Source organism: Anolis carolinensis, chromosome 5, assembly GCF_035594765.1.
Source record: "Anolis carolinensis isolate JA03-04 chromosome 5, rAnoCar3.1.pri, whole genome shotgun sequence".
In the NCBI taxonomy this organism is placed as follows: domain Eukaryota; kingdom Metazoa; phylum Chordata; class Lepidosauria; order Squamata; family Dactyloidae; genus Anolis; species Anolis carolinensis.
Window position 1 is genome coordinate 93,462,205 of NC_085845.1, and position 526,947 is coordinate 93,989,151.

Sequence of the window (526,947 nt, forward strand, 5' to 3'; positions counted from 1 at the left end):
CCCAGTGTTCTGGATGGACCTGATTTTTTGGACACTGAGGACTAGAAGAAGGTAGATGCATGCTGCTTATTATTGGCATGAGTTTTTAGTGATTCATAGAATCATAGAATCATAGAATAGTAGAGTTGGAAGAGACCTCAAGGGCCATCTAGTCCAACCCCCCGCTAAGAAGCAGGAAATCGCATTCAAAGCACCCCCGACAGATGGCCATCCAGCCTCTGCTTAAAAGCCTCCAAAGAAGGAGCCTCCACCACGGCCCGGGGGAGAGAGTTCCACTGCCGAACAGCCCTCACAGTGAGGAAGTTCTTCCTGATGTTCAGGTGGAATCTCCTTTCCTGTAGTTTGAAGCCATTGTTCCGTGTCCTAGTCTGCAGGGCAGCAGAAAATAAGCTTGCTCCCTCCTCCCTATGACTTCCCCTCACATATTTGTACATGGCTATCATGTCTCCTCTCAGCCTTCTCTTCTGCAGGCTAAACATGCCCAGCTCTTTAAGCCTCTCCTCATAGGGCTTGTTCTCCAGACCCTTAATCATTTTAGTTGCCCTCCTCTGGACGCTTTCCAGCTTGTCAGCATCTCCCTTCATCTGCGGTGCCCAAAACTGGACACAGTATTCCAGGTGTGGTCTGACCAAGGCAGAATAGAGGGGGAGCATGACTTCCCTGGATCTAGACGTTATTCCCCTATTGATGCAGGCCAAAATCCCATTGGCTTTTTTAGCTGCCGCATCACATTGTAGGCTCATGTTTAACTTGTTGTCCACGAGGACTCCAAGATCTTTTTCGCACACACTGCTGTCAAGCCAGGCGTCCCCCATTCTGTATCTTTGATTTCCATTTTTTCTGCCGAAGTGAAGTATCTTGCATTTGTCCCTGTTGAACTTCATTTTGTTAGTTTCGGCCCATCTCTCTAGTCTGTCAAGATCATTTTGAATTCTGCTCCTGTCTTCTGGAGTGTTAGCTATCCCTCCGAGTTTGGTGTCATCTGCAAACTTGATGATCGTGCCTTCTAACCCTTCGTCTAAGTCGTTAATAAAGATGTTGAACAGAACCGGGCCCAGGACGGAGCCCTGCGGCACTCCACTTGTCACTTCTTTCCATGATGAAGACGACGCATTGGTGAGCACCCTTTGGGTTCGTTCGCTTAGCCAATTACAGATCCACCTAACCGTAGTTTTGTCTAGCCCACATTTTACTAGTTTGTTTGCCAGAAGGTCGTGGGGGACTTTGTCGAAGGCCTTACTGAAATCTAGATATGCTACATCCACGGCATTCCCTGTATCGACCCAACTCGTAACTCTATCGAAAAAAGAGATCAGATTAGTCTGGCATGACTTGTTTTTGGTAAATCCGTGTTGACTATTAGCAATGACCGCATTTGTTTCTAAGTGTTTGCAGACCACTTCCTTAATGATCTTTTCCAGAATCTTGCCTGGTATTGATGTGAGGCTGACCGGACGGTAATTGTTTGGGTCGTTCTTTTTTCCCTTCTTGAAGATAGGGACCACATTCGCCCTCCTCCAATCTGCTGGGACTTCTCCTGTTCTCCAAGAACTCTCGAAGATGATTGCCAGTGGTTCTGAAATAACTTCCGCTAGTTCCTTCAATACTCTTGGATGTAGCTGATCTGGCCCTGGGGACTTGAATTCGTTTAGAGTGGCCAGGTGTTCCTGGACAACTTGTTTCCCTATTTGGGGTTGGATTTCCCCCAATCCTTCGTCCATTCCATGTTGCTGAGGTTGAAGATGGCTTTCTTTTTGTGAGAAGACCGAGGCAAAGAAGGCATTAAGCAGTTCTGCCTTTTCCCTATCCCCTGTCACCATCACCCCATCTACTCCTTGCAGTGGCCCTATCGCCTCCTTGTTCTTCCTTTTTCTACCAACATAAGCAAAAAAACCTTTTTTGTTGTTTTTTATGTCCCTGGCAAGCCTGAGCTCATTTTGCGCTTTAGCCTTGCGAACCTTTTCCCTACAGGAGTTGGCTATACGTTTGAATTCTTCTTTGGTGATTTCTCCCCTTTTCCACTTCTTGTGCATGTCACTTTTGAGCTTTAGCTCAGTTAGAAGTTCTTTGGACATCCATTCTGGCTTCTTTGCACTTGTCTTATTTTTCTTCTTTGTTGGCACTGTTTGCATTTGCGCCTTGAGTATTTCACTTTTGAAAAACTCCCATCCATCCTTAACTCCCTTGTTTTTTAATATCGGCGTCCATGGAATGCCGCTCAGTAATTCCTTCATTTTTTGGAAGTCAGCTCTCTTAAAGTCCAGAATGCGTGTTTGACTTGTCTTAGTTTCAGCATTCCTTTGTATTGCAAACTGCAGGAGCACATGGTCACTTGCCCCTAAGGATCCAACCACTTCAACTGTATTGATCAGGTCTTCCACATTTGTTAAGATTAGGTCAAGAGTTGCTGATCCCCTTGTTGCCTCTTCTACCTTCTGGACCATAAAATTATCTGCAAGGCAAGTGAGGAATTTGTTGGACTTTGTACTCTTGGCTGAGTTTGTTTTCCAGCAGATATCGGGATAATTGAAATCGCCCATGACTACTATATCTCTTCTTTGTGCCTGTTTGGTCAGCTGTTGACAGAAGGCTTCATCAAGTCCTTCATCCTGACTCGGAGGTCTGTAGTAGACACCCACGACAAGATCTTTTTGAGTCCCGGTTCCCTTGATTCTTATCCAGATGCTTTCAAGCTGGTTTCCCGGATTACAGTCTTGCATTTCTTCTGCAACGTAACTGTTTTTGACATATAAAGCTACTCCCCCTCCTCTCCCCTTTGTTCTATTTATGTGAAAGAGGTTATAGCCCTCAATGGTTAAATTCCAGTGATGGGAGTCATCCCACCAGGTTTCAGTGATGCCTATGACATCGTATGTGTGGTGCTGTGCTAGGAGTTGGAGTTCGTCTTGCTTATTTCCCATGCTCTGAGCATTGGTGTAAAGACATGTAAGCCCCTGTGACCTCCCCTCGAACTGTTTATTTGGGATTATTGTGCTCTCTGTACTTGGTCCTTGCTGTGTTTGTGCAGCCCTCCGTTTAGCCTTACGGCGGTTCCCTGTGGTCGTGGGTAATATAGTGTTCGCCAGGCTGTTGTTCCCCTCCCCCAGTGGATTTAGTTTAAAGTGCGCCTGATGAGGTTTGTGAGTCTGTGTGCAAAAAGATGTTTTCCTACTTGTGTGAGATGCACCCCATCGCTTGCCAGTAGTCCATCCTCTTGGAAGAGTAGACCATGGTCAAGGAAGCCAAAATGCTCCTCTTGACACCATTTTCTGAGCCAGTTATTGACCTGTACTATTTTTCCGGCCCTTGTAGAGCCATGTCCTACAACGGGGAGGAGGGATGAAAAGATCACATGTACATTATACAGTTTTAGCTTTGTTCCCAGAGCTCGAAAATCATTTGTGATCTTTTGAAAAGTATGCCTAGCGGTGTCATTGGTACCTACATGAATCAACATAAGGTGGGGAGGGTGATGGGGCTTTAGGAGCCTGCTGAGCCTCTGAGTGATATGGTGTATTTTTGCCCCCGGGAGGCAGCATGTTTCTCGAGCCATCCCATCTGGTCTGGAAATGATGGCTTCCGTTCCTCTAAGGAGGGAGTCACCTACTACCAAGACCTGTTTCCTTTGAGGATTGACAGGGTCCCTTTTGTGCAAGACAGTGTGTATGTCCCCTGAAGAGTGTTTCTGTTGAAGTGAATCATGTAGGTGTAAAGTGTTGTCCTCCTCCTCAACATCCCCAGTGCATTCATCAATGACAATCCATTGAGATACATCCGAGAGCCCATTACTCTCCCAAGGATGTTCCTGTTGCTCCTGGTCTATGATTGGGGATGGAGCATTTGCATGATTACATAAGTGTGACTGTGGTGATGCACTGTCCCTGTCAGGGCTATCCCCTGCGCATTGATCCAGGATGGTCCACTGAGTGGTATCTAAGAAACTGTGGTCCTCCACAAGATGTGTTTCCTGATTGTATGTTAATGATGTAAGAATTTCAAATCTGTTGTGTAAATGCAGCTGAGCAGAGGAGTTCTGTGGAGGCTGCCTGGTCCTGCGTCTCCTTCTATGGGTGACCTCCTTCCAAGCCTGAGGGTTGTCTACCTTTGAGTTGATCTCCCCATAAGGTTCCTGATCATGGTCTTGGTGGTGTTGGTGTGATGCAGGCTGCAGATCTACAGCAGCGTGTTGTGCAGTGTCCAAGAAGAGCTCGAGTGCCTGAATGTCCTTAAGGGTCTTAATACGGTGCTCGAGCTGTTGGATCCTCTGCTCCATCAGAGTCATCTGTTTGCACTTGGAGCAGATGTAGTTGTCTAGTTTTTGTGTGAAAAAGCGGAACATGCCACAGCTGGTGCATGTGATGGGAATGTTTTGCTTTTGTTGCATCTCTTGGTGAGCGTGGTGGCCAAGTGGGATCTTTGTACAGTTAAGTAATATGCACGAACTTTATGTGCAGACTGCAACAAACCACGTCTTTGTGTATTTGTTTATGTTGCTTTGTTTCCTGTATGTACTGCAAAGGATAGTTAGTAAAGGTGCGACACTGGCAAATAAAGCTTTCCCAGAAACTCAATTAACAGGGGACAATGCCTGCTGTCAATCAACTTAAGTACCTGGCTCTCTTTCAACACAACAGTCACACAACAGTTAGACTTTGACCACAGGAGCCAAGCCCAAACTCAGTTTAAAATCTTAGCCAAATCTTAGCCAAATCCTACCTGAAGCCAGGGAGCAAAAATGTCCTCCTGCTTCCTCTGCTTCTGCGAGAACCAACTGCCCTTCTGGGATCAGGCTCTGGCAGAAACTCACACTGGCAAATAAAGCTTTCCCAGAAACTCAATTAACAGGGGACAATGCCTGCTGTCAATCAACTTAAGTACCTGGCTCTCTTTCAACACAACAGTCACACAACAGTTAGACTTTGACCACAGGAGCCAAGCCCAAACTCAGTTTAAAATCTTAGCCAAATCCTACCTGAAGCCAGGGAGCAAAAATGTCCTCCTGCTTCCTCTGCTTCTGCGAGAACCAACTGCCCTTCTGGGATCAGGCTCTGGCAGAAACTCACACTGGCAAATAAAGCTTTCCCAGAAACTCAATTAACAGGGGACAATGCCTGCTGTCAATCAACTTAAGTACCTGGCTCTCTTTCAACACAACAGTCACACAACAGTTAGACTTTGACCACAGGAGCCAAGCCCAAACTCAGTTTAAAATCTTAGCCAAATCTTAGCCAAATCCTACCTGAAGCCAGGGAGCAAAAATGTCCTCCTGCTTCCTCTGCTTCTGCGAGAACCAACTGCCCTTCTGGGATCAGGCTCTGGCAGAAACTCACACTGGCAAATAAAGCTTTCCCAGAAACTCAATTAACAGGGGACAATGCCTGCTGTCAATCAACTTAAGTACCTGGCTCTCTTTCAACACAACAGTCACACAACAGTTAGACTTTGACCACAGGAGCCAAGCCCAAACTCAGTTTAAAATCTTAGCCAAATCTTAGCCAAATCCTACCTGAAGCCAGGGAGCAAAAATGTCCTCCTGCTTCCTCTGCTTCTGCGAGAACCAACTGTCCTTCTGGGATCAGGCTCTGGCAGAAACTCACACTGGCAAATAAAGCTTTCCCAGAAACTCAATTAACAGGGGACAATGCCTGCTGTCAATCAACTTAAGTACCTGGCTCTCTTTCAACACAACAGTCACACAACAGTTAGACTTTGACCACAGGAGCCAAGCCCAAACTCAGTTTAAAATCTTAGCCAAATCCTACCTGAAGCCAGGGAGCAAAAATGTCCTCCTGCTTCCTCTGCTTCTGCGAGAACCAACTGCCCTTCTGGGATCAGGATTCTCAACAGATTAAGGGGTTTCCATAAACTTCAAGTGTAAAAGCAACTACATTTTTGCTGGAGATTCCTAGAACCATGGCATCAAGCATGGAGATAGTTAATGGACAGATGGAAAGCAAAGGGATAAATTTGACTTTACTAACAACTAATTATCTTAGCTTGTTGAAATGTGTGTGCTATTTGGCATTTATCTAAATATTTTTGAAAAATCAGGATGGCATGATCATAGCTAAAAGATTCATTAAGAGCTTTTCAGGATTTCCTGCATTTGGACTGAGAAAAACAAATATGAAAATTGGACGGTTTCAGTATCTAAGATGAATGTTATAATTATAGATATATTGTTTAATGTAAACATGGTAGTGCTTCCAGGGGATTTTTCATATTTCCTGAGAACCTTCCTTAGTCTTATAACTTCCCTTAACATTAATCAGATGTGCTTTTTTTCCCCAAGCAGAGACAACTTATTCATTAATACCCAGTGAGCTTTAGGTAGTCTTCAATATTCCAGCAGTGTGGAAAGCAACTAATACAATTTCCCAGGAATAAGGCCAAATGAACAAACTTTAACATTGTTTGTGTTTATTTTAAATATAAATACAGTAGAGTCTCACTTATCCAACACTCGCTTATCCAACGTTCTGGATTATCTAACACATTTTTGTAGTCAATGTTTTCAATACATTGTGGTATTTTGGTGCTAAATTCATAAATACAGTCATTACTACATAGCATTACTGTGTATTGAACTACTTTTTCTGTCAAATTTGTTGTATAACATAATGTTTTGGTGCTTAATTTGTAAAATCATAACCTAATTTGATGTTTAATAGGCTTTTCCTTAATCTCTCCTTATTATCCAACATATTTGCTTATCCAACATTCTGCCGGCCCGTTTACGTTGGACAAGCGAGACTATACTGTATATATATCTTGCTATTGTCTCTGAATCTCATTCCATCTACCATATTTTACTTAAATAAGGTTGTATCAATGTACAACCACACATGCTTCGGCATAAATGAGATCATCACTGAAAACGTATTAGCTTTTCATGTGTCTTTATATAGACTCTGATCATAGTAGCAAGTGGTTACTTCCCAGCCAGTGGTTTTAGTTTCAGTCTTAAAGGAAGTATCCAAGGTACTGAATCTGTTTTGAAGATTTTTTAAATGTACTTTGAATGGTTTTTTTAAAGTCCAGACAACATCCATGGAGCGGTTTGACTGCCTGCTCATATACATATGGTGTATCTTTTCATGGTGGAGGATTAGGCTGGATATTATTTATTTATTTATTTATTTATTTATTTATTTATTTATTATACCCTGTCCTTCTCACCCCCGAAGGGGGACTCAGGGCATCTTACAAACTTATCAAAGGCTACTTATCAAAGACACAAAAGAGGAGACATATCAGCCTACATTTATAGATACTATCGCATAGGCATTGTGTTGTTGAAGGCTTTCATGGCCAGGATCACAGGGTTGTTGTATGTTTTCTGGGCTGTATGGCCATGTTCCAGAAGTATTTTCACCTGACGTTTCGCCCACATCTATGGCAGGCATCCTCACAACCGGAAAACATACCACAACCCCATTGCATAGGCATGTTTGCTAGCTAAGACTGTAATTTCAATAGAAATAAAATACATTATGCAGAAAATTCTAAAGGTTACCTATGTTCCTGCTGCTCACTCAGATATTCAGTTGTTTATTATTGATCGGCAAGTTTAAGGCGCCTTCCCTAGGTTTTTTTAAATCTTCAGAATGATTTGTTGTCATTTTTTGCTTTTTTTAAATATATTTTTTATTTTATTGTGTAAATGAAAAAAGAGAAAAGAAAGAGAGAAAACATACATAAAAAGAAAAAATGTTAACAAGATGTTATATAGCAATATAATGTAAGACATATACAAACTATTAATGACTGTACAGTTATCACTTCTTATCAGACCTCTACCTCTCTTACCCCACACCCATAAATCTACCACCCGAGACCTCCAACACTGCTCAATGTGGATCCCATATCTAACAAGCATCTACCTTTGTATCTTATTTTAATAAATTCCCTTTCAAATCTAGTTTTGTCTTCCTTTCCAGATAGCCAAATGCCAGCCTCTATTCATTTAAAATTCTTCATTATTTCCTCTTCCAATACCATTTGTTAGCTTTGCTATACTCCAGTGCTTTATCTCTCTAATTTTTAATGGTTAACTCTATTTTCCCCTTCCAAGATTTTGCTATTGTCAGTCTTGCTGGAACAAAGCAGTATTGGCAAATTTCTGCGTCTCCTACACTAATACTCTTTCTGAATAACCCCAAAAGGCACATTCCTGGGTTTTCCTTAAACTTTTTGGTGATCATATTATTTGTTTCTATAACCACCTTTCCCCTCAAAAAATGTACTATATTGCAGTACCACCAGACATGAAAAAAGAGCCTTTCTGCTTCCTGCACCTCCAGAATTCCCCTCGACACGTTTTATCTATTTTGGCCATTAACTATGGGGTTATATAGCTTCTATAACATTTTATACATATTTTCTCTAATGGAATCAGCTATTGAGAATTTAAACCCACTTTTCCTATTGATTCTCCAAATCAATATTTCTCCCTAAATCCTTGACCCACAAAATCATCACAGTTTTTATTTGATTGTCCTCTAAATTATATTCCAAAATATATCTGTATAATTTGGAGATTAGGTCTTTGTTGCTCTTTTCAAAAATGTTCTCTAACTCTGATTTTCTAGTTGAACACTCTACCCTCGCATCTTTTGTAAATCTATTATGTAATTGATAGAAGGAAAACCAGTCATTTACCTCTAACTGCTCTCTCCCTTTAAGATTCCATTGCTCTTTTTCTTTGGTAAGATACTCTGTAAGATACTTTTCTTTGGTAAGATATTTAATTGTATATGGATATTTGGTCTCAATACTGCTTCCAATGGGTGCAGCCATAACAGAGTTTTTGGTTCAGAGTTTTTGATTCAATCCCCTCCTTATACTTTAATAAGAAGGGCTGGGCTTAGCACAGCAGGCACCCACCATTAGCCCCAGGTCACCTGCCCGCCTAGCAGGTCAAAAGCAGAAGTGTGAGTAGATAAATAGGTACCGTTTTGTCCTTAAGGATATCGATCAGGAGGAAGCTCCTTGGCACGAAAGATGGAGTGGCAGCACCTCTCCCATATGGCCGAAGCTGAGCACAGCCTCCAAGCTGCTCTGAGTCCACTTAAGGGTGAGAAGGCTTGGGTATAAATACTGTAAATAAATAAATAATAAATAAATTTTCCATGTTGCTAAAAGATTATATGTCTATAAGGTCCCAGGTTCAAACCCCGGGAGCGGCGGGAGCGGCCGCTGTTAGCTCCAGCTCCTGCCAACCTAGCAGTTCGAAAATATGCCAATGTGAGTAGATCAATAGGTACCGCTCCATGCAGTCATGCCGGCCACATGACCTTGGAGGTGTCTACGGACAACGCCGGCTCTTCGGCTTAGAAATGGAGATGAGCACCAATCCCCAGAGTCAGACATGACTGGACTTAACGTCAGGGGAAACCTTTATGTCTATTAAATTCCTTATTTGCCTTGTCCTTTTCATACCTTGGGTATGTCATGCTCTCTCTGCTTTAAAGGAAGGACATCTAGGTGTGTGTGTGTGTGTGTCTGTGTGTGTGTGTGTATACATGCATACACACACTATATATATATATATAAAATTTAGGGATATATATTTTTAATAATTTAATTTCAGAACTAAGCAAGGGGGAGAGGAGAGTAGAAACAGCACAAATAAATCTGGCTCACATTCAGACAAGACAACTCAGTTATTAATTGGCAACCTGAGGTACAGGGCCCCAGTGGACAGTCTTAGACTGGCTAGCATACTGTTTTTTCTTCCTAACTACTGCATAAGCTGTTAAAGAAGCAACATGTCTCCCAGTTGGTGGTAAATTCCAGAAGCCAGGTCACTAAAGAGAAGAGGCCAGCCAGTCCCTTGCAGCCAAGCTGGGTCAATAGCATTCAAGATTTATTGCCAAGGTGTGCAAACAGACTATTGGCATAAATCTAGGGCTTGAGCTCTAAACTGAGTACAGCCATTCTGTATTAATGCAAAACTTCATTTCAACAGACCAACACATCAAAACAAGATGGAAACAATGGCCTAGCACATGAAGCAAAACATCAGTGGTGTGACCTCAGAACAAGTCAGACTATTACAGAGGCTGGAAGCTATTTGCTATGAATAACAGCTAATCAACATTTAATTAGTAACTTGCAATTGATCCATCTTTGCAACAATGGAGGCACAATTATGCCACAGATCTATTCTACTTTGCATTCAAATTGGATTTAGGCTTGAATTGTTGTAAACATTTGTAACTATATGGATGACTACTTTGGGTAGTTGGAATGATCTTGCTAAATTTTACTTCTGAAAGGAACTTGTGAAGGTTTGAGCTAGCCTGTCTCAATTTGGATACTTTTCATGGTGCAACTATCAATTTTTGCATTTAGACATATGGCTATCACTACATCTTGTGCTGTGGGCATGAATTTCCAGAAGGTGGGGAAGTTATTTTAAGTAATGATAGCTTTCTGAATCATCCAACAAGGGACTTGCTGCATGGGCTATTCTGGATCTGCCATTCAGAAAAGAGGCTTTGGATATTTCATAATGTAAAGATATGTTGCACAGAGAAGTACAAACACAGAACTTACTTTTCAAATTAGCCTTTTTTTAGTATTTACTTAGCAAATTTCTGACCAGTATCATACAAGGGAAATAACACTGATTATGCTAGAAAAAAACTTGGGAGGAGGGAGGATATAAAAAGCATGGAAAGCCATTTTCCCCATTTAGAATATGATTATGTGAAGGGAAGTGAGCATTTAAAAAAAACTATTCTTCTTGGTTCATTTTCTAGAGATGTTGAACTGGAAAAGGATGTAGTTCCCTTTCTTATTTTCCTAACCACTCTAAAATTTATAGTTTAAAAGAACTCTTTAAATGGACCGTTTATTTTAAGAGCTTCTGCAGAGCTATGAGTATTTAGGCAACATTCCCATCATAATCTTTTGCCACTATTTATTCCATAAGGGTGGTGTGTCATAGGAACAGATGCTATGTAATGGGGATTAATAAAAATAGCAGCCAGCATTATATTAATAAAGTGTGGCCATGCCCGAATTTCCCAGTATGTTTTTTTCACTCTACCCTGTGTTCATATTGTCTTTGGTACTACATTTTTGCCTTGGCTGTAGTTCACACATTTTTGTCACATGTTGTGGAGATAGAATTGTATCCAACCAAATTGTTTTCTTTTAAAAAAAAATGGCTAGGGTTTTTTCCATTTGCTTCTTCTCTCCAGTTTGGGCCTTTCTCTTGTGTTTTTATTGTCCATCCCTTTCCTCTGGCACTTCAGCAATGAAGAAAAGAATTTTTGGAACAGTCCTGAGTGTTTTGTATTCTAAGATAACACAAAATCTATGGCCTATGTGTTGTTTCTGTATATCTGCATTCCTTATTTTTAGTTCTACATATCAGATATTTATTTTTTCAAATCTTTTTAAAAGGAAAACACAAAAGAAAACAGGCAGACAAAACTACCAAGATTGCATAACTACGCAATTCTTATCACAGTCATCATATATTGTAACTGGGAAGCCCTGGCCCTCAAGCGTTTTAACTGGAGGTCAGCTGTTACTGACAGTGCTGTGGGATTCGAAGAGGCACAAATGGAGGGCGAAAAGAAAAAAATGTTTCAAGAGGAAGGTGCATCATTTCAACCCTGACCAGGATCTCCTTCCATCTGGAAACCAATGCCCCCACTGCAAAAGAACATGAACAACATGCAGGTCTAAAGTCACCAATGGACCCACCACCAAGACCCTATACTTAGAAGGCAATCATACTCAGTCAAGAGGGATCGCCTATGAAATCAGAATATTATCCCAAATTTTCTTTCCTGGGAATTGTCCAGCATTCACAACAAATAAAACTCCAATCTCTCAAGTTTAATTTTCAGAATATCTTCCAATATCAAATATATTTGAGTCCAAATATTTCTGGACCTTTCCACAAAACCACCACGTATGATAAGAGACTGATAAGAAGACTGGTAACCAAATATTTTGTTGATTACTTGAATTCCCCCCCCCCCCCCCCCCGTTCTTTGAGAACTGAAGGTTTCAAGAGTATGCTGTACTGCTTTAAAGCTTCTTTATATTTTGAATTACAGTAGAGTCTCACTTATCCAAGCTAAACGAGCCGGCAGAAGCTTGGATAAGCGAATATCTTGGATAATAAGGAGGGATTAAGGAAAAGCCTATTAAACATCAAATTAGGTTATGATTTTACAAATTAAGCACCAAAACATCATGTTATACAACAAATTTGACAGAAAAAGTAGTTCAATATGCAGTAATGTTATGTTGTAATTACTGTATTTATGACTTTAGCACCAAAATATCATGATATATTGAAAACATTGACTACAAAAATGGCTTGGATTATCCAGAGGCTTGGATAAGTGAGGCTTGGATAAGTGAGACTCTACTGTATATGTTTTCATTTGCTTTGAATGTTGTTCATAGTTTAATCACTGTTGCTTTCTGCATGCTTTACCCAAATAGATTAAAATATACCTTATCCAAAGTGCTGGGGACTAGAAGTGTTCTGTATTTCAGATTTTTCAGGATCTTGGAAATCTTGGAGATGTAACCCAAGTCTAAACGTAGCATTTATTTCTGTTTCATATATACATTTTTATCAAACACAGCTTGATAGCTACCCTTACAGTCACCATCATGTCCCCAATGACTCAGAAAGTGGAGGGGGGAAAGGAGGACTTGCCCCCCTTCTTTCCTGCCACTTCTGTCCAATCATGTTGGCATTTTAGCAGGTATCACCCATGGCAATGGATGATGACCATGAGCAATTTCACCTCTACGATGGGACAGGACAGTGAGAGTAGGTGCCACCCCCTGTTGCTGTGCTGTCTAAGCATGGAGAAAGTGGGATGACCATGTAAACAGTGGCAGCCAGTTCCAACTCTGCCAAACTGTTTACATATCTCCAAAGTGATGGAAAGCGCTGGAGCTTCATTCCCTGACATTTGGTAACATGGGGCAAGGCTGCCTGAAATGTTAAGCAGCTCTGTCTACTATGTAGGATTAATCAGCCCCATGCATCATATGGACATTATAAAGTTCATTCACTCCTGTCCTGCCTCATTTGACCTGGGCTCAGATTTACATCAGGGATAACTTCTTATCAAACACAGTAAACATGCATTATTGGCAGTCTCGTTTGGAGTTCTGCTTCCCCATCACACTCACACATGGAAACTTTAGAGCTGGCAATACATTCATCTTACATTCATCACAAAGTCAGTATTACTTTTTTTGTTTTTAATCAGGAGAAACAACTATACCCGAAAACCAAGCAATCCCTTGCCCTGCCCTAAACCCCTTACATTAAAGGAGACCAGAGCTGGTCCAACAATGAGGCGAATTAAGCGGTCGCTTAGGGCACAAAACATACAGGGGCACATTCAAGACTGCTTTTTCTGTTGATTTGTTGTAAAACATTATGCTTTGGTGCTTAATTTGTAAAATCATAATGTAATTTGATGTTTAATAGGCTTTTCCTTAAACCCTCCTTATTATCCAACATTTTCACTTATCCAACGCTTTTATTTTTCAGTGATTGATTTGGGGGGGGGGCACCAAAATTCTGTTCGCCTACACTTGAAAAATACCTAGGGCTGGCTCTGAAGGAGACTGACCCCAGGTTAAAACCATTGCTTCCATGGGATCCTATTGTTCTGCATCAATGCCCATAGGATACAAGAGACAGTGATCTAGTTTAAAACTATTGCTTTCCATGGCATCTTATTGTTCTGCATCAAACCCCATAGGCTACAAAAGATAGTGATCCAGGTTAAAACCATTGCTTTTCATGGGATCCTATTGTTCTGTACCAAACCCCATGGGATACAAGAGATTGAGCAATGAAACAGGATGGAAAACTGTTACCATTCCCATCCCACCTGTTTTTCAGTTGAAAACATGGGAGTAAAGTATGTTAAGAGATAGGAGATCTGAACATGATTGTTGGCTCATGTTCAGATTTCCATCCTATCAGGACACTTCTGCCTCTTTTCAATGCTGGAACATGTGATGAGCTCCGTGCCTCTCCATGCTTGAAAAGAGCCCAAAGTGTCCTACCAGGGGGAAATTTCTCAATGTGATGAGGTTGATTGCCAGAGTTCTCTTCTTTCCGGACACTTCTGCCTTGGAGTTCTCTCCTTTTAGGACACTTCTGCCTTTTTTTCAACTACTCAGGGTTATGCATGATTGCTGGAAATAATTTAGCACATGTGGTGAACTCAGTGCCTCTCCATGCTAGAAAAGAGGCTGAAGTTTCCTACGACTGTGAAATGTCTCAATATGAAAAGGCAGTAGTTTTGGTACATTGTTGAATAACATCCTCTTGTTGCTCACTGATGTATTATATGCTAGAAGGTAGCGGGCGTGTTATTTGTATTTCTTGCCTTACATTTCAAAATGATCAGCCATTATAGTTTACTTGCTGCTTTGACTTGTATCCTGCTTTTATCCCCAAAGAATGGGTCTTAAAGCAAGTAATACTAAAATAAATTAATAAGGTACTATTAAAGTTTAAGAGAAATTTAAACACAGGACCAACTATAAAGCATTAAAATAACACCAATATAAACACAGCCACCCAGATAAATGCTCTGCATGATTATTATTTTTAAAAAACGTTCTTTACTTGTTTCGTTTTTACAGCTAGAAATCACATTACAGCCAAAAATACACTTTCCCCTTTTGCATTCTATATTTCTTTTTGCTACTTCTGGGTTCTCACTCTCTGTATGTTTTCTTATCCAAAGGGAGGTAGGATTGCTTGATGTCAGGGAACTGAGTCTTCTCTTAGACTCAAAACAAGGAAAGAAAGCTCAGTCAGAAGTGCCAGAAGAGGAGAAATTTTTATTTTATTTTGTGTGGAGACTTCAAAGCCTGAGTACTTATCTTTATCTCTGAGTTCCCACTGGCTCACTGAAAGGACTCACTAACTGAACACAAAGGTGTTTGTATTTTTGTGGTGTTTGTAAAACATTAGTCCAGCAAAAAGCTAGACACAATAAATAGGGATCTGGGGAGAAAGGCATTGTGAGCCTGCAGTTGGGGACATTATGTTTTTGTAGTCCATCTTTGCAATTTGTTACGTACTAGTGTGTTTTTTTTGTTTTTGTTTCTTTAAAAAACATGAGCCCTGGAAATGGATTTGTGATAGTATTTCATTTATGTATTTTATATAGATAAATTAAATAAATAGTTATATCAATTAGGCAACACACAAAATGCATACAAAGAACCTAAAGATGGTAGTGCATGAGCTAGTACCCTCAAGGTTGGACCTCTGCATTTTGCTTTACATTGAGCTATCTTTCTACCAAGCTGAGAAACTCTATTTCAAAATACGGCAGCCAGAGTAGTTACAGAAACATCTAGACATAAGTACATCACACCCATATTAAAGTCATTCCACCGGTTATCAGTTTGTTTCTAAGTAAAGTACAGTGTTGGTTTAGACCTATAAAGTCTTACATGGTTTGGATTCAGGTACCTACAGGATTTCCATTTCCTGTACAATCTGCCTCAGACACTGGATATCATTACCCAGGAGACCTTTTCATAGGCTGCCCCAATACTATGGAATTACCTGCTGGAAGACCTTTGACAGCTAAATCTGCTGTAAAAATGTAAGACACAACTGAAGATCTATCTCTTGCAGCAGGACTACCAAGTCAATTTTAACTTGTGGATTTTAACCTGCATTTTACCTGTTTATCTTGTTATAGGTATTTTAGGAATATTGTTGTTGTTTTTCCTTTCTGTTTCAACTATGTTGTACGTTGCTTCAAGGCACAAGGAGAGATAGGTGATAAAATTGTTACTGATGTTGTTGTTACTAGGGTTGGTGACACCAAATGTGGTAATTCATTGTGTAACCCTCATGAACTTAACATATCACATTTTTGTAGCTCAGATGTCAAAGAATGTGACAAAAATCTGTGGTTATAAAAGTTGTGCATATCAAGCCATTAGAAAGATGTCACATTCTCAGCCATCCATGTGGACAATTTTGGGCTTGGGGATATTTTGGAGTTTGGAATTCCAGATAAGGACTGTTCTACCTTGATTTGTTTAGGAGGTAAAGTGCAGAAAATCAACATAATCTGTTTTGCACTCACAGAAACTCTGATTTGCAATTATTACATGAAGTTTCCAAACTATGAAATCACATGGGTTTTACTCCCTGAGGCATCATAAGGCAGCATCATCCCCAGTCTAATGTTTTGCCTCTGAAAATCAGGAATGGGGACCTTATGGCCTAACATTGTTAATGGGAGCTGATCTGCTACTGCAATCATACCCTGTCTCCATGGGAGGAAAAAGAAGCAGAATGTACCATTCAAATAGTGGGAAACAAATATTTACCCCTACTTGTTATTGGCACAATTTTATGCAAGTTAAAAAAGAAAACCATGTATTTTATAATTTGGATTATGGATTTTGCATATGAAGCAAATGTTGTCCATATTTTGGTTATTTTCCAAAAAGAATTAAATTAACTTGACTGAATTCATATCTAGGGCTTTGGGCCATATTGTTTTCTGCAAAATTTCATATTTTACATTGTAAAATATTTCCATTTATTTATTGAAAAGCACTAATTCATTTTATAAATAAAGTTGTGATTTTTAGAAGTGCACACTAAGATGCAATTTGAGTTGAAATGACCTAAGAACATATAAAAACGCTTTGATGAATAACTGAAATTCAAAGCTTTTTTCTGATATGTATCAAAGTTATGGAAAGTCTTTCACCTTTATGGGCAGTTTGAAGTGAAACGTGACCCTGGCTGTGGAAATGTTCTCTTTATGTAGGATCTCCTCTCCTGCACTCTATAGAAGAATTTTAAAAAATAAGATCCATGTGCTCTCATTTACTGGGTACTGTATATATTGCAATTGAATAGTGTATGGGTTCTGCGTGTTTTTAAAAAAATCAAAATGCAGTTTATATTTGAAGATCTAGCCAATAAAAATAACATCTGCATCTTAAATACAGTCTGGCTATTCAATTTGTACTACGTTTTACATTGCGCTCTAGGACGATATATTTATTGTTCTTTCCATTTAGGAGTGCATATAATATAAGTCCCTGTTCGTATTTCTATCAGAAAAAAGACCTGTGGAGTATTGTATTAAAAAGCCCAGTATGATTTTCATTTGAGAAGAATGTCTACACTGCTTAAGCAGTATAGATACAGTGTGCCCATTCATTCAGTGAATTACCATATCAGAGCACTACTGTCTGCTTTAGAGGAAAAAACAGGCTGAAACTATCAAATTCTGTCTTTTTCCAAAAAGGGGCTAGGGAATGTCTATCTTCCTTTGGCAAAATGACAATGCACAACTAATCAGTCCAAGATTTATTTTATTTTATCATCTGCACCAATCAGTCATGGGACACAAAAATTAATAGTGTTTATTTTGAAAAACCTGCATTTTGCAGAATATTGTGTTCATAAATAAAAGGCCATATTGTATATTGGACTCAGGAACAAGACCTACAATATGTATCAAATCATGAGTTTTAAAATGATTTTCAATTATTGGGAAGGAGAAAAATATCACTGAGAATATGGCATGGTGAAAGCATAAATTATTTGCATGCTGAACAGCCCAGATTTAATGCTTGATGTCACTATTTGCCATTTTGTCAATTGTTAGAAATCGACCTGAGTTCCCTCGGGGAGATAGGGTGGGTTATAAATATATTATTATTATTATTATTATTATTATTATTATTATTATTATTATTATTATTATTATTATTATTTCAAAAGACCAAGTAGCAGGTGACTGAGGTGCATGAAATCTTGGAAAGTCTCTATGCAGCTATAGTTTTTTAAATATTTTAACTGTCATAGTTTAATTTCATGAAATCCTTGGATTTGGACTTTGATGAGGTATTGAATTTGAACTCCCACCATGAAATAAAGAGACCAGACACAAGAAAATGGATCTAAAGGGCTATTTTCTAACCCATTTATTGAAATAACTCATAATAACCTGTAGAGGGAAATCTGTAAAACATAAAACGTAACTCATAGGTTAAAGGCCACTTAGTGAGCCTTGTCACTGGACCAGGTGTCCCTCCCTCTGAACTCCTCCAAGGACATGCATGCTCCAAGGATCCCAAAGGCCAAACAAAGTTCTTTGGCTGCACCTCTGGGCTAATCATAGCTGGAAGGCCATCCTGAGGTTGCTGTCTCCCAAATCCGAGAGTTTTCTAAGAGTGAGAACTCTCAATCCAGCCCCAATGGTAGCTCCAATTTTAGGAGTCAACCTTTCACCATCTAAAGGGGGGGGGGCTACCATGATTATTTAACCTCTATCATTCCTTCGAATCTTATTAAATTACTCAAGGAAACTTATTTAAAAATATGAAACAATGTGGGGTAAGTGAAAAAAATCCCAATGCAAACTGGGGTGGGGGGATCCTACCCAGCTCTTGTGCAACCAGCTTATACTCACTGTCAATATGGCAGGAGTGTGGGTCACGTCAACATGAGGTAGATTGAAGGGGGAACAGAACAGCCTCAAACAACTTGTTGCCTTTCCCCCATTATGTAATTGGGCTGGCAAGGCCAAATGACCCTAACCAAGTCTGGCTCCTTCATTGGGGCCTTGAAAATCCCCCCTCCCCCCACATATCTTAAGCCTTGCTCTGCTGCAGGTGAGGCTTTTTGCCAAACAAAAGTTTAGGGGGATTGCACTGGAACTGTTGGGCACAAAATTATAAATCCCAGTCCATAGGATGGGCCCATACTAGTCAAAATAGAATGGAACCGCTACATTGCTCTCAGTTCTAGCCAGAAGAGATAATACTGTAATGGAGAAAAAACATTAATAGACCTCTGAGCTGGATGGAGGTAGTTTCAATTTTTGTCCGGTGTAGGAAGAGTAACAGATAATATTAGAGGAATCAGGGAATTTGAAAACTTCTGTGTCCATGGTGAACTCTGTATTACTAAGTAAAGAAAAGCAAAATCATTCGACTCTCAAATTTGAAAGCTGTAGCTATATTATAGGTAAAAATATATGTAGTTCAATTCTGGTGGATATTTTATTTCCATCTGTGGAAGAGACTTACCAATACTTCTGCAGGGGGAGATTTTTAGTACTAAAATGACAGAGAGGAAGGATGTTTTATTATTTCTTTGTATTACACATTTTCTACCCTGAAATACAGATGACATCATTGCCCCACAGTTCTAATGGGGTTCAAATATGTCTTCAGTGTCAAACATATGGCCAAAAGGGAAGTCAGTGTCTGCCATCAGAAATAAAGAAATATCTAGCAATCTTGCCTGGATCCCATCCATCTGAAAGGCCCCTTTCCATCTATTGAGGACTTTTTCATACCAGCCCACTTTTCTTCTACAATTGTGTAAGTGTAAATAATAAATACATACTATCTTGTGCATTGATACTGTTTCACTCTTCACCAATGCGATTGCATCAATTTTTCATTCTATGCTCCTGCTGTTATATTTCCACACACCTTTGTAATCCTGCAGTCTTTTCTTATTTTGTTTGTCATTATTTTAGTACAACTGCATTTTTTCAGCATTACTAACAAAATAAAGGCAAAGATAGGCATAATTTTTAAATAAAAAACAGCCAGCTTGATAGGCAGAATGGCAAGGGCTCAGCCACCATGTTTTTTTCATCCAAAACAGCCCATGTGGCTGCAGGGTGCAGCTTCTTCCCTTCTATTTGGGTGCTTACTTAACCTCATTGCTAAAAACTCATTCCCTTGAAAGGAAGAAATAAAAGGGTCCCAGGAAGGGTGCTTCTTTAACACCGTTGCTCAACAACGGAAAGAGGAGCCTTGTAAGTTCCCCTTTGCTGCCATTTGGCTGGATCTTTCAGAGTTTTCAGCTGCCTAGTTGAAAACAAATATTTCCATTACCCAGGAAAGTCCCAAAAATGGATCTGGGTGCCCAACAAAATTCGGATACCAAAAAAGGATCGCCTTCTAGCCAAATTGCACAAGCCGAGTATGTATTATTTTATGTTACCCTGATATTTCTTTGCGTATTGAAAACATTTATTAAAAAAATATTATTTTTTAAAATAGGAGAAAAACACTTTAAAAGCCTCCGGCTAAAATGGAACAGAATAATATTTTCTAAACACTTTTACCCAGTTGTACTCATAATGTAATAGTTTTACAGTTACAGAAGGTTCTCAAACTATCTTTGTGTGTGGTCAATAATGCTTGTTTTACCACACTGTTTGTTCTAACATTAAACTGAACTTTTAAATCAAGCACTTAAGTGAGTTCTTTTATTGCTCTGACAGAAGGTAAAACTTGGACAGTTCTGTATGAAGCTTTTCTCTATTTTTTAATGTTGAATTTGCATCTGGTGTATATTAGTGTTCACTTGCTTTGCCAATCTGATTAAAATTGTGTTGACTCAAAGAGTTGATGAAGGTTGTTAAATACATTAATGTGGTGGCTAAACATGATCAAATTAATGTTCACATGCAGATGAGGAACTCCTATCAATATCCCATTGGGAAGTAATTATGTAAAGTCAGTTGCCCTTGATTAAAGTACATGACAGGTTGGGGGCACAGGGTCTGAAATGCTCCATTGGCATCTGTGGCTGGTCTTGAGTATTTCTGCTATGGACTGGTCCTGGATTTTTGAGTAGGAGTAGATGAGCCTTTAATCAATTTTGGCAAATTTCAAGAGAATTAGCAGACCATCCTCAATAGTAGTAAAATTCCAGTTTAGTTTGTTTTTGAAAATAATAATAATAATAATAATAATAATAATAATAATAATAATAAATGCTATTTATATCAATACAGCATTTTACATAGCCACATTGATAATAAAAACCCACAGCCACGTGTCTCTCTTTTTCTGATGATCATTCCTCCTCATGCAGCATAGTCCAGACTTTCATATAAAATTCCCCATCTACACCTAAGTAGATTCACCTTGACACACTTGTGGTTTTGTTTTTTTTTTTTTTTACAATCCAGCCGGTTATTTTAGACAGAGCACAACCTAGCAGGAAAGGAGCTTTCAAAATACTGCTGGTCCCTGTGGGTGAGACTAGAAGATACAAGGGGAATCAATACGGCTGTTTCTTAGATGCCAGAGGTGATTAACTGATAGGATAGGATTTTAATGCAAAATATTGGCAATTTGAAAGTAGAATTCAGCACCTTCTTCCAAGAGAGGGATCCCCAGGTAGATTTACTGAGAAGAGTCAATGAAATGCAAGCACTTTTGCCTGTTATTCTTGTCCTGTTATTCTAACGCCCCCTTTTTCCTTGTTGTTCCTACATCTCTGTAGTGCTGACTTACTCTTACTAATAAAAAATCCAATATTTTTTTCTTTTCTGTTTTAAGAAATCAGTAAAAAGCTACGAACTTTCTTTAAGTTTGGGAAACAGTCTATTTGTCCATCTCTGACATGTCCATCATATTTGTAATCCATAAATCTTGAGTGGGAATTTCTTTTTTTTCCAATAATAGGCATATACAATTCTTTCTGTGGTCGGTCACTATATATATATATATATATATATATATATATATATATATAAGTTTTGAATTTTTATGTGGGGAAATATTGCATTTATAAATCCCAAAAGAAATGCTTCCAGTTCTAGTGGCAATTTAATTTTAAAAACATTTTCAATGTTCTTATGAATTATAATCCAGACTTTTTATTTTTGGCTTTAGGACATGTTCAACCCATACGATAAAAAGTTGCTTCTTTTTGTTGACATTTCCAACAAGCATTTTTAAATTTTGATTCTAACTTTGCTAGCTTTTCCAGTGTCGTGTACCATCTACGTATCATCTTGTAATTTTTTTCTCTTAGTCCATAACATCTTGTGAATTTGATCTTTGTTTTCCATATCTGTTCCCAACAGTCTAAAGGAATATTATGACCAACATTCTTTGACCATTGAATCACACAATATTTAATCAAATGTTCTTCTGCATCTAATTTTAGTAATACTTTATAACCCTTTGCAATTTGTTTATCCTTAGACTGAAAATATATATTATCCATTTCATTGTCTTTCCAATCACTTTCTAACCTCTTGTTCATTTGGTATCTTTCTTGTAATTGTCAAAACCATGAAAATTGTATTCCATCTTATTGTAGTTGACTCAGTATTTTTAATTGATTTTCATTTTGTTGTCTTGTTATTACCATGAGTCTACAAGATCTGATTAGAGTTCTTGCTGATGAGGCCATTTCGAGGTCTCTCATTTATTGGTCAAAGTTTACTTAATGGCTGTTGAAAACAAATTTAATGATGTGACTTTCCCTGCCAGTATCTTCTTTTGTTATTTCATTCTTTAGGAACTTTGTTCTTCAGTTCTTTCATTCCTTCTTTCCCTTGTCCCTTTTTCTAAAGAGCAGATTTATACTGCCAGATGACTATGGTCTCAACTTTTACTGTTTGCTCTAGCATCATGGAATTTCTGGAATGTACATCATAATATAAATGTATTTGAAAGAACTCATTGAAGAAACAATATTTATATAGTTTATTTGGCTGAAGACAGCTGCTTTTTTTCTAAACTCTCAGAGGTATCTAAGGTTGGAAGGTCTTCCTTGAATTTATTTTAGCATTCTACATTTGTTGTTCATGTAGCCTGTGTTTGCTGACACTGCAGCCCATATGCTACACCAGCCATGGCGACTGTTCTCTTTCAAACAGCTGTGGAATATAATTTTAAACATATTAACAGATTTCAGTGTTTAATTTTAGAAACCTTCCACAATAAACAAAGCAGAGTGATCATATCACAAAGAAATTGGAAGACTGTGGCAATTAGATTCATCAGGTTCCCTTTGCAAAGGATGTCTTTATAAAAATGCATTAAGAGTGCATTAATGTTCAATAATGTAATTTGATTTCTACCCATTCTCATATAGCACTGCTGGTAGTATTATTCTACTGAGAAATTCACCATTATTTGATCACGTTATTAATTATTTGGGCCTATATGATGAATTTTGATCTGCTGTATATGCTTATGTACAAATCTAGAAATTTTAGTCAAAATGTGTCCGAAAACACTGTGTTTACTTATTCCCAGGTCAATGTGAGCACTGTACCTTAACTATTCTCATAAAAAGTATTATTTATTTATATGCTGCTTTATCTCTCGCAAAGGGGACTCAAAGAAAAAATTCCCTTATCTGAGTAGAGGGACAAAAGATGAGAGCTTAGTTCATCCCAGGATAAGCTAAAAGAAGCACCAACCCTCTCTCCTTACTCCACCATGACACTGATTCTAAGCTTTTTGAATTTCTGGACAGGAAAATGGTGGCAGCAGCTTTTTGGTACATTCTCTCAAAGATGCTCTGAGAGAGTAGAAGGAGTTGTTGCTCTTTCAGGTTCTCCTGGGATGGGCTAAGATCTCACCTTTTGCCACATCAATGAGAGAAGGGGATCATTCTTTAATTTATATAAAACATGATCCAACTGCTTCTGGGATTTTTGAACGCCTAGGCAGTGGTCAGGAGGAACCGAGTCCTCCTGAGCTCCTCCAGGAGGAGCTGGGCCCTGGCTTTTTCCCATTCCATAGAAGGATCCTTGACCTATCCATGCATAATATCAAAGTTCATTATTTTGGCTCTAAGCCTTCCCTTGATGTGCACATAAGGTTGAAGTATACATGACTCTGGGTAGTAAAGCTTGCTCAAGTCTTCAGCTATTCTTGGCAAATATCCCTTTGATTAAGGTGTTTTTGACCTCAGCGGTACCAAGCTATCTCTCAATTCCTTGCTCATTTCTGCAGTGCTTGAAAATTGTTGCCATTGCCCAATTAGACAGGCAGTATGAAAGACCAGTGGAAAGTCAAGGCTACATGGAGTCAAGTGATTCTGGCAGCCTTTCATAATTGTAGCATTGTGTTTACACTTAAACAGGCAATTTTCTGTAGAAACTTGACATATATACTTTGCAAACTTAGGCCTACCTCACAATTGGTAGGCACCAAATTGGCACCAAAAGGGTATTAAACCCAATACCTAACACACAACACAGACCAATATGCTGTGTAGCATATGCAGCTGTAAGACCGAAAAGTGTCCCATTCCGCAGAAGATATAACTTCAATAAAGCTAACTGGACAAAGTTTACAGAGACCTTGGAAGCTGCTATTTCTGATATAGAACCTTCTATAGAAAATTATGACCTGTTCGTAGAAGCTGTGAAAAGATCCTCAAGGCTCTCAATCCCTAGAGGCTGTCGCACAAGCTACCTACCAGGCCTAAATGAAGAATCACTAAATCAGCTACAAGAATATCTCAGATTATTTCAAGAGAACCCATACAGTGATGGGACTATAGCAGCAGGCCAAAAACTATCTACAGCCTTAGCTAATGCTAAGAAAGACTGTTGGATAGAGCTGCTTGAGAACCTTGACATGTCCAAGAGTAGCCGAAAAGCCTGGCAATTGCTGAGACGCCTGGATAGTGACCCTCTGGTCAACCCTGGACACGCGAACATGACACCAGATCAGATAGCTCACCAGCTAATTCAGAATGGGAAAACCAACTGCAGCAGAATAAAGATGAAAATCAACAGGGTGCCAGAACTTGAAACCCACCAGTTGTCTTCTCCTCTAAACCTGAAAGAACTCAGAGAAGCCATCAAGCGATGTAAGACTGGTAAAGCACCTGGCCTAGATGACCTGATGATGGAGCAAATCAAACACTTGGGGGCCAAAGCTGAAAACTGGCTTTTGAAATTCTACAATCAATGCCTGGCACACAAACAGATTCCCAGAGCATGGAGGAAAACTAAGATAACTGCCATCTTAAAACCTGGTAAAGATGCCTCCAATGCCAGGAACTATCGACCAATCTCCCTCTTATGTCATCTATATAAAGTCTATGAGAGGATGCTATTAAATTGACTAGGACCTGTTATCGAACCCAAGCTTATTGCACAACAAGCAGGTTTCAGACCAGGGAAAAACTATACAGGTCAAATTCTTCATCTGACTGAACATATCAAGGAAGGCTATGAGAAAGGCTGCATTACCGGAACAGTTTTTGTGGACCTTACGGCAGCCTATGACATGGTGCAACATAGAAAAATGCTGCATAAAGTCTACCATATCACCTGGGACTTTGACTTTACAAAAACTGTCCAGACCCTCTTAGAAAACCGCAGCTTCTATGTGGAGTTTCAGGGCCAGAAAAGCAGATGGAGGAGGCAAAAGAATGGTTTACCCCAAGGCAGCGTTCTTGCACCAACCTTATTTAATATCTTCACTAACCATCAGCCACAACCACCACTCACAAAGAGCTTTATATATGCTGATGACCTTGGCCTTACAACACAAGCAAAAGATTTTGAAACAGTTGAAAAGCAACTCACCAATGCCTTGAAAGATCTCTCCAGCTACTACAAAGAGAACCACCTGAAGCCCAACCCTTCCAAGACACAAGTGTGTGCTTTCCACCTACGTAACCGCGAAGCCAACAGGAAACTGAAAGTTACTTGGGAAGGCCAAGAGCTCGAACACTGTTTCCATCCTAAATACCTTGGTGTCACCTTAGACCGAACAGTAACATATAGGAAACACTGCATGAACACCAAGCACAAAGTAGCTGCACGCAATAACATCCTGCGGAAACTGACTGGCAGCGCATGGGGAGCAGACCCACAAGTAATAAGAACATCAGCCCTGGCCTTGTCTTTCTCAACTGCAGAGTATGCCTGTCTGCCCATGCAAAGCAGGTGGACATAGCACTGAATGAAACATGCAGAATCATCACGGGATGCCTTAAACCTACACCTGTTGATAAACTCTACAAGTTAGCTGGCATTGCCCCTCCTGACGTGCGACGGGAAGTTGCTGCTAACGGTGAGAGAAAAAAGGTCGAACATTGTGAAAGCCATCCACTGCATGACTATCACCCTCCTCCCACCAGACTCAAATCAAGGAAGGGCTTCATGAGAACCACCACTCCTCTTGATGTTCCTCCAGCAACAGCAAGGGTGTCCCTCTGGGCAGCTAAACCTGGCAATTCTAACTGGATGGCCCCCCAAGAGGGTCTTCCTCCAGGGGCAAACCAAGAATGGGCAACTTGGAAGTCCCTGAACAGACTCAGAAGTGGAGTGGGCAGATCAAAAGACAACTTGGCAAGGTGGCACTACCTGGAGGAATCCTCCACCTTGTGTGACTGTGGAGCTGAACAAACAACTCAGCGTATGTATGCTTGCCCACAATGCCCTGCCTCATGTATGGAGGAGGAGTTGTTTAAAGCTACAGACAATGCGGTTGCTGTTGCCCGCTTTTGGTCCAAAACTATTTAGTTGCTTGTGATTTCTTTTCTTTTTTATTTCCATTATTTGAAATGTATTTGTTGTACAATGCTTTTGACATGAAAAAAATAAACCTCACAATTTCCACTTTTAAATAAGCCCCCCCCCCTCTACTTCCAGCATTGTGATTTGTCAATTCCACAAAATTCATGTGTGTGTATTTTTACATGCATTGAATTCATGCATTCTTGTTAGCCCATGAATATGCTCTTCAAAGTTATCCAACACTCAAGTAACATGGTTTTGGATCATTTATTCAAATATTTTCTAAAGAAAAATCCATTTCTACCATAGTTGCATGTTTTCATCCTAATGAGCTACAATGTAGGTCCAATAGGGTTGGTGCTCATCTCCATTTCAAAGCCGAAGAGCTGGCGTTGTCCGTAGACACCTCCAAGGTCATGTGGCTGGCATGACTTCATGGAGCGCCATTGCCTTCCCGCTGGAGCGGTACCTATGGATCTACTCATATTGGCATGTTTTTGAACTGCTAGGTTGGCAGAAGCTGGAGATAATAGCGGGCGCTCACTCAGTTCCCAGGATTTGAACCTGGGACCTTTCGGTCTGCAAGTTCAGCAGCTCAGTGCTTTAACACACTTCGCCACCAGGGCTCCTTATAGATATCCAATAGATATCTCTAATAAGGATATTTAAAAGCTGCATCTGGCAGATTCTGTATTCATTGTTTAAAAAAACAAAACAAAACAAAGAGTAGTTCCTCTTATTTCATTTGAGAATTATTTTCCTTCTTGTTTTCTGCTTTGGCAGGAAGAGTTCCGTTACTTTGCCTTGCACCAAGCGAATCAGGCTACTTGAGCCAATTTTGTATAGGCAGGATCTTAAGTCCTAGACTTCCCTCCAAAAGGGGTATTTTGTGTTATTTTCTTACGAACCTGCTCAGGAAACAATTATTAGTGTATTCTAGAGATATGCATGGAACAAATAGCTGAACTGCTTTTGAGAATGGACTTATATTTTCTTCCTAGTAAAAGGAGCTATACAATCCATTCAAGAACTGAAATGAAGCACATCCTAAATGTATCCAGTAATCCTCTATGCAATACAGTTAATAGTTTCTGGTATAATTTCAGGTTTGCATTTCATTTTGCTCCATTCCTCCAGACATGCAATCAACCATGGCGAGAAAAAAAAAGAGTATGGCTTTGAATGAATGTCTGGCAAGGCTCTGCTATGCAAGAGGGATGGAAAAATAAAATTCTTTCAGTTGAATTGTCTTTAAAAAAATTAGGCAAGGAATTGAAACTGTGTGGTGCATAATTTAATTAGCTTGTCATTCTTGCCCTCGATTCTGCTCCCCCATCGCCACCACTCCCAGCCCACAAACAATAGCAACAACTACAGTCAGCAATTTCTAGTTGGAGAAATTGGTATGTGGGTTATAATAATTTTTTTATTCCATTTACCAAAGAAAATCAATATCTTTGAATTTACATGTGTTGAATATGGATGTCTTATAAGCATTAAGTGACATAATACATGTAAAGAAAAGAGCCATCAGAACTGCAATCAGTTCTCTCTGTTCACAGATTCTGGATCCAAAGATTCAACCACCCACCGCTTCAATGTTTTTAATGCCTAAAGGCAACCCTTATTCTTACCATTTTTATATAAGGGACACTATTTTACTATGCAATTGTATATTATGGAAATTAAGCTTCCATTGATTTTCGTATCCACGGGAGTCCTGGAACCCAGATCCCAGCAGATACCACTGTGTATTTTTAAGTGTTAAGTGCCAATAGCAACATTAAATTTTAGAAGCATGTATTGCATTGCAGGAGTAGAATGTGTGTCAAGAGAGAGTTTTATCAAAAAGAATTTTATCTGAAATAAACTAAAACAAATTTTATATACAGTTGAGACACTTTCCCCCCATGATAACTTTTTCAGGAGTAAATTTCCATTCCTATGGGTAGAGTTCTCTTAATTCTTGTGTTGTCTCATCTCCGTTCTTAACTATGATTTCTGGATTGTATACGTTTTTGAATACACTGGAAGGTGTTCCTGACACCTTTAAAATCACATAATACAGCATTCATAATGAGAAGTCAAATGTGATCTCATTCAACCCTTTGTTGAACATGTTTCAGAATTTAATTGGAGGTTTCTTTCTTACCGTTTCCTCAACAGCCCTTACTGATTTTAGTCAGGACAGAAAATAATTGGAAATAACGTGAAAGAGTTGTGGTTTGAGGACAAAGATCTGCCAATAAACTATGTGGTGGGAAATCTTTAAAAATTAGAAGCAAAATATCCATCACTATAATGGATCAAATGTGTGTATAGATGAACATGCTTTGTAGAGATTCCTGGAGAAAATGCACTGTGTTTTCGTTCATCCTTCGTTGGATCTCTGTCACTGCAAGAGTGGGACCATGTGCAAACAGGAAAGAAAGAGGAACCTGGAAGAAAAAAGAGCACACCCATGGGGAGTGGGGGAAAGGATTGTTTTGGTGGGCACTTGAAAGAAAACTAAGAGCACTTGAATTAGTAAAGGGAAAGGAAGAGTGTTACAAATGTTAAGGGCAGAGAAAAAGTACCCAAATTACATTGGAGTGAGAAAAAACACTGTAGTGGAGGAGGAAGGAAGGTGGAGAGTCTGAATTGGTGGATTGCTGAGGGATAACAAAGAGCACAGCTAAGCAATTTCTAACATTTTGGGAGCTGAGTAAATGCTTGTGCAGTCATAACACAGTTATCCATAAAAACCTGGGTTGAGCAAGCACAGAACAGATCGTTCCATGCATGGACTAAAAGAGGACAAAGAGTTTCATGGGGCAGGATAACCGAGAGCCACATGGAGAGTAGCCCATACATTGACCCATGGCAATAAAATCTAATTTCAGCATGTGCTCTCTCTTTGTCCTGTTTCTTCTTCATTTATCTCTCATTTATCATCAGCTGTTTACTAGATTCCTCCCACTTTGTTTTATTTTTAACATTGTATCTCTCAGATTGCTTTCTTATCTGCTGCTCTCTTTTCTTTTTTGTCACAGCTAAAAGAAAAAGTTTCTGTTTCTGGAGGAAATTAACCCGGTTCCAGTATTTATCCTATCGTCCCTAGGTAATTACAGAATTATGCAACAGAAAAAGCAAATCAAAATGGAAGAAACCTTACAACAATGTGATCAACTACAGAAGAGATGGGATGGAAGTAAATTTGTTGTCCCAATAGTACAACTCCATGGGCCACAGTTGTATATTTTGTAGGGATGTGCAAAACTGCAGAAACCTGTTCTGTTTTCATTTTGAATTTCAGCCCCCCCCCCCCTCCCCTGGTTCCAGTTTTGGGAAGATTCTGGGAGATTAGGAGGGGGGCGTTCAAATTCAGAATTTGGGATCCAGACTTCCATTTCAATTTTAGGAAGATTTGGTCAATTCGCACCAATGGGGAAACTGTTGAGGCTCATCTTTCTGTCATTTTTGGGGGGGAGAGGGGGAGATTAGGCTACTGGTGCTGGGATACACATACACAAACTGTAAGACATGTAAGTAGGTAGATACTAGTAGGTAGGTAGGGCTGGCACTTCAAGTTTTTAAAATAAAACAATTTAAAAAATAAAATCATTGTCATTCTGGTCAAATACTGGCATTTCTCACAAAAATTTTCCATTCTTACGGTAGATGGGGGTGGGACTCTGGGGATGAGAGAATGCTTTGGCCATGTATGCATTTGGTATTGTGCCAGTTTTTGATTGGAAAAAAAATCACTTGAAAATTGGCAATAGTTTTTTTTTAAAAAAATTTAAATAAGAGTTTTAGGGGGCTCCAAGAGGGCATAGGGGCCCACATAGATGGAACATGTAAGAAGCCAGGGAGCTGCAAGTAAAGACAATGGCAAAATTGTCTCCGTTGTTGATGTTTACAGTTTCAAGGCAAAGCTAGAGCAACCAAGTGAACAAATTGCGCATTTCTATCTAGAATTCTGAAATACTCCAAAATTGTCCATACGGGTAGCTGAGATAGTGGTACCTTTGCTTTCTGAGGGCTCAATGTACACTAACTTTGTTTTATGTGAGATTCAATAAAAATATTGTGTATAAAATTACCTTCATGCTTATAGTTGTATAAGGTCGATATGAAATATAAAGGAATACCATATTTAGGTCCCATTTATAAGATATCTCATTATGCACATATATATGCAAAATAAAATAATTTAAAATAATTAAATAAAATCAGAAATTCAAAACAAGCATTTTGGATAAGGAATATTCAACCTGTCTGAGTCCACGGCAATAGGAGTTTTTGACTATGTTTATTCTCAAGGCTTTTTTTTTTAAAAAAAAACCTTACGGGAAATGCACATCAGCTGAAATTACCAAAATAGTAAATTGTACTTTTCCCTCTAACATAAGCTCATTCTTTAAATAGTTGCATTAGACATTGCTCCAAAGCAGAAGGTCCTTTTATATCTTTTCTTTGCTTCCATTTCTCTAATGAAGGATTTCAAGTAAAGAGAGAGAGATATCTGTTTTAAATTCTGTTGGATATTTATTTTTTTGCACATCACTTTCTCATTTTCCAGTTGGTGAAAGTTAACTGAATACTCACTGTCAGATGCAATGCAGCTAGTTCAGCTCTATTCCTTCACAATCATTCCTAAGTATTAGAAGGTTGAAAATCATTATAGTTACCGTGGAGGAGAAAGTGAGTGGATTACCAAGCTTCCCACAGTTGGGACTTTAGATGTGGTTGAATAGGAGAATCTATGTTTGAGATTAATAAGAGATTAAAAAATAACAGGGGACTCTGAACCACATGAATACTACATGTGAGTATTTAGATGTACTTAGATGTGAGTCACTTATGTAACGGTCATGTAGTATTGGTGGTGAGTAATATATTCTGTTATGATGTGTTGATTGTGTGGAATATATTCTAACACTCTGTGTTCTCCTATTTAGCATGTATGATTGATGTTTTTATTGGATAACTGTTTTATTGCTGTGTTTTGATATTTGATTGTTTTATCGGGCAAGGCCCCATGTAAGCCGCCCCGAGTCCCTTCGGGGAGATGGGGCGGGGTATAAAAATAAAGTTATTATTATTATTATTATTATGATCAAATAGCAAGTCAGCTTAAATTAATGAAAGGCCATTGAAAGACATTAAATATTTCAAATGTCCATAGGAAACAAGGTGATTATCCAAGGTGATTTCAAGCACTATGCACAAATGTCAACACAAAACTTCTGACCATCTGTACACTTACTAGTATAAGTTAGGATCTAGTACCTTGACCTTTAAATGTCAAAAAAGAAAGCTAGTTGCTTGCTTTGTGTCTATGATGCAGCACAATACTGAACGTGGGTGGGAAGGAAAGATGATTATTCTCCTTGAATCCTGGATTAATAGAGTACTTTCCAGTTTCCACCCACCTATAAGTACCAGAAAATGAGTGTTGACTGCTCTAACACAGGAAGAAGAAAGTTGTTTGTTCATCTAACTCTGAGATACCTCTCTGTCAGCTCACCACAGCCGCTCCCGAATGAACACACGAGACTCTTTGTGGTATCACCAGGAACTTTTACTGTAGGAAACATGAACATCAGAAAAGCCAAGAATGGGAGGCTCCGGCCAACCCTCCTTTATATACCCTCCCCCTCATTTGAACAGTCTCTTCCCGCTCAGTAAAACCCCGCGCAAATTCCCCGCCAAGTCCATCAGCCGTTTCTCCTCCGAGTCCTGGGACGCAGGTGTCTTATCAATGTCAGTGACCCTGAAACTCAGAGCCACATCCAGGCTCTAGTAGCAGGGTTCTGACATGGCGTCCTCCTCCCCTTCGTCCTGGAAGGAAAAGATTAAACACAACTATTGTTCTCCGCTGTCCAGAGTTCCTTTATACTTTTTTAACAGGCTGCAATGGAATACCGGGTGTACCTTTCCTAGGTCCTTTGGTAGCCTCAGCTCATAGGTCACTTCGTTTATTCTTTTTGCTACCCTGAATGGCCCTATATAGCGTGGAGCCAATTTCTTGGATGGGAACCCCAATTTCAGGTTTTTTGTGCTCAGCCAAACCAGATCTCCTTCGCCCAATTTGTCCCCCTCTCGGCGCCTACGATCCGCAAAGAGCTTGTACTTCTTTTGTGTTTCCCGCAATGCCTCTACCACGGTTTGCCACCCTTGCTTGATTTTGGCCGGCCATTCCTCGTCGGTCTGGCCCTCCCCTTCCTTCCACTCGGGTAGCCTGGGGAAAGGTGCCACCTCCTGTCCGTATACTATTTCAAATGGGGCACGACCTGTGGCCGAATGTACGGCCCCGTTAAAAGCCATCTCAGCAAACGGAAGAAGGTCCGCCCAATCATCCTGTCTATAATTGGTGTACATCCTTAAGAATTGGCACAGTGTCTGTTGGGTACGTTCGACCCCCCCGTTGGTCGCGGGATGAAAGGCCGAGCTCAGGTTCCTTTCTGCTCCTAACAGCTGTAAGAATTTTCCCCAAAATTTTGCAGTAAATTGGACTCCCCGGTCACTAATTATCTTGTCGGGACACCCATGTAGGCGATATACATGCTTCACATACAAATCAGCAAGTTTTTCAGCTGAAGGAAGTTTTGGCAGAGCCACAAAGTGTGCCTGTTTTGAGAATAGGTCCAATATTGTCCAAATGTATCTGTGGCCTCTGCTGGGGGGTAGTTCGCCTACAAAATCCATGGCTACGCATTCCCATGGCCTCATGGGCTCCACCACCTTCTGCAATAGCCCCTGGGGCTTCCCCGGTGGTGTTTTTCCCTCTGCACATAATTCACACTGCGTGACGTACCCCCTGGCGTCTTTCCTCATTCCGGGCCACCAGCATTGTCTGGCCAACAGTTTAATAGTCCTGGTGGGGCCTAGATGACCCGCACCCTTGTTATCATGGTACTTCCTTAACATTTCTCGTCTTAAACATTCAGGAATATACAATTTCTTATTTACAAACACCAAATCCCCACACAATTCTCCCTTTTCTTTGTTTGTTTGTAACCATTTGTCCATTCCATACGCTCGCTTCAACTCTTCCTCCCATATTTCTCCTCCCCCCGTGGAAATGGCAGTACGTTTGTTTTCTTTGGCCGCTTGTGCTCGAGTTAGTACTGCCAGGCCCCATTGCTTATCAAGAAAAATACTCCCTTCAGATTCCTGAATTCCTCCCCCGTGCTGAGGCATCCGAGAGAGAGCGTCAGCGAGTATATTATGTTTCCCCTGGAAGAATCTGAGTCTGAAATCAAAACGGCTGAAATATTGGGCCCATCTAATTTGCTTCGCTGATAGTTTACGAGGGGATCTTAGATACTGTAAATTTCTATGGTCAGTCCACACCTCAAACGGTGTTCCACTTCCTTCCAGGAAGTGTCTCCAGCACTCTAGTGCTTTTAGAATCGCTAAGGCTTCTCTCTCCCAAATCGGCCAGTTTTTTTCTGTATCGCTAAACTTTTTTGACAGATAGCCACATGGCTTCAGGTTCCCCCCCTCGTCTTTCTGTAGCAGAACTGCCCCATATGCCCGGTCTGACGCATCGCAATGTAATACAAAGGCTTTAGACATATCAGGGTGCTGTAGGACAGGCTCCTCAGTAAAACGCTTTTTAAGGGCTTCGAAAGCTTCCTGGCATTCTATTGTCCAGGTCAGTTTGGCCCCTGGGGCCTTCACTTTGGCTGTTTCTCCCCTACCTTTAGTCTTTAACAAATCCGTTAATGGCAAAGTGAGGCGCGCAAAGTCCTTGATAAATGTTCTATAGAAGTTTGCGAACCCTAGGAAGGATTGCAGCTGCTTCCGTGTTTTGGGGGCTTCCCACCCCCTCACGTCTTCTACCTTCGCAGGGTCCATCGCCACTCCCTGGGAGGAAATCCTATACCCCAGAAAGTCTATCTGGTCTTTATTGAACTCGCACTTGGCAAGCTTCGCATACAGTTTTGCTTCTCTCAACTTTTGCAGGACTTCCCTGACTAGTTCTATGTGTTGCTCCTTAGTCCGAGATACTAACAATATGTCATCTAAAAAAACAAAGACTCCCTTGTACAACAATGGATGCAACACTTCGTTGATTAATTGCATGAACGCGGCGCCTCCGCCGCACAAACCGAAAGGGAGCACACGATAATTGAATAATCCGAATGCACAGGAGAAGGCCGTCTTCCACCTGTCCTCTGGTTTAATCTGCAATTTATGGTACGCTTCAATTAAGTCCAATTTAGTGAATATCTGTCCCTCCGATAACTGGGCGATCAAGTCCTTCACTAAAGGTAGGGGGTATTTATTTCCAGAACTGATTGCATTCAGGCCCCTGTAGTCAATGCAGAGCCTCAGCGTTTGGTCCTTTTTGCGCCTGAACAACACAGGCGCCCCTAGAGGGGAATTTGAAGGCTCTATGAAACCCCTCGCTAGGTTTTTATCAATGTATTTTCTCAGTTCCTCCTTTTCCCTAGCCGACATTGGGTATATTTTTGCCTTAGGAAGCTCTGCTCCTGGGACTAGCTCTATCTTCACTTCAACTCTCCGCTTCGGTGGGAAACTGTCTGCTTCCTTCTCATCAAATACGTCCACAAAATCCCGATACTCTGGGGGTAATTTATCTGCCAGTTCTGCTATCCTGATAGAGTCTTCCTCCCCCCTTTTCCCCGGCTCCCTTTCCACTTCCTGGCTCCCTCCTTCCAACTTCATCCTGAAGATCATGCTCTTATCCTCCCAGTTGATTTGCGGGTTGGCCTGCCCCAGCCATGGCATGCCTAGTATAACATTATAGCTGGCTATTTGTGATATCACAAATGACACCTTTCCTTCCCAACTCCCTATCTTACACTTTACATCTTCGGCACTGTACTTAGCTAATGATCCCGATGCTGTGGATCCGTCCAACTGCGAAAAAGCTATTGGGGATTCTAGGTTCGTTCTTTCGCATCCCAATCCCTCGGCTAATTCAGGGGAGATGATGTTCCTGGAACATCCACAATCCACAAATGCTTTGCAGGTTGCTTGTTTGCTGCCACTTTCCAGCTGAATGGGGACCACTATCATGGCTTTGTCCTGACTTACCAACCCCCCCGAGTGGTGCCTCATCGGTGGTTCTTCCTCGGCGCGTTTCCCTGCCACGGCTCTTGGTTTGGGCGGGCCTCCGCCTTCCCCTTTTCTCTGCCAGCACTCGGCAGCCCTGTGGCCCAAACGGCCGCACACGAAGCAGCCCCTCCTGCTGGTGCTCACGTTCCCTGTCGGCTCCGTTCTCCTCCCGGCTGGGGTTGATCCCTCCTTCCGGCTCCCCTCTTTCATCTGCGGCCGCTGCTGTAGCCCTCCTCGGTGCCTCCTCGCCTGGGCCAGCGATGTCTCGATGCGCCCCGCCAGCTGAATCCATCCGCGCAGTGTGTCAGGCTCATCACGATGCACCGCCCAGGAGAGGATCTCCCGCCTGAGCCCCTCTTTGAAGAGTTCTATCTTTGTCACTGCAGACCATTCCGGCACCTTTTCAGCGAGGCATTGGAACTCCTCCGCATACTCAGACACCGACCTCTGCCCCTGGGAGACGGTCTTCAACTCCTCCCTCGCCCGGATCTGCTCCAGTGGATCTCGGAAACGGGTCTCCAGGGCCCCCATAAAGCGTCGGAGTGACCCCAGACATGGGTCGCGCCGCGCGTGTAGTTGAACGTACCAGCTGGCCGCTCCCCTCTTCAACACTGCACCAATGGCCCGTACCCGGCTGGATTCCGTTCTAAAAGTGTGGGCATTGTCCTCCATATAGCCCCTCACCGTGGTCAGGAAAAAATCCAGTTCAGAGGACTCTCCCCCAAACTCGATCCTTAGTTCCTCTCGTCTCGGTAGGGGTCCCTGTGGTGGCAATCCCCAATCCTCCGCCCGTCGCAAGCCCCCTTGCGGGCCAGTGGGCCCCGCTGCTGCTTCCCTTTGTCCTGTGCCACGCCCGGCATTCGCCAGGGGCACCAGGGTCTCAGTTGGGAGCGTAGCCGAGATTCTCGGAGGCTTTTCCCCTTCGTCGTCACTCTCCTCCACCCGCGTCAGGCTCGTTTGGATCTTGGGCCGGGCACCGGGCTCCTTTCGCATTTCCCTTCCCTTCGGTGCTGGGAGGTCTGCAAAGCCCTGGCTGCTTCCCATGCTCACGTCCCACATTGAGCTAGCCCGGAGTTCCCTTCCTCGCTCCGGCTCCGCCAAAACCGCCAGGCCTCCCATTCTTGGCTTAGTGTCAGCTCACCACAGCCGCTCCCGAATGAACACACGAGACTCTTTGTGGTATCACCAGGAACTTTTACTGTAGGAAACATGAACATCAGAAAAGCCAAGAATGGGAGGCTCCGGCCAACCCTCCTTTATATACCCTCCCCCTCATTTGAACAGTCTCTTCCCGCTCAGTAAAACCCCGCGCAAATTCCCCGCCAAGTCCATCAGCCGTTTCTCCTCCGAGTCCTGGGACGCAGGTGTCTTATCAATGTCAGTGACCCTGAAACTCAGAGCCACATCCAGGCTCTAGTAGCAGGGTTCTGACACCTCTCCATAACATCAGGCAACAACCATAGTGCTACCAATTCATCTTGAAAAGGGTATCCATAAAACCCAGTGCTAATCAAGAACAACTTGCTTTTGCTAGAAGCTACTACTTGAATAGCTCATTTTCCTGACTGTGAATTTTATTTCTCTTCAGCTTCTGAACTCTTTTTCTTCCCTACAAGCCTTTCTTCCCCAATTTTTGAGGAGGTCTATCTATACTATTTCGCTTGAGTGTGGACATATACGGATGAGAGACAGGGTCTATACTGCAACCCTTGCCTTCCCATATGCTATCATTGTGCATAGGTAGTCATTGGAACAGGATTAAAATATTTCAAATGATTAGAGGCATTAGTCTTGGAAAAGGGAAAAGCATGAGTTGATTCCCTCCCTGAGTTTCAAATCACACATGATTATTTATTTATGGGGTTTAATTACTTTTTAATGTAATAAAATGGCTCAGCAATTATTCCTCCAGGGCAACTATTTCTGTGGCCATTTTGAGTTAAATCAATTATCTCAGCAGTGGTTTCCACAAGCATTAGTCATCCGTAAGTCATGAAATAGGGCAGTCTGGACAGTCAGAGGCCTGAATGGAGACTATACATAAGCCTCATTCATTATGCAGACTTGTTACGCATCACAGAGAATATATACACAGAAAAACTATTACATGGTTAGAAAATATAATACTTATGTTGGCCAGCTGCCTTAAGAATTACATATCCTAACTATTCTTAGCTTTTCACATCATGTTTCCCATTGTTTACATATTTTAAGCATTTACTTTGTACAGAAGGTGGAAAATATGCATACTGACAAGACTATCTATGACACCTGATGGTATTATTCACAATCTTGCACAATCTTGCAGAGAATATGCAAAATGACTATTCTAGCATAGCTAGCATAGCAGGTTAAACTGCCAGCTATAAAAATCCTGCCCACCAGAAGTTTGGCAGTTCAAGCCTGGGTCAGGGTGAGCTCCCACCATCAGCCCAGCTTCTGCTCACCTAACAGTTTGAAAACAACAATGTAGGTAGATAAATAGGTACCACTTTGGCAAGGAGGTAAAAGGCACCCTGAAAAACATGCTGGCCAAAATCTGGCCAGAAAAGGCCTCCATGGGCAACAGGCTCCTTGGCGTGGAAAATGAAACAACAGCACCTCCCCATGGCCAAGTAACACACAGGCAGATGCCAGAGATGAAAAGAGGGAAGCCTCACTTCTGTTTATGTACTGTCTGTCTTTGTCAATTGTATAACGGCATTGAATGTTTGCCGTATATGTACCTGTAATCCATTCTGAGTCTCCTCAGGGAGAGACAGAGAGGAATATAAATAAGTATTATTATTTTATTGTATGACACAGCAAACAAGATAGACATGCTGGACTTTGTATCACAAAATCACAAGTCGAGAACTTCCCAAGTGTCTAGGACTGTGTGATGTATTTTTGGATGATGCATGCAGATCCCAGTAGGGTGGCCTTTTGCAGTTGACAGATCGTGATTTTGTCAATGTCTATTGTTTCCAAATGACGGCTGAGATCTTTTGGCATGTTATTATTCTTTGAAACACAACAAGTTGAGTCCACAGCAGACACTCTGCTGGCTGTTGAATTGGATCACACGTCGGACACTTCCCAAGTGTCTAGGACTGTGTGATGTATTGGCGAATAATGCGAGCAGATCCCAGTAAGGTGGCCTTATGCAGCTGTCAGATGGTAATTTTGTCAGCGCCGATTGTGTTTACGTGCAGGCCAAGCCCTTTAGGCACTGCACCCAGTGTGCCAATCACCACTGGGACCACTTGACTGGCTTGTGCCAGAGTCTTTGTAGTTCAATCTTTAAATCCTCATATTGTGTCAACCTTTCCAGTTGTTTCTCCTCAATCCTGCCATCACCTGGGATTGCGACATCGACAATCCATACTTTGTCTTTTAACACGATTGTGAGGTCAGGAGTATTGTGTTCCAAAACCCTGTCTGTCTGAATTCGGAAGCCCCAGAGTAGCTTGACATACTCATTTCTCTGTAACTTTTTCCGGCTTGTGATCATCATCATCATCATCATCATCATCATCACTAGGGATAGAAGGAATATTTGAAAACATTATTTAGAAGTGATCAAAATGTGTTTCTGAAGTGCTGGGAAACACTGGCAAAAAAATATTAGACTGATAAGAATGTTTACAATTCAGAAGTTATGCTCAGATGCCTGTGCGTGAATTTGATTGATGTGTGGAGATCACTGCACAACCGATCAACACACAGTGTTCACAAAATGTGGTACACATCCAGTAGCATAGTTAACCTGACGACCAGTGGTTTCTCATCTGTTGCCACCTTCTTCCACTTTCACAGCCATTGTAACATCTACTATGTTATCATCCGCCTGTTCCACAATTGAGGATTTCAAATTGGGCTTGGTCACCTATAGACCTATAGGCCCACGGCCAAGACCCACACTTGGAAGGCAATCATAGTCATCCACAAGTGATAGCTTATGATTACGCTCAAAATTTACAAATTTGTTCTTCTGCGCATAAAACTGCATTTTCTGCATAGGAAACAGAATAGCTTTTTCTGTGCAGAAAATACACAGGGTATGTATTATTTGAAAAATTGAATGTATTTGTGCAGAAAAATTCACAATTAATATTTTGTACATACATATTTTAAGTGAAGGAAAGGCTATTTTTTTATAAAATAAGGCCTTTGCTGGGAGTAAACCCCAAACTGTAAAAAAATATATATTTTAAACCGAGAATGAGGAAAATTGTCAAAATTATTCTTTACTTCCTCCAAGAATAAAGTTAACAATTGCATCCCTTGTAAATGTCATTGTCTCTTGTAAATGAACTTTGGTCAGTTCAATGCACATTTTTACATGGACAAAATCTTAGGTTCTGTCATAGTCTACTAAGGAATATAATCCATACGGCAGACACACATAGAATTTTTGCAAGAAATATGTGAGGAAAAGAGAGTATTTCTATCATCCCAATAAAACCTATAAGTAAGAAAGCACTTAACAAACATTGAAAAATAATTATTGCTTCGTAACAAACATCATGTTAAGAAATCCAATATAGTTCTTGCTAAATTGTATGTACAGTTCTGTCTTTAGAAACTTAAATAATTTGATTCATTTATGTTTACAGCATCAAGAAATCCAAATGCCAAAAAAGATGTATTAAATTAGATTGTGTTAAGCTTTCAAAAACATTTGCTGCTCTTGTTCTTGTAGCTGTCAAAAGTTTATATCTTCTACTTTGTTCACCCCTTGCCATCTGCTTAATGCTATTTGGATATGCACATATAATTTAAATGATTATTTCAATGTAAAATGAAAGCAAACACAGAACGGTCAAGTGTCAATCTACATATAATAGTAGTTTGCACATGATTTCTTTCATATAAATCCACATGCTAGTAGAGTGGTCTCTCTTACTGCAGGCATGCAGGCCCTGGCACGCCATTTTGATTCTTTTTAAATAGTTGAAAAATACAAGGATAGATCTGTGACATCTTATGAATTGTGACAGCATACCACAAGAAGCCACAAGAACTTGCAAAAGTGTGAAATAAAGACTGGTATTTCATTCCATGTGTATGGGAAATGCCACCTACTATATCTCTGTATATCACAATGTTTTGAATGCTTCACATATGGCACACCATGATAACAGAAGAACTGTAATAAATATTAAAGACTTACTTAGATGGACCTGTTAAACTAGGACTGGGAGCTCCTACCATAGCCTTCTGAGCTTAATAAATAAGTATAGTTTTCTACAGGGAAATGAATATGTAGATTTTTAGTGTGCTATTCTCTTCCCTATCCATTCAAAGTCCATCATACTATTTAATTATAAAAAATCTAACAGAAAATGAAATTACTGTCATTCTTCTATTATCATGCAACTTTTTCTTTGAACATGTACTTTGGAATAGAATCTGAAACCTCTTACTATTTGAACAGAAATACACAAAAGAATTAATGTGGAAAAATATAGCAATGTGCTGGAATATTGAGATAACTTCTACAGGTTTTTATGCATGACTAACATAATGTGTGAAAAATCCAAAAATTCCTAATTTCATAACATCAAGTATGGAAAGAACTTGTCTTTTATTTAAAAAAGAAATGAATGTAAGACAGTGGGCTCTCCGATTATGTTGAACTGTCTGTTTCACAGTGAAATCTTCCATTACCTTCAAAGGTGGCTGTTTTTCATTTGTTGTTTCTTAAGCAGGTTGAGGCAATATGTTGGATATTCTTTAGTTGGTTCCTGCGCTGATTGTGTGTGTGATGTCATTGACATATGGGATCCTAAAAAAAAAAAACTTTGTGTTCTAAATTCTGTAATTGCCCCCAAAGATCATTTTGTTTCTTCCTCTTTGCATTACATGATTTAGAATAACTCAGGAGATTGCCATACCAGTCTATAAACTGCACTGGAAACTCCCTAGACATGAATAAAAGCACAAACTATTGCAAAAAAAATGGTTCCAATATGATTCCAAACCAAGCTTCAAGTCAGCAAAAAGTTGTAGTAAATGAAAATTGTTAGAAACCTTTTTGAGCCATTTCCATCCAGCTTTATTATGCACATTTTACTATGTGATGAAAACAATGTGACTTAGGGCCCTTCCAGACATATCAAAGCCCCAAGAAGAATCAGGATATTAAAAGATTCCTCTTGGGACTTTGTTCTCATTCCAACCCACAAACTCAGGCTTTCCTTCATGCTGGATCAACCAAAGGTTGACCTGGGGGGCATCCAGTCACCCTCCAGCTCCCCATTCCCTCCCCTGAATCTTACCTGAGGGGCCTGCCAGCCATGCAGGCCTCTTTGAAGAGCTCTCTAGTCATAACAAAATGATGCTTCATGAGGTTTTTTTTGGGGGGGGAGGAGGAATTTTCCCCACTTCTGAAGCACCATTCTGATGTGACAACAGAGCTCTCAGGTAAGATTTGGGGACAGGAATGGGGGGCTTGGAGGGGGGTGTGATTCAGTGTTTCTGGGCTTTTGGGAACCCAAAAAAGCTGGATGGCTGTAGGAACTGACCCTCAGGCTTTGGTGACTGACCAAAGGGCCCTCACCTTTAAAGATCCAAACCTTAGCTTAAGGTCAGGCTCTTTAGAGGTTTGTTTTTTTTTTAAAAAAAAAAAATCTGGATTAAACCAAGTAAATTCAGTGTACTCCAGGTTGAAACGGATTACCTAAAATGTCATATGGACATCTCAGACTAATCCATCCTTTAGTCCAAAGTTTTAGGGCTGTGTAGAAGGGCTCCTAGCCACTGTTTTGTGGGGATGTGACATCCACTGTGGGCCTTCAAAGAAAAACTTAATCTTTTCTCCCCTCAGTCATGAGATCTCTCTCTTTGTTATCCTGCCAATTTATACAACCTTGGAGGCATTCAGATTTAAATGGGATTTATTCCCAAGTAAGTGTCCCCGGTGGCGAAGTGTGTTAAAGCGCTGAGCTGCTGAACTTGCAGACCGAAAGGTCCCAGGTTCAAACCCCGGGAGTGGCGTGAGTGGCCGCTGTTAGCTCCAGCTCCTGCCAACCTAGCAGTTCAAAAACATGCCAATGTGAGTAGATCAATAGGTGGGAAGGTAACAGTGCTCCATGCAGTCATGCTGGCCACATGACCTTGGAGGTGTCTACGGACAACGCCGGCTCTTCAGCCTAGAAATGGAGATGAGCACCAACCCCCTGAGTCAGACATGACTGGACTTAACATCAGGGGAAACCTTTACCTTTTAAGTGTCCCTGAAGGTTCCAAGAGTGCATTTATACTGTAGAATTCATGCAGTTTGAAATCACTTTGACCACCATGCCTCAATGCTATTGGATCCTGAAAGCTGCCGTTTCACAAAGGACCTCATCACATATGACAAGTGATAGTGGGGGGATTCGCCATGAATTATGGCAAACCTGGAGGGCAGTTGGGAAAAACAGTTGCCCCATGCCCCACATTGCCCCTTACCTTATCCCATGGGGGTAAATCCCCATCTGCCCTTCCCCTATTCTTCTCAATGAAAACACAGAAGCCTCCCATTTTCCTCTGGGCAGTGTCCTAGCATGATGCCAGGATGCTTTCTCTATGGAGCCTAACCAGAAGTAGCCTTACATCATATGATTGGCTTGTTTGGTTGCATGCTGCAAATCACTTAAAACAGTGGATGTGGCTCTTAATGAGACATGCCACATTATCTCAGTCAGGCTCTATCAAGGAAGCATCCTGGCAATTTCCTAAGATGTTTCCCAAAGTCAATGTGATGAAGTCATAAATCTTCCTATTTCGTGGACAAGGAATGCCAGACTGCATCTACACTGTAGAATTCTTACAGTTTGATGCTAATTTAACTGCCATGGCTCAATAATCTGAAATCCTGGGAGATATAATTTTACAAGATCTTTAGCATTCTCTGTCAAAAAAAAGTACTTGTGCCTTACCAAGCTATGGTTTCCCATGCTATTGAGCCTAACTATAACCATAACTGTTTTGTGATTATGATCATTACTTGATCACAACATTGGCACTATTGCTATGATTATAACTTACCTGCAATGTATTTTACCACTCATCAGGGCATGATTGAATTATATTTGTATCTGGTTTTATGGTGTCAGGCCAGGATAAATTATTTAGTTAAGTACTTGGTTAAGTATAAGCTCATACAGAATTCTGGCCAAGGGATTTTTCAAGTAACAATATGCTGGACATCCTTTCAGCTTGTCTTTTAAACATTTCTTCCCTCCATCCTTCCAATCTTTTTAATGCATTTTCTTTCTCTGATCTGTTTAATGTGAGGTTTTTAAAGTGAAGTCATAATTTTCACAGTGATCCTCTCTTCTTTTTTTCACAAACAACTTTTGTTTACTGTTTCTTTCATAATGATTTGTGGCCTTAAGTGAGATGTTGAACAAAACTTTCATTGTGTAAGAACTTGGCTGTGAAAGGCTTAATGCTTGCTTGTCAATCTAAAACATGCCATGGGACAACTTCCAGGCCTTCTGCTATTCCCAAATGGATGGCAGGCTTTGCCAACAGGCGTGTTTTAATTTTTCAGCCCATGACACAGTAACCTATTGCCTAATACGCTATTCAGCATATTTCTATTAGGTAAACAAAACTGCCACTTAAATGTTGTAGTGTATTTTCAAAAAAATCCCATTGTATTTTGTAAGGTAATTCCAGGTGTTCCATCAAAGAATTGGTTATTGGGATAGTCAAATCACTGATTTGACTATCCCAATAACCAATTCTGTTTTAATATTTTATTAAACAAAAACCAGTCATTTCCACTTAGTGCAACTCTGCAGTCATGTTATAGTTAAACACACTTCCCACATGCAGTATTTCTTCAAATATCTATCTTGTGTTACCTAGACAGGAAGCCTAAAGATCATCTGATCTTGGATGCTAAGCAGAATCAAAACTGGTTGGTACTTGAATGGGGAACTGTCAAGGACTATCGGGTACTATAGGATGTATTTCAGAGGAAGGCAATTATAAACTTTATTTTTTGCCTAAAAAGGTTAATTGAAATTCATGGGGCCACTATAAAATGACAAGTGACTGAAAGACACATACATTGCCTAGATATTGACACACACTTTCCCTATGGTAGCCAGCATTGTTTCTATGATAACACCTAGCAGTGTAGTATATATTCAGAGTTGTTTTATTTATAGCTGCCTAGTATGTAACCACAATATTCAGTTGCTTTTCTGTGACCAAGTAACAAGTTGTCAAAACAAATTAAAACTACAAGTTGATGCTTACCTTGCACATTAGTGTGGGATTTGAAAATCTTCAAGAACTGACTCAAAGGAGTTGCATGGTATATTTCTATGTCAGTTGCATGAGGAACATGTTACCTCAATAGCAACACCATCATTGCCATTGGGACTTCTGTCATGTGGTTTATAAATTAACAGCAGTGAGGTACTGTTACTCAGCTTTGGAGAAAACAATCAAATGCATTAAACCTGTGTATAGTTAGTTATATACCAGTGTGACCTCTGGACAAATGTACACAGGATCATGCTGGTATTTACAGTTTCATATGTGCAAGGAGATCCCTTCCCTCCCAGTTTTGAACTAGTAAAGAGGTTTCAAAAGATCTCTGTTTCCTTCAATCTCAATATCTCCCACTCAAGTATTAATGTTATTTTTTTTTTAAAAAAATCACTGGTTGATAAGGGGGAGGGGTCCCATCTGGTTCTTTAGGCAACTTAATGATTTTTAAACACATCTCCTTATCTAGCAGTCCATTCTAACCATATCAAAAATCTATTACAGAAAAGGGCAATGAAAATGCAGCCCACATGTGGTTCCCAATCCCTTTTTTTGCCTCCCAGGCCCCATAATCCCCAGATGGTCCTCCATATTTTTAAAAGTGATCTAAAATTGTACCAAATCAAATGGCTGCAAAAATGGTCACACTTGCAGTGAGTTGGAATTATCTATACTCAACATTCCCCCAAGACCTTAGGGCCTGCAACAATCCTGAACTAGCACCTCTACCTGTGTGTATTATGAGGAAACCGTGTATGGAATCCTATTATGACCTCATCAAATGTGGCAATAGAATTGCCAAGGATCATGGCGATTCTGGTGGTGCCCTTTGCAGGGCATGGGTAACCCGTTGCCCCATGACATGCAATGCCTGACTCACCGGTTACATCATCTCACATGGGAGAACATCGACCACCTGGCTTCCCCCATTGAAGTCAATGTAACATGGGAATCCTCCCATGTTGCCATAGTGGCAGTATGCACCAGTTGAACTTCCTTTTTATGATGGAGCTCCCCCAGATGGTGCAGTGCATTGTGGGACAAGAGCTGGCAGGCTCGTTGCAGCCATGTTTTTAGGGCTTTTCTGAAGCCCAACAGGGTTGGAATTTGATGCATCTCTCTTGGGAGGGTGTTCCACAGCCGGGGAGCTACCACCAAGAAGACCCTGTCCCTCGTTCCCACCAGCCGTGCCTCCGAGGCAGGTGGGACTGAGAGCAGGGCCTCTCCAGATGATCTCAGGGATCTTGCTGGCTCATAGGAGAAGATACGTTCGGACAAGTAGATTGGGCCAGAACCGGATTATCTGCTTTGAACTGGATTATATGGCCGTGTAGACATATAATCCAGTTCAAAACAGATAATGTGGATTATCTACTTTGATAATCTAGATTATATCACAGTGAAGAAGAGGCCTAAGGTTGTGTAAGAGGAATCCGGGGGTTCAAAGCCACCTTCATTAAAATTATTAAGGAGTGCACCTTGGTACCATCAAGCCGTGATCCCACACGAGTGTAGCTATAGGAGGAAAAGGGGGGATGTTGCCTCTTAAAAAGGATCATGCCCCCTATGAAGTTTTCTCCAGTCCCCACACCTACCTCATCCCAGGGCTCTTTCCCACTACAATGTTGTAGCTCTAATCAAAATTATATCTACCAATGTTTGATCCCATTGACTCCTCAGATTTGTAGCTTAGGAAAGGGCAGCTAGAAATTTCTACCAGATGGTCAGAGTGCCTTACTAAACTCCAAGTTTCCATAACATGCAGCCAAGGCAGTTAAAGTGAAATCATTGTAATGTAATTTTATAGTGTGAAAGGCCCCCTAGAGATTCTTCCTGCTTTTCCTGAATTAGGAGATCACCTGTGACTTACCTAGGCTTTTTATTTCATGCACCGCTTCCTTTCCAACCTGGAAGGTTTAAAGTAATTCATAGAACATAGTAAGAAAATGGTGAATGGAATGAAAAGAAAAGCTTGCATTGGCTTTGAATAATGAAAGAATGGAAGACTATAATATAATCATTTCACACCATAAAAGACATGTAGCTGTAACTGATGAAGTCCAGTTCCAGTCAGAAATTGTGTATTCTTTGAAATGTTGCGGCAGCATCCAACTTGGGATTTTCATTTGGAAGATAAACAACATTTTTTCCATGCCAAATTGAGATGGTATATTCAGTTTTCTCTTCCATCTGTTTATCTTCTTTTTCTAAAAGACAGGATTATTAGTTATTCCTGAGCAAATCTACCTTAAAGTATGTTCAAGGTTTTTAGCATTGACCTTAGTTTTTTTCTAATGGTTGAATGATTACACACACACAAAACTGAATAAGAATTGCTTTGACAGGCTGATGAGCAGTGTTTCAGCTGAAACAAACATTGGCTCATGTTTTGCCATTTTTTTTTATTTTGGCCATCTGAATTTTGTATGAGAAATATCATATTGCAATACTCAACTTTTTGCTGTAGTTCTTTAAACTTGATTTTAAAAAAATAACTTTCAGAACAAATGATTTATGGCCACATCGGCACTTAAGATCAGAGACTGAATGTGAATTCAGAACAAAAGGAGGATGTGGGTTTGTCAACTTTGAATTCATGCATTTGCTTAAACCTTTTTCAATTTAGTTCATGCAGGGCTTTACATCCCTTTTGTTGCATTGATTTTTAATCTACCTTTTAAAATTCTCTATTGATTTTCTTTCAATTATTCCCCTTTTAAATTACTTGAGGATTTTTCAAACTGAATGCTCTAGCGGAAACCTCCATTGAAATCTTATGGAACACGAGTAAGGCCTTCATGCGCAGGCACTTTATCCAGCAAAATACCCACAAAAATAAATTACTTTTTGGAAAAATGAATAAAGTAAAAGAAGAGATTGACATGACAGATAAAAAGCTCAAATTGAACCCAGCTGATGCAAAAGCAAAACAAGAATTAGAAATTTTGTGGAAACAGAGAGATTACCTTGAAACTGAGGACCTAGCCAAAAAAAAAAATGAAATATTTAAAATTGCAACACTTCCAAGAAGCAAACAGGCCGGGGAAATGGCTTAGTAGGAAACTGAGAAAGAAAAGACAACAAAATTATATTACAAAAATTTGTGAGAAAGGGAAAACATACCTAACAGGCTCAGACATTCTAAACCAATTCAACAAATTTTATAAAGAGCTTTATCATAAACAACAAGTAAAAAAGGAAAATATATCCAGATATTTGGGCAAACAATCATTAGAGAAAATATCTGATCAGCAAAGGGCAATTCTGAAACATGAGATTAAGAAAGCCATCCAAAAACTGGACAACAGCAAGGCCCCAGGCCCCAATGGGCTAACCGCAATATATTATAAAGAATTAAAAGAGGAACTAATACCATACTTTAAAAAAATTATGAACCAAGCTCTAAATTCACAAGCAATCCCGGACACTTGGAAATTGGCGAACATTATTATGATAAACAAGGAAAACACTGATACATCGGATGTCAAAAATTACCGACTGATCTCCCTCCTAAACATTGAGTATAAGTCGGTAATTTTTGACATCCGATGTATCAGTGTTTTCCTTGTTTATCATAATAATGTTCGCCAATTTCCAAGTGTTTTTTACCAACATCATAGCCTATAGACTAAAGCTTTTTCTGAACAACTGGATACATAATGACCAGTCTGGATTCCTGCCGCAAAGGCATATAAAAGATAACTTAAGAACGGTCTTAAACAGAAACACTTGGGGAAGCCATGTAGACTATGAGTCAGATATTTGCCATTACTGAAATGCCCCCCTCCCAGCAAAAACAAAATTACAGAAAACAAATGAGAAAATAGGCTAGAGGCAGGAGCCTAATTTTATGATGTTAGAACTTAGACAGTCTAAACGTGGAAAATTTCAAATATAGAAAATGATTTTTTTCATTCAACAGTTGGGCTGTGGAAAATTCTGCCATACATCATCATCATCATCATCATCATCATCATCATCATCATCATGATTATATGTTTATGTTTATTTTTATGTTCATTTATACCCCAATTTTTTTCTCCATAAGGATATGACCACCAGATTTTTTTAAAGGGGATCAGGCATATTCATGAAAGATTCTCACTACAAACTATCTCCATTAATGACGTAGGTATGCATATTATGAGTAAAGGAACAGTGAGAAAGGGTTTTGCTGTCATGTGCTGTTTGTGGGTTCTCAGATATATGTCATTGTCCACTATCAGATGCAGGATGTTGGATGTTGTCTGGCTGCTGCAGTTTGAAGCTAGCTTTGACCAGCATTAAATGGTCAGTGCAGGTGGGCCAGAATTGTCCAAAATGATTACTGCACCTTTGATAGATTATTTATTACTTCCTTTTAAAAATGTTAGTTACCCAATTAAAGCAGAAAATGACATTTTCCAGAAATGCTTGACATATAACATCAGTATAGCCAGCCTATATAAACTTGGCATTTGATTTCAGGATTTGAACACTTGTGGCCTGAATGTGTTTTTAGCAGTGATGGGCCAAAGAGTGGAATTTGAATCAATGCCCAGATGTCAAATATTCAACTGTTAAGGTGCATTCATCCTTTAATGCAGCCAAACCACTAAGAGGATAGAGGCCAAACTGTGAAGACTTGGCTTCCATTACAAAGCATCCCGAGGTTTAAAGTAATATGAAAGCTAATGCTTGTTAATGGGGGAAAGGAAACAAAACAGGACAGAGAGTAAGTGAAACCAATTCTAAACCTATTATAAAAATATTGAAGCATTAGTATTCTTAAACCAAAATCCGATACAGATTTGTGTGCTATACTTTGTAATCCAGCAGTATGGCTTGAATCAGAAATATCAGCACCAATAATCTGTGGCCTCTTTTTAGTTCCTATTTCCCCTCTTTTCTCTTCCCTTACCCTCTCATTAGTTTTTAGTAGGACAAAGGAGATGCTTCTATGGAAGCCCTGATATGCTCCATAGACAGTTAACAGTGTGAAATCATGAAGCTGAATTTGTATAATATTGGTTTTAATCAGAATTTACCAATATCAAAATTTTATAATTATTTAGGGTGGAATGAATTTGAGAGTTAAACATTCTGAATATCAGAGAAACGCCCATTGACTGACATTTTGTTAGAGAAATACATACATATAAGTATCCCTTATATGTATTTACATCTTTTTTGGGATTGGTATTCCTAAAGCCCCCCATAACATGTTGAATAGCCTCTGGTATGCCATCCTTAAGACTGTGCAGGATCACAAAAGAATCTGGATACATTCCCACCTCAAAGCAAAATGATGATTATCAGCACCAGCTATCCATGGGTTTTCAGAAGTCTCAACATTGTTGGGATAATTTCATATCCAGTTACAGTGATGCAGCCAGATATTTTTCTGATATTGTCCCAGACTCATAAAGCACATAGTGGCTGTGAAAGTTTCAGAAACCTTTCATGAAATTGTGGAGGGAGTTTGATGCTCAGCTTAGAAGAGGTCAACATGCAGGCTCTCTATAGTCATACAGGTTTGTGTTCATTGACTAATTCATCCCTTCAAACCAAAGATTTCCACCACTAGGTTTTCTAGGTAAAGGTTTTCCCCTGACATTAAGTCCAGTCATGTCTGACTCTGCATGTTGGTGTTCATCTCCATTTTAAGAGCCGGCATTGTCCGTAGACACTTCTAAGATCATGTGGCCAGCATGACTGCATGGAGTGTTGTTACCTTCCCGCTGGAGCGGTACCTATTGATCTACAAACATTTGCATGTTTTCGAACTGCTAGGTTGGCAGAAGCTGGGACTAACAGTGGGTGCTCACTCCACTCAAACCTGCGACCTTTCAATCTGCAAGTTCAGCAGCTCAGTGCTTTAACACTAGACATTGCATTAATTTCACAGTGCAGATTGACTCTTACACTTTGGAACTCATTAAAGATAAAGGTAGGAGGCAAGGACATTCCTTAGGGAAAAAATTGAATCAACAGAAGCTCAATTAGCAGATCACTAATCACTCATCCCTAACATTGATGATAGGTGATATCTAATTTAGGAGAGCATCTGCATGTACCAGAAATGGCAATACCAATACAGACGGGGCATTTCAAATAGGTGCTGCCAAAATCCGCTAGATAGATAGATAGATAGATAGATATGAATGAATTAACTAGTTGTTGTCACTGGGCAAATCATATACATCTGGCTGGCATCTGTGGGAATAGAAAGTTGGACCTTTTTGGCCTTTAGTCAGATCCAGTACAGTTATTCTTATTGCCCAGTGGATTAGATTTAATCTCAGTTCTAGCACTTTGCATTCTTTCCAACATTAGTTGATTGAAATACTTCGTCCTTACTTTATAAATAGGCACATATCTAGCCCAAGCAAAATAGGAGGCAAATTATTTAGTCATGCATGCATTGTTAAGAGCAGGGAAAGAGCTTCAGTGTAACCTGCTAGCCCAGATCCTATCATGATCTTGATTCAGCCCAAATTCTAACCAAGATTTTGAGTACTACTCACTGTGACCAAAGGAAGGACCACAGCATACAAAATGTATATATAGTCAGTGAATAAGTGTATAAAAATGAGGTCCTTTCATGGATTTTGCATACAGAAAGTACAACTGATAGATGCATGTGCCATTCATGTGACATCAATTCCATCGAAAAAAATTTGTATGTAGCTGCAAATTAGCATTTGCAACAACCCAGTAGAAGGCAGGGCAGATATTTCTTTTCAAGAGGAGAGGATTTTCAAAGTTTTTCTTTGTATAGTGGGAGGCCAATGAGTCTGACATCTAGGAGGAGGAGTGTTTGTGTTAAATACGGATTGTTTCTTTGTGAATAGTTCAATGTCTATCGATTAAAAGTGATCAAGTTATGGAAAAAAAAGCTGTCTGAAAAGGGGGTGAGAGAAACACATTGAGCATATTTGCACTGTGGTGTGTTCTGAAGCATTTGCAAATCTGAAACAGGCAGCTGGGTGACATCAGCATACAGAAAAATCATATAAATTAAACTTGAACATCAGTTCCTAGTGGAGGAAAACCTCTAAAGATTGTGGCTTCTGGTTCATCAACACTATGGTTAGCTTTATCAGAATGTTTGATAATCTGGCTCACTATACAGAAACTGTCTTGGGCTACAGTCGACATGTGATCAGGGATGAGTAATTGCAAGGCAAAGACCTGTAGGAGAATCAATCCAGTCCAAGTCATTCACAGGTACTGCAGTAAGATAAAATGAGGAATAGAGGCAAGGTCTGTAGCCAGTCCAGCAGTTGTAACAGCAAGCCAGTAGTCCAGATATACAAAGCTTAAGAGGGATGGGACGCTGAGTTGTTAATCTACGGCAGTTCAGAGCTCAAACTCACACAAACACTGAGAGCTCTGCTGGGGACTTTATTAGTGGAAACATACTGGTTTGAGAAACTTCAATATGGCACCTATCTTCATTAGAGCAAATGTACCTATTCACCATTTTTTAGTTCTGCAATTGTACTTCCACACACCTTCATAACACCACCTTCCTGCACCACTGCAGTGGTTGTTGTTGTTGTTGTTGTTGTTGTTGTTGTTGTTGTTATTATATTGTATGACACAGCAAACAAGATAGACATGCTGGATTTCATATCACAAAATCACAAGTTGAACACTTCCCAAGTGTCTAGGACTGTGTGATGTATTTTCGGATGATGCGTGCAGATCCCAGTAGGGTGGCCTTTTGCAGTTATTATTATTATTATTATTATTATTATTATTATTATTATTATTATTATTATTATTATTTATTTGAAACACAACATGTTGAGTCCACAGCAGACACTCTGCTGGCTGTTGTATTGGATCAAAAGTCGGACACTTCCCAAGTGTCTAGAACTGTGTGATGTATCGGCGAATAATGCTTGCAGATCCCAGTAAGGTGGCCTTCTGCAGCTGACAATTGGTAATTTTGTCAGCACTGATTGTGTTTAAGGTCTTTAGGCACTACACCCAGTGTGCCATTCACCACTGGGACCACCTAGAGCTTGTGCCAGAGTCTTTGCAATTCGATCTTTAAATCCTCATATCATGTCACCTTTTCCAGTTGTTTCTCCTCAATCCTGCTGTCACCTGGGATTGCAACATGGACAATCCATACTTTGTTTTTTAACACGATCGTAAGGTCAGGAGTAGTGTGCTCCAAAACTCTGTCTGTCTGAATTCAGAAGTCCCAGAGTAGCTTGACATGTTCATTCTCTGTAACTTTTTCCAGCTTGTGATCCCACCAGTTCTTTGTCACAGGCAGATGGTATTTGTGGCACAAGTTCCAATGAATCATCTGAGCAACGGTGTTAAGCCTCTGCTTGTAGTCTGAGCTACAGCAGCTATTTTAGCACTATTGTATGATTTCAGTATTTAAACACACAAAAATATAAAATTTAAAAGAAAAGAAAAGCAGACAGCTTGGGAATAGAGAGGTAGAGCAGGAGAGAGAAATAGAAGGATATTCCTATCCCTTGACATCATATTACTTCTGACATACTGGTATAGAAAGTTAGGTTACAGGAACATTGTGGGATTGAGAGTTATTGATGGATTTTACACATTATTAGCTGGGGATGGGACAGTCACTAAGAGAGGCAATCCAGTAGCAAGATGCACACAGCATCATGCAATAGGGAAAATAGAGTGGCATGTTTTACATAGAAGGATTACAATCATCAAAGGCTCCAGGGAAACACTGGAAGAATTATAAATAGTTGCTTCTGGATGCCAGGTGCTTAACAAATTTAACAGACACTGGGATTTTTGAAGCCTCTTCTTGTCTCTTTGTTTAACTTCAAAGGATGGGAATGAGTTCTTGGTCCTATTGAGGAGAGAGCCCATCAACTGTTTCAGTCCCCAGTTCTCATATTAGAGGACATCATTATTTGGAGACATAAACTATTCAAATTCTGACTCCTTTTATGTCTGATTCTTCGTATTCCAGAGATTAAGTTAAGACACTAGCTTTATATGATGAAGTGGTAGAGTTTAATGAGATACAGACCAGACTGATGACATGTGTCCATGTCAGTGGGACATAAATCAGTTCCTGTATATAGTCTGGATGCTACTATCCATGGTACTGAACTTAGTTTAAAGTGAAATATACCATCCTGGAAAATCCCTTTGCAATCTGGACTAAAACCTAGGGAAGATTCACTGTCTCACTGACATAAAAATTGCAATCTATTGCCATAAAAAGCTCCTACTCTGCAAATTATGATTTACTGTTGTTTTTGCTAGGAAAACAGGACAAATGATAAGCATTAGGACAAAGGATTGGCAACTGCAATTGAATACACAGAATGAAAAGCATGTCACATTCTACCATGGACATGCAATAGCAACTGAGTGGAGATTGACTTTATTTTTTCAGCAGTGCATAATATTGATTTTTTTCCCTATGTGCCCTGCTAGAAAATATGTATAGTTTTGGTTCCCTACAAGAGACTGATTTGTGGAATTGTGGTCTCCTATACAATGAATCTGGCTGTGTTATTCTTTGTGAACAGTAGCCAAGTTTCTGTCACCAATCATAAGTCATTGATCCTTAATGATGGATGCCAAGATCATTATTTTTCATTATTAATTAAAATAAAAACAATAGATTTACTTTGGTTAAAAAAATGCTGTGGATGATAAAAGGCAGTTGAAATGTATGTGCCATAGAAAATCGTAGGATTCTGATTTGCTCACTTTTACCAAATAAGCAACAGATGTGCATGCATTATTACCTCCATTTCCTTAATCTGAAAGTAAGGGTTATGAATAAAGGAATTTCAAGGGAAATTATAAAGCGAGACAAATAATTTGAGATATATTCACAAACTCCAGTTTATTATTAGCAGGCTCAGTATCAAATCATTTTTAGTACACCAGATGTTTTGGTTGGTTTTGAGCACAGCTATGTGTACTACAACAGCAGCAATATTTAGTTGTTGTTATGGTTATAGGCATATTCAAGACACTGTGAAAAGCAACAAAACAGAAAATCTTACCTCCCATCCACTTTTGAGAAATATGAGTTTTCCTACCTTAGTTTTTTTTTAAACCATGTTGCTCTTGACTGTAGCTGCTAGCTTAGTAAACAGAGAGTGGTTAGACCTCCCAGGTTACAGACAAAGGCAGGGAAGTGAGAGGAAAGAGGTGGATAGTTGGGATCCATACAAGTTAATGTTAGCTGTGACCACTGCCTTTGAATGCTGAGGAGCATGCAAATGAATGAGAGAAGGCGAGGTAAGTGGCTTCAATGACAAAGGTTACACCCCTAAAGAAGAGGCAGACATGTGCATGCTCACTCTCAGAAGCAGCCCAGACTATCAGTAACTTTACTAGGATTAGTGTCACCCCCCTCTAATGATGTCACTTAGTGCGGTCTGCATTCTCTACACCCACTAATGATACCACTGCCAAGCATCACATTTTGATTTATTTTATAAACTTTATAAAATAACTTATTGAAAGCTCTTCTGTTTATCTTGCTTTCAAAAGGGTTCTTCTTATTCAGACACACACACACACACACACACACACACACACACACACACACATATATATATATATATATATATATATATATATATAATGTAATGTGCATTTTTCCCATGGAGTAAACAACAAAACCACTAAACCAAATCACACCAAATTTGGCCACATAAAACATTTTCACCCAATTTATGTCTTTCAATAAAAAAAAACTTAGAAAAATAAAGTCCAAATTACAGAGGACGAGGAACACCCATTCTCCCCCTGGCTGCCAGTCAGAAGGGTAGGCCCCGCCCCCTTTAGGCCTTGCTCACTTCATGTCCTAGCAACCCTCTTAGCCATAATGGCTGAAAGTTCACTCAGGCCTCATCCACACTGCCTATAAAATACAGATTATCTGAATTGAATTGGATTATATGGCAGTGTAGATTCAAGGCCCTTCCACACATATAACCCAGAATGTCAAGGCACATAATCCACAGTATCTGCTTTGAATTGGATTATCTTGAGTCCACACTGCCATATAATCCAGTTCAATGTGGATTTTATACAGTTGTGTAGAAGGGGCCTTATATAATCCAGTTCAAAGCAAATAATATAAGAGTATAAATATAATATATAAAAAATTACTGTGGTATAATAGAACAGAACAATATAATCTCTAAAATCAGGACCGTAAATAAAGAACAACACTCTGAAAACAGGGGAATTCCAGACAGGAAACAATCAGAGTCAGCTAACACCTCCCAACTAAGGATTTCCCCAGGGAGGAAGCTGAGGAGGGAGAAAAGTAGTGTGTATTATCAGATTTGTTGTTGTTGTTGTTGTTGTTATGTTGCTGTGAACCATGGAAATGAACACAATCTGGTTCCAAGTATTAAAAAAACTCTAAAATCAGAACAGTAAATAAAGAACAACACTCTAAAAATAGGGGAATTCCAGACATGAAACAATCAGGGTCAGCTAACACCTCCCAACAAAAGATTCCCCCAGGGAGGCAGCAGCCAGGCTTTGAAGTTAAAAGTCCATTACATGCTAATCATTCTACCTAATTGCAGCATTCATACTTGCCTTCAACAGACAAAAAAGGAACAATCAAAAATATTATACATTCACAAGCTTTAGGAAATAACATATACTAACTACCACCAATTCTTCAATACTTTATTTTCTATATTACTGCACTTTGCCACAGCAACGCGTGGCTGGGCACAGCTAGTTATAAAGGAAGAGCTAGCATGGTGGACTATAGCTCTGGAGAACAGGGATTATTCAGGGAATGTCCCTGGTAAGTCACAGTTTTTCAGCCTCAGATGAAAAATTTTAGCCTCTGAAGAAATCTTGCTAAGAAAATGTTATCTTACAATCACCATTAGCTGGCAGGCAACAATAAAAAAAGTGGATTGAATATTCATTTCCTCCACTATTCATTTCTTGCTCCATTTCTCATATGGGAAGGTTTTTGTGACTTTTTGAGGAAGTTGCAGGACTTTTCCTTCTTTAAATAATTCTTCTGATTCCTCATACTGATTCCAAGGCTTTCCTAGCACAGCAGCCTTTTCCATTATCACAGAATGTCCATAGGGTAGTATGGTCCTTTCAGTATTCCAGCAAGCCATCCCAGGCTGGGAGATTAGAACAAACCTTATGCAGCTACAAGCAAATGCAAGGCAATTTGGGGGCCGGGGAGGGGGGTGGATAAGTGTGATGACTGGAAATGACAGGGCTTGTATTTCAACATATTAGAAGCGCACAAAAGTGCAGAAAGCTGTTTATACTACATATCTTAAACTATCTAATAAAATTAAATGCCAAGCCTACACAAACACACACCCATTCATGAAAGTTCTCCTGCCCTCAGATCTGCGGAAGTGGCCAAATACTGAGCATAACACCTATCTCACTATAATTAGGAAAACAAGGTTAGATGTTAATGCACTTTCTAAACGTTGTGCATCTATAGCACAAAGTCGTCCCCCCCCCCCCCCCCCGTGGAAACAAGGTGAGATTATTTTAATAAGAAATATCTGGGCTTGAACCTGAAACTTTCTGTGTCAGTGATATTAATTTCTCTAAAAGTAATGTTTGAGAAGTGTAACATGGCCACTTATAAATAAAAGGGCCATTCGTACATGCTGAGAGAACTCCATAGGTGTGAGGAGAACACAGGTTTGAATATTATGGAAAAAGTAAAGACTGTGGCTGCTGTCTGAAAGTCCTTTTCAGTGTTCTGGAACTGTGGAAGTTTTGTGAAATTTAGAAATGGTGTAAGGAAACTATGCAAACTTAGCCTTCTTTGAGACCTAAACCCTGCAGCTTTGATTGCTACTGCTTTTGAGGTCAGTGAGATGCTTCCGATTTGGATCAGTCCAAATTGCAAAGGGAGCTCTCAAGATTATGAAAATATTTAGAACACATATTTGCTTTGAACTGGATTATATGGCAGTGTAGACTAGGTACCCTTCTACATTGTCCTTACATTCCAGGATCTGATCCCATGTTATCTGCTTTGAACTGGATTTATGAATCTCTGCTGCGATATAATCTGGGATAAGAAGATTAGAAGAAGCTGTCAGAGTTTTATATTATTTAGGTCATTTCTTATGTGAAAATGGATAAGTGTTTGTAAGAATCATGTCCTATCCATGTATGACCAGCAGCAATCAAGACACCTGCTAAAGACTGAGGGCTATCAATAGAGACTGAGTAAATCTTGAGTTAGTGAAAGTGATGGTGATGATGATGATGGTGATGATGATGGTGGTGGTGGTGGTGATGGTGATGGTGATGATGATGGTGTTGATGTTGGAAAGCTGTTGGAGTGGAGCCAAAGAGAGTTTGGAGAGTTTGGAGAACATCGGATCTCTTACAAGATACTGATCCTGACATTTAAAGCTCGAAATGGCCAAGGACCATTATATCTTAGGGACTGCCTCATTCCTTTTTTCCATCAGTGGTCACCTCGATCCTCCCAGGAAAATCTCCTATACGTACCGGGCCCTAGGGAGGTACACCTGGAAGCTACAAGGCGTAGAGCCCTTTCGATCTATGCTCCAATTCTGTGGAACTCATTGCCTCAATATCTTAGAGCAATGTCGGAGTTGCGACCTTTTGGAAAAGCGCTCAAGACTTGGCTGTTTGGTTGTGCATTTAAGTAAATCAGATCTAATTTGCCAAATAGTCACTGTTGAATGTTTTTAGGTTGAATGTTTTTATGTTGAATGTTTTTATGATGAATGTTTTTTTATATTGTGGAATGATATTTTAAATTGTAAGTCGCTCGGAGCACTCTGGTGGAGAGCGACTAATTAAGAAATAAAGTGAAGTGAAATGAAATGAAGTTTGAAGATGGAGAGTCTGGAAACCAGAAAGTTTGAAAGGTTGGAGCTTGAAAGCTTGAAGATAAGAACATTTTGTTTCACCGTTGGAAAGCAGCTGATAAAAGCCAAGGACTGTTGTGTTTGTACATATTTTCATATAAATCTTTCTTTGCTAAAGGACAGTTTGCTTATGGGTTTTTCTCCTTGGACGAAGGGTGCAGCTTCCGCAGAAGGTGTTGAATGTTTGGAACCCCAGTTTGATAGCTGCGACAGAAGCCTGATATAATCCAGTTCAAAACAGATAATCTGGATTTTATATGGCAGTGTAGATGGGGCTCTACTGGCACAAAGCCGCCAGATCCCACTATATAGCAAACTACCTGGGGTGGCATCATGCAGAAAGCTTTTCACTTTCCATAATATTGTAGGCTCCACTTGTGTCCACACCAAATTCCACTATAGCCAACTAAGCTATGTTTGGTGAACAATTGTATCTGGTTTTATGTTTAATCTCTGAAAAACTACCAAGTACACTTTATTATCTGTCTCTTTAAATGTTTCCTTTCCCTGAAACATACCAATTGGAACCCATTATAAATGTGGCATACTATAGAATGTTCCTTGTAGAATTTAACTCCTTGACCCATGGGTAGCAATATGTTTTGTTTCAGGGTTATAAATCTTTTAGGAGGCTTGTGGGAAACATCAAATGTTGTTGTTTGTTGGCACTCTACTCAACTGCCTTGAAACATTTATGTTATTGGATCTGGATTCTGTTACACTGTGAACTTGTTCCAACAAATCCAAGAGCCAAGTTGAACAGTGGTTGGTTGTCTATGGAACCTTCAATAAACTGTGGCTCAGCCGCATGAGGGTGAATGTGCACCCACACAAACTTGGCTTGGTGAAAGGCTGCAGTAGAGCTGAAGGCTGGGATGTTTGCTGACAGATAATTTTGAGACTTAAGGGGGGAAAAAACTGAAAAAAACAGGCCCAAAGGGAACCACAAAACCAAATGTTGACATCATCAGGCCTTTCATTGATGTCAGCTCTGATTTTTATATTAAAAAAATCCAAGACACATAACACATAAAGGAGGATGGATTGGCAGAGAAGCTCAGGCTAAATCAGAGCTTCCCAAGGATACCCCTGTGAGTCTATGACTTTTATTTTCTATGACTGCAAAATTGATACCACAGGTTCTGGATCTGGAGAGGAGATCCTGTGAAAGCTGGGGAATGTAACCACCATTTCTGTGCCAGACTGACTGATATAATATCAAATAAGGTCCTGTGACATGTATGAGTAGGAAAGAAAATTGCTGGGTCAGCTATGAAGGGAGAACTTAAGGGAGCAAAAGTCATCTCTTTATGCAAAATCAAGTTGGATTTATTGGTATAACTTGATTTGCATTCACCTATGTGTTGATGACAATTCCCAGGATGTGAAAAGAAATAAAATAGGAAGACACACAAAGTATAAATGAAGTCATTTTGTTTGGCAAATGGTAAGGCCTGGTCATACTACAACACTTCACCCCCCCCCCCACCAAAAAAAACAAACAAAAAACCACACACACACACACCAAGCCCAAATTAAGCTTTTCCCAGTGCTGTATTGTATATACAGTATTTCAAAATTTTGCTTTAAGTTTCTTTTTTTTATTAATTTGTCAATCAAAATGTATAATGTTTTGTCGAAGGCTTTCATGGCTGGATTCACAGGGTTGTTGTATGTTTTCCGGGCTGTATGGCCATGTTCTAGAAGTATTCTCTCCTGACGTTTCACCCACATCTATGGCAGGCATCCTCACAACCTCTGAGGATGCCTGCCATAGATGTGGGCGAAACATCAGGAGAGAATACTTCTAGAACATGGCCATACAGCCCGGAAAACATACAACAACCCAAAATGTGTAAGTTTACGTTCTTTCCCCATTTTACAATATCTTAAACATATCATATTGTATACAATTCATCAGTAAAAAAAAATCAAGAACATCTTTAAGCATATTTCTTATCCTTTTTAAACTTTTCCATTACAACTTTACTACATATCTCTCTACTACACCCCTTTTATCTACTTATACCTGTTGTTGTTGTTGTTGTTGTTGTTGTTGTTGTTGTTGTTATTTTATCAATCAAAATGTATAAATATACATTCTTTTCTCATTTTACAGTATCTAGACATATATTGTATACAATCCGACAGTAAAGAAAAATCAAAATCAAATACATCTTTAAACATATTTTTTATCAGTTTTAAACTTTTCCATTACAACTTTACTACCTATCTCTCATAGCTTTACATTTCATGACAGGCAGTTGTTGAGAAAAGAAAGGCATATCAAGGGAATGTTAAATACATGAATAGCTTGCTAGCTGGGCTTTGTAAAGTTAATCCAGTAACATAAACATGCTGTAGCTGTTACACAGGACAAACTCAGAGTAGTCTGCAACAGTTTGGTAAATGTAAGCAATCTTTATTATGAAGTTCAGGGTCATTCATATCAACTAGAGGACATCTGTTTTATAAAGCAGCACAGGCTCTTCAAAGAGTGCAAACTCCCCCAGTATGACCAATGGCAAAACTCAAGAGGGTTTTCAGCAATCATGATTTTGTCCAAGATTTGAGTTCATAATAGTAGATTATTTGATTAGATTTTGGCTTTAAAGAGGAGAGCAAGTATTTTTATTTCAAAATGTCTTCATGATGTAACTTATTAAGAAAATTTTGGGTCAAGACCAAAGGTTACTACTGACCATGCACACAATATGCAAAGTTATTATGGAAACCTTTCAGTTTCTGAGTCATAATTTTATGTATTATAGTTGGCTCTTTTTTATCTTGCTTTTCCATTTCCACATGAGTGCTCCAGATGGCTGAAAATCCACTCAAAGATCATGCTATTCAGGACCCATGGAGGTGATGTATGCTAGTATTTACCTGCCTGCCTCTTTTCAGTATGCAGTTTTCTTCCAAATTGACTGGAGTGGGAATGACCACATACCTCAAACATCTCTCAGAAATGTTAACCTGAGCTTTCTCTAAAAATTTCCATGCTCTAAGGTTCAGCTAGCTCAAACCACTAGTTTTCAGCCCAACTCCATTTGATTTTCAAAAGCCATAATCGTTTTAATAAATAGAAATCTTATAAAATATTTTGTTGAATTTGACATGATCTGGCAATTGCTTCAAAATATGCTGAAGCATGCTGAAGAAATGTCATTAAATGCATCAATTCAAAATTAAAACTTTTATGTGGACTTTAGAACTTCTCAGGTATTTTATCTGAAAATGTGTTAACAGAACTTAACAGTTAAATTTCATCAATGCCACAATTCTAAATGCAAAACCCAAAATGGCTTTTTGAGGTTTATTTGCTGGCTAGGGGTAGAGTTAGGATACAGATAATCAGACTATGACATTGGACCTGCCTCTTTTTCTTTTTTTCTTTTTTATAATTTTAGTTTAGTATTATAGTACATTTACAATACACAAATACAAACATGTACACATATACAGAAAACCCACCACCCACATTACAGTTACCCCTCATCCCATTTACAGTGCACCCACCCCACCTTGACGTCTGTCACTAATCCTTGTAGAGCTTATGCTCATTTTATTTACCCCTCTATACTTCTAGATGGAGGGGTAAATAAAATGAGCATATTTACCCCTCTATACTTCTAGATAAGGAGCCCCGGTGGCGAAGTGAGTTAAAGCACTGAGCTGCTGAACTTGCAGACCGAAAGGTCCCAGGTTCAAACCCCAGGAGCGGCGGGAGCGGCCGCTGTTAGCTCCAGCTTCTGCCAACCTAGCAGTTTGAAAACATACCAGTGTGAGTAGATCAATAGGTACCGCTCCGGCAGGAAGGTAAGGGTGCTCCATGCAGTCATGCCGGCCACATGACCTTGAAGGTGTCTACGGACAATGCCAGCTCTTCGGCTTAGAAATGGAGATGAGCACCAACCCCCAGAGTCAGACATGACTGGACCTAACGTCAGGGGAAACCTTTACCTTTACCTTATACTTCTAGATAAATAGATTACTCTTGTTTTAAGTTCTTAAATTCTCCCATCGATATGCTATAGCCATCTTCCAGTTTCTTCCAAAAACGTGATGGCGTTCATGTTTTAAATTACTAGAAATCTTGGTCATCTGTGTGTAATCCCATCGTTTGTCTCCAATTTTTAATGCTTAGCATTTTTTCACATTTCCATTCTTTGGCAATCATTGTACGTGGAGCCGCAAAGCTGTACTGGAAAATTTCTCTTTCTGGCGGCTCTAGATTGTCTCTGAATAACCCTAATAGGCACATCACCGGATTTTTAAATGTTTTGTTGTGGATCATTTTATTTGTTTCCTTCATAATTTTTTTTCTAATAAGCCTGCGCCAATTCGCAAGACCACCCACCATGGAAGAAGGTCCCTTTCTTTATTTTACACCTCCAACAGAATCCTGATTGCGAAGTATCTATTTTGTCTAGGAGAGCTGGAGTTGTATAGCACCTGTAGAACATTTTATATAAATTGTCTCTAACTGAAACTGCAATTCAAAATTTGAAGCCTTTGTTCCACAGGGATTCCCATTTATCATGATCTATATTTCTCCCCAGATCTTTTGGGCATGAAAATGGAGGTTTTTATTCAGTTGTCTTTCAGGTTATTGCATAAGATATATTTTGTCAGGACCTAGGCTACAGAGCACCAATAACCATGCGCAGAGGCCAGATTCTATCTAATATCTTTATTAAAGGAATATATAAAGTCAATAGAAACAGGTGAAGAATATAGTTCAGAAGTAGACCTTTCAGGAAAGGTCAAATATAGTCCAGGAAAAATAATGTCCAATATGTGATATTAGCGTCCAAAGTTATAATCCAATAACCGAAACACACACTTTGACAAGCAAAGTGTGGGGAGAAGACAAGGTCCTTTAGTCCATTGAAACTTGGCAACTAGGCTGGAAAGCAAACTTGATACTTGGCTAGAACAAGACTTGAAACAAGGCAACAAGAGCAAAAACAAGGTCCGTGGCAAACGCGAAACAAGGCAGACTTGAACTTGATCCGGGAAACAAGGAACTGGAGTCCACACACGATCTCACTCCTCGAGCTGACGAATTGACTCCGCAAGGTTCCCCTTGCGGCAGAACACCTATATAGGATCTTGTTTTCCCGCCAAGGAACACTTTCCCTGGAGAACAAGAAATGAAACCCAAACTGTGTCCAGATGCATGACTCCTTAGAATTTCCCAAGGGAAGCAGACCTAATCAGCTAATTGTTTGGCTGCGATTCTGGCGCTCCGGCGATTCGCCTCCCTAGTTCCTCTATCTCTATTATAATTGTCCCGACGAGAAAATGGGGGAGAATTCTGCCCAAGGCTTGTTTTGGCTGACTTCTTGAGGGCAAACATCCTCCAGGTGCAGAGGCTCCGATTCTGGCTGAACCGGTGGAAATCCCATGTTTTCCTCCTCATCTGCCACCATAGTGCTAGGAACGGGACTACAAGGCCCATGAGACATCACACTATCCCCCTCCTCAAGGCCCCTCTCCAACATGGGCTCTCTCCGCAGGGCGCGGGGCCGCGGCTTGGCAGGGTAGGCCTGATGGAAGCGGCGGACTAAGTCGGGGGCATGGACTGTGGAAGCGTCTTCCCAAGAGCGTTCTTCGGGGCCAAAACCCACCCAGTCAATGAGATACTGAAGGCGGCGGCGATGAAAGCGAGAATCCAAAATGTCCTGAACCTCGAATTCCTCCTCCCCGTCCACCAAAACAGGAGCGGGGGCCGGCCGGTTCGCATCAGGACGTACACCATCCGCCGGAAGGAGCAGGGAACGATGAAACACTGGATGAATGCGCATGGAGCGCGGAAGTTGGAGTTTGAAAGTCACGGGGTTACGTTGCGCCACCACTGGGTAGGGACCAATGAAACGGGCATCTAGCTTCCGGCAGGGACGGTGGGAGGGCAAAAAGCGGGTGGACAAGAGAACCCGATCTCCTACCTTGATCTCGGGGCCTGGCTGGCGATGACCGTCAGCGTGGCGTTTATAGTCCTCTTTGGCTTGATCCAGATGCTGGTGCAAGAGTTCTTGCACTGCTGTGAGTTCCTGCAGCCAGTCCTCCGCTGTGGGGACGTCTGAGGTTTCAATGACAGAAGGAAAGAAACGTGGATGGAAACCATAGTTTGCAAAGAATGGGGTTTCCTTAGTTGAAGCCTGGACACCGTTGTTGCAGGCAAACTCTGACAAAGGTAACAGGAAAGCCCAATTGTCCTGTTGGTAGTTTACATAACAGCGAAGGTACTGTTCCAAAGTGGCATTGGTGCGCTCCGTTTGCCCATCCGTTTGGGGATGGTGAGCTGAAGATAAACGAAAGTCTATGCCCAATAGTTGTTGTAGTGCCTTCCAGAACCGAGAGGTGAATTGAGATCCACGGTCAGTGACCAAACTCTTGGGCAATCCATGTAGGCGGAAGATATGTTGAAGGAATAAATCTGCAGTCTCCTTGGCCGTGGGAAGACCATCACAGGGAACGAAATGGGCCAATTTGGTAAAAAGGTCCACCACTACTAGAATCGTGGTGAATCCAAGGGAGGGTGGCAAGTCAGTGATAAAATCCGCGGAAATTATCTCCCATGGACGAGAAGGAGTGGGAAGGGGATGAAGTAGCCCTGAGGGCTTCTCCCTTCGTGTCTTGGAGCGCTGACATACTGGGCAGGTATTAACATATTTCTCCACATCCTTGCGGATCTTGGGCCACCAGTAGTCTCGTAGGATCAAGTGCATGGTTTTAAATAGTCCGAAATGCCCTGCTGGCTTGCTGTCATGACACAGACGAAGTACCTTTTCTCTGCCGGGGCCCGGAGGAATGTAAACATGGTTCCTGTAGCACAGCAGGCCGTCTTTAAGTGAGAATGGGAAACGTAGTCCTTGGCGAATCTGTTCTTGAGCCCAGGCATCTGTCTGTTGACTGGCTCTAATTTCTTGAGAGCAAAGGGATTCTGGGTTAGAGGGAGTTGGTTCAGTTGGAGTGGATTTGGTGTTCCCCACTGTGAGCGTGGCAAAGTTTTCCGGCTGCAGTAATCGGGACTCTGAGGTCTCTCTGCGCCCTGCAGCATACTCCGGTTTCCATGATAGAGCATCTGCTTGCTTGGTTTGAGCCGGGGTCACATAATGGATCTGGAAGTCAAAACGCTCAAAGAACAAAGCCCAGCGCTGCTGCCTTTGATTTAATTTTTGTGCAGTTCTTAGATGTTCCAAATTACGATGGTCAGTATGAACCTCAATGGGAAATTTGGCCCCTTCTAACCAATGTCTCCAATTTTCAAAAGCTGCCTTTATGGCCAAGAGTTCTTTCTCCCAAATAGTGTAATTTCTCTCTGGGGCTGTTAGTTGACGGGAGTAATAGGCACAAGGATGGAGATGCTCTCCCACTGGTTGCATGAGTATAGCCCCAATTGCCACATCAGAGGTGTCAGCCTGTACAACAAAAGGGGTTTTAGGATCAGGGTGCTGTAGGATTGGCTGGGTCGTGAATAACTTCTTTAGCTGCTGGAACCCTTTCTCTGCTTGCTCTGTCCAGCGGAAAGGCTGTTTCCCACGGATGCAGCTGGTGATTGGGTCAGACCAGCGAGCGAAGTCTGGGATGAATTTGCGGTAGTAGTTTGCGAAACCCAAGAAGTGTTGTACTTCCTTCTTGTTGGTTGGCGCCCGCCATTCCAATACTGCTGAGACCTTTGCCGGGTCCATGGAGAGCCCTAGAGGCGAGACGCGGTACCCCAGAAAGTCTACTTCTTGCAGATCAAAGGCGCATTTTTCTAACTTGGCATATAGTCCATGATCCCGCAATCATTGTAGCACCATTCTGACGTGTTTCTCGTGCTCCGATTGTGATCTAGAAAACACCAAAAAATCGTCCAAGTATATGATCAAGAACCGATCTAGATAATCCTGGAAGATATCGTTGACAAAATGCTGGAATGTTGCGGGAGCTCTGGATAAACCAAAATTCATGACTAGGGACTCAAATAATCCGAATTTGGTCTGGAAGGCTGTTTTCCATTCGTCCCCTTCTCTGATGCAAACTAGATTGTAAGCCCCCCGGAGATCCAGCTTGGTGTAAACCTTGGCCCCTCGAAGCCGGTCTAGTAGGTCCGAGATCAAAGGCAGGGGGTAGCGATTCCGCTTCGTGATATTGTTCAATGCTCTATAGTCCACAACCAAGCGTAGATCCCCTGACTTCTTTTTCACAAACATCACTGGGGAGGCAGCTGGGGATTGAGAGGGTCTGATGAATCCCTTGCGAAGGTTTGACTATATAAACTCCCTGAGAGCTTCTTGCTCTGGTTCAGTCAGGGAGTAGAGGTGTCTTCGCGGAATTGGGGCCCCCTCCACGAAGTCAATGGCACAGTCGTAGGGTCTATGTGGGGGTAGTTTCTCGGCTTCCTTTTCATTGAAAACATCCCAAAAGTCCGAATATTTCTTGGGCAAGGTGATGATGGGCTCAGCGTCTGAGGCATGGCAGACCTTGGCTACTAGACAATGGTTTTGGCAATATTTCGAGGCAAACTGTAGTTCTCGGTTGGACCAAGAGATGTTTGGATCGTGGAGCGTCAGCCATGGAATCCCCAAAATCACAGGAAAGTGGGGAACCTCGGTAACGAAGAAGGAAATTTCTTCCATGTGTTCCCTTATCCACATCCTGGTGGGTTCAGTCCATTGGCTTACTGGGCCCGTCTTTAGGGGACGACCATCTATGGCTTGCACCACCCGGGCATTCTTGAAATCGTGATATTGTAATCCCAGAGAGTCGGCATACTCTCTATCGATGAAATTGTTTGTTGCCCCTGAGTCTATCATGGCATGAATCATGACGGGTCCCTTCTTCGCCGACCACAGCGTAATCACCAGGAGAAATAGGACCCCGGTTTGCAGCTCTTGAGCGGGGTTTTTGACCGGGTTGTCGAGCCTCTCTACGCCCGGTCGCTGGCTTCCCCCGCCGGCTTGATTTCAGTCGTCGCGGCCGCTTCCGCCTCCGCGGAGGACGCTGCCGCCAGACGGGTGGTGGGCTTTCCCTTGGCTGGGCATCCTTTGGCGAAGTGCCCCCCACTCCCGCAGTACCAACAGAGGTTTAAACGTTGGCGGCGGGCCTTTTCGGCAACATCTAGTCTGGGACGCACATTGCCCAACTGCATCGGCTCCTCCTCGCTTCCCCTGGGGTTTGGGGCTGGTGGTGGGGGTCTCCACACTGGACGTGGCTGAATGCTGGCGGAAGCGGGAGGTTTCACTCCGGCCCTTCCACCCTGGCCTCGGAGCCACTGTTTTTTGTTGGCAAGCAGGACCTCGGCACGTAAACAATGATTGATAAGTCTCTCAAGAGAATTTGGAGGATCCACCTTAGAGATTTCTTCCTGCATCTCGATGTTGAGACCCTCACGAAACTGTCCTCTGAGGGCTATATCGTTCCAGCCGGTGTTCTGAGCCAACACCCGGAACTCGGCTATGTACTGGGACAGCGGCCTGTCCCCTTGGAAAAGACGCCGGAGTTTATGACCGGCCGCCTCCTCGTTGTCCTCGATCCCCCATGTTGCTTTAAGGTGATTCAGGAAGTTTTGCGCGGAATTTAGGTGCAAGGAACCCGCATCAAATAGCGCTGTCGCCCAATTGACCGCAGGCCCTTCTAGGAGGCTGTAAATCCATGCCACCTTGACTTCTTCTTGGGGGAACTCGGCTTGGCGGGCTTCTATGTACGCCTGGCACTGGCGACGGAAAACATGAACCTTGGAGGCTTCTCCAGAAAACTTGGTTGGAAGCGCTAGGGCAGGGAGCCGGACACCGCGTTCCTTCAAGCCCCGTATTTCTCCCTCCTGCGTACGGAGTGTATCACGGATTCTGTCGAATTCATCCTTGGAAATGGTGTAGCTGAGTGGTTGGGCTTCCGCCCCGGTTCCTGTAGACATCCTGGCCTAGGGTTAATTGGTGCTTAGGTTGGCGGAGTCAAACTGTCAGGACCCAGGCTACAGAGCACCAATAACCATGCGCAAAGGCCAGATTCTATCTAATATCTTTATTAAAGGAATATATAAAGTCAATAAAAACAGGTGAAGAATATAGTTCAGAAGTAGACCTTTCAGGAAAGGTCAAATATAGTCCAGGAAAAATAATGTCCAATATGTGATATTAGCGTCCAAAGTTATAATCCAATAACCGAAACACACACTTTGACAAGCAAAGTGTGGGGAGAAGACAAGGTCCTTTAGTTCATTGAAACTTGGCAACTAGGCTGGAAAGCAAACTTGATACTTGGCTAGAACAAGACTTGAAACAAGGCAACAAGAGCAAAAACAAGGTCCGTGGCAAATGCGAAACAAGGCAGACTTGAACTTGATCCGGGAAACAAGGAACTGGAGTCCACACACGATCTCACTCCTCGAGCTGACGAATTGACTCCGCAAGGTTCCCCTTGCGGCAGAACACCTATATAGGATCTTGTTTTCCCGCCAAGGAACACTTTCCCTGGAGAACAAGAAATGAAACCCAAACTGTGTCCAGATGCATGACTCCTTAGAATTTCCCAAGGGAAGCAGACCTAATCAGCTAATTGTTTGGCTGCGATTCTGGCGCTCCGGCGATTCGCCTCCCTAGTTCCTCTATCTCTATTATAATTGTCCCGACAAGAAAATGGGGGAGAATTCTGCCCAAGGCTTGTTTGGCTGACTTCTTGAGGGCAAACATCCTCCAGGTGCAGAGGCTCCGATTCTGGCTGAACCGGTGGAAATCCCATGTTTTCCTCCTCATCTGCCACCATAGTGCTAGGAACGGGACTACAAGGCCCATGAGACATCACATATTTACAATCTGGATATTACACCTTTTTTCCCTTTTTCTAATATAGTTTCAAGTTCAGATTTTTTGAGCCAACCCCCCTTTTTTCCTTTTAAAACCTTTTGTATAATTGGTGATATCAGAACCAGTCTTTAATTACCAGTTCTTATTTCCCCCTCAGTGCCCACTGGCCATTGAGTCCTCAATCTGTGGAGAAACTTGGCCAGAACCCATCATCTCCCCTCCTCTGTTTCAGAAAATAATATACTTCTAAAAGATAATTGTTATTATTATTAATAATTAATAGTAAAGAAAAACCTCATTCTCAGAAAACTGCTACCTAATCCAGGTTTTCTTGAAAAAACGAAGAGAAAGGATCCCAGAGAGTGTGCTATCTTAAACCCTTGCCATAAATCCAGGTTTCCTTGACAAACTGAAGGGAAAGGATCCCAAGGAAGGTGCTATCTTAAGCCCTTGCCATAAATCCAAATTTCCTTGAAAAGCGGAAGGGAAAGAATCCTAGAGAGGGTACTATCTTAACTCTGGTGCTTTTCATCCTGTTCTCAATGAAGGATATAAGGTTCATCCCAATAGCCCTAAAATGACAGAAAGGGGAGACACGTCCCCTGCAAATGCCTATCTAGCTACCTACTCATTTTTGGGAGGCCAGCGAAAATGGATACAGGGTTTCTACTGGAATCCAGCAAGCAGAAATGGATAATGATTCAGCCAAAATGCACAAGCCTAATTCTTATGCCTTTCATAATAATTTATGAATTAAATTGAAGATACATATTATGTAGAAATTTACTGCTCTTTCAATAGTAAGGATTAGTTCAGTTTCTGTATTGTCGAGATATGTGTCTTTCATTGTGTGGCTCTTGGAATTCATAGACATGATGGGAATTTATTAGACTAAAACTAAGTCTTTAAAGCCTTTAAGCTACTAATATAGGTCACATAAGCTGTCTTGCCCACACAGAAGCATGTTCATAAATGATTAATGTCCATTTCCCCTGTACAATTGCAACTGAGACTGACCCTGTTTCCCTTTTCACATTTTTAGTATAAATCAGGAGCTGTTATAATAATAGTTCATGCTGCTTCTTATTGTCATGCTTTTTGTGGGACTTTGGCTGAAGTGTATGGCTGTTGATGTAATCGTCTAATTTTCTGTACAGTTTATCTCAGTAACTTAATCCATGGCGGGTCTAATAGCAGGGCAAATTGCATAATCTCTGGCACCTGCAGACCCTATAAGTGACTCTCTAGTGAAGCTGAGCAAAAGCATCAATTGAAACACAACTATAATATTAACAATATGCCTCATTAATGGCAGTTCCACTACAAAATGAGAGACACAATCAAAAGGTGATGCAACAAAAAAGTACAAAGATCTGATTCCATTTACTCATGTTGCCATTAAAACAGACACACACAGAACAGGTATAAACAAACAAATGACATCTTTCCTGCAAAAGAACTCAGACCTCTGGGTTTTTATATTCTGCATCCTGAATTTTATTTACTTTGTAAAATTGCCTCAGCTCTACAGATCCCTTATTCATGCAGTTAAAGATTATGAGCGTATTGATGATATAATGCATATATATAGTTAAACTATAGGTAGGGAGTTTATAGTTATCAAGTAAACACATGCTTTCTAGCATAAGAGAAAGGAAAAAGCTCTACTTGGAAGAGAACCTGGAAGAGAAAAATAATGGTTGGGTGTTGGTCCTTTGGCTGGTGGTTTATGGAAAGAGGTATGTTTGTGCGTGATACTTCTTATGGAAACAAGATTCAGATGTTTGTATGGATTGAAATGCTGTAAAGACAGCAGAATGGAATCAGTATGGTGTAGTGATTTGAGTATTAGAATATGACTCTGGAGAACAGAATTTGAATCCCTGCTCAGTCATGAAAATCTGCTGGGTGACCATGGGTAAGTCACACACTTAGACTTAGAAAGCTCTGTGATAGGTTTGCCTTTGGGTCGCCAGAAGTCACAAAAACCTTAAAGGTACCTGACAACATCAAGAGCATCAGTCAAACTAAAAGCCACTCTAATCTACCTTCTTTTTTCCAATAGTCTATAGACAGAAAATGAAAGTTGTTGTTCTGCAACAAGTCATAATCAAAAAGTTGCTGCCTCTGATCCTGGAGGTAACACACAGTATCATCCTTATAGGCTATTACTTGTGGCCGAGTAATGACTGTTTTCCAAGTGTAGGGTCTTGCTGGTGGGTCCATAGGTTATAGTCACCTATGGACCTACCACCAAGACCCTATACTTGGACAACAATCATTATTTGATCCGCATGTTCTTTCACAGTGAGGAAATTGATTTCCAGATGGAAGTGGTCCCAACAATATATGATATTGTATTGTATAGTGCTTGTAATACTTAAGGGAGCCATCATTTAAACTATTCTTGTCATCCTTATCTTTGAAAAATAGTTTCCCTCTAGTCTAGACAGTTGTGTATGGATAGCTTCAAGCTCTGCCAGACCTATAACCAACGCTGGCAGGGCAGAGCCAAAAACATGGTAAAGACTCTGTAACTAATAGTCTGCCACAGTTGAATGGTACCCCAAATTTGTGGCCTGAGGTTTCTGTCCAAGCCTGGAAACCAAATGATTCTTCCTACAACATCTGTTAACTTTTCCTTTCTTATATTGTTATTGGTGGATCCAATTTTTCTCAACAGCTTCCCTGAAACACCCACAAAATGAACATACATCATTTAAAATTGGCAATGTTTAAAGAGTGAAGAGTTTTGAAAAATGGATTATTGGAGCTACAACTTCTAATTTTTCCAGCCAGGATGCCCAGGATTCTGGAACATAGCTCTACAAAAAGGGCCTTTTCAAGCTCTGTAGCAATTATTATATGTACATTAGGGGTGGATATAGTGTGACTTTTGCATGCAGCTCCTAAATCTGTGAACCCCCATTGATTGTTTTGAGATTCAGAACCAGAGTAGCATCATCATATAAAGTGAGAAGCAGAAGATTCAGTTTCAAAAATCTCACCTGGATATGAAGTTAGTATGTCTGGAGAGCAAGATGTACATCTTTTTAAAAGACAAGATTACTAAATTTCCATCTGTGAGCAATACTTTCTGCATTACTGGCAAAAAATTGTCTCCTTCCATAAATATGGACTCCACAAAAAAACCCCTAAAAACACCCTTAGCCACTTCAGAGTTTGAAGATGCTTAATTACAAGGAAAGTAAATGTAAAGCTAGTCTTGGCTTCTATAATTCTGCGGTTACTTTTGGCCATAAAATAACACTATACTTTAGTCAAAGTATAACTAGCTGGTAAAACTTGGAGAAAGTTTTAAACACAGTGGAATGTGAGGTCAAATGATGTTCCCAGTTTCCATCTTGCATCAGAGGCTCCTGGGTAATTGTATTTAGAATAAAAAAATAATGCAAGGTGGTATAACAAGACTTTATTAGGTCTCTTTATAGTTCTTTAGTATTAGCTTTTTGGTGAATATTGCTTTTTGGAGGTGGCGGTGGTGGTGGGGGCGGGGGAGAAACCATGTAACCAGGTCTTATGATTAAGCTGAAAATGTTTTTATGTTTAATGCACTTGAGACCAGTTTGAAAATCACTCCAATGAAGAAAATTGCTAAAACAAAGGTTGAAACTTACTCCTAAGGGTGCTGTCTGTTGGGAATAAAATTGACTTTACTTGTATAAAAATGAAATGTCATACAGTTAACGGTAAATATGGCATAAGCTAAAGGCAAATGGAAAACTGGCAGTGGCATTCTATGAATGCATACATAATTATGCCCTAAATACCTATGGACTTCATCCAGTACTTTTTATGAATCTTTTGCCCAATTACTTCCAACAATTTCATGAGTGGCTTCATTCCAGCATAGCTAGATCACATGTCTGGTCTGGCTGGTGTCTCTTTAAACCAGGCATGGGCAAACTTTGGCCCTCCATGCATTTTGGACTTCAACTCCCAGAAATCCCAGCCAGCTTACTGGCTGCTAGAAAATGTGGAAGTCGAAGTCCAAAACGCTTGGAGTTGAAGTCCAAACACCACAATTTGCCCATAGCTGCTCTAAACAGTAACAGAGAGATATGTCCCAACTGGCTTTGTTTGGGTATAACCCCCCCTCACTCTGATAGGGATTGTCAGGGGATGATGGTGTGCAGAGTGGATTCCAAAATTCATCATCCCGGTCTCACCTCCTTCTCCAGACTGTATTCCCATGCGGAGAATCAGCACTGGTCAAACAAACACTCCAGCAGGCGAAGTCCAACTGTTGATTAACTTTATTTACATGTCTATTTACAGTTTGCATTCTTGGCTTCAGAGCATAGCATTCATAATCCATCTTCAGCGAATGCTCAAGCCGAACTCCACCGATAAGATAAGACACACATTCCTCTGTCCAGAGGAAGTTCCAACCCTCAAAGGCAGGAAATCAAGCCTGATAGGTCATAGCAATAACAACAGGCTGTCAGTCAAAACTAGCCTGCTGTTAACTATTTCATTACTGAAAAATCCACACTCTTGCTCATCAGCAGTAAACACTTGATTTACATTTCATACAAATACAACCATACTCCAACAGGGATCCTGTCCACTGCACATATTACAATGTATAGTGACAATAGAGTTGCCAGGGCCTGGCTTGAAATCTGAAATTTTAAAATATCATTTACACATAGGAGACAAAGGGGGAAAACAGCTTATGTGGACTCAGCTCCTGCTAAAAGGAATGGGATGCATACAAATCTCTAGCTCAGGAAGTAGAGCAGTTGTTTGCTACAATTTGTAAGATTTAATTGACTTTTTGTAATAATGAGCAAAGACTCTTCAGGAGGTTTATGTATTTACTTGGTTAGCTTCCTCGTGCCCCTTTTAGGGTGCATCTCCATTTTAGAATTACTGCAGTTTCACTCCACTTTAACTTTCATGACTCAGTGCTATGGAATCATGGGAATTGTAGTTTTGACTTCACTCCTCTCCCTGCACATAGAAACATTTAAAAGCAGGTATTTTTCTTTGGGATGGGAAGTGGTGGATTGATTTGTCCAATTACTTTGTGACATTTCTATGTGGGTGTTCATGTAGGCGGTCTGCTAATGCTCTTTCTGTTTCCATTAGTACTTTAAAGATAGTGTGGGTTCCATTGAAAAAGGTGTTTTAAAAAGCGTGGCTGTCTCCTTTAGTGTAGGGGTTTAAGGGGGATGATCCTATGGAAAGTGATGTTTCAAAAATGATAATGAACGGTCTGCAGGAACACATATTATTTGTACATAGAAAGTCTTTATGCCCGTGATTCATAAATCCTCTATATACATCTGTTCAAAATTGTTCTCATGTTGTATTTAATCTGTTCCAAGTTTTACTGATAACTGTCTCTTGTAATTAATCTGTTAAATAATATGGGGACATGGAAAGATGTGAGAAAGTGGATGTTATGTTAATAGCAAAAATGTGGCTCCCCAGTTATACTACCATTTTACATTGCCTTTTCATCTCTTTTGAAATGAATTGTCCAGGTGTTAAAAGCCATGAGTTAAAACACTGAGGTTTTCTTTTTCTTTTTTTTCCCCCAAGCCCTTGGGTGATATGTACTACAGTAAAAATATATCAAGTTCCTCTTAGCAGAACGGAGTGTTTATGAGTGGAATTCAGGTTGAATGTCCCATGCTTTTTTTGCAACCACATTGCTGTAGTCTCATATATTCAAACCTTCATAGAAGTTTTGATCATAAACTGGGGCCAAAACAAATATAGCTTTTCATTCCTTTGGGTGACACAAAGCAGTCTATCAAAACATACATAAAAATAATAAATGACAAGCCACAAATTTCAGATTCATAGGCTGTGCACTCGTGGATCGGGGGGAAAAGGAGTGGAATACTTCCTTTAAAAATCTTTTTAAATGACCAGATGGGTGGGCCAAGAGATTTGAATTTAAGGGATTTCTTGAAAATAGCAGTGTACAAAAGGGAAGCTATATGTGGCCCTTAAAGGCCTCTAGTGCTCCCTGCAAACCCCCTTAAAGGAAGCTTAATGTAGGTTGTGGAAAGGCTTCTAGAAGAATTAAAATGTTGTATGTGTGTGAAGAATGGTGATGATGTTCCAAAATGTAGCAAATGGCATTTCCCCAGGAGACTGGGACATGCTATTGACTAATTTAAGACAAAAGCCATTTCCCCAAATTTTAGGGGAAACAGTGGAGCCCCCAGTGGTACAATAGATTAAACCCTTGTGCCGACAGGACTGCTGACTTGGAGGTTGGGTTGCTGACCTGAAGGTTGCCGGTTCGAATCCAGGGAGAGCACAGATGAGCTCTCTTTGTCAGCTCCAGCTCCCCATGAGAAAAGCCTCCCACAAGGATGGTAAAACATCAAAGCACCCGGGTGTCCCCTAGGCAACATCCTTGCAGATGGCCAATTCTCTCACACCAAAAGCGACTTGCAGTTTCTCAGGTCGCTCCTGACACACACACACACAAAGGGGGGGGGGGGCAGCAGCATCATTAATGGAGATGCAACTCTCCAGGATTCTGCAAGTGGACAATAAAAGAAGAATGAGGGGTACATTGAAACTAAAAAAAATCCAGCCCTGCTCTTCAACTGACTTCACCGATCCTTATTTGCAAGTTTTTTTTAATACTGATGTGTGTTCAAAAACATGATCACTACAAGCCATTACATGTCTAGCCTACTTTTCAACAAGGTTATGGATTCTGTCTTCTGATCTCTGGGGGAAATAGTCTCCAAGGACTTGGTGTTCATAACAAAAGGAGAACTAGACAAGGTCATATCCTCCAAGTGTTCCTCTTTGGCAAGCATGATCCCATTTAACTGTATTAACTGTATTCCCCCTTTTATATTTTCCTAATCATTGTCTCCTTTAAGAAAAGCAGGTTACTGGTTTCAGGGGAAAGTTCGCCAAGGCAGTTACTCTCTGTAGGATTTTACAGGCTAAAGGTTTTACAAACAAACAATCAACTAGTGTAGGTCCAAGAAAGGGTGGGGATCAGTTTGAGGACAAGCTAATTTCAAAACCAGAACAATTATTTCTTTATTAAGAAGACAAAAAGATAGAGTAGATACCAGATAGAACAGTCTGTGTTCAATACAAGCTGTGTCCCCCCCCCCCCCCCCCCGTGCACCTAAAAAAGAAAAGAAAAGAAAAGAAAAGAAAAGAAAAATAGGTGTTGAAACTTCTGAACAATCTAAGGGGGCTACCGGGTTGCAGTTAGGCTTAAGGAGCTAAAAGGATTTCTATAAGATCACTTGCAGCAGCAGGACTAACAGCTCAGAAAGCAGGAAAGAAGGTCCAAGATGAAAAACACTGTGTGAAGAGGTTTCTGCAGATTTTGGAATACTTGTATTTGCATGTATGTACATAATAGCATATCCTGAAAATGGGATGTTTTATTTGAACCTTGGACAAATAGATTGAAGGTAATGTTATACAATATTTTTTAATGAAAGAAAGTTTGTGTTAATTAAAGGTGACCCTAGTCAGCTACACATATTTTAATTTTGTACTATTTCAGAATTCCAGATAAGGGAAGCACAACCTCCTGAAGGCCTTCATAACGGAGCATGTAGTAGGACGATGCTCCAGGATGATGTTTTGGGGCGTCATCCTAACAATGTTTTATTTTACATGGCTTCTGCAGGTCAATATTCATTTGGTTTGACAATTGTGCTGAGAATAGAAACAAATGAGCATTGCATTTATCCTGTGATGGTGTTTCTTTGATGATACTGTTTCATTTCAGATTCTAGCTGAAGAAAACAAGCTGATTAAAAAAGAATGAGATCTGAGATTGACTTTATTTATTTAAAGTATTTATACCCCACCCTCTTTGCTGTTATACAGTTAACAAGAACAGACAATGCACAGAGAGATAAAGGCATTTCGCATCTTATTTCCAGCATCTTGGAGGCTGTGTTCGACTCCAGCCACAGGGGGTGCTGCCACTCCATCTTCCATGCCAAGGAGCTTTTTGTCATCCTTAGATGTCCTCCTGATCGATGTCCTTAAGGATGCCTTTTTATTACCTCCCAGCTAAAAGCGGTACCTATTTATCTACTGACATTTCTGCCATCCCTAATGTAGGACTTTGTCATACCAACCTGCTATTATGCTACAATCATGTAATTGTAGAGATACCTTCAATATCACATTTTTCTTCAATAATGCAATTGTGCCAATTTGTCATCTGTGGTGCTACAATCACACTTCTACAAAGGAACCTCACTTTTCTACACTTCTTTGATTTCTTTATATTTTTTAATAATTTTAATTTTAACTCAGTTGTGTAATCACATCATTTCAAACAAAAAGTCAAACATAAATATAAACCAAAAGGAATATGGTCAGCTTGGGAATAGTGAGGTAGAGGGATGAGAGGTGGAAAGGAGGAAATTCTGGCTCTCAGACTTTATGTTGTTGTTGGCATTCAGACAGAAAAGTGGTAGGGACCAATGAGAAAATTGCAGAATTGGAAGCTATTGATATTCTTTACCGATCAATAACTAGGTGCTGAAAAATCAGGAAGCAGAGGTAAATTGGTAGTGGGATGCACACTGTATTCCTGTGATAGGCACTGTCCCCAAAGGTGATGATCCAGCTCCAATGCTGGTTTGCTTTCTTCCTGTAAAGAATCCCTCTATTCAGATACCAGTACATATACTTTTCCCCAGTAGGGAGCATTCAAGCATGACCAAAAGTACATTTGTTTTGTTTAATTTAATCAAATTCAATTTTGTGCTGACAACATAAATTTTGTAAACAACCAGTAATATTATGCATGCTACCAGTAATGCTAACATGCACGTGTAAACTTTCTACCATTAAGCTCCCCCCCTAGCCTCAGCTACAATTTTCACCATGCCAAGTTTTTCAAGAGTTGTTGGATTGTCATCAGGAATATTTTAGCTATGGATTCCCATGCAGCATGACATTGGACTAGCTGGCCTTTTCAGTTTCTGCCATCTGTATGATTCTATGCCTTACTAAGCCTAATGGGAATTGTAGTTTGATACTATGGAAGGCACTAGACTAGGGAAAGAAGCAATATAGAACGTTTAGCTGGAAACATGGAAAGGGGGAGAAAAGCTTGTTTACATCTCTAGCCTGACACGTAATTTATATAGGAAATTTTGCCATGGGAAATCTGATGTGTGTATCTGCAGTTTCCCCAATGCTCTCCAGTTTGTGGTGAATATAAGCACATTGGTAATCCATTGTTAGTTGTGGTAACTCACACATCAGGACAATATCATAATCACCACCATAATTACAAGCAGTATTTCTTGTGGCAGGTGTGTGTCTATGTGTCTTACTGTTTACATTTCTGAGATAAGAATGTCACATTCTCTGGCTTCCATTGGGACCAGGCACATGTTTTTTCTGTCAAATGAATTGAAATTGTTTATTGACGTATTTGGCTAGGTGCTGTTGGAAACAGATTGTTAGACTAAAGGGACCTTTTTCTGGTCCAGCAAAACAGTTCTGATGTCATTTTGAATAATGGTTGAAGATATGCAGTGTGAAAAATAGCTTTGTGTTGGGGTTAATGCGCTGTGGATCTGTTTAAGATGGTTGGCATTTGTTTGTTTGCTTGCTTGATTTAATCTACAATTCAGGCCTGTAGTGTGCTTTTATCTCATTAAATAACAATGCAATGTCTAGAACTTGATATCAGTAAGAAAGGCCAGGAGGTCTTTCTCTCTCTTTCTCTTTCTTCTCTGTCTCCTTCCCTCCCTTCCTCCCTTAATTCACTGCACAGCATGTTCACTCTGAAGCACTGAGAAATTTTCAAGCTGCTTTCTACAGTTCTGATTTATTGTAGGTCCCCTCCCTTCATTTTCAAATGAAGCAATTCCATGTGTGACTGATTGATTTAAGGGGGTGTTTATGTGAATCACTGTGGCACAGGGATGTTATTGCTTATCCACCCCCTGCCAGAGAAAAATCTGACACTTTTCTTTTTTGCTAATCTTTCTTTCGCCTGTGGCTAAGGTTTATAGTGTCTTCAAGTATCTGCTGATGCCTGCAGGGCTTTGAGATCATGCTGTACTTTTCATCTGCTGTGTTATATATCCCAGACTACACAGAGAAGGCAAAATATCTATCTTGTGATGTATTTTAAAAAATCTTAAAACATTCTCCTTTGTGATTATGAAACAAAAACCTTTGAGTGCCTAATGGCTGCTATCTCTTGAGTTTTCTGTAATTAGAGCCTTTATAGTCAAAATTATGAGTGTCATGATAGACTAGAGTTCATGGCTTTCCATTTTTTATGTACTGATATAGAAAGCTGTAAGCTGGAACAGTAACAACTTAAAGCTGTAAATATGCATGGAACATAGATGTTCAAGAATTTTACACACATATTTTCAAGATGAAGAACATGTGGCTTGTTCATCAGGACAACTTAAACATTGAATCTCTTAGACTGCTGCGAGATATCTCATAGGTTTGTTGTGACAAAATGTTGCATTCAATGTTCATGTTCCTCTCCTTTACAGCAAGGCAATGTGGTATCGCCCTCTTTGTTTCTCTGCAGCCACAGGCTTCCAACAGTAAATATTTGTAAGTCTTGTGTTTCTGGAAACAGAGGCAAGCAGGGAACTACCGTGTTTCCCCGAAAATAAGACAGTGTCTTATATTAATTTTTGCTCCCAAAGATGCTCTAGGTCTTATTTTCAGGGGATATCTTATTTTTCCATGAAGAAGAATTCACATTTATTGTTGAACAAAAGAAACGAACATTTATTATATACTGTACAGTAGTTGTCATCACAAACCAGCATAACCAGACAAACTCTGAATCCTATCCAGAATTTATTGTTACTACCATTATTTCCATTATTTCCATTACTGATCCTGGATGCTCTGGTGTTCTATTTGGCGGGCATGCTTCCAAACAAAAACTTTGCTAGGTCTTACTTTCGGGGGAGGCCTTATATTTAGCAATTCAGCAAAACTTCTACTAGGTCTTATTTTCTGGGGATGTCTTATTTTAGGGGAAACAGGGTATTGGAAAATGCCACTCATGATTTTGCCTACCTATCCCATATAATAACTTAAATACTATATTTGCCCATAGCAATGCCATGTGTAGCATATGTACCTTCAAGTTTCCTATTGACCTATGGCAATCACATGAGCTTCATGAGGTTTTCTTAGGCAGAGAAAACAGATGTAGTTTTGCTAATTCCTTCTTCTAAAATATAACTCAGAATGGCTAGTTTTTGTTGGTTAGTTTCCATCCAAATACTAACAAAGACTGACTCTGATGGGCTTCCAAAATCAGATGTTTTCTAAATACTGTCATGGTATTAGGCCATTTAGCAATGTCATAAGAAGAACAAATATTTTTATTTCTGTTCTGTAGGTGAATGACTGGAGAACAGTAACTTGGCTAATGGTAGTACTTAGTTTATCAGGAGGACGGCAGAGGAAATTCCACCACTTACATCCCAAACCACTGTAAAAAATCTGTTATACATCTTGTGCACAATCCTTTAAATTGGTTACCACTATTGCTTCCCATGGCAAGCTAGTTGCCTTATATTAGTGACACCTGTTTGTGTGTATAATTGAGATATCTTGCCTGTGGAATTTTCTGACTGTCAATGTCAAGACCCAAAAAGACTTCAACTCTCATAATTCCTAACAGTTATTAAGCTGGCTGGGATTTCTGGGAGTTGAAGTCCAAAACACCTGGGGAGCCGAAGTTTACCCATGCCTGATCTAGACACTTTACTCCTTTTGATGCAGCCCAAAATCCCATTGGCTTTTAAAGCTACTGTATTGCATTGTTGGCTTATGTTCAACTTGTTGTCTATTAAGACTCCAAAATCATTTCATGTGGACTGCTGTCGAGCCAGGCATCATCTATCCTGTATTTGTACATTTTGCTTTTTTTCTGCCTAAGTTGTTGAAATTTGTTTTGTTAGTTTTGGCCTAACTCTCTAATATATTAAGGTCATTTTGAATTCTGATCCTGTCTTCTGGAATATTAGCTATCCCAATTTGGTGTCATCTACCAACTTGATAAGCATGAACAGAACCCTCTGGCACCCCAGAAGTTACTTCTTTCCAGGATGAAGAGGAACCATTGGTGAACAACCTTTGGGTTCAGTCGCTTAACCAATTACAAATCCACCTAACAGTAGTATTGTTCTGAAGTGACCTGATAAATTTAGATTGCACCGAGGACAGGAGTTGAGGAGGGAGGGAAACAAAAGTTGTAAAGAGGACCTATGAGGGGATGGTATAGCCTTAAATTGCATGTAGCTACGCTTTCTTCATGTGCTGTGTTTTGGCACAGATGTCTCAAATATGGGTCCGTCCTCGGCATGTCAGCTCCAAAGTTCCCTAGTTAAGGTGCGCAGAGATGAAGGCAAAATCAGAGGTCAATTACATTGCTTCATTGATCAGGAATGGTGTTGGGGAAGAGAGATAATCACTGATCTGATATGCCTTCCATTTGCATTCTTAAGTCTTTCAAAGTAATGGACTTCATTCTGATTGGCTCAAAGTTACAGTGTGTTTTCTCATTGGTTTGATGTATATTCATTGTTGTCATGTTTTACAGATGTGATTGGCGGGTTGTATATGGCAGGAATTAACAAAATTTTATTAGAGAAAACCTGGATTCATTGTTTTGCTGGCGTCCTTAACCCTTCCACTGGTGAAGGAGCGGGGCTTTCTGGTTGGATTAAATGAGTGTCATTGACAATGGTGACAATGGTTGCAGATGGGTTATCTGGGTGGAGTGGTCCTTAGGTGATGGGATTTCCTGATCCTGGACCTATGCCCATTGTGGTGTTTGTGAAGGGGAGGGGGGAATCAGGTGACGCTTCCCAGCAGGCGTTTTATGTTCATGATGCCTGGCATCATGATTTCTGTTCATGATGCCAGTGAGAGATCCATCCATCCAAGCCCTGTTTTCAAGTACTCTTGCTTTTAGGTCTAGGTTTTTGGATAACACCACACTGTCTCAGGTTTGTATGATTTTAAAGCTAGTATTACAGTAAGACACCAGAAACAATATAGCTCAGAAAATTGGTTTACTTATAACTCACAGCATCACTGATTAAATTTTCCCTATTGATTAATTAACTATAATTTAATATATTGATCTGCTAGCTAAAGGCTGTAGCCAAAGTGCAAGATAATAACATATACAAACATTGTGAGTTAGCTGATTATTTTAAATTCTTGAGTGAGAACATATTGACAACAGTGTTTGCTGACTAGTTGATGTTTTTGGTTAACCATAAAACATTGCCTTGTTTTACTATAACACTGTGATTTTCCTTTTTATTGGAGAGGGAATTATGTCATTTTAATGAAAACAAAATACTGGTAGCACATGGGAACAACTTTAAAATTTAAAAAAATCCTGTGGCTTCTGAAAGCTCTTTGCAGGATGTGCTGTGTGACCAGCCAAAAGGCTAACTGTAAGACATAGGCTGCCAGTAAATGTTTAACCATAGGATTCATTAACAGTTCTAGTTTCTAGAAGCAATTAGCAAAATCCCTCTTGCCTGTAATAGGCACATTCCACCAGAAAGTCTGCCCTGTGAAGGTATGTGAAGGAGACTGGAACAGAAGTTATGAAGAATGTCTGGCTTTGCCTCCCTCCCTATAATGTTGTTTTTTAAAACTGCATCATTACCAAAGTCATTAAGGACCACACTCATCCATTCAAGCCACTCACCCTCCAAATATGCAACAAAAGTTCAGAAGAAACTTCTATAAGTATCCCGCTATCTGCCTGTCCACACTCCTTCATTTCCCCACTCACATAATACTACATAAGTACATAATCTATATGGAGGAACAGTCTGACTGTAGATTAATTTTTTCCATCTGCATCCTAGTTTCATTCCATTGGTTGGTAGTGCAGGAGATTCTTGCGTAATGTTGCATCTCATAAAACACTACCTGGGAGGATTAACATGCTGAGCTGCTTTTTGGGTAGGTGTAGACTACTATTGTGACAGAAATGAAGATGCTACCAACTTCTCCTTGCTCAGGAGTGTTATGATTTGGCCAACTGCTGGATTCAAAAGAAGCATTCATTCTGGGTTTCCATTCTTGCCTATGAAAACAATATACAGGCAGTCCCTGAGTTACAAACATCCGACTTACAAACAACTCATAGTTAAGAAAGAGGCTGAAACAACAGGAAGTGAGAGGAATCTTCTCCAGGATAAGAAATCCACTCCTGAAAGAGGGGAAATGTGTCACAACTGAAGCTTTCTCACCAATCCTTGCTTCCATAACAAGTCAATTTTTTTCAAAATCTAATTATCACAGTGACAGAAAGTGAGGGGAAATCTTTTGAGCAGGGGCACAGACAGCAAAACAAACACTACAGAGGTGTTAACTCTTCCCTGTGATATGTGTGTGTGTGTGTGTGTGTGAGTGGAGTTACACTTGAAAAATGTATCTGTTCCAACATTCAACTTAAGAACAAATCTACAGAAACTATCTTGTTCATAATTTAGTGACTGCCTATATATTAGTTAAGGAAACCACTGCATAAAAGCAAGATTTGATTTAGAGTAGGGATGGGCAAAAAATGCCCCTCCAGATGTGGAACTGTAGCTCACAGCATCTCTCACAATCATGATGATAATGCTGCTGCTGATTATGATTAGCATTATGATTTTACTGCTAGGAAAGGGAGAGAAATGTATGAGGAATTGTTAGCATTATGTGCCCAGATTATTAACTAGTTCACATGTTAGGGCCTCAGCAAGGCCAAGCTAGATTTCCATACCTTAGGTATGGAAAGATTGCTATTTTTTTTTAAAAAAAAATTGATTTCTTGCTATTGGAAAGTCTTGATGAGAAGAAAGGATATTATTATACACGTCTCAGAGAATGGGTTCTCCTATGGTTTACTCATCTTGGCTGAGATGAGAGCATACCTGCCTCACTCCTCATCTTACTGGGAAATTGTTTTTTAAATGTGGTTTGACTGAATTGACCTTACTGCACAGGCAGGGATGTGATTCCTCTCAATTCGTACTCTCTCCATCGTCATTGTCTCCCACTTTTTTAAAATGAAGAAACTCTGCAACTTTGAGAACTCACAAGTTCTAGGCTGCACACCCCCTGAACTTTGTATTTTCCATTTTCAAAGCTCTGGTGTTACACATTTTAAAAAAGTGTTTTAAGTACTATACTTTAACATTTTTGGTATTATGTTTATTTAACAATTCGTAGGTGTACTTTAAAGGTTTTTTTTTTTAAAAAAAAGCTTTCATAATAAAACAAAACCAGGCACAAGTGGGAGGTCCTGGAAAAAAAGAAATATTTAATTAAGTGGGGAAATGGTTCATTGGAGGGAACAATCATCATTTTGTTTTTTTAAGGGAACTGGGAGGAAAGGGATCCAGTTTTTTTGCTTTGCAGTCAAGAAGAAGAGTTACTCGATGATAGTTGTGATTTTATTTGTTGTGATTTTATTTGTTTCTAAAAAGCCTCTAATGTGAGTTACAGACTCGCATGATAATCTCTTTAGATAGGTGAAACTCTTCCCAGTTCTGAATGTAAAAATATTTGTTCTTGTATGCAGAAGTGGAGTTTATGAGGATTTACATCTCTATAGAATGAATCAATTGCTTGAATAGTAAATCCATTGGTCTACTCAAATAAGGATTGTCAATTATATTTTTTTATTTATTTATTTCCATCATTTCTACCCCGCCCTTCTCACCCGAGGGGACTCAGGGCAGCTTACAAAACTGGCAGTTAACGTGCTTTGATTTATATCTATTCATTTCTATACAATGGATCAATTGCCTGAATAGTAATTCCAATTGGAATTATCAGTTATATTTAATTTTATGTGCCTTGATTTAGGTGGGTGGGTTCTGCAGACCAACAAAATGTCTTGAATCAGACTTACTCAGTCTGCATGAATAAGTGATGATACAAGACTCCTATGGAGAAGGCAGTGTCTTGTTTAACATCTGGTAAGGTCCTGTTCCTTTTTATTTTATATTACTTTCTGACCAGCATTCATTTTAAAAAAATTCAACTAAGAAAAGGTTCTGGTTGCTTTGATATTATTAATGGGTCTCTTCCAAGAAGAAGACTCAAGACCCTATAATTATATTTTTTTCAAGCTAGGCATACTTCTCTGATTCTTTCCCATTGTTGAGCTGGAATTTTGAAATCATTAAAGTATGCATAGGAAGTGGTAAATTCCTTTTCCCTCTGCTGAACTAATCTTCATATCATTTGATATTCTTAGAGCTGGTAAACTCTGAGCAGGCTGCCAAAAATTATCAATTCTTCGGAAATCAGGTGCAGTAATGGATATGAAGGTATGGAACTGACTAATGGAATGGCCTGGAGTATGCTCTTAGATCACATGATTACTCTGTTGTTAGAGTTAAATGTTAATTCTTTTTATTGTGTTTTAATTGCATTTTAATGTTTTATTATTTAAATGTTTTTGTACTTTGTTTTTAAAGGCATTGAATTATTACTACATTGTGAAGCTGCCTTGAGTCCTCTCCGGGGTGAGAAAGGCAGGGTAAAAGTATCGCAGATAAATAAATAAATAAATAAATAAATCAGAACCATTGTTCCAATGTGACAAAAATGTACTCCAGACTTATTTATGCTTTACATAAGCTGTAGAAATGGAAAAATCATATGACTAGTATAAATACTGCTGCTGTTGAGAGCTGCCTCTTTCTAATGCTATCATTGCTTTTGAACCTTCACTGCCCAAAAGAGTTTATCTGGATTCTTTAAGTAATTATTATGGCAATAACTAGTGGCATCTTCTGCCATTCTAACCTGCCATCTTGGTGAGACACTCTTTCAATTGCTAAGTAAATGCTATCATCTCATACTCTTCTTTCCAAAGCAACAAGGAGGAATAAAATAAATAATTATTAATAATAATTTTATTTATATCCCACCACCTTCTCCCAAAAGGGACTTGAGGCGGCTTACAGAACAGCACATAATAGTGCCATAAAAACACATAAAATATATCAACATTTATAACAGTAACAGTATCAATTAGATGGGCAGCATTCAGTAACCATCTCCAAGGTTATAAACCAAAATGAGCTGTTGGTTTCAACCCTGTCCTTATTTGTTCACATCATAAAACTGCCACATGGTTTGGCATGTTACATCTCTTCTGTTATTTTTAAAGTTAGTGGAATATTGTGGGTGTCTTGGGCCATAACTATAGCACATGTGTAAAGAAGGCTCCTGCACTGTAGTTCATTGGTGTTAGTGTAATTTCCATACAGTGTCCCAAGCCTTCTATAATTGTAATGGTTTCAAAATGTTGCCTGTCATATTTTTTCTTTTGGTTAAGGTTATGCTCAATCCTGTATTTTTATTTGTTTCATTTTAATTAAGTGCTTTTTCTTCTTTTAACATTCTTAGCTGCCCTTATAAATGTAAAACAATATGAATGGGTTTCTTTCTTCTGAGCCAACATTGTGGAAAACAGTAGTCTGACCACAAAGTTGGTAGGCCTACTTGCTTAAATGTTTGCAGTCTGGTTGTAAACATAGTTTAGGCTGGCAGTTAACAATTTGCCTTATGTTTTTCTTAAAAGATGGCAATCTGTCCAATAGACCAAGAACACAATCTAGCCAAAGTTAAATACTGTGAAGTTCTATTGACTTAATTGGATACATCTAAGCTTGGGCCCAGCTTTTTGCCCCTCCTCCCCAAATCAATGGGACTTGTAAGTATTTAGCTTTCATAGAGTAATGCCAAAATGTACCAAATTCCCCTCAAGGATAACCTATCAGTTTAGAAACCTGTGCACGCAATTGAGCAGAGATGTGTTACAATAGATACGCAATGTTTACCATTCACTGTAAAGGGAATACATTACAGTACAGCTGGAATTGGTCTTTAAATTAAATTTTATTAGAATTTCTCGCTGGTTGGCAAAGCAGCTTGTGTTCATTTAAACAAACAGGCTTAGGAAGTTATTTTCTTTCTCTACTACAAGAATATACTTGACAACCATACAGTTTTCAGGGACAATTTGCAGTTTGGGGTTTTTCTTCATCCATCACTACAAGGTGTCCTCATGGTCTGGAAATATTGTTTTCATCTACCATGCAAATATTTATGAGTATTCTTTTTAGGACCATCAGATTTTTTTAAAAAAGCAATTTTATGCTGGTCTCCACTCATTCATCCAATTCTACAACCACCGTGTGTCCCTTCCAATGACACATGGTTGGCCAGACCCCCTTTTGCTTCCTTTCGCCCCCTTTCTCCATGTTTGCGGCATCCCGCATAGGCTGCTGAAAATTTCTACGGGTCGCATCCGTGATATAGATAAGTTTTGTTTAGTGCTATTTTCATGCTTTCCCCCATCTGATGGGGAAAAGCAATTGGGCAGCACGTGCTCCATAGTGATTCCTCCATCCTTCCCTTCCCATCACACAGGAAGGAGGAGGGTGGGTGCATGGCTTCCTCTAGAGCCCAAAACATAACTGGGAAGTGTGATGAGGTCCCTAGATTTGGATCTTTCCACCTCTAGATGCCATAAGATCTCACTCCTCCCTTTCCCAGTGTAGTGTGAAACTAAAACTTCCAAAATCTCCAGTTTGAAACTGGCTGTCTCCATGTTCAATAAACTGAGTGGATGAAGAAAAGAGGAGAAAGAACCTATCAGAACCTTTGAGACCATTTGACTTTAATTGGGTTTTCATGGCTTTCAGTCCACATCTTTTGGGGAACATACACACATGTACATCATGTGAGGAATAATTTGCCATAGTGCAATAGATGTATTGTGCTAATAGCCATGGAGGCAAAGTTGTCTGTACAGCAATGTTGTGCACTAAAGTTGCATATTTCACATTGTGCATTGTGTATTGCATTTGTACAATGTATAATGAGAACAGTGATTGCAATGTTGATATTCTGCATGGAAGTTGTGTAGTGCTTTGCATACTGTATTTCCACTTGGAAATATTTATGCTACATTGAAGGGATGTTGAGTTGGAGTGGTATTAGGACCACAGATATCTAAGCAAACTTACAACATTTTGGAAGTTGTGATGAAATATTATATAGAAAAATGTGAATTGTGACTGTGGCCATAAATCTGCAAGTAGATGCAAAGGATGATACCGGGCTTTCCAGTATTGATGTGTACAAGCAATAAATCTGTGTGGTAAAATTCAGATTCCAAGGAATCAAAACCTTCTATGAGAGGATTTATTGTGTCATACGTACTGAGTACATATGCAGTAATATATGTTGTGTAACTGTGCTTACATGCCCATGATATCAATCTACCTCAGAGCATCAGAGGTGGATTTAAATCCACAAAGAATGAGCCTGAAATAAATCAGGCATTCACAAAGGTGAGACTCTCAGGGTGAATTTAATTTTTCTAAACCTGTCATGTTGCTCATAGATATTAAAAGGGTTTTTGAAGGTTTTTGAAAAGAGAGAATTTCTGAATTAATTTGAGGTGGATTCTTAATGTGGAGATGAAACTAAAGAACTTTAGAGAGGGGAGGGGGGAATTCTCCCTCCAAAGCTCTTTACTTTCATTTTCCAATCCTCATGGCTCATACAGAGGTTTCTGGTTTGTTTTCAAAGGCTAAATGGGGAGCAACAGGGGAAGTCTGACTTTGCCATCTCTCATACCCAGGCTGTCTGAGCTTGGATCCAATATGGAGATCCCAGGAGACCATCCCCACCTGCAAAGATCTGGATATTTCAATAAGATATGGATCCGTGCAGCTATCTTTTAAACCTGGAATAAACCTGGATAATCAGGTTTATTCCAGGCTGAAATTGATTAGCCTCAAACTTTATCTGGATGCCTCAGGCTAATGTGTTTCCTTTCTCACATTATGTGACTGTGTAGTTGGGGCCCTAGTAAAATATATAACACAACCTTATATTGAGTTAATTTTTAATGGATTTACATATTTTTGTTCATCATGTTTTTCAGACAAGAACAAATAATTCCTATAATAGTCTCCCAAAGGAATGAGAACACAACATATTTGTAGTTCTAAATTACTTTTTGTAGGAAATATTCACTCATGGAGAATGCTTTTCTTTTCCACATAGAAATGCATGTTTTCTTTGCAGAAATATGGATGGGTTTCCTGTACATAAAATTGTTCCTTTGCAGAAATACATTTTTTTGTACAGAAATGCTTACTTTTCTGTAAAGAAACACCTTTTTTGCATGTTTGGTGTAAAAATAATGTAGACTGTGTCTGAAAAAAATAGATATTTCTGTATAGATAACAACTCCACAGAAAAACCATGATATTTTTGTGAAGAGACTACATCTTCAAATGCAAAAAGATTTCGCAACCTTGTGGCTGTAAGTGTTCTTCCAGAAGCCTTTGGGGAGCATAAAAAATCCCTTTCTTTACAGAGAAACATATTTTTTTTTCAGTTCCTACCATAGCCCTGTGTAGCCCATATTTACAGCATTTACGAACTATATGTGGCAATGCTGTTTGGAAAAAAAGACAAGAACAAAAACAAAATGTACTTCTTATGCTAAGAAAGAATGATTAAGCAGGAACTGAAATAATGAGTGATATGACAGAGATGGTGCTTTGGACGTTCTGTATTAAATAACTACCTTTTCCATAATGGGTAATAAATACAATTATTTGTTCTGTGTGATTGGTTGAGGTTTAGAAGGGGAAATGTTCAATTAATATTGTCAAACAAATGCAGACAGCTCCCTCCCCCCTCCCCAACTCTCCACCCCTTCCAGGACCTTTGTTGACTCAGAGTCAAATGTTGTCAAAAACCCAGCAGGAAAATGTCACTAGCTGTTCTGGAATTTCTCAAATGTGTGACTTGCCGAAAGTATCATTATCAAAAGTAGAAGAGCAATTAAGGCATCAAGTCAATCATGCTCAAGGAGATAGGTAATCCCTTGAAGTGTTGCTAACAAGGATGAAGACTTTTTTCTATGTGTCAATTTCTTGTCCCAAAATGTTATGGAAAAGAGAGAGATAATCCAAATTCTTTTTAGGAGATATTTTAATCATGGTATGAGAGGAGAAGTTTCTAATATTTCTTTTCAAAAAAATTGATGGATGTGTTGTTTCCATGGTTAAATATCAAGAGATTTTGAGATTTTGCTTTATAGCATTTTAATTTGATTTTAAACAGAAATATTTTATTGAAATTTTGTCCTCGTTTCATTTTTGTCTGATATGATTATTTTTTTTCGTGTCAGGAGCGACTTGAGAAACTGCAAGTCGCTTCTGGAGTGAGAGAATTGGCTGTCTGCAAGGACGTTGCCCAGAGGACACCCGGATTTTTTTTGATGTTTTACCATCCTTGTGGGAGGCTTCTCCCATGTCCCTGCATGGGGAACTGGAGCTGACAGAGGGAGCTCATCCGTGCTCTCCCCGGGTGGGATTCGAACCTGGCAGCTTGCAGATCAGCAGCCCAACCTTCATCTGATAGGATTACCCAACTGTCAGAACCCTGCTACTAGAGCCTGGATGTGGCTCTGAGTTTCAGGGTCACTGACATTGATAAGACACCTGCGTCCCAGGACTCGGAGGAGAAACGGCTGATGGACTTGGCGGGGAATTTGCGCGGGGTTTTACTGAGCGGGAAGAGACTGTTCAAATGAGGGGGAGGGTATATAAAGGAGGGTTGGCCGGAGCCTCCCATTCTTGGCTTTTCTGATGTTCATGTTTCCTACAGTAAAAGTTCCTGGTGATACCACAGAGAGTCTCGTGTGTTCATTCAGGAGCGGCTGTGGTGAGCTGACACTAAGCCAAGAATTTGGACACCATCCCGCTGTAGCGGTGAGGTGTAACATGCAAGTGGAGGATGAAGAGCTCTTGGGCGCCGGAGGAGGAAGGTCGGAAAGGGCCACTCCCGAGACGGACGCTGAGTTCCACCAGCTGGCGGCCCTGGCGTCATCCACCGCTTATGCCCAGCCAAATGGGGTAACCCAGAGGCGCGGAGTGGTGCGGGGAGATAGCACCGGAGGAGAGGAAGGTTCACCTTCCCCAGGCCCGCAAAAGATGGTGTTTCTGGAGGAGAGGATGTCGGCGATGGAGACCACCCTGGCAGTGATGTCGAGGGCGATGGAGCGCCTGGCGGTTTTGGCGGAGCCGGAGCGAGGAAGGGAACTCCGGGCTAGCTCAATGTGGGACGTGAGCATGGGAAGCAGCCAGGGCTTTGCAGACCTCCCAGCACCGAAGGGAAGGGAAATGCGAAAGGAGCCCGGTGCCCGGCCCAAGATCCAAACGAGCCTGACGCGGGTGGAGGAGAGTGACGACGAAGGGGAAAAGCCTCCGAGAATCCCGGCTACGCTCCCAACTGAGACCCTGGTGCCCCTGGCGAATGCCGGGCGTGGCACAGGACAAAGGGAAGCAGCAGCGGGGCCCACTGGCCCGCAAGGGGGCTTGCGACGGGCGGAGAATTGGGGATTGCCACCACAGGGACCCCTACCGAGACGAGAGGAACTAAGGATCGAGTTTGGGGGAGAGTCCTCTGAACTGGATTTTTTCCTGACCACGGTGAGGGGCTATATGGAGGACAATGCCCACACTTTTAGAACGGAATCCAGCCGGGTACGGGCCATTGGTGCAGTGTTGAAGAGGGGAGCGGCCAGCTGGTACGTTCAACTACACGCGCGGCGCGACCCATGTCTGGGGTCACTCCGACGCTTTATGGGGGCCCTGGAGACCCGTTTCCGAGATCCACTGGAGCAGATCCGGGCGAGGGAGGAGTTGAAGACCGTCTCCCAGGGGCAGAGGTCGGTATCTGAGTATGCGGAGGAGTTCCAATGCCTCGCTGAAAAGGTGCCGGAATGGTCTGCAGTGACAAAGATAGAACTCTTCAAAGAGGGGCTCAGGCGGGAGATCCTCTCCTGGGCGGTGCATCGTGATGAGCCTGACACACTGCGCGGATGGATTCAGCTGGCGGGGCGCATCGAGACATCGCTGGCCCAGGCGAGGAGGCACCGAGGAGGGCTACAGCAGCGGCCGCAGATGAAAGAGGGGAGCCGGAAGGAGGGATCAACCCCAGCCGGGAGGAGAACGGAGCCGACAGGGAACGTGAGCACCAGCAGGAGGGGCTGCTTCGTGTGCGGCCGTTTGGGCCACAGGGCTGCCGAGTGCTGGCAGAGAAAAGGGGAAGGCGGAGGCCCGCCCAAACCAAGAGCCGTGGCAGGGAAACGCGCCGAGGAAGAACCACCGATGAGGCACCACTCGGGGGGGTTGGTAAGTCAGGACAAAGCCATGATAGTGGTCCCCATTCAGCTGGAAAGTGGCAGCAAACAAGCAACCTGCAAAGCATTTGTGGATTGTGGATGTTCCAGGAACATCATCTCCCCTGAATTAGCCGAGGGATTGGGATGCGAAAGAACGAACCTAGAATCCCCAATAGCTTTTTCGCAGTTGGACGGATCCACAGCATCGGGATCATTAGCTAAGTACAGTGCCGAAGATGTAAAGTGTAAGATAGGGAGTTGGGAAGGAAAGGTGTCATTTGTGATATCACAAATAGCCAGCTATAATGTTATACTAGGCATGCCATGGCTGGGGCAGGCCAACCCGCAAATCAACTGGGAGGATAAGAGCATGATCTTCAGGATGAAGTTGGAAGGAGGGAGCCAGGAAGTGGAAAGGGAGCCGGGGAAAAGGGGGGAGGAAGACTCTATCAGGATAGCAGAACTGGCAGATAAATTACCCCCAGAGTATCGGGATTTTGTGGACGTATTTGATGAGAAGGAAGCAGACAGTTTCCCACCGAAGCGGAGAGTTGAAGTGAAGATAGAGCTAGTCCCAGGAGCAGAGCTTCCTAAGGCAAAAATATACCCAATGTCGGCTAGGGAAAAGGAGGAACTGAGAAAATACATTGATAAAAACCTAGCGAGGGGTTTCATAGAGCCTTCAAATTCCCCTCTAGGGGCGCCTGTGTTGTTCAGGCGCAAAAAGGACCAAACGCTGAGGCTCTGCATTGACTACAGGGGCCTGAATGCAATCAGTTCTGGAAATAAATACCCCCTACCTTTAGTGAAGGACTTGATCGCCCAGTTATCGGAGGGACAGATATTCACTAAATTGGACTTAATTGAAGCGTACCATAAATTGCAGATTAAACCAGAGGACAGGTGGAAGACGGCCTTCTCCTGTGCATTCGGATTATTCAATTATCGTGTGCTCCCTTTCGGTTTGTGCGGCGGAGGCGCCGCGTTCATGCAATTAATCAACGAAGTGTTGCATCCATTGTTGTACAAGGGAGTCTTTGTTTTTTTAGATGACATATTGTTAGTATCTCGGACTAAGGAGCAACACATAGAACTAGTCAGGGAAGTCCTGCAAAAGTTGAGAGAAGCAAAACTGTATGCGAAGCTTGCCAAGTGCGAGTTCAATAAAGACCAGATAGACTTTCTGGGGTATAGGATTTCCTCCCAGGGAGTGGCGATGGACCCTGCGAAGGTAGAAGACGTGAGGGGGTGGGAAGCCCCCAAAACACGGAAGCAGCTGCAATCCTTCCTAGGGTTCGCAAACTTCTATAGAACATTTATCAAGGACTTTGCGCGCCTCACTTTGCCATTAACGGATTTGTTAAAGACTAAAGGTAGGGGAGAAACAGCCAAAGTGAAGGCCCCAGGGGCCAAACTGACCTGGACAATAGAATGCCAGGAAGCTTTCGAAGCCCTTAAAAAGCGTTTTACTGAGGAGCCTGTCCTACAGCACCCTGATATGTCTAAAGCCTTTGTATTACATTGCGATGCGTCAGACCGGGCATATGGGGCAGTTCTGCTACAGAAAGACGAGGGGGGGAACCTGAAGCCATGTGGCTATCTGTCAAAAAAGTTTAGCGATACAGAAAAAAACTGGCCGATTTGGGAGAGAGAAGCCTTAGCGATTCTAAAAGCACTAGAGTGCTGGAGACACTTTCTGGAAGGAAGTGGAACACCGTTTGAGGTGTGGACTGACCATAGAAATTTACAGTATCTAAGATCCCCTCGTAAACTATCAGCGAAGCAAATTAGATGGGCCCAATATTTCAGCCGTTTTGATTTCAGACTCAGATTCTTCCAGGGGAAACATAATATACTCGCTGACGCTCTCTCTCGGATGCCTCAGCACGGGGGAGGAATTCAGGAATCTGAAGGGAGTATTTTTCTTGATAAGCAATGGGGCCTGGCAGTACTAACTCGAGCACAAGCGGCCAAAGAAAACAAACGTACTGCCATTTCCACGGGGGGAGGAGAAATATGGGAGGAAGAGTTGAAGCGAGCGTATGGAATGGACAAATGGTTACAAACAAACAAAGAAAAGGGAGAATTGTGTGGGGATTTGGTGTTTGTAAATAAGAAATTGTATATTCCTGAATGTTTAAGACGAGAAATGTTAAGGAAGTACCATGATAACAAGGGTGCGGGTCATCTAGGCCCCACCAGGACTATTAAACTGTTGGCCAAACAATGCTGGTGGCCCGGAATGAGGAAAGACGCCAGGGGATACGTCACGCAGTGTGAATTATGTGCAGAGGGAAAAACACCACCGGGGAAGCCCCAGGGGCTATTGCAGAAGGTGGTGGAGCCCATGAGGCCATGGGAATGCGTAGCCATGGATTTTGTAGGCGAACTACCCCCCAGCAGAGGCCACAGATACATTTGGACAATATTGGACCTATTCTCAAAACAGGCACACTTTGTGGCTCTGCCAAAACTCCCTTCAGCTGAAAAACTTGCTGATTTGTATGTGAAGCATGTATATCGCCTACATGGGTGTCCCGACAAGATAATTAGTGACCGGGGAGTCCAATTTACTGCAAAATTTTGGGGAAAATTCTTACAGCTGTTAGGAGCAGAAAGGAACCTGAGCTCGGCCTTTCATCCCGCGACCAACGGGGGGGTCGAACGTACCCAACAGACACTGTGCCAATTCTTAAGGATGTACACCAATTATAGACAGGATGATTGGGCGGACCTTCTTCCGTTTGCTGAGATGGCTTTTAACGGGGCCGTACATTCGGCCACAGGTCGTGCCCCATTCGAAATAGTATACGGACAGGAGGTGGCACCTTTCCCCAGGCTACCCGAGTGGAAGGAAGGGGAGGGCCAGACCGACGAGGAATGGCCGGCCAAAATCAAGCAAGGGTGGCAAACCGTGGTAGAGGCATTGCGGGAAACACAAAAGAAGTACAAGCTCTTTGCGGATCGTAGGCGCCGAGAGGGGGACAAATTGGGCGAAGGAGATCTGGTTTGGCTGAGCACAAAAAACCTGAAATTGGGGTTCCCATCCAAGAAATTGGCTCCACGCTATATAGGGCCATTCAGGGTAGCAAAAAGAATAAACGAAGTGACCTATGAGCTGAGGCTACCAAAGGACCTAGGAAAGGTACACCCGGTATTCCATTGCAGCCTGTTAAAAAAGTATAAAGGAACTCTGGACAGCGGAGAACAATAGTTGTGTTTAATCTTTTCCTTCCAGGACGAAGGGGAGGAGGACGCCATGTCAGAACCCTGCTACTAGAGCCTGGATGTGGCTCTGAGTTTCAGGGTCACTGACATTGATAAGACACCTGCGTCCCAGGACTCGGAGGAGAAACGGCTGATGGACTTGGCGGGGAATTTGCGCGGGGTTTTACTGAGCGGGAAGAGACTGTTCAAATGAGGGGGAGGGTATATAAAGGAGGGTTGGCCGGAGCCTCCCATTCTTGGCTTTTCTGATGTTCATGTTTCCTACAGTAAAAGTTCCTGGTGATACCACAGAGAGTCTCGTGTGTTCATTCAGGAGCGGCTGTGGTGAGCTGACACCCAACCCCATATAAAATATTTCAAATATTATTCCTGGTGGTCTTCTTGCTCATCCTCTTATGACCACTCCATCTCGACCTCTGGATGGCTTTAAGTGATACTCTTTGTTTGATAGTTTCTCGCTCCACCCATCATATCCCACCTTTGTGATGTTTTCTTCACATCTCCACCATCATATTTGCTCTTGTATTCACTTTGAAATGTTTTTGAGGTTTTCCTTCTCTTTATCTATAATTTCAATATATGCTTTTCTCAGCAACTTTCTAGTTAAATTAAGAGGGGCCTTTTTCTTTTTTGGTTGGTATTGCCACAGAAATATCTTTCTGCCTCACATTCAACTTTCCCACTGCTAGATGATTTCCTCCTGATTTTCACTTTTCATTTTAGATTTTAAGCACTGGACTTCAATTATGAATAGATAGATTTAGGCCAAATGTTGTGAGGAGAAAAAGCGAGTGATCAGAAGTGTTGCCTTTCCATCTCTTGCTTTGTAATACGTATAATAAGGGTGTCAGGCTATTCTGGGATCTAATCATAGAGCAGGAAAAAACCACAGGGAGCATCCAGTTCAATCCCCTGCCTACAAAAATAAAACACAATCAAAGCACTCCCAACAGATGGCCATCTACTATATCTCCTAGGGACATTATCCCGTGGGGGAGGGGAGCATAATAAATCCATGACATTATGTCCTGTTGCATTAGAAAGCAAATTGTATCATTTTTCAGATCTCATCACATATTGTTCTTTCTTGCCATTTCTCAGAAAATCATCAATTTTCAGATTTATCACATAAGTTCCCACCCACTCAATTTAAAAAAAAAAATGTGGAAAAAACTTTGGGGATGCTACACTTTTCCTTCCAATCTGTGGCTCCTGAGTAGATAGGAGGCATTGATCTGGGAAGAGACACCACTTTGGGGATATAGACTTTCCCTTCTAATCCCGTGATTCCCGAGGAAAAAGGGGGCATTGATCTGCATTCTCCCCTTCTCTGTGCTCCTCTTCTTCCTCCCAATCTCACAAGCTAACTATAGTGCAATTTCAAAAGCCTAAGAAGGAGGAATGACAGGAAAAACAAAGTGATGATATTTGGAAATTTTTGTATTTTTAATGATTAAATTACTGTAAAAATGACCATGCCAGGCTCAAGAAGAGGATTTTGGGAGAGAAATGTCAATGCTTGGTAAGAGACCACCCATAGGAATGACCATTACTCCGCCTCACTGAAGGAATTCAACACAGGCGAATTTGACAGATCCCATCCCATGCATTTTTCTATTTTCTCCAGTTGTATGGAATTCCTGAGCTCAGAAGATCTCTGCCCCCCCCCCCCCCCCACACACACACACATATTTGCAGACACTTCAGAAACACTTTCCTAGTGAGACATGATGGACGCAGGGATGAAGTCCTCCTGAATCATCTGAAGGTCTCTATTCTACATTGTTTACTTTCTGTATGAACAGTGTTTAGAAATGGGGGGCTGTGTGGGATAATGTCCTAGATCTTTCGTATGTACTGTTGTGAAGACAGGTGTGACCTATGCTATTTCTGAGGACCTTTAGGCACAAACAAGTGGACAGAACAAAATTACATGTTTTTATTGGGTGGGAGACTTCCCTTTTGCGCCAGAAACTCCAGCAGCACCAGACCCTTTTCCCACTTAAATTTGTCATATGGAATTTGAACAAGTATTTTTTAAACAAATTAGTGGAAATAAAACCTCAGAAGCTTGACAGGCCTTTGCATGACTGTTCAAAATTAAGAGCTCTACTTTTGAGAGTAAGCCAAGGGTCTGCCAGCTGCTTTCTCTGATACACACTAACACTTTCTGGAAGTAAACCCCATTGAATGTTGAACATTCAATGGGGTTTACTTCCAGAAAGTGTTAGTGTGTATCAGAGAAAGCAGCTGGCAGACCCTTGGCTTAATCTCAAAAGTAGAAATGATAGGGAGTAGACCAATCTAACCTTTGTATCTAATTCTGTCCAATAATACATGAAATTATCATCAAGGGAAGTATGATTCTTGACAAACATGGTTAGCTATGCTGGTGTTTTGGACTTTATGTTTACCTTCCCAATAACATGAGGCCAGTGGTTATAACATATGTATTAACCTCTTTCCTTCTCATTACAAAGTTTTTTTAACAAGTGTTGAATACAACAAGAAAATGTTTCCATATTCAACCCTGAGAAAGGTGATGATACATGATATCCATAGATATTGGGACTCTGGGAAAACTAAATGTAACTTTTTATTTGTCTTCTTGTTTATTTTTGGCAAAATTAGTATCAACATGTTTCAGCCATGTGATAAGTATTTTATTTGCAACTTAGTGAACTGGCCAACTAATACAGTAGTTGATATTTATTAGAGCACCCACACACCCACCCACTCCTTAGACATTATCTCATGAATGATAGCTGAAATTTAGTTTCCTCACTCTAGATCCTAATCTTCTTAAGGATATACCTTAATTTCTAGGTATACTATTTGTTATTGCTCAGGAAACATGAGTGAAAAATGTGTTGTCGAAGGCTTTCATGGCCGGGATCACAGGGTTGTTGTATGTCTTTCGGGCTGTGTGGCCATGTTCCAGAAGTATTCTCTCCTGACGTTTCGCCCACATCTATGGCAGGCATCACAACCTCTGAGGAGCCCGAAAGAACAACCCTATGAGTGAAAAAGTTATAGAAAGTAAAGTATCAGATAGATTAGATGTCTAACATACCACTAAGGTTTTTTCCCTCTCTTTTTGAAGTTATGTAGAAGTGTGATTTCCAACCTGTATATTGGCCTTAGTGTGTGGATAAAATAATGTAAACTCTTCCCCAACTGCTTTTTTAAAAAATTACTAACCTCCTTCATCCTTATGCTCTCGACTTAGGTGCATCAACTAGATTTAAGAACAAGAGAAAATGCCTACATTGGTTTGTGGAGCGATATTTCAAAAAACCTACAGTCAGACATTTAATATACTGTTTACTTTGACTTCTGACTTCAGTGATAATAGAAGCTCATCCTGACTATGGCCCAATTTGTACTGTCATATAATGCAGTTTCATAATGCAGTGTGACTGTATTGCACTGTATTATATGAATCTACATTCTAATATAACACAGTTCAATGCAGTTAAACTGCATAATGACACTTCATTATATGGTGGTGTAGATGAGACCTGTATTACAGGAGATTTGAGAGCTATTTTGTTCATTTTTAATGCTTAATTGTGGTAATCTTTAGATATCTCTTTGTCATACCTCCAAGATAGCTTAGAGGTATTTATTTCCATCCCTGAAACTCATAAAGATGCAGAAAAAGAAAAAGGACGTGTCCACTTTCAATGAGATAAAAAAGCATTGCCATTGTACTGACCTTGCCTTGAAGTCTGCATCATTATCATCATCCCATCACTATCACCAGCATAATCTAATATTGTGGTAGGAATCACTGCTGTTAAAACAGTCTTGAAAGATAAATGCCTCTCAGAGAAATCACATATACCAAATATATATTAAGAAACTCAATTTAACCAAAATATTTTGATTAAAATAATTCCGAGGTTGAAACATTTTAATTCTGCCCCTATGGTTATGGGAGTAGAAGTGGGAGGGCAAGGATCAGAGAACAACAAGCATCCAATGTGGGGCTAAAAATGGCCAGAACTTTATTATGTAGAATTTTTGGGAAGAATATTGGCTTGAACACGCTGAAGGCACCCAATCCCATCTGATCTTGGAATGCCATGTTAAGGCTGACCTTGGGAGATTACCAAGGAATACTGTATCTTGTAGCTATATTTCAGAGAATGGAAATGGCCTTGAAATATTCTTCCCTGGGTGAGAAGAGAAGTATATAAAATAAATAAATAAATAAATAAATAAATAAATAAAGCCTATGAAATCATTGGGTCATTAGAAGTTGACAGGTGATTTGGAGGTATATACATGCAAAGAGATAGATTTTCAGTGCTGCAGTGTGTGCTGAAGTCATCAGTCAGGCTTTCTTCAGGTTGATGTCCCTCTCAGCTGATCTGCTAGGAAAAATGAATGGAAAGTTGGACTCAGGTATCCACAGTGGAGTGAACCAATGTGTGGCTGTGCATTGTCACCTGAGGGAGTCAGTCTTTGACCTTGGCCTGGACAATCCATCTCTAAAGACCTCTGTGGAAATAACATAAGACATTCAACTTTTCCCAAAAATTGATCTGTCATGATTTCTACAATGTTGTGCACAGAAAAGCTGTGACTGAAAAGATGCCCAACATTGTGCAATGAACAAACAGGTGAATTGCCATGACATTTCATAGAGTGAAAATCTTAATAACAAGGACCTAGTGCTGCCTATTGGTAACATTTTGTCTGTAGTCCCATTACATGGAAGATGGCTATTTGTAACATCACACATGATGTATTCCAGTAGATGTGCTCAGATTTTGAGATCTCTCCAACAATGCCCTCACTCTAAATGTATTTTGTTCTTGCCTGCACTGCTGAGCAAAATTACATGGGGAAGCCAAAAACAGTATAAGTGTTCAGCTTACCATTTATTGTCTTACTTCCTAGATCAATGGTTCTCAACCTGTGGGTCCCCAGATGTTTTGGCTTTCAACTCCCAGAAATCCTAACAGCTGGGATTTTTGGGAGTTGTCGGCAAAAACACCTGGGGACCAGGTTGAGAAGCATTGTCCTAGATGGATCTAGAAATTACTAGTTGATAATACTAGCAGTATACAAGCTATTCCATATTAGTTTATTATAATATACTAGCTTTGCCCGGCCACGCGTTGTTGTGGCTTATGGGAATTCTTTGTTCGCCAGGTGGAATAGCAGTGAATAGCCTTGCAGTCTCAAAGCCTGTCCGTTTTTTGGAGTAGCTGGAGCTTTTTGTTGTATGAACGTAGAGGCATATGGATGAGGGGCTGTGCTGCCAAGTTTAGTGTTTCTGGGATGTGTAGTTTTGTTGTTTTGTCCTAGGCCAAAATTTCATTAGTCTTTTATATATATAGATTATATTGGCACAGTATTGCAAATAATGGGTATCTTTATTCAGTTCTGCTACAGTAATCTCTCTCTCTCTTTCCCGCTCTAACTATAAGTACTTGGCTATTGTTACGATGTATAGGTTTTGTATGTGTTCTCAGCAACATGGAGGAACATGTGTCAGAAAAAGGTTTGATTGTGGTTTCTAGATGTTTGGTAAGAATGGATGGCAATACAGTGTATGTGGTTCCTAACTATGATTTTGCAAAAACATAAGATAAATATCCTTCTAACTGGTGTCTATGCAATTTCATTTTTACTGCCTTCATTCCTAATGCATTTTATCACTTTCTGGCTCTGTTCTTTCAGTGTGGAAGTAATTAAGGTGTTTGTCATGCACATGTTGGATTGATGCCCACATGTTATATAAGCAAATACATTAGGAATTAAAGACTGAAAGGATGCAGGCTACAAATAAATAGTGTGTGTCATTGTTCTTCAAAAGCAATAAATCCAAGTGTAAAGAAGCAAGTTGGAACCTTCAAAATTGATTCACAGATCTGAAAGCATCTCTTTGGTTAACCCTATAATTATGCTAATTTTCTTAAGTATTAGTAACTTGGTATTAATTGAAGTTCGTAGTATCTTTTTGTCTTGTCTCTTGCCATGGGATTTCTTTCTAAAACACCTCTTGGGAGGCTGCCTCCACTGTCTCAATAGTGCTGGTTCCTCCCTGTCTGAGCCCAAAATGCTGTAATTAAATGCTCACATTCCTCTGACCATTTTTAGTTTGTTGACAATAAATTGTAAGTGGTCCAACTCCAGAGTTCTGGGGAGCATATATTTAAAAAGCCAGAGGAAGGAAGAAACCCGCCTGATAAGAGTTGCTGGTCTGCTGTTGCTATTCTTATGGTCAAAGAAGAATGTAAACTATTGACCTTTCAAATTAAATTAAACTTTCTGTCCTTCCCCTAAACAGAAGAAGGGATATAAATGTATATCTCAAGGTTATTGCATTGCATCGCCATAACAAACTTGGCATAGTGACTCCCAAATTTCTGACTGCAAGGTCATTAGTTTTTTGGATGGCGTAGGGAATAATGAATTCTTGATCAGAAGTGGAAATTTTTTTAAAATGGCAATATTTTTGTCTCATACTCATTCATTTCTGAGAGACACATGATGTCTATTTTATAAATATTTGTTTCTGTATAGGTCCCATCCTCTATCAACAGTGTTTATTTATAAAACCACAACAAATATATAAACATTGCTTTGCTGGATCAGTCCAACATTAGTGTAATATTTTGGGTTTCCTAGATTAATTGAATCACAGAATTGGAAGAGGCAAAAAAGGCCATCCCATCAGTTTTCTAGATAGGTAGAGGTATTCTAGGAACTAAATCCCATCTGATGAGGTGGTAATTATCTTTTATTTCTCGTCAATATGTATTTGAGGAGCCCCCGGTGTCACAGAGGGTTAAACCACTGAGCTGCTGAACTTCGGTCAGGAGTTTGAATTTGAGGAGCAATGTGAGCTTTTGTTGTTAGCCCAGCTTCTGCCAACCTAGCAGATTGAAAACATGCAAATGTGAGTAGATCAATAGGTACCGCTCCGGCGGGAAGGTAACGGCGCTCTATGCAGTCATGCCGGCCACATGACCATGGAGGCATCTACGGACAACGTCAGCTCTTCGTCTTAGAAATGAAGATGTCAAGGGGAAACCTTTACCTTTTTTATGGTATTCGGAGCTCTCAGTACAAAGTTTATACTGATCTTTTGTGGCCAATATAAATTCCCATTCAGTTGCAAGAATGAGAACAAACTAGAACAGTTTTAGTCATACATTAATTCAATCCAGAACCTAAGGAAGGGTGTGGATGATTTAACTTGCTGCAACTCCAGTTCTCTCTGTGTCGGTATGTGTCCTAGATTTCTTGTAAAGACCTGTGGGCTGAATGGGGTGTGGGTGAATATCGGGAAGTTCAGCCAAAACGTGAATAGGAATTTTGTAGAACCTGTCACGATACAGCAGAGATTTGTGTAAGATTGCTAATGAATAATACACACACACACACAGACACACACACACACAGTAGAATCTCACTTATCCAACATTCTGGATTATCCAATGCATTTTTGTAGTCAATGTTTTCAATGCATTGTAATATTTTGGTGCTAAATTCATAAATACAGTAATTACTACATAGCATTAATGTGTAATGAACTACTTTTTCTGTCAAATTCGTTGTATAACATGATGTTCTGGTACTTAATTTGTAAAATCATAACCTATTTGATGTTTAATAGGCTTTTTCTTAATCTCTCCTTATTATCCAACATATTCACTTATCCAACATTCTGCCGGCCCGTTTATGTTGGATAAGTGAAACTCTACTGTGTGTGTGTGTGTGTGTGTGTGTGTGTGTATGTGTGTGTGTGGGGGGGGGGGTCAATAACCAGCACCACCAGTGAAGAAGTAAATCTCAATATCCCCAGCCCCATGAAATCCCCTGTTTGAAGCAGGACAATGATAAAATGTAATCTTCTTTTAAAAACGGACTTACTTTTGAATTGCAAACAAACTATTGAATTGAAAATATATATTGAGCACGATGCACTTGTTTTCAGCAGCAATCCTCAACACAGGTTTGTGACCAATTTGCAAAATAGTAGTGAGAGAATCAGCAAAATGATCCTCTTTTCTGTTTCTCTCACCCCAGACATTCCCTTATGCACAGCCCATCTTTCCTTCACATGAACAACAAACTCATCTTTGAATTCTGCAAGGGATTCAACAGGAGTGAAATATACCATATATTCATGTATAAGACTAAAATATCAATCTCCAAAACCTGAGTCGACTTATCCACAGGTTAATGTGAGCACTGTACGCTAACTCTTATAACAAAAAGGAACCATTTCTTTTTCTTGGTAGAGTGGCAATGAACAAGAGCTTAGTCCATATCGGGAGACCTAAAAGAGGCACCGAATTCTCTTATATCTATTGTGATGCCAGTACAAACCATTTTGAATGCCTGGCTGGGGATCAAAGTGGCATAGTGTTTCCCCCTCTTCATGAAATGACCCTCAACTTACCTATGGGTCACATTCTTAATTTTGGATACTAAACCTACCAAGACATCTATATTAATAGATACAGTACTTACTCAAAAAGAAGACTTTTGTGTTTTTTATGGGTTGGTTTATTTGGAGTATTTTAAATTGTTTTTTCTGGGATTCACTTGTGGAAAATGTCTTGTTTTTTCCTCTATCTTTCCTGTAAGTTTTTCTGTTGTTTAGAAGTTTCTATTCTTACAGTGTTAGGGAGTATATATAGAGTTATGAAGTCAGTGCCTTTGAGGCATCTGGAAGGAAAATAATATACAGGGACTTTTTAAAAAGTACTTATGTGTTTTCTCAGTGTAATGTGTGCATTTCATTATTTAAATAAAATGTTGCCAACCTGTTTTTTCCACATTTTTATGACAACTTCAAAGCACTTGGACATAAGGTATTATTTCAGTGTCCAACTGAAATTTATGGGAGACAACAATCCACAGCAGACAGTAACAACCAAGCTATAAACACCTGCAAAATAGGTTTATAAAGGAAAGATTTCCAGGCATTGGCTTGTAAGCATAATAACAGGCACTGGTATAGTAGAGCTTTTGTTGATGTTGGTAAAAAAATCAATTAAAAATGTACTAGTCTCTTATGTTGCAAAAAAAAAAAAAAGGTTTTGTTCTCTGTTACCATAGTATTAGCCCTTACCCATTCAATCAGCCTCACATCCTCTATTAGAATAATTGTAATGTTTTATCTGTTTGCTTACTACATTTCCAAATGTAGTATGGAGCCATGCTGGCCTCATTTGATGAGAGCCAGAGGGCTCCGTGAGTGACATGGGTTAAATCGGCACATGTCGCCAATTTTAGCCTTGTGTGAAGTTAAACCCAGGTCTATTTGAAGGATATGAGGAGAAAAATGATGGAAAGGGTAGCCTGGAAAGTTATCCCATTTCAAGGAATGGGCTGGATCTTCCTGGATCTTTTCAGCTGCCAGATCAAAAAATGTCCGTTCCCCCCCCCCCTGCCCGCCAGAATGGATCAGGGGGGCCACCGGAATCTGGACACTGAAAACGGTACAGGACTTAGCTGAATTCCACACCACTCACTGTCCCAAACCTGAGGCTGTGGTGGGTCATAAAGTTTAGTCAGGCCGAGACCACATTGGCCTCCCTGCACCTTCACCTTACCATTTAAGCCAATGGTTCTCAACCTGTGGGTCCCGAGGTGTTTTGGCCTACAACGCTCAGAAATCTCAGCCAGTTTACCAGCTGTTAGGATTTCTGGGAGTTGAAGGCCAAAACATCTGGGGTCCCACAAGTTGAGAACCACTGATATAAGCTCTTGTTGCTATTCTCAGATAGCCACAGAGCTCCAGGACACTTTCTAGCCTTCACAGGTGCCATGTGCTATCACAGGACTTTGTGGCAGCATCCCCTTATTATTTCTAATGCAGGATTAAACTAGATTTATACTGAGTGAATTTTACAGCCTACCTACAGGAAGTGCTGTAGGTACAGCCAGGATTGAACTCAGGGCTGTGTTCCCTGTTTAACTGAGATTAGGAGAGCTCAAAAGATTTTAAGGAAATTTTGCAAGAGGCTTGGTCTTATGATATCACAGATTATAAAAATCACCTGTGCCTTGGTCTCAGCCTCTTGTGTGGTACATCACCCACCTCATTGAACCGGGCATACCTGGCTTTTTCTGGTCACCTTTGGAGGTGAAAAAAAATCTTTTTATGTCATTTATGGCATATTTTTCACCTTCTCCGGGGATTACATATATGTGTCTGCGGGGTGGGGGGTGTAATTGTGTATTAGAGGTCAGTTCCTAACTAAGGGCCACATCACATGGGGAAATTCTCCCATCGTGGGACACTCTGCCCATGCAGCCGGCACAGAGCTCGCCGGATCTCATCATATGATACACATCTACTGCCAATGGGACTTAGTGTAGGCTACATCAACAAATTGTTCTATGAGGGAGAAATCTGAAAATGGGAAATTTATCCATATTCAGATAGGAAATCATTGGGACAGCTTGGGAGCACGCTAGAAAGGTATGCTTTCTGGCATGTGACGGGCAAGCCGGTGATGTGGGTGATGCTGGGTGCAGGGTGATGGATTTGCCTAGCTGCCCCACAATTTGCACCACTGTCTGTTTTGAGGCAATTTCTGTTAGTGCTGAAGGAGTTGTAAACTAAAGCAATTCTATGTGATGATGTCCTCAGATATGCTGCTATGTCATAACTGGTGTGGAGTAAGGTGAGAGAAAATAAATTGGTGGTAAAAAAGGTTCTGAAACAGGCAAGTACAGAGCAATACTTAGCCATTTTTGACAACTGGGGTGGTCCCTTGAAAATTAGCCTCTGTCACATTCTCACAAATTGGGAATATCTGGTTCTAGGTGGGGGGCAAGAGATGGATTAGTTCTTGAGACAAATAAATAATATATGGGAAATGGATCAGTAATTTACTACAAGTTGAGTATTCCTTATTCTAAATGCTTGTGACCAGAAATATTTTAGATTTCAGGGTCATTGTTTTTTCAGATTTTGAAATAACCATATTTGCATATCTATACACATAATAAAAATGAAAAATGTGTATGTGTGTATGCAGGGTTTTTTTTCATGTCAGGAGCAACCAAAGTTGCTTCTGGAGTGAGAGAATTGGCCATCTGCAAGGACGTTGCCCAGGGGACGCCCGGATGTTTTTGATGTTTTTACCATCCTTATGGGAGGCTTCTCTCATGTCCCCGCATGCAGGTTATAGTGAGTGACATGAACATGTAGCCCAAACCCTGCCAGTGTCCTCCACAAATACCATTCTGCCCCCTACCCAAGTGAAGACTTTCATGCAGGAACAATTTCATCCTAGATGTTCTGTTTTTCCTCCAGAATGGACATCCCAGGATTCCTTAATTTGTATGACCCCGCCTGCTGCCTCTACCTTAACCCTTTCCTGCCCCTTCCTATGGCACACCGCTAACAAAGGAATTGATCAGCAACTGAACAAGAGGTTTGCGGAGAATTCACCATGATTTACAAGTTGTACTTGACCTACACCCAAAGAGCACTGTTAACCCAACTAATGATGGATCTGAACCAAACTTGCCATGGATAATGGGGCTTGCAGTACCTTCACTGATACTGTGACCCCCGCTGACAATGGACTGGGACCAAACTTGGCACAGAGTAGTCCCATAACCAACTGAATATACTGTAGGGGTTAGTGGGAATGGGCCTTGATTTTGGGAGTTATAGTTCACCTGCATCCAGAAAGCACTGAACCCAGCTGACGTCACATCTGTACCAAACCTGGCACACAGACCCAGCATGGGCAACTGTGCATACAGGCCTGCTTTGGGAGGGATTGACCTTGGATCTGGGAGTTGTAGTTCACCCTTATCCAGAGAGCCCTGAAACTAGCCGATGAAAGAGCTGAACTAAACTTGGCACACAGACCCAACATAGCCAACTGTGAATATTGACAGAGTTTGGGGGTGATTGCCCTGGGAATCTGGGAGTTGTAGTTTACCCTTATCCAGACAGCATTGAACCCAGCCAATGGTGGATCTGGACCAAACTTCAGTGATATTACCTAACATCCCAAAACAAGCAATGCCTTCTTCTAATAACCTGGGCACTGCCGGGTCCCCAAGCTAATACATACATAAAGAGGTAGCTTGGAAATGGGACCCATGTCTGAACATGAAATTCATTTATTTTTCATATATGCTTTATGAACATAGCCAGAATATACTTTATACTCAATATTTTAAAAATAATTTGGTAGATGAAACAACATTTGTGTTCATGGACACATCAGAAAGAAAAGGTGTCACTATCTCAGCCAGTCATATCCGAAATGCCTATGAGCAGAATTTTTGAAATTTGGAGTATTTCAGATTTAGTAATTTTGAATAAGGGATGCTCAACCTGTATTATTACCCCCTGTATAGCATGGATTGTTGCTTTTTCTGTGGACAAATGTAATGTCTTGTTTTACTCCAACAGGGGTACCCACTCCCAGCTTTTATTTTAAACAGAATGAGTTCTTTATTACAAGGCACATTATATCTTTTGGAAGCAATGCATTTAGATTTTCTGAAGCACTCTCAAATAAATGTTAAACAGGGGTGGCAGGTTTCTTTTCTGTGTGATTGTGTACATGTTTTATAAAGAATTAAGTTCCACAGCATCCGATGCATCCTACTCCTTTGTAAGTGTGTTAAGAATTATAGTTTTAACATCTGAAATTTGATTGTTCTTATTTATAAATAGAGGAAAAAGTTAACAAAGTTTCATGGAATCCCATGTGATATTTCAAAATTCTCAACTGAAAGCTGTCATTACTAACATCAGAATTGGTAGGAATTGTGGGTTTTCAGGAAAGAAATAGATGGTGTGGCCAGAAATCACCAAGAAGGGTAATTTACATGGCCAGCAGTGATATGGCACAAAGCTATGTTTTAAAAAAGGTTTTAAAAATCTGGAAGTATTTATCATCTTTGACTTAATAGACCCAACCACTCCAAACCTGCTAATAACTTATACCTGTTGACATTACCCTGGTTTCAGTGGGTTGGATAAAATATTCTCAGTTCTGAATTCAGCAATTTTTGACTCCACACTAGAAGCTAATATCTTCTGTACAATTATGTGTATAGAAAAAATAGAAAATATCATTTGAAAAGTCCTATTGAATGAAAGCAGCATCAGGTTTGTACCAGCAGCTAGCTAGCCCATATATTTGTGCATGGGTTTTTCTTTCAAAAAGAATATAGTATCTGCTGTATGTGACCATGTTTGTCAAAATTTGCCATAAGGTAGAAATCACAGGAAGAGCCCTCATCTGAACTCTGAATCATCTTATTCTGTATGTTTGTTTATATAAAAATTTAAATTCAGTCTTTCCTCTTCATTCAAAGAATGTTGTTTTATTTCCTTCCAGTATAATTCTGGGGGGATTAGGACCAATGATTTAGGGCCAATAGGAGATTACTCTTCTCTCTGTTATACTATGGAGAGTGAGATTACAGCAGGCAAAATACTTGATGATGTCAACCTGTGCGAAAGGTGATTTATAGAATATGGTCCCAATTCTCAATTCTTCTTCCGGATTCCATCCCTCTTTTCAGGCACTGTAGATAAATGAGATTTCCAGATAATGTTGGCAACTTTTTGAATTTTGGTCTAAGTGGAGACCACTAGTCCCTGGGAAGAATATAAACTCTGAAAGTGTTAATGTTACAGATGAAGTCAAAAGTTGGAGAGACCTTTATCAAAAAAACATGAAACAGTAGTCCATTATCTCTTGCCCCAACTCTTTCCATTAATGCGGAAATAAAAGAGATACAGAGCTTCAAAACCTGAAATGAATCCTTTGGCTCTTTTACATGAAGTCCATTTGATCGGTGTTGCTTGAGGCCAAATATGAAGTGTAATGATTTAGGTGTGACTGGATTTGTATCACATTACTATGACATTGTGCCACAAAGTCCACAAGGCACATTCAACTTGCATTTTCCTTGACAGATGCTCTATATATTCACTGTAACATTCACTAAGAAGTACTGACCACATGTCTGCTTTTCAACTCAAAGTGGCCACAAAATCAGATTACTTTCCAATGTGCTTTACTTTATATTGTATGACAAATGCATAACATAACTCCAGGGCTTCGTGTTTACTTGATATGAAGGTTGAATTGCTTTTGCAGATTTCCTTTATAGTTCAGCATGCATTCAGTTGGTTCTTAATTGGAATTTTTGCAACATTCATATGGAATATTGTCTGTGACCTCTTAATTCATAACATCTTAAATTACAGCTATAGGAGCCATGATCTCAAAAACATTGTTGTGTATGCTGGAAAATCCATATCAGAGGTAGTGTCATATAAAGGTATTTATACGAGTGCATACATTTTCATAAGGTTGCTGGCCTATAGCACCTGTTGATATTATAAAGATTTTTTTAAATAATAATAATAATAATAATTATTATTATTATTATTATTATTATTATTATTATTATTATTATTATTATTATATAATGCAATGGCATATACACATAATTTTAAAGTATGGCATATACACATAACTTAAAAATAGGACTGACCACACAGGTTACAAGCTTTTTATGGCTGTGTCTCATCACTTTGATCACTCTTTTGACTGTTATAGGGCTTAAGGGAAGCATTAAAAATAAGTAAGCAGAATAAGCTGGTTTTCTTCCTTTGGGCAATTCTAAACTCCCACTCCTATCATTACAGTTAGCCCACTACATTCATGGATTCAGCACCCACAGATTTCACTACCCACTGCTTGAAAATATTTTTAAAACTAGATTTTTACTTTTTATATCAGGGTTACCATTTTATTATGTCATTATGTACAAAAGGACCTAAGCATCCATTGATTTTGATAGCCTAGAACCAAAGCTCGGTGGATACCAAGAGCCTACTATAAACCGTATAAAGTTATCAAGGTGGCCATTCTAAATTAAGATTGATGCCACACTAGCACTAGAAAGAAAGTAACATTTGTTGCTGCACATTTGTCATAAAATGTATGATGTCAAGAGGAATGCCAGGATAGCCGTACTGAAGGAAAGGAAAAAATATAGGGGTGAAAGGGAGAATCAGACAAGAATGGACATATAAACATTTTGGCGAATATTGAAATTAACATACAATGGTATGCAAGGATACAAATAATGCAAACTTGCAAATTCAAGGAAAATGGGTGGAAGGAAATTTCCCTGTGTGGAAGAGGTTTTTTGTTGTTTCTGCACCCATTAAATTATGAAAGATCATGAGAAAATTAATCTTAAATTACAATTGTAGAAAAGGTAGATTTGTCATCAGTCTTCATCACATAGTACTGAATCCTCAGTCCGTCCAACATATTGTGTATTACAAACCTCATCAGATGGGGTGAATTCAGCATCACTCCATCTGTAGATTGGAGCCCCATGTCGAACATCGCATGACTGTGTGAGTTCCGGTGGAGGCCCTGTCCCCAACTGGCTTGAAAGCCTTTCTGGATGCTTTCACCCCAACATATGAGGCTGGATTGGGTCCTCATCAAGAGGGCAACACTTTCCCTATGTGATGGGGAAAACAGCATTGAGAGGGAGCTGTGTGGCAGACTACAGATTCACCCTGCTTTTCTCTCTTTTCTCCTGGTTGCCAGGCAAAGCAGGATACTTTGCCTGGCTTTTATGATGAGGCCCTTAGAGATCTTCCATTTTCAAGAAGTATATGTGTCCTCACATGTTTTGATTGTGTCATTGCTAACCAATCCAATATTACTATTATGCTTTGTTAGTTTCTAGGTGTCTTTAGAGAGGTGAAGGATCTTGCTATCTGTCATCATTTCTATTCTACTAGAGAGCTGAGTTATTGACATCCACATGACATGCATTTTTGGACAATACTTCATGATCCCCCACTACAGTTATTGACTTTCATATCCACAAGTCCATATGACAGTTATGACATCATTATGGCTACATTTTATTTTTTTAAAGGCTAAACAGTATACCCTTATACAGAAGCCAAAATGCAGCTGACAGTCTCTAACTGCTCTATAGGAGAAAGGAATAGAATTAGTGAGCAATGGTTAGTGGTAATGATGCTATAGTATTGTTTTGCTATTATGGCTACCTTTTAAAATACATATACAAACCAATTGTGAAGTGAAGGGTGGGCCACAGAAGCCAGTAATGATATCACTAGTGTGCCGGAAAAACTTGTAAATTGAGATATTGAAACTCAAATGGGGTAGGGGTGCAAAAGAAACTGTCAATAACCTCATGAGAATGGCTGAAGCAGATTTCAAATAGAATAATGCAGCATAAATGAACAGTCTAATACAGACCTAAGTCATTTCTAACATTTCAACAGCACATTTGCATGTGGGAAAGTATAGAAAAAGTTTTTAAACTATTTTTACTATATTTATGTAATTTGCTCAACAGGTCTCTTCTCCACAGACATTCTCTACATCAATAGAATTTTTTGAGGAATGAACTCCCCACCCCAAGAATCCCAAATGCTTAAGGTTCGTTGTGTGCATGTGTCATATGGGCTATTGATTTTCATTGTCTTAGTTGAATGAAGCTTTGTTATTTTATTTTATTAGAAAATAACACTTCTTTCTGTTTGCATGTAACATTGTCCATTAGACATCCTCCATGACAGTGGCAATGACATCTTCATATTTTCCACATGGAGTCAAAGGGTACATTTTTTCTCTTTCTCAAGAGGCATTTTTGAAAGCATCAGAGTGTGTTATTAGAAAAAGAGAGATAAACATGTCCAAATGAAAACGTGGCACCAAAAGCGGCTCAAGTTGCTCCTGACACGAAAAAAAACAAAAAACAAAAACCCAGGGCTGTAGCTGATGGGCAATATGTTCACCACTTCCTAAAATACAGGTACACGTGACTATTTGTCACTTTAGTGTATTGGAATGATGGTACATGCCTGTAGAAAAAGGATTAGCCAAAAAAAAAAACTACATGAAAGATCTTTAAAAATGGATGTGCATTTGGGATAGGAGAAAAGTTTATACAATAAATCATATACCTATTTTGTGCTGAATAAAGTAGACATTAGAGAATTATGGTTTTTAACCATGGTCCAAACCAAACTTCGATGCATAATAAAGTTTGCAGGATATGGCTGTGGCATTAGGACCTCAGCAAGAGACCACCCAAAAAGTAGGAATGATGAGATCCTACCCTTTGTGGAGGCAATGGACTCAACCACATGCTACATTTAATATGAAAGTTTGAGTAAAGGCTACAAAATGCTTAAATAATGTCCTTTTGATAGGAACATATGGCCCCAATTGAGCATAACCTCTGTAAGGTGATATTTTTTAATATTCTTTCCCCCAAAAAATCATTTAAGCACCAGGCCCTTACCTAATTTGTAGTGTTTGCTGCCAGAGAATGTAGAGATGTGAGCAAAACCACTTCAGTTCATACTCTGGAGACACAAAGCTTAACTTGTGGGTTGTATATGGTATTTCTATTACAAAGAATAGATTACAGGTGGAGATTCTTATTCTTATTCTTATTTTTGAATCTAAACTCAGAAATTGTTTGTGTAGGTCTTGGAGAGACATAAAGGAGTAGGCAATCCTTTATTTTCCCTCTTTAAAAACTGTTCATTTTTCCTTGTAGACTAATGCAACAAGTTGGAAATGACATGCTTTAGGTTTGTCAATCTCATCAATTGCATGGAGGTTTGGTGGAACCTTATTAATGCCACAGCAGTAGCTTCTGCTAGAATTCCACTTTTAAGTGAGCTCATGTGGCTTATGTTGTTGGGAAAAGCTTACCCATTATAATAATACAATCAGTGGAGCTGAATTGTGTGAAGTTGCTACAATCAATTAACATGACCAAATAGTCATTGATGACTACTTCTGATCACATTATCATTTGCTGTATAGATTCATAGAATCATAAAATAATAGAGTTGGAAGAGACCACATGGGCTATCTAGTCCTATCCCATGCTATAAGTGCTATAAAATGAAGCACTTACAGTTCAGTTGAGTAAGTACTGTAGAGGGGTGAGAGCATGTATATATTTTTTCACATGGAAATCAGTATTGTGTGGTGCAAGTCTACACAACCTACAGCCCACCAGGTGTTTTGGACTTGAGCTCCCAGAATTCCTGGCCATTGGAACAACTGGCTAGAGCTTCTGGAAGTTGGAGGCCCATATACCCAGAAGGCTGCATATTGTGCAGGCCTAGTGTAGCTTCTTGCAATAATGTTGTTGGCTTGAGATGCAAGACAGAGCTGAATGTGAGATGTAGTTGAAAGAGCCCTTATTCTACTCTCTGAATGATGACACAGCAGAAACCTGAGCCCAGCCATTCCTCTAGATTAGGGGTTGTCAAACCTTTCAAGCCGTGGAGCCCTTATTGAAGGAAACGTTTCTCGTGAAACCCCAATAAATGTTTATATATTTCATTATATATTATATTATATATAATGTATATGTATGTATGTATGTGTGTGTATATATATATATATATACACACACACACACACACACACACACACACACATATATATATATATATACCAGGTATGGGCTGGGCCAGTGGCAGATAGATGGAGAGTGTTTGTGCGAACTAATTCACACAGTGAAAAAAAGAACAAGAAATAAAAAAATACAATATTTAAAATGAAGAACAATTTTAACCAACATAAACTTAACAGTATTTCAGTGATAGACTCCCGGGGCCATTCAGTTTATACCCCTTCTGCCATGCTGGAAAAACACAATCAAACATCCCCAATAGATGGCCATGCAGCCATAATAATAATAATAATAATAATAATAATAATAATAATAATAATAACAACAACAACAACAACAACAACAACAACAACAACAAAAAATCCAGGTGAGGTGAGGCACTCACAGAGCCCCTGAGTACCTCTCACAGAGCCTCAAGGGCTCCCCGGAGCACACTTTGAGAACTGCTGCTCTAGATCACTCATTCGCAAGTGGCTGGCTATTTCTTGTTCTCCCTCCTTACTGGGGAATAATAACTTATAACTTAACAATTTGGACATGAGATTATGACTCGGCATTTTATTTGATTTTAATCTGTTAATTGATTGATATGTGTAGATTGTTTACATTTTGATGAGATGTGTTTTATTGTTTACCTGTGCAGCATTGAATTTTTGCTGGATTTGTAAGCCACCTTGAATCCCCTCCAGGGTCATGAAAGGTGGGGTAAAAATGAGGCAAATAAATAAATAATAAATAATAACTTTATTCTTGTACCCCACCACCATCTCCCTGAAGGCACTTGGGCCAGCTTAAATATGGGATAGAAAGTCCAACAGACCTAAAAGCAAACAATCCATTAAAACAAAACCATCACTAAAATAAAATAAGAACATCATAAAAATACAACAATCCACATAAAACACAATTAAACATAAGAGAAAAACAGCAGCATTGAGGCTCTATCAGACAGTGTTCAACAAAAACCAATGACCATAATTACCAAAAATGGGTGTGACCACGCTATAAAAGGGTTGGGCATGGGATATTGCATAACTACATGCCATAGGGAAGGCAGAGGAATGAGGTGCTCATTAAAGCACAGCAGCATTGTGCAAGCCTGCAATGGGTGTTAATGTAATTTGATGTCAAACTGAATAAACTCAACAAAGTCCTGTAAGTAACTATTGGTGTAACCACTTGATAACACTCAAAAAATGTCCTTCCTCTAGAAACAGATCTGTATCATTTGCTACATGCCAAATGAAATGTTTGTTGCTCAACAATAATTTGCCTGTTCTGCCTCTACTATCCAGCTAAGGAATTTTTGATCTCCCTAGAAAGATGAAGGATATATTGCCCCATAAATTTGGGAAGTAATATGTTTTAGTGGGAGTGCGAACTGCATGCCTGAATTAAGCTATTGATATATTGATGACTGACTTTAATGCAACAAATTATACCAGATGATAACAGTCATAAAATTCAGCATGACCTACCAAATGTATTGGTCAAGGTTGTGGAGTTGTAGTAGGGATACTTAAATAATTCATGGCAATGCAATCTAACCTGATCTACACTTTTTGGATTACCATAGAAATTGAAATGCTGTTCTTCTTTAGAATTCACATTCCAAAATTTTCAGTGAAGTCCTCACTTTGAAAATAATGTACTTACTTACAAAATTACTTACTTAAACGTATATTTTTACGAAAGAAATGAATGCAGACATATGTAGAAAGAGGATGAAGCAGATTTATGAATGAACACCTGTGAATCTGACAAAGACTGGAAATTAGAGATGTACGCAAAAAATTTCCTTCGTTTCCTTCATGCTATCATTTCGTTTAGACTGTTTGTCTACAGAAAACGAATGATGACATTTTTGTAGGAAACGAGAGGTGACACAAAAAAGAAAGCTGCACAGTCATAGTGATTGCTTTTGTTTTCCTTTTGTTTTGGCCCTGTAACAATAAGCAGGTACTGAGAAGGCTGCTTTCCCATTACAGCTGATGTGTACCAATTAATAATGATATTGATATAAATAACGATAGTTACTCTGGTACCCTAAGCTGAGTCTGGGAGAGAAGTGCCTCTCCATTATATTCGATGTGTACCAATGGGTCTTAATAATAATATTTATATTAGTATTAAGAACAACAGTTATTCTGGCACCCTAAGCTGAGTCTGGGAAAGGAGTGTCTCCCCATTGCATCCGATGTGTGCCACTGGGTGTTAATAATAATATTATTATTAATAACAATATTACTCTGGGGAAGACCCAAATGTTTTAAAAGTTGGTGGGCTAAAAGGGATCCAAATGCCTTCCGTGTGTGACGATTTTCGCCCCTCCAGCCCAAAAACCGAGAAGGGGGGTGAGCCTCAGAAGCCCTCCCATTGCTGCCAATGGCATGAAAATTTTCCTGTTTTTTGTTAGCCAGACAAAATTTGCGTCGTATAGGCAACCCATTTTCGTTAGTGTGAACCAAATATGAAAGTAAGACAACACGAATGAAACTACACAAAACGAACAACAATTCCATACAAAAGCACAACACTAGACAATACCAGCCAAAAAAGAAAAAGGCCAATGGTCCAAAAATTTTCATTTTTTTTGTAAACCAGATAATCCTGTTCGTATAGGCGCCCCATTTTCATTAGCGGGAACAAATGCAAAAATGAGACAAAATGAATGAAACTACACAGAATGAACAGCAATTCCAAACCAAAGCACAACTATTTCAAATAGATTGTTTCATCCATAACTAGCTTATTACCATTTTAAAAGTAAATACTGCATTTCTTCCATTGTAAGAGACCATCAATATTAAAATGAACCCTAATTTCAGTACCACCACCAGCAAAAATACACCTGCAATTCTATATTTTAGAAATGTTTATTTAGAGGAATTGAAGAGGAATCTTGCAAATTATCTGCACCTAGATATCCTAAATAGGATACAATGACATTTAGCGAAGAAGATTAGTTTAACTATAATTCTCTAGTGCTTCAGATTTTCTACTGTTGAACACTAGTTATTTGGAAGCAGATGGTATTTACTTTGATGTCATAACTGTGAGCTTCCTTGAGTCTTCTAGTGAGGACATGAGAATGAGAATGCTGAATTAGAAGAACTTTTGTTCAGATGAAGAAAGATTGTTCTCATTCTAATGATCACTAAATGTTTGTCTGAACTTGAGCAGAAAGCCCTCTTGTAGTATCTATGGACTATTCTATTTTGTATTACATTTGTTTGCATAAAGTCTGCTGAGAGCACATCATATGTCAGCATCCTTCTCAATCTAAAATATTATTTCTGCATTAGGGATGGCAGCGTGATTGAGCTTGAAATTGATGATGAAGTCTTGATTTTACACTTCCCAAAACCTATGGCCAGAATACCACATTGCCTTTAAAAACTGAGCATTTGTAGGGTTGTAGTATATTTCAGACAAATAAAATATCTAGTGTCCTGTCATGCTGAAAATGAACTCAGCATGCTTTCACTGCTTCAGAGGGTAGGGCCATTAGCAACAGAGTCAAATGACAAAGAAGGAAGGTCCAAATGGACATTAGGAAATGCTCTCAAGTGATAAGTTTTGTTTGGCAATTGAAACAAGTGTGTACCTTTTCATATGAAAAAATACATACAAATTCCCAGGGAAGAATAAAAAACAAAGTCAACCCATTATGGAACAGGGAAGGATGGAGAATTCAGGTGAAATTTAGAGAAATATCTTAGAAAATTTCACATTGCTTCTCTGTTGTGAGTAAAGTAGCAGTTTGGAAGGAAATGTGAACCCAAACATAATAGTTCCACATGTATTGGGAACATTTGGGCATTTTCCTGGGAATTTGAAAACATTTGACCATGTTCCAACCAGGGTTGAGATGCACAGATAATGTCAACTCCCATTTCTATGACCAATGAATAAGAATATGAATATGAAAATGAAGAATGCAGAAAGTAACAACCCCCAAAAGAATTGATTCAAAATAGAACCATGTGATACAGCTGTTTGATTTAGGGAAGGGAAAGAGAATTACACATAGTAACTCTGAAACAGAACTCTGGAGGAATAATATTTGATATACAAAGATGGTGACTCGCCAGTAAAGACAAATCCCCTCCAACTCTTTTCTTATTGATAGGAAGATTAAATAGAGTATCTCCATTGTAAAACTTCTTCAATATTTTAAGAGTAAGGATTCAAAAGACATATCTGAATCTTCATGCAGATTTGCTGCACAGACCATAGCTAATCTCTTAAAATCCTGTTGCTGTGTAATTTAGCTAAGGCATAACATTAGCTCACAGAATAATTGGAAAAGAACAAAGCCATTTGTTTAGAGGGGTTTGAGCCTGAGGAAATGCACAATATTTTGTTATATTAATAACTCGTGAAACCTTTTATTCCCTTTTTTAACTCTCCCCTTTTTATTATTTTGCTTAAGGGAGGAAAGATGCTGTTTCAGATCATACTTTGTCTATTTTAAACAACCGTTTCCCTGAAGTATTACAAATTTGGGCTTTCTCCTACACCCATCCTGAACAAGATACAATTCAGCAGTACCTTGGGGAGATAGGGTGGAATATAAATAAAGTTATTATTTACTTTACTTATTTTAGGTTTTTCCAGATTACCATAAAGAAATGTGAATTCTTGAAATATATGTCTTCAATGCACAATTTTCCTAGAGGGAATACAGCTTATATAGTTTATCCAATGCAATTTTCTGAATAGTGTCCCAAATAACCCAGGAACTGACATAAATACCAAGATACAAAGAAAATTTTCTTGTTGTTGGGCTGAGTTCTCAGTTCCCTTTTACTGATTGTACAAGGTCAATCATCCCACCTTAAACTAGCCTGCTGGAGGATGAAATCCCAGCAAAACTTTCAGTGTACTTGGGTTTTTTATAGGTGGAATCTTGTCATTTGTCTCAGGCAACAAATTATCTTGAACTGGCCCTGATTTGTGGTTTCATTTGGACCAATATGGGCATTGTGGAATCCGTGGCTGGAATCTTATCCATAAGCAAATCCCTCCTAAATGTCGTGAGGGTGGGTGTCTGTCTGATCTCCCTGGGGAGGGTGTTCCAGAGTCGGGGAGGCCACTACTGAGAAGACCTCATCCCTTCCAGCCTTGCTTGCCAAGGAGGCAGGACAGAGATGATGGCTTCCTCAGCCGATTGTAAGGCCCAAACAAGAATGGGAATATAACCAGATGCTTCTCTGCCACTTCCCTCCACTAGCAAGTAGGCTTGCTCAAATAATTCGTTTTCCCCGTTAACCGTTATTAATTCGTTATTTTCGTTTGTTTTGAAGCAATTTTGAAGCATTGGTTGTCCACACGTCTGGATATCGCGGTTTCGAATCGCGAGAGGCCGTTTTTCGTTATGTCGTCGTTTTTTTCGTTAGGAAAAAAAAGCTTTTGCAAATCACCCAAACTCCCACCATTCAGGCCCTTTCCTTTTGCCCCTCAGCAAAAGGGGCGTCACGGGCTCAGCCAATGGGAGGGGGCGAGGGGGAAGGAGGCCGAGGAGGAGGAGGAGGAAGACGGAGGGGGGAAAGGGCCGCTGCCGCCGCCTCGCCTCAGCTCAGGCCTGGTGTCTCTCTGTGAGGCGGGAAGGCGGCGGATGGAGCCGGGAATGGAGAGACCGAGAGAGACAGAGAGGGGCCCGGCGGTGAGGTTTTGACGTCTGTGCGAAGCTAGGCAAGTGGGGTTTATATATCTGTGGAAGGTCCAGGGTGGGAGAAAGAACTCTTGTCTGTGGGAGGCAAGTGTGAATGTTGCAATTGGTCACCTTGATTAGCATTGAATAGCCTTGCAGCTTCAAAGCCTGGCTGCTTCCTACCTGGGGGAATCCTTTGTTGGGAGGTATTAGCTGGCCCTGATTGTTTCCTGTCTGGAATTCCCATTTTCTGGGTGTTGTTCTTTTACTGTCCTGATTTTAGCTTTTCTGTAGCTAAAAATGCATATAAAATTGATTCTATAGGGAGGATAAATGATTGGATTTCAACTCCTACAGCTTAGCTTTCTCTGCCAATAATGGTACCATATCAAACTAAACCTCCCAAGATTCTGTAGCAGTGAGCCATCTTGGATATTGTAAGGGATTTATTATTATTATTATTATTATTATTATTATTATTATTATTATTATTATTATTATTAGACCTTGCTCCCAGGAAGGTGCCTTCGCTGTGGCTCCCAACTTATCTATCTATCTCCACATATTCTCCACATTGTGTGTATGTGTATGTATATTATATATACATGAGCCCCGATGGCAAAGTGTGTTAAAGCACTGAGCTGCTGAACTTGCAGACCGAAAGGTCCCAGGTTCAAATCCCGGGAGCAGAGTGAGTGCCTGCTGTTAGCTCCAGCTTCTGCCAACCTAGCAGCTTGAAAACATGCCAATGTGAGTAGATCAATAGGTACCACTCTGGCGGGAAGGTAATGGCACTCCATGTAGTCATGCCGGCCACATGACCTTGGAGGTGTCTATGGACAACACTGGCTCTTGGGCTTAGAAATGGAGATGAGCACCAACCCCCAGAGTCAGACATGACTGAACTTAACGTCAAGGGATACCTTTACCTTTACCTATACACACACACACACACACACACACACACACACACACATTATGCAGGGACTATATACACAGTATATATCACACACACACCAATTTAACAAAGTTTCAGCCACAAAAACAAAGTTTCTGAAGTAGAACAATGACTTTCACAGTAAAGACAACCTAATTTAACAGGAAATAAGACTTTCAAACCAGGAACAGATTTCTGCAATTATTAAAAAATGGTTTATTATAAAAGCTATGAAAATTCGCCAAAAATCAGAGGATAAGGGAAACGTTCCAAATTTTGGTGAGCTATCAGTGTTAAATGTGTTCTACCACTGTACCAAGTTGGAAGAAGATCACTCAAAAAATGAGGGTGGGAGAGTCCTGTAAAGTCCTCTCCCTCTGTGCTGTTTTTGGGAATTGTGCATGCGCGTCCGCCATTAACGAATTAATTTAGAAAATAACGAATTTTCGTTAATTTCGAATTTTTTGGGGGGCCAAATTCGGAAATACCATCAGAAACGAAAAGCTGACCCCCTCTAGTTTTGAAACGAGTTTAGAATCAAATTTTTCGTGGATCGATCAAGCCTACTAGCAAGAGAATGGATATCACAGCAAAACATTGCATTTTGGTTGTGGACATTAGTGAGCCGCAGTGTAGTTCCTCATGTGGCACTTTTAAGCTATGTGCAAGAATTTAGGTTATTGGTCTACTGCGCATTACAAAAAGTGAATTTTAGAAATGAAGTAATATAATACAGACATAGCACATCAGGGAAGCAGGCAGCATGAATGAGACCATTGAGAAAACCACACCCCTCCATCAAGCCAAGGCTAGTGAACATGCCAGTTCCACACAATTCCCAACTGGCCTCATTCACAAGGAATTCAAAAACAAGGGTTTTGAAGGCTTCATAAATTACGCCAGTTTGGAACCGCATGGGACTGAGCCTAGGAGGGCTGGGCGAAAGGAGGCAGGATCCATGATAAAGCAGCAGGAATGAGTGGGTTGCCAGCTAGACACTCCTTCTTCTTCTCCAGGCACCAAGGAGCCTTAAGGCTGCCACCTCTACTAGGAAAAGACTCTCTCCCCCTCCCCACCACCCCACCACCACCACCACCACCACCAATCTGACCTCCAGGGTTCCAGGTTCCTCCCGGCCTTTTCATGCAGGTGGGAATGTGCGTTAATCTAAGGGTAACACATATTTAGCAATGTAATTTTGCCAAAAAAAACTTAGCATTAGACTTAAGTAAATATGGTATCTGTTAAAAAGCCGAAAATGCATGCTATTCTAGCATGATTGTTGATATCAAACCAGCAAGGATGGAAGACTTAATTGCTTGAGATTTTGAACACTACTAGTAATAACACTAACTGGTTAACGTAAGTTTAATATTACTGAGAAACATATGCTTCTGAACTGATTGCCTCCATAACTAATAACTTCATTCATTGTAATAAGATTAAATAGTAAATGTGGCTAAAAACCTTTTCCCCAATTCCATTTTCTTCCAAGTATTCACTGTGGCCAGTGCAGGAAGTACCAGTGTCAGACCACTTTCTCTGCCATGTCTGAAATGGTTTAATTAATACAGACCAAGTCACTTGGCAAGAATACAATGAGTCCAATGTATGAGGGAGTGTCCATCTTCTGTATATTATGGTAAAAGTGTATTCCCTTTGTCTTAGTGTGAGTGTCTCTTTAGTTTGTTGTGCTGTGGAAGAGGCAGCATTACAGACTGGCAAAAATATACACACATCTTTAACCTATCCCCATAGAATGCGCTTGTCCAAGATTACCACAAACTACATCTACCCTGCCATGGTTAAGTGTATAATCTATTATCTGTGGCCAAACATGAGAATATTTCTTAGCTGAAAGAGCAAGTGCTTGTGAGCCACTTAAATGGTTCCTTTTTGAATTTGTACTGCTGTCATCCCAAGCTCATCACACATGATAATTAAGCATGGCTGTTGAATTTTCTCTTGCCACACCTGGCCAATTATAATTCCCTCTGGAAATAGTTGGCCAGAGATACTGAGATTTGGACTAATGTGTCCAGGTCTCTTCTGTGTTTTGTCTGAAATGCATGTCTCACTTTCATCTTCTAAATGGAATACTCATCAGCATAATCGTTGCCAGTAAAAAATTCCAAGAGCTCTTAAAAGGGCAGAGAGAAAAAGCAAATAAAAATGTCTAAAGTATGACTCAGGCTAAAAGTACAATTGCCAAAGTTTTCCTATCACTAAAACTTCATTTGGATCAGATATATCATCTTGGTTTTCCTTAGTGTTCTTACAGGAAAGAGTATGTTTTGAAAGCATTAACAGAAAGATAATTTACATTCGGTTTTGGGTTTTTTTTTTTTCGAGAGTGTATGAATATATGATCTCCAAAACACCATGTCTGGAATTTCCAGTGATTTCTATAGGTTTATGAATGCCTTCTGTCTCTTGCTGAACTGTGGAACTAATATTCTTAAACCACAAACAGTAATGCCTGCAAACCTTAAAGTGTGCATCTTCTCAAAAGCAATTTCCTTTTGTTTTGAACTAGAATCTGGCATAGTAATAAACAGAATGAAGTTTCATCTACACAGTAACGGACAGAATGAATCCATACACAAAAAAGAGTCTTGTAGTCTAGCAAATAAGGGCATAAGAATTACAGCCTGGCTGACCGGAGTTATTTTGCTTCTGAAGATTCAGGCTCACTACCTGAGTACCTCATCAGACAGCCAAAATTGCCTGTTGTATAATTCTCCCTCTTCACTTGCAACACGGAGCCCACCAGGTCCCATCCCACAACATAGATCTATTTCTGGCGAAGCTCTGTGGAACAAGTGAATAGGGAGGAATTTCGTGTTGTATAGGCAACTACGGAGTAAATCTGTGTTGTGGATTCTGCCCCCCCCCCCCATGGAATGGGATGAGGGGGAAGCTAAGCAATGCAGCATGCAGGGTTCCCTACACCCCATGCCAGGTCCCACTGGATTCGCCATGATGTGTGGCAAATCCTGGTCTTAATGTGATTGGGTGCTGGATTCAGCCTTGAATATGGAGGCCCATGTTTTGGTAATGAAAGAAGTTTTGAATAGTTAACATTAGCCAGACAATTGTACCTTTTCCTGGAGATGTCTTATCCAGACATAGTAACACATGCATTATGTTTCTACCTGACATTGTTTTTGAAAAGACTCCGGTTTGGATTGGGCCAAACAGCTGCCACCAGATGGTTGACTGGTACTGGTTACAAGGAGTACATGACTCCCTTGTTACAACAGTTTCACTGATTCCTGATCTGAATTTGGGCACAGTTTAATTTTCTGGTTATGACCAATGAAGTCTTACACAGTTTGCATCTGAAGAACCATATTAGCTTACATGAAACAGTATTCAGTCTGAGATCTTTGGCAAAGGCCCTCCACTCATTCCTGCTATTTTCGCAAACACCTCTAGTGAGGACATGAAACAAATTTCTCAGAGCTAATTTTCTTCTTGAAGAAAGCAATCATTTTAGTAATTTTCTTCCCATTGCAAGAAAGTAAAAAATAAAAATCAGTTTTGAAAATTATTCACAGTTTGGATGGATTCTTTTTCAAAATTATTACTTTTAGCAAAATAGAAATCTATATAGGGAAAGCATTTTCTGCATAGAAAATAATATTCTGTCAACTCATTCATCATACACTATATGTCCAAATCAAGTATTCTAAGTAGCTGAAATAGCAACACTGCTTCTGCCATCTGCCTTTCATTTGGTAGACAAGTCATATACTGGCGACATGGGAAAGAAAGGAGCATCTGCGTTGCATCCTTTATGTTGTAGACATTGCACGGAAGGGGGGGGGGAGTTGGAATTCCACAGTAAAGAAAAACAGCCCCTGAAGTGGCTGTATACTTGTCAGAATTTTTTGATGTGATGAAAGATGTTTTATCATGGAGATGAGTTTCTATGAGAAAAAAAAAGTTCAGCTGAACATAGTCATGAAATGGTTTCTGCCTGGTGTGCTTTATTATATAAACCTCACTGTGTGCCAGGTCAAACCCAAGTGGCTTCGAATCTCAGTATGGAGAAGCGGTCAGTTATAAATGAAAAACCCAATATGATGATTAAAAGAAGAGGAAGAGAAAAAAGGAGCAGACTGAGAATGAAAGGGGTAGGTGGAGGAAAAAGAGGGATTCTCCATGTGATGAGGTCCTCCAACCTTCCTATTTGGAAAGTTTGTGCATATAATTCTGCTCCTTTAAAATAAATTGTTGTCAAATGAAGCCAACATTTTGCATGAATGTTGTGACAAGAACCCTCTATCCTACTATTATAGTTGTGCTGTCATTCTTGGTGGATGCATATACAGTAGAGTCTCACTTATCCAACACTCGCTTATCCAACGTTCTGGATTATCCAATGCATTTTTGTAGTCAATGTTTTCAATACATCGTGATATTTTGGTGCTAAATTCGTAAATACAATAATTACTACATAGCATTACTGCGTATTGAATTACTTTTTCTGTCAAATTTGTTGTATAACATGATGTTTTGGTGCTTAATTTGTAAAATCATAACCTAATTTGATGTTTAATAGGCTTTTCCTTAATCCCTCCTTATTATCCAACATATTCGCTTATCCAACATTCTGCCGGCCCGTTTATGTTGGATAAGTAAGACTATACTGTAATAAAGTCCCGAGATGATCCAAGATTTTGGAGCCTAGAGCTAATACCTTCACAGACATGATCTGTGATTGTTAATGATATTGTTCAGTGTCACAAACAGCACATGCTTACAACTTAACCTTTCACATAGATCTTTCAGACTTAAATCTACGTAGATGGTGAGGCTGGAGTGTCTATGTCTGGGCAAGATACAAATAAGTTCTGTAAGAAAGCTTTATATTGTCTGTCTCTTTTATTGCCTTATGAATGATGTGAGCCTTCCTGGAGTAATAGAATCCTTGTGTCATTAAATTCGTGCTTGGTTGTTTCTTACATCAATAATCACTTTCAAAATTTGAAAGAAATATAGGAGATGCCTACTGAACAATTGGAGTTGGTGTGTCAGTTCCCACATTCTAATTGTATGTATTTCTGGTTATATGTTTTTGTCAGATCAGACTAGAATTTGAAACTTTTGTGGGCTTATTACAGTGCTAGGTCAATAAGTCATTTTAAAGCAATAGGACTTTGTTTTATGTGTGTGTGTGTGTGTGTGTGTGTGTATGTATGTTCCCACATTCTTCAGCTAAGGGACATTTTTCTGTCATTTTAAATCAAACATTGTACTTACTTACTTAGGCAATCCCTCGTAGTTAGAGGATGATTGTCGTCCATCTTGGGGGGGGTGTCCCAAGGATTTCACATTTTAACAAAATCTCGGATTGTGTATCTCATGAAAGACTTTGGATCACTCTTAAAGAAATGGGTGTCACAACATTTGATTGTCTTGATGTGTAACCTGTACTCATAATAAGATGCTATTTCAGGTTAGAAACTGAATAGTTTCCAATTCTCAAGGGGTCAGGGAAGTCTGTTGCTTTGCCATATATTTCTAGTGATTTATTTCTTCTGTGTGCTGTGACTACAGCTTCCACTTAGCTTTGTACAATAGTAGGTTCATCTTCAACTCCATCTTCCTTGAATGAATTTTTCATCCTTTCATCTCTTTAACATAGTTGTTCAGTATATTGTTGCTATCGTATTTTTCTTCCTTGTTCATACAATGTGTTTCCCACTGTATTTAAAGCAACTCCACTATTGCCTTAAAATTTGTTTTGAATCTTTGTAGAGATACCTTGTTTTGAATTTTTGTGGTCTTCTATTTCTCAGCTTTGATTGTCACAGTAGTTCTCTCTGTTGCTGTGATCTGACCTTATTATCTGACCTTATTTCTATCCCTTTTATTTTTCCTTCTCTTATATTCTTAACTGCTTGAAGAGTTTCATCTATCATTTAGGCCCCAGCTACACTTCCATGCAAAATCCAGATTATCTGCTTTGAACTGGAATATGTGATAATGTAGGCTAGGGGTCCCCAAACATTTTAAACAGGGGGCCAGTTCACGATCCTTCGGACCGTTGGAGGGCCGGACTATAGTTGGCCACCGAGCAACAACAACAACAACAACAACAACAACAAAGAGGGTTGTAAGAGATCCTTTGGGCCATTGAGTCCAATCCCCTTCTGCCTTTGTGCACCGAAAGCACAAGCAAAGCACCCCTGACCAATGGCCACCCAACCTCAATGTTAATAAAGAGGAGGAGGAGGAGGAGGGTTGGAATAGAAGAAGAGGCCCCTTGGGTAATTTAGTCCAACTCCCTTCTGCCTGGTATAGGCTAATAAAATCCAATTAAAAGCAGATAAATTGTATTTTATATGGAAGTAGATGAGGTCCTAGTGGGATTTCCCTTTCTTTTTCTTAGATACTGTCTGTTTACATTCTTCCTGGACAATGTCCCTCACTTTGGTTCAGGGTTCTTCTGCCTTCCAATTAATGAGACTTAATAGTTCAATTCTATTTTTACATTTTTACAGCTTTAAATTCTATGTGGGTGTTTGTCAGGATATATTTAGGCAATTATTTGATTCAAAATGTACAATTTCTGTCCACTCACATCAAATATTGCAATGTTTATATGTTCCATTTATGTTTCTACCTTCCCTTAAATAATGTTTCTCACATCCCATATTCCTGTAATATGTGCTGTGTTCCCTTTCACCTTTAAACATGTAACAGCTGAATATCTTTTCATCACATGCTACAATTAGCTATAATGCCATGTTTGTTGTCTCAGAGAGATCCTTAGCTGGTGACACACACAAATCCATACCGCACTCCAGAGGCTGCCCAGTAGCTATTTGGCATATTTAGTCTGGCTCCTCAGCAAAACCCTGTCTGACATGGAGAACCTACCAGCAGCATTGCTGACATCATCATAGCCTCACAGCATCATACAATTATGGAAAGACAGTGACATAGGTGAGAGTCATTGTTTAGTTTCTCATCAAGTATATGTTAAATGTAATGTTATGCTAAAACTAACTTTTTAAAAAATATGTGGCATGAATAACATTTGATGTCTAACTATATTAATTAATTTATGCTAAATTTCTTTATCTAGTCAAAAACATTTCTTAATTTTATTAATAAAGATTCCTCAAGGAAAGGGCATGAGCATGTTATTATTAATCTTGATAAAATCATAACCAAGTTGGTCAATATTTATCTTAATAAACCAGCTTGGGTTTTATGTTACATAAAAACATGTTTAACTTCCCCATGATGTTCTTTGTGCATGAACACAATGTACTGTTAGTGCCCCCAACACATCTTATACTTCCCACTTGTCTGAGATTTAGTCATGGTTAGGTTCAGTCTTATTTCAAAATAACTCTTAAAGTTTTATTGCTTTTCTAAATAAGCATGAAAACATATTTCTGGGAAGATATAAAAACAAGAAAAAACTAATTTGAAAGCTTGGGTTCATGTACTAGGCATAGCGTGCCAAGGTAGTCTTTCATTTCTTGAGTGAATGCTTTTTGGAATGTGGAATTTTATAGCCATAATTGTCGTTACTATTATTATTATTCATTCCAATAGAAAGAACTGTAAACCATGATTCTGTTGGGACTAAAATATAATATGATCAAAAAGATCTATTGTGCTGTTTATGTAGTTGGCAAGTTAACTTACATAAAAAGAAGGGGCAGTCATTCTGAAATTATAAGAGTTCAAGAGTAAGGATGATAGCACATTTCTCTTTTCTCCAGCCTGGCCTCACACTCATCTGTTACAAATATATTACTATGATTGTTTATAGTTTGTAAACTTGTCCAGCTACCATCTCAATGAAATATGTCTATGTGAATATTTTTTAAAAATCACATATAACCAAAAACTGACCAAAAACAGCCATGGGACAATGGCATTCAGAGATTACTGAAATTAATGCATGCATAATTTCATGTTTGCTGGTCAGAACTGCAAATGTGCCTTCTTTTTCCAAGCACAAACAAAAAAGGAGAACATGAGGCAATGTTGTCCCTAGAACACTTAAAACTTGGGTGAGCCACATGCAGTCCCTGACCCCTTTTCTGCCCCTGGCCCTAACTGTGGGAGTGAAACTTGCCCAAAAATTGGTATCATGAGAGGAGCTTACAAACTACCCTGAACGGTGACATATTTACATTCGCAATGCCCCTAACACCATCCCCATGCCCAAAATTAGGATAAAGAGGAAACGGAAAGAGATTATTTTCCAGTTATTGAACATTCTCCCCATCCTGGGTGTAGTCACCAAGCTATAGATCATGCCAGATACCAACAGCATTTTTACATTATTTTTTCCAGTTTATAAACTTAATGACCATGTTTTTCAATATCATTTGTGCTTATTGACTCATATGTAGTCTACTATATATTTTGGAGGTGGGTTTTATTGGTCTTGCAAGACCATTGCTTCCATCAGAACTAGTACAAGATACTTTGCTTCCAGAACCAAAGGGAAAATTTTTGATTCACCCCCCCCCCCCCACCCTCATAAAGAAGCTAACCAGACAATCAATTAAAAACATAGAATCCGCCATTTATTTATTTTTATTTTGGGACCTTATGACAAGTCAAAGTCTTTGTTCTCCAATGCATATAAATGGTGGGGGATACTTTTTGGCTAATTCTCCCTCCCAGCATCTGCCAGCTGAAATGGTGTATTCCTAATAGTTGTGTGGGCCTTAAATAGGTCATAAAATATCAACCACATGGCAAGGCACAATACATCACTTGTGAGCTATGTTGGTGAGTCACCGATACCAGAAGTTATCTAGATCATTCAGATTCCCCACTTTACAAGGGTTTGATATATGTAAAGAAAAAGAAACGTTCTAATTAAGTATAGCTTTTGTCTGTGAAGATGATTTTGTGATAAATGTTTTAGAGTTTATATTGCTGCTAATGGAAGTTTTCAATCCATGAAATATTTATGAGAAAAGTCACATATTTGAGTTGAAGAAACTCCACCCTCAATGCATGAAACCTACACAACGTATATAATGGTAGTTTCTGTTTGCAGAGTCAAGGTCAGGTGAATAATATGTCCTTAGGATGTTGAGGTTGACTTTCTCCCTCATTCAGTATCAGTATACTAGCCTCTTTCTTTGGACAGGCAATAAAAGCCTAACCCCTGCTGCCTGGCTCGAAGGACCCCATCTGCTTGGCCACAGGATTGCTTTGCTCTTTTGACAGGGCAGTCTATGAAAACCTGACCTCTGCTTGGAGGGCAGCAGCCATCTCTCTGACTTATGAGATTTGTTCCTTCTTTTCATTGGACAATTCCAAGAAGAGAAATACACAGGAAAACTGGGGCTTTTGCCAGGAGGGCACATCTGCTTGACCTGACTTTGCCCTCCTTTTCCTATGAGGGCTCATGGGGAAGCTCATAAAACTGAGATCTTTGCATGGACTTATTGAGAGCTATACAGTTGCTCTATGGGAGTCAATCAAAGCAAGTCCATTCTGATCAATTGCTGTTGACTTTATGTGCCCCCACAATGCCATAAAACAGTATATAACAGAATCATCCCAAGAGAAACTTGGAAAAGCCTCATATGTTCTGCATCTTTGTTTAGAACCGCATTGCTGTTGTAATGCTGCAAAATGAAAAACATACTCTAAGTTGTGCAACCTTGTATTCCCTCTCCTCTACTTAATATCCCAGGCACACATCTCATTCTGAAATGTCACAGACAACGTAAATATCCCATCAACTGCCTGATTTTTTCCAGTGTTCCAAATGGTATTAATTTTCTTATCAGAGCACAACTGCTTGCTCCTTGGCTTTCCTCTGTTTCTCAATCATTATACATGCAATCCTTTCTCAATCATTATACATGCAATCAAAGGTAAGGAAGTCTATGAGTTTCCTTATTCATAACGGAAATGGTTTGGGGAGGGGGGAGGAGTCTTGCCCATCTGTGAAACATGTGCCTGCTTATATCTGATAAATGAGTTTCTTGTGTAGAGCTGATTCAGATCCCTAGGAAGAAACTGATTTTGTCCATCTATGACATTTTTAAATACTGAACTTGAATAATAGGCAAGACAATAGCTCTGAATCCTATGTGTTGCTTAAAATCCTATGTGTCCTGTTTTTTTAAAAAAATGAATGTTTGCAGTATAGATCCAACATGGAATGGGTTCAACCTTTGGTTACCTACATATTTCTCACCTGCTCGACCATGACTGATGTGAGACATTTTGTTGCCTGAGTAGAACAGCAAATTGTGCCATGATCCTTAGGATGTAGCTAAGGGAATAGGCAAAATGTGTGCATTACTCTTTAAAATAAGAATTCTGCCTGTCTCAATGGCAAATTCTTTCAGTCTTCAAATTTCTAGCTCTGTAGTAACTCAAAACCTCAGTTTAACATATAGAAATGCAATGTTAAGCATCCAAAGAATGAGGGCAAACAAAGGTACGCAGAGAATGTGAACACAAAAAATGTAAGTGTTCAGGAATGACACATTTCAGCATCTCACTCTTTGCAATGCTAGAAGTCTGAAGTCTTTAGAGGAAAAATTAATTGGTGTGGGGAGGGCAGAATTCTTATTTGGGAAGGCAATTCTGATCCCAATTCTCATAATTGTATCCCTGTGTGACCCCTTCACTGATCCATAGTAGCCAGTTTATTTTGGCACCTGAGGCCACATGTCCCTCTCTTTGTCAATAAACATACAAAGAGAGTAAATTAAATTACTAGTAATTTAATGTCCCTTCTATGACACTAAAAAGGAAAACTGGGGCCTGTGCATGTTCTCAACAAAATAGTTAAATTTATTTTGTATTTAATTTACATGTATAGAAGATTGGTATAGAATACAGATGTATAGGGAGTATATAAGTTAATTTTTGAGTGAATTGTTTTAGGAAGGCATTTCTCCCCATGAGGCAGCCCAATAAGTATTGACAGCAGAGGCCTCTTCCACGCAGCTGCATAACATCTACATTGAACTGGATTATATGGCAGTGTGGACTCATATAATCTAGTTCAAAGCAGATATTGTGGATTATCTGCCTTGATATTCTGGGTTATATGGCTGTGGGGAAGGGCCCTGAAGGGTTCCACCAAGGAAATGCAGTCTTGTGTTTGTATAATTGGAATGCAAACACTGATGCAAGGAAATGATTTATGCAATTGATACTCAGAGCTCTTGCGTTGTTACATGCTAAAAATAAAATACAGCCTGAAAAGGGTGTGTGCAGACAACTGCACAATGAAACATGAAGCAAAAGGTAACGTCATAGCAGGGCCACAATGTATTCACTTCACTGTTGTCAAATCTCTTCAGAAAGTTTTGGGGCATTTATATTATTCAAATCCTGGACTCATCTGATTTCTCAACTTTGCACACTGATAAGCATAATTATGCATTGGGGTTGTGTTGTAGTAGAGCCTGTGAGTAATGTTACAAACAGTAGTATGGGTGCCAGAAGGGGGGGGAAGGGTTACTCAGGAGCAGGAATCTGATGATGAGCAGCAGAGAAAGAGGATCCGGGACATACTTACAGCACCTACAGATGAGGAGTCGTTTGAGGGATTCTCTGGGGACAATGGGTCAATGAGTGAAGGAGAAGAAGGAGACACCATGGATTGGTTTAAGATAAGAGAAGTGCAAGCTATTTGTGAGGCGCCAACAACTAGTGATACCTTTATGGGGCACTCTGGGGGTGAAGACTGGCAATCAGAGGAACCAACTGAGTCTTGGGGGGATCAAAGTCTTGACAAGAGATGGAGGAATTGGAGGGAAAGGTCAAGGGAATTTACATGAAGAGCTGGGAGCAGCTGCGGGGGATAGTGATGGGGCGGTGGTCAGTTCATCTTCTGGTGTTGATGTGTGTTTGTGTGCTGTGTGATGTGTAGATTGTCAGACCGGAAGTCCAAAACATCTGAAGAAGTAAACTTTTCCAATCTCTGCTTGGGCTACCATTTCTTCTCAAAGCCACATCAGATGCTGATGGATGCCTTACTGAATCATCACACCTCTAAGGCCCCTTCCACACAGCTGAAAAAATCCCACATTATCTGCTTTTAACTGGAATATATGGCTGTGTGGACTCATATAACCCAGTTCAAAGCAGATATTGTGGGATTTTCTGCCTTAATATTCTGGGATATAGGGCTGTGGGGGGCCCTTAGTCTCACAGCTCAGTGCGATAAAGTGATCTGTATGGAAATCCCTATTCTATCTTCCACACAACTTCCACAACTCTGAGTGGAAATCATAGAATCCCCTGACATATTAGTGCTTCCAGATGTACTTGTCTCTCAGGGCCCTTCCACACTGCCATATAACCTTTCTGTTACATGAGATGTTACAAGCTCCATTTGTGTACTAATATAGACTAACATGGTAGCTTCCCTGAATAAATTATATCAATTAATCTTACAGTGCATTCATGGGCAATCACTCATGGATGAATATGATCGTCGTCCAGAGATAGAATTTTGGCAGTGAGTCCTGAAATGACAGTGAAGACCTAATTTGGATCTGCATGGTTTTTCACATTGAAGACATAGATTTCCAGATGGAAGGTGGTCACAACAAGGATTTGCCTTCCTTTTGGCATCGTTCTTCCTTTTGCCCTGTATTCATGCCTTTTCAAAATCAATATCACCATGTAATAGGCCTTCAGTTAAAACGCTTGAGTGCCAGGGCTTCCCTTTTCTTGGTATGTATACCACATTTTAAAATTGCTTTAAGCCCATCTTTAAATCTCTTTTGTTGTCCACTAACATTCCATTTCCATTCTTAAGATGAGAATAAAGTAACTGCTTTTGGGAGATTGTGATTGAGTATTCACACTAAATATGGCTAGATCTTTAGGGAAATGTGTGAAATTATAATGGATATCTCAAGCAAAATATCAAATAGGTAAGGCGGAAGCTGACTAAGCTAACTAGTGACATGCCCACTCTCACCATCCATATGGTCTAACATAGAAAGGAAATAATCTTTGGCGGGTTCTACACGGACACGTAATGTGGCTGGAACATGTATTAAACCCACTTTGCTCTTCCCAGCTGCCAGCTGACATCAATGGGGAGAAAAAGGTTGGAAGGGGACAATATCCTGTGTCCCCGGGTGGCCTGAGCATGAGGAGCACAGGATGGTTATGGGGACACTTTCTGCTAATTCCACATAGCCGGAACTCAGGGGAAGGCCCAAACCCTGATACAGATATTTAAACCTGGAATGCAGCTGCATTTAGTGGCTTTTCCCAGGTAAATCCAGACCAGTCCATGAGCATTTTGTTACCACCCACAGCAGAGCTTTCCAAACTGTGTGACTAATGTAAAAAAAGAAGAAGAGAAAAATAGACTGATTCAAGGAATTAAATCACCATATATAGAGATAGATAAATGGATAGATAGATGTTAGAGAAAGAGATAGTCTTCAAGAGGTAGAATCTTGGCACGCATTTGCACACACATATATATTGCAAATAAGCTCCTATAGCATATATAGGGACTGTAGACATGGAAAGACTGTTAAATCCAAATAGGTGGGAACTTGTAAGGAGGCAAAGAGGCCTGGACTAAGCCAGAATGAATTTATATGACTCTTGAAGCCCTTTCACACACAAGCAGCATAGCAATTTGTTCCTGCACACAACTTAATTTTATATCTGTATATAAAATCCCAGTGTATCCACCTTATCACAAAGTGCATGCAAAGCTGCACCCCCATGCTTGTGATGAGAATTAAATGAGTACATTTAGTAATGTAGTATTTAAAATGAGCAAACACCAGTCAGAGCTTTTAGATGATATCTGACAAAATTACTCAACCAGCATGGGCAACAGGTACACTAGCTATATGATTCTGGGTGACATTGTGCTATACAGTAACTTTTCTAGCTTCTAATCTTTCCTATATTGAGATTTACAGACTGCTTACATCTGAACAACACATGTGGAGAGGCAAAGGGGGAAGGAAAGTGAGATCTGAAATAAATTGCCATTCAAAGATTAAATGAAGTACAAGTGGTGTATTGTATTCTTCTTGAAAAAATAGCATTTTTCTCCTGACTGGAAGCAGGACAGAAACAGCTAACTCTATCATAAACTAAACCTGTATGGCTTTGTAAAGTTAATGATGAACTAAGCTAATATAACCTACCGGAATATACACCTGAAATACGGCTACTCAACTGCTTGATACATTCTCTCTACCATGTTGTGAAAAATGTGGGTAAACAGAAAGGCAACCTCATGTTGGAGGGTTGTTTCATGTGAAAGGTGGTCTGAGGACATTGAAAAAGGGACTAACAATTAAATGGGAACAAAGTTTATCACAGATAAGAAAAGCATATCTGTGTTGCCTGACATATACTCCCCAACCCTACCTTCTAGATCAGCCTTGACTGGGTGATTTGTTATTACTTATTCCACTCACTCCCAGGCATTGGCCCAGCCACATTGAGTCTGAACTATGGAAATGCTGGGAAGGCAAGTTGGGCCAATAAATTGGAACTGAAGAAAAAAATAATAATGGTTCTGTCTTGAATCTGCTTATCCTTGTATAGACGGAGATGGAAGTACATCTAGCCATGTACAAATATGTGAAGGGAAGTCATAGGGAGGAGGGAGCAAGCTTGTTTTCTGCTGCCCTGCAGACTAGGACACGGAACAATGGCTTCAAACTACAGGAAAGGAGATTCCACCTGAACATCAGGAAGAACTTCCTCACTGTGAGAGCTGTTCGACAGTGGAACTCTCTCCCCGGGCCCGTGGTGGAGGCTCCTTCTTTGGAGGCTTTTAAGCAGAGGCTGGATGGCCATCTGTCGGGGGTGCTTTGAATGCGATTTCCTGCTTCTTAGCAGGGGGTTGGACTGGATGGCCCATGTGGTCTCTTCCAACTCTACTATTCTATGATTCTATGATTCTATGATTCTACACATGCAGTCTGCCACATTAATTCTCAAGATTGCTAAACAGATATAGTTGTTTTACTTTAATTGCCATGATTCCACCATATGGTATCTTGGGATTTGTCATTTAGGGAATGACATTCAGAATTCTCCATTCTTGGGCTTCATGAAACTACAAGTAGGAATTTATATCATCTCTTAGTCCATTCTCAAATGCAAGAAAGACTAAATTCAGATATTTTTCACATTTTCTACGACAAAGAGAAGAAGTTGTCCCACGTTCTGAGTGCTCTAATGTTTAAGGGACATTGGTTTATTTATAATGGCTTTCTCTTTTGCTTCTGAAAAAAAAATGATTGTTGTACATGTAGGTAACTGTTCCAGTTTCTTGTTCACCTTATAAATTGTGCTTAGGCTTTCCATGCTTAACTAATCTGGATGGCAGACAAGCATTTGACCACTTTCCAACTTGGTATAACATGCCACAGCTTGTGTTCCAGTGGCATAGTTCTTGGAAGCCTAGGGCACTTCCATATCATAATGAGATGGCAGAGTAGAAATTTAGTGGAAGTGTATCCATATGTGTGTGTATATCCAGATTACTTATTTCATTTACATTTCATTCATAATTTCAAATGTTTTCTTCCTGATAAGTGAAATTATAAATATTTTGCTATTTTTGTACTGTGGGACTTCTTTCCATAAAAGAAATTAAGGATATGGTCAAAGATGGATAGAATCACTTATACTGATACAAGTATATTGGTTTACAAAAATGTGTGAATTAATGGAAATAGACAAACTCACAGTTTGATTAAGGAGAAATATCTAATAAGTTTTAAGAAGGACTTAGCCCTATTTATTACATTTCTTCAGCAAATATGGTGTCAAATCTCCATTACAGTTTTTTAAATTTTATCTTATGGAGAAAGGATGCATCAATAGTAGGTTTTCTTTTAATGGGTGTGGAAAATTGAGAAAATAAAACTATCAGGCAGAGAATGTAAAGCCCTTAGACTATGTATTTTAGATCTGTATGCAGTTAATGTTTAGCATTTCTAGCAGTAGTATGTTTTTTATATGAAAACAATATATTTCTTCTGTTTTCGTCTTATAGTTTGTATTCTTGCTTTTTATGTCTGTTTGTAGATTTTGTTTTAATTTTTCTAAATATATTTTATAAGAATACAGTTTGCTATGCCAAAAGAAAAAAATGTAGAAAGCTCAAGCTTTTCGTAGAAATTTTGAATGTTATTTCAGATGAGAAAAATTGTTAGTATTCTCTAATGCAGGAGTCCTCAAACTTTTAAAGCAGAGGGCCACTCCACAATCCTTCAGATTGTTGAGGGGCCGAATTATCATTTGGAAAAAAAAACGAACAAATTCATACGCACACTGCACACATCTTATTTGTAGTGCAAAACAACAACAACAATGAAAGTACAATACAATATTTAAAAACGAAAACAATTGTAACCAACATAAACCTATCAGGATTTCAATGGGAAGTGAGGGCCTGCTTCTGGCCAATGAGATAGTCAAGTTAATTAGGATTGTTGTTGTTGTGTGCCTCCAAGTTATTTCAGACTTTGGGCGAACCTAAGGCTAAAATTATTTATTTATTCATTTACTACATTTATATCCCGCCCTTCTCGCCCTGAAGGGGACTCAGAGCAGCTGTATGCACATACAATATATTATATTATTAGCATAGCACAATATTAGCATTATATATTACTATACTGAACTATACCACTATACTGTAATATTATATGTAATATATATAATATAATTAATATTATTATATGGTACTATTGGTATTATATTGTATAACATTATATTATTATCAATATTATATGTATATACAATATATTATATTATTTAAAATGATATAAAAATATTATATTATAAAACTGAGAGCGGGGGCCAGGTAAATGACCTTGGAGGGCCGCATCCGGCCCCCGGGCCTTAGTTTGGGGACCCCTGCTCTAATGCATGTAAATACAAATCATCATTGTTCCAAAAGCTTAAATAAAACCAATTGTGTATTCAGAATCTGTAGGCTCTATAATACCAGGTTTGTCCTCTACATTATAAATGAGGATTAAGGAGCCAGAACATCTTTTCTATTCTATTTAGCACTTCAGGGTTTATTTGAAATAAATCTGTACAAATAAAACATTTTAAAACTTCACAAAGTATAAACACCTTTTTTGGCATGGTTGAAAATAAACAAACCTGAAACAGTATAAGCATTTGTGGAGCTTTTGAGCTTGTAAAAACACACGTGATCTGATGGAAAAAAATAAAAATGGGAACTATTTTCTGCTGTCATTTTTTTCCAGTGTGACCTTCTTTTAGAAAGTGTACAGAGTGTTCCGATATTAAGCCCTATGATTAAAAGTCCCCCTGCTCCCCTGGTTCACCAACACAGTATTTTGTTGATTTTTCAGAAGATGGGTGAATGAAGTTTTTCAAATGGTGCCAGGAAGAAATTATAAGAGGGCTACCTATCATGGTACTGGATGTAGCAACTTCTTTTTTCAGCAATCTGATTTTAATTCTTCTTGATTTCATGTTCAGGTTCAAGATCTGCTTTGCACTGAAACCCAGAGATGAGACAAACACAATGAAATGCAGAGAAAAGAGCACAACTTTTTAAAGTTACTGCAGAGAGGTTGTCACCCAGATATGGTCCAGATCAGTCTTCCATTTGATCAGCGAGCCTACAAATCCACCCCATTATCAGATTGCCTAGGAAAGGCATGAGAGTGTCCAGAACTTCCAATAAGGTCTTTCAACCAATGGATTGTGTCATCAAAGTATTTATCCCTCACTGGACAAAACCAATTCCAGGCCTCACTCTCCAAATCCCTGAAGGGGACCATCTGCGAAGCCTATGCCTGATGGACATTGAACACCCACTGCTAGATTCATGACCAATACCAGCCATCTCCTAAAAATGTGACAAAGTAGTACACATGTACCTCCAACAATAGCAAACTTATAGGGAAGGAGGAAGGGATGCAGCCTGAACAGAACTGTTGAACCCCAGCAGCAACACTACTTATCTACACATCCACCCCAATCTGATAACTGCAATATCTGAGACATCCCAGTGACGTCGGGAAGCTGGACAGCCAGTGAGGGGCATCTAACCACTTTGAGCTCATTGACTGACAACAGAACCCAATAACAAATGTTTCTGGATCAAAGGGGACTAGAGGAAGAAGAACCTCTTGCAGATGTGGCAAGGTGACAGTCTATAGCTTCACTCCTAACCCGACCCACCTTCTGGTAAGTCAGGCAGCATGTGTGTTAATGCCAGCAGTGTTTTCTGTGGCTGCTGTCTAGCAAACAACCATCTTCCCCTGAATGCCCTTGAACTGACACTATTGATATATGCTAAAGATTCTAATTAGAGAGTTTATTTCTTTACAGCCCCAATGTCTTTGTTATACTTGGCCCTTTTTATTGTGTAATTTTCAACAGTAGCACCTATCAGCTATTCCAGGAAAGTATTGTGGAGAGATTAACACTCCTTACTTTGCTGTCTCCAGACAAGTGACCAACAGGAACACTACTTATTAAAAGTGTTTGTAGGCCTGCAAATTTCATTCTCACGGGCAAGAATGAGTAATATAAATGTGTTTATTCTAGTTGTGAGAAGATTTTTTGAAAACTGTACAGTTTTTAAGATTATTTATAGCTTGTTACTCTTTCTGTGAAAAAAATACACTTTGGGACATTTGTGTGTGTAAAATTCTTCAGTAAATTGTTTGCATAGAAAATAAGGGGGGAAAAAACAAATTTCTTCTTAGGAAAACCGAATGAACCAGAAAACACTTTTCTACATATATATGTATTTTGCAAAGAGAATGCTGTTTTCTGCACAGGAAATTTGTATTTTGTGAAGAAAATGCTTGTTTGGACACAAAGCCCACATGTATTTTTGTACAGAATGTAACAAGCTACGAAGCTTACCAGCTTTCTGAGATTCTTTTCTTTAAAGCTTCCTAAAACAAATCCATTTTACCCTATTTAAAATATTTTCAAATACTTATTTGATCCCCAATGTCTCCATACGTGTGCACACAGTTGAATTTGTACTTGGAACTCTAATTCTAATCAGAATATTGTGTGTGCGAGAAGCTGTAATAAGAAACTGAAAAAGGATTATTTCCTTAGTACACTTGCGTTTCTTTCTAAACGTTTGTTGCTTATCAGTCTGGAAATCTCATGATAATTTACTTGATATCCAATATTGTTCTTTTCAGTTGGGTTAAATATTGTAGCTTATTTTTTTTAGTTCAAAATCTCTGCCAGACTGGTATAATAATTGCCACTGTCATAGTTTCATCTCATCAAATGATTTTTGAGTCCTCATTTTCTATAACAGCAAAATTGCTTGTTGTAAAAATAAATAATCAAGCTTTACTGAAATCTAGGCTGGATCACTATAATCCAGTTTAGATGCAGCTACTCCTAAAAAGCTTTCAGAAACTTCAGTTGGTCAAAAAAAATTGCCACTGTCATATGTTTTGTCAGAAGCTAGCCAGACCAAACATTTTACTCTGGTCCTGTACACTTTTTTTGGCTTCCTCTTTAATCCTTGGTTCACTTCAACATGCCTCTACTTAAAGCTAGGAACAAGGAAAATAGCACATTTTGCAGAATATATTTTTTAAGAATTGCAAGTTCTTCCAGTTTTGAATGTATGGATCTTTGCAAAGTTCACAGAACTTAAGTGATTTTTTCCCCTAAGCTTTATAGGTATCTTCACTAGGTTTTGCTGTTTCCAGCATGGGGAGAACAATTTTATATTTCATGTAGATATGAAAGATGAGGACCCTCATTTATATAAATAATTTTAATAGGTGATATCCATAATTCAGATGTAATGTGTTTAATTCTACATGGTTTTAAGCCCACAACTTTCAGAGCTAAAAGCTCAGAAAATCCCTGCACCTTTTACAGTGTCAGCTTCAGTTTCTTACATATTTATGTTTTAAAGTCCATTCTATCCTGAATATAAAAAATTATGAATTTTAAGAAATTGAACAAAAATATCACCTATTCCTGTTACTTAAAGCAAGGAGGGGAAAATTGAAGCCTAAAAATGACCAAAAAAATCAAAGACATGGTCCAGTTCCAGTTAAAATCCCTACCAAATTCAGCTGGAAACTATTACATTCTCAATTCTTTCACATTTAACTCAATGAGATTATAAAAATGGTTAATTTGACCTATTGTCACATAAAGTTGTAAGCAACAAACTGCATTAATCCATGATGGTTTGGAGGTCTAGAGACCATTCTTACTGATCATTTCAAAATGCTTTCCCATGAAATATGCTGGAAACAAACATGGAAAGGCATTTCTCACCTATGTCTTCCTATAAACTTTCTTAAGACATCTGAATGACTGCTGATTAAACCTAAGAGCAGCAAAATGGATCATGGCTTGATTCTATCTGGTGTCAGTTTGATACAGTAAGAGAGAGTTCTGCAAAAGGTAAATTCAATAATGTATCTCAGAGTTCATTTCTCAAACTATTTCATGTAGGTTAAAGTCCATATCTGAACTTTTCATGATCCCAAAAGCGTATGAAGGACAGCTGTAGGTGTTACACAATCCCTTTCCTCCAGTGCAATTGAGGTTTGTGGGTCAGGGATATTAATTACAACTTAGTCAGACATATACTGACACATGGTACAGCTCAGGACAGACTGTTAAATATGTTTGTAGAAACTCTTTGCATGTTTCCGCACAGCTCCAGTAAAAGGTTTGCAAGGAAGTGCTTCCAAGAGAAAATAATGTTATGCTATAGATGCAGGTGTTGATAAATTTGCCATTACATTATGTTTAGTCATTTGCTATTGCATAAAATCAGCATGGGGTGGAAAAATAAGAACAGTAATTTCTTAGAACAGCCCATCCCATTGCCCCAAACAACTTTGCACATTGATACCAGATTTGCACATTGTTGGTTTTTCCCATAAAAACATATTTGATATTCACAAATCAAGAATGAAAACACCACTCCACTATACTTAACATTGCTATGGCTGACCAGAAATATATGCTGTTGGATTATTCTGAATATTTTACATAAATAATCTAAAATGGGGTGGGTAGATAAGATCAAGGAGTGGTAATGATTATTTTGAACAATGATCCCAATGGGAATGATTATTTAACTTTGATGGACATTTTCCTTATAGTTTGGGAATTATTTCTAAACTCCTATTGTATTTCTAAAGTTCTTATTGTAATTGTGATATTTTAACCTATTCACTAAGTCCTAGTTCAAATGAAACATAGTGATATCTAGTCTAGAAAGAGATGAAGAACTGTCTTGAATCCCCTCGGAGAGATAGGGCAGGTTATAAATAAAGCATATTATTTTATTGTATGACACAGCAAACAAGATAGATATGCTGGATTTCGTTTCACAAAATCACAAGTCAAACACTTTCCAAGTGTCTAGGACTGTGTGATGTATTTTCGGATGATGCATGCAGATCCCAGTAGGGTGGCCTTTTGCAGTTGACAGATCGTAATTTTGTCAATGTCTATTGTTTCCATATGCTGGCTGAGATCTTTTGGCACGGCACCCAGTGTGCCCATCACCACCGGGACCACCTGCATTGGTTTCTGCCAGAATCTTTGAAGTTCAATCTTGAGGTCCTGATAGCGGCTGAGTTTTTCCTGTTGTTTTTCGTCAATGCGACTGTCACCTGGGATGGCAACATCAATGATCCAAATCTTTTTCTTTTCCACAACTGTGATGTCTGGTGTGTTGTGTTCCAGAACTTTGTCAGTCTGGATTCGGAAGTTCCACAGTACCTTTGCGTGCTCATTTTCCAATACTTTTGCAGGTTTGTGATCCCACCAGTTCTTTGCTGCTGGGAGGTGGTACTTGAGGCATAAGTTCCAATGAATCATTTGGGCCACATAGTTGTGCCTCTTTTTGTAGTCTATCTGTGCGTTTTTCTTACAGCAGCTGAGGATATGATTAATGGTTTCGTCGGTTTCCTTGCAGAGTCTGCATTTTGGGTCATCAGCTGATTTTTGGATCTTGGCCTTAATTGCATTTGTCCTGATGACTTGCTCCTGGGCTGCAAGGATCAGGCCTTCTGTCTACTTCTTCAGGGTCCCATTCGTGAGCCATAGTCAGGTCTTCTCCTTATCAGCTCTTCCTTCAATTTTGTCAAGGAACTTTCCATGCAATGTTTTGTTGTGCCAGCTGTCAGCTCTAGTTTGTAGTGCGGTTTTCTTGTACTGGTTTTTTGTCTACTGTGCTTTGAAGAGTTTCTGATTTTTGACTTCAATCAAAGCAGGTTCTTCACTTTGCTTTACATCATCATCATTATTATTATTATTATTATTATTATTATTATTATTATTATATACATTTTGGTTTCCCTTCCCTTCTTTTCTCTCCCCCTACCCTTTCCTCTTTTTGCTCCTTCTACAATGCATATTTGAATATTCATCCTTGGACCTTATAACAGATGCTTCCTAATGTATAACAGGCACCATATACAATTACTTATGAGAAGGAATTCTATGACATCATGAATGGATAATTCTGCAAATTGAGCAAATGTATGCCCTGGCCATGATGACAATGCAGTAATTGCATTTTGGCTACAGTGAATTTTGATGGTTGGTGGGAAAAAATGTCCACAATGTTAAATTTATGGTCCAACTTACTTAACTTAAGGCCTATCTTGTATCCTTAGTTGAGCCAATACTGGAATGAGATCCTTTTCAAATTAAATTTCAGTGCCCAGACTGAAGAAGATACCTCACTCATGGTATAAATTGTACCATCTTCATAATGGACAGGACATGTAACTTCTGCTATTTACCACGATTGTAGTGCCCCCTTTTGTTTGCATGCCTTCATACAGACATAGAGACCCCACTGTTTCATAGAACTGGAAGCAGCCTTTATTGTCACCTGGAAGAGGCATCAAAGGAATTCCCTAAAAGTCAAGATCAATTATGATCAGAAGTGGATAGTGATATTTAAGCTGGATAGAACAAAGACACCAAATAGAACTAAGAGTGTTAGAAATTGTACTTAGTAGTATGAATCAGCATGGATATTACATATCTCTATGGGACCAGGCTTAACACAGTGGGCTAAACCACTGGTTGCAGAAAATCCTGCTGATTGAAAGGTCGGCAGTTCATGCCTGGGTTGGGGTGAGCACCTGCCATTAGTTCCAGCTCCCTGGCCACCTAGCAGCTCAAAAGCAGAAATGTGAATAGATAAATAGGTACTACTATTAGCACAGAGGTAATAAAAGGTGCCATTAAGGACAGAAATTGGGAGAACATTTTAGGAAGTCAAAGTTCCTCAGCATGGACGATGGAGTGACAGCACCCACCTCCCACCCCCATGGCTGGAGTCGAGTACAGCCTCCAAGATGCCAGAAATAAGATGGTGAAATGCCTTTACTTCTGTCTGTATTCTGTATAACAACATTGAATGCTTTCCATTTGTGAGTTCTGTAATTCGCCCTGAGTCACCTCGAGGAGATAGAGTGGAATATAAATAAAGTATATTAATTACTTAATTCATTAATGTGCAGAATCAAGCACCATGGCTTTAATTAGAACTCCCTTTGTCTCATGACAAAGGGGTTATAATCATGCATTGTTGCATGACTCCAGTCTATTAACATTTACTCCCTGGATGGAGCAACCTACCATTTTGAGATCTTCTTTTCTTAGGATAAGAACCTAGAATAGAAAAGAGAATTTAGTTACATCAGAAGCTAAAATTAATGAGAATTAGACAATAACTAGAAAGTGATTGCAGTTCATTTTGACTGCTAGACAAACAGCTGTTAAGATCTAGTTTCAACTCATTGCTCATTTTTAAGACCCGTTGGAAAAAAATATGGACAGTTTGCAGTTCCACCCTTCCTGAAATATTTTCCAGACCTGACAATTGTTGCTGAGCTGAACAATTTATGAAAAAGAACTCAGTAGGCTCGACTGATGCTAGTATTGAACTTCAGTAAAGCAAATTACTGTCATTAGTGAAAGAAATGCAGTGACTTGAATGGGATTATACCAACCTATGTTCAGGATTTTGAAAAGAGTAATAGTAAATTTACTGTTAAAAATATTCAAAGTGAAAAAAGGGCTTTTAACCTGAAACTCCTACCTCCTTGTACCTTTTTGCTTTTCCTAGGCAGTCACAACTCTTATTTTTTCTGTCTGTTTTTTCTTGGGCAGCATCCCCCTCTCCCCACCCCCTTCCTTTCCCTTACCTCAGATCTCACCCCTCCATCCAATTATCTGGCTAACTTTTCTCATGTTCCATTGATCCTTGGGCACTTTGGGAACACAGTCATAATACTATTTAGCCAAATATCAGATTCAACTGTAAAGGTTTAAAAACAAAAAACTGGCTATAATGTAAGCAGGAGATTTGTATGAGGAAAATAAGGTTTGAGTCTATTCCTTTTGGTGGAGGAATATGATAATAATTAGTGAGAAATGTATCTAAATATTTCAGTATGGAAATGCCAATTTTATACCTTTGGAAAATTCAGAGAAAGCATTGCTTTCCTCAGAAACATACATACACACACACACACACATACATATATATATATATAGAGAGAGGGGGGGGGAAATAATTTTGGAGTGGAAAAACATAGCTGAAATTATATATACATACACACACACACACTTAATATGCATATATTGCATAATCAGTGTGAAGATGCATATAATGAATGGAAACAAAAAAAAACCTGCATTAACACTTCCCCCCATTTTTAGAAGCATGGAGGCAGAATGCACTCTTTTGTATTTTTTTGGCGAATCTACCATTTAAAGACTAATAATCCTGTAGTGTACGCAATAAAATATGTAATTGAAATATAAGTGAGAAAATGAAAAACTCAACAAAACAGACTGGCAGATTTACATATCCTAAGGATTTCATACTCTTTGTACTATCTGAAAATTTTGAACATTCTTGAAAGGTGATCTCACATATAGCAGTAATCCAAATGGAATATAATTAAGATATGTATCACAATGGCTAGCTCAGGCATTTCCAGGAATTGATGCAACTGAAATGAAAGCTTTAGGTGTGCAAAAGCACTGCTAATCACCACAAAAACCCAAATCTCCAACTCCAAGGCTGAGTCCAGAAATACATCCAAATTTTCTTCAGGAGAATATAAACTCATACATCACAAGCTTGTTGTGTCCTTATTTCCTGAATTTGGTATTTACATCCATAATGCAGATAATGTTTCTGGAGCAATAAAAGAGTATACATATTTTAATTTATTTTTATTGAAATACTTGAAATATACTAAAGTTATATGGAAATATATGAAAAAGGAAAGGAAGAAAGGAAGAAAAAAGAAAAGACATTAAATGATAAAGCATTAAAAAGTCTAAAGAGTGAGTTTTTTGGGCTGTAAAAGCATAACATCAATTCTTCCTTTCAGCTGCATATAACACTCAAATTATTTCAGAACTCTCTGAATAAAAATCCAACATTACTCATTATTCCAGGATTATTCTTTCTACCTGTTATATTATTTCTCAACATCCCAAAACATTTTCCTTCTTCCCAATTTCTGGAAGAACCTTCTACCTTTTAATACTAACAGCAGTTCACTAACATAATTACACTATACTTACTAAGTAAAACTGCAAATACCTTACATATATAGTGACACAAAATCCATTTTATGTATAAAGTTTTAAATATCTCAAAAATTTCTCTTGTATTTGAACTCAAAATTGTATTTTCTTACAATTTTCATTATATTGTTTCTGTAAATCTCACACTTAATCCAACCAGACATTATTTATTCTATTTCGTGTTAAATTTCAACTTGCTTGACTCTTCCTTCATCCCACCAATGGCCTCCCACAAATCTACTCAATTCTCTCCTTTGCATCATTTTATTATTTCCATCTCCTTAAAGGAATTACTCTAAGACAGCCTATCTTCCCTTTTCATCTTTCTCTCACTCAACCCCTCAATCTTGCGGGTTAATCCTTCCATTAAATCATCTTGGATTTGTTCTCCCAACTGTGTAGATTCCTTACACATAAATTTCAAATTAGCCTCCCCCTCTTCTGTGCTCTGTTCTGTAATTCCCAATTTAAAATCCTAAATTTCTTGGACATTTCCCTCCCCAGTTTTACAGTCTAATCTCTCCATAAGTTTGACTTGAATTTGTTTATCCATACAATTTTCACTATCCATCATTTCCAGATTACCCCTCATCCCCCCTGCACCAGCATTGCTTCTCACAATCGTTCTGTCTTGAATCCAACAACCTCCTGTCTCAAGTCTGCTGTTATATGTTCTTGCTGTGTCTTTATCATATTTGAGGATTCCTGATCTACACCAAAAGCTCTTGTAAAAAAATATCTTGGAAAAGTTCCCTCTATCTTCAATTCAGCAATCACACAGTTTAACAGACAACATTTTCTCTCTGCAGCATTCAATTACAGCCAGTCTTATCAGCTTCAAAGTGATGTCATCACTTCTACATGATGTAATTTATATTTACTAAAATTCAGTTCAGTCACATAAGCAAAAATTCCAATCCAAACATGCTCTTAAATTCTTTATTATATCCCTTTAGGCACACCAATCACCAATCCTTTCACATTTAACACCTAGTTTTATAGTGTACACACATTAAGGCCCTTGGAAATCCAGGTTTATTCTGAGTCCAGATCATTGGATGTTTGGGGCCAGTGGAGACTGCTTCTGGGATTGCAATTCATGATCCCAGGAGCAGTCCCCACAGAAGTCCCACTGCTGGAGGTTCAAGTAACCCTTGTCCCCTTTCCTTCCTTTAAAAATTAAAAATAGGTCCCTTATTGAACCTGGCATGTTCCCTTTGTTTTGTTGCACCTCTAAATGACACTGCAGAGCCTTTGAAAGAAGGGGGAATTCCCCTCGAAAAGCTCCTTGCATCATTTAGAAGCACCATGGAGCAAAAGGAACACTCCAGGTTGGGTAAGGGGTCTATTTTAATGTTTTAAAGGTTGGTGGGAAAGTGGGTGAGGGAAAGCAGAGAGCCGGTGGCCATACCCCTTCCCCTCAAGGTTTTGGTCCCCCATTTGTGCTTCAAATGAATAGGGCACCAGATATTTAAATTCCAATTCCCTCTGCATTTTCTGCAGTGTGGAAGGGCCCCAACTGGGTTCTTAGTTGCAAAAAGCAGGTGGGTTCCATCAAACCTTTTGTATCAGAAGAATTCTTCACTTAAATAATTCTAATGTTTTGTTTAAGGATTTAAAGAAAGCAGGTGCTGACGTAACAACCATCGGATCTCTCAGATCAGAACAACTGCTATTCACAGCTCAGAGAAAGCTATAGCTGTCTCAGACCATTCTTATTAATATAGTAACAGGAATTCCGGACCTTTCCGGGAGATTCCCTCTTCCCTCAATTAATCTAGGGTAAATCTTACCACAAGTTCTACTGGTCACTACTTTCCCCATGAAAGCTCTCCTCACTTTGTAATGCTAGTGAGAAGCAGCAGTTCACAATTTTTCTGTCCTGAAGTTCTGCTTATGTCCTGTAACCATATCAAGCCTCAGCCATTGCTTCCATCAGGGGTCTACATTTAAATGCTAACCATAACTAATATAGCTCTATTGACACAAGGGATTTAGGTTAGTATATCTGAAAAATAAACTGCCCTCTCACATAAATGTGGGTAGTTACTAGGGGTGTGCATGATATCATCTTGGTGTACCAAATCTGGAGGATTCGGCTGCCCAATCCATGAAAACAAGCCTAGTGAGAGTGAAAACAAACTTGATCTGTATCAGCCTTAGCTGATGCAGATCACAGCAGCTGGATTTTTTTGGCTAATGCAGGCTAATGGGGCTGAGTAGCACTTTACCTGAAGTTGAGGCAGTGTGTGGGTTGGACAGCCTTGCAAATCAGGGAAGCTGCAGCTTCTCTTCTTTCTTCCCCAGCAGCCTCCTCCATCCCTTCCCAAAGTGTTTCCCCCCTCAAGTGCCTGGTTGAGGACAATGGGAACTCCCTTTCCTAGCAGCACTTTGTGCAGCACAGGCATTAAAGGAGCCTCTGGGCTCCCTCCTGGGGCATGATGAGAGTTGAGGTTTTTTCTTAGTGTGTTTCTCACTTCCTTTCTCAGCCATTGGGTCCATTCTCCTCTCCTGTGGCTTGTGCTTGGGACTTCCCAGAAGCCCCTCTTGTGTGTATGTTTTTTTTAATGTTATGCTAAAAATTTAAAATTTTCCCCAAAATCAGTGGATTGATGAAACATTCTGAAACTTGGCAGGCTTGCAGTTGGACATGTGGCCTACAATTGATGTAAGTTTCGTGCTGATAGGCCTAAAATGATGGAGAAATGAGCCTCTAAAATTTCTCCATTGGTGCCAATGAACCGAATCTTACAGGAATGAAAACAACTCCCCCTCCTGATTTTGGGAACTTCCCAGTAAACAGAATTGGAGAGGGGACTGAAAATGGCATGGTTTTTTGCTGAGTCACACACCCCTAGTAGTTACAACTCTCTTAATTCATCAGATATTAATTTTGACCCAAAATGTGTTGCTTGTAATTTTGAAAGTTAATCAGAAATGAGGAAGTTCTTTTATAGTATTTTCTGCGCCTGCACAGTCAGTTTTGGACTCTTCTAGAAAGCTCTTAGATACAATATTGGTGGTAGCCTCGCCCACTCTCCCCATAGAGTATTTAGAAAGTAGGATGGGTTACTGCCTCAGTTCTTCCGCTGCGAGTAGCAGCTTGAAGGACTTAGGCATGACAACAGTGGGGAGGATGGGTGGGGATGTGCGAATTTCACAGGTTACCACTCGGAGAAACACAGTTACAGGTAAGCAACCATTCCTTCTCCATCGTGGTCCCTGTGAAATCGTACATATGGTATTTCCGGTGCCTGCACAGTCAGTTTCAGAATCTTCTAGAAAGTTCTTATATACAATATTGGTGGTAGTCCCGCCCACTCTCCCCATAGAGTATGTAGTCAGTGGGAGGGGCTACTGCCTCAGTTCCTTTAGTCCTCCACTCTCGCAGCAGTTAGGTAATCTTTCTCTTGTTTTTCTTCATCTTTAACTAGTGTTTCTGGACTACGTGATATTATTATTATTATTATTATTATTATCATTATTATTACTATAACTTTTTTATTTTTTCATGGTCATGGTATTTCTCCTGAGGCTGGATGATATCAAGAGATATGGCCACAACCATTGCCATCATTAGATCGCTAGCTTTGATCCTGCTCCATTTTTGTTGTTGAACATCTTTTAAAGCTTTTTCATCAAGAATTCTGCAGGTCAGTTTAGACTTTCTATCCAAGTAAGCCAGATGCTTGTATGAAAAAAACAATTTACTGTAGCTAAATATATCTGACAACAGAGATTACTAAATAGCTATGAATTACAATGTGATGAACTACATTAAATTTCATTTTCTTTAATGGTGAAGAATTATAGAGCATATGTGCATGTGAGATCAAAGCAACCATGTCACTTTATTGCACTCTCTTGCCAGTTAATGAAATCAGTTTGCTTTCTGTGAGATGATACAGATATTCTGAAATATGCTCAGTTTACTGAAGCTTTCTGCAAAGTTATCTAGCTATGGGAATGGTTATGGGATCACTTCCCATACCTAAACCGTGGATAATCAATCAATACACAGAGTGCATGAAGCATCTGAGTCATCTAAGAAGTTTCTGTTCATAAGCAAGATTCACATTACTTGCATTTAAAATTAAACTTGCACTAAAATGGATCTGCTAACCGGATTCTCAGCTGACATAAATCCATTTAGTTTTACAGTGTTCTTAATTACCATCTCTAGATGGAATCATTTCCTCTTTTTTATTCTTCCTGGGCCCTTTTGGGTGCGAAACAGATGGTGAAATGTTATCAATTACAAGTTACTATATTTGTTTGAAGGCCAGGTCACCACACATATAATTTCTTTTGCAATTTATTGATAAAAAAGCAGAGATAAAAATAATAACTATTTTGAGAAAAAATTCAGACAATATCCAAAATTTCTATTAATGATTTTATAGCATTCACTCACATTCTCTCTCACACTTATTCACTGCCTGTTTAAACAAAATTTTATTTTGACTTCATTTTCACTTAGAAGAACACCAAAAGGTAACTATAGCAGAATGGGTTCACCTTTTTTTCCCAGTGCAGACTTTTCATAGAATTTTTTTGCCAGAATCATTTCTGGAAAAAGTCTAGTTCCTGTTTTCATTTCTGGGTTTTCGGTCATTTGGGGGCAGTTTGTGTGGCAGGGAAGTGGTATTGCTCTAGGCAATATTTGGAAACATCTAAGGACAATTTTGCCTGATTTTTCTCTTATGAATTAGGATTCTTAATAAAGAGCAGTTAAGAGATGAGGAAAGTTGGGAACAGATAACTTATAAGGGCTGGGAATATAAGGCAGAAAGTGAGGGCTCAATCAGACCACGGAGTATGAAGAATGACAAATTCTATTTTGTTTTTATTGTACTTTCATGCTCTTGAGTTTTCATCCAGTCCTTTCTTGAAATATGCTTGGTTTTTCTCTTTTCCTTCTGTCCTTCCTAGAGATAGGAAGGCCTGGAAAAAACAGGAAAAACTGGGGGGAAAACAGGCTTTTCCCCATTTTTTCAAAGGACATTTTTTCTGGAAAAATATAAAAGTGTGTAAAATATGTTTTTTTTTCAGTGATAAATAACATATTTATGACATTGTATTCAAACTATATAATATGAAGACCTTAATGAAAGCTTTCTGAGACTTTTTATTTCAATTTTTTCCATTTTTCCTGGCCTTTCCATCTCTAGTCTTTCAAATCACATGGCATATTCCATCTCAGACAATATTTCAGCAATTGATTTTTGTGCATGTCCACTGAGCTTTTCATTTTTCAGAAATTATAGTCAAAATGTTGAAGTGCTTTAGCAATAACATACTACTTAAGCATCATGATAATCTTGTTTCAATGTTAAAATCCCTCTTTTCCTTCCTCCTTGATCCTAAATCTGTTTACTGGAAATAATAGCTGTGTTTACTTGGGGGCCACCTTTACTGGATCTAAGACAGCAGAAACACATTTATAAGTAATTAATATCTTCCTTTTTGGAGATATTGAGTTAATTTATTCCAACTTTGGGAGTAATAAAAAGCCTTTGGCCTTTCTAGTGACTCTCAGGAAATACTTTGGGATGTAGAAACAACATACAGATTTTTGAAATAAAATAAATTTGTGAAGCAACAAAACTTGGGACTTAAGCAACTTGGAGGCAACCTGAGATAATGAATTTTAGTTAGGGGTGAGCTGAGAGTATGGAAAGAGGATCAATTACTTTGTTTAACTGAGGTGCTACACCATCTCTGGCCATCATGTCAACTGTTTGATTTATGAATGATAGGAATGTTATTAAAGCAGAAGTGTGATTATCTAAGGAGAGCATGCCAATAAGAGATAAAAATTAACAGACAATAAGTATGAGGTTTATAAAATAGTTCGGGTAGTTGCACGCTTAGTATAGGTGTCAGGCATGTGTAATCCATAAAAATATTTCAAAAGTACTTACAAAACTGGGAGTGGGGGACTGGTGCTTCATTTCTAATGTGTTTCTAAAGTATATTTAGTGAAAGACTCATTACTATAAAGAGACTAATGAAATTCCGTTACTATTTCATTATAGTAACTGTGCATGCACATAATTAAATTACTATAATTGGGAAATTTCAGAGGCTCCTATAACCCTCATTTTTAAAGCCAGGAATGTGAAACTTGCCACAATTGTAGAACACATTTACCACTGTTAGCTCACAAAAGTTCATAATGTTTCACTTATCCATGGATTCTTGGTGCATCTTCAAAGTTTTTATAAACAGCATTTTAAAAAACTCCAAGAGCTAGTCATTGAATTTTCTCTCCAATGACACAAGATAACAAGGGATATCTCCCCCCCCCCCCAACTTTCAGAAATACTCACACATTTACTGATTTTAGAGAATTTTAAAAGTATTGATAAAAACTGTTTAGGGGAAACAAATCTCTATCTCCTCTCCTGATTGATGCTGTCTGATTCTGATGCATACTAGGGAATGTAGTTTAGAGTATAGGGCTCCTCCCCTTCCCAAACTATATTCCCAAGTTCTGTTCAATTCCCAAAATGCATTGCTCCTTGTCTTCATGCTGAGAATCCATTAAGTCTTGATGCCAAGAAGCCATTAATTTAAAGGGAGAGGAATGGCAAAGGAGGCAGGTAGCTTTTCTTATGCTTCCTTTCATTAGCTTAGCTAGCTTAGCTTTTTGCCTTGCACTGAATGAAACTGACTTTGACATACTTATGAGTTTTACAAAACTAAAACAAAAAAGCATAGGGTCAGTTTTGTTTCTTAAGTTTTTGATGTGGGCCACGCAAAGGCTTTGAAATGCCTTCTGACTTACAAAACTTCTGATTTTCTTACAAATTTCTACGCATCTGAATTTTTTGCTCACCTCTAATAGATATATTAGCATAGGTATGTCTTGCATGAGTGTGTTTGTTTTAGATTTAGTTTTGTAAGATAAAATAGTTTTAAAGCTGTATATTATGAAACTCAGATTTTTATTGTCCTTGTTTTTTCTATTTTTCTTTACTTCCGAATAAAAATTAGTCTAAAAAGAACTGAAGGTATGCATAGTGTTTGGAGGAGAATATTTCTGTTCTTCCTTCATCATTATTTTCAGCTATATTTCCACTTAATTTATCAAAATCCCACCTACAATTATATTTCTTCACATTTCTGTATTGGTCTGTGAGAAATCCCACCCCTCATCTCCCACACAGAAATTTGTGTATATGATTTTTTGCTTTAAGACGATTATATATATATATCTTCTCAAAGTCCATACTTTCCTCATATATTAAAGCATGGAAACATACACATTGTAGGGTTCATTTGCTTGTATAATCTTTAGAAAAGGCAAACATAAAAGGAGAACTTTATGCACTCAAGGAAAGAAAACCACACTTTTGCTGATAGCCTGTACAACTATTAATAAGAGTGAATTTTGTTCTCATCCCTGTTCTCAATGCCAGAATAAAAGTTGCAAAACATTTAGTGCAGACCTAAGATATAAACTATTCCATGTATTTGTTGACAAGTATATCATAGAATCTATAACAACAACCAAATATAACATATTGGCCTTCACTATAGTGTTAACTCCTATTTTGTTTTTCTAATAATGTTCACAATTATGAATTTTCCCCAATTCATGGCAAGACTCTTTCCTAAATGAAGAGTTAAAGTGTATTATAAATAGTGCTTAAAACAACAACAGTTCTAATACAAACTAGCACATCAATCTTTTTTTCATGCAGTTTAGTCATCTTTAATTACAAACTCATTTTCATTGGATAAATTCCCATCACGAGAGAAAAATTCTGCCATTCATTATGTGAGTATATGCAGTCTTTGGTGAAACTAGTCAGCATTTACAATCATCAGGACAGATCAAGATCTGGCACAGTGTAACAAAACATCATGTATTTACATTAGCTAGAATTTTATTTTAAACAGACAAAGGAGGAAGACAAAAAAAGCCTGTTTCAATAGCTATTAGTAATCAGTTATCATTTTCCTGTCTTTCAGTAACTTTCAGAGTGGAAGAGCAAAATATTCTTCCATTGTCATGGTCTGACCATCATCTGATCTGTTTAAGTTTCGCCGTGGCTTCTAACCTCCGCAGGGGTGGTGGACCCATTAAGATGGTCCGCCCCAGGAGGCTGATGGATCCGGATGGACTCCTAAGGTCTCTTGGGGATCTTCCTGTGCTGGAGACTGGCGATCCTGTCGATGTCCTTGCTGATCACTATAATAGTGAGCTGGCTAGGGCACTTGACACGATTGCTCCCGAACGTCCCCTCTCGCTTCGTAGAGTCACGTCGACTCCTTGGTTCACTGAGGAGCTGGCTGTGATGAAGCGTGCGAGGAGGGGACTAGAGTGCATCTGGAGGAAATCTCAGGATGTGTCCGACCAAGCACGGGCTAAAGCCGCTATTAAGGCTTACTCCGTGGCTCTGCGAGCAGCCAGGAAAGCTTTCACGACTGCCCGCATAGCGTCTGCAGCCAACAGGCCATCGGAGTTGTTCCGAGTTGTTGGGGAGCTCCTGCGGCCTCCTGAGACCCAGGGGCTTCCTGATGACTTGGCAACTCGGTGCAGCGATTTCGCGCACCATTTTGCAGGCAAAGTTGCTCAGATACGCCGTGAGTTGGACTCCAGCTTAACTGTGGTTCCAGCGGAGGTAACCGGGGTACCTGTCTGTGCGATCTTATGGGATTCTTTCCGGCTTGTCCTTCCTGATGACGTGGAGGGGATTCTTGGGTCTGTGAGGGCGACCACCTGTGCTCTGGATCCTTGTCCTTCTTGGCTGGTGAAGCTGGCCAAAGATGGGTTGTTGGATTGGTTTGTGGCTATTATAAATGCTTCCTTGGTTCAGGGGTCAGTTCCATCCTGCTTTAAGCAGGCGGTAGTAAAACGGTTATTAAAAAAGACCTCGTTAGACCCATCTGTATGTAACAACTACAGGCCAATCTCCAACCTCCCATTCCTGGGCAAGGTTCTGGAGCAGGTGGTTGCTACGCAGCTCCAGGAGTTCCTCGATGACACTGATTTTCTGGACTGCTCGCAGTCTGGCTTCAGGCCTGGGCACAGCACCGAGACGGCCTTGGTCGCCTTGGTGGATGACCTCCGCAGGGAGCTGGACAGGGGGAGTGTGACCCTGCTGGTTCTCTTGGACATCTCAGCGGCTTTCGATACCATCGACCATGGTATCCTTCTGGGGAGGCTCGCCGGGATGGGACTCGGTGGCACAGTTCTGCTGTGGCTTCAGTCCTTCCTGGAGGGTCGTTCCCAGATGGTGAAGCTGGGGGATACTTGCTCGGACCCCTGGCCATTGACCTGTGGGGTCCCGCAAGGGTCTATCCTATCCCCCATGCTATTTAACATCTACATGAAACCGCTGGGAGAGGTCATGGAGGGTGTTGCCATCTCTACGCAGATGACACACAAATCCACTACTCGTTTCCATCTAACTCCAAGGAAGCCCCTCGGATGCTGAACCAGTGCCTGGCCGCTGTGGCGGACTGGATGAGGAGGAACAAGCTGAGGATCAATCCTGACAAGACAGAGGCCCTCCTGGTCAGTCGCTCGTCAGATCAGGGTATTGGGTGGCAACCTGTGCTGGACGGGGTTGCACTCCCCCTGAAATCACAGGTCCGCAGTTTGGGGGTCCTCCTGGATTCAGCGTTGACGCTTGAGGCTCAGGTGTCGGCGGTGGCCGGGAGGGCTTTCGCACAACTCAAACTTGTGCGCCAACTGCAACCATACCTCGTGAAGTCTGACTTGACCACGGTGGTCCATGCCCTAGTTACCTCTAGACTGGACTACTGTAATGCGCTCTACGTGGGGCTTCCCTTGAAGACGGCTCGGAAATTACAACTGGTCCAACGCTCGGCTGCCAGATTAATAACGGGGGCGAGTTACAGGGAGAGATCTACTCCCCTGTTTAAGGAGCTCCACTGGCTACCGTTCATTTTCCAATCCGAATTCAAGGTGCAGACCATCATATATAAAGCCCTAAACGGTTTGGGACCCACCTACCTTCGTGACCGTATCTCCTACCATAAACCTGCCCGAACTCTTCGATCGTCAGGAGAGGCCCTCCTGTCGCCACTGCCTTTATCCCAGACCCGCCTTGTAGGAACAAGGGAGAGGGCCTTTTCCGCTGTGGCCCCCCATTTGTGGAACTCATTGCCCATTGAAATCAGGCAAGCCCCCACTCTTTTAGACTTTAGGAAAGATCTAAAAACATGGCTCTTCCGATGTGCTTTCAGAGAGTAACTGTTACACACTTTTTTGTTACTCCCCCCATCATCTATCCTCCAGACTGTTTGCTATTTTATGTCTCTGCTCCCCGTGGTTTTATTCTTATCTTTTTCTCACCCCAGGTTTTAACTGAGTGTTCATGCGGCCCGCCCTGTTATATTGCTTTTTTGATTTTGTGTTGTACTGTACATGATTATTTTTGTATTGTTGTAATTGTATTATGATATGTTGTTTTTATATTTTGCTATATTGTATTGTTTGGGCATGGCCCCATGTAAGCCGCCCCGAGTCCCCGTTGGGGAGATGGTGGCGGGATATAAATAAAGTTTTATTATTATTATTTATTATAACTAGATGGAACCTCCCTTTTATTTACGTTGCATCCAACAAAACTTCTTTGACACCTGGGCCCTGAGATCCTTAAGAAAAGCCATTATTTCAGTTTCAGCACTTTCATCGGGGCAGTTGGAATGGGGCCTTATTGATGACTCTTGAACTCTCTTCCTTCTTTTTTTCTTACAGACTTTTAAAATTGAAGAACTTTTAAGAGAGTAGCGTATTATTTTAAACTGCTTTTTATGAATTTCAAGTGGATATTTTATCATTTTTTTGATATTCTGAACAGTTTCTTTCATTTTAACATTGGCCATTGTATGATTTTAACTATATCATCATTTTAATTGTTAGGCCATCTTGAAAAAACGTGATGTACACACTGACCCAGTTGGTCTTCCACATCCATGAATACCCACAAATTCAATCATTTACAGGTTGATACACACATATATATATATTCCCAAAGCAAACCTTGATTCTGCCAAAAAAAAATGTAATATGCCATTGTACTTAATGGGACTTGAGCACCCAGATATTTTGGTATCCATTGGATGGAGGTCCTGGAACAAAACCTCAGTAGATATCAATAGCCCAATATGTTGCTGTTGCTGTTGTTATTAACAACAGTGATTGTAGCACCAATAATAATAATAATAATAATAATAATAATAATAATAATAATAGCAACATCAATACCTCTGATTACCAAAAAAAAAATCAGGATTGGTGGTTTGTTTTATGTTCCAAATATATTTGCTTCTGTGATTGCTCTTGGGCTAAATTGTGCTTGCCACACTGGGTTTCTTAATAATAACAATAATAACTTTATTTTTGTACCCTGCCTCCATCTCCCCGCAGGGACTTGGGGTGGCTAACATGGGGCCAAACCCAAATTTCCACAACAAACAAGATAAAATACATTCACAACAAAAACAAAATCATTGATATTTAAAATTACACAGTTTCTTTCTGGGAGGAGACTGTATTCTCAAATTTATATAGTATAGAAAGCTTGGGGACATGGTTATTAGTTTAATAGATAAAGTAGCTGATTTTAGCATGGGAAGAAGATCCATGGAAGAGTGTGACTCCTGGAAATGTAACAAAGTTGATTCCATTTGGAATACAGTGTGAACCTCATTGGTTGGACAAATGTCTGTGAAATCATGCATGCAAAAACCAAAATCATTATTTTCCAAAAAGAATTGGAAAGTTAGTTTGTTCTTTCATTGAACATGAACTGCTAAAACAGAAAGCAAACTAAAGTTATGGATTGAGGACTAGCGAAAACTAAAGAGTACCTGAGATTTTCATATAAAGTTTAATTATGACAAAATAGGTACTCGAGGGATGTTTCCATGTGGGAATGAAGAAAGGGAAGCAAGAAATGCCATTAAATACTAAAATGAAAATAATTTGTGCCATAGGACTTATATGGTTGTGAAAGCTGGAAATAAAGGTGTCAGGAAGAGAATAAATTGTTTTGAAACATGGTGCTAGAAACAAGGTTTACAAATATTATGGATCAATTAAAAGACAAAGGAATCAATCGTAGGACAAGTCATGTCTCAATTCTCAATTGAAGTCAAAATGACCAAACAGATTTCTTTGGACATGTACTCTGGACATATCATTAAGGGTTACGTAATAGTTAAAGGAAGAGAATAAGAGTTGTTTGCAAAATTCCAATCATGAGGCATGTGAATGATGTGCCTTGCTGGAAAAGAAGAAAACGTTCAGCAAAGTGATCACCTCATCACATTAGGAAATAGGAGATGCATACTGATAAAAACGGAGTATTTCCTAATGTGATGAGGTCCCTAGGCAGTAGGGAAAAAAGATCTCATCACAGGTGGGTTGACTCAGTTAAGGAAGTAATGGCCCTGAGTTTGCAAGATTTGAGTGTGGATGTTGATGACTGGGTTTGTTAGGCATAACCGAATAGTGAAGTTAGATTAATGGCAAATAACAATAACAATAAGTGTGAGCAAGGTTTGTTTTGTTTGTAAAATTACAAATATGTTTTGATTCATCATTTAATTACTGTGCAAGGGGAGAAATAAAAATTGGGGATTGCAAGAACTTTACAAGTCACTCTTGTTATTGTAATACACTGTAGCAATTTATAGCTCCCATGAGCCAATGGCGCATGTCCTCTCTGGCCATTTTGTCTGCTCAGTTATTGAGACAAACACAAAGGTCTAGTTAAAATGTAGGAAAATGACTCTCACTTATTTTAACAAGAGCAGAGAGGAGTCTGCTACATGAGCCCTAGGTTGTAAGTGACCCATTACAGGGGTTACTTAAATGTTTTGAATTTGGGAAATACCTCTTTTTCTCTTCCTTTAACTATTAAGTAACTCAGTAGTTTGACTTCTCAATTGTGAGAAAAACGCTATAAAGATTAGTAAAGAAACAGTATCTGCTGGAGAATATATGAAGTCATAATGGCCTGTGGTCCTGCTAATTGCTGTCCATGTGGAAACCATTTGAATTTAACAGGGTGCTTCTCCTTACCCAGGTTAAAGTACATCATTATGAATCCATTTTCCACAATGGGCTTCTTGTAGTTCTTAAGCGAGACATTAGTAATACACTTAATGCATGTTCTAACAGTAAGCCTCTGTTAAGAAGACTTCGGCATTAGGGTGCCCTAAATGAAGAGAGCCAGTATAAACAACCCTTGTGAAACATGCATTATGTCACATTTGGGTGTTTCATGCTGGATGTTAAATGTGTAAGTGCCAACCCAAGTAAAAATAACAGTAAGGATATATATTCCACTGTTTCAGTTCTGGTCTTGCTCTTTGGAGGAAATTTGTAGTGCTATGTGTCATATTATTATTGTGTGTATGGTTTTTTTTTTCACACAATGAAACAGAAAGAGAAAGAATAAGTAGAATGGATACACAGAAATTAGACAACATGTGTGGTTCAATGTGCTAAATCTTGTAGTACACTTACTTTTTCATCCTGTTACTAAGTAAATGTGATAATTTATTTATTTATTTATTTATTTACAGCATTTATATTCCGCCCTTCTCACCCCGAAGGGGACTCAGGGCGGATCACATTACACATATAGGCAAACATTCAATGCCTTTTAACATAGAACAAAGACAAACAAACATAGGCGGGCCTTGAACTCATGACCTCCTGGTCAGAGTGATTCATTGCAGTGATTCATTGCAGCTGCTCTCCAGCCTGCGCCTCAGCCCGAGCCCAAGACTTTCCCCAAAGTAAAGATCTGTCTCTGCTGAATTACCCAGCAGGAACTTTCCCCAAAGTAAAGATCTGTCTCTGCTGAATTACCCAGCAGCAACTTCACCCATATGCACTATTTCTGAGATTATTTCCACATCTATTATACAGCATTGTCATAATGTTAAAAAATTCTTAGTGATCCAAGAAACACTGGGAGTGAGTAAACGCTAGAAAGAAAAGTGGACTCCTCAGGAATTCAACATTTGTGCAATTTCTGATGAGTATCATGCATTTCTTTCTGTAGTCTGACTTTGCCCTGCTTATGTCCTGGTTATGACCTGGTTATGTCTATAATGATGCCAAAGTGGGGCAGCTACATGACCAGCAAGATAGAGGTGGTCAAAATACTCCATCTCTACCCCCACCCTACCCCCATTATGATATCACAGATGCAACAGTTGATGATCAGGTGCTTGTAAAGTGCTCAATGGTGACAGATCAGCAGAGGTGAGGCAGAGAGCAAAGTAAAGTTCAGTGGGGCCAAAGTTGCCTGGGCTTGGATGGACTGACTGAATGCCAATGTGGTATCACAGCAGGTTCCTCCAGGTGCATCTAGCCCTGGTTTAAGTGGCTAGTATAGACTCACCCAAGTGATGATGGGAAAATTCTCTCTTTCTCCTGATGTACCTGACAAGTTTGTTGTGAAAAATAAAGGATATATATATATATATATATATATATATATATATATATATATATCATGAGAGCACTGATTTACCAAGGACTACACTGTATACAAGCTTTTTTTGCTGAACATTAGTTTACAGCTGTGCTCTTATCTTTCTCCCATTCATTCAAGAGCTTGTATACTTCGTGACTCCTGATGTCTTTGGCCCCTTCCACACAGATGAATAAAATCCCACATTATCTGCTTTGAACTGGAATATATGACAGTGTGGGCTCCGATAACCCAGTTCAAAGCAGATATTTTGGGAATTTCTGCCTTGATATTCTGGGTTATATGGCTGTGTTGAAGGGCCCATAGGGCCTTTCCAGACAGGCCCTTTATCCCAGGATTTGATCCCAGGTTTTCTGCTTTAAACTGGATTATATGATTCTGCACTGCCAGATAATCTGGAATAAACAGAAAACCTGGAATCAGATCCTCAGATATAGGGCCTGTCTGGAGATCTAGGGCCCATAGTTTTCAGCTCCCAAAACAATTCAGGGCCCTTCCACACCGCCCTATATCGCAGAATATCAAGGCAGAAAATCCCACAATATCTGCTTTGAACTGGGTTATCTGAGTCCACACTCAGATAATGTGGGATTTTCTGACTTGATATTCTGGGATATACGGCTGTGTGGAAGGGCCCTCAGAACCCACCAAATAAGGCAGTACAGCCTTCAAAGTTTGCTTGATTCCAGTCAGGTTCTTGATATTTTTAAGCTCAAGTATCAATATGTTCCAAACGAAGGTGTACTGAGACTTCATTTCATTAATGAGGTGGCATATAATTCCAACAGAAACAGTTGCAGCTTTGGCAGACTTTTTTAGCAACCTGGCGCTTGTCTACCTGACAAATAAGCAACAAACCCCAGGCCCACTTTGGCTCCACCTTTGAAAGGCTCCACAATCCACATGGATTTCCAGGGAATACCCCAGGTTTTCCAGCCTTAAACTGGCTTTTCCCTGTCTTAGAAAAAGGTGGGGGATAATTCAGAGTTTGCACGAGACTCTGGAGTGTCAGAAAGGGGAGTTCATGTAATCAGCAAAAAGGAGAAATTTGATCTATGCCTCCTTGATAATCCTACAAGTGCCTTGTTCTGATATCAGCAGACTTGACAACTGACAGAGAGCTGCTCAGACTAAGCTCTGTGGCTGGTAGGTAGTGGCACCAGCAATACAGAAAACAAGGTGATGTGCCATTGGCTAGGTGCTTCCTCAGCATAAATGTACTGGCATGATACTGATCATGGATTTAGCATATATGGGCTAGATTGAGGCCTGCCCTGGGGCAGATACACACCAGAATAACCTGTCAGCTGGAACTCTGTTATCCAGAGATCAGTTCTACTCCAATGTAATAAATTTGTAGCAAGCATAGAGAAGGACTGTTGCATTAAACTGGGAGGAGGGGCTTGTTGCTTTCCAAGTGTTGTTGAATACCAACTCCCATCATCCCTCATCATAGCTTATCCTGTTAAGGGTTGATGACTTTCAATCGAACAAGAGTTAAAGGGCCACATGTTGCCTCACCTTTCACTATATCATTTGTTTTCAATTAGCCGTTAGCTTTAGAAATTTATCTTCCATGTATGTACATATTGGGGGGGATTGGATCACTGTCAAAAGAAAGGTACTTCTAGATGCTAAACTCTGGTGTGCTTTCATTTGCAATGCCACAACAGAACTAAATGGACCAGCTGTTATGGATCATGGCAGGATTAGTTTTTAAAAAGATTTTAAAAGATAAATCTCTTACTAAACCTGGCCATTTCCAGCTGCTCAAAAATTCAAAAAAATATATCAATTTCTTAGTACTGCAGTTGCCAAATCCTTCATTTCCCATCATCTCCCAGCTTGATTATTATAACATTTTTCTTTCTGACTTTCATCATCTTAGTTTTAAGAACTACTTTTAAGTGTGGTGTGCACGTGCACACACACACACACATACAGAGGTTTTTGTTTTTTTTAATGCCTTGCCTCCATTGACATTATGTGTCCATTTTATGTCAGTCTTTTCACAGTTCTGAACACATTCTTAGCATCCAGTGTCCTGGGGGGAACTGAGGTCAGAAAAGGGATGTTTTGAAGAAAGTGAGATTGCATCCAAAACAGGGGTAGAGAAAGGAAAAGCAATTATTAATTGTCCATCTAGAATGAAGCTGGATTGTCTTCCTTGAAAAGAGGAAGATGGCATTGTATCCCATCCTACTTTATGAATTTTTATTGTTCTGTTTTATATATTCATGTATCTACTGTATTCTTCTCTGTGTTATCACACTATTGAGTACTTTTGTGAGCCACCCCAAGTCTCTTCAGAGAGATGGTGGTGGGATATAAATAAAGGTTCTATTATTATTATTATTATTATTATTATTATTATTATTATTATTATTATTATTATTATCCTACTTGACTTTGGGCGCATTTAATTCTGAGTGTAAATTGCAGGCAAAGGATGTCTTTCTTTTGCTTTCACTTGGTTTTTCTTCATATTTAAAGATCAAAATTGAACTGAAAAGTGGTTTTTAGAAGGGGTTTTTTTGGACTTATGTCTTGGAAAACTTTGGGGCCGGACAATCTGCATCAGGGCCTGCAACTGTAAGATTATGTCCCAGAATTAAGACCTGTGTTTGAGATCATGCTCTGAAAAGTGATAGGTCCTGCTTTTGTGGTAGCTCTATAATTGAAGAGTTTGTCCTAGAAATATGCACTGTTCCATCATTATCATTATCATCAAAAACTTTCATGACTGGAATCCCTGGGATGTTGTGTGGTTTCTGGGCTCTATGGCCGTGTTCCAGCAGCATTTTTTCCTAACATTTTGCCTGTATCTGCAGATGTCATTTTCAGAGGATCATTTGAAGATGCCAGCCACAGATGCAGGTGAAACATCAGAAGAAAATGTTGTTAGAATACATCCATACAGCCTGAAAACCACACAACACCATATCATCATTATCCATCATTATATAAACATTAGGGCTGTGCAAATTTTTATTTCAATTTGTTTTTCAGATCCAGTTTGTTAGATTCATACATACAGTGATATTAAGAAACACAAGGGGCCCTCACACAAAAATCCTTAACATTCAAAACACTGACCTTTGGATGAGTTTTGTAATTCTCATAAATGGCTCCAGGTCTCCATTGTGGGGGCCACTTCTCCCCCATAAGAGCTGGGTTTGGATCCCCCAAAGGGCATCGGGGAGGATGGTGAGTCTGGAATGGAAGAAGAAGCTCTACTTTTTCCCCAAAGTGGGCAGCGAGGGAGGGAGGGTTGCCTGGCTGGATGGTTGGGCAAGGAAGAACACCCTCCATGCATGGCTGGCCCAGAGAGAGAAACAGAGACCACAGTCACATTGAGGTTTTAACGTGGGAAGCCAAGCACAATTCTGGTAAATGTAGTTTAGAGCAAGGCCTTTTGAATTGGCTTGAAGTGCCAGTCAGCAATTGGAGGTGGCACTGGGGGTGGAGAGGATCCTTGAGGGCTGCACCTTTTGGGTGCTTGGAAAGTAATTTCTAAAGCAATGGATGTGACAAGGGCACAATGAGTTTTGATTGTCCAGCTCCCGTTCCCAGATAGCAAACAAAGATTTGAGTCTCCTTTTGGGAGACAGGGCACCCCTGATGTCTGTGGGGAAATCATCATTGTTGGTATTTTCATGTGTAGGGCTGGCAATTCTCCCATCGATTAGGGTGTTGGAGGGAGTTCTTGGAATGTTGTTCCAAAACATTGCGGGGTTTAAAGTCAATCTAGAGTCCCTCTGGCTAACCTTCAGAAACATTTGTTCAAATAAAAATAAAGATAAATTATTTTAAATATAATCATGAGAGTGGGGAGCAGTGAGGAGTTGGAAAGGAGGGGCATGGCTGCTTTTATAGAGGTGGAAAGTTATGGAGTTGATTCATTGATTTCTGCCAGATCCATGTCCATGTGCCAAGGGAAAAATGGAAACAAAGAGGCACACTGGGAATGTGGCTGCTACAAGGAAGCAAGAGCCATAATGGGGGGATACGTTGTATCCCTTGTCAGATCTGATGACTGGAGCCCAGATATGTTTGTGGCAAGATAAGAATGATGTGGGAGTGTTAGGAGGACAAAGGGACGCCAACACCGAGCTGTCTGCCCATGTTCTTTGGAAAACCACAGATCCCATCCCTGGGACCTTTTATTTTGAGAGTAGAGGCTTGGATTTTTGACAATATACAGACTCCTAACGATATCTTAGAAACACTTTAGAAATGATTCTCCACGGCCCTCTAATTTAGTAGTAAGTATCGAAACATTTTTTTCATTGATCGCACAGGTCTAATAAACACAAAAGAACTGAAAATAAAAGGGACAATCTTCCCTTAACATTCTTGTCTTCTAATTATGTAAGAAAATTTAAAATGTCGGAGATTCCAGAGAACAGGGATTTTAGAAGCTGCCTTCATTCTATGGCATTGATGCAACCAAGGAAGCTGAGACAGGATGAACTAGAGAGACTCATGGTGAAGGGGTTGCCTATTTCTCTGGTTTTCCTTCCCATTGCTGGAACCTTTGGTGTTCTAAGACTTTTGGTTGTAAAGAAGGAATTCTAAATGCATAGCTTTTTTTTTTTTTTTTTTGGCAAATTACAAACATTTTTGCCACTGCACATAAAACCTGGTGCTGTGGCAGCACTCCCTTTGCACACCAGCCAGCAGCACATGCTGAGCCTGTTCTAACTTACATACAATTGCCTCTGTCCCGACTTACATACAAATTCAATCTAGGAATAAAACTACAGAACCTATTTGTAACCTGGGAACTAGATCTGCTACAGCACAGACCCAGGTTTTAGAGGGAAGTTGATGAGCAATTTTTTCTATAATGCACTTAGGTGGGAAAAGAAATGTACAAGTTGAATGGGAGAAGATGTTACATGGAAAAGATGTTGCCACTTTATCTCCCTTCCCATTAGTCAGAAAAACTTCTCTCCCATCACTCACCACCTGAAATTCTGCATATGAAGCAGAACAACTATATGATTACATTGTTGTGATTGAATGAGAAAAGAGAAACCACACAGAAATTAATCCAAGGGTCCTGCTCGAGAAAGACAGTCTGCAGTTTGATTCTATAAAAACATCTCATGTAACAAAGATGGTAGTAGTATCAATGATGGTGATTGATGACCCAGTTAAACCATTTAAAGACATGACACAAACTAAAATATCACAAATACATTCCAGAGACCCAAATCTTGCTCAGGCAAACCATGTTCCATATATTTTGATAGTCTTGTCTAATTAAAGAATGCTGCAGTATGTTTGTAATGTATACAGGCCAAGTTTGAGCTTACATTTTCATCTTGGACTAGCAATTATGACTGATTGAAGGGATATGAATGTTATTTTAATATGATAGCCTTTAAATGAATCCAAATGTATGTAATTCGGGAATATATTGAGAAATAATGATTTTTTCGCATTTTCAGTTCCTTTTGAAGAAAACAGGATTTGGTTACCAAAGCTTAATAATTTATACATAAATAAGTCATAGTCAAACTTTAATATTTTATTTATTAGGAGAAGTAAGTCATGCTGCCATCATTATCATCATTATCATCATTATCATCATCTCCTCTCACTTTTTAGGATTAAGGCTCAAGGTTGTAACACAGTAGATATTTTTCTGGGACCACACAAATATTCATAAATTGCAGTGAGCTAGCAAATAATAAACACTGACTTGGCAACTATTTGCTACTTAAGCATACTGTTAAGTAGGGGAAGGAGATTTTCAGTCATGAGAAATGCTGATGTGACTTCAGGTTGGTACCCTCTTTCCCACAGTTTTGTTTTGCTTCACTAAAAACCCAAGCAACTATGTACTATTGTGGTGTTTATGATCCATTTGTGTCCAGTTCTCTCCAGCTGTTTCCACCCATCAGCTCTAACCAGCATGGCTAATGAAGAGTGCTGGATTCCTTACTCTTACTTTACATGAATAATTTCTTCAGTGACATGGATGCATGGAATCATGTCTCACGCAACAGCCATAAATGAGTAGAACTTGAAATTGTAACCTTGTCAAATAAATTATAGAATCAGTTGGAAGAGACCTCATGGGCCATTCAGTGCAACCCTCTGCAAAGAAGCAGGAAAATCACATTCAAAGCACGCTCAACAGATGGCCATCCAGCCTCTGTTTAAAAGCTTCCAAAGAAGGAGCTACGGGGCAGAGAATTCCACTGCCGAACAACTCTCACTGTGAGGAAGTTATTCCTAATGTTTAGGTGGAATCTTCTTTCCTGTAGTTTGAAGCCATTGTTCTGCATCCTAGTTTCCAGGGCAGCAGAAAACAAGCTTGCTCCCTCCTCCCTATGACTTCCCCTAACATATTTATACATGGCTATCATGTCTCCTCTCAGCCTTTTTCTGCAGACTAAACATGCTCAGCTCTTTAAGTTGATCCAGACCTTCGATCATTTTAGTCACCCTTCTCTGGACATATTCTTGTCAACATCTCCCTTGAATTGTGGTGTCCAGAAATGGACAAAATCTTCCAGGTGTGGTCTGACCAAGGCAGAATAGAGGGGTAACATGAGTTCCCTGGATCTAGACACTATAATCCTATTTATGCAGGCCAAAATCCCATTGGATTTAATGATTTCCCACATCAATTTAATGATTTAATCCTACCTGCCAATCACAAGGACTGATGTTGTAGATAGTACTTTACACAGAATGGGGGATGCCTGGCTCGATAACAGTACGGGTGAAAAAGATCTTGGAGCCCTCATGGACAAGTTAAACTTGAGCCAACAATGTCATCTGATAACTAAAAAGGCCAGCGGGATTTTGGCCTGCATAAATAGGAGTATAGTGTACACTGTAGAATTTGACACAACTTTAAATGCAATGGCTCAATGCTATGGAATCAGGAGACATGTAGTTTGGTGAAGCACCAACACTCTTTGACTGAGAAGGCTAAATATTTTATGAAGTCTCATGATGCCTTAGCATAGAGGCATTGCAGTTAACGTGGTGTCAAATTACCATAATTCTACAGTAAGGGCTAAATCAGGTCATTTTCCATTACATTGTCAACAGGAGATGGCAGTTGGGGTTGGTGGCTCTCATTTCAGTGTAGTGGTAGAAAAGAACAGTGTCATGGACTCATGGCTTTAGAATTAGCTGTGGGAAAGAGCTTGTGCTGTAACTGCTGCCACTCACGAGCAAGAGTTTGAAAAAGTTACTTTTTCCAGCATTGATTTCAAGAATCCCCCAACCACCGTGATCAATGGCCCTAAGAAATGAGGTAAAAAAAAGTCAATAGAACTCAATTCAGCTGAATTCTCAGGGAGCCTGACCCTTGAACTGGAGAAAAAGACAAAGATCTATAGACCATACCAGCTTCTGACTGTCTGCTGTGGGAGATTAAAGAACTTTTTCAGAGCAGGTTCACTGCAGATATTTTGTAGCTCTTGTCATGTAATATGAGAAGGCCTTCTCTAGCACTGAAGGCAAATGTCAGTGGTGTGTTATCATTCTGAAATAGTGCCATGGTGTTCTTACCTTCCACTTCAGCAGGCATTAAAATGATCAAAATGGAAACTTAGAATTATCTCCTCATTTAAGTGACACCTCTCACCAGGGTTTTTGACCCTTGCTTTATAGCTTTCACCAAGTCCCTTCATCTATTGAAACTGGAGCCTTTAAATCTCCCCCTCTCTTATCTCTATGGGCAGTTTCCTGGTGAGCCATGTTTTTTTTTGTTAGATCATATTTATCACATCTCTGCCTCCCAGTGGACTTTAAAATGGTGTTCGAAATAGCAGAAGTAATGTTACTTCAGTTTAGAAGGTATTTCTGGGACAAACAGACTTTCTGAAGTTGGCATGATGCCCCTCTATTAACAGAACAATAATAGTAGATTGATGCAATCATATATTTGTCTCAGTAAATCCCATAGGAGCAAGGGTTAAACCCTTGTACTGGCTGAACTGCTGACCTGAAGATCTGAAGGTTGGCAGTTTCAATCCATGAGACAGAGTGAGCTCCCATCTGTCTGCTCCAGCTTCCCATGCAGGGACATAAGAGAAGCCTCTCTCAGGATGGTAACACATCCCTGGGCAACGTCTCCATAGATGGCCGATACTCTCATACCAGAAGCAACATGTAGTATATTCTCAATTTACTTCTGATATGATAAAAAAGTAAATCCCATCCAATTGCATTTTCATTCCAATTTATAAATAAGACAAAAGGAACAGCTTGTTTGGAAAGTTGCTGATAACCCTTCCATCTGTTTCCAAAGTTCAAAGGTGTGTGGAGCACCATATAGGAAAAACATTTCTAAACATGCTAGGGGACAATATCAGTATGCATTAGTGAAAGTTGACTTTTGCTGAACTACATTAAAAAATACAGTATGAAAAAATCCAACGGGGGTAAGAATCTGTTGCTGTTATGTGTCTTTGGGGTTTCCTAAAAAGATTTATTTGCGGGCAGTCACATTTACCTCCTTCTGAGTCTGAGATATTGTGACTTGCCCAGGGTTATCCATCAAGTGGCTGAGAGAGAATTCGAACTCTTATCTCCAGTCGTAGTCCAGCACTCAAAACATTATACTGTACTGGGTCCCTAATGAAATCTTAATATGCTTACTGGTCATGGGATGCTGATTCCTGGGAACTGAATATGGGAAATTAATAAGGATATTGAATTGAATGAAGTATGCTGGAAAAGTGCATGGCTCATTGGTTGGGGTGTTGAGAAGTGCTAAGCCTTCTAGCAGCAGTTGCAGATCCCCACTGTCTTATTTTCATTCCGAAGTGCTTTTCTAAATGGATCACAGAATGATTTAGTGAAAATCAACTGAATGACCTACTTTAACAGCAAGTGTTAGTTTTGACACAGAAATGTTAAGATACATTGAACTCACAGAAAACTTATATCCCTTTGGGCCCTTCCACACAGCCATATAGCCCAGAATATCAAGACAGAAAATCCTACAATATCTGCTTTGAACTGGCTTATCTAAGTCCACACTGCCCTATATTCCAGTTCAAAGCAGATAATGTGGGATTTTATTCCGTTGTGTGGAAGGGGCTTTTGAGACCAATTCTTATAAAGTGAAAGAGTTTACTTGCTTTCATTTCAAATCAAATCAAATTATTTATTTTGGTCATAAACCAGCACAGGAAATAGAGGTCACAGTTTCATACAACTTGGTATGTTTAGTACATTAAAAGTGTAAAAATAGATACTGAAGCACAATATGGGGGGGAAGGGAGAAGCGGAAGGGGCAACAGGGTAAAAACATATAAACATATAATGCACAGGTCTATCAGCAAATTATAGAATCAAGGGAGATGATTACTGAATACATAGTTAACTTTTGGGGCCTGTCATCCCCTGACAGATTCTGTATGCTGCGGCACAAAACTTTGTAACATTGTGGGTTGTAGCTGAACTATCTACAAGTAGCAGGGAGGTATAAAATTGTCCTGAGCTGCCTGGGTGCTTGTATATCAAAGGTAAAATATGTCTGGTGTGGATATCCCTGTAAAATGGGCACTGGAGGAGCACATGCTCTATTGTTCCTATATGACCTGAGTCACAGGGGCAGAGCCTCTCTAGGAAAGGGATCTTCCGATAGTGGCTTTCAAGTACGGCTGATGGGAGAACTTGGCATCGAGCCAGGGTGAAAGCCCTATGATGAATGGGCACCTCTAAATTGGTTAAATAAGTCATAGAGGAAGTACAATATCTGCTGTCTTTGTTGATAAGGAAGGTTTGAATGGAGGCCAGATCTTGTTGGCGCTCTATATCTGTGATCCGTTGTTTAATAAGTGCTTTGGCTTGATTGTAATCCATAGTGAGTAGTAGACCTGGTGAAAATCCCAGTGAGAAGATTTTGGATGCTACCTCCTGCTTCCATGTAGATTGGAAGTCATCCTCCATGATTAGTGGGGCAAGACCAAAGGGAACATGGGATATTCTAAGCCAGAAGTTAAGTATGGCCACCCATACCCTGGCCTCCACTCTCATAAAGCCCATCTCCAGTTGCAGGGTGGCATTAGGGATGCATTTAGGAACCTGCAAAGACGATCTCAAAAACTTTGACTGAACCAGCTCTAATGGGCAAAGCTAGGGAAGGGGCCCGCTGAGCCCCATAGAAGAGTTGGGCAAGTGGCTTAGCTTCGAACAGTTTGAGCACTGCCGAAATAAAGTGGCCCCTTCTTGACTTAATATATTTAAGAATGGCAATTGAGCTCCTCTGGATGGTGTTGGCTACTTGATCTCCATGGGCTCTTTTGCTAGTGTTAGAGTAAAGAGGTACTCCCAGATATTTGAAGCATTTGACTTGTTTTATGACCATCTATGCTCCAAGAGTAACTCCTGGGTCTTTTAGCAAAAACCGTGATTTTGGTTTTATTGTAATTAAGTTGGAGCTGGTCTGTGTTACAGTATTGTATTAGTGCTCTCAGATCTCTTTTGAGCCCTATGGGTGTTCTTGAAACTACAGAAGCATCATCTGCGTAAAGTAAGATGGAGATGTGTCTTCCCACCAGCTTTAGGGGGTGGAAGTCCATGTTTAGAAGCTGGTCCGCCATGGAGTTTATATAGAAGTTAAACAGCAAAGGGGCCAGGATGCAGCCTTGCTTGACACCCTTGCCTGTTTCAATAGCCTCATTGAGGTGGCCCTGTGGATTGCATCTTACTTTGAGTGTTGTCATATTAGATATAATAGGCAGCGATCAATTGCAGAACTCTCCCAATTTTCCCAGAGTTTAACCCGCAAAATGGAATCGAAAGCTGCTTTAAAGTCAATGAAAGCAGCATATAGTGAGGTTATACTTTGGGAGGAATATTTTTCCATAAGATATTGCAGCACTAGGCACTGATCTATGGTGGATCGATCCTTCCTGAATTCAGCTTGCTCCTCAGGTAGTATGTTTTCTTGTTCCAACCAATCCTAGAGTTAACATTGGAGATGTCTAGCATATAGCTTACTGATAGTGTTAAGGAGGCTGATTGGTTGATAGTTCGCAGGATCATCCTTTTTCCCTTTCTTTTTATAGATGAGAACAATGATTGCAAGCCCCCAATCCTTGTGGATTTGTCCATAACTGTCAATACATGTAAAAAGTGAGGCTAGGATGAGGGTCCAGAAGTCCAGGTTGTTCTTGATGGCCTCTGCTGGGATAAGATTTTCTCCTGGAGTTTTACCTGTTCTTAGTTGGGCAACCAGGTTCTTAATTTCTGTAGCTGATACAGGCGGCCATGGTGGAAGGTTCTCTCTCTTAGCTGAGCTCAGTTGTTTTTCATGGCTTTCTTTTTTATATATGCAAGCATTTGCTTGTAACGCTTCTTTTGTTGGAGGAGGTCTTGCACTGCAGAAGGTGAGGTATTGGATATGAAGGCCTCGTAAGTAGTAACAAGAGCGTTTTTGGCATTAACACAGTCCTTATCAAACCAGGGCTTGGAATATTGCTGTTGCTGCTTCCTTGATGTAGTGTTGTTAAACCTTAGATGCTTTTGTGATGTGTATATAGTTGTCCAATAGTATGCTGGGGGACAGGCCCGTAGCCAGGATTTTGTTTCGGGTTGGGCTGGGATTTTGGTTCGGGGAGGGGGGGGGCTGAGCGGGAGAGGGTCTACCCTAGGAAACCTTTTGTATTGTTATCCCAATACCCCCATGCATATAAAATATATTGAGCACGGTGATCAGATCATGATATGAATAAACATAACAGTTTAAATAATATATGTTAGGCCTTCTCGTGGACCACCCTGAGAATTTGGGGGGGGGGGGCTGAAGCCCCTCAAGCCCCCCCCTCCCCCCCCCCGGCTACATGCCTGCTGGGGGATATTGCCGATGTCAAGGCAATCTGTAATCTCATTAGTTGATTTGAGGCCAGGAGCTCAGATATTTTTTGGTTAAGATAGGGAGTCCATTTGGCCCTGCCATGGGTTCCTCCTGGAGGTGGCAAGGAGGGTTGGAAGCATTCCACTATGTGGGTATTTTGAGTAAAGTAGTTTAGGTGCAGCAGGACAGGAAAATGATCACTGTCAAATTTGGGCTTCTAACACCGGGTTAGAAGTGGGACCTCATATTCAGTGGTGGGAGGAAGGCCTTTGTGGCATTTAAAGAATGTGGCATCATCAGGTCCCATTCTTGCATTATATTTTGCATTTCTTATATGTGTACACATACATGCTGTAGATCCAGTTGATTAGGAATGTAGATATGTAATTTTTGTTGAGTTTAGGCAGCTTCAAGTTGACTATTGATTTATGATGACTCTCTTTGTCTCAATGGGTTCTCCTTTGGCTGCAAACACACTTCTGTTCTCTGAACAGCAAATGAAATCTGTAACTCCTGATTCTAGTTCCATTGCTGTTCAGCAGCCAGGCTATTCGGTTAGGAAAAACTTACACATTTTCCCTTTTATGTGTTCATAACTGAAAGAGAAGCATAATAGTGCAGAGAGGAGATGCTTAAGAACATTGTTTTTCCTGGACACGTTAAATATTGCATTGATTTTCATGCCAATCTATAGAAGAGAATTCCATACAAGTGTGGTGTATGCATTTGTTCAAAATCTGGCTCAATACCTTTTTGAACTTTGCTTTATGAGGCCACAGCATATGAAATAAATTTAAATATCTACTGTGACTTTATTAAAAATAACTTACAATTTAACTGTATAGATGAATGCTTTAAGGGCTTTATCGCACAAAAATGGCAGAGTGGTTTGGAAGTAACATTGCTATGCACAACCTGCTACCAGTCTGCCACCTCCCCATAATGAACAATCTCCAGCTATTTACAGATAACCCCATTGCACCATGGTCCTCTCACTTACCTGTTGTGGCACTGAAGTGATATCAGGGGATGAGATTGTCCTCCTTTCTCACTCTCCCCCATGGTAATTCATAGATTTAAAGCTACCTTTTTAACTAACCCTCACTGGAATTGTAACATCGCTTTATTTATTTTTTTCAAAAATAAAATATGGAGCAGATTTGTGCAAAGTCTGTTTAAAAGCCCCTTTGAATTCAGCCAAAGACAAAGATCTAAAAATGATTGGTTCCATACACTCGGATTTTAGTGGAAAACATTAAGTGCCGTCTCCTTCCTCACAGTTATAGCTCCAATATTAGGAGCTATAACACAAGCAGCTTAGGAGATCTTCCCACTTCCTCAGCTTCAAGAAAATTCCCACTGATGCCCCCACCCCATCTCCTAACTCTGTATAGGGAAGTATTAAGTCAATTCTTGGACAAAGTAAGAGAGGCTTGTCTGGTATTAACACACAGGGGGTTGTTCCTCCCACCAAGTTTTGAGTTTCACTGCAAATATTTTACACGGTTTGATAAGACATGACGTAAAACCTTTTAAGGAGTTCTTAAAACACTACTTAAAATGTTCATCTGATATCCTTGCAAATTATCCAAACACTGCCAGCTTAGGTTTTGATCTAATTACTTAGCTATTGTTGGAGGCCAATAAAGGTCAAATTGAGGGAACAGGCAGTTTTTATTAGCACCCTTTCCTTCTTGAGCTTTCAAGATTGCAAAGGCATGTTATTGAGGTAATCCATGGTAATGGCTTGTCTCCTTTATTTTCCATTAATGGTCAGAGTTCATGAAGACCATCATGCCTGGGTGTCTCTGAGATAGCACACCTGAGTCTTTGATACAGCGAGTAAAAGTGAATGCACTGGGAACCTTGGATCTGTTCCCATGGGAAATTCTTTCAGAACAGAGTTTCACAATTTATGCACAACCAATCTGAAAGCAGTTTGCTATTATTATTATTATTATTATTATTATTATTAAACTTTATTTGTACCCCGCTAGCATCTCCCGAAGGACTCGATGCGGCTTACAAAGGCCAAGGCCTCAACACACAATATAACAATACAAAACAAAAGGCAAATTAAAAACAATTAAAACAGTATAAACAACAAGCAATAAACAATACGCTAAAACACAATAAAACTGGGCCAGGCCAGAGTAATGGGTACAAGATTAAAAGTGCTGATGTGACAGGTGATATATACGGCTTATAGGGCAAGTGCAGAGTGCGATATACGATCTTAGTTCTAATAAAGTGCTTATGGGACTTGGTATTGGAGATTTCCTATTAATCTGGGAAGGCACATTGGAACAGCCAGGTCTTCAAGTTCTTTCTGAAGACTGCCAATGTAGGGGCCTGTCTGAGATCCTTGGGGAGGGTGTTCCAGAGTCGGGGGGCCACCACAGAGAAGGCCCTGTCTCGTGTCCCCACCAACCGTGCTTGCGACGCAGGCGGGATCACGAGCAGGGCCTCTCCAGATGACCGAAGTGAACGCGTGGGTTCGTAGACGGAGATGCGGTCACGGAGGTAGGATGGTCCCAAACCATTCAGGGCTTTGTAGGTAAGCACCTGCACCTTAAATTGGGCTCGGAAAGTAAATGGCAGCCAGTGGAGCTCCTTGAACAGGAGGGTTGACCTCTCTCTGTAAGGGGCCCCACTTAACATCCTGGCTGCCGCTCGTTGGACCAGTTGGAACTTCCGAGCCGTTTTTCAAGGGCAGCCCCACGTAGAGCGCATTACAGTAGTCCAGTCTGGAGGTGACCAAGGCATGGACCACCCCGGTCCATGCCTTGCTAGCAGCCATACCCGGAGTTTGAGGACTTCCTATGCTTTTCCAGAGGTGGGTTTGGTGTTATTTATTTATTATTATTTATTTGTGGTATGTATATACCACCCTTTTCAACTCCGAAGGGGACTCAGAGCGGTTCATAGTGTTGGCAACAATTCAGTGCCCTCGATAAAAAACAGTATAAAACATCAAAATTAATCCTCCACTGATAAAACATTAAACATTATTAAACACAACACATAAAATAACATCATATATCACAACTGGCTTTTAAAATAACATCATATATCACATATCACAAATGGCTTCTGAAATTCTTGATTTGTGGTTGCAGGAAGATGCTGACAACATTTCTTTCCAGAGGGAGGAGAAAGTTTCCACTCGTTTTAGAATAGGTAGAGTTATGGTTATCAGTGACAGTGGCATTGCCACTTATTTACCTTTGTTCTTGTTGTTATGTGCCTTTATATTGATTCTGAATTAGAGTACACCTACACTATAGCATTAATGCAGTTCAACACCGATGTTATGGAATCCTTGGAGTTGTGGTTTGGTGACATACCAAGAAAAACAAATTGAAACTCAATCCAGACAAAACAGAGGTGCTTGCCATTAAGGCTCCTAATCTGGGGGTGGAGGTGTGTCAACAAGTTCTGGATGGGGTAACACTCCCTCTGAAAGTCTGTGTTCACATCTTGGGAGTGTTCCTGGATCAGTCTCTCCAAATGTCAGTCCAGGAAAGATGCGATGGCCAGGAGTGCTTTGGTTAATCCACCAGCTGTGCTTCTTCCTAGAAGACCTTAAGATGGTAGGCATGCTCTGGTAATCTCAAGATTAGACTTCTGTAATGTGCTTTACATTGGACTAACCTTGTACCAAGTTCAAAAACTCCAGTTGGTTCAAAATACAGCAGCCAGACTGGTTACAGGAACAATCTAGGAGTGAGTATGTTACACTTCTCCTAAATTCACTCTACTGGCTGCCAGTTAGTTTCCGGGCAAAGAATAAGGTTTGACCTTTAAAGCCCTACGCGGTTTGGGTCCAGGTTACCTACAGGATCATTTTCTCCTCTACAATCCACCTTGAATGCTGACTTCCTCTGGGAGGCACCTGCTTCAGTTGCCAGAACCTGACTGGCATCCACCATTCAAAGGACATTTTCATCAGCCACCCCAAGACTGTGGAATGACCTGCTGGTAGAGCTCCAACAGCTAGATCAGCTGTCAGAATTTAAGACACAAGTGAAGATCTATCTCTTCCGGCAGACCTACCAAAACAGTTTTAATGACTAATTTTAAACTTCCACTCTATGTCTACCTTTTGTTTTGTATTTTATGGAAATAGGTTGCAATACGCTTCTGGTCTAAAGCATTTTGGGTAAATGGTACTCAACCTTTAAACCTAGCTGGGCATATTTTTGAAATATGCACATTTTCAAACATATAAGCATTTCTGAGTTAGGATTTTCCTCACCCTGTCAAGAAGGTATGAAATTGCTTAGTAAATACATGTAAACCACCTGTACTTATTTTCCATCTTTATTGGGATTTCCTACACAAATTCTCCGGGACCTTACTAATATCAAAAAGTAGCTTTCCCTTGGAGTAATGGGCTGTTCTTGGAAAAGATTTTACAGGGAGTTAAAATTATGTATTAGGAAGAAATGGAATGGAATGAATTTTGAAAAGAATGAAAAGGATATGATGTGGTCAGAATAGCAGGAAGGAAAATAATTAGCTTCAGCCTCTCGGATTGCCGTTAAAATGAATGATATGCAGCAAGAGATTACCCTGTTTCTTTGACCATAGATTCATACCACTAGTCATCAATGTCTGTACTTCCTAACTTCCTGTTTTCGTGCACTCCTAACCACTATTCTTGGCATCAAATCCATTGATTTTAATGGCAAAGTAAGGATTTGATTTATTTTTTTAATGACATCCATCAGTTCTGCAAAGTTGGGAGTGAGCAAGCCAAATATCATTGTGGTTCATGTATCATAAAAGTAACTAGTAACTGCCATCAACTTCAACTGATCGACATGGAATCATTTTCTTTACTATCAGTACCATAAATCCCCTTTGCTTTTGTGTGCCAATTTCCTTTTGCTGACTTGGCAGTTGGCTAGACAGACCCTGCTTCTAACGCCACAAACAGAGCAAGGTTTATATTTTGAGTACTCATAAATAACAACAAATCAAATCAAGACTTAATGCATAGTGTCTATTTTGAGCTCCATTTCAAAACCGCAAACTCAAATGTCAGTGTTTTTCAGGAAGCCAGATATTACAAGACCAATCTATTGCTTTTCACTCTTTCTTCTTAATCCCAGGAGCAGGAATGTTAGAAGTATCTAGTGGGAATCTTGGATTCCCAGTAGCCTGAGATACTCCAGAATGCCATCCATACTGAAATTGAGTGGAATCTCACTATGATTCCTTCGCCAAAAGATGAGGACACTTTTATGTTTACAGACACTGTATGTGGAACAGCAGGTTGTATTCCTTCAAGTTACTAGCGGTAATATCTTTCAATCTTCACTTTGAAAATGTTTTGATGGATTTTAACTGAATTTTTAGTGCTGTTTGTGTTTAATTCTGTTTTAATGTTTGTATATTTTAAATTTTATACTAATGGTTTACGTCAAGCTGCTTTGAATCTCCGAGATAAAGCGGGGTATAAATATAAATATAATAAGAATAAGAATAATTAATGTTAAGATTTTATTATTTTGTTTTGCTTTGTCTTGTTTTGTCTTGTTGGCAGTATTATATATCAATTCTCCTACCAACTGTTCATTGCAGTTTTAAGTAATATTGTATGGATTAGTTTTTACATTGCATACTGATGTAATTTTAATAGAAAGGAGAGTCTAATGTTGCATTACATACTTGCATTTATTTATCATCTTTGTCATCAGTATGTCACGTAACCCAGATTTTTTCCTACTTCCTCAGGACCAGAAAGGTTAAATGTACCAATTCTGTTACAAGCTTTCGTGATGTTTGCATTGCCAGATTCTTTAGCATAGTCATGGCTATTGACATTTTATCTCCAAATATGGTATGAAAAAAGGGGTGCAAATTAGCATGTTTGTTATTAAGGACTTTCACATCTGCCTTTTTTTCATATTGGAAATATTGGATGCTTTTTGATTGTGTTATTTTATTCATGTTTCAAATGGTGAACAGAAAATGAGAGACTTGTACATGGTTTAATGAAAAAAGAAGGCAGGTTTGAGATATTCAGAATATAATTGCTTTCCCCTATTGGGGAAAAATCTATATCCCTTATTGTTCGTGGATCAACTCATTTATTTTTGAAACTCCTTCCTCTGTCCTTTTTGTCTCTGTGTGCAGCAGCTTTAGCAGGGGAATATGTATCCCTTTGTCACAAGTAAAGGCTAAAGGTCTCCAGCTTTTCTCACCTCTAGGCGATCTCTCTTCTGAGAGTTAAGCACAAGCTAGTCTTCTTGGAGTTAATGAAAGAAGTCCAAAGCTCTGTATTTTTGAACAAAGAGCTCTGTTTTATCCTTCTGACTGCTGTGTTCCTATTTTTATTTGGTGTGTGTACCAGGCAAGGGAAAAAAGGGAGCTTTCCATAGAATCAAATTTGGATAGTCACCAGCTTGGACTTGAAAAACAGAGATCTAATTGTTAAATATACAGTGAAAAACCTTAAGCAGCTCCAAAACAACAAAGTCAAGGCCCCAGTAAGTAACTACCATGTTTCCCCGAAAATAAGACAGTGTCTAATATTAATTTTTGCTCCCAAAGATGCTCTAGGTCTTATTTTCAGGGGATGTCTTATTTTTCCATGAAGAAGAATTCACATTTATTGTTGAACAAAAAAATGAACATTTATTATATACTGTACAGTAGTTGTCATCACAAACCAGCATAACCAGATAAACTGTGAATCCTATCAAGAATTTCTTGTTACTACCATTATTTCCATGTACAACACTCTATGGTACGTATATTTACCGATCCTGCATGCTCTGGTGTTCTGTTTGGTGGGTATGCTTCAAAACAAAAACTCTGCTAGATCTTACTTTCGGGGGAGGCGTTAAATTTAGCAATTCAGCAAAACCTCTACTAGGTCTTACTTTCTGGGGATGTCTTATTTTAGGGGAAACAGGGTAGTTTGGCCTCCTTGCTAAACTAATGTCAAATATGCCATTCAGTGTTCAGAGAGCCAGCAAACTGATTTGAATATTGGCTTAGGACTCATCTACATCTGGACTCACTGTGAATGGACCGCTGGTTGTCCTCATATTCTCCAATTGTTTCTGGCAGGTGTTGCTATTTTTGGTTTAAAATAGCTTTGTCCTACTTTTGGCAAAATTGGGGGATACTGCAAAGTTTTCTGGAGACTCTGGAATATCATGGGGCTTCAGAATATAGAGAGTGGGATAAGGTTTGATTTGGACCAATCCACTATCCAGATTGGACACCAGTGCCATCACTTTTTCTTTGCATTCGTGAGCACAGGGAAAGGGAATTGGTCATACTTGTGTCATTGCCAATCCTAGCTGGTCACAATCTCTGAGATTTTGGGCATTTCAGATACCTTAACTGATGTCAGAATCTGTTGCCTTTATGATCATCAACGTGGAGAGGGGTGATCTCCCTTACTAGGGCTGTGCACAGATCTGTTTTCAAAATGGGCTCCAGCTGTTCCAGCTCTTTTGGCCCGCTGTAATGGCATGACACCGCTACCATTTTTTTCTGGCCGCAACAGACCACATGACTGCAGACCTTAGCAACTTTCAGTTTAATTCTGCTTCATGTGGAATGTGGAGAGGCAGCCGCGTGGATGCATGGTGTTTCCCCGTGAGCCCTGCCTGTTGAGCCAATCTGAACAGAAGAAAACCATGAAATGTCTTTTAGCCAAGCTGGACTTCCATTTTTCTGTTGTGAGTGTTTAAAAAGGGTGCCTTAACTCAGCTTCACTGAAAGACTGTTGAGGGAAAATAATCCCAGAAAGAATGGTTTCTTAAGTCTGATGCCTTAAACCCAGGTGTTATTGAAGGATATAAGGGGAAAGGATGTCAGAAAGGGTGGTTTCTTACGTCTGATGCTTTAAACCCAGGTCTTATTGAAGGATATAAGGGGAAAGAATGCCAGAAAGGGTATAAGGGGAAAAGATCCCAGAAAATATTGTTTCTTAAGTCTGATGCCTTAAACCCAGGTCTTATTGAAGAATATAAGGGGAAAGGATGCCAGAAAGCATGGTTTCTTAAATCTGATGCTTTAAACCCAGGTATTATTAAAGGAACAAATGAGAAAGGGTCCCAAAAAGTTGCTGTGAGTCTTTTGGGCTGTATGGCCATGTTCCTGAAGCTTTCTCTCCTGACGTTTCACCCACATCTGTGGCAGGCATCCTTAGAGGTTGCGAGATATGTTGGAAAATAGGCAAGGGAGGTTTATATAACTGTGTAAGGTCCAGGGTGGGAGAAAGAACTCTTGTCTGTTGGAGGCAGGTGTCGATGTTGCAATTAATCACCTTGATTAGCATTTGATGGCCCTGTGGCCTCAAGGCCTGGTTTCTTCCTGTCTGGGAGAATCCTTTGTTTGGAGGTGTTAGCTGTCCCTAATTGTTTCATGTCTGGAATTTCTATTTTCAGAGTGTTGTCCACATCTGGACACACACCTCAGAAAGCATGTGCTTTCTGAGGCATGTGTAGATGAAGACCTTGAAACATTCATGTTTTTCAAACACTAATGTTCCCAGTTTAAAGGGCTGTCTGGATGTGCTCTAGGGCTACACTGAGGTGGATTTACATCAGCCCAAACTGTTTAGTGTAGTTGATCCCTGAAAGATGAGGGTTCAAATCCTCTCTTTCCCAAGGAAATTCACTAGGTGTCCTTAAAGAAGTTAATTTCTCAATGGCAAATCAATTCAATTTTGCTGAGAAAAGGCCATGAACTCAAATGAACTTGAAAACACTCAATAACTAAAAAGGCAGAAAGAGGGCTGAATGAAGAAGAGAATGCTAGTAATGGGATTGCTATCACTATGCTTTGTGGCATTCTGGAGATGGCCCAAGACATTTTGCTGCCAAGGGCACATCACTGACTTCCACCCATCTGTGTCAAGTTGTAGAGCCAGCTATGAGCCAGAGCATCCCATAAGTACTCCTCCATGCTCCTGAAAGTGACAAATCACTGCTAATAAACTCTCCAGCTCCATAAATTGCATATGAGGATCCTGATCACCTTGTCATTGCCACTTTAAATGATGGTGAAAAATATATATTTTTTCAAATGTAGATGTATGGACTTTGCTTTGCAATTCTTAAAGTGGAAAAGGAACTGATTTATTTGGAGCCTGGTTTTACCACATACTCAGCTTCTGTTTCTTCTGGATGAGAACAGGAAGCATGAACTCCATCCAGGATTTTTTTTAGCTATTTCCCTTTTCTATCCCTTCCTAAGGCACAATTATTGAGCACAGAAGGCTTTTCTTATACAAATCAGACAAGAAGAAATTGATAGTCTCCTTCATGGTGGATATTGTTCCAGGATTTTTCTGGTCTAAGGAGAATAATAGCATTTATCTTCACAGGACAAGAGATATCAACTGCATCAGAAAACAATTTTTTAAATTAGAAGGATTTCTCTCCCATATTTTTTATGCACTGAGACCTGAAGTGGATAAATGCATACTGATTCATTTTCTCACTGTCACTGTAAATGTCTGAGGCACTTTGCAAAACAAGCCCAATTTACACTGACCATTTAAAAGCTAGCTTCAATCTGCAGCAGACAGACAACAAACTCCCAGAAAAGCATGAAAAAGAAAGCCCTTAATGTGCATCAGTGATTGGAGATTTGTGTAATAGTTATCCAGACCTCAAACTATTAGGATTAGGTTGCTGTAAGTTTTTCGGGCTCTATGGCCTTGTTCCAGCAGCATTCTCTCCTGGTTGGGATCTTCAGAGGTTCTGTTAGCAGTGAAGCAAGTGGAGTGTATATATATTTATCTGTGGAATGTTCAAGGGGAGAGAAAGAACACTTGTTTATTTAAAGCAAGTGTGAATGTTGCAATTAGCAACCTTGAATAGCATTGAGTAGCCACGTTGCTGCAAAGTCAATCAGTGAGGATATCTACATAGAAGTAACCTGGCCTCTGTTGCCTGGAAGCATCCTCTGTTTGGGAGGTTTTAGCTGGCCCTTGATTGGGTTGCTGTGAACTTTTGGGGCTGTATGGCCATGTTCCAGTAGCATTCTCTCCTGACATTTCACCTGCATATGTGGTTGGCATCTTCAGAGGTCTGTTGGAGGTGAGGCAAGTGGAGAGTATATATTTATCTGTGAAGTGTCCAGGGTCATAGAGACAACCCTTGTCTGTTGAAGCAGGAGTGTGAACTGGAACATGGCCATAGGCCCAAAAATCCATAGCACCCCAGTGATTCCGGCCATGAAAGTCTTTGACACCTTGGTCTGCGGTCTGGAGTTCTTCTGTTTCTGTGTGCTGTTACTGTCTTGATTCTGGTGGTTTTTAATACTGGTAACCATACTTTATTCATTTTCATGGTTTCCTCCTTTCTGGTGAAACTCTTCACCTGCTTGTGGATTTCAATGGCTTCTCTGTGTATTTTGACATAATGATTGTCAGAGTGATCTAGAATTTCTGTTTTCTCACATAATAATCTGTGTCTAGGTTGGTTCATCAAGTGCTTTGCTATAGCTGACTTCTCTGGTTGAATTATGTTTCATGTTTTGTTTTGTTTTTATTCCGGGAGTTCTTACGTAAATATCTGCACTGCAAAACCACTTTTTTCAATATTGCTTTGAAAACTGCATTAAAGAGTCAGCTGAGATGGGACCACAATCTCACAATCAACAGGAAAAAGAAAGAGATTTCATCTAAAACCTTCCAGAAGTGTCATGGCCAATTGAAACTATGATCTGCCCAATGGTTGGAAAAGTGGTGTTACAATTTGGACTATAGATTCCACCAACAGCACAGAGCTCATGATAACTGGCAATTATGGAAGTTGTAAACTAAAAAGCACTGAATATCACATTTTTAAAACAGTTTCAGTGTTAAGAAGGCATAAAACATAGCTAAGCATTTGAAGATCAGCTTGCTGACCAAAGAAGAAGGCAACTGCGGATGTGTAGAGAGATGTATGTGAACTAGTCTTAGTTTGGCAAGAAACCTTGTGGTTTTTTTAAAAAATGACATATATTTCCCACTGTTGCACTGACCTTGGCCATTCCTTTGAATTTTTTCTTTACTCCCTATTTCATTACAAAATGAAGACTGCAGGCACCATAGAGTTTAGGAAGGCAGTTAGAGCTAAATTATAGTTTACTGATGACCATTTTGTTTGTTGTGTTCTAATTTTATTGTGCTTGGCAGCTGGTATCCAAATCCTTCTGTCCATGCCATCTCTGGGTGTGTGCTTAAAAATTTGTGCATATTGTATGATAATGATAGCAACACAACAGATGTTGGCTCTCTTCAGCATCTTGGACTTGGAAACTGACTTTGGGGCTAATCCCATCTAGACAAAGGAGCTGGCAAGATCAGCCCAAAGATCTGGTAGTTTTCCTATAGCCAAAGTTTTCAGCAGGGAAATAAAAAGTCTGTGGGTATATTTATGTTTGTAAGCAGCTCTCCCAGCATGATTCCTGAAAAGTGGTTACATTTGTATTCTGGCACAAGTGGAGTTTTCACCCACATTTGGGTGGTAATTTTTATGAAGAAAAAGCTGTGCATAACTTTAGTTTAGTTTAGGTAAAGAACTTTAACTGTAGCTAACTGTCCTGCATCTAGGCAATAGTTATCATGACGTGCCAATTTCCTCTGCTGGATGATTGTCAGGACAAATATCTTTCAACTTAAGTGCATGAAAAGTGAAAGATGAAGAATATTCACTTTTTAATCCTGAATTTCCAGGATAAATACATTAATCTTTCTAGACCGATAACCTCAATACAAAGTGTATTAAAGCGCTGAGCTGCTGAACTTGTGGACCAAAAGGTCCCAGGTTCAAATCCCGGGAGCAGAATGAATGCCCACTGTTAGCCCCAGCTCCTGCCAACCTAGCAGTTTGAAAACATGCAAATGTGAGTAGATCAATAGGTACCGCTCCAGTGGGAAGGTAATGGCACTCCATGCAGTCATGCCGGCCACATGACCTTGGAGATGTCTATAGACAACGCTGGCTCTTCAGCTTAGAAATGGAGATGAGCACCAACCCCCAGGGTCGGTCACGACTGGACTTAACATCAGGGGAAATCTTTACCTTTTACTTAACTTTAGTTTGAGAGCACGAAAATAAGGGACAAGGAAGGCAGAGGCCTAATCTACACTGACCAATTACTGCAGTTTCAAGAGAACTTAAAACTGCAGTGGCTACAAAGCACTTATCGCCAATGCACACTGCAGCATGGATTAAAGGGGTTACAATGCATTAAAGAAAGTTGCACGAAGGTCGGAGATAAGGCCTTTAATGCACTGCAGCAGATCCAAATATATCCCAGCTTAACAGAATGTGAAGTGCATTGCCCTCACAGAAGTGCTTTGTAGAAGTCCTAATACAGGGCATGTGTGCTGCTTCAAGGACATGGCTGTCTAGCCTGGGGCTAATTGACTGCCCAAGTAGGGGGGTGGGCGGGTTAATCAATTATTTCATTTCCTAACTGTCATTTTCCCTCATTTTGTCCACCTCCTTTGCCCATGGTGCATCTCTCTACCGAAAATGGGGATGGGGACCTGAAAAGTGGTTTGAGGCTAGGGGTCTTGTCACATGCGCAGATTGTGGCAATTCTGGTGGTTCCTGACCAGGGAGCATGGCGACCTGTCTCTCTGCACCCCACACCATCCTGGCTTCCCCACTATCTCATTACACTGGAGGAAGCCTCCTTAAGCTGGCTCAACCTATTTTTCCTTATGGAAAGATAAGGAGACTCCCATCAATCACCGCCAGAAATTTTTCAGTGGCAGAAGAGTTTTGGTGACAGTTCCGCCATAGAGTCACTCCGGAAGTACTTTTCCAGGGTGTAATGGGAGCCATTGAGCTCTATGGCAGAACTGAGAAACACTCATCGCCACCACTGAATTTTGGGGCATGTGAAGAGATCCAGTCCATCATCCAGGAAATAATGCCCGACTGCTCACTGGAGGGAAGGATATTAGAGGCAAAGCTTGGAAAAGATCATGATGCTGGAGAAAATGGAAGGAAAAAGGAAGAGAGGCTGACCAAGGGCAAGATGGATGGATGGGATCCTTGAAATGACTGGCCTGACCTTGAAGGAACTGGGGGCGGCAACGGCCGACAGGGAGCTCTGGCGTGGACTCGTCCATGAGGTCACGAAGAGTCGGAAACGACTATGCAACTGAGCAGCAGCAGAAGAGATCCTAGATTCCATGGCAAATGTGATCAACTTGGGTACAGCTCCACCATAACTTCCATTGCCTGTTACTTATCCTCCTCCTAAACAAAACAAAACCCCTTAGGGCTTTTTCCTTCTCTCAGGATATGATGTGTCCTCCACATTTTTTCTTTCCCCATCCTTTCTGAAGACAAGAATGTTTTGTTGGTATTCTGAGGAACAGAAAACAAGAGGAAGGAAGAATAGCAACAAGGTTGGGCTTTTCAGATTTTCCAGGCAAGCATTCATAGAGGTCTTTGAGGCTTTCCAATACACAGAAGTCTGCATCTATGAAAGAAATCAAGATCAGTGTCATATTATCACCAGGCTGAGAAAAATGTTCTAAATGATTTGCTGCATGAGAGATGTGATGGCTGATCAAGATATTATCTAGGAATTGACTATAGAAAAGTATTCCGTTATGCCTCAGAAAGTATATTTGGCTCTTGCTGCTACTAAAATCAGATCGGAATTTGTCTCAGTTCCTGCAATAAATAATTACAGGATGGAGATAGCCTGAAGCTGGGTTTTGTTTTTGGATTTGGGTCACATTTTACACTAAGTTCTTATAGTATATTATTTGTATTGCATTATTTTTGGCTTTATTTTTGAAATCAGGACAATATTTTAGGCTTGAATTCTAGCAATAAAAATGCCTTTTTGTTCATTTATTTATTTATTTGATCTTACATTTGTATGCAAGACAGACCACAACTGCAAAGCAGCCTGTAGGGAGTTTCAGATTTAATGCATCTGTTCATAAAGTTTGGACATGCCTCATCAATGAATGTTTAGAAATGATGCTGATACCTGAAAAATATCATGAGCAAAGTCAACCTTAATGAAATGCAATTTTTGCCTAAGAAGAACCATAGAGAAAAGAGAAAAGTTCTCATCACCAGGTGCAAACTTTACTTCTTTCTTGTGTGTTATCAGATAATTGTTTTCAGAGAAGATTATCCATGCTTCATCCACCTCCAATTTCCTGGTATATATGTAATGCAGACAGAGAGTAATAGCACTAGAATATATGAAATGTGAAGTTTCAGTTGGTTAACCCCATGTGGATGAGTGTGGTTTTGTTTATGTGTGACAGAGAGAATGACTTCTCAACAACAGGATGTCCACGCCATCCTGTTGTTTTTGGATAGCCTAAATATTGTGTGCGGTGACTATGTGTGTGTGCTTTCTTTGCAGCTATATGCTATGCTTGAGTGAAGAGAGAATAATTCCAGTTGTGTAAATACCTCCTGGACCTTTTCCCATTTTCCGTAGCACTTGCACTAGTGCAAAAACATTGGTAGGCACATTGCAGTGTTCCCCCACAAACAAGTTTTCAGGCACACACTGCACCCATGCCAAGTACTGCAGCATGTCCTCCTGGCCTTTGCAAATGTTCAGGCAGACCAGAGTTTTATGGATACAGCAATCTGGAGTAGTGTATGTGCGTTTGTGTGTTATGGGAAATTCAGAATGAGGCAAAGGGGACCACTAAACTCTTATAAGTCTGAAAGCTAGGGTTTTTGCTGTAATCTCATGAGATGGATGATTACTTTTCCTAACTAGCCTTCCATTTGTATGTTCTTTATATGAATCCCCTGAGGCAGCAATGACACGACATGCTATAATATCCATTCAACACATGGCACTGGGTTCTCTTATTGCTTGATAGCTTGGCCTCTGTCACAACTGGTTTTTCCAAAGGATTTATGGGGATTGGAATTGCCTTTATTTTCCAGAACACTGACTTTTGCTGAGGTCTCATGAAAGAGATAATGAAAAAGCATGCCTTAATTTAACTGTAATAGGTAAGAGGTAGTAAAATAAGTTTAACATCCTTTTAATTTGTGTTCTGCCTTGCCTTGTGTTTAGCACTCTTAATGTGGCTTAAAGTCTTAATAAACAGGGATATAAATGTTTGTTTCTATAAATGTTGTTAATGTCTGCATTGGTATCAGAGAGAGATCTTCTTTTCTGCCGTGAGTATGTCAAAGTAAAATAAAATAGAGTGTTTTCACTGTGCTGTCTCAAAGAGTAGTAACTGGTAATAACCTTCATTTCAGTTAGTTCTTGAATTCAGCCTGTGTTTTAATCTAAACTTTAAAGAACTTATCCAAAGCACAGAGCCATATTTACAAATCAGTTCAGTAGCTTGGATAGCTTCTTTAAGATTGAGAGTAAAACTCAGAATGTATTCACAAACTCACTGATATACGAGCCAGCAGCATCATTGGTAGTAAGACTAGAGACCTCATCAGATGGCCCTTGCAAAGCAAGGGGACAGCAGGGAAAATCATGGAGCAGCGTCACACTGCATTCTCTACCCATCGTGGGTTACTGGGGATCGCAGTAATCCTTTCTATGACATTTCCCTGCTGTCCCCTGCTTCCTCTTCACTTCCAGTGACTTTCTTGGGCTGTATTTCCCTGTGCTGCCAGCACAGAGCCTTGACAGAAGTAGCCCTGTGCCATATGATGGATTCTGGAGGACTCCATGCTGGCAGCATGTTGGCAGTGCACAGAAGTGGGAAGAAAATGCTGCTAGTCTTCAATGTCATGAGGCCCTAAATCAGCCAGCATTTCAGTAACAGAAATAGCTTGCATTTCTGAAACAAAGTGGATGGAAACCAGATTGGGACCAGGATAAAAGACCACAATTTTTCAACTCAGCATTACAAGTAATTGAATGCTTAGTCTACATTCGCTATAAATAATTGGTTGGGTTTCTAGTTGATTGGAATGAAGTGAAGCTGTGAGACAGGCTTACCACCAATATTAGCCCACTAGAATACAATTGTGGCCTTCCACAAATAGGAGGGCCTCAATGCTGAGAAATAAGCAGTGATCCCAAACTATAGAGAATGTGGTACAGTGTTCCCTCACTACTTCGCGGTTCACTTTTCGGGGATTCTCTGTTTTGCGGTTTTTCAATAGACTCTAAAAGACTATTATAAATCATTAAAAAATTACAATTTACAGCCTAAGGAAGGGAGGAAGGAGAAGCGAAAGGGAGAGAAAAGAAGCCCAAGAGGCAACAGGAGGACAAGGAGGCGATTTATCAACACACGATTGGTTGATAAAGACTTAAAATAGTGTCTAACTACTAAAATAATGTATAAATATTAAAATAAATATAGCGGCCCTACTTCGTGGATTTTCACTTATTGCGCGTGGTCCTGGAACCTAACCCCTGCGATAAGTGAGGGAACACTGTATAAGGGTCATGAAAATGGGAACAGTCAGAGAAGAGTAAAAAAGAGAAGCCCCAGTTGTGTAATCTGACAAGGCTCCAGGCAAAGAGATGGGGAAGGGATAGAGTGACTCTTGATTTCCATGATGAATTGGCCACCTCTGAAACAGGTTGAAATAAAATAACCTGTCATGTTACACAATTACAACACTATGATTCCAGTTTTACTGCCTTGGTTCTGTCCTGTGAAATAGTGGGATTTTCAATTTAGGGGGGAGCATTTAGAATTCTCAGTTAGAAAGCTCCCTCACCAAACTACAAATTGCAGGATTCCATAGGATTTAATCATGGCAGTTATAGTCGAATCATCATGCTATAATTAAGCAGTGTGAAAGAATCTTTAGAAATATTGATGCTCATCAAGGTTTACACAACAAGGAATTCAGAAAATGTCTTGTTTTGTCTATGTCTTCTTAGCGATAGTAACTTGATGCCATCTTTATTTTTCGTAACCTGCTAAATCATGGGCCACATTGTTGCCCCATAGAAGAATGCCTGGGAAAGTTTACTTAGATCCAATTTTCAGTTTTTCTGCCATTAAGGAAGTCTTTCTGTATGTCATATTTTACAAAGATTGTTCTTCCTTGTTGGGAGATAATCCCTTTGAATGGCCGACCAGTCCAACTGTTGCGTAAATATAAATAATCACGGAAGAAACAAGGAGTCTACCAACAATTAGCACTAAGAAGACTAAGGAGACTAATGAGTTACCTAGATAATATTCCCTATGATGGTGATATGCAATGTATTGTGTTTCTATGTAAAATATAGTGTTTTTTAAATTAAAATTATACCTATATGTTTAAATATGCTGAATTTAGGTATCTTCTTTCATTTCCCTTTTTAAGAGATGTCAAAACAAAAAGCCCTGAATGAGTTGTAGCAAGCTATCCACAAACTCCAGTACATTGGAAAGGCATGCTATAAAACATAATGCCAATTCAGGAGGCTGCTAGGTTTACTAACTGCCATTATCATTCCACTCAGAGTGTGCTATGAAAGTGTGATAGGTGCCACAAAATCAATCAGATCGAACACATTATAAATACTAGGGCCCATTCCCCTAAGAAAAAAAAATTGTAGAAGAAACAAGTGAAAGAAATTCAAGGCAGTCAAGTACATTTTCTGCCATACTTTCCCTGGCAGAGGTTTCATTTCTTCATATGACTTTTGACCTTAAAGCTTGGGGAATGTCAACACAGAACCATACTCCTCCAACATCTAAGCAGCCCTGCAGATCTTGTCAGACATTCAAAACCAAGCTCACAGATCAGGCAAGTTTTAAGGTTGGGTCCAAAGCCAAAATTTGTTCAGTAAGATTACCCCCTAAGATATTGCCATTCATACAGGTCATGCCCAAAATCAAAGGAGGTTTCTGATAGTGATGCAATTCATTAAGACTCCATCTATATGAATAATCACATCTTAGGGTCTGAATTTATTGAACATACTTTGGTTTGGGGCCCATATTATCTCATATGTGGTCCCAGTCTTGAAAATCTGCCAAGAAGACAGCATAATCTACACAGTAACAACATTTTCTGTGCATTAACTAATATTTCTGTGTTGACATATTATTTTCCATGCAGAAAATGCTGGTTTTGCACAAAATGACAATTTATCAGAATTTATCAACACTTGAAGTGAATGTTTTTCAGTCATTTTCCAAATATTTTTAATGTTCTTTCTATCCCTAGTTGGTCAGGATAGAACTGGGAAGATAGGAGGAGTCACAATTCAAGATTCCTCTTTGGCGTTTCTCACTTACTAACACTTGAAGATCCTTTTGGTTATTGGTCTTTTGTAGCTATGTCCCACAATTCACCTTCTGACTGAGGGAAGAGTAGATATTAGCAGTGTGCAAATCATCATTTTTAAATCGTGAGTCGTATCTAACTCATAAGTTTTTTATATATACAAACAGATATTAAGAAACATGGAAGGAGGGGGCACCCATGCAAAAACTTGAGAATTAAACTCACCCAATACTTTCCCCCTTGAATTCTGTAATGATCGGAAGTCAGGTTCATTTTCAGTGCCAGTGAGATAAAGCCAAAAAGGCTTCAATTCCTCCTTAAATTACATAGGATGCCTCTTGGCATGAGGACAGTAAAGCAGCAGGGCGAGATGAGCTAAGTGAGCTGGGAAAGAGACTGAGAGAGCACAGAATTCTGGGAAATTTAGTATTGGAAGGTGAAGAGCCCTGTGGTAGATACTAGTGGCCTTGCCCTAAACTACATTTCCCAGAATTCTGCTCAGCATCAGAAAGCCCCAATTAGGATAGGGAAAAGATTTGCCTCTCCTAGCAACAGCCAGAATTCTAATAAATTGTTGAATCTGTAAAGAGGAGGTCTGACTGATACTTCAATACTAGTAAGTAAATCTGTACTGGGCTGGGAGGAAATCTCTACATTTTTATCAAAACTTTTTAAAAAATCCCAAAAATCAGTAGATGTATGAATATTTTTGAAACTTGGGGGAATGATTCCCTGTTATCTTGTGTCATTGTATATAAAAAATTCTTGTAATTTTTTAAAAGTTGTTTGTAAAAATTGAGAGCATTCCCCAAGACTCTGTGAATAAGTGAAACATTCTGAAACTTTATGGACTATCAGTAATAAATGTGTTCTATATTTGTAGCAAGGTTTATGCCAATAGCTCTAATAATGAGGGAGAAAGGCACCCCTGAGGTTTCCCCATTGGCACAATTACTTAACGAAACATAATGAAAAAGTAGCTAACTCATTGTAGTTATGATAAGACCCTGTCCAATTTCCTAAACACTTTACAAATTATTTTTTCTGCACTCCCTAATTTTATAATGAGTACTGAAACTTTTTTCATTGATCGCACAGGGCCGGGCTGTGGCACAGGCTGGTTAGTAGCCAGCTGCAATAAATCACTATGACCAAGAGGTCATGAGTTCGAGGCCAGCCAGCCCATGTCGGAGTGAGCACCCGACAATTAAAATAAAAAATTAGCCCTGCTTGTTGTTGACCTAAGCAACCCGAAAGACAGTTGCATCTGTCAAGTAGGAAAATTTAGAGACCATTTATGTGGGGAGGCTAATTTAAATGATTTACAACACCGGATGAGGAAGTACTCCATCAAAAAGGACTCATCGTCACAGTGGATGATGAAGCAGCAGCTCCTCCTGTGGCCGGAATCGAGCATGCCCTCACAAAGCCAGAAGCTGGGGAGTTAAATAGCCCCTGTGTGTGTGTCTGCCTGTGTGTTGTTTGTCTAATGGCATTGAATGTACATTGTGATCTGCCCTGAGTCCCCTTCGGGGTGAGAAGGGTGGAATATAAATACTGTAAATAAATAAATAATATAATGCTGGTTCTCCTTCCACATAGTGCTTCACCTCTTTTTCCTTTATCTCTGGTGACTGTTCTTCTATGGTTTAAAAAAACTTTTTCAGCAACAATTGCAACTCCTCTTCAACTCTCTTGTCTGCTTTCCAGGCATCCTATTTTCCTTCACCTCTTCTTTCCTGGACAACTAATTTTGAACTCTCCATTCACCATGTTGTATTTGTGCGTGTTGTGATGTCCAAGAGCCCAAACAAAGCATGACGGCGGGACACTGACAGGATAGTAAACCACTTCCTGATGCCCCACTACCATAATTTATACCACATGCTGTCTTGCAGTTGTTACACACTGAGTAGCCTTAGTAGCTAGCTACTATTTAATAAAGCATATTTCTGAGCTGTTCATTATGGAATTCTTTGTATGCCTTCAAGAAACCCTTGTGTATCATTTGAAAACCATTGCTGTGGTTCTTTAAGGAGCAGAATAAAGTTTTCTGAGGAATGTGATGACAGTTTCAGTCTTGCAGTTATAATAGTGAGTTGCAATTCCTTTGAGGTAAAACCAATCTGATTGAAATTGGGAAAGTTGTTTTTAAGACTACAACTCCCAGAACCCGGGGCTGTGGCGCAGACGGGAGAGCAATGAGTCACTGACCAGGAGGTCATAAGTTCGAGGCCCGCTCGGAGCTATGTTTGTTTGTCTTTGTCCTGTGTTAAAAAGGCATTGAATGTTTGCCTAATATGTGTAATGTGATCCGCCCTGAGTCCCCTTCGGGGTGAGAAGGGCGGAATTTAAATGATGTAAAAAAAAAAAAAAACCCTAACTTTCCATCTCTATTGAAGCCTACATGAGAGTTAAATCCCACAACTAGAAACCACTATGGAATAGTTTTGAATTATATGCACACACACAGAGTGGTTGTTCGTTACAAACAATATAACAATTAAGATATTATTTCCTGGTAAAAACATTGCATACTGAATTTCCTTATGCTTCATTCAATCCAGCTGTAAAGCTTGAAAAATAGTGAGTTCTTAGCTAGAATTTTGTGTCAGTTTGTATTCTATCATGTCATATATAGAAGTAAAAATATACCATATGGTGGGGGGGGGTAGGGTGGGACAGAGAGAGCGATTGTATTTCAGAAATATGCAGAAAGAAGCTCTAGACTGATCAAAAGCAAATATCTTGATGCAATTGTCCTTAATGTTCTATTCAAAAACTACAACATATTTTAGTCAGTAAATTAGTTTTCATTCTTTCCATCTCAATTTACATTATTTAGGTTAAACTATACAGCTCACCACATTTTTCATTTTAAAAAGTCATCCGCTCCTCATCCCCTGGAAAGTCTGGTAAATGCTAGGCAAGCCAGAGGGTGCATCGACAGTATGGAATTCATGAAGTTTGACACCACTTTAGCTGCCATGGCTCAGTTTGGTGAGGTACCTGCATTATTTGGTAGAGAAGGCTAAAGGCCTTGAAAAAATACAACTCCCCTGATTCGATACCATTGAGCTTTGGCCATTAAAGTGGTGTCAGACTGCATGAATTTTGCACTGTAGATGCACACAGAGACAGATTCTGATTTCTTTAGCCTCGCTTAACATTTATCTTTCACAGAAAAAGGAAATGCCACTTTTTGGACTATGTTTCGAGGAATTCCCCCAGCCAGCATGAACATGGGGATTCTGAGAGTTAGATTCCACTCTGATCGTTCCTTATGTGCTATTCTGAATTCATGAATTTCAACACAGTTTTAAAGAATGAAGAAACATGACAGTAAATGATTTTTAAAAAAGCACAGGCCTATTTCTAGATCAGAAACAAGCAAAAGCTTGTTTCTGCTATTCTATACTTAGTAATAAACCCCAGTGGTGAAGTGCATTAAAGCACTGAGCTGGAGACCGAAAAGTCCCAGGTTCAATCCCCGGGAGCGGTGTGAGCAGCCGCTGTTAGCTCCAGCTCCTGCCAACCTAGCAGTTCGAAAACATGCCAATGTGAGTAGATCAATAGGTACCACTCCGGCAGGAAGGTAACGGCACTCCATGCAGTCATGCTGGCCACATGACCTTGGAGGTGTCTATGGACAACGCCGGCTCTTCGGCTTAGAAATGGAGATGAGCACCAACCCCCAGAGTCAGACATGACTGGACTTAACATCAGGGGAAACATTTACCTTTACTTATACTTAGTAATGTTCACAGACTCAAATGGTTGCAGGGGAACTGAGGTATCTAGTCTAACCCCTAAACACTTATTTTGCAGGCTTCCACCACATTTCTGAAAAATGCTACAGTTGGTGACATCTAGTAAATTATATCATATTTGTAAAAGATTGTTCATTGCATCAACATTTCACACTTTATGGATACATTTTACATATTTCAACTGTATATTTAACACAATTGTGGTGTTTTAAAGTAGCAAGTCGCCCTTGGGCATAATATATGCAGTTTACTTGGGCCCCTCTTTAGTCCCCATTCTATGAAATTTCACTTTTTAAAATCTGAGCTTAGGAAAGTTATTTTGGACTACAATGCCTAGAATTCCCCAACAATGTACTAGCTTACATTGAATCCCAGAAAAAAAAAATCAGTGCAGTACTATCTTACATTTTCGATCTGGTACTTTTATTTAGAATTTATATTACTTCATCTTACTGTAAGCAAGGTCAATCAGATTTGTGACAGTTATATGTGGTTTGGACTATCTTGTATCTTAGTTTAAAATCCACAATGGATTTTCTATTCACTCAGCTACTCCCATTTGACTTACTCTATATGGAAATATGTATATTGTCTGAAATATACTTGTTCAGGTATTTTGTAATGAAGGAAATATAAACACACAAGGAGGAAACATGTGCTAAAATAATCATGTGGAGAGTGATATTAAAAATGAAAAACTTTCTCTGCAAAGAGGTCCTTCTGAAAAATCATTGCAGAATGCCTGAACTGTGCTCTGACTTTAGTACAACATTCCCAAACAAAGTTCTGACATTTCATGGATAAAAGAGTGGAACAAAATGAAGACTCTAATTCTGGTGAAGCCTGGATTGAATCTTTGCCTGAAATCTTGTAATTGACCCCATAAACCAACTCTAGCCAGTGTACACATTGTGTAATGTATGGCTGTCTGAGAGCCATACACATATATGCACTGCAGAAAACGGGAATGCAATACAACTACGTTGAAGTTTTACATGGCAACAAATTGTGTCACCAATACAGAGAAGTGTAATATTCAGTGACTGTGGTAGAGACACCTTTGCTGTAGTCAAAGTCTGCTTTTATAGTCGCAAGTTAGCAGCAAACCATCTGAGGCCATTTTGGCTGCCTTAGAAGGGCATTTCTTCTCCCAAACATCTGAAATAGCACATTGTAAGTCTCTCTATAAACACGATCAGGGTCCAAGAGAAAGTATTTCATCATTTGAGTTAGGTATTCAGCTTGGTACTGCAGTTTCCCTAGTGAAGGAGTTTTGTTTATGTGGTTGCTTGGTTTTTGGCCTATGTAATGAATTTAAGCAAGACTGTCTGTTTTGAAAATTGGCAGCTTAGCTTGCAGGAGGCTCTGGCTACTGAGGCAACAGCATGTAAACAAAAAAGTAGATATGAAAAAAGAATCTATCTTGCAAGGAACTTCATTTAATAAACAAGTTGTCATCCACAGATAGCAGATATACGAAATATCCAAAGAAATAGTACTATTAATCTATAAATATCACTCATATCTCAACTCCCATTTTCCCACACTATATATGGTACAGATGTTCATTCAGTTGATGGCTGCTGATTCTATGACAGTAGGCCAGTGAGTTCATTCTGGATTGTAATATGAACATTGAAGAGATTTCCCAAGGTGCTGCTCCTATTTTGAGAGCAAGGTTCAGTACTTTGGATAGCTCTGACTAAATCCCACTAAAATGTTCAACCACTGCACTACTGAATTAGACATCAGATGGCCATGTGTTGCATCAATGGGTAGATATAATGAGAGAACAATTATTAACTCTATTAATAATAATAATAAGAATTTTATTTCTTACCTGCATGTCCTTGTGGCTCAAGATAGGTTAAAACATAGCTTAAAGTGCATTATATAAAATATACCAATTAAAATGTATTTCTACAAAATACCTATATTAAAATACACAGAATAATGATGAAAATATAGTGGACACAAAACACGAGTTTAAAGCTGAGTAGGCCTGCTGGAAGAGATGGGTCTTCAATTATTTCTTAAATTCCAATAGCAAAATTAGCTGTCTGAGCTATTCTGTCAGGCCATTCCATGGGGTGGCTGACGAAAAGGTCCTCTAAGTACTGGTGGCCAGTCGGGTTCATGGACCCATAGGACCTAAGTGTTTGGGATGGATTGTATGGGAGAAGGTGATCTTGTAGGTAATTGGACCCAAACATTTAAAACATACTTCAGTGCTGAGAGACAACGAGCCACTAGTTACTCCAGAAATTAACTGAAATCAGATCTATATTCTAACAAGGACAAGAATAGTCCATAGGCTAAGCTCTTGTACAATTTTAGGGCAATATAAATATATGCCAGCAGTTCTTCCATATAGAATGGGTATCATGGCCTTGTGCTTACCAATGATACAACAGTCAATTAGTTTCCCACCCTTGATCATGTCAAAAGCAAGAGAAAGGGCTGTGTGTCTTTTGGAATTATTGGGTTTATTGTTGATTTCACATGCCTGGCCTCTAAAAAAGTGAAACTATTCACTATTATTTAAATTTTCTTTTCTTCTTTTTTCTGTTTTTTTTTTTGCACCATAGCCAATGAGGGTTCTATGCTTCTTAATTCATACTAGTGTAGAACTGCTATTTACCAGTCTGCAGTATAGTTCATGCATGTTGAGGACTATATGATCTGGGAGAAAGGGGTCTAATATAATATTCAGGAATGCAGCCATGAAGTGTGCAATAACTGAGGGCATTGCCCAACAAATGAGAATTATGTCCTACCAATAACATGTTCTTTCTGCCTCCAAATATCTATCATTCTGGGGAGGAAGATTCTGATAATTTTTTTCACCTAAGATTCTTGCATTTTCTGTGTTTGAATGTTCTTGGTAATTTTGGATGCCTAAACTGTATTTTTGAATTTTTAAGGGATAGCTTATCAGGGAGGGATAAAGTGTGAATAAGGCCTTTTGAGAAGCCACACCACTTTACCAGGTGGAGACTGGCAAACTTGCTAGCCTCACGATGTTCCCAACTGGCCTTGTTCATAAGACCTTCCAAACCAAGGGGGATATTTTGAAGGCCTTATGAATGGGGCCAATTGGGAAACCTGTGAAACTAAGCCTCAATGGAGGAAACCAGGAACCGGGGCTAAGCAGCAGAAAAAAACAGGGCTATCAGCCAGGTATTCCTCTTCCTTCTCTGAGCACCATGGAGCCCTGATTCGGCTTCCACTGCTAGGAATAGGAGCCTCTTCACACACACAAACACTTCCCCACCTGGCCTTCGGTCATCCAAGTCCCTCCGAACCTTTTAATGCAAGTGAGTTTATGATTCTAATGCATCATCGAGTCTAATGTGCACCTCAATTTTGGCAATACAATATGATATTACTTCCCTTGATCTAGGCACTATATTCCTATTGATACAGCCTAGAATCACATTGGTTTTTTAAGCTGCCACATCTTACTTACTTACTTACTTACTTAGGCGATCCCTCGTAGTTCGAGGATGATGGTCTTCCAGACATGGGGTCCTGTGGGTGGGTTCTTAGGTGGCTGAAGAGACCTATTCTTGATTTGCATGTTCTACCGCAGTGAGGACATCGGTTTCCAGGTGGAAGGTGGTCCCGGTCAGGGTTGGCTTGATGGGCCTTCCTCTTGGCACATTTCTCTCTTAAGCTCTCCATTCGTGCCTCTTCGAACTCCGCAGCACTGCTGGTCACAGCTGACCTCCAATTAGAGCGCTCAAGGGCCAGGGCTTCCCAGATCTTGGTGTCTATGCCACAGTTTTTAAGGTTGGCTTTAAGCCCATCTTTAAATCTCTTTTCCTGCCCACCAACATTATGTTTCCTGTTCTTGAGTTCGGAGTAGAGTAACTGCTTTGGGAGATGGTGATCGGGCATTCAGACAGCATGGCCAGTCCAGCGGAGTTGATGGCATAGGAGCATCACTTCAATGCTTGTGGTCTTTGCTTTCTCAAGCACACTGACATTTGTCCACCTGTCTTCCCAAAAGATTTGCAGGATTTTTCTGAGGCAACGCTGATGGAAATGCTCTAGGAGTTGAGTGTGACGTCTGTAGACTGTCCACGTTTTGCAGGCGTATAGCAGGGTTGGGAGGACAATGGCTTTATAAACAAGCACCTTGGTATCTAAGACGCCTGTGCATGATTTTTTTAAATGTGTGGAGGTTGGTGCATGTCCAGTCAACACAAAGTCTTCACAGAGTAAGGTCCCAGCAGTGGTGTGATTACACGACATTGGCTTCTCAGTCTGTTGTAGTCTTCTTCCGCCTTCACAGCCATAGTAACATTACCATGTTATCCTCCTCCTGCTCCGCCAATGGAGTCTTAGGGTCTTCAGATTGTGCTTGGTCTGGATCCTCCCCTGTGGCTTCTCCTGGAAGTGCATGACTCCAGTGGTTGTGCCCGCAGGTTCATTGGAACACGCAAGCCCCCTAACCACGACAAGGTGACAATCCATCGAGGGGACTGCCATATCATACTGTTGACGTAATGACATCCAAACCCATAAAGACACCAAGGAGCACCAACAAGGTTTCAACACACTGCTCTAGCATTTGCCTCTCAAATAACTTTGTATGCTGTGTCCAAGTTTGAAATGGATCAAGACCACTTCATCTAGGAATTACTAGAGTTGTGTTTAATCAGTGTTATCAGCCCTGAGCCTCTGGTCACAGAGGTTACAATTATAAATAAATAGAGTAAATGTGTTGTTTACCCTCAAACTTATATCTCATGAGAACCAAACCATTAATATATATCAAAATAGGCACTGATTTAATTACATTCCGATCTTTATCAGAAGCATTTGGTATCAATCACTGAGTGAAGAGGGAGGTGAGTTTGAAGAAATTCTTCATATAATAATTCAAGGGAATCATCATTGTGTAGGAAACTGATGTTTGTTATCTTTGCCCAGATACACCTGTATACCGTACTCATGTATAAATAGCTTTATTTTCATTTTAAATGAAATAGATCAAGACCAAAAAAGAGCTGGCAACATCAGGAAGCTGAGGCATAACTCAGAAAGCTGTTGTTAAAATATAATTACTTGCAGATACAGTTCTATCATAAATATTATAATGACATTTTTAAAATACATTTCTTCCTCCATTATTGAAACATAACTAAAATAAATTCAAGCTGCTGAGTTGTGTGGTACAAACCACATTTCCTTCCTCTCACCAAATTATTGCTTCAATGCACATAACAGAGCATGAAGTAGTATCATGAAGCATAGCATGAACTGGCTCTTGAGTCACAAAATGAGCTTCCTCCTCCACTTAATGAATACACACTCTGTATGACAAACTGATTGGTAATTTCACTAAGCTCAGTTTGAAGTTTTCTTCAAAACTGATTGATGTTTGGGTACAATCACAACATGTAAGTAAGATCCAGGACTGCTGCAACCCCACCAACATCACACTGAAGACTCTTCCACATAGCCATATAACCAGGAATATCAAGGCAGAAAATCCCACAATACCTGCTTTGAACTGAATTATCTGAGTCCACACTGCCATATATTCCAATTCAAAGCAGAAAATGTGGGGTTTCATTCAGCTGTGTGGAAGGGGTTTAAATTTTCATTTGTGTAATGGACTAATTATACCATCTAATGCTGATTTAAAAGCATTTCCCCATATATTACCTAATACAGACTTTATTGGTATTTTCTGGCAAAGGAAAGCCCAATATCATTACAGGCCATGATCAATTCCCCAGACTTTCTTTAAACTTTTTATAGAAATTGGCAGCCAGTATTATCTTATATACTGAAAGTAACATGCCTGAAGTTTCGCCTTGTAGTTATTAACTATTTTTAAAAGGTGTACAAATTCTAGGCCCTTTGCTCAAAAGCTTAAAATTTAATTGCGGGGAAAGAATGGTGATGTGATTGAAATCATCTATATTACTAGTTGTTGGTCTAAACCCAAACATTAACACCAACTTTGTAAATGAGCAGTTTTGTAAGGAGTATAAATTCAAATGTTGCAATCTAGCCAAGACAAAAGGTTAGCTTTGGCCCAATATGGCATTTAAAATAATATTTGTTTTATTTAATTTTTTCCCAATAAGGTGTCTTACAACAAAGTTAAAACAAAATGCAGTGGGTTCTTTTTAACTGTTGTGGTTTAGTTCCAGGATGCCCCTTAGATATTAAAACCCACATAGTAAAATCGTTTCTCTTATATAAAATTGTTAAATCAAGATTTGCTTTTGGGATTTTCTTTACAAAAATTTTAAAGTTGTGATTGGTTAATAAGCAATATAGACTGTGGATATGGAGGTCTAACTGTATGCCATATTTTCCCAAAGTGGCTTAAAATTTAAAATAATTACATACAAAAGATCAAGATTTAATCCAAATAAATTGTTCATAATTTTCCATTATATGGCAGTGTAGATTCAGCTTCATTCTTCCTGTGTTATGCATAAGCATCATGTTAAACTCCATGAGAGGATGCTTGTTTTTTTGGTAACTCGTCTTCTGGGTAGCATCTTGTCCCTGCCCCAGTTCACTTTTGGTGTCTTCTGAACTCTTCGCTCTCCAATCCTGGTATGTTGGTAATTTGAACATGGAATTCCAGGAAGGAAATAGTCTGTAGACCACCAAAGAAGAACTCTTCTTCCCAGCCTCCTTCTACCCTCCAGAAAATTTGTGTTAATAAAGTTAGACTTAAAATAATTTATCTGGCCCTTCCCACTGTTCACTTACTTTTTGTTTATATATTAGAAAGAGCAGACCAGAAATATCAGCAATCAAAAGTGATGAAAATACTAAATGTAAAACAACCATTTCATTACTATGAAGTTGTCAGAAAGACTTAGCTAAATATATGATTTTAACCATAAATATTGTGGCTTTAATCAAGTAACTATATGTATTTCCTAATACCTTGGCTGGTATTTTTTTCCATTGTTTATGTTAGATTTACATAGCTATCATATGACAAATAACCTCTAAAATTATGTTCTATGTGAGAGGACACTATAATCTCTATTTTCAATATATAACCATTTAGGAATTCTGAAGTTCCTTTCTAGTTGGCTCAGGTTAGTAAGAAACCTGTCAAATGCTGCACACAGTATTGTCTGACAAAGCAGCGTGTTCCTTGCCTGAGAAAGATTTGAGAACCATGTTTTAAAATAATATTGATTTCCTTTAGTTATTCAAGTATACTGGGGTTTGAGTTATTTGGTACAGTTTTGATTGGTATGGCATTATTAATAACTGGTCTGTTGTTATGAGGCTACAAGGCTAAAGCAGTTAAGACCAACAATCATACAGGTTGGCAGGACAATGAGCTGCTTATTGGTGCCAATGGAAGGGCAAACACAGCCTTCAAGTCACCTGTTGACTTATGGCAACCCCATGAATTCCATTAGGTTTTTTTTAAGGAAAGCAATACTCAAAGGTTGTCTTCCCAGCTTCTTCTCAAATACAGAACTACATAAAACCAAGTGGTCTTTTCAGGACAAGACGTACAGACATGGGTCAGAGTTCTACTCAAAAGAATGAACAGGAAGGCCCTAAAATGCAGTATAAATGGCTTATCATAGTCTGAAGTGAATGAAGGCATACACTTTACATTTATCCTCACTAATTATTCATTTCTTTATTTATATCTTTTGGAGGATAAGCACCATGAGGTGACCCTCACAGTAGCAAAATTCCCCGCAATGGCAGCAATGCTGAGAAAGAGCCTAGTCTCCGATAAGGGTATTACCTGACTTTGTGTAGTATGTGTCTGTTTAGCACATTTCCCCGGTTTTGAATGTTTTGTAAACATGTTGCATGTTATCCACTTAACAGCTGCCGGTCCATGGACCCTAATAAAGTTTATATATATTTATAGTGCATTAATATAACTTATTGGGGGCCCCTGGTGGCACAGTGTGTTAAAGCGCTGAGCTTCTGAAATTGCGGACCAAAAGGTCCCAGGTTCAAATCCCGGGAGCGGAATGAGCGCCCGCTGTTATCCCCAGCTTCTGCCAACCTAGCAGTTCGAAAACATGCAAATGTGAGTAAATCAATAGGTACCGCTCCAGCGGGAAGATAATGGCTCTCCATGCAGTCATGCCGGCCACATGACCTTGGAGATGTCTACGGACAACGCCGGCTCTTTGGTTTAGAAATTGAGATGAGCACCAACCTCTAGAGTCGGTCACGACTGGACTTAACGTCAGGGAAAACCTTTACCTTTTACCTAATATCATTTAACAAAAATAATTTCCATTAACAACCATTACATCACACTATTTATTTATTTATTACAATATTTATATCCCGCCCTTCTCACCCAACAGGGGACTCAGGGCGGCTTACAATAAAATGCATATATAAAAATTATACAGTACAATATAAATCAGTTAAAAAATTATTATTAACTTACATCAGTATTCATAAAACACATTATAAAATACAGGTAGGCGTGTTCAGTTCAAAAAACATTACATTACATTAAAGGCCCTAGGCCAATAGACAAATTTTGCACAGAAAGTGAAGTACATGTATGGAATCTAACTGGATGAAGATACCAAAGAGTGTGAGAATCCTTTGGAGTAAAAAAAAAATCATTCCCATACAAATTGATGCAGGTTTCACTCATTTCCATGATGAGGTGAACTAAAATATTTTTGTGTATAAAGAGTGTAGAGGGGTGTCTCCTATGCCTCATTTGTAAAAAATACTGTCAGATTTTTAAATTTATTTTGGAACACATTTCACTTAAAAATCCAGTATAATTGTGAACTAAGTACATTATGTAAAATCCCACCCACACATGCCATATTTGATATTTACATATGTCTACTAGGGGTGAGCACGGTGCTATTTTTCAAGATGAGTTCTGGATGATCCAGCATTTTTGAGTACCGACTTTTCCCATAATGGCATGGGCAGCGTGACTCTATTTTTCCAGCCACAACGAAACATGTAGTGGCCAATAATGCCTGCTTTTGGTTTCTTTGGGCTACATGTAAAGCACGAAGCAGCAGCCACACATCTGCATGGGATTTCACTGTAAGCCCTGCTGCCTGAGCCAATCTGAAGAAGAAAGCAGCCACATGTCTTTTAGTCAAGCTGGGGTGAGATCCTCCATTTTCCTGTGGCGTCTTGGCTGTTGACAGAGATAGATCATGTGCTACCCTGTTTCCTCGGAAATAAAACATCCCCTGAAAATAAGACCTAGTAGAGGTTTTGCTGAATTGCTAAATATAAGGCCTCCCCTGAAAGTATATAATAATATATAATATAGTACATAATAAATGTTCATTTTTTGTTCAACAATAAATGTGAATTCTTCTTCATGGAAAAATAAGACATCCCCTGAAAATAAGACCTAGCGCATCTTTGGGAGCAAAAATTAATATAAGACACTGTCTTATTTTGGGGGAAAGATGGTAGTAGCTTGCTAGCTCTGTTCATTGTATCACTCAGTGCCGTCACTGCTTTGGATTGCTTTTTGTCTCATTTCTTTTCCTTTGGCAATTTAATTTAATTTGTTTATTACTTTGATATCTTTCCGTCTCTTTCCCCTTTTTTGCTAGGGAAGTGAGGGTAGGCATGCATTGGGTGGGGGGCAGTGAGTTTTAAAATGTCTTTTTTGTATTTTTTCAAGTATTTCGTACCTTTTTTGGTGAGGTGGTTTAGGGAAGGAAGAAGATAGCCTGACTCCCTTGGGTCCCCACATGGAGAATTTCAATCTCTTTTCCATCCCTTTCCAGCCCTCTCTGTCTTCTTGCTTGCTTGTACTCTGTCCTGCACATTCCTTCCCTCAAAAAGTACTTTTAAAAATGACACAAAAGGAAAGTTGCTTCATTGCATCCAATGGCTAGATCACAACCAGAAGTTATGGTTGCCGGCCCAAAAACAGCATTTCTCCCCTCCATATATTGGAAAGTTCCCGGAAAACAGAACAGGGGCTGATGAAAAACAGCACCAAAATCAGAAATAGTTTTTTTTTTCTGAATTGCACACCCCAAATACCTATAAAGAACAGCATAGCTTTTAATTTGGAGCATAATTTTAGGACTTTCAGCATGTCTATGTCACACCCTAAATCACCATACATTCCTTGTTAAACGTCTGATTTTCCTGAACATGGTATCACACATACTTGCAGGAGCATGACCCATGATTTCACCTCCACACCTCCACAAAATATGTCACCTCTAGAAATTTTCTAGGTATCCAGGGAGATTCTACAATAACTTCCATTGGAAGCATCAACCCAGTGTTGCTTTATGATGGCAAGATTTACTTTAAGGGAAGGGATATGCTTTCATCAGATTTTGAGATTCACCCACTCCCCCATCTCATTGGTATGAGTTGTGATATTAAATTATGAGGCTGACACAACAACAGATAATTAACTGACAGAGATTTTTTAAAGATGGGATCAGATTATGTGTTAAACTATTCAGTAATAACAGAAGAGGTATAGGTATGTTTTCTAGAGTCTACTAGCAAGCTGCCAGGATGGCAGAAAGTTCTGTAAAACATGACATTTTGATGTATGGAAGACTCATAAACTTCAGTTTGTCAGTTAGCTTTGGCACATGCTTCTTCCAAATGGGCTGAATAACAAATATGTAGTTTGGTCAAATCCTTCCAGTTTCCTGGCAAAAGGAAAGATTTCCCTGAGGCATCTGGCATCTCACAGAGGCTTCCTTGGAGGTAAAACCCTCAGTAAGTATTTGCTTTTCACTTTTTTCTTAGTGAATTTTAACTCAACAGCCAACACCTCTCAAGCTTAGACTAAGGTCCAGATATAAACAGCCAGTAAAAGCATAGAGCATATCCCTTATCCTAAAACTGTATGTTGGCAAGTGATTGCATATTTTTTCATCAACCTAAAAAAACCAGCATGCCAGGAAAAACAATAATGGCAGAAGTTCATCTCAGTGTCTCAACTTCTCTGTATGGTTTTCAACACTTCGAATGAAGAATTAGTAGTGTTTCAGCTTAGAACATGAAATCTCATTATGAATAGGGTAAAGGGGTGGAAAGATTTGAAAACAACCAAATAAATAAGAAACACATTAAAACAGGATGCTAGCTTTTTTCTCAGACAAGCTCACTTGTTGTATTTGTTATAAACTTTCAATCTATGGCCAAATGTGCAGTAGGGACCTCATCATATGTGCTGCTGGAATCGTGATGCATCATGGCGAAACCAGCTGTGCCTGACAAGGGGTGAGGGGAACCCACCACCCCATGCCCCACATCTCCCAGCTTCCCCCCACCACATCCCATAAGGGGAAGTGTTCGCCGTCCAGCTTCTTTTCATAGATCCCAATGTAACATGGGAAGCTTCCTGCGTTGTTGCCGTAGTGGCATACACCAGTTCCTCATTAGTTTTGTGGCAGAACCCTGCCAGAAGCAGTTGTACTTCATGGGATGGGAGCCAGTGGGCTCCATCACAAAACTAAAGAGGACCTGGCGTTGCTGCTGAAATTTACCCCGTCTGATGAGGTCGTAGGGTTTAGATATCAACATTTCATTAAATATACATTCTTGTGAACTTTGGGCATACTATAAAAATAACAAAATTGTGGGGATGGCTTTACTTATTGAATTTGCGTATTCCCCATTCCCATGGAAATAAACACTATAGAAGGAGAATAGTAATCTGGATACTCAAAGATAGATGGGTCCACATTTCAGCTGCTCTAAAGTGGAACTTGGACTAGTATTACCTGTTAATGCATGAAGCTTACTGGGTAGCCTTGAGCAAGTTTAACCCATTGTATTAGAAGTACTGTTGGGAAAATATGAGCCTTAATGTGCTTTCATATGCGTCTTGGATGAGAGGTTGATATTCAAATAAAATTTGAATAAAAGCACTGCAACAATTTGACATTTTGTACCTAATGGACTTCTTTAGGTGGCAATGACTATTACTTCACTTAATTTGAAATGTAATCAGCCAACTTTGCTAAATTCCTCCCCTAGCACCCCTTTTTACTGAATGGGGACCTGGACTTCTATGCCCACAATGTGCCCTAATGGCAATGTTGAATCGGTTAGAAGTTCTGCCTACCTCCACCACCTAGGTTGACTCTACAGTGTAGGCTGTTAGGAATTGTGGGAGTTGAAGTCCAAAACACCTGAAAGGCCAAAGTTTGCCCATGCCTGCTGTAGAATGAATTCAATTTGACCACTTTACTTCCCATAGTTCAATGTTATACAATCCTGTGATTTGTGGTTTGGCAAGACACCAGCACTCTTAGTTAAAGAAGTTTGAAGACCTTGCAAAAATACACTCACAAGATTCCATAGCATTGAGCTGTGGCAATTAAAGTAGTGCTAAATTGCAATCATTCTACTTACAGTGTGACACACTCCTGGATGTGCCATTGACTCAGTGCATTAAAACCCTACTTTATGTTTATTTTTATTTTTGCTCACATAAAACTGGAAAATTGGAAGCTAATGCCAGTACCTGAACAGGAACCAAAAGATTCACAAGATTGACAATTACCATCCAATTTTCCATCCTGTGAAAGTTTTGGTATCTGTTCATATACTATTTCCTGTGATCTCAAATCATTGCGCATAAAGTTGCAGATTGTGACTGCATATATCTTATTGTTTATCAATTCATATATTTTTTCCTTTTTTCACACTCAAATCCAAATGGCTGGGAACTGAGAAGATATTCTATTTCATTTTAAATGCATAATGCCTAATGAAATAGCTGAACATTATTGTAAGATTCTCTGTGTGAGCTAGCACATAACTGTCTGTTGCTTACATCAGTCGCTAGCATGACATATTAAACCAGGAAGGTAGTGGCTTTGACGAGTTAATAAAAATAGTAATGTAAACAGAGCATATAAGAATATATTTAATCGGGAGGAGAAAACTAGAAAGGAAACAATAGGAACAATTCATAAAAACATAGCTGAATATAGTACAAAGCTACCTGTAAACTGTAAGTCTCTCAACAAGACAAAACAAAAATATTATATTTCACTACACAATCATCACCACTTTATAATCATAAAAGCACTCTGTTTTTTCAGGATTGTGATTATCTGTCATTTCTGAGTGGTTAGGTTTTGCCCACTTGTCATACTCTCATCTGTAAACTTCAAGGTCAACCTGAATATAAAAAGAACCCTTGAATGAAAGACCACCAATGAATACCAGATGCTGCTGGCTATATTGCAGAAGGAGGAACTGGTAAAATTACCTTTGGGTATTTCTTCCCTAAGAAAATCCTATAAATTCATGGAGTCACCATAAATTGATAGGTGACACGAAGACACATACACATACATACTGTACATACATATTCCAGGAACCTATAAAAAAACTCCCAAGTAATTCATGAAAACAAACATCATTACTTGGTGTTGTCCCATTGGGAACTGGAATTCAGAGATACGTTACCTGGGAGCTAGCATATAGGTCTGAATCCTATTGGTTTGCCCTGGAATCGCTTCATTGAATGATGAGGCAACACATAGGTAAATTCTATTATTTGAGTCTACATTAGGTGTGACTAAGAGTAATGTTTAAGTTACAGTTTGCACCAATACCAGTAGCTATAGTTAATTTTCTCCCCAACAAATTTCTCATCTTGGAAGAATCTACTGATTATCACAACCCTCCAAATAGGTTAACTGTGGGGTATATGAAGTTGTTTGGGTCAGAAATTTCTTACTGTTCATTTTCTTTCATTGGCTGGGCAAGTTTTATGAGAGGGAGAGAGTAAATGATTTCTGTATTTTTCATTAATTCCAACCACATTTGTTTCATAGATGGTTTGGTTCTTGTCTCCATGCCTGCCAATCCCCAGCTGCTATCTTGGCTCTGATCTCTTGTTTTGACCTTTATTGCTTGGTTTTTGATTCTAGCAGGCTACTGAATTTAGCCTTCAGCTATAGCTCTCCAAATTTTGCATTTTGACCTACCTACCTGACACTTACCTTGTTCGTTGCCAGCCCACAGACTCCTGGCAGCAGCTCTATAAAGTTTAAGAAATTATATGTCACATAATATCTGACAGATTGCAAGAACAAATGTCTGTTGTCAACCAGACTCTCCTACTTTGTTCCAAGAATTTTCAAAAGCCTACCACATCCAAACTACCCATACTCATCAATCCCTCCCCTGTGGCACAGTCTTTTAACACAGAAGAATATCGCATTGTGTGGAAGGAGATACTGTACCAGCTTAAAAGTAGAAATGTTTCTAGATGGTATATGAGTTAATACAACAGTATAGAAAGGACTTTAGCACACAAACCCACTATTGTGCTTCAATTGTGCTATTCTTGAAAGTTGATACATAGTGTTGAACATCCCCACATCACATCACATTTTTCTTCATTAAGCATCATTGGCAATTTGTGATCCCACAATCATTTATTTGCACACCTTCAGAAGGACTTTGAGGAATTAAGGAACTACTGTTGTTTCTCAATTTTTAAATTATTTTACAACATTCAAAAAAGCAAAACAGCAACATGAATCATCAGCTCAGAAGACTATTTCTCCCTGCCCGCCCCCTCCACATTTCTTAACACTTCTAAATGCACGGGATGCATGGGATAACATCCTTAGAAGAATGTTTAGAAATGGCTTGCTAACTTCTAGAGAAGAAACTGTTGTTACAGAGTGTTATCTAGAGTCATGCCACAAATATGAACACCCAGAGAATTTAATAGCACATAAGGTCCTGAAAAATTATGAATTCCCTAATAAAAATGACGGTCTTACCAAAATTATTATTCCTATTTCAATCCCTCCCAATTATAAGATCCGATTATATATTTAAAAAATAGACTAAAGATATAAGTAAATTCTTATGGAAAAATAAAAAAGCTAGAATAAACTCATAATTGCTAAGGGATGACACAAAGCGTGGAGGACTAGGCCTTCCAGACCGAAAATGCTACTATGAAGCATGTAATCTAATTTGGTTAAAAGACTGGACAACATTAAAACATAGCAGATTATTGGCTCTGGAAGGCCACAACCTCAGATCTGGCTGGCACGATTATATTTGGTATAATAAAAGAAAAACGGGGAAAAAATTAGCAGTCACTTCATAAGAGCATCATTAATAAAGATATGGGAAAAATATAAAGATAGATTCTACAACAAAACACCACTTTGGATATCCCCGATTGAAGCTTAGCACAATAGGGAATTTAGCAAAGAAAATTGGTTAACGTACCAGCAAATATTAAAAAAGAATAATAATGTATTTACAATAAAAACACAAGAAGAAATCAAACAAAAACACAAACATATCTCATGGTATCAATACTATCAAATACAAGCGTGCTATAAAGAAAATGCAAAAAAGGGTTTTAATCAGGATTCGGGAATATGGGAGACTATAATGCAAAAAGATAAAAAATTAATAAAAATACTTTACCAACAATTACTTATTTGGGCGACAGAAGATGAACAAATTAAGGAAACTATGATAAAATGGGCTAAAGATATAGGTCATAATTTAAACTTGGAATACTGGGAAGAAATCTGGAAGAAAAAATTAAAATATACAGCTGCCATCAATATTAACAAAAACTAGTATAAAATGCAATATAGGTGGTACTATACTCCCGAAAAACTAGCAAAAATCAACAACAAGAACTCCAACCTATGCTGGAAATGTGGGGAAAAATAGGGACATTTTACCACCAACGGTGGACCTGTGAGAAAATAAAAAACTATTGGAAGGCAGTACACCAAATAACACAAAAAATTATAGGCACTAAATTCAAATTAGAATCAGAAATGTATCTATTAGGCTTTACAAACCCAAAATTTAACAGAAATGAAGATAGAATCATCTTTCACATAAGCACAGCAGCCAGACTTATTTTAGCAAAAGTGTGGAAGGGGAAAAGACTTCCATGCACAGAGGAATGACTAAGTAAAATATGGGATATAATTCAAATGGAAATCTTAACACAAAAGTTAAGAGAAGGGGAAAATAAAACTGACTGGACATGCTTCATAAAATTCATGAGTAAAAGAAGAACACACCTTATGATAGACCTGTCCCAAGGTGAAAGAAGAAAGTGCAAAAGCTGGGTTGCAGTTAAACATCAAGGAAACCAAGATCATGGCAACGACACCTATTGATAACTGGCAAATAGAGGGAGAAAACGTGGAGGCAGTGACAGACTTTTTACTTCTAGGCACGAAGATCACTGCAGATGCAGACCGCAGCCAGGAAATCAGAAGACATTTACTTCTTGGGAGGAGAGCAATGGCCAACCTCGATAAAATACTGAAAAGCAGAGACATCACACTGGCAACGAAGGTCCGCATAGTCAAAGCAATGGTATTCCCCATAGTAACCTATGGATGCGAGAGCTGGACCCTAAGGAAGGATGAGCGAAGGAAGATAGACGCTTTTGAACTCTGGTGCTGGAGGAAAATCCTGAGAGTGCCTTGGACCGCAAGAAGATCCAACCAGTCCATCCTCCAGGAAATAATGCCCGGCTGCTCACTGGAGGGAAGGATATTAGAGGCAAAGCTGAAGTATTTTGGCCACATCATGAGGAGACAGGAAAGCTTGGAAAAGATCACGATGCTGGGGAAAATGGAAGGAAAAAGGAAGAGAGGCCAACCAAGGGCAAGATGGATGGACAGTAGGCTTGATCGATCCATGAAAAATTTGATTCTAAACTCGTTTCAAAACTAGAGGGGGGCAGCTTTTCGTTTCTGATGGTATTTCCGAATTTGGCCCCCAAAAAATTTCAAAATTAACGAAAATTCGTTATTTTCTAAATTAATACGTTAATGGCGGACGCGCATGCGCAATTCCCAAAAACAGCACAGAGGGAGAGGATTTTACAGGACTCTCCCACCCTCATTTTTTGAGTGATCTTCTTCAAACTTGGTACAGTGGTAGAACACATTTAACACTGATAGCTCACCAAAATTTGGAACGTTTCCCTTATCCTCTGATTTTTGGAGAATTTTCATAGCTTTTATAATAAACCATTTTTTAATAATTGCAGAAATCTGTTCCTGGTTTGAAAGTCTTATTTCCTGTTAAATTGGGTTGTCTTTACTGTGAAAGTCATTGTTCTACTTCAGAAACTTTGTTTTTGTGGCTGAAACTTTGTTACATTGGTGTGTGTGTGATATATATTGTGTGTATATATATATATAGTCCCTGCTTGTGTGTGTGTGTGTGTGTGTGTGTGTGTGTGTGTGTGTGTGTGTGTAGGTAAAGGTAAAGGTATCCCTTGACGTTAAGTTCAGTCATGTCTGACTCTGGGGGTTGGTGCTCATCTCCATTTCTAAGCCCAAGAGCCAGTGTTGTCCATAGACACCTCCAAGGTCATGTGGCCGGCATGACTACATGGAGTGCCATTACCTTCCCAGAAACACCCAGAAAATGGGAATTCCAGACAGGAAACAATCAGGGCCAGCTAATACCTCCCAACAAAGGATTCCCCCAGGTAGGAAGCAGCCAGGCTTTGAAGCTGCAAGGCTATTCAATGCTAATCAAGGTGACCAATTGCAACATTCACACTTGCCTCCCACAGACAAGAGTTCTTTCTCCCACCCTGGACCTTCCACAGATATATAAACCCCACTTGCCTAGCTTCGCACAGACGTCAAAACCTCTATGTCTGCCACAGATGTGGGTGAAACGTCAGGAGAGAATGCTTCTGGCACATGGCCATAGAGCCCGGAATACATACCACAACAGTGTGATCCCGGCCATGAAAGCTTTCGACAACACAACCACAGTATCCATTCAAGTTCATGTAGCGTGGTATGGACTGGAGACCTGTATTGGGGGGAGGGAGGGTGCGAATCTGGGCCCCTGGGAGCAGCCGAGGACGGGCCTGGCCCACACCCCCTCGCATCCCGGGCCTCTTCCTCCTCACCGCCGGGCCCCTCTCGGTCTCTCCAGGCCTGAGCTGAGGCGAGGCGGCGGCGGCGGCCATTTTCCCCCTCCGTCTTCCTCCTCCTCCTCGGCCTCCTTCCCCCTCGCCCCCTCCCATTGGCTGAGCCTCCCATTGGCTGAGGGGCAAAAGGAAAGGAGTTTGGGTGATTTGCAAAAGCTTTTTTTTCCTAACGAAAAAAACGAAGAAATAAGAAAAAACGGCCTCTCGCGATTTGAAACCGCGATATCCAGACGTGTGGACAACCAAGGTTCTATATTGCTTCAAAACAAACGAAAATAACGAATTAATAACGGGTAACGGGAAAATCGAATTATTTGAGCAAGCCTAATGGACAGTATCCTTGAAGTGACTGGCTTGACCTTGAAAGAACTGGGGGCGGTGACGGCCGACAGGGAGCTCTGGCGTAGACTGATCCATGAGGTCACAAAGAGTCGGAGACGACTAAACGACTGAGCAGCAGCAGCAGTCCCATATATAAAAATTGATCTAAACAGAAGGAGACTAAAGAAACGTTAAGATAAAGGGGAAAAAAACCTCCGAAGCCAAGATGGGAAGTCAAACCATAATCAAGAGCACAACTGTATTTTTTTATTTTTTTATTTTTTATTTTTTTTATATTTCTCCTTCCCCGTTCCCTATTTTTTCTCTCTCTCCTTGCTACTTCCTACAATCTCTTAAGTTATTATTTGTTCTCCCACTTTCAATGTACTATATTCACATGAAATAAATAAAAACTATTACCAAAAATATGAATTCCCATTGCTCTAGCTATCCCATTGTGATATTGCAAATTCCTTCAGGAAGCAGGTTTTGTTATTCACTGGAATTTAGAGAAGTACTACACTGTCCTTCTATTTTTCCCTCCTCCTCCTTTTCTCCATTCTCCCCTTCTTCTGAGTCATTCCCAGAAGCCCTAGAATTCTCTGCTTAATCTGAATCGTATAACCTTCAGAAATCAAAGCCCAGTCAGTTTCAGCTACTGATAATTGTGGCCTGGTTTCTCAGAACTTGCAACTCTTGCTTTAAAGTGCAAGCACATTTCTAATCTCCCCTGCATTGCAGCCTGGTTCATGTATTTTTTTATTAAGCACATTTAATTAATTGTCTGCCTTAGATGCCTAATATAGGCCAGATTATCTATTTCAAATGAACTAATTAGCTCCCTTGCTAGAGATCATATGGGTACAATGTCAGCTTCCAAACAGCTATTACTGTGTATCTTTTTATTCACTTTGAGATACAAATTGTGCTCGACTGCGTGACTAGAACAAGTTTGCAAAAACACATTACAACCAAGATTCAAGGATCCTTTAGATCAGTGGTCCTCAAACTTTTTAAGCAGAGGGCTGGTTCACAGTCTCTCAGAACATTGTTTTTTTTTTTGTTTTTTTGGGAGGGGGACAGAGTATAGTTTGGAAAAAAAATCATGAATAGCAAAATAAGATATGCACACTGCACATATCCTATTTGTAATGCAAAAAATTATGAAAGAACAATACAATATTTAAAATGAAGAACAAATTTAATCAACATAAACTTACCAGTACAGTAGAGTCTCACTTATCTAACACTCTCTTATCCAATGTTCTGGATTATCCAACGCATTTTTGTAGTCAATGTTTTCAATACATCGTGATATTTTGGTGCTAAATTCATAAATACAGTAATTACTACATAGCATTACTGCATATTGAACTACTTTTTCTGTCAAGTTTGTTGTTAAACATGATGTTTTGGTGCTTAATTTATAAAATCATAACCTAATTTAATGTTTAATAGGCTTTTCCTTAATCTCTCCTTATTATCCAACATATTCGCTTATCCAACATTCTGCCGGCCCGTTTACGTTGGATAAGCGAGACTCTACTGTATTTCAATGGGAAGTGTGGGCCTGCTTTTGGCTGATGAGATAGTCAAGTTAATTAGGATTGTTGTTGTTGAGACCCTAAGTCTAAAGTTTAGGGCAAGGGCCTGGTAAATGACCTTGGAGGGCCCTAGTTTGTGGACCACTGTCTTAGATGTATGAGTTTCTAAAGAGGATATTCATTAGCAATTCATCTTTTGGATCATTATTCACATGCAGAATAAAAAATCTGTTTTTGTTATCTGATAAGACTCAGTACATCTTATTATAGTACTATAATTGCTATTCCAGAAGATTAATTTGACTCCTGTTTAGTCATGTAATTCTGTACCTCCTGAGGCTAATACAGAATCAGTTTGAAATGGAGTCTAGGGAATGTCATATTTACTGGTAAACATTGGAGATAAGAAAACGCTTGGGAAGCAAAATGTTTTGGAAAGAGAAAGAGAAATGTGAGTAGCTTTTGTTTTCTTTCCCCAGAAGGCAACATAGCTCAACTGGCTGGGGATGAACGCAAGGCAAAACTGGGACTAAAAAAAAAAAAATCAGCACATTCAGATTTAAGGATTTTAGGGGGGAAATGGAAAACTGAAAATGCTACTGCCTTGGATCATGTGCTGCCATGTTGTTAGTGTTGCTGAGAATTCTACCTTGACAAATAAAGAAAACCTGATTGCATTGTTCTCTTAGACAATTAGATTTCCTCCCTCCCCTCTTCCTCTCTCTCCCCTTCTTTTTCACTTTTGAGAATACAATATTTTTAATTGCAAATAAGTAAAAAAAAAAACCTCCAATAATTAAATCACACAATAAAACAATTCAAAATTTAACAACTTGTCAAAATGTTCAGCACAACACATGTAGCTTCTGTTAGCCCTGTGTGTGTAAGGGAGAATATCAGATAAAGCAAACTTGGAGGTTGCCTTCCTTCCCATGCCTCCCTCATTCTCAAGTTCTTTCATACCGGATGGTAGGTGGTTAAAACTACTACCTTGCACCAAAAATTTAAGAATCGAAGCTTACCCTAAACTTCTTCATTTTAGTTTTATAAATCTCAAAAGGCTCCCAAAGTCAGTTTCATACTCAGTGCAAGTAAACAAAGCTGAAAGCAAAGCAAAAAAAGTCTGCCTTCGTGTCTTCCTTTTCCTCTGTAAATTAATGGAGTTTCGACATTATGAGCGGGGAAAAGAGGGACCAGTGTTTTTTGGGAACAGCACAGAACTCTGGGAAATGTAGTTTTGGAAGAGAGGAGCCCTATGCTAGAGAATTCAAAAGGCCCTGCCCTAAACTATTTTTCCCAGAATGCAGTGTACTGCTCAGCATCAGAGAGATTGGCCCCTCCGTAGCCAGCCAGAGATCTAAATAATTTTTATTCCTGGGTTATAAATGTAATTTCCTAATTGATGCTATCATAAAAACATGGCAAAAGTGTATAAAGCTGCAAAACTTTGTCTTTGCACGAGGGACATTGTGTTATACATTTTGCTGTAGTCTCCAGACCACCAATTTAACATTGTCATCCACCCATTTTACAAAGCTTTTGGTGTAAAAACAAAGTTCCTGGCGTAGAACTACTGCTTTCAAAGTTAGCAATGAAACAGGAAATAACACTTTCAAATAACACTAGGAACATGTGTTCATCATCATCATCATCATCATCATCATCATCATCATCATCATTCAGAGGCTTGATGGATATCTGTCACAGGTTTTTTGACGATTTGTACACTATAGTTTTTGTTCCTGGGTTATAAATGTCATTTCCTAATTGGTTCTATCATAAAAATGTGGCGAAAGCTTATTAAACTTTCTCTTTGCATGGGAGAGATAGTGTTATAGCACATTTTGCTATTCAGTCCACCAATTTAACAAAGTTTTTGGTGCAAAAACAAAGTTCTTGATGTAGTACTACTACTTTCAAAGTAAAGACTACACAATTAAACAGGAAAGAATATTTTAAAATTAGGAACATGTTTTCTTTTTTTATTAAAAATGTTGTTTATAAAAACTTTGAAAATTTCCCAAAACTCAGTGGATAAGTGCAATGTTCTAAATTTGGTGGGCTAAGAGTGGTACATAAGTTCTAACCTTGTAGTGAGTTTCACCCCATCACTTATATAAAATGGCAAAATCAAGGTTTGCTTTGAGATTTTCTTTCAGTACTTTCAAGCCATTAATGATTGAATTCATGGATGCAGGATTTATGGATACAGAGGACCTACTTTATCTTTGTAGTTAGAAAAACAAATTAACTACACATTTAATTCCAGTCTTTCTTTCTGTCTGCAGACATGACAATTCTGATACCAGTACACTCCTTTTTATGCCTATCAGAAGTGTATCTTGTTGAAGTGAATGTTTCTCCCAGGTAACAGTAACAGGATTGCAGTTTTTACCCTCACTGCTAATCACTATTGCTAGACTTTTCCTTTACCATTTGTCTAACTTTTCACAAAGCCAGATGGACTGGTCATCACCCTATCTTGTTCTGGAATGTACAAACTCACTCCCTTTCTTCTTTTTTTCCCCCTACAGCATAGAATTAATTTGGATCTCTCACAGTTCACAAGCCAAGAAATTGTCCAGCACTCACTGCACAGACACTTAATGAATTTTTTAGAGTTTTCAACTGTAATCTTAATGAACAAGACAGGGAATTAGTGGACTGAGTGAAAAACTTGTTCAGGGTCACCAAGAGGGTAAAATAATTGAAGACTCGCTGGAGAAGGCTGCTCTCAAGATTTTGATAAATTGTGTTAAAAGATAATGAGTGACATTTTTTGTAGGCTATCTCTTAGTGTAAATGCAAAGTAATCCACAAGTTTAAAACGGCAGACTCCCCAGTAGTAATTCATCCTGGGTAAATCTGCTATGTTATTTAAAAAAACAAAAAAAACATGTGTTTCTTGCCAAGTCTGTTAGCAAATCAGCACTTCACAAATCTATTCATTTTATAATATAAAACCAGGTTCAAGCATAGACAGCAACAGGTGCATGCAAACTAGGGCCAGGCTGATCAGAAATGCAAAGTTTTTCTAAATACATGAATGAACTATAGAAAAACACTTTTTTCTTATATGGAAAAAAGATTTTGCTTGTTTTATTTGCTTTTATTAAAGGTTAGACAATGCTTAGTCTTAGTAAGATTTAGGATGCATGTATACTTAATGCAGATTGTCACTTCTTTAACTGTCATGGCTCAATGCTATGGAATCATGGAAGTTGTGGTTAGGTGAGGCACTAGTTCCTTTTGGCAGAAACAGTTAAAGACCTACTAAAACAGCAATTCACATGATTCCACAGCATTGGGCCATGGTGGTTAAAGTGGTGTTAAACTACTTTAATTTTATAGTTTAGATGTGATCTCTTCCAACGCTATGATTCTATCAGTAAATCCACTGTAATGCCGGCCAACATATACCATATACACTCGAGTATAAGCTGTCCTGAATATAAGCTGAGGCACTTAATTTTGCCACAAAAACTGGGAAAAAGTATCAACTTGAGTATAAGACGAGGGTGGGAAATGCAGATGCTACTGATAAATTTCAAAAAATTAAAATTAAAATGGATACCAATAAAATTACAGTAATTGAGGCATCAGTAGGATAAAGGATTTTGAATATTTACATAAACTGTAATTTAAGATAATAATAAGACTTTAATAAGATAAGACTGTCCAACTCTGATTATCTATATACTTGAGTATAAGCCAACCCAAATATAAGCTGTCCAGGACCCTCACTTGAGTATAAGCCAAAGGGAGATTTTTCAGCCCTAAAAGGGCTGAAAAACTCAGCTTATACTTGAGTATAAACGGTATTTTAATGTCTCCAATGTTAATCTGGTTTCTGGGTATAATTGACCTGCCGATTCAAAAAATTGTATCATTTTAGCCCTATTAGCTTCAGTTTTTGAGATACAGAATATATGGAATCTATCAGTCACCACCTGCTCCCCCATAGAAAATCATGATAACCGTGTTTTAAAAATGAAAACTGATGCAATCTATCTAACACAATTTTTTGAATCAGCACTCTAAATAACCCCAGAAACATGCCTAAAAACCAAGACACAGAGAGAAAAATGTTGAGCAGTGCAATCAATGTAATACAACTAATAAATCCCACTGACTTCAGTGGGCCTACATTAGGTAATATTATCATTGGGATTAGTCCTAAATTTATGGCTGCATTTTAATTGCATTTATTTATTTCATGGCGGATTTACTGGCAAGAACAATATATAAAGGAGACTGGCTGATCTTTCTAGGAATTGATAGATTCCCTCACTGACAGAGCTTCTCTTTTTGTGACTGGTAACTTAAGTCTGATGTTTGTGACACTCAGAAAAAATAATATTTGAATTCCTAAACTGAACCAAAAGCTGCTGTCTGAAGTGAGGGAGGAAGCTGCAAATCTGAAATCAAAACCAAAGAACAATCAAGGGCCTCATCAGATAGGCCAGGTGAAACTTCCCACTTTGTCTGGCATTTGCAACAAAAGAGAGGGGCAATGGGACAAATCTGTCACTCTGTGTGCAGCTCCCTTACAGTGATACTTTTCACATCATGTGAGAAGTGTCGCCTTCATGGAGAGGCCTCCCATGTTCTGGGGGCTGGAGCCTCTGCCAGAAGTCACACAACGTTGTGTGATGTTCGGAGTGGGGCTTCATCCTGATGAAGGTGTGGAAGGCCTTACCTAAAGGTAAGACCAAAGCAAATGTTAACTGGAGTAAACCATAAGACTACAGCTTTGTTCTGCAGAAGTTTTATTTTTTATACTATACAAGAATCCCATTATACAAGCGTTCAACCTTCCAGAATGGTTTTTATGTTTCTAACATTGCACATAATTCAAAGAGGAAAAGTTGTGAAGACAAAATGGAGAGAGAGGGAAATATGGGCACAATCTGAACACTTAAGTGCTGATCCATCTTTTTGTTATATACTCAGTTCCACACTGGATGGGCAATGCTGCCAATGAACACTTCATGAAAATAAGTTCTATGGAAAGGAGAATCTGCAGGTAGCTCATTTCATCCTGCCATACCAAACAACGGATCAATTAGATTTCAATTTTGGAAAAGACTATTAAGGCCAGGAGTAAGTGGTTACACTCCCCCTTGTAGTCATGCTTCCCTCCACCTCTAAAAGTGACTTTGAATTGTAGGCTTATAATATACACATGGCTGTTCCACACTGTTGTAGTCAAATAATTTGTAACACCCAATGACCCTTTGTTTTACATCAAGGAAGTCACCATTTTCAAGCCATGATATCCTTGGCAAATGTCTAAGCATTTATGTTATAAATCAATGATTCTGTCATCCCTCCTTGGCAAGATGAAGTCATTTTATAGTCAGTCGTTGCCAAAACTCAAGGAAATCAAGAAGAGTCCATTTAGATAAGTGACAAGCTGCTGTGCTTTATGTAAAAATCAAACTGTCTTCCATATCTGGTTACAATGAATACAACCATGTTTTCACTTTTAAAAAATCCACACTGCTGTGTTCAGAGATATTTTTCAACTGCAACTGAAATCTCATTCTCTTTTCTTTTCTTTTCTTTTCTTTTCTTTTCTTTTTTTTTCTTTTCTTTTCTTTTCTTTTCTGGTCAATTTGTCCAGGATAACTTTCCTTAAATGGCTTTGGTGGGAGAACATACAGACCTCAAATGGGTACACACCAGGAGCAATCTACATGTCTAGCCAGCTCATTAATTCTACGCAGGGAAGTGATGATTCTTATTATAAATGATTATATATTCCTGTGTACCAGATAGGCATGCCAAAGGCATGGATCCATTTCATTTGTTTTAAATATACATACATAAAAGGAAAAAACTGTTTGACCTTTCCTTTCTTGAAAACTTTGGTTTGGTTATTATACTATTTTAAAAATCTAACCACACAAAATATGCACTTCTTCCACTCCCATTAGCCCCTTGCACTCTGATTTTGAATCTATCTGAAAACTGGTCTTTCAACCTTAATGAGAATCTTACCCACTGCTGCCACTGAGATAGTAACATGACATGCTGACAAAGCTCCCTCTTGACTTGGTACAATGGCCCTAGATCTGACATCAAATTCAATGTCGTGGTTTGTGTTTGGATAAAACAAACATCTGTGGGATTCTGAAAGAAGTGTATAAAGTTTTCATAAGGCTAATGAAATTCTTCAGTCTCTACCCATTATGGGACAAAATAGTTTGGTTCTGGGATACAGCTGTGAGACAAGAGGATGGTTCAACCCCACTCCATCCAGTCCAACTTTTGCTGAAGCAGAAAATCTTTTTATGGTTCAGATCAGATGACAGGCGAAAGAAGGCTCTTCTGTATTAAAAGTGAAATAAAAGGTATATTTATTTTTCAAGCACGAGGTGCACATGAGAAGTGGTGTCATGTTACTTTGGTTCACATTATTTTGCCAAAATTTTAAATGGAGTCTGAGGGGTTTTGGAAATGTGTATGTGACCTTGAAAGTTGCAGAAGTATGGGGTGGCAGCACCTTCCCCATCCCTATTCTAGCAGAACATTTATAAATGAAACTTGGGTGTAGTCAATCAATGAAGCCACAGCTCTTAGCTTGCAAGATGTGGCCACAACTTTTTATAACAAGAAGTTTTAGGACCTCTTCACACAGAGCTAAAATTGGCAGCATGCGCTGGTTTAGCCCAGGTCACCCACGGAGCCCACTGGCTCCCATCAGATGGCACTGGCACAGCTCCATGGGTGAAGGAGGGTGGAGCCAGTGCATGCCACTGCCAGAACAACATGGGAGGGTTCCCATGCTGTCATTGGAATTCATGGGGAGAAGCCAAACGCTTCCTATGCACTCCATGCTTCCCCCATCTGATTGTCCTCAGCTGGAGCCAGGCAATGCGGGGCATGGGGCGTTGGTTTCCCCACCTCCTTCCACAAACATCACTCGATGAAGCAATACACCTCTTGTAGCCATGTGAAAAGGTCGCTAGAGGAACTTCCTTTATAGGGTCACCATCAGTCAAAGTTGACTCAACAGCAATATCCCCTTTAACTTTTTCTGAATAACAACCATTTATTTGTTTGGGTCAGCTAATGTAATAAAAATCAGAGATGTCACAAACCCAGCACTGGCTAAGCTAACCAAGAGAATCCAGCTCAATCATCCAACTCTCACTTTCCATTCAGTTGGGTCTGATCCAAGTTATATCGTCTGGGGAATGAGCCCCCATGGCCCATAACTCAGATGTGAATTGTGCAATTTCATCTATGGAGAACTTCACTTCACTTCACTTCACTTTATTTCTTAATTAGTCGCTCTCCACCAGAGTGCTCCGAGTGACTTACAATTTAAAATATAATTCCACAATATTAAAAACATTCATCATAAAAACATTCAACATAAAAACATTCAACCTAAAACTCCATTTCAGATTCTAGAAGCATAGAGTTCTGGAGGAATCCCAAGATCTGCAAAGTCCTGCTACGGACTTTACATAATAATCCACAGAATTAGTATTTGCCAAAGCCTATCACAAACTCTTTAAAGAAGAAAGCACCATAACTCAAATAGTCTCTTGATCAGGGTCTGATGTAATAACATTTGAAAAAAATTTCTGTTTCTGGTTTGAAAGTGTTATTTCCTGTATAATTGTCCCCCAACCCCCGAAATAAAGAGCCAACACAAAAAGCTTGGGTTTAAAACTGGGCAACTTTATTAAATATTACCTAATTAACTTTTTAATTTGTAATTTGAATCTAACTCTCAAGTGTCATCTATGAATTTGGTGAGGCAGAAAGCCCATATTGGTGGTCCTTCCTAACCTACCCTTTAACTAATTTAAGGCAAAACACCAGGTCCCCAGTGTAACTAAACCTGGATGACCTAAAGGGGAATGTGGTGGAGAGTTCTGCCCCAAGGATGATTGAGGTCATAGTCTCCCATTCCTAGGACATAATCATTTACCCTCGCCGAGGTTGTTTGAACCCTAGGCAAGGGTTTCGGCTTCTGGTCTATACCAAAACTGAGGTGTCTTGTGGTGCACACCAAAAGTATGTGATTCCCCTACGTATTCCGATGACAACCCTATTTAGATGACCACACCTCCCACAGTATAGGGTAGGCGAAAAACCCTCCTAGAACATAAGAGGGGAAAAAATCCTACCCGGCCCCACTACGTGACCAACATGTTATACTGTTAGTGGCGGGCGGGCAGGTCGATGACCAAAAGGTGACTTTTTATATTCCAGAAACTTCATGTTTGCGGTTGTCACAAACTATGTTGAACAGGTTGAGACTTGATGAGATAGTCATTGAAATCTATAGCAAAATGTGCTGCAGGATGTCCTGCAAAAACAAAGTTATTGCAGTTTAATAAATTTTTCCACGTTTTTTTGATAGAACCAATTAGGAAATGACATTTATAACTCTGGAACAAAAATCATATTATACAGTGTTAATGTTCCAACAAGAAAGCAGAAAGGTTATATGTACAAACTTCATTATAAGCCTTTTAAAATTATTCATAATAAATAAATTATAGAAATCACACACAACCAGCAGTAACAGAAAACACAATAAATCAGTTCAACAATTAATCATATATTTTATACATTTAATCTTTATGCGCACCCAATACCCATGAAACATGTATTCATTCTTAATATATGTTGATTTAGGTTTATTCCCTTCTCTTTGATAAATATATATTCTAGGAATTGACCTCATATTGCCTCAAAATCATTTCTTTTTGTTAATCCCTTCCTACATTTTATTTCACAAGTCAGTTTACCTACCTCTCAGAAGGGAAATTCACTCTTGAAAGAGTTATTATGGGGGAAAGGTGTCTCAACTGAAGCTTTAGCCCCAATTCTTATTTCCAGAACAAGCCAAAATTTTTCAAAATCCAATTATCACAGGGACGGAAAGTGAGGTGAAATCTTGTGAACAGGGCACAGACAGCAAAATAAACAACACAACCCTATGCTATCCAAAGTGTGTGTGTGTGTGTGTGTGTGTGTGTATGTATATATGTGTGTGGAGTTACATTTTAAAATGTACCTGTTCCAACTTACATACAAATTCAGCTTAAGAATCTACAGAACCTATTTTGTTTGTTACTTGGAGACTGCCTGTATTCCTTTTATCACTCAGCAAATTTACCTTGATTTCCCACCCCTCTGCCCTTACTGGATTGCTCAATGGATGCAGGCATCAGGATACACAATTCCAGTTTTAGGGGGAATAGAATACCCACTATTCTTTAAAAAGCTTTTTTTTTTCTTGTCAGGAGCGACTTGAGAAACTGCAAGTCACTTCTGGTGTGAGAGAAATGGCTGCCTGCAAGCACATTGCCCAGGGGGACACCCAGATGTTTTTGATGTTTTACCACCTTTGTGGGAGGCTTCTCTCATGTCCCTGCATGAAGCTGGAGCTGACAGAGGGAGCTCATCCACACTCTCCCCAGATTGCATTCGAACCATCAGCAACCCAACCTTCAAGTCAGCATCCTGCCGGCACAAGGCTTTACCCTATTGCCCCACTGAGGGCTCCTATAAAACTTATAAAAGAGGGGGAAAGTGGACCATTGATGAGAAGGATTGGCTGGTGAAAAAGACACCCACTTCATCCTTAAAATCCATATGCTTCTAGCATGCTGATGAGTACTCTTTGATATTGATAGCCATATAATAGCTTTCTGGACTGATTGAATGGGGAGGCTTTGGGAACTAACCTTCTCATATATCCTAGGAAGAAAGTTGAGATAATACTGAGAAACATCCAGCCTCTTCCCACCATGGGCTTCTTCCCTCCTCAAGAGTAGATTTATTAGCTTGACAAGATGGTGGGGAAACTGGCTGGTGGTGAGATCATTATACACCAGATCTGGGCAAGGCTTAGAAAGCCTGGGAATTCTTCATGGGAAAGTTCATCTTCAAAACATGTAACTATATGGGATAAAATGAAGCATGGCACTTTGAAACAGCGGTGTACTCAGACTCGCAGCTTTCATAACAAGTTCTTGCCAAGAGGTCCAGCAATACTGAGAGCCCCTGCCACCCATAGACACCCTGCTTGTCATACAAATAGTGCTTACTTATAGTTAACAGATGATAGAGCTAATTGTAGTCACACTTGCCACATACACCAAATGAAGATGGGCAGTTCAGCATAAGTACAGATGGTTTCAATGAGATTCAACTTAATAAATTATGCATTTTTAAACTCTATCCCCAAAGACTGAAAGGCAGCCAAACCTTAGCCACATTCTAGACATGTTGCTGAAACAAACAGTATTCATGTGAACATGCAACTAAAATCTGCTTGCACTAGAAAAAGCAATAAACAATATGAATAACAGTGCTGCTTGTGTAGCTTGGATCTCGAATGTTTGCTTTCAGATGAAGGATATAAACTTTCATTAATATTAAATGGTCAGACCAGCACTCAGAATGAAGGCAATGTGGTGAGGCTTGGTTTGTATAGAAACAAGAGTATCTACAGTAATCTACATACCAAACCAGCTTCTTAAGGAACAGTTTTCAAAAGGTTATCCATATTAGGCCATTGCTGTAAAAACAAGACAGTCCGAGGCTATCTTAAAAAAAAAAGTAAACTATGCGCCTTCAGGTTATCTAATGTACGACAACACCATGAATATTGCATCTAGCTAATGTTTTATAGCATGGGTTTTCATCAGCAGAGGTTCATTCACCTACCCCTTCGGCCAGTATGATTTATGGCCACTTCTGTCCTGCAGTCTAAACAGGGAAAAAGCTCTGTGCAAAATAACAAATGGTCATAATTCTGACATTGGAAAATGCAGTACTGAAAAACCAGAGAAAGAGGATTTCACTTTTCCCAAATACCCTGGAACAGATCTTTAAGTAGTAGTTGTAGTTGTGTGTGTGTGTTTGGAGAGGAGTGGGTGCCAAAGGAAAATTTGAATGAGGCCACTGAGTTACAATTCACTAGTTACAATACACTTGTCAGATGTTTCAATCTAGATTAACAGCCAACAGTGAAATAAAGAGACCAGACACAAAGGCTGGGATTGGAAAAGGACCACTTTATTTAGCCTATTTAATTTTGAACTGATAGGAGCAGATGGGGTATCCTGATGTGGGTCTAACTGAGGCCAGATGTTTGCTTCAAAACAAGTCCCAAAACAAGTCTGTTTGGGCAAAGTACCTGAGCCCCAAGGGCAATCAAAATATTTAGGTTTTCCCTAACCAGCAATTTACTGGAAAGTAAACCTCAGGTAATCCCACCCAAGTTGCATGACTTCCAAATGAGAGTGAAATCCCCCAGATTTGCCAGAAAGGTATACTTCTTTCCAAACTCCCAAAGTCATCAGACCTGTGGAGGCTTCACCAAAGCCATATGTTACAGCAAAATGGGTGCCAAGGTGAACACCAAACTTTTAAATCTCCTCTTCCCACTATCTGCCAAATGACAGTCTGTTTATAGACAGCACCTTAGCCAATGTCAAAATCCTCCAGATGCAGTACAGGATAGGCAAAAATATTCAGGAAAAAAGGAGGTGGGAGGATTCATACCTAGTCCTAACACCGGAAAAACTCACACTATATTGAGTTTTAATATTCCTTGTATGTCCTTTCAGAAGTATGTCCCATTGAGTTCAGTGGGGTTTATTCCCATGCAGGTAGGTATGAAACTACCTTCTTAACTTTGATTATTTTTGATTAATTGCATATGTCACATATTTAAGTTTCATATATCACATAGAGTTTACTTTCCTGTAAATTGCTGGTTAGGGAAAACCTGATGGAACTCAGGTTGGCATACAAATTATTGAAATCAATAAAGAGTTTTGAAATGCAATATAATATAATAAAATGATTATACATTTAAAAGCGTTATTGCCATTTAAAGTTCATTAAGAGACACACTGTAAACACGTTACATAGATGGTTGTAACAAGGCAATAATTTCTGTGAAAGATTTAGTGACTCATTTTTAAAGTCATTTTTGTCATATTTCCTTTGAGAAGTGTACAAAAGATTTTGAAAAATCTATGCAAACAGCAAATAAAGCTGTACTAGTAGGAATGCAGTTGTTGAAGGCGTACAATGAGGTGACTTGCAGATTCTGCTAGATGGCAACTTCCATAAATTCCCACCAGCATATACAATGGTGAAGCATGCTGGGAATTGGAATCACACAACTTCAGGAGGGTCATATGATTCCCAATTCAGAAATAAACCCAAGGTCAGGGATTAAAAACTTAACATCTGAGAAGGAAATTATGGCCAGTTGCTTCATCCCATCTAGAAAAGACCAATTTAACCAACTGTTGAATGGTAAGTCAACATTTATGGGATTCTCAGTGATACAATCGGTCTGTTCTAGTGACTCTGTTTTAGGCTTATTAAATATAACTTAACTGAAAAATAAGATTATTTATTGAAAAGCAAGGACTTGCAAGCTCTTCTGAGAAGACTCAGAACAGTTCTTTTTTGGGATTATAATTCCCAGAACTGCCCAGTCATGACCAATGACCAATTAATTCTACTACAGTAGAGTCTCACTTATCCAACACTCGCTTATCCAACGTTCTGGATTATCCAATGCATTTTTGTAGTCAATGTTTTCAATACATCGTGATATTTTGGTGCTAAATTCGTAAATACAGTAATTACTACATAGCATTACTATGTATTAAACTACTTTTTATGTCAAATTTGTTGTATAACATAATGTTTTGGTGCTTAATTTGTAAAATCATAACCTAATTTGATGTTTAATAGGCTTTTCCTTAATCTCTCCTTATTATCCAACATATTCGCTTATCCAACATTCTGCCAGCCCATTTACGTTGGATAAGCGAGACTCTACTGTACTGTGACTTTCCAGTTTATTCTCATGAGTCACAGTGTAGTTAGGACAAGGTTATAGTGATGATGATAATAATATTATAAACATTTCATGTAAGCAAGCAAAACTCACTAGGAGATACATATTTAGGGCTAGCTGAGTTAGTCATGCAACAAAATATGACAAAATATAAAATCCACAAAAAGAGCAATACTGTTTCTAAGCAATCAAAAACCATAGTATACTTCATGTGAGGTTTTCATTCTTCGTTGAGTTATTCACCAGGCAAAAATTACAAAAAAAATTCAAAATCCACAAAAAAACCAAATAGGAGAACACACAGTTGGTGTTGACTAGGTCTTTAGCACAATTTATATGCTGTTGATTTGCTGAAATGTGCCGATGAAGTAAAATCTACTTTGTAGCCTAGGGATTTCTCAATTCTCCTTTTGCGGGGCTGATTTATGCTACATCTGAGGCATATCTGCCACTCCCTTGTGGCTAAATCCCACATCCAAACTGGGTAAATCATATGGGATGAATGAATCATGTGGACGTTCCCACATCAGCACTCCCTCTTGGGAAGCTGCCAGCTTTTGCTCAGCAATGCATCCACTAATCCATTTTGAGGATAAAGATATTCACTATCCATGTATACTGCATACGGACTCACACACAGTGTATCATGCTCCAGAATACTTACACTAAGGCAGAAAAGATGTATCTATTTAGCTTAAATTTTTGTAGCACACGAGGTTTCAAGGCACTTAAAAAAATAGCAGAGATAAGCTGACTCTGCTATTTTAAGGAAGTTTGTTATTCTGAGCTTCATCCTTAGACCAATAAACCATCCCTGTCAGTTTCTATTTTTAAGCTAACATTTTAAAATGCCCAGGGTGTGTTCACACAGAACTTGATCAGTCAGCCAGTATAGGGATACAGATTAATCAGCAAAGTAAAAAAAGATCGATATAAAGCCATTTAACAATGTAACAACATTGCATTATATTCCTCCGCCTTTATTTATTTATTCATATGACTCTCTTTCACTGAGTCCACACTGCAATTTACGGTCATAACATTTGCGATGTTAAAATAAACATATACAGCTTATGAAGGATGACAATGTAATAATGAAAACTTTGGTACAGTCTGTGTTAAAAAGAAAACCACACATTTACCTACTTTAAAAATACACAAATATTTAATCATCGTTACAGCCACAAATGACTTGCATGAAGAAAATGTGTCAAATCTACAAATTCTTGCAATTGTTTAAATTTTTCTTTAAAGAAAAGTTTAATGGGAAGAAGAGAAAATGTTACAGAAAACCGAGATTTGTTTGCCGGTCATCTCTTAACAAAGACAAATTTGTTGTTGTTGTTGTTGTTGTTGTTGTTGTTGTTGTTGTTGTTGTTATTTTATTATGACACAGCAAACAAGATAGACATGCTGGATTTTGCATCACAAAATCACAAGTTGAACACTTCCCAAGTGTCTAGGACTGTGTGATGTATTTTCGGATGATGCGTGCAGATCCCAGTAGGGTGGCCTTTTGCAGTTGGCAGATCGTAATCCTGTCAATGTCTATTGTTTCCAAATGCCGGCACTAAAACCGCACTATTATTATTATTATTATTATTATTATTATTATTATTATTATTATTATTACTATATTGTGCTTTGCTACTCTGCTGCTGAATACACATGCCCAGTGTGGAATACATCTCACCACTTTAAAGCAGTGGATGTGGCTCTTAATGAGACATGTTGCATTATCACAGGATGTCTATGCCCTACATCACTGGAGAAATTATAATGCTTAGCCAGTATTGCACCACCTGACATCTGTCAGAAAGTAACTTCTTGTAATGAAAGGACCAAGGCAGTGACATCTCCGGCCCATCCTCTGTTCAGATATCAGCCAGCATGCCAATGGCATAAATCAAGAAACAGCTTTCTAAGATCTATGACGAGAGTCCAAAAGTGGTAGATTAAAACCTGGAACCTCAATCCATGGCTGATACCAGATGAGAAACTCCTTCCTGGGCACACAGATGACTTGGTGACCTGGAAGGCGCTGAGTAGACTGCACCCTGACACCACGAGATGAAGAGCCAACCTTAAGAAATGGAGCTACAAAGTGGAGTGACATGCAAGTGTGGAGAAGAGCAAACCACAGACTACAATGCAGCCTGAGCCTACCACATGCACAATGGAAGACCTTCTCACAGCAACACCAGAGGCACTCCAAGTGGCCAACTTCTGGCCAAAGGAAATCTAGTATAATGTCAAGTTTTTAACTTTGTTTGTGTTTTTAAAAAAATACATTATAACTGTACACTCATTTGCTTCTGACACAATAAATAAATTATTATATTTATTTATCCCCCGCTTTATCTCTCCTGCAGGAGACTCAAAGCAGTTTAACATAAAAGCATCAGCATACAATGTAAAATATACAAATATTCAAACATTAAAACAGGATTAAATAGAAACAGTAATTTTAAAAATCCCAGTTAAAAACCATTAAAACATATTCAGAGTTAAATGTCACATCTCACCTAATGTTACAGTCTGAATCATTTAGGGCATGTGGTTCCATTTAGCAGATATTTGCTTTGAAAAGTGAGCATGTTATAATTACTTTTGCAATGAATCAGGGTGGGAGGCCTTTACTGAAATATAAATAATAAATAAGAGGGAGGCGACTTTTCTAGAAGCCACAATGAGCTTTTCACTTTCCTTCCAGCTGTTGCTTAGATGTTTATTTGACTTCACTTTGGCCACGTATTTTTATTACTAAAAATGTTACATCTAGGTCCGGAAAAGACAACAGAGCGGAAGGTTCTATGGTGGCACTGATATTTTTAAATATTATTTTTTTTTACAGAAATTGTCGATGAAAAGGATCCAGGAAATACAATGTGATAACAAGGAATCTTTATGACTTTATAATATATATATAATTTTTATTAATGAAGAGAAAAAGATCAATATACATAAAAAGTAGGGGAACATATGCGATATAGAAAGTAGGAAAAGAGAAAAAGATAAAGAAATGTATATACATGGAAAGTGTGGGAACAATATGTGTATAGGAAAGCCAGAAAGGTGACAAAAGCTAAAAAAAATAAAAAGTGAATTATTTTTTCTTTATGACTTTTTTGGTCTCTTACTCTCCACCCCTCAAAGCATTAATGACCTAAAGTATATCCAATTATTCTCAGTGTGACAGATGTTTTTAGTCTTTTTGCTAATACTAGAAATGTGCTTCTTCATAGAATTGCATTCAGATCAGACCAATTTTTTTCTTCAGAAAACATTGTAAAACTGTCAAATTCACTTATATAAGATGTAATGATAACTATCTATCAGATTACTTTAAAGGGAGAATCATTCAGATTCATAGAGAATTAGACTATCATGCAACTATCAGTCAAACAGTGAACACTGAAATAAATCTATAAAGACTAGGGAACTTATCACATTGGGAAATACTCCATTTCTGAGACTATTTGAGAATGATTTCAAATGGGTCTCAACACATTGTCCCATCCTGGCAGTATTCCATTGGAAATACACAGAAACTGAGTATTTGCTGACAGAATTCTAATCATGTTTTTGAAATACTATGGATTCTTTCATTGTTGAGGTGCTGTTTTTGTGTGTGATAGGAAAATCTGTAGGCATCCCATCAGCAACAATACTTTTTAAAAGGTCATATAGTGATGTAGGGGTGTTTTGAATGGATTGGGAGAAGCCAGCTTTCCATGGTGTGATGAGAACAAAGCACAGTATTTTCAAATCATAAGAAATGTAATAATTAGGTGTGATGAGGAGAGTATGCATCCCGGCTCAATATAGCATGCACCCAGTCCTAAAAAAATATGGGATGCATACTGATATAAACAGAGTATATCCCAGTGTGATAAGGTCCGAGGGTCCAAATCCCTATTCAGTCATGGAAACCAATTGCGTAATCACGTTGTCTTGACCTCACTGGAAGACAAAGACAAAACCGTTTTGAACAAATCTTGCCAAGAAATCACTCTGATGTTTGGGGTAGCCTTAGGATTTCCATGAGTTGGTAATGACTTGAAGGGACACAACTGAATTTGGTCAGGAAAACAATCTATTAAATCCAATACCAAAGGGATAATGCTATGTATTTCTGTATACTGATCACTAAGCAATATGATCGGATGGATACTGTTTGTAGGCTTTTTACAAGCATCTGACATCAGGCTCACTAGTTTGAATAAAACATAGTCTGGATAGTCCTATGGTCCAATCCGTCATGCCTCCTTTTATGTTCTGTACAGAATATAAAACCTAAATTATCTCTTAGATCTTCTGCTAGTTGAGAGATTTATTCTATATATTGGGTGACATCCCATTCACTATTTACAAGATTGTAAGCTGGATATGTTGGTTGTGTCTTTCTGCACTTTAATTCCAGCCCCGGCCCTATTGTTTTGTGCCCTTACGTCTCAAATCTGAACATGCCCACTTTCTCCAGTTACTGGTTGTGATGCTGATGATGTATTTTATGATGTTCTTATGTGAGGTGCTATCTGATCTAAGAGGTAATTGTGTGTATGTTGGGGGGGGGGGGGTCATCAGTAGAAATAGCTACATGGATTGACTTACATCACATTTAGCTGTGGACATTATCAAACCATGTTGTTATACCATCATACTAATACATTACTCTCGCTTTTGCCTCAGCCTTATTGCACAATGTTGTTGCTCCCCACATATTGTTGTGTTGCAGGGTCATTGAGAATGTGTTTGTTCACACTGAAAATAATTCATTAATGACACCCTTTTCCTGCAACAAGTCAGTAATAATTTCAGATGCAGATATCTCAGTGTGCTTTCTTCCACTGTAAATGTACTCAAGAATTCCTAAGGAAAATCTCTGGTGGAGAAGTCCCAGACTATTTCCAGTGTTTAACTGGGGATGATGAATTTTCTAGTATCTTAACTCCCTATTTTTTATTTTGGTTTTGTTTGTTTATTTGTTATTGTTTGCTGTTACATCATCATAACATTATAGCATGCCTGACTGACTTACTGTTCTGCAGTCATAATGCTGTTTGGATTTGGGTTTTAAAAAAATAGACAAACCAATCACAAAGCAAGGGTTGGTGATGTCATCCTTAATGCTAATTTTAAAAAGTGCAAAAGATGCTCATAAAGTGTAAATGTGACAAGGGAATTATGTGATAAGGCCCTAAGATGATGCATTATTTTTAAAATTGGCATTCGGTTCTCTCCAAATATTTTCCCTTTATCATTCAATAGCAATTTTTTTTTGTATCTGTAGCAATAAAGGATATGTAATTATTTCTTTTGATGTCATTTTCCTGATCAAAATGGCATCTTGCCCATTGCAGCTTCTCACCATTCTATAAACAAAAGTAGAGGTGATTTTAACTGAATAAATTACATGATGTTTTGGCATAAGTTAATCCCTACTGTTCCAAATTGAGAGTTGCATCAAAAAGATCATATGAAAGCCACCTATGTTATATTCAGAGTAACCCTAAATCAAACATGGTGATGGATCTCTGTTATCTGAGCATAGCTAAGAAAACAGATCCAGCTTGGCTTGTCATATATGCTTCACAATGAAGCTAGTGTACATACTTCTTTTCCTCTTTTTTCTTCTCCAGCTTCAGTTAAAATCCAAGCTGGAAAATAACTTAAGTTCTTCTTATATCCTTCAATCCTGTCTGTGAATCAGCTGTTGGTTTCCCCTCTTCTTCACACCCACTATCACTACTACAATGAGCTTTTTGACTACTCTTAAAATTAGATTCTAAGCCACTTTAAGGATATCACTTCTGAGTAATGAATCCACACAAAGTTCAAGACTAGATTATTGGAGAAACTGTCTTTTCACTGTAAACTGTCCCACTCTTTACAGAATTTATTTTTTTATTTACTATATTTCTACCCCGCTCCCCCCTCCCCTTGAAGGGCACACAGAACGGCTTACAGTTTGACCACTTCAGTGCCACCTTGCAAATACAGTTTATAAATATAATACAATACAAATCAAAGCACATTTAACATAAATGCAAGACAATGATATTAAGAGAAGTCTCCATAAAATAAATAAAAAATAAAATGAATAAAAATAAAATAAAATCTGAAAACAGAACAAAGACAAATATCCCCACTAAACCAGAACCATAGAATCGTGGAGTTGGAAGAGACTACAAGAGCTATCCCGTTCAACACTCTGCTATGCAGAAATGCACAATCAAAGCACTCCCAGCAGATGTCTATCCAGCCCTTCTTTAAAATATCTAGAGAAGGAGACTGCCACACTCCAAGGCAGTGAGCTCCACTGTCAAATAGTTCTTGCCATCAGGATTGTTTAGCTAATATTTAAGTCCCATCTCTTTTCCTGTAGTTTGAATCTATTTTTCTGTGTCTTAGGACTTTATTGCAAGATGCTGCTAACTAGCACCATTCACACAATCAGACATAGCAACAACTCAATGGCATAGTGATTCCCTTCATTGCATTACTGCTGCAAATACAATGCCTCAGCAGTGCGAGGACCAGGGGCTGAACTTCCTGGTGAGCATTATAACTCTGCCTTCCTGCTGTGCCACTCTTTTTTAAAAAATAAAGGAACATAGTTATATGATATGGTGGTTAAAAAAAATTTTTCTCAGTGAGGAAAGAGTGGGAGAGGAGAACAATCTCCCACCCCCTGACATCACCAGCATGGAAAAGCCCAAAATCATTGCACTAAATAGGTTTTGCCAATAAATAGCTGTGGTCAGCTTCCTCAGAAGGGAGTGGCAGACTAGCAACAGATATTATATGACTGTCCTAGTTCTATGCTGGTTTGCTACCTCCATGCAATAAGGTTTTTGGGAAGTCATCATATGGAAGTTTTCCTCCATTTCTACCCATTTTTTCATTCTTCAAAGACAGGCTTCCATGGAACCCATCAAAGGACACACTTTTTAAAAGTATGCCTGTCTCATTTGGTATAGGGGCTTCAGGGGAACAAGCCCATTGAAAATAATATTTCAGAAAGGATCCCTGTTTTAAAAATTGCTCCAGTATCCTTAAAATGGTTGAGCTAGAAAGGCGAGGAGGCGATCCTGTATAACAGGGTGAGTAAATTCTTCATCTTCTTTAAAGTTGGAATCCCATGAAACAATGATTCCACCTGCTTTCCTACCCTTGTGGGATTAAGTCCTAAATCTCTGGAGCAGAAGAAAACAAGGTTGTTCCCTTCTTCTGCTCTGTGAGGAAGGTTGTGCTTGTGGAAGGCTTAGTGAAGTTCATTTGGTTGGGCACAGGCATTTGTGTACTGTTTCAGCTGTGATGTTCATCACCTGGAATGATCTTCCCATTGACATCAGGAGGACCTCCAATATTGTCTCTTTCTGCTGTTAGCTAAAAAGATTTATCCTGGTCTTCCTCTGCTGTATTTTAAAATATTATTTTAATGAATTTTGACTGTATTATTATAGTTCTGATTTTTAAAATTATTTTAACTATTGGTTTTATTGCAGCTGCTTTTATTGTAAACTTATTAAGGTTTTTAAAATGAAAGTTCACAAAGATGTTCATAAATGAATGAACACAGCTGTGGAGAAAGAAACTGGAACCTTTCTCCTTTTCTCCTCTCTAATACTTGGTGTATCAGGAAACCTAAGATTGCTGATACACCCTGATCCCAAAGAATTAGAGAAAGGATACAGAAGGATCATTTCCACTTCTAAAATCACCATCATAGTTAGATTAATGAGAAAGTGTACAGAGGGAAAGGGTTGAAACAGTAAATAGATCAATGCAGCAGTTTGCAGGAGATAAGCAGATACTTGCCCTTTGTGTTCCATTTGACCCCATTTCCGCCAGTGGCATAGTCAACCTGAATGTGTTCAGCATGAAACTGACATTGAAAATTCTGTAGAAGTAACATGAGGATTGGGAGTTACTCCCAGGACAAACTTGCACATGTATTTCTAGTTATCCAGGCACAAGTGGCATTCCATTAACATTATTCAGTATACACAGTGACTTTTTCAGAATTCCCCTATCAAGAAGTAAATTGACATAAATACCTTTAAAGCAGTATAAAATTTAATGCAATAATGCATTATGTGACATAATGAGATATTTTCCACTTGTGGAGTTATTTTTTTTATTTGTTTTTATTTCTGGCTCAAAATGGTTAGTAAAACTTGATAACTTGATAACTCATGAAACTATTTGCAACATTTTGTGTAATTGGATCATGTTGCCATCCCGAAATATATTGCTTTTAAATTGGGTCCACCATTTTGAAACACCTTGTATTTATTATTGAGTTATATATACATGAGATTACATGTATGTTTTCTCCACTTATTTAAGGCATTTTACATGGCTTTCCTTTGTCAGCATTTATCTAACAACAACCTTGTGAGGTCAGTCATGCTGTGGGTATGCTGTAACCCAAAATCGCCCCAGGGAGTTGCATTGCCCAGATAACTAAACCTGAATTTCAACTCATTCTTTTAAGCATCACCAGACATCTATATATATAAAAGAGTGATGGCATCAGGGCAGCGGACAAAACAACAAAACTACAGGCCCCCCAACCTTGACATTTGACAACACAACCCATCATTCATGGCTCTAGGTTGATACAACAAAAAGAAAAGAAAAATAAAGTCCTAATTACAGGGAGAGGAATAATAGTTTTTATCCGATTGCTGCCAGTTTGAAGGCTAAGCTCCTCCCACTTGGTCTCCTAGCAACCTCCTCAGCCCAGGGGACAGGCAGGCCTCACTTAGGCCTCTTCCACAGATTATCAGATTTGAACTGGATTATATGGCAGTGTAGACTCAAGGCCCTTCCACACAGCTATAACCCATTTAGAATCTTATATTATCTGCTTTGCACTGGATTATCTTGAGTCCACACTGCATATAATCCACTTCAGTGTGCATACTAAACATAAAGACAACCATACAACAGACATTCAATACCACCACTACCTCAACAATTTCTCACCAACACCACCAGACAACGCCACAGCAACGCGTGGCCGGGCACAGCTAGTACAATATAATATCATATAATGTAAAAAGTAATTGCTCTCATTAGTTTAACCCTTTTACTCTTCAGGGGCATTGGGGCAAGTACATAATTCCTGCAGAATTGGAATACAATGCGTTAAAAGTTATAATTCAACATATCTGTTAGTATTTCCTCCAACTGGGAGGCACCATCAGTTTCAATGTACTGCAGTTACAAATCCACAGTTGTTGAACTGCAGAAGGATGTCATAATTTGCAGTGATTTAAGACAACATATGAAGCATGACAACTAGGACATAAAAGTATAAATTAGACAGGCAACAACTATGTCTTTTGACTTTACCTATGCCCCTTAGCCTGCTTTGACCTTCTGGTGGTTATAAATAAATTATTAATTCATGCCTAGGGATACATACAGTTGGTTCTTCCAAACTTATCTAGAAGATATGCTTCATTATTACCTGTATCACCAGTAAAATTTGACACAGAGCCACCAGGGGGCATTTTTTGTTTAGCTCCACACCCGTAACAAAACTCTGTATTCCAATTCTGGAACATCTTTAAATAGAAAAAAACTTGGTTTTGGGTTGTTCTTTCATAGAATACTATATATACAGAGAGATTAAGCAAGTCTGTCTTAGACTTCACATAACATTATAGCAATGTTGGGTGGTTGTTCACAAAGTTATGCTATTCAGATTTCACGTTTTAACCCGAAAATAGTCCCTAGATATGAATGCACTGTAAGAGTTCTTCATTCAGAGATTCAGAAAGAGTAAACATATCCTGGGAAGGGGAAAAATTTTTCTTCAAGTAAATGTATTTTCCCCAAAGACCAACAAAATTTTCCATGCAGGATGTAGAAAAGTTATTTGGCTACAGTATTTGACCCAAACTTCAGCTACATATATTTGAAATATAAGTCTAATTATGGACTAATTTTTACTTTTTTCATTTCTTCTGGTGGGTTGAATCATGGAGTTGAAAGAGACCACAAGGCCCATCCAGTCCAACCCCCTACTATGCAGGAATATAAATTGTTTTCATGACTTTTTCCCTCTGAACATTGATCATGGGCTCTTGTGTTGGGCTAAAAAGAGAAACTTTTTAAAAAGAAATATCTGTATGCAGCTTGAAAATTTCCATTACCAATGCACTCAATGCACTGAGTGAAAAAAAAAAAGGTTACAGCCAGAGAAAACAACCATATTCTTTTTCTTCTCTTTCATTAAGATTTACCTTTTAGAAGAAAAATCTTCCTCTTTCTAAGAGGAGGTACTTTCCATAACATATTATAACAAATCCTGGAATCTGGCCTTCAGGTAAATTCATGTACAAATTGCCATACAAAAGGGCAACCTTGACTTGGCTTACTAATCATAGGGAGATAAATAAATTTATCACATGAATTCACTGCTCCATTGCAGTCGTGTTATCATTGCTAGTGAATACATACTGGGTTGAGCACTTTCAAATACTGCTCCTCTCTTCAATATTGAAATTATTGAAATTGAAAAAAAAAAAAATAGCCCCGGCTTTCTGTTGACCTAGCAGCCCCGAAAGACAGTTGCATCTGTCAAGTAGGGAAAACGCTTTATGCGGGAGGCTAATTTAACTAATCTACAACACCATAAAACTGCTCACGAGGAAAAGAAGAGGAAGAACAGCCACCAATGGATGGTGAAGCAACAGCTCCCCCTGTGGCCGGAATCGTGAAGCTGGAAAGATGTTAAAAAATGCCTCTGTGTCTGTCAATAAAACTGAATGTTGTTTGTCTGTTGGCATTGAATGTTTGCCATATATGTGTTCATTGTAATCCGCCCTGAGTCCCCTTCGGGGTGAGAAGGGCGGAATATAAATACTGTAAATAAATAAATAAATAAATAAATAATCCCATTCTCTAATTCATTTTCCTGTGATTGTACTTCCACACACTTTCATGATCCTGCCATCCCACACTACCACTGTTCCTTAATTAGGTAAAGGTTTTCCCCTGACATTAAGTCCAGTCATATCTGACTCTGGGGGTTGGTGCTCATCTCCATTTCTAAGCCAAAGAGCCGGCATTGTCCGTAGAAACCTCCAAGGTCATGTGGCCAGCATGACTGCATGGAGCACCGTTACCTTCCCACCGGACCTATTGATCTACTCACATTGGCATGTTTTTGAATTGCTAGGTTGGCAGGAGCTGGAGCTAACAGCGGCCGCTCCCCCCGCTCCCGGGGATTGAACCTGGGACCTTTCGGTCTCCAGCTCAGTGCTTTAATGCACTTCGCCACCGGGGTTCCTGGTTCCTTAATTATTTTATTTGTAATGCAATTGCACTATTTCAGAATGTAAAAGTAAAAAAGTAAGTAAAATATAAAATATAAAAGAAAAGAAAAACAGCCAGTTTCGAATAGCAAAAAGGAGGGATGAAGAGGGGGCGAAAACCATCTCCTGGTGTCACTTTATTGCTGGCATGCCAGCACAGAAGATACCCTTTACACCAAGGTAAGTGACAGCAAATTTATGGAACTGAGGGCCCTTTTACACAGCCATATAACCCAGAATATCAAGGCAGATAATCCATAATATCTGCCTTGAACTGGATTATCTGAGTCCATACTGCCCTATAATCCAGTTCAATGTGAATTTTATACAGCTGTGTGGAATGGGCCTGAGAGCTATTGAAGGGCTTTACCCATTAAGTAGATAGATAGAGATGGGAGAATCATGAGGAGGAGAAAAACAGCAATGGGATGCATGTCACATACCAAATATGATGGCCCAACTACAATACTGGTTTGACCGCTTCATGAGATAAAATCCAAAGAGTCATTACATTGTTAGTCTAAATGGAATCCAGTGCACGGGTTGCTTGTGTTCAATCCAAGAGGGAAAACAGTTTATCCGATCTTCATGCTATTGTTTAGTCAGGTTTGGAAACAGTGACATACTCCATTGCCTCTGGCAAGTAAGAAATATGTGATGTCACTGCTGCTTTTACTTCTTTTGGAATACAAATTAGTATTCAGATGAGCAAATCTTCCCACTTGCACTGCTTGTATAATGGCAATCGTTCTACATTGGCAGTGGAGGGTATGAAAATGTTTTCAATTGCCCCTTCCTCCATTGAGTTCATCTCTATTGCTTGAATGCTACTCTAGTACCAACACCCCTGGGAAATGTATTCTGGCTTTCTAAATCATTACTTCACTTCATGGACTGGGAACTGGCAGTAACCAGTAATCTGAACCTTATTTTTGGGTTTGTGTTGACTCTTGAATTTAGTATCTTTTGCTCTACTGAATCAAACAGAATTTCTTTTTAATATAAATATTTCTTTTTAATATAAAAGGTTAATGAAATACAAAGGCTGTTTTCACTTGTGATTTTCATGGAGATGTGGAAATTGTCTCTATAGTGCTCCACCAAATGGCATGGAGATGCACAGCTTCAAAACCATGTCTGCAGAAGTCTACATGTGCTTTATTTCCTGAAAGGAAGGAAGGAAGGAAGGAAGGAAGGAAGGAAGGAAGGAAGGAAGGAAGGAAGGAAGGAAGGAAGGAAGGAAGGAAGGAAGGAAGGAAAGAAAACACATCAAAATCATGCAAAGGGATCTTGTAGCTCTTTAGAGATTCAATAAAAGCCAAAGATGGTTTCGTACACTTTTGTAAAGATAGAGGCCCCATCTATACTGCCATATAATGCAGTTTCATAATTCAGTTTAACTGCATTCTGAAGCTGCATCATATGGCAGTGTAGATGGGGCCAGAGTGCAACTACATTGTGGATTAATGCAATTTGTTTAATATTTTAATTATGTCTATTTTAAATTATGACTTGTTAATTTGTTTTTTTAATGCATTCTTTGATGTCTTAACTGTTGATTTTATGATATTATATGATTGTATTGGGTTTGCCCCCGTGTGAGCCGCTGTGAATCCCTGTTGGGGAGATGGAGGCAGCATACAAAAATAAAATTATTATTATTATTATTATTATTATTATTATTATTATTATTATTATTAATTTAACATCACTTTAAATGCCATGGCTTAATGCTATGGAATTATAGGAGTTATCTTTTTACATGATTTTTAGCTTTTTATCCCAAATAATTCTTGTATCTATCTGATCTACAAACCCCACGATTCCATAACATTGAGCCATAGCAGTTAGTAGATTTCTTTACATTGGCTGCTGGCAGGGTGATCCCACGGAGTGAAGTGTCAACCATCTAGCTTCCCCCATTGATCCACTTCCTCAGATACATCAAACTTTGTGACTTTTATTTTATATCTGATTTTTGTCCAAACACTTTGTGTACCCAACCATTGCATCTGGAAAGTTCCATACAAATTGTACCCGGACTCTTTTAGTTGCTAAATAAAGGCACAACCACAACATGGGCACTCTTTGCCCTCTGCTGTGAATGATGAGACATAAATTCAATAGTGCAGTAAATTCTGAGACATGTGAAAATGACCAGGGATATTAAAGGAACAGTGTCAGTTCTCCTCCACTCCATGATACCAAGGTCATTTGTACTTGTTCCAAAAGGAAAGGTCAATCATCTCAATGTCACAGTTGAGCTAAGGTCCCCATCTTAAAGGCTGGAAACAGCAACTCTGAAACTATTTTTCCACTGTCTTTTTCTTCACCATAAGAAGCGAAATTGCCAAGTAATTTTAAAATCCATTGTTAGTTTATACGCCAACAGAAAAAGGACTGTTCTGCTCTTCGTCAGACCGCAGAAGTGATGTAGTGTATATATGTGAGATAGAGAGGGAGAGGGGGAGAGAGAGAAAGAGGAGAAGCTTATCAATTTCTCAGTTGCTTTTTTCAATCTTTGTCCATACATTTCTTCAAGCTTGCACAAGATGTTACACATCCAACCCCATCTAATTTGTCTAAGGAGCATGCCTGAGGGTTCCAATGTCCAGCTGTTAATACTCTTTTCCCCTACAAAAATATAAAATAAAAATAAATCAGATAAAATTGGATGCAAAGAGGGTCTGGATACACGTCTGCAGCAGCAGAATTATAAATATCTGTATCAGAAATCAAACTGGGTAGATTACTGTGGTATTCCCAGTATGTGGATAAATAATGCATGTGGTATGTTCCAAAGTTTAAGCAATAATTTGTTATTCAAGCTCTGTTCACTTTTAACATTCTGTCCCTCATCTTCCCCATATTTCTTTTGTTGCATATTTTAGCTCATAAACTATAACATAAGCAGGGAGCTGTTTCTATTTTCCTTTTTAAAAAAGGTCTGGTACATTTTTGGACACGATGAATTATATATTTTTTTGACTTGCAAAAAATCAGAGATTGACTGTAGACAGGACTGGCTTTACTATTAGGCAGAACAGGCCTTGGAAAAGTTATTTTTGCAACACAACTCCCTGCATAGTCTTGCTTGGTTGCTTTTTCCTGATGCATCACAGATGGAAGTTTGGGGAGTGCTCTAATTAAATGAGTATTCAGAGAGACAGTTGGTGTCTTTTAGCAGACTTTTAAGTGCATCTGCATGTGCTGCTTTGTTCATAAAAGATTATGCACACTTGTTTTTATTTTATGTTATGGCTTGCATGGACACCAAATAGACAAAATGTGAAAATGCATAGCTGTATATATCTGTTGTCCTCGGATTCAATAATGCAAGGGTGGAAATCATGTAGACCTCCCGATTTGTTGAACTGCAACTCCCGGCTTTCCTGGCCAATGTTTATGGTTTCTGGAAGTAGCTCCCCAATAGCAACCAGAGGGAGCCTGGACTCCCGTCCCTGCAATAGATGTTTTTATCACCAATGTTGAAATAAGAAGCAGCAGAAACTGGCTAGTTTTCAATTCAAGGGATAGGGAAGGTTCTGTCTTTGCTTCAGTAGCAAATATCGAGGATCAACTCTGTGCATGTGGCTCCCATGTAAAATTCAATTATTCACCCAGGTTTGTGGTTGTTTTACAGGTCACTTGGGTTCAAGAAACTGTATTGTAAATTGCAACAAGCTAGGGTTCATTTACACTGACCATAAAATGCAATATAAAGCTAGCTTCAAATTAGCTATACAATGTGCGACATCAAAGTGCACTGCAGCATGAGCTAAAAGTAGGTTAAAGTATATCAAGCAAAGTTGAGCCTCTGAATTTGCCCCTAATTAAGCCCCTGAATGTATTGCAGCATGGCTGCAATATAGCCCACATCACACAGCAAAATTCTCTGCAGAATGTGAACTGCATTGTGATCATACAATGTGCTGATGCGCATTGCAAGACTCGGAACATGGTGGGGAGAGATTGACAAAAAGTGGCCACAGACATGGCTAGGCAGCAGATGGCCAAATGATTACTGAAATAGGTGTTAACTGTTACTATCTGATTCTTTTTTCCACCTCATATGTTGCCTGAGTGCATTAACATATTTTGCCTAGAAACTGGAATAAAACACCCTGCATTCTCCATGGCCGTGGATTCTGGAGTCAGTTTGAGCCTACCTTCTGTGCTCAATGTAATCACCATCCTGACCTCAAATCTGTTTCAGAAATTGCAGTTTAATAAGCTATAAGGTGATACTGGATTCTTTCAAACAGGTTCCAAACTGACCTAAGTGGCAGGTGTAGATGACCCTCTAGAAATCTGACAAATATCTACTTATGGCATGGAAGAATGATTTTTTTGTGAAGGCATCAAAGAAAAAATAGATTATCAAAACAAACAAAAATATTGAAACAAATATGCAATTTTTTTCATTAAAATGTTCACATGGTCAATTACAAAATCTAATTTCTGTGATCTCTTGCTTGATGGAATATAAGTAAAAGTAAAGGTTTTCCCCTGATGTTAAGTCCAGTCGTGTCCGACTCTGGGGGTTGGTGCTCATCTCCATTTCTAAGCTGAAGAGCCGGCGTTGTCCATAGACACCTCCAAGGTCATGTGGCTAGCATGACTGCATGGAGAGCCATTACCTTCCTGCCGGAGTGGTACCTATTAATCTACTCACATTTGCATGTTTTTGAACTGCTAGGTTGGCACGAGCTGGGGCTAACAGCGGGCGCTCATTCCGCTCTCGGGATTTGAACCTGGCACCTTTTAGTCCACAAGTTCAGCAGCTCAGTGCTTTAATGCACTGTGCCACCAGGGGCCCCGATGGAATATAGTTCATTGTAAATGTAATACTTCAAGTTATCGTGGCCCCATGAATTTCCTTTAATGTGGCTCCATTAATTTCTCAGTGTTTTCTTAGACTAGCAATTCTCAGAGACGGTTTTGCCAGTTCCTTTCTCTGAAATGTGCCCTATAGCATATGGTATTTGTTGGTGTTCTCCCATCCAAGAACTAAGCAGAGCCGACTCTGCTTGGTTTCCAGATCAGATGGGATCTAGTGCTTCCAGTCTGATACATGTTGGAAATCCACAATAATATATTTGAACTTAATTTGATGTATGTTTTGAAGTATGACATTATAGTTATTTTATGAACTTTTGTGGCTTTTAAAAATAATATTACTATAACAGGCAAAAGAGATCAATGGAATTCTATTCTTTAAGATTCTGAATCAACAGCTAGCTGCTTCAGGGCAAAATCTGCTTCCTATGAAACATGATTTGATTGCTATGTAGAAGAGAAAATAGAGAAATTTTCTGATGTAGAAATATTACTTTTCAAACTTTTCCACTTTGAAACAAAAGTGAATAATGAGGGCTATGAGAGCAGCAGAAAGGTATATGTGGTATGGAGGAATGGTTTGATAAGAGTAGTGCACTGGGTTTACTGGTTTGAGGAAAAAGCTGTCCTATGAACTAACTCTCTGCATGTTTTTACAGTCTATAATGTTTTTTTTAAAAAACAAACACCTTGACAATTAACCAGAGTAGCTCCAAAAGGGGGTGGAGAAATCAGGTTGAGGACAAACTTACTATGAAATAAAATAATTATTTCATTATTAAAATAATTATGCCATCATAGCAATAGAAACCCAACAGAACAGTTTGTGTTCAATACAAGATGTTTCTTCAAGGAAAAAGTGGGAAAGATGGCATAAGTACAAACAAAGAAACAGCCACCCATCCACCCACCCCTTCAGGATGGATCATAGAATAAATGCACACTACTTTATGCAAATAAATTAATTTGACACCACTAACTGCAATGTTGAAATTTTTCTTAATAGCATATCGGGATGTATACTTCATTGCTTCATCTTTACATAAGATGGCTAACTAAGTTTTCTCCCCATTACTTGAAAAAAAACCACTCAAATATTTTTACAGAGTATACTCCCAGAATTATTTTATGTAGAATAATGTGCCTTTAAATAAAATCCCAGACATATTGTGTATAAGTGCACACTTTTGTGAATAGAACACACCTTTCCAGGAAATAATTGTTAGGGCTGTGCAATGAAAAATGAAAAATGTTGCAAAACTCATTACAAAATTAGGGGGTGCCAGTGCTTCATTTCTAAAATGTTTCTAAGGTATCATTAGTGAACATTTTGTGACTATATACTATAACAAGAGTAATGAAATTTCATTATTTTTTCATTATAGTAATTGTGCATTGGGGAAATTTCAGAGTCTCCTTTCTCCCTCATTTTTATAGCTATTGGGGTGAAATGTGCTACAGTGGTAGAACTTGTTTACCACTGTTAGCCCATCAAGTTTCAGAATATTTCACTTATCTGTGGATTTTTGGGGAATTTTCAAAGTTTTTATAAAGCACATTTTTAAAAACAAAAACTAAGAGCTTGCTATCTCCTTCGATTTTCTATACAATGACAGGAGATAACAGGGGATCACTCCCTGTTATTTCAAAAATATTCATACATCTACTGATTTTAGGGAATTTTTCAAATTTTTAAATTTTTAAAATTTATTGGAACTCTAGCTTGCTGCTGGAATGGAGTGACAAATCTCTCCCCTATCCTGATTGGGGCTTTCTGATGCTGAGCACTGCATTCTGGGAAATGCAGTTTAGGGCAGAGCCTTTTTCAATTCTCTGGCATAGGGCTGTTTGCCTTCCCAAACTACATTTCCAAGAATTCTGTCCTTTATCGGTCACTTTCCCATCAACCTATGATTTCTCCCTGCTGTTTGTGATGATCCATGGGCCTTGTAGTCCTGCTCAGGACATTGTAATTCCTGATGAAGATGAGAACTTGGGTTTTTTACCTTCCCAGTCTGAACTGGATTCCTCTCAGCCAGATCTTTCCCAGGCAGATCTGGGAACCTTGCACCTGCAAGAAAGTTGTCTCCCAGAAGTATGTCAAACAAGCCCAGAGCCTACTTCTCCCGTGTTCTTGCGCCGGGAGTTTTGTAAACAACAGAGAAGTTTGGATTCAGCTTCGCGCAGGAGTGCGAGGATTGCAGCTAAGAATGTAGCCAATTAAGACTGCTTCTCGTGAGAATCTTTAAGGAGTTTAACATCTGGTCTCAGAGTTTAGCTTTCGTTTCTGATTCCCAGAGAACTGCTTCGGTGGGAAAGTTAGACTCTATATAGATGTTTTACCCGCGTAGTAACTTCGCGGAGTCAATTCGTCAGCCTACGGAGCGAGTTGTGTCTGGACAGCGCGCTCCGATTCAAGCCTCGCTCCTGCTCAAGCCTTGCCTTGCTATCCAGCCTTCGTCTTGCTTCCCAGCCTTGTTTACCTACGGACTTTGCCTTGTTGCCAGGACCAATCCTTGCCTTGTATCACGGATTTTACCAAGTTATTCCTCGGATCTTGTTCTTGTTCCTTGTTACCTTGTTCCACGTTTTAAGCCTTGCTTCAAGTATCGAGTTATTTCCTAGCCTTGCTCAAGTTTATGGACTAAAGGACCTTGTCATCTCCCCTCACTTTGCCTGGCAAAGTGAGTGTTTCGGTTATTGGATTACAACTTTGGACCTTAATATTTCATATTGGACATTATTTCTTTGGGCTAATTTTGACCTTTCCTGAAAGGTCTGCTTCTGGACTATCTTTTACATTTGCTTTTACTAACTTTATATATTTCCTTAATAAAGATATTAGATAGAATCTGGCCTCTGTGTATGGTTATTGGTGCCTTTGCAACCAGGGTCGTGACAGTTTGACTCCGCCACCCATAAGCACCAATTAACCAAGGCCAGAATGTCTACCGGAACCGTGCCGGGTGGGCAGCCGCTTACCTACACCATCGACAAGGATGAGGTGGATCGCATCCGCGACAGACTCAACGCCCAGGATGGAGAAATAAAGGGCTTGCGGGAGCGCGGAATCCGCCTCCCGGCCATGGCGTTGCCTACCAAGTTTACTGGAGAAGCTTCTAAGGTTCATGTTTTCCGTCGCCAATGTCAAGCTTATCTAGAGGCCCGTGATGCCGAGTTTCCCCAAGAAGACATCAAAGTGGCGTGGGTTTACAGTCTTCTAGACGGGCCAGCGGCCAATTGGGCGACGGCACTGTTCGACCAAGCCTCTCCACACCTGAGATCAGCGCAACACTTCTTGGACCACCTCAAGGAGACTTGGGGAATCGAGGACAATTTGGAGGCAGCCGGGCACAAACTCCGTCGCCTTTTCCAAGGAGACAGACCTATGTCTCAGTATATAGCCGAGTTCCGAGTGCTGGCCCACAACACCGGCTGGAACGATGTAGCCCTCAGAGGACAATTCCGGGAGGGTCTCAACATTGAAATGCTGGAAGAAATCTCCAAGGTGGATCCTCCCCAGACCCTCGAGGCACTCATTGATCAATGTTTACGGGCTGAAGTCATGATTGCCAACAGGAAACAGTGGGTTCGAGGCCAGGGCAGTAGAGCCGGGGCAAACCCCCCCGCTCCCACCAGCGTTCAACCACGTCCAGTGTGGAGACCCCCACCGCCAACCCCATACCCCAGAGGAGGCGAGGAGGTGCCGATGCAGTTGGGCAATGTGCGTCCCAGACTGGATGCCGCCGAGAAGGCCCGTCGTCAACGCTTAAACCTCTGTTGGTACTGCGGGAATGGGGGCCACTTCGCCAGAGAGTGCCCAGCCAAGGGGAAGCCTGCCGCCCGTCTTGCGGCGGCGTCCTCCACGGAGACGAAGGCGTCTGAGCCGACTGGCACACAGCCGGCGGGGGAAGCCAACGACCGGGTGTAGAGAGGCTCGCCAACCCGGTCAAAAAATCCATTCAAGAGCCGCCAACCGGGGTCCTGTTCCTTCTCGTGGTCACATTATGGTCAGCAAAAAGGGGACCCGTCATGATCCACGCCATGATAGACTCTGGAGCTACCAACAATTTCATTGATAGAGAGTATGCCGACTCTCTGGGATTACAATATCATGATTTCAAGAATGCCCGTGTGGTGCAAGCCATAGACGGCCGCCCCCTCAAGACGGGGCCCGTAAGTCAGTGGTCGGAACCCACCAGGATGTGGATAAGGGAACATATGGAAGAGATTTCCTTCTTTGTTACCGAGGTCCCCCATTTCCCTGTGATTTTGGGAATTCCATGGCTGACTCTCCACGACCCCAACATTTCCTGGTCCAACAGAGAACTGCAGTTTGCTTCACCGTACTGCCAAAACCATTGCCTCGTAGCCAAGGTCTGCCATGCCACAGACACCGAGCCCATCATCACCTTGCCAAAGAAGTACTCCGAGTATTGGGATGTATTCAATGAGAAAGAAGCCGAAAAATTACCCCCACATAGACCTTATGACTGTGCCATTGACTTGGTGGAGGGGGCCCCGATCCCGCGAGGGCATCTCTACTCCCTGACTGAACCAGAGCAAGAAGCTCTCAGGGAATTCCTAGAGACAAACCTTCGCAAGGGATTCATCAGACCCTCTCAATCCCCAGCCGCCTCCCCAGTGATGTTTGTGAAGAAGAAGTCAGGGGAACTACGCTTGGTGGTGGACTACAGAGCATTGAACAATATCACCAAGCGGAACAGCTATCCCCTGCCCTTAATCTCGGATCTACTGGACCGGCTTCGAGGAGCCAAGGTTTACACCAAGCTGGATCTTCGGGGGGCTTACAACTTAGTTCGCATCAGGGAAGGGGACGAGTGGAAGACCGCCTTCCAGACCAAGTTCGGATTATTCGAGTCCCGAGTTATGAATTTCGGTTTATGCGGAGCTCCCGCAACGTTCCAGCATTTCGTCAATGACATTTTTCAGGACTATCTAGACAGGTTCTTGATAATCTACCTGGACGATTTTTTGGTGTTTTCTAGATCACAATCAGAACATGAGAACCACGTCAAAATGGTGTTACAACGATTGCGGGATCATGGACTTTATGCCAAGCTGGAAAAATGCGCCTTTGATCTACAAGAGGTAGATTTCCTTGGTTACCGCATCTCGCCTCTAGGGCTTTCCATGGATCCAGCCAAGGTTTCAGCAGTATTGGAATGGCGGGCGCCAACTAACAAGAAAGAGGTGCAGCGTTTCTTGGGGTTCGCGAACTATTACCGCAAGTTCATTCCAGATTTTGCCCGCTGGTCCGACCCCATCACTAGCTGCATCCGTGGAAAGCAGCCTTTCCGCTGGACTGATCAAGCAGAGAAAGGGTTCCAGCAACTAAAGAAACTATTCACCTCCCAGCCAATTCTACAGCACCCAAATCCTGGAACCCCTTTTGTGGTGCAAGCGGACGCCTCTGATGTGGCAATTGGGGCTGTACTCTTACAACCGGTGGGAGACCACCTCCATCCCTGTGCCTTTTACTCTCGTCAACTAACCACACCAGAGAGGAATTACACCATTTGGGAAAAAGAACTACTGGCCATAAAGGCAGCCTTTGAAACTTGGAGACATTGGCTAGAAGGGGCCAAATTTCCCATTGAAGTCCACACTGATCATTGTAATCTAGAACATCTAAGAACTGCCCGCAAACTAAATCAGAGGCAGCAACGTTGGGCTTTATTCTTTGAACGTTTCAACTTCCAGATCCATTATGTGACCCCAGCCCAAACCAAGCAAGCAGACGCCCTGTCACGTAAACCGGAATACGCTGCAGGACGCAAGGAGACCTTTGAATCCCAACTACTACAACCCGAGAACTTTGCCACGCTCACAGTGGGGAACACCAAATCCACTCCCATTGGTTCAACTTCCTCTACTCCAGGACCCATCTGTGCTCAAGAAATCAGGGCTAGTCAGCAAGCAGATGCCTGGGCGCAGGACCAACTTCGTCAAGGTCTGCATTTTCCCTTTTCGCTTAAAGATGGACTGCTTTGCTATAGAAATCATGTTTATATCCCACCCGGACCGGGCAGGGAAAAAGCGCTTCGTCTGTGTCATGACTGCAAACCAGCAGGGCATTTCGGACTATTTAAAACCATGCATCTGATCCTAAGGGACTTTTGGTGGCCCAAGATCCGCAAAGATGTGGAAAAATATGTCAACACCTGCCCAGTATGCCAGCGCTCCAAGATAAGAAGGGAGAAACCCTCAGGGCTTCTACATCCCCTTCCTACCCCATCTCGCCCATGGGAAATAATTTCTGCGGATTTCATCACTGACCTACCACCTTCCTGTGGATTCACCACGATCCTAGTGGTGGTGGACCTTTTCACCAAGTTAGCCCATTTCATACCCTGTGAAGGTCTTCCCACGGCCAAAGAGACTGCAGATCTATTCCTCCAACATGTTTTCAGACTACATGGATTGCCCAAGAGTTTAGTCACAGACCGTGGTTCTCAATTCACCTCTCGTTTTTGGAAGGCATTACAAAAACTATTGGGCATAGACTCTCGTTTATCTTCAGCTCATCATCCCCAAACAGATGGGCAAACGGAGCGCACCAATGCCACTTTGGAGCAGTATCTTCGCTGTTATGTAAACTACCAACAGGACAATTGGGCTTCTCTGTTACCACTGTCAGAGTTTGCTTATAACAATGGAGTTCAAGCTTCTACAAAAGAAACGCCGTTCTTTGCAAACTACGGCTTCCACCCACGTTTCTTCCCCCCTGTCATTGAAACTTCAGAAGTTCCCGCAGCAGAGGATTGGCTGCAGGAACTCACAGCGGTACAACAACTTTTGCTCCAGCAACTGGACCAAGCCAAGGAGGACTATAAACGCCACGCTGACAAACATCGCCAGCCGGGCCCCGAAATCAAGGTAGGAGATCGGGTTTTCCTGTCCACTCGCTTTCTGCCCTCCCACCGCCCTTGCCGGAAGTTAGATGCCCGTTTCATTGGCCCCTATCCAGTGGTGGCGCAATTAAACCCTGTGACTTTCAAACTCCAACTTCCGCGTTCAATGCGCATCCACCCAGTGTTTCACCGTTCCCTGCTCCTTCCGGCGGATGGTGTGCGTCCTGATACAGACCAACCGGCCCCCCCTCCTGTTTTGATGAATGGGGAGGAGGAGTTCGAGGTTGAGGACATTTTGGATTCTCGCTTTCACCGCCGCCGCCTGCAATATCTCATTGACTGGGTAGGTTTTGGCCCTGAGGAGCGCTCTTGGGAAGACGCCTCCACAGTTCACGCTCCTGATCTAACCCGTCGCTTTCATCAGACCTATCCCGCCAAGCCGCGACCTCGCGCCTCGGGGAGAGGGCCCCAGTTTGGGAGGGGCCTTGAGGAGGGGGATAGTGTGATGATCCATGGGCCTTGTAGTCCTGCTCAGGACATTGTAATTCCTGATGAAGATGAGAACTTGGGTTTTTTACCTTCCCAGTCTGAACTGGATTCCTCTCAGCCAGATCTTTCCCAGGCAGATCTGGGAACCTTGCACCTGCAAGAAAGTTGTCTCCCAGAAGTATGTCAAACAAGCCCAGAGCCTACTTCTCCCGTGTTCTTGCGCCGGGAGTTTTGTAAACAACAGAGAAGTTTGGATTCAGCTTCGCGCAGGAGTGCGAGGATTGCAGCTAAGAATGTAGCCAATTAAGACTGCTTCTCGTGAGAATCTTTAAGGAGTTTAACATCTGGTCTCAGAGTTTAGCTTTCGTTTCTGATTCCCAGAGAACTGCTTCGGTGGGAAAGTTAGACTCTATATAGATGTTTTACCCGCGTAGTAACTTCGCGGAGTCAATTCGTCAGCCTACGGAGCGAGTTGTGTCTGGACAGCGCGCTCCGATTCAAGCCTCGCTCCTGCTCAAGCCTTGCCTTGCTATCCAGCCTTCGTCTTGCTTCCCAGCCTTGTTTACCTACGGACTTTGCCTTGTTGCCAGGACCAATCCTTGCCTTGTATCACGGATTTTACCAAGTTATTCCTCGGATCTTGTTCTTGTTCCTTGTTACCTTGTTCCACGTTTTAAGCCTTGCTTCAAGTATCGAGTTATTTCCTAGCCTTGCTCAAGTTTATGGACTAAAGGACCTTGTCATCTCCCCTCACTTTGCCTGGCAAAGTGAGTGTTTCGGTTATTGGATTACAACTTTGGACCTTAATATTTCATATTGGACATTATTTCTTTGGGCTAATTTTGACCTTTCCTGAAAGGTCTGCTTCTGGACTATCTTTTACATTTGCTTTTACTAACTTTATATATTTCCTTAATAAAGATATTAGATAGAATCTGGCCTCTGTGTATGGTTATTGGTGCCTTTGCAACCAGGGTCGTGACACTGTTTGAGTGAGAAGCCATTACTTTAAAGAGGAATGGCAACCTTTTTGGGTTTGCTATACTTGCTTGTGTTGGAAATAAAACTGACTTTGGAAGGCTTCTGAGGTTTACAAAATTCAACTGAAAAAGTATTGGGTAAGTTTCAATTCTTAAGTTTTTGGTGTGGGCTATGGGCACGTGTCGGATATTGTGCCGTAAGTACAAATTTAATTAATTTCATCTAACTTACGACAGCTAACAAACATTTTGCACAGCCCTAAGAATTGTGTATGTGTGTATGTATAAAAAAATCGTTTCTTTGGGCAGAAAAGCTCAAATATGAAGAAAAACTCTACAAAACTTTTGCTATTATTCTTCCCAATGGAAACCTGTTCTAAAAGTGGACACTGAAGGATAGAAAATATTTTTTCATCCCTTAGTGCAGTAGTGGCTGCTTAGACTTGGAAAACTCAAGGTTTGATGATTTCACTGATAGCATAAACTAAACCTATATACCAGGGAATTATAAAATATGAAATAATGGAGAGTTTGACTTTGATTAATACAGAATATCCATGATACTGTAATTGCCATAGTCTAACAATGGAAGAAATTACTATCTGTCACATTTCTTTCTACTTTATAGCTATGAAGTGCATAGAAACCTTGTTTAGATCATAGGCTGGTAGGTGTGATGAACCATGGGCCTTGTAGTCCTGCTCAGGACATTGTAATCCCTGATGAAGATGAAAACTTGGGTTTTTTACCTTCCCAGTCTGAACTGGATTCCTCTCAGCCAGATCCTTCCCAGGCAGATCTGGAAACCTTGCACCTGCAAGAAAGTTGTGCCCCAGAAGTATGTCAAACAACCCCAGAGCCTACTTCTCCCGTGTTCTTGCGCCGGGAGTTTTGTAAACAACAGAGAAGTTTGGATTCAGCTTCGCGCAGGAGTGCGAGGATAGCAGCTAAGAATGTTGCCAATTAACATTGGTACTCGTGAGAATCTTTAAGGAGTTTAACATCTGGTCTCAGAGTTTAGCTTTCGTTTCTGATTCCCAGAGAACCGCTTTGGTGAGAAAGTTGGACTCTATATAGGTGTTTTGCCCGCGTAGCAACTTCGCGGAGTCAATTCGTCAGCCTGCGGAGCGAGTTGTGTCTGGACAGCGCGCTCCGATTCAAGCCTCGCTTCAGCTCAAGCCTTGCCTTGCTATCCAGCCTTCGCCTTGCTTCCCAGCCTTGTTTACCTACGGACTTTGCCTTGTTTCCCAGGACTAATCCTTGCCTTGTTTCACGGATTTTACCAAGTTATTCCACGGACCTTGTTCTTGTTCTTAGTTACCTTGTTCCACGTTCAAGCCTTGTTTCAAGTATCAAGTTATTTCCTAGCCACGCTCAAGTTTTATGGACTAAAGGACCTTGTCATCTCCCCTCACTTTGCTTGGCAAAGTGAGTGTTTCGGTTATTGGATTACAACTTTGGACCTTAATATTTCTTATTGGACATTGCTTTTTTGGACTAATTCTGACCTTTCCTGAAGGGTCTAATTCTGGACTATTTTCTATACTTGTTTTTATTAACTTTATATATTCCTTCAATAAAGATATTAGTTAGATTCTGGCCTCTGTGTATGGTTATTGGTGCCTCTGCCGCCTGGGTCGTGACAGTTTGACTCCGCCACCCATAAGCACCAACTAACCGAGGCCAGGATGTCTACCGGAGCCGCGCCGGCTGGACAGCCGCTCAGCTACACCATCAGCAAGGACGAAGTGGACCGCATCCGTGACAGACTCAACGCGCAGGATGGAGAAATAAAAGGGTTGAGGGAGCGCGGAGTTCGCCTCCCGGCCATGGCGTTGCCTACCAAGTTTTCTGGAGAAGCTGCTAAGGTTCATGTTTTCCGCCGCCAATGTCAAGCTTATCTAGAGGCCCGTGATGCCGAGTTTCCCCAAGAAGACATCAAGGTGGCGTGGGTCTACAGTCTTCTAGATGGACCAGCGGCTAGCTGGGCGACGGCCCTGTTTGATCAAGCCTCCCCCCACCTAAATTCAGCACAACGCTTCTTGGATCACCTTAAGGAGACCTGGGGAATCGAGGACAATTTGGAGGCAGCCGGTCACAAACTCCGGCGCCTCCTTCAAGGAGACAGACCCATGTCTCAGTACATAGCCGAGTTCCGCGTGCTGGCCCACAACACCGGCTGGAACGATGTAGCCCTCAGAGGACAATTTCGGGAGGGTCTCAACATTGAAATGCTGGAAGAAATCTCCAAGGTGGATCCTCCCCAGACCCTCGAGGCACTCATTGATCAATGTTTACGGGCTGAAGTCATGATTGCCAACAGGAAACAATGGGTTCGAGGCCAGGGCGGTAGAGCCGGGGCAAAACCCCCCGCTTCCGCCAGTGTTCAGCCACGTCCGGTGTGGAGACCCCCGCCGCCAACCCCATACCCCAGAGGAGGCGAGGAGGTGCCGATGCAGTTGGGCAATGTGCGTCCCAGACTAGATGCCGCCGAGAAGGCCCGTCGTCAACGCTTGAACCTCTGCTGGTACTGCGGGAACGGGGGCCACTTCGCCAGAGAGTGCCCAGCCAAAGGGAAGCCTGCCGCCCGTCTTGCGGCGGCGTCCTCCACGGAGTCGAAGGCGTCTGAGCCGACTGGCACACAGCCGGCGGGGGAAGCCAACGACCGGGTGTAGAGAGGCTCGCCAACCCGGTCAAAAAATCCATCCAAGAGCCGCCAACCGGGGTCCTGTTCCTTCTCGTGGTCACATTATGGTCAGCAAAAAGGGGACCCGTCATGATCCACGCCATGATAGACTCTGGAGCTACCAACAATTTCATCGATAGAGAGTATGCCGACTCTCTGGGATTACAATATCATGATTTCAAGAATGCCCGTGTGGTGCAAGCCATAGACGGCCGTCCCCTCAAGACGGGCCCCGTAAGCCAGTGGTCGGAACCCACCAGGATGTGGATAAGGGAACATATGGAAGAGATTTCCTTCTTTGTTACCGAGGTTCCCCATTTCCCTGTGATTTTGGGAATTCCATGGCTGACACTCCACGACCCTAACATCTCCTGGTCCAACAGAGAACTGCAGTTTGCTTCACCGTACTGCCAAAACCATTGCCTCGTAGCCAAGGTATGCCATGCTACAGACTCCGAGCCCATCATCACCTTGCCAAAGAAGTACTCCGAGTATTGGGATGTATTCAATGAGAAAGAAGCCGAAAAATTACCCCCACATAGACCTTATGACTGTGCCATTGACTTGGTGGAGGGGGCCCCGATCCCGCGAGGGCATCTCTACTCCCTGACGGAACCAGAGCAAGAAGCTCTCAGGGAATTCTTAGAGACAAACCTTCGCAAGGGGTTCATCAGACCCTCTCAATCCCCAGCCGCCTCCCCAGTGATGTTTGTGAAGAAGAAGTCAGGGGAATTACGCTTGGTGGTGGACTACAGAGCATTGAACAATATCACCAAGCGGAACAGCTATCCCCTGCCCTTAATCTCGGATCTACTGGACCGACTTCGAGGAGCCAAGGTCTACACCAAGCTGGATCTTCGGGGGGCTTATAATCTAGTTCGCATCAGAGAAGGGGACGAGTGGAAGACCGCCTTCCAGACTAAATTCGGATTATTCGAGTCCCGAGTTATGAATTTCGGTTTATGCGGAGCTCCCGCAACGTTCCAGCATTTTGTCAACGATATTTTTCAGGACTATCTAGACAGATTCTTGATAATCTACCTGGACGATTTTTTGGTGTTTTCCAGATCACAATCAGAACATGAGAACCACGTCAAAATGGTGTTGCAACGATTGCGGGATCATGGACTTTATGCCAAGCTAGAAAAATGCGCTTTTGATCTACAAGAGGTAGATTTCCTTGGCTACCGCATCTCGCCTCTAGGGCTTTCCATGGATCCAGCCAAAGTTTCAGCAGTATTGGAATGGCGGGCGCCAACTAACAAGAAAGAGGTGCAGCGTTTCTTGGGGTTCGCGAACTACTACCGCAAGTTCATTCCAGATTTTGCCCGCTGGTCCGACCCCATCACTAGCTGCATCCGTGGAAAGCAGCCTTTCCGCTGGACTGATCAAGCAGAGAAAGGGTTCCAGCAACTGAAGAAACTATTCACCTCCCAGCCAATTCTACAGCACCCAAATCCTGGAACCCCTTTTGTGGTGCAAGCGGACGCCTCTGATGTGGCAATTGGGGCTGTACTCTTACAACCGGTGGGAGATCACCTCCATCCCTGTGCCTTTTATTCTCGTCAACTAACCACACCAGAGAGGAATTACACCATTTGGGAAAAAGAACTACTGGCCATAAAGGCAGCCTTTGAAACTTGGAGACATTGGCTAGAAGGGGCCAAATTCCCCATTGAAGTCCACACTGATCATCGTAATCTAGAACATCTAAGAACTGCCCGCAAACTAAATCAGAGGCAGCAACGTTGGGCTTTATTCTTTGAACGTTTCAACTTCCAGATCCATTATGTGACCCCAGCTCAAACCAAGCAAGCAGACGCCCTGTCACGTAAACCGGAATACGCTGCAGGACGCAAGGAGACCTTTGAATCCCAACTGCTACAACCTGAGAACTTTGCCACGCTCACAGTGGGGAACACCAAATCCAGTCCCATTGGTTCAACTTCCCCTACTCCAGGACCCATCTGTGCTCAAGAAATCAGGGCTAGTCAGCAAGCAGATGCCTGGGCGCAGGACCAACTTCGCCAAGGTCTGCATTTTCCCTTTTCGCTTAAAGATGGGCTGCTCTGCTATAGAAATCATGTTTATATCCCACCCGGACCGGGCAGGGAAAAAGCGCTTCGTCTGTGTCATGACTGCAAACCAGCAGGACACTTCGGACTATTTAAAACCATGCATTTGATCCTAAGAGATTTTTGGTGGCCCAAGATCCGCAAGGATGTGGAAAAATATGTCAACACCTGCCCAGTATGCCAGCGCTCCAAGATACGAAGGGAGAAGCCCTCAGGGCTTTTACACCCCCTTCCTACCCCATCTCGCCCATGGGAAATAATTTCCGCGGATTTCATCACTGACCTACCACCTTCCTGTGGATTCACCACGATCTTAGTGGTGGTGGACCTATTCACCAAGTTAGCCCATTTCATTCCCTGCGAAGGCCTCCCCACGGCCAAAGAAACTGCGGATCTATTTCTTCAGCATGTTTTCAGACTACATGGATTGCCCAAGAGTTTAGTCACAGACCGTGGATCTCAATTCACCTCTCGTTTTTGGAAGGCACTACAAAAACTACTGGGCATAGACTCTCGCTTATCTTCAGCTCATCATCCCCAAACAGATGGGCAAACGGAGCGCACTAATGCCACTTTGGAGCAGTATCTTCGCTGTTATGTAAACTACCAACAGGACAATTGGGCTTCTCTGTTACCACTGTCTGAGTTTGCCTACAATAATGGAGTTCAAGCTTCTACAAAAGAAACGCCGTTCCTTGCAAACTACGGTTTCCATCCACGTTTCTTTCCCCCTGTCATTGAAACTTCAGAAGTTCCCGCAGCAGAGGATTGGCTGCAGGAACTCACAGCGGTGCAACAACTTTTGCTCCAGCAACTGGACCAAGCCAAGGAGGACTATAAACGCCACGCTGACAAACACCGCCAGCCGGGCCCCGAAATCAAGGTAGGAGATCGGGTTTTTCTGTCCACTCGCTTTCTGCCCTCCCACCGCCCATGCCGGAAGTTAGATGCCCGCTTCATTGGCCCCTATCCAGTGGTGGCGCAATTAAACCCCGTGACTTTCAAACTCCAACTTCCGCGTTCAATGCGCATTCACCCAGTGTTTCACCGTTCCCTGCTCCTTCCGGCGGATGGTGTGCGTCCTGATACAGACCAACCGGCCCCCCCTCCTGTTTTGATGAATGGGGAGGAGGAGTTCGAGGTTGAGGACATTTTGGATTCTCGCTTTCATCGCCGCCGCCTACAATATCTCATTGACTGGGTGGGTTTTGGGCCTGAGGAACGCTCTTGGGAAGACGCCTCCACAGTCCATGCTCCTGATCTAACCCGTCGCTTCCATCTGACCTATCCCACCAAACCGCGACCTCGCGCCTCGGGGAGAGGACCCCAGTTTGGGAGGGGCCCTGAGGAGGGGGATAGTGTGATGAACCATGGGCCTTGTAGTCCTGCTCAGGACATTGTAATCCCTGATGAAGATGAAAACTTGGGTTTTTTACCTTCCCAGTCTGAACTGGATTCCTCTCAGCCAGATCCTTCCCAGGCAGATCTGGAAACCTTGCACCTGCAAGAAAGTTGTGCCCCAGAAGTATGTCAAACAACCCCAGAGCCTACTTCTCCCGTGTTCTTGCGCCGGGAGTTTTGTAAACAACAGAGAAGTTTGGATTCAGCTTCGCGCAGGAGTGCGAGGATAGCAGCTAAGAATGTTGCCAATTAACATTGGTTCTCGTGAGAATCTTTAAGGAGTTTAACATCTGGTCTCAGAGTTTAGCTTTCGTTTCTGATTCCCAGAGAACCGCTTTGGTGAGAAAGTTGGACTCTATATAGGTGTTTTGCCCGCGTAGCAACTTCGCGGAGTCAATTCGTCAGCCTGCGGAGCGAGTTGTGTCTGGACAGCGCGCTCCGATTCAAGCCTCGCTTCAGCTCAAGCCTTGCCTTGCTATCCAGCCTTCGCCTTGCTTCCCAGCCTTGTTTACCTACGGACTTTGCCTTGTTTCCCAGGACTAATCCTTGCCTTGTTTCACGGATTTTACCAAGTTATTCCACGGACCTTGTTCTTGTTCTTAGTTACCTTGTTCCACGTTCAAGCCTTGTTTCAAGTATCAAGTTATTTCCTAGCCACGCTCAAGTTTTATGGACTAAAGGACCTTGTCATCTCCCCTCACTTTGCTTGGCAAAGTGAGTGTTTCGGTTATTGGATTACAACTTTGGACCTTAATATTTCTTATTGGACATTGCTTTTTTGGACTAATTCTGACCTTTCCTGAAGGGTCTAATTCTGGACTATTTTCTATACTTGTTTTTATTAACTTTATATATTCCTTCAATAAAGATATTAGTTAGATTCTGGCCTCTGTGTATGGTTATTGGTGCCTCTGCCGCCTGGGTCGTGACAGTAGGTCCCAAAGTATGAGTTTCTGTTTTATGACCCAGCCATGAGCACAATGACGCAGTTATTGATTAGCATAGGCAGGTACATTTAACAGAATCAAGTAATAAATGTTAAATGGTAGATTATTCTGTTTCAGACAGCAGATGGGAGTTTTCATATTTGAATGCTTTCACATGAAAACCATCTCCCTGCACATAGTAAAACAACATGTTAGAAAGAAGGTCTGGCTGGATCTTTCCCCTGGCATGCCAATTTCTTGCTTTTAAGATGGTTTTTTTTCAGAAATATAAGTGAGGGCGTAAACATGTCATGCTCCAACTACAAGAAGTAATCCACTGGAATCCCGGTGGACTTCAAGTATGCTATTATCACTACCTTTTTCAAAAAGAGAGAAAGAACAGACTGTGGAAAGTATCAAGGTATCTCCCTTTTAGCCTCTGCTGGGAAAATCCTCACAAACCACCTTCTACCTTTAGGTAAATGTTTTCCCCTGACACCAAGTCCAGTTGTGTCCAACTTTGGGTTGTGGTGCTCATCTCCATTTCTAAGCCGAAGAGCTGGCATTGTCTGTAGATGCCTCCAAGATCATGTGGCTGGCATAACTGCATGGAGTGCCGTTACCTTCCCACTGGAGCGGTACCTATTGATCTACTCACATTTGCATGTTTTTGAACTGCTAGGTTGGCAGAAGCTGGGGATAACAGTGGGCGCTCATTTTGCTCCTGGGATTTGAACCTGGGACCTTTTGGTCCGCAAGTTCAGAAGCTCAGCGCTTTAACACACTGTGCCACCAGGGGCCCCAATAAATTATATTAATGCACTATAAATATATATAAACTTTATTATTACCTATTGATCTACTCACATTTGCATGTTTTCAAACTGCTAGGTTGGCAGAAGCTGGAGCTAACAGCGGGAGCCTACCCTGCTCCCCAAGTTCAAACTGCCAACCTTTCAGTCAGCAAGTTCATCAGCTCAGCGGTTTAACCCACTGTGCCACTGGGAGCTCTACCTTCTACCTTAGATTACCTTGAGAGTAACAGTGGATATGGTTTTTACTATAAGACAGCTCCAAAAAAAATGCAGGGAACAAAATCAACCTCTATAGCATTCATCAACCTTGCAAAGGCTTTCAACACTGTGAATTGTAATGTTCTCGGGACCATCCTCCTGAAAATCTGATGTCCTGATAAATTTATGAATATCCTGCGGCTCATCCATGATGACATGATGGCAACATTCCTGGGCCCCTTCTACACTGCCGCTTATCCAACTATCTGACCCAGATTATCTGTTTATACCATATTATCTGGCAGTGGAGACTGATATAATCCAGTTCAAGGCAGATAATCTGGGATCAGATCCTGGCATATAAGGACAGTGTAGAAGGGGCCTTGGAAAGCATTGGCTCCCAAAGTAACCCACTTAAAGTGGGATTAGGTGTCGATCAGAGATACATTATTGCCCCAACTTTATTTACTAGACGTGTGCAATCCATTAAAAAAGTTTCAAAAGTCATTGCAAAACTGGGACGCTGGCATTTTGTTTCTAAAGTATAAGTAAAGGTAAAGGTTTCCCCTGACGTTAAGTCCAGTCATGTCTGACTCTGGGGTTTGGTGCTCATCTCCATTTCTAAACTGAAGAGCCGGCGTTGTCCGTATACACCTCCAAGGTCATGTGGCAGGCATGATTGCATGGAGTGCTATTACCTTCCTGCCGGAGCGGTATCTATTGATCTACTCACATTGGCATGTTTTAGAATTGCAAGGTTGGCAGAAGCTGGAGCTAACAAAAGTTATAGTAATTATGCATTGAGGAAACGTCAGGGGCTTTTTTCTCCCTTATTTATATAGCTATTGGGGTGAAACTTGCTACAATGGTAGAACACATTTACCACTCTCCACCCACCAAATTTCAGAATGTTTCACTTATCCACTGAGTTTTGGGGATTTTTTCAAAGCTTTTATAAATAACATTTAAAAATAAAATTACAAGAGTTATCTCCTTGAATGTTCAATGACACAGGATAACAGGGGAACATCCCTGCAAACTTTCAGAAATATTCATGCATCTAGTGATTTTAGAGAATGTTTTTAAAGTTTTGGCAAAAACCTTTTTTTAAGCTACAAAAGCTATTTCATTAAACGTCTCTCATATTACTATATAAATATTATATGACAGATACATGATAAAATCATAGAGCTGGAAGGGACCCCAAAGGCCATCCAGTCCAGCCCCCTTTTTTCTGCCATGCAGCAAAAGCACAATCAAATCACCCCTGAGAGATGACCATCCAATCTCTACAAGAACAAAGTTTTTGCAGTTTAATAAATGTTCCCCATGTTTTTTATGATAGAACCAATTAGGAAATAATATATTTAACCCAGGAACAAAAACAAACACATTAATCAATTCTACGCCCCCTTCTTCTAGGGAGAAATACACTATCAAAGCACCCACAACAGATGGCCATCCAATCTGAATAATAATAAAAATAAATTAAATATGTTCCTAGTTTGAAAATGTTATTTCCTGTTTAATTGTGTAGTCCTTACTTTGAAAGTAGCTGTTCTACTCCAGAAACTTTGTTTTTGTGCCATTTATAACCAAGGAACAAAAATCATATAGAAGCATAGAAGCATAGAATCATAGAGTTGGAGGAGAACTCATGGGCCATCCAGTCCATCGCCCTGCCAAGAAGCAGAAAATCACATTCATAGCACCCCCGACAGATGGCCATCCAGCCTCTGATTAAAAGCCTCCAAAGAAGGCACCTCCACCACACTCTGCAGCAGAGAGTTCCACTGCTGAACAGCTCTCACAGTTAGGAAGTTCCTCTTAATGTTCAGGTGAAATCTCCTTTCCTGAAATTTGAAGGTATTGTTCTGTGTCCTCGTCTCCAGGGCAGCAGAAAGCAATCTAGCTCCCTCTTCCCTATGACTTCCCCTCACATATTTATACATGGCCCTCATCATGTCTCCTCTCAGCCTTCTCTTCTGTAGGCTAAACATGCCCAACTTTTTAAGCTGCTCCTCATAGGGCTTGTTCTCCAGACCCTTGATCATTTTAGTCACCCTCCTCTGGACACATTCCAGCTTGTCAACATCTCCCTTCAACTGCGGTGTCCAGAATAGGACATAGTATTCCAGGTGTGGTCTGACCAAAGCAGAATGGAGGGGTAGCACAATTTCCCTGGATCTAGACACTATACTCCTATTTATGCAGGCCAAAATCCCATTGTTGTTTTTTTTTTTTGCTGCCGCATCACATTGTAGGTTTATGTTTAACTTGTTGTCCACGTGGACTCCAAGATCTTTTTCACACATACTGCTGTCGAGCCAGGCGTCCCCCATTCTGTATCTTTGCATTTCATTTTTTCTGCCGAAGTGGAGTATCTTGCATTTGTCCCTGTTGAACTTCATTTTGTTAGTTTCAGCCCATCTCTCTAATCTGTTAAGATTGTTTTGAATTCTGCTCCTGTCTTCTGGAGTATTGGCTATCCCTCCCAGTTTGGTATCATCTGAAAAGTTGATGATCGTGCCTTCTAACCCTTCATCTAAGTTGTTAATAAAGATGTTGAACAGAACTGGGCCCAGGACGGAACCCTGCGGCATTCCACTTGTGACTTCTTTCCAGGATGAAGAAGATGCATTGGTGAGCACCCTTTGGGTTCGTTAGCTTAGCCAATTGCAGATCCACCTAACTGTAGTTTTCCCTAGCCCACATTTGACTAGTTTGTTTGCCAGAAGGTCATGAGGGACCTTGCCAAATCACATTTCCCTGAGTTCCGTGCTTCTTCCCAGGGAATTCTGCTTTCTCCCTCCTTTCCCTCTTCTAATGGCGAGAAGCCATTAATTTACAGAGAAAGGCAGCCTTTTTGGCTTTGCCTTGCACTGAGTATGAAACTGTCTTTGGTTACCTTCCGAGATTTACAAAACTAAAATGAAAAAGTATGGGGAAAGTTTTGATTCTTAAGTTTTGGGAGGGGGAATTCTCATGCTTCATAAATAGCATCGTAAGTATGAATCATACAAAATGGTCTGACTTACGACACTTTATGATTTTTTTTGTGCAAGCCTATTATTTACTATCTTCATAACTATGATTTTGCACCTTGTTGACAGCACAGATAGCAGGCTCTTTAACCTGAGCAGGCTGAAAGCCACAAGTAAGTTCATAGCAACTTCTGTTATAGAACTCCAATATGCTGATGATAATGTAGCCTGTATTCATTCAGAGGAAGACCTACAAGACACTTTAAACATTTGAAGCATATGAAATCTTTGGCTTCTCACTTAACATGGAGAAAGCCAAAGTGCTTTATCACCAGGCAGAAAGCAATCCCTCTGCAATGCCAGCAATAAAGCTTAGTGTCATAACACTAGAAAATTTTGACCGTTTTCTGTATCTAGGTAGCCACCTCTCCACAAAAGCTGACATCGACACCAAAATACACTGACTGAGCTCTGCAAGTGCAGCATTTTCTTGAATGAAGCTGAGATTGGGACATTCATAGGGATACCAAGATGCTTGTTTATATAGTTATTGTTCTTCTAACTCTATTGTATGCCTGCAAAACATGAACTGTATCATTCTTGACTTCTGGAAAGATTCCATCAGTGTTGTTTCCAAAAACTCTTGCAAATAGGCAGACAAACATCAGATTCTGGAAGAAGTAATGACCACCAGCACTGAAGCAATGATTCTCCATCATCAATTTCACTGGACTGGTCACGTTGCCCGAATGCCTGATCACTGTCTCCCAAAGCTGTTACTTCATTCTCATAGAATCATAGAATCATAGAATCATAGAATCATAGAATAGTAGAGTTGGAAGAGACCACATGGGCCATCTAGTCCAACCCCCTGCTAAGAAGCAGGAAATCGCATTCAAAGCACCCCCGACAGATGGCCATCCAGCCTCTGCTTAAAAGCCTCCAAGGAAGGAGCGTCCACCACGGCCCCGGGGAGAGAGTTCCACTGTCGAACAGCTCTCACAGTGAGGAAGTTCTTCCTGATGTTCAAGTGGAATCTCCTTTCCTGTAGTTTGAAGCCATTGTTCCGTGTCCTAGTCTGCAGGGCAGCAGAAAACAAGCTTGCTCCCTCTTCCCTATGACTTCCCTTCACGTATTTGTACATGGCTATCATGTCTCCTCTCAGCCTTCTCTTCTGCAGGCTAAACATGCCCAGCTCTTTAAGCCGCTCCTCATAGGGCTTGTTCTCCAGACCCTTAATCATTTTAGTCGCCCTCCTCTGGACGCTTTCCAGTTTGTCAACATCTCCCTTCAACTGTGGTGCCCAAAATTGGACACAGTATTCCAGGTGTGGTCTGACCAAGGCAGAATAGAGGGGGAGCATAACTTCCCTGGATCTAGACGCTATTCCCCTATTGATGCAGGCCAGGGGAATAGCGTCTAGATCCAGGGAAGTTATGCTCCCCCTCTATTCTCAGCTCAAGAATGGAAAATGAACAACAAAAGAGTTTAAAGAATGGCTTGAAACTGACCTTTAAAAATGTGGAATAAACACTGAAAACTGGGAAGCCCTGGCCCTCATGCCTTTTGACTGTAGGTCAACTGTTACCAACAGTGCTATGGATTTTAAAAAGACATGAATAGAGGGTGAAATAGCAAGACATGCCAAGAGTAAGGCACATCAAGGAAACCCTTGTAGTGATCGCTTTGTAGTGATTGCAAAAGACCAGGTAGATCTAGTATAGGTCTCTACAGTCACTTATAAACACATCACCACAATAACTTTACAATTGGAAGATAATCATACTTAGCCATGAGTGATCGCCTATGATGATGGTAACAAGAAGCAATACATTTCAATACCATTATCTACAACAGATTAACATGGCTAATTGTTGTTTTCTTGTTGGACATGCTGTCTCTGGGAGTGTATGGAATTCATGATTATTTCAACCACTACTTCCACTTTATAGGCAGACACAATTTTAGATGTTGTGGTAGCAGCTCAGCAAATAACACGTAATGAATTTAGCAGGGAGGGAGGAACAAGAGTGTCCAAAAATACCCTTGGCTGGTTGGGAATGATGGGAATTGTCAGACATGAAGTCTATTGGGTTAAGTAAGGCAGCAGTATAATAATTCACCCCTAGTTTTATGTTGTTTTATACAGCTTTCTTGGGATCTATAACTTCAAAGCCTGACTGCAGACACTGAACAGGCCAAAGTGGAGACGTGGAAAAGAGATGTCAATGGCCAGGGTTAACATTCTCCTGTCTTTATGCTTTCCTCGTGCCATGGACAACAGTAGAAAGGACAGTGTTCTAGCCCACTTAGGCAGAAAACTGATCTGTTTTTTTCCCCTCTGAAAGACCAAAGTATGGGGTGAAACATGTTTAGAAGGGGTGCACCAAAAATGTACTCTTTCTCAACTATATTGCCTTCTCTCAAAAGGAATGGCTATGTCCTGTCTTTAGGATCAGGGGCAGCACACATCTTAATGTCATTTATTGGTGGGGAACACAACTCATATACATCTGTTGCTGTCAGATGACAAAGTCCAGCTTGTAGGTTTCCCAGCAGCAGCAGGGTGCCCACTATGGGAAAATGATATGAGACAAATTGGGCTTTGGGCACTAATCCAGCAGGCCTCCTTACATTCCAGTGCCCCGAGATGACTTCCCTGATTTAGAAAAATAGCATCTTTTTGTGTTTGAAACAACTAAGGGCTATGTTGCATGATGCAGGCAAACCTGCCAGACCAACACACACATTGCTGAGTGCATCCCCCTGCCAGTCTGCCTCTTCCCCGTGATTATTCCATCCCGTTATTGGCTGGTAAAACCCATCAATATATCACAATCAGGCCTGTAGCAAGGGGGGGGGGGGGTTTAGGGGTTCAACCCCCCCCCCCCCGAAATTTTTCAAGTTATAAAAAAAATCTCGTTTACTCATGAATTTTAACTGGTTAACCAAATCCCCATGCTAAGTCTATGAGATGCAAAACATTAAGAATCCCTCCAGGCACTATCTCAAGCAGATATTGACAGGTTTGTAGCGGGGAGGGGTATGTGCTAGGGGTTCAACCCCCCCCCCCCCCGAAATTTTCAAAACCCCTCCCAAAAAATTTTTCTGGCTACAGCCCTGATCACAATACCACAATGTTCCTGTCACCTACCTTGGTGTGATGGGTCTGTTTTAGTTCTGTGACAGCCTGCTGACAATAATGTGACAGCAGGGACAAAACTCTCCCTCTCCCCTTCCCTATTCCCAAACAGTTTAATAATAATAATAATAATAATAATAATAATAATAATAATAATAATAATGTGTTTGACTTGTGATTTTGTGATATGAAATCCAGCATATCTATCTTGTTTGCTGTGTCATAATAAAATAATAAGGAAAAACTCAGCCGCTATCAGGACCTCAAGATCGAACTGCAAAGACTGTGGCAGAAACCAGTACAGGTGGTCCCAGTGGTAATTGGCACACTGAGTGCTGTGCCAAAAGATCTCAGCCAGCATTTGGAAACAATAAACATTGACAAAATTGAAATCTATCAACTGCAAAAGGCCACCTTACTGGGATCTGAACGAATATCCGAAAATACATCACACAGTCCTAAACGCTTGGGAAGTGTTCGACTTGTGATTTTGTGATATGAAATCCAGCATATCTTGTTTGCTGTGTCATACTATGTTGTGGTGTCAATAATAATAATAATAATAATAATAATAATAATAATAATATTATCCACCTCTCCCTGCAGCTTGATACATTATTAAAAATTTATTTATTTATTTATCATGTCAGAAGCTAATTGAGAATACAGTTACAATGTATAGAAAAACCACAAGCAAAGTTAAAAACTTGGCATTATACTAAATTTCCTTTAACCAGAAGTTGGCCATTTGGAGAGCCACTGGTGTCGCTGTAAGAAGGGCCTCCACTGTGTATGTGGCAGGGCTCAGACTGCATTATAGTAAGTGGTCTGTGGTTTGTTCTTCTCCACACTCACATGTCGTGGACTCCACTTTGTAGCCCTATTTCTTAAAGTTAGCTCTACCATCCCGTGGTGCCAGAGCACAGTCTACTCAGTCTTCCAAGTTGCTCAGTTTTCTGTGTGCCCAAGGAGGAGTTTCTCATCTAGTATCAGCCACTGATTGATGTTCTGGGTTTTAACCTGCCACTTTTGGACTCTTACTTGCTGAGATGTTCCTGCAAGTATCTCTGTAGAATGATCTTAGGAGACTATTTCTTGATTTGAGGCAAGGGCTTGCTGGATGATATCCGAACAGAGGATGGGCCAGAAATGTCAATGCCTTGGTCCTTTCATTACAGGCTATTACATCCCGATGGATGTCAGGTGGTGCAATACCGGCTAAACAGTATAATTTCTCTAGTCGTATAGGGTGTAGACATCCTGTGCTAATGCAGAATGTCTCATTAATAGCCACATCTACTGTTTTAACATGGTGAGATGTATTCTGCATTGTGGGCATGTGTATTCAATAGCAGAGTAGCTAAACGCAAAGGCAGATGTCTTCACTGGCTCTGGTTGAGATCCCCAGGTTGTTCCAGTCAGCTTTCACATTGTATTATTTCTAGCACCCACTTTTTGATTGATATTCAAACTAAAACAACAGATAAAACACTATTAAAAGACATACAAAAAGATAGTAAAGCTAAAGGTTTTTCCCTGACATTAGGTCTAGTCATGTCCAACTCTGGGAGTTGGTGCTCATCTCCATTTCTAAGCTGAAGAGCTGGCGTTGTCCGTAGACACCTCCAAGATCATGTGGGCAGCATGACTGCATGGAGCACTGTTATCTTTCCACCGCAGCGGTATCTATTGATCTACTCACATTTGCATGTTTTGAACTGCCAGGTAGGCAGAAGCTGGGGCTAACAGCAAGAGCTCACCTCACTTCCTGGATTCAAACAGTTGACCTATAGGTCGGCAAGTTCATCAGCTTAGTGGTTTAATCCGCTGTGTCACCGGGTCTAAAGTTTAGGGCAGGGACTGGGTAAATAGCCTTAGAGGGCTGCATCCGACCCACGGGCCTTAGTTTAGGGACCTCTGAATACAGTATTATCCTATATGTGTTTGGTCAAGAGTTTGAGATCATCAGGGAAGACTCTTCCATCATCCTCACATGTTTGGTGGGTCTTGACTGCAACAGAATTTCCTTCCAAAGAAAACTGAACTCCTTGTTTATCCACTGTCAAGCAGAGCTTTCTTATTCACTAGGTCTGAATAAGATACACAGAGTTAAAATACAATTTAAAATCCACTGATGAAATTCAAATTCAAATTCGTAATTTAAAATTGACTGGGTAGAGATGGATCTTTAATTGTGTCTCAAATTCTGACAGCAGATCTAGCTGTCAAATCTCTTCTGGCAGGTCCTTTCCATTGCTTTGACATTTTACAGTTATATTTGGGTTTTTCGTTTTGTTTTTCAAAGCTTCAAAATAAAAATAAACACAACAAATGAAGGAATGATGTAAGGGTGGGAAGGCAGGGTTATGACGATATGCAGAAGTACAATTGTGGGACCATAATTTGTCAAATTAGCATGACTAATTTGACAAAAACTAGTTTGAAGAGAGGTGTGATCTCAAAGGTGCTCAAGCTGAGATGCAGCCAATATCAATGCCAACATCCAAAGAGAGAAGTGGCCTGAGAAAAAAGCCAGAATTTTTTCTGATCCACTATTTCACAATCCTGTAATGAAGTACTGTGTTACTCATAGTGCAGCCTGTGGACTGGTGCCACTCCCTGCTGCTGGAATAAAAGAAACAAGTGTAGCCCATGGGCACAAACATGGTGATGGTCCCTGATGCCCCATCAGATAGCTGTTGCAGGTTACTTCTTACACATCATATTTTGAGAAAACTCTTGTTAGATTTTCGTTGGGTTTCCGTGCAGTCCCTTGCTTTTTGATGTCATGCCAGCCCTAGGGTTTGGAAGGGAGGACAGAGGGATTACAACAAGGAATGAATCACACGTGCGTGTATGCATCATTTCACAGTTCATTCTTTGGCTCTTTCTCACAACTGGAAATAGCCAAACAGAAGAGTTTCATGTAGCAGGGCAAGAGTTTGCAACAAATCTCTGAGGCAGGCAACAACGAAAGAAGGGAAAGGGAAGAATTTTGTGTGTGTGTGAAGATAGGATATTTTACTAAGTAGCAATGTTTCATGAAAACAAATGTGAAATAAAATGTGGGAGAAAGAGAAATGTAAGAGAAAGTGAAGCCAATACATTTCACCATGAAATCCCAAACAGTGCCGAATTTAGGACAAAGCCCTATTTTCCTCCCACTACTCAGGGGGTACTTTGTGCTTTTCCTGATGGCAGAAAGAAGTTGAAGTGGATGTACCCTTGGTTTTCTGTTGTTGTTTGTTGTTGTTGTTGTTAGCAGCAGCAGCACAGCAGCAGCAGCAGCCCGGGGACCTGGCAATGCCCACTTTATTTGAAAAAGGCATTGTTTGCTTTTGGATGTTAGGTATTCTCAGTCTGGTATAGGTGAACTACAATTCCCTGGGATGCCTGCCTGTGGTGGAGGAAACACATCAAATCTAGGATGAAATTGTCCCTGAATGAAAGCATTTCTTGAGTGGTGGGCCATAATGTTTGGGAAGGACATTGGCAGGGTTTGGGCTACATGTCCATGGTGTTCGCTATAACCTGCATGTCAATGGAGGGAGGGCCACTGGTGTCTCCTTATTGCTGTAATTGTTAGTAGAGGCGGGAAGCTGTCTATGTAAGTGGACACCTCCGCCACATACACACATACAGATTCTCACATTTATTGTGTGTCTAGATTATTATTACTACAACGACTGGATGTCCATCTGTTGGAGGTGCTTTGATTGTGCTTTTCCTGCATGGCAGAAGGGGCTTGAATAGGATGGCCCCTGGAGTCTTCCACTGAAATACTGTTAAGTTTATGTTTGTTATAACTGTTTTTCATTTTAAATAATTGTAGTTATTTTTCCCCTTTTTTGCACTACAAATGAGATCTGTGCAGTGTGTATAGAAATTTGTTCATTTTTATTAGTTCTTACAAACATTCTCTACCTATCTGCCAATGGCCCAGCCCGTCTATCAAATTTTAAAACACACTGTGTCAAAACGTTTGCCTGTGCCGTGTATGTATGTATGTATGTATGTGTATACACACACACACTATATGTGTGTGTATGTGTGTGTGTGTATGTGTGTGTGTGTGTGTGTGTGTGTGTGTGTATATATATATATAAATAATTATATAGATAAAAGGGTAATGAAATTTCGGCCTAGGACAAAACAACAAAACTACACATCCCAGAAACACTAAACTTGGCAGCACAACCCCTCATCCATGCCTCTACGTTCATACAACAAAAAGAAAAGAAAAATAAATTAGAGTGAGGGGAATAATTGTTTTTATCCAATCTCTGCCAGTTAGAAGGCTAAGCTCCACCCACTTGGTCTCCTTGCAACCCACTCAGCCCAGGGGACAGGCAGAGTTAGGCCTCACTTAGGCCTCTTCCACACTGCCAATAAAATACAGATTATCAGATTTTAACTGGATTATATGGCAGTGTAGACTCAAGGCCCTTCCACACAGCTATATAACCCATTTATAATGGACTTAATGTCAGGGGAAAATCTTTACCCTTTACCTTAACTACCACCAATTCCTCAATACTTTATTTCCCGTACCACCATACTTTGCCACAGCAACGCATGGCCGGGCACAGCTAGTATAATATAATATAATAAGGAGCCCCCGGTGGCACAGCGGATTAAACCGCTGAGCTACTGAACTTGCTGACCGAAAGGTTGGCGGTTTGAATCTGGGGAGTGGGATGACCTCCTGCTGTTAGTCCCAGCTTATGCCAACTTATCAGTTCAAAACCATTCAAATGAATAATAATCATGTTAAAACATGGATTTGGCACCCATGTAAAGAGGGTAAAAATGAACTGGGCAAAGTGCAATGAGTGAATATTATAAAACGAGGGAGTTGATTAAATACAGCCATCAATGAGAAAGCAACTTGGGAGGGGTGGACCCTGTGACTGTAAACAAACTGATAGGGCAAGATAAAGTGCAATAGATGAGGAAACAGCTGCCGATATAAGGTCTATCATGGAGATGGGGAGTTCATTCTCCAAAGGCCTGTTGGAAGAGCCAGGTTTTTAGGCTCATCCTAAATACTGCCAGGGTGGGGGCTTGCCTAATCTCCCTGGGGAGCGGGTTCTAGAGCCGGGGGGCCACCACGGAGAAGGCCCTCTCCCTCGTCCCTTTGTGACGGGGGTGAAAGCGAGAGGAGGGCCTCCCCTGACGAAGAGAATGTGCAGGTTTATAGGAGGAGCTCTAAACGGTTCCGGCCCAGCTTACTTGTCTGAACGTGTCTCCTGCTACGACCCACCTCGAAATTTAAGATCTTCATGCCAGGCCCTGCTGGCGGTCCCGCCAGCCTCACAGATGTGGCTGGCAGGGACGAGAGACAGGGCCTTTTCAGTAGTGGCTCCCTGCCTATGGAACGCTCTCCCAAATGATGTCAGGCAGGCTCCCTCCCTCCAATCTTTCCTCAGAAATGTTAAGACCTGGTTGTGGGACCAGGCCTTCGATCAATAACAGCAGCATCAATTATTACCATCCTAGAACTCAATGACAGACCAGTTATCAGACTCGAAATGCGCCAATTGTGTATTTATATGTATATTTTTTTATCAATGTTTAATGTATTTAATTTTAATTGATCAAATTGTCTGTAATGGTGGCTCAGTGTGTCCCAGGTTCAAATCCCGGGAGCGGAATGAGCGCCCGCCGTTAGCCTCAGCTCCTGCCAACCTAGCAGTTCGAAAACATGCAAATGTGAGTAGATCAATAGGTACCGCTCCAGCAGGAAGGTAACGGTGCTCCATGCAGTCATGCCGGCCACATGACCTTGGAGATGTCTATGGACAACGCCAGCTCTTTGTCCTAGAAATGGACAAAGAGCACCAACCCCCAGAGTCGGTCACGACTGGACGTAACATCAGGGGAAAACCTTTACCTTTATTTGTCTGTAATATTTTTATATTGTGTTTTATTGTAAGATGCCCTGACTCCCCTATGGGTGAGAAGGGTGGGATGTAAGTATTATAGTAAAAGGTACAGTAGAGTCTCACTTATCCAACATAAACGGGCCGGCAGAATGTTGGATAAGCAAATATGTTGGATAATAAGGAGGCATTAAGGAAAAGCCTATTAAACATCAAATTAGGTTATGATTTTACAAATTAAGCACCAAAACATCATGTTATACAACAAATTTGACAGAAAAGGTACTTCAGTACATTGTAATGTTATGTACTAATTACTGTATTTACGAATTTAGCACCAGAATATCACGATGTATTGAAAACATTGACTACAAAAATGTATTGGATAATCCAGAACGTTGGATAAGTGAGACTCTACTGTATTAGGTTTCCCTTGATGTTAAGTCCAGTCATGTCTGACTCTGGGGGTTGGTGCTCATCTCCATTTCTAAGCCGAAGAGCTGGTGTTGTCCGTAGACACCTCCAAGGTCATGTGGCTGGCATGACTGCATGGAGCGGCATTACCTTCCCGTCGGAGCGGTACCTATTGATCTACTCACATTTGCATGTTTTCGAACTGCTAGGTGGGCAGAAGCTGGAGCTAACAGCAGGCGCTCACTCTGCTCCCGGGATTTGAACCTGGGACCTTTCGGTCTGCAAGTTCAGCATCTCAGTGCTTTAACACACTTCGCTGCCGGGACTCCCCATAAGTATTGTAATGAATGAATGAATGAATAAATACAGCCATGAAGGTAGGAAGATGCCCCCACTCGAAACACAATGGGGCATTCGATTTGAAAACCCTGGCATTGAATTGTGTGTACATCTATTTTTATTTTATTTATTTTTTTGCCAAGCTGAATTGGTGGGATTTGGGTTCCATGTTTTGTTTTTACCAGACAGAGTGATGCCTCCCCAAACAATAGTAGCAGTAGGTGCCAAACTCCCTTCATTCAACAGTACAGACGCACCAGAGACCCCCATCGCCTGTGGATGAATATCATTCCTTCGAAAAAGAAAGCCAGAGGCTGGAGGGAAACCCGTCGAGGAACTCACCGCCCCTTTCCCTCCCCGGGCCCTTGAGCCTTGCCTTCTTCTTCTTCCTCCCCATCGCTTGGATTACAACCTGACGCCTCTGGCAGAGGAGAAGGAAGAGAAAGCGAGAGCCCGAGGCTGGGAAAAAGGAGCGGCTCCGGCGAGGAGGATCGGCCCGCCCCGCCTCGGTCTGGAAGCCGCCCAGGAGCCGACACACGCGGAGGAAATGGGTCGCGCGTGGGGAGGAGAGCCGGCCAGAGGGCGGCGGTGCGCCTCGTCGGGGAGGTGAGAGCCTTGGCTTCGGCGGGGGAAAAAGTTGTGCCCAAAAACTCTCCCAAGGAGACGCTGCGCCTTCCTTGCTTCCTGCCTTCCTTTCCCTCCCGGTCCAAGGAAAGAGACGCTGCTTTGGAGAAGGACCGGAGACTCAGAGGAGCTCAGAGGTAAGATCCGATGCTTGGGCTTTTTCTTCCTTTGCCTCTTTGGAGCGGAAAAACAGAGAGACCGATTCCCCAAAAGCGCCGTTGCCGGTAAGAAAGAGCCAGAATCTATCACTCTGCTTCAATATTCATAGGCTCTGACTGGTTCCAGCTTTTGCCTGATCTCAAGCAAAAAAAAGCGCTCCTAACTTAAAATGCCGATCCTTCCCAAGCCCTCCTTTCTATATATTAGATCACAGCTTTCTTTCATCCCTTCAGGAGCAAAAACATGATTCTGCATGCTCAGAATCCATGGATATGTAGGGTCGGCTCAACCCAAATCCATGGCTTGTTGAATCCTTGGGAGAGTTGGATTTTCCAGCCATAGCTGGCTGAATCCAAACATAGATATGGAGGATCAATTGTAGCCGAATCAATGCTTAGGGAACCCCAAAGCCCAGCCATCCCTGGACCCAACTTCTTCAGTATTCAACTGAATATGAACACTTCACTCTGCAAGAAGGGATCATCCTTGCCCTTAAAGGCAAGGATTTCCCCTTGTTTCCTTAGTAGCGTCTGACAGGTGGATATTGAGAAGAATTAACACTTGCATGAATCAGCAGTGGTTTTTTTTTTTTAGTTCAGTAGCAACCCAGTTCAAGAGACATTAGTCACTTATCTGTCATAGGGATGATCTCCTTTCTCTGTCCTGCCATTTCACTTTAGGTCAGCTTCGGTGTTACTGAAGCCTTGATTTGAGTATTTAATATTTAATATTTTTATTATTATTATTGTGTTGTCAAAGGCTTTCACGGCCGGAATCTCTGGGTTGCTGTGAGTTTTCCAGGCAGTATGGCTATGTTCCAGGAGCATTCTCTCCTGACATTTGGTCCACATCTATGTCAGTCATCCTTAGAAGTTGTGATTATTATTATTATTATTATTATTATTATTATTATTATTATTGGGTTGTTGAAGGCTTTCACAGCCAGAATCACTGGGTTGCTGTGAGTTTTGCAGGCTGTATGTCTATGTTCCAGGAGCATTCTCTCCTGACATTTGGCCCACATCTATGGCAGTCATCCTTAGAGGTTGTGATTATTATTATTGTTGTGTTGTCGAAGGCTTTCACGGCCAGAATCACTAGGTTGCTGTGAGTTTTCAAGGCGGTATGGCCATGTTCCATTAGCATTCTCTCCTGACATTTGGCCCACATCTATGGCAGTCATCCTTAGAGGTTGTGATTATTATTATTATTATTATTATTATTATTATTGTGTTTTTGAAGGCTTTCATGGCCGGAATCTCTGGGTTGCTGTGAGTTTTCCAGGCAGTATGGCTATGTTCCAGGAACATTCTCTCCTGACATTTGGTCCACATCTATGTCAGTCATCCTTAGAAGTTGTGATTATTATTATTATTATTATTATTATTTATACACCACTTTATCTCTCCTGCAGAAGACTCAAAGCCGTTTAACATAAAAACATTAGCATACAATTTAAAATATACTAATATTAAAACAGCATTAAACATCATTAGTATTAAAAACAATACCTTAATATGAGGGGTTTTTTTTTAGTTCAATAGCAACCCTGTTCGAAAGACATTAGTCACTTATCTGTCATAGGGATGATCTCCTTTCTCTGTCCTGTCCTTTCACTTTAGGTCAGCTTCAGTGTTCCTGAAGCCTTGATTTGAGTATTTAGTATTTATTTATTTATTTATTTATTTATTATTGTGTGGTCGAAGGCTTTCACGGCCAGAATCACTGGGTTGCTGTGAGTTTTCCAGGCAGTATGGCTATGTTCCAGGAGCATTCTCTCCTGAAATTTGGCCCACATCTATGGCAGGCATCCTTAGAGGTTGTGATTATTATTATTATTATTATTATTATTTATACACCATAACTTTATTTTTGTATCTCGCCTCCATCTCCGCAAGGGGACTCGGAGCGGCTTCCACGGGGACAAGCACGGTCAACATCATAGAATATAATCACATTAAACATACATACACAATATCATAAAACAGAATAAAATAACAATTATAAACAACGCATCAATTGTGATAGAATAAAAACAATCTCAAACCAACCATCAGTGAGCCTGTAATCAAGTCCATTTCTAGGCATGGATAGGCTGCTGGTGCAACTCACTTTTGTAAACAGGGCTAATGGATAAAGTGCATAAGTCCAATGAGTACGGGTGGGCAATGTAAGATGGGAAATAATATCTTTAGGTAGGGATAGCAGTAAAGTGCTGTTGTCCCTACCCTGTTCAGTGTTTCTTAAGCCTTGATTTGAGTGTTATTTATTATTATTATTATTATTATTATTATTATTACATTTATACCCCGCTTTATCTCTCCTGCTGGAGCCCCAAAGCCGCTTAACATGAAAACATCAGCATACAATTTAAAATATTCACACGTACAAATATTAAAACAGCATTAGGGATAATTAGTATTAAATACAAATCAGATTAAATCCATAAATCAGCAGGGTTTTTTTGTTGAATAGTATCCCTGTTCAAGAGACATGAGTCACTTATCTGCCTCAATATAGGAATGGTTTCCTTTTTCCTGTCCTATCCTTTTCACTGGGCTTTGGTATACCCTAAGTCTTGATTAGGGTTTATTATTATTATTATTATTATTATTATTATTATTATTATTATTATTATTATTATTATATTGTATGACACAGCAAACAAGATAGATATGCTGGATTTCCTATCACAAAATCGCAAGTCGAACACTTCCCAAGTGTCTAGGACTGTGTGATGTATTTTCAGATGATGCATGCAGATCCCAGTAGGGTGGCCTTTTGCAGTTGGCAGATTGTGATCAATGTCTATTGTTTCCAAATGCCGGCTGAGATCTTTTGTCACTGCACCAAGTGTGCCAGTCACCACAGGGACCACCTGTATTGGTTTCTGCCAGAGTCTTTGAAGTTCAATCTTGAGATCCTGATAGCGGCTGAGTTTTTCCTGTTGTTTTTCATCTATTATTATTATTATTATTATTATTATTATTATTATTATTATTATTATTATTATTTGTATTATATTTATTTGTACACCACTTTATCTCTCCTGCAGGATACTCAAAGCTGCTTAGCATAAAAGCATCAGCATACAATTTAAAATATACAAATATGCAAATATTAAAACAGCATTAAAGATCATTAGTATTAAAAACAATTCATGTTAAATCCCTAAAAACATACAGTTGTGGGGTTTGTTTCCAAAAGGTACCAAACTCACCTGAACAACTTTTACAGAAATCCATAGCATTCTTTTGCTATGAAATGCAATTTTCTAAACTCTGTAACAAAGTGGTTTGATACATTTTGATGGTTTTGATAACACTATGTAACATGATTACCGTTCCTGGGTTATAAACATTGCTTTGTAATTGGTTCTGTCATAAAAACATGGGGAAAGTATATTAAATTGCAAAAACTTTGTTTTTGTGGGACATCCTGCAGCACATTATACTATAGTTTATCAATAAATATCTCACCCAGTCTCAACCAATTCGACATGGTTTGTGGCAGCCACAAAAACCAGAGTTCTGGAGTGTAACAACTACTTTCAAAGTAAGTACTGCACAATTAAACAGGATTAACACTTTCAAACCAGGAACAGAACCTTTTCAAATTTTGTTACATAGTGTAATGTTCTACTCGCAGCCAACCTACATATAACTTATTTTTCAATTTGGGGGTATTTGGTAACTTTTGGAAACAATCCCCACAATTGATCCTCCATATCTATGGGTTTGGGTTCATCCATCTGTGGTCTGAGAATTCAACTGTCCAAGGATTCAACAATCAATGGTTTTGGGTGCAGCTGAACCTCACTATCAGTGGATTCTGTATCCACTGATTCAACCAGCCATCTAAGGATATAATCATCCATGGCTTTCAATACAGTCACCCCCCACCCCAGATCCATGGATTTCATATCCACAGATTCCACTATTCATGGTGTTAAATCCCCCCCCCCCCCCACACACACATAACAACAGCAACACAATCAAAAAAAGGGATATCATTTTACAATTATATATAACAGGACTTAAATATCCACAGGTTTTGGAATCCACAGAAGTCCTGGAATTAAATAAGTGGATTATATAAGTGGATTATATAAGTGTACATTATATAAGTGTCTATGTGGAAATATAGAAACTTAGTTGGAAGAAAAGAGAATTGGCATTTGTGGAGTTTCATTTGGAAGTAATTCTTACTGTCTAAGTAGCAGAGTGATCAAACATATTAAAGAGCCTCAGGCTAGAACCTTAAAAACACCTTTGTTAGAACAGTGTTAAGTCTCCTTTAGTTGAACATGGTGGAAAGTACGTATATCTAAGGAAATATTCTTAGTATTTAGGCCAGAAATTTGGAGGTGCTAAGAGTTATAGAGCAATGCTCATGCAAGACCGAGTGTGAAATGTAATGGCTCCATCAACAGTATTGTGAAGTGCCCGATTGACAGTGTAATTGGATATTCTAATGTGACAATATGGTACAGCCCTGTGTTTAATTTTTTTTATTGCCAGAAATCTGTTAACAACTTTTGACAGACTGCATGTAATATGGCTTTGCTTAGTGTCCTGTCACTTGTGGATTTTGTCCAACTTTGGGCATTTGAGGAACTGTTCAGAAACTTTCCTTTGTTCCATTTCTTGTGGAGCACAGATGCCTTGCGATTTTTGCCTTCTCAGAATACTGAGAGCCAACTCGCCCATTTTCATCAGTAGAGGCACTCTCCAGCTCATTTCTAATGCTAACTTCTGGCTCAAGTATACAATTAGATTCAATGATGCAGTTAAGGATGCAGGGATAGTAGAGTGTGGGTAAAATCTTTGACTAGGAAAGTACCTGATTCCTATAGAACTGATTTTGGAAATACAGTAGAGTCTCACTTATCCAAGCTAAACGGGCCGGCAGAAGCTTGGATAAGTTAATATCTTGGATAATGAGGGATTAAGGAAAAGCCTATTAAACATCAAATTAAGTTATGATTTTACAAATTAAGCTCCAAAACATCATGTTATACAACAAATTTGACAGAAAAAGTAGTTCAATACGCAGTAATGCTATGTTGTAATTACTGTATATACAAATTTAGCACCAAAATATCACGATATATTGAAAACATTGACTACAAAAATGGCTTGGATAATCCAGAGGCTTGGATAAGCGAGGCTTGGATAAGTGAGACTCTACTGTACTACTATTCTTTTTAGGCTACAGCACCCAGAGCTTCCCAAACATTGATCATACAGTCCAGAAGACTGGGGAAAATATAGTCTTAAAATGTCACTTTTCCAGCTTCTACATTTTAAGAAGCTCACAGTTTAGATTGTTTCTTTAATATGTGAGATTATTGAAGTCTTCATCCTTGATCACCTCTTTCTTTTGAAGAGCAGGAACAAATAATTTCATGTCTGACAGAATCATGAGATCAATGGCCTCAGTAAAAAAAGGAGGCTTAAAACCCCAGGAGCAATTTCTCATGATTTATATTCTGACTTCGTAAATGGGACTGCCAGGTTTCTCTGTGATATTGTTCCTCCCCACAAGTCTTTGCTATAGTATGAGCAATTGGAAATTCACTAAAAAGCATTTGATGACTGATGTCCGAAATATTGAATGTATAGTATAGCTATTTGTGTAGAAAGGAGGATTTGAATCCCAGCAAAAAGAGGCTGTGGAAAGAGTAAAAAATGCCAAACAATTTCTCACTTTAGAACTCAGTTTGTACTGACAGAATGCCTTGGCTCACTATTTCATAGTTTCCTTTCTCTCATGTTCTTTCCGTAAATATGACAGGCATTTAGCCAGGAAACCTTTTTGATGGGCCTCCTTACCTAAAAGGAATCAGAAAGTTCAAAATGTGGACAGTTTACTTGTCTGAAGTACACCTTCCAGAATAGCCATTGGGAATTTTGGGAGTTGTCATCCAAAATGTGTTTGCCCAGATTAGTTCAAAAGATATACCTGGCAGGAGCATTTTTCCATTTTCATCTCTACTTTCTATGATCATAGGAAGGTGCTATCTATGTAAAGACAGAAACATACAGGACTGGCCCAAACTCTTCTCCATCCCTCTTAATCATAGGGTAATTCCCATTCATTTAAAAGGATTTAGAAGCAACTTTTCACTCCTTTCTTACACCTTGGATAAACCCATGGGACTCACAGGTCCATTCCTTGGCAATGGAAATGATTATCCATGTAAGTTTGGAATGCCTTTGAGATGCTCTATGATTTAAACTATTTCTTTTATGTTTGTCTACTATCCCCAATTTTTTACTCTGAACATTTTTTTTAAAATTTGGACTGATAGTCCAAAGATTTTTTCACCTGAAAGCTTTTTAAAGAATATGTTGCTTAAATATGTCCCTACACCAGCAGAGGCGGTCCAACCATAAGGCGAAATAGGCATTTGCCTGTGGCGCCATCGTCCCGGGGGCACCATCGTCCTGGGAGGAGGGCACCACTCTCCACCTCCTTCTCTTTCGGGCCTTCTGGCCAGCGCAGACCCACCTTCGCACCACGCAAGCCCACCTTTGGGGCCTTCAGAGATTGTGAGGTCTGTAGGAACTTGGAAGCTAGGTATGTGGGGTTTATATATCTGTAGAAGGTCCAGGGTGGGAGAAAGAACTTTTCTTTGAAGCAGGTGTGAATGTTGTAATTAATCACCTTGATTAGCATTTAATGGCCCTGTGGCTTCAAGGCCTGGCTTCTTCTTGCCTGGGAGAATCTTTTTTTGGGAGGAGTTAGCTGTCCCTGATTGTTTACTGTCTGGATTTCTTCTGTTTTCAGAGTGTTGTTCTTTATTTATTGTCCTGATTTTAGAGGTTATCTGGGTTATCTAAGTCCACACTGCCCTATATCCCTGTTCAATGTTTAGTGGTAAATTTGCAAATATAGTAATTCCATTACCATGTATTGAACTGCTTTTTCTATTGATTTGTTGTAAAACATGTTTTGGTGCTTAATTTTTAAAATCATAATGTAATTTGATGTTTTATAGGCTTTTCCTTTATACTTCCTTATTATCCAATATTTTCGCTTATCCAATGCTTTTATTTTTCAGTGATTGGTTTGGGGGGGCGCCAAAATTCTGTTCGCCTACACTTGAAAAATACCTAGGGCCGGCTCTGTACACCAATGATGATCAATGAGCAGTCAGCCAGCAGTCTACAGTGAACATATCTATATATATAAAAGGTTAATGAAATTACGGCCTAGGACAAAACAACAAAATTACACATCCCAGAAACACTAAACTTGGCAGCACAACCCCTCATCTATGCCTCTACGTTCATACAACAAAAAGAAAAGAAAAATAAAGTCCTAATTAGAGGGAGAGAAATAATTGCTTTCATCCAATTGCTTCCAGTTAGAAGGCTAAGCTCCGCCCACTTGGTCTCCTAGCAACCCACTCACCCCAGGGGACAGGCAGAGTTAGGCCTCACTTGGGCCTCTTCCACACTACCTATAAAATACAGATTATCTGATTTCCCATACCACCATACTTCGCCACAGCAACGCGTGGCCGGGCACAGCTAGTAAATAATATAAGAATATGGAACAGGGGCAGTGGTGGCACAGCGGGTTAAACTGCTAAGTTGCAGAACTTGATGACTGGAAGGTCAGGATGGGGTGAGCTCCCGTTGTTAGGCCCACATCTGCCAACCTATCTGTTCAAAAACATGCAAATGTGAGTAGATCAATAGGTGCTGCTTCAGCAGGAAGATAACAGCGCTCCATGCAGTCATGCTGCCCACATGACCTAGGAGACATAAATGGACAATGCCGACTCTTTGCCTTAGAAATGGAGATGAGCACCAACCCCCAGAGTCATATTCTACTAGACTTAATGTCAAGGGAAAAATCTTTACTATGGAACAAATATAATACCAAGTTTGGTATATGGTGCGATGTGTGTTTGTGTGTGAGTGTGTGTGTGTGTGTGGGGGGGGGGCATCATAGCAGTGGGAAAGAATTGCTTTTAAACAAAGCTATAGCCTGGAAAGCCAGCAAGGTGTAGTGGCTTGTGCAATGGATTATTACAATGTAGAGCAGGGTTCAATTTGCTTTTCGGTCATGGAAACCCAGTGGGTGACCTTTGGTGATTTACACATTCTCAGCCTGAGAAAAACCCATGATAAATTTGTTTTAAGATTGCTATAGTATAAGTCTGAACAACAAGAAGGTACACAGCAACAACAAATATAGCCTGAAGCCATGTGAGCTGGTGAATGCTCTTTTTCTAATCTGGAGCTGATTTGAATCTCAGGTGTGGTCCATTTTCCCTAAAAGACTACTGATTGTTTCTTATGAGATGGTAGCTTAATAGTGCCTAAAGGTATTACCAGATGGCTTTGTTGCTCAGTTGCAATCTGTATTCCTCATCGAGATCCTTCAAAGTGGGTAAAAAAGTAGTTTTGTGGTACATTGCCAGCCGAACCCAGAAAGGTAATGGAAATAGCAATCAACATTGTGAATGCAAGACCAACAAATTACAGAGAGGAGGGACTTTGAAATGAGTTATGGAATAGATTATGCATTTTTCAAAAACCTACTTCCTAAGTTTATTATCAATCTGCAGATTTGACCAGGCTGCTAAATCCCCAATGTATAATTAATATTATTGATTAAAGAATAAATCAAGTAAAGCAGCTTGTATTATTCCTCTCTGTTTTTGTTTAACATTTTCAGTTTTGTGATGGAAAATTCTTATAAATGTTTCATTGGTTAATACTTCAGAAATGTTTATGTGTTCAGGATTCTTTAATCACAGCAATGTTAATGGGTTTTTTTCATGCAAAGAGGGTATCAGAGTGAGTAAGAATTCTGTATAGATCTGAAACTCACATACCACTGGGTAAACCTAAAGTAGTTCTAATAAATACCTCCTATGATGTTTTAGTATATGTCTGAAATATCCCACCCTTTAGTTTTTTCTGTTTTATTTTATGAATATCCATATTGTTTTGTATTTAAAGAGCAGTTAGTGCTTTAGGCTTCTTCCGTGAATTATATGCTGTGAAATAAATGCTCAACTGGGATTTAAAATAGTAATAGTAGTTTAAGTGCCTGAAAATAATTGTTTTCCATGGAAGCGGGTGCTCAGTAAAGCAAAGCTATATATGTTTACTGAGAAGTAAAAATGTTTGAGTTCAATATAATATATAGTCAGCTGTCTGTACCCACATTCTTTATCCACATATTCAACCATCCACGGCTTGATGGTTTGTTATTTAAAAAAATGATATGAAGAGCTTTTTGACAGTGGAATATGCTGTTTCAGAGTGTAGTGGAGTCTTCTTTGTAGGATTCTAGGCAGAGGCTGGATGGTCATCTGAGGAGAGTGCTTTGATTTTCTCTTCCTGCATGGCAGGGGGTTAAGATGGATAGTCCTTGGCCCCTTCTATACTGCCATATAAAAATAATAACTTTATTCTTATACCCCGCCACCATCTCCCAAATGGGGCTCGAGGCGGCTTACATATGGGACAAAATGCCTGTAGACACAAATACAAACAATCAATCAAAGCAAAAACAAGGTTAGAATAAGAACATCATTTAAAAATAACAAAACACTTAAAAACACAAATGCAATAAAACATAAGAATATAAAATGTCTGTGTAACAATACTCAGCAAAACCAGTTGCTGTAGTATAATGGGTGTGATGGGGATATACAGAACCGGCCCTAGGTAATTTTTAGTAGTAGGCAAACAGAATTTTGCCCCCCCCCCCGAATTTTGGTGCTCCCCCCACAAACCAATCGCTGAAAAATAAACCCCACTTGCCTTGCTGCAGAATTCGGCAGCGGTGGTGCACGCTGGCACACAGGGTGGGCGGGTAGGCTCACACCAGCGTGGGCCTGCCTTCCGGGCATCAGGCGCGCTCTCCAGCTGGTTGAAGGCCCAACAGCCACCCGTCCGTGTGGGTGATTGAATCCCTGTGTATGTGCACAGGACTATCGGCCATTTGGGGCGATGGTCCTGTGTGCACGTCCAGGGCTTCCATTCACCCACGTGGATGGGTGGTTGGTGTGCCTTCTGTGTCCGCATGGGCGAATGGAAGCCATGTGCATGCACCCAGAACCATCGGCCTTTGGGCCTTCCTTCGGCCTGGCCTGGCCAACGGACACCGTGGCAACGGCGGCAGCACTGTGTGCACGCGGGGGTGCCTCAACTGTACCCCTGGTAGTTTTGCACCATAGGCGCCTAATTGGCTTTGCCAGTGGACCGCCTCTGGGGATATACAAGGGCCGGGCATGGGGTAGTGCAAGCATCATAGATAGGGCTGGGTACCGGATAAAGTGAAAAAGTAGCATATTCTGTGGAACCTAGGGACTTGAGCATTTGTGACGTTGTCAAAAGCAAGCTGAAACAACCAAGTTTTCAGGTCCCTACGAAAGGTTATCAAAGCACATAATCCACATTATCTGCTTTGAACTAGATTATATGAGTCTACACTGCCATATACAGTAGAGTCTTACTTATCCAACATAAATGGGCCGGCAGAACGTTGGATAAGTGAATATGTTGGATAATAAGGAGGGATTAAGGAAAAGCCTATTAAACATCAAATTATGTTATGATTTTACAACTTAAGCACCAAAACATCATATTATACAACAAATTTGACAGAAAAAAGTAGTTCAATGTGCAGTAATGCTATGTAGTAAATACAGTATTTACGAATTTAGCACCAAAATATCACAACATTGACTACAGAAACATTGACTACTAAAAGGCCGACTGCATTGGATAATCCAGAATGTTGGATAAGCGGATGTTGGATAAGTGAGACTCTACTGTAATCCAGTTCAAAGTAGATAATCTGAGTAATTTTATATGGCAGTATAGAAGGGGCTGTTGTGATCTCTTCCAACTCTATGATTCTATATCTTGATTTTGCCGTTTTATTTAAGAGACACCATTTTATTAAGTCATTGTATATAATGATACTTGAATATCCACAGATTTGGTATCAATGGAGAATCCAGGAACATGGAGGAACATGAGGTGAGGTGTGTTTTGAGGGCTGTGAATTCTAGAAAGGCTGCTGGACTTGATGACATTTCTGGTCGGGTGCTCAAAGAGTCTGCTGACCAATTGGCTGTTTTGTTTTTTTAAAAAATGTGATTTGGTTTTTCACATCAATCAGACCAAGGATCTTATAGTAGATTACAGAAGGGATAGATAAAAAAAAATCAGCCTTTGACTTTGTATGAAGATCAAGAGAAGGGGGTGGCCAGCTTTAGGTTCCTAGGTGTTACTGTTAAGGAAAACCAGACCTGGGACATCCATACTGCGACATTGATTAAGAGGATACAGCAGAAATTGTATTATCTGAGACTTTTAAGGAACGAACAATTTAATGAAAAACTGCTGGTAACTTTCTACCACTGTGCTATAGAGTATCCTAACCGACTGCATCTGTGCATGGTTTGGTAACTGCAAAGTGGCAGATAGGAAAGCACTCCAGACAGTTACCACTACTGTCCAGAGAATTATTGGTTGTCTTCTCCCCTCTTTGGAAGAACTTTATAATTCCCTCTGCTTTAAGAAAGCTCAGGATATCATTAAGGATCCATCTCACTCTGGATAGTCTTTTTTAAAAAATATTACCATCTGATAGATGGTATAGGATGATACAAACAAGGACAAATAGGCTGAGAGATAGCTTTTATCCTAGAGCTGTATATTGAACTATGATTTCACATTGATGTGGCATTAGGGGTTGTACAATGAGTGATTAGAATGTGGAAGGATGGATGTTTTGTTTTGCAATTCTACATATATAATGTGACTAGCTGTGCCTGGCCACACGTTGCTGTGGCGAAGTATGGTGGTATAGGAAATAAAGTATTGAGAAATTGGTGGTGTGGAGTCAAGATAATGCAGTTCAAAGCGAATATAAAATTATAAATGGGTTATATAGCTGTGTGGAAGGGCCTTGAGTCTACACTGCCATATAATCCAGTTAAAATCAGATAATCTGTATTTTATAGGCAGTGTGGAAGAGGCCTAAGTGAGGCCTAACTCTACCTGTCCCCTGGGCTGAGTGGGTTGCTAGGAGACCAAGTGGGTGGAGCTTAGCCTTCTAACTGGCAGTAATTGGATAAAAACAATTATTCCTCTCCCTCTAATTAGGACTTTATTTTTCTTTTCTTTATGTTGTATGAACGTAGAGGCATGGATGAGGGGTTCTGCTGCCAAATTTAGTGTTTCTGGGATGTGTAGTTTTGTTGTTTTGTCCTAGGCTGAAATTTCATTATCCTTTTATATATATAGATTGGGGGTGGCATTTAATTTCATTGTATGGTGGACAATTACACTAAAGTTATTCTATTCTAAACCTCAGTAGATATCAAGAGTACACTGCACTTAGAAGAAATTTTGTATAGAATCATTGCCAACAAAAGAATATTTACCATTCAGCCCTCTACATACCCCTCGGAAGTACTGTTTTCACTGGATTCCACTCTTAAATAACTTTGTATCAGGGTATACCCTAAAACATGACCACTGCATTCACTTCATTAGAATTAGGTTCCTCTGGAGAAAGTGCAAAAAAATATGCTTCGGTATCCAACTGCATTTTTTCCATCTGCATCTTGATCCATTTTCACTGATTTTGTATATGCCTTTAGGAAAAGACTGATTCAATTGATACCTATTCCTCAACAAAAAAAAGAAAATACATCCTGAAGGATTTTCTAGGCAGGAAGAATGCAGGAAGGGGATCATCATTGTTTACCTTCCAGTTCTTTATTATGAGATGTGTGTCCATTAGAATTATCTCACCTGGAAAGTCCCTGCCTGGGGACACTGCCACTCAGACAAACAAAAGACTGTTTCAAAGTAATGCACCTCTTTAGATCTACCAGGTACAATGCCAGTTGGTCCCATTGTCTTGTGGTCTGATCTTCCGCCAAGCAGACAAAATGCAGAAGCAGTAGGTGTTGCTAAGTAGAAACATATAAACACTGCAAATGTGTTGCTCATTTGCTTCCTTTGTTTTCATGGCATTGCTTGGGCTGTGGATGAGCCACATAAAAGAAACAAGAAAAGAAACCAGAATTTGAATAGAAATGCCCACAAGGCATTGAAAACAAAATAACAAGTGACTCCATTTAGCCAGAAAGGAACATTGCCAGTTTCAACTTTTAAAATAGTGCGCCATCTCAGATAAACCTAAAAGTGGTGTACACATGACTTCCTTGTCTGGATTTCTCATATTGTTTAAATTTAACAGTGGCAGTGCTTATAACAGTTCTGAACAATACTATTTCTGCTCTTCCCTTCGTTCCTTGATCATTTTCTATCTTTTGTCATATTCAATGATTTCCAGCCCCGTAATGTCCTAGAAATCCCCAACCAGGTGGTTTATTTATTTATTTATTTATTTATTTATTTGTTTACATCATTTTTACCCTGCCTTTCTCACCCGAGGGAACTCAAGGCAGCTTACAATAATAGGCAAAAATTCAATGCCTGACACAATACATTCACCAACAGTTCTGATAAATAAATAACATAGTAAAATACATAATGCAAAAGTTAAAAACCTATCCAAGTTAAAATCCATTCATCTAAAATCCTCATATGTACATTTTAGTCCAGACCATGTGATGTAGATGTTCTCATTCATTGAACACTTGCGTACACAGCCATGTCTTTAAGGCTTTCCTGAAGCCCAGGAGCGTTGGAATCTGCCGAATGTTACTGGGGAGGGTGTTCCACAGCCAAGGAGCCACTACCGAGAAGGCCCTGTCCCTCGTTCCCACCAATCGTGCCTGTGAGGATTTACACTTGCCATCTACCCCACTCAAGATGATGTCATTGGTAGCCCAAACAGTCTAAAGGATATAAAGTCTGGGGTAGATTGAATTCCATAAACTCTTTAGCAAAAGAATAACACACCCTTCCATTTTTTAGGTTGTTCAGTAGCTATAGTTGGGGGGAGAAAATATGTCGATGGTCTTCTCTTCATTGATTTAATTTCTATCTTTCAGTGTGCATGGAGTTTAGCTGTTCTCACTTGTCTTTTGGCACAATTTGTGGCAATTTAAATGTAGCAAAACAGGCCTCTGAGCATGTGTTGTAATATAAAATATTAGGGATGTGCACAATTTCATTTTTGTGTACCAGATTCGGTTGCCAAATGCCTGAAAACAAGCCTGGTGCAGGACAGCCAAATCCTTAGCCAGTACAGATCACAAAAGGGATCTTTTTGGTAATGGGGACTAATAAAGGTGACCAATGAGTCTGAGCGGCACTCTACCTGCGGTGGCACTAATCAGGAAAGCTCCTCCATTGCTTTCTTCCCCAGCAGGCTCCTTCATCCCTTCCCAAAGGCTCTCCCCCCTTCCCCGTGTGCCTGCTTGAGGCAAATGGGATCTCACTTTCCCAGAAACACTTTGTGTGGCACAAGTATTGAAGGAGCCTTGTGCTCCCTCCTGGGGCATAATGGGAGTTGAGGTTTTTCTTTGTGTGTGTTTCTCACTTTCTTTCTCAGCCAGTCAGAGGCCTGGTTGACTGTGCCCATCCATTCTCCTCTCCTCTTGTGGCATATGCTTGGGACATCAATTCCTAGAACCCCCTCTTGTGTTTTTTTTTAAAGTTATGATAAAATTAAAAAAAATCCCCCAAAATTAGTGGATTTGTGAAATGTTCCAAAATTAGGCAGGCTTGCAGTAGAAGATGTAGCCTATAAGTGAGGTGAGCTTCAAGCTGATAGGCCTAAAAAGGATGGAGAAATGAGCCTCTAAAATGTCCCCATTGGCACCAATGGACCGAATCTTTTAAACATGAAAACAGAAACCCCTCCTGAATTTGGGAAGTTCTCTAAAAATGGAACAGAGGGCAGCCAAAAACTGGATAGCAAAAACGGCATGGGTTTTTGCCAAATTGCACACCCCTAGAAGATATTCCTTTACTTTGGGAAGACAGTATATATATATATATATATATATATATATATATATATATATAAAATAAATATAGATATACGACGCCCCATGTAGTCATGCCAGCCACATGACCTTGGAGATGTCTATGGACAACGCCGGCTCTTCGGTTTAGAAATGGAGATGAGCACCAACCCCCAGAGTCGGTCACGACTGGACTTAACATCAGGGGAAACCTTTACCTTACCTATATAAAAAAGACAGTCTCCATCTTGTCTCCTTGCTCCAGCTGAAGGCCCCTCCCACCATCTCCAACGGACGCTCTGATGCCAGAGCGGAGAGGGAGCCAGCAAAGACAGTCTCCATCTTGTCTCCTTGCTCCAGCTGAAGGCCCCTCCTACCAGTAACATGCTTTATGTGTGTGTGTGTGTGTGTTTGTGTATACACATGCACACACACGCACACGCACACACATGAATATATATAATATTAATATTAATAATAATATTATGTTGTAATACAATGTAATAATAATTATAATTCACTATTATAATTGTATATTTATATTACATGCAATATTACTAATAATATTGCAATATAGTTGTATAATATAATATATTGTATGTATATATACTTGTAAACTGCCCTGAGTTCCCTTCGGGGTGAGAAGGGCGGTATATAAATGTCGCAAATAAATAAATAAATGAATATATCTATATATATATGATATCTATATTGAAAATTAATTCATTCCTGCTTGCGGGTTAGCTAGACAACTTCAACTTCACTGTACATTTCACAGTAGGTCAAATCTATTGTTAATCTTGAGATGTGTCAGCAAACTGTTTCTCACCTACCCACCTCTTGGCTTCTATCTATATTTCTTTGATCTTTTGTATGAAGAGGGATTCTCATATTCTCTCCTAGTCAATTTTGTTTTTGCTGTAATTTGAGCAACTGTATTCAGCACGGTTGCATTTGATGTTGGAAAGATAGGTATGTCAAGCATCTTGGCAGAGACAGCACCCAGAGACTTCAAGCTATCCTATTATGTTCCAGATTGTTTGTACCTAGCATAAAGGCAGATGTGGTTGAATAACAGGTGTCCCAAAGTTTGGAAATCCCTCATTATTTGGGAAGTTTGGAGGATTTAGCCTAACAAAGCTCAAGTTTCTTTCATGCTTGACTTGTTGTCTTTAATCTGGATGTCTGGATCAATTTTGAAATAAAGACAAATGCCATTTTAATTTAGTCTTTGTTTTAGTTGCTACAGCTTGATGGGTAATCTGATGCAAAATTAGTCATGCATTCAAATTAAGGAATGGAATAATCCTGAGTCTGTAAATGATGGGCTTGCAAATGAGATATTATCCATTCAGTGGCTGGGAGTTTGTTTTTTGGAAAAAAAAGTTATTTTCCCTCCGGACAGTCTATGATTTTTGTGGCAAAGTGGAACAAGCACTTTATCCTTTCTTTTCCTAATTGCTGATATCGTATTATGTGAATTGGTATGTCCTAACTCAAACTTCACATCACTCACACTTGATATTGCTATATAGACAGCAAATCTATCTAACTATATAAAGTTAAGGATTAGGTTTATGTTAAGGTTGAAAAACCACATCTTCATGTTTCATATGTATAGTTTTTCAGTTGTCATTCTGAGCTTTCAGACCTATATTCTTCTCCCTGGAATTTGATATAGTACAGGCCAAGAAAGTGTAATGTTCAAATTTGATCAGAACATTTATAGTTGAAAATCCATTTGAAACACATAAATCTGCATACTTTGCAGATTTTGCCTCTTAGCCAAGAGCCATTTAAAGTATTTGGTAATAGTTCTTCCTTGTCTTTTCTTCTTTCATCATAATGGCAAGCTCTTTTGGGTTGTCACACATATCATCTTCAAAAAATCCCCATCACCATCAATTAATTGGTTGAGAAAAGCCTGTTCATTGCCTCTAGCAAGGGTAGAAAACCTCTTTTAACCCAAGAATCACATTCACTTGTGGAGACATTCTTGAGAGAGACATTCCAGTCGTGAATAAAAGGGAACAAAAGTACCAACATGCTTTAGCTGAAATATCTTTCTGACATTTGATATTCTAGAGTGAGGGACATCTCATATGAAAGCTGGGAAAGTCTTAAATGATGGTGTCATAAAAGAGGGGGCTTGCGGTCTGTGGGAACACCAGAAAAATAAATTGCGATTTGGCTCCAGAGTGGGAGATTTCCTCCCCTTATCCTATAGAGTTCTTCTCTATTCAAAGACATCCTTGATGACACATAATCAGTCAATAGTTCAATATTTGTTAAGCAACAAACCAATGAGGTGGACAGAAATACTTCTGAATTTTGTGAACATTTAACTATATATATATATATATATATATATATATATATATATATATATATAAAGAGTGATGGCATCACGGCGACCCACAAAACAACAAAACTACAGGCCCCCCAACCTCGAAATTTGACAACACAACCCATCATCCACGCCTCTAGGTTGATACAACAAAAAGAAAAGAAAAATAAAGTCCTAATTAGAGGGAGATCAATAATTGTTTTTATCCAATTGCTGCCAGTTTAGAGGGCTAATCTCTGCCCACTTGGTCTTCTAGCAACCAACTCAGCCAAGGGACAGCCAGGGTTCAGTTAGGGGACAGGCACAGTTAGGCCTCACTTAGGCCTCTTCCACAGATTATCAGATTTTAACTGGATTATATGGCAGTGTAGACTCAAGGCCCTTCCACACAGCTATATAACCCATTTAGAATCTTATATTATCTGCTTTGAACTGGATTATCTTGACTCCACACTGCCATATAATCCACTTCAGTGTGCATACTAAACATAAAGACAACCATACAACAGACATTCGATACCACCACTACCTCAACAATTTCTCACCAACACCACCAGACAACGCCACAGCAACGCGTGGCTGGGCACAGCTAGTATATATATATTGTATACCACTAAATTACTAGTGTATTGTAGTGGTTTGAACATTGGGCTATGACTTTGAAGGCCAGGGTTTGAATTCTCATGCAACCATGAGAACCTATTTGGCAAGTCACACATTTTAACATAAGAGTGCAATAAAGACAAGTCCTCTCTGAGAAAAATATTGCAAAGAAAATCATGTGATAGGTCCAATTTGAGGTCATCATAAGTCAGAAATCACCTCAAAGCACACAACAAAAAGCTACCTTAAATTTTAAACAGGGAAAACAATGGGTCAAAAATATACCAATCGATGGGTACTGTATCCTAGAAGGGATTCAGGACTCCCCTGTTGGGCATATTGCATGCATGTTTTCTAGGGTATGTTTTCACTCAGAGATTCTTAGGCCATCTACATTGCCATATAATGTAGTGTGGGAACTGCATTGGCCTGGTGCATCCATGTAACACACACAGGCTAATGAGATCGAACCTAGGGAAAGCCACTTAAAACAACTGGACCCTGTTTTTTTTAAAAAAAATAAATACAGGAAATTGTATAGAAGGGATATGTTTTAATAAACAATTGTATAGAATAGGATGAGCACTCACATATTTTAGCATCCACAGGATATGTGTGTGTGTCTTAGAATCAAACCCCAGCAGATACCAAGGTCCCTTGTTATACTTCCCTCAGCCATTACACATGTCTCTCCCTTTTTTGTCCAAAGGTTTATATTCTGATGAGGCATGACACAAAAAGAAAAGATGATAGGGAAGAAGAGAAATAAGACAAGTAGTCTTTCAGCAAAGTTGATAGACCTTGCTTCCAAATTGTTACTCTTCTGCTGTTGTCTGTTTGAAAGGTTCACTTTGTATCAGTGATATGGAACTATAGTAGAGTCTCACTTATCCAAGCTAAACGGGCTGGCAGAACCTTGGATAAGCGAATATCTTGGATAATAAGGAGAGATTAAGGAAAAGCCTATTAAACATCAAATTAGGTTATGATTTTACAAATTAAGCACCAAAACATCATGTTATACAACACATTTGACAGAAAAAGTAGTTCAATACTCAGCAATGTTATGTTGTAATTACTAGGGTTGTCTGATCGATGGAAAAATTGTTTCAATTCTCGTTTCTAAAGTAATTTCTACAAGGCTCTTCCTTGTAGAAATTATTTCTAAATGTTTCACCCAAAATTTTTGGATATTTACGAAATTTCGTAATGTTTCTAAAATGTTTCTAAAATGGCGGACGCGCATGCGCAATCGCCAAAAAACAGGAAACCGGGGGGGGACTTTTCTGGGGGTCTCCCGCCCTCATTTCTTGAGCTATTCTCATCAAATTTGGTACAGCGGGAAAACACATTCCACACTCTTTGCTCAACAAATTGCAGAATGTTTCCTGTTTCCTATGATTTTTGGTGAATTTTTATAACTTTTTATAATATACTATTTTTTATGTTTTAAGAAACCTGTTCCTGTTTTGAAAGTCTTACTTCCTGTTCAATTGGGTTCTTCACTGTGAAAGTCCCTCTTTTCTATTTGTGTATATTTGTTGCTGTGGCCGGAAATTAGCGAAAATGGTGGTCATTTGCAGAAACTGGAAACCCCCCGCTCCTATCTAAAAATAAGGTGGTGATATTTCAGCTTCCTAAGACATGGGAGCTCATGTCCCACTCCCTTGTGACCTGAGCCCCACACCACACACCCTGCCCCTATCTAATAAAAAGCGGTGGCCGGGGTTTTTTTTTTTTGTGCAACAAGGAAAAGGGATGCGGTTACAGGGAGGGACGCAGACTCCTTTGGAAAATAAAAATTCCCAACATCCACAGCAAGGACTCTGCCCCAAGCCAATTTCCCCCCAACACAATATCTAACCGGCAACAACCAGCCACTTTGCCCTCTGAGCTTCACGGCGCGCGCGCGACCCACCCTCTCTCCTCAGTATCCCAACCCAGAGAATGGCTTGGCTCCGTGCGGAGGCGATTTTTATAGCAATTCTACATGTCGACGGGAGGACGCAAGCCCCCACCTTTTTTAGCCATCGTGGAAGACTCTGATTGGCAGGGAGCGGGAGCCATGTTAGGCTGCGCTAGGCTCCCGTTCATGTTAGGTTGCAGAAACAAATATATATATATACTAGCTGTGCCCGGCCACGCGTTGCTGTGGCGAAGTCTGGTGGTCTGGGAAATAAAGTATTGAGGAATTGGTGGTAGTTAAGGTCAAGGGTAAAGGTTTTCCCCTGACGTTAAGTCCAGTCATGTCTGATTCTGGGGGTTGGTGCTCATCTCCATTTCTAAGCCGAAGAGCCGGCGTTGTCCGTAGACTCCTCCAAGGTCATGTGGGATGACTACATGGAGCGGCGTTACCTTCCCGCCGGAGCAGTACCTATTGATGCACTCACATTTGCATGTTTTCGAACTTCTGGGTTGGCAGAAGCTGGAGCTAACAGTGGGGGCTCTCTCCGCTCCCCCAATTCAAACCTGTGGCCTTTCAGTCCAGAAGTTCAGCAGCTCAGCGCTTTAACACGCTGCGCCATCAGGGGATATTATTTCCTAAAGGTTGTGAATATACAATATTTCTGATTGGTTTTTTTGTTTGTTTGTTGGAGGCAAGTATGAATGCTGCAATTAGGAAAAATGATTAGGATGTAATGGCCTTGCAGCTTTAAAGCCTGGCTGTTTCCTCCCTGAGTGAATTTTTTGTTGGGAGGTGTTAGCTGGCCCTGATTGTTTCCTGTCTGGAATTCCCTTGTTTTCAGAGTGGTGTTGTTTGCGATATTTTATGTGCTTCTACTGTCTGTGGCCCTGAGAAAACAGAGGATTTTCCAGACTTTGATGATGGGAATACTTTGTTGGGAGGTGTTAGCTGGCCCTGATTGTTTCCTGTCTGGAATTCCCTTGTTTTCAGAGTGGTGTTGTTTGCGATATTTTATGTGCTTCTACTGTCTGTGGCCCTGAGAAAACAGGATTTGCCAGACTTTGATGATGGGAATACTTTGTTGGGAGGTGTTAGCTGGCCCCGATTGTTTCCTGTGTGGAATTCCCCTGTTTATTCTTCTTCACAGCTGTATAAAATGCACACTGAAGTGGATTATATGGCAGTGTGGAGTCAAGATAATCCAGTGCAAAGCAGATAATATAAGATTATAAATGGGTTATATAGCTGTGTGGAGGGGCCTTGAGTCTACACTGCCATATAATCCAGTGCAAATTAGATAATCTGTGGAAGAAGTCGAAGTGAGGCCTAAATCTGCCTGTCCCCTAACTGAAACCTGGCTGTCCCTTGGTTGCTAGGCAACCGAGTGGGCAGAGATTAGCCCTCTAAACTGGCAGCAATTGGATAAAAAAAATTATTGCTCTCCCTCTAATTAGGACTTTATTTTTCTTTTCTTTTTGTTGTATCAACCTTGAGGCGTGGATGATGGGTTGTGTTGTCAAATTTTGAGGTTGGGGGGCCTGTACTTTTGTTGTTTTGTGAATTGCCGTGATGCCATCACTCTTTTATATATATAGATATATATATATTTAAAAAATATTAAAAAAAAAATTTGGAAGGAAAAAAATTAACGAAATTTTTAAGACACAATTACAGAATGGGCCAACGATGGATCGTATTACATTGCCAGTTGCGCCCAGGGAAAACGTTTCAATACTCGTGTCAAAAAACGGGAACATAACGAAATTATAACGGTATGACAATTTTTACGACGATATGGACAACCCTAGTAATTACTGTATTACGAATTTAGCACCAAAATATCATGATGTATTGAAAAAATTGACTATATAAATGCATTGGGTAATCCAGAACCTTGGATAAGCGAGTCTTGGATAAGTGAGACTCTACTGTACTTATTATGTACTCGATGATCTGATAGAATGGCTTGCTGTGTTTATCCTTAGCAATAGAAAGTAGCAGTGAGGTTGTTACTAGGAGTGTAAAACCCACCTCATTGCTCAGTTTACTACTTGGTTTGTGGGATTTTGACTGTACCAGTAAAACTTTTTTTATCACTATACAGTATTTAAGATCACACAGAATCACTGAAGGTGAGGCTTAATTAATATAATACAAACTAGCCTCATATGATTTCCAAAAACATCAGTATGGTGTAATAATTTTCCCTGATATTGGGAGCTTTTTGTTTCCATTTGTATCTTAACTTTGTACCATTATCCAATAAATCCAACCTGGGGAGAGCATGCATGAGCTCCCTCTATCAGCTCCAGCTCCATGCGGAGACATGAGAGAAGCCTCCCACAAGGATGGTAAAAACATCAAAATATTCGGGCGTCCCTTGGGCAACGTCCTTACAGACGGCCAATTTTCTCACTCCAGAAGCGACTTGCAGTTTCTCAAGTTGCTCCTGACATGAAAAAAACAAAAAACAAACCATTATCCAATGGAAAAATGTCTCCTTTATTACTGCTAGTTACTAGGAACAACTGTTCCAGGACAATGCTTCTTTTCAGACGTTCCAGCTGCAGCTCCGGGGGAGAAAACCCTGGGATTTTAGTTCCCAGACCCACTCAACTTTCATGGCCAACTTCAACTCAGTCTCATTTCAATGGTGAACACAAAGATTGTAAATCTTGCTACTTCCTCCAGTGCCAACCATTCCATTAGGCAGAGACTCAAGCAAGACATAATTAGAAAATTGCTGAAGAATTTCTCTCTGTCTCTCTCTCTCTGATATGCCTGCCTGGTACTTTTCTAAAAGATATCCTCCTGCATTCAGGTGCAGTAGAGGACAGTGGCTCCTTGCCAGTGTTGAAATAAGATTCAGCTGTTGATCTGATTGGCTTTTGTACATGGAATGTTGCATTTCATCTGGGTAGCGGATCAGTGTACACTGGGGTACTATTGAATTTAATTAATTTAAATGTAATCTATTCTGAACAGAGATTTATTTCTGAATTACTGCTTAGAATATACTTTTTGTTGTTTTTGTTTTCATAGTAGATGTGTTTAAATTTTCCAGCTTGGACTTTCATGAGTGTTCTGTGCATCTTTGTGGAATAGTAAGCTTGCTTTGGGTACTAATAAAACATCCACTTAGAAAGCAATACCTAGAGAAGATCAGTAGATTTTTGAGATGGTGTCTATATACAAGCATCCCCTCTGGCCCCATTCTGATGGTTATTTCATGTTAGGCTTGTCAGATCTCAAGGTCTGGTCCTGAGTCTCCACTTCGCATGAGTTACTTCCAGACAGGAGACAAGGATATAAATCCTCCAGGTTTGGTTGGCTCATTCCAGGCAAATGGAAAAATGCTGTGTGCTCACTTAGGACTGCCCCGGTGGTGAAGTGTGTTAAAGCACTGAACTGCTGAACTTGCAGACCGAAAGGTCCCAGGTTCAAATCCCAGGAGCAGAGTGAGTGCCCGCTGTTAGCTCCAGCTTCTGCTAACCTAGCAGTTCAAAAACATGCCAATGTGAGTAGATCAATAGGTACTGCTTCGGTGGGGAGGTAACGGCGCTCCATGCAGTCATGCTGGCCACATGACCGTGGAGGTGTCTATGGACAACGCTGGCTCTTTGGCTTAGAAATGGAGATGAGCACCAACCCCCAGAGTCAGACATGACTGGACTTAATGTCAGGGGAAACCTTTACCTTTACTACCTTGCTACAATTTCCAAATCTTCATTCATCTGTTGCTGCAACTGGCAGGGAATCTATCCAATTATTTAGTTATTTTCCTCCCAGTTGTTGTGATGCTAGAGCTCACTTTCCATTCTTTCTGCCCCCAGATTTTGGTTAGAATCTAACCAGGCTTGATTAAATGTCCCTTATCCTATCTATTTAAGTATGAAATAATCCATTTTTTTCACATTGGCTTAAGAACATCTCTCCTAGATTTGTGTTTTAATTGGCAAACAGGAATGTTTTTTTTTCTCTGTTCATTTCTTTGTGTGCATATATGTGTTTAAATGACAAACCAAGAACAACTGTGGTTAGTGTTTAATGCATAATGCTGTATAACATCATCGAGGGCTGTAGCCAAGGGGGGGGGGGGTTAGTGGTTCAACTCCAGCCCCCCAACTTTCAGGTTAAAAAAACTGGTTTATCATGAATTCTAACTGGGTAACCGAATCTCCATGCTAATTCTATTTTTATCATGTCAAAAGCAAATTGAGAATATACTGCAAGCAGGGCCGGTCCAACATGGAGGCCAAAGTAAGCGCCCACTTGTGGCGCATTGTCCTTGGGGGCGCTGTCGAGGTGCCCCCGTGGTGGCAGCGGCGGTGGGGACCATCGGCTTGCTTGCCGCCGAACGAGGAAGGCCTTACTCTTCTCGCGAGGTCTCATGAGGTTTTGCGAGAAGAGCGAGGTCTCTCAAAGTCTCACGAGAAGAGCGAGGCCTTCCTCTTTCGGCAGTGAGCAAGTTCTCCAGCGGCCAGGGAGTGCGCACGCCACCCAGAAGGTGAGTCCACACCTTCTGGGCGGCGTGTGCGCCTCGCCCGCAGCTGCCACTGGTATGTGGGGGGGGGCACAATTTCGGGGGGGGGGGCACGGCTACTAGGTTTGCCTACTAGGCAAAATTACCTAGGTCCGCCTCTGACTGCAAGTCACTTCTGGTGTGAGAGAATTGGCCGTCTACAGAGACGTTGCCCAGGGGACACCAGGATGTGTTACCATCCTGTGGGAGGCTTCTCTCATGTTCCCGCATGGAAGCTGGAGCTGACACATGGTAGCTCACCCTGTCTCGCCGGTTTGAACTGTCGACCTTCAGATCTTCAGGTCAGCAGTTCAACCGGCACATGGGTTTAACTCATTGCACCACCACAGCTCCCTGGTAAATCTATGAGAAGCAAAAATTAAACAAGTCCCTCCAGAACTGCAAGCAGTATCTCAAGTAAACTTTGACAATTTATTCACACTGTCATTAATTGCAGAAATAGCTGATATAGTGTAAGCAACCAAGTTGGCCCACCCATAACTGGCAGCCAAAGCCTAAGGCATGGGGGGCGGGATTTGAAGGCCCTCATTAAGGAGACCAGACTTGGTGCAGGTGGTTGAAAGAGGTGGGCTTCAGGCTATTTGAGGCTACTCCACCCTCTTGCTGTGCTTCAGTGTGAGGTAGGAGGCAGGTTCGTAATGGGGCATTAGGCCTTTCCCTCCTTGCACCCTCTGCTCCCCTTTTACAGATAGTATAGTTCCCATTGCTATGCCTTTTCCCCAGGGATACACCTTACAATTTGGGCAGTTTCTTCCATTGGCATTTATTGGTAAGGATTTACCAGCAGACCATAAGGGCTGGGCTGGAGGTTTGGGTGGCTGCGCTACGCAGAGTTCCCCTTCAGAAGGATGACACATTCTGTAGGAGAGAAGGTTTGCCCTCCCAACCCACTTTAGAATAAACTCTTACCCTGTTTCCCTGAAAATAAGACATCCCCAAAAAATAAGACCTAGTAGAGGGTTTTGCTGAATTGCTAAATATAAGGCCTCCCCCAAAAGTAAGACCTAGCAAAGTTTTTGTTTGGAAGCATGCCTGGCGCCTGCCAAACAAAACACCATAGCATGCAGGGTTGGTAAATGTAAATAATAATAATAATAATAATAATAATAATAATAATAATAATAATAATAAATAATACATCACACAGTCCTAGACACTTGGGAAGTGTTCGACTTGTGATTTTGTGATATGAAATCCAGCATGTCTTGTTTGCTGTGTCATACAATATAATTATTATTATTATTATTATTATTATTATTATTATTATTATTTTATTTTTATACCCCGCTTCCATCTCCCCAGAGGGACTCGGGGCGGATTACATACCAGTTGTATATGGAAATAATGGTAGTAACAATAAATTCTTGACAGGAGTCACAGTTTGTCTGGTTTAGTTATGTTGGTTTGTGACGACAACTACTGTACAATATAGAATAAATGTTCATTTTTTTGGTTCAACAATGAATATGAATTCTTCTTCATAGAAAAATAAGACATCCCCTGAAAATAAGACCTAGCGCATCTTTGGGAGTAAAAAATAATATAAAACACTGTCTTATTTTTGGGGAAACACAGTAGTATGTTGTTGCCTGGATGAGCAATCAAGTCATGATTGCTAGGACACAGAGGAAGGTTACAGACATGCTTAAGGGATTGTTGTCTGGAGGGAGTCACACTCTCTCAGCCCCAGGAAGGCACAGGCAATTCTACTCATTAACTGTGCAATCACATACTGAGGCCGACATTTTTTTGCATGCCTCATGTTAGGAGTTAAGCTTTGGCCTCATGTTAAGCTTTTGCAAATATATATATATATAGCTCTTTTTTTGTTTCAGACCTCATGTTAGACTTTAAATCTTGCCATTCTATCTTGTTTTAGGCTTCATGTTCAGCTTTATAGCCTTTGCCAGTATATTAGGAAGCATTCATTTAAAGGTCTCCATTTTGTTTTGTCAGAGTTTTATATCATTTCTAAAGTGAAAATGGGTAAGTGATTGTAACGATCATGACCAATCACTGTATGGCCAGCAATAATCAAGCCACCTGCTAAAGATGGAGTACTACTAATAGAGACTAAGTACATTATGTTACTCAAGGTTGGAGGTTTGTGGTTTGAGAGAGTTTGAATGCTGAGCTGGAGTTGCTGGAGCTGATTTGTCCAAGTTGGAGTTGCCGGAAGGGTATTGTTGCTGCAACATCTGAAGAAGACGACTCTGGCATCTTATCTGAAGATAAGGACTTTATTGTTTACTATTCATTGTGTGGAAGCAGCTGAATAATCCGAGGACTCTGCTGTATTTGTAAATACTGCATATACTCGAGTATAAGCCTAGTTTTTCAGCCCTTTTTTTAAGACTGAAAAAGCCCCCCTCGGCTTATACTCGGGTGAGGGTCCTGGTTGGCTTATATTTGGGTCGACTTATACTCGAGAATATATGGTACATTTATTATTTTTCGCTATTATTATTGGTATTACAGTAGAGTCTCACTTATCCAACACTCACTTATCCAACGTTCTGGATTATCCAACGCATTTTTGTAGTCAATATTTTCAATATATCGTGATATTTTGGTGCTAAATTCCTAAATACAGTAATTACTAGGCTTGCTCAAATAATTCGATTTCCCCGTTACCCGTTATTAATTTGTTATTTTCGTTTGTTTTGAAGCAATATACGGCCTTGATTGTCCACACGTCTGGATATCGCGGTTTCGAATCGCAAGAGGCCGTTTTTTCTTATTTCTTCGTTTTTTTTGTTAGGAAAAAAAAGCTTTTGCAAATCACCCAAACTCCCACCATTCAGGCCCTTTCCTTTTGCCCCTCAGCAAAAGGGGCGTCACGGGCTCAGCCAATGGGAGGGGGCGAGGGGGAAGGAGGCCGAGGAGGAGGAGGAAGACGGAGGGGGGAAATGGCCGCCGCCGCCGCCTCGCCTCAGCTCAGGCCTGGTGTCTCTCTGTGAGGCGGGAAGGCGGCGGATGGAGCCGGGAATGGAGAGACCGAGAGAGACAGAGAGGGGCCCGGCGGTGAGGAGGAAGAGGCCCGGGATGCGAGGGGGTGTGGGCCAGGCCCGTCCTCGGCTGCTCCCAGGGAGGGAGGGAGGACTACGACTCCCAGGGGCCCAGATTCGCACCCTCCCTCCCCCCAATACAGGTCTCTCCATACCACGCTACATGAACTTGAATAGATACTGTGGTTGTGTTGTCAAAAGCTTTCATGGCCGGGATCACACTGTTGTGGTATGTATTCCGGGCTCTATGGCCATGTGCCAGAAGCATTCTCTCCTGACGTTTCACCCACATCTGTGGCAGACATACTCAGAGGTTTTGACGTCTGTGCGAAGCTAGGCAAGTGGGGTTTATATATCTGTGGAAGGTCCAGGGTGGGAGAAAGACCTCTTGTCTGTGGGAGTCAAGTGTGAATGTTGCAATTGGTCACCTTGATTAGCATTGAATAGCCTTGCAGCTTCAAAGCCTGGCTGCTTCCTACCTGGGGGAATCCTTTGTTGGGAGGTATTAGCTGGCCCTGATTGTTTCCTGTCTGGAATTCCCATTTTCTGGGTGTTTCTGGGAAGGTAATGGCACTCCATGTAGTCATGCCGGCCACATGACCTTGGAGGTGTCTATGGACAACACTGGCTCTTGGGCTTAGAAATGGAGATGAGCACCAACCCCCAGAGTCAGACATGACTGAACTTAACGTCAAGGGATACCTTTACCTTTACCTATACACACACACACACACACACACACACACACACACATGCAGGGACTATATATATATATACACAGTATATATCACACACACACCAATTTAACAAAGTTTCAGCCACAAAAACAAAGTTTCTGAAGTAGAACAATGACTTTCACAGTAAAGACAACCCAATTTAACAGGAAATAAGACTTTCAAACCAGGAACAGATTTCTGCAATTATTAAAAAATGGTTTATTATAAAAGCTATGAAAATTCTCCAAAAATCAGAGGATAAGGGAAACGTTCCAAATTTTGGTGAGCTATCAGTGTTAAATGTGTTCTACCACTGTACCAAGTTTGAAGAAGATCACTCAAAAAATGAGGGTGGGAGAGTCCTGTAAAATCTCCCCTCGTGCTGTTTTTTTTGGCCACTGCGCATGCGCGTCCGCCATTAACGAATTAATTTTGAAAATAACGAATTTTCATTAATTTCGAATTTTTTGGGGGGCAAAATTCGGAAATACCTTCAGAAACGAAACGCTGCCCCCCTCTAGTTTTGAAATGAGTTTAGAATCAAATTTTTCGTGGATCGATCAAGCCTAGTAATTACAACATAGCCTTACTGCGTGTTGAACTATTTTTTCTGTCAAATTTGTTGTATAACATGATATTTTGGTGCTTCATTTGTAAAATCATAATCTAATTTGATTTTTAATAGGCTTTTCCTTAATCCCTCCTTATTATCCAACATATTCACTTATCCAACGTTCTGCTGGCCCGTTTATGTTGGATAAGTGAGACTCTACTGTATTACATTTATTATTTTTCTCTATTACCCTGTTTCCCCTAAAATAAGACATCCCCAGAAAATAAGACCTCGTAGAGGTTTTGCTGAATTGCTAAATATAAGGCCTCCCCCGAAAGTAAGACCTAGCCAAGTTTTTGTTTGTAAGCATGGCTGCCGAACCAGAGCATGCAGGATTGGTAAATATACGTACCATAAAGTGTTGTACATGGAAATAATGGTAGTAACAAGAAATTCTTGACAGGATTCACAGTTTGTCTGGTTATGCTGGTTTCTGATGACAACCACCGTACAGTATATAATAAATGTTCATTTTTTGTTCAACAATAAATGTGAATTCTTTTTCATGTAAAAATAAGACATCCCCTGAAAATAAGACCTAGAGCATCTTTGGGAGCAAAAATTAATATAAGGCACTGTCTTATTTTCAGGGAAACATGGTATTGTTGCTACTTTTACATTTATTTTACTCTATTATTATTATTATTATTATTATTATTATTATTATTATTATTATTATTAATAATAATAATAATAATAATAATAATACATTTATTATTTCACTCTGATCTTATTATTATTGTTGCATTTATTATTTTACTCTATTATTATTTGTATTATTTTCCTGTATTTATCATTATTATTATTACATGTATTATTTTACTCTATTATTATTAAAAGGATACATAAGCACATTTACATTGAAGAAGATGAGAATAATGATTTGATCAGAGTTGGACAGTCTTATCTTAAATTTGAGCTTTATGCAAATATTCAAAAACATTTAAACTACTGATGCCTCAATTAATGTAATTTTATTGGTATCTGTTTTTATTTCTGAAATTTACCACCCTCAGCTTACACTGGAGTCAATGTTTTCACAGGTTTTTTTGTGGTAAAATTAGGTGCCTCGGCTTATATTCAGGTCGGCTTATACTCGAGTATATACGGTACCTTTATATAAACCTTTTCTTTGTTAAAGAGACAGTTTGTTTTGGGTATTCTCCTTAACCAGAGGGAAAAGCTTCCGAGGAAAGGGGGTTGCAAATTTAGAACCCCAATTGAGAGGCGCTGCATGTTTATACCTCATGTCGGCCCTTCATGCCTTTGGGCTGTTTTTGCCTCAGGCTGGGGCCATTCTGGCCATGTGGTCTCCTTTTGTATGTGAGAGGCCCTCCAGGTTCTGCCTGCTCAGGTTCATGGCCTAACAAACTAGAAGGCATCAGATCTAGTCTGTTCTGGAAGCTATGCAATTGTACTCTCTTGAACTCGGAGCAAGGTACAGACACACTATTGGAAGTATAAATCCTCATTATGTGGCCAACTGCCTGGCTAGGGGTGGGATTTTCACCTCATGCTATGTTTCATATTTATATATTCATAGTTATAAATATGTACAGTAGAGTCTCACTTATCCAACGTAAACGGGCCGGCAGAATGTTGGATAAGCAAATATGTTGGATAATAAGGAGGGATTAAGGAGAAGCCTATTAAACATCAAATTAGGTTATGATTTTAAAAATTAAGCACCAAAACATCATGTTATACAACAAATTTGACAGAAAAAGTAGTTCAATACACAGTAATGCTATGTAGTAATTACTGTATTTACGAATTTAGCACCAAAATATCATGATATATTGAAAACATTGACTACAAAAATGCTTTGGATAATCCAGAACGTTGGATAAGCGAGTGTTGGATAAGTGAGACTCTACTGTACTTACATTAATCATGGTGAATATCCTGGCAGTGTCTTTTAGGGCAGTGCTTTTGTCTTATGCCGAACCTCATCCATTTGGGGGATTGTAATCCCAAAAAACTCTTAAATGTTTGAAAACATACATAAGAAGCACAATGGGGCAAGAAAGACTGACTGGACTTGCACTCTTGAGTGTCCTCTGAATTGTATTGACAGGGCCTGATTTTTGTCAAAGTGTATTGACACAGTTTTCAAGTGTTTCTAACAGATGATGTGGAATTCTTTTGTAATGATAAATTACCAATTAACAGTCATTTTCCATTATTTTAAGACTTGAAACTTTGTAACTAAAATAGAAAAATGATTCAATTAAGTCTATATAAAATATATGAACCATACTATTAAAATTGGGCCCCTGGTGGTGGCTCAGTGTGTTAAAACGCTGAGCTGTTGAACTTGCAGACCGAAAGGTCCCAGGTTCAAATCCCAGGAGTGGAATGAGCACCTGCTGTTAGCCCCAGCTCCTGCCAATCCAGCAGTTTGAAAACATGCAAGTGTGAGTAGATCAATAGGTGAGTAGATCCAGCGGGAAGGTAACGGCGCTCCATGCAGTCATGCTGGCCACATGACCGTGGAGGTGTCTACGGACAACGCCGGCTCTTCGGCTTAGAAATGGAGATGAGCACCAACCCCCAGAGTCGGTCACGACTCGACCTTTTACTATTTAAATTATTTTGTGTTATGGAACTATTCTTCATGATTAGCTTTAAAAAGTTTCAAACCCCCCCCCCCCCCCCCGAAGTTTTTTTCTGGCTACGGCTCTGACATCGTCAGAGGCTATCCCTAGTTGTCAAGCTTTGCCTTAGAGACATCACATCCTGGAACACAACTGAACTGGCATCCCAGTTTCATGTAGCAAAAAAAATGTTTGGCAAGAACGTGTGGACTAAATTTGATGCTGTGTGGGCTGACATCTATATATATAAAAGAGTGATGGCATCACGGCAATTCACAAAACAACAAATGTACAGGCCCCCCAACCTCAAAATTTGACAACACAACCCATCATCCACGCCTCAAGGTTGATACAACAAAAAGAAAAGAAAAATAAAGTCCTAATTAGAGGGAGAGCAATAATTTTTTTTATCCAATTGCTGCCAGTTTAGAGGGCTAATCTCTGCCCACTTGGTTGCCTAGCAACCAAGGGACAGCCAGGATTCAGTTAGGGGACAGGCAGATTTAGGCCTCACTTAGGCTTCTTCCACAGATTATCTAATTTGCACTGGATTATATGGCAGTGTAGACTCAAGGCCCTTCCACACAGCTATATAACCCATTTAGAATCTTATATTATCTGCTTTGCACTGGATTATCTTGACTCCGCACTACCATATAATCCACTTCAGTGTGCATTTTATACAGCTGAGAAGAAGGAGCCTCATATAATCCAGTTCTGAGCAGATAATATAAGATTAGAAATATACAGTAGAGTCTCACTTATCCAATGTAAACAGGCCGGCAGGATAAGTGAATATGTTGGATAATAAGAAGGGATTCAGGAAAAGCCTATTAAACATCAAATTAGGTAATCGTTATACAAATTAAGCACCAAAACATCATATTATATAACAAATTTGACAGAAAAAGTAGTTCCATGCGCAGTAATGCTATGTAGTAATTACAGTAGAGTCTCACTTATCCAACACTCGCTTATCCAACGTTCTGGATTATCCAACACATTTTTGTAGTCAATGCTTTCAATATATCGTGATATTTTGGTGCTAAATTCATAAATACAGTAATTACTATATAGCATTACTGTGTACTGAACTACTTTTTCTGACAAATTTGTTGTCTAACATGATGTTTTGGTGCTTAATTTGTAAAATCATCACTTAATTTGATGTTTAATAGGCTTATCCTTAATTCCTCATTATCCAACATATTCGCTTATCCAACGTTCTGCCGGCCCGTTTATGTTGGATAAGTGAGACTCTACTGTACTGTATTTACAAATTTACCACTAAAATATCACAATGAATTTAAAACACTGACTACAAAAACATTGATTATGAAAAGGCAGACTGCGTTGGATAATCCAGAACATAGTATAAGCGAATGTTGGATAAGTGAGATTCTTCTTTAATATGAAATAATTACTAGGATAGAATAATGCAGAACAATATAATCTCTAAAACCAGGACAGTAAATAAACAGGGGAATTCCACACAGGAAACAATCAGGGCCAGCTAACACCTCCCAACAAAGTATTCCCATCATCAAAGTCTGGAAAATCCTCTGTTTTCTCAGGGCCACAGACAGTAGAAGCACATAAAATATCGCAAACAACACCACTCTGAAAACAAGGTAATTCCAGACAGGAAACAATCAGGGCCAGCTAACACCTCCCAACAAAAAATTCACTCAGGGAGGAAACAGCCAGGCTTTAAAGCTGCAAGGCCATTACATCCTAATCATTTTTCCTAATTGCAGCATTCATACTTGCCTCCAACAAACAAAAAAAAACCAATCAGAAATATTGTATATTCACAACCTTTAGGAAATAATATCCCCTGATGGCGCAGTGTGTTAAAGCACTGAGCTGCTGAACTTCTGGACCGAAAGGCCACAGGTTTGAATTGGGGGAGCGGAGAGAGCCCCCACTGTTAGCCCCAGCTTCTGCCAACCCAGAAGTTCAAAAACATGCAAATGTGAGTGCATCAATAGGTACTGCTCCGGCGGGAAGGTAACGCCGCTCCATGTAGTCATTCCACATGACCTTGGAGGAGTCTACGGACAACGCCGGCTCTTCGGCTTAGAAATGGAGATGAGCACCAACCTCCAGAGTCAGACACGACTGGACTTAATGTCTGGGGAAAACCTTTACCCTTGACCTTAACTACCACCAATTCCTCAATACTTTATTTCCCATACCACCAGACTTCGCCACAGCAACGCGTGGCCGGGCACAGCTAGTCTCTTTATATAATGAAGGCTTCTACTCCCTGCCTGCTCCTCAGATCTGCTCTGTGGGTTCAGTCCTACTCCGTAGCTGATTTAAATCCCATGAAGGGGCATAGGCTATGGAAATTCAGTGTATCAATTGTATCTTTTCTATCTCTGGTAGAAAAGCATCATTGAATGCTGCCATGTGGAATAATGAATGCTAAGAAAGCTTGGGTTGATGGGTGTGGGGATTTTATGCGTGTGTGGCTATTCAGTATTATCTGTTACACATTTAGTCATCTAAGATCTCATAAAATGAGAGAAAACATTTTTACTACTCCTGTAGATCTTTATCCTCAAGATGTTTCAATTATTGCAGCCTTTTTAAGTGACTCTTTGGAATGGTCTGTAAAATAAATGTATGTAAGTCCCTCCCCCCAATACTTTGATCTGAAAAGAGATAACTACCTTCACTTAAATAATTCAAAGGAAAGATTTTAGCTATGTTTGGGGTGCTTGCCTTTTACTTGATTATTGTGTCCCCACATTTAAAAGACCTGGAGTTGATTAAATTTGCTTTTGTGCGTTGGAAAAAAGTTCTGTTATGTTGTTCTCAATTGCAGATGTGGCACGGAGACAGAGTTATTAACTTTTGTTCTGGAAAACAGCAACAACAGCAAATCTGCTAATGTGTGTCTGTGCTGTCAAGTTGCCTGTCAATTTATGCCAACCTTGTGCATTTTTGTAGGTTTTCTTTAAGCAAGGGATACTTAGAGGTATTTACTAGATCTTTCCTTTGAAATATAACCCACAGCACTAAAGGTGTGTGCATCAGATTTTGGGATATCTGTCTAGGACCGGGGTGCTTAACCTTTTTTATTATTATGCCTCAGACCTCTTTGGCAGGTGAAAATCCTCCTCAGAATTCAGCAGCAGATAGTTTTATGAGATTCAGCACTGGCATGTCTTTAAATTAAAAGTTATGATTATGCAAAATTACATTTTACAACTTTCCACATTTTCGATACCTGATAACTTAAGACAATGCAATATCTGTTCAGAGAAGTGGTTCTCAACCTATGGGTCCCCAGATGTTTTGGCTTCAACCCCCAGAAATCCTAACAGCTGGTAAACTGCCTGGGATTTCTGGGAGTTGTAGGCCAAAACGCCTGGGGACCCACAGGTTGAGAACCACTGAGGGTCATTTTCGTCAAACATTTAGAAATCTGGATTTTTCTATGGAACTTGTACTGCACCCAGAACATGCTAATCAAAATATAAATCCTACTATGTCTACACTAATAAGTTGTTTTTTTTGTTGTTTTTTTCAATTCAAGCTCATGGTCTGTGGACCACTGGTTAAGAACCCCTGGTCTAGGTTGAGGTTTGGAGACACTGTGTGGGTCTGGTCCAACAAATTCAGATTAGGGTCCTAGATATTACCTTTGTCCTGTGGTGCACCTTGAGTTAAGGTTTGCTCTCTGTACTGTTTGACATGTATATGAAACTGTTGGGGAAAGTTGCCTGGAGTTTGATGTTGCTCATATTTTGATGACACTGAAATAATTCTCCTTTCCAGTAAAATCCAAGGAAACTGTTTTAGTTCTAAATTAGTATTGTATATCACTTCTGAACTAGATAAAGGTGGAAAAATGGAAACATAGTCCAGATAAAATAGTAGTGTTTGGTCAGTTGAAAGGGAGGTAAGAGGACATAGACTGAAGCTGTATTAGTAGAATTGCCTTTCCTCTGAAAGCTCAAGTTTGTAATTTAGTGTTATCCTGGGTTATGCTTGGAATACCAGGTTGTGGTGTTGGTTGGATTTGTATTGGCATATTTGCAGCCAGTGTGGTGATTTCATCCATTCACAAATACTTGGCTACCATAACTCCTTCTTTCATAGTGGAGGAATATTTGGCTTTTCAGATGCCATTGGGTTGCAATTATTTGTCAGCTCTAGCCAAAATAACAAATTGTGAGAAATACTGGTAGTTTCAGTCCAACAACATCAAGAGGGTGACACTTTACCTCTTACTGTCTCAGGTACATCATTTTCCATTTAGTATTGTAGCTTTTGAAAAGTGTTTTGGAAACTGTAGCTTGTCCAGAATGCTAGATCAAACTGTTGAATGAGACTGTTTTTAGAAATCTTCTGACTCCTTTGATTAAACAGCTTCAGTGGCTACCGATATAATTTAGAATATTAGTAATGATATATAAGGTCTTATAGGCAATTAGCTATTTGAAGATCTATGTTGTCACCTCAAATGTGGTTCCTTGCCACAACTTTGTACTTCAACCATGTTAAACTTGACCTTTCGTTGTTTACTGTTGCATGTGAATGTGCAATTATACATTGTTTGTTATTTATAAAGTACATTTTCTTATTTAAAAACAGTATTAATAGCATTTCAGTGCATCTCAGTAAGAAAACTTGCTTGCAAAAACATCTTGACAAGATGTGGACCTGTGATTCTTACTGTCATCATTTTTTTTAATTATGTATGATTCTAATACCAGTGAAACTTCAAAAGCTTGTGTGATGTGTTTTTCACTTTTATGGTTGGCCAAATAAAGGTATTACTGTTTTGTGAATTTTGAATCTTATTGTATTTTTGTGTAAGGTCAACACGTCTATCCCTTGATATATTTCCTACAGAGGGAGGCTAGAATGGTTTCCTCTCTACTGAATTCCTGCCAAAGAAAACAGCACCTTAAAATACAGAAACCTCATTGTGTTTTCTTCTGGCTGCTGCAAAGATTGAAATAGCCGCCTCCTGGAAGACAAGTGACCTCACTATTGAAAGTTGATGATCAAGAGTCTGGAACATATGGCTTTTTGAAAAACTGTCCTATAATATCAGCTAATGTAATGAAGGCAAGAACCCATATCCCTTCTGTGATGAATAGTCAGTTTTTCTTGACGATGTTAACTCTAGATTGCACCCAATGTGACCACCTTTAGGATATGGTGATTTAGGGAAAGATGTCTTTGATGAACAAACCATTCTTAAAGAACTGAATAATTATTAATGGAACACACTTGTACCCTGCCCCACATTCTGAGCTTGTTTGTGTATTATTTCCATATTTTCCCTTTTATTTGTATTTGTTTTTGAAATAATATATTTGCTTTATATATATAAAAATGTAATGTGTGTTTTTCCCATGGAGTAAACAGCAAAACCACTGAACCAAATCACACCAAATTTGGCCACAAAAGACATAGTAATCCAATCTATGTCTTTCAAACAAAAAAAACAGAAAAATAAAGTCCAAATTAGAGGACGAGGAAGAGCCGTTTCCCCATTGTCAAAAGGGTAGGCCTCGCCCCTTAGGCCTCGCCCACTTCGTCTCCTAGCAACCCTCTCCGCCACAGTGGTGTCCAGGGGACAGCCAGGGTTCAGTTAGGCCTCATCCACACTGCCTATAAAATACAGATTATCTGATTTGAACTGGATTATATGGCAGTGTAGACTCAAGGCCCTTCCACATAGCTTTATAACACAGAATGCCAAGGCACATAATCCACAGTATCTGTTTTGAAGTGGATTATCTTGGGCCCACACTGCCATATAATCCAGCTCAGTGTGGATTTTATGCAGCTGTGTAGAAGGGGCCTCATATAATCGAGTTCTAATCAGATGATACAAGATTATAAATATATAATAATTACTGTGGTATAATACAGAACAATATAATCTCTAAAATCAGGACAGTCAATAAAGAGCAACATTCTGAAAAAAAAGGAAATTCCATAAAGGAAACAAACAGGGCCAGCTAACACCAGACAGGCTTTGAAGTTGCAAGGCCATTGAATGCTAATCAAGGTAACTAATTGCAGCATTCATACTTGCCTCATTGAGACTATTTGTTACTATCCAACCTGGCCAACCAAGGATTCCCCAAGGTAGAAAGTAGCCAGGCTTGCAAGCAGCAAGGCTATTCAATACTATTCAACTTGACCAACCAAGATTTCCCCTCGGTAGAAAACCCCCAGGCTTTGAAGCCACAAAGCCCATTCAACCTGGCCAACGAAGGATGCCCTATGTAGAAAGTGGCCAGGCTTTTAAACTGCAAGAATATTCAGTGCAATTCAAGCTGGCCAAATAAGAATTCCCCTACAAAGGAAATAGCCAGGCTTCAAAGCGGCTCTTTGATTGAGGATGCTACTCCAACTCGCCAAACAAGGATTCCCCTAGGTATAACACAGCCAGGCATTGAAGCTGTAAGTCTATTCAGTGTAATTCAACCAGACCAACAATGGATTAACCTTGGTAGAAGGCGGCCAGGCTTTGAAGCAGCGATACTACTCTGTACTATTGAAGCTGACAAACCAAAGATTCCCCTAGGTAGCAAGCAGCCAAGCTTTGAAGCAGCAAGGCTATTTATTGCCATTCTAGCAGCCCAAAAAAGCATTCCCCTAGAACGCAAGTACCCAGCCTTCCAAGCAACAAGCCTATTCCATTGTATTCCAGCTCACCAAACAAGGACTCCCATAAGAAGAAAAAGGCCAGGCTTTGAGCAAGGCTATTCACTGCTATTCCACCTGGCCAACAAATGATTCCCATAAGCCACAGCAATGTGTTGCCGGGCACAGCTAGTTTTGCTATACAGTAGAATCTCACATATCCAACATAAACGGGCCGGCAGAACGTTGGATAAGAGAAAATGTTGGATAATAAGGAGAGATTAAGGAAAAGCCTATTAAACATCAAATTATACTATGATTTTAAAAATTAAGCACCAAACATCATGTTTTACAACAAATGGACAGAAAAAGCAGTTCAATATACAGTAATTACTATGTAGTAATTACTGTATTTATGAATTTAGCACCAAAACTTCACAATGTATTGAAAAATTGACTACAAAAACATTGACTACTAAAAGGCAAACTGAGTTGGATAATACAGAACGTTGGATAAGCCAATGTTGGATAAGCGAGAGACTACTGTAATTGTATTTCTTTTTTATTTAAACTTTATTGCTAGCTGCCTTGTTTAGTTTTTGTGACAGGGCAGGATATTAATGTAACCAATAAAAAAGTAAGTAAATGCCAGAATCCTCAGATTGTTCTGAAAACAGGTAGATCTCCCCCCTCCTGAATGTCTAGAAGAAAGACCAGTAAATACTTGCTGACCATCACACTGAGATGTGCGATATGTTCAATAGTATAATATCCAATCTCTTACAACTCTATGATTATATGATAATGACATAGAAATTCTTAACCACATTTTTGACTATTGCAGAAGATACACTATTATGACTTATTTCCCAGTAATTTGGAAATTTTGAGCTGCTATATATACTCGGTTTAAAGTCTAAATATTTTAGTAGAAACTCAGCCTTCCAAAATGAGGTCTATTTATCCATTAGCTTATTCCGGCTAGGGAAAATCTAAAATAGGACTGGCTATTTCAAAATTCTCTGCCATGGTTGGCGATGGCAACTCTTTGGCATTTCTTTTCAAAGAAGCACCAAGAGTGTAGATGGGGTTGGTGGTTCTTTTAAGTTTCACTTGAATGGACCAAACTCTTACCTTTGGCTAATCTACTCAAATAAAGGGACGGTTCCTTTTCTGATAAGAATTAATACTGTAACTTAAATTTTCTCAAAAAAAGAACCTTCACTTTCTCTTAGAGTGGTAAAAGACCTTATGGAATGTCAGGGTGGAAAAATGGTGGCTGTGGCAGCTAGGGGCAGTTGACCACCTGAAATGTCACTGTTTTTTCTCCCATTCTGCAGAATCCCCCCAATTTGCGCTACAATGCCTGCCCTAAGGTTAATTTATACATGTACATGAATAGTGTGTGGTGGTACTATCTGATGCACTGATATCTAATGGGCTGGAATCTTGTTAAATAATGTAATCACTGGTATCATAGGCAGTAGGCCTGTGCGAAAAATGAAAAAAAAATGTTTCAGTATTACAAAATTAGGAGGGGGGAGGAATTGTTTCTAAAGTGTTTCCAAAACTGGACGGGGGCTGTATCACAACCATAATGAGCTAACTACTTTTTCATTACTTTTCGTAAGTAATAAATTGTGCCAACTTCAGGGATTCTTTTCTACCTCATTGTTAGAGCTATTGGCATGAAACTTACTACAATTATGGAATGCATTTAGCACTGTTAGCCCACCAAGTTTCAGAACATTTCACAATTTCATGGATTTCTGGGAAATTTTCAAAGTTTTTACAAACAACATTTTTTAAAAAAACTATGAAAGTTTCCCTCGTTTAATTTTTTATACAATGACACAAGATAACAGAGGATCATTCCTCCCAAGTTTTAGAAATATTCATACATCTACTGATTTTAGGGAATTTTTAAAATTTTGACAATTTTTTTTAAAAAATTACAACTATCTCATTGAATGTCTCTCATATTAACCAACAGAACTTCCATTTAGGGATTACTTTCCAGCCCAGCCCAGAGATTTATTTACTAGAAATATCAGTTAGTCCTTTTTGCAGCTGGCTGCTGCTATGGAGGGACAAATCTCTCCCCCATCCTGATTGGGGATTTCTGGTACTGAGTAGAAGTCTGGGAGATATAGTTTAGGGCTGGGCCTTTTGAATTCTCTGCCATAGAGAATTCTTTGCCTTCCCAAACTACATTTCCCAAAATTCTTTGCTCTCTTTCTTTTTCTCAGCTTACTCAGCTTGTCCTGCCCTGCTTCTTTTCTCTCCCCGTGGTGAGAGGCCTTTAATTTAAAGAGGAATGACAGTCTTTTTGGCTTACCTTGCTTGTGCTGAAAATAAAACTGACTTTGATACGCTTCTGAGCATTACAGAATTCAAACAAAAAAAGTAGTGGGTGAGTTTTGATTCTTAAGTTTTTGCATGGGTGCCCTCCTCCCCTCATGTTTATTAATATTTATTCGTAAATGCAAAACATACAAATTTGATATGACTTACTAAATAAAAATGAAGTTTTGCATGCCCCTAATAGTGGCAACAGCAGCCGAAAGGTTGTGAATGCGGTGGCCATGAAATATAGAAAGATTTTTTGTGTGGTGCCAGAAGATTTTTGTCTTTCTTCTTTTGCAACCACTGCATGGCTGCACGAGAAAATGAAACTGTTCTTCACCAACAGGTACAAAACAATTCAACTCTGGTGGTGGTGTATGTACAGAAACTCAAATTGTGCCATACTAACAGTATTCTGCTCTTGAAATTGCATTTGTTTGCCTCCCTCGTGAGTTTGCATATGTACAAATAGTACTAACTGTATAACTTACTTTTCTTTTTGTTCTCATGCTTGCATCTAAACATCATTTTTGCACATTCTTTTTTTCAAGAGACATGCTTTCTATTATAATTCCACTTACATATTGGGATATTCCCTTTAATTGTGAATGTGTTTATTCCCTTTTTTGTTGAAAAGAATGACTGTGGTTTCTTGGAAATGGTATTAAGTACAGCTTTCATGTTGATTTCTGGCCAAAGACTTCATTGTTTGTGAACTTTCTATGATCAAGGCTACAACTTAAACCAAACAATGCATGTATTTGAGAATAAGAGATATGAGGTTGAGTCATATTGATTACAGGAGAAGATACGATGAGCCTGTCTCTAAATGTGAACTCTTTGCACAGCTTAGAAGGCAAATATGTCTCAAGGATATAATGTCTTTCAGCTTTTCCTTTCAGCAGCTCAAGACTGGATTTTATATAAAGAGTCTGGAATGGAAAAAAAGTTATATAGGAAGGAGTTAGCCATGCTTGGCAACATACTTTCTTTTGGTTGAGTTATTTCTGTACACTGGCTATCTAAATTCTTCTTCTGTGATCTCAGCAAATGTCCAGCGATAGTTGGAAAAATCCTTATGGTTTCAATGGTTTATATGTAGTATGCACCACTAAGATGCTATAACAAGATGAGGAAGGATTTTGCTTCTGGACATCCTGGCTCTAGAATAAAAGCAGATCAGATGATAGACTGTTTTATTACCTAGTCACATTATCATCCTCCACCAGGAATGTGTTCTTGGATTGAGCCTCCATATATGTAGCCAAAGTGAAAGGCCCATTGGAATAGTGTGCTAATTCTTTTCAGGAGAGCGTATACATTCAAGGAATCATGGAGTGAGGGATGGGCTGGTTTCCAGGCTGATTTATAGCAATGGGCTAACATAAATTGGAATTTCCATTATTTCCATTTGGTCAATAAAAGAAAAGAAACGAAATAAAAAGATAGTCATAAATAGTTTTGTAGATGAAGGGTATGCCCATTATGAAAGCACGGGTCTTTCCAGCACACTAAATCATGATACAGGAAAAAAATTTAAATAGAAAACAAAATTGATAAAAAAGTAGATTAATATATTGTTCATAATATATTGGAACATTGCTACCAAGAGCCCAGTCATTGCTGCTGACACTGAAGTCCTAGATTACTGTAAATGCAGTATTAAAATCTTTGTTGAACTCAGGGCTCTTGTTTTCTCCTGGTCTGTGTCATTGCTGGGTTAGAGATGCTTCAGGAATCCGGTCTTTGTGCATTGGGAAACTACAGTTCATCCATATACCTTGCATACTGCAAGAAAAAATAAGAGCCCTACAAGTTAGGATGAACTTTCCTTGAAATCTAATTTGAATCACAGCATCCCAGAATCGTGGATCTGCCAAGCTCCCCTTCTCACAGAGACACAGATTCCTTCCCTTTCTCAAATTTCCCCAAATCAGAGTCAGTATTGCAGAGAACTATTCCTGATTTGCTTTTTTCTCGTCCGTTCAGTTCTATTTTTAAAAGATTTTCATCAGTTTTATATTTAATGGTTTTTTTCTCTCCTCCCCTCCTTTTGATTTAATTATTTTCTGTACATACTAGAGATGCACAGTGTCACAGGAAAAAAAAACTAACTTGTAAAGGCTGAATATTGAACAATTTTTTTCTGCCTACTTTGAGAGGTTTTTTTAACCAGGCTAATATATATGATTCATTAGCCTGGAAAATCCAAATGATGCACCCAGGCTAATGCAGAGTGACCCTGAATAAACTGTTTAATGTACATCTTTGCTGGTATGGGGCTATGGAGACTGTGGCGACAGAGATTCGGGATGACCTTGGTCATCCATAATCCCAGGTGTCTGTCTCCACAGACATCCTGTCTCCCTGCCCCCCCCCCCCAGGTGGTATGGAAGTGCCCCATCACCCTGTTTTACCTCCAAAAGAAAGACAAAGACGCCTTACTATTTCTGGAGGCTTCCCTTTAGCTCAGTTGCACTTAGTGATGATGTGACGGATCTTTGGAGAGGGAAGCCAACATCGTATCAGCATGGTAGGGATGGATGGCTGCACTCACTACCACCAATGAGGTCGGGATTTGCCTCCATGTATGGCCTCATAATACCAGTTCATGCCACATTTTGTCTTCCATGGAAGCATCCATTAACAATGGAATATATTATTTACCTAGAAATACATCAGTGGGACTTAGCGTTACCTCTTGTTACAGGATTGCATCCTAAGAGACTCTAACAGAGAATTGAAATGCATGTATTTATTTATGACATCATGCTTTCTTTCCAATGATACCTTCTTAACTACAATAGAGTCTCACTTATACAACATAAATGGGCCGGCAGAAAGTTGGATAAGCGAATATGTTGGATAATAAGGAGGCATTAAGGAAAAGCCTATTAAACATCAAATTAGGTTATGTTTTTACAAATTAAGCACCAAAACATCAGGTTATACAACAAATTTGGCAGAAAAAGTAGTTCAATACACAGTAATGCTATGTAGTTATTACTGTATTTATGAATTTAGCACCAAAATATCATGATGTATTGAAAACATTGACTACAAAAATGCATTGGATAATCCAGAACGTTAGATAAGCGAGTGTTGGATAAGTGAGACTCTACTGCAATTATACTCCACCTATCTTCTGACTAATAGGTAACACATTTCACATTCCTAGCCCCATCCCAACTTTATGTTAAAGATAATCATGTGAAGTTGATTAGGCTGAGAAGCTACAGTTGACTCAAACACATTAATGTGATGGGAAGTTTGAGATTTGTTCTAATTGGTAAATGTGCATTGAGCAGAAGTGCTGTGTCCTTTTCAATCTCACCCTGAGGCTAATATTTCAAAAAGGTTGACATATTTTATGTGGCGCACAAATGTGTTGACTCTTTTCTTTTTTGGCAAAGGATAAAGACATTTTTAGTATTCTTTACATCACCTCACTATATTTGGCAGAGATGCAGCCATGACTCCCAGTACATGTTACAAAGAATGAGAAATAGCTAGAGCAGGAAATCATGAAAAAGAGCAGTAAGCAACCACCTCTCAGTCTAGATATTTTTTTGCTCAAGTCAGGTCTGAATGATTACTGTACTTCTTTGTTGTTAATTATGTATCTTCAAGTCATTTCCAACTTATGACTACCCTAAGGAAAAACTTTCATACAGTTTTCTTGTCAGAATTCATTTCGAGATTATTGAATTTTGCCTCTGAGCATTACATATACTTGAGGTCACCCCAGTGGATTTCTATGGTCAAACAAGAATTAGAATATTGATCTCCCAGAACCTTAGACACATATTCAAACCATTATGGCACCATGGTTCTCACCTTTTGATGTTTTTGTTGTTTGTCTTCAAGTCATTTCAGACTTATGTCAACCCTAAGGTGACCCTATCATGGAGTTTTCTTGGCAAGATTTGTCCAAAATGGTATTGCCTTTACCTCCCTTTGAAGCTGAGAGTGACTTAACCATGAACACTCAGCGAGTTCCCATTGGTGAAAAGGGATTTCCAATTTTGTTTCCAGAACCATAATCTGCCACTGAAACCACTGAAACCACTGCACCACACTGACTCACAGTATTTATTTTTACAATATAGTAATATTTCTCTTCATGTAATTTGGGAATTGCTGCTACAAAGTTTAGAACATTCTCTTGATATAGGTCCTAACTACTTGTGGCAGTTATGATGAAGCAACAAGAGAGAAAGTATTTAGTTCCACCCACTATGTGTTCTCCTGATGTGGGGCAAAAATGCTGTTTCCAGTGCATTTTCTTAAAAAGAAAGCTCTAACTGCAAAAGGACATGCTCCCTTTCCTTTTGCTCCTTATAGGCTTTATGGAAATTTCCCAAAAGCATGCAGGGTTTTTTTAGTGTGGGATTTACATTCGTGAACTAGTGGTACTCAACATATTTTTATGGTCAAGAAGGTGGAAACTGACTGGTGAAAATCTGGTTTTGTTAGTGGTTGGGAGGTCCATGTGCAGAGCAGCTGCAAGGACCAGGCTTTTTGGTAAATTAGGGTAAAGAATAAAGGCAATATATGTGACAATAGTTGACATTCGCAAGCTGTCAATAGAAGTCATATGCATTTTCAGATGAATCTGCATCTAATTTGTCTGACTGGCTTTAAAAAATGGGGTGCAGTCACTTAATTTCTCATATGACTTGTGGTACAACAAAACCATTTTTTTCTTATTATTTTTGTGCCCGGCAAACTATTTTTATTTCTTTGCTTGCAGTAGTACTTTCTGAATCCTATTCTGTAATCCTCCAACTTTTACAAACTGATTCTGTACAATTCTTTTTTTAAATCTGTACGTCTGTATTTTTACTCCAGATCCACAGATTTTTAATACTGCAGATCTACCGACCCTTTCTATGGCAAAGTGGTAGGGAGAACTTATTTATATAGGAGGAAGAAGGGAATAAATGTAGGAATTCTTCCTATTGTCAGATACCTTTGTACGTATAGAAGGAAACACGTTCTCCTCATTGTATCCTCAAAGGTTTCCCCTGTGCTTTGAAATGTAGACATACTTGTTCTGCAAAGATTATTATATTTTTCATTACCTCAAGGATAAGAATCTTGAAGTACCTGATGTTTTACTTTTATCTTATTTAATCATATGGCTTCTGGGTAGGATCAATGCCAGAAGCAAGATAAAAGATTATTGGGGTCGGATCCTTTTGAGAACATACATTCACTTTTACTTGAATTTCCCTAGCTTCAGAAATTCGTGTTTGTGGCTCACTCTCCTTCCATGTTTGTGTCTCACATCCAGTTCAGCAAGGGTTTAGAATAGAGTTGTTTGCTTCATAATTTCTCCATAGCTGTGGATTGCTTTGCCAAGAGAGAGCCATTTGCCATAATTATTTTGTAGCTTTAAGACATAGCAAAGGCATGTTTCTTTCACCACACCCTTGTCAGTTTGTGATGACAGATCTACCTGATGAAATAAGACTGAAGTTTCAGGGATCTGAGTTTTTGTTTTGTTTTTTTTCCTTAAGTACTGCATATGCTGTTTTATGAGTTTGATTGTCAGGTGGGACATTTACTTTAAAAGAAATAATGATTACAGAGAAAAGTATTACACCATTGTTTTTTGATGCCCAAGTGTCTTGCAATGATGGAACAACTGCTTTTTGATCAAATCTTGTAGTACCTTAGAGACTGGGAGAAACAGGATTTTGGGCGTTATTCTTGTAGCGATGATGTAATATTTGGAAGATGCCAATGGACAGCCACACTAAGGTATTTTGTAACATGAAGTAGAAGACAAATGGAATCTGCCTAAATTTTTAAACAAGTTTCATGCACCAGTTACTGATCCCACTCTTTATTACTGTGGTGAAGTGTGGGGAATTGAAGAGTTGAGATGCAGTAAGATTTACCTGCATTCCAAAAGCAATATGGATAGTACAATCTGATGTTTTTGTGTAGAACTTTGCTTTAAGGTGGCAGTTTAGATAGTTAAGATAATTAGAGGCTCTAGGCCTCCTCTTGCCTCTTAATTAATGTGTAATTGCCTTCTTTAAGACGTAGTTCTCTTTTCAGTGAATGCCGGAGGAGATCGTTTATAACAATTATCACCACTATAGTTCTGTTGAATTGTAGGGTTGAGTCACCAATGGCATTACTCAAGTGCCTGTAGATCTATTCTTCTCCCCTTTAAATGCTCAGAATCTGTATTATGCAACCAAAAGGAAACTGAAAGGAGACATTATTTTATTCCACAAACATCCATGCAGCTTAATATCTTATAGGGAAAGATTTGTTTTAAATTAAGGGATATCAACCAAATCGTAAGCATATTTACCGTGAAGTAAACCTAACTGATGCTGGTCTGGACACATGAATGCATATCCCTCACATGTTCCAGATGTTACCAGAGTGGATTTTTGGGGGGGTCTCACACAATGAAATGCTCTGTAACCAAACTGGTAAGCTTTTAATTGCTTCTGTGTTGTACAGCCTTTATTTCCTATGAAATGTGTTTAAATGGATATACATTTGGAATTGAACAAGAAAGGACATGCAACATGTGCGTCAATAATGAAGCACTCGTGTATTTCAGATTCTGAATCCCACAGTCTCTAATATTCACAGAAATAGAAAAAATGAGAAATATATTTCAATATTTCTTAAAGGAAAAGACCCACATCACCCCGCCCCCTGCCAATAATTGGTATAACTGCTTAGGCGATTAGGAATACCAAATAAAATAAAGTCTAAGAAAAGGAGTCTGTTCTATTCTATTTAAATAATACTTTAACATTCTGTTTCAACATTTGGACTGAATATTCTTGCTTGAGATTCATCCCATACATAATGGAGAGGATCTTGAAACTCCAAATGTGGGGCAGTTATCATGCTTAGCATACTTTGGGCAAAGTGAAGGCAGGGAAAATGATCTCTCCATACACAGAGACGGGAGGAAGTACTCCAAGAATGATTTATAATATGAGAAAGAATAGGGTTGTTGTATGTCTTTCGGGCTGTGTGGCCATGTTCCAGAAGTATTCTCTCCTGACGTTTCGCCCACATCTATGGCAGGCATCCTCACAACCTCTGAGGATGCCTGCCATAGATGTGGGCGAAACGTCAGGAGAGAATACTTCTGGAACATGGCCACACAGCCCGAAAGACATACAACAACCCTGTGATCCCGGCCATGAAAGAATACCTTTCTTGTGATGTAATGACAAAGATTATTTTTTTATCAAGGTTTTTTTGGATGTTGTCCAAGACTGATGTTTAACAATAACAAAGTGTTTCCCCATATCTCACAAACTGTTATAATAAATTTGCTCCTTCCTTCTTTTTTTTTTTACAACTTTTATTCTGTCTGTAGCACCATAGTAAATAGGTTAAAGTACAACCCTGCAATCACCAGCATTTTGAATTGTGCCCAGAAATGGATTGGCAGCCAGTGGAGCTGTTCCATCAAAAGAGTAACTACTGTCAGCCTGACTGGAGCTCTTTGTGCGAAATGAGGTTTGGCCCACTCTTTAAAGGCAGCCCCATGAATAGTGAATTATACTACCTCATCACATGGGCCAATTTGCATTTCGCATCTGTTTCACCTCCATTTTGTGTACTGAACTCTTCCCACAATGCACAGACACTTTCAGTTGGGCTCCATGCCAAAAAGGGAGAGGAAGCGACACACACTACCACCACGGCAACATGGGAGTTTTCCACTGCCCAGCAGTGGAGGTATGCTGGGCAGTGACACTTCCCCCAGTGGGATGAGGGGCAACATGGGAGTTTTCCACTGCCCAGCAGTGGAGGTATGCTGGGCAGTGACACTTCCCCCAGTGGGATGAGGGGCAAAGTAAGGCGGGTGCTGTAGGGTGTCGAGAGGCCGCTTCTCCATGCTTCCTGCTGGGAGCCCATGGATTTGTCCCAATGTAGGACGAATCCATGGGCCTTTATGATAAAGTCCATAGTGTTCCAAATGGGATGTAACTGAGGTATGTGTAGCCTTTTCAGTGCCGTTGGTATACTAGCATTAACTGAGCAAATGTATTCCTGGTCAATGGTGAAATCTGGTCCTTGCAGTTCAGCACTGAATCCAGAACTATTAGCAAACAGCAGTGTTTCACTTCATGGGGAGTATACCCCCCACCCAACACAGATCTGTTTCCAGATCTGTCTTTTGACGAACCAGGAGCATTTCTATCTGTCTTAAGATTCAGCCTGTCTGTCTTCATCCCCTTCATTTTATCTGGTTTACCAGAGGTACAATTTCCTTGGAATTTCGTAGAATGGAGTAGTACAGCCTTGTATTATCATCATACTGGTAGTAGTAAGGGTAAAGTCCAGTTGTATCCGACTTTGGGGGTTGGTGCTCATCTCCATCAAGTCCAGTCGTGTCTGACTCTGGGGGTTGGTGCTCATCTCCATTTCTAAGCTGAAGACACCTCCGTAGACACCTCCTAGGTCATGTGGCCAGCATGACTGCATGGAGTGCCATTACCTTCCTGCAGAAGTGGTACCTAATGATCTACTCACATTTGCATGTTTTTGAACTGCTAGGTTGGCAAAAGCTGGGGCTAATAGTGGGACCTCACTCTGCATTCGAACTGCCGACCTTTCGGTCAGCAGTTTAACCTGCTGAACCACCAGTATACTGGTGATAAGGTAAAGGTAAAGGTTTCCCCTGACGTTAAGTCCAGTCATGACCGACTCTGGGGGTTGGTGCTCATCTCCATTTCTAAGACCAAGAGCCAGCCATAGATACCTCCAAGGTCATGTGGCTGGCATGACTGCATGGAGCACTGTTACCTTCCCGCCGGAGCAGTACCTATTGATCTACTCACATTTGCATGTTTTCAAACTGCTAGGTTGGCAGGAGCTGGGGCTAATAGCGGGCGCACATTCCGCTCCTGGGATTTGAACCTGGTACCTTTCGGTCCACAAGTTCAGCAGCTCAGCGCTTTAACACACTGTGCCACCAGGGGCCTGATACCAGTATCAGGTATACTTGTGATACCTAATGCCAAAACTCTAGACAATGTTTCCTAGTAGTTTCGTTACAAAAAAAACCCCAAGGAACTTATCAGACCAATGGCCATGGAGTCAAGCAGGAATCCTCCAGCACCATACTTTGAGAATACCCCTCCAGGAAAGAATAGCACCACTGTAGAGTAGTACGTTCAATTCTAATCCCAGTGAGGCAATAGTGAGGCAGTGTTTTGTTTTTGTTTTTTTTCAAAACCAGGAAATTACCAGATGATTAGTATACACCCAGTGCCAGAAAAAAAAGTAATTCTCAATCTGTCAAGGCTGGGGTGATGGTCTTGGATATTTGGTGGAAAAACTTTTACCAACTCTTCAGCATGTGAGAGGGCAGGGATAGCTATGGAGCTTTCTTTAGCTGCCAGTTGTAGAAAGCCCTATAGCTGCATTTTTTTAACCACATTATAGTTGCCATCATGCAATAGGGGAAAATGCAACTATTATGCAGTGAAATTCAGTATCCCAATTCCTCCGTGTATCTCGCTCATCTTCATTCAGTTTCTTTTTAGAAAAATGTTTGCTTGATGAAAAAAACACCTCATGCAAAGTAACTCTTTCCTGAAACACCATTAACCAAACACTTACTTAGTGTGACTGTCACTTTGTGAGATGTACAGTACCTGGTAATGAAACCTTGATAGATTTTCCAAATCATTTTAGTTGTCACAATCTTTTAGCAGCTAAAAATTGTGGAAAGAGACGATTAGAAATAAGAACAACTGCAATGTGATGCATATTTTCAGGGGGCTTTAACATTCTTCTTTCTCATTTTTTCTTTAAAGAACTCTCCCAGCAGCGACAGGTGTACAGAATGTTCTAAAAGCTAGCTTTGATTTCCTTCTATGAATAAGCCACATTGAATTTTGTTATAAATACTTCAAGCCAGAAAATACAACTGACTTTCTTTATCTAGCAGTATATTCATAATTGTACATGCCAGGAACCCTATCTCACCAAGTAACTTGATCATGCATGCCATCTACTCGTATTCATTTATCTTCTTTGCTGTTATGAGTGGGAAAAAAATCACTATGGATATTTAGATTATTGGCAAGGTTGGGTGAATTCTGTGTGTCTAAAAGGTAGCAATGGCTATGGCATTGATGAAGTCATTATGTGTGTGTGTGTGAATGATTTCTTTATTGTTATAAACTTAGGGGGAGTAAGCAGCCAGCATTTCTTTTTAACAGCAGACATCTGAAATATGTTTCTAGCATGTAATGTCTGGCCTTGTTATTAGGCACAACTGATTTTCGTGTCAAGAAAGGGGAGCAAATGGCCATCTGCCTGAAATGTTTTTGCTATATTTTTTATGCAAGATGAGGATATAATACTCTTCTACTATTGTTTAACTTAGATGCCAAAAAACCCCTCGAGTTTCCTTCAGCCTTGTATCTCCTAGGCTGACCCTATTATTGACAGACTCATGGACTTTCAAAAGCTCAAAAGGACTGAGTAGGCCAGGCGTTCTGCCATTCTGTCTGTTTTTCAGCACAAAACTCACAACAAAGTGGCAAGATTCTTTCCTCTGGAGTAATCATACAGTTCAACATTCCAGCATCTTTCATGGTGGTAAGGGGTGAAATATTTATTATATTCTGCCATCCCTTTATTATCGGCAGAAAAGAAGTACAGACAGTCCCCAAGTTATAAACATCTGACTTACAAATTGCTCATAGTTACAAAAAAGGGGCGAGACAACATGAAGTGAGAGAAATTTACCCCTAGGAAAGGAAATTCTCTCCTGAAAGAGTTATGGGGAAAAGGGTGTCTTAACTGAAGCTTTATCTCCAGTCCTTGTTTCCAAAACATGCCACTTTTTTCTAAATACAATTATCACAGGGACAGAAAATGAGGGGAAATCTGAATAGAGGCAAGGATGGCAAAACTACAGGGATAGTAACCCTTCCCTATGCTGTCCAAAGTTTGTGTGTGTGTGTGTGTGTGTGTGTGTATGGAGAAAGAGAGAGAGAGTTGGAGTTATACTTCAAAATGTGCCTGCTTCAACTTACATACAAATTCAACTTAAGAACAAACCTACAGAACCTATTTTCTTTATAACTTGGGGATTGCCGGGTGTAAATCCTTGCCTAGATATGTTGAAGAGGTGAAAAATAGTTGTTAGGGCCTTCCCCTTAAGAATATTTTGAGGAGAGGAAATAATTTCAGGGATATCATCTGCAGTAGCTGAAGTCTTCCATGTTGTGTGCCCATTTAGAGGAGATACATAAGGTGCTGGATCTATTTGGGGAATAGTTTTCAGCACCTTGGATAGTGCCAATGAGACACAGATTAAAATTTAAATAACTGCTCCACTTTGGATGCAGTTTATTCAGTTTGCCACATGTGTTACTCACTTTCTCAAGAGAAAATGTGTTGTTTTAGTCCATAGAGAAGGGTTGGAGGCAGGACCATAGCCAGAAAAAATGTTGTGGGGGGGGGGATTTTTTTTTTAGCAAATCATGAAGAGTAGTTCCATAATGCAAAATAATTATGGCTTCATCGATAAACTTCTGCGGACACTCAAGACAGATAAACTTCAGTGGACACTCATGGGGATTTGGTTGATCAGTTAAAATTCATGAGTAAACCAGGTTTTTTTTTAACTGAAAAATTGGCTATAGCCCTGGTTGGAGGCCACAGTAAACAGTAAGGTATATGAACCAAATTAAGTCAGAGTTCCACTTGAAGTAAGCTAGTTTTAGTTTAATTTAGGGTAGTCTTGTGACTTTTATTGTCTGTCATGGAGACAGCAAATGAAATTCTTTTGGTCTTTATCTACAATAAAGAGCCAACCATTCTTAAAATAAGGTGAACAACTGGAGTGAGTTCAGAACATCAGTCATGCTTTCTGAAGTGTCCTAGACCAGATTTCAAAACTTTTGCTATTAACTTAAGAAACTAGTCCTAGGCAAGTTATTATACCTAATTTCTCCATCACCCATGGGTAATAATAATAATGGTATTTAAAATATTTTGGAGATATGGGCTTTGTATCCCTTATCCGAAATGCTTGAGACCAGAAATGTCTTAGATTTTTATTTCTCCCCATATCGATATCTGCATATTCATACATAATTGGACATCTTGAAAATGGAACCCAATTTTAAACACAAAATCCATTTTTATTTAATATACACCTTACATATGTAAAATAATGTCATGCATGAAACAAAGTTTGTGAATATTAGATCCTCAGAAAGCAAAAGAGTTACTATCTCAGCCATCCATGGGAACATTTTTGGATTTTGGAGGATTTCAGAATTCCAGATTAAGGATGATCAACCTATGTAACATTCTAAAACATTATATGAACATCATTATCATTGTTTTTATTGTTGTGTGTCATCATTACACATAAAGGCTTCTGAACATTAAAGAACTATATAAATATTATAGTTACTGTTGTTGTTAGTAGTAGTTGGGATATAAATGTTTACTTTTGAAAATGCAAAAAATGCTTTTTCCCCTCCTTGTTCTTTATAGAACTTTTTTGCCAAATAGGATAAATAAATTACGTTATGTTGAATGGACTTCTGATGGGCTGTTTGTAACTTTTTCATCAATCCATTAGTCCTTTTTACTTTATATATTTGTGTATGTGTGCATGCATGTATGTTTTCCTATGAGAAAAGATCATTAATTGTATGCAAATATATTTTGTTAAAATTGTAGAAATGTCAACAAAGGTGGAAAAAGCATTCCCTGCCTCATTTTCATGTTGGTGGCAAAAATCTCATGAGGATTAACAAACTAACAAGAGGCTGTATTGATATGAACAAAGGCTTTCTTTACATCTAGAGTAAGTGACAGAATAGTAGTATTATAACTTCCTTAATTGCATTGAATTATTTGTAAACCTACACACAGTGAGCAAGAGTTCATAGTATAGCAACAGAGATATTAGACACAGTCAAATCAAATATGTGCATACTGAGCAAAATGAATGAGTTTACTATATGGTCATAAAAATAAAACATAGTCGTTTGGTACCTCTCTTTATTAGTGTTGGCTTTTCCATGACAGTAGTGCGAAATCATACTGGTAACTGCCTGCATTTCCTTTTATGGTTTGAGTATGGCCAGAAGGTGTGTATCATTGGCTATATGGGAGTGTTTTTCCCATTGTTGAATGCATATATTTGATTCCTGATTATCCTAAAACAATTCATAAAGAAAGAAACCTGAAAGCAGTTCCTAGTGCTATCAGGTTGTCTCAAGCAATTGCATGTATGAAAAGGAAACAAGAATGTGTCTGCATTCTGTTCATTAAAGAGGGTTTTTAGTATTTTTGAAAGGTCAATGAGAAAACAAATAAGTGGCATCCTTTTGTTTGTTTGTATATGTGACCCAAGATAGCTTACGAAATGGCTAAAGCAAAATAAATTAACAACTTGATAATTAATAAAATTAAACCACAAGTAAACAAGTTATTTTAAAACATGACTATACACTTTAAAATATAACACATACAGCCCATAAAAACACTTCTTGCAACCAGTTAATTATTAAGTATTTGTAGAAAAAAAGGTCTTTAGCTGATAGTAAAAAGAGAACAAAGGGGCCCATCCTGTAATGGAATGAAAATTCCATAGCCTTTGAACAGTCACTGAAAAGGCTTTTTCCAATGTTCCATGAAAAAGAAAACCCTGTTTCAAGTCTCCAAATGACTTTTTCGCATAAGGCAGGCAAACTGGTGTTATAGCTGGACTGACACCATTACATGGGGCTATGTGCATCCTGCTACCAGTCTGCCTTCCTCCTGGGACTCCATCAATAATTCCCAGTTCCGCAATATTCACAGTGTGATGGGTTCCTCTTCTGTGCCAGCATACTGGCAGTAAAGTGACACCAGGGAGTAGGATTCTTCTTCTTCTGTCTCTGGCTATTCCAAAACTGGCTTATTTTCTTATATTTTATATTTATGTTTTGCCTTTTTTGTTCTAAAATGCTATAATTGCATATTTGTGTTAAAAATAAAAATGACAATTAAAAATTAAGGAATAGTCATAGTGTGGAAAGGCAAGGTCATAAATGTGTGTATAAGTGTGACTGCAGATTGACAAAAGGGCAAATTTGTGCTGTTTTCCTGATAAAGAGAGGCACAATATCAAGGCTATTCAAGGCAGTATGTATATCAATGATAGCACAACTGTAGTGGAATAGTAGGGTTGTATGATAAAGTCTTAAGATTCTGGCAGGTTCATATGTGGAAATGCATGTTTTTGCATAAAGAAAAACAATATTTAACTTTACATGTAAGCAAAAATTTGTACATATGAGTAGTGCATGCTATTCCTTCCTGAAGTAACATGGGGGGATTAGCATCAGTGGACTGGCTTTGCTACGCTAAGGAAGCTTTATAGTATAACTCCACACTGGGCTTTAACCTGGGCACAATTGGGTTTCTTAAACCCAATTGTGCTCGGGTTAAAAACACACACACCTGCCCTCCAACATCTGCGCTTTCCTGGGGGGGGGGGGGGTCCAGATGCCCTGCAGGGCCTTTTGGCAGGGCACCCGGACACAAAACAAAAACTCCCTAGAAAAGCCTTTAAAACAGAAAATAACTTACCTGGCCACCATTTCCCCTTCTCCAGAACTATCCTGGCATGTAGAAATGATGCGCCAGGAGAAGGGGGGCAGGAGTGATTTTCCTTCCCGCTTCTCCTATTGCATCATTTCTACGTACCAAGAGAACTCCAGAGAAGGGGGAATAGTGACAGGGTACGTTATTTTCTTTTTAAGGGTTTCAAAAGGGGTTTTTGGAAGGGGGCGGGGGCTGTCTTAGTTTTGTTGAGCTCCAGAAGCTCAAGAAACCCAAGACAGCTGTGTAGATGGGAACTAGAAGTTGCGCAATGTGATCTTCAGGCCCAATCTGCACAGTGCCTACAGCTGGAAACACCTGGGTCTTTCCAGCTGTCAAATTACTTTGGCACAAAGCAGGGTTTTCCTGCTTAGTGCCAAAGGAATTCATTTTTACTTGAGGTGTCATTAGGTGCTGTTTGGATCCACCCTAAGAAAGAAATAATTCAGTTGCAAGGAGAAGGCTACCACTAGAGATTCTCTCCTCGAGGCTATAAAAACTTGGGTCAAAACTAGACTATTTAGGAGATGTTCTGACTGAATTGACAACACATGGCTGACTTTTTTCTGCAAGCCAGAAATGCATCTTTATATTTTGTATTTATTTGGTTTCTAAAATGCAAAGAGTTAGTGTTGCTGATAGGTTTAGAGTCCTCTCAATATATTATTATATTCCATTAGAGACACATAGACAAGCTGCAAAGAATGTAATCATTTCATTATCTTATTTTGAAAACACATTTGGGAAACATGAGGGAAATTGAAGGATATAAAATTAAATAGCCTTGCCTCCACTCCGTATCTTCTAGCTAACTGAATGTTCCAGATTTCCAGAAGTCAGATTTCAAAATGTCAAGTCTTTCAGGCTACAGTTTTACCTAGGACTAAATCCAGTTTACTTCCGTAAGATTTGCTAGGTAGACATAAATAGAATAACAGGACACTGGGATCATTTTTGGCTTGATGTGGGGAATTTGAGGCCCTCTGAGGCTGAATCCAGGCTTTCTCATTAGTTTCCCAGCTGTTTATTCACTCTTTGCCATTACCCCATGCATTGGTGGTTCTCAGTGTTCGTATGGTTTTTCTCCCATTAGAAAAACTTGACACGGTTCTCCTAAATTTTAGTTACCATTTTTTTAAGAGCTGAACAACACTAAATTTTTTTGGTCTCATTCTTTACCACCCTGGACTTTCTCTAAAATTGAATTTAGTCATCAGCTCAAATTGTTTTAGTAAGTAGTAGGAGAGAAAAAAGGAGTGAAGAGCTTGAGAACAAACCAGTGTTAGAATTGATACTTTATTATTTGGAGCTGGAGATAAAATATGTGTGTGTGTGAGAGAGAGAGGGGGGGGAGGGAGAGAGAGATACTTTTAAAAAATGCAAGTGTTTTACCTGTTAGGCTGAAGATGGTTTAAAAGATAACTAGGGATTTCCTAGAATTTCCTAGAACTCTTTGGATGGAAGATGGAGTGTTAGAAAGAAAACCTCAACTGTTGTGGTGTCTTATTAATCAAATGATAGATGGTAAGAAGACTGCATTCCAACAGTTAAGGTTTGTGAGCCTCTTTTCTTAAAAGGATGACAAATGGGACACTTTCAGAGGAAGGTTAAAAAAATAGCCTGTTTATCACATCTCAAGCAGGATATATATCATTCCCACCCCTGACCTGCTGCCAAGAAAGTCCAGCCAAGCTTTGCTATTGACTTGCTGGAGGACTGATCAAGTTGCTGTCTGTAGTTAAATAACTTCTTAAGATGGGATCCACCTTGAACTCAACAGACAAGTTCCTGCCTTACTGTTGTAGCCTCACCTAGAGATTAAAGGTCTGCTGAATGGAATTTGTTTTCATGGTACCACCTGTCCCTTTGGCTTTGTTTAAAAATCTGTCAGCACTTCCCAGGGTCTCCTTACTTTGAAGGGCAATGATAGTCAGATAGAGGGTTTTAGCCGAGAGTTGACCTTTCTGAAAAATAAAACAAAACACAACACCAGCCTCCAGGGAAGCCAGTCAAACTTTCTGTTGGCTCAAGCACATTTACAAAAGTCTTTTTTCTGTTGTTTTCTTTCCAATTAGTTTGTCTTTGGTTTTCATCTACTTCTGCTAATCTCACCATTATCATTGTTTTCACTCTCAATGCTGTATTGATTTAAAGAAGGGTGTGTTGGGTCAGCTTCAGAGTGTGTTTAGGGTATGGGACATGGGAGAGGATGTTGACTTGAATAATGGATGGGTAGATTCTTGATTTTAAGAAAATGAGTCAAAGAAGACCTGTTTGAGATTTATAAAATTATTCATAAAATGCAGAAAATTAATCGAGGGGAAGTTTCTTGCTCCTCATAACACTTGAACTGAGCCATCAATTAAAGGAGATTGATAGGAGAGTCAAGACGGACTATAGAAAATATTGCTTCATTGTTGTTCATGTTGTGGTGAAGGCCGCTATCTTGCTTAGTATAAAGGGCAGTCAACAAAATGATGGAGGAAGTTATCAAAACTTTTGTTTGTAGAAATCATTTTTGCTGCATATTTTTGATTAGATAAAACTACACATATGTATTTGTGTACATATGAATTTTCCCAAAGGATATCCTGTATATATATTTAGAGAATTCAGGCAGCAGTGTGGAAATTCTGGAGACTACCTTTCTTGCATGTGATAATGAAATACACAAAGTTTTGCACCCCTCAAAAATACACAAGCAGTAGTAGCTCCCCAGTTAGTGGCATGTGGAAGGAATCACATTAGTTGCTTCTCTTCTGAAAACCAGGGTTTGGTTTACTTCTCTAAAATGGTTCCAGGAGTTTCTGTTCTGGGCTGATCTGAAACTGATAATATAACATAGGATGGTCTTACCTTACATATCTCCTATCTGCAATTTCTAGCCACATTTCAGATAGATAAACTAATTTCTATGTTCAGGTGATTAATAGAGTGAGGACATGTACGTTGAAAGTAAGAGCAATGGAACACAGAAAGACAAAAATGTTTCTACTGCTCAAATATCAATTTGCTCTACCTGTAAAATTTCATGGGAAATATCTAGCCAATATCTTTACAGAGAAGGTTTGTAAGATTGCATGCTTGCCTACATACCCTGCTCTGCTTGTTTTTTCTGTGGGAGAAGTATTTTGTGTTTTTAAATGTACCAATTCAAACTAAAGCTGTCACTTTTAAGAACTTTGATATATAGAGTAGAATATGTGTTACAGGTAATGCAGCCTTTTGGAAATGGCGCTTTCACCCTACCGTGTTTCCCCGAAAATAAGACAGTGTTTTATATTAATTTTTGCTCCCAAAGATGCTCTAGGTCTTATTTTCAGGGGCTGTCTTATTTTTTCATGAAGATGAATTCACATTTATTGTTGAACAAAAAAATGAGCATTTATTATATACTCTACAGTAGTTGTCATCACAAACCAGCATAACCAGACAAACTGCGAATCCTATCAAGAATTTCTTATTACTGCCATTATTTCCATGTACAACACTCTATGGTACGTACATTCACCGATCCTGCATGCTCTGGTGTTCTGTTCAGCAGGCATGCTTCCAAACACAAACTTTGCTAGGTCTTACTTTCAGGGGAGGCCTTATATTTAGCAATTCAGCAAAACCTCTACTAGGTCTTATTTTCTGAGGATGTCTTCTTTTAGGGGAAACAGGGTAGTTAAAGGCAGCGTCTCCTCTCAAAATCACATGACATTGTGTGATGGCAGGCATGGGGCTCCATCAAGAGGACAGGGTAAAAGCATCTTAGGATACTTTGTAAGAGGATTTCTGAGAGACAAGGGAAGAAATATCATGCAAGTTGATCAAATTTGATAGTAAGTTGTTTGTTTGTCCATTCCAGCATTCTTGTTGTTTGATAATGATGAGTATATTCTTTTGAGGAAAACATCCATAGTGTGGAGAGATTCAAGTAAAAATAATCATTTAGTCTGAAAGTTGTCTGCTAAATTGTGTCCGGAGTTGTAGAATTCACATGTTTGGTTTTCTTTGTTTTTTTCTGTAAGAAATATTTAAACAGTTCCTGAGTCAATAATTTGGAGTGGTGATGAATAGGACTTTGTAACAATAAAAAGCAGTAACCACTAACCCCTCTGTATTTTTGAGGCAGTGATCTAAATGCCAGCAAACCTTTATCAATTGGAACAAAGTGTATGTCTTCAGAGTGATAATCTTACTTTGCTAAATGACGATCTGTTGATGGAATGACACCAAGGTGGCCAAAGTATTCCCTCCAGATGGCAAGGAATGTCACTTCTCTTTAATCCAAACTGAAAGATAGCATTTATTGGATACACAAAACTCACCATTCAATACATTCTCCCCATCCATTGTTAGTAATAACTGTCCCTTGAAATTAAAGCCAAAGTAAAAGCAAGCCAAATAATAGTGTGGCAAGCATTCGGTATTATGCATTCCTCAAACTACATTTGTTGACTTGTTTTCACTATTAATCTGTGTTGACATTAACTTTTTGTCTGTGCTTCTCAAATTTTGTAACTGCACAGTTTCAAGTACTCATTCTTGGCAAAGAAGGGCAATAATTAGACAACAATAACACAATGATATTAAAACAAAACAAAAGGAATGGAAGGGCAAATAACATATAATAATAATAATAATAATAATAATAATAATAATAATAATAATAATAATAATTTTATTCTTGTTTCCCACAACCATCTCCCCAAAGGGACTCGAAGTGGCTTACACCCCGCACAAAGCGCCTGAAAATATAAAACAAGAAGTAAATCTAAAAAACACAATTAAATAAAACAAATAAGCATATAAACCACAACTTAAAATTTAATTTAAAACAGCATTTATCAATCCAATAACAATTAGATGTGGTAAACATAGCCCAGCTGTAATAATAGGACAAGGGCAAGGGATAAGTGCAAAAACTATGGCCATGGAACAAGGGCATGGGATAAAGTGCAAGGCTCCAAAGAAGTATGTTGGTCAACTGGGGTCTAGACATTCTTAAAAGCTTGTTTGAGAAAAGCTTGTTTGCCTATGGAAAGGGGACAGTGTGGGATCTTGCCTAATCTTCCCAGGGAGGGCATTCCAGAGCCAAGGGGCCACCACCAAGAAGGCCCTCTCCCTCACCCCCAGAGACGGAGGTGGGACCAAGAGGAGGACTTCTCCAGCTGATCTCAAAGCCCGCACAGGTTCATAGGGGGAAATATGGTCACATCAGTAGGCAGGACCTGAACCATATAGGGCTTTATAAGTGATAACCTGCATTTTGAACTGGGATCGGAAACCCATCAGCAGCCAATGTAGCTGCTTTAATAGGGGCAAGGTGTGCTCCCTCATATACATTGAGAAACTTCTAGCAAAACTATAGTGTAACCATTTCTGATCCTCTACTGTTGTTTTGTGCTATAAAAACCATTTCTTTATAATCCTTGCATGGAAAAAGGATGATCGTTATTGAAAGTAACTGTTTAAAAAGCCCCAGGAAAACTATTGGTCATTGTTGGATGACATATAGAAGATCCAGTTTAAATCCCTGCTTGGCAATGAAATTTGGCAATGATATTGAGTAAATCTTTATCTCCCATGCCAGTAATGGGTGTGTATGTGGAGCAAAGCCAGTATGTATATTTTTTTCTCAAATTGGTATAAAAGAGCTGTTCTTCCTCAACAAGGACCACTTAAGGACTAGAGTCAGACATGCTAATGTAGGTCTTCTCAGAATATTTTGCAAACTTGTTTTTTATTGTAATTTGAAATACTTCTACCTAAGAATTGAAAATAATTGTAACCTGAAGTTGGGAATGTTGATAAAATGCTTCTCTGAAATGTAAAGGGCCACCCTATCCGCAATTTAGAAGTTGCAAAACATAAACTGATCCTTTCCTAGATAAGCTGCAATCACCCATGTAGACATGCCCATTTTATTTGTTCTTCTCAAGCATCACCCACTCTAAATGAATTCATTTATTCTTACAGATATCAACACATAGCTAAATGTAATAGATCAGTGTTATATGATATGTATTAGTCCAGGGGTCACCAAACTAAGACCCTTAGGCCAGATTTGGCCCTCCAAGGTAATTTACCTGGTTCTTGCCCTAAACTTTAGATTTAGGGTCACTCTTAAGTCTGAAATTGTTTGAAGGCCCACAACAACAACAATCCTAATTAATTTGACTATCTCGTTAGCCAAAAGCAGAGCCACACTTCCCATGAAAATACTGATATGTTTTATGTTGGTTAAAATTGTTCTTCATTTTAATTGCCGTACTATTCTTTCGTTATTTGCCACTACAAATACATGCAGTGTGCATAGAAATTTGTTCATGTTTTTTCAAGCTATAGTCTTGCCCCCCAATAGTCTGAAGGACTATGAATTGGACCTTGGCTTGAAAAGTTTGAGAACCCCCTGTTTTAGACTATAACCTCTTATTGGCTAGAATCACTTGTGGTGAATGAAATAAAGGGGGTTGAGATGGGCAATGCTTGTACCAAAGGATGAAAACAGCAGCTACAGAAATTTGTAAAAGGAAAAATTTACAGAATTCAGAGTAGCAAAAACTGTAGTGGTTAAGATTTGTCTCTGCCATTGTTTGAAAAATATTCATGTTGAAGTGAAAGACCCATTGCTGGAATCTCAGTAATTTTTAATTCTTGAATAGCCAAGTCTTAACTTGTTTCCTAAATTCCAGGAAGGAGGGGGGACAATCTGATCTCGCTAGGAAGGGAGTTCAACAGCCGAGGGACCACCACTGAGAAGACCGTCTCCCGTCCCCACCAATTGCGCTTGTGAAGGTGGTGGGAGCAAGAACAGGACCTCCCCAGCAGAGCTTAGTGCTTGAACTGGTTCATAAAGAGAGATATATTCGAATAGATAAGCTGGATCGGAGCCGTTTATCCTGAAACACATCATAAGAAGGGAATGGCACTTACTATTCCAAAATATGTGCCTTGCTATGATATACTTACTAGGGGTGTGAATTTGTTATTCCTCATGAATTGGATTAAATTCATTAAATTTATACTTTCAAATTGATATCTGATATGTGGGCATGGCCTGCGCCAAAGATTGAAGAATCAAAACTTAACCTATACTTTTTCGTTTTAATTTTGTAATTCTCAGAAGACTCCCAAAGTCAGTTTCATACTCAGTGCAAGGAAGCAAAGCTGAAAACAATTTTTCAGCTAAATATACTTCAGAAACATTTTAGAAATGAAATAACAGCCCCCCCTGGTTTTGTAATGACTTTAAAACCATTTTTATGGATCACACATGCCTACTTTATCCATATAAAATAGATATATGAAAAAAAATCAGTGGAGTAGGATAAATACTAATGTTGTATCATTTGGTTCAGTTTCTTACGTGAACAAAGATTCTTAAAGAATGGACTATAGCACTTTACATGTTTTTTGAATAATTTTATTACATATTGTTAGTATATGTATGTATAAGCGCTATCAGAGCCCCTGGTGGTGCAGCAGATTAATCCACAGAGCTGCTGAACTTGTTGACTGAAAGGCCCGCAGTTCGAATCCAGGGAGCGGAGTGAGCTTCTGCTATTAGCCCCAGCTTCTGCCAACCTAGCAGTTTGAAAACATGCAAATGTGAGTAGATCAATAGGTATTGCTTCTGCAGGAAGGTAACGGTGCTCCATGTAGTCATGCCAGCCACATGGCCTTGGAGGTTTCTACTTGGAGGGCGACTAAAATGATTAAGGGTCTGGAGAACAAGCCCTATGAGGAGCGGCTTAAAGAGCTGGGCATGTTTAGCCTGCAGAAGAGAAGGCTGAGAGGAGACATGATAGCCATGTACAAATACGTGAAGGGAAGTCAAAGGGAGGAGGAAGCAAGCTTGTTTTCTGCTGCCCTGCAGACTAGGACACGGAACAATGGCTTCAAACTACAGGAAAGGAGATTCCACTTGAACATCAGGAAGAACTTCCTCACTGTGAGAGCTGTTCGACAGTGGAACTCTCTCCCCGGGGCCGTGGTGGAGGCTCCTTCTTTGGAGGCTTTTAAGCAGAGGCTGGATGGCCATCTGTCGGGGGTGCTTTGAATGCGATTTCCTGCTTCTTAGCAGGGGGTTGGACTGGATGGCCCATGTGGTCTCTTCCAACTCTACTATTCTATGATTCTATGATTCTACAGGCAACGCTGGCTCTTCAGTTTTGAAACGGAGATGAGCACCAGCCCCCAGAGTCGGACTTGAATAGATGTAATGTCAGGGGAAAACCTTTACCTTTACCTATAAGCACTATCACTCTAATAGATAGTTACCATCTGACTCCTTTTGCGTTTTGGATAGACAAACTTGAGTTCTGCATCTTGGTTTGGCCTTCTAAAGGCATCTTTACAAACCTCGGGAAAGGCTGATCAACTGAATTTAGCACCATCTTCACAGAAGGAGCTCTGAAAAAGATTGACAGAAACCAGATAGCCACAGCATCTGCCGAAGCAGTGCTTGAAGATAAGGGAACAATTTGATCAACGTTTTTGTTGCTTTGCTCACCTCAGGTGCATGGAATGAATGATCCAATTTCCCTAAATCCCTGCCAAGTTAGAAAGAAAACAATCAAAGTTATAATTTAAGGAATGTGGCTAAGATTCAAAAGAAATACAGTTGCACCTATAAATATGAGTTAGCAGTATTCTAAAATATTAGGGGTTTTTTTTTATCAATTAGGCATTTGTTAGTGAATTTGGTGGATTACTGTAATTTAATTTTCTTCTTCACTTTCCATAGTTTAATACAAATAATCTTTGTATAGGATGGGTGAAAGTTCACTGGATAATTACACATTTTGTGAAAAGGAGTGCAGCCACATAGTAGTAGTAGTAGTTGTTGTTGTTACTAATAACCTGTTTTATCTCTCGCAGAAGACTCATAGTGGCTTTTTTAAAATCCCAAATAGGTCTAGGTTTATGACATTCATAACACAATGTCCAAGTTAATCTTTCCTTGAAAAGGACATAAATTGTCATCCATCCCCAAAGGGCAGGAATACCATCTTCCCTTAGTTTTTAAAATGTTAATTTTGTTTTTCTGGAAAGCATTTTGATTTCAATTGTCCACCTCATTCTGAGATGAAATCATTGCTGAAAATGTTCCTGCAAAGAAGCTTCTTTTTTTTTTCCTTCTAATTCTTGTGACCCTTCAGAATGCCTTTTGGCATTTTTTTTTTACTTTATTGTCTGAGGGTGTTATGTGTACTTGGAAACGTTGCTTTTGGGACTACAAAAATCACCAGGAGGATTCTGGGAACATTAATTAAAAGATAACTTTTAATTTATTTGTAATCACCCACCCACTATCCCAACCCAACCCAGTGGTTCATGATTCATAATATGAAAAGCTTGAGGGGAAGAGCTACTTCATAAAGTGTTCATTTGGTACTTTCATTAATTTATCTCCAATAGTTTCAGATGTATGTGTATGTGTGTGTGTGTGTGTGTGTGTGTATATATATACACACACACACACACACACACACACACACACATGCCCGTGGTAATCTTTTAAGAGTTCTAGGACCTCATGACATGATAGAAATTCAACATCCTATGATTCTTCTGTCCCAATTGATCCACGGAGCCCCACACCACCCATCACACAATCTTCCCGAAAACAGAACTGGAGGAGGAAGCACATGAAAACAGAATGAATTCTCTGCTGTTTTGTGCACCCCTAATTTGCCCCTCGTGGCACAGTGTGTTAAAGCACTGAGCTGCTGAACTTGCGGACCAAAAGGTCCCAGGTTCAAATCCCAGGAGCGGAATGAGCGCCCGCTGTTAGCTCCAGCTCCTGCCAACCTAGCAGTTCGAAAACATGCAAATGTGAGTAGATCAATAGGTACCGCTCCGGCGGGAAGGTAACTGCACTCCATGTAGTCATGCTGGCCACATGACCTTGGAGGTGTCTGTGGACAACGTCTGCTCTTTGGCTTAGAAATGGAGATGAGCACCAACCCCCAGAGTCGGACACGACTGGACTTAATGTCAGGGGAAACCTTTACTTATACTTTTTAATGGGGAAGCATCAGCTGATGGGAAGGTGGGGCATGGAGTGCTGGGATTGCCCTGCAGCCCCCAATTTGCCATGGAGACTGGCAAATCGGAACACTGGACCACTGGAGAAAAGACAGGATATAAATAGAAACAAGCAAGCAACAACATATGTGTACATCATTTCTTTTTAAAAAATTATTTTTAGATTCAAGTATGCTGTTTTCCTTTCTGAATAAATATTGGTGCAGAACAGGAGTATTTTGCTATGTCCTGCAGTTCTGCACAAGTCTGTACAAACCACATCGCTGAATACCAGTGCAAAATTCTCCTGAGGGATCACCAAAGACATTCTTGGTCTGTATACCTGCTTTTCTCATAGTTCTGTTATAATATTACCAGAACTTAAAAAATTGAGGAAGGTGGATGGAAATCTCTGAAATCTCCAGCCAGCAGGCCAATAGCCATTGTTGAAAAAGTTAGTTTCTAAACTCTGAATATGTCACGTTTGTTCCCAAACAAGACTTCCCAATTTGTCTACAGAGCTCTCTCTTTGTGAGTCATAGCCAATTCATTAAAAGGAAAGCATAATTAGCTCATGCCTCTTCCTTTCTGTTTCCTCATAATACCCAAAACCATTTAAGAATTGAGGAACAAGCCTGATGGCTGTCAACTTATTATACTCACCTGTCGCTTCCTGGCAAAGCACATTTATTTCTTTGGTGCACTTACAGTGTGCATGTATTACAGTCAAATGGTTTTGCACAGCTGTTTTAAATGGGATACAAACTGTCATTCACAGCTTTTTTTTCCTGTTGGCAATTTCCTGTTTTCTTTCATCTAGTTTGCTCTCGATGAGATAAATAATATATTTCCAATTACTTTAACCAGATAACATTTTCCTTGATGTTCCTGAGAGTGATGAGAAAGAAATTGCTTGCACTCAAGAGACAGAAACAAAATTGAATTAAATTCATTTCCAGGTCCTGAGGTCTTTAAATTAGTTTGGACATTCAGTTTCCATTGATTTAAGAATATTATGAAATGTAAACCATGCAAAGTGTTTAATGAAGTATTTTTCAACTGGCAAACATATAAAGAACTACTGGTCAATGTCAATTAAATGCAAGTAGTGTTTTTTTTCCTGTTGCCCTGAGATGAAGAGTGACTTTTTGTTCCCAGTCCACAGGGAGATCTGTGTTCCTGTGGGAACATTACAGATACCAAAGGTATCAGCTTTTCAAAAGCAGCTATGAATAGTGGCAAGCAAAGATAATTTTGTTTTGGAAGGATTTGGACTCTGTAGCTGTATTTTGACATCAAAAGGTCTCTTGTGAGAATGATACAATTTCATTTACTGAAATACAAAGAACTATTGATTGGACAGTGTTCTTAGAGTGGCTCTTTAATTTTTAAACAGGCTTGTTAGTTTTATTTTAATTGATCATATTATTCTAACTAACAAGTGATTACAAGATTGAGAAGATAGGAAACATTACCTAGTCTGGCACTGTTCCACATTTCCCATGTATTCTCTGTTTTATGGAACAGCACAGATCAGAACTGGTTGCTATTTGAACAGGGACCACTTGTTAATACCAGGGGTTGTATGCTTTGTCCAGAGAAAAGAACCAGCAAAAAAAATCATTTATGTGGTTTGACTGTGAGCATGTGGTCTATGAGGATGGTCTGCAGGCTGTCCAGGTGCCGACTGCTGGTGGGAATGCTACTCCTTTATGATGGTTCTGTCTCTTCAAAATGGATTTCAAAGCCTTTGAAACAGGACACCTTTAGAGAGAACAGCGCTTTTTAAAAGACTGGCATATTGACGCTATAGATATAGGTATCTATCTCACAGAGCTAGATACCAACACAGTAGGAGGCATTGTGTGATGCTGGTCTCCTACCTGCCTAATGTGAAGCAAAGCCTTTCAATAACCCTTGGCCATGATTCTGAGACTTAGCTCATGTAGTGGCTCCAGGTGCTTCTGTGGCAGCCTTATTTTTATGTTTTTACCCAGCACTTGCAAAAGTGCTTTTAAAAACAACAAAAAGGCGGCTGGTGGGAGACGTTATGCAGTCCATCAGAAAGTGCAACTTTGTTGTGCTATCAAGGTTGTGCTATCCCATTGGATGTATGATGATGATAATGCTGGTAAGTAGCTGCTACTCACATTGCGGCAAAACTGCAGGGTAGTGGTTTTCATGCAGTATATCCTTAAATGACTGAATGGAACTGTTCAGTATCAATGTACAATCACAGAACTGAGGTAAAAGTAATCAGAGGAAATGTCACAGTTTCTTTTGTCCAAATACAGTATAATCCCCGTATCAATGGGAGGTTTGTTTCTGAACTTTGTGTAGATACATGAAACCTTGTTGAAATAAAAGATTTCCATAGCAATAATACTATAAAGTTGTGCTGGAGGACCTAGTAATACCTAGAAAGACAATATTCTGTCAGAAGTTGATAAATGAAACCATTGATACCAGACTAGTAATTACAGGAGTTGTATTGTACTTTATTTTCATTTGCTGTCCATCAGTTTAGGAGATCCTGTCGGCCAGTTCTAATACATTTCATCCTATCTGGTGAAGAATCTCACCACACCAGGTTCAGTTGTGTACATTTCTGCATTGCTCTCATTTTTCTCTTGCCAAACACAAATCTTTCATTGGAAACTGCCCTTAATGATTGTTATTACTTTTCTGTACCTTTTTACAGGTCTACAGTCAGCTTTTTGAATTGTAGCAAGGATAATTAGATTTAGAGTTTTAAAGGTGAAAATATATAAAGACTGTCAGAACAAAATCTAAATTGGTCCTACAACCTCATCATAAAGGTCTAATTTGCCCGCTGTATGTGGTTCCTCTCCTCTTTTGCCATGGAGTCCATCCCACAATGTACATCTACTTCCAGAAGAGCTCTAAGGTAAAAGGGGGGAGGAAGCAGCCACCATTGCAGTGGTAACAAAGAAAGCTTCCCGTGTTGTGTTTGTAACTGGAGGGGAAGCCGGGAAGTGGACACTTTCCCCTATGGGATGGGGGTCAAGGGTAAGTCAGGTGATGTGGGGCATGGGGCAACGGGTTTCCCATTTGGCCAAATGAGGCACAACAGGGACTAATGACATCATCACAGAAGCTGGAACTGCCATGCATTACTGCAATTCCAACTGTTCTTATTGGGGGTGTGGGGAAGCCACTGTCCCACACTCCACAATGCCCAACTCACCTAAGTCTCCATCCCATGGAGGAAGCATTGACCACCCAGCTAGCCCCATTGTTTTTGGTGCATCATGGGAAGCTTCCTGTATTGCTTCGGTAGCAGCTTGCTCCACTTCACCTTCTCTTTAAGCATGGAGCCCCACCAGAAGTAGCTGTGTGTCTCTGAGCTTAAACTGAAGGTGAAGTGGAGCATGCTGCCGAATTCACCCCTATCTGACGAGGTCTTTATACTAAGATGCACACACATGATTTTGGTTGTGTCATATATATATATATTCATGTGAGGTAATTCCTCTATAATCCTTTGCAAACCACAGTAGTATTTTATTATTTTTATGTATATTTTCCCCACTACCCTGAAGCCTGTTAGATGAGGAGTGGTGTGCAATTGTGAATATAGGAGCTGTTCTTTGGCAGGTGGGCAAGATTTTCCCAAGGAATGAATTGTTGTAGAAGGGGTTTCCTGAAGGTGGAACTTGTGTAAACCCCTGCATTAGTGGTTTGGAGATTTCCAAACACTTGTCATACTTGGATTTCACAAATGTGTTGGTTGCTGATTTATAAGACCTGTCAAAGTCTGTGAGCTTCGGGATAAACAGTTTTCCATTTGACATAATGTAGCTTATTCATGAATAAAATATAGCTTCCTCCAAGTCCAATTTGTTTTTGTCCACAATTTTGAATGGCTATTTGGAAATCAAAATGCATGTCTGGCTTTTAGGGAACACATGAGCTCTGGATAAAAGGTATTCTATAGGTTACTCCTTTCTATACAATGTTTAGTTTGGATAACACTGAAGTCTTTGATGTCTTTAATTTGTCGTTTGCCTCATTCAAAAGTTTTGCTTGGATAGGAGCAAGAGCTATGTATTCTTCCGCACTGCTATATTTTATAATGGTTCAGGCCTGCAGTATTTATACTAGCAAATACTCAGCTCATTTGTTTGGGAAGGGAGCTTTAAAATTTAAATGCAGCATTTGGGATCTATATATCTGTCTGTGGTTGTTATTTTTGTGCACTTCTTTGTAAGATCAAGATTTTAAAGTTTTAATTAGATGGGGTTTGTAAAACTTCCTTCCTCCCTTCTCCCTTTACTATATGAATGTGCATGCCTGTACATACACATTTGTATAATTAAAGGGGGCAGGTAAGTGAGTTGCAGTATAAGAGGACTAGGGGTTATATAACAATGGAATTCATACTTTATGAACATGAAGACTGTGCTGTTGTTTCTGGGTGGGACTGAAATAGTGTTGTGGGGGGTGCAGAGTGGTTGGTTACTACTATTTAAAACTGGCTGAATTGTTATAGTTGTGAAGTGAAATTAACCATAAGATTGACCATAACATAAGAAATTTGGATGATTGTACATTCCAGACTTAATGGCTACAGTATTGAATGGGATTACTATGCCCACCCACAGGGTGAACTTCTTTCAAATGTCATTATGCTCCATATGACAGTATCACTTTCTGAAAATGGTCTGAAGGATATACACATGGTAGTCATATAATATGAATATTGACAACAATAGCTATTGTGTAGATCTTTTAAAAGACTCACAGAAAGAAAGAAAATAAAGTCTCTTTAGAGAAGAGGTGGGAATTATGCAGCTAGAACTTGTTGGAGTGCACATCTCAACAGACCTAGTCAGCACAGTCAAAGATGAGGAAAGATGGCAATTACAATTCAGCAGCATTAAAAGGGTCACATGATTCCCTCTCCACATGAAAATATGGCAAAACCATATGCCATCAAATTTCATCTGATGATTTTAAAGCCAAGTATTGGAAGAAATGTCTCTATTAGTTTAAAACTAGTTTAAAAATATTTTTCAACCCCCCCCCCCACCCCTGACCTTTGGGCTAAGATCAAATGTAGAAAGGACTTGATAAGATTACTGGATTTTCTTGGACTGGGCTAGTTTGTGTTGTCTCTAAGACAGATGAAATCTGACATTGTCCTCTAAAGTTGTGGAGTTTCTCTACTTCCAGAGCACTCAAAACTCAAAGTTTCTATTGCTTAATAGAATGCATTCTTTTTTTAAAAAAAAACCTTTGTATGTACTAAACCTTTATTGAACTAGTGGTCCATCTAGCCTAGTATTGTCAACTTTGAGTGGCAACAATGTTCTACAGAATTTCAGGCTTAATAATTTTCTAGCTTTATCTGTAGATCCTTGGTTATGACTAGAGATGGAAAAGCCATAACAAATAGGAAAATTGGGGGGGGGGGGTAAGAAAAAAGTTGAAAAACCCCCAGAGAAATTGTTTTGTTCCCCAATTTTTCTGGGTTTTCTTTTTCAGGCCTTCCCATCTTGGTGTCCCATTCAGTTATTCACAAGGCTCAGCCCTGATTAGCTTGAAAAACCAGACAAGTTTCGGTGTACATCTTTACAGTGCCCATCCTTGCTCTACAATCCTTTAGTATGAAACAGTTATAGTACTATGTTAGCAGGTGTGCGAAATAGCAGAAATCAGTTCTGTTTTTGTTTTAAATTCTTGGGTCCCATCCCCCACCCCTCATTCCCAGTTCGGTTTTTGGAAAGATTGTTCTCGAAATGGAAATGGAACTCCAGATCCCGAAATAAGAATCTGAACACCTCACTTCTAATCTCCCTGAATTTTCCCAAAAACAGAATGGGGGGCACCTGAAATTCAAAATGAATCAGTTCTCTTTTTGTTTCAAATTCTTGGATCTCATCACCCACCCCCACCCACCCCATTCCCAGTTCAGTTTTTGGAAAGATTCTTCTCGAAATGGAAATGGAACACCAGATCCCGAAATAAGAATATGAACACCTCCCCCCCTTCTAATCTCCCTGAATGTTCCCAAAAACAGAATGGGGGGGCACCTGAAATTCAAAATGAAAACAGAATGGATTTCTGCCATTTCAAACACCCCTACATATGATTCCACTACAAAAGTCATGGTTCCATCCCATGGTATCCTGGGATTTTAAATTAAGGAAGAGTTCTTGTACCTTACCAAATCTCAAACCCAAGACTAGGATTCTGCCATAGCAAGTAAAGTCGAATCATAGTACTATAATTGTGTAGAGCTAAAGGGTCCCTAGTGTACTTTGTCCTATAAATGCATAACATGAGTAGAATTGGCTGGGCTATAGCCGGAGGGCGGGGTTAAGAGTTCAATCCCCCTAAAATGTGTCACGTTAAAAAAACCTGGTTTATTCATGAATTGATTAACCAGTTAAAATTTGTGAATAAACCAGGGTTTTTTTTTAACCTGACACATTGGGGGGGGGGGGGTGAACTCTTAAACCTTCACCCTGGCTATGGCCCTGAGAACTGGGTATTCATAGTTTTCATGCAGTAGTCTTGAAACAATATACATAATGGAACAAATCACTCTCTGTCCTTGGCAATGATATTTAGATATTTTAAAAACTTGCATCACATAAACATGTGAGCAAATTTTGCTTTTTCCCCCTAATGCTGATGGTGAGAAGGAGAATGTGGCCTTTTCTCACTGCTGCATAATTCCTGAAGATATTACGTATTTGGGCAAATGCATAATAAAATGAGTGTACATTTTGAATTGAATTCATCTGACTTTAATCCCTCTCTGTAATTTGTTATGTCTGTTGTCTGTTGTTCACACAAATGTATATCTTCTCTTGAGTTTGAATAGGATCATGTAATACAAGTTTTAAGATGTCTGAATGCTGTTGAATATGACAAAGAATGATTTCTTTCACTATATATCATTTCTAGAATAGCTTTTTATATATAGCACAGTTTTTCCCCAAGAGGGCTGTTTGTCGCTTATGGTTTGGACCTACCCTCCTTTTTTGTGTTTAATAGCCTTGTCTAGTTTTATTTACTTTTTTGATGTTGAGATACTAAAATGTATGTTTAGTTTTCACTTAGCATTCCAGTTTTACTGACCGTTACTGGAATTGCTTATGCTCTTACACTTCTTCAGCGTGTGCTGAACAAATTCTCAAAACACTGCTGCAATTCAGTCTAAACACAGATAAGGACAGATGTTGAACTGGCAACTTGGTTTGCTCCATTTCTGGATTTAGTCAATTCAGGAAGCAATGTGGTGGAGGAGTGGAGGGGGGCATAAAACAGCAATTCTAATACTGATAGCTAAAATTTGTACTTTAAACAAGATGGGTTTTAAAATGTCTAAAAGGCTGTAAGAGCCTTTCTGAGTTTTACAATTTTCAATTGAGAGGTTTCTCTTTCTATCCACAGGCAAAGACCTTTATCTGAATACTGTCTGCTACAGAAAGTCTTCAAATGGAAATGTATCATATTTTGACTTTGTGTATTAGTTTAGGTACTGTTCCATTATCTGCGTGGTGGCCAAAAGGGAGCACTAAACAGAGAAGGATAGTCCATTTTATGGTGGGAGGGGGTTTGAACATGTAAAAACCATTTCCCCCTGTTTTCCTGTTATTCTCCTCACCCATGTCACTGTCATAGAAACAACCTGTATTTATGAAGTGGGAAGTGGGGAAGGGGAATAACCAGCGAAAATGGGGGAAATGATTTTACTCTTTTAACTCCCTCACCCATAAAATGGACTATTCTTATCTGTCTGTTGTACCCCTTTGGCTCTGCCTGGATAATAGTGCAGTATCTTGGTTTAATTAATGTAATTATTACATATTACTTTTTAAAGGGCTATCAAAAATTGTTTCACATTCATATTTTAAATTATTGCTAATTATCCTTTAAATGTTTGCATTAGTCAAAGTTTTAACTTTTTTCCTGGAAAGGAAAGCAATACGATTTTTTTGTAGATCTAAAATTGTTAGAAAGAATGATGTGGAATACATAGACTTACATAATGAAGATGGTATGTTCTGTGGCCTCATAAGGAGTTTGTCTGAAAAGCAAGATTTTATTGGAAAAGTGAGATGACACCACAGATTGCATTCAATTAGTAGGAAAATTCTCCATGCCTTGTGCAGTGCGTTCCTGACTCCTGAATTTATAGAGCCCCTAGAAGTGCTGAGATTCAAATGAGGAATGTTCTAACTCATAAGATTGTTAAGTTTCATCATAATTTCAGTATACATAAACTCTTTCTTGGGAAGAAGACCATTTAAGGTCAATGAAAGGATAATTGAGGGCTCATCTACACAGCACCTAAAACACAGGAATTCGCAAGTTAAAAGGGGGGTGGGGAGGCTACATGATGCTAGTGGCAAATTCGCTCTGATTTGCTGGATTGAGTGAAAGCACAGGGTAAAAAGGTCCTCTTTTATCCTGATTCCAGCTGGAAAATGCACATATTCACATCACTGTATATCCCTGCACTTATGAAAAACACGTGATTTTCTCCTCCACTCCCCTGTGGAGACTGCTCCAGTAATGTCCATTTTTTTGAAAGCCTGAAAGAACTCATCAGTTGATTGGGCTGTAAAACAGATGGTTTAAAGGAAGTACAAATGGAGAGCAATTTAAGATATTTGCACATGCACATATTCAGTTCAGAGCATAACGGAGTTTTTTTTAAACCCCTTCTGCTGGATGTCTTCTGTCCACCCTCCATCATCTTCTGATACAGAGGAAACTTGTGGGGACAGTGAGGAAGAAATCCTGGGACCCACCTGGGGTCATGTTCTCTGGGGTTTTTTGTCCTCCATTTAAAACCCACATTTTCATGCTGTCTGGAAGCGCCCATAGTAAACATTTCTGGATTAATGGATTCCATTCAGTTGTTGTACTCTTTGGTTTATGGGCTTTTAAGCCAATTTTAACTTATGATGACTCTAACATTGCCTTCTTCTGAGTCTTGAAATGTGTGAAGTGCTCAAGGTCAGCTGGGGCTTTTCATGGCATGGGCATTTGAACCCTGGTATCAACACTAGTCCAACACTCAAATCATGAGAGCACTATTTTATATTTATATATTTTTTTGAATTAACTGTAGCTAAATATTATGTATTTCTTTCTGAAAAGAAAGTCAAGACAAAATATTTTTCAGTCTTTTCCCAGTTCTCATTACTGATTTAGTTTTGTTCGGTGCCAGAAATCATCTAAGTGATTTAAAGTCATTTCTGTATCTCTTAAAAGGAGGGAAACAGCTAATACAAAAGAATTCAGTTTTCATTCCCATAGCACGTAGCCAGCTCTGAGTCATCATAAGCTACCTTTCCTGCAAGTGAGCCTGGGTAACTGAAAGCCAAACATGATCAAATAATAAAACCTCCACAGCAAAGCGATTGATGATCTCTGTTTTTAAGCTGTGATAAAACATTATTTAGTTTCTCCGTGTAAGATAATCATTCCTAAGTGGAAAGTAAGATCATGTGTCACAGTTTCTCTATAGGCAGAATCCAGGTGCACTTTACAAATGGATTAATCTCAGTTGAGAATCTACATGTTTACAAATACAAACAGCAGTTGCCATGTACTCTTTCTATATATACCCTCTTATTCATTGGGTACTATCCAGCAAGAGCTTTGTTGTACATGTATTCAATTGGAATCCATGAGGCTGAAATGTAAGAAATTTCTCTGGATTGAATCAATTTACTATAAAAAGGTCAATCGAAGACCTAGTTGGATTAAACATAGCATCTCTGAAAGCATTCCAGTTCGCTGAACACACATTTTTCTCAATAGCACTTCCTAATATTTGGAGCTAATTGAAGAATAGTGGGGTGATGACATGGTAAGAACAAGGATGTTTTGCTCACCCCAGTTCCTTAAATGAGAAGAAGGTTTCTAGGGAACCTTTTATAAAGTTAGTTCCCTTGTAAGGAGAGAATGCCAGAGACTTGGGTGTTTTTGCAATATCTGTTTATGTACAGGAAAGTAATATCCCTACCAATAATGTTTTCTTTATTGAAAATTTGGCTTTTTACCAAAATGGCACCAACTCTTATAGATGATCCACACATTTTCATGTGTATGTGAGTTCAATTTGCCTATTAAGGTTTGCTGACCCCATGAATTTTATAGGATTTTTTCAGGCAATGAATACAACAGGTGGTTTGTCATTGTCTTTCTCAGAAATATTGTCTACAAAAGTTGAAAATCCTTGCTAGCCCCAAAACCAAAGACTAACCAGGCCCAACCCTGTTTACCTTCCAATATCAGAGGGGATCCATATGTTTGCTCTTTTTTGTCAGACAAAATTTGTGGTGAGTTTTTGTCCTGTAGGTTTAGTTAGCCTACAGGGCAAAGAGTTGTTGCTTATGTGGTAAATTTTTTATAGTAAATAAAAATGCAATCATCACCCATTGACTCATGCAAGAACACAGTCTGTTGCTATTGTACCCCATAAATAAATAAAGAGACCAGACAAACAAAGTATGATATAAAAGGGCAGTTTTTGACCTATTTATTTATTTAAATGCTGCAATCTGCAGAAAAGAAGGGGTTAAATCCACCCGATGGGTATAGTCAAGGCTAGGTGTTAACCCTGGGACTACCTCCACAGACCAAACTTAAGCCAGCACCAAACCCCGAGGGTAATCAAAATTATCATGGTTACTCATCCTGCCCATTTAATGGAGTGCTGTCCTGGGGGTGCTCCCTCCCAAACCACAGAATGTTGCAAGAATTAGAAACACCCATTCTAGTCCCAAGACATCACTTTTATACATAGTCACCTTTTTCTGCAATGCATTTTCCTCAGCATTGCACCAACCATTTAATACCATTAGTAAAAAAAGTTTTTGGTTGAGCATGTAGCTTTCCAACAACCCCTTCAACGGTTATTCTTCTGTCTTTGTGAATCAGTTCCAGGTTTCTCTCTGCATTCCTTGTGGTCATGGCTATAGCCGGACGTCCAGAGCATCTGCATCTGTAACACCAAAATGACAATTTTCAAACATTTCAAGCCACTCATAGATAACTCTATGAGAGAGAATTTTATTCCTGTACTGAGTGCACAAGCGGAAATGTACTTGTGCTCCAGGCAAACCTTCTGCCCACAAGTGTATGACATAACACTTTTATAAGTTTGGTAGCCATTTCCATTGCTATCTTCTGGTAAAAAAATCATTGAAAAATATGCCATAGATTATGTATCCAGTTAGAACACATCTGAACTAAAAGAAGTAGTTCTGCTAATCTAAAACTTTCATCCTGATTGGGTAATTCCCCTATTACTATCCCTTTGTGGGAAATCTGTCAGAAATGTGTGTTGAAATAAGTTAGCTCATGTATAAATTGAGGGCAGATTTGGGGCCAAAAGTATGGATGTTGACAAGATTCATAGATGAGTTTGAGGTCATTCTGCAGAAAGGGGAAAGTGCCAGTACCACTTTAAGAGGCCAACTACCTTTGGCAACTGATGCTGCCATTTTCCTACCCAGACATTTTTTTAAAAGGAAGTAACACCCTAACAGAGAGAGTAGGCAAGGTTAGTTTTTCTTTTTGGTTCTCTCAGGACAGACTAAGGTTCCAAATTACAAATCCGAACAGCCCCCCTCCTCCCTAGTCTCCTTGAATTTTCGGGGGGGGGGATTCAAAATGAAAATAGAACAAAAACAGAATAGATTCACACGCCTCTATTAGAACCTTGACCCACTGCAAGTTATATAGCCAAAATCAGCAGAGAATATTTGGGCAGGCATAGATACACACATTGATAGACTCCAGTTTAATATGCATTTTAACATGTACCCCCCAATCCTAATATCTTTATTTTGTAAATGATATATGTTTCTCTATAACAAAAGCAGGGAAATGAAAAATCAGTAAGGGACTATAAAAGCTGACCAAATGTCCAAACACTATATTAGTCCATTTGTAAATTTTGTCTATATCTCATTCTTTCAACTGTTGCAAGTGTTGTTAGATCTTGTATCCATTTGATCATACTTGGAAGAAAATTATCTTTCCAGAAATGAAGTATAAATCTTTTAGCAGTCAAAAGGGCAAAAAACAAAAAAACAAAAACAAAAACCCTCCACTTTCATTGCTCATTTCTTAATATCCAAGAAACAGATAAATAATTCAAAAGAATATCCATGTCCCTGAAGGAATTTTCCAATACTAAATTTACTTGAGTGATTTTTTCCTATTATGGGACATTTCCAAAACATATGCATTAAGGAAGCATTAACTGTATTAGATCGCCAACAATTTCCTGAATTTGAAAGCTCTTTCTTGAACAGATATTGTGGAGACCAATATACCAGAAAGAACAATTGCTAGTAGAAAACATAGTTGGAGATCTATATTCACACTAGCTGCAGTCAGTAAAAGTATTGTCATAGAGTAGTCAGAATATGAGATTCCAAATTTGACAAAGGCAAATTTATATATGTATAAATTGGTGTCATGGTTATTTGGTTGTCCTCAATGAATGTCTCTGATACTGAGGAAACCTCAGGTGCATGTAGAACTACAGGACCAAAACTGGATTGTAACAAATTTCCAGTAGTACATATTGAATTTTTTTGATCTAGTTTAAACTGTTCATGTAAAATGGAAAAGAGGGGAAAACTCATCAACACCAAGCATTTGATTTAAGATCACAATCCCATTATTAACCCATTTCTTTCATAAAAATGATTCCTTAACCATTTTCAAATCTGTGTTCCCCATGAAGTCAATTTGTTATGAGTTTATGGGCCAAGTTACAATTGACAAGAAAATATTTGCCACACTGAAATTGTTGGCAAAGCACTGCCCCTTTAAAAAAAAAAAAAGATCCAAGGACTGTTCATTTAAATACAGGTGCCAGGAATGAATATTTCTTTTTTTAAACAAAAACCCTGAATCTTAAATCCCAATTATGGAATTGGCAGTATTTCAGTGTCATATCTTATTCCTAGGAGCCTCCAGTGGCCTAGGGGATAAAAGCCTTGTAACTTGAAGGTTGGGTTACTGACCTGAAGGCTGCCAGGTTCGAATCCCAGCTGGGGAGAACACGGATGAGCTCCCTCTATCAGCTCCAGCTCCATGTGGGGACATGAGAGAAGCCTCCCACAAGGATGGTAAAACATCAAAACATCCGGGCGTCCCCTGGGCAACGTCTTTGCAGATGGCCAATTCTCTCAAAAGCAACTCCGGTTGCTCCTGACACACATACACACACACAAAAATCTCATTCCTGTGATTTTTTTTAATTTCAAGACTTTTAGAATGATGGGTTTTTTTGGGGTTTTTTTTTTTGCAGACACTCCTGCTTGACACAAAATGGAAAATCTTGTGGCAGTTGATCACTATATTTATTTATTTCACATATTTGTATCCCGCCCTTCTCACCCTGGAAGGGGACTCAGGGTGGGATTAGAGAAGGCAGCAATTCGATGTCCATACATATAAATATAAAAATACACAAATACAATTAAAACCATACAATTAAACATTAATTGTTAAAAACATCAATTACTGTACTATAGCTGGTGTGTTGGAGACAAGAGCATGTGAGGAGATTATTTATTTATTATGTATTTATTTAAAACATTTATATTCTACCCTTCTCACCCCAAAGAGGTCTCAGGGCAGAGCAAAACATATATGGCAAACATTCAATGCAGGAACATAAAATAAACTATAAATATACATAAATACTAAAATCAGTTATCTTCACATTAAAACAATTATTAAAACCATCACAAGTCAGTCATACCAGATCAGGTCAGCAGAGTGAAATTTCCAATAGTGTTCCCTCACTTATCACGGGGGTTACATTCCAGGATCACCCGTGATAAGTGAAAATCCATGAAGTAGGGACAATAGGCTTCTCCTTAGGAAGGAAGTAGAAAGAGGGAGGAAGGAAAGAAGGAAAGGAAGAAGGGAAGAACGAGGCAGGGGAATATGATGCCACCTCCTTCTCCTCCCACTGCCGTTTGGGCTCTTTCTCCGCTCTGCTGCCTGCACCCAACTGAGACCACCGCCACTGTAAATAATTTTTTAAATGATTTATAATATTATTTTAGTGTTTATTTAAAAACCGCGAGATAGCAAGTCCACGAAAAGTGAACCACGAAGTAGTGAGGGAACACTGTATTGCCATTATTATTACCCCTACTGAGAGGTGGAAACCTTTGTGCAAGCAAAAGCGTCTGGTTTCTTTCCATTATGCTTTACAGCTGTAATTAAGACAGATTTCAGTTCTTACACAGGATGAGGCGAGGGCTGAACATTTTCCTTTTCTTTCCTTTTGGGTAGTTCAACAGCTTTGCGAACACTTGCTCAGTAAAAAGTCCCATCATATCTCTTTACCACAAATCTTACCTTTGGGATCAATTACTTTTTCCAAACTAGTTCAAGCTTAGCTTTTTAAGTGTTTTGCTCTATGTCCTGCCACATTGCATTGTGAGATCTTGAGTACCCCTGAGGATTAATTTTCAAGCTCTCTTATACATTTCTGTGAAATATCTTACAGATTCCTTTCATTTTAGGCATGAATTATCCATAGTATATAGTGGTTCTATTGCAAAAGTCCCAATTAAGTAAATAGAAAGAAAAATATACCTTGTATTATTTATATTAGATAACCAAATTTCAAAATGGAGAAGTTTTTATCTTGACTTAAGAGTCAAGCTGCTATCAAGGCACAGTAACCCCCTGCCCCCTCAAATGAGAGACCACAAATAAATATATGATTTTTCCTTTATTAATAAGACCTTTCCTGGGGGTCTGAAGTTGTGCAAGTTTGAAGCTGTAGATGTTCAGAAATAAACCCAGCAGCAGCTATACCCCATATCATACCTAATCCTTTAATAAATTGTATTAATTTGATGGGTTTTCTGTAATTTGTCTCTTTTTAACTGTGTACTCTATCCATTACTCATATGAAACATATATCAATTGCCTCTTAAAATGTATTAGAATGTAACTCAGAGACAGCCATCCCTCTATGACCCTTTTCAGATAATCTACTGGGAATGGAAGAGAGCAAATCTCTCTAGCTATTTCCCAAACCAGGCACTCACAGATTCATTTTGTGTATGCACACAATGTGTATGCACACAGAACATAGATGATCTTCATTGCCAGCTAGATAAGCTCAGGATGTTTGTACAATTCACCTGAGGCTGAGAGTCTGCTGCTCCCTCGTGAAAACAGAAAATAAAAGACCTCATCTTGGGAGTGTTTTTTGGGGTGTATAGTTGGAGGTGGAAGGATTATTACATTTCCTCTCCTTGTATGCTGTGTTCTTGATCTGAATCAGTATCCTTCACATATTTTAGGTAAAGAAAAAACACACATGAACCTGCACACTAGATACTACGTTTAATGTGTACTTTTACAATAATATTCAATCAACAGGGAGCCTTTTAGGCCTTTTGTTCATGAAATTGGAATTGTTGAAAAACATGCTGTGATTTCATCTTATTGGTGTTTTTTTTGGCTGAAATATAAACACAATGACATCACGTTTCAGGCCAAACATCTACTCCATTTTACCCTTTTTAATTGGTTGAACCTGGGATTTTCTTCCAATGAGCTATAGTCACTGCCAGAAAATGCAGATAAAGCCAGGAGATATTACTAATACAGCAAAGGTATAGATAAGAGTAATTGCTATAATTTTCTTCGTAATGTTTTCTAGAGACTAACAGTTATGGCCTTTTTTGATGTGCTAGTGAAGTCTCATTACAATCATATACCATTATGATGATTCCTAAATTCTAGGTTTATTTGATAGTCATCAATTTGTCAACCTCTTGAGTTCTAAAACAAAATTCACTGTAACATGCTTCACCTGATACATATTTTTATCCATACATTTACCATTTTCTCATTAGGAACTCTGGATTCAATAAATATCATCTCACAATCATACATGGTTATGGTGTCAGTCTTGACTGATAAACTAAATTTATGGTTGAATTAACACTCCATTTGCATTCAGAACATAAGTTTCCTGAGAATTACAGAAAACCAAAAGCCTCTCTTAAGTATAGATATCAGATTCAACCTAGAAATGTGTAAACTCTGATGGAAATATACAACTTTCTGTTGGCAGTAGACCTGATGAGGAATCAAAATCTGATGTAATTTGGGAGAAATACATATATAGTTCATCAGTTGACTCTGCTTTTCATTTCCACAATGGCTTTGAATTGTGACCTTTGAAGAAGTCAGCCTCTTTCAAGATGTTAATAGTGAATTCTGAATATAAGCTTCATTATTTTGGTTAGAGGAGTGTGGACAACAGAGTTCCTGAAAAGTAACATATTCAATTCTTGTCCATCAGAGGATAATATCTACACTCTAAAAATAAAGTAGTGTGATATCATTTTAACTGTCATGGCTCAATGTTGTGGAATTGTGGGATTTGTAGTTTGGTCACTCTTTCACAGATTGTTAAAAACCTGGTAAATTCACAATTCCTATATTTGATAGCATAGAGGCATGGCACTTAAAGCAATGTCAAAATGAATTATACAGTGTAGATACACCCACAGAAAGGTTTCCACTAGAGAGCTTATCTAGTGTGAAGAAAACTAACAGAAAACTCTCTTTGATTAGGTCTCCCTATATAGAGAGAGGTGGAATTCAATAATTTGTTCATACACCAAAGACTCTGAAGAGCCCAAGGGGCCATAAAAGACTGATATTTATAAAGAAGACTATCTTTTTTTAGAGCTAGATAACATTGAAAGATTAGTTTTGACCGTGTTTTTCATCCATTCATACGATTAAATGTGGTCAAACAATTAAAAATAAAGCAGGAACTTTTAAAAAATTCTGTCCATTTAAAACTCAGAACAGACTATGAATGACTTGTCCTTCAGTACAAATCAGAATGCCTGCTCTTCAATCACTCTCAGAGTATTTGTCTATTCATTTTATAGCAATGGAGGGAGAGGACAAATTCTCGATGACTAGTTAGTTATTTTGTGTCATTGACAAATTAAGCATTCATCTCCAGAGTTCAGATTTGCTCTAAAGATTATACATGTAATTAAAAATAATAATAATGCAAAGATAAAAACACCCAACAACAATCAAACTCACTGTGAATGAAGAGAATCTGTTGACTGAGTAGCTGACCAGCTGCTCTATGTATAAATGTTCATCTCTAAGTAAATGATATTTCTAAATAAATAAACAAAATGGATGCACACAAAGAATGAAAGTCTCAACTACCATTCTTCTAATTTAATTTCTTTTCTTTCCTTCCCATTTTTTGCTATTAACAATTTCACTACTGTAAGTAAAATAGAAACCAATTCCTTCTCCTCTTGCTAGGAAGTGGTATTGTCATGTATAAGTAGCAATGCTGATTATGGTATATTTTCTATCTCTATTTTTATTATTGCTCTTGTTTCTTTAAATATCCTCTCCAAAGTTTTTTGTATGATTTTACATGACCACCACATATGAAGATATGAGCCTATATGGGCTGGGGTAAATCACCAGCAGTAATACGATCTACCAACTGAAAGGTGGCTAGTTTGAAGTCCGGTCGGGGGCGAGCGCTCGGCCTCAAGCCCAGTTCACTTTTTACCTAAGCAGTTTGAAAACAGTTTATAAGCTGTAAGTAGAGGACTTAGATACTGCAAATTGGGGGGGGGGGGGGGTATTTTACGACACCATAAATAACAAGACCAGAAATGCGGTGACAGGAAGGTGAAAGGAGGAGGAAGGAGGAAGTTCTGATGGCTCTTCGTAATAGAAAATGAAGCAACAGCACCCCCTGTGACTGAATCTGAGTGCAACATCAACCTTCAAGGCACCAAAACAAACAAACAAACAAACAAACCCTGAACTTCAAGACTACACACTGTTTGTCTTATTATGTTCTGTCCCGTCTCCAAAACGGCATCGAATGTTTGCCATGTATATGTACTGTGATGAGTGTTTGCCGTATATATGTACTGTGATGAGTCCCCTTGGGGAGATAGGGCGGAATATAAATAAAGTGTTGTTGTTATTGTTATTGTTGTGGTTGTTGTTGTTGTTGTTATTTCCTGACAGCCTCTCCTGCACTGATTCAAATATTTTCATCTATCTGATTTACTTTAGTGGGGGATAGATATCATCATACCATTATGTAATAATTTTCCTTAATTCTTATAGACATTTTTAGTAATCACACACTCCATATACTTGTCCAATTCTAACCAAACTGAACTTCCTTAGAAATTCACTATACTTCTACATTCACAGTAAGGAATGGTGAAAAAACCATTGCCTAAAACGGAATCTCTTAAGTTATAAGATGCATTATAAAGTAGTAAACTAAATCATTTTTAGTATAAAAAGATGTAGGTATATTTCTGTTCTATCAATAAATAAATATATTAAACACACATACGTAAAGCATTAATTATTAGGAAGTTTTTAAAAATAGAATTTTAGCTGCTTGAATAAATGTAGGTAAATATGTAGACAATTTAGGGAAGATTCACTGCATCCAATTTCTATATATAAAGTTGGTGTGTATCATCCAGAATAACTGCAGAAGATCACTTTAAGAATTTGTCTTTCTTTTTTGATGTGGACACAATTCAGAAAGGGCAGTTTCACCCATGGGACTAGGCAGGTGCCTAATTACAGGGCTGCTTCACTAAAACAAACCCAGCAATACCAGGCTCCCTTCTCTCCATCCTCAAATTAGCTGCACTAGATCTTCTCTGTGTTTATATCATGAAATTGTTTCTGCTAAGATGTGTCATCCTTCATTTTTCTTTTTCCACTGAAACTACTTGCTTCTCTTTCCAAACTTAGTTTGCAAAAGATGATGAAATTGTATTTCTTCTTCCAGATACCCACTAGAAGGAGAAAACAGAACAAGAAAACAGAAGAATCGCCCAGCATGAATGCAAGAATAACACCTAGAGATATGGCTGGAATGAGAACTTTCAAAATGCAACATATATTTACTATGCTATCCTTTGGAATGCTTCTTGTGCCTGTCACTGGAACTTCAAAACAAAATGTCCCAAGACTTAAGCTCTCCTACAAAGGTAAACAATTTATGGCTGTTATATTCTTCTCACTCATCTTGGGTATGTCTTATTGAACTCAATGTGGTCTGAATAGACAAACAAAAGATTACACTGTCACTAATTTCTCAGTGTTATTATTTATGGTTTGTTCTTAACTAGCAGATCGTTTCATTAATTTTGAGCAAATGAAATACATTTGCTATTTTAAAAAGATGGTCAGGTATATCTGATATTTCAAGGATTCAAGGCTGAAGCAAAGCTTTTCAAGTAAACGTATTTGGTGTTGTTTTTGTTGTTGTTGTTGTGGCAGTGCCTGAGGAAATGTTTGGGAATTGAAATAGTTTCCATATGGGTTGCTTGAATTTAGTAATACCAGAGATAAAAATGATTAAAATCTACTATTGTATGCTCATATGGTTAATTGAAACCTGTTGCATTAAAATGCTTCAGTATGGAAAATACGACATGACAATGAGATCAAGAGAATAAAATGGTTTCTTGTGATTGGTACAAAAATACTAAATTATTGGAACCCTTTTATTTTGTTCTGGATGGAACAATTAGGTTGAAATGTTTTGAGTTTATTAATTATTCTCTTTAGCACTGATGTTACCTACATAGTGGGGGTTAAGTCATGCTGGTGTTTTAAAGAATGAAACATTTATCTGAAGAATATAGTTTAAAATCCACCCTAGTATTGCATATACGTTTTATTTGCTGTGTTTACATTTTCTTGGTAATTTTGCCCACCACATTTCTTTCAATGCTTAAACTGTATCTCTTGACTGAAATTTTAAGTTACTGCAATGCTAGAATTTTCAGGATGGAAGGAAAACATCATTTGGGGCATTACACTTATCTCCCCTCACACACACACCCCCCCCCCCCCGTTTGCTACTCCGGTTTTGTGCACAAAAGGTGCTTCATTCTTTCAAGAAAATGATGCTTTAATTCTGCATAAAGCTGTACTGACAATTTAAAAAAAATTAAAGGTTTGAACTTGTGCACTTCTGTCAATACAACTGGCCATCTTTTCATAAAGCATAAAACAGAATTAAATGCAAATCTGGAAGTTTCTGCTCAAAACATCTCAGCACACATAGGCTCCAAAAGCTGAGATCAACTGAAGAAATGGAAAGGCAGAAGTCATGATTTGGAGGGAGGGCAGCTTGTCTTAACTGGATAATATATTATTTCCCTCATGTTTTCTTTCTGAGTTTTTGACAATAAATACAGAAATCGGGTTTTACTGCCAATTGCATTGTTCTGTAATTATCCCATCCATTGAGTCTTGGAAAGTAGGTTCTACTTGGTGACATCAGTAGTTTACATAAGCAGCTGAACTAAGAATGACCTTTGAGAATTGACCCACATCATCCGCGTAGCAGTGTAAACACTTATGAACTTAGCTATTTGCTTTTGATAATGGCAGAAGGGTCTCTGTCAGAAAAGTGGAGGGGTGGGAACAAATTCTCTAATGATGCTGTAGAGAAGTTCTGCAAGTTCACGGCAAAATCTCAGGATGTGAAAGGACACGGCTGGTGAATAGATGATGGGAGAAGGAAACGAGCAAGAGAGCCTCAGAACTGCTTGGTTGGTGAATGTGGCTTGGTTTTCTTCTAAAGAAAGATATTGAATGGCCATTGCTTTTCCGAAGTCCAGAACTTTTGACACTTATTTTAGACTAACTTTTTGAAGAAGACATGGGAACAGAGCCTGGTGGCAAATGTGTACAAGACCATGAAAAAAATAGCAGGACTGAAAACACTACTACCCTCTAAGTTATGTGCAGAGTAAAACTTCAAGAATCTCCCAATGACCAGGAGTTTATAACCTGGTGAAGTTATGCTTCTGAGCTCTAGTTTAGCTCTCATTGTGATCCTGATTCAGAATTCTATGATGTGGCTTCTGTTTCCTACTTTGTGCTTGACTTTCTTTTGCCATATGTTTTGAACTTAACCAGTCTTCCACCATGATGCAGTATTACCAATCTGGCTAGTTTATAACATTTTTTTTTCTCATGATGGTTAAAGTATCCGTTCTGCTGTATGCTCTCAGACTCCAGCTTTTAATCATCCTAGGCACAAATACAGAGGTTTTCCTCCTTATATAGGCAGACATTTCCCCTCAGCTGCTAAATCATGTGACCAGCACTATTATGATGACCACTTTATGGCATACATCTTAGAATGTGGACTGCTAAAAACGTCACCAAATGTTTTGCAGAGACCAATTGTTTATTCAAACTATCACTAGCCATTAAAGAGGACATTCTGGTAGTATGTATAGTAGGTTACTAAAGATATTTGGGATATTCCCAAATGACATTAGTAAATGACTAGCCTGGGTCAAAAATGACTTTTATTTCTTGCATAGCTCAGCTGTGTACATCCAAAGTGTTTATCCAAAGCTTCTTTACAGTTCTAATTGCTTTACGAATGCAGCTGTAAGAAATCTTTCAATTGCAGAACACAATTTCAAGACACAGATGATAAATATATGTAGTGCTAATATTTTTTTAATAGATAGCATCTCATACAGTAGAAGAAAACAAAGCCTTTATCATCAACTGAATGTCTTCCTACTGCTTTTCTCTGTCCCCATTTAAGGCAAGATGAGGCTCAGAAAAGCTTACCAAACTGACAGTGTTTAAGTTTTTCCTGCTTTATTTGTTCTGTTATTCAACTTGGAATTAAGTGGTCATAATAATTTTGCTTTTTGGAATGTTTACAATCCTGTGTTATCTTGTATGCAAGATAATGCAGAATTGTAGCCATTGGACATACCACAAGCATCCTTATGCAGTAGGTAAGGTAAAGGTAAAGGTTTCCCCTGACGTTAAGTCTAGCTGTGTCTGATTCTGGGGGTTGGTGCTCATCTCAATTTCTAAGATGAAGAGCCAGCGTTGTCCAAAGACACCTCCAAGGTCATGTGGCCGGCATGACTGCATGGAGCGCTATTACCTTCCTGCCGGAGCGGTACCTATTGATCTACTCATGATTTCTAACTGCTAGGTTGGCAGAAGCTGGGTTGAACAGTGAGAGCTCATCCTGCTCCCCGGATTCGAACCACCAACCTTTCAGTCAGCAAGTTCAGTAGCTCAGTGGTTTAATCTGCTGCGCCACCAAGGGGCCCAGTCTCAGCTCCTATTTACTACACCTGACTCTTAAAATTTATTCTGACAATGACTTCTTTGTAACGGGGATGTTACCTCTTGATCAATATTTTTAGTGTGCGCTGGTTTTCTTCCTAAGATATGTAGAATGTAAATGGCAGTTTTGGTGGTAGACAGTAGGCTTGTGCATTTTGGCTGAACCTCGAGCCATTTCTCCCAAAAATGGGTGAGTGCCCAAATAGCCATTTTCAGTCTACAACCAGGAAAGGCGGCTTGATCCGGCTCATTGGTTCTCTCTACTGTCTCACACTTTCCTCTGCTGTCCCCCACTTTACCTTTGGCTGTCTGATGAGGTCTTAGGGTGCCAAGACTGCTTGGGATATGGAATTCATCACCTCAGATAGCTCTTGGAAAGACTGGTGTAGTCAGCTTTAATAATCTCTGGCTCTAATAATCTTTTTCTTATCCTTTACCATTTTTCATGATTATCTAACTTCAGAATAATGATAGACCTTCTGTTTTACTCATTTGTGAGGCCTTATCCTCCTGCTTCTTAAGTCCTTCCTGAATGCACCACTATATAAGAAATCAAATCAAGTAAACACTTCAACAGATGAAAAACATTGGGTGTAAAATGGAATGTATGTTTTGACTTACCATTCAGAAATTAATTTGCTGGACATATTGTAGTTGGAATACAGTTGTATTTAGGCGTGGAGAACTTCAAACTTTACTGTTATCTATTCTATTATAACCTAACAGAACAAAAAAACAATACAGTAGAGTCTCACCTATCCAACATAAACGGGCCGGCAGAACGTTGGATAAGCGAATATGTTGGATAATAAGGAGGGATTAAGGAAATGCCTATTACACATCAAATTAGGTTATGATTTTACAAATTAAGCACCAAAACATCATGTTTAACAACAAATTTGACAGAAAAAATAGTACAATACGCAGCAATGCTATGTAGTAATTACTGTATTTACGAATTTAGCACCAAAATATCACGATGTATTGAAAACATTGACTACAAAAATGCGTTGGATAATCCAGAACGTTGGATAAACGAGTGTTGGATAAGTGAGACTTTACTGTATTTAACCTTTAAAAGGGGCATAAATTGAACTCTTCCTCACTTATTAGTATCAGATTAACCTGGCATCCAAGCAAGTGATGGAAGCCACAATTGCTTCTACTGTCTTCTGCCCAAAAGTCAAAGCATTTTGTTTTTGTTCCTCTCATCTGGCCAGTTAACACTGGAGCTTCCTTGGCTAGGCCATTTATAGAGGCAGCATGTAATAAAGCTGTCTTTAGCAATTCCTAGATGTAGATTTGGGTAAATTGGACATCAGTTAAGAGGGTGAGAAAAGGACCATTTGTAAACAAGTTTGTCCCTGATTTCAACTCTAGAAAATATGTGTCAGGAGTGTATACTAAGCTAATGTGTCTTCATATCATGTCTGAGAAGAAACATTCCATGAAGTACAAAATTGACTCGAAGCCTAAATATTTCATGCAGGTGCTTAGGAATTTAGAATGTCAGCATCATCTGTACTTGAGGTTGATGTTGACAAGTTTGACGCTGGCTCTGGATATATATGGGATGTCAATACCTAGGAATTTAAGATATGTCCTGCTTAAAATTTCTCTCAGCTGATTGAGTTATGCCAGTTTCTTTCATGATAAATAATTACCAATGTACCAGTTACTGAACGAAATACTAAAATGATTGGTGTGTGTGTTAATGCATGCATTTTGATTGCTTAAGATGTTTTTCTAACAAGATAGGTCTGTTTAGCATATGACTCACAAAACTAGCTTTCCTTGACATGCATCCCTGCAGGTATTTTGGCAAATAGCATCCGTAAATTAAGCTACAGTTGGTGCCACCCAGTGCAGTAACTCATGGTGTCACCTCCATCAATCTCCTCCCAAACCAAACCATACCACAATAAGAGAGCTAAAATATTAGAACATTTGGCAAAACCAGCAACAATAAACAAAACAGAAGTGCTTGCAAGCAAATGAAACCAGGTGCAGTTCCTACCCTCTGCACCCTTGTAATAACATTACTGAATTTGAATAATGGAAGGCAAAAGCCAAAACATCCAAAGGAGATCAGTTGGGGAAGGCTGGAATACTCAAAAACTATCCCATATAAATCGCATATGAGAGCTAAAACTTAGCAATTCCACCAGATTTATTTGTTTATTTCTTTGATTTATATCCTACCTTTCTTCTGTTATGGGACTCAAGAAGCCCTTCAGCATTTAAAAAAGAAAGATGCTGTTAAAATAGTATTTATACAAATATTTAAAAACAAATTAAATCATGATGCGATTATTATTAACATGATTAAAACCTTCAAAAATACTGATCATGATTCAGATAATACAACCTCAATAGCCTTTTCTGCTTTCTCCTAATATGGAGGCAAATTTTTATATATATCAAAGGATGAATAGTTCCTAGATTTCTCCTTAATGTGAATGAACCCAAAGATTTCTGTGCAGTTGTCAGAAAGTTTTTGTGCAGAAGTCTTTTACTCAGAAATACATATGGATTTTCTATTTGACACCCCCTTCCATAGCAAATATGTTTTCCACATGAAATTTATAGTTTCTTGCACAGGAAGCACAGGAAACTTCACAAAGCATTAAGAATTTCACCCCTACTCTTGATGTGTGTTTGTGAGTCCCAGGTACTATGTGTTTCACACCACTGCTGTGGTGTGACACATATAGTAATAAATCTTCTTTCCATTCCTCTCTTTTGGAAACTGGCCACTGTGACAGGCTGAGCAAATTGTGCCTGAGCACCTAATTTTTCCTGCTATAAACAGCTTTTCCTTTCCTCCTGGAACTGGCTAAGGTCATGAGATCTGCCTGCATTCAAAGGGAGGTATCAGATGGTCTAATTCTTCACATTTCAGTGTGACAGGCAGGGCTTCCTTTTCATGCTGGCCTTGGCCCTCTTAGGAAAAGGTGGTTGTAATGGTGAGCCTCCATACTCATCCAAGTACTCATCTCCAATGCTTTGAAAGATTGGATAAAGTTGGCACTCTATCAAGAACTCCACTTGTAACCTTTCATGTGGACAATTTCCTTTTTCTAAAAACAGAAAAGCAACAAAACAGATCCCTTCAACCTTTGACTTTAAACTATGTTACTAATAAGGATGGCTTTGCTTTATTTGGCAGTTGCACAAGAAAGATAAGCAGCTTAGGAGCAAGGGAACCTGTGGATACCCACGGTCCGAGGTCTTCTTCGTCATAACAAATGTTTTGAATCGGATATATTTTCATCTATGATGTTTAAGGCTAATTATTTTGCTTGGCTACATGGTATTTGTGAACCACGCCTGGGCCTTTTTCAGCAATTATATAAAGTCACAGAAGAGCATTTAATCATTTCTGTAATGATACTTTTGATACTCTTATTTGTGCAGCTGTGCCTTTTGTAAAAATATTGTTTGGAAATAACATACAACATTAAAGGGTTAGCTGCAAATGCTCAGAAGGAACTATTTTGTATGTTAGCTAAACTATGTTGTATGCTGCTCCTGTACAGAGAATTAAGTGTTATATTTTAAAAGGAATCCTCTCCTGAGAGGTCTAAAGTTCATTTTTCTGAAAGGTCATTGGAATCTGTTCTGAATGGCTCTGATCAAAAGAGGTAATTATTGCAGCCATGGCAGAGACAAAGAAGGCAAATTGTGATCTTCCTGTGTGGATAACTTCTTATAGAAATTGTGAAACACTTGTTCCAATATTAACATGATTGCACTGGACTTCTGAGTGTGCAGCATGGTGGTGAGATGGACACCTTAGAGCTCTCTGAAAGGTGTCAGCTTGGGCCAGCCAACTGGGTAGAGCCATAGGTCTCTTCCCCTCACGGATAGAAGTGAAGGGTACAGCAAAACCTGGGGCCAACTGAAGGACCTGGAAAAGACTCACTTCTCAAGAGTGAGCCTCAAAGGGCCTGGTATTGGACTCTAGGTATGGCGGGTTGAGGCCACAAGTGCATGGAAGGGGACACCCACTGCAAAATCATCCACCGGTCGCACTTTTTTAACCTAAACAAACTCCATGAAGAAGGTGAAGAAGCCTCAGATTGAGTGAGAAAAAAGGATGGAGGGATAAAAAAAATAGCCGCCAAGAGAAGAGATGGGGGAAGATATAAGGGGATAATGAGAAAAGACAAGATTGTGGAATAAAAGCTGGCCTTGAGACCTAGTTGTTGAAACTTCACAGGGAGCTTCTTGTAAACAAAGACGTGAAAGGAAGTAGTTAGAAAGGAGCAGAAAAGACCCAAGCAGGGAAACATTGTGTGAGCTGGAAGGTGAGACTAGATGAGAACTGGAAAGGAGACAATGTGATAAGCCAAGAGAGGAGGAGACAGAAGGATGGAAGAGGAGGTGAAGAAAGAAAGGGAGGAAGGGAGCGAAGTAAAAGTAAGGGCAGAACAAGAAGAAAATAAGACCAAAAGCGAGGGAGCAGGACAGTATGAAGAGACATAATTGAAAAAGTGCCCATGAAGGGGAGAGAAAGTAGCAACCTAGAAAACGGAGGTACAAAAAATATAATATAAAAATATATACAAGGGAAAGGCAGAAAGAGAGAGCTAGAAGACCAAAAATTAGATGTGAAATGAGATTAAAGAAACAAATAGAGAAAATTAGAAAACTATTAAATGAAAGAGGTGAAGGAGGTTGGAAAGGACAGAGAAGTAAGGAAGGAAGAAATGAATAAACAAGATGACAACTTTTAAATTTAAAACAGAAAGAGATAACAAAGATAAAGGTCTAGTAAAAAGACGGAGGAAACATACCTGAAGAACATGATGAAATAAATGATGAAAGAAATGCAGAAGATGCAAGAAAAACAAGATGCTTATCAAAAAATATCACAAGAACAGATGTCAGTCTTAAAAAAATTAAGGAAGAATTGGGCATGATGAAAAGGGAAATAATCAACATACAACTGGAAATTAAGGAATTTAAAAATTTAAAAATGGAAAGAAAGAAAGAAGGCCCAAGAAAATACCCAAAACAAAGTAAAGAAACTAGAAATGACAAACAAAAGATTAGCTGCAAAACAAGAAGCCATAGAAGAGAGAGAAGGAATACCAACTGAAAATAAGAAATATACAAGAAGAACCAGGGGAAATTATGAGAGAAAAAGTAATGGAAATATTAATAAGTCTCCTGGATTGCACCGAGCAAGAGATACAGGACCAAACAAATAGGACATATAGAATTAATACAAACTTTGTAAAAAATAAAATAAAACACCAAGAGACGTGATTGTTCACTTTATAAAAAAAAACCCACAAGAGATATAATGAAATTTATATGTCAAAAGCAAAAAGCAAGGATAAAATTTAAGGATATGATCAATGAAAGAAAGAGAGGTGTACTAGCCACACCAGATATCAAATTATACTTTGAGGCCTGTGCCCCAATGTGGGCAAAGAATTGGACTAAACTAGAAAACTGAAAAATTCTGAATTTGGAAGGATTCGATTTAAGATAAATTTGGCATTCCTACATTTGGTACAGAATGTCCAAAAAAAGAAAAAAAAATGGAAATCATTTTGTAAGATCCACCATACTTAAAATCTGGGGAAAAAATACAAAAATAAATTATATGATAAGACACCCCTGTGGATATCACTCCTAGAAGCCTCACCAAGGAGAATACTGGGATGGAACAAATTGCTAGGATATAAGGTCTTATTAGAAAAACAAGGAGGAGAATGGAAAATGAAAACCCAACAGGAAATGAATAAATTAGATAAAAACATATCATGGTACCAATATTGGCAAATAGGAGAACATTTTAAAAAAGACAAGGAAATAGGCTTTGCAGATCAAAACAAATTTTGGGATAAAATAATGCAATCAGATAGGAAAGTGATAACTAAAATATACAAAAAATTGTTGGAATGGGAAATGGAGAAAAAAAAAAAAATTATATGAATAGATGGAAAGAAAACTTAAGTAGATAAATTAAACAGGAAGAATGGGAGGCAATCTTGAATAAAAAAAATAAGATATTGTTATGCAATAGATCTAAAAGAAAACTGGATAAAAATGGCCTATAGGTGGTATATGACCCCCCAGAAATTAGGGAAATATTATAAAAACTTAAATTCAAAATGTTGGAAGTGCGGGAAGAAGGATGAAACATACTACCATATGTGGTAGACCTGCGAAAAGGTCAAAGCATATTGGGAAAAAATTAAAAAAAAACCTAGAAAAGATATAAGAAATCAGGATACCACTCAAATCAGAAATATTTTTACTAGGGATACATGAAATGAAAATAGAAAAGAACAAAGATAAACTATTATTCTTATTAACAACAGCAGCAAGAATCTGCTACGCACAACTTTGGAAGAAAAAAGAAACCCCAGAAGAAGACAATTGGATAATAAAGGTGCTAGATATACGGAACATGGACAGGCTTACTTTTCTACTAGCAAAAAAACCCACTAAAAGAAACAGATTGGAGTAGAATAATGTAATATTTAAAACAAACTGAAGGGGGAGAAAAAAAGGGAGGGAGGAAGAAAAAAATGAGATAGGATATGAGATAAGAAAAATACCACCTACTAGAAGGAACATATGAAAAGAAGAAAAGGAGAGATGAACAAGAAAGAAAAGATTAGATTGAGTGAAGAACGAAAAGGTGAACACTTCGAAGAAGATGCCAGGAAGTCACTTTTTTAAGCCCTGACTTTATTTTATTTTATTCATCCTTTTATCCTTTTTTTTCCTCTTCCTTCGTTTCATTACCCCACCACCCTATGTCACACACTATACTTTTTTCTGAGATCTTTGAACTTTTTTACCTATCTTGAATTCTATCAATGTTTTAATCCATAGAAAATTAATAAATATCATTTATAAAAAATGATTGCACTGAAATAGCTCACTGCTTTTCTATTTGTTCTCTATCAGATCTTGTTTCTTCTTTAGCCATTTGTTTATATACAGGCAGACATATAGTTGGCTCCAGATTTGACAGGCTCTCTTTCCATACTGCACAATCATAAGCATTAAAGACTCTGGCCCTGGACAGATGGATGTTATTTTGATTTCTCCTTTATTTGATTTTTTCTGAACTCTCCATCCCAAACATGAAGAATTTTGTAGATTTAAATAAAGTTTCATAAAAAAATGCTCTCACAATGTTTATTTGAAGTTTATCCAGCATGGCATTCACTGATGTACACCAATACTGACATTTGAATATCAAGAAGTAGTTACTCTTAGATTTTTTTTTTTTAAAAAACAATAGCTGATTTTATTCTTTGGGTATGTAGTTTTGTTGTGTTTCATTGAGTGGTGTTGACTTTTGTCCTTTGTAATATGAATGACAGCTCTAAATATTATTATGTACAGATGTCATGGTTTGAAACAAAGTTGGGGAAAAGAGTGCCAACATTGTTGAAGGGAAGTTACTCCTGCCAACTTCCCATCAGTGACCCCCATCAGGATTATACAAGCATGCCAGGGTGGAATCCTTCCACAGTTGAAGGCTTAAGTTAGTGGTCCAAGAAATACTTCCTTGACCAAATTCTGATTTTATCTCTGTAGGATTAGAAAGATTAAACATTTCAGCACAATAGAATGGATCACTGAATGAATCACAACAGGGCATAGCAACATGCAACCATTTTTATGGACTTAATTATAATAGTATCATGTTTTTATATTGTCCTGTGTGACTTTCTGCAGCAATCCAAATGTAACACCCTAATGGTTGTGCATTTTTTTAAAATTTTGTACGTGTTGCCATATTGTCTATATCAAGCCTTAGTATTTACAGATGTCATTGCCGAGAAAGGAGAGATAATGCTGCTTTGTAATTAGAACAAGGCATTTAATTTGTTCAAAAAGGAAATCTCTGAACCATATTTTCCCAACATTGTCATGTAATTGCTTTAAAATCTGTTGCTAAAGTTTCAAATAAAGAATTAATAGCGGTGTAGCCAACTCTTACCATGATGGTACACTGCCCAAGGTAGATACTCAATTACTATATGGCAGATATGTTACCTGGAGACTGAAACATGAAGTTTAAGTTGCTATTTGGGTCTGAAATAGCTAGGAAATAAATGTAGTAAAGTGTATAACTGATCCGTGGCTAAAGCAGCTTTGAGATTAGTTAATTGCAGCTACCATGCAGTTCCACCAACATTCTGAAAACATGGCTTTCAAAAGCAGTTTGTGACATGGAAGTCTGATATGATACCATCTGGAAGTCTGTTCAAATGGATACGTAAATTTTTGCTAGGCATGTCGAAGCCACCAGATGTCCTGTGCTGTAGTTTCCTCCCGTTCTTGTTGTTGTGGTAGCCAGTGTGTGCAACATGGGTCCTGCTTGCCACTTGCTGCCTGGAATTACATTGGCAAGGGCACCAAAGGGAGGTGAGGAATCACCCCACCTCTCCTCTCTTTCTTCTACAACCTCTTTGTCACTCCAGACTACAGTATGTTACTCAAGAAGAACAGGAGGGGATGATTAGTGCCGTTACATGCCCTCAGGCCATCTGGACTCAGAAAACATGGGACACACACATACACACACACACAGTTGCAACCGGTTCTGTCTTGGAACTGGGTCAACCTTTTTCATGGGCCCAAAGCCATGTCCTGCTCTAGATTCTGAGCTGAATTTGGAGAAATCTATGACTTTATTTAATGTGCTGTAAAGCCACGTAAAAAAGCTTTACCCCACATTAATCCAGATCAGCTCCATGTGGCCGTGGAGTTGATTCATGGGCCCTTCACACTAAGTAGATGTGCCAGGATCCGACAATGCTCTGGAAGATGACCATAGAGTCACACTGGAGAATCGAGATGTCTAGAGAGAACAGATCTAAGTCCTTTACTGCAGTTCTATGGTTCACTTCCAATGGAAGATTGTGTTGTAAATCAGACACCTTAACTCTTGAAATTAAAAAAAGTATTTATTAAAATCAACCATAGTAACATTCATATCATACACAGAAAACTTAAGATAATGAAGGATAATGTATTAAAATAAAAACTGCAAATAATATTAAGGATAATAAATAACAAAAATAATCCTAAATGAGAAGAATGAACTGGGTGCTACAGCATTTATTAGTGTTCAGGTTAATTTTTGCTAGCATCATGAATTAAAAATGTACATAGTTATTGTGCTTATGCTATTATTAACTATTTGTCACACAATTCAGAAAAAAAATCTAAACTAGATGCCACTAATTTATAGTATTGTTTGTAAAGATGTCATTTACACACACATTCCTGTCAATGCATGCTGGACTTCCTGACAATGCATAATACACTCATCTGCCAACACTTGCTTGTTAAGATCTCTTGGCAGACTTGACCACTGATCCGTTGTAACTTGCATTTAGTTACTTCATTTGGAAAATACAATAATCCCAATTGCACCTCAAGCTACCACACCCTCCTGTTCCAGTACCCCCAGGGTACATTGTTGTATTGTTTCCCCATTCTCCAGTGCTGTGTAACCACTCTGACTTTGACTACCTGACATGGCTAGTAACCCTCAGACTTAGGGTGACCCTAAGTCTAAAGTTTAGGGCAAGGGCCCGGTAAATGACCTTAGAGAGCTGCATCTGGCCTCCGGGCCTTCGTTTTGGGACCCCTGCTCTAAGCAATCTAAGAAAGAATATCGCATCACATGTGAGTGAATCCCATTGTAAAGTAAAACAAATGTTTGCTAATCTGAATTTACCCCATTCCATTGTGTGACATATGTTATCAGAAAGGAAGGAAGGAAGGAAGGAAGGAAGGAAGGAAGGAGGGAGGGAGGGAGGGAGGGAGGGAGGGAGGGAGGGGGGGAGGGAGGGAGGGAGGAAGGGAGCTCCTTTGTGTGATAAGGTGTGGCATTGAGATTTGAGATTTCATAAAGTAGGAGCAGATTGTTATTCATTTAAATTCTTGTATTTTTATTGGCAAGACCTGAGAAACATATTTAAAATTGCCAGCTTTAGGTATATACATAGGTAGTCCTGACTTGGCTACTGTATAAGGATCAGCCATAACATTAGATAGAGCATGCCAGAGGTGGAATATGCTGGCGGGTGGAGCGGGGAGGATGATTGATTTGAATTATTGAAAGACATAACTATATATGCCTCATGGTGTGGCCTAGACCACCTAGCAGAGATGGTGTCCTTGTCCTAGTATGATACCATCTGCCCATCAACTCAGCTCTGTAGACAAAATGTGGGAGGGGAACTGGATTGCCAGTTGTGATTAAGGCAGCAAAATATTGATGATCTTGTTGACTTAGAGAGGAAATTATCTTGCATATGAACTATTTCTGTAATTTTATAGAACTCCATTCAAGTCTCTCCTTAGTACTCTCTTTTGTGTAAAGTAAAAACTCTTAAATGCTTTAGCTCATCCTTATAAAGAAGACACTATAACCTTTTGATCACTTTACTCATTAAGCCTTACAAGGAAGAAAAGATTTCTACATTCTTTAAAAAAAGAACTGTACTATGGTAATCTCTTCCCCTCACCCACCTCCTCCTTCGGCTGCCTTATTCTTTAAAATGAATGCCTTGTTTGGTCCAACAAGTTATTTTAACCAGCGAAGATCATGCTGGGTGCATATATTTATATAAGACACCAATGAGCCGTGTGTATACATTGTTGACTGTAAAGATTTTCTTCATTCTCTCACAGATTTGTTGCTTTCCAACAGCTGTGTCCCATTCCTGGGCTCAGCAGAGGGGATGGATTTTCGGACCCTGCTGCTCGATGAAGAAAGGGGTCGGCTGCTATTCGGTGCTAAAGACCACATTTTTCTGCTCAGCTTGGTTGACTTAAACAAAAATGTAAAAAAGGTCAGTTTATAATTTGTATATATATCTGAACAATTCAACAGATAAGTTTGTTTTTAACCCATCTGCCTCCCACTGATTTCAGTGGGTGAAGAGCCTACATAGTATGTCATGCATCATTGGATTGATTTAATAACCTTACCTCCCATAGTTATATGGTTTGCTTTTAATAAACTGAGTTTGTCAGTATGCGTGACCTCTTCTAGCAGTACAGCAATATAATATGACAAATATCATTGGAAGTTTGCCCTCCCTCTAACTATAATATAAGCAAATGGCAATATCTCTTTCCTTCTTTTCCCATGTGTTATGACAGCTAGTCTCAAGGGGAGCCATTTTTCACTCAGCTTCGAGCACATCCTCAATGAACTCATTGACCTCTGTGCAGGTTTAACTGGCCCACGTGTTTGACCTTTTACAGTAGGCCCTAATGTTTAATCATGTTGTTTGAAAACAACTTGGAAGTGTTGCCTGCATGCGTATGTCTGCACATACATGCAAAAGCATGCTTGGGAACATTTACCCAATGATAAATCATCATAACTCATCCTTCTCCGTTTTTTAAAAATAATCTGCCCCCCTCAGTCAGTAGTTAAAGCTGCTCAAGGGCCGTAAAACATGACTTAAGATGAAGTCAAAATGTATTGGTTTACACGCTTAAGAGACCAAATTAACAGTATAGTTTCCCTTTGGCCAGGTTCTGAAAGCTACATTTTTTACAACTACTGCCTTCATCACTTATTCATCAGAATATCAGATGATGCCTTGCAGGTCTGATGGTGTCATCACCAATTCATCATTGCAGACTGAATTGTTGTTAGATGATGTGAACACTTTATGGCCTGGTATACACATGAAGCAGAATGAATGAAGTGACAGACTCCTAACTGTGTGTATTGTGTGGGGGTATATTGAATTCTTCTAGTATTCAACAGTGGGCTGCAAATAGGCTTTCCAGTGTTGAATACTCTCATGTATAACAACATCTCCCCCTACTTACAAAAAGAACACAATTGAAAAGATGACAGATCAGCATCCCTATGGTGCTAGACTTTGGTTGTTTCTGTACAGGAGAGCAAACAGGTATTTCTCACACTGAATCTGACATAGTGCCATCCGTTCATTCATACTGTTTTCACTATATTTTACTGTATATGTAGACAAGGTTTGGTACAGTAAATAGTTCAAACATTCAGTTGAGTATTAGTTATGTTGGAATCAAGAAATAAGGAGATAATTACAAGACTAAATGAACCAATCTGCAGAAATGTCACCGGCTGCAAAAGTTTCACCAACAGAGGAGAAGCATGGATACTGGTGTCTGCATATTTGATAATAAGCATATTTGATAATAAAAATGCAAAAAATGTAGGTATGTCAAGATGATACTTAAGACCTCTTTATGTGGGGCAAATTTTGGTGACAAATCCGACTCTGCAGCAGCTTTGCTATGGAGCCCGCTCGCTCCCATCACACACCAAAGTTGCCACTGAAAAAAAAGCCACCAGCTTTGTCATAGAATCTTCTCTGAAGGGTGAGAGAGATGCACATATTTCTCATAAGAATATATTTATTCTCTACAGTATAGACAGAATATTAATTGTGCCTCAGAGCATATTCTTCCCCTTCTCCCCTCTAATTAGTACTTGGAAGCAACAGCTGAAGACATGTAAGCATGGATCAAAATAGGCTAAGCAAAGAGATTGATGTTGCTGGAGCAAATGAGAAGCAGCGTCTTTGAGAAGATAGATGTAATAACTAAAGAGAATAGCTTGAAGAGAGGTTGTGGCTCTTTCACTTCCTCTTCTTTCTTTTCAAAAGAACATAAGGCAATAATTTGACCTGGCCCTGCTGTGTTCATTGTTTGATATGATGGATGAAAGTTCTTTCTTTTCGGAATTCTGGAGGAGGAAACCCAATCACAAACATAGTACAGTGAATGTCTAAAGAGCCACAGAAGTGTTATTGGAAGCAGCCAAGGAGATATCTGTGCCACCATATAGAAACCCTTAGAATAAGGGAAATATTTGGGGTGGTGAAAAATTATTTTTTATTATAAAGGTTGTGAAGTCCAGCTCCCAGCCATCATTTAAATTTTCCAATCTTTAATAATTTATAGGTAAAATCTCTCTCTGTGTGTGTGTCTCTCTCAGGGTGCTTCCAGATAGCGCCAAAATGTGCATTTTAAATCTGGGGCAAAAAAATCCCAGGACCTGACAGCAGGTCCACATACAGACCTGTCAGTTCCGGGAAATGGTCTCCTGTCATCCTCACATCATCCTTTGAAGTGGATCAAGATGGAGGGTAAATGGTAGAAGTTTTTTAAAATTCACTTCGTTATGCGCTGGACCTCATATGTGCAAATGCAAATATCTGAATGTAAACGCAAGTAAATTTCTTATCTTTCTCATCACCCATTTGTTAATTTAATCTCTGTTTAATATTATAAAATTTAAAATAAAGAGTTTCAGAGCGTTCTAATTGCTTTCCACTTGTGCTTCCCTTGAGCAATCTGTGTGTCTGTGGCTACATGTTTCGGCTTTTAAAAAGTGCACATGTGCTGGAGCAGTCTACACAGCTGGAAGGGAAGGAAAACACATGCTTTGCATGACTGTAGGAATCAGGGTTTAATTGCACCTTTTTAATACATGCTTTTCAATTGTTAACCTGATTCTGCCAGTTCTTTGAATAAACATTGTTTAGTCACCCCTTCCCCTTTTAAATTGGTTACTTCTGGGTTCTTTAGTCATGTATAGAAGGGCACTTGGTCTCTTTCACACACACAATCACAGAGGGGGGGGGAGTAAGAGCTCAATCGTTCTTATAGAATAGAGCTTGTCCCTAACAGAAAGCTGTCAGTATGAACTATGGATACTTGTCAATGGTTTAAAGCATGGAGTATGAGAACCAGATGATTGCATGATAAACCTTTTAATACAGTTCTGGTATAATGTGCTGATATAATTGAAAAAATAATCTATTTAATATAATAAAAATGTTGAGTTTAACAGATTTATTTTCTTTCACAAAATAAGAATACAGAAAAACATATTGGATCATTTAAGAGTAAATGTATTTGCTTGTCATTTCTGACAATATGGTTTCATTTGATAGCATGTAAAGAATAAATATGTTTAAACTGCCAATATTGATGTTATTTGATGCTCTGGCCTAACTTCAACCATAGTTTAATAAGAATAGTCATGGGATAAAGGTGGTTTTGTCTGTATATTTGTTCCTTTTGCTTAGCATTTATATATGACACCTCTGAATGAGTGAAGTGCTATATATATTCATACTATGTCATCAGATGGGTTCCTTTCCCAATTGCATGATGCTTGTTCTCTTTCCCAATGGAGCACATTACATGACACATTTCTGGCCAGGCCAGGCTCTGTTGAAAAAGGGAGAGCAAGCGATGTATGCCACCATCACAGCAATACGGGAGGCTTCTGCTGTCTTCAAACAGCAACGCTTACCCCATGTGATGTGGTCCCTAGTAAGTTGTGCAGTTCAGGGCATAGAGAGACAGGTTTTCAATGTCACCTGCTGGGACCCCATGGACTCGCCACAATGCATGGAGAATCCGTGGATCTTTGTGATGAGGTCTTATAATGTTTACAGCAATTTTGAATGGTAATATTATCATCTTCAGATTTTACCCCATAGAGATGGAGAGATTAACCTATAACAGACTACAAAAATAATATAGAAATCATGTGAGAGTTATATTTGGCTGCACTGAGAACTTGATCAAATGCTGAAAAATCCTGTAGCACTAGTTATGGGTACTGGAGGAATTTGAACAATGCAAATTCTGAATTGAAATTCCCCATATTTCCCCATCTAAGTAGATTACAACATTGAATTGTGTACTTCTCCAAACATTTCAAGACAGTTCTTGGCTCAAAAACATTGCAGGTTTTTTTAAAGGGATATTTAGGAATAAAGACGGCAGTTTTATAAGAAAGTATATATAGAATTATTTAATTTAGAAGTAAATATTTTCCCCCAAAAGATTAATATGATGGAATAGATTGAAGGGTGAAGATGCAAAAGTGACATGGGCTGAAAGTATATTGATTAGTCATCATCAAGCATAATCTACCTTAGTAGCCATTCTTTGTAGAGCTGGGCAAATTTAGGGCACTTCCAGACAGCACCAAAATTTGTGTTTTAGAACTGAGTCAAAAAATCCTTGGACTTGACAGCAGGTTCACACACAGACCTGTCAGTCCTGGGATATGAACCTCCTCCACTCCCCCCCCCCCCCAACATCTTCACAATCTTCCTCTGTAGTGGATCACGATGGAGGGTGGATAGGAGACATCCGGTAGAAACTTAAAAAAATAAAATCCCTCTGTTATCTGCTGGACCATATATGCACACATGTGAATATAATAATATAAACAAGCAGATTCGCAAGTGCATATATGAGGTTCAGTGCATAACAGAGGTTTTTTTAAAAAAAAAACTTCAGTCGGATCTCTCTCTTCCCCCAATTGTTAATTCAACCTCTGTTTAAGATTATAAAGTGTAAAAAAGGGAGTTTCAGAGAATTCTAAATGCTTTTCATTTGTGCTTCCCTTGAACCACCTGTGTGTTCATTTGACAGCCCGATCAGCTGTTCAGATGTTTTGGGCTTTTAAAAAGTGCACGTGCATTGGAGCAGTCTACACAGGGGGGAAGATGCAAGGCATATGCTTTCAGCAGCAACCTCAGAACTGGTAGATATCTAAGTAGTCATGTCATGCCAAAAGTATGATTTCAACCACAACTTAACTTCTGAACCTCTATGCCAAAGGATTTAATATACTGAAAACGATTTTGAAATAAGTAAACAAGCAAACAAAAAGCATTGTGTAATCAAAATACAAAGCTGATTGAAAAGACCAGTGGTTTTGACTGTTTCAGATTCTTAGAGTGCAAAACTGCTTGCAACCTTTCCAAACTAGACAACGAAACTCTGATCAACTTTTGTCTTTCTTGGTTTTTCTTGCTGAGGGACTTGCAGGGATAAAAATACAACTTTTGTTTACAGTTTTGCAACAGAGTCGGTCTATTCCTGATAAGCTTCTCTCTGGGGTTTATCACAGGCTAGCACATTTTAAGTACTATAAAAGGTAAGCTGGTATTCTCTGCTATTTTATATCTGTAGGGATCTCAGTAGGACCTGGGGGAAAAAGATGTCTTTTGGCAACCTGCCTATATTGAGTATTTATTCTGGCTTTCAGAGCATTGATTTCAAAAGCCTTTCTGCCTGCCCACCTTTCTTTTTAATTATATTTTGTAGCTACTTCCCCCACCATAATATATATACCGCTCCTGCTGATTTTTGTGTATATCAAACTCACTTAAAAGACCCCATTGCTTGAAAGGTACTCCCCAGTAGCAAATAAGTGTCAAAATGTGGTGTTTATGCTGTGCTGTGTTTAGACTGACCGTGGTTTGCATTGGCTGACTGCCACCCAGCTCTGCCTCCGGGCTTCCCTTTGTGTGAAGAAACAGCAGACATTGGGAGCTGTAAGGGGCTGAAATGTGTCCTTTGTGCTCCTTGGAATTTAGAGTCATCCAACAAAATGCTTTCCATTACAGGTAGACACTAGGGACTAATGCAATCAATTAAAATATTAAATGTTTTTCTGCAAGCAATATTGTTATAAGTAAGGTGACTGGAAAATACTACTCTTTGACATTTAACAGATGCAACTATCTGATGTGAAATTTGGGCCCATGCATAAATTCAGATGCTTATTGTAAATCCAAATACCCAACCTTATCAATCTAGTGGATATTGAGCTTTTGCAAATATGAGAGGGATACTATAGAGTTGAGCAAATGACTATCTCAACCAATGCAGTCAATGGTATAATGTAGATATGCTGAGCTTTTTTAACATTTATCAAAAATATGCAATAGCTTCAGACATGTCTGTATTAAACTTGGTCACAGCAAACCACCCGCCTTGTGGTCTGTGTTGTTTCCAGCTTGCCCACAAAATTACTCCCCTAAGTTAATGATAGAACCACAATGACAGAGTACAGTATGGTCCCTTCCCTTAACTGCCATGTGGAAAAAATGTATCTAAGGACATTTAACATATTTGTCTTGAAATATGGTTAGTTGCATATTTTTATGAGAGGCCAGGCTGCTCAGGAGGGTAAGCAAGGATACAAATTATTATCGCTGTGGAATAGCTAGTAAGACCCACCCGTGTCTGTCGTAATGAGCGCATTATCAAGGAGTTGCAAGCATCTGACCAGCTGCCAGCATTCAGGAACTGTAAGTGCTAGGAGCTTCAACCACATCTGGGCAAAAAGATAAATGGATTACATTTTCAGGAAATGTTTTTTTGCATAAGCTGTTTTGGTCACCCAGTCTGTACATAGAGATTATAGAACACATTCATAGATCATACATGTAGAGCATGAGATTTTGCTTTTTAGAAGTGTTTGAAACTTGCATTTGGAACAGAAAAATCTATCTTAAAAGATGTTTGCATAAACTATCCATATTGAACCATGATATTTAAAGTGGTATCAAACCAAGGTTCGAAAACAAGGAATTATACTCCCCTGTTGTTTTTCATGTACATTTTTCTTCTTGAAACTTAAATGGCAAATGAAGGAGTGTTTTTTCAAGGAAAGTTTACCCCTTTCCTTTTAGAAGATTCTTATGTGTTATCTTTCAAAAGAATGGAAATTCAAAAATGTTAAATGTAGAAATAAAATGTAGAAATTTTGAATGTTAAATACAAAAGAAAGCAAAACAAAGAGAAAAGCTGTAGGATGCCGTTTCAAAGAATTACAGTAAACCATAGCTTGTTCAAATTTTCCACTCAGGACCCCTTCCGGACTGATAAATTTTTTGCATGATCCAGGTGTATTTAAATTACTTCAGTTGCCATCAGTGGACCCCATTTGGGGTCAGAACCCACAGTTTAAGAAGTATTGTGATAAACCATAGTATAGGTAAAGGTAAAGGTTCCCCCTTGACATTAAGTCTAGTCTGACTCTGGGGTGGTGCTCATTTCCATTTCTGAGCCGAAGAGCCAACATTGTCCATAGATATCTCCTAGGTCATGTGGCTAGCATGACTTTATAGAGTGCTGTTATCTTCTCACTAAAGCGATACCTATTGATTCGCATGTTTTCAAACTGCTAGGTTGGCAAAAGCTGGGGCTAGTAATGAGAGCTCACCCAATCCCACGGATTTGAATCGCTAACCTTCTGGTCAGCAAGTTTTGCATCTTTGCGGTTTAACCTGCTGTACCACTGCAGTCCCTCTAAACTATAGAATACTGTTTCAAAAGTTTACCTTTCAGTAAATACATTCCTACAGTTGCCTGATCTTAATAGGTACAATTGTGTATGAGGCTACTCAGAAGTAAACTCCATTACAACCAATGCAATATACTGCAAAGTAAGTGCACATAGCTAGGATTGTGGTGCCCTTCAGAATGTCCCCTCAGATGCCCTAGCTCTGTCTCTGTCTCTCCCTCTGTCTCTCTATCCCCCCCCTCTCTCTCTCATATTCTGCAAAATAGCTGCCAAGCACCAGGCATTTTTATTTTTCAAAAACCAAAAAATAAATTCTTTATCTCTTACTCCGTTATGTATGCATCGTGCTCATTTTCATGAATTTCAATACAAGTTGGAGGGGGAAAAGGAATAACTCACACTTAATGTCTAATTTATCCCACATACCAAGCTGTGCCTCCAAGATGGGTAGTGAATTTAGATCTGGATGGTGTCCCAGGTTATTGCTTTGATCTCATTGATGGAAGATAATAACTGAGTATGTAAATAGTTTACCAAGAAGTAAAATCTACTGATCATAAAAACTTTGTCTCAATGCATTGCAGATATTTTGGCCAGCAGCAAAGGAGAAGGTGGATCTGTGTAAACTAGCTGGAAAAGATACCCATGTAAGTACCATGCACAAGTGATGGCTAGGTATGAAGAAAAGCTTGGAGTTATTAAGATATTGCCCAACACAAGTTGTCTAGGTATGGCAAGACAGGCTGTTGCGAATTTTGCGGCCTCTGGCACTACATGGAGATTCTCCCTAGTCATCCCACTGAATGTTTTCTGCACAAAATGAGTACCTCTTCCATCCATAAATCATACATATAGAAATAAAATTGGTGGCAATGTTCCATTATTTGGATGGAGACAACAAGGAGGCACTAGAGAGAGAAGGATAGCCCATTTTACAGGGTGGAGGGTGGATCAAAGGAGGAAAACTATTTCTCCCTGTTTTCCTGTTATTCCCCCCACCTATGTCCCAGTCATGGAAATAACCCTCGTTTATGACATGGGAAGTGGCAGGAGAAATAACTAGTGAAAACAGGGGAAATGGTTTTCCTCCTTCAACTCCCCCCCCCCCCCGTAAAATGGATTGTCCTTCTCTCTCGCGCCCCCTTGTGACTTTGGCCCGGATAATGGAACAGTACCAAATTGGCTAATTGATCACAAAAATACAAAATAAAAAATAATTTCTTTCTTTTAACTACTAAATGCATAAGATCAGCAGTTACTGACTGCATTGTTAAATTTTGCACATTTTAGAGCCAGCTTGTGAGGCAACAAATCTGAAACAAACAAATACATGTATAAATTGTTGCCATTCAGTAGGTAGAAGAGATGTGCTGTATTATCTCATTTATTATGTGAAGGGGGACCAAGTTATGACTTGCATACTTGATGCTAATTAATATGTATACATTGATATGGATATCAGTTCTTGAATGTGTGCTCATGGTGGTTACCATCATGGTTTTCCTCTTCCTTTTCTTCATCTTTATTTACATCCTATTTCCCCTTAAAAATCAAGACCAATGTGCAAAAGGAGAATTACTTCAAAGGCCCATTGAAGGTGCCATATGCTTTCATGTACAGTAGGTATTTCCAGTGGTTTGGTTTGAAGACTATCAAAATCCATGGATGGTCCCATGTATACAATGAAATAGTAGAATGTCTTTTATATTATATGGCAAAATAAAGGTTTAATTTTTTGAAATTCTTTGGGAGTGGAGGTGGAATATTTTCAAGCAGTGGGTGTGAAATCCATGCATACCAAAACTGTGGGTGCAGCAGGCAGACTGTATGTTCAGCTTGGCTGTACTACATAACCAAAATAGTGCCATTTGTTCCCACACTACAAAATTGTGGTAGGCCATTCCCTTTCCCTGAGAATAATACACGAAAGTGATTCCATTCACAGTTACAGAAGTACACTAATGCCCCCTATGTAAATGAGGGAAGAGATTTTAGGGAAATTGTTATGTACTAAACATGGTTGACCTCAATAATGATGAGGTTACCATTTTTTACAACATCTGATATAACTTCTTTACTTTATGCTTTCATTTAAACTTGCAGCATCAATAGAGCTGTTGCTAGACATCTTGATTGTCATTATTTTGAATATTTTATCTGCAATGATAAAAGAATCAACACTGTTCTAGAGGAATTGTTAGAGGTAGAGAAGACATCAGTTGGTGTTCACTTCCTCCATAACAGTGTGTGTATTCTAATATTCTATCATTGAAATGTATGCATTTAGCAAAGCAGTGGCCTACTAGTGGATATACCATCAAATATGTTTACTAAAGAAAGAACCAAATAAAAGTGTACTGTTTTGACTGCTATCACCCATCAGAACAACACACATCATGTCAATGAACTTTTCAAAACATTTCCAGACCTTCCCCCAAAGTGCTCCCCTCCACTCACCTCTTCCCATTTTTTCAGAGGAAAATAATTGACCAGGTTTGGTTTCTTTATGATTCTACAATTTGATAAATGCCGTGAAAATGTTACTGGATGATAAAGAATAATTGATCTGCAAAAGAAAAAGCTTTGATAAGGCAGAGTTTCTACGTATCCTCTTTCACAATGATTAGTTTGTAATGAATACTCCAACTCAGCTGACTTTAGCAAGAATGAATGTTGACTAAACCAGAGTAGGAAGAGTGGTTGGTGAACTGTAGCAACAGTTCATAATGTTGTGGAGGAAGAAAATTCATTACCAAACGGTGTTTGTTGATCTCCATAATTCACTGTGAAGCCTTTGAAGTCTACAGGAGGGATAATTTATGTGAATTTACTGTTTTCATTTCTGGCTTTTGAAAAAAGTCAACTGCTGAAAGGAATGTGCTGAGCACAGCTTGATGATCACTACTATGAGATTTCTGGATTAATATTATAGCTTTTAGTAAGCATCTATAGTTTATTAAGACCCCTGATGCTGGTTATACAGAACTGTGCAAACAAAAAGTCAGAGATGTGAAAGTAGTGGACTACTGCTTAAATTCCTTTAACCTAAGAGGTTGGGAGCTGAATATGTTAATGCAGAATATATGTTAATGAAAAATGCATCTGTAATTGCTAAAGTAGGATAATGGATTTTGTTTTGGACTAAAACCAACACCAGCCATGTTGCAGTTCAGAAGTATGACTATGGTCCCCTAACCCTTCTTGCCAGAAATGTGCTCCATTTCATTATTTCTCCCACCTTTACCACCAGTCACGGTTACTCCATTTTCTCAATCATTACTGGACTCACACAAAGGCTCAGTACCGACATCATGCCAAAATGGACTATCACAATTTTCAATTCAGTCCCAGGTTTAAGGTTTCAGATATGCAGTAGGCAAAGTGTATCTCTTATGCAAACTTCTACTTTTATTTTGTGTCCATATTACTTCATAAAACTTAGAAATCCCTCCCAGTTTACTGGGTGCAGCACCTCTGGTGTGGAGCATTATTTTTTTTTTTATTCAGACGTTAGACTAACATACAACGATTTGTCATTTGGCTGTCTTTCCAATCATGGTCCAGCAATCAAAATGTCAACCCATTATTAAATATAGTGATAGCCTGGTATAAAATGATACTTTAAAACAATAAACACCATAGTCATAGACTTTAAAAGTCAGTGAAATTTCTCCATGTTATTATCACCTTTTTGGATCCTGTGGGCCATGTTTTCCTGGTCACTAAAAATATAGCAGCATGCTGTGTGAATTTTCCACTGTTGGTGATTAACTGGTATTCTTTTCACAATAGACAGAATGTGCCAACTTCATCCGAGTCCTCCAGCCTTACAACAGGACTCATGTTTATGTCTGCGGTACGGGAGCTTTCCACCCAGTCTGTGGCTACATAGAGCTTGGAACACACAAAGAGGTAATTTAATCCATTCCCAAATGGTGCATGACAGGGTATGGCTCTAACTTTCCCTAGCATCCATCATTCCCTGGAAAATGGTCTATGGCTGTATAAAAAATGATCTGACAACCCTTTATATAAACAACAGAGTAATGTTCAGATTTTTACCAGTTGTGTTAGAACTCATGTTCTCACACTTTCTGATGTGTGCATATCACATGTTGGCAAACCCCTATGTTCAAACAAGGTGATTGATACAGTTCTACATAGATTTGCTTTTCAGATGACTGATTGTGTAAAGAACACACTTCAGGCCAGATGCCTTACAAGGCTTTTCCCCAGTAGGCAAAATATTAAAAGAATATCATCAGGTCCATTTCAGTGAGTAATGCAATACTTTAGATATAATGTTCTGCAGCACGAATTGGGACAGGAATTTCATTTGAAATCCCTGCTGAAATATGAATCTTTCTAGATCACTATCTGTATTTCATGTGTTCCTCAAAGTTATAGATAAATGGTAAAGGTTTTCCTACCTAGCAGTCTGAAAACATGCAAATGTGAGTAGATCAATAGGTACGTCTCCATGCAGTCATGCCGGCCACATAACCTTGGAGGTGTCTATGGACAATGCCGGCTCTTCAGCTTAGAAATGGTGATGAGCACCAAACCCCAGAGTTAGACATGACTAGACTGAATGACAGGTCATTCAGTCTTGTCATGTCTGACTCTGGGGTTTGGTGCTCATCACCATTTTTAAGCCGAAGAGCCGGCATTGTCCATAGATGCCTCCAAGGTTATGTGACTGGCATGACTGCATGGAGCGGTAGCTATTGATCTACTCACATTTGCATGTTTTCAGACTGCTAGGTTGGCAGAAGCTGGGGCTAACAGCAGGAACTTGCCCGCTTCCTGGTCAGCAAGTTCAGCAGCTCAGCAGTTTAACCCGCTGCACCATTGGGGGCTCAAAGTTATAGACTGGCTAAATTCAATAAGAATTGTAAAGAATATTTCACACTTACTCATACCAAATAATAGTATATAAATCAATTGAATAGCATTATTTGGTATCAGTAAACCACAGTTGCTACAGAAATTAGGAGTTCTATTGTTACTAGGGTTAAATTCTAAATTAAAGCTTTCATAGTACAGGGATGATTTTGTTTCTCTACCCTAGAGTTGAAACACACGATCAGTACTCCATAAAGACATAAACAAAGAAAAAAAGAAAACAAAGAAGAATAAATTAATCTTAATGTTCTTAGAAGTGAGCATAGGTTTTCTTTACATAAAACAATGTTTTGCTAAGGGTTGCCAAGTTCTTTTTATTTAGTTTTGTAACTTCAAAAGACCAGATGAATATTATACTAATTTCTATAATGACCCCACAACACTATCATAAGATTTTGAAGTCTTGACTTTTATCTTTTGTTGGCAAAGCAAAAGATCAAGATGTTATTCCTTTCTCTAATGAGTTTTTCATACCTGCTGGTCAGTGTTTGGACCTGCCAACTACCTGCAGCCTGATATCATTTTCTATAAATGCCTGGCTGGAAGTTATACACCTTCAATCTGGTTTGAAATCGTACCACCATGAGATTAAAAAGCTAGACCTTCTCCCCATGATGCCAAATTTCATTAGCGTTTCATGAAGGTAAGGTCTCCATGACTTCTGATATAGTAAACATACAGACTTAAAGGCATAGGTTTGCCCGGTTCTATCTAGAGTTCTATCTCCTCTGTCATTCATTTAGATGCCTCTAGGAAACTCACAAATTGGCTATATCTGTGAAAGCTTTCCCCATTATTTCTTCACAGTATCTTATATCCAAAGACAGAATAAGTTAGACATGGTGTTACCATTTGACTACTGCAGTTAATAGCCATTAGTTGTCCTGCCCCAACCTTTCAGGTTTTTGGTCATTTTAAGGATATAAAATTGTTAAATTTGTTTATCTGAAGTGATATTGAAGAATACTAGAGTCCTTGCAAATTATTCCTAAGGGAAAAAGATGTAAGTACAATAGTTACAATAGAAAAATATCACAAGTGTGGAGCTCCTGTGACTCAACATGAATTTGTTGTTCTTCATATGTTTTTGTCATCTTGAATTAATTTGCACATGTAAAGCCTTATTGAACTTGCTCACCTGTGCCGTTTACCAGTGGTTGATATGTGCACATGTGAGAAAAAAATCCATATCCTCACTTGCACCTTGAATTCTATAGTCATTAACTCCACAGTAGTATTAAATGCATAGAGGTTCTGGTTGTTTCTATCCTGCCTGGCCATTTGTGGACCAAAACTCAAGTCTTATTTGCTTGTGTAATATTTTTTCACAAGCAACAGAAATAAGCCAGTTGAGTTCAAGGCCCACACTCTGACAGAAACACCAATGCTAATTTATTGTCTATAGACTTTTCACTACTGAGCCTTTCCGAATCATACCTCCCTCAACATAATTTTAAGATAAAGTAGACTTTTTAGTTTGTATGTGATCCAGGGATTCTGTGAAGTAAATGGAAACCTATACCTGGAAATAAAATATTAGCAAGCAGTAGAAAGCTGTAGGGGAAAAAAAACAGACTTAGGGTTTGGCCCAACTCTGTTCCATATCTTTTTGTTAAACAGTTAATTGATTAAAATATGTAATGCTATATAGTCAAAGATCTCATGGAAACTTACAATAAAGTAAATTTAGAACAATGAATGATAACATTAGTCTGAAACAATCAAAATAAAATAGTTTAGCAATTTTAACCAAATGATTTAAAACTTGACAAAATCATTTGGAATAGTATGACCAAAGAGATGTACATCCTGTGTAACATCAGACACTTTAATTAAAAGTTTTAGCTTGATGCAGAAATTGTACCAAGATTAGTGCTAGTCAGAGCTCCAAGGGGAGGAAATTCCATAACTAGGGTGCTACCACAAAAAAAAGTCATCTGTGTTCTCACACATTGTATTTTTTCCTACTGGTGGGACACAGAGGAGGACATTTCCAATAGATCTCAATTTTCATGTGGCCATGTATGGAAAGAAATGCTCCCTCGAGTATTGTGGTCCCAAAACATTAAGGTAAAGGTTTTCACCTGACATTAAGTCTAGTCATGTCTGACTCTGGGCTTTATATATTATCACCAGCACCTATAATTCAGACTGGAGATGTATTGGCAACCAGTGCAATTGCTTCAGAACTGGTGTTATATGATATCTGAATTGAAGACTAGGGACCCTTCTACACAGCCCTATATCCCAGAAAATGCCACAATATCTGCTTTGAACTGGGTTATCTGAGTCTACACTGCTATATATTCCAGTTCAAAGCAGATTATGTTGGATTTTCTGCCTTGACATTCTGAGATATAGGGCTGTGTGTAAGGGGGGCCCTAGGAAGCAGTTCAGCATCTGTAGTTTATAATAGCTGTAGTTTCTTACTCATCTTCAAAGATAACCTCATTGTAGTTCTATAATTAAGAAATTACCAGTGCATGGACTATTGTGATTATACCTGTCCAGAAAACACCATAGTTAGTGGATCACTTGAAGCAAGTCCCAAGCAGTCTAAGCCCCCAGAAACAAAGATAGACTCCCAAACAATGTCCTTGCTCCTTCATAGAAGTATGGCCTTATCCAGGGTAGGTAATGTAGGCAAATCCCAAATCCAAGGACCACCAATTCATCAAGTTTTTGTCTTATGAGGATTCAGCTTCATTTTACAAGCCTTCATCCAGCCCATTACAGCATCCAGACACTGGTTCAGCATGTTTCATAAGCCCAGATGACTCAGACGACAAGGAGAATTAGAGCTAAATGCTTCTATAGTATACTAATAAATGCTAGTATATGAGTCTTTATATCTGAAACTAAGCATTCTGTTGCCTGAGATACCTGACTAATGAATATGCCCTTTATGTACAGGACGTAGTGTTCAGATTTGATGCTCAGAACCTGGAGTCTGGTAGACTGAAATGCCCTTTTGATCCCCAGCAGCCTTTTGCATCTGTCATGGCAGGTAAGAGTTTTGTTTTTGATATAGTGAACTGCATCATAGCATAAAGCCGCTGAATTTAAGAACTAGATTTGATTGGTGTTTGTGAACCTGAAGTCCTTGACACAAAGGTCACTAGGTGCCAGTCATACCAATTTCAGTTTCATATTCCAATCTGCAATATTTATAATAATGAGATTCTACATATAAGCTTGTTATAAGGATTGCAACATAGCAGTGTACATACATGTGCAAAGCCAGAGTGTTATAACAGTTTGCGTGTTGGACAAGAATTCTGGTTTCAAATCCTTGCTGAGCAATGGAAATCCGACAGGTGACTTTGGGCAAGTCATACTTTTTTAGTCTAAGAAATGACAAACCTCCTCTGTATAACTTTGACAAAAAAAATACTTTATGATAAGGTCTCTGCAAGCTGAGGCTGATGTGAAAGTAGGTAATAGCAAATGTTTAAGTACTTTGCACATTTGAAAGTGGTAATAGCTATTTTAATATCAAGACAATGATAGTGTTAGTGATGATAGTGTTAAAAGTAAAAAAATGATGCTTATAATGATACAATTTAATACTTAAGGCCACACATATGATCTGATAATGTATGATGCAGTTAGATTCCTGTATGCTGCCTGGATAGGAAACTGCCCTAATCTGTGCTGGGTTCTTTTGGAAGAACAGCATATAAATAAAGCAAACCAGGGATGCAAAAGCATTCCAACTATTTACCCCTAAAGGGCTCAAGCTGTTATGAATGTTTCATCTCAATACTCACAAAGGCTTGAGGTTTTTGCAAATATTCAGTGGAAACAAAAAATAGTTACAACATGGCTGTGTTGCCTTCTCCCTCATGCCTTGCTCCAGGGGCCCCACTACGCCCCCTCCCAAAACACATATTGGTTTCAGATTCTTTTTTTCATTCAATGTATAATCCCACCAGCCTAGTGAAAACATATTGAGCATGGCAATGTCACAGAGCTACATAAGTAATTGGATTTGAGTAGGTGACATCATTATTAAAGGTAACAAATCCAATCCACAGTAAGGACAAGCTTCCTTGGATGTTTTCTTAATTCAGATCATAGACTGCTTTTCAGGGATTTAAAGACAGCTATAACAATATAACAACAATAATAACAATATCACACAGTTCTAAACACTTAGGAAGTGTTCAGCTTGTGATCTTGTGAAATGAAATCCAGCATGTATATCTCCTTTGCTGTGTCATACTATGTAATAACAACAACAACAACTTTATTCTTATATCCCGCCCCATCTCCCCGAAGGGACTCGGGTGGCTGACATGGGGACCAAGCCCAGTAGTACACAATAAAATAAATCAGCATAGGCACATTTAACTTATAATCGTATAAACTCATAAAAACATTAAATAAAATCAGATAAAAGCAACTCAACAATGATAGCCAGACACAGTGAGCATATTCAAAAATTAGAGGCAGGCGGTTAAAATTATAAATGTGCAATAACTAGCAGAACACTGATGAGATGGACCAGAGTAAAGAACAGTAGCTGGTTATAGGTGGAGGCAAGGACACTGTCAGTTTATACCGAATTAGTCAAAAGCACATTGACATAACCAAGTTTTCAGCTTGTGAAGTCACTTCCAAAATGCATTTTAGTAACTACTTGCATAAATATTAAGGCAAAACTGCATGCCAAAATAAATGTATGGAGGAAAAGGTGTAACATGATACATCAGAATTTTCAAACTGACTGATATAAACATCCAAATCAATAGAGAAGATGACATAAGAAAACAAGAATAAATGTTTTCTCAAATGAACGTGGTCTTAAAAATGTTTGTTGTCTCTTTCTTGTGCCAGATGGAGGCAATCTCATAGGTAAATTCCTATGTTGGTGCTTGTGGCATGTTCTGTTAAGTATATTTGCATGTGAGAGTGCTTTGTTCATTGCTAAATTGTATTGCTAAAATCCAAGCTTAAAATATAGTGAAAATTCAATATCTGTCTTTTTCCTGTCCTTGAATCATACTGTGTGGAGTTGGAAACTTGCAGTCACAAAATCTCTTCATTTCAGCATTTACAATGGATGCATTCACCAGTGACTACAGTTTTGTTCCACTTGTCTTGTTTATCAAGTTGTAAGCTTGATATAAGATAAGAGAGATGCACCGTGACATTTTTATTTATGGCAGAAAAGAAGGTGTATTAAATTTCTTTGTAGGATCAGTCACAGTGTATTTATAAAAAGAATATGACTCATGTTCAGCCTTTATGCTGACATAATGAGATTGATGATTCTAATCCTGACCCTGCCGGGGTCTAAGACTTCCATTATTAACAAAACAATAGGGGTTGTCTTTCTTAGGGTACCCTACCTCTTTTAAATGTTCATAAAGCATTCTTTAAAGGATTCCTGGAAAATTCTACTATCACCTCTTTTCTTTGAGACAAGGTCAATGATTTATTGCACTGTTTAGTAGTTTTCTGAGATATATTGTCCTTTCACTGAAATGTCAAAAGGGGTTAGTATTTCAGCAACTGAAGTAGCTGAAGCATAAGATGCTTTAGCACTGCAATCCTAATGAAACTGGAATTTTGGCTTACACAGTGACCTCTAATATTGTGTGCACCAACACGGGTAAAGATAGACTAAGATTGTGATGTCAAATATTTGGCGGGGGTTTTTTGGTGGGGGGGGGGGGTGTTATTAAAATTTTGAGGTCCACCAACTGTAGTCAAGTACAAAATAGATGGATAGTGAGGCAGAACTAGATGTACATTTATGGTTCAGAGAGTAGAACCAATTACTGCATTGACCATGTACTGGGAAACTGTACATATAAAACATATACATAAACCTAAACATAACCAATAATAATCTATAGTGGTCCAAGGATTCTAATGAGAAGAAACATCTACAAATTGCAAGGAAACCTGACCATAAACAATTAGCCTAAGGCTGGTCATAGGACACACATATATATATATATTTGGTTGAACTTTTTAAAAGTTTTATTCAAAAATATCAAAGTAAGTGTGTAACAAAAAAACCCCATATAATAATAATAATCATCATCATCATCATAATAACAACAACAACAACCTTATTTATACCCCCCCCCCCATCTCTCCAAGGAGATTCAGGGTGGTTTCCAACAAAGGATGGCAAACATTCAATGTCATAAAACAATACAAAATAAACAAATAGCCCCATGAATAAAACATCTATAATTAATTATAACAACTACTCACAAAGTTTAAATAATTAAATAAAACATATAAATCTGTTAAACCTACAAAGTAACAAAACTAATCAGTTTCAAAACAATTAAAAACAGTTTAAATAGCATTACTATATAATTTATCCACCACCACCAAGCCAGAGTTAGGCGTTATTTGTATTATTATATTCTGAATATAAAATAAATAGTAGTTTCTTCTATTAGCTTTCTTTAAAAAGAATCCCAAATGGCAGCTAAGAAAAACTGAAGCTTATTTTTTGAAAGTGAAAATAAGGATCTGGTAAATAAAAATCTTATACTGCTCCTGTTATGTGCTGCAAAACCTGAAATAGTGAAAACCTGGAAAATGTTAAAGGATCTGACAATCAATAATTGGCTGAGCAGGATAGAGGCCATAGCTCTATTGGAAAAGTTAACCTATAAATTAAGATTAGCAAAAGGAGAATAGAAAGAAGATCTATTTGATAAAACTTGGAAACCATTTATTAGCTTCATTTGTAAAAGCAATGGTGAATTTAAACCACCAAACATCCAAGAAAGATTTTGCTTGAATATGTAACAATTATTATATGAAATTGATAAAATTAGAATAATGTAGCAGTAATAGAATTGACAGTGCTTTATTTGTATAATGTTATGTAAGTAATGGGAGGGTTGGGGGTATAGATCTGGGAATAGAAGATGTGACAAGACAATTTTATTATGTTTTAAATGTTTTTTTAAAAAATAAAATATTCAAAAAGGAAAAAAGAGAAAGGGAAGTTTAGAGTATACCCATTGATCTGGTTTTGTTCCTCAAGCACACTCTGGCTTCAGTTACAGCTGCCACCTATTATTTTGGGCAACATTGTCAAACACTGCAAATAATGGTACAGTACTGTAAATCTTGCAGGAGGATGTCATTCTCCATTATTATGTTTTTCTTGGTGAGAGCAAAAAGTAGTTTTTCTAATTAGAAAACAGTTTTGCACTGGAAACAGAATTCTCTGCAGACCTAATAGTATTTCCTGTGCATAAAAACATTATCATCTTTTCCACATAGCGTGTTAAATGTTTCTCTTACAGGAAATGTTGTTCTCTCCACTTACAAGCCATATGCAATTTTTTGTGCAGAATGGGTCCTGAACTGTGAAATTCTTGTTGATCAATTATTGTTCTCATCAGTATTTCCTGATGCTTGAGAAACAAATATTTGGTGATTTTTTTCAATACAGTAGAGTCTTGCTTATCTAACCTTCACTTATTTAACCTTCTGGATTATCCAACACAGTCTACCTTTTAGTAATCAGTGTTTTTGTAGTCAATGTTTTTAATACATTGTGATGTGCTAAATTCGTAAATGCAGTAATTAGTACATAACATTACCATGTATTGAACTGCTTTTTCTATTGATTTGTTGTAAACCATGATGTTTTGGTGCTTAATTTGTAAAATCAAAATGTAATTCAATGTTTAATAGGCTTTTCCTTAATCCTTCCTTATTATCCAACATTTTTGCTTATCTAACGTTCTGCCGGCTCGTTTATGTTGGATAAGTGAGACTCTACTGTATTTTCAAATATTTTGGCAATCTCTCACCACAGTCAGCAAACAGTGAACCATCAGCATAATTTGGCAACATTGCAGAATTAGCTCTGGTGAAAAATATATCCTTACTCTGGGGATTGTTTATCTCAGTGGTAGTTTTGGTGGACTTCTCATGGCATTCTCCAGATTTTGAAACCAAATTGTTCAGGCCCCGTTGAATTTAAAGCCCTCTTCATGGTAAATGCCACCACACCGTGATCTGCTTTATTATTGTGCATGGTGTGGTTTGCTCAGTTTTCTCCATATCACCACAAATATCTGAAAAGGAAAATTGACATGCTTTAAATAAAAGTTGCACAACAACTTTCTTCCAGTACATACAGCTGGAGCAACTATGCTACAATGGTAAAGTACAAACCCAGTCCTTAATTTTCAACTCTTTTATGTGGATAAGTTTATCACAGCAGTGGCATGAACAAATCAGACATAGTGGTGTGTATATATTGTTCTCTGTCAATGCTCAACTGTGCTACGAACAAAAAGATTTGTGCTAGAAAAAAACTGAGGTCCAAAGAACTTAAAAACTCGTGTATAAATTTTAGTTTAAAAATCTGGCTTGGCTTATTCATGAGTCAGTGTGAGTACTGTACCTTTATTCTCATTTTGAAAAGAAGCATCTCTTTCTCTTGAGTAGCATAATAAAAGATGGAAGCTTCATCCATCCTGGGGAAAAAAAACAAAAAACCACTGACCTTACTTAATCTTTCTTCTCTGATTGCCATTTCTGGCCCTTTTGAATGCCTAGCTGGGAAAATGGCAGTGACAGCTGCTTTTTGCCATTGATGCTTTTCACTCTCCATGGAATAACTTTCACATATCCATGGGTCATATCAAATTTCATAATTTTGACCCCAGAACCTGCCCTCAACCTGTGCATGAGTATATACAGTAGATTGTCTAGGATTCATTTGTTAAGTGAATATTTGAATTAGTCAGTCAAAGTGAAATTAACTTCAAATAATACTGGAGGAGCATTATGTATCTTGAGCAATTTCTATATAGGAGATGATACCAAGAAATAAAGATGTTTCTTCCAGTGGGTACTACCTGATCCAGTTTCTCCATGAAACTGGTTACAAGACATGGTTCCTTTCTTCTACTAAGAAATTTCTTTGCCTTACTGGAAACTCTTTTCGTCTTCCTTTACTTCTACTGCTTCATCTGAGGCATCTGAATTAACTGTTCCTGGTAATCATCTGGAAGGATCGCATGGAGGAAATTTGAGCCAGCCTTGGATAAGGAGAGCAACAACTTGAAGAATCAAAAATGAAATATACTGTGTACAGTGGGCCTGTTTGAAAGCCTTTCCTTATTGACTTTACTAAGAGCACCCTTAGGCACAACTTTTTATCCCACTGTTGTTTTATCTTCTTTTAACAATATGTATTCTTGAAGTGATTCCAGGAAATAAACGTGCAGCAGATCAAAGAACAAACCAAGTGCTGAAAGAGCTTTGTCATCGGAGGTTAAAGCAAGGATAGGCTGTCTTCTGTGTTTTTCTTTTTAACCCTGCTGATTTATCATTCATGGAATATATCTGTCAGTTGGCAGACATTAATTGTTCCAATCATTCTTCATTGTGTCTTTTACTTTCCCAAATGTGCTGTGATCATTGAATGGAGGAACAATCTTGTCAAAAGTTGCAAACTTTTAATTGTCAGATCTGTTGCAGAAGAACCAAAATGTAAATGCATGAAGGCTACTGAATTTTACCAAGAAGCGTTCTTCCTCCAGAGGCTCATAGATAGGATACTAAAACCATAAATGTTGTCAGAAGCAACATCTGTAGATTTATCTCCCCCACTCCATCTGTAATATCTATAAAATTAATATTATATTTGTTTTGTCACCTCATCACATTGATACTGAAAAGCATCTTCTTCCCACTTCTCTGCCCTGCCAGCACACTGCTGACACATAGTCCTTTGGAGCCCATTATATGACACAGGGATACTTTTGGCTGGGTTATGGGGAGTTCTGTGCCAGCAGCATGCCAGCAGCACAGAGAAACAGAGCCCAAAGGAGGAACATAAGGAGGAGGAAGGAGGAACATAATGACAGGATGTAACAGAGCCTGATGGCTCCTTTCAGTGTCCCATGATTGCCGACGGTTTCACCTGCTTTACTACTGCTCATGTGATAAAGTTCTTTATATAATGCATTTCTTCACCTTAAGTTAATATCATCACCTGTGGCTTGTTCAAAACAGGGTGCCTTGTTTTAAAAGGAAAGTAGAGGGTTGCTGTTCAACTATGACATTTCAGTAGAACAACAGTAAATTTAGCAGTTATATTGACAGCAGAAATAAAGTAAGTAGGTGCATATATGCCCCTGAATCTCATATTTAGATTAAGAAAATTTGGCTTCATGCCCAAGATAAAACTTCGAAGAATTACTATTCAAAACAGAATGCTGCCTAACCCAGCAGTAAGACTCTCAATTCCAGTAAATACATAAATCAATGGTTATTAACTTCAGCAAAGCAGCCCCTGGTGGTGCAGTGGGTTAAACCACTGAGCTACTGAACTTGCTGACCAAAAGGTCAGTGGTTCAAATCTGAGGAGAGGGGTGAGCTCCCGCTGTTAGCCCAGCTTCTGTCAACTTAACAGTTAGAAAACATGCTAATGTGAGTAGGTCAATAGGTACTTCCCCAGTGCTCCATGCAGTCATGCTGGCCACATGACTTCGGACGCGTTTATGGACAACGCCGGCTCTTCAACTTAGAAATTGAGTTGAGTTGGACAGGACTAGACTTAATGTCAGGGGAAACCTTTATCTTTACCTTAACTCCAGCAAGACAATATATGTATTATAACCATCACAACTCTTTGAGGAACATCTACATAAAGAAGGAAAACAAAACCCTATGGGTATACATACACACAATCTATCTGTCTAATAAAGAATGTTATTCTGTTTGTTTCTTTCTGTAGATGAATACCTATATTCTGGAACTGCCTCTGATTTCCTTGGCAAGGATACAGCTTTAACACGTTCCCTAGGTTCATCTCAAGACCACCATTACATCAGGACTGATATTTCTGAACATTATTGGCTCAGTGGTAAGCAGAAAAACAAGTCAGCATTGAATGTATTATCTCTATCTAACTGAGTCTGTTTAGCACAGAACATAGCCATGTACCAGTTGCAGCCTGCACCAATTTAGTGCTGTCTGCTGGCTTCAGTGTCAGAGATAATGTTTTTTTATTCCTTAACTCCCAAACCTTCAGCACTTTGTATAGCTCATTTGTATTTCTCATTTAAAGTTTGGAATAAAAATTAGAGTTGATTCACAACTCCACAGTCATGGAAGCTATCAGCAGTTATTGCTATTGTTATTGTTATCTGTTTTCTGCTAGAGATTAAGACTTTGTGTGCTATGATAAGTCCTTAGGAAACATATGTAAAATGTTTCTTAATTTATTGCTACATCAGGGTCAGTTTTGTGTTCATAACATGCAAGCATGTACACAGGGATAGCTCCAAGCTAGCTGACAAGCTATTGCTGAATTGACGGGAACTCCATGCAAATGAAAGCTCCTGACAACACAAGGATCCCACAGGACAGTCTGTAGCTCTGATTAAATACCTAGAAACATATTAACTCAGGACAGGTATGTTTGTACATTTCTGAGCCATCTCTGAAATACAGTCAACCCTTTACATTTGCAGATTTTACTTTTGTAGATTTGATTACACTATATAGCATAATTTTTGTTCCTGGGTTATAAGTTTCATTTCCTAATTGGTTCTATGGAACGCCCTCCCAAATGAAATCAGACAGGCTCCCTCTCTCCTATCTTTCCACAAAAGAGTGAATACAGGCTCTGCCCTTCTGTTGGAGCCTCATGCCACGTACAGTCTCCTCCTCGCTAGGCAGGTGGTAGATGGGGAAGACGTAGAGCCAGCAGAAGACAAAGAAGAAGCCCATGGCACTGGTGCCCACCAGCAAGCAGGTGCAGGGACCTCTGGCAAGGAAGAAGCCTCAGCCCAACTAGGCCGCTGAGCCCACTGCTGCCATCCGCCACCTTCGGCTCCCTGCCAAGGAGAAGGACGGAGAGGAGCAGGAGGAGGAAGGAGGGGAGCCAGGAGAGGGAGGCGGCAGCCTCACCCCCCTTTCCTTCTCCTCCTCCAGCACTGGCCCGGGTCCCCAGTGCAAGTGCCTCCTCTCTCCCTCAACTGCACCCCCTAGAGGATTGTGTTTTCAGCAAATGTGTAGTTTGCCTAATGCTTGAGGCTATAATTTTTAAACTTGGCCATGATCTTCAATATATCTTATGATCATGTCAGACACTAATTTCACATGATCCAACCTTGTAACTAAATGTTACAAGGACTGAGGGATGGTTTCCTGACTTACTGTCACTATTGCTCCAAAGGCTCAGGATTTTCTGCCTCTTTCCACGAGGGCTCTAGCTATATGATTTCACTTAGCTCCAATAAACCTTTTTCATCCAAGATCCCAAAACCATGATAAAGTTCAGGTCAGTTCTGTGGGATTTTAAGTGTCCTTTCTCTGTCACCAACTGCATTTCCTAATGACTGCCTTCCTTGAAACAAATTATCATGCATCACATGATCATAGAATCATAGAATCATAGAATAGTAGAGTTGGAAGAGACCTCATGGGCCATCTAGTCCAACCCTCCACTAAGAAGCAGGAAATCACATTCAAAGCACCCCCAACAGATGGCCATCCAGCCTTTGCTTAAAAGCCTCCAAAGAAGGAGCCTCCACCACAGTCTGGGGGAGAGAGTTCCACTGATGTAAACAGTGCACTGCACAGTAAATAAAAACAAAAGAGATCTCCAACCCAATTGATTTGATAATCTTACAAAGCTAGCTGCTTCTGTACTACAACATGAAGGTTAATCAGTGATGGAGTGTACCATAGACTTTGATAGTCTCAGCCATGTTCTTCTTCCAGCAATTGTGAGCTTATGTTGTGTTGCTATTATATTGGTTACCTCAAAGTAAGGAGCTTTCGCTGGCCAAGGGATAAAAGTCTTGTGACTTGAAGGTTGGGTTGCTGACCTGAAAGCTGCCAGGTTAGAATCCCACCCGGGGAGAGTGCGGATGAGTTCCCCCTATCAGCCCCAGTTCCATGCGGGGACATGAGAGAGACCTCCCACAAGGATGGTAAAACATCAAAACATCCGGGCGTCCCCTGGGCAACGTCCTTGCAGACGGCCAATTCTCTCACTCCGGTTGCTCCTGACACAAAAAAACATAACAAAACAAAAAAAATCTCAAAGTAGAGCAGTAATTTTTGAAGTGGCCAACTATGTGGCAAGTCTATGGTGCCTGAAACTGGCAACATAATTCGCAGCAATATACAGGGTGTTTGAAAAAGAACTCACTATTCACCATTTAAATTAAATGGTGAATAGGGAGTTCTTTTTCAAACACCCTGTATATCTGAGTGATCCATAGATGTCTCATCCTCCTTTGAGACTGGATAGCTCTTTTCCAAAATCCATCCTAGCCAGGGAGAAGAAGCAGAAATTTTAAATCCTAGGACTGCTGTGATAATCCAATAGGCTTAATGGATATTTTAGTTTTGCTGCTGTGGCTAGTAATTCCAAGCCTATCTTTAAATTTATCTTGTTTATATTCTGCTGAAGGGAAAAAATGATCAGCAACTACACGTAGTAATGCTTGGGCAATTTGACTATATATTTACAAAAAGCTACACATCCAAATTTGTTTATGTATTTTAGATGCACAACTAATTTGTTCCTGTGGTTTCTATAAAAATGCTATCCAAGCCACATCATATATTTGGATATCAATGGAATAGAGAAACAGAAAATTCAGCAAAGCAAACAACTTTCCCTTTCAAAAAAACAATAACAATGACAACAACTTCAAATAAAACTAATATTTCGCTGTTCAACTACTAATCCTAGTATTGTTTTAGAGATGCTAAAAATGAGGCTGCATCTATTTATAATTAAAAACACAGATGGAAGAAAATCTCAAACTTCTATCCCCTTAGATAGGATGTCTCTCTTCTGATCCATAAAAATACAGATTCTGACTGTGGAAGGCAACTTAAAAGCCACTAAGGAGGCATTAAAAGAGTTTCTTAAACAGAACCCCTGTTTTTTTTGTTCCTATTTAAATCCTAGGTGGGGGGAAGCTCTCAACAATAAATGGACCCTTTAAAAAAACCTCCGTATTCATCCATTGCAGCAATAACCAAAACCACACACATAGAAAGAAAAAGAAATTTACACACAAAACTCCAATTGGATGTGTTTCTTTTGGCTATTAATTGTCTCTTTCATTGAGAACATGATATCCCATACTTCCAGTTTTCTATTCTATTGTTATGAATGAGTTGCAAAGCATAGATCTTCTGATCATAACAGCATGGTGACTTCTGCACACTGTACAAAGGACTTTTGTGCATCTAGGCACCCTCAGCAAGACAGTGCTTTTGTTTTTTCATATTCGTCTTCCTTGACAATCTTTATGTCTGTCTATTTATTGAAGCACTCCCTTTAACTGTGGCATGCAAGATGGATTTAAGAGGCATCACATGTTCTTACATTGATGATGATGATGATGATCATAATCATCATCATCATCATCATCATCCTAAAACTGTATATTCTGACCTATTTCCCCGAGGGGACTCAAGGTGGAGTTCAACAAACAAAAAAGGCAAACATTCAGTACAACAACAAATACAAACATAATAGCCCAAAATAACCCCACATATGAAAACAATTTGTAATAGGACATCTATAAATTAAATAAAATGTAACCTATCAAAAATTATAGCTAACATAAAGCTTAAACATAAAACATCCACATTAATTTACAGAAGAGGAAAACATGGGTGACTGTCCTTTTAGCATAGAGAATAGCCCCTCTTATATTGTCAGCAGTTCCGTTTCGGGTTCTGCCTCCCCACCACACTCACAAGTGAAAACTACACACACACACACACACACACAGTATTTCTACCCCGCCCTTCTCACCCCTGGAGGGGGACTCAGGGCAGCTTACAACAATTATAAATCAACAATATAAACAATTACATGACAACCATATACATTGAATTAATTAAGTTAAAACATCATTAAAACATAATTCATCTTACATTCATTACGAGGTCAGTATTACTTTTTCTTTTAATCAAGAGAAACAATATCCAAAAACCAAGAGATCCCTTGCCCTGCCCAAAGCTCTTTATGTTGAAGGAGACAGAACGTTTAAAACCACTTCTTTCCATAGGATAAAATTGTTCTGCCCCCAAACCCCATAGGATACAAGAGACAGTGCTCCAGGTTAAAACCATTTCTTTCCATGGAATCATATTGTTCTGCATACTATAGGATACAAGGGATAGTTGGGCAGGTAATAAGAAGTAGGAGCTCTGAACACGATGGCTGGCCCATGTTCAGAGTTCCCTCCTTTCAGGACATTTCTGCCTCTTTTCAACCCTGGAACATGTGATGAGCTCCATGCCTCTCCATACTAGAAAAGAGGCTGAAGTTTCCTATAAGGGGGAAATTTCCCAATGTGATTAGGTTGATGCTGGGGTTCCCTTCTTTCCAGACACTTCTGCCTCTTTTCAACCACAGAGGGCTATGCATGACACCCAGAAGTAGTTTAACTCATGTGATGACCTCAGTGCCTCTCTATGTTTGAAAAGAGGCTGAAGTGTCCTACGACACTCAATGTGATAAGGTGGTAGGTGAACTTTGCTGTAGCATAAACTAGGAACTGATGTCTCAGGCTATTGCCCACATCAGTTTTTTAGGTAATCATTCATATATCTGCTCTTTCTCCACATAAATCTCAACACCTTTTTTCAATCTTATCATAATCTGTTCATGTCAATCCTCTAAGTTTAAATATAAACATAATAATAGCTGATAATAATAGATGATGATAATGATGATGCAGCTGTTGTTCAGTTACATCCTGGCTTTTCCCCAATACTGGGATCCAAAGCACATTACAAAAGTTACAAATTACAAAAAAATGAGTACATATACAAAGTTGTTAGTCAAATAAAATTAAATAATTCCTAGATATGAAATCAATTAAAGCACATATTTTAAAAGAAGACAGGCTAAGCATGTGGCCTTGAAGCCCTTTGAAACGTTGTTGTTGTGTTGTCGAAGGCTTTCATGGCTGGGATCACAGGGTTGTTGTATGTCTTTCGGGCTGTGTGGCCATGTTCTAGAAATATTCTCTCCTGACGTTTTGCCTACATCTATGGCAGGCATCCTCAGAGGTTGTGAGGTATGGATAAACTAAGGAAAGAATATATATCTGTGTAGAGTCCAAGGTGTGGCAAGAGTCCTTTGTCACTGGGAGCCAGCATTAATGTTTCAGTTAATCACCCTAATTAGCATTGGAAATGTTTTGTCCCTTGCCTGGGGGCATCCTTTGTTCAGTCAAGCCCTCAGAATGTTGGTTCCCATCTATTGTTTTGATTTTGGAGTTTTGTAATATTGGTAGCCAGATTTTGTTCATTTTCATGGTTTCTTCCTTTCTGTTGAAGTTGTCCACATGCTTGTGGATTTCAATGGCTTCTCTGTGTAGTCTGACATGATAGTTGTTGGAATGGTCCAGCATTTTTGTGTTCTCAAATAATATCCTGTGTCCAGGCTGGTTTATCAAATGCTCTGCTATGGCTGATTTCTCTGGTTGAATTAGTCTGTTGTTGTTGTTGTTGTTATGTTTATTTACATCTTGCTTTTTCTCTCCATAAGGAGACTCAAAGCAGCTAATATTAAAAGCATTACAATACAATTTGAAATATACTACAACAGTATTAAACATTAATATTAAAAAAAACAGATTAAATCCATAAAAATATTAAAAAACCACACATATGCTGGCCAATTATATTAGTAATATCTACATATATGGGACTTCTTTGTGCCTGAAATTTAAAACAGTGCTTTTAGAAAGTTCAATTCTATAAAAAGCTGGAGATAGCCCCAATTTTTGTTCTCTCGATATAAGCATGTTCTGTTCTGTATTCCAGACATAATTAAAAATGGCATTCTGTTTGTATATTCAGTGTAGTCTAGTGTTTAGGAACTTGCGGCTATCAGTATTCCAATTAAAAAGGAAACATATACACATAAATACAGATGCATGCACACATGATTAAACTACCTATTTATTTTTTGGGCTGCATGTGAAAAATGGTGCACACTTATCTAATTGGACAATTAGTATTAAACATTGTTGGAATGAGACTTGTTTTATTTAGGATAACATATGTGAAGAATATAGATTATTCTCTTCACAATGGTAGGGGGGGGGGCACAACTCATGGTTACAATGTATTCCTGCAACCCTCATAGACTTTTCCAGTGTGTTACAATCGGAAAATGAAATGGATTTATTGGCCATTACTGTTGTCACCTCAGCCAATACTTAGTAGAATCACTTTTGGTTAACAATTACAGCTGTGAGCCTATCCACTTATATCAATTCAATTAATTTCCCCCTACATGGGATTCAAGGTGTTGCATACTTCTGCAATACTCTGTAGTATACAAAGATAAAGATTCAGTCCAAGGTTTTCCTCATGAAAGGAATCCCAAGTTTGGGGGCAGAATGGTGATTATACAATTAAAAAGTCTGGTCTTGAATTTGTTCAAGTGTCTGCAGTATCTGCAGCTTTTTTTCCCAAATTCTCCCACTGGAATGTGCATGTGTGCATCAATGGAGTGCTTTGCATTACACAGAGTCGGTATCCCAGGATCTGATCCCAGATTATCTGCTTATCCCAATTATCTCGCAATGTAGACTCAAATAATCCAGTTAAAAGCAGATAATCCTGGAATTTAGGGCAGCGTAGAAGGGGCCCTAGACTGTATCTACACTATAGAATTAATATAGTTTGATACCATCTTGGCCCATCTACATACAGTTTGAACTGCATAATGGTCAGTGTAGACTCATATAATGCAGATTGAACAGAGTTGAACTGGATTACATGAGTCTGCCATCTATTCCCGTTCAATGCAATTAATCTACATTCTGAAACTGCATTATATGACAGTGTAGATGGAGCCTTTAACTCCCATGGCTCACATCTATGGAATCATGGGAGTTGCTAGCTCGGCATCAGCACTATTTGACAGAGGACGTTAAAGACCTAGGCTGGATCTACACTGCCCTATATCCCAGGATCTGACCCCAAATTATCTGCTTTGAACTGGATTATATGAATTTACACGCCCAGATAATCCTGTCACTATTCTGTCAGAATCCAACTGCAAAGTGTAGCAGAAACAGATTACTTGCAAACAGAATTCTAATCGTGCTTTTTAAAATACTATGGATTTTTCTATTGTTGGATTTTCTTACCTATGCAGTCAATGATTCCCTTGATGAAGAAACACAACCTACAAACTATCTACAGACCCATTAAGAAAATCCAACAAATGCTACATTCAGCAAAGGACAAGAGGGATCCCCTCACCTCTTCAGGAGTCTACCATATATCATGCAGCTCTGGACAAGTCTACATAGGGACCATCAAATGCAGCACGCAAACATGAAGCAAAGAACATGAAAGGCACTGCAGACTAACTCAACCAGAGAAGTCAGCCATAGCAGATCACTTGATGAACCAACCTGGACACAGCATATTATTTGAGAACACAGAAATGCTGGACCACTCTAACAACCACCATTAAAATCCACAAGCATGTGGACAATTTCAACAGAAAGAAAAAAAAAACCATGAAAATGAACAAGATCTGGTTACCAGTATTTAAAAAAACTCTAAAATCATGACAGTAAATAAAGAACAACACTCTGAAAACAGAGGAATTCCAGACATGAATCAATCAGGGGCAGCTAACTCCTCCCAACAAAGGATTCTCCCAGACAGGAAGAAACCAGGTCTTAAAGCTGGCAAGGCCATTGATGCTAATCAAGGTGATTAATTACAACATTCACATCTGCCTCCAACAGACAAAAGTTCTCCCACCGTGGACCTTCTAAAGATATATACATCCCCTTGCTTAGTTTCCAGTATACCTCACAACCTCTGAGGATGCCTGCCATAGATGTGGGCGAAACGTCAGGAGATAATGCTTATGGAACATGGCCATACAGCCTGGAAAAGTCACAACAACCCAGTGATTCTGGCCATGAAATCCTTTGACAACACATTCTCAAACAGTCTCAGAAATGAAGTATTTCCCCATGTGATAATGTCCCTCTTGGAACAAGCAATATGCAGAAGAGTATTGGTTGGGCAGTGCTACTCTGTCAGTGGGTGTATCTATGAACCATGCAACATTTATAACTCTCCCTCAGGCTGGATCTATTCTTCCCTATATCCTTCCCAGGATCTGATCCCAGATTATCGTCTTATCCCAGATTATCTGAAAGTATAGACTCATATGATCCAATTCAAAGCAGATAACCTGAGATCAGATCCTGGGACATAGGGCAGTGTAAATCCTGCCTCAGTCTGCTGCCCTTGGCACATTAGATGATGCTTTTTCTTTGTCAGTAATGAAATCCATTGAAGATGTAATTCCATTCAGCTTCTGTATATGGAATCAGTGTGCAATCTTACTCTTTGGCTCAGGTTCCAGTCTTTGGCTGGCTTGATATGCATATGTTTTAGATTTAAAACATACCAGTTATACATGATAACAAGCCTAAATAACCAAACAAACAGTGCTGCCATTAAACATTTTAGCAATGTTAATCTTTCTTTCTTTCTTGACATGTCTTAATTTGTACTGGAATCTGGAATGTATAATACTCAGCTATGGTTTAGAAAGGAATTCATGAATGGGAGGGGGGGAGTGTACAAACCAACAGCTTGTTCACCATGGGTAAGGATGAAGTGAAAATAACCATTTTGGTACTGGATGTTGCCGTGTATAAGTCTAGAAATGTTAGTCAAAAGATGACCCAGAAATGTGGGTTGACATTTCCACAGGTCAACATAAGTATTTACCTTAATTCTTATAAAGAAAGGAAACACGTTCTTCTCTGAATACAATGAAAAGCAAGAGCTTACTGCATTTCAGGAAAACTGAAAAGAAACACTGATCCACTGTTACTTTTTAAAGAAATAATCTGGGAGGGAAAATAGTGGTGGTGGTGGTGATCCAGGGCAAGTGGCCATTTGAGGTGATCCTGGTGCTTTACCCCCTCCATAACTTATCTACAAGTGATATCAAAATCCATCACACTAACCCTAACCCCAAACCCTGCCCTCAATTTATATATGAGGTTGACCTATACATGAGTGTATAATTTTCGTACTTTGGATGTCTTTTTAGGAGCAAAGTTTATTGGAATCTTCCCAATTCCGGATACATACAACCCGGATGATGACAAAATCTATTTCTTTTTCCGAGAAGTTTCTCAAGATAGCAGCACCTCTGACAAAACCATTCTTTCCCGTGTCGGCCGAGTCTGTAAGGTGAGCAGCGTGTCCTTTTGCAAACTATATCATTTTTTCTCTTCAGTAAACACAAATTGCCCAGGGAGGAAATAATTTTCCCCAAAGTACAGTCTAGGCAACATGTAATAATATGAGTTACTAATGAAGTCTAGAATTCTGTCAGCTTGTCCTGCCTTTTTGGTTTGATAAGTCAGCTGGTATTTTTTAATTCCAATATTTTCACAGTTGATAATGAAGTTAAATAGTAGCCAGTTAAATTACCAGCCGCTGAGTAGTGAGACCTTCATTCTACATTCACAAATCACCAGTAACCCAAACAAACTAATTTGGTTTTATTTTTCTAGTTCCCTGGCATCATTGCATTTCACAGAAAATAGTCTGCATTCATTGATCCATTCAACACCTCCTGCTTCCATGTTTAATTTCCCATAATTTATAGGATTGTAGGCTGCCTTGTTATTGCCTTACATGAAACAACCTATCAAAACCCACAATTTTTGACCACAGCCATAATTTTAGTGATGGCTTAAAAATCCAAGTGTGGTTTTTTGTTTATGTCTCTCTAGCAATATGCATCCCATGCATATGAAAAAAACACTGCCAAAACTGAAGGGAGTTGCAAAAGCAGAATATAACATAATGTATGATCTGTTAAAAACATCCAAATAGATACTTTAATTTATGTTTTCTGCTAAAAGCAAATAATATTTTATCAGAATATATTATTTTTGAGAATGGCAGTATATATGGGCTATTATGGAAAACAGAAAATGTACAGCTTTACAAAATATTTTTCAGTTATCCATAGTCATTGTTTGTCTGTATGATATGGCAAACTTTTGATAGGCTGTAATAGCAACGAAACCCAAAGCTTCCAATTAAAGCTATGCACATATTTCTTTAGACTGAAACTGATTCAGAAAAATTGGTGATTCAGTTGCTAAATCCTCAAAAACAGGATGGGGGTGTGTGTGGGGGGGGGGGACTGGAAGGCTGGTCTAAACAAATCAAGAGGACCTGGAACTTTGGGCTACTGGAGATGATGGGGTTAACTACATTATACCTGAGGCAGAGACCTGTGTCGGGGGGGGGGGGTGTCCTTTTTTTTCTTCCCTCTGGCAGCATCTTCATTTCTTCTTGAAAACATACCTAGGCCCCTCCTCCCGATAAAGCCCTGCTGTGAACCCGCTTTCCCAGCAGCACTTGTGTGGAGTGGACATTGAAAAGCCTCTGACCACCTCCTAGTGCACGATGGGAGTTGAAGTTCTCTCTGTTTCTCAGCCAATAAAGACCTGATTATGTCTATGCTCTGATTGGCTGAGAATGGACACAACCGATGAATCCAATTCCCAGAACTCTCTCTTGTGGTTTGTCTTATTTTAAAAAAAATGTTATGGTAAAAATTAAAATATTTCCAAAATATTAGTAGATTGGTGAATTGTTGTGAAACTTGGCAGCCCTGCAGTCATAAATGTGGTCTACAACTTAGGAAGGTTTCATGCAGATAGGCCCTAAAAATGACTGAGAAGCGAGCCTCTAAATTTTCTCCATTGTAGCCAGGCCTGTAGCGAGGGGGGGGGCGTTAGGGGTTCAAACCCCCCCAAAATTTTTCAGGTTATAAAAAAAAACTGGTTTACTCATGAATTTTAACTGGTTAACCAAATCCCCATGCTAAGTCTATGAGATGCAAAACATTAAGAGTCCCTCCAGGCACTATTTCAAGCAGATATTGACAGGTTTGTAGCCGGGTGTGTGTGTGTGTGTGTGTGTGTGTGTGTGTGTGTGCTAGGGGTTCAAACCCCTCCCCCCCCCCCGAAATTTTCAAAACCCCTCCCGAATTTTTTTTCTGGCTACGGCCCTGATTGTAGCCAATTAGCCGAATCTTTCCTGAACAAAAATGCCCCTCCATCACATCAATTTCGGCAATTTCCTGGTAAACAGAATGAAGGGTTAGCTGAAAACAGGACTAAAAATGGCACGATTTTGTGCCAAATTGCACACCCCTAGTGGCCATACATTTTGATCATAGGGAAGTGAATCTCTCAATACAATTTTGTTTTTGTGTTGTATCCAGACAGGCTCAAAACATGTCTCAGGTTTACCTGAGGCATTCAAATGACACCTCAGGCAAACCCAAACAAATCCAGATTAATTAGACACCTGGAAAGATCTGGACGTTAATGTAAGGTCACGCTATATCCTTGTTCCTCTCAAATAATGTTACACATTACATTGGGACATTTAAATAGAGAGAGAATGTTTTTCTTTTTCTGATACAGTGAAGAGAATAGTAGCATATATTTTTGCCCTTTTATGCAAAGACAAAACAATTGAGAACTTAGGCCCTATCTACCATGCATAGGTCCAGGGTAATGCCTGCATTAAATCTCTTTAACCTAACAAACTGGATAATCATTTGCAGTTGTGTAGGTGGGTGGGAAGCTGTTTGTTAGTCTGAGAAGGAGCAGAACATAAGTCTTGAAAGTTCAGGGGAAATAGTTAAATGATTTAACCAATTTGCTAGCAGGACTCAAGGGATCCTGCTTCTTTAGTTCAAATTTCTGTCAGTATATTCCTCTCATACACAATAATCTAAAGCTTCTAATGTTCAGCTATTCTTACATCCATTCCTTTACATTAACATTTACTTTTAAAAGACTATTTTGTATTTACTACTCTGATGAATATTTCTTTCTTTCACTCCCCCCTGGCCTAATGTGTGAGTTTACGTCATTTTTCATTCTTCATATTATCGAGGGAATCAAATTATAAATTGAGAGGAAGTTATTTCAGCATTCACAATCAGTCTGAAATGCATAATTTGTCATGACAAATGGCATTTCTGATATTTTGCCTTTTCAGAAAAAAAAGCGTTATCAGCAGCTTATCTGCAGTAGCTGGCATTTCTTATTCTGCTTGGGGAAAATGGGAAGGTTCCCACTAATATCAAATGTAATACAGTTAATGCCTTTGTTTTTGTTTTGTGCTTTTGCACTTATGTAGGATTAGGTGTACAAAATGCAAGCTGGAAATATTTCTATACAAAAAGTCTCAAGTTTGAAAGCAAATACATACACTGTGCTGGTTTACACTCATTTAAAGAAGAATGTCTAAATTCATGGTTCAGTTACCTTTCACTTTTTTTTTTTTTTGCCAAAAACACATTCTGTTTTGTTTCTGTATTATGATTTTTTTTAAAAATCACACCTAAAACCTAGAGTTTTTGTGGTATGGGAAGCCGCATGGGCCTAAGAAAGTTATGGACAAACTATGGCTTGTGACCCGCCTGTCACTTAAAGTATTTTAGACCCCCTTGGATCACAAAAAATATTAGGGAGTGGTGCAGAAATATGTTTTGCTCCAAATAGGTTTAACAGAATCCATGGCCTCTAGAGCAGATGTTATTGCCCATTTGCCACATTTTGGGGTATCCTCATCCTTACCTTCTTTTGGACTGCACAGACTAATCCCCTCCCTCTTAAAAAGGCAATTTCCAGAGTCAAGATACCCTGGAGACGGATCTTACCTCATAATTATCCATATGGATAGTCATTAGAAAAGTCTCCTGAGAATAACATAAACTCATCATTCCTAGAGGGTGTTCTGTCATTCTTGCTAAATGCTGACATCCAACAAATCCTGTTTGATATGTCAGTGAGCCTTTATAAGGAAGGAAGGGAGGGAGGGAGGGAGCTGGGGATAGTCCAACAGACAGATTGACTTTTGCGATTGTGCATCCAAAAGGTAAAAGCCTCTAACTAAAGATCTAAAAGTTTTGCTAACTCCTGAATACCAATCCAGAATTCCATACATACACTGGGTATCTCAGCCCATCTTTAGCCTCAGGTGCTCATTCCTGAGCAGTGAGCAGCTGACATTCATAAAGTCTCGGTTCTCAACTTGCACAAAATAAAGATATAAGTCAGTTAAGGTAACAAACATTGCTGGCTAATTTGGCCCTTGCTGTATTAAAAATGAGATGAACCCATTCACATTAGTTACCATGTAGAGATTTCCTTACCTATGAAAACCTAGTGAAATTCCTGGAAATTGCTATGAACCAACAGGTGACTTGGAGGCACATGCATACACATACAGGACTTTACTCAAATCCAAATAGTCTAGATCCTATGGCTTACTTCCCCCCCCCCCCCCTTACAAATGAACCTGGCACAATCCATGTTATCATAGTATCAATTGTATTGTTAGACCCTAAAGTATCTTTAAAGATGGTGTGATACTCTTGTGTGTTAATATGGATTTCTTCATCCAGCTGAAAACATTTTAGCATACCAAAGTGTGCAAATTGCTACCTCACAACCTCTGAGGATGCCTGAGAAAGTCTGGCCCAGGGGGCCAATTGTGGCCCTTGTTCAAATTCCCATTGACCCTCAGCCTGTGTCATAAAATCAATAGCATGTGGCCCGCCAGCACTGTTGACCACAGTATAAAATATATACCAAAAAAGCAATTTTATATTCAACTAGAAGATTGCACTCAGGTCAGCCAGTACCACACAGCCCACTGCCTCCCTTTTCCTCTCTCTTCCTCAACTAACCAGCCAACTATCATTGCTCTGTTTCTCTCTCGCCTATGCTACCTCAGCCGTGTTCATATACGCATGCTCTGGCAGAGCCTCAAATAGCCACTTCTAATCTGCTCACTTGCAGCCCACCTTCTGCTAATCTGCACACTGTTGATTCTGTGCCTTCTAGGCAGGCTACCTCAGATTTGATTTCCATCTGGTTTCTTCAATGGGAATGTACCAATGGGCAAATGGCAATGCACAGCGCTCTATAGGGTGTAAGTCTGCAGGTCTCATGACAGGGTTCAAAAATGGGGAGGGGAGGGGGTTGTGTGTGTGGGTGGGGGAGAGATTTCAGTCTTCTAGGGAACTCTCCCTAGATATACAGATTTGTTAGGTATTTTCAAATTTTGAGATTACTAAAAGCTCAACAAATCTATGTTTCATACAAATATTTTATGTTTTTAGCATGATCACAGTTTGTGTCTTTCTGTATGCTATTTTTTCTCCTATCCCACATGGTGCTTTAGTAGTAACTCCACCAGTATGTCCAAGGATCCCTGAAAGCACATGCTGAAATGAATGACTCTCAAAGGTGGTGCCTGATTCCTATTTCTCCTGTTTTAAACTACAACTCAAAAATTCGCACACATGTGTGTGTGTGTGTGTGTTTTGTGCACACAGTTAATTTATAGATATTATTTATATCTTGCTTTCTCTTCTCTTAAAAGTGACTTAAAATGTTTACATTTATTTTTATTCTGTGTGAAGAACTGAAAAGTATGCAATTTGCAATAAAAATTCATAAAATAGTTCATTTGTATTTAATCTTAAGGGTTTAAAATGTCAGGCTGAATGGTCAGCCCCCACCCATTTTCACCTCACCGAATCTGGCCCTCTTTCCGAAAGGTTTGAACACACCTGACTTTAGATTTGGGGTGGGAGGGAGATGTATACCTCCAGATCTGATTCTCCTACAACCCACATTAGGCCAAAATAGCATAACCAGCTGTAAGAGATTATTGGAGTTGTGGGTGGAATTCATAAATAGCTGGAAAGCCATAGTTCAGATGGAACTACTGTAGAATGCAGAATCATAGTCCTGAACTTTTAAATGGTTAGCAATATTTGATCTGAACAATACATTACTATTTTTGTAAAAATAATCCCCACAAGGAATTGTATATAAATAGAATATGTATTTTTTTTAAAAAAAAAATCAATTTGAGGAAGAAGATGGAATTAATGAGAACAAGTAATAGAAGGATAATGAATAATAGAAAGTCAGGTGGGACAAATGGGATTCAAGAGGGATTGTAAAACAAGAGGCATTCCCCCCTTCTTCTTTTTTGTCTTATACCCTGATCCCCCAGGCGCTACCTAAATGTGCCAAAATAGACAGGTGCTAATAGCTGAAGAATTACATCAGCTTCCCCTGCCCCTGTAAAGAGGAAAAAGAAACCTTAATCCCTTACACGTTATTTAATTTATGCCAACACTCCAGTCATTCTGCTTTCTGATGATCTTGCCCAGACATGCTGTTGCATATGCAGACAGAAACATACCTCCTAATTATTTTTGTCTGCTCAGTGATCCAGAACCTTTTCTTTGAAGAATGCCCTTTGCTAGATAACATTTGTGTGGGTTTGCCAAACAAGCACCTTTTTCTAATGGCCTTTCCCACAGACTTTTTTATATAGACAGTGTCTAGTGAGATTTTCAGACCTGTGGATTAATGTTTTATATCAATTAAGTACCATGTGAGAGATGGCATTTAGAAAAGCAGATGGTCATCAGAGTGATCTCATTTCCATGTCTGCTATCCCATAAACAGCCAAGGCAGGAAACATTCCTATACAGATTTGCCAGATGTTACAGTTTGACTTGGATGGTTTGTGTTGTTTTTCCCATCACATATATCTATAGACGAATGTTTACCACACTGTTTTGGATATTGAAATATCTGGGAAATCTTGCTGTATACTTGTTTCAAACTGTCATTAATTTGCTGATCATTTCATAATGTGGACAAAATATTTCTAAACAAATAGCTTTTACACCTCTTTTATTAAATAGGGAAAGAGTGATATATGTGTGGAAATAATTGTTGCATATGTGTGCTGAATCCAAGAGTGGAGGGCTACTGTTCAGCTAAAAGCTTTGTAATACCATTCACATTTTCCCAGTGGGGGAAGGATTTCTGGATGCAAAGGCGGAAAGGGATACCCTTATTAATTTATCCTTCTCATTCTGCTGAACACTTTGCCTGCAGTGGTAAAAGTACTGGGTTATCTTGAATGATTCTCAGTCAAAGTAAACAACATCATGTGTGATCAGATAAGCTGACTAGAAGCTCTCTCACACTACATAATTATAGCACTAGGATTCCACTTCAACTGTGATGGCTACATCCTATAGAAGATTTGTAGTTTGTCAAGGCACAAGAAGAATTCTAAATCCTCCTCCCATGGGACAGAATTCTAGCAGTTGAGGTAGAATCGTAGTGCTTTAGTTGTGCAAGTATGAAAGACTATTTTGACACATGGCAGCATTCATTGGGTTGTTTTAATGTTGACTAAAGTTTTTAGGTTCAGACTGCCAACCTTGAAGATGTTTGTATTGTTATATAGTAAGAAGAGACTTTGGGGAGTTAGATAAGTCTTTTTTCCCCTTTTCCCTTCTCCTGAAATGTTCTTGTACTATTATAGAAAATGAGTTTTTCTAACAATCAATTACAGACATTTTCCCAACTTTGATCCCTTCATCCAAGACACTTAAGGTTTCTAGGGCATGAACAAGTTCGTTCCTTTACTTCTACCTCCAGGTGTCTTTTCTTTTGTTCAATAAACTGCAACATTCCATATACAGTATGACAATTCCCTGTCGGGACATTTTTCTGTTTTGTTCTTTTAAAATTCTTTTTCTCTTCAGTTGCAAATTTGTTTCTGCATACTCGGTGAATTGCTGAGCATCAACGTGATAAAAAATAGTATGTGCATATTATTTACACTCACTATTATTCAAGCTTACTGCAAACAATTATTTTTTGTACCGAGCAAAAAACACAAAACATTTGCAAATTATTGCTATGTAGCAATTGCTTTTTGTAGACTTCTTGACACTTCCTGGTACAAGAAAGCACTCTCGTCATTTGTCTAATGTCTATTGACATCCTCCTGGAGTTCAGATAGAGTTGTATCCAGATTTGAGGAGAATGTCCACACAGTGCCTTATGCCACTTTCTGCCTCGGTGAACAGTGATTACAACAGCATCACAGCTCCTAGTAGAAGCCAGGCAATTAGAAGCTACTGTTTTAATTTCTTGCTGCTTCGAGTATTGGAGAGAGCCCGAGAATCTGTAAAATGGCAAGTGGCTACAACAGAGTGTGCCTGCACATTACCATAGTTCTTGGCACTTGGTGGAATGAAGGTCTCAAATATTTTTTTTTCTCAAATATTTTTTGTATTATGGTTGGTTGATTCTGTAGATGCAGAACCTGTGGATATGAAGGGCAGACTATATATGTTTTTATTGAATGCAGAGCACTTCATTATTTTACTGATGGAACAAACATTTACAAAGCCTTTTCTCGTGTATTTAATAAGTATAGCCTTTCTTTTATAAACTGGGACCTTTTTTATAAAGACATAATCTTAATTCTCCTACAATAGTCAATAATTTGCTTCTTTATATATTTTCCTCCTTATCCATATGATCTGTGTTTTGTGTCCATCAGTTTTCACTCACTCATCACATCACACATCCATCATACTCAATCTCACAGTCTCAATTGTTATTTTTAAATGGGGGGAGGAGGAAGAGGTTGAAAATGAATATGGATAAGCTTGGCCTGAGAATTTGTCAGAAAGGAAGTGAAAATCAAATGCCTTCTGCAAAGCTACTCTGACATTGGTATTAAGGGTAAGCAGCGTGGTTTCAAAGAATGTATAAAAATAGACATGTCTGAATACACGTAAATTGTTCCCCAGGAATCTATGTAGGTGTGGATTTTTTCAAAATGTGTTTACCTGACTTGGAACCTCCACATATTCCTTTTAAGTTTGTTTTTGGTAAATCAGCAATTGTAGTGTCTCATCCTTTCTTTTGATAATTTTGAAAAGTGTGCCTTGGTAAAGTATCTTGTTTTTTGAGAAAATGTTCAGATTTATCAGAATGTAAGTGCTGATGGATTCAATTGGAAATGTATTGTGGAATTTCCAATTCTTCATGTATAGATGGCACATGAAAATACCTAGGGAACCGAAATGAAATGGCATTTTAAGGTGCTCTTAATATTATTAAGGACCTCATCACATTAATCTCCCAATTCACCACTGATTTGGGCATGAGGAACCCATTGCCCCACGCCACACATTGCTCGCCTTCCCCCTCATCTCATCCAGTGCAACACAAGACGCCTTCCTTGTTGCCATTGCTTCCGCCCACGCCGATTTCACCCCGCTTCAGTCATGGAGCTCTGCTGTAAGTAGATCAAAGTCATATGATGGGAGCTGGTGGGCTCTGTACCTGAATTGGGATGCAGACGGCATAAGACAGACAATTTTGCCCATCTGGTGAGGCAGATAGAGAAAGAGCAGACAAGTCAAGCATCAAGATGACCAAATACATACATTTGGCTCAGATTGTGAAGTGATCTTGAATGTCTTTAAACAAAATAGAGTAAAATCCAAGTGATTTCCTCACCCAATTCTAAATAAGGTGTAACACTATCTCAGAGAGCCGGTTCCTGCTTTTATCAGTTTTCTCCATGTTATTGTTGAGGCTTTTCACTTCACTGTTAGGATCCTCATCAAAGGTCCTTGAGATGTACAATTGTGATATTACCTCTATTGAAATTATCATTGACAGATGTAAGTAACATAAATGATGGCATGTGCAATAGCACATACAGTGATCCTCAGCACTGTATATTATTTCAAATGGTTTCCGTGGATTAGGGAAAGAGTTCAGTCTTATATTCTTCCTCTTCATTTAATTTTTTTTTCATTTTGCCTGATAACTGCTCATAAGCAGCATTCTAAATACATTTTTGATGTTTGGACTTAAATTAGACAATTTGGAACAACACTAAAAATAATTCAGTAAACGGTATTTGAAATATGATATTCTGAGTATTTTCTAATCCAGGAGCTGGGTTTTCCACAAGTCCATCTTTCTAGCCATCTGATGTGAGGAAAAATTGCATCTGTTTAAAAAAATAGTAAGTTCATAAGGTTTTTTCCACATAGTTCAAATAAAGGCTTTTTCCAGAGACAGTTCAGCTCTTTAGTTAACTTTTTATTCATTTTCCTATCCCTTGTCATTTGCACTCTTGTAAAATGTCTACTTTCTACAAAAATGAGTGTTAATATATTTCAATAATAATTCTTTATAAAATGACCAGTATTTCCCAACCACATTTTTATTGTTCTTTACATCCCAAGCAGTTCTCAGTTTTTCCATTTTTTTTCTCCAAAATGCAAAAAATATCAATATTATACAGTTTATCTACCCTGGATATCAATTAAATCCAAGTTGTTCTGGGCTTTTACATTTTGATGACCAACATTCTTCTGGTGAAAATCATCTTCCATTTTGCTATTAATAGGAATACACCAAATTTCCCCTTTGAAGCAGGAAGAATTTGTATTTAAAGAATTAAAGCACATATAGCAGAAGGCAGAATTGAGGAGCCCATGACTGAGAGTGCATAGCAGTGAAAATTGGACATTACATTCTTACATGATGAATTTTTTTATTGTGATATGGAATTAAAGATACAGTACCTCTTTTTCTCCAGACTGATTTGTCTTTGACAACTACACAAAAAGTATGTAAATTATCCACCCTGCATCATTATAAGGTGTCCCCTCCCAGAGAAAATTCTGCATAAATAGGACTCCTACATAAAATTCTTGCTGCTTATTTGATCAGAGCCTTGTATTTCTGTGCTAGCAAGCTTGCCCCTTTCTATTTTAAGCTACTGTAATGAATTAATAACAGCCACTACCACCAACAAAGAAGCTATCCTGTTAACATCCTGTTCACAACACACAATTTGCTCATTGTAACAAAGACTTGGTTTTCTTGCATGAAAGCATTGTAAGCAATGATGAATTTAGCAAGACCAAGTACTATTACAGGGAAACCACAAAGGTAATGGTGCATTTAAAATAAATAACTTCATGGAACACAGATTAAGAAAGCCTGCATTTGTAGTTTTTCAAGAGCTCAGTAAATTTATTAATGCTGATTGAAATACGGTCTATAATGCAACCCCAGTGCATCTGGTGGAAGTGATTTCTTTTTGGTAGTGCTATTGGCATCGTTATTAATGCATGACAGATATTTATGATGCCAGTTTCTTTCCTTTTGATTTCCAGTCCTTTCCTGTTGCTCCTGCCAGGAATTCACTTTGATCGATGTTTTTGCATAACTTGCCACAGGCACTAATTAATAACCAACTTCTTCAAATTCCACTTGTTGTCTGCTTTGACTTATGCAGCTGTTGGACAAAATTACTGTTTTTAAAGTTTAATGCATTTGCATTTTTTAAATGTTCTCCAACTTGATTGATGTCCAGAAAATGCTATGCTTTCAGCTGACCTTTTTCTTGATATATGTCATCTTTACTTACAGAAGATTTAGGAATGGCAAGTTGCAGATGTTCTCTTTTTTCATAAATTACAAAGTATACATTTTGTATCTTACAGTTTCCTCATGCTATATAGCTTGTTAGAAGCAGTTTCTGCCATAATACCAAAGCAGGAAGAATAGAAATGACTAAACTTCTTTCTTTCTCCATGTTTCTTGTTTGTGTCCACAATTAGAAAATACACTAATTTCCCATTTGGAATAAAATAATTTTGTCAATTACCTAGTTTTGCCACAAACATTTTCTGCTCAACATATAGGGATGTGAGTATTCAGCTATAGTAGGACACCTACTTTTGTGGCAATTAATGTGCTATTTATCATTCTCACAAGTGAGGATGAATCAATTCCACAGATATCTCCCTGCTGTGAAATATTTATGTTACAGACATGGCAAAATGTTCTGTAGTTTTGGTACTGCAAATCAGATTATTTGAATCTGTTTCAAGAGGACCATCAAGCTGCCATGAGGTTTTTGAGACAACTTTTGTTTCCTAGTTGGGATTGGTTGTGAGATAATTTTTCCTTTTATTTAGCCTGGATCTCTCAGCAGCATTGATATAATAAACTATGGTAACCTTGATGAATTGTTAACTAGGGGCAATGTATTGCAGTGATTGATGTCCTTCATATTAGGTCACATACATTTTGTTTAACATCTACATCAGGGATAGATAAAATACATGAGTTGAGAGTTTGCAATGCTGTCCTTCCCTGACAAGTACCTTGGGGAGCTGACACTATGAAAAATTGGGTCTAAAATGCTGTCCAATTTCCTCTAGGTGGCATGAAGATCAGTTTCATCATGTTTTGTTCCCTGAGCCATTTTAGATCCAGAAGAGACTTTAAAAACGTAGGAGGTGGCTCTGATCTCCCTTGCCCCATTTGAACATTTGTGGACAATAAAGACAGGCCTGAAGAGGCCCAAGGGATCTTGAGACTAAATCCCCTTAGGAGTACACCAAGGGACCTCAAAATAGCAGCCTAAACTTTCTAAACACTTCAAAAACATTAAAGAAATGAAGTACAATGGAGCCCTTCACATGGCACAGGGGGACTTCCCTCTTGCGTCCATCATCCTTCATTAGGAAACTGTTTTGAAAGTGTGAAGAAACTGGGGGGGGGGGGGTATGCGAGGAGACAGGCAGAAATCATCTTATAAGCTCAGCAATCCCTATGAAAATGACAAAAAAACAAAACAATTCAATGCCCACATTGAATTGATTTGGTGACAAGGGGGAATAGATGGTCCTATGAGCGGTGTCCTACAAAGCAGTGATGTCCCAGTAATTTTCCAAAATCCAGCCACCTGTATGGTATTTTTTTAAAATTAAATGTATTCAGTAGAAATTGTGCTACTTCAGGAGATTGCTACTTTGCTTTTTCTTTATTCTGACCTTTTGAAATTGTGCTTTTTATTACCTTTTCTTTCCCTTATTAAAAACTAGAGTTAGTGATTCATGAAAAACCCACTGAGAGGGGAAAGAAGAGCCCATGGAGTGAAATGGGGTCTGCATTAAGAACAATATAGGACCATTGGGAGGGAAAGCAGAAGAGGCCATAGAGAGAAATAGATTCTGCCTTAGCTGTTGTCACTTGTGCAATAAGTCTGAAAATGGATAATTTCAGGATAAAAGGCAAGAAACAATACTGTGTGATGGGCACTGATACAAGATATTACAGAATAATAGAGTTGGAAGAGACCATATTGGCCATCTAGTTCAACCCTCTGCCATGTAGGAAAAGCACAATGATTTGCTTTTTAATGCAACTGGACTAAACATCACGGTAATATGATGCTTCCTCTCCACCCCTCATAGGATGAGATCCAAAGTCCCCAGTATTGAAAGAATGCATATGATTGTCAGTTGCTTTCCATGTCCAACTCAGGGTATGTTGGCCTGAGGACTGTCTCAAAAGACTTCTTGAGTCATGAACCTATTTGGATGTTATTTTCCAGAAAAAAATCTTTGTGAAAGTATGTCATTATGAAGGTCCATCTATTAGGCAAATGGTACAGGTCTTTCTCATACTGTCATAAAACCACTACCCCTTGTTACTTCATTTAGGAAGGCTTAAGGCAACACAAGTTTTCAAACTGACCTTTTAAATTGCTTTACTCTCGTGATTTTAATTCGTTGATGATGTGAAGATTTTAATGATTCAGTTTCTTTGCTTTTAAAAATGTTTTAAATTTTGAAAATATCATTGCTTGCTTCCTTGTGGAGTTTTCTGTTTGGAAAATATGAAAGCAAATTAAATAAATAAGTAGTAGCTGCTGAGGACATAGGTGGCAGAAACCCAGAGCCTTGATAAACTTCTTATATTCAGAAAGGGAAGAATAGAAAGTCATTTTATGACAACCGAATATAACTACACATTGAAATTCAGGCCTGTATTATATTTTTACAGCCATGTGTTTTTAAACATCATTGAAGTATCTGATAGCTGCAACACTTATATAAACTTGGGTTAGGCAGTTAAAATATTAAAATATGATAGCTGTGAAAGCAATATGTTTTTCTCCCTTAGGCAGCTATATGCCATTATTTTCCAGCTCTAATTGCAAAATATGAGCATGGTTTGAGAGATGATGAACTGTATGTGATGGCCTTGAAGATAGTTAGATTGTTAAAGGACCTTTCATTTATTGTAACCGTTTCCAGAAGGGTAGTGAGGTTAGTCTGTTGCAGCAAAAACAGATTTTTTCCATAATAAAATTGTGGCTCTTAAAGGTGCCACAAAACTCCTTGTTATTATTAGGGGGGAATGGGAGTCACTCAGACACATAAGTGTCTTGAATTTCTTTGGGAGATACCAGGAAAGGCTCCAGCTTTCCAAGTTATAGTTTCACTTGTGAGTGGTTTCTCTGGGTAAAATCTTTGCCTTGCATTTTGGCAATCTCTCAATTCGTGTCTCCAACACCCAGATGTAAGTGTGCATAGGCTTTTTATAGGCACTTCCTTATAGGTTCCATAGAAAAAGGCAGATCAAGGTAAGGCCTTGTTTGCTGACTCAGTTTAAGAGATTACTAAGCAGTAGATGCCACTTAAATTGTGATTTATATTGAAAAGATTTTTCCTACTAAAATATCCTTCTCAAACAAGGTAGTGAGGTTTACTGTAAACATGACAAATAGGTTTAAAATTCTTCAGCAATAGGTGAGATCCTTGGTGCTTGTTAATTGATTTAAAACTCCAGACCAGCTATTTATAGGTCAACGTTAGTTTATAGCCTGTGTAAAATGGTCTTACTTTTATTTTCTTCTGAATTGTCCACTTACCTTCCTGCAATGCAAAATACCCATTGCTGTAGCTGTATTTGCTGCATTTCTTGAAAGAATAAGAATGTTTTAAAACAAAAAGTATCCATGAATTCTACCTAAGGAGACATCTGGAAGCCAAATTTTCCGAAGTAAAATTTATGGTCTGTCAAAACAGCCAAAGAATATGCTCTGGGGATGGCACAGTACTGCGAATGAAATGGCTATTTCATTATTTCTATAACTGAAAGCCAAAATTAAAGCAGCCTGGTGTGATATGCCAAGGTTTGGCCCCTGTAGGGTTTGGTGCATAGGTTATTTAAGGCCGGCCCATACCCTTGTGATTTCTATTTGCTTCCAAGTGACAACCCACTTGGATGAGATGATGGTGATCTTGGTAGGCTGATCACTACCTGGAGAGATTTAGATTCCCCAGGATTCAGGGCCTTTGCAAGGAGTAGGGCTAATTAAGATGGATTACTTCAAGAAACGTATTGATTCAAATGGATTACTCTTTGGTATTTAGCAGTAGATTCAGCCCAGGGTTAGGTTTTCAGTAAATGACTGGCTTGAGATCATGTGTTTCACCCCAGGAGGAAAAGGAAATGGTCATAGGCTGACACTTGGCACGAGGTAGACCCTTAGCAGGCTGCTCATTTCCAAACACAGCTCATTTAGGCTGGATCTACACTCCCCTATATCCCAGGATCTGATCCCAGATTATTTTCTTTGAACTGAATTATATGAGTCTACACTGCCAGGTAGTCTGGGATACACAGATAATCTTGGATACACAGATAATCTGGGACCAGATCCTGGTATATAGGGCAGTGTAGATCCAGCCTTAAACAGGCTATTGGTCAAATAGAATGACTCTTATTTAACCACATTTTCTGGGTCTTGTTAAATAATGGTTGGTCATCAGGAAAATGATTGGCCTAACAACACAAGCAAAAGACTTTGAAACAGTTGAAAAACAACTCACTAATGCCTTGAAAGATCTCTCCAGCTACTACAAAGATAACCACTTGAAGCCTAACCCACAAGTGTGTGCCTTCCACCTATGTAATTGTGAAGCCAACAGGAAACTGAAAGTTACCTGGGAAGGCAGGGCTCTAACACTATTACCATCCTAAATATCTTGGTGACACCTTAGATCGAACACTAACATATAGGAAACACTGCATGAACACTAAGCACACTGGCAGCACATGTGATGCAGACCCAAAATTAATAAGAACATCAGCCCTGGCCTTGTGTTACTCAACTGCTGAGTACGCCTGTCCTGTCTGGCACAAGTCTGTCCATGTGAAGCAGGTGAATATAGCACTGAACGAAACATGCAGAATAATCACAGGATGCCTTAAACTTATACCTGTTGATAAACTCTACAAACTAGCTGGCATTGCCCCCCCCCCCCGATATACAACAGGAAATGGCTGCTAACTCTCTGAGAAATAAGGTTGACCACTGTGAAAGCCATCCACTGCATGACTATTAGCCTCCTCCCACCAGACTCAAATCAAGGAAGGGCTTCATGAGAACCACCACTCCTCTTGATGTTCCTCCAACAACAGCAAGGGTGTCCCTCTGGGCAGCTAAACCAGCAATCCCAACTGGATGGCCCCCCATGAGGGTCTGCCTCCAGGGGCAAATCAAGAATGGGCAACTTGGAAGTCCCTGAATAGACACAGAAGCGGAGTGGGAAGATCAAAAGACAACCTGGCAAGATGGCACTACCTGGAGGAATCCTCCATCTTGTGTGACTGTGGAGCAGAACAAACAACTCCTCATTTGTATGCTTGCCCATAATGTCCCGCCTCATGCACGGAGGAGGAATTGTTTAAAACTACGGACAGTGCGGTCGCTGTTGTCCGCTTTTGGTCTAAAACTATTTCGCTGCTTGTGATTCCTTTATTTTTATCACTTTTAAACTTATTTATTATGCAATGCTTTTTGACACAAAATAAATAAAGGAAAAAGAAAATAATTTCAATAGTCTTAGAAAAATTGTCAGATGAGGTTCACATCCCTAAGGTCTTCATAAGTCAGAAACAACTTGAAGATTGACAACAACAATGATGTGGGGCTCACAGAAAACCTTTACTAGTCTTTCAAAGCTGTAGATGTCATGTCATTGTCACTAACAAAGGGTATCCTGTTGAGAGCCCAGGTCTGGTAAACAAATTCTTAATGCAGCAAAGAAACGAGTGAGACTAGTGTTCCTCATACTTACCATTTTACATCATTTTATCTGTAGCAAAATTTGAACATGAAAGATTGCAGTTAGGTACTTGATATTGAAATTCATAATAACATTCTCATACATTCAGCTGTTATAAATTCAATGTGCCAAGTTACAGTTGCCACATTTTAAAAAAACATTTTTTTCACAGGGTCTTTTTTATTTGCTTATATTGCAGATGGGAAAAACTGGGAAAACTACTTATTGACTATACAAGATAAAAATTTTGGTTGCTCTCTTGGTTAGAGCCTATCATTTTTTTCATATGCAGGATATAAAAAATTGAGATTTAATCAGCTCAGATATGGGAAACAGCAACACTGATAGATGTATGCATCCCTATTAGAAACACAAGAGGGATTTCCAGGAAAAGAAAGGCAATTAAAATTAAAGGTGAATTTTTAAAAGATACTCTGGTGACTTTGTAATGTAATCCCCCCCCCCCCCCCCCCGCCCCAAGAATCAAATTCTGTTCGTGAAGTTGATTCTTACTGTTGGCATACTATTTTTGCAGATTCCACTATACTTTGCAGAAGTAAAAAGTAACAATGGATACACAGTTTACTTGGCTTCAAGTTAGTACTTTTGACAATCTTGTGACAAATCTCTTAGAGATGCGAGTCTGACTGCAATGGAAAACAACAAGGACATGACAGATTCTGTGAGAGTATTAAACAACTTTTTGGGGTAGATATACATTAATGAAAGCTATTTGAAAGGAGCAAATATTGACACTGACAGTACATTGGCGAAGGTCTGTCAATTACCACTTCCTGAGAGTTGCCTGCATTAGCCTGATTTAAGCAAAACAACAGTGTTGTGGTACCTTAGACTTTACACAGTTATTTTGGTATATGTTCTCATGTTCGTGACATTTTGATGTATCTGTGACAGTTACTGCTGTCAATAAGAAATGTGACTGAGAATATGCTATCCATTATATCCAAGTTTTTTAAAATGTCCTTTTCCTGTGTGCCTGTCATTTGATAATATTTCTTTCATATTTTAGTATATTTATTGGTACTACATAATGACCCTGAAGTTATCAGAATATGAATGACACTCACTTGTCTCTTCCTTTGTAAAATACAATATAATATGATGAAGGATTTCTCATGGATTCATAAGTTATACCTTACTTATTTATGTCATTGAGCTTTAAGGCTTAAAGAGTACTTGGCTAAGGTAAACAGTGTTGTAAATGTTGTGTATAGACATAAGAACAAATGTTTTATCCATTTTTCTCTTCACTTTGAGAAAGTCACAAAATCTTCACAGTTCAAAGATGATTCTGTACCAAAAATGCACATCTTGCACACACAAAAAAACCATTTTCTTGCACAGAAAACAGTTTCTATATAGAAAAGTTGTTGTCTGTGCAAATGCATTTTGAAAGAAATTTTGTTTTCTTTATAGATTAGAAATGTTGTTTTTTTGCACTGAGAATGTGTGGGTTTTTCTGTGCAGAATTTTTTTCTGCAGAGAAAATGTCATTTTCATTTATTGAATACTATATGCATTTTTTCCATTCAGAGTAAGACTGGAATTCTGAAGATTTTCACCTCTGTAGGATTAGTCTCATCACGGTTTTCTACCACTAGAAGATAAATCCTGCCATTTATCTATGCTTGACTTCTCCCTCATCATTAAGAATGGAAATAATAATAATAACTTTATTCTTATACCCCGCCCCATCTCCCCGAAGGGACTCGGGGCAGCTTACATGGGGCCATGCCCAGACATAACAATATAAAAGCGAACAATGCAATAAAACAAATCAATCAACAATAAAAACAACAGAATTGATAAAAACAGTCATAAAAGGTCAGCATACAAAATAGGTATTAAAAACATGAGTTGAATTCACAGATCTGGGCCAAAGTGCAAAATATGTCGAAGTCATCAGGGAGGGGTAGTTACCCAGCTGACGTAGTCATTAAAGTGCTAAGTGTAATACTGAGAAGGCATACCTATAGGTCTATGCTCAGTGGGCAAATAGGTCGAACCTACAAGGGTCAATCATTGAAAGCCTTCTGGAAGAGCCAGGTTTTCGGGCTCCTCCGAAAGGAGAGGAGGGTGAGGGCCTGCCTGATCTCCCTGGGGAGTGAGTTCCAAAGCCGGGGGGCCACGACGGAGAAGGCCCTCTCCCTCGTCCCCACCAACTGCGACTGCGAGGGTGGTGGAAGCGAGAGGAGGGCCTCCCCCGACGAGCGAAGAGATCATGCGGGTTCATAGGGGGAGATGCAGTCTCTAAGGTAGGTGGGTCCCAAACCATTTAGGGTTTTGTAGGTGATAACCTGCACCTTGAATTGGGCTTGGAAAATAAACGGCAGCCAATGGAGCTCCTTGAACAGTGGCGTTGAACGTGCCCTGTAGTTTGCTCCAGTTAGGAACCTGGCTGCCGAACGTTGTTCCAAAGTCTTCTTGGAAAATATAGTGCTACCTAATTCTAGCAGCAAGCAAGATTTCCTAAAGCAGCAGTGGAAGATTTGCATGAGCAGGAAGAGACAGCAGGTGTTGAGGCAGTTGGGGACACTGATGTGGGGGTAGTAACACCATATCTCTACAGGTGTACTTCCCAATCTGATTCCCAAACAACATGACTCACTGATTGCCCAAAATTTATGCTCACAGCTATTTTAAATCTCCAAGTATGACATGTATTCTCTTTGTTCTGTCACCATCACAGGCTCACTTGGTCAGGACATGACAGAGAGTTTCTCAGTGTCTGTTTCAGGGAATGCCCCCTTTCTTTCCTCTTACTGGAAGGCTGGTTTTAATGCACAAGTGGGAAGGGTGGTATTTTATTTTGTTTTGGATGTTTTAGTTGTCTTTTAAAATTCTTCTAAAATTCTTCTAAAATGATTTTTAAATGTTTGTAAACCAATTTTAATTGTTTTAAGATTTCATTGCAAATATTTTAATTGATTGTGTTTGAAGGTAATGTCAAGTCCTGTTTTGGGAGAAAAGTGCCATACAAAATTTAAAAATAATTAATTAAATAAATAGTTGCTTTGATAAATATATTCCTTCTATTCAGCAGAAACTAAATATTTACTTTCTTTTCAATCAGAATGACATGGGAGGTCAACGTAGCCTGATAAACAAGTGGACCACATTCCTGAAAGCAAGACTAGTTTGCTCAATTCCTGGCCCAGAGGGAGCAGATACACATTTTGATGAACTGCGTAAGTTGTTTTATGCTTTGATTATTGTCTTTTGGGTTATAATTCGAGAAGAGGAGAAAAAAATATGGGCTTTTAATCTGCTTTCCAAAGTTGCTGGAGAAATAATGTAAGAGATCTTTCATAATTGAATCACAAAAAATATGCAGAAGAAAATGAAGTGTAATGCAAATTTTGAGTAGCACAGCATTTTTACTATATATGTATGTGCATGCACACACACACACAAACACACACATTATAAGCAGGTTATTGTTTCCTAAAACATTCCTAAAGAATTGGAATTCTAGTTTTCTCTTATATATGGAAGTCTCCACCTGTATCTGAAATTATAAAGATCAGAAATAGGCTTACCTAACGGAATTCTGTTAATGGACATTGGTGTTGTGGTGAATCATTATGAGTCATGCAAGTGTTGCTTAATGGGGAACATGGCTTGGCATAGATTTTTATGTCACATACAAATTACCAACTCATCCAAAATCTTTTTCAGCCCAAAGATAAAGGAAACAGCTTGGAGTTTAAAATAGCTCTGAGTCATGTAATGGTAGCTAAAATGCTATATCTTAAATATATTTAACATATTATGAGTTATGCTTGTACTCTTGTTTCCAAACATAACTACATAGTCCCTTTTGGACTTTGAAATATGACTTCTTCTTCAGAAAGATATTGAAAGAAAGACTACAATCATTGGATTATTTTTATATTTATTCTGTTTCTGAAGCTGGCAGAAGATGTATCTGTGCACTTCCTGAGGAATTGAGCTATATTCATATAGCCTAAAAGTGCAGCCCCCAGAGCTATATTTGGGTCCACCAGGACCCTCAGGAGTCATTTTTTCTCAAGATTTTCCCCAAAATGTGTCCCAGAATCCAAGAATGCCCCAAAGTTTGAAGAGAATGCTCTCTAGAAGGAGCTTGAGTGGAAATAAATAATTTCTTTTTTGTTTGTTTGTAGAGTAGGTACAATTTGGAGTGTGGGTCTCCAAGGTCTCCTGCCAGACATTGATATAGGCCAATATATGTCTGGTGTGTAACATTTTATTGATTTTTTTTGACAGGGCTTTTACAATGAGAGACAACATGGTTTTATGTTTCAGTTAGGACTTTGGTAGACCAGGATTCAAATCACTCTTCAACCATTGAAGCCCACTGGGTGACCTTGAACAAATCTCACTCTCTTATCAAAGGACTCTTCTCTCAATCAATCTTGCCAAGCAAATACCATGATAAAACAGAGTTGACTTGAAGATACACAACATTATTATGCATTTGAAACAAGAACAAACTTGTGGGATTGAGCATACATTTTTTACCTTGACACATGCTACAGATGATGTGAGACAGACACACAAACCTACTGTGTGCACATAATTTAAAGTTATATGTATGGCGAAATGGGACTGATAATGAAGATATGCTAGTAATTATGGATGGAGAATATTTAATATCTATGCACAAACAACATCATGCAAAACTAAAGAAAAAGTGCTATGGGTTTCTTTTCATGAGTGGAGCAACATATTACAGATAGAGAAAAATATGACTAAAGATGTATTATCTTAACTTTAAAAACAACCTATTCTCAATTGCAGAGGATATATTTCTACTTCCCACACGAGATGAAAGAAATCCTATGGTGTATGGCGTCTTCACCACTACAAGGTACATTTAAGGCTTTGCGTGTCAGTCTATCTGAAAGTCAAAAACCAAGCGTCTTGAATAACCCTGTCTGGGCTGTGCTACAACACTAGCCCCCAGATTGTATTACTATAAATATTATTTTACCTTTTTACAGAGGACAGAGTAGACAGAGAAGCAATGCCTTTCTCAGTGCCACCTAGTGAGAACCAATTGGTGTAGTGACTGTAGCATTCAGTTTAGATGTGGGAGATCAAGGTTCACATCCAGTCCTCAGATAGGAAGCTCACTGTGTGGGCATGGGCAAAGTACGTATTCCTAACTTAACATACCTCACAGGCATGTTTTGAAGCTCAAAGTCAATTCTGAACTCCACAGGGGAAAGGCAAGTTACAAATAGAGCATATGGCCAACTTCCAAGCACAGCATTCTGTTTAGCATTTCAAACCAGTTTACACACTGGATCCCTTCTGTTCTTTTTTTATGATCTCAACTAGGCATTGCACAAACCAATATGCCATTACTTCAGTACAGTTCACCAAAGTTCATAAAAATCTTTTGAAGCTGAATGAGATTTTTAAATAGCTTAGTAGACTTTTACTTTAAATCATCTGTAACCAACATGATTTGATGGATGACCCCATTGAGATGAATCTTGATGGGAGGCACAGGCCTGTTGCAGTTTTCTTCTCTTATGGGTAATGGTCATGTAGGAGTGGTAGGTATAATATAAGTGATGGATTTGATTCCTGTTTAATCATCGTCTTTATTTTTAGGGTCCATTCTATTGTTTGCAAAGTAGAGCAGCTAGAATAGAGGGACTATGATAACGGGATGGAAGAAGAGTGTTTATCTCTGGGCCCTGTTACAGCCCAGCCACCTACTTGATCCCTTTTTCACCCAAATACCACACAGATCAACAACAACAATAAGTTTATTAAGAAAAGGGTATCTAATATTAAAAGATTTTCAAAATTCAAGTACCAGCAAAACCCAGTATGCAAAAGCAATTTCAAAGTTACTGTGATGGCATGCCCAAGCCTTTGGGAAAACTATGGTGTTTGGCTTTACTTGGGGACTATCTGTATACATTCTATTAAGATCAAGACCTTTAAAATACAGAGGCACTTTAGGAAAGGTGAAAGTTAAACAAAATAAATTTACTGAAAACAGGAAGAACAAAGGGCTAACTCCACCCAGGACTATTGTAAAATAGCTTAAAACAATGCATTACAAAGGAAGATTTTGTTAATTGCAGACATCTTTCTGGGATTCTGGAAAGTATTTTGCCTCTGATGCAAAGTGATGGACTTAATCTTGTACTTTGCGAAACTTGGGCTGACCACAAGCTTCTGTTGTCTCTGGGACTGATGGTATGTGAAGAGTTTGTATGTGCTAAGAATGCCTGTTTGAATTGCTAGGGCCTAAGATTTCCAGACAGTATATAGGCCTCAACCTCTGTAGCTCTACTGTAGAAAGAAAAGTGGGCCTAGCAAGAAAGCTCTGTGCAGGCAGATGGACTGACTGGCCTCGGGGGGGGGGGGGGGGGGGGTTAAGCTCCACCCAAAAACTAATACAAATGGAGGCATATACACTATTGGGGGACCTAAACAGAGGGGACTGAAGCAAAGGAGAGGAACGGCAGAGCCAAGACTTCACAGTTACATCCATGAGCTAGATTTCAAGGAGCTTAACAAAAAGCAATGACCAACTTTGAATATGAATTCCAAAAATCACCAAAGGCAAAAGAAAGAAACTGTATATCACCAGCAGTAAAAAGATCTACCAACCAAAAGGTTGCCCATTTGAAGACCAGGTTGGGGTGAGCACCCGAACATTAGCCCAACTCACTGTTTACCTAAGCAGTTCAAAAACAGCTTAGAGCTGTAAGTAGAGAAATCAGGTACTGCTAATAAGCGGGGGAGGTATTTTACGGCACCATAAAGAAAAGACCAGAAATGACGGTGACCAGATGGAAGGTCTGTTTCTCCGACAACAGATCTACCCAAAACATTCCCATCATCTTGAAAAACTTTTGCTTTCTCCCACAGATTTACTTACTTAGGTGATCCCTCGTAGTTCGAGGATGATGGTCCTCCATTTCTTTGAAGACGCCTGTGTGTGTTTTTTTTTAAAAGTGTGGAGGTCGGTGCACAGCCGGTCAACACACAGTCTTCACAGATTGAGGTCTCAGCAGTGGTGTGATTAACACAATGAGAGTGGCTTCTCAATCTGTTGCAGCCTTCTTCCGCCTTCACAGCCGTTGTAACATGTACCATGTTATCCTCCGCCTGCTCCACCGTTGAGGTCTTTGGGTCTTCGGATTGTTCTTGGTCTGGATCCTCCCCTGTGGCCACTCCTGGGAGTGTGTGACTCCCGTGGTTGTGCTCGCAGGTTCATTGGAACACACATACAATATATTATATTACTAGTATAGCACAATATAAGCACTATATAAGTACTAAATATTATTATATTGTACTATATGACTATATTGCAATATTATTAGTAATATTGCATGTAATATAAATATACAATTACAACAGTGTATTATTATTATATATATTTTCCCAGATGGTTCGCTTCTATCTTTCTTTTACATTTCTCCACAAAGGGGAAAATATGAGAGAACACTGAAGTAGCTGAAGATAGCAGGAAAACTAACAGTTATGCTATACATATTGCTCTGCTGCTTCTTATCATGGTTTCTTCATGCATTTTTGTTAAGGGATTCTTGTTAAAGATGAACAAATCAGCCTTGAAACAGATTCATCCATAAATCTATCTCATCCTTCTTATGTTTTCTTTTTTCTAAATACTGTTAATCTGTAGGGAAATCTGAAAGATCAAACTTAATCAGAATTCACAGTTTGTATGCCTTGAGCATTTCTACATTAAATCTAAAAAGCATTTAATTCAGTTCTGTATTGGAATGATTAGGTCTGCACTGAACTTGCTCAATGATGTGCTTCTCTCCTCCTAGCTCTGTGTTCAAGGGCTCGGCAATTTGTGTGTACAGCATGGTTGACATTCGAGCAGTTTTCAATGGACATTATGCCCATAAGGAGAGTGCCGACCATCGCTGGGTCCAATATGATGGACGAATACCATACCCTAGGCCTGGTACGGTAGGTGTCCTCTCTTTGCCACAGTTTGTCCCTCTGTGTAAAATGTTTTCCGTAACTGTTTTATTTTGCTGAATGAATAGCATGCAGTTTCTTTCTGGGAAGTTTTAAATTATCTCTTTTCAGCTTTTCCTTGTGTTGACAGGTCTTGTTCCTGCACAACTTAAAAAAATATTTGTATAAAAATGTCTTCCACTTCTTTGAGATAGCAATTGCCAAACTATTTCCTGCTTATCTCCCAAGTGCTGATATTCTTCTGGTCTTTAGCTGCATTTCTGTGAGGCAATGACAATTGCTCCTGAGACATCAGCAACTCATTTGATGGCCTAATGCTTTATTTGTGAAACATTAATTTATAACTATAGATACCATATATTTTTCCATTTTGATTTTATTATCTCTCTTTATCATACAGTCTGAATCTCCATTCTTTGGTGATCTGAAAGACTAAAATCTGCAAAAACTGAAACTTTTGTTGCCAAACACCTACTTCTTCCTTTGGGAAAGAAGGCTCCTTACATGTCAGTGCCTGTTGAGTTTTCTACCAGGAGCCAGGCTCCACCTCTGTCAGAAATCTGGTGAGGAAAGATAAGAGGGGAAAGGGTGGGAGGATTTTGGTTGCTGCAGCTCTACACAAACAAGACACCTGTAAATAGATGTCCCAGACATCTCCATGTCTCTCTGCATCTTTAACCTTATAGCTGTGGTGGGACTAGAAAGTTAATGTGGCTCTGGCCATATAGCCTATTGGCACTTCACTCAGCTACTGTAGCCCTCATAACTGTTAAATCCAAGCAGTTCAGCCTGCCATCAGCTGCTGAGTGAGACCCCAGATGGTGGTCTTGCTTGATCCATTTAGACATTCCCCTCCCTTCCCATCTGTGATGGCTAGATGTGCTAGCAACCAAAGAAGTGTTGGGACTTCTTTTTACAGGATTTTTGTCTGCAGGAACTGGAGTCTTTAACCCCACCCCTTTCCCCTCTTATTATCCCTCTGTCAGATAACTGGACATGTAACTAAGTCTCCTTCCCCCATTCACTATATATACAATATGTATTGGAATATGCAAATACAGGTTTTGGATATGTGGTTGTGTATCTACATATCTATATATACATAATGTATATAAACCCAAAATACTTCTGATCCCAAGCATTTCAGAGAATGGATATTCAACTTTAGCTGCAATTATTACATTTGACCCTTTCCAGGTTTACATTTTCTTGCCAGTCACATGGGCATTTGTATCCCCTATGGTCTTCTCAACAGAAAGTGAAATTCAGAAAGTCAGAGCCTCTTTTTACCACCTTGGCTGGTGTTGCTGTCTTTCAGGAAGCGATGACAAGGGCTTCAATCTCTTGCCAAAATGTCACATTTCTCTCAAGAAAATGATTGGGGGGGGGGGGGGGGGGATACAAATGTCTCTGTGACTGGTAAGAAAGTGATAGCATTCATGTGAATGTCTCTTTGACAGTAATGGATGTTGTTAAGATAATCCTTCAACATGAGTGTTGGGATGTTTCTAGGTCTTCCTCATTGGGAATGCAACAATACAATTATTGCTGGAGCTTGTAGCCCATTCCAGAGCCTTTGCTATGAAACTCCCTTACCAATCTGACTTGGGATAATCATGGAAAACCTTAGGAAGTCACAATAGGACAGTGACAGTAGTGCCATTTATGCATAATGATTTGTTTATGAATTATCAAGACAGGATATTTTTTTACTACATATGACATCTCTAGTGAGCATGGAAAATTGCTATTAGATTGCCATCCTAAACATATTGCTTGCGACTTCCTTTTATTTTAGCATGCATAATTTAAAATAAAACTTTAGGATAACATTGACTGCTTGAATTTCCCTCTTCTTCTTCCTCTATCCCCTCTTTTCTTTGCTGTCATCTTGGCAGCTGGGTAAATAATTTTCAAAAAATGTTCATTGAACTTCAAGAAGTAATCCAGAAACATAGAAACAATTCCACTGAAACATATTCAGTACTGCTGCAATTGTAAATTATAAGCGGTAGAAAGTGATGTGATGGGACACCTACTGCTCCACATACCTGATATGAATGATTCCCTTCCCTCTGCTATTTACAGCATTTTTGAAATGATGTGTGTGTTACAACATTAAAAGATTCATGAAAATTGACAGATGAATTTACTTAGCCTGTGATTACGAGCAACGGCAATGCTTTCCTAACAGATATGGCATCCAATCGTCTTCTTTGGTGATAGTTATTATTTAGCTTCCATGACAGATGTTTCAGGATGGATTACAATTCCATAGCACACAATAAAAGTGGAGGTATTTATGGACATTTATCTAATTCCTAAAGGATTATACAGAATGTGTGTATGTGAGAGGAAGACAAATGGATATACATATACACAATGACAGAGGGAGAAGGATGCAGAGATACAACTATAGTAGAGTCTCACTTATCCAAACTAAATGGGCCGGCAGAACCTTGGATAAGCGAATATCTTGGATAATAAGGAGAGATTAAGGAAAAGCCTATTAAACATCAAATTAGGTTATGATTTTACAAATTAAGCACCAAAGCATCATGTTATAGGCCCGGGCTGTGGCGTAGGCTGGAGAGCAAGCCAGCTGCAACCAGCTGCAATGAATCACTCTGACCAGGAGGTCATGAGTTCGAGGCCCGCTCGGAGCCTATGTTTGTCTTGTCTTTGTTCTGTGTTAAAAGGCATTGAATGTTTGCCTATATGTGTAATGTGATCCGCCCTGAGTCCCCTTCGGGGTGAGAAGGGCAGAATATAAATGCTGTAAATAAATAAATAAATAAATAAATAAATAAATAATACAACAAATTTGATAGAAAAAGTAGTTCAATACGCAGTAATGTTATGTTGTAATTACTGTATGTATGAATTTAGCACCAAAATATCATGATATATTGAAAAATGGCTTGGATAATCCAGAAACTTGGATAAGCGAGGCTTGGATAAGTGAGACTCTACTGTACTTATGAAATAACATTTTATGGCATTCCAAAAATTAAAACAATATTGCATCAAGTGAGAACACACAAGGCAGAAAATGCCTCCTTGAGTTATTTTCTCGAGCAACTGGTAATATACTAAGTACAACAAGCAAATGTGCTGTGAAATGTCTTAATTGCCAAAGATGCAGTTTGTTTCCTTGAGGCATTTTAACTCTCTTTTCCACAGAAGCAACAGATTTTACCATTCTGTTCTGCTGACTTTATCGTCTAAGTAAACAATGCCACTTTGTGCATGTGCAAAAGGAGATTACACTGATATTGAAATGGTTGACAACATATTTCTTCTGGCACTCTTGTGTCAGAGAGAAACTCTTACTTTACAAGACCTGCTACAGTTTATGTGTTGCCCAATGATGTGACTGCACAACTTTCTCTGCAATTGCATGCGCCCTCTGGTGTTAATGTCAGGAGCCATTTCTGATGGAAAGCACTGTGTAGAGCAGTGTAACATTTAGGGTCCATGGATCCTAACATAAGCAGCCTCGTATTTCAGTAAAATGTATCCCTTTCTTTCCAGGGCAAAACCCTGTAGAAAAATAAATTTTAAAAACTAATATGCATAATAATAAGGATCTCGCGCTAATGTATCAACAAGTTTTATTAATTGACTAATTCTGCAAATTGAAATGGGAGTCAAACTGAATGTAAAGCACGTTTGACAGATATTTTAATTGAAGATGTGGATTTCAGTGCATATTCCGATTTATAATGGGCCCTTGGTATCTTCTGTGGCTTGGTTCCAGAACCCACCATGCATACCAAAATATGTGGATATTCAGGTCCCATTATGCACAATGACATAGTAAAATGGCATTCCTTATATAAAATTTCAGAATGAAGAATTCATGGATATGGACAAGTTACTGTATATCTATCACTCTTTTCTAATTCTTACACAAATCTGCATAAGTTAATGAATTGATAGAAATGAACAAGAGAAGATCCATAATAATAATTGCCATCACTACTAAAAACAACATCTGCATTGTAAATCTAATCTGTTAGATTATTAATTATACTGTAATTGTGTTAAGTGTATTTTATATCCCATCTTTTTAAATGAAAGATCCAGTGAGTTTACAGCATGAATTAAAACAGAAAACAACTAAAATCCTACATATAAATAAACTATTATATTTAATCTAAACTATAATTAAAAGTTGTGAAGATATTTTAAAATGTGACAAGAATTATGAGAAAAATACAACACCGCCCATTTTAACTCCCTTTTTAGGAGCCAATCCAAAAATGATACCTTTATTACAGTCAACAAACTGTAAGACAATGCAATACATCTTACACACTTATAGAAAGAAGTGTACACACACTATATTGGAAAACATAAACAGGCCATCTTGGGATACTACAAAATGATATAATTAAAAACAGGGAAAGATGTAAAATGGTTTAAAATTGAGTACAGAACAGATACAATTAAAACCAAACAATTATATGAATGAAATGTAAATTAGAGCCATACAGTCAAATTGGTTGGACTAAAGCCTGCTTGAATGAAAATATTTTTTTCTGCCGGTGGAAAGAAAACACCCAAGGGACCAGTCTAGCTTTCTGTGGAAAGGTGTTCCACAACTAGATGGCAACCACCAAAAAGGTTCATCGCCTAATAACACAATCACCAATTTATATAGCTTCATTAGTGTACATAGCACTTCACATGATTGATTTACAATTGAACAGTTCCCCGTTCTCAGGCTTATAAAAGACAGGGCACACAAGGACAGGGTACAATTTTGGTATTGTGGCTGCTGTCCAAGTCACGCAAAATCATGCTTTAATTTTCAGCAGGATGTCTAATGATATGAAGATCATTTCCTTGTGGAAACATATCATTCACGTGGATGGATTAGGAAAGGGGTCATCAAGTAGAACCTTTCTTCTCCTCTCCATTAATTTTTATATTTCATGAGAATCTTCACAAAGTTTCTGATGCACTCACCTTCTGCATATCCTGTTTTGGTGAAATTATTCAGTTTCTTTTATTATTGTTGTTATTTCTCACATTTGTTCCCTGCCCTTCTCACCCCAAAGAGGACTCAGGGCAGGTTTACAGCAGGCAACAATTTGATGCCAACACATATACATCTGAAAATAAACAGATACAGTTAAAATCCATACAATTAAAAATCAATTATTAAAACACCAATCAAAATCACACAAATTCAAATTGTAGTCCAAGCCCTTATATCTCTCCAATACTCCTCTCTATCCTTTATGAGCCAGCAGGTGGAATAACTGATTATTCCACCCAAATAGACAAAAAAAGCAGCAAAAAATTACTTCCCACTCTTCTTCATTCCATCTGACTTTGTGGTTGCTCAGGCCTTTATTCCTAACATGTTGCTTTTTTGTGACTAATTGTGGCACTGCTTGAGTTCCTTCTATAGAGTTGTGTTTAGACATTTCCTTGATCTCTGTACTGCAACTGACCAGTTAAGAAAAATATTTCTTTGTTTGTTTTTGTTAAACAAACCTTCTCTTCATCCGCCCTTAACATGTTCTTCCATATGAATCATAACTAATTAAATAGCAGATTTTTCTGAACCCTGTTAATTATATTGCCTTTCATGCTTTCATCAACAAGCAATGCCAATACAAGGTCATTTAGTTAACATTTTTTTGATACCTGTATTTCTCAAAATTCTCTTTTTGGGTTTTTCTTTCTGTCAACAGCATAAATGTGTTGGAAGGAAAAACGATACAGCACATTTAAGGCAAACCCAAATGGATAGTGCATTGCAAATGTCAAACAAAGTTGCAGCTGATTCCAGAGACCACCTGAACTAACAGTTTGGCTCAGCATAGGATCAGACATCAGCCAGGACTGGCCAAGCCTGTTTTACAAAAATATTTCTCTTTGCAGGAAAAAAAGAGAAAGATTGGTCCTTGACCAGCTTGCTTCCTGACTGTTTTCTATGTGTGTGTAACTAGATCTCTAGTGACTAAAAATCAGCAGAGTTTAGAGCAGGCTCATCTTTCTTACATTCCTCTGAAGATTTCTTTAGGGTACCCTACATTTTCCGTAGAAAGGAAAAGCCGACTGCTTCTAAGAAGTCAGAAAGCAACTTTAAACATTCAGTATAAGCAAGCAAAGGTAAGCTATCCCTGCTCTGCATAATATGCTAAATGTGGGCAGTATATTTTTCCAGGCAAATATGTTCTGATACTTAGCAAATGAGACGGAACAATGCATCATAGATGTTTTCAATCCGACATGCAATTTTTGTATGCTGGAAAGTGCTGGCTTGTTTGTATAAACATGCATTTCAAAGTGTAGGAACCCACACCTACAACCTCTGAAGTTGTATAGTCCAGGAAAACATTTACTGTTAAACTCAATTAATACATAAACTGGGTCACAGTTTTGCTGTAGTCTAATGCCAAAGGCTGCCAGGGAACATTTGGAGCTGTAGGGCCCATGCAAGTAGTAGGGGTACCACCAAAGAACCCCAAGGCCTGGAGTCTCAAATTACCAAACTGCATCACTGCATGTAAAAATGTCCACTTGCAAAATATGTCAAGCATTCTTCAGAAAATTTCATTTATGTACAGATGGCATGGCTTTCGCTCTTTTGCTATACTGTCATTTTGGCACACATTGCCAGAAACATTCAAAATCTATGCCCACACATGAGGACAACATTTGAATTGAATTGGTCATTACAGATATGCTTAGATGTTTTTCTTCCCTGCATACTTGTGTAAATCAGAGCATGAGTTAGGATATCTTGATTATATATTCCGGCTTTTGAAAAGCTTGTGTGATCTGCATCCAATTTGGCCAGACGTTAAAAAAGAATCTGAAAAGGCACAGATGTATAGATAACATAAGGACTTGCCCATCTATTTCTAGGGCAACTGGCTTCACAGAGATTATTATGTTCTACTTGTTGTGTGTTAGTGGAGAACCTGCTTTTGAGATTATCATTCAGTGAACATACCTTAACTTGAGCTGCTTAATTACTCCAAGAGAAAGGAGAAAGTTCAGAGGACTGGCTGTTTTATCACTGGAAACTCTGTCAGACGCATGTCTGGTTTTATGACCATGTGTAATTAGTGATGGATTCTGGGCAGTTAGTGGTGACAAAACCACATCCCTAAAATCTTTCAGCAGTGGGGGAAAGTGTGGGTGTATTTTGGAATGCCATGGTGGCATAGGAATCTCCTAAAGCACTAGATGTGAACTCTGAAATGTCTATCATGGGAATGACTCATTATGAAGACCATCTACTCAACTCTTTTACATCAACTGTTCAGAATCAAAACAAGCAGTCAGCTATGTTGTGCATAGGGATATGTATGTGTGTTTGCATGTACACATGCATGCATACACATACCTCTTCGTTACCCATATATTTATGGGCTTTTAAATTGTTTACTATATATAATCTTGACTTGAAAAAAGTGCAAGATTAAAAAATCTTCTGTCTGTTTGTATGTTTTCAGCTCAATCATTGGCACTGATGGAGGAGTGACCTTCTGTGGCCAATATGTTCTCATCTCTTTTACAAATGCACACATATATGATTGATAGTAATGCATTATACAAATATAGAACTCTATCTACTTATCAAATCTTTAGAGAACATCATGTTAAATATCCATCTAAAAAGTTTGTGACAAATCATTCTTTGAATTTAGGATATTTTTAAATTGAATTTTGGAATATCTGTATTTTCATCTATATGCATAATAAGTTATCTTAGGGCCCTTCCAGATAGACTCAAAATGTGGGACCTGTCTTGTTTTTACCAAAGACGTCCAAATGATTCCACAGGTAAAAGTGAATTAATGCAGAACCATACCTTGAGTAGTTAGGAGAGGTGGGTTAAAACAACAACAATGACAATAATTATAATAATTGCCACCAAGCAAAGTCATTTTTATTTAAACCAGCATTCGATATTTAAGTGCTTGAAGGAAGTCTTTTTATAGGACCTTTTAATGAAGACATAGGAGAGAGCTTTCCCAGTAGCTTCTCCCAATCTATGGAGTTTTCTTCCACAAGAAGCGGCTTCTCTTTGCTCTCATGAAACTGCTGGGAGAGATCAAGTGGAGGCATGAAGTTTCAGAATGGTTTTCAAAGGCAACCCCATATAAAGCACATTACAATAATCCAGACACAATCTCATCAAAACACATTTTTTTCTATAAACAGTAACATACATCTTGCATAAAAGAAGCCTAATATATCCCTAGGGCTTTGCAATAAATAGAAGCATTCAATTTGTCATCTAAAACCCTTCATGTTATACTGAGGACACCTTTCCCTATTTATTCTTTCATGCTTTCCCTCTTGTTGTTTGTTTCATAATGAGAGGTTTAGAAGAGGAGGCAGCAAAAGCAGAAAGACAAATCACCCCACCCTCCCTTAATGCTGCATGAAACTTTCTGAATCCCACAGCTCAGAATTAAAGTTTCATGAGCCACTATTAGCAAGAAAAGGATGCCCTGTCCCCCTGCCAATAAGGGAGGAAAGGACACTAGTATTTGGTAATTGGACTTTGGATAGGATGTCACTTTGCTTTATCCAGCAGAGGCCATTATTTCCTCTGATGCAACATGAATCACTTTCACAGTACAAAGCATGCCTTCTCTATAATGTCATTCCACTGTTTGTCTCTGTGGTCAGGATTTGGCATTAGGCCATGAACATCAAGGGGCATTTGGGACTAGGAGGAGATTTCTAGTCTCACATCAGCTTCTGACATTTATTAGGACATGAACTCAGAATCCCCTGAGAGGGAGAAAAGGCAACTTGTTGGCTTTTGGTATTGCCACATAGACTCACACTATGTCATAGTTGTGACTTGGAAAGGATGCTTCAAAGTGCAGAAGTCACTCTGGGTGGAGAAAAATAGTTTTAACAGCTGGTACTTACTGACTAAAAACACAGTAGGTCCTTGGGTAGAAAATAAAGAAACTCTATATTCTGTTTCCCTACTTTGAATTAACTGTGAGACTGTTAATAGATGGCTGTCGAAACAGTTGAATTTGCCAGTTATAACAGTATAATTTATCCAAGCAGTTGTGCTTCCCTAGTCCAAAACTAGCTATGCATGCCATCAGTCCTGACCCCACAAATATGCCCCTATATTTCTGTGAGCAGAGAAATTGTATTTCCCCAGATGGAAAAGAAATTCTCAGTTTCACAGCAGCAGAGTTCACCATTAGCAATGGCACTGGCTGACGCTTTCCTTCTTTTCCTCCTTGCTTCATTCCTAAGTGCTGTTCTCAAAAAATGTAACTGCAAGGAGGAGCCACTCTGTTGGTAACATGGTCATTAGTTTACATCCTTCATGTACCATTGCAAGGTGAAGATGACACCCCATAATAGGAAATGGTGGGAAATATTTATGTCTCCTCTCCAGTTAATGAATATTTCTGAAATGTTGATTTTTAAGTCTCCTGTAATATCTCCACAGCTAGAACCATTGAAAGATGAAACATCTCGTGAAGTTTTCTTAAACTAAGGAGCTCTTGACAATCCAAGTGGTGGGTCAAGCAAATAATACTATGTCAAGGTTAAGAGGAAAAGAGAAGCACTTTTTGAGAAGCAAGAGATTGCTTGCAGAAGATTTTGTTTTGAAATAATCATTTCTTAAATTTCTTTACTTTGTGGCATGTACAGCTTGAACTGGTTTTGGTACTGTTACAGAATCAGATTTATTGTAGTGTGACATAAAACTGGGGGGACCAATTCAGGAATCTTAGCCCATCTTTCCATTTTAAACAAAAATTCTAAGAAAACATGACAGAAGGCACCAAAAGAGTTGAGAGGAATAGGTCAAGCTAGTCTTAACATGCCAGTAGCTGTCAACTGAATGTCTTCCATGTAAACATTCAATTGTTCAAATGGACAGTTTGTGGGTTTTTATCCTTCTCCCCCACATTCTGAACACACATATTCTTAGGAAAAGAAATGTCATGAATCTTAATGTAGTGAATAGTGGGAGCTCTCATCATGCAACCACTTTGCTGTTGTCAGTGCTGATGCAGTTGGATATATGAACTGAGGAATGGGAATAAAAATGGGTCTCTTCCATAGAAATGTCCATGAAGGAGAATAAGAATGGAAGGGTGAAAAGAAATCTGTAATCATAAAGCTTCCACTTAGTGATTTCAGAACCAGTTCAGCTGGTATTAATATTCCTACTGACAGTCTTGAAAGCATTACTCAATATCATCCATTCAATAGTTTTCTTCATCAATAAAAGAATTGGAACCATAAAAAATGTGGAGAGGGCAAGCACCAGTACCACCTCAATGGTCAGCCACTCCATCCGCCACCACCATTTTACCATCCAAGCATTCAAAAAGGTTAGATGTGGTGATGTGTTGAGGAGGGGAGAGAGGATGCTACTCTTATATTCTTCCAGGATGGACTAAGCTCTCACGTGGTACCTTTTTTATTTGACTTAAGATACAGTACATAAGTTGATTCATGCATAAGTAGGTTACACCTGTGCACTTAAATTACTTTGTTCTGCTTTTGGCAACATGTAAATCTTGTGAGTATTTTTCCATGGGCCTCACCCTAAGGACGTCTACTCCTGACGTAGAACCCTGTTAACCAACCTCTGAGGTTTCAGCAATGAGATAGTTTTGGTGGAATTAAATCCTCAGGCCCAAATCTCCACTTGGTGTGGCGGGGATACTTGAACCCATCAGCTAAAGGACAGTGATACTTCCTGTACAGTGTCATAGTTTTGACTGCATGTAGGTTTATAGTACCAAACAGTCTTGGTTAGAACAGGAATTGCAACCAGTTCCAGCTCAGAACAGGGAGATCCCATTTATAAAGTGATACTGATGAACATTCCATCCTGCCCATTTTGCAAAGCAACTGCACCTCTTAATCCATGGTTCTCTCTTTTTCATTCTCTGTAGGAGTGTGTGAAATGGCGGAAACTGGTTCTGTTTTTGTTCCGTTTTCATTTTGAATTTTAGATGCCCTCCATTCTGCTTTCGGAGATTAGGAGAAGGGACCATTCAGATTCTTTAATTCAGGATTCGAAGTTCCATTTCTGTTTTGAGAAGAATCTTCCAGAAAACGGAAGGGGAGCACCCAAAATTCAAAACTAAAACAGAATGAAAACAGAATGGATTTCTGCCGTTTCACGCACCCCTACCCTCCAGTATTCACAAAGCCCAATTCGTAAGTTTGAATGGTAAAACTGATTTGTCCCCAAACCAGTAATTGTGATTGCTCAATGCTATGGAATCATGACATTGTAGTTTGGTGAGGCACCAGCACTCTTTTGCAAAGAAGGCTTAAAAGCCTTGTAAAACTTACTACTTACAACTTCCATGATTTGATAGCATTGAGCCATGGCAGTTAAGGAGGAGTCAAACTGCATTAAACCTATTGTGTAGAGGCACACCTATATATTGGACATCCAAAGGTAGGATGCCTTTCCAATGCTTTTCTAGTTATAAGAAAATTGCCCAAACAAGGTTATGTACTCTGTTAATTCTTACAATAGAACTGATGATTCTCAAAATATGAAATTATTATCAGTATTGAATTTTTAAACTATAAGCCTATGCAGACAGATATTTGCTACAGCTGTAGAAATTTATCTCATTTCTTAATCCCTATCAGAAAAAGTTTCCTGACCTATCGAGTGTTGAATCTCTGCCTGTACTTTTGAGAAGTGGCGCCTTGCCATAGAATTACCTAAGCTCTTTTAGGCAACTCATACTGTCATCTGGGTATTGAAAATGGACACAAACAATGGAGAAGATTCGGCCTAGTTCCTGGCTTAGTATCTCACATGCATAATGTTCTCTAAAGACAGCCAAATCTTAAGTGCTGAAAATGGTCCAAAACCCTGAGTCCCTAACTAAATTTAAGTTCGCAATAACTGCCAAATGGCATATTTGGTATTGTAAGAATGTACTCAAAGATTATTACTTCTGGTTTCTGTTTAAAAGATGTCACACAGGGAATCTGCGAGCCTAAAAGAAGCATCTTAAACACATTATAAATTGTCCATTTGTTAGATATCAGAGGCTCCTCTTTCACAGATTATGTTCTAGCTCCACCTGGCAGGAAATATGGGAATTAACCAGTTAGTATGAGAAGATTAAATCTAGAATTCTGGAAACGTTAATATCCATTGGGACCACAGATAAGTGGTTTCAGCATTGTGGTATATCCCTAGCTATAATGCTTTCTTCAAGGAATGGTAGTCATCAATTGGATTGAATAAAATTTCACATTATGGTATGTATATTATATACTCTTCATGGGACGTCAAAGAATTGCATATTTTTTCCAATACCTGCATTATTCATTTCGTCTCATAAATTAAGTTTTCCCTTCATGGTGTTATGTGACATTATGTCTTTCATAGTATTAGGTGTGTATTTGTGATGTGTGTGTTGTGTGTGTGGTGTGTGTGTGTAGGATTCACTCCATATTCTTGCTGCTTCCCAGCCTTCGTCATGGATCTAAGAAATGGGAAAACTACAGAATTGTACCACAGATATCCCATATATGCAGATCTCATGGTTTTTAATATTTATTTTGCTTTATTTTTCTATCTCTCCATCTTGTCTTTTCTTTGTCTTACCTGGTTATGCTAGAATGAATTCTATTCCTTCACAGCAGCACTATTTTCATAGCGGAAAATAATCTTATGACAGCCCAGGCACTGGCTAGCTGTCCAGAAGATGGTAATAACTCATTATATGCCAGAGGTGTGCCAAACTTGTCACAGCAAGATGGGAGAACAGTTGAGTCTGTACACAAAACATATTATTCAGAAATATATTGTTAATTTGGATTAGTAGTTGTTGCAACTAGCATTCCATTAGTGCGCCCTTCCCTTCCCAAACAGATGCATGAAGAAAAAAAGATAGGCACTGGAATGTTAATGTTGCCAAAGGTCTGAAGCTTAAAGATTGACACAAGGACTTGCTCTCAAAATCAATGGCTATGTCTATGTAAGAGTATTGAGCTTTATGCCTGGAGTTTTTGATTAGCAAATCATGGGACCTAGAATGCCTCACATTAACTCACTTGAACCTGAGCTGTTACGTCTTAGAAAACATTGCAGAGTTCTTACTTGTATGGAGCACCTGAATGCATTCATCTACTGAAATGTGGATGCTATTTTCCATGGGCCCATGCTCATTGAATGAAGTCCAATGGGCAAAGACATTGTGACATAGATCAGATGAGGTCTATGTAATATTGAGGGCCAGGCTATTGACATGGATGACATTGTCACAAACATACTGGAAAGGTTTTGTTTTCCATTAATCATATGGAACCCAGCCCATTTGTGTAATACATATTGAAGGTTTGTTGTTAATATGATTCAAATATAGGAATAAGATTGGAAACATAGGCTTAGGAAGAGATTTTTTTTTTATCCATGGCTATAATTTGTTGTAAAGATGGTTACAATATATTATCCTTTGACATATAACTACATACAGTAGAGTCTCACTTATCCAACATAAACGGGCTGGCAGAATGTTGGATTAGTGAATATGTTGGATAATAAGGAGGCATTAAGGAAAAGCCTACTAAACATCAAATTAGGTTATGATTTTACAAATTAAGCACCAAAACATCATGTTATACAACAAATTTGACAGAAAAAGTGGTTCAATACACAGTAATGCTATGTAGTAATTACTGTATTTACGAATTTAGCACCAAAATATCATGATGTATTGAAAACATTGACTACAAAAATGTGTTGGATAATCCAGAATGTTGCATAAGCAAGTGTTGGATAAGTGAGACTCTACTGTATGTGTAATTCGGAAACACTGGAAGAACAATGCCTATGATCAGGAGGCTTACATCATATAGACCCTGTATGAATTTTAAAAAGAAATCAATCTCCATAAGAGTTGAACACATTACATGGCTTCACTGCACATGTACTACATTGCAGCTTTTCTCCTGCTCTCTTTCTCCTTTCTAAATCTCAGTTTGAGATAGTTGAAAAAAAGTTTATAGATTTTTATACATATCTCATTGATTCATTTTGTTGGTTTAAAATTGATTCCACCTACCTATGTTTATTAGGTGCAAGAATAAAAGAAGTCCCACTGAAAAAGCTGATGTCAACTGTATAGGGGTTGTTGCCTTTTTCTGTTATGTGGCGTTCCACAAGGGGCCATTCTATCCGTAATGCTTTTTAACATTTACATGAAATTGATGGGAGAGACTATCTGGAGACATGGGACAGGGTATCCTGATGACACCCAAATATATTTGTCTAAAAACAGCCTTAGCTATGAATAGTATGCTGCCTTCTCTGAATGAATGCCTGTGGGAAGAAATGATCTTAATAAAGGAAACAAATTAAAACTAAACCCAGATAAGACAAAGGTACCTAAGAGTCTTAATCTGGGGGTGAAGGTGCATCAACCAGTTCTGGGTGGGGTTACACTCTGGGTGGGGTTACACCTTCATTCCCAGATTAATACTCTTAAGTACTTTTTGTCTTGTCTTACCTTTGTTGATTTGTTTTAACTATTGTGCAAGGATAGGCAGGTATCACATATAATAATAATAATAATAATAATAATAATAATAATAATAATAATAGCACAACAAAACATTGCATGGAAAGTTCCTTGACAAAATTGAAGGAAAAGCTGATAAGGAGAAGACCTGGCTATGGCTCACGAATGGGACCCTGAAGAAGGAGACAGAAGGCCTGGTCCTTGCAGCCCAGGAGCAAGCCATCAGAACAAATGCAATTAAGGCCAAGATCGAAAAATCAGCTGAAAAATGCAGACTGTGCAAGGAACCATTGATCATATCCTCAGCTGCTGTAAGAAAATCGCACAGACAGACTACAAACAGAGGCACAACTATGTGGCCCAAATGATTCATTGGAACTTATGCCTCAAGTACCACCTCCCAGCAGTAAAGAACTGGTGGGATCACAAACCTGCAAAAGTATTGGAAAATGAGTACGCAAAGATACTGTGAGACTTCCGAATCCAGACTGACAAAGTTCTGGAACACAACACACCAGACATCACAGTTGTGGAAAAGAAAAAGGTTTGGATCATTGATGTTGCCATCCCAGGTGACAGTCGCATTGACAAAAAACAACAGGAAAAACTCAGCCGCTACCAGGACCTCAAGATTGAACTCCAAAGACTCTGGCAGAAAGCAGTGCAGGTGGTCCCGGCGGTGATCGGCACATTGGGTGCTGTGCCAAAAGATCTCAGATGGCATTTGGAAACAATAGACATTGACAAAATTACGATCTGCCAACTGCAAAAGGCCACCCTACTGGAATCTGCGCGCATCATCTGAAAATACATCATACATGCGTCTGTCCCTGTCTCGGTTCTATGTGTATATGGGCATTGAATGTTTGCCCTATGATCTACCCCGAGTCCCCTTCGGGGTGAGAAGGGCGGAATATAAATACTGTAAATAAATAAATAAATAAATAAATATTAGTATTATTATAACCCCAATCAACTGTATTTTAGATTGTAATTAAATATTATTCATTATGATGCTGTATTTTTATAATGTCCTGTAGCCAATAGTAGTAAAAATAAATGAATCCAACTCAACCATCTATGCCAATGATGGGCAACCTTTTGCGCTTGGTGTGTCAAAATTCACCAAAAAACCTAGCATGACTTGAGTGGTGTGTCACTTCGAGAAAAAACCCATAATTTTGCAATATGTATAGTTTAAATAACAAAAATATATAATTGTAATATATAACTGTATTTAATAAATCAAAAACTATTTACTGCCATTATTTCCATGTACAACAATCTATGGTACCTCTTGCAGTTTCCACGCTGATTTATCTCTATTCTAGTTTCAATGTAGTCATGAATAATGAATAAAATAATAATAATAATAATAATAATAATAATAATAATAATAATATTAATAATATAGTAATAAAATGATAATATACTACAATAATAATAGAATAATAATGTGCATAATTCCCATGGAGTAAACAACAAAACCACTGGACCAAATCACACCAAATTTGGCCACAAAAGACATAGTCATTCAATCAATCTGCATGCGGCAGTGTGTCAGCAAAAATGGCTAGGCGTGTCAGTGTTGACATGCATGTCATAGGTTGGCCATCACTGATCTATGCTGAACAAACTGATTCCCTATCATTATATTTTATGGTATGTACGGCCACAGTCAATGATATATAATTTTCTAATGTAGATAATGTTCTATCACTTGAGAACCAGAATAAAGGAATTGTTGCAGTGTGATTTAATGCAGTGAGTCTGCATTCATTCCAATATTTTGCAGAGAAGTAATCATGTTAGTTGTAGTAAACCCAACAAAATATCTTGGCACTCAAAAGACTAAAAACTCTATAATACAATAAGCTTATTGTGGACCATGGTCCAGTTTATTTACATTGCTGTTTTGCCTATAGCAGTCACAAGAGGGCAGTGTGTCTTTGCAGTTGTAGTTAAGGAATACTTTAAAAGCACGTTGGACATATTTCTGTCTTGATTAAATCCGGATCAAGGAGACAATTGTTTTATGATCCTACCTGCAGATTTTCTACCTGTAGTGCCTTGAAATGCTGGACATGACTTATGAAATACATTACACTTAGATTGTTGCTGAGAGAAAAAGTTTAATTAATCAATTTCCATTATTTTAGTTCATCCTGTCATTGATGGCAGTAGTATGAGGATAGTACTCTGACATTAAGTGCAACCCTACTGGGTTTATACAGCAAAAGTCAAACTGCTACAAGATGCAAATAAAAATTTTGTACACTAAGTTTTTTTGCTATTTCCCAGTACTCTTTAGTAGTTATCAAAAAGATCCACTGATTTGCTAATCCCAGTAAATAGAAACGGGATGCCTTTTGGCCAAATTGCACACCTCTACTGAAAACAGGTTGATTAGTGTATCTCTAAGCAAAACATTGATGATCCCCATTGTCTGTTTGTAAATAATCATAAAAATAAATGTGGTTTCACTGGGGCAATGTACTTTAGATTGTGGTGTTACCAGAGTTTAGAGGTACCAAGTTACATCTAATATAGTTGTATGCAACTAGTTATTCGGGATAACAAGGTTTTACCAACGTCATATTGCAAAAGTAATAGAAGAAAAAGTTTTTTCCTAGTTATTTTTGAAATGGTTATCTTAGAGATATTTTGACCAAAAAAAAAAAAACACAAGCCATTAACTTATCAATAGTAAGAAGTTTTTCATTTTTTAAAAAAAAATTAACAGAAAGTAATAGACAATGAATAGATAGTACTGCAAGTAGCAGTTATGAGTTATTTTCTCAATGCTGCAATGAGAAATGGGAGTGGATTACCCTCCATCATAAAAATGTTGTAAAGCAATACAATGCTTTTCGGTTGGAAAGATTAGCCATTTACAAGAAATGTTGTCCAAGGGACACCTGACTTTATTTACTCAATCTTTGAGGAGGCTCTTTCCATTTAGACTTATTTATTAGACAATGCTTTTGACACGAAATAAATAAATAACTCTTCATTATTGTAATGAGTAATGAGAAAAATACTTGTATAGGTTTGATATAGACTAGACAGAAGTTGAGCATCAATTGCATGGTGATATGGTGATCATTTTTAAACCATTTCTAGTTTAGTTGCTTTATATAGACAACCAAGCCAAAAACTATATACAAACTTATACATGCTGCAGGAAAAGAAGGAAAATTTATCTGGTTTTTCTCTTCTGAATTTGTTGTTTAGTGTCCCAGCAAAACATACGACCCCTTAATCAAGTCCACCAGAGATTTTCCTGATGATGTCATTAGCTTCATAAAACGTCATCCAGTGATGCACAAATCAGTCTATCCAGTAACTGGAGCCCCCGTATTTACTCAAATCAACGTGGACTACAGACTGACTCAAATTGTGGTGGATCGTGTTATGGCTGAAGATGGGCAGTATGATGTCATGTTCCTTGGGACAGGTAAGATTGGAAAGTAGAATAATGGAAAGTATGACATGTGTCCTATTTTGATGTTTCATCTTTCTTCAAAATGAATTTTATATACATAGAATCTTAGAAATTTAAAGTTTTAAGAGATCACAAGGGCCATACTAGGCCCAACCCCATGGAAGAATATCCCACTGTCAGTCTGCTCTTACCATTGGGAAGTTTTTCCAAAGGCGACACTTTGAGTCTTTGAGTCTCCTTGGTGGAGAGAAAAATTGAGATATAAACCAACATTATTATTATTATTATTATTATTATTATTATTATTATTATTATTATTATTCAAGTAAGGAACAGGTTTGTGTATTTTTTTTATTTTTGTGTAAAAGGGAGAAATTCGACAGGTATTGTTTGCATGGCTTTAAACCATCCTTTCAAAAAACTGAGCTTTCTTTAATGGGAAGGGTCTGTAGGAATAGGATTCAGCATCTTGTATAACTCCTTTAAAGTTCAGACTGAAATCCAGAGTAGCTTCATCACTTTACTGATATTGAGCCACCACCCATCACTGAGATTAATCCTTAGGAGACTAGTTTTTCTAGGCCTAATCCATATAAGAGAAAATACATATTGTATGCTGTATCAGTCATATAAATGATTGGAACTGAGAAATGCCTGACATAGAATGGAGGAGGGTGCAGAAGTACACCCCTGCTGTAGTTCCTATTGTCCTAGAGAGAGGGGTTTATATGAAGTTAAAGAATGGCATTCACTTCCCAAAAGGAAGCCTGCTTATTTCTTGAGCATTACATTGTTTTAACAACTGTATGTATTCAAAGCTATTCACTTCGGTTCTGTTTTCTTTAGCCATAGTTAAGGCCTGGTTGTCAGTTGGCAGTGAAATTGTGGTTTCAAGGCTCATGCCAACCATAGTTTGGGTAACACATTGTTGAACATCAAAAGTCTGCATTGCACAAAGTGTGGCTGCCAGTTTCCCCTCCTGTCTGGCTTCTTCTCTCATAACTATTGTAGCTGATATTTAAGGCAGATCTTAATCAGCACACTGAAATGTTTTAATCAGAAATAAAGCAAAAAAGCACATACCATCTAAGTATTATGATTTAAACTACTTTAATTCATACATAGCCTTAGTGCCATTGTTGTTCTTCATTCAAACAGATATTTGCAGTCAGTAGGTGGCAGTCCATAATTTCAACAGAGCCCAGGAAAGATTGCAAAATCTAAATAGTTAGAACTAAGATTCCTAAGAGTAAAAATTAGAAAAGTTCCTTTTATGGACTGAAACTTTCAGAAACCCCTTCCAGATAGCATAGCTATGGCCATTCTCGCTGTAGGATTCTAGGAGCATTGATCCAAAACAGAACCTTTTCCCATCTTCTGCCTGCACGTATATTATTTTAAAGATATTATATGTAAAGTCAAAGCAGAGTAAACCATACCTTGCAGTCAGAAGCACAATCCTATGCTGTGTAGAGGCCAGGATGTTTGGCTGAGGGTTAAAAACAAGACATCTACAAAACACATAGTATGGCTTTGTCAAGTAACCATTTTTCTGCCTATCTTGAATCATGAGTGTTCTGTTCAGGTAAGTGATTTTGGATCCTGTGATGGGGAGCAAAGGGCATTTTGGAAACACACCCCTTTCAATTTTCTGTACTAAAAGGAAATATAAAGCGTCAGGCAAAGAAATAAATATTGAGATTTTCTAAGTTTGTGTACAGAATGGATAGTAAGGAGATTTAGCAGATTGTGTTCAGAATGTGACTTTAGATCTCAAAAATGTCCAGAGACCCTTTCACAGTATAGCATTATAGTCCTAAGATTCCATTTCAACTACCATGATTCCATCTGATGAAATCTTGGGACTTGTGATTTACAGAGAGGCATTTGGAATTCTGGGACAGGAAGCTTCAGTATCTCACCAAGCATCACATCCCATGGTTTTGTAGGAGGCTGACATAATAGTCACAATAGAATAATACCACTATAATTGGGAATTGGGAAAGGGCTATTATTATTATTATTATTATTATTATTATTATTATTATTATTATTATCATCATCATCATCATCATCATCATCATCATTATAATCATCATCATCATCATCCCAGGTAGCACTTCCTCTCTATTCTGGATATTTTTATTTTTATGAAAAATTTTCACTTCTGAGATTCTTTACACTGAACAGATACACAGAAAAAAATGCATTGGGGAAAGAAGGAGAGACGATTGGCAGTGGCTATATGATAATAGTTCATGTGTGTGTAGGATTCCATTGGTCACAAGTCATCTCTACTTAGTCTTTCTTGAAATAGGCAGGCCAGTAAAAGAAGATGTTTCTGTTTACATCAACTCATTAATCCCTCATATTTACCCCAGTTTGCTGTGTTCTAATTAGGAATGATCTTCTTCATATGTTTTTTTCTCAAAGGAAATAATGAGTAATTTTAGTAATTTTTCTTCCAGCTTTGAGAAAGTGCCTGAAAACTACACCATTTCTGAGGTCTATTTCCAATTTAGAACTTACTCTGCAGAAAATTCACTTGTGGTAGTTTTGCTCCAAAAACAGCATTTTCTATCAAGGAAATATAATAATAATAATAATAATAATAATAATAATAATAATAATAATAATAATAATAATAATGTTATATTTTCTGCTCTTGGACTATATTGTGCTATAAGACATAAATTGATGTATCCCAAACACAGTCCTAGTATTTCAGTGAGACATAGATCTACACAGATTTTTACCACCATAATATACACATTTACTAAAATGTATGTGCCATTGTATCGAATGACACTTAATTCCAGACAATTTTTGTAGGACTTCAGTCTAAAAAGTGTTAGGTCTATGAGATTATTTATCATTAGAGTTTTCAATCAATTCAACTCACATTTATACATGTTGTATCTCAGTGCCTTTTTCCTTTATCAGTCAAGGGTTTCCACTTGAAGTAAAGTAATAGGAACTGTTACCTTTGTCAAATGGGACAGCGTGCAGCATTTTAAACTTATTGCAATAAAAAGGTTCAATAAAGTATCTTTTTGTATGCTCATTCCCAGATTTGATTTTCAGTTAGTCATTTCCAAGATCTTTGTGTGTTTAATCACTTCCATATGAATATCCCATGTGTAGCTTTGGAATACTAGACAACAAGGGAGGGAAAGCACTGGAAGTAACCCAGGATAGTTGGTTGCAGGGCCATTGCTGTTTCCATGGAGTGAAGTTTGCATAACACTTTTATGAAGTATGAGTGACAAGCAGACTAAAGTTCTGCAACACTCAGGAAATATTGTTAGTTCATGCTTGGAGGATGCTTAAATGTTTAAGGCATGAACATTCAGAGAGATCTGAATGAAATATTTATCTTCTTCCATAATTTAGAGTCCCCATATCACAAGACTGAGAGTGTGTGTGGTGTAGTGTTTTGAGCATTGGACTACTACTCTGGAGATCAGGGTTTCAATCCCCATTTGGCCATGAAACCCACTGGGTGTCCTTGGTCAAGTCACAGCCTCAGAAGAAGCAATGTTAAACCTCTTCTGAACAAATTTTGTGAACCATGTCCTGTGATATTTATTGTATTGCCATAGGTCAGGAATGACTTGAAGGCACACAACAACAGCATAGCACAGGTGGGCAAACAAGATGGAAATAAATATGCTTTGTCAATGAATCCATCTGTGTCTGCAATAATCTGGAGTTAATGAAATGTAATGGGATTTGTTTGAATACAGTTGCTATACACACAGGTTTTCTATCATAAAATTCTCATGGTACTCAGAATAAAGATCCTTTTTGGCTCTCACTCTCGATCCCACATATTCTTCTCCACTGCCCACTCTACCAGGAACTAAGATCAAGCTTGCTACTGCAAGTTATAGATTTTATGAAACACCAAACAGTGCCAGACAAAGTAATCATGCTTTTAAATTCCCAAGATTTTAACTGTTGCCTCACAGTGGCAGGTTTCTGAATGAAGTCTGCAAATTGAATGTATGACAAATATGAAGTTTTCTACTGTAGAATATATTCTGTTATATATGCTAATAAAGGCTTATTGGATTGGATTGGTTCTCACTCTGAATGCGTACACACCATACTGGAATTACATGTATAGCTTCTTTTTATGTAATGGTAGTATTAGACAACACAATCTCAAATTTTCTTGTTAAGAATTAGGTATCCACATGCCAGCTGTGCAGCCAGCTATGTAGAACAAGGGTAGGAGCCTTTTGCTGTCTAGATGTTTTGCATTTCAGCTCCCTTAGGCCTCAATCAATGAATGTCATCTGTGGGAAGGGATTGTGGGTGCTGATGCCCACAAGATTTCAAGACCCAAATATCCTTCGACCCTGATGAAAGGAAAGAAAAACGGATGCAATATGACACAGATCTGTCTGAAAACTGTTGAGTAAGAAGAGAAAACTCTATTCGAGGCTGCTGCTTTTGGTGGCATTTCCACATGGAAGATTGTATCTAAAGGAGAAGAAATATATATTTACAAATTAAGAAACAGACTGTTTCCAATGTGTCAACACATAATCACTTGGTTTCCATCTACAATATTCCTTTCTTTCAGATGTTGGAACAGTACTAAAAGTTTTGAGCATAACGAAAGAGAAGTGGGACATGGAGGAAGTGGTACTGGAGGAGTTACAGATATTTAAGGTAATATTAAATACCACCTGAGTACATTGAATGAAAATCGGCACTTGAAAAATGTGAGGTGTTTCAAGAAAAATATGGACCAGTGTTGTTACTTTTAAAGGCACATGAGAAAGGGATTGATTACTTTTTATAAAAGAGAGATTTGCTAACATTTATGTTAACATTCTATAGAAGTGACATCGAGAAAAACAAAATCTAAATGCTCACAGCAGGAATGACACTGAAGTTTATATGATGTCAAAGCTGAGGTATGTTTTCAAGTTCCTGCTTGGGCAAAACATCTCTAGTAATTTCAAGTGAAGCCAGAATAATTTTGATCACACTTGCCAAATTACTCATGGTGGAAGATACACGTATTCCAAGTAGTAGTGTTTGCTCTGGGCTGTTGATCAAGATAGCATCGTTGCCAGTAATTATGATGTAGTGAGATGTTCTTGATATATTTATCATTCATTTTCATCACAATCTTTAGAAAGTCAATTTCAGGTCAAACCTTTGGCCTCCCCACAGCATTCTGATGACTTTGAAAGCTGGTGAAATGCCATTTCCCTAAGCCTCTCTGGATTTTCCCCCCTATAAGTAAATTTCCCCATATGCTTTTGATACTTTGGCCAAAGGGATGGACTACTTCTTGCTTTAAAGCTCCCAATGTCATTTTACTGCCATGGACACCAATGGCACTTCATTCCACTTTGAAAATGCCAAGAATGCTCGACTACTGCCAAGTAATCTGGAATTTTGTGGCATGTACCAATTTGCTGCATATTTACTACATCACGTCAAAGGGAAAAGTGCCAGATCAGATTTAATACCAAACAGGGCTATTAGCTCAGCAGATGTTCCTCCACATTATAAATTATGCCTCTTATTTAGAAAGGAAAAATAGAAAAAGGAACGTAGCTATGGTCCATATTATTTATGCAAAGCCACCACAAAATTACATCATTTGATGTAGAATTTCTCTATGTATGTGGCCACAAGGTGTTGGGTGTTGTCTTCCTTTCAGCTCATGGAGGGACTATTGGAAGAGTGCTGTTTAGCTTGAAAATATAGTTATTATATTTACCCATGTATAAGTCAACTTGATATATACGTCAATGGCAGATTTTGGTACCAAAATTATTGATTTCATTTTAACCAAAGAGAAATCAAAGGGAAAACTTTGGGATATGTAACAAACCTTGTTCTGTCCTTCTCAAATGCATAGAGAGACATATTTAGAAAGATCTAAAGATAAAGAGAAGATCTGTTTATTTGAAGGGTTACATGGGTTGGAGTGGGGATTTGCATTGTTGATATCAAAATGTCTGCACTGATAAAAATACAGATAGATAAAATGAGGAAAAATAATGACAATGCAATTTGAAAAGTGGGAAATAGAAGAGCAAGGAAAGCTAAGCTACTTTCCTCTGTTAATGTGAAGGCAGTGACAAAAGATTGAGGTGATCAGCTCTTAACATATTGCTCTTCTTTTACCCAAACTGGAGAAAGAAAGGCAGTCCTCCCTTCTTCTTTCATACTTTTTCTGGCCCAATTGGTGATACGTGAATAATGTAAGGGAATCTAAAGAATGCAATGTTTGAAGTGGCTTGAAGCAATGGTGGCCATTTTTAACAAGTGCTTTCTGCATAAAATTCTCTGTAGTGACCATTTTTAATAAGGGCTTACTATGAAAGCCTATCTTCCCTGTTACTTCCTGTCACTCTGTTCAAACATTGATCCATGTATAAGATGATTTTGGGGGATGAGTTTTTGTAAAAAGACAATGATTGATCTACAAATATACCTGAACGAGAAGCTTCCATATCCCCCAAAAAATGTTTTCAGCAAGTGATGATATGTAGGCAACTAGGAATAAAAGAGCAGATGAACCATCACAGACACAGAGTCTACATCTGCACCTCACTTCATGTCCAGCAAATTTCTTTTCCATGAGTGCAGTTCACTCATTCAGCTCTCAAGCCGTAAAGCATGATTCTTGGCCAGGGAGAACAGAAACCCTTGCACCATTTTGAAACTGCTTAGATGATCAAATGAATCTTCCTGTATTTCAGGAAAGTACTTTATGGGATTGCTGGTAGTTTAAAAAATTGGGGATTACGAACTATCAAAAATTATTAAAAAGTTGGTAAAATATCTTTGGAATGTTGAGAAGAATGCTGGGATAATGAGAATCTTTGCATTTTAGGATTTACTCTGTACACAATTTGCATGTAGCGATTTTAAGGGGAAAGTTTCACTTTCTCCTCAGGAAAAAACATTTTGTAAACAGAAGAATGAAATATCATGCTGCAATTGTGACTCATTCTATACAAAATTTCATGTGGATAATTTGTACAGAAAATAGAATTTTCTTTGCAGAAAAAAAATCAATGCAGCAATATTATTCTTTGTGCACAAAATGCTGTTACCTTTTTTTAAAAAAATGTTGCTAAAGTGCAAATTTGGGGCAGAATATGTACCAAATTGCAAAATGCCTTCCAGAACTGCACAGAATTTGGAGACTTTTTTCTAGCAGGAAGAAAAATGTAAGATTACTTATGGCTTCTTTTGAAAAGAAAATGAGTGAAATATTACACCACTATGAAAACATATGCTAAGCTTTCTGAAAGAAGGCTATCAGTATAACTTGCCAAATAAATAATAAGTTATCCAAAGATGTACTTTGGCAAAAGAATGTTTCCTAAGATTGATTTTCTTGCCAGCCTGGAATATACATTAATATAGGAAGAAGACACCCCAAAATTAAGTTATTGTGTAGCAAGAGACTTTTCATCCTAAAAGTACTAGCTCAGTTATACTGATTGTGTGATTTTCCCAAAATAAGTATCATAGATAAAATGCCTATACATTCTCTGGCAGGGATTACAAAAGCCAGCTTCACTTCAGGGTGAAATGTAGGACAGGTATAGGATTTAGGACAAGAAGATCATAATCATGTAGTATCATATATATATATGATATATATATATTTGTGGATAAAACTGGATCTTCACTACCATTCAATGCAGATTAGCATTGTTGAACTGCATTATATGGGTCTGCACTGCCCATATCATGCAGTTCCAAATTTTATTTTTTGGCAGAGTAGATGCAGCCCTAGTCATCTGCATATTTTGTGGAGGAAAAATGATGGATTTTAATACAACCTATGTAGAAGTTGAAATTATTCTGCCAAGAGGAGAAAGATCTAGTGCTGTCTCAGTTGGTCGGCATTGCAATTTTCCTAAAGGGCATTCAAAAAGATATTTCACCACTGTCCTCAGAGAACTGAGTGGTTCCTTTTGTGATAAAAGTTAAAGTACAGTATTACTATTCTTATTGTAAAAGGAACCATCCCTTTATTTGGATAGAGTGAAAAAAGATGAGAGCTGGTCTCAGGAGAACCTAAAAGATGTACCCCCTCTACTGTCTGCCATGGTATCACTTCAGGTTATATTCAATGTCTGGGTGGGAAAATGGTGGTAGTAACCCTTTAGTATTTTCCCTCAAAGGAGTTCTAAGAACCTCATCACATTGATGAGGGGCAGCGGGGTGATTCACTAGCTTCTGTTTACATATCCGTGGGGAAATTCTGGTGCCACGCACCACGTCTCGCCAGCAGCTACCATTACATAGGAAGCCTCCCATGTTCTGGGTGAAGCATCATAGGATATTTGCACCACAGTTGATCCATGGAACCCCACTGGGAGTGTGCATCATGTAATAGGCAGTGTGGGACTCTTTGGATCAACTGTGCTGTAAGCATTCTAGGACGCTTGCGAAGACACATGTGATGAAGCCATAAGAGACTAGAAGGGGTTGATGCTTCTTTTAGGTTTTCCTGGAATACAGTAAGCTATCACTTTTTTCCACTTTACTCCAACAAGAGGATATTTCCTTTGTTGATAAGAGTTAAGGTACAGTACATACACTGACATGTGACTCAGTCAACCCAGGGTTTTGGGGTCAATCTTTAGGCTAAAATTTCTAGATTTATACAATTAACATGGACAGTAATTAACTAGAGTCCAGTCATTATCTTTCATCCTAAACCTGGCCACAAGAATGTTTTGAGGACATAACTATGTCCATGTACCAAATCTGAGGAGTGGATAAAGGCATCTGGTTGCAAGAGACAGCATTCTTTTCCAGCAGCAGATGGCATTAATATGCATGGCTGCATGAATGCGCTAACAAATGAATCCTTCTCAACTTCCAGGGAAAAACAAAACACCTTTAACTCATTGAGAGCATAGCTGAATAAGAGCTTTGTATTCAAGAAAAATGCAAACAGTACTGCTGCATCCCTTCAACTATTGTTCATTCGTTTTCAGCACCCATCACCTATCTTGACTATGGAGATGTCCCCAAAGCAGGTAATTTGCAATGAATAATTTTAGCATATCTGAATTGCTTACATTTCAGCTGATTTGTGGAAGTTAACATTCAAAGTGGTTTTTTATTGTTTGATTTTTCCCCAACATACACAAATCGTCTTCCTTGACCACTCTAATTCTACCAATTCCTGTCTCAAAATCATTATTTTTTATTCTGAATACATGTATATTTCTGTTAAATCTAGAATGAAAGTAAAAAGGAGTGGTGGCAAGGTTATATTAATCCTACCCACTCACTGCCAGGTGCCTGATCCAGAAACATTAGTCACCGTGATGCCCAAATGAAATTGAATTAGTCAGTCTTTTGCACTACACATGTTTATTCATAAGTCCCTCTGGAGGATACTTCTTCGAAGATTAGTCTAAGTGAAAACTAGAACTTACTTACTTTGAACTGGTATTGTCTTTTGTTAATACTAAAGAGAGCCCAGGAAGTATTTTAAAAGTTGAAGAAAAATACTCTCACATTTATGTGGTTTTTTTCCAAGCATACATAAGTTTTAAATGCAGTTTGGCTGGTGCTTCAACTACCTTCATAACTCATATCTCCAGAGCTTATAAATGTTGGATTAGGAGTAGAGATCCCATAATCCGCAGAGCAGCATGGGCTGGCTTCCAGATTCTGGAATTTGGATCTAAAAAGTAACTTTTTGCAGCATTGCACATCTTTATGTGAAAGGATAGGTAGCTATTTCCATATGTAAAACTGTTGTTTTGTTGTTATTTAAAATTTGAGATTTTTACTTAAGAGGTAATGTTCATATAGAGCTTGCCATTTGAATTTTAGATTTTTTAAAAAGAAAGAAATGCTCTTCAATATACTGTATTACCAGTTCTTGATTTTTAAGATAGGTCTGACGACAAAAAACGTGATGCCATAGTATTTTATAGGCCAGCTGCAGAAAGGCTTGATCTTGAAATTACTAGCAAAAGAGATTTTCCTTCTACAGTAGAGTCTCACTAATCCAAGCCTCACTTATCCAAGCCTCTGGATAATCCAAGCCATTTTTGTAGTCAATGTTTTCAATATTTCGTGATATTTTGGTGCTAAATTCGTAAATACAGTAATTACAACCTAACATTCCTGCGTATTGAACTACTTTTTCTGTCAAATTTGTTGTATAACATGATGTTTTGGTGCCTAATTTGTAAAATCATAACCTCATTTGATGTTTAATAGGCTTTTCCTTAATCCCTCCTTATTATCCAAGATATTCACTTATCCAAGCTTCTGCTGGCCCGTTTAGCTTGGATAAGTGAGACTCTACTGTATATGAAACTGCCTCAAACTTCTGAAATTAATAACTATAGTCCCTGTTCCTACGTGAACTGGAGTAAGAGATTAGCTTTTCATAGAATCTGTAGGTTGACACCTGGAACACAAAAGACATTAGTTGTATAAATGGACATTTACCTAGAGATATATGCAAAGCAGAAACATGTCATTATAAAAATGAGAAATGTCTAAAACATGTTTGAGACCAAAAGAAAGAAAGAAAGAAAGAAAGAAAGAAAAGAAAAGAAAAAAATGCTGCTTGCAGAATGTTTCTAATTATTTTGTTGTGTCTGATTTTTAGCAACAATTATACATTGGTTCCAGAGATGGATTGGCTCAGCTCTCACTACACAGATGTCATACGTATGGGAAGGCTTGTGCAGACTGTTGTCTTGCCAGAGACCCATACTGTGCTTGGGATGGAAATTCATGTTCCAGATATACACCAACATCTAAAAGGTGAGAAAAAAAAACTCCTGACCTGGTTTGTTAACTTTCCCAGTGAGTGTCTAAGAGATGATTCTTGTATGACCTCTAGCAGCACAGGAATTGTCACATTACTACTCTTTCAGATCAGTAATAATAACATAAGAAACTTTCAGCTTCATGGAAGTAGTCAAAGTCTGGCATCACCAATTGAGACTTTGAGGCCCCTTCTACACTTCCATATAATCCAGATTATCAAAGCAGATAATCCATATGATCTGCTTTGAACTAATTATATGAGTCTACACTGCCATATAATCCAGTTCAAAGCAGATAATCTGGATTTTATATGGCAGTGTATAAGGGACCTGAGATATTAATCAGGATCCCAACATTTTTGAACTCCTACTGAGGAACAAATTTCTATCTCCATGTTCCATGCTAGGTGATACACTGTTTGTAAATGTTTGTCTTTTTCGCGTGGAAACCTTTTAATCTAAGTACGTTTTTTTACTTACAGTATGTCTGAAGATCAAATATGATATGGGATATCTATGATGGGGTATCACAAAATCAGTTTCTTTGTCTAAAAGCACCCCAAGGAGTGAATTAACAAAGAAGAATTTTGTGCTATGCCATTTCTCCATTTGAAATGGCTTTCTAAAACTGTCACAAAGAGGAATATTTTGACTTTTAATTTTATACTTCATCCCCATCTCAGCAGCTGGATTTTCTACATCTCATCTCCTTTGTACCATTCATGATGTGGGCTTCCTCCACTGAAATGAATTGCTTTGCTATGGCAATGGGATATATGAAAGCTCTGTCATGATTATTATTTCTGTATTGGTATTCTGTATATAAGATCTTTTTGGTTCATTTAGCAAATGAGCCACATACATACATGACCTGCCTTTAAGCTTCATCCCACAACCAAATAAGATAATACCATCAAGTTAGTTCTCCTTCGTGGTGTCCGTTGAAATAAGCACATGTGGTAGTTGATGCATCTGTGCAGCAATCAACGGAAACCTCTGAAAAGCTGAAGGCCCCACCCACCCTCACCAGAGGGAGAGATAGGCTGAACAAGGGGCTGTAGCCTTAGTTCATTTTTTCTACGCTGCCCTTGTATCAGCATACTAGGAATCTCTCTGACTTAAATTCAAATTACTTGACCTTGGACTGTTTTTGGACTTTTCTACTTTCTTCTGCCCTTGACTGTGGAATCCATGACTACCTTGAACTCTCTGTCTCCCATTGATCTGGTCTGTATTATGGCTTCTTCTACTAAGAACTGTATATCTTGTGGAGATAATCTTCCTGATGGGGATGCTCACTCCTCCTGCCTTGTTTGCCTCGGTGAGGCACATTTGGTACTCTCTTGCCCTGTCTGCTGCACTCTCACTATGCAAGCAAGGAAGAGCCATGAATCCAGTTTGAGAGCTTTACTCTATGAGAAGGCTCTCGCTCCCTCCCCTTGAAGCCGGGCTGCTTCAGAGCCACCAGCTGGGGTTGCCAGCCAGCAGACAGCTTCCAGGAAGCCTTGGAAGCATTCAGCATCAACACACTCCCTCACCTACCGTCAAGGGAGGGAAGAAGAAACGCAAAACTAAAGGAGTTCTGGAACCGGGAGAGCCTTCGGCACAGCCGCACCTTCCTTCTCCTTCAGTGCCGCCACAGCCTCTCCTCCATGAGGATGCTGGTCAGGCGTGCATGGAGCTTCCAGTGGCGTCCGGAAGCAGGGGAACAGCTATTCTTCCTGGGCAGGAAATGCCCCTCCACCCCACCTTCCATGCAGGAAGAGCTGTTGCTCTCCAGGCTCTTCATAGGGAAGGTGCAGCCAGCAGTCCAGGCAGGAGTCTCAAGCGCAGTCGCATTGGTGTTACCTCGTCCACACGCTTCCGAAACTTGCGTTCTGCAACTCATCAGCTTATGCATCTGCCAGCTGTACTGGCAAAACACATTCAGTCCACCCTGGGCCACATGACCTCGACAACAGCAGTGACTCTACGCTCACCTACGATTCCGGCTGCTGCAAGCATGGTTTCTAAGGTTATCCAACCCTCTTCATCACAGCTCTCTCCAGCTTCTAATGCCCACCTCAACCGTACAGAAGTCGTACGTGATGGTGAACATCCCTCCAGAATGTTTGTGTCAGCAAGGCCCATCAAGAATGGTCATCACTGATGTTTCTCTTCAGGGATGGGGAGCTCATTCCGGATCCCTTGCAATACGAGGCCGCTGGTCACCATCTGAGGTGACTTGTCATATCAACCTGTTGGAACTCATTGACATTCAGAAGGCTCTCCAAGCATTCAAATATTCTCTTCGCAGCCATGTTGTCCAGATTCATACGGACGACACCACCGCCATTTAGTATCTGAACAAACAGGGAGGAACAAGATCCCACTCTCTGCTTCAGCTCACCCTTCAGATCTGGAATTGGTGTCTGCCAAGGGGAATACACCTCACTACGATTCATCTTCCAGGAGAAGACAGTGTGATGGCAGACTATCTCAGCAGGACCTGGTCTTCAGACCACAAGTGGTCCCTCTATCACGACAAGGTGAACCGGTTGTTTCAGCGATGGAGACGGCCATCCATCGATCTTTTTGCAACACCACAAAATGCTACTGTGCCAGGAGGCCACAGGACAAACACTTGGTTGTCTGGGGGATTCATTTCTCTTCAATTGGAATGGACCCTTCCTTATCTCTACCTGCCAATATCCCTGTCAATGAGGGTCGTAGCCAAGGCATATGCAGACACCATCAATGCCATTCTCATCACACTATGGTGGCCACGGCAACTGTGGTTTCCGCTCCTCAACATGATGGCATTGGACAACTGTGTTACCCTCAGCAAATGGCTGGACCTTCTCTCCACCCAGGATGGAGCAGTATTTCACCCCGACCTACAGGTCCTGCATCTGACAGCATGGCGTCTTCAGCCATGGTCTTCTCAGCAGCTGTAACACAAGTTTTGGATGCCGCACATAGATCTTCCACGCCGTGGTCTTATGTGGCAAAGTGGGAAAGATTATTTGTTTTCACCCGTCAATATGGAGTAGAACCTCTAAAACACCCATGGCCTTGCTTCTGGAGTTCTTCCAGGTATTAGCCCATGACAATCTGTCTTTAGCATCCTTTAAATGTTATCTCGCCATGATATCTGCATATCGATGGCAAGCTGGAGCCCCTTCATGTTTTCAGGATCCCCTGATTCAGCTTTTTCTTACGGGTTACAAAAATCTTCGACCCCCCCCCCCCCATAACACCCACACACACACACAGCCAGCCTGCCGTATAGATTTAGTTTTGTCTGCATCAACAAAAGCTCTCTTCGGGCCAATAGTGTCCGCTGATCTTGTTTACGTTTCATGGAAAACAGCCTTCCTTGTAGCAGTTACAACTGCTCAAAGGGCCAATGAGCTTTGTGCATTGCTTGCATATGAGCCTTATCTCCGTTTCCATCATGATAAGGTCCAAATGGATATTACTTTTTTGCCAAAAGTTGTCTCCGTTTTTCATATGTCACAAGACAATGTTCTTCCAGGTTTTTTTCAGAATCCTGCTACGAGCCTTGAACAATCTCTTCACATGCTTGAAGCCCGAAGGGCACTTACTTTTTATTTAGATAGAACTAAGGATTTTCGTAAGACACCAAGACTCTTTGTTAAGTATCACAACAACACCAAAGGAATGGCGATCTCACCACAATGTTTGTCAGCCTGGGTAACCTCCACTATCAAGCTGGCCTATCAGTTATCTCACAAGGATCCTCCACCCCACTGGAGAGCCCATTCAACTAGGGTATTAGCTACTTCTATAACATATCTCTGGGGTGTTCCTTTGGATGATATTTTCAGAGCAGCGATTAGGTCAACCCTGCTTACCTTTGCAACCCATTACAAAATGGACGTCCAGTCAAGAAGGCATACCACCGTTGGCAGAGCAGTTCTCTTTTCAGCGGTGGCATGGTACCCGCCAACCAAAGTTCATGGCTTGCTAGTCTACCACATGTGCTTATTTCAACAAACACCATGAAGGAGAAAATATGGTTGCTTACTTGTAACCATGTTTCTTCGAGTGGTGATTTGTGAAATTAGCACATCCCTGCCCATCCTCCCCACATACATACCTCATGCCTCAAGCTGAAGCATGGCGGTGGGGAACTAAGGCTACAGTCCCTTGCTCAGCTTATCTCTCCCTCTGGTGAGGGTGGGGGAGCATAGTCACAAGTCTTCAGTTTTTCAGAGGTTTCTGTTGATTGCTGGACAAGTGCATCAACTATCACATGTGCTAATTTCACAGATCACCACTTGAAGAAACATGGTTACAGGTAAGCAACCATACTATACTCTCATGCTACTCTGAAAAATCCTGTTTAATTTTTTTTAGAAGCTAAGCATTGTCTGGGGCCTCTGGTGGCACAGTGTGTTAAAGCGCTGAGCTGCTGAACTTGCGGACCAAAAGGTCCCACGTTCAAATCCTGGGAGCGGAATGAGTGCCCGCTGTTAGCCCCAGCTCCTGCCAACCTAGCAGTTCGAAAACATGCCAATGTGAGTAGATCAATAGGTACCGCTCCGGCGGGAAGGTAACCGTGCTCCATGCAGTCATGCCGGCCACATGACCTTGAAGATGTCTAAGGACAACGTTGGCTCTTTGGCTTAGAAATGGAGATGAGCACCAACCCCCAGAGTCGGTCACGACAGGACTTACCATCAGGGGAAACCTTTACCTTTACCTTAATTATTGTCTGATGACTACTTGGATGAGAATCTGGCAGGGAATATCAGAGAGCTCCCGGTAGGGCTAGGAAAGAACCTTGCCTGAAATTGGAGAACCATTACCACTCAGATCTGGCAATACTGGGCTTTGTGAATGAGTGTTCCGACTCAGTATAAAACATCTTCCTGTGTTCCCATAAAGAGTAGATAAAACTTGAATCATTTCAACTTTTATGCTTCTTCATTTTAGACGTGCAAGAAGACAAGATGTCAAATATGGAGACCCAGTCACCCAATGCTGGGATGTGGAGGAAAGTAAGTATATTACATTTTTATCTCTGACTTTAAAAATATTGTATATACTTTTTTTATAAGTTGACCTCATGTAAGTTGAGGGTAGGTTTTAGTCAAAATTATGGATTTTGGGATGACTCATGGATAAGTCAAGAGTTACTCTACTGAGAGGAGGAAGCACCAGTGCCGGTTCAAATGCCAGGGGTAATTTTCCCAACCAGGCATTCAAAAAGGCCATAAATGGTACTGTGGCCAAAAGAATAGAGACATCAGTTCTTTTTTAAAAGTTCTTACATGATCAGCTAAGATCTCATCTTTTGCCACTCTACTCAGAGAAGGGGATAGTTGCTTTTTGGATCTGAGTTAAGGTGCAGTCCTTATAGTGTCCTTTCAATAAGTTGACCCAGCTTTTTGGGATCAACTTTTTTAGAGGAACAGGACTCAATGTTCTTTTTTAAAGAAAAAGTTTCAATCAAGATTAAAAATACCTAACAAGCATCTCCAGTCTGTGCAGTATCTGTGGGACCAAAATCTCAGCATTAATTATGGTTGGAAGGATCACTATTCTTACTGAAAGCCTTGTCTAATAGTTAACCGATTGGATTATTGGCAACCACTCAAGAAACACAAAGAAGAAATAATTTTGGAAGAAACATATAGAAAAAATAATTTTATGTCTGTAAGTACTATCATTGAATGAGTAGAGGGGCAGGACTTTTCAGACCTAGACGAGACCTATGCAAGAGGTCTGCTTAAACAAAAAACTACCAAGTTAAGTGGAAACTCTTGGAAGAAAATTCCGTAAAGTTTTTTTGGCACATTCTTTTGGCAAAGATAGCAAAGATCCATAATCTTAGTTCCAGCTATCAGACTATCCAAATCTTCTAATTCTTCCCTGCTAATTAAACAATCCCCTTCTTAACAACAGACTACTGTCTCCCACAAACATTGCTGTCCATGAGCTTGCCAAACTGTCTGGCTCATTCCCCTGGCAACTGATAGAGTTTTGATATAATATGTATCATTTATATGCAGTCTTGTGGTTAAGCTGAAATTCTCTGACAGCATAACATAAAACTAGAAATGTTCAACTCAGAATATGTTGCTTCCATTTCTCAAAGGAGGAGAAAGAAACCACTAAAATAAAACAATCATTTTTTACATTTGTTTTAATATTTGCTTCAATCTGTTTCCATTTGGTCTTCAGTTATTTTCATATGGTTTCATTGTAAAATAAAGTGAAAAAACTATTGAATGTACTAAAGTATAGACAGATTTAATGAAGGCTATAGATTTTTTTCGCTCCTACATTTTGGGGAGAATGAGTAGTGATCTCATAAATAATAAGACTAAGAGTTTGTCTACACTAGTAAAAAAATGTAATCACCCTGAATCTGGCACTGGCAGTCTTCATGATGCATGTCCTATAAGTATCTGGGTTTTGTTGCACATAACCCAACTTTGCTCTGAACTAAGGAAAGTTAGAGGATACTCCGGAATTTGCAAGAAACTCTGGCATATCTACAGGCTTTGCAACCATATCAACAACCGGATTGGATCACTTTCAGCCTGATCTGTTGAGTACATGTATATAGCCGCCACCACTCTTTCAGGGAACAAGATTGGTCATCCACATGTCACCACCTTTATTCAACAATGACACATAGTTAAGGGTATGGTCCAGTGGGGCCAATGCAATCTCTACCCATCTTGAGTGGCTAAGCATCAATACAGTGTCACCTAATGCTCCAGACTGACTCTGTATTAAGCAGCCAGTGTAGATGAAAGCTAAGGAGACAACTTTTGGAAATAAATAGGTTGCCTGTTACCGTCCCAATCATTTGTGTAGAATAAATGATTATCTAGTTCTAAACTGAGAACTGCACTGCTGACATGAGAGCCATGTGAAGATATTACAAGTTGTGTGTCACACGGTTGGTTCATAATTCAGGATGGTTGGTGTGGTTTTCCCAACATTATCTGGGTTCACAAAATAGTCTGGAGACACCATGTTGAAGACAAGTAGGTACAACTATAGCTTGATAGAAGGCACAGAGAAAACATATGGTGATATCTGTCCCACTCAGAAATGGGAAAGTTAGGGGCATAGGACATTATCACATATGCTGCCACAATCACCACAAATTGCGGTGGTTCATACCCTGGGGTGTGGAGACCTGTTGCCCCACATCCCACACTGTCCTTGTAGATTCCAATGGAAAGACGGAACGCTTTCAGCTATTTTTCGGTGGCAGCAATGGGTGTTTAGCAGTTTCTCCACAGAGCTGCCCTGGATGTTCTTTTCTGGAGTGATATGCGAGCTGGTGGGCTCCATAGCAAAACTGCTTAACACCCGTTGCTGCTGCTGAAAATAAGCTTATGTGAAAAAGGTCCATAGTGTGAGACACTAAGGTAATTGTCAACACTCTAAAAATGATTCTGATACATTGAAATGTTTTTAACCATCTTTGTCTCCCACCAACTTGGGCCCCATCTACACTACCATATAATTCAGTTTCAGAATTCAGTTTAACTGCATTGTACTGCATTATATGGCAGTGTAGACTTACATAATGAAGTTCAAGGTGGTTAAACTGTATTCTGAAATTACATTACATGGCAGTGTAGATGGGGTCCAGAATAAAAGTGTGATTTTCACCTAATATTTTGCTCACGCCATTGCCATAAATCAATAGGAAACATGAAGACACACTCACACAAACATACCAACTAGAATATTCCAGAACTTGGCTTTGGGTAAAGAGTAAATGGATTATGTAAAATCTATTAGCACATTAATATTGTGGATCATTTCATTAAATAATCTCATATTATTTATTGAGTTCTGGAGAAATATTAATGCTAACATTCCAGCTTGAGTCAATCACTTTCACCAAAACACATCTAATTCAGTTGCTCTTTTTGATTGCAAATTTCCAACTGAATTCATAACTTAATTGGTTTAAATTTGTTAATTCTTAACACTGGTTACAGTTCCCCATGTATTTGAATACTCCAGCAGCAAAACACTTATCCGGCTTTGTTTCATTTCAAGGTAACTCATAGAATCATAGAATCATAGAATCATAGAATAGTAGAGTTGGAAGAGACCTCATGGGCCATCCAGTCCAACCCCCTGCTAAGAAGCAGGAAATCGCATTCAAAGCACCCCCGACAGATGGCCATCCAGCCTCTGCTTAAAAGTCTCCAAAGAAGGAGCCTCCACCACGGCCCGGGGGAGAGAGTTCCACTGTCAAACAGCTCTCACAGTGAGGAAGTTCTTCCTGATGTTCAGGTGGAATCTCCTTTCCTTTAGTTTGAAGCCATTGTTCCGTGTCCTAGTCTGCAGGGCAGCAGAAAACAAGCTTGCTCCCTCCTCCCTATGACTTCCCTTCACGTATTTGTACATGGCTATCATGTCTCCTCTCAGCCTTCTCTTCTGCAGGCTAAACATGCCCAGCTCTTTAAGCCGCTCCTCATAGGGCTTGTTCTCCAGACCCTTAATCATTTTAGTCGCCCTCCTCTGGATGCTTTCCAGCTTGTCAACATCTCCCTTCAACTGTGGTGCCCAAAATTGGACACAATATTCCAGGTGTGGTCTGACCAAGGCATAATAGAGGGGGAGCATGACTTCCCTGGATCTAGACGCTATACTCCTATTGATGCAGGCCAGAATCCCATTGGCTTTTTTAGCAGCCGCATCACATTGTTGGCTCATGTTTAACTTGTTGTCCACAAGGACTCCAAGGTCTTTTTCGCACACACTGCTGTCAAGCCAGGCGTCCCCCATTCTGTATCTTTGATTTCCATTTTTTCTGCCGAAGTGAAGTATCTTGCATTTGTCCCTGTTGAACTCACTAAAGGTGTGTGTAATTCAAATATACATATTTGAGTTTATTTGCATTTATATATGTTCAGCAAAAGAAGAGCAATCGTTCAAAATTCCAACAAAGAACCAAAGCACTGCCCAGTATTAGGTCCTATCTACTGGGCTTTGAAATTACATTTGCCTCCTTTTATAAATTCTTTCCTGGAGTTTTATCTGCAGAATCCAGCCCAGGTCTAGGAGGGACTTTGTTTGCTAGTATATGGCAAAGGCAAATCCGTGCTGGCCAGAGTTATGTAGAGGAACTGGGGATGGGAACATATACCCTTAGCCCTCCCACCTGCCATCAGAATACTGTATGCTTTTGCTGATCCCTCCCACTTTCCATATTTTTCAGCCTATCCTGCTGAACTCCTGGGAATATTGGGATAGGTGAGGTTATTTAAATAAGTTATCACATGGTAGATACTAGAGGAGGATTATAAATTTGATGAATACCATATGGGCAAAAGACAGCCTCTGGAATCATTTCTTTAGAGCAGGAATGGGGAACCCTCAGGCTGGGCTGGGATTACACTTCACTATAACTCATGAAACTTGTGGGAAGCTCCTCAGGTTGGCCTTCTGTGTTAGATCTGACCAGGCAGTAACACATATGTTTGCATTGCCCTGGATCTCAGACAATTCATTCAAAAGTTTTGAAGGTCACGTGTACACCATTGCCTCGGCCTAGCCCATACTAGCTTGCTGCCTCTTTGATTTCTGAGCTTCAAGAGAGTTTTAGCAGTTTAAATTGAAATAAGTTAAATAAAGTGGCCCGATCCCCCCATGTACACATCTTGCTCGAGTTCCAAATCCTGTTTCTTGTGTAAAAAATAAAGCAATTGGAGACCTGTACTGTTCAAAATTTGCGCACATTAATTTTGGCACACATTCATTTCAGTGTACAAAGTGCTGTTTTCTTTTGGGTGTGGGGGTGTCTATGCAAATTTTGCACCAAATAAGTCCTGAGGTGCAAAGATTCTCATTCACCCATTTTGTCCTAGTAAGAGTTTCTCAACACTTGAGAAATACTTTTTGACCATTTAAAATATTTGTGTATCTTCTTTCCATCCCTAAATGAATTTAGATATTTGTATTCTATTTTAATTTGTCAGATTAAATGTTGTTGGAAGTTAAAAGTGTTTCAGAAAGACTACTGAAATCTTCAAATGCTTCCATATATACCAACATTATGATGGTGAAAGAGATTCAGGAGAGCTACGTAGTTTTTTAAAAAAATTCAGCAGTCCTCCTGGCTTTGTTTATCCATTCCTACACTTAATATCTAATGGTGTCATTGTGTTGTCTCTTTCTCTTGTCTTATCAAATGGAAGAAAGGAATTCTTGCAAAAAAAGAATATTCATGAAATACTGATTCTATCAATGGTTTAAAGGAAAGGAAGTGGTCAATTCAGACATAAATCACACTGTTGATATAAATGTCTTACATCAGATTAAACCTTAGTGAGCTATACTAAACCTGAGGTGCCTTACATTTGCCTTAACAGTGGTTGTTCTTCTCACAGCATCTGTTCTATATCAGTTATGTTTTCCCATTGCTTAAAGAAATCAGGGCAAGGTTAATCTTCTGTACCATGTTTGCTTTCCAGGCATTAGTCATGAAACAACGGATGAAAAGGTGATTTTTGGCATTGAGTTTAATTCAACGTTTCTGGAATGTATTCCGAAGTCTCAACAAGCCTCCATTAGGTGGTTTCTTCAGCGCTCTGGAGAAGAACACAGAGAAGAGGTATGTCACGGTTGTTAACACCAGCTTTCCCTCTAGAGAACTCCTAATTCCATGGTCAAAGGCAGGGGTTAATAGAATTAATAAATGTTGTAGTTTTACTTTCCCAGCTTACACAATCAGCAGTGCTTTGATAACATAAAAATGGAGCATGGAGACCAAGAGGATAATCCCTGTGGAATCTATGGTCTTGGTTTTTTTGGTATTGTTCCATTATTCTGGCGGACTCCAAAATGGAGAAGGATAGTCCATGGGGGGGGGGGAGTTGAAGGAGGAGAACCATGTCCCCCATTTTTGTTGGTTATTTCCCATCCAACCCCTCCACACATACTTTCTATGTCATAAATGACAGTTGTTTCAACAACAGCAACATGGGTGGGGGGAATATCAGGAAAACGGGGAGATGATTATACTCCTTCAAACCCCCCTCTCCACCATAAGATGGACTGTCCTTCTCTGTCTAGTGCCCCCTTTTGTCCTTTTCCCAGATAATGGAACAGTACCATTTTTGGGTTGTTTATGGTATTGTATCTATTATGCATTGGACAGTGTCACGTAAATGCACACTGCATTTTGCTTGTTGTATGAAAATGTAGCCATAATAAGACACTAGAAAAGTGGTTTATTATCTCTACAGTAGCACTGATTGAACCATACTAATTCCTTTTGTTTATAGAATTATCACCTTCATCTGCTTCCTCTTTTTTATTTCTCTACTTCTACTACCTGCTTCCAGAGACCCATTTCGGGTTTTTTTTTTTCTAATTTGCATCTTAAAAGGTAGTCTTAATTTAGTGTATTCATGGCATCATTGGTGAGTGGCATGTTGTATCCCAAACACTTTTAGTCGACTGCTCCAGTATTTTAGCAGAACTTTTAAGTTTCACTCCAGAAATAGAGGGTGATGTCTTGTTCGTCATGATATGCAATACTGTTTCCTGAGGGGAAGGAGAGGGCAAAATCCAGATTAAGTTAACAGGCATTTGGCCCAGCAGGATGTCTCCTGTTCATCACCTTTAAGGTCATGTTTTGGAATCCCACTTCCAGTCAGAACAGGGTGTGGGGAGGGAACAGGATCTCCGGGGCTACAGAAGCTGTCACCAGGTCATTCTGTCACCAGTGGGTGAACAGCTCCCTGGAGTTTGAAGCATTTTAAAAAGTACAACATCAACTGCCTGGCACTCTCATTTTAGCATTGCTCACACAAATGGAAGTGGTCTTTCTCTGTGTTAATCACTTGTAGGAATTGTGTGTGTATACACACATGAAAGAGAGAAGGGAATGAATAACACTCATTACATCATTTGTTCATAAAGCTTTAATGTGCTTAAAAATCCAATATACCATATCTCCCTTGTTTATTTATTTCCCATTAAATTCCCTTGTGCGATATAATATACATGATAGGTGTCAGGGCCGGAAAAGGATCAGATGTTTCAGGTCCGTTCCTAGCAGGAGACTCTTGTAACCTATAAAATATATTAGACCCCCTTTGTGTTAAACGGGCCCCAGTCCAGAATCTTTGGGGACTACAGCTTTGCCAAACTGCCAAGGGATGTAACAAGCCATATACTTGAAATGACAGCTTTTCCTGCTTTTCCTTCCTGGCCTCTGCATGTACAGTGCTGGAGATGAAAGGGAGTCACGCGTTTTCAATACTCCACCAAGAATCAGCTAATTTTTCATGCGTGCCTGCTATATAATTTGGAGTTAACCAGAGCCACTAAGGTCCAGCTGGCAACTGTATTTGTGAAATAATGGCAAGTTTAGTGCTCCTATTATAACGTGTTTGTTATAATTCACAGCTGAAAAAAGTTGCAGTAGGAGGATTGTTAACTGAAGTTTCCTTTTCTTTGGCAATAAACATCATCTTACGTTTTTGTCATTTGAAGCTGTTTGATCAATAAGTCCATTACACCATCTGTTTTGTGCCTCCACATTGTTTCTGAATAATGGGGATGCTAAGGTGAACCTATCATCGGGTTTTCCAGGCAAGATTTGTTTAACATTTACTTCCTCTACTGCTGAGAGAATGCAACTTGCCCAGTCATCCAGTGAGTTTCCATGATTGAGCAGGTATTCAAATTCTGGTCTCCAAAATCATAGAATCATAGAATCATAGAATAACAGAGTTGGAAGAGACCTCATGAGCCATCCAGTCCAACCCCCTGCCAAGAAGCAAGAAATAGCATTCAAGGCACCCCCGACAGATGGCCATCCAGCCTCTGCTTAAAAGCCTCCAAAGAAGGAGCCTCCAACACACTCCAGGGCAGAGAGTTCCAATGCCGAACAGCCCTCACAGTGAGGAAGTTCTTCTTGTTGTTCAGGTGAAATCTCCTGTCACGTAGTTTAAAGCCATTGGTCTGCATCCTAGTCTCCAGAGCAGCACAAAACAAGTTTGATCCCTCCTCCCTATGACTTCCCCTCACATATATATACATGACTATCATGGTCTCCTCTCAGCCTTCTCTTCTGTAGGCTAAACATGCCTAGCTCTTTAAGCCACTCCTCATAGGGATTGTTCTCCAGACACTTAATCATTTTAGTCGCCCTCCTCTAGACACATTCTACCTTGTTAACATCTCCCTTCAATTGCAGTGCCCAGAATTGGACACAGTATTCCAGGTGTGATCTGACCAAGGCAGAATAGAGGAGTAGCATGACTTCCCTGGATCTAGACACAATACTATTGATGCAAGCCAGAATATCATTGGCTTTTTTAGCTGCCACATCACATTGTTGGCTTATGTTTAATTTGTTGTCCACAAGGACTCCAAGGTCTTTTTCACACGTACTGCTGTCAAGCCAGTCGTCCCCCAGTCTGTATCTTTGCATTTCATTTTTTCTGCCTAAGTGGAGTATCTTGCATTTGTCTCTGTTGAACTTCATTTTGTTAGTTTCGGTTTAGAAATGGAGATGAACACCAACCCCCCCAGAGTCAGAGATAACTAGACTTAATGTCAGGGGAAAACCTTTACCTTCACCTATAAGTAAGGAATAATTTAGAGGGGCCACAAGTATGGATATAACCTACAGATAAGTTGGGAGTCCTTCTATGAAGATGAGAAAGTGCCAGTGTTGCTTCAGGTGGACAATTACCCTGGCCAGTGTTATTATTTCTCGCCCAGGCAATCAAAAAGTCCAGAAGTGGTGGCACAGCAAAGAGTAGAGGGAGTTGGTGTTTGTTTTAGATGTTCCCCAAAATAACTAATCTCTTGCTTTTCACGACTGTACCCTCAGAAGGGAATAAGAGTTTTGATGAGAGTTAAGGTACAGTTCTTACATTGGTTAAATTAACCCAGATTTTTGGGGTTGATTTTTTAGACATGCATGAATATACACAATAATGTATTTATTATGTCTGTTAGTTTTTACATACTTCATATATATTTGAATCAGAACTATATCACAAAAATCCAAAGCGGAAGATATATTGAACCAGAAAATAATTCTTTACTTTCTCTAGGAGAAATGCTTAATCATGTTCTGTTTCCAGATTGCATCTTACACAGCACACTTCCCTCACTCACCTTTACCCTTTCCTTTAACTTCAGCATTCTTTCATATGTTGATTAATGACGAAAAGCAGGCTTTGAAGCCACTCTCAACTCCCAGACAGGTGCAGTGTTTTAAGAGTAGAAGAGCTGGTACAATATGCAATGATGGAAGTCTTTTAAACACACCATTCAGAAAGGGGAAGTAGAACTGACCTAGCTTGATTCCACTGTACTTTTGAGTCTTCCCTTTCTTAATATATCTTTTTTCAGTAAAACTTTATTTCCTAATTTTTAAAGTAAAAAATGGGGTCTTAGTTTCCCTTGAATTTTTAAAAAGATTATCAAAATTATTTCATTCTATGACACCATTAAGTTATAAGCCAAAATATAGTTCAGTCACAAAAAAAAATTAAAAAATTATTTTAGACAGAATCTCACTTGCAGAATTTATGCTTTGAAAAATGAGGTTTCAAACAAAATTCTCAAACTGTAGGTTTGCAAACAGGTCTGATGTATGACTATAATAGAATTTTTTTATTTTGTAGGAAATAAGTAGTGTAGTGATTTGAGCATTGGACTTTCATTCTGAAGATCATGTTTCAATTCCTCAGTCAACCACAAAATCCACTGGAGTTGAATCTAAAGTCTAGAAGTAATACAGTTTGACACCTCTTTAACTGGAATGACTTAGTGCTATGGAATCCTGAGAATTGTAGTTTTCCAAGGTCTTTAGCCTTCTCTGCCAAAGAATGATGATGTCTCACCAAGCTACAACTCCCAGGATTCCATAGCATTGGCCTAAATGGGTTCAAACTTCATTAATTCTACAGTGTAGAACCAGCTTGGGTGACCTTAGGTGAGCCGCACACTATTATCCCCAGAAAACCCTATGACAGAGTCTCCATGAGCCAGCAATGATTTGAAAATCATTTGCACTGAAAATGAAACTGACTTTGGGAGGCTTCCGAGATTTACAGAATTCAAACAAAAAAGCACTGGGTAAGTTTCGATTCTTGAGTTTTTGGCGCAGGCCATGCCACGTGCCAGGTTGTGTCGCAGCTGGCTAGTAACCAGCTGCAATAAATCACTACTGACCGAGGGGTCATGAGTTCAAAGCCCGGGTCAAGTTAAGCCCCCAACCATTAAATAACCCGGTTTCTGTTTACCTAAGCAGCCCGAAAGACAGTTGCATCTGTCAACTAGGAAATTTAGGAACACTTTATGCGGGAGGCTAATTTAACTAATTTACAACACCATAAAACTGCCAGCAGCACATGGAAAGGAATGAGGAAGTACAGCACTCGGTGTCACTCATGGATAATAAAGCAACAGCTCCCCCTGTGGCCAGAATCGAGCATACCCTCATGAAGCTGGAAATGTTAAAATTGCCTCTGTGTGTCTATACTGTATGTTGTTTGTCTGATGGCATTGAATGTTTGCCATATATATGTTCATTGTAATCCACCTTGAGTCCCCTTCGGGGTGAGAAGTGTGGAATAGAAATACTGTAAATAAATAATAAATACATATCGCATCGTAAGTATGAATTTAACAAATTTAATCCGACTTGCGATGATTAACGAACACTTTACACAGCCGTAGTGCATTTCAGAGTTTTTAAAAGGCTATATTCAAATGCTAATCTGATCAAAAGTAATCACTGGGCTTAAAATGCCTTGATCTGCCATCCAACAGTTAGTTTGATGAATTTTTAATTGGGACTAGTAATTAGATTTAGAATGAAGTCTAGAACTCAATTCCTTAGAAGGAAAATGATCGAGCCAGAGAATATTAAGCCTGAGACTATCAAAGTGAGACAAAAATTATTAGAATAGAATAGCTTTATTTGTTATTGTGCTATTGCACAATGAAATTACATGCCTTCCACCACAAAACAATACACCCATCCCCCACACCCCGACCACAACATCCCCCAATATCACATCAATGTGAAACCACAGAGTTCAACATAGCCACAGCTCTAGGATAAAATCTATCACTCAGTCTGTTTGTGCTTGTCTTTGTCACCCTGTACCGTCTGTGAGGTGGCAATAATTCAACAAAAGAACATGCGGGGTGAGATGGATCCCGAAGAATGCTCTGAGCTTTCTTAAGGCTCTGGGAATTATAAAGTTCTTCCAAAGAGGGGAGAGGGCAAGCAATTATTCGCTGTCAGAAGTGGTGACCCTTTGGAGTGCCTTCCTATCTGCTACTGTTCAGCTACCAAACCACATGTAGATGCTGTAGGTTAGGTCACTCTCTATAGTACAGCAGTAGAAAGTCACCAGCAGTTTTTCATTCCATTAGTGGTGCCTTAGGAGTCTCAGGTAATATAGTCTCTGCTGGGCCCTCTTAACCAGTGATGCCTTATGGATGCCCCAGATCAGATGCTCCTTAACAGTGACACCGAGGAACTTATAACTGGCCACTTGCTCCACTTAGTCTCCATTTATGACCAAGGACTAAATTTCAGTTCTGTTATTTCTGTAATCCACTACGAGCTCATTGGTCTTGTTGATGTTAAGAACCAGATAATTCAGTAATCATCATGTATTACAACCTTATTGGTGTCCTCTTCTGAACTCAGCTTGCTGATTTTTTCTCATAAACTCATGTTAGAACCAGAGTTAATTCAGCTTGAAATCAATGGGACAAGTTAGGCATGGGCTTATGTGCCATAGATTCAAATGGGAACTATATGTATGGTTCTAATACATGATGATTATTGAATATGATCATGATATTGTATTCATTGTATTTAAATGGATCACAGGCTGTTTCACATGCATGCTTTTATTTCTGTAGGATAACCCCTGCTGTTTCTGTTCATAGATTATCTATATATTCCAGATGACCAACCTTTAGATCTGTCATATCTTGGGACTGATTCTCATAAGCATGACAACTGGAAAAAGTATTGCTCCAGTTGCAAGAGTCTTGAGAAAAAGATAGCATTTGTCATGTTAAGGGCAGAGGACAGCCCATGAAATTTGAAACCTGTATATTTTTTAAAATGCTATTTTAATTGCCTGCAAGAACATCATTCTAGGATAGTAGTTCTCAACCTGTGGGTCCCCAGGTGTTTTGGCCTACAACTCCCAGAAATCCCTGCCAGTTTACCAGCTGTTAAACCAGCAGTTTACCAAAACATCTGGGGACCCACATGTTGAGAATCACTGTTCCAGGAGTTCCTAAGTTCTCCAACATGATTTTATGGTCAACCACATTGGAGAATCAGTTCCTAAATAAAATATTTTAATCAAATCCGTGAATAATAAAATCCACAAAAATCAAGCTCTGAATTGTGGAGATAGGAAGCAAATGGTACATAAAGCATCATCATTCTTAATTGTGCTTTAAAGTGTTTTTGAGACGCTGTATACAAAAATATTTGGATTTAATCAGATTTAAATCAAAGAGAGTGCTGTGTATTCTTCCCAAACATATTATTCTGTCCAGAATATTGAAACTAATGTACAAAGGGAATCAAGCCTACCCAATGTCTTCAAATAATTTCCTGTCAGTGCCGTCGTCCCTATGTATCAAACTTTGGGACTATTCTCTGAATTTAATAAAACATTTTTCCCATCTGCCCTCCAGAAACTGGTATAAATTAAGCCTCTGAGTGAAAGGTTAAAGATCTAGTAACAAGTAATGAAATGCCAGGTGTTTATGAAACTCCAGAGTCCTGAGGGGGGAAAATAAAGAGGAAGGGCAGAATGAGTTCTGAGCCTCTGGGCAAGCAGGCTAGCAAAGAAATAAGGAAAGGGGGAAACAATTACGAAGCACTGAAATATGTGAAATCAGTCATCATTTCATACAATCAGAAAGAATGAAGAGTGAAGCTACGATTGGAGACCATGTGTTAGACGTTTTAAAAGTCACACATCAAGATTTAAATTTAAAGGCAATGAATACACATAACACAAGGGAATATATGATTGGCTTGGGCTCATTCCTGTGCGTATAACCCAGATTTTTCCCTCTGCATAATGTGAGAAAGGCCTTAAAATATGACAGAGACTATCAATTATAAACATTTAAACAGAGGTTTAACAAAGTCTTTTTTCATAGAGGTGTTGTCTTCAGCATGAAGTGTATGCCAACATTGTCATCTGTGTTGAATGCCCAGGAGCCTTGCACCTATAACCCAAGTACAGCATACAATGAGAAACACATTTTTATGTATGAGGATTAAAATTACATTTTCTTGCAAGCTAAGCTGTCATGCAAAGGAGAGTGCAAGATTGGCAAAGGTGGTCACTGATGTAAACAGTAAATTCTGTATGTCAGTGCCTGAGAGCACACAGGGGGAAGCAAACTGGAAAACAACCTAGTGCTAGGAAGCATTTCTTTAGGTTTTTCACATCCCTCACCACTGTAAGTCTATTGCTCAGGGAAGTAATTCTTTGGGAGGTTGTTCAATCTACTCAAAGTGTGGTTGTTTGGGCATTCAAGTCATTTCTTATATCCATGGCACAAATATTTAATTTTTTAAAAAATAAAAAATTGTATTAACCCTGTTTAAATTTTTATTGGGTTGTGTCCTGTTATTGTTAGCCATCTTGTGTATTTATTTATTTTTATTTATTTACAGTATTTATATTCCGCCCTTCTCACCCCGAAGGGGACTCAGGGCAGATTACAATGAACACATATATGGCAAACATTCAATGCCAACAGACAAACAACATATATAGACAGACACAGAGGCATTTAACATTTTTTTTCCAGCTTCACAATTCCGGCCACAGGGGGAGCTGTTGCTTCACTGTCCACTAGTGGCTGTACTTCCTCATTCCTTTCCTCGTGTTTTGCTGGCAGTTTTATGATGTTGTAAATTAGTTAAATTAGTTGTAAATTAGTTAAATTAGCCTCCCGCATAAAGCGTACCTAAATTTCCCTAATTGACAGATGCAACTGTCTTTCGGGGCTGCATAGGTCAACAGCAAGCTGGGCTATTTAATGGTCGGGGGCTTAATCCGACCCGGACTTCGAACTCATGACCTCTCGGTCAGTAGTGATTTATTGCAGCTGGTTACTAGCCAGCTGCGCCACAGCCCGGCCCTATGGGGAGAAAGATGGGATAGAAACAAACATTATGATGATGATTATCATAATTTCAGACTTAGGGTTACCCTATCAGAATTTGTTCAGAGTGCTAAACAGAGAGAGAGAGCACGTAGAGAGAGTGCTACATGCCCAAGATCTCACCTAGTAGGTTTCCATGATCAAGTGGTAATTCAAACCCTGGTTCTGCCAGTGACCTGGTCCAACATCACACTTCTGTAGCTTGTGAGCTTTTATTTGAATGTTGGTCTTATATGTTGACAGGAATATTTTCTGACCAGCCAAAAGTTAAAAGTGTTTGGGTACTGCATATGTTTATGTATAAGTCTCAAAATTGTACTCAAAAACTCATCCTCTATCACATGAGGGCATCAGGGCAAGGTCTGTTGGTGCTTTATTGCCTTCTCCATCAGACAGGAGAGAATGTCAAGGCACTTGGACTAAAGTTTCGTCTTATGCTGCTGTACTCTTGCAACTTTACCTTAATTTTTCACAAAAAAGGAACCATCTCCTTCTATCAGTACAGTGCCAAACGTTATGTGTGGGTGGGAAAATGGTGAGGCTGCAGCTGGGGCAGCTGGTCCATTGCAGCAGTGCTGCTGCTTTCCCATCTGCAGAATGATCCCCAACTTATCTGTGGGTTATATCTAAATCCATAATTTTGGTACTAAAACTGGTCCTCAATATATCCATGAATATATATAGTATTTAACTTAGAAAAGGGCGATGGCAGGGTCCATTTTTTTCCTGTCAGGGGGGACTTGAGAAACTGCAAGTCGCTTCTGGAGTGAGAAAATTGGCTGTCTGCGAGGACATTGCCCAGGGGACGCCCGGATGTTTTGATGTTTTACCATCCTTGTGGGAGGCTTCTCTCATGTCCCTGCATGGAGCTGGAGCTGATAGAGGGAGCTCATCTGCGCTCTCCCCGGGTGGGATTCAAACCTGGCAGCTTGCAGATCAGCAGCCCAACCTTCAAGTCACAAGCTTTAACCCACTACTCCACTGGGGGCTCCATACTCAATCCCCAGTATTCATGGCAGGGTCCATGAATACTGGGGATTGAGTTAAAAAAAAACCCAATCTCTCAGAACACTGAAATTTAGGGTAATCCAGTGAAAGCCTTTGTCCATACATTCAGAACATTTATATGTGACTGTTCAGACTATTTTAGTGTTGAGAGTTCATTGACATAACATGTGTTAAAAATGCACAGATTTATTTGGGGAGGGGGGAGTAAGTTCTATCCAACATTTATTAGTCACTATAGCTAAATCGACCTTCCATATTCAAAGGCAGTATACCAGATATTTATCAGTATACATTCACAACCATTATGCCTTTATCAGGGATTTTCCAAAAGCATACATCTGCCCACTGTTGGATTAAGAATGCTGAACTTGATAGCCTTTGTTACAATTCAGCCCGGCTATTTTCATGTTAATTATTTCCCAGCTGCCCTAAGGTTATCATCCATAGTCATAGATAAAATGCCTGTCAAGATCAAAACTAAATAGTCTCTAGTCTTATATCTTTTAGTTTCTTCCCTAAATCTTTCGCATGCATGTCAATAGAACAATTTCAAACTTTCCATCTCAAGTGACTGTAAATATTAGCTGAGATAGCAATGCAATCCATCTTCTGGATATTGCAATCCTTTACTCTCTATAACAATTATCATGCCATTACATAAAAATTGGTCAAATAATACTATTTTCACTAATTTTTAAGGCAGAACAAATCAGCTTCTAAATTGATCTATAGTTCTCAAGGATATAAAAAGTATTCTCTGTTATCTGATGGTACACTCACATATAACAACAGGCACCGTTTCAGGAGACAGATTCCTTCCTTTGTACGAGGGAAGGACTAAGGATACTTTCATACTATACAGTTATAACTATACATTTTAATTACTATCACAAAATTCAATGGACTCCAGGGATTTGCAGTTCAGAGAGCATTAAGGAAGAATATCTACCAAAGAGCTTTAATTCAATTTGAGTTCAAATTGTTGTTGTATATATTAGTGGTTTTATTTTATATTATACTGTGTGTTTATTTTATGTGTTGTTTTAGACACCTTGTTCTATATGTAAGCCACGCCGAGTTCCTTCGGGAACATTGAGGCGGGGTACAAAATGTTGTTGTTGTTGTTGGTGTTGTTGTTGTTGTTATTATTATTATCATTATTATTATTTTAGTATTTCATCAAACTACAATCCTAAGAATTCCTTCCTAATATTCAGCCCAGGATGTTATTGATATAAAATCCTGAATAATGAATAAATATTGTTCAGGAAGAGAAGAAAATTTAATCAGAGGACCAAACAAATAAACAAAATTTCAGAAGTATATGAGCAGATCCAGAAGATGAAATTATTATTGTTATTCATCATCATCATCATCATCATCATCATCATCATCATCATTTTATTTCTTACCCCCCTCTCCTTATGGCTCAAGATGGGTATAACATTGCTAAAACACAAAATCATTTTAAAACACTCTTTAGAATACACATAATAAAACATTTTCCATAAAACACATATTAAAATACAAGAAAAAATTAGACATGAAATGGAAGTTTAAAATTCATCATTAAACAAATTGATTCAATTAACAAATAGATTCAATGCCCATGTGAAACTCAAATGAGAAATTACAGTAAACTTACTGCAAATCTATTTCAGCTTCTTTCAAGGTTATTTAGATAATGTTTGTTGGAAGGATATTCCTAAAATGATTGCAAATTCCTTTTGTGTGAAAATCAGTGACAACAAAGAAGTATGCAGAGCTCCCCTGCAAATTTGCAGAAATGTTTTGACAATTAGTAAAACATTTTTTTTTTCTTCACTCAGGATTATTCCTATTTCCGTCACCCAAGAAAAGAATTCCTCATTTTAAATATTTTTCTGCTCTTTTTTCTATTCTATTTATTTAAAGTACAGAGTTCCTAAAACAAGTGGATTAGAATGTATGCAAACATAAAAAAGAAAAATACAAGTAGGATTTGCAGTATTTGGTTGATAAAAATTTTATGTACTTTATTCAGCGAAGTACCTGAAAAACATTAGATCATGTCTGAACTTGGGAGCTAAGCAAGGCCAGCTCTACCAGTTGCTGTATGCTGTATTTCAGAGAAGAAAATGCTGTAAAATCCATAGGGTTACTGTAAGTTGACACACATCTTGAAGAAACATATATAACTCACAAGTCTCCCTTTTCAACATATCTTTCGGTCCTTAGGCTACCATAAGAACCACATAGCCCACCTATTTAAGTGTGAAATATGTTGGTACAGTAGAGTCTCACTTATCCAAAACTCGCTTATCCAAGGTTCTGGATTATCCAATGCATTTTTGTAGTCAATGTTTTCAATATATTGTGATATTTTGGTGCTAAATTCGTAAATACAGTAATTACAACATAAATTACTGCGTATTGAACTACTTTTTCTGTCAAATTTGTTGTATAACATGATGTTTTGGTGCTTAATTTGTAAAATCATAACCTAATTTGATGTTTAATAGGCTTTTCCTTAATCCCTCCTTATTATCCAAGATACTCGCTTATTCAAGGTTCTGGCGGCCCGTTTAGCTTGGATAAGTGGGACTCTACTGTATCTAGTAAAAACTCTCTTTCGCTCTCTAGTTGGATCATGGCCATTTGTTCGAAGGAATCGACCAGTGGATCTCTTGGCCTAAAGTCACTTTTCTAGAGAGAGACAGGACAAAATGAAACCCTGAAACCTTTCCTAACCATCAGCTCCTTGTCCTTGTTACTTAATCCTTTTTTCAGCAGCTGTCTTGTAGTCTACAATGCAGTTGATGGGTCAGCAGGGTTGCACATTGACAGCTGCACATATCTGTCTCAAACCTTGGTTCCATTTGCATGGTAGCCAGCCAGGCTCTGTACATATGCATATTGTTGAAGGAGAAGGGAATTGTCCACATATTTTGACATAAAGAAACAGTGTGCAGTCTACCCACTGTGAATAAATTTAATTTAGCCATCTTCATGCCTACTGAATTGTTTCCTTCTGAAGTTTGCTAGAGAAGCACATATGTCATTTGGGAAGCTTTCCAGCTTCATTTCCCCCCATTTCATTTTTAAAGTGTAAAGTTTCAATAAAGTGCTCAATTTTTCAATGGTTCATTTGTACAATGAGCATGGTGCAGAATTTCTCAAGCATACATACTCTGTATTGCCTAATCAAGCAGAATCTTCCTCGCTCACTGCTTTTCATCACATAGGACAGAGTATGGTGTCTTGTATGCCAGTTTCTATTGACATTACTGGCACTTCAAAGAGAATATCCTGCATAAAGACCTGGTTGGTATACTGACTGAGAGAATAGGTTGTGAGCCTGGAAGGCTATTATTATTGTTATTGTTGCTGTTATTATTTATTTTTATCTCACTTTATTTCTCCCGAAGGAGACTCAAAGTAGCTTAACATAAAAGCATTAGCACACAATTTAAAATATTCAAATATACTATGGTTTCAATATCAAATCAGTGCTTGAGTTTCATAGGCAAGTTAGTATCTCTTCAATTCATTTTTCCATCCACAAGATTAGAAAGAAAATAGTAGTCCAAATCACACAATAGTCCTGGGAGTGACTGAGGTCAAGGAAAACAATTTGCTCAAGTATGGAAAGTATGATAAAATACATTGAGTAGCCTTTTTTTTTAGAAATAGCTAGCACTACCGTGGCTCAGTGGGTTAAACCATTGTGCTGGGAGGACGACTGACTTGAAGGCTGAGTTGCTGACCTTAAGGTTGCCAGTTTGAATCCAACTCCGAGATGAGCTCCCTCTATCAGCTCCAGCTCTATGCGGGGACATGAGAGAAGCCTCCCACAAGGATGGTTAAAACATCAAAACATCTGGGCATCTCCTGGGCAACGTCCTTGCAGTTGGCTAATTCTCTCACATGAGAAGTGATTTGCAGTTTCTCAAGTCACTCCTGACACACAAAAAAGTAAAATTTTACTAAAATTAATTGTTGTTCTGGGTTGTTTTTCTGGAGCATTGTAGTCTAGGGGTTTCCAAAGGAAATAGTCGTGATTTTTATTTTAAGGTTGATCAACACATTGCGTTGATCACCACATTTTTTGGACCTCCTTCCAATATTATTTTTGATCTGTGTCCTTTCTGTGTGCTTCTACGAGATCATAAATTCCTAATCTTGTTGAAAGAGCTCATAACCCAGCTTCCCTTAGTGTAGTATTGCATAGCATCAGGGTCTATAACCTAGCCTGAGTTTACACTGGCCATTTAAGCCAGGGCAGTCTGGAGCATTATGCTCGGACTGTGATGCAACTGTGATAGCGGGCATATGCACTCAACCAAACCAGTTGAGTCAAAATGATGCAGCTGTTTTCAGCATGTAGTATTAAAGGGGAAAGGATGGATTGCTCTGTATGATGGATGCTTCCCACTCCAGTTTTAAAGTATAAGTACTTTATTTCAGTTGTGTGACATCTGTTAGATTTCATATCACAGATCACAATGTATAGAGAGAATAATTGTTCCAGAGTAAATGAAAATAGATTCTATAATAAAGAACTCATTGCTTCTTCAATGAACTGTTTTCCAGTTTTTTGTCAGCTAGCATGGTGCAGATCTTTGAGTGCTGGATCCCAGGGATTAAATTCAGGCTCTACCTTACTGAGTGATCATGGGCAATGCTGGCTTCCTAGTTAGAAAAATCATTCTCTTTTACTTCGGAACAATTATTCATCCCCCCCTCTCTCTCTCTCTCTCTCTCTCTCTCTCTCTCTATATATATATATATATATATATATATATATATATATATATATGCGCCTGCCAACCCCCAAAATAACGAGACAACACAAGTGAAATGGGTTAAAATATGGGCAATTTTATTAATTGTTACCTATTTAGCTCTGAAACTGAATGTAACTTTATTATGGGGGAGAATCCAGTGGAAAATACAGCCCAGGTAGCGTCCTTACCTGACCTACCCCTCAGCTGATAAGGGCAAAAACACCTGGTCCCTGGTTAACCTGAACCCGAGCAACCTTTAAGGGGAATGTGTCGGAGAAGCCTCCCTCAAAGTTGTTGATGCCAGACTCTCCCCATTCCAAGGGCATTTAGTTTCACCTCACCTGTTGAAGATGGATACCAGATGAGTGTTTTAGCTTATGGTCTTCACCCCAAAGGGGGTGGTGTCCTGGATTTATGCCAGATTGTATATTCCCCTATCAATTTTCCACCACAGATTGGGGGCAGATGTCTATCTTGCCCCCATCAAATTCTGCTTTTTCTAAATTCTCCGAATCCGATCCAACAGGGTAAATGGGTGTCTGTTCAAGCCAATCTCCACTAATTTTACAAGGTTGTGTTATTTCTTTATTTTCTCCATTCTTTATAATGTTTTACCTTTTGGATAACTACTGCTGACAGTTTTGTCATGCTACCACTGTAATTATTACTTGAATGTTAAAATGAAATGCTGGCTTCAACATCAGGAAATGTTTACTGCAATACATCGATTGCAAAATCTGGAAAAGATGATTGTGGTTTCCCCTTGTATTCCATGTTATTAAAAGACCCTCAAAGACTAACTTTGTAATAACTCAGTATTGAAAATACATGAAATCTATAGGGCAGAAAATTCATTGACACAAATTGCAGCTCAGAAGGTTCAAGAGTACAATAATCCATAGCATTATTTAGAATAGCAAACAAAGTATGAAAAGTAGTGTTCTGAAATGCCACACTCAAATTACCTTTTTTAACCTATATATCTTGTACCTACAAGAGTCAATACTGGAGCCTCCCATACTGTCTAAGGCTTATTGAAGGGAGAGGAACAGAAGAATTGTCCAATATTCATCTAAAAGCATGCTTGAGAATCGTGGTGGGGAACTGGGTCATTTCAATTGTATATCTTTTAAAAACTGGTTCAAACATATAATTTTAGATGACAGCTGTAGTATTGAGTGCAGTATTGCTGCAAATACAGGTGAAGCATCCCTTACCCAGAATTCCAAAATACAAAATTATCCATATGAGTGGCTGAGGTAGCAACACCTTTTCTTTGTGATGGCTGAATGGACACAAACTTTGTTTCATGCACAAAATTATGAAAATATTATATAAAATTACCTTCAGGATATGTGTATAAGGTGTAAACATAATTTATTTTCTGTTTATATTTGGGTCTCATCTCCCCGATTTCTCATTATGGACATGTATGCCAATACAGATATTCCAAAATGCCCAAAAATCTAAAATTCAAAACAGTTCTGGACCTATGAATTTTGAATAAGAGATAATCAACCTATACTTGGAGTTTTGTTTTGTTTTAAATATCCAAATGACATTTCTATCATTTGGATATTTTTTCAGATTATATTTTCTAGCAATTCCGAAATTCGACTGCAACATTTTGTTCCCATACTTATGTGGGTTTCGTTTTTATTCTGAGACACATCAGAATAATATATCCTCCTTCTAGAGTTATGCTATAACACAGCAATGCATCAGTAAAATGGATATTTGTGCTAGAACTCCATAACTCTTTTTTAAAAAAGAAATAAACTATTCCAGCAAGAAAAAAATTGCCTTCAAGTCATAGGACTAACTCAGCAAGACAGACTCCCATCTAAACAACCTCCAAAAGAAAACTAATGGAAATTTAATAAAAAAAACCCAGCAAAATAGAATCAGTAGACATGGAAATAAAAACAATTGTTCAAACTCATCATAACCTAAGGACCTATTTGGGAAAAAGTCATATTTATTTGGTGAAACTGGAAGATCAATACAGTGTTCCCTTCCAACTTTGCAGTTCACTTTTTGATCCCTCACTGCTTCATGGTTTTTTTCTGAGAGGTGCGCATGCACAGAAGGTGCCAGTTTTCCTTTTGCACATGCACCCTCCCTCTCGTTGACATCCAGCCAGGCCACTCTAGATGCCGATGAGAGGGAGGTGTATGCACAAAAGGGAAACTGGCAGGCACCAGAGAAGAAGTAGTGCAGGAAGAAGGCTTGCAAAGGGGAGAAAGGCCACCTAACTACTGATATAATGTGTAAATATTGAAATAAATATAGTTCCACTACTTCGCGGAATTTCACTTCTTGCGGGTGGTCTGGGAACGTAACCCCTGCAATAAGTGAGAGAACACAGTATATCTGTTTTTAAGTGTTTTAATATTCTGTTTTTGATTCTTGCCTGTTGTGCACTGGTTGGTTGAGAGGTGATAAACAAATACCTACATAAATAATAAATAAGCCCATTCCCAGGACTCAAAGTGTCAACTCGTTGGATGTTAAACTATGTTCACCACAATGACATTTTCTTGCATAGTACCATATCAATCCTAGATTTCACATGATCCATATTCCTTTGGCATGTTCATATTTTAGCTATCCCTTTTCTACTTAGAATATTTGCTGTATCATATGTGTGAATGCATATCTTTACTCCATTATTTATTGTTTTTCTACTTAAAGGTGAAGCCTGATGAAAGAATCATCAAGACAGAATACGGACTGTTAATTCGCAGCTTGCAAAGAAAGGACACAGGAGCATATTATTGTAAAGCCCAAGAACACACATTTGTCCAAACCATTATGAAATTAAATCTCAATGTCATTGAGAATGGACAGATGGAAAACTCTCAGAAAACAGATGATGAAGAAGGACGGGCACGGGATCTGCAAGCTGAGTCACAACTGAGGTACAAAGATTACATCCAGCTTCTCAGCAGTCCCAGCTTCAGTCTGGATGAATACTGTGAGCAGATGTGGCACCGGGAAAAGAAACGGCAGCGTAACAAAGGTGGACCAAAATGGAAACACGTCCAAGAAATAAAGAAGAAACGAAACAGGAGGCACCACCAACCTGCAAGCCCACACACTAGGGCTGAGTCTACATAGTTTGCATATTTTATTTAAAAAGAGGACTTGTTTGAAAGTGAAAGAATACTTTTGTTCCATTTTCTGGACCCTTCTTTTAGATGTTGCTTCTCAAAGAGACCCACTAATGCACAGTCCTTAATATATATGAGACTCCCATGAAAGAGTACACTATCACTTGGAAGTTTTCTAAGAACTTTATGCTGTTCAGTAGCTTTCAGATTTGACCTGAAATCACTCTGTTCACATCTGTTCACATCTCAGAAGAGTTAGTTTATGTAAAGATATTTTGAAAGATATTTTCCCCTGTTGTAAAACATAGGCCATGCATGAACTCAATAGCTAGTTAAAAACATCTGCATTTGAAAGTAGGCTGGATGTAGTAACAAAATGTATGAGGGTCCATTAAAATGAAAGCTAAAACAATAGACCAAAAGATAGGCTGTAAAATGCTGATGCTTGGTAAAATCATGAGACCATCAGAAATTCTTTCTTTCTGTAGTTATTTTCACACGGTAGTTCAGTACATGCAGCTGCATAATAGGTGTATTTCCTGGACAGCAAGGATAAAGTCAGTCATTCTCTAAATCGGACAGTGGCACTCATTTATTCATAAAAAGTAAATGTAACCTTGACTTTATAGGAAGAAAGGTAGAGTTTTGTTCATTAGACTGTAAGTAGCAATGTTTGATGACATGTTGATTCAAATGTGATCTGCCAGAAAAACTACATTTCTAAGAGGCAAGTGGAAGGTAGACGTGAAAATCCTATTAGTAAGTAAAGGGATTTATGCCAGATCCTCTTGTGTCTATCTCTGAAAATCTCCCTCCTCATCCATGCCTCATCTCACCTTCTTTCTACTTTTAATCCATTGCTGCTTTGCATTTGCTTCTTTCACACAAAAAGAAACACAAATTAAAGTCACCAAAGGGGAGCAATAGGGGAAACAGACTTTTACTCAGCTGTGTATTCTTTGTGCAAAGGTCTTGTGTATTTTAGAGACAGTGGTGCATTGTTAGAATTAATGTTTTATATTTTTTACAAAAATAAAATGAAAACAAAGTCCATGTGTAAATAATGTGCAAGTTGGAGATGGGCTGCTTTGCTTTTTTAAAAAAATTGTTTTAATTTTAACTTGTCTGTAGATGTACATATCTTTTCGAAAGTAAGTAATGTTCAGTCCAGTAGCTTTTTCCTCCCAGGCAAAGGGATATGAGCACACAGTCATCCTGACTAAGTGGAAAGCTGGGTCAGATGCCAGACGTGATTTACACCAGCTTAACCTTTGAGTATTGTTTGTCAGCTTCAGTGAACCTGGTTTATAGTGCTAGATATAAGATCAAACAAGCCTAGCATCTCATCTTATTTTTCAAGCTGTCCCGACCCTACCTTGCCTTCTTACTAACAATCCTCCCATCCTTTGGTTTTCCTTTCCCACCTTATCTTCCCCCTGCCCCCAACATACATACACCGTTTGCTTTTCATGCCTTTTTGAGTGTGAAATGACAAATTAGCCATTTCCTCACATGGAAGGAAGCTTTGATGGGTACCAAAACAACAGCCTTTTCTTATTTCTCATGCATTCTACTCATCTTGGGAGCAAAGTCTGTGGGAAACCCATGTAATTGGTGTGCTGCTTATTAAAGTGAAAAACCAGCATTGACTCTCAGCTCTGGAAAAATTGTCGTTATCTGCTGTTGCAATGTATGTGTATCTATATTGTTGCTGGTTAATAATTGTACAACCAGTTTCTGTTCTGCATTTGTCTTTTGATAAAATGATATAGGGATACATTTTTGGAAATATAAATGAACCTCATGGCCATTAAATAACTGTATTAGACAAGTAAATCATTCTAGGACCCCACTCTGAACCACAAATTACACAGGATGTCACAGGATGGAAAATCTTTTATCTGTTTGTGTGCGTTTTAGTGAGGATTTTGTCAAGAGAACACTGAGATTAATTAGGCTCAAATTAAAATAAATGGGTAGGTTTGCAAAACTACAACAGGGCTGTTAATAACATGGTGTCTTGAATATCTGTCTTTCATAAAGTTACCATAAGTCAAAAACCGAAACAATTTTATTGATCAGCCAATTGGCCTTATCAAAACAGACAATATAAACACAACATACAGTAGTCTGAGTAAAATTATATACAAGTAGAGAGATAAAAATTGGGGCCAACTTGTAACCGAATGTACCTTAATATTTGGTATATTTGGTCCATAAGTCCAATATGACTTGTTGGCAATTAAGAATATCAACAACAATAGAAATGGAAAAAAATGGGGCAAAGTCACCTGCACATTTCAGTTATTAGATGCACCATGGTGAAAACTTTCACTTTCAAAATGAAATATTATGTAACTAGCTGTGCCCGGCCACGCGTTGCTGTGGCGAAGTCTGGTGGTATGGGAAATAAAGTACTTAGGAATTGGTGGTAGTTAGGGTAAAGGGTAAAGGTTTTCCCCTGACATTAAGTACAGTCATGTCTGACTGGGGGTTGGTGCTCATCTCCATTTCTAAGCCAAAGAGCCGGCGTTGTCCGTAGACTCCTCCAAGGTCATGTAACCAGCATGACTGCATTATATGGCAGTATGGAGTCAAGATAATTCAGTTCAAAGCAGATAATATAAGATTCTAAATGGGTTGTATAGCTGTGTGGAAGGGCCTTGAGTCTACACTGCCATATAATCCAGTTCAAATTAGATAATCTGTGGAAGAGGCCTAAGTGAAGCCTAACTCTGCCTGTCCCCTGGGATGAGTCGATTGCTAGGGGACCAAGTGGGCGGAGCTTAGCCTTCTAACTGGCAGCAATTGGATAAAAACAATTATTCCTCTCCCTCTAATTAGGACTTTATTTTTCTTTTCTTTTTGTTGTATCAACCTAGAGCCGTGGATGATGGGTTGTGTTGTCAAATTTCGAGGTTGGAGGGCCTGTAGTTTTGTTGTTTTGTCCGCTGCCCTGATGCCATCACTCTTTTATATATATAGATTTTGATTTAGAAGGGGCTTGGCATGAATAGATTATTTTTCATATTTCTGGGACAAACTAGAAACAGGGTCAATAATATCTCACAAAAATGACATTGTTGGTCACTAATCATTACAGACACATAATACAATGCTTGTACAGTTTTATTTACTCTGATATATAAACAAAAGTCCAATTTCACTGCTTTGCACGAAGCTGGAAGCAAACTGGACTTTTTTTAATCTGGATTTATTTACCTCCAGTATCAGATTACCAAAAAGTCTTTTTACAGGCAAAATATACTCAAAATGTGCTCAAAAAGGTAGCTAATTTCTGCAAAAAATTGGAACATAGTTCTTTGGGTGATTATTCAAATATTCTTTTTTTAAAAAGCACCCAAATTAATGTTTTCACAAATAAGCAGACACTGTCTTCAGTGTTCTGGTTGATATGACATTTATCATAAGTTTTCAACAGCAAATACTATGAAAAACAGATATTATTAAAATCTAGATTTTGACTATTATTTATTTGCAACTTCTATACATTTTGGAGGGCAGATTTGCACACCATACTGTGACTAAAAGCTTGTGGAATCATTGCAAACCTTTCCACACAATCCTTTTATAAGTGGATGATATGCCTCTAACTTTAGATTACACAACTAATTAACCTATTAAAATACTTCATAGTACAGGTTTTTGAGAGAATTGAAACAGAGATGTTCATGTAGTTGAATATTTCTTTTAAAAATGTTCCCCCATAGAGGTTAAAAAATTGGTGTTCTTCACCATGAGGAGAGTCTCTGCAGAAAAAAAATACTCTTTATTGCCAGTGATTTGTCGCAATCTTCTCAAGCATTGCAATGGAAAGAAGTGGATCTATTGCATTTGTTCCAACTCTCCATCCTTATTTATTAAGTGAAGCCAAACAGCTTAGAATGCTATTGACTGTTGATTGCTTGGATCAATGTGGAAATACTGAATGAGCTGCATTGTGGGGTGACAAAAAACCCCCCAAAAACCAAATCTTTATAAGAGTCAGTGGCTTCTATGCTCTTGTGAACTAAGCGTGTAAATACTCCCGCCGAGTGAGAAAAAATTAAAAACATCTCAACACAGTTTACAAGAATCCCACATCTCAAATATCTCCAGAAATATCTCCTGCATATATATATCTCAGGATTTTTTTTCTTGCCAGAATACACTATGTATGTTTGTGTATATATGTGTGGTGTGTGTGTGTGTTGCATTTGTGCATAGTGTATTCTGGTAAGAAAAAGTGGTCCTACAGGGGAAATAGTGTGCATATGTATTTGTCTAAAAATCATGTTTTTGGGAGGTTTTTATTTTAAAAAAGAATTTTCCTTCATGTGGAGAAAACACACATTCCTTACTCTTGAGAATAATCACCAAATCTTTTGCAAAATATGACTACTTGATAAGGAATTCTTGAGTTTTGGAAAATTTGTCATTCTGGGATTTGTAGGATAGGGAGGACATTGGTATCATAGTATTATTAATTGGGTGTGAATGGGCCCTAAGTATGACCAACATTTTGTCTAAATCTGTATTGCCTGCTGTTCCAAATATATCACTGTTCCAGAGTTTACTGATCCCTGTCACCTGATGCAAAGAATCTATAGATCAAATATTCTGGCATACATATAACCTTCAGATGGATCCTTGATTAGAACATGAACATAGTGAAAACTATGGTAACTGTGTAGAGGAGTCAAATATTATTCCAGAGTACTTAATCTCTGAACATTTATAATTGCCTACTTCAATCAACATTCAAATGTTCAAAGTAACCACAGATAGATCATTACATACAAAGGACATACCTCAAAAATGAGCAAAATCTATCTTTCTCTTTTACAGTTGATAATTTCCTTTATAATTTGTCCTTCATCATTTCAATGACAAATACTAGGACTGTGCAAAACTTTGTAATTCGTTTGTTGTATCTATTTTGTAAGATTCCTACATACGAAGTGATATGAAGAAACATGGGGGCCCACACACAAAAAAAACCCCTAAGATTTCAGACGACCCAGAGAGAAATAGACAGGCAGAAACCACGCTCACATTGAGGCTTTAACATTGGAAGTGAGTAGATTTCTGGGAAATGTATTTTAGGGCTGGGGATTTGGAATTCTGGAGGCAATGCAGCACCTGCATTTTAAAAGTAAGTTCTCCAACTTGGAGAGGGAAAACCCAAGTCCTTCTGACCTGAACGCAATGCAGCATCTGCATTTTAAAAGTAACTTCTCCAGCTTGGAAAAGCCAAGGTGCTGCTGACATGGAGGTAATGTACTGGTTGGGCATCTGTTGGGGGGTGTTTTGACTGTGCTTGCTTTTTCTGGCTGGCAGAAGAGGGTTGAACTGGATGACTGCCGGGGTCTTCCAGTGTAATAGTACTATTAAGTTTATGTTGGTTAAAATTCCCTAAAAATCAGTGGATGAGCAAATCTTTCTAAAATTTGGGGGGAAAGGTTCCTTGATCATATTGTATCATTGAAAATAAAAATTCAAGGAGTTAACTTTTGTAGTTTTTTTAAAATGTTCATTTTTTAAAAAATTCCCAAAAATCAGTGGATGAGTAAATGGTTCTGAAATTTGTGCGGGGGGGGGGGGGGTAACAGTGCTAAATATGTTCTACCATTGTGGCAAGTTTTATCCTGTTCGTTCTAAAAATGAGGGAGAAAGAAGCCCCGGAAGCTTCCCCCTTGCACAATTACTAAACGAAAAAATAATGAAAAAATTCATCGTATCATTATAGTTACGATACAGACCCCTAATTATATTTAGGGAAACATTTCATAAAATGATTCATCACCACCCTCTAATTTATTAATGATTATTGAAACATTTCTTCATTGATTGCACAGGCCTAACAATACACCTAACAGAAAATGGTAATAGTGAGTTCCAAATTTTGTGCCTTTCTCTCGTATGATTTTTCATAACATTCTCCACGTATTTAATTCAAAAGAAAAAGACTTCTTAAAGTACACAATCATTTTGAAAATGAGAAACGTCACTTGGTCACTGGTTTCACTTTTTCAAGATGAAATATAATAATCTTTATAATAATAAATCTTTATTTGTACACCACCACCATCTCCCTGAAGAGACTCAGGGTGGCTCACAAAAGTACTCCAAGTGCTGCATATAAACAACAATACGCAAGTATAAATACAATGACATAAACATAAACAACAGCGCAAATAAAATTCCACTAATAAAATTGTAAAAGTATAAAATTATAGAGTATGAAATTATAAACATTCCTAATATTTGCAGAAGCTGTGAATAAGCCGGCTACACAGGATCAAAGGCCTGTCTGAAGAGCCATGTCTTTAAACTCACCCAAATGATGGAGTTACTACACCTTACAGAATTTTTAATGTGATTCAATATTTGTTTTATAAAATTGTAGTTAAAATAATAGAATCCTGTATGCCCTGTCACACAACATAAATTTGTGTGCAGTACAAATTGATTAACAGAGGTGCTAAAAAACCTGGTTACCGAATTGTGAAGTTGCATAATCAATGCACATTGGGAATAACCAATAGCCACTGGAATCCACTCAATGTTCCATTGTGCACTGATCCCTTTGTTAGATCTGATACATATTTACAAAGCAGCAACTCTTTACTTAATATTGTGTATTTTCACAATTCTATTTACTACACATGTAACTCTACTTGGGAGTATACAGTACCCAACAGAATTCCTATCAATATTTCTAAGCTCTGACCCAAACACAATAAAATTTTTGTCTACTTTATCTGCTGCACTGACAGTAAGGACATTATCAAATAAGCAGGGCCGGTTCTTAATGGAGGCCCATGAAGCCGCCGCTTCGGGCACAGCCCTTGCTGGGCGCACTTGAAGCAGCGGCCACAGCAGTGGCGGCAGTGGCAGCGGCGGCAACCATTGGGTCACTCGCCGCAGAACAAGGAAGTACTTGGTATTCTCGTGAGATTTCACAAGATCTCGCAGAAATCTTGTAAAATCTCACTAGAATACCGCCACTGCTGCCGCCGGTAAGTTGGGGGAGCATAATTTCGGGGGGGGGGGGGGGTGTCCTAGGTTTGCTTACATACTGAAAAAACCTAGGGCCGCTCCTGCAAATAAGCCCACTGTTCTACTACCCTACACTCATACTGACTTCACATACCCCAAACTCATACTCCCACTGAAGACCTATTGACCTTATCACATCCCCCCCCCCATTTTAAACAGTTTTAATCCATTTAGGAAATGGAAAGTAACGGAGTACATCCCATGATACAAGGGGACTTCTTGTCTGAGCCAGTCCAGTTCCGTAATGTAAATGCTCATAAGCCTAGGATGAGTGATATTCCATTTCTAAAGTGCCAAAAACATGTGGGATGGAATCTGACAGATTTGCCCATTTTGAATCATCTCAGTGACACAGATGAATGGCTGTTCCTTACCACTTTGCTTCCACTGCATTTTCTCCTTTGCCACATCTAGACAAAGTGGTTTATAATTACACTGGTATAATGAAGGGAACCAGAGCCTAGCTAGAGGGGATCATGACAAAGTGGTGTATAGTTACAATGATATAATGGAGGGTAGGAAGGTAGGAATGTACAATATTTAGGTAACTAAGAAATATGGAAAGATCTCTTAGTTTTGCAGTGAAGATTTGGAAAAGGTTTAATTATTTGGTGTTTTGTAGTCTTACAGTGTGACAAAGCCTGGTGAAAAAAAATGAAAGAACATTTCTACTATGAAAGTGAAACAATAGCTTTTCCTTCATCATCCAATCCTGCATTTATACTAATTTGGGGAAGTAGGTTTCACTTATTTTTTAAAACATCAATGCCAGTGAGTGAATGAATTAAGTGTGTGATACATGTGAGTTAACAGAAAAAAGACATTCTTTCAAGTAGAATGTTGATCTTAACAGTTTCAAAAATTCCAAAAAACACTAGAGACCTTTAGCTAGACAAAGCAAAGGATGTTGGAAAACGAAAGGAGAGGTTTTTTGTTTTTGTTTTTTTAAAGTAATTTGCTTGTTATTCAATCAGTAACGAAGCTCAGCCATAAGGGTTGTAGATTTTGGATAGGCTCTCATGGGAAATAAGAATGAACCAACAGAGGAATTTTAGCCATTTGAGTCGAAGGGCAGGGCCGTATAGCCCTCTTCTGGGGAAAATGGTGTGTGTGTGTGTGTGTGTGTGTGTGTGTGTGTGTGTGTGTGTGTGTGTGTGTGTATATGAATTCCTACTTAATTTTTCCCAACAAAATATTAAAGACTAATTTGCTTAAGGGAGAAACGTGCCAAGAGGAAGGCACATCAAGCCAACCCTGACCGGGACCACCTTCCAGCTGGAAACCAATGTCCTCACTGTGGAAGAACATGCCAGTCAAGAGTAGGGCTCTACAGTCACATATGTACCCACCGCCAAGACACTACACTTGGAGGGCCATCATCCTCAGGCTACAAGGGATCGCCTAACATGAGAAGAAGAAGAGAACTTCTGAAGATCCTCCTGGAAAAACCTGTTTTTCTGCTTCCAGGAGCAAAGGCCTGGAATGTACTTTTTGTTTTCTAAAACCATGCCTCTGTTTAATATAAAATTGAGTTAAGTCACATTTCCAGGCTAGGCCCTCCCAGCCTCCACTCTAGACCAATCATGGCATAGATCCTAGCCAGTCTCTTTCTCTGGCCAACCAAAAACAGAAGGGCAATTTAAACTGGAACAATGAGGGGCCTGATCGTATAAAACTATTCTGCATAGCATGTGTTTCCTTATGCTTGTATTTTTGGAGCAAGGGTTCACAACCATCTCTTAGCCAAGATGCAATAAATACCTCTGTCCCATATCTTCGCTTCACTGGTGAATTTTTAATCTGGAACTTTGGTTATTAATTATGGTGGGCATAATACTCACCAGGCCGTTCCCTCCCATTTTATTGCGGTCTAAATTCCATATCAGTACTATCAAATGTGTTATGTTGGATTTAGGCCTATGTGTTTGATCCAGTTTTAGTGACTCACAATTTGATTGTTGGAACAGATTTTTCAACCCACCCTTTTGTGTATTTGAGGTGGGGAGCATTTATCTCCTAGTACTAATGATGAATGATATCCAAAGGTTAAGAAGGCCATTCGACTCCATTAGCTTTTATCAGGGTGGTTTTATCTATCTTGTTGGGGTTTTAATAAGAGTTTAACAGCACTTGCTAATATTTATGGTTTTAACTTGTTATTAATATTTATATTGTATGTTTTTATTCACTGTAAGATACCTTGATTGGGGAAATGCGGGGTACAAATTTAATAAATACAGTACTATCAAAAATGGCTTAAAGAGCAAAATAAAACAGAATGCAGATAGAAGAAACAGTGTGGAGTTCTGAAAAACTGAGCAGAAGTGGCTTGTGGAGTGAGAAGGCCTTCTATCCACAGAACAAAGGTGCTGGAACCAGCTCTACATTTCTCTAATAACACCATGGCTAAAGAGTGACTCATTCTTACAATGCTTTATGTTACAGGATGAGATGTGCTAATAGTCTGCTGAGTCTTGTATATATTAATGTACACATTCTCATTTTTTGGCAGGATAAAGATATACCAAGTAGTTAATATAAACATATCTGATCTGAAAATACATCACTGGCCATTTCACCTCCTGTTGCCAGAAATAATTTAACTGAAACCGAGAGGCTTTTTAGCAAGTTATTCTAAAATATCACCTGGCCAATATTAAATACAATGAGATTGTAAGTATAAATACAGGTGTTTATCATTTCAGCACAAAGGAATCACACTTCCACAAGAAGAAATTAATCCCATGTGTCTTCTTAATCTTTCCTATTACAGTGTTATTATTCTATATTACCTTGTGTTACTAATATTCCTTTGCAATAAGCTGCTGTGGTTTAACGAAGGTGTGAAACCTACTCATTTCTGGATTTATTTAAAAAGCCATATAACTAATACAAAATTGCTAAGATGCTGTGAATGAGATTGTCTTCTACTTCCATGTTCCATAACCCTGGAAATTTACCTCCATTAACTATTTCTCTTTTTCTGTTGTTATACTTATATACACATATTTCTCCTCAAAGTGTCTGATAACTGGATGGAGGTATATTTAGAGTGTGTGTGAAAAGCTTTATGGGTGGATCTAATACAAAACTGTAAAAATTAATGCCTTTGAACAATGTTATCCTGTTTTCAATAATACTGTGTAGGAAAATGCGCCCCTGGTGGTGGCGCAGTGTGTTAAAGCGCTGAGCTGCTGAACTTGCTGATCGAAAGGTCCCAGGTTCAAATCCCGGGAGCGGAATGAGCGCCCGCTGTTAGCCCTAGCTCCTGCCAACCTAGCAGTTCGAAAACATGCCAATGTGAGTAGATCAATAGGTACCGCTCAGGCAGGAAGGTAACGGCGCTCCATGCAGTCATGCTGGCCACATGACCTTGGAGGTGTCTACGGACACGCCGGCTCTTTCTATAAATTGAATAGCCCCTGATAAAGGACAATTCGTGATAAGCCTAAGATCCATTGACCTTTGAAGAAATAAAATCATATCGCATGTAGAGCCTAGTCTCCTTTTATTCTTTTATTTATGAACAAATATGGCAAATGATGTCTATACTAGGGGTGTGCAAATCCATTCTGTTTTCATTCGGTTTTCATTTTGAATTTTGGGTGCCCTCCGTCTTGTTTTTGGGAAGATTCTGGGAGATTAGGAGGGGGCCATTCGGATTCGTAATTCAGAACCCTGAGTTCAGTTTCTATTTCGGGAAGAATCTTCCGGAAAACAGAATGAAAACAGAACAGAAATCTGTGCCATTTTGCATACCCCTAGTCTGTAGCTCCTTTAAAGTTCAGAACATGTTGTTATCTCAACAACACATTAGATATATAATTTGGAATAATTTGATCACAACTTTCTCTCAAGCCTTCAGTCAAACTAGCTTTTTCAAACCAAACTCAGCATGTAGAGATTTTTAAAACATTGCTTTTTTATTATGGGGTGTTTAAAGTACAAAATCTGTTTGGATTGTTTTAAAAAATGCTGCCTGAGTGATGTAAGAAACAGAAAATCTTGTCCTGGTGCCTTTTTATTACTGTAGTGGTTTGCTGCTTAATGACTTCAACTACGCAAGCCAAGAATATCATAGACAGCCATAATACTGGAAATGAATGCAGACATGTTTCTGCCTTAGTGGTGTTTCATATTTATACACCTTGGCCAGTGCTAATAGTAAGCATTTTGTTCTTGTGACTCCTGCTGCTGTATGGACCACATCCAAATGCAGATGTTTTGATTTTTTTAAAAAAAATTTTTTAAATAGAAACCTTTTGATTTGGATATTGATCAAAATATCTAAACTTTGTAGCACTTGGAGATGAATGTGATTTGGGACAAATGGGACTAGTGAATATTCAACAAAACACTTTATCACAGGGAACTAGATAGTACAACTGTTAGTTACTATGGCTGTAGTTCAAAGAGTTTCAGAAGCCTGCTTTTCAGTATTGGGGAAAAAGAGGATTACTCTACTGTAGTTCTTATTATGTAGTTATTAGCTTCTGTAGTTTTCCCATGTTTTAACATTTGAGTAACTTCTTTTAGTAACCATGGTGCAATGCTTTTAAGACAGAGAGGGCACAGAAACATTTTTCTATAACTATAAAGTTGTTTGGATTCAAACCTGCAACATTCCTTCCAAAAACTATGGAACTAGCTCCATTTTTTACTATAATATGGGACTGGATACCTGTGATATCTTCCAGTCATGAAATAAAATGTTGAAATGGAATAGAGGTGAAGCATGCATGGATAGTTCCCCATTCAGCCACAAGTTCATCATTGGTTTTCTCTCTCGGTCGCATAGTCGTTTCCGATTCTTCGTGACCTCATGGACTAGTCCACGCCAGAGCTCCCTGTTGGCCGTCACCGCCCCCAGTTCCTTCAAAGTCAGGCCAGTCACTTCAAGGATACCGTCCATCCATCTCGCTCTTGGTTGGCCTCTCTTCCTTTTTCCTTCCTTTTCCCCCAGCATCAAGATCTTTTCCAAGCTTTCCTGTCTTCTCATGATGTGGCCAAAATATTTCAATTTTGCCTCCAATATCCTTCGTTCCAGTGAGCAGCCGGGCATTATTTCCTGGAGTATGGACTGGTTAGTTCTTCTTGCAGTCCAAGGCACTCTCAGGATTTTCCTCCAGCACCAGAGTTCAAAAGCGTCTATCTTCCTTCGCTCAGCCTTATGGTCCAGCTCTCACAACCATAGGTTACTATGGGGAATACCATTGCTTTGACTATGTGGACCTTAGTTGCCAGTGTGACGTCTCTGCTCTTCACTATTTTATCAAGGTTGGCCATTGCTCTCCTCCCAAAAAGTAAACGTTTTCTGATTTCCTGGCTGCAGTCTGCATCTGCAGTGATCTTCGCGCCTAGAAATATAAAGTCTGTCACTGCCTCCATGCTTTCTCCCTCTATTTGCCAGTTATCAATAGGTGTAGTTGCCATGATCTTGGTTTTCTTGATGTTTAACTGCAACCCAGGTTTTGCACTTTCTTCTTTCACCTTGGTGATAAGGCTCCTCAGATCTTCCTCATTTTTGGCCATCAGAGTGGTATCATCTGCATACCTAAGGTTGTTAATGTTTCTTCCCTGGTTTTATGTACTGAAAAATTATCCATAATTAGTTCCATTGCAAACTGATTCAATATCCTGCAATTGATCTTACAGTTCACCATTTTATTTAAACCCTAGTTTAGCAAGAGAGGAAAAAAGAGAATTTGTAATAGCGAAATTTCAAAGATAAGGGAGATACCTTTAAATAAATTAGTGCTACTCTTGTGCCTTTAATAAATAGCAGCTGATGATGCAGACACTCAACAGGAGAAAGTTCTCCCTACTGTTTTATCTTGATGTGTAGAAAAGTTTCACCACACCACTTTTGGCTTATTGGGTTGGTGTTAGAGGCAGAAAAGCATGGAAATAACAGAGGGAGAGACAGGGAGGGATGTCTTTAAGAAAAATAAATAGAGAAAGGAAAGAGTTCTCAAATTGCTATTTGGCCCCAGTTTTGCAGCATGTTTCACAAACATACACAGAAAGTGAAGCCAATTAAGCTGAAATATTTCATTCTGTCAGGAAAGGTTTCAAGGGGTCAGATATTAAAGACAATTAGAGAAATATCTGGTGTCCAGAGTCCTTTTTTAATTATGAGCCGTTCTGCAGAACTAAATGAACTCTTAAAAATGGGAATGGGGGAGTTTATAAAATAGGTTACAACTTAGCTTCTGAAACAGTAGAAAGTTTTATGAGAAGTTTTACTGAAAGTGATGAACCCGTGGCCTCAGAAAAACCCTTCTCCAAACAACTAAGAATGGGAAAGGTGAAAGCAATAGCATGAGCTACAAATTAGGGAGTTCGATGTCATTTTTTGCCATTAGTGAAAAGTATGCACATAATATTGTCTGCATTACACTGGAGCATGGTAACATTCAATGATGCTCCTCAAGTCCATTATTATCAAACACAACTCTACCAAGGTTTCAGATCAGTTTATTGAGGTCTCATCACTAGTCAACCCATCCCTAAAAAAAGGAAAATAAATGGATGTAGGGGAAAGGAGGGCTAGGTGGTTGTGATGGGCAGTCTGTTGTTTTTCTATTTTAAGACTCAAAGCAGCCATCATATAGAGATGCCTGGAAAAAATTTTGAATGCATGGTGGATTGAGTAGGAAGGTGCTCTGAGATCAATTTTCTTTGTATCCTATATATGATTGATATACTGTACATTAGGTTCTAGCTAATAAGGAAGAGCCTTTATGACTGCTGGTACTGCCAGTCATTATCTCCTAGTATATGGAATAGGGGACAAACAGAATATAAGTTTGTTGGAAGCAAATTTGGATATAGCAATGTTCTGAGCATGCTCCAGGAACACACTATAAAGCAAAACATACCCAAATTTTGTTGCCCCCCCCCCCGAAAGAGAAGTAATTTTTATATAAAGGTGGGGGGAAAGCTCCAGCTCCACAGTTACTGATAAAAACAAATCAATGATTTATAAGCCTTGTATCTGAAGAGTAGGGTATAAATACTCTTAACAGATAAATATAAATAAACATTTCTTATTTCCATCAAATTGCAAGGAACCCATTTTGGTCCTAAACTATTATCTGGTGTCAGTCATGGACTTGATGAGGACAAATAAGCTGAAACTTAATCCAGACAAGACAGGCGCTTCTGGTCAGTCAAATATCAAATCAGGAATTGGGGAGTCAGCCTGTGCTGGATGGGGATCTCAGGTTTACAGCTCATATGTATTCCTGGACTCAACAGGTTTCAGCACTAGCCAGGCGAATAGACATGTGTACCTATTTCTTGAAATACCATAGCCACACTGACACATGGCATAGTTATAGTGCTTGTAGATGACTATACCACACTTTACATGGTTCTTGTCATGAATAATGAATAAATATGATTCCCAAATAGGGTGTAAGACACAAATATTTGTATGTTTTAGCACTTGTCTATTTTCTTTGAGAAACAATTTGCAAGTGTTCTTTCGGGTTTCTGCTGCTTTCTTTTCCTGTCGTCTTAGAAAATAATCACGTTTGCTTCAAAATCAGCTTCTCCTTGACCTGATTCACATTCATCCCATTTTCTTGGAGCTACTCTGGTTTCCTGGTCATTTTTTAACCACTGGGCTGTAAAATCCTGCAGAGTGTTAGTGCCTGGTAGAATGTTTATCCCAAACCAATAATACAGTAGATTATCTTAACAGCAGCTGGTTACTGTAGCTAGTCTGTGGGATGGGGCTACTATTGGGGAACGAATAATTACACGGTTGAAGCATCTGCACTAGCTAATGGTTGATGGCCAGACAAATTAAAGTGTTGCTGATATAGCCTATAAAACGTATACAATTTGGCCCCGATTGTCTGAAAACTGTCTCTTGTTATATGAGCCTTCCAGAATTCTGAGATCTGAGGCATTTCCACTGTGCTTGGTGAAGCTCAGTAGCTATCTCAAGGATCTGGAATTCCTTCAAACAGGAAGCTCAGTTGGCCTCCTCTCCATTACCTTTCTACAGTCTGACAAATATTTTTTTTATTTAGATGGGACTTTGACTTTTAATTAGTTATGTAGAAGGGCTTTGGGGATGCCAGCCTGCTATAGTAGTGGTATGGTTTAATTGGTTGTGTAAAAGGATTAATGAAGAGGCAGCATGTTGCAGTGGTTTGACCATTGGATACAATTCCAAAAACCATGGTTACAATCCCCACTTGACCATGGAAACCCACTGGTTGACCATGGGAAAGTAATATTATCTCAGACTCAGAAGAAGGTAATGATTAACTCTTTTAAAAATCTTGTAAGAAAACATCATGGTATTTCAACTTAGAGTCAGACCATATGTTGGGAACAACTTGTGATAAATAACAAGATTTTTAATGACGGTCTTATTTGAAAGCCTATCCAGATTGGCCCCATAGTTCCAATGTGCCTAAACACATCATACAGGGATTTTTCTGGCAGCATATGCCAATTAAGCCCTAGGTCATTCACAGAGCCCGCTGGCTCCCATCAAATGATGCAGAGGATGTTGTTCTATTATATTTTGTTATATTGTATTGTTCTGGGCATGGCCCCATGTAAGCCGCCCCGAGTCCCCGTTGGGGAGATGGTGGCGGGGTATAAATAAAGATTATTATTATTATTATTATTATTATTATTATTATTATAACTTCCAGTGAGGTTCCGTGGATGATCTAGGGCAAAGCCAGTGCATTCCACCATGGTGGTAACACAAGAAGCTTCCCGTGTTGCCGAGGAAGCAATGGGGGGAAGCTGTATGGCCAACGCTTCCCCCATGGGATCAGCTTCCTCAGGAACCAGGCAATGTGGGGTGTGGGGCAGCAAGTTCCTCATGCCCTCTGACGAGGTATGCCAGATTCTCCATGATGCATGACAATTCCAGTGGCTGTGTGACAAGGTCACTAGGCCATTCAACTTGATGTTTCACCCAGAATATCCCTACTTGGATCTCGTACTTGAGACTCAAGGTGATTTCTTTACTGGACAAATAACTGTAATTGTTAGGGTATAATGAAGATGAATACTAAGAATTTATGTGTTAAAGAAAAACCCAAATTGCTGATCATAACATACAGGAGCTAATCTAGGTCAGCAGTTAAGCAATTAAGTTTGGACAACACCCAGTGGGGTGTGGTTGTGTGTGTGCATTAGCTCCTGCTCCTGCTTTTGGTTTAGCTTTGGCTTTTGGATCTCTCTCTTTCGGAAGAAGAGGCAGAAGAAGCCATGCTCTTTGTATCTTGCAATGCTTTTTACATCTCGAAATGCTTACGAGGACTATGTAAGTTTGTTATACTATAAGATTTATGTTTTGATGTAACTGCAAGTTTATGTTTGGACTCTGCTGTAAAGAGTAAAGTTTTACTGTTTTTTCCTTTTGCAACTGTGCAAAGTTGTTGTGTCTTTGTTGGACTAGACTGAATTCTGCTTGAAGCGCAACAATAATGACCAGTGGGTTCTGTGTGGTAAAGCACAACCAGTTGTCTTTTTTATTTCTTAAATAAAACAGTCACAGTTGTGAAAAATCATGTGTCTTGGAAGGTGCTGAAAAGACTGCACTCTAGCACTATGAGATGCTGAGCCAACCTTAAGAAATGGAGCCACAAAGTGGAGTCCACGACATGCAACTGTGGAGAAGAGCAAACCACAGACCACCAATTACAATGCAATCTGAGACCTATAAGAATGTAGGCCCTTCTTATAGCAACACCAAAGGCACTCCAAGTGGCCCGCTACTGGTCAAGGGACATTTAATATAATGCCAAGTTTTTAAATTTGCGTTTTTAAATACGTTACAACTGTACCCTCAATTCACTTCTGACAAGATAAATAAATGTGAGTAAAAAGTTTTTATACAAGAATTAGATTAAACATGAACTCTTTTCTCATTCATAGGTAAAAAAAAACTGGATGTAATCTATTCCACCTCTCCTGATCAGCTTGTACTTCATCTATGAGAGCCCTAGCTAAAGTTTATATTCTATTACTTGTCTTTTATTGCCCACAATTTGTCTAATTGACATGATTTCCACCATTGACCAAAATATGTTTGTCCATATTTTTTCAGTTGTATATATATTAATATATATGTGAGAGTTCATGGCAAAGTGTGAAGATCATAGGAGGTGCTACTTTTGTCAAGACTGCCAAGGCCAATGAAATTCTTTCCACAGTTACTAAGTCTACCAAAGGGTATACGTGTTATGGACTTATTCCAAACTTTTTGTTTTTTTTTAAACCTGCAGTTCTATACCACTTACTAACCAGGCTGTATTGACTCCTTTGTTACAGTTAGGTTTCTTTTTTTTCATAAAAATATATGTAAACATAAAGACATCTAAATAAAGTTTCCTGAAAATATATAACTAAACATGTCCACCATCTACAAATGCAAACGTAAAACACAAACATATATTCAGGCAGTCCCCAAGTTACAAACATCTGACTTATGTACAACACCTAGTTACAAACATGTGGGGTGGTTTAGGGTTTGGCGCACCAGATTTTCTGGAAGAGATCTCTTGTCCTTCCTATCCTATTGTCTTCTTCCACTCCAATGCATTGCTTGTTTAAAAATAGTTCCTTATATCTTCTGGCTAACCTATGGAATTGTACATTTAATTGAGCATATCTCCCCTCTCACAGTTTCCTTTTGCTTTCCTTCTTTCTTGGGCTACTTCCAGTGTCTCAGCAGACAACCATCTTGTCTTCTTGGACTGGCTATTCAAAGTTAAATAAAAATTATTTCCTTCTTTCCTATCACTAGTCTTCCTCCACATAATATATAGCAAAATGTGTACTTCTTCTTGTATTTAAAAAAAAGAAAAAAGAGATCCCAGCAATTATGCTTCTAAATCTGCCAATAGTATCTTTTCATCTGTCTCTCCCTGAAAGTTGTCAAAAAGTTTCCATTCTTTTCAAAATCAATAATTTCCTGAATTATCTTTTAACAAAGTTCCCAATTTGTCCATTTTTATTATCTTCAATATCTTTACCATTCAACTGCTTAAAACAGTCAGCTTCATTTAGGGACCACTCTCTTTCTTCCATCTCTTACCAGTTTAATCCTTGTGCTGATTTGACTAGCCAAGTCCTATAGTCCTTCTTTGGCCTTTGTTCCCTTAAGACATGGGCTACAAAAAAGCAGAAGTTTCATAACAAAGCTTTTAAGACACATGTATGGGTCAGCAATGCTTCTGGCTATGAAAGAATCAAAAATCTTTGAGCAGTAAAGACATGGAAATCACAGAATACAGTAGAAAGAAAAAACAAAGCTTCTCATTCTTAAATCATAAAGCTCTCTGTTCTTGTTGAGCTTATGAGGAAAAAAGTAATGTCTGTTTTATCAGAGCAATGAAATAAAACACTTACATACACCAGAAGTGGCTGAAGCTAGAGGAATGGGCTTTATTTTATTTCTTTCGGCGAATCACAGAGGGAATTCCATAATTAAAAAACTAAACAAAACATGTTTTAGATCTCCGGGTTCTTATTTTAAAGAAATGTCCAAAATATTGTTTCACAGTATTCCGTATGTTTTTATTGCCAAAAAACATAAAAGGTTTGCATCAAGATCTATATGAATGACACAGGCTGGTATTTCGTTATGAGCTGCTGACAAATGGAAAGAAATGTTCCTTCAGATTTGTATGTGCCTGCAGCCAAGAACTTGAACAAAGCTTTCACATGAAAACAATAAACTGAATCAAAGAAAAAACAGTTATTTACCAAGGCAACAATGCCGAGAGTCTGCACTGGGAGATGTAGCTAATGTCTCCCACAGTGCATCCAGCTTCAGGAATGGGACATGTCTCTGCTCATGGAAATGGTTGTTTTGGGGAGGGGTTCATTGCCTTAGGCTTCAAGTGTGCTCCAGCTGCAAAACTAAGTGCAATATCCAATATGTGTTCCTCTCATCACCCAAGTCATTCAGGACTCTTGAGCAAACTCCAGCATCTAAAAAAAAAATCATTCCTTTACATTCTAAACTGCTGGGGCATATTTGTACATACAGCATTCAACTAGCTGATGCACTCATTCCATTTTTTTAGAAGTCAGGCATAGACAAACTCTGGGGGTTGGAGTGGATGCATTTGATAAGAACAATGTACTGGGCTTACTGGTTTGAGAGAAAAACTCTCCCAGGCACATACTATCTGCAGGAATTAGAAGTTGAATGTTTTAAAAAGGATGATTAACCAGAGTGACTAAAATAATAGATTGACGAAAAGCCGGGCTGTGGCACAGGCTGGTAAACAGCTGCTGCAATAAATCACTCTGACCATGAGGTCGAGAGTTCGAGGCCAGCCCATGGCGGGGTGAGCACCCGTCAATTAAAAATAAAATATAGCCCCTGCTCGTTGCTGACCTAGCAACCCGAAAGATAGTTGCATCTATCAAGTAGGAAATAAGGTACCACTTATAAAAGTGGGGAGGGAAGTTTAACTAATTTACAACGTTGGAATGAGGAAGTGAGGAAGTGCCATCAGAGTGGATGATGAAGCAGCTGCTCCCCCTGTGGCCAGAATCAAACATCCCCTCAGGAGAAGGTTAAATTGCCTCTGCGTCTGTCTGTCTGTTGTCTCTGTCTCGATTCAATGTGTTTATGGGCATTGAATGTTTGCTTTATATGTACATAATGTGATCCGCCTTGAGTCCCCTTCGAGTGAGAAGGGCGGAATATAAATACTGTAAATAAATAATAAATAAATATTTTTAAAGCAAAAACAGGCATTTGTTTATGAAGAAGTCAAGAAAGGGTAACAGTCTCTGTTCAATACAAGCTCTTTCTCAAAGAAAAAAATATTATAGATTCTAAAAATCCTACTCCTGACCAATGTAAGAGGGGGTTACAACTAAGCTTAAGGGACCACAGACTAATGACTTCATCACACTCAACATAGAAAGTGCTTCCTTGAGTATGTATCCTGATCATGTATACTTTACACAACGAGGGGTGGGAGAATATATATTCACAACATCACATTGGATTTTCCCCATTCCCATAATTTATGAAATAATACACACATGTATTTTCTCACTCTCTGATGTGAAAAGGCATACAGGTAAGCTGGATGACTGAAGATGCAGCAGTAGCATTATCTACTGCTAGATACTATCTACTCAGCAGTGCATTTGATGCGATACATATTAAGGAATTTTTAAAATTAAAAATATATCCAAATTGGATTCTTACCATGTAAATTGAAAATATTTCTTCGTTAAATATTATAATGTTCATTGTTCTCTTCAACTCATTCACACATACAATCACCCTCATAATGAATTATAATTAAATTCTTACATTAAATGTAGTGAAAGTGGATTTAATTAAATTTATATTGGTTATGATGTTAGGTAAAGGTAAAGGTTTTCTCCTGACGTTAAGTCCAGTCGTGACCGACTCTGGGGGTTGGTGCTCATCTCCATTTCTAAGCCGAAGAGCCGGCATTGTCCGTAGACACCTCCAAGGTCATGTGCCCGGCATGACTGCATGGAGCATCGTTACTTTCCTGACGGAGTGGTACCTATTGATCTATTCACATTGGCATGTTTTTTATCTGATAGGTTGGCAGGAGCTGGGGCTAACAGCGGGTGCTCATTCCGCTCCCGGGATTTGAACCTGGCACCTTTTGGTCCACAAGTTCAGTAGCTCAGCACTTTAATACACTGTGCCACCAGGGGCCCCTCTGTCTGTTAATACTGAATTTAAAAAAAACTAATTTGGCTATTATACTCACTCTTTCATAACTAAGTCCATGTAGTGTTTTTCTTCATTGGCTATAGTGCTTTAAGCAGTTTGCTGCCAATTTTCAATATCAAACTGCATCAACATTAAAAAATCTAAAAATGTGGAGAAGTTGCAAAGCTGGGCAACACTTTACCCACACCTGCTGTATATATATTTCTAGAAATTAACCCTACTAAATTCAATAGGATTTTTTTGTGTGTAGACAAACTAGACCCCTATCTTTCACATCTACACAGCAACATTCAGATATATTTTAAGCAGCATTGGAATTCAGCTTTTCACATTTCTGTGGGAAGGGTGAGGTAACCAATGACAAGTCCCTGAACTCATCCAAGTTCTTTATAGAGTAGTTTGGAGCCCCCAGATGGAGTAGTGGACTAAGTGACTTTTAACAGTTAAAGTAACAGTTATTCAGCTATTTTTGGTTAGCGTTCCCCATTTACTGAATTATGAAATGTTTCTTAAACATGTACAGAGAGGTGTGATATCAGTACCTTCTAGACTCACCATGAATTCCCTAAGAGTTGTGAACACACTTATCTGTACATTTTACAACAGGGGTTGGCAATATGGTATCCTTTCAGACAACAGCTGCTCAATAGCTTCAACATGAACAGCTGATATTGGGAATTATGGGAGCTGTGGTTCAAAACAACTGGGAGAGGTGCTCAGGTTGTCTATCTTTATCTTAGAATTTATTGAGAACACCACACCAGGGCCAAATATCTCTTTCATCTCTATATATTCACATACTTTCATATCTACATCCCTCTATGACAGTGATTCTCAACCCGTGGATCCCCAGATGTTTTGGCTTTCAACTCCCAGAAATCCTAACAGCTGGTAAACTGGCTGGGATTTCTGGGAGTTGTAGGCCAAAACACATGGGGACCACAGGTTGAGAACCACTGCTCTATGTGATTTTGCAACAATACTGTACAGCTGTAGTTTTTCTCAACTAATTATTGAGCCTAAGGCCCCTTCTACACTGCCATATAAAATCCAGATTGTCTGCTTTGAACTGACCTTCCAGGTGTTTTGGACTTCAATGCACATAATTCTTAACAGCCAGTAGACTGGCTGGAATTTCTGGGAGTTGGAGTCCAAAACACCTGGAAGGCTGAAGTTTGCCCATGCCTAGTGTAGACTCATATAATTCTGTTCAAATCAGATAATCTGGAATCAGATACTGGATTATATGGCAGTGTAGACCCAGCCTCAGACACACTGCCTTAAGCAACTATAGAAAGCAAAGATCTCCTTGTTCTCTCAGTTTCTGCCTCTGTGAGCAATTGCAACTGGTGTCATTTTTGCTTTATGGAGTGGAATGGCCAAACACTTAACTTTGCCAATGAAAGGCAAACTTATCCCTGAAATATTTTTTCCATGTGGTTTTCCTTTAGAGCCCCTGGTTTAGACAGCCCATGGCTTTCATCTGATCTGAACATCAGAATAAGACAATTAAAAACTGATGGAAGTGATTGCTTTTAAATATATATATATATATATATCCAAATCCGTACCATAAATTATGAATTTGGTTTGTCTAGAGACTCAAATATTGGTAGAATGACTTTACAAAGTGTCCAGTTTCAGTTAGGACACACTGATGAAATTCAGATATCTTATAGAAACATATGGTTTGTGCTAGTAGAGGAGCATCCTGGCCTGAATTATATTCCCTCTTTATTACATATCATTGCCAGTCTGTTTGCCAACTGCTCTGTATTACAGTAATTTGTGTGCATATCTTCAACAAGGGCTTCTTACAAAAGCACAACGGAGACCTTGAAAGGCCATATGTGCTTCTGTGTTGAATCACTTCAAAAGCCAGGTCATCAGAGGCCCCATTCTGGGCTTCTTTCAAATTCTTTTTGCCACCCTGTTCCGATCATCAGCATTAAGTCTGCTCATGCCGGTCTCATTCTTGCATTTAACCTTTGCAAAGGTAAAGCTAATAAAGATTATATCCAACTGTCACTGGGTTAGATCACAACCTCCAGCTCAACATATGGTATGTCAGCACATTAATTATATCTTTTGGAGCTTGGATCTGTGGCTAAAAGCCTCTGCTTGAGATTGGGAGATTGTTACCAAAGCGGTTACAAACGCCAAAGGACAGCAATAGTTGCAACTATCAGCAAATATTAGTAAAGGTAAAGGTTGGTGCTTATCTCCATTTCTAAGCCGAAGAGCCAGCATTCTCCATAGGCACCTCCAAGGTCATGTAGCCAGCATGACTGCATGGAGCACCATTAACTTCCAGTCGGAGCGGTACCTATTGATCTATTAACATTTGAATTTTTTCGAACTGCTAGGTTGGCAGAAGCTGGGGCTAACAGCAGGCACTCACCCTGCTCCCCAGATTAGAACCGCCAACCTTTCGATCAGCAAGTTCAACAGCTCAGCGGTTTAACCCACTGCGCCATCGGGGGCTCCCCAGCAAATATTAGATGTGCACAACTTCCAAGGCTGAGTTACTCAAATAGTACCCAATAAAAATCCAAAAAAATATTATTTCATTCTCCATGTACAGACTTGCTACCTCATCAGATGGGCCAATTAGCCCGTTGTACACTGCTTCACCTCCCTTTTCAGCATGGAGTCCTTCACACGATGTACAGTGATTTCTTAAGCAGTACATTGGAGCCTTCCCATGTTGCCTTCCCTGCAATGGGGAGAAGCTGGTCTGTGACAATTCCCCCATTAGGATGTGGGAGAAGGTAAAGTGGGCAATGAAGTGTGGAATGGTGGCTTTCCCAGCCCCCCCAAACCGGGAGCCCATGAATTCGCCCTTATGCAGGGTGAATCCATGGGCCTTTATGATAAGATCCTAATACAAGAGAGTGCTATATGCTAGGCATATTTGTTCAACAATAAGATGTAGTTTCTGTAGAATTAACCTCTAAGTAAGTGAGTAAAGGTTTACAGGCTTCCAGCAATGCTGAAGCTGGAGATGGATTTTTTGTCTGGAATTGAGGAGAAGCAGTGCCGAATTTACCCTTGTGCTTAGATTTGTTTAAGCACAGGGCCGCCTTGGCCAAGGGGGCTGATCTTCCTGCCAATTTTTTATGATGGATTTTGTTTATGTGGTGCAATTCTAAATCTGTTTTGGGGCGATTTTAGATAGAATGATAGAGCTGATTATCTATGGGAGTGTGCCACAAAGCAGACAAGAACAAGGCAAAGATTGTATGGTAAAACAGACGCAGAATGCTGGAAGTAACATACAGAAAGAACAACGTTGAAAATATGGTCTATAATTAATAGGTGTCGGTTATACTGAAGAAGTGTGTGAACAGTACTTTTTGCTAAATAAGTTGTTTTATATGCTAAGATGTATAACCATTATCAGAAATGTTGAAGGTCCATGTAAATTCCTTTTTCCTGTTCTTTGTTGTCCTTTCTTTCTTCTGCTTTTGTCTTTTCTTCTTTCTACTTATTATTTCTCTCTCTCTTTAATTTATTGGAAAGTTTTAAATATTATTATTAACAATTAAGAGTAACGCTGATAAGCTTAATATAAATATTGAAATATACAGTAGAGTCTCACTTATCCAAGCTAAACAGGCCGGCAGAAGCTTGGATAAGCGAATATCTTGGATAATAAGGAGGGATTAAGGAAAAGCCTATTAAACATCAAATTAGGTTATGATTTTACAAATTAAGCACCAAAACATCATGTTATACAACAAAATTGACAGAAAAAGTAGTTCAATACGCAGTAATGTTATGTTGTAATTACTGTATTTACGAATTTAGCACCAAAATATCACAATATATTGAAAACATTGACTACAAAAAAGGCTTGGATAATCCAGAAACTTGGATAAGCGAGGCTTGGATAAGTGAGACTCTACTGTAACCTTAAATAGAAAGCTACAACTGCAGTACACTCAATCTTGCACATAATTGCAGCACAAGACTTCGTAATCCTGATTTGGTTTAATCCTTGTCTGGGTTAGAATGAACTCTTGATGACAGAATATCCCCCCTTCCTCACTGTAAGATTATAGGAGCTCCTGGTGGTGCAGTGGGTTAAACCCTTGTGCCGACAGGAATGATGACTCGAAGGTTGGGTTGCTGACCTGAAGGTTGCTGGTTCGAATCCAACCCAAGGAGAGCGCAGATGAGCTCCCTCTATCAGCTCCAGCTCCAAAGGGACATGAGAGAAGCCTCCCACAAGGATGGTAAAACATGGGGGGGGGGAACCATCCAGGCGTCCTCTCGGCAACGTCCTTGCAGACGGCCAATTCCCTCACAGCAGAAACAACATGGTTGTGCAGCCAGTCAGCAGGATAGTGGTCGTGTTGCCAGCCACGTAGACCATTTCTCTTTGAAGTTAAAGGCTCTAAAAAGAGGGGATCTTCCTTTGTTCCCCAGTTGTTGTTGCAGTTCTTCTCCTAGCTATTTCCTAGTTCCAGAAGTCAACCATTCCAGCGATGTAGTTTGCATGTCACATGGCCTGATCTTTTGTTAGGCCTATGTTTCAAGCTAAATCTATCTTTTCTATCTATCTTTGGATTATACCTTTTTGATGATCTTCAATGAAGTTAAGCTGTACCTGTGTGATCTTTTTTACACAAATTTTTGTGAGCAAACTGTTTTAATTACATCAACCAGTTGATGTGGAATCTTTTTTTTCCTGGCGTACTGAATTCCTTTGTATATTTTAAAAGGGGGTGCTGTGATCAGTCATTAAGTAAGCTTTTAAACTCTGCCTGTATCTTTTAAAAGCAAGCTATCCTATAGCTCAGCCATCCATTGTGTTTTACTCTGCCAATGTTATACTGAAAAGGAAGGCTAAACTTCTCTGAATGGATTAATTTTCCTCTGGTCAAACGACCTGAGCCCTTCCACACCTTTTAGCATATTCAACACAGTAAACCTCCTAAATGATCAACTGCAGCAATTTAACCATCTTTCTTTATCACTACTCTCACATTAGAAACATTGGGAATCTAGGAGGAATGGATGATGTTCTATGTGAGCCTCCATAATCATTCATCCCACCATAGATATTAGCTTGAAAGGGTAGGACCAGTAGATGCACCACTGAATATGAGAAAATGCTTAGATATGGTAAATCTTATTGATTTTATGGCTGACTATCTGAGTTTCAAGTCATTCATTTCACAACCAAGGGATACAAAGGCAGCTGAATCTACCATGCTCGTTTCTTCTAAGTTCATAAGACATGGTCTGAATCTATCAGTAGTACTAACTTTTAATTTCAAATGTGATAGACAAGGAAGACAAAGGGTCCTTCTTGAGAGAAACCTGGATAAAAGGTGGGGTGGCTATATGACACTTGCCGAGAATGTGCAATGAATTTCATCATAGGCTGAAAAATACGGGTTAAAAAGGTGCATTTATAATCCGAGATTGGCCAAAAAATGTGCATGTGCATATTCGCATCACTGTATATCACTGCACTCAAGAAAAACATGGGACTTCATTGTGATACACTGGTGGGGACTGCTCTAGCACATGTGAATACAGTAGAGTCTCACTTATCCAAGCTAAATGGGCCAGCAGAAGCTTGGATAAGTGAATATCTTGGATAATAAGAAGGGATTAAGGAAAAGCCTATTAAACATCAAATTAAGTTATGATTTTACAAATTAAGCACCAAAACATAATGTTATACAACAAATTTGACAGAAAAAGTAGCTCAATACTCAGTAATGTTATGCTATAATTACTGTATTTACAAATTTAGCACCAAAATATCATGATATATTGAAAACATTGACTACAAAAATAGCTTGGATAATCCAGAAGCTTGGATAAGTGAGGCTTGGATAAGTGAGACTCTACTGTATTTTCAAAACCTGAAACACTTGGTGAGAGTTGTAAATAGATGGAGCACAAACACACAGGTGGCTAAATGGAAGCACACATGGAAAACAATTTCCATGAGAACTCTCTGCAACCATTCTTTTGTTCTTATATTTATGAAATTAAACAGATCTTGAATTTACACAGTGGGCCCCAGTATGACAGAAAGGTGACTCCAAAGTAAAACAAGGTTCATGAGGGAAAAGGTAAAGGCAGCAGGAGAGTGAGGAGAGATAATGACAAGAAATCTGCTGGTGTGCACATTTGTATATCAGCATCAGTGCTTATGAGATCCAGTGCATCTCAGAGAGTCAATTAAAAAATTAAAAGAAAATTTCAGGCAGATGTTCCAAATCAATTTTGCAGATTTCTAAAATCAGCTACAAACAAACAATGAAGCATGCTAGGGGACTATTTGCTGGGACTGAGAGCTCCGTGTTTGGACTTGTGTTCAGATACCCCGATTTTAGCCTCACTTCTTTGTCCCAGATTATGAGGCTGGCTGGAAGGGACCTAAGCCCGTGGAGAAAAACTGTCCCATCAGTAGCTCTCCTAGAAGTAATCAATAATGTTTCAATCTACAGTCTACTTTTGTACCCTGCTACCTCACAATTACTTTTCTTTTATCACGTATGTTTTAAGATTGTAAAACTGTGGACAGGAACCATCTTATTAATTGTCTTTGTAAGCTGCTCTGGGAGCTATGGATGTGTGTACACATAAAAATATTGCAATTAACTCAGCACAGTAAAATTGCAATCAGGATAGATTATAAACAAACAGCACCACATTTTAACTATCAAAAGCAACTTTGGCTTCTTAACTATTTTTTATTCCAATCAAAGTACAGAAGATGCAGCTTTGCCTAAAAATAATGTTTTTCTAATTTTCTCCCTTGAAATCATCCCGTTTCACCAAAAGGGGAGAAAACTTCCAGTAAGACAAATGGTTTCAATTCTATTTTCCATTTTACATAAGTAAATTGCAGGCAGTATTCCTGCAAATCAAACCGAAGTCATTCCAGCCAAAGCAACCATTTCTCTAACACACACAAAAATGATGTCATAACATCTCTACTCTCATAATCTTGCTTAGCACCACCAACAATATGCTTCCTCCAAGCCACTCAATGAAAGAAAGAACCATGCTTTATTAGGCACCTGTTTAGGTTATTTGAAGAATCCAACTGTGACGGCACTAAAGCCTGCCCTTTGGCCTTTCCTGGTGAATGCCAAAGTGATTATTTCTGCTGGTTCCTGGCTTGACATCAGGGAGCAATTGGTTAATCCTCAGATCCTCCAAAGTTGTTATCTGTTACGCTTCTCTACGCCTGTCGTTTTCTCTGCTCCTCAGATTTATTTAAGACTGAATTAACACACTGACATTTAGGGAGGACAAAGCTCCAATGTGAAACAGAATTAACTCCCTTTCACCAGGAAAACTAATGTAGATGTAGAGACACACACATAACATTCATCTCTCATTTTATATTTATTAGGCAGCTCTTGACATTTAGTTGTTTTTTTCATGCTCTGAGCTGTCATGCTCGATAAAGAAATAAAAAGCAAGTACGCTGCATGGTAGAGAGGGAAGCTATACCTATGACATGGATGGCTTCCTCACTTTGTTATTGTGAAGTGGGTGTTAGTAATGTCCACTGTCATTTGCAATGTGAAGTTGTCATGCCAGCATTACCACTTTTGACTATTTTTAACTGGTCACAGTAATAGCAGTATGGTTTTGTAAAAACTGGGCAAACTGTATTACTTGACAAGTGAAGAAGCAGAAGATTTTGCAAGAACAGGAAATTGTTAAATGTCTGGCTTGATCTATATATATATTGTTTTTATCCTATTGCTGCCAGTTAGAAGGCTAAGCTCCGCCCACTTGGTCTCCTAGCAACCGACTCAGCCCAATACAATCTCTAAAATCAGAACACTAAATAAAGAACAACCCTCTGAAAATGGGAATTCCACACAGGAAACAATCAGGGCCAGCTAACACCTCCCAACAAAGTCTTCCCATCACCAAAGTCTGGCAAATCCTCTGTTTTCTGAGGGCCACAGATATAAAATATCTCAAACAACACCACTCTGAAAATAAGGGAATTCCAGACAGGAAACAATCTAGGCCAGCTAACACCTCCCAACAAAAAATTCACTCAGGGAGGAAACATCCAGGCTTTAAAGCTGCAAGGCCATTACATGCTAATCATTTTCCCTAATTGCAGCATTCATACTTGCTTCCAACAGACAAAAAAAAAGTCAGAAATATTGTATATTCACAACCTTTAGGAAATAATATCCCCTGATGGTGCAGCATGTTAAAGCGCTGAGCTGCTGAATTTCTGGACCGAAAGGTCGCAGGTTTGAATTGGGGGAATGGAGAGAGCCCCCACTGTTAGCCCCAGCTTCTGCCAACCCAGAAGTTCAAAAACATGCAAATGAGAGTAGATGAATAGGTACTGCTCCGGCGGGAAGGTAACGGCGCTCCATGCAGTCATGCCAGTGGCCACATGACCTTGGAGGAGTCTACGGACAATGCCGACTCTTTGGCTTAGAAATGGATATGAGCACCAACCTCCAGAGTCAGACACGACTGGACTTAATGTCAGGGGAAAACCTTTACCCTTTACCTTAACTACCACCAATTCCTCAATACTTTATTTCCCATACCACCATATTTCGCCACAGCAACATGTGGCCGGGCACAGCTAGTATTATATATAGAATCATGGAGACCTCGTGGAGACCTCATGGGCCATCCAGTCCAACCCCTTGTGAAGAATCAGGAAAACTGCATTCAAAGCACCCCCGATAGATGGCCATCCAGCCTCTGCTTAAAAGCCTCCAAAGAAGGAGCCTCCACCACAGTCCAGGGCAGAGAGTTCCACTGCTGAACAGCTCTCACATTTACTACAGTTCAAAAACATGCCAATGTGAGTAGAGCAATAGGTACCGCTCTGGTGGGAAGGTAACGGCGCTCCATGCAGTCATGCCGGCCACATGACCTTGGAGGTGTCTACCGACAACACTGGCTCTTCGGCTTAGAAATGGAGGTGTCTACGGACAATGCCAGCTCTTCGGCTTAGAAATGGAGATGAGCACCAACCCCCAGTCAGATATGACTGGACTTATCGTCAGGGCAAACACTGGCTCTTCGGCTTAGAAATGGACCCCCAGAGTCGGTCACGACTGGACTTAATGTTAGGGGAAAACCTTTACCTTTACCTTGGAGGGAATGTGTTTGTGGAATTCTCAGACTTGTGTGTCACCATAGATTTAAGTATCAATCTTCACATGGGTAGATGTGGGGTGTTATTGCTCTTTTTCTGGCAAAATGTCTTGAACTGCCTCTATATCAAAAGAAGAAAGACAGGTATCTTCTGATATTGGTCATTTCATATGCTCATAAGTAAACATATATTGAACTGAAATGACTAACACAAGATTTTTGAGGAGGAGAATTTCAATTTACCAAGAAAATGCCTGAAATTACTTAAATATCCCCCATTTATCCTATATCCCTGTTCTCTTGAAACCCAAGGTAGGTGTGTTTCAGAAGGTACCCTGTTTCCCCGAAAATAAGACAGGGTCTTATATTAATTTTTGCTCCCAAAGATGCACTAGGTCTTATTTTCAGGGGATGTCTTATTTTTTCATGAAGAAGAGCTCACATTTATTGTTGAACAACAAAATGAACATTTATTATATACTGTAAAGTAGTTGTCATCACAAACCAGCATAACCAGACAAACTATGAATCCTATCAAGAATTTCTTGTTACTACCATTATTTACATGTACAACAATCTATGGTACCTCTTGCAATTTAGGTTTCACAAGGTTTCCATGCTGATTTCTCTCTATTCTAGTTTCAATGTAGTCATGAATGATGAATAATATAATATACTATAATAATAATATGATAATATAATAATAATATAATGATATACAATATATTAATTAGATAACAGACTAGAGAGATGGGCCAAAACTAACAAAATGAAGTTCAACAGGGACAAATGCAAGATACTTCACTTCGGCAGAAAAAATGGAAATCAAAGATACAGAATGGGGGACGCCTGGCATGACAGCAGTGTGTGCGAAAAAGACCTTGGAGTCCTTGTGGACAACAAGTTAAACATGAGCCAACAATGTGATGCGGCTGCTAAAAAAGCCAATGGGATTCTGGCCTGCACCAATAGGGGAATAGCATCTAGATCCAGGGAAGTTATGCTCCCCCTCTATTCTGCCTTGGTCAGACCACACCTGGAATACTGTGTCCAATTTTGGGCACCACAGTTGAAGGGAGATGCTGACAAGCTGGAAAGTGTCCAGAGGAAGGCGACTAAAATGATTAAGGGTCTGGAGAACAAGCCCTATGAGGAGCGGCTTAAAGAGCTGGGCATGTTTAGCCTGCAGAAGAGAAGGCTGAGAGGAGACATGATAGCCATGTACAAATACGTGAAGGGAAGTCATAGGGAGGAGGGAGCAAGCTTGTTTTCTGCTGCCCTGCAGACTAGGACATGGAACAATGGCTTCAAACTACAGGAAAGGAGATTCCACCTGAACATCAGGAAGAACTTCCTCACTGTGAGAGCTGTTCGACAGTGGAACTCTCTCCCCGGGGCCGTGGTGGAGGCTCCTTCTTTGGAGGCTTTTAAGCAGAGGCTGGATGGCCATCTGTCGGGGGTGCTTTGAATGCGATTTCCTGCTTCTTAGCAGGGGGTTGGACTGGATGGCCCATGTAGTCTCTTCCAACTCTACTGTTCTGATTCTGATTCTGATTCTGATAATATAATATAGGATATAATAATAACAGAATATGATAATAATATGGTATTAATAGGATAATATAATAATGGGATATAATAACAGAATAGCATAATAATATAATAATAATAGGATAATATAACAGAATAATAGAATGGAATGGAATGATATAAAATATATTAATAGGATAATATAAAATGGAATATGCTAATAATAACAGAATATGCTAATAATAATAAAATAATAATATGATAATATAATAGAATAATAGTATAGAATATAATGATATAAAATATATTAATAGGGTAGTATAAAATGGAATTTAATAATAACAGAATAATAATATAATAATCTATATATATAAAATGATAAAGTTGTTTGCGCAGTGACTATAACAACAAAACTAAACATCCCAGAAATACGAAATTTGGCAACACAATGCAAAAGGCTTGCCTCCAGGTTACAACAACACAACCACACCACAAAACCACAATCCAGACCCACAAAACTCACAACAACGCATCATGCGATAACAACACAACTAAACGCCCCAGAAATACAAAACTTGGCAACACAATGCAAAAGCCTTGCCTTCCAGTTATAACAACACAACCACACCACAAAACCACACAGGACCCACAAAACTCACAACAACGCATTGTGACTATAACAACACAACTAAACGCCCCAGAAATACGAAACTTGGCAACACAACGCAAAAGCCTTCCCTCCAGGTTGTAACAACACAACCACACCACAAAACCACAATCCAGACCCATAACACTCACAACAACGCATCGTGACTATAACAACACAACTAAACGCCCCAGAAATACGAAACTTGGCACACAACTAAACGCCCCAGAAATATAAAACTTAATAACACAACACAAAAGCCTTGCCTCCCAGTTGTAACAACACAGCCACACCACAAAACCACAATCCGGACCCACAAAACTCACAACAATGCATCGTGACTATAACAACACAACTAAACGTCCCAGAAATACGAAACTTGGCACACAACTAAACGCCCCAGAAATATAAAACTTGACAACACAACACAAAAGCCTTCCCTCCAGGTTGTAACAACACAACCACACCACAAAACCACAATCCAGACCCATAACACTCACAACAACGCATCGTGACTATAAAAACACAACTAAACGCCCCAGAAATACGAAACTTGGCACACAACTAAACGCCCCAGAAATACAAAACTTGACAACACAACACAAAAGCCTTTTCTCCTGGTTGTAACAACACAACCACACCACAAAACCACAATCCGTACCCACAAAACTCACAACAACGCATCATGACTATAACACAACTAAACGCCCCAGAAATACAAAATTTGACAACACAACGCAAAAGCCTTGCCTCCCAGTTGTAAGAACACAACCACAATACAAAACCACAATCCGGACGTACAAAACTCACAACAACGCATCATGACTATAACAACACAACTAAACGCCCCAAAAATACGAAACTTGGCAACACAACACAAAAGCATTCCCTCCCGATTGTAACAACACAACCATACCACAAAACCACAACCCGGACCCACAAAACTCACAACAATGCATAGTGACTATAACAACACAACTAAACGCCCCAGAAATACAAAACTTGGCATACAACTAAACGCCCCAGAAATACAAAACTTGACAACACAAAACAAAAGCCTTGCCTCTCAGTTGTAACAACACAACCACACCACAAAACCACAATCCGGACCCACAATACTTACAACAACGCATTGTGACTATAACAAATACAAAATTTGACAACACAACTCATCCTCCTCCCCAATCCCTACATTCACACTTGGCCTCCAAAAAAACAATTACAATAATAACAATAACAACAACAATAAGAATCAACACCATCACAGGCAAGAAACAGCCCTAGGCACTGAGGCTGAGAGGCCAAGTCAGTGCTACACTGGGCCTCCAAAAAACAATACAGTAGCATCTAACTTATCCAACTTTCATGACCACTACAACAACAATAATAATAAACACCTACACAGGCAAAAAAAAAAAGACTATTGTACCACAATAAAAATATAAACCGCACTCAGCAGAATCAGACATTACAATTAACAACAAACCAAAGACAACAGGGATCTCAAGCAATTATCAATCAACACAAAAATTGAAGAAGGTAACAGACTTCAAATACTACTACTAATGTGAGCATAAAGAAGGGTGGAGGTCACAGCATAAATACAACCTAATGTAGACTGACCAACACCACCAGACTAAGCCACAGCAACGCGTGGCCGGGCACAGCTAGTCTATATATATAAAATGATAAAGTTGTTTGCGCAGTGACTATAACAACAAAACTAAACATCCCAGAAATACGAAATTTGGCAACACAATGCAAAAGGCTTGCCTCCAGGTTACAACAACACAACCACACCACAAAACCACAATCCGGACCCACAAAACTCACAACAACGCATCATGCGATAACAACACAACTAAACACCCCAGAAATACGAAACTTGGCAACACAATGCAAAAGCCTTCCCTCCAGGTTGTAACAACACAACCACACCACAAAACCACAATCCGGACCCATAAAACTCACAACAACGCATCGTGACTATAACAACACAACTAAACACCCCAGAAATACGAAACTTGGCACACAACTAAACGTCCCAGAAATACAAAACTTGACAACACAACACAAAAGCCTTTTCTCCTGGTTGTAACAACACAACTACACCACAAAACCACAATCCGGACCCACAAAACTCACAACAACGCATAGTGACTATAACACAACTAAACGCCCCAGAAATACAAAATTTGACAACACAATGCAAAAGCCTTGCCTCCCAGTTGTAAGAACACAACCACAACACAAAACCACAATCCGGACCCACAAAACTCACAACAACGCATCATGACTATAACAACACAACTAAACGCCCCAGAAACACAAAACTTGGCAAAACAATGCAAAAGCCTTGCCTCCCAGTTGTAACAACACAACCACAACACAAAACCACAATCCGGACCCACAAAACTCACAACAACGCATCATGACTATAGCAACACAACTAAATGCCCCAGAAATATGAAACTTGGCAACACAACATAAAAGCATTCCCTCCCGATTGTAACAACACAACCACACCACAAAACCACAATCCGGACCCACAAAACTCACAACAGTGCATCGTGACTATAACAACACAACTAAACGCCCCAGAAATACAAAACTTGGCACACAACTAAATGCCCCAGAAATACAAAACTTGACAACACAACACAAAAGCCTTTTCTCCCGGTTGTAACAACACAACTACACCACAAAACCACAATCCGGACCCACAAAACTCACAACAACGCATTGTGACTATAACAAATACAAAATTTGACAACACAACTCATCCACCTCCCCAATCACTACATTCACACTTGGCCTCCAAAAAAACAATTACAATAATAACAATGACAACAACAACAACAATAAGAATCAACACCATCACAGGCAAGAAACAGCCAGGCACTGAGGCTGAGAGGCCAGTCAGTGCTACACTGGGCCTCCAAAAAACAATACAGTAGCATCTAACTTATCCAACCTTCATGACCACAACAACAACAATAATAATAAACACCTACACAGGCAAAAAAAAAGGACTATTGTACCACAATAAAAATATAAACCGCACTCAGCAGAATCAGACATTACAACTAACAACAAACCAAAGACAACAGGGATCTCAAGCAATTATCAATCAACACAAAAATTGAAGAAGGTAACAGACTTCAAATACTACTACTAATGTGAGTATAAAGAAGGTGGAGGTCACAGCATAAATACAACCTAATGTAGACTGACCAACACCACCAGACTAAGCCACAGCAACGCGTGGCCGGGCACAGCTAGTATGAAAATATAATAGAATAATAATAGAATAATAATATAATGATATAATAATAATAATAGAAAAATATAATATAATGATTTAAAATATATTAATAGGATAATATAATAATGGGATATAATAATGGTAACAGAATATGATGATAATAATATGGTAATAGAATAATAGTATAAAATAATCAGTTTCATGGCATAGGATAGGAATAAGGATGAGAGGAGAATCCCAATGCATCCTGTACCTTTAAGAAACAGAAGCCTTGGGGACGAGTGGAAAGCCCTCTTCCTTCCCTCCCACCCTCCCTTGCCCGGGCTCCAGGAGCCAATCAGAAGCCTCTGGGAAGCAAGGGAGCATGGCCAGCATGGCCAGGACGGAGGAGGAAGAAATGGCAGCGCAGCAGCAGCCACGGAAGGTTTTTCAAGCCGCAGCTGGGGGACAGGCAAGGCAAGGCAAGGCAGGGAGGCACAGAAAGCAAGCACTTTCTCTCCCTCCCTCCCTCCGGTGTGTGTATGAGTGCTGCTTTAGCCCTGCAGCCATGCTTCCCAATGGAACTCTGCTGCAGCCTTAGTTGCTAGGTCTTACTTTCAGGGGAGGCCTTATATTTGGCAATCCCCCCAAAACCCTGCTAGGTCTTATTCTTTGGGGAGGTCTTATTTTCGGGGAAACACGGTATTATCACAGTGGAGACTGACTGTTATGCAGTCTTATGTCTTAATGCAAGACCTATGGTGGATGATGACAGTTGAATATAAAGAAATGAAGTCATCTCCTGGTGCTACTTGCAATCTGAAAAGAGATTAAGAAGAATAGCATATTTCAATGTCTTGAAATATGACACTTCAGGGCTGATGCAAGATTGAACAAATACTTATGAAAGAGTAATTCAAGTTTTGTTGACAATGCCTGAACTAAGGCATGTTGTCTGAATATGAGTTGTCCCACTCTCTTAGAATAAAGAAGAGGCAAATTATTGACTTCTTTGAACACATCAAGATTTGCTAATATTGCTTCAAGTATCACATCATAATGCTGAAAAAATACTTGTGACTCTTAACTGTCATCAAAGAGAAAGGCAAATGGATCATGCAGGACAAAGTCTAGCAACACGTGAATCATGGCAGCAAGCTTATCAGTCACACAGTGACAGTCTAAATATTTGGCTTGATGTGGTAGATATATATCACTCTCATTTCCACCTTTTTCTTCTTTGTTCATTTTTATCACATTATGCGGTGAACTTGGAAACAGGCATGCTGGAAAGACCAGAATAATTTAATAACTTGAGTTGTTTTTAATGAGTTAGAAAATACAAGGTGACAGGATCTCCTGAATTCATGCCAAAATATACACCAAAAAAAAACAACAATCTAACCTAGTTTCTTGTTCCAAGACAGGATGCTTTTAATGAAGAAATTAAGCTTCTACATTTTCATTGTTTGTGTAATATTATACTAATGGGGAATTCCTTTTGCTTCCCCCTAAAGCTTTGAAAATTTTGATCATTTTCATGTTTTTATTATTATTATAGAAAAACCTTTGCCACCACTACCTCTCCCACAAATATATAAAGAAAGGCATTTTATACACTTTTATTATGGCAGAACAACCAATCGTTCAGAGAATATACATGTTAGTTTTGCACATTTTCAGTCATATTTCTGTCAAAATCAAATACCTACATCTGTCTCTGTTTCTTAAAGTATGAAAACTAATATCTAGTCTTTTGTGGCATTCCATTAATATGTGCAATTCCCCATAATATGCACATTTTGAATGCAATCTTCACTAGTATATTAAGTGTAGTATGCAAGCATCTTAATATGCCATTTTCCCTGAAATCTTTGAGCCAAAACCTGCATTATAAAAAGTAGTTATTGGAAACCCATTGGACAACTCTTTCCAAGAGCATATTTTCATCTAAAAGGTGCAAGTAAGTTCCTTCACTTAAAAATGTGTAAACTTAAGCAAACATCACCCATTGCTTGTACTACCATTTTAAGTTACCATCTCCTGTTCATAAAGTTCATTTGCTAAAATGAAATATTTTGCCACTGTTTCCTTATAGCCAATTGTTATGATCCAAGCTTAAATATTTTATGTCTATTGTAGCCCATTTAGAGCCACACAAACCTTTTGAAGAAATGCAGATAAAGGATGGGTAAAGGTAAAGGTTTTCCCCAGACGTTAAGTCTAGTCGTATCCGACTGGGGGGTTGGTGCTCATCTCCATTTCTAAGCTGAAGAGCCAGCTTGTCCGTAGGCACCTCCAAGGCCATGTGGCCAGCATGACTACATGGAGTGCCATTACCTTCCCACCGGAGCGGTACCTATTGATCTACTCACATTGGCATGTTTTTGAACTGCTAGGTTGGCAGGAGCTGGGGCTAACAGCGGGCGCTCATTCTGCTCCCGGGATTTGAAACTAGGACCTTTTGGTCCGCAGCTCAGTGGTTTAACCCATTCCACCATCAGGGGATCCGTATAAAGGATAGCTGAAGAGTTTTTGCCAATGATCCAAAAGATAAATTAGAGGCCATAGGGTAGGCTCGACTATTTTGTCTAGACTCCCTCATTTTAATTCATTTATACCAAGTTTGGGCAAGTTGTAGTGTTCTGAACCAGTTGTAGTGTTCTGAACACTTTGGATTGTTCCCTTAATACTACATAGCCTCCTATGCATGTCCTGGAATCCTCTAAACGAAATAAAAATCATGTCAGTGGTTTCATAGACATGATTTCTGTCATTCTTTGGAGAATCTTAAAGGTGCTACACAATTCTTATAGTATAGGAATTACACATAGCTAGTATGTATTGATTTGCTCATATTCTGGGAGAGGGGGCGGGATATAAATAAAGCTCACCATCATCATCATCATCATCACCACCACTACCATCATCATCATCATCTTGGGCCATTATCCTTCCTTAGCAACCTCCAGGCTCCATATTATGCAGGTCTGTGTTTAAAAAGTATTGAGAAATTTGTGAAGAAGGAAATAGCCAGATTATTAACTACCTTCAGATCATTCCAGCTGCATAAATGATCCATGCCAGCTTTTAGTTGAAATCTAAGAAAAAATCAAGGTGCTCCTGCTTTTGTTTTGGGAATGGTGTTGCTGAAGAACCACTTTATCTCACGTGATTGGAGTGGACGGAGGATTAGGGGAACACCTGGCTACTCTAAACAAATTCAAGTCCCTATGGCCAGATCAACTATATCCAAGAGTACTGAAGAAACCTGTGGAAGTTATTTTGGAACCACTGGCAATCATCTCTGAGAGTTCTTGGAGAACAAGAGAAGTGCCAGCAGATTGCAGGAACATGGATTAATCAAAAACATGTCATGCCAGACTAATCTGATCTCTTTTTTCAATAGAGTTACAAACTGGGTAGATGCAGGGAACACTATGGATGTAGCATATCTGGATTTCAGTAAGGCCTTCAACAAGGTCCCCCGTGACCTTCTGGCAAACAAACTAGTCAAATGTGGGTTAGGCAAAACTACGGTTAGGGCGATCTGTAAATGATTAAGTGAAAGAACCCAAAGGTGCTCACCAATGCTTCCTCTTCATCCTGGAAAGAAGTGATGAGTGGAGTGCCGCAGGGTTCTGTTGGAGTATGGTTGTATTTGTATGAAATGTAAATCAAGTGTTTACTGCTGATGAGCTAGAGTGTGTATTTTCAGTAATGAAATAGTTAACAGCAGGCTAGTTTTGACTGACAGCCTGTTGTGATTGCTGTGACCTATGAGGCTTGATTTCCGGCCGCCTTTGAGGGTTGGAACTTCCTCCGGACAGAGGAATGTTGTTATCTTATCTGTGGAGTTCGGCTTAAGCATTCGCTGAAGATGGACTATGAATGCTATGCTCTGAAGCTGAGAATTGCAAACTGTAAATAGACATGTAAATAAAGTTAATCAACAGTTGGACTTCGTCTGCTGGAGTGTTTGTTTGACCAGTGCTGTTTCTCAGCATGGGAATACAGTCTAGAGAAGGAGCTGGGACTGGGATGATGAATTTTGGAATCCACTCCGCCTCCCATCATCCCCTGACAGGTTCCATCCTGCACCCGGTTCTGTTCAACATCTTTATTAATAACTTAGATGAAGGGCTAGAAGGCATGATCATCAAATTTGCAGACGACACCAAATTGGGAGGGATAGCTAATACTACAGAGGACAGAAGCAGAATTCAAAACAATCCTAACAGATTGGAGAGATGGGCCAAAACTAAAAAAATGAAGTTCAACAGAGACAAATGCAAGATACTCCACTTAGGCAGAAAAAATGAAGTGCAAAGATACAGAATGGGGGATGCCTGGCTCGATAGCAGTATGTGTGAAAATGATCTTGGAGTCCTCATGAACAACAAGTTAAACATGAGCCAGCGATGTGATGTGGCAGCTAAAAAGGCCAATGGGATTTTGGCCTGCATAAATAGGAGTATAATGTCTAGATCCAGGGAAGTCATGCTACCTCTCTATACTGCCTTGGTCAGACCACACCTGGAAACACACTGTGTCCAATTCTGGGCACCACAATTGAAAGGAGATGTTGACGAGCTGAAATGTGTCCAGAGGAGACATTCAGGGGTCTGGAGAATAAGCCCTATGAAGAGCAGCTTAAAGAGCTGGCATGTTTAGCCTACAGAAGAGAAGACTGAGAGGAGACATGATTGCCATGTATAAATATGTGAGGGGAAGTCATAGGGCGAAGGGAGCAAGCTTGTTTTCTGCTGCCCTGGAGACTAGAACGCTGAACAATGGCTTCAAACTACAGGAAAGGAAATTCCACCGGAACATTAGGAAGATCTTCCTACCTGTGAGAGCTGGCAGTGGCCAGAACACTGTGCATGGAGATAGACTATGCTTTGTGTCCATCATAAGATGGTGGTCTGAACATTGTGCATGGAGATATACTCTCTAGATATGAATGAAAATCATTTTATTTCATCATGGGATTGCTTTTGTTTTGAATGAGTGGGGGAAACCAATTATAAGATGCAATTTGATACTGATTATAGATTAATTTTGATTCATGTTGTTTTCTGATTCTTTGTTGAATTTTAATGTATTGTTGCATTTTATTTAGGGTCACATTTTAATGCTTCTTTTCAGTGCTCTTAGAAAGACAGAGAGAATACCGTGAGTACATATATTATTTATTGCAGCACTGCTTCGACAATTTTAGAAGACCTTGTGCATGAGAAACAGAGAGAGCGAGAGAGAGAGAGAGATTGTGTGTGAGAGAGAGGCATGAAGGTTGATAGAAATAGCATTTATTAAACCTCAGAATGGGTAACAGGACTTGAAACTAATTATTGGCTGCTTGCTGTTTTTGAGAATGGAAGAACCCACTGTAGGTTACTCAGCGATAGACAAATGTAAAAAATTACCCTAGGAGAATGCTGTCATGTTCTTTTGAACTTTGCTAGCTAAGCCTTGATTAATGTCTTTAAAATACCCAGTCTGGGAATACATTATATTTCATTGCTGATATTTATTGAGCTATAATCTCCATTTAATTAATAAAGTATTGACCCCATGCCTTGAAATGAAGACTCAACATAGGAAATTTGGATTGAATACAGGCCACACCTTTACTGAATTACAGTAGTCTCACTTATCCAACGTAAATGGGCCGGCAGAACGTTGGATAAGTGAATATGTTGGATAATAAGGAGAGATTAAGAAACAGCCTATTAAACATCAAAATAGGTTATGATTTTACAAATTAAGCACCCAAACATCATGTTATACAACAAATTTGACAGAAAAAGTAGTTCAATACACAGTAATGCTATGTAGTAATTACTGTATTTACGAATTTAGCACCAAAATATCACGATGTATTGAAAACATTGACTACAAAAATGCATTGGATAATCCAGATAAGTGAGTGTTGGATAACTGAGACTCTACTGTAACTAAAACTGAAAGATGCATGAAAAATTAGTCGTATAAAGTGTGGGCTGCTAACTAATCAGAAATAGCACAATGATCCCCAAAGAAAAGATCTGACATTGCTCTGATTCCAAGCAATAACACAGAAAAGAAACCATCCCTTCCATCTCCCCCAAGTCAGCTGCCTCTAAGTAATTGTCAAGAGCATCCTTCTCCCACCAAAAAGACTTTTAGGGCATTCACTAGAGTGTGCTAAACTAATTTGCACTGACCAGTCTGCACTCCATATAAGTAGAGGAGAATAAATATCAG

At 39.3% G+C, this 526,947-nt stretch overlaps 2 protein-coding genes across 6 annotated transcripts; one reads left to right on the forward strand and one right to left on the reverse strand.

The window, feature by feature from the left end:
* Positions 1-31,862: 31,862 nt before the first annotated feature.
* Positions 31,863-36,463, reverse strand: LOC134299325 (uncharacterized). Its single transcript, XM_062981831.1, has 2 exons — positions 35,373-36,463; positions 31,863-32,144 (listed from the first exon to the last, which is right to left on the reverse strand). Exons 1-2 carry the CDS (start codon positions 36,450-36,452, stop codon positions 32,103-32,105), a joined length of 1,122 nt encoding a protein of 373 aa, XP_062837901.1. The 5' UTR covers positions 36,453-36,463; the 3' UTR covers positions 31,863-32,102.
* A 75,725-nt stretch (positions 36,464-112,188) lies between these two features.
* Positions 112,189-487,028, forward strand: sema3d (semaphorin 3D). 5 transcript variants are annotated; one of them, XM_062981839.1, is made up of 19 exons: positions 112,189-112,251; positions 138,334-139,047; positions 357,282-357,483; positions 371,303-371,463; positions 379,325-379,387; positions 382,533-382,652; positions 386,559-386,652; positions 394,387-394,515; positions 403,747-403,889; positions 423,632-423,746; positions 425,341-425,410; positions 428,370-428,514; positions 446,289-446,511; positions 451,091-451,179; positions 455,496-455,537; positions 457,136-457,293; positions 462,240-462,304; positions 467,762-467,901; positions 484,955-487,028. In XM_062981839.1, exons 3-19 carry the CDS (start codon positions 357,333-357,335, stop codon positions 485,378-485,380), a joined length of 2,334 nt encoding a protein of 777 aa, XP_062837909.1. In that variant the 5' UTR covers positions 112,189-112,251; positions 138,334-139,047; positions 357,282-357,332; the 3' UTR covers positions 485,381-487,028. The 5 variants fall into 5 exon arrangements, with proteins under 5 accessions (XP_062837909.1, XP_062837907.1, XP_062837910.1 ...); XM_062981837.1 differs by lacking the exons at positions 112,189-112,251; positions 138,334-139,047 and adding an exon at positions 273,064-273,520; XM_062981840.1 differs by lacking the exons at positions 112,189-112,251; positions 138,334-139,047 and adding an exon at positions 273,586-273,607.
* Positions 487,029-526,947: the final 39,919 nt, after the last annotated feature.

Coding starts and splice junctions, on each gene's coding strand:
- LOC134299325 (XM_062981831.1), bottom strand. CDS start 36,452: ATGTGGGACGTGAGCATGGGAAGCAGCCAGGGCTTTGCAGACCTCCCA. Junction 32,145..35,372: donor GGCACCACTCGGGGGGGTTG/GTAAGTCAGGAC, acceptor TTTTCCTTCCAG/GACGAAGGGGAGGAGGACGC.
- sema3d (XM_062981839.1), top strand. CDS start 357,333: ATGAATGCAAGAATAACACCTAGAGATATGGCTGGAATGAGAACTTTC. Junction 357,484..371,302: donor ACTTAAGCTCTCCTACAAAG/GTAAACAATTTA, acceptor ATTCTCTCACAG/ATTTGTTGCTTTCCAACAGC. Junction 386,653..394,386: donor TTTTGCATCTGTCATGGCAG/GTAAGAGTTTTG, acceptor TTCTTTCTGTAG/ATGAATACCTATATTCTGGA.